Source organism: Vicugna pacos, chromosome 6 (genome assembly GCF_048564905.1).
Source record: "Vicugna pacos chromosome 6, VicPac4, whole genome shotgun sequence".
Classification (NCBI taxonomy): Eukaryota; Metazoa; Chordata; class Mammalia; order Artiodactyla; family Camelidae; genus Vicugna; species Vicugna pacos.
In genome coordinates, this window is record NC_132992.1 from 63,691,882 (window position 1) to 64,245,527 (window position 553,646).

The 553,646-nt window shown below is 45.2% G+C and overlaps 7 protein-coding genes, 5 long non-coding RNA genes and 1 other non-coding gene across 33 annotated transcripts; 6 read left to right on the plus strand and 7 right to left on the minus strand.

Moving 5' to 3' along the window:
- The first annotated feature begins 13,748 nt into the window (after positions 1-13,748).
- On the plus strand, positions 13,749-53,416 carry PLEKHG3 (pleckstrin homology and RhoGEF domain containing G3). Of its 11 annotated transcripts, XM_072963230.1 has the most exons (20): positions 34,338-34,531; positions 35,566-35,860; positions 38,751-39,119; positions 40,184-40,281; positions 41,455-41,524; positions 41,814-41,860; positions 41,969-42,119; positions 42,210-42,341; positions 42,594-42,776; positions 42,985-43,077; positions 43,355-43,441; positions 43,699-43,732; positions 44,079-44,171; positions 46,338-46,427; positions 46,835-46,873; positions 47,330-47,346; positions 47,808-48,155; positions 48,620-48,733; positions 50,244-51,627; positions 52,068-53,416. In XM_072963230.1, exons 3-20 carry the CDS (start codon positions 38,790-38,792, stop codon positions 52,796-52,798), a joined length of 4,041 nt encoding a protein of 1,346 aa, XP_072819331.1. In that variant the 5' UTR covers positions 34,338-34,531; positions 35,566-35,860; positions 38,751-38,789; the 3' UTR covers positions 52,799-53,416. The 11 variants fall into 11 exon arrangements, with proteins under 11 accessions (XP_072819332.1, XP_072819337.1, XP_072819339.1 ...); XM_072963231.1 differs by lacking the exons at positions 34,338-34,531; positions 35,566-35,860 and adding an exon at positions 13,749-13,883; XM_072963236.1 differs by lacking the exons at positions 34,338-34,531; positions 35,566-35,860 and adding an exon at positions 13,914-14,168.
- A 125-nt stretch (positions 53,417-53,541) lies between these two features.
- Positions 53,542-192,623, minus strand: SPTB (spectrin beta, erythrocytic). 6 transcript variants are annotated; one of them, XM_072963223.1, is made up of 37 exons: positions 192,518-192,623; positions 192,075-192,230; positions 189,991-190,091; positions 117,180-117,378; positions 101,477-101,628; positions 100,004-100,177; positions 98,936-99,027; positions 98,449-98,529; positions 97,982-98,097; positions 97,439-97,551; positions 96,438-96,625; positions 94,685-94,802; positions 93,903-94,061; positions 92,579-92,881; positions 91,727-91,877; positions 90,267-91,137; positions 89,057-89,194; positions 86,889-87,645; positions 86,226-86,428; positions 86,043-86,133; positions 84,679-84,825; positions 83,172-83,435; positions 82,582-82,788; positions 82,073-82,162; positions 78,439-78,717; positions 77,854-77,984; positions 76,699-76,903; positions 76,068-76,442; positions 74,414-74,658; positions 72,969-73,107; positions 72,432-72,516; positions 71,427-71,626; positions 71,072-71,124; positions 70,472-70,550; positions 60,740-61,002; positions 58,530-58,703; positions 53,542-58,238 (listed from the first exon to the last, which is right to left on the minus strand). In XM_072963223.1, the coding sequence occupies exons 4-37, from the start codon at positions 117,325-117,327 to the stop codon at positions 57,881-57,883; spliced, it is 7,149 nt and encodes a 2,382-aa protein (XP_072819324.1). In that variant the 5' UTR covers positions 117,328-117,378; positions 189,991-190,091; positions 192,075-192,230; positions 192,518-192,623; the 3' UTR covers positions 53,542-57,880. The 6 variants fall into 6 exon arrangements, with proteins under 6 accessions (XP_072819324.1, XP_072819323.1, XP_072819328.1 ...); XM_072963222.1 differs by having other exon boundaries at positions 189,991-190,147; XM_072963227.1 differs by lacking the exons at positions 189,991-190,091; positions 192,075-192,230; positions 192,518-192,623 and adding an exon at positions 168,991-169,223 and having other exon boundaries at positions 53,542-58,048; positions 58,196-58,238.
- LOC140696951 (uncharacterized) lies at positions 65,853-69,107 on the plus strand. The gene is made up of 2 exons (XR_012073683.1): positions 65,853-68,838; positions 69,015-69,107. It is a non-coding gene; the product is annotated as an uncharacterized lncRNA (long non-coding RNA).
- A 100-nt stretch (positions 192,624-192,723) lies between the features above and the next one.
- On the plus strand, positions 192,724-205,686 carry CHURC1 (churchill domain containing 1). Its single transcript, XM_015241507.3, has 4 exons — positions 192,724-192,873; positions 198,460-198,595; positions 200,143-200,213; positions 205,522-205,686. Exons 1-4 carry the CDS (start codon positions 192,835-192,837, stop codon positions 205,612-205,614), a joined length of 339 nt encoding a protein of 112 aa, XP_015096993.1. The 5' UTR covers positions 192,724-192,834; the 3' UTR covers positions 205,615-205,686.
- Positions 205,687-211,105: 5,419 nt separating this feature from the next.
- On the minus strand, positions 211,106-214,484 carry GPX2 (glutathione peroxidase 2). The gene is made up of 2 exons (XM_031679143.2): positions 214,114-214,484; positions 211,106-211,768 (listed from the first exon to the last, which is right to left on the minus strand). The coding sequence occupies exons 1-2, from the start codon at positions 214,333-214,335 to the stop codon at positions 211,418-211,420; spliced, it is 573 nt and encodes a 190-aa protein (XP_031535003.1). The 5' UTR covers positions 214,336-214,484; the 3' UTR covers positions 211,106-211,417.
- RAB15 (RAB15, member RAS oncogene family) lies at positions 211,718-240,302 on the minus strand. 2 transcript variants are annotated; one of them, XR_012073680.1, is made up of 8 exons: positions 239,564-240,302; positions 223,726-223,786; positions 222,842-222,902; positions 222,310-222,387; positions 221,557-221,646; positions 220,271-220,336; positions 216,592-216,721; positions 211,718-211,768 (listed from the first exon to the last, which is right to left on the minus strand). XR_012073680.1 is itself a non-coding variant. In XM_006206965.4 (7 exons), the coding sequence occupies exons 1-7, from the start codon at positions 239,685-239,687 to the stop codon at positions 219,932-219,934; spliced, it is 639 nt and encodes a 212-aa protein (XP_006207027.4). In that variant the 5' UTR covers positions 239,688-240,267; the 3' UTR covers positions 217,382-219,931. The 2 variants fall into 2 exon arrangements, 1 of the variants encoding a protein (XP_006207027.4); XM_006206965.4 differs by lacking the exons at positions 211,718-211,768; positions 216,592-216,721 and adding an exon at positions 217,382-220,090 and having other exon boundaries at positions 239,564-240,267.
- A 2,332-nt stretch (positions 240,303-242,634) lies between these two features.
- TRNAI-AAU (transfer RNA isoleucine (anticodon AAU)) lies at positions 242,635-242,707 on the plus strand. Its single transcript has one exon. It is a non-coding gene; the product is annotated as a tRNA-Ile (tRNA).
- A 3,627-nt stretch (positions 242,708-246,334) lies between these two features.
- Positions 246,335-248,949, minus strand: LOC116280985 (uncharacterized). Its single transcript, XR_004190409.2, has 2 exons — positions 248,756-248,949; positions 246,335-247,107 (listed from the first exon to the last, which is right to left on the minus strand). It is a non-coding gene; the product is annotated as an uncharacterized lncRNA (long non-coding RNA).
- FNTB (farnesyltransferase, CAAX box, subunit beta) lies at positions 248,697-313,774 on the plus strand. The gene is made up of 12 exons (XM_006206964.3): positions 248,697-249,052; positions 266,735-266,799; positions 277,474-277,546; positions 279,750-279,841; positions 287,442-287,588; positions 287,691-287,774; positions 292,511-292,597; positions 298,409-298,538; positions 301,157-301,289; positions 307,135-307,246; positions 308,114-308,228; positions 312,272-313,774. Exons 1-12 carry the CDS (start codon positions 248,909-248,911, stop codon positions 312,401-312,403), a joined length of 1,314 nt encoding a protein of 437 aa, XP_006207026.1. The 5' UTR covers positions 248,697-248,908; the 3' UTR covers positions 312,404-313,774.
- LOC116280983 (uncharacterized) lies at positions 296,918-324,356 on the minus strand. 2 transcript variants are annotated; one of them, XR_012073682.1, is made up of 6 exons: positions 323,694-324,356; positions 321,718-323,048; positions 320,478-320,640; positions 314,610-314,720; positions 306,071-306,165; positions 296,918-297,407 (listed from the first exon to the last, which is right to left on the minus strand). It is a non-coding gene; the product is annotated as an uncharacterized lncRNA (long non-coding RNA). The 2 variants fall into 2 exon arrangements; XR_012073681.1 differs by lacking the exons at positions 296,918-297,407; positions 306,071-306,165; positions 321,718-323,048 and adding an exon at positions 312,756-312,890 and having other exon boundaries at positions 323,694-324,349.
- A 677-nt stretch (positions 324,357-325,033) lies between these two features.
- MAX (MYC associated factor X) lies at positions 325,034-349,436 on the minus strand. Of its 4 annotated transcripts, XR_012073684.1 has the most exons (6): positions 349,152-349,436; positions 348,394-348,420; positions 340,987-341,094; positions 327,786-327,909; positions 327,230-327,314; positions 325,034-326,536 (listed from the first exon to the last, which is right to left on the minus strand). XR_012073684.1 is itself a non-coding variant. In XM_006206962.4 (5 exons), exons 1-5 carry the CDS (start codon positions 349,185-349,187, stop codon positions 326,349-326,351), a joined length of 483 nt encoding a protein of 160 aa, XP_006207024.1. In that variant the 5' UTR covers positions 349,188-349,423; the 3' UTR covers positions 325,034-326,348. The 4 variants fall into 4 exon arrangements, 2 of the variants coding, with proteins under 2 accessions (XP_006207024.1, XP_006207025.1); XM_006206962.4 differs by lacking the exon at positions 327,230-327,314 and having other exon boundaries at positions 349,152-349,423; XR_012073685.1 differs by lacking the exon at positions 348,394-348,420 and having other exon boundaries at positions 326,307-326,536; positions 349,152-349,427.
- A 74,950-nt stretch (positions 349,437-424,386) lies between these two features.
- Positions 424,387-424,955, plus strand: LOC140697140 (uncharacterized). Its single transcript, XR_012073975.1, has 2 exons — positions 424,387-424,450; positions 424,747-424,955. It is a non-coding gene; the product is annotated as an uncharacterized lncRNA (long non-coding RNA).
- Positions 424,956-517,495: 92,540 nt separating this feature from the next.
- Positions 517,496-519,805, minus strand: LOC140697142 (uncharacterized). The gene is made up of 3 exons (XR_012073976.1): positions 519,728-519,805; positions 518,973-519,084; positions 517,496-518,048 (listed from the first exon to the last, which is right to left on the minus strand). It is a non-coding gene; the product is annotated as an uncharacterized lncRNA (long non-coding RNA).
- Positions 519,806-553,646: the final 33,841 nt, after the last annotated feature.

A 553,646-nucleotide genomic window follows, 5' to 3' on the forward strand; every position in this document is an offset into this window, starting at 1 on the left:
TGCAGAGGAGAAGGGCGATTGCAAACCAAAGAGCACAATGTTCCAGCCTTTGCCTACCAGTCACCAGACACACACAACCCACTGTGCACTGTGCTGGGGATGAGGAGACGGTGGAGACAAGACAGGGCAGACTCTGCCCTCATGGAGGCTGCAGACAAATGGTGGAGGCAGACACAGAGCAAGCAATTCACAAATGCTACGAACCATGGTAAAAAAGCACTGGGGTGGGTATAGCTCAGTGATAGAGTGCATGCTTAGCATGCATGTGGTCCTGGGTTCAATCCCCAGTACCTCCTTTAAAAAAACAAATAAACAAGAACTCAATTACCCTCCATGAGAAATTTTATATATATATATATATACATATATATATATGTATATATATATATATATATATTTTTTTTTTTTTAAGAAACATTTAAAAAAAGAAAAAGCAGGGAGCAGAAAAGTCAACCCCTGAATTTAGAGGCAGGCCGGGCACCTTTTGACTCTTCTGAAGCCCCGTCAGGTATCCCCTGGAGCCTCCACAGAGGCTCAGCCTTCTTCCCTGTTCTTTCTACCTCCTCATCTCCTTTCTCTCACAAGCTCTGGGTAGCTAGGTGCCTGCAGACTGTGCTGGGAAGATGGGTGCTGCTTTGCCCAACCCCGGCCCCTACCCCTGGCCTTGGAGAGCTGCTTTGGTCACCGGTGAGAGTGGCAGCCATGAAGTGAGGGAAGCAGCCACCGACTCCCCTTCCCGGTGGCAAGGGCTTGCTGGGCTTATCGGGGCAGCTCACCCTTCCTGACACACAGGAAAGCAGCCATCTGATAAAACTGGGTTGTACTCTGGTGTCAGCCACTTAATATGGTGTCCCTCCCAGGAATATTTGCATATTTGATGACACAACACAAAGGAGTGAATTGCTAATTAGAGGCCACCCAGGCCTGTGGGAAGATTTTCTTTGGGTGGATCACAGGGGACCTTCCCATGTTGACAACAGTTGACTTCAGTTGGGAGGGTACCTCCCATAATCTATTTTATTATTGTTTTGACCATGAGGAATCTGTAAAAAATGAAACATTTGCTTATTAAGAAGGGGAGCCCCTCATGTTCAGAGTCCGTCATCTGCACCAGACTCGCCTTCTGCAAGGTCACCTCCGTGGAGACATTGGACCCATAAAGCAGGGAACGCATCACTGCCATATGGAGGGAGCCACCCTGACAAGGTTGCAATGGTGTTAGCACAGTGAACTGGTGCTCAACCCCTGAATCAATCTATTGTAAAAGGGAAAAATGGAATTAATGTTATTCACCAGAACGATATAAATGTAGGATCACAACTGACAGAAGTTGGGGATGGAAGGGGACATTGTGGCGGAAAGATAGGTAAAAGTCCCCAATTTTTTTTGTAACTGATTTTATAGAGTTAGGAGTCTATTAGGAAATAGTTAGGAAAATAGAGCCAACTAGAAATCAAGTGAGCTTTAAGTACATTTTTTAAAGTTACAAAGTTAACCTGTAGAAAAATCTGAAAATTGTAATGACCGAAAACAAGAGGATTGGGACAAGAGGATTGGGGAGAAGGTGGGGGCTGGGTTAGTGGGCTAAACCCTCATCTTTCTTAGGCAGGAGTCATAGATATCTGAAGTTGATAAATCAAAGTTCAGCAGCAAATTACGTTGTGGTAGGGTGATGACCATCTAAAAGCAGAGAAGCGTAAAACCAGTTGGCTCTGAAAAGGCAGGTCAGAGCGGGATGGGGAGCTGCGTTGTTCTCCACAAATCACGTTTAAATGACGGGCAAGTTTTACTTTTGCAAAACTTAAGAAATTCTTTCTCAATTCTCTGGGCTTCCTGTAATGGGCAGGTAGATGATGATAATGAATGATAAGAGAATATAGACAGACCTTAATAATTTATTATTTATTTATTTGTAAATTTTTGATTTTCAAATTTACAGTTACCATTTTAAAATGTACAGTTCAGTAAATCAACTACACTTCAGTTAAAAAAAATAAAATTTACAGTTCAATAGTGTTAACTATATGCACACTGTTGTACAACAGATCTCCAGAAATTTTTCCTCTCCTCAAGCTGAAACTATACCCATTGAACAACTGCTCATTTTCCCCTCCCCCTGGCCCCCGGCAACCACCATTCTACTCTCTGCCTCTATGAATTTGACTACTTCCGATACCTTATGTAAGTGCAATCATACAATATTTGGCTTATTTCACTTAGCATAATGTCCTCAAATTTCATCCATTTTTCAGTATGTGACAGGATTTCCTTCATTTTTAAGGCTGAATAATATTTCATTGTGTACATAGATCAGATTTTCTTTATTCATTCATCTGTAGATGGACATTTGAGTTGCTTCCACCTTTTGGCTATTGCAAATAATGCTGCAGTGAACATGGATGTGCAAGCTTAACTTGTTTCTAAAAAAGGATATCCCAAATAGATGCAGAAACTATGGTCAGAGAAGGCTCAGAACTTAAGTCCCTCTTGGACCAGAGCAAGACCAGGGCATGCACTCTTGAGCTCCTGCTTTCACTCTCCTGACAGCTGGGGAGTTGCTCAAAGCCCGACTTCCTGAGATGGTCTGTAAGCTGAGACAGAAGGTGCATGGAAAGGAGCCAAGTTGTCATCAGCCTGGCGCCTACTCCTCTGTGCCATCTATCTGACTTTATAGTACTTCCCACTGTCATTGTTCTCCTGGCCTTGCCCAGATCCCAGTGCCCTACCCTGGCTTCTGGTGCCTGTGAGCAGCTGTGATGTGAGTTCAGTGCAAAGGCATTTGATTAATCACCTTATTTTCCCACAAACTCACTTTTTTCTTTTAGTTTTAGGCCTGTGCCTTGGTGTTAACTTGCAGGTCTGGTTTAGGTCTCCCCTAGGTTATCAGGACTCATTCACCTAGTCCCTGACCGTCCTGGTAGAGCAGATCTCTTTCTAGGCTGGAGGCTGTGGGTGGAGCCGTGTCACTAGTGCTGGCTAGCTTGGATGCTTTCCCATTGTGCTAGGTGACAGATTGTTCTTGGACAGGAAATTATTTAAGTTCAGCTTTTCCTCTGATGATCTGGGAGGCCCTCAGTCAGCACATGGGGAACAGAAATCCTGCAGGGACCTGGTTGTTAATGGACGTGTGAGCCAGGGTCCTCAGGCATAGCATGAGATACTTCCCACAGTGGGGAAGAATGTGGGATATGGGGTCTCCAAAATCACAGGGTAGGGGCAGGGAATTCCCTGTAGGGCTACTGGGAGGCTGGAAGTTATTTCCTTCCTCACTGGACTGTGGCTTTGGGGCCACCTGGCAGCCTCGGATGACCTTCTGTGAGGTCCTTTTCAGAGGCAGTGACTCTCAGAGAGGGAGGCTGGATGACCAGTTGCCAGAGTTCAGCAGCTGATGTCTGTGTCTAGGAAGGAAGCTGACACCCGGGGTCTTCCCCATTTCCCATCCTACACCATCTGCCTTTCCTGATGTAGATCGTTGATTGGGATGTTCCGTTCCAATTTATCCTGCCTTTTCCCTTCCAAGCCCTACAGGTGGGTGGAGGAAGGATGTTCTTTAAGGCTTTGCGTCTAATACATAGCCTCTAGCCACATGTAGCTACTGAAATTTAAATTCACTTCAATTAAATAAAATTAAAAATTCAGTTCTTCAGTTGCACTAGTACAAGTGCTCAAAACCCACTTGCAGTAGTCATTGCAAACATGGAACATTTCTATTGTCTCAGAAACCTCTGTTGGACAAGCTGCCCTAGCCTCCCTCTCTTTTCTCCTCTATAATTCTGTTCTGGACTGATGGGAAGCTGCTGCTCCCTTAGTCTGGGGCCCCTAGAGAGTGCTGCCTTTGAGAATTTAAAACCAGATGAATATATGTTTGCATATGCATGATTGAGACATTGTGCTGTACACCAGGAATCAACACATTGTAACTGACTCTACTTCAATAAAAAATTAAAAAAAAACAAAACAAAAAAACAGAGAATAAGTAACATGGAAATGTCTTCAGTCCTCACTCAGTATTGAGCCCAGGGCAGCCTGAGGCTCTGAAATACTGCTCTTCCTGAGTGTAACATCTACAGTCCTGAAACTGACACCCACTCTTTTTAAGTGAACTCTGGCCTGCAGCAGGGATTCTGTTCTGCTTGCCACCAAATCCATTTCATGAATTTTCCAGGGTGTAATGGTGTTCCAGCCTAACCTGGTCTTCTGATCTGGATCCCTTTCCTAAAACACCATACATACTGACAACTAACCCTGCTGCAGTGTCCTGCAATAGATAGCTGTGGTCTGTGGGCAAGCTCTCTGGCAATTAACCATTTGTTTCCCCGTGAAGGTTCTGGCCATTAGGGTTGGGAGGAAGTGGGGACAAGTGTCTATCTGTGAAGTCTATAATAGGGGATGAGGTTTTCCAGAATAATGCAGCACAGCCTTGCCTTCTTCCCCATATCAGTCTGAGGCTGTCCTTTTGTCTTTTGGATCCACCTCACAGCACCATGTATTCCCTACGTGACAGCCAACTTTAGGACTCCATCAGTGAACCGCTATTGCCTGCTTTGTCAGATCCTGACAGGCTAGGAAGAGGGCTAGGAGGATAACTCCTCTCTTCCCACTGGGGTTCATAAGCTCGTAGAATATGAAACTAGGGTTGTTAGAAGCCAGCTTCCTTGTCTCACAAAAAAAGCCAGCCTGTAAAGTGGATCTCAGCAGAGTAGAAAAAGGGAGAGAAAACAGAGACCTGCAATATTATTAGAGCCAGCCGTGCCTCAATAGTTTGCAAACTAACATGCCTCCGTAGCTGGACTTTTCAGCTATAAGAGACAAAGCTGAAGACGATATTAAAAGACAGTTTTCTACTGGAGTTAGCTTGTGTGGATTCTCTGTCATTTGCAAACAAATGAACAAACAAAAAACTAATTCAGAAACAGGTCGAAATATTTGGGAAAAAGGACTCTTTCACATCAGGGAGTGAGGATGACGGAGGAGGAGGAGCAGAGGAAGAGAATGGAAAAGAGTTGAGACTGCACATCTTTGCAGACAGCTGAGACCTTCCAGGGAAGGTCTCCTAGGTCCCCTGGGGAGGAGGACTGCAGACCAGGAGGGTGGATGTGGGGTGGGGAAAGGTACAGATCAGAATCAGCTCCTCTTTGGAAATGTCTTCAGAAATGGCTTCAGAGCTGCAAGAGATAAACTTGTTCCCCACTCCATGGTCAGTTCTCATTCTGGACCCATTTTAATGCAGCTGGAGATTACATTTTCCACCAGACCTGGGTGCAAATGGCATTTGGCTCTTTCCCAAACATCCTACCCCAACCTTTAAAGACCAGGATTTTCCAAAGTTGAGGCTAATATGGTAGTTTAAAGGCCTCCTGAGTGATAAGAAGATCTTTGACATAAGTATATATCCTCATTCTTAAAGCCAATACTCTTCGAACATATGCATTCTGAGTCATTCATAAAAAGGAAGGGAATTTCTTGTCTCCCTTCAGGTGTGATAATAGTCACATCTGAGAGCATAGAAAATCCTGCACAGCTAGGCTCTCAACTGTTCTCTCTTTGTTTTCTGGATCTTCTGTTTTTGGTCTGGTTACACATTTCCCCCCTGGGGCAATGCCGTGTCTTATTCTAAGAGTACATCTCCCAGCAACCAGGACACTCGGTAAGTGACTATAGGATAGATGGACAAATGGGCAGATAAATACTCAGTAAATACCTACCTACACAAACCAACAAACAACAACAAAACCTGTATAAGTCAAGGTTCTCTACAGAAACAGAACCAATAGAACCATGAAAAGATTTATTATGAGGTAATGGCTTATACGATCATGAAGGCGGAGAAGTCCCACGACCTGCCTTCTGTAAGCTGGAGACCCAGGAAAGTTGGTGGTGTTGTCTGAAGCCTGAGAACCAGGAGCACTGAGGACAGGAGGTCAGTGTCCCAGCTCATCCGTCAGGCAGAGAGAGAATTCAAGCTTCCTTCACATTTTTGTTCTCTGCAGACCCTCAAAGGATGGAATGATGCCTACCCACATTCGGGGGTGGGTGGGGGGGCAACTCACTTTACTCAGTCCACCAGTCTAATGCTAATCTCTTCTGGAAACATCCTCACAGACAACCAAAATTAACATTTGGCCAGATGTCTGGGCATCCTGTGATCCAGTGGAGTTGACACATAAAATTAACTGTCACAAACCCTAACATTTACTAAGCATTTACTATATCCCAGGCAGGTGCTAAGTATTTTACTGATATTATCTCATTCTTTGAGATAGATATGTGTCAGAATTTCATAGAGGAAAAGATACTTATATTAGGTGACTTCTAGGGTCTCTTCCAGTTATAAGATTCTTGGACGGACTTGATGTGGCATTAGGGAAACTAGGATCCTGAGGTGTGGGTCTTGGGAACCCAACACTTAGAAGCAGAAATGAAATAACATTATTAGTTACCTCTTTCTGTGGTCTGAGAACTGTTCTAAGTACCTTATAGATATTTTCTCACTTTTTTTTTCAATCGAAGTATAGTTGATTTACAATGTTGTTTTTTCGTTTTTGTTTTTTTAAACATTTTTTATTGATTTATAATCATTTTACAATGTTGTGTACATTTCTGATGTACATCATAGTGATTCAGTTTTACACATGTATATTCCTTTTCATATTCCTTTTCATTATAGGCTATTATAAGATATTGAAGTTAGCTCCCTGTGCTATACAGTAGGACCTTGTTGTTTATCTATTTTATATATGGTAGTTAGTATCTGCAAATCCCAAACTCCCAATTTATCTTTCCCCACCCCTTTGCCCCCTGGTAATCATATTTGTTTTCTATGTCTGTGAGTCTCTCTGTTTTGTAAACCAGTTCATTTGTGACATATTTTTAGATTCCACATGTAAGTGATAATCATATGGTATTTTTCACTTATTTCTGAATAACACCCTCTGAGATAAGTACTACTATTCACTCCATTTTCAGATGAGAAAACTAAGGCACAGAGAGGTCTGCCTGAGAAGCAGAGCTAACATTCAGGTCTGTTAACTGCCTTGCTTCCAGAGGGACTGCAAAGTCCTCCATCCTGTCTGGATGCCTGAGAAGGTGGGGCCATAGGGATGCAGGTAAGCTGGGGGAGGGAGAGCGTTATTGTTAGGACCTGCGAGTTTATGGTGAGGCAAAGTGCCATGCAGGACAGCTGGGGCTGAGGACGGTTCTGGAGTCAATTCTGCAGGAGTCTCTGAGCCCGGCAGGAAGGAGACTAACTCCCCACTCCCTTCAGCAGCACTTGGTAAACTTTAGCTTTGCTCTCTGTCTCTCCCTGGGGCAGGCGGGACAGGACGTTCTGGAATTCCAGCAGTGGGACTATTCCTTGGGAACAGACTGCAGAGCTGTGATTAGGGCTTAAAAGTCTGTGGTTGCCAGGCCAAGGCCCTGCCTCACCTTTTATAGCCGGCTAGCCTGAGACGTCACATCACAAGTATTTAGAGGCTTGCTTTTTTCCCCCTCTTCTGTACTTTATAACCCTGAACACATTCTTCCTTTTCTTCCCATCATTTGATTTACCAGCCCCGGAACAAGTCTGTAAACTCACTTGTGAGCCCAAGGCTTTTTGGTGAGTTGTAAGGCAATTCATACCGGTTTGGTGGGGCAGAACGGGGTGGGGGCATTTCTTATCTTGGGTTTAATTTGCTTAAGTTGCTTCCACCTCCTCCCTTTGGGTCTAGAGGCTCCTTGGGAGCTGGGCTGGGGTATTTCAGTAGCATGATGGTGGTTAAGAGCAGGAGTTTAGGGTGCAGAGGGACCTGGGCACATGTCCTGAGTCTGCCATTAAGGACCACACTACCTGGGTCCTGGGACTTGACCTCTCTGAGCCTTGATGTTCCTTCTCATCTGTAAAGTGGGACAGAGCTGCTACTTGCCTCCCAGTGTTGTTGGGCAATCCTCAAAGGATTGTAGACTGCTCCAGGCACTATGGTATCCCCAGAAACTTCCTAGCAGGCTGAGGACACCCACAGGCCTAGGATAAGGGTATTCAAATCAGAGAATCAGGAGTTATGAAGCCAGGTTTCTCTACCTAGACATGCTTGGAGGTGAAGGAAAAGAGAGCTTGTAGCTGAAATATCCAGTTCAGGACGCCTTAAGATGGTAGAATCCGAGGTTTTCAGGATTGGAAGAAACCCTGGATACCCCCTCAGACTGAGAAGAAGACAGCGGTACAGCAGGAAAGGGTGGCTGACCTCCACAAAACACCGCTCTCATGTGAGGGGATCTGAGATCTTGCTGGGAGTGCCTGGCAGTCAAGAATAGGACAGGACTGAGTGGAGTCTGTGAGCCTGGTCACTGCTCAGGTGGAGAAACAGTTTCTTCTTGGGTTGATTCTTCATTTCTCCTGAAAGAGATGCTGGTGGTTAAGGAAACTAGGTGGACCTGGTCCCAGTCGCCCTAATCTGGTTATAACTAACCCGTGATTCCTGTATGCTCTGGCACAGGAACCAAAGGAAAGGTATGCAGATCAGGGCCCTGCTGTTTCTGTGGTACAGCTGCTCTGTCCTCTTTGGACAAGAAAGAGAAGCTGGAGGACCCATAGTCCCTGGTCTAGGACGAAAACATCGACAACCAAAATTACAGTCAGAAAGAACTGCCTCCATCTGCAAGTAACTGGGTAATTACCTCCTAATTAAGCTCTCATTAATTTGTTTTCTGAAAGTTACAGTATAGTGTTTGGTAGGTGCACCCCACCCTGCTTGTCACCAAAGGTGTTAAAGATTAAGCATGTCACACAATCAAGGTGGAACTCTTCCATCTGATTAAATATAATAGCCTGGTTTATTCCAACATCCTAAAGTCTTTAAAGCCATGCCCTTTTCTATTTGGAGCTCTGGGAGGGATTACAGGGTTTTTATCTTGAGTCCTGTGTTTCAGGGGAGAAAGAGGAAGCGCCGGGAGGGGAAAAGACACAAAGCAGAATTACAGGCAGTGGTTTTTAAAGTGCGGTCTATAGACCTCTCTTGCCTCTGACTCACTTGTTCATTAAAAATGCAGATTCCTGGGGTCTGTTTCTGTCCTGAGTCAAAAACTTTTCAGGTGATTTTTATGAACATCCAAATCTGAAAATCTCAGGTAGAAGTGGAAAGTCTTCTAAGATACTAACCACATAGATAAATGAAGTATACAGACAACTCAAAACACCATCTCAGTTAATATTTTCTTAACCCACCCCAGAAAAGCTTTCACTTTAGCATTAGGCTGGGTAAAGCTTGATTGTTCCATGTTTACACTTCACTCATCTACAGGTAGTGATGTGATACAACAGAAAAACTTCTGGCCCAGTGGCCAGAAGTTAGAGAAGGAACAGCATGTTTGTGTATAAATTACCCCTAGATCGTCAAAGGCTGATGTCTTTGTTCCAACTCCCTGGTTTCAGGTGTCATAAATGCTGACTTACAACTCCTTCATCTACTGATAACAAAGGTGAACATAAGTGATCTCCAGAAATGGTTCACATGTGCTCCCAGGTTCTTGAAAAACCGCAAGTGATTGGCAAATGTTTCTGTTGCAGACACAGACTCAAGTAAACAGCGCATTTCTTTCAAAAGCTCCCCACAGCAGTGGCTACGGGTCTGAATGCAGTAAGGAGAGGAGAAGTCTTCCCCTTCCTTGCCCCATATCCTCTTCCTCTTTCTGATGTCAGGTTTTTGTTTTTGTTTTTGTTTTTTTTTGACACTTAGTCCAGACTGAGGGAAAGAAGCTACTGATAAAGAACTTGAGGAATCATCCTCCACCCCATCCCCATCCCTGCCTCTACTGCCTTCTGAATTATAGACCCTGCATTCTAGTAAGTTCAGGAAGCCCAGGGGCCACACGGCTCTGGATCACTGTTTCGTGAGGCACAGTGAACTTCATTCATTGTGCTCTGGGAAAATGCAGAGTTGGGTCCTGCCCACCAAAGATTCTGATAGAATTCTGACAGATTCTGATTACAAGCAGCCTGTAACTCTGGAACATGTGGTAGAAGCACATATTAAAAAAAAAAAGATTTATTAAGATATATTTCACATACCATACAGTTTGTCCATTTAAAGTATAGAATTCAATGATTTTTAGCATATTAAATATTTTAAATATTTGAATCATTCTTAAAAAAACCCCAAACCTGTTAGCAATCACTCCCCATTTCCTCCAACCTCCCTTTACCCACCTGTAGCTCTAGGCAACCACTATCTACTTTCTGTCTGTGTAGATTTGCATATTCTGGACAGTTCACATAAATGGAATTACACACGTGTGGTCCTTCGTGACTGGCTACTTTCACTTAGCATAAACTTTTCAAAGTTCATCTACATTATAGTGTGAATTAGTATTTTTCTTTTTATGACTGAGTAATATTCCATTGTATAGATTATTTATATTTTGTTTATCCATTCACCAGCTGATGGACATTTGGGTTGTTTCTACCTTTTGGCTATTGTAAATAATGCTGCTACGAACATCTGTGTATGAGGTTTTGTGTGGACAGATGTTTTCATTCCTCTTGGGTATATACTTAGGAGTAGAATTGCTGGGTTATATGTTTAACCTTTTGAGGAATTGACAGACTGTTTTCTACATTCACTAACAGTGTATGAGAGTTCCAATTTCTCCACATCTTCCTTAGCATTTATTATTATGTGTTTTTGATTTTAGCCATCCTAAAGGGTATGATGTGATATTTCATTATTTTTTTGATTTGCATTTCCATGATGGCTAATGATATTGAGTATCTTTTTTATGTGCTTATTGGTCATTTGCATGACTTCTTTGGAGAAATGTCTATTTAGATCCTTTGCCTATTTTTAAATTGGGTTGCCTTTTTATTATTGAGTTGTAGGAGTTCTTTACATATTCTAGATACAGTCTCTGATCAGATATATGAATTGCAAAATCTTTCTCCCATTCTTTGCATTTTTTCACTTTCTTGATGTCCTTTGAGGCATAAAAGTTTTAAATTTTGATGCTATCCAATATATCTGTTTTTGTTATTGCTTCTGGCTCACACTTTGAGAAATATTGCTAAAATGCAACTTGAAACTGGAAGCTTTGAGACCCAAAGTTTGGCGGTGCTTTATAGATTGCCTTTGACAGCGATTTCCTCCAAGTTTGGGATTTCATTCCCCACCCCAGTCAGTCCTTCCTCCTACTCTGGGCTGGAAGCACAGAGCCCATGGGGACCTTCACCGTGTTTACATCCCCTCCCTCTCCTGAGGTCTACCACAATAGAGCAGCTGAAATGACAGTCTGGAAATGTCCTTTATTGTGAAAACTCAATGGCCTTTGTCTCCGGGATTTGAAATTTTGATGCAAATGTTGGCAGCCAAGAGTTCGGAAGGGGAGGGGAAGGGCTGGGAGAAGAAACCCTGCCATTGATTTCCATAGTGAGTCATTTCATCTCTGTGTTGTCTTGGTTTTCTCACCCATAAAATGGGGGAAAATACCCCCATCTCCCCATCTCAGCTGGGGGTACTTTGAAGATGAGTTAGAATACTTTGAGATCTTGGATTAAAGGCATTACTGAGGCGCAAGATGTTATTAAAATAATAAATGACTTACTGGCAGAGAGGATGAGGCCACTAAAGCAAGGGGCAAGAAAGAGAGAGGCTCCGAGTTGTGGAGTGGTTTCTGTCTAGAGCTCCTGAGCCCAGACACAGAGTTTTATTCTTCGAAGTGAGATTGTGTAATTTCTCACAAACTGGATTATTTCATCTGAATTCAGCATTGCTCTACAGGGTACGCCCTCTATGACTTCCGCCATAAGGAAAGAGTGCACTTTATTTTAGGAAGTAAGATATACATTAAAACAATTGAAAACAGAGCAAGACATTATAATCAAGTCCTGAACTAAATAACAAGTGTCAAAAAGAGAGCAGAATAGTTAATGATGAACAGCAGAGTCCCCATTTCATGAATCCTAGGTCTACCACACACTAGCTGTGTGACCTTGCCTCTGTTTCTTCTTCTGTGACTGCAATTGTTGGTGTAAAGAACTTGGAATAATGGCTAGCACATAGTCAGCTCCCAAAGGTTGGACCTGTTGGGGATCTTGTCAGGCTCTGTTTTGCTGGCCACTTAAACTTGGACAAGTGGCTAGATCACTGATCCTCAATTATACTATCTGTAAAACGGGCATAAGGATACGTAGCAGCTCACAAGGCAGCTATGAGGATGGAGGGAGACAATGTTTGTAAATAGTATTGCAGGAGCCCTACAAATGGTAAGCATTCACTGAAAGGTAAGCTTTCACTAAATGAGCTACTATTACTGTCAGTAACCGACTAACAGCCCTGGCTGAGGAGTGAGGATGCTGTCACTAATGGCTTAGTTAAGTCAGGGGCCTTCTTTGGAAGCTAGAATCTGAGGTGGGCAGGAAGGGATTGATAGGATACCAGTGATCAGAGAAGAAAGCAGGATCAAAGAAAGGCGGAAGCCTCAGGACCGACTGCTCTCTGGGAGGCAGGAGGGGACCGGGCCTTCTCACTCCCCCACCAGCTCGAAGACCGGCCGGCTGTATCTGGCAGAGCGGCGGCGACTGTTTACCTCCGACGCCCCTTCCGCAATCTCGGCTTTCACCTTCCCAGTCGGCGAGGTCAGGGCTCTGCTAAACTGGAGCAGACCCTCCCTCCCTGAGGAATGTGCGACCCTCCCTCTCTGAGGAATGTGCGTCTGGCTTCCACGGCTGACCAGGCCCAGCGCCTACCTCTCCACCCGTTCCTCCCCGCAGTCAGTAGCCAGGAGCCCCGCTGGCTTTCCCCACCCTCCGTCAGGATCAAGTTTCAAAGTCACCTGAAAGCCATTTCCTTCCTCGCACGCCTCTCCCCGCCCTGTAAATCACCTGGGGCTTATGTTTGCATGTAGTAGCTTATTTTAATTTTTTTGGCTTGTTTTGTTTTTTAACGTGAGCTCTGTTTGTCGTTACTATACACGCTTGTTTCTACTGGATGTCAGATATACCCAGTGGGTCTGATATCAGTGTAGCATCCCTCCTCCCTAGGAATTGGTGGTAACGCCTAACCAGTGGGACTTCTTCTGGGGGTCCCATCCTGTCATGCTGGGACAGCATCTTTTCTTCAGCAACTTTATGGATGAATTATTTCGGGTTTTAAAATGTACACTCGTGCCCAAAACCCAGGCTTATTGACTGTTCCTGTGCCGTCCTCAGCCCCTCGCATCCCAGGTGTGCCCCTTTCCATGCCCATATGATTACATACAGACATAAAAACAGGAGACAGGTTCTCTTCGTTTTACAAAAATGGGTCCTTTATTACACAGGTTTCTGCCCCTTGTTTTTTCCCACCTAACAGTATCTTGGTGGACTCCCTCCAACTTATCGGCTTCTTCATCTTCCTTGTCAGTTTTTGAGGTCTGGATTTACATCTGTAAAGGGTCACGGGGACCGAATTTCAGTGAGAAATTCAAGACGTGCCTTTCTGACTCAGAAAAGCCGAGGTGACTTGCTCTGGTAGGATTACGACTCCCCAAACCGATCCCAACTAGTGACTCACTTGAAAGCCCCCTTTCCTGTCCGTACAATGGTGGCGGTTTTGGCCGTCCGGTGCTCTCTTCGGAGGCGGTGCTACCAGGTATGTGACACCAGGGTGACTCCCACCACGTGCGTCTTTGTGTTAGCGCATCTAGGTTGCTCCGGGGCGGCTAGCTTTCCGCCGGGAGGACACTGCCGCGACGGCGCGCTCGCCCCACCTGCGGGAGTTAATCATTAGCGGTGCGCGAGCCCCACCGCCGTCGCTGCAGCCTTTACCCCCGGTTCCAGCTCGCAGCGCCGCGAAGTTTCCCTCGGCCCCCGCCGAGCCACCAATAGCGGGATTCCAGCCGCGGGCCCGAGTCTCCACCCACTGGAAAAATTCCTGGTGCGTCCTCCCTCCCTCCCTCCCTGCCCCCTCCCGCGGCAGCTCCCGCTGGCTCGGCCCCGACTTCCTGCCGGGCGCTGGGAAGGCGCGCGCGGGCTGGGGTCCCCAGGGGCCGCGCTCGCAGCTGGCCGCGCCCCCTCCGCCAAGGGGCTGGCGGTGGGCGGGAGCGGCCGGCAGCCTCGGCCCCTTCCCAGAGCGACTTTCAAACTCGCGCCCGCGTTGCGGCGGCACCTGGGCGGCTTCGCGCGCCGTGCGTTCCGGACCGGGCGGGACGGCCACTGCACGGTGAGTGTCCCTCGGTTCTCTCCACGCCCTCTGCCAGTGCAGCGGGCGAAACGGCAGTGCCCGGAGTGGTTTTTAAGCCCCCACCCTCCCAGTCACCCTCGCCAACTCCCAGCGTAGTGAGGACCTCCCCGGGCGGTAGAGTGGTGCCGGGGACCGCGAGGGCTCCTCACAGGGCCACCCTCCCGGCTGAGGGCTGGAGCGCGGGAGGCTTGTGCAGGAGACATTTTCTGTCCTTTAGCCCCCACCCCGGAAACGCAAGAGCGAACGCGCCCGGTGGCTCCCAGAGGGTCATTTTGAAACCCGGGAAGCCCGCGAGGCTGCGCCCACTGCGCGCTCGATTGCCCGAGGGCTGGACCTTGCTTCGGACTGTGGGCCTGGGCAAGGTGGCCTCTTCTGGGGAGGGGCCCGAGCCTCTGGTCCTGGGAGCCCGAGAGGCGCCAGCAGCCTGTTCCGGGTTGGTGCCACACGGTACTGGCTCTGGGAATCTCAGCTCGCGTCCTGGAGGGATTAGAGTGGGTGCCATATAGGAGGTGTCGGGGAGCCGACAAGTACAGAGGCCACTACCTGCCACTGTTCGTCTCGACTTCCCCCAATCCCGAAATCGTTCTGGTTAACTTTCTCCCTAGTCTCAGTACTTTGGTTTGGGAAGCTAGGAGAAGGCGTGCAAACTTGAAAATTTCAAGACGTTTTTAGGTAGCTACTTTTACTCTTTGGAGCTGCTTTTGAAAACAAAAGGAAGAGCGGAGTGGGAAATGTAATGGTGGGAGGCTGGAGGGGTGTGGCCCGGGGTGGGGCGGTGTTACAGGCCACCATAAGAGTTTCATCCTTGAGGTCACTCGCTAAGCTGTTGGCGGGTGAAGGGGCCTTCTCCTGCTCTGGAGCTCCCAGGAGGAGACCTAGACTGCATCACCCTAGAGGGAACCCTGGACCGGCAGCCTGGAACGCTAGACCGGGGGTTCCCAGAGTCTCCTCAGACCTGCCTCTACACACAGCCCAGTCACACAGACTTTGCTAAAGAAATAATAAGCAGGGAGAGTAATGACAGCTGGGAGGGCTTCCCACTGAGCCTGCCTCCCTTCAGGAAAGTATCTTTCCAGCCTCTCCTTTGCTGGACTGGGAGTGGAATCCTGAGTTCCTTAGCTGAGAGTGACTTCACCCCAGCCATTTCCAGCAGAAGACCTAGGGCATAAGAACCCAAAAAAGTTGTACCCCTTCTCTGTGTTATTCATCCTCTTCTCTGTGGTCCTGGGATGCCTCATCTCATTTCCTGCTGTTAATGCTCCTTCTGCCTCCACTGTCTCTCACTTTCTTCCCAGAAGTCTGGGCAACCCCTTGGCTTCCTGGGTACTTTGCTCTGGGGATGGGGCAGGGAGTGGGCATGGGGTAGACCAAGTCCTAGAAGCAGAGGGAGTGATTTGCTTAACAGCTGCCTTGAGGGCTTCTCTACTACCTTTTATTAGAAGTGGTATATGAAGGAGAGTAGAAAGAGCATTGGCCTGGGAGTCCAGCACAGGATTTTTCCTGAGTTTTAGTCCTGACTCTACTGAATGGCGTCAAAGATTGGTAGAGTTGCTTGGGCTGGAAGGCACCTCAGATGAGCGCTATTTCATTTATACACGAAGGCAGCAGAGTCCAGAGATGTGAGGGGTTTTGAGCCTGGTTCCTATTGGCCAAATAGGGACCCGAACTCAGATTTCCTCACTCTAATCCATGCTTTTCTCCACATGACCTGGGCAAATCATGTATCTTTTCTAACCCAGTTTCCACCTGAGTAGGGCTGAGTACTTGCCTGCCCTTCCTTATAGAGGTGGTGATAGGGATCAAAGGAAGCCAGGTACGTGGGAAAGTTCTGCATCAACTTCTATAGGAAATAAAGGGCTCACTGTGGCTGGGAGGGGCCCTCACGAGCTTTGCAATTTGCTTGATACGTCCCATGTGTGCCACAAGGAGATAGTAGATACTGGGAGCCAGTGGTGGACATTTACACCCGTGGCCTGTAATATCTTAGCTCCAGGGTAAATATTTGCCTTACCAAATCCACAGCTATCCCAGAGTCACTGTGTTTACACTGGAGATGGCCAAAGGCCATGGCCTGAGGGATGACCCGGGGCAGGAGAGAAGAACTGTGTTCCAGATGTGTGGCTTGCCCCTTCACCTCCACTCCCCTCTCGGAACCTTCTGAAGACTCTGGTTCCAAGCCTGGGGGTTGCTACAAGCCCAGCTGAGCACTGCCCCTGGAGGGTTAATTGTGAAGCCACTTAGCTGTTCCCTGTTGTGCTGGGGGTTGAGGGGACTCTGTGCTGGGGAGGGTGTGGCCTTTGCAGCTGCACTGAGGGCTGTCTTCAGCTCCTCATTTGCCCCCTTCCTCCCCACCCCAGGCTGCCCCTCTAGCCCAGTCCGTGGCGCAGTCCAGCCTCTCTGGCCAGCTGCATGTCCATAGGCCTTTGTCTCAGGGTTGCAAGCCCGCCCTCCCCAGCAGAAGCCCTCAGGCTGAGGCCCTGGCAGCTGGAATTCACTTCTGCCAGCAGGAAGGCTTTCCTGGAGTCCACAGGGGACCTGGCCGACCTTCATTTCCTCTTGTAGGTCCCATCTGGGGCCTCTCACTTGCCCCAGGCCAGATTCTCTCACCGTCTTTTCTCATCTCTCTTTTCTTCCCTGAACAGATAGATCATCCTCCTTTTCTTCCTACACACCACCTCTTAGTTCTGTTTTAAAGTATTCATTCATTTATTCAACAGTTTTCTTTTGGTGGGGGGCACCTACTATATAGGAAGGCTGGATGCAGGGGACACAACAGTGAGCAAAATATAGGACAATCATTGTCCTCATGGAGCTGATTTTTAGTAGGGGAAGCTGACAATAAGTGAGGTAGACAATTGAAATGGAAGGCAAGTTAATGATAAGCAGAGAAATATGATGGGGAAGGTGGATATGAATTGTCAAGGAGGGGGTGAGGTGGTCTTTTAGATGGGGTGACCTGGGAAGCATCCTGAAGAAGGGATATTTGATGATGCCTGAAGGAGGAATTTCTCTTCATCTCTGATTTCCTTTTCTTGAAACCCAGTTCAAGCAACTCACCGTGGCACTGAGGAGGAGGGATTTGGAACTGCACGCACCAGGAGTTCAGATCTGGGCTTGATCGCTGACTAGTCCTGCATTGCTAAACTCTTTTGAGCCTGTGTTTCTCACCCGTAAAATGAAGTTAGTCATCATACCTACAGTTTTGTGAGACAGGACAGAACAATGAGCTAACATGTGTTAAATGCTTAGCAGAGCCTATGGGGTATTCAATAAGTGATAGTCTTTTATTTCATTATTTTCCCAACCAAATTCTGCAGGGATGGGCCAACATATTTAATGCCATAGCTAAAGACTCTAGATGAAAAGCTTTCCATTTCAGGTATTAGGCAGGTGGGAAATGAGAGGGAGGTGAAAGTGGAAACTCTAGTTAGTGCAGACTTTCTAGTCATGAGACTGTACCCTATCCCAGACTCCGGATGGTTGAGGATGTGGGACTCCCAGGTGTGTACGCTGCTTCTCCTGCTGACGGGTGAGCTGGGGGCATCCCTGAGCCTCCCCTGCTCTGGAATTCCCCTTGCTTCCAACCAGCCTGATGAATCACACCTTCATCCCTGACCTTGCTCGTCTGCCTCACAGCTGGGAAGGCTATCTGTCCCGCCCACAGCGTCCTGTAGATTAATTATGCTCAGAGTGGAGAGAAAGGGTTGGTGAAAATGAGGGAAGGGCAGGGGAAAGCTGGGAAGATGGTGGGTGGAGCTGTTATAGGAGAGCCTGCAGAGGTGCAAGAGGATTCTGATGGAGGCTCAGAGCGGCCCCAGGAAAAGTTTCAACAAGGGTCCACTGTGGACCAGCATTTTGAGCAAAAGAATGGACACACACTGAGTGCTCAGAGTCTGGCTGGACTCTGCTCAGCTCTGCTCCCACCCAGCCTATGTGAGGAGTCTCTTCCCCTCTCAGCTGGAACCAGGACCTCAAAGGGAGGAGCCTGATCTCAAAGCCTGCTGTCAGAATCTGCGGTGGGCGGTTTCCTGGGGGCCTGGCTCAGGAAGCAGAGATGGGTGGTGGAGGGCAAGGCCCAGGGAAGTGGTCATCAGCCAGACCACTCCCTCTGAGAGCCCTATTGCACACCCAGCGAGGCAGGCCCTGTGGTAAAGGAACTTTCCGGGCTTGCTGGTTGGTGCCTGGAGACCGGGTAAAGCTACATATAATCTGGCTTCAGAGGAAGTGGCAAGAAGGGCCCTGAACAGCCCCAGGTGTGTTTGTGATGTTGGGTGACCTCACGTCTTAGGAGAAAGAAAACTGGGAGGATCAACTAACGTGAGATAAGAAGAAGGTGCATCCAGAGACCTGGCAGCCCCTCAGGGTTGGCTGTCTGGGATGAGGCTGGCCTTGTTAATGGGGCCTCTGTTTTGTTTTCCTTATTTTGATGAGCAGCCCTCTGAAGGTAGGAACTGCTTGAGTCATCGTACTTGGCACATAGCATGGAGTACAGTGTAAAGTGTGATCAACAGGGCGTGGTGAGCTTGTGCTGGGGTCCCATCGTGAGAGCAGTATGGGCTCAGTGACCTCACCTGCTCCAGCTTTTGTTCCATGGGGCTGGGGGAAGAAGGCAGTGGTAGGGGTCATGCTCAGCCCTGGGTGGGCTGTTGCCACTGGGGATGCCAGCCAAGGAAGAATGGGGCTTTTGCAATTATTTTGCTGGCCTTTGGGGAGGGAGCCCTGGTTTAAGCACAAGAAATGGAATTTTAAAGACCCTCGAACTGTTTCATGCTGAGCAGACTGGGGCTGACCACAGAACCTGAATGAGTTTCCAATGGGCACAGTGATGACTGTGCATGTAGTCTTTTGGGAAATACAGTTTGAGGGTCCTAGAGGTTGCTCTGATTTTGCTGGAGTCTGGCTGAGAATGGAGGGAGGGATGCAAGAGGAGTGAAGTCTATTTTACTCCAGGCTCTCAGGGGGAAAGATGGGTCCTGCAGGGACTGGAAGGTCTTAAAAACTCATATCCTCCACTCTCCAGGCTGCAAGACTCTGTGTGTGCATGTACAGAAATCCGAGGTTCTTGAGCAACAGATGGCAAGTGTTTATTGAAAAGAAAAGGGAACTAGTATTCTTGTAGCCTCTGTCCCTCTGTGCATTGCTACATCCCCAGTGCTTGCTGCATAGTAAGATTCCAATGTTTGTTGAATAAGTACAACCTTACTGAGTGATAAAACTCTAGGAATTAGATTTTTACGCTCTTCACAAATACTCTAGTCCTATCTGAAATTGTGTAGGATACAGTGTAGGATTCTAAGAAGTTGAACCTGTGGTCAGCTGCTCTCTCTCAGGGCCAGGCAGCTTGTATTCCTCCAACCTGGACAAGTGAGAAGGTGCCTGGGGTCACTGGGACCAGTCCTCCTAGGCCTGCTGAGAGTCTGCTCCCACGTAAGTTGGGTCCAAAGTGGACAGTAGAGTGTGCTTATAGTCTTGGATATAGTTCATCCCATAATATGTCCCATAATATCCCATAACACCTCTCTTACCCTGTTCAGGACAGAGCCACCCAGCAGCCTTGATTATCTGTAGATAGCCAAGAAGACTTCCAATGAGCTTAAGTTTCTGCATTTTTTTCATACCAGCCCCCTTAGACCCTGTTTACCTTTGAAATGGGAGTTGTGGCATCCTATTTCCAAACCCATACTGAAAGGAAGTAGCAAAGGCAAGAGTGTAAAAAGATGGATGTAGAGAGGGAAAATAACCACAGTGCAGCTAAGAGTTGACAGTTAAGAGTAGATGAAGATCAGTACCTCCATTAACTAACTAACTAACTAACTTACTAACTAAAAAAAACGCACTATGGAAAGTAAGCACTAGGGTAAGAACCCGGGGTCATTTATTTAGAGGAAATGGCTTGGCACACCTTGGCCCTTGGAGGGATCATCATTTTGATAATTGATGCTTTGCTGGTAATTGTGACCGTGAGTCATCAAGAAAAGGTTAAATTATATTCCTTTGACTGTTTAGGGAGGTGGGGAACATGTTTTTAAAAGCTGTCCCAATCAGATTGACTAAAATTTTTTTAAAGTGTTGCTCCTTAGGTGATAATATCACCAGTCCTCTCAACAAGGCAAAATAAGTGGTGACCTGCCTCCGCCTCACACCACAGATAAGGCAGCTGGGTCCGCACAAGGTAGGTCACTGGTCGGGGATCACTCAGCCAAGACTTGGCAGGAATGAGGACTGCGCTTCTGAATGACTCTGGAGCACATGGTCTGAGCTCTACCCCTGACTGTTTGGAAACTGGGCACCCTCTTGAAAATGTGGCTTTTTGGACAGCTCTCTCTGCAGGGGTTCCAGCTAGTCAAGGTTTTACTGTGTTACAGTAGAGCCAGGATGGGCCCAAACTTAATTCAGCTACACCCAGAGCAGACTGCCAGTTATCCCAAAGGGCACTTGCCTCCATGGAAACAATGCCTTCAATACATTTACATTTTAAGCACCTACCTGGGTGCCACACAGCACTTTCTGAGGCCAGAAAATGAAAGGGAGGAGCTGCAATTTCAAAAATCCCAGGCCTCTTTCCATCAGGAGCTTTGTTCCTTTGTTTTGGTTCTGGATGCTGCTGAAAGATGCTGTGCTTTGCAGTCTCCATGCTGGTTGTTCCAGCTGGCCTCCTGGACGGTGGGGCCCGCCCCTGCGTAGGAGCCCCCACCCCCATGTTCCCACCAACCAGGTCTGGCAAATGGTGATTTTTATCCTATTTACTTCTCATTTACTGTAGAGATAGACTGTTCCAGATAAAAGTGAAGCTTCCTTTTCCTCCCCAATCCCTTTCTCTTCCCTCACTCCCCAGAAGTAACATTCTCGTGAATATAGTGTTTATCATTCCTGTGCCTGTTTTAAGACTTTTTATTGTTATCTGTAAGTAATTTATAGTATCGGGTTGTTTTAATTTTGACATGTGTAACATCATGTTGAATGTGCTGTTCTTAAACTTGCATTTCTTTATCCAACTGTTGAGATTTACCCATGTTGACACATTTAAATCTAGTTTATTATTGAACTGTTAAATAGTATCTATTGTATGATTATGTCACAGTTCCCTTACTGATGGACATTTAGTTTGTTTCCATTTTCTTACCACTATAAGTAATGCTGTATTGAACATCCATGTGCCAATCTTCTGTCATGTATGTCAGCACTGGGATTACTGCATGTTAAGTTGTGCTTTTCAAGATGCTGCCAGATAATGTCCCCAAATGATTTGTAACCAACTTATGTTCTTTCCAGAAAGATGAGAGCCCCTATTTCACTAACATTTGGATTGTGTCTTTTAATCTAGCAGATATAAAAAAGCATTTAAAAGTTATTTTATAAAATGGTTTTTAGAATTAGCACTTTTGACTGTACATAGGGAAGAGCACTTTTCGTGTTTATTGGTCAGTTATGTTTATTATCCTGTGAGGTGTTGCCTTTTATATTTAAAAGGATTATTTTTTAACCAGGTAATGCATCCACATAATTCAAACTGCAAAAGAGAATACAGTGAAAAGTCCAATGTCTGTCCCCTTGCTCCAGCTCCCCACCTTGCTTGCGACAAGTTAGAGGTTCTTGAATATTTTTTCAGACTTTTAATTGACATTGCCTTTTTCGTGTTGATTTTTAGGAGTTTAAAAACATACATGTAGAATATCTATATATGTTAAATAAATGATAATCTTTTGTAGGTTGTATTCATTACATGTAGCCCTGGATTATTTTAACCTTATTAATAATGTCATTTTTCATAGGGAAGTTTTAATTTTTTTTAAAACATCTTTTTATTGAGTTATAGTCATTTTACAGTGTTGTGTGGGAAGTTTTAATTTTAATGTTGTCAGATTTACCAGTCTTTTGTTTGCACTTTCTCTGTTTTGTTCAAGAAATCTATTCCTACTCTGATTTTAAAAAGACTGTTTTAACATATTTTCTTTTAAATTTAAGTTTTGCTTCCACACTTACATCTTAAATTCACCTGGAATGTATTTTCTTTGTGTGACTGGTGTTCAACCCTGGCTAAACATTAAAACCTCATGAGGAGCTTTAGAAAAAGTACTGATGTCTGAGCCTCATTTCAGATCAGACCAATAAAATAAAAATATCTTGGGGTGCGGCCTAGGCATGGTTATGAAATGCCCCAGGTGACTTTTATGTCCAGCCAATGTTGAGAACTACTCAACCTTGTAAGATGGAACTGATTTTATTTTTTCCAGAGGAATAGCCAATTTTTCCAGCACTAGTTATTGAATAGTCTGTACTTTTCCTGCTGACTTATTACTTATAAAATTTGATTGATTGATAACTTTAATGAGATATATTTCACGTATCTTTAAATTTACCCATGTAAAGTGGTTTTTAGTATATATTCAGAGTTGTGCAACCATCCCTGCTATCTTAAACCATTTTTATCACCCTCTAAAGGAAACCCTGCACCATTAGCAATCGTTTCCCATTTCCCATATCCCCTAGTCCCAGGCAGCCACTAATCCACTTTCTGTCTCTGTAGATTTGTCTGTTCTGGACATTTCACATAAATGAGTTTATACAATATGTAGTTCTGTTGACTAGCTGCTTTCATTTAACAATGTTTTTAAGAGTTGTCCATGTTGTGGCATGTTATCAATTCTTCTTTTTATCACCAAATAATATTTCATTGTATGGGTATACCGCATTTTCTTTTTCCATTCTGCAGTTGATAGACATTTGAGCTGTTTTCACTTTTTGGCCATTATCAGTAGTGCTGCTGTGAACAGTTGTGTACAACTTTTTGTACACAACATATAGATGCCCTAGCTTCTATATGACCTATTGGGAGATGATTATTTATAAGGTAAACTTTTTGAGGAACTGCTAAATTGTTTTTCAAATAGGCTACACTATTTTACATTCTTACCACCAATGTATAAGGGCTCTAATTTCCCCCACAGCCTTACCAACACTTGTTATTGGACATGGTTTTGATTTTAGCTGTCCTAGAATGGGTCTGAAGTGGACTTAATTGTGCTTTTGATTTGCATTTCCTTAATGATTAGTGATGTTGGGCATCTTTTCTTGTGCTTTTTGGCCATTTATATATCTTCTTTGGAGAAATATCTATTCAAAATTTTGCCCGTGTTTAAATTGGATTATTTGTTTTTTTATTGTTGAGTTTTAAGTTTTCTTTATATATTCTAGATACAAGCCTGCTATCAGATTTTTAAATACTTTCTTCCATTCTGTGATTTGTCTTTTCACTTTTTCCTCAAAATTTAAACTTTGAATTAAAAAAAATTGAGATATAATTTACATATATCATATTAGTTTCAGGTGTACAACATGATTCACAATTGTGTACATTGTGAAATGATCACAATAAGTCTAGTTTCTTTTACTTTCTTGATAGTGTCCTTTGCAACACAAACATTTTGCATTTTGGTAGAGTCCAGTTTAATTTTGTTGTTGTTGTTGTTGTTTGTTTCTTTTGTTGCGTGTGCTTTTGGTATTCTGAGAAACCATTGCTCACCCAAGTTCACAAAAATTTACCCCTATGTTTTCTTCTAAGAGTTTTATAGTTTTAGTTCTTACATTTTTATAGTTTGAGTTCTTACATTTAGATCTATGATCCCATTTTGACTTAACTGTTGTGTATTGTATGAGCTAGACGTCCAAATTCATTCTTTTGCATGTGAATATACAGTTGTCCTAGCATCATTTGTTGAAAAGACTGTTTTCCTGTTGAATTGTCTTGGTACCCTAATGAAAATCAGTTGACTCTAAATGTAAGGTTTTATTTCTGTATTCTCAATTCTGTTGCATTAATCTATATGTCTATCTTTATGCCAATACAATACAGTCTTGGTAACTATAACTTTACAGTCAGTTTTGAAATTGGGAACTGTGAGTCTTCCAACTGTGTTCTTTTTCAAGATCATTGTAGCTATTCTGGCTCCCTGGCTTTTCCGTACAAATTTTAGGATCAGCTTGTCAATTTCTACAAAAATGCCAGCTAGAATTTTGAAAGAGATTGGATTGAGTTGTCTGTAGGTCAATTTGGCAAGTATTGCTAAGAATGTTAAGTGTTTTGATCCATGAACATGGGATATCCTTTCATTTATGCAGGCCTTTAGTTTCTTTCAACAGTGTTTTGTAGGTTCCAGTACACGAGTCTTGCACTCTTTTTGTTAAATATATCCCAAGGTTTTATATGCTTTTTTGCTGCTGTTATAAATGGGATTGTTTTGTTTCTTAATTGTATTTTTGGATTGTGCACTACTAGTGTACAGGAATGGAACTGATTTGCATATTGAGCTTATATCCTGCCACCTTACTGAATCCTTACATTAGTTCTAATAGTTTTGTTAGTGGATCCCTTAGGATTTTCTGTATACAAGATCACATTACCTATGAACGGAGATAGTTTTTCTTCTTCCTTTTCAATCTGGATGTCTTTTATTTCTTTTTCTTGCCTAATTTTCCTGGGTAGAACTCCAGTACAATGTTGAATAGAAGTGTCATGAGAAGACATCCTTGACTTATTCCTAATCTTAGGGGGATAGCATTTCTTCTTTCTCCATTAAAAAGAAGTACCTGTGGGTTTTTTGTAGATTTTCTTTATAAGACCAAGGATGTTCCCTTCTGTTCTTAGTTTGTGTGGTGTTTTTATCATGGAAGGGTGTTAGATTTTTGTCAGACGGTTTTTCTGGGTCTGTTGATGTAATCAATTGGTTTTGTAATTTATTGATATCTAAAATTATAATAATTGATTTTTGGATATTAACCCAGTCTTGTATTTCTGGGGCACGTTCACATGGTCACAGTGCATGCTCCTTGTATGTTGCTTGATTCAGATTGTTAGTATTTTGTTGAGGGTTTTTGCAGCTGTATTTATAAGGGATATTGGACTGTAGCTTTCTTTTCTTATGCTATCTTGTCTGTTCCTGATATCAGGCCTCATAGAATGAGTTGGGAAGTGTCCCTTCCTCTTCTGTCTTTTGGAGGATTTTGTGGAGAATTTGTATTCTTTAAATGTTGGTAAGTTCATCAGTGAAGCCATCTAGTCCTGGGGTTTTTCTTTATTGGAAGTTTGAAAATTGTTAATTTAGTCTCTTTACTTAACAGATCTTTTCAGATTTTCTGTTTCTTCCTGAGTCAGTCATTGGTTTATGTCATTCTAAAAATTTGTCTAGGAATTTCATCTCAGTTATCTAATCCGTTGACATGTAGTTGTTCATGGTAGTATTTCTTTATAATCCTTGAAGATACTCTTTTTTGTCTTTGGTGTTCTGCATTTGTACTATGTATGATATGTCTAAATGTGGACTTCTTTTAAATTTAACTTGGTCGTGCTTTCAATGAGGACAAATGTCTGTCTTCAGTTCTGGAAAATTCATATACATTCTGTCTTTGAAAATTGCCTCTCCCTTATTCTTTCCTTTTTCTTCCTATGGAACTCTATGTTCATATTTTCTATCTTACTCTTTACACTGACTTCAGGGTGATTTCCTCAGTTTTTTTCCATTTCACTAATTCTTTAGCTGTGTTTAATTTTCTATTGAACATACCTATTGGGTTCGAAATGTCAATATTATATACAGTTAACCTTTGAAAAATCTGGGTTTCAACTGTGTGAGTCCACTTATACACAGATTTTTTTCAATAAAATATGTACTATAGTACTACACAGTCTGAATCCATGGATACAGAACCACCAATACAGAGGGGTGACTGTGAAGTTATACATGGATTGTTTACTGTGTGTGGGGTCGGTGCCCCAACCCCCATGGTTTTCAAAGATTGTATTTTATTTCTGTTGAGTACTTTTTTCAAAGTCTTTTTCGGATTTTTCTTTTTTTTTTTTTGCTTTTGGACTACCAATTTGTTCCATCCTCTGTCTTGCTTGTCATTGTTTGTTGTATTGTGTGGCTTGTAATTTTTATACTGAGCTCCTCTTTGGTTGTAAAGAGTGGGATGCTTAAAAGCAAGATATTTCGGTAGTCTGCACTTAGTGTGATGATGAAGTCTAGGACAGCAAATGTATGGGTGGGAGGCTGAGGTCGGGTAGAGGAAAAGATTGGCAGAGGAGCTTTGCACATTTGGCTGCTTCTTGTCATACAGGTCTCTCTGTCCAAGAGTCAGTCACCTTTTCAGAGCCTTCCCAGGCCTCTCGACCTACCAGTCTCAACCTCCCAGTCATGCTGTCTTTCCTCTACTTTGTCTTCTTCATAACACTTATCGCTATCCAGAAACATATTAACTATTTGTCCACCTTTTGTTACCTTCTTTTGAACTGGAGTGTAAGCTCCATGATAGTGAGGATTTGTCATATTCACTGCCATGTCCTCAGCACCTGCCATATGGTTTGTGCTGTCAATAAATGAGTAAGTTTGAGTAGTCCTATTTTCTGACAGGAAATCGTCTCAGCTTTCAGCTGGGCTGGGTCTGAGCAGGCAGCAGAGTCGAGGTGTACACTTGGCTCTCTATTCCCAAACCTTTTTCTGGGCCTTCACTGGAGATGTCTTTTTCTCCCGTTGTAAGAGCCCAGAAAATACTATCCATCCTGTGTGCTTCAGCCTTCTGGCCAGAGTTCCGCAGCTGCCAAAATCAGTAGTAGGGATTTGAGTGCCAGAAGTCCTGGTGGGGAAAAAGGCACAAATCCCGGGAAGGTCTGGTCCTTACCTTTAGAAGGCTGTCATTGAGTTAAGATGGCACTCCCAGAAAACAGGTTAGGATGCTTGCCCACTCACTGAGCCAGCTGTGTAGATTAGCGCCCCTACTGTGAGAGCTTGTGGTAGAGAAGGCAGCCTGTGCGCTGGCTCCTGGGTGATCTGCCATCACAGAGGGAGGTTCTGGAGGTGTCTCCAGGTGAGTTAGGAGTTCCCAGGTGCCTCCATTTTGGCCTCCTTCTGAGGTTGCGCCATGCTGTAGGAACCTGTTCTGAGCATAGCGTTACCAGTAAAAGGGCAAAAAGTGCCCGCGGGCGTTCCCAAGAGGTGGGCTACGGATAACCCCTTTCCATCTGTCTTGGCTCTATCTCAACACCTTGATGATAGGGTTGGGGCTTCAGGAATGATGGTGAGCACCAGAAGCATGGATTCCAACAAACCCTGGCTTCCCCACTTACCTTGCTGCACGGCCCTGGGTGAGTGAGTAAACAGCTCTGCCTCATACGATTGTGGTAGGGAGATTGTATGAGCACAGGCCTGGTATACCCTAATAAAATGCTGGTTGATATTATCCCAACCTGGCATCTTGGGGAGCCACTCATGCCTTAGTTTCTTGATCTGTAAAATGGGGCTAATCATACCTGATGCCCCCCTCCCCTGCCCTGCCTCTGGCTGTTGGAAGGGTTAATATCCTTAGGCTTTGAGGGCCTGGGGTGGGGGAGGAGCTGCATAAATGGGTTATTGTTGTGTTGGTGAATGATCTGGCTTTGTTCAAGTGTCTTCAGTATTTGACTTCCTGCAATTAGTGTCCCCTGACTTTACTTGCTGGGGATATTTGCATGTCTTCAGCTGCTGGTGGCCCTCACCTGCCTGGCTGTGGCCTTAGTCCTCACCCAGAGGGGACCTGCCAAGTTGGGGTGGGAAGCTGCATTTCCTCTGTTAGGGCTCCCCCAGGAATCAGGAATGAAAGAAATGCAGAAAGTATGACCCACACGCGGAACTGATTCTGAATAGGACCGTTTATTGAAGAGGTTTTGCAGGAGGCGGCGGGCGCTTTAATTCCCGAGGCTGTTGGTGGCAGCTCTGTGCTTGCCCAGAGCCTGTTAACTGCTCAGCTGCCGGTGCTTGGCTGGGGAGGATGCAGCTCCCTGGCCCCAGGCCTCCCTCCTGGTGCTCGGATGGGAGCCCTTTTGAGGAAAGTGGTAGGTACCCAGCTGGGCCAGGCCAGGGGGTGTGAGTAGGGAACCAGGAACATCCCAACTCCAGGCCCCAAGTCTTGCCCAACTCTCCTGTGAAACCCGGCCAGCCACAGGCTTTGGGGCAAAAGGTGAATTTCTCCCTTGGGGCTTCAGAAACTGAGAGCCTCACAGGTGCAGATGTAGGCAAGTTGCTCCTTTTTTTTATTTCTTTTTTTTAACTTGCCCTGGCTTCTTCCAGTTGATTTGTCCGTCATGGCCGGGTAAGAGCAAGATAATCAGTCCTGTGTTCCCTTTGAAGCTACTGCAGTGGTTCTGTGAGGGGGCTTCGGAGGGTCTCCTGATCTCTGAGATTCGGAGTTGGGTGGTTAGAGGAGGTTGTTGCCAGAGGGACCCAGTGCACAGTCACACACTGGGAGAAGCAGGGTTAATCTTCCCCTTCTTCCTGAAGTTTCCTTTTCCCAGAATCCACAGAGGGTGGTTATTTTGAATAAAATCAAGGCGTGGAGTTTGAACAGGTGAAAGGAAGCTCTCCCCAACCCTGTCTTACCCTTGATGGACATCACCAGGCAGGGGCAGTGGCCACCACCTCCAGAGCTCTGGGCTGCAGGGAGGCCACGGGGCAGATTGCTGCCCTGCCTTGGCTTGACTTTCAGTCCTGAACCAAGACCTTGCTTTTCCAGGAGCAGGACTCTGCTGCCTGGGCCATGCCATTCCATGCCATGTGTGGCCCCTCACCCCCAGAATTTTGGGTTTGGTGACAGCTGCACAACCCCCCCAAGTCTAGTCTGTGTAGCTTCTCAGCTGAGGCAGAAAGCTGCTCTCCTCCCACCTGGGAACTGGTTGGATGAGTTTCTCTGGGCCTCCCTGGTTGAGGCTGCTTAGAAGAGAAGGCAGGGACGGGGTGGAGGGTGGAGAGGGGCCCTCATGGGCTCTGTGAAATAGGGATCTGGGCAGGGTAGGGTAGTGTGGGAGGCCCTGCTCTCTGAAGGGCTGGCTGCCTTTGAGAATTGACCTTGTTGTGTGAGTCTATAAGCTCTGCCTTGGAAAATCACTTTCCTAACTTCTGTGGGTCAGGTGCCAGGCCCAAGGTCAGTGTCCAGGGCAAGGAGTGGGTGTTGGTTGGAGCACTTCTTGCTGTCATGCCTGAGGGAGGGCCAGGGTGCTTGACTGATGGCAGCAGTTTATACAAGGGGAACTGCTCACATCTACATACTTCTGGGTCTGGGTTCTCTTACTTGGAATTGGAGACTAAGGTGCGTTTGGGGGAGCTGCTCTGCTGGCAGCCTTGCCCCTAATTCTAATTTGCTTGGGGAAGGAAAGTGAGAATTTGGGAAGGAAAAAATTCTCAGGTGGTAAGATGTACACTGACCACTCCCCCAGCCCAGCTGGGAGCTGGTGATCTGGAATCCCAGTGGGAGATACTCTTCGGTTAAGCCCTGGTATCTCAGTTTCTAGACTTGGAGTCCTCCTGCTTTTGGGAGCATTTCATTTATTGTAGTTTCACATGTTCACATTTATTCAGGGCCTCGTTTCTTCCCCCTCCGCAGGGGTTGGGATAGGTGTCATTCTTCTTTCTCGCACATGCTCCCTGTCTCTCTCTTTCTCCTCCTTGAAGCTCACTGTAAACAGTCCTCACCTACTTGGGCTGCTGGATTCTTCTTGAGCACTGGCTACGTGGACCCCTGCGGCCATAGCCCCACCTGGCAGTCTGTACCTTTTTAGGGAACATTCTCGCACCTTGTCTCCCAGAGTCTTGGTGGTGGTTCCTCCATGCCTGGCGAGGGTGCCCTTTCCAGGTCCTTTTGGGATTCAACTTTCCCATCCATGCTGCTGCCTTTGCACCAGATGCCCTGAGAGCTCTTCTTCACCTGGCAGAAGCTGACTCTTCCTGCAAGACTCAGCTCAAATGCCACCTCCTTTAAATCTGCTCCAGTCCCCTAGGTGGCACTTACTACTCCTTCTTCTGTCTGCAGAGTTTACGTGTTTATGGTACTTCTGTACCAGCTCTCAAGGCACTGCTTTGTGGATAATCTGTTGATATGGCTATTTTTCTTCTAGAATTTGGTTCCTCAAAGACAGGGACAATGTCTTATTCCTTTCAGTATCCCCAGGGCCTGGCATCATGCTCAGAAGCGTTGACCTCCTGTACTGCTCTGCACCACCCTCTATTTCGTTTTGTTACTGATGCGCTCGTTTCTCCTGCTAGAATGTCAGCTCTCGGGAGCGGGCTCTGTGTGATTCATCTTTGTATCACCCACAAGGCTGCCACAAGGTCTTTGTGCAAAGTGGGTGCTTGAATATACTTGTCCAGTGAATTCTGCAGCTCATGACTTGGGAAGGGCCAGTAGTGTTATCCCTAAATGAGAGGGTAGCCCCTGCGATGCTGATTGCTCACTGCCCTGCTCCTTATCGTCCAGCTGGTTAGGAGCAGAACTAGTGCTGCTTTTGAACCGTGCTGGCTGGAATCCTGGGGCTGTTCGTACACATTCTGCTGCTTGCCCCTCTTTGAGATTCCCTGTGACTTAGAAAATGGGTGAACACTGGGGCTTTTCGCAGTACCTTGCATCTTTGTCTTCTGTCCTGACTCTTCCACGTGTCCACTCTGGAGCCGGATTTTGTTTTTTTTCTTTAAAACCAAAGGACTAGTGTCAAGGATGGTTTATGCTGATCACTTCTTCGTGCTTTGCAGCCTCATGTTGCCTTAAATTCTGTTCCTGCTCAGGCCTGTTGTCCCCATGTCTGTGTTCCTCTCTAGCTCCTAGCCGCACATGCCGGCTCTCCCTGTGGAACCCTGAGGAATGTGCCCTGCCTGCTACAGCAAAGGACTCTGACTCATTTCTTCTTAATCTTCTGGTTTGACCTTCTGTGGGGCATGGATATCAGACTGTTTTCCCTTTCCAGCTGAATTGCTTTATATTTGCCCTAATGAGATCCTGGTCCGAATCCATGTTGGGATCCTAGATGATGGCTGATTGGCAGGGTCGGGGTAGAGTGGGGACGGGAAGGTTAGGTCATGCTGGTTCACCAAGTTTAGCCTGTATCTTTATTATTAATTTGAGATGTGGGTAGATTTTTTTAGACACACATTGGAAGAACCTCTTGCCCTGGTGCTTGTGGAACAAACTCTATTCGTCCGTCCTCAGCATTGCTGCCGTTCATGGCGGGCCTACTGTGTGCCAGATGTTGTGCACACTGCTCTACTTGAATCGTCTCAAACTTGGAGACCAGTGAAGTTGGTACTGTCACTGTGCTCGTTCTACAGATGAGGAACTCGAAGTGTGGTCTGCTCAAAGGACTTGCCCAAGGCCACACACAGTCAGTAAAGTGGAAGAGCTGGGGTTCAAACCATGTCTGCCTTACTCTGAAGCTTGGGAATCCATTTAGTGCATTTAACCTCTGCTCCGTGGACCCCTATGCACACACAGCCTTGCTCGCTCTCTCCTCTGCTGCGAGCTCGGAGGGACCTGATGGGCCATCTATTCCCACTTGCTTTCTGCTGAGATTCTCTGATGCCTTTGAACCTGATGCAATAGTATGTGTTACAACTCTTGAAGGTGTGGTTCCTGTTTCCTCCCCACCCCCACTCCAGCCTCAAAGCCTTGTACTGGCAGCCCCTATAGTGGGTGTAGGGTGTAGGGGGCAACATAATGGCTAATTTGTAGGGCTGGGCCCCTGAATTTTGCTGATAACAAGGGGTGGTCCTGTGAGCCTTTTTGACCAAGAGATGAGGGATGTGGGCCTCTGGGAGCATTGGATGTATCTGTGATTTCTAGCACGGTCTTTAGCTCCTCCATCTTCTGGGGACATTGTGCCATTTTCCTTCTTAGTGACAGTTTGTGCTTGGAGCAAGCTGACCTACCCAGGCTGTGAGCAATAGCAATTTCTAATCAACAGTAATCGCTCTCATTTGCCTTCAGTATGTGTTTCTGTGAAACCTCCTGGTGGAGGGCTTTTCCTGGGGTATTTGTAGGATGATCTTACTATAATCCCTTCTCCGAACTACAAAGTGGTCCCTTGGCTACTTTCCATTTTGCGGCTGCTCACTTAATATGTGGCATGACAGGGCAGCTATGCCCATGCCTCAGTCCCTCGTCTGGGGCCAAGTAGGACGGGACTGCTGGGGTGAATGAGCAGGCACTGCTCCTGGGTGCCTCTTGGTGGACTGGAAACTTGCTGGCAGTGACTAATGTGGAAACTCATTAGTCTAGGAGGAACTGGCTCAGGTCTTGATTTTGACCACTGTTTATCTTTCGCCTGACTGTGGGAGTGGTGAGGTGCTCTAGACACAATCCTGAAGGAAGTTATTGAGCACCTAGTGTATGCATTGCCTTCTAGGGGCAAAAGAAAGGTATGGGAAAGAAGGCCCAACCCACCAGGTTTTACTATCTAGTCTAGAAGAAAAGTTTGCACATATGAACCCCAAAGACCAGGGCTTTAAACGATACTCAGGGTTATTAGAGCCCAAAGAAGTGTGTGTGTGTGTGTGTGTGTGTGTCTGTGTGTGTCTGTGTGTGTCTGTGTGTGTGTTAGTGTCCCACCTCAGGCTGCTGTAACAAACTCTGCAAACTTAGTGGCTTAAAACAACATACATTCATTATCTTACAGTTTTGGAGGTCAGACGCCATTCTGGGCCTGCAGGGCTGTGTTCTTTCTGGAGGCTCCAGAAGAAAATTTGTTTTCTTGTCCTTTCCAGCTTCCTGAGGCTGCCTAGATCCTTTGACTTGTGGTCCCTTTCCTCCATCTGCAAAGCCAGCAGCCTAGCATCTGCCAATCTCTTACTCTGTCCTCTGCTTTTGCTGTCACATCAACTCCTGACTCCTGCTGCCTCCCTCTTATAAGGACCCTTGTGATTACATGGGACCCACCCACACAATCTAGGATAATCTCCCCATCTCAAGATCCTTAACTTGATCACATCCGCAGTCTCTTTTGCCATGTAAGGTAACATGCATAGGTTCCTTGTATCCAGGGATTAGGATGTGGACGTCTTGGGGAGAGTGGGGACATTATTCAGGCTATAGCTTGTGTGTGTGTGTGTGTGTGTGTGTGTAGGATGGGTTGGAAGTGGCTGAGGAGGCCTTTCTGAGGGAGATGATTTGACCAAATTCTTTTAGGGAGGGACGGTCTGGGACACATTCCAGCTTTGAGAAGTTAGTAACAAGAGCAAATATTGGGGTTGTGGGGTGGCCGGGACAGTGAGGTGTGGGTGAGCTGCCCTCCCCTTGAAATGAGAAGCCAGGGGCTTTCCTTCCCTTCCAAGGCCAGGCTGAGGGAGTTTTCTGGACTTCCGTCTGTAGGCCCAGACTTCTAGAATTTAGGTAGAAGGGCTCCATTGGCAACCATAATTTTTCCTTCTTGGCTGCTGACTCAGCCACACTTGGTGGCCCCCTGCTATTCTTGGGTGGTGGGAACACGAATTCACAAAGGAAAGTGAATTCATGAGGGAAAGTGAATTTGAGCCAGCTGGCCTGGGTCTGGGTGGCCCAGAAACCCTGGTTACACTGTTGGCACAGCCTCTGTGACAGTCACGTTGCTCACACTGAACACAGTCACTCCCTGGGGAGCCTTCCCTTGGCCTCTTTTAGGGTGCTGAGGGCCCCTGAGTCTCCGGGGAGGGCCCGGAGGGTCAGAGGGAGAGGGGCAAAGAGCCAGACCCTCTCAGGGATCCTCTCTGTCCTCAGGAAAGCCTCTAGGGTGTGGTGAGAGGTGTCCTCCGCTGGTTTGACCTCACCAGCTCTGCCCACCCTCTGCTGGCCGAGGGAGCAGTAGGATCAGACTGCGAGAGCCCGGCTTCTGTGGGGACAGCGTTGGGCTGGCTGGGGGCTGGAGGGCACAGCTGGGCGGGCTCAGGGTCTCAGGGTCTCAGGTTGAGATCCCTGTGGAAGCTCCCGTTGCTCTCTCCCTGTTTGTCTGGAAAAGCTGTGTCTTTTCTCTGTTGCTTCCTCCTGGTACCCTCTCTGAGCAGATAGGTGCAGCTGAGGGGCTGCTCTGGGGAAAGTCAAAGGAGAGCCTTTGGAATTGGTCGCAGGTGTTGGTAGTTCTGTGGTGAGAGAAGGCGGGGAAGGAGGGCCGGGCAGCCGACCGCCCGGAGGGGAGACTTGGTCTGGTGAACTCCTCCCCTTCCCTCCCTGGGGCCGCCGGACTTTGGAGCGGTTTCCTTTGGGGAGCCCCCTGGCGCCGTTCCTGCCCGCCGCCAGGGCAGGTGTGGCGTGTCCTTCCGCCTCTCGGGGGTGGGGCGAGGGAGGCAGGTGAAGGGATGACGTCAGCCGCCTCCGCCCCGGTCCCAGCCTCTCTCGGAACCAAAATGCTTTCCGGGGCGTCTCCAGAGCGCTGGCCCGCGCGCGGTTAACCAGCAAGTGCCTCCAGCCCCTCTCCTGCCTTCTCAGCCCACTGGCCCTGGAGGGAAGGCAGGGAGGGAACGTGGCCGAGTCCTGGGGATTCCTCAGGACCAGAGAAGCAGAGGTTCTCCAGAAGGCTCCAGGTCGGTGCCCCATGTGGACGGTTCTTTCTGAACTTGGGGGTGGGGTGGGAGCAGCGTCCTACTCTCTCGGTGACAAGAGCCCCGAGGACAGGACATGGGGGCTGTGGTGGGTTTTGGGTAGTTTTTTTTTTTTCTGTCAGAGGCAAGAGTACAGGTCAGGTTGGGGACATAGTGCTGAGGCGTAGTGAGGAGGAGAGGATGTGGGACTTGGCCCCAGTCAGCTGTGCTGGGCATCCGAGGGGCCTGCAGCAGCCTGCCTCCCTGCGGGAGGATGTTCAAGGAAGGTCCCCGGGAGGAGGGGCCCATAACCTGGAGAGGTGTGACTGGAGGAAGGGTGTGGATTAAGTTTAAATTTAGAGAAAGCTTAAAAAGAAAAAAAAGAAAAGAAAACCAATCTCCTTTCGTCTCCTGCCGCCTGGACTCATAAAGGTGTGTGTCTGAGCAGCTTCTTGTGCTCATCGGAAAGGTCTTGGGGGACCCTATCAAAGAGGGCTTCCCAGGCATGGGAGACACAGTTTTCTAGAAGACTGACTTACTCAGTGATTGATGATTGACTGGATTGATTCACTTTGAAAGATGGAAGAGATCACTGCAGAGGAATACTTAAGGGAACCGGAACTGGGTGTGGCAGAATGAGGTGGGCTTTAGCACCTGGCTTGAGGGTTTGGCTGCTGTCTCCACCTTCTCTAGGCTCCCACTTTGCCCACACAATGTTGTCCAAGATGAGTTTGAAGACCTGAGTTCTAATCTTCACTTTGGAGTGAATCTTACAATATGAAATGATGCTCTGTGGAGAGGAAGGAAATGTTGCCTCTGCCCAGGGGCACGTGGGCTGGTGCTTCCGATGTCTCTGTGGGGAATCTGAACTATACACACAGCAGTGGCTGGGATGGGGCTTTTAGGACCAGAGTGCACTCACACTGAGTGTGATGTCTTTTTTCTGTCACTGTCTAATGGTGTCTGCTAACAGTCCCACTTGGACTCTGCCTTGTCTGCTCTCACTGCACGATTTGTTCTTTATTCTTCCCTTTCAGGGACTCTGTGTTCTTTTCCAGTGAGTCTTCCTGCCGAGGAGAGAAAGTCTTGTGATCCTAGGTCTCCTAGTCACTGCAGGGCTTCTCTCATCATCCGAAGAATTAGTCTGATCCTGGCAGCCTCATACTTCTTCCCTTCTCCGTGACCTGCAGTCCTTTCACGTGGAATCTGTATTTTACTATGTTTTTCTGAAGAAAGGGTAAATGGCCAAAGGTCACATGGTAGGAGATCAAGAAATAGCTCTAAGGAATCTTAACTCTCAGCCTTTTACGCAACTCCATTGGCCTTTGTGGGGTAAGTGAGAAGTCAAAAGACCTGATCTTTCAAGTCTTCATATATGTCCCCCATGGCTTATGCTGAGGCAAAGCCATGGCATCCAGGGCTGTGACTAATCTTCTGTCCACGGTTTTAGCTGGTGTGAAATCCATCAAGGAGGCACCCGGCAGGGAGCATGAATGCTGAAGCCTGAGTGCCTGTGTTCACATCGAGGCTCTACATGTTGTGACATGTAGCCTCCTGTGGCCTCAGTTTCTGCATCTGTGAAATGGGGATAATAGTACTGACATCATAGAGTTGTTATGTCTACAGAACATTTTAGCTGTCGGCTATTATGCTTTGTTTTAACCCCAGGAGGATTTGGGACTGGGCACTACTTTGAAAATACGAGCTTGGTTTGCAGGCAGGTGGTTTATGGGCAGCTAGAGAAACGTAGAAAAGATGTTTTAGTTCCTCAGCTCGAAGTGAGCTTATGTTGCCACCCTGTGGCGGTGGGGTCTCTAAAGAGCGACCCTGAGCAGGTACCCTTTAGTGATAAATCTCCCTGAGAGTGTGTGGGGTAGGGATAGGGAGCTGTGACTAATCCTTCACTTAAAGGCTGTGACCTGGCCAGCTGTGAAATCCATTAGGAACTTGGACCTTTTCCATTTAGCATCCCCATAGGGGCTGACTGACCCCAGGTTTCATCTGGAAAAGGTCTTGGGCAGTAAGTCCCTGCCCCATTGTTCCGGCTGGGATTGACAGGCATGGGGGGCTGGAGGGTGGAGGGGGTGGTGTGTGCCTGACTGTGCACAAGCTTTGAAGGACACGAGTCCCACAGGGCTGGGGTGGAGTTTGGGTCTTTGTCTTTCTTTGTGTTGAAATGATACGCCAATGGGTAGAAATGACCAGCTGGTTAATCTTAAGGGCTCTTTTGAGGATGGAGGGAAAAGCAGCAATGATGCATTTCCCAAGGGGCTCTCCTCTGAGATGCTCAGTTTCACCAAGATGATACTGTTAATTAATCCTTTCATTGTACCTGGAGGGAGGGAGAACGTAGGACTGGCTTCCTTGCTGCCACTGCGTCCTCAGATGCAAAATGAAAAGCTCATGTGGAGCAACTGGGAGGGGACCCCCTCCCCCAGCTGAGATGCGCAGTAAGAGAGTGCTGTGCTTGAGGGGATCCTTGTGGGCTAGCATGGATGGCAAACTGGTTCCATGCTCCTGACTTTAGCTCGTTGGTAGCATGGGTGTGTCCACCATCATTATCCATTTGCCAGATATCCTTTAAGGCCCCTGCCCTCAGGTCAGGACAGGGGGTCTCCACAGTGAGTGCGACAGCAGGGGTAACTTTGGGGTGCTGTACGAGTACATAGAAGGGACCCCCAGGTTTGGTTTCTGAGACCTGAGGGTTGGTACAGGTGACACAGGTTGGGGGACCATATGGCAGGTGGTGGATAGGGAGGAAGTAATGGCAGAGAGAAAACTTGCAAAAGCCAGACCTCAGGGATGCTGGCACAGATAGGGACACTGTTTCCAGGTTGGGGCAGAGGCACAGAAAACCAGGGAGCAAATTCAAGGCTACCAGAGTGTTGGCACCTTTCAGATCCTTCTCCTCATAACTCTGGCCTGTGGTCTAGCAGCTTCTGAGCCCTAGAACTAGGGGCAGAAGGCTTTGGGTCAGTGGAGGTGAGAGGGATGCTCTGGAACATTTTTCCTTGGAAATAGCAATCAAATGAACATTCTGGAAAATGGTGTTGGTGAGCTGTGGTCCTCTGAGGTGGGGGTATAGTGTCCCTGACCTTCCCAAAGGCCACAGCCACCCGCCTACCCCTGACTTGCTGCTCCGGGCTGGCCTACCTGTGAGCTGCACCATCTGATCAGGGAATAAAGTCCACCTGAGGCTGTGTTTGCCTCACCTGGGGGGCAGTTTCCTGTTTGCTGTGCTGCCCTGACCTAGCTGTGCTGAGGGGAGCTCAGGGAGACTCACCCGTGGCTCAGCCATGGGGAATTTCCTGTGCCTTTGGAGCCCGGGTGAGTCAGGGGCCTGGACCAGGTCCTGGGGGCAGGGGTAATGTGGGCTCAGCTGTGCCATCTCCTTGGCCTTCCTCATCAGTATCTGGAAGGTTTCAGGTTCATGGTGAAGCCACTGGTGCCCTAGAGATTCTGCATTCCTGGGGAGAATTTTACCCTCTAGCATGTGTGTTGTCTTAGATCCTTAAGAGCAAGCTCTTTGAGAGATGGTAAGTGCTTTTTGACAACTACCATTATCATCACTATTTTGAATGTTTATGGGGCTGTTGCCCTGTGCTGGGCACCATGCTCAGAGCTGTACATGTAGCAGGTCTCTGCATCCTGCCAGGGCACACCCCTGGGGTAGGTAGATGGTGAGGAGCTGAGGCTCTGAGAGGCTCAGTACTTTCAGGGTGCAGAGGGACTGGGCTTCAGATTCCATCAGAAAGCACCCTGACTCCTGCTCTGGCAGGGATGTACTCCGCTCTTCCGGGGCCTCAGGTTTCTGAGCCCTTTATTGTTCCTGGATGTGGTCCACCTTTCCTCCGTCCTGGGAAAGATGGAGGTGGAGCTGTTGGAGTCAGGCAGGAATGTCACTTGGTCATCCTGGAAGATGCTCACAGTCTTGAGGAAAGGGACTTCCTTGAGATTGAGTTGTTGCTTTTAAAATTGTGGTGAAGTACACATAAAATTTACATTTTAATCATTTTTCAGCGTGCAATGGTATTAAGTAATTCACATTGTTGTTCATCCATTGCCACCATCCATCCACAGAACTTTCCTCTTGCAAAACTGAAACTCTGTATCCATTTAACAGTAACTTCCCAGTCCCTCCTCCCCCAGCCCCTGGCAACCACCTGTTTACTTTGTTTCTGCAAGGATTCTTCAGATTTGACCCTTTGTCTGTCTCCCCCAGAACCTTCCCGGAGCGCCCCTGCCAGGCAGCGATGCCAGGATGCCTGTCTCTGCCTCCCTCCACCAAGACCAGGAGCGGCCAGTGAGCCTGACCTCCACCACCTCCTCGTCGGGCTCCTCCCGTGACAGCCACGGGGCCATGGAAGAGCCCAGCGGCTCCGAGGCTTCCGCCGAGAATGAGGGGGGCTCCCCACGTAGCCGGTGTCCCCCCAACGGCAACACCTCTAGTGGCTGGCGGAGCATGAGGGGGTCCCTGTCCCCCTTCAGCAGCCGGGCGTCGGTGCACAAGCTCAGCTACCTGGGCCGAGTGGTGCGGGAAATTGTGGAGACGGAGCGCACGTACGTGCAGGACCTGCGCAGCATCGTGGAGGTGAGGCTCACCCCTAGCCCTCTGAGGGACTTTGGAGCTGAGGTTGTTGGGGGGGCATGCCTGTCTCCTCTGGGGCTGGGGCTGGCCTCTGGCTTTGGGTGGCCCAGCCCTTGTGCATAAACCTACTTCCACCCTGGAAGGAAAGTTCTCCCAAATGTGTTTGTCTCCAGGACCTGCTTCCCTGAAGCAGTGGAGAGGCCTCACTGCTCCCGCCTCAGGAAGGTGCTGGCTGCTCACGCTGCCGTATGACTTAGGGTCTGTCAGTGGCTCAGGGCAGCAGAACTCCCCGCAGATGCCCAGGGGATGGGTACTGCTGTGCTCAGTGGAGGCTGGACCACTCTGGACCCCACCCAGACTGTGCTCAGATTCCTGCTCTGTTGTTTCCTACATATGGGGCCTGGGGCACCTGTCTAACCCCCTGAGCCTCAAGTTCCTCATCTGTAAATCGAAGATGTGGGGCTTTGCAAGGCCACGTAGATGTTTTGTCCTGCGAGGCACACAGGAGGAGATGGCACTGTGGAAGCTGTCTGCCCTCTTCGGGGGAGGTGTATTCATTTCCTAGGCCTGCCTAGCAAATAACAGACTGCATGGCTTAAAATGCAGAGGTTATCCTGTCCTGGTTTAGGAGGCCAGAAGTCAAAAATCAAGAAGTTGGCAGGGTTGGTTCCTTCTGGAAGCTCAGAGGGGGATTGCGTTCCAGGGCTGTCTCCTAGCTTCTGGTGGCTGCTGGCCGTCATCCTTGGTGTTCCTTGGCCTGTAGACACATCACCCCCATCTCGACTTCTGCCTTCACATAGCCGTCTGTGTCTCTCTGTATCTTTTCCTCTTATAAGGACATCAGTCATTGGATTTAGGGCCCACCCCTAAATCTACATTCTGCGGTTGCAATTGGATATTAATTTTGGGAGGGAACTGTCCAACCCAGTACAGTAGGTGATGGCTGTGCAATTGTGTCACAGCTGTAAAATACAGCACAGAAACGAGGTGTGGCTAGGGGAGGCAGGGGGCAGGGGAACACAGGCTCGTGCCTGGTGGGCTGGGCTCTGATGCCTCTCTCCACACAGGACTACCTCTTGAAGATCATTGATACACCCGGGCTCCTGAACCCGGAGCAAGTCAGTGCCCTCTTTGGAAACATAGAAAACATCTACGCACTGAACAGGTACGGAGCGGGCCTGACACACGTTCACCGTGTTCTACCGGCGAGGCCCATCTCGGGGCCTCGGGAGGAGCCCTGGGTGTCCCTGGTCTCCTGGGCTGTGACACGTGGGGCCCAGGACCGTATCTCTGAGGGTTGGGAAGTGTGCTCTGTCCCTGTACAGAGCAGGAGAGAGGGCCTGTGGGACCATGTGCCCTGGGGCCAATGTGCTTCCTGTCCGGCAGGGGAGATCATCTGAGGCCACAACTGTGTTGGGTCCCCTAAGGGACTGCTGGACCCTTGCACGTGATGCTCTTCCCTCTGTCCTTTTGTGACCCCTTGTCCCTCTCATTTTCGTCCCCCATGAGCAAATCTCTTCATTTTTTCTCCACCTTCCCACTGACTCAGCAGGAAATCGGGGCTCCCTGGACGTGATCTGACCCATTAGGGGAACACACAAACCAGGCAAGATATGATGGGGGAGGCTGAGAAAGGCTAGTGAGGGGCTGCTTCAGGGCAAAGGAGCTCCATAAAGATCGCACATGAGTGTGCTGCAGGGGCCTCAAGCTCTCCAGGGATTGGGAGAAGCAGAGCTTCAGGAGACAGTGTTGATAGGACAGGAGGAACCTTACCCCAGGCCCCTTAAGGTGGGGAAGGGAGTTCCTGCTGGGCAAGCTGGAGAAGTCTGGAAGTGCAGACAGAGGTGAGATTTAGGCCAGAGGGTAGGGGGCCTGCGCAAAGAGGAGCACAGGATGGGGAGGCAGTGAGGGAACCATTTCTAGGGTTTCCTATAGTGCCCCATCTAAGAACAAGCAGTGCTGGGATTCTCCCTGTCTCTGCCCATCTCCTGCATCCTTCTGACCCAGGGATCTTGGTCCCTTTGCAAGTTCCCTCTCCTTCCCCCTTTAATCTGCTCTTGTGTGTTTGACTCCTTCTGCCTGCAGAGGAGCTGTGTTCTTTCCTGATGTGGGTACTGGTGTCCCTTCTCCCTCTCCTGCTTGCAGAGCACGTGGCTCTTCTTTGCCCCCCATCTTTATGGTGGTGCTGAATACCTTCTGTGGTTGCTGCCCCAGGTGGGGCTCGCTGACACCAGGGCTGCCCTGTGTCTAGGCACCAGGAGGTTGGGGAAGGGGTTTGTCGGTGGCTGTGGAGGCTGCTAGTGGTCCGCGGTCTGATGACCACTCTCCTCTCACCCAGCCAGCTCCTCAGAGACTTGGACAGCTGCAATAGTGACCCTGTGGCTGTGGCCAGCTGCTTTGTGGAAAGGGTAAGAAGGGGAAAGGGCTGACGGTATCCTGCCCCTATCCCGTCTTGCTGGGAGGCCCCTCTCCAGGGGAAGTGCCGAGGGCCCTGCCTGGAATGGAAAGGGTGAGGTGGACCCAGGGGCTGCTGGGTGGATGGCATGTCTGACACAGATCGGCACAAAGATAGATCTGTAGATGCCTGGGGAAAGGGGCGCAGAGTGTGCTCTGGGGCCAAGAGCGTGTCTTTAGTATACCCAGGTTTACAGTTAAATGTGAGTCTCCTTGCAGACACTATTTTTGGTCTTTCCTTAGAGCCAAGAGTTTGATATCTACACCCAGTACTGCAACAACTACCCTAAGTGAGTAATTGGGGTGGAGAGGGGAGGCAGAGCCAGTTGGCGAGTCCAGAGCACCCCTCCTCCCCATCAAGGCCTTCCCGTGGTGACGGCCCCTTCCCCCTCTCCCAGCTCCGTGGCCGCCCTGACCGAGTGCATGCAGGACAAGCAGCAGGCCAAGTTCTTTCGGGACCGTCAGGAGCTGCTGCAGCACTCGCTGCCCCTGGGCTCCTACCTCCTGAAGCCGGTCCAGCGCATCCTCAAGTACCACCTGCTACTCCAGGTAACCCAAGGGTCCTCCCAAGTACATGGGGGCTGGGGGAAGGACAGGGCCCTTGATTCTGGGCTGCCTAAGCCCCTGTTTCCCTCACAGGAGATCGCCAAACATTTTGACGAGGAAGAGGATGGCTTCGAGGTGGTGGAGGATGCCATTGACACCATGACCTGCGTGGCCTGGTACATCAACGACATGAAGAGGAGGCATGAGCATGCTGTCCGGCTCCAGGTGCCCTGGGGCGGGGGAGGTGGAGGGGCAGGCAGGGGTGGGGTGGGGTGGGGCTGGGAAGGGGAGATGCTGCTACCGCCCTGCTGGGGCGAGCTGAGGGGTGGTGTCTGTGGGCTTCTCCGGGGTGGAGGGGGGCAGTCCTTGTGGCAGCATGTCTCTGGGGGATATAGGCGGTGTCTCCTGGGGCCCTGTGTGGTCCCCAGCAGGATCACGAGCAGCCTGACCCTGGGGGTCGGGGCATCTCTGCTGCAGGAGATTCAGTCTCTGCTCATCAACTGGAAGGGGCCGGACCTGACCACCTATGGGGAGCTCGTCCTGGAGGGCACGTTCCGCGTGCACCGTGTGCGCAGTGAGAAGACCTTCTTCCTCTTTGACAAAGCGCTGCTCATCACCAAGAAACGGGGCGACCACTTTGTCTACAAGGGTCACATCCCGGTAATCAGGCCACTGCCATCTCCTCTGCCTCCTTCCCGCCTTCGTAATGGGCCAGGCATCACTCCGTGCCCTCTTCACTGGGCCTGGCGTCGGTGTGGATGCATCTCCACTCTTCTGAGATTACTCCTTCCCAGACGGTCTTGAGGGGTTGGGGCCCCAGGTCAGCTCCCCTCCCCCGGCGCTTGACTCCCCTCTCCCTCTGCCCCAGTGCTCCTCCCTGATGCTGATCGAAAGCACCAGAGAATCCCTGTGCTTCACCGTCACCCACTACAAGCACAGCAAGCAGCAGTACAACATCCAGGTGAGGGGCGGCCGGGGCGCGGGCCGGGGCCAGAGCCTGCCCCCTTCACCCAGCCATGCGAGCCTGAGTCTCCCTCTGGAAGGTAGAGGTCACTGTGGGTGCCTCTCAGGCTTGTGCTGAGGAGTCCAGGTAACCTCACAGAACCCTCAGCACAGGCCCTCTTTCCACTTCTGCCCATCTCCCCACCTAACCCTCCCCGGCGGGACCCCAGCCCACACTGGATGGCTTCAGGCCTGTCACGATAACCCCCGACTCCCTCTCCCTTGCATCTTCACAGGCCAGAACAGTGGAGGAGAAACGGAGCTGGACTCACCACATCAAGAGGCTCATCCTGGAGAATCACCATACCACCATCCCCCAGAAGGTGAGTTCCCTGGGGGTCCCCACCCCTGACTCCCAACTGTGTACAGAGAGAGAGTGTCCCTCAGAGCCGGCTCCGGGGGTACATGGGGCCTCACCTTCCTGATGTTGGCTCTACTGGACAATGGGATCAGGCCAGCAGATGCCGTGGGCCTCAGTGCAGCACCGTGAGGTGTCCCGGTGTAGCAAGAGTGAGTTTGTGGGCTGAAGGAGAAATAGCACATAGCACGGTGGTAACTAGGTGGGTTTCCTTTTTTCCAGGCCAAAGAAGCCATCTTGGAAATGGATTCCTATTGTAAGTGCACCCTTTCTGCCTACTTTGTCCCTAATGGTGCACATCTCTAGGTCAGACTGTATCCCGGGGAAGCTTTGCCTGATACTACATCCCAGGGAGCAGGGAAGATGGGGAGGCTCCTTTTGTCAAGGCTGGGGATCAGCTGCAAGATTAGGGGCTCAGTGCTGCTGATGGGTGGGACTCTATGCCTGGTGCTTCCAGGTGGAAGAGGACAGAAGAGGAGGGAGTTCTGGAAGCTTCTGGCCCCTGGAGCTGGGCAAAGCAGCAGAGGTGTTGTTGGCAGTGGGCAGAGGCCACACTAAGGCCAGTGGTAACCCCAAAACCTGATTGTCTCTCTTGGGTGCAGACCCCAATCGGTACCGGCACAGCCCAGAGCGCCTGAAGAAGGCCTCCCAGGACGAAGCGTCCGCCCATGTGAACCAGGGGCGCCGGCAGTCTGGTAAGGCAGGGCTGCGTGGGCAGTGAGGCCTCTTCACAGGACCCGTGACTGGGGGCCGGGGTAGGGGGGAACCTTTAGCAGCATTTGGGGATGGCTCTCACCTCCCCAGGAGGGAGGGTCTGGATGTGTCGGGAGCATCCTGCCCTCCACCAGGCACCTCTGGGCCCTTCCTGCTCATCCAGGGCTGGTCAGCCCTTCTTTTCCAAGGCCCAAGGAATACTTGTTCCAGCCACCCCTTTTTAGCTCCCCTATGATCCAAACCTCCCTCCTTTGCCACTGGAAACACTGGGAGTCAGCCAGAGTAATATTTGGACGTCATGGATGGTCCTCAGCTCAGTTCTGGAACAGAGCAGAGGCAGGTCGTTGGGAAAACGAATTAGACTTCAAGTGGCACCAAATGCAGACAGGAAATATTTACTTTGGGCCTCTGGAAAATGTTCTGTTTTTCTCTCCTGGGTTTCCTTCCATGACTAGGCTTGCTCCTATGTACTTGGAGATATTAGAATGAATCGTCTATTGAAAAGCGAAAACTTTGCTTTTATTCTCGGCTCTCGTGGTGATGAGTGTATGTGTTTTCTATGTTGGTTTTTACCCTCCCCTTCAGTCCAGGACCCAGGGATGGATTTGGCTTTGGCTAGGCACCTGCCAAACATGCACACAAGGTGGGAGTTGGGGTGAGAACTGTCCCAGAGACCCCTAGAGAGGAAGATTCAGGAGTGATGGGAGCTGTGTCCTGGCTGGGATGCCCACAGTTGGGTTTGATTGGCATGACCCACGAGTCCCCTGAACAACCGTGTGGGTTGACGTGGAGGCTTTGGTCTTCTGGAAGACGGCGCTGGGCGGCCTCTGGAAGGTTTTTGTGTTTTTGTTTTGTTTGGTGTTTCTCCTCAGCAAACTTGTCATGGTTGCAGAAGTTCTATGGTGCCATGTGTTAGAAGCCTCAAATCTGGGATGTTACTTCCTGAGTCTCTGGCGCTCTTGTTCCCCTTTCCTTTCTTTCTCCTGTAATTCTCCCGTCCCTCTAGCATTCCCCTTTAACTTGCCATGGCTTCGAATTGGAAATTTCTGACATGTGGAAGTGTTCAGTAAGTGACGGTGGTGGTGGTGGTGGTGATACCACCGGTCAGCTTCAGCATTCACCCTGCGGCAAGCAGGGCACTCAGGACATAAACAGTTTCAGAGCACAAGTTTCCACAAGGCTGAGATTTTAATAAACACTGAACAGTTGGATATTGTTTGTTTTCGTGTTTTAGTTTTAACCATTATGAAATAGACGTCTCTCTAAAACGTGCTTCATACTCTTGAGCCTTTTTAAGTAGAGGAGGCTGACTCAGTTGAACTTTTCCCTTTCTGGAGTCGGTGCAGCAGCAGTGTCTCTGTGACGTGTGAGCAGCCTGATTCCCCGGGGCCTCTGGGGGATGTGGGGCTGCGGGTTGCCAGAGAGACAGCCGGCACTAAGGTGTTGTGTCCATCTTTCCACTGAAGAGTGTTCCTTCTCATCAATCATAGTGTGTTTTTCTGTAGTAGCCCTTTCTTCTTCCCTCTTCCGTTAGAAATTAACTGATTGAAATGTGTGAGAACTGTGTGTAAGGCAGGCCAGGAGGTCGCTGAGAGGGAGGACTCAGACCACTGTGCATCTTTAGTGCCTGCCCTCAGCCATCTGCTCTGACCGCCTTTGGGCCTTTTCTGCTTCCCACTTCCAGTGAGCTGAAACGGGCAGATAAGTACACTATATGGATAAGTAAGGTGCTGTTGTCATCATTTGTCACTAATTAAAAATTCTTGACTACAAGCTTTAAAATGAAAGAATAGACATTTTGTATTTTCCACTATGGAAACAATTTGTCTACTTGCATCAGTGCAGACAGAGTGTGTGTGCCCATGCACATTTCAGTGGAAAAGAAAAGTTCTTCAGTATGCGCTCCTGTCCAGGAACAGCTGGGAGACCTCCGTAGACTCTCTTTCTGGCTCCAGGTTTATAGCGGGGCTCCCACTTACTGCAGTTGGTCGAGAACAGATAGGCTAAGGGCAAGGCTCTGGGGAGAAGTTTCTTGAGACATGTCCTCTTATCCCTGCCTCTCTGTCTCAGGTCTGTCCCCAGGAAGGCTGTGGTGCCAGGTGGTGACACCATCAGCCTAATGAATATGTTTTGTATTCTGTCCTCAGAGCCTGGTCAGCTCCCGTACAGCCGGGCAACACTGCCCATCCGGCAGCGAGGCTTCGAGGCGCCAGGCCCTAAGGGCCGTAGGAAGTCGGGTGTGACCTCTGCTTTCCAGCCAGGGTGCTGTGAAGGGGCTTGGCATTGGGTGTAGCTAAGGCGCTGATGTGCTCCGTGCAGGGAAGGTGGGGCTTGAGGTGGAGCCAGGGCCTTCAAGAGAGGCTAGTGGTTTTGAAGGGGGCAGCATGGGGCTATGGCTCCAGAACTGAGGGTCCTGGGTGGCTGTGCTAATGCAGGGGTGATGGGCAGTGCTGCACCTGGGGGCTGGCAGTCACAGCACTTTCCCAGGGCTGGATGAGAGAGGCCTAGGCCTCAGGGCCGTGTGGGGCCTACTGGCGTGGACTTTGAGCTGGTGATGGGCTGGTGGCGCTGCGAGCACGGGATCAGGGCCAGGCACGGCTGTTGCAGGCCTGTGCTGACTCTGCCTGTTCGCTCTCCTCCTCAGAGCCGTCCAGACACCTGCCCAGGCAACTCAGCGAGAAAGGTGAGTGCGTGAAGGGTGGACAGTGGGTCCCTTTAAGGTGAGCTCTAGAGCGGGGGCGGGAAGGTTAAGTAGGCGACCAGCAGGGTGAGGGTGTTGAGGACAGTTCAGAGAGGATTCTACCTCTGTGTCTCCCTGGACGTGGGTCTCGCTCCTTGCTGTCTGGGGAAGGGGCATGAGCTCCCCACCCCCCAATGCTTTGCACCCCGTCTCCTTGTCCATGGGTGATGACAGGAGTGAGTGACCATGCTGGTCTGCATCCTTGGCTCCTGTTCTGTCAGTCATTCCTTTGAAAGCCTGGAGACTGGGTGAGGGTTCTGGGAGCAGGAGCCCCCATGAGGCCTTTCCCAGGGAGCTCTGGCCTGGAGCCTCTGTAAAGGGGTCTCCTCCTGCCTGCTGATCTCCCCTCCCTCTTCCCTCCTGCTCGCCGTGTGTGGGGACCTGGTGGTGGTGGAGCAGCCAGAGCAGGAATGAAGGTAAGGCCAGGGGCAGAGGGGACTGGCTGGACGGGTGGTGGGGGCACTGCCCGGGTCAGCCCCTATCATCTTCATTTGTTCAACAAACCTGTCAAGCACCTACTGTGCGCCAGGCTCTGTCATGAGGGTCGTGGAGATGAATAAGCCGTGGCCCTTGCCCCGGGGACCCTTCTGTACCCTTTTCCTGGAGTGGCTCCCTGGTGATGGCTGGCCCTGCCTGGATCCTCTCATTTTGCCCTCTCTCTGGGGCAAGGAGGCCTCTCTGCGTCCTGAGTTCCTGACCTGGCCCCAGTCCCAGCTTCTGACCTCGAGAACCCCTCATTCCTCCTTGGAGCCCGGTGGAGCCCAGGGGTTGGCTGTCTAGATGTGGCTTTCTCTGTGAAGCCTCCCGGCCCCAGCTGCTGCAGGAGGAGGGGGGCTGCCCAGAGGCCTGTCATGAGGGGGACTTGTGCTCTGAACAGCATGAGGGCCTTGCTGGCTCGCTTCTGGACTTCGGGCAGCACCCCTGCATGCAGGGCCTGCAGTCGGAGGCTGAAGGGGCTGCCGGGCAGGAGCAGGAGGAGGAAGAGGTGGTGGAGGAGGAGGAGGAGGAAGAGCAGGCCTTTCAGGTCTCTCTGGAGGACCTGGAAGGGCATGAAGGCAGCGAGAAGGGGGCCGGGCCAGAGCCCCCAGGCTCGGAGGAGGAGGAGGAGGAGGAGGAGAGCCTGGCAGTGGCGGAGCAGGTAGCCGACTTTGCCAGCTCCCTGCTGGCCGCCCTCCACTGCTGGCACTATCGGGCCAACGCTTTCCTTTTCTCCCGGGGCGCTATGGTGAGGTGTCTCTTTGATCTCCCCTCCTCCTTGCATGTCCCCTGGCACGTGCATGCCCATCCGAGAGTCCCCTCCCCTCCCCTTCCACCCCTCTGTCCTTGTTCCTTTACTCCTGCCATCAGCACTTCTTAACCCCTCGCTCGCTGTCACGCCCTGGTGAGCCCCTGGCATGCGCTGTTCCAGCACTGGGTGCTAACCAGCATACTACTCAATGAGCATGACTAATGGGGTGGGAGTGTGGGGAAGGGGAGAAGCTGGCACACAGCAGGGTTGCATGCCTGGCAGGGGTTTCTGAGTCTTCAGACCTGGTAGTTCAGGCTGATTCTGGAATGACTCAGGTCAAAGGCTGGATCTCAATGCAGCCCAGCCCCCCTGGGGCTCAGGGGGTGCTGCCAGGTTTGGGACGCAGAAGGGACCAGCTCCCAATTGTCTGGGAGCTAATGACTGCCCTCTGCTTGCTGCAGGGGAAGGGGCGCAGGGAGTCTGAAGGCCCCAAGAGCTGCAGAAGGCCCCACAGCCGGTCTCCACCCACCTCTGAGAAGTGCATGAGCTTTGAGTCAGTCTCTTCCCTGCCGGAGGTGAGTGGGCAGCAGGCGGAAGGGGGATGGTGCGCAAATGCCTGAGCCCAGACCTCCAGGTCTGCAGGCGGGGCTTTCAGGCATGGGCTCTTCCGTTGGGCCCATGGGGACAGGGAGTCCCCACTCCCCAGGACTTCACATCCTCAGGAGACCTGTCTGGCCTATGGGCGCATGGCTTGATGACAGACAGCCTCTTACTATGAATTAGAAAAAGGTGTTTCTTCCTTTGGACAGATGCAGTCTCTTACCAAGGGGCACAGTTAGTGGAAATGACCAGATCTTAGGTCCCCTTGGCCAGGCCTCCTTGCATAGAGCATAATGCCCTGCCCGCGTGCCAGACATTTAAGTCATGCCTGTCCCACCCGGCAGAGGAGTAGGGTATTGATATCTAGTGGACACCTCCTACACGTCTGGCGTTTTATTTCTTCTATTCCCTGCACCAGCTCTCCCAGGGAGAAAGGGGTTCCAAGAGGTTAAGTGACATGCCTGTCATTGGGCAGCTTCTGAGGGGCAGAGCTCAGATTAGACTTGGATCTGTGACTGGGAAGCCTGCACTCTCCTTCCCACCACCCCCACTTCATTTCAACATGTAGTCAGTATTAAAGGCTATAAAGAAGGTATTCTGTACTTCGTTGGTATGAAGTTTTTGCAGCCTGGACTAGCCGCGTTTCAGGTGCCCAGAAGCTACGTGTGGCTAGAGGCCCCAGCTCCTGGGTCCCACTCTGCACATCCTAGACTAGAATGATTGGAATCAGGTCTGATTCCTCAGACCATAGTGGTGTCTTATCTTTTCCCTGAAAACCCTTCTGGAAAGCTGCCATGGCCAGCCTTGTGATTCAAATGACCTTCGAGGTGGTCAAGAGGGAGCTGTCAAATTCACTTCTGTTCCCACCATCTGCTGGGCTCAGGCCGGGTCGTGCACAGGTGAAGGCTGGCTAGTAGGAGGCAAATTCCCACCTTTACCCTCTGACAGGATTCCAGCACATGGTCCTCTTGCCCTCTGAACACTGACCCACATGGGAGGCCCCTGCCCCTCAGGGAAGTTGGAATGGCCTTTCATGTTACTCAGGCCTGGGTCTCAACCCAGGACCACCCCATGTGGGGAGCCTCTAGGGCTGGAGGGAGCTGCCTTACCACCAGGCAGTGTCCTGGTGCTATGTCTCTGACCCCATGTTGCATGTCTGCGCCTTGTCCCTGTATCTCCCAGGCAGGCTGCCACTGAGAGGTACCACCACTCTATCCCATCTGTGTTCCTAGAATTTTCCTTGGGTTTGAGGACATGGGCCTAGCATCCCAACTGCAGAGTGACTAAGGGACATCGTCATGTTCCTCTCCTTAGGGACCTCCTTGCTGCCCCTTCTTGAGTCGCGCTTGTTTTGCTTGCCTTTGGTTGTAAACTGCAGCCCCTTCTCAGTAGGCTTTGAGCAGGCCGTGCTCGCCTTGCACCCTACCCCTCCTCGGGTCCCTTGAGGGAGGTTTTTGGCTCATAGGAGCCTTTGTGCTGTCCTAGGTTGAGCCAGACCCTGAGTCTGGGACGGAGCAGGAGGTGTTTGCTGCCGTGGAAGGTCCCAGCACCGAGGACACAGACACAGAGGCTCCAGAAGTCCTGGAAATGGAGCTTGATGCCCACCAGCTGCTGCTGGGGCTGGACCCTCCAGGTGACATGGTGGACTTCATGGTGACTGAGAGCACAGAGGACCCTAAGGCCCTGAGCAGTGAAGATGAGGAAGAGGAGATAGAGGCTTCCCACGAGCCTGAGAGCCTCCTACCGCCCTCCGTGCTGGACCAGGCCAGCGTCATTGCCGAGCGGTTTGTCAGCAGTTTTTCTCGGCGGAGCAGCCTGGCACAGGAGGACGGCAGGTCCAGTGGATTCGGGACCCCGAGGCTGACCAGCCGGAGCAACAGTGTGCTCAGCCTAGCGGACAGCGAGAAAGGCCCGGCCCCGCATGGCAGCACCACAGACCCTGGCTCTCAGCTCCCTGCAGAAGTGGACACCAGTGTGGGGGTGGCTGCAGAGAGTGAACCTTCTGCCAATGGGGCAGAGTCCCCAAGCCCAGTCTACCCAGTGGAGCCAGACAGGTCTTCCTGTAAGAAGGAATCGAAGCTTTCTTCCCGAGACCGGCTATTGCTAGACAAAATCAAGAGCTACTACGAAAACGCAGAGCACCAGGACGCAGGCTTTAGCGTCAGGCGCCGGGAGAGCCTCTCTTTCATCCCTAAAGGGCTGGTGAGAAACTCAGTCTCCAGGATTAACAGCCTTCCCAGGCCAGACCCAGTGCCCGTGGCTCCGCTGGGGCATAAGAGACAAGGGAGCTCCCGGGCAGCCTCGTGGGCTCTCTTTGACCTCCCAGGACCAGGCCAGGCGGGTACTGGAGACTCAGCTCCCATCACAGATGCTGAGTTCCGCCCGTCTTCGGAAATTGTGAAGATCTGGGAGGGAATGGAGTCTCCTAAGGGGAGCCCTCCGAAGGGGCCAGTCCAAGGCCAGGCCAATGGCTTTGACCTGCACGAGCCCCTCTTCATCCTAGAGGAACATGAGCTGGGGGCCATCACTGAGGAGTCGGCTGCTGCCTCGCCAGACAGCGCCTCCCCCACCGAGCACCCCAGCCCGGCCCACCTGGCCCGGGAGCTGAAGGAGCTAGTGAAGGAGCTGAGCAGCAGTGCCCAGGGGGAGCTCGTGACCCCACTGCACCCCCGCATCTTGCAGCTTTCCCATGTGATGGACGGCCCTGTAAGTGAGCGCGTCAAGAACAAGGTCTACCAGCTGGCCCGCCAGTACAGCCTCCGGATCAAGAGCAAGTCAGTGGCAGCCAGGCCATTGTTGCAGTGGGAAAAGGTGGCTCCCACCATCCCCCACCTGCAGGAGGAGGCTGAAGCACCAGCAACTGGCCAAGGTATGATAATGCGGGTGGGGCAGGGGCCCTTCCCACAAGTCTGGGACTGGAGGGCCTTTTAGAAGCCAGGTGGCTTCTGGGAAAGTGACCCTTAAAGAACCTCTGCCAAAAAAGAGGGCTGGGGTGAGCCTTAGAGCTGGTCCAAGCCCTTCCTGTGGCGCAGGACCTTTGTAGGAAATGGGGCTATGGTACTTTCTTTTTCAAGACAGCAGAAGCTGTCGTCTCTTCCTTTGGCCCTCATCCTTCGTCCCTGCCTTTTTTTCATTCTTCCCATTTCTCTTTCATAAGGGGGTCGTGGGTGGTAAATGAGATTTTTCTTCTGTCACACCCCAAACCCCGACAATCAGCCTTGCCTGGAAGGGCAGTTGAAGCCAGTTCAGAGCCCTCCCATCCTCCCCTCGCTTCCCACAGTGATGCAGGCAGCCCCTCTCTCCTCACAGGTAGGAGGAAGCCAGTGCTGTCTCTCTTCAACCATGAGCAGCCCACAGCCCTGGAGCACAGCCCGCCCAAGTCCGAATCTGCCCGGGAGACGTCACCACGACGTTTCTCCTTCAGCCCCTCAGCTGCTAGCCCGAAGACCACCACGCCTGGGTCCTGGCCCTCCCCCCGAAGCCCCTTTGACATGGAGACCTTCAATTGGCCCGACGTGCGGGAGCTCTGCTCCAAGTACACCTCCCATGATGAGGCGCTCCAGGCCAAGAGCGGCCGGCCCCGCAGCCTGCCCGTCAACCGGAGCCGCTCGCTGCCAGAGAACATGATGGAGCCGCCTCTGTCGGGCAGAGTGGGCCGTTGCTGCAGCCTGAAAGCCAGGAGGGGCCCAGCGGGCCCAGAGGCCGCTCAGCCACAGCCTCTGGGGGGGCCACCCCCAAGGGGGTCGGATGGGGAGGAGGCCCTGTATGTCACCGCAGACCTCACCCTGGAGGACAACCGGCGCGTGATTGTCATGGAGAAGGGGCCACGGTCCAGCCCGGCTGTGGGACTGGAGGCAACCAGCAGGCAGGGACCAAGCTCACCAGCAGCTGTGGAGGGGCAGAGGCAGGGTCAGAAGTTCCAGGAATCTGCAGAGAATTGGCCTAAGGAAGAGGGTCCCAGGGACCCTGCGGACCCAAGCCAGCAGGGTAGAGTGAGGAGCCTGAGAGAGAGATTCCAGGCCTTGAACTCCATAGGTTGACTCTGAGTCCTGGAGGAGGGAGCAGCCGTGCTGGGGGATGAGGAACTTTGGCATCCTTGCCCGCAGCCAGGGCTCCCGGCTCACCTGAGCCCTGCCCGGGGCCCTCAGAAAGGCTGCCCCTGGGAGAGCGCCCTGGTGTACCTAGCAAGTGTCTTCATCTGCTGTGAACACGCCGGTGACTTTCCACAGGCCCAGACGAGCCCTTTTTCCCTCTGAGGCCAGTGTAGCCACTTCCCTTGTATATAGTTCTTCTCTGGTAAGAAGCCAAATATTTAAGCTCACTTCTTCCCAGGGAGAGCAAGCCCTGCTCAGGCCAGCCAGACTGAGGGCCCGACCATGGGACACGGGAAGGTGGCCTGGGGAGGCTTTGCTCTTCAACTGTGCCTTTTCTTAGGATCCAGGCAGGAATGAGGCCCATAATTTATTGCTTTCCATCCTGTGGTGTGTTAGTGTGCTCGCCTGTGTGTGTGTTCTGTTGCTGAGTCCCTGCCTGGGAAGAATGTCGTGGACTCCATTCAGGTACTTCTGTGGGTTGTCTCGCTGGCCCCTGTGGTTGTCGCTAATGTATACACATTTCATTATTTGCCAATGGTGTAATAACCACTGCTGACCAACTGACCTGTGTGTGGCCTCCTTCCTGGGGTCTGGCTGGGTTAAGGTGAGATTGTGCCCAGGGCCTGTCTTAGGGGGGGCGGGGCGTGGGCTTGTTGTTCCACACTCACTCCTTTGCATCCACGCTCATGAAGCACATGGCACCAGGTGCCAGTGCAGGGAAGCTGGGGCAGCAGGATGTGTGGGAGGGAACTTGCTCTCTGCTACTTCTACTGCCATGGACTTCTGTTTGCTCATAGTCTGGTGTCCTGTCTGGGGTGTGGTCGGGGGCTCCATGCTAGCCTTTAGCTCTTTTCCCCAAGGGCCAAAGTTGGATTGAAAGGGGTGGTGGTGGTGGAGGAATATTTTTCTAACAGGCAGACGTTTCCATGTCTGGTGCCTTTTATTTTTTTTTCTCCTTCTCTAGTTTCCAGGAGACATTTCCTAGGAGGCATGGATTCTAAACTTGGAACCTAGAGATGTCTTTGATGGGTTCCAGTATTGAGTGAGGAAGGCAAGTGCATTTTTTCTGGGATGAATGCTCAGTCTTCATCCCCTCCTCAAAAATGTCTTTGATTCAAAAGGGGTAGGAATGCCTTCCTATTTCTACTGGGTTTCTTGCTCCCTTTCCTTGGTGGACCAGCCTTGTTTTGCCTTGCTTCTTCTGGCTGGGGCCTGGGAGGGGTGGGGCTGCAGGGCCAGGTGGTAGAGCTGTCCTGCAGGTGTTCCTACAGGCCAGGGCCCTGTGAGTCTTCTGACCTAGGAGGGCAGACTTAGCCTGAAGGTGGGTCTGCTGAGTCTCATGAGGTCAAGGGAAGATCAGAGGCAAATGGAGGCCTTTCCTGAGCAGAGCAGGCAGAGCAGGGCTAGTCCAGCTGCTCTGTCAGCTGCCCTGAATAGTCTGTGGCCACTTGTCCCGACACTGAGGAGAGAGCTGGCTCCTACAAGGCAAGTCTCTGGTATGAATGAGTAGCCACAAACACACTGGAGTGAGAGTCAGGAGACCCAGCCCTGTGTTTAACTAGCTGGGTCACCTAAACGCTTGCTTTGTCCTCCTCTACAAATGGAAGGAGATGGATGAGTTGTTGCTTCTCAAACTCAGACTCTTCGAAGTGTGAGGCCTGGGAAGTAGCAGCAAACACCTTCCCCAGGTATGCCTGGGGCCCTCAGACTAGCTCAGTGGTTCTTACCAGCTGCCTGTTAGAATCATCAGGGGAGGGGACTTATTGGAAAATGCTGATGCCTGGGTTTCATCCACCCAGGCCAATTGAAACTGCCCCTCTGGAGATGAACCCTAGGCATGTGGATTCTGATGTTCATTGAAGACTGAGACCTCTTTCCTGAGCTCCATGGGGAAGACAGCAGGCCCTTGAGATGGATGAATGCATGAACGAGTGAGCTTTCCTCAGGGTCTCAGATGAAGCACAGGACCTGGGTGCTGGCAGAGTTGTTCCCCATGAGACTCCAGGAACAAGCCAGAGAATTCGGCTGTCCCTCTGTGTCCATGGTGGTCCTGTGGGCACAAGTTCCTGCCTCACTCAGCCAGCCCCCTTTGGCCCAGTTCAAAGAGAAGTAAGCCAGTCAAATAGAAACAGAGAAATAAGGAGCATTATTGATTTATTAGAAAAACTAGTAAATGGGTTTCCTCTGGTTGGTGGAAGCACGTTTGAGCAGGTGGAGGACAAGGCCCAGCCGACCCCAGGGCCAGCCCCAGTTTGCATGGTCTGCCCATCAGGGTTGCAGTCCTCTGCAGCCACCTCCTCCCTTGCATCCTCCCTGAGCTTGCTTATCCAAGGAACTGAGCCACGGGGTCCTCTGGATCTCTGCCCCCTCCCCACTGAAGGGAGCTTTGAGAGCCAGGATCAGCCTTGGGGACTCTGCCCTCCAATGGGCAGGAAGGAGGACTGGTGTGGCGGGGAAGATGAGCCACCCACAGGCCTCCTGTCATAAGTGCTACTAGTGGGAGGGAAGCCCGAGGGTGCCCCCTCACCCCCCTCAGTCAGTTGAGGCCAGGGGACAAAGGGGAAGGAGAGAGGGAAGGAGGACTGTCTGACCATGCCTGGAAGGAGCTTCCTCTAAACTGACCTGGGGAGGAAGCCTGGTATGCTGGTGTGGACTGGAGCTGTGTCAACCTAGTTTTGGGATACTGTTAAAGAAAAGACTGCAAAGTAGAAAATGTAAGCAGGAAAAAGAAATCTTGCCAGGACACCAGGAGCTTAGCCCCCAACATGGCATGGAGTCCCAGAGCTGGGTGCTGCCTGCAGTTTCAGTCCAGTTGGTTGTCTTGGGGCCTGTGTGATACGGGAGGGATGTGGGAGGGACTGGCAGTGGATGTGGGTCACATGCAACTGGCTGCCCCAGTCTGGGGGCCGGGAAATCCTAGCACTTCCTTGGGGCCCGTTCGTTACTGGGGCTGTGGAATTGCCTGCTGAACTTCCTCACTTTAGGTGCTGCTTTGGCACATGTGGAGGGGAGAGGGTGGCCCCTAGTCTTTTGGCTCCCTAAAGACTGGCCCATGGAAACAGTTGAGGGAAACTCGCCACCATCTGCTCTTCAGCAAGGAACATGCTATCTGCCCTGGAGCAGGACATGCCCTCGGATCACCAGAGGCCTTTATTGCCAGGTGAGTGTCATCACCTCACCGCCCCTTGCCTTGGTTTCCCTAGGTGTAGAAAGAGGCTGGTGAGTGGGATAGATTAGGTTCCCTGTAGATGCACAGAGGGCCATGTGCTAGATGCAGAGAGGCTAAATGAAGACCCTTGGCTTCAGAGGTGGGACCACCTGCCAGGCTCCATCAGAGAACTTCCCTCCTGTGGTTCTCATCTGCTGAAACGGCCTTCCCCTGAGACGGTGGTGGCGATCTCGAATGCTAAGGGCTCCTGAGGAGGCCTCGTAACTCTGGATGCCTATGCCTGCGGCTTCTACCTGAGCCTCCCTTCCGGGGGATCATCTCAGTGTGCTAAGGCTCTTTCCCATGGGGAAGGTGATGGAAACAGCAACTGCAGGCCCAGGGACCTTTGTGGTCTGCCCAGAGGAGGTGCCTGCTCCTGCAACTTGACCCCTCTTTTGGATCTTGCCTCAGTTAAGATGCTGGGCTGGAGCTGTATTGCTTTCAGAGAGTGGTGGAGAAAATCCCTATGGAGCCAGTGGAATCTTCCCTACAGAAGTCTGACCTTAGAGCACGGGGAAGGCTATCCCTGGGGATAGAGGTTACGGGGACCCTTTTGGCTGTGTCTGGGGTAGGGGGTTAGGTACCCATGTGGCCCCCCATCCAAGGCTCAAGGCCAGGACCTTTGGGAGAGCTGAGCAAAAGGTGCCATACCTTCATGGCTCTGGCCTCAGCATTTTTCCCAGCTGTCTGGGGGTGGTTACATGGGTGGCAATACCCAGGTGTGGCCACATTTGCCCCCCCAGGATGACAGGTCATGAACTTTGCTGTCAGTCCAGCCAGCACCCTCAGATGGTACCAGCTGCAGATAGGACACATTGGGTATTTGGCTTTGGGATGCTCTATGCCAGGTGCTGAGGTGTTTGTCCATGACGTAGCTTGGGACCTGCACTGTCTCCCTAAGGGGCCCTGGGTCTGAGTGGGATATTGCTGGTTTGGCAGCTACTGGGAGTAGGGGAGGGTCCCAGAGTGGAGAGGCAGAGCCTCAGGCAGTGTGGAGACCTGTCTGCCTCCTTCCCACCTGAGCCCTAAACTAACTAGTTTAAAAAGACGGGGCTGGCTTGAGAGCTTACCGATTCTCCCTACAAGTGCTGTGGTGGCAGCGGGAGGCCCCTTGCCCTTAGGACCCATTGACCTTGGAGGAACCCCGCCCCACTTTTGGTGGGAGGAGGCGGGGGGAGGGGCTGCAGTGGCCCCCGAGGGGAGGAGGCTGTGTCCCCTCAGCCCCCAGCGGCCCCTGGCCCAGAGCTATATGAAAGCTCCTTCCTCACGCCCCTAAGGGGAACATCAGGCATTTCTAGCGTCCTCTTCCCTTTCCCCTTACCTGGCTGCGACCAAGTGGGAGGTGACCCCAAGCAAGACTTGCTTTGGGAGTGGGCAGAATCTAAGGAACCCCGCCAGCCTTCTCCAGCTTGTGCGGGAACGGCGCAGGGGGAGGGGGCTGGGAGAGGAGGGCGTGGGCCTCGGAAAACCGTTCCTGCTCCCAGGCCCGGAGGCCCCGTGGGCGGGCGGAGCTGGGAGCCCTGTCCCGGGAGCCCGCGCTCGCCCTCAGCTGGGCGCCGGGGCTGCGGGCGGCGGAGGCCGCGGAGGCCGACGTCGGGCCGGGCGGACGAAGGCAGCTATTGCAGTGCAGCGGGGGCCCGGGGCCCGGCCCGGCGGCTCGGAGCAGGCAGGCGGCAGGCAGCGGGCGGCCGGGCGCAGGCGGGAGGAGGACCCGGCCGAGGTCAAGGCCGACGGCGCCCCAGCCCGGCCAGGGTGGCTGAGGGGGGCGCTCGGCCCCCATGTACCGATGAGCCGGCTTCATCCGCGGGGCGGCCAAGAGGCTACTTCTTTTTGGGGAAGAAGCTGAATCTCTTCTCCTTCTCTTTCTTGCCCAGGCTGGCGTCGGGGCCGGTGCTGGGGGGCAGGGGCAGGCTCTGTGCCTTGACACGGATGCTCTGGGATTCATTGATGGCGGTGCTCACGCCCTGCAGCCAGGACAGCATCTCCTCCTGCAGGGTGGGAGGGTTAGGGCCCTGCAAAGGACGGGGTGCCCCTAGGACAACCCCTTCTGAGGAAGCCTTGAGGTCAGGTGGCTTGGGTCTCTTCCACCTGCCCCTTTGTGGGCGGGGGTCTGGGCTAGGAGGCCCTGCACTTACCTCATCCTTGCCATGGAAGAGCCACTCGCTGCCATTGCTCAGCCTAGGAGGACAAAGGATTTCCTGCCACGTGGCCACCTCTGGAGCCCTCTGCCTGGGCAGAGGGTAGACTCTGATCCCACAGCCCCCTGAGCCTTCCCATGACCAGAACCCCGTCAGGCAGCACAGCACCTTCTGAGAGAGGCAAAAGTCAGGACCACCAGCCTCTTTGATTGAAAAATCCCTGAGGAGCAACTCAGGCCTGGAGCTGGTCACATACAGCGGGCCTCTGTCCATTCACTTACTGCCAAATCGAGCCACCAGGGAAGGGACAGTGGTTAGGAGGGGCCCTCACCTCAACTTGAAGACGTGTTTCTTCTTCTTGTAGTTGGCAGCAATCTCGCAGATGGCGTGTCTCAGGGCCAGGGGCTCTTCCCCGTGGTAGGGCACCCCCAGGGCCAGGTTCTTGGCATCTTTATAGAAGGTCAGCTCGCTGTTCCTGAGCACACAGTACAGGTTGTTCCAAGACCTGCAAAGATGCAGAGAGGCAGGTCACCTACAGTCCTGATACAGCATCTCTGTAATTAGTTCCTTAAGCTTTTTTATTACACAAATTTTGCCCTGATAAATAGTAACACATTTTACTGTTAAAAAAATTGGAAATAAATATTATCTGCATGTAATTCCACTACCAAAAGCTAATTATTGTTAACATTTTATGTATTTCCTTCTAGTCTTTTTTTTATTCACAGCTGAAATTGGATTATATTGTACATTCAATTTGATGTCCTACTTTTTAGTTTAATACTTTATCAAGAGTATTTCCCCATATTCTCAAGTATGTCTTAAAAATAATTTTGAATAGCTATATGATATCCTATCATATAATAATTCCTTTATTCGTGGACCTTTTAATACCAGAAAATTTATCCACAGTTTAAATAGCAAAATGATAAGCATTCTTATGCGTAAATCTTTGCCTATAACCCTGATCTTGTCTTGAGGTATATTTCTAGACATAAAATTATTGAGTCTAAGACCAACCATGTAAACAAAGCATTTCCATAGCCACCAGCATGTTTGATTCTCGCTACAGAACTGTAAAGTGAACAGAGCAGAGTTTTGTTTGGGTGGTGGCAATATTTTGTTTTGATGATACATGCCCAAGATATTATACTAGCACTTTTTAAAGTATTTTTGCAAATCAAGGCTCATCTCAACTGGTCATGTTTGGTAAGAATGGTAAGCTTATAAGCGCAAGTCCTTGAGCTCCTTTTCTGACAAATGGAGAACGTTTTACACTTTCACAGTAATGAGCGCGGAGAAACATTAAGCTCTTTTTCCTCCTCTTCTGCCTTTCTCCCTCCCTCTGGAGAGCAGAAAGGTGGAGAACCAGCAGGGCACATAGGGAGGAAGGTTGAAGAGACTACTTGACCCATACAAGGCTGGCTACAGAGCCATTCCACGAAGCCCAGTTTCTGACACCAGCTCTGGGGTCTTTCCTCTGGCCCTCACCACCTTCTTTGAGCTTGTAGCCCAAGTAAGGCAGTTGCTAAGGAGGAGCTGGTCTTGGAGTAAAATCCTGCCTTGGACAAGTGACTTAGCCTCTCTGAGACCATTTCCGCATCTGAAAAATGGAAACCTCAGTATCACAGGGCGGTTAAGAAGATTTGATCAGTCCTGACATAACGCCCGGCACATAGTAGGTACTTAGTAAATGCTAGTTTCCCCCTTTCCTGCAGACTCTCCACATAAGCAGTAAATCTCTTCAGGGTGGTTGTCCCCCAAATTCATTTTTGGAACTTGAATTAGCTTTGTTGGGTCCCCTAGTTAGGCTCGCTCTCTCTGTATGCTGCCAGTTGGCCCTGAAACCGAGGGAGGGAGAAGGAAGAGGAGGAAGCTGGTTTCAACCTCCTGATGCTGCCCTGTTTCTCTGGGACCCCGAACTGCTGCCTGATGGCAGAGGCCCCCAGAGACCTTGGGTAGAGGGATCCCTGGATAGACCACACCCAAGGGCATGACTGCCTCAGGGTCAGGAAGGGGCATAGCCTCTGACAACTCCTCAGGGTCATTTAGTTACTGGGAGGAACCTCTAGAAAGGCATTTAAGTCAACTCCTCCTCTCCTGTTTCACCACTGGGGAAACTGAGGCCCAGATTGGGTAAAAAGTGGGACTTGGTCAAGGATGTGTTGTTAGTACCAAGACCTACCTGTTACCTGGCCCTCAGTAAACAGCTAGTGTTCACTGAGTTCCTGCTCTGCACCAGGCAAGGCATCTGCACGGAAGAGGCCTGCTACCATCTTCAGCCCCATTTTACAAGTGAGAGCCTGAGTAAATCACTTGTACGGGGTTATAAGATTTGAATTCAGGACCAGAACTAAAGACAGGCTTTTTCCATCAAGCCAAGTAGCCTCTGGGCCGGCCCAGAGGGTGCCCCGGAGCTCTCAGACCAGAGGCAGGGGCACCCTCACCCCCAAACATACTCATGCTGCCCAGGATCTGTTGGTGGAGTCCCTGGGAGCTGCCCACCCTCCCCTCGTGCCCTGCGGCCCCTCCCCTGCACACCTGTTGGATGCCTTCTTGTTGGGCCCCTCCAGGTCATGCTTGCGGCCCAGGTAGCCCTCCATCTGCACGCTGTGCGCGTGGTCCCGCGGGGCCGGCAGTGTTGTAGGCTCGTCGCCCTCACTCAGAGGCGTGTCCAGGACCTTGAAGAGGGGCTCTGTGGCTGGCCTCTCATCTGCACTGGATTTCTCCTCCTGCCCTTCCTCATGCAGCTCTGGCAGGGGTGGCGGCTGCCGGTCCTGAGGCCACGGCCTCTCTTCTTCCCCCTGTTCAGGGGCACATGGGAGGAGCACACCTGGCTGGGGGTTCAGACCCAGGAGTGGCTACTCTGCAGAACTGGGAAGTCAGCAGGTCCCACCTGAGTATGGTTCCTTTCTCCTGTGCCTCTCCCAGCCCTCTTTCCACCTGCTGTGGGTACCCACCTTGCCTGCTTCCCTTAGACCCTGCCCAGGTCTCTGGCTCCATTCCCAGTACCCCATCTCCAGTCTAACAGCCACAGGAGGCCCAGAGGGTGAGCTGAAGGGGCCTGCCTGGGGATCTCACCCAGGGGCTTTCTGGTACTGCTCACTGCCCAGCTCTAGGCCCCCACTCCTGCTTCAGCCAGATACTCCAACTTCGACTGAGGTACACATGGGCTCTGGCCAGATTTCAAATGAAGAAAGGGTTCTGCTTCTAAGACAGGTTTGGAAAACATTTGTACTACGATGTGGTATGGAAACTCTTCTGGTACCTTCCAATTGTGTCTAAAAACCCAAAGCTAAGGGCACCAGGCCCTAAGTCTCCCCTACCACCTTCTAAAGGGAGGCCCAGGGGATGGGTATAGCTCAGTGGTACAGCACATGCTTAGCATGCATGAGATCCTGGCTTCAATCCCAGTACCTCCACAAAAGAAGTTAGAAACAATGCAGAAATAACAATATGGAAATTAAAGGGAGACCCAGGCCCTCCCGGGTCATGGTGCAGGACTAACTGCTCCTGCCTCGTCATCTGGCAGGGATATGCTGAAGGACATTGCTTGTTTCAATCATCTCAGGAGCTTTAACACTATATGCCTAAGACCCATCCTTAGGATGCTGTGTTAACTGGCCTGGAGTGGGGTCAGCACATTGGTATCTCTTAATAAGCTTTTCATGCACTCTAGTGTGCTGCAGGGGTGGCAAACCACCACCTAAGGAGTCTCTGCCACAGGGAAGGCCTGCGACTTTCACCTCCTTGCACTTCCCTGTGGAGAGTGGGATGCTCCCAGCCCTTGCCCAAGCCAAGTGAGGGGCCTCCAGTGAAGCCACGTGCTGTATTGTCAGGTGCCCATGAGAGGCAGAAGCAGACCTCCCGTTCCCCAACTGGGTACCTTCTTGCTTATTCACCCTCTTGCCTCCTGCAGCAGAAGAGAGGGCACAACAGATTGGGTCAGCTAGCCTCCAGGTGCAGTGCAAGAATGCTGGCTGGAGCAAGAATGGGTGGGTCTCCCATGGGCCAAATGAGCACCAAGGAAGGCAGCCTACTGGAGACCCAGAACTCTGTCTCAAAGGCCTGACTGCTGGAGACATTACAGCACCAGGTGGGAAGGGTCCTAGAGGCCCCCAAGCAGGTGTTGTCTGGACACCTGAAGGACCAAGGGCACTGACAGCCCAGGAGGACCAAAGCTGCTAAGGCAGTAAAGAGACTGCCCCCTTTTCTACTCCCTGCCCCAACTGAAGATGGAGGCCCAGAAGTGTTGGAGAGGAGCCAGAAAAAAGCAGACCCTGTGCTCCACCTTGTGGATCCTTAAACCCAAGATAATAGAGAAACGGGGAATGGGAGGATGTGGGCTCCATACTGGACATCAGAGTGAAGTTTCAAACTGAAACAGATGGGTTAGACTTTCAAACAGCTAACAGGACCAAGGGTTGCCTGAGATGGCACTAAGAAATGGGAAGGGAAGCTCAATGGAGACGTTTGAAAGCAGTGGTTGGAAGAAAGGTAAAGCTGGTCATGTTTGCATCCCATCAAACTAGGACTGTTCAATAAACAGTTATGTTGGGTTCCCATAAGATCTCACTTAAAGAAAGGATAATATGGCTGGGAAAGTTTGAAAACCACTACCCCTAGTCTAAACCTTCAATCAATGAGAAAATCTATGCTCAGAGAGGTTAAGAGACTTACCCAAGGTCACACAGCCAATAGATAACAGAGACAATTAAGAGCATGTACTTCAGAATTGGATAGTCCTGCGATTTTAGCCCATCTTTAGGGTTCTCATCTTTTCCTGTCTTGGAGCCCCTTGAGAGTTGTGGCTGGGCCACATCTGTCTTTATCCATCTTGCCGTATTTAAATCTTTGAGTGTCAGCAATGAGCCAGAATTGACCACAAGGATCTGGAGGCTCCACAGCCCAGCCTAGATCATCCTCCAGCAGGGAGGAAGGGCAGAAAGGGCAGAGTGGGTCTGGAAGCCTGGCTTTGGGGTCCTTCTGTGGACCCAATCAGGCCAACCCTCTGACTGGGGCATAAAGGTGGGGGAGGTAGACTGTCAAGGCAGAAAGTGAAGCCTCCTTTCATGTCCCTCCTCTCTGGCTGTGCTGCTCCTCCTGGCACCCGCCCTGGGGCCTCCGGGAAGATGCTGCAGCAGATGCTGGGCAGCTATGTTCGACCATCTCACTCAGCCTCTATCTTCCTGGGAATGGTTTTCCTAGAGGACTGTGTGAACATATTTTCTTTCTTCACTTCCATTTTCATGCTTCTTCCTTTCAGGAACTCTCCCCTGAAAATACAGGTGGAGTTTTCCAGGACTGCCTCCCAACTTAATCTCACCTTTCTTCTGCCTCCTCCTCATGGGCACCTAACCCACATTCCCTGGCTGGGACATTCAGAGGCCAAGACCAGTGTAATCAAAAGTTAAATGGCCAGGTCATGGTTTGGCTCTGGAAAATGGGAGTTTTCAATGTATACATAGATCTCTTCTGTGCTCTTGACTGTTCACGTGGAGACAATTTACAATGTACCGTCTCCCCTCTCCCCTGAGGGCCGAGGCCTGAGGAGAAGGAGCCAAGAAAGAGGGTGGGAGGTGGGGGTGTTTGGTGGCAGTTGCTTCTCCCAGGCCCAGGGCTGGCAGGGCTTTTCTCCCTCCTGGGCTGGGAGAGGGGACACAGAGGAGAAAGACAGGGGTATGGTTTGGGGAAAAAGGCCCTGTTGTATAGGCCTCAGGGGTAAATATGCTTTGTGGCATCTTCTAAGAGAGCTGGGAGGGGTCACGGCTGGGGAAGGAGGGGCAGTCCCTGGAACCATACCATGCTCTGATACAGATCCTGCCCTGCCCGACAGGTGAAGGGAACTGTGGACAGCAGAGCACCAGGAGGGGATGCTGGCTGCAGGGACAGGCAGGTTCTGCCAAAAGGCCCTGAGTAGCTGAGATAAGCTAAGACTGCCTTCTTGCCTCTTTGCTGTCCTGCAGATGCCTTGCTGCTTTTGCCCTCAGGCCATCAGGAAGACGCATGGATTACACCTACACTGCCGAGGGGTGCCCAGCCTACAACCATCACCCAGAGGAGCCGGGGGGACACTCTGAATAAAGGAAGATCCAGATACTTGGAGGAAATTCTGGGTGTCAGGCTGGGACTGCTAGAGAGACTTGACCATAAGTGGCTCGAGTGACAGCAGGAGAGAGAATGGCCCAGGGACAGGGCCTGGAATAAGCACGGAGCCAGGTTCTCTGGTTTGGGGGACACGTGGGTGTGTGTGTGCAGACTACCTCGATCACAATGTCAGAGAAGGGCAGGGGACAGGCAGTACTGGCTGCCCGGGTGGGGGGGGGGGTGGCATCAGGGGAGGGAAGGACAGACAAGAGAGCCTTACAGGATTGTAGTTAAACGGACAGGAGATAGCCACCTCAGAGTCTTTGCAGAGTCTCATAAGCTTGACTTTTTAGAGTCCTGCCTTGCTAGGAAACTAGCTTGGGTAGGGGAAACAGGCAGAGGTCTTCTCCCCAAAGGAGGTTTAAGAAAGTGAAGGGAAGAGGGGCAGGATGGGTACATTTCTTACCTGGACTAAAGGTGTTGAAGGTGTATTTCCAGGCCCAGCCAGCAGGTGGCGCAGAGGGACAGCTCACAAACAACTATCTCTCCAGCTCCCAGGAGAAAATAACCTGGTGTGTGACCAAAGGGTCTTTTGGAGGTTCTAGAAGATGCTCAGTGAACGCAGATACATTAACAAACAAGGAAACACAAATGAGCTTCTCTCTAAAGGACATGCTGATAAATGAGAACCAGGGCATGTTGACGCACCCCAGAGACTGAGCACAGACATACGATGATCTTGTCCACCTACCTGGCAACAAGGACTGAGCCCAGAGTGTGTGCAAAGGGGGCCTCCAGAGAGGGGCACTCCAGGAAGAGTGGTTTGGGAGAGTTTTGGCAATGGATATTAGAATTCATATGGAGAGTGTTTATTTTAAGATGAAAGACTGCAGTGAAGGATGAAGGGAAAAAAATGAAGGAAAAAATGAAGACGTTATCAATTACTGGGCGCCAGATCTTCCACCTACATTCTTTTTTTCCTATCCTCATGCCCTTTCTGCGAGGCAGGTATCACTATCCCTATTTTACAGATAAGGGAAACTGAGGGACCGGGAGAATTAAGTAACTCGCCCCCAGTCACAGTTAGTGAATGGCGAGTTGCAGATGCAAATCTGTCTGGTTCCAGACTCTGCTCTTCCTTCTAAACCCTGCTGCAAGAGAAGGGGTGGTACCACTGCTCCATAGAGAGGGGCCTATCCTATGGGGTTCACGGTCTAAATGGGATGAGTCTGGCTTATGTGAGACATGTGGCTGACTGGCTGAGGCAGCACGATCATGGCAGAGCCACCCGTGAAAGGGGTCAGAAGAGGAGCTTGAGGCCAAACTGTTGCTGAATGGCCAACCAAATAGCCCTTTGAGACTGTGGGGTGGGGGAAGCTGGCCGTCTCTGCAGCTGAGAACTATTTCCTTCCATCCAGCATCTGATGTCTGGGCTCTCACCCTCTGGGTGAGATGGGCTGTCAGCAGACAGGTAGGGAAGGCTGCTCAGAAGATAGCTGTTTGCAAGAGAAGACAAAGAGATGGTTCACTGAGTTGAGAGCAGTCAAAGAGATGAAGAGATGGCAACTTAGGGTGAGCAGAGACAGACGACTAAAGAGAAAACAGAAGTTGTTGCTGAACAGAGGAAAGAGTGAGGGAGGAGCTGAGGCTGGAGCAGTGAAGGGTCCCCCAGGGTTGGTGGTGGGGTGGGGAGAGTGGCTCAGCACTGTGCCCCAGGGGCCGAGACCCAGCTGAGATGACCCCCGGGGGAACCAGGGGAGACAACAAGAGCAGGTGCAGAGTCACCAGGTAAAGTGAGGGGGAAAGGAGAGGGGAGTGTGCAGGGTCCCCTGGGACAGGGAGGGGAGACCTGGTCCACAGCATCAGGAACTTCTTCGCCATTCCCACCACTGGCTTGGGCTCCTTGGGTCCCTGCCCTGGAGGAGCTGGCGGCTGCTTGATCTCTTGGTGACTCTGAGCCAGCCACTCAGAACTAGACTAAAAAGAGAAGACACCGACTCCCTCATCCAGATCTGACACCCAGCGGTCAAGCTAGCAGCTTCAAACCCCATTTCTGAGATGCCTCCGATGTTAACTGAGTCCCATCCTGGGTCTATCAGTGTCTAGGATGCTCTGAAACAATACTTCGAGGACAAACTAAGGAGCCTTTGGAGCAGAGGGGCCAGGAAGATCAGTCGGACCATAGCACAGAGAACTGGGCACACCCAGCGGTGGACAGATGTCCAGAAAGAGCGTACAGCCAGTTTCTCCAGGGAGCCTGGAGTACCAGGGTGCGGTGCCAGACTGTAGGCAGACACAGCCCTGCCATGCTGATTCAGGCATCCTGGGGAGACAGACACGCCCAGGTTCAGGGGAAAACTGACGTTCTTTCCAGGCCAGATCTACTCATTATGGACAAACACATGATGTGCCTTCACTGCAAAATGCCTGAACCAGCAGCTCGGTTCGGCCTCACAGGGGGAGGGGAGGAAGGACTGGGAAAGCCTGCTCAGGCAAGAAGAAACACAGCTGCTGCCTCCACACCCACACCCCTTCCCCTCAAGGACATCAGAGCCCAGCCTCTGGTGGCCGACGAAAGCTGCAGGCTTCCTGGTGGGGAGACTGCTGCTGGGGGCAGGTGACAAGGAGGTGACAGCAGCAGCAGCCAGCAGGCACTGGCTGAAAGGTGACCTGGCCATAGCCCAGTACCCTCTCAGCCCTGGGGCACCATCCATCACATTCACAAGCACTGGTTACTTTCCTGAAGTCACATCAACCTCTAAGACTCTGGAAGGGAGAGACAAGGGGCCCAGGCGTTTGGACTCCCCCTGTTCACCCATCATGAGATGCCCAGTCCTCTCTCAGGGAAGCCAGCTCCTGGCAGTCTTGAAAGGTCAAGGGAAGAGTGACGTCTGTGAGCTGCACTTGGGTAAGTTCTCCCTGACAACCTGATGAAGGCCTGACCATGAACGGCACTCAGGCAGTTGGTCTCACCCCAGAGTCCCTGCCTCACAGGGAAATCTAGCCTTGAGGCTTGGAGGAAGACGTGAGCCCGGAAGACAGACTCTTTCTTGTTGTCACAGCCCCTCGGAGCACCAGTCCCTTTCGGGAGCGTCACTCTCATCATCACAGCAGCCCCGCTGGGAGAGCTCCCACTAGAGGCCAGGAAACAGGCACGGTGCACAGATGTCCCGGGGCCACTGGCTGGGGGGATCCTCTGCAACACCATTTGTTCTCCATGAAGTCAGCCTCGGCATCTCAACAATCAGGATCTCACCGCAAGTGTTACACCGAGGATTCTGAGCTCCCAGAGCCTAGAAGATGAGGATGCTGTGCAGGACCTCCAAGCCCTCCCCAGAGCCACACCCAGGATGATGGGGAGACGCAGGGTGGAGGCTGAGGGGTGAGGGGAGGGGAAGGGCCCAGCCTGCTGCCAGGCCCCCTCCCATACCCTGGGGCCATCTTCAGGGCACTGGCCGTGGCAGGAGCAGAGGTCTAACCCTGCCGTCCTCTCTTCCCCAGACAGACACAAAGGAAACACCTCGGCCCTTTACCACCTCTTTCCCATCTCCAGCCTCACACCAGCTGGCGCCTTACTCCGGAACCAGGTTCCTTACAGCTGAGGACGGGATGAAAGTGGGGAGACCCACCTCTCCCAGCCTCCCTCCTTTATGTAGGTACATTGTTCACAACAGAACGTTCTGGACTTTTTGTGATCTGGCAGAGAGAGCGTTTTAAGGGCAAAGAGACCCTGGAGGATTAGGTGGTTTGTCTAAAGTCATGCAGGAACTTTTCAGAATTAAGGACAAGAACCCAATGTCCTGACTTCCACTCCAGGAGTTTTGCCATTTGTGATCCCTTGTTTCTTCTGCTTGGCCTCATGCACTTTTACCCACTTACCTGTATAATGGAGATATATATATGTTTTGGTTTTTTTAACCAGAACATGCTCTAATGTGGAAAGGTAAGAGAAAGGTTAAGAGGTGATAGAGGCAATGGATTATACAAAGGTGTGCTTGCGGAAAAGCCAGATGCGTGGACTGGGACTCCAGTCCCTGAGTGTGCACACAGACCCGGGAAGGGGAGAACCAGGCAGGGCTGGCAGGGTGGCAGCCCCGTGCTGTGCAGCGGTCCAGACGGGCTCAGGCATCTGGTCCACTTCTGTCTGCTCCCCCAAGCAGGAAGCTGGCATGCACTAGTGATGGATTCCACGTGAAGCCACAGCACACAGATCTATTCTATAGAGCACCAACACCAGACCACACACACGGGACAGCAGGAGAGCCACCAGACCCAGGCCTACCCCAGGGAGAAGGCTCAGCAGACGGCTGGCCTTCCTCAGAGAGGCCTGTGGTTTTTGTAAAGGTTTCCCAACCTGCGTGGGACCCATTCTCCTTTCTTCTCGTATCAAAGACCAATTAGGTATCCCGCCCTCCCTCGGAGTTTCGTGGATCCTCACAACTCAACAAAGGGCTTGGAAAGGAGCAGCAGGAAGAAGCAGTCAGTTTCCATGAGGCCTCAGGCCTGGTGTTCATTTGATTCGTCATCTGGTTTCTTCCTGGGACCCAGCACAGGTCAGTTTCCCCATGTGACACAGTGGCTGGCTCTCTGGGAAGTGTCTCAAATGTGGGCTCACTCCCTCCTTCCAGAGAGACACTCAGGTCCAAGCAGGTTTTATTCCCCCAAACCCAGTGACATTCGGGTGTCAGATGAGGGCGGCTCTGATGCACATGTAATTACATTTGCACAGACGTACATGACACAAACACTGGATGGATCACTCAGGCGGTCACAAAGGAACCCATGGACCTCGGACACCACTGCACGCAGACACATAGGGACGCACAGCCGAAGCGCAGGTGGCAAGGACAGTTCCAGCCCTGGTGTCCACAGTCTGTGCCAGCCCCCAGAGTTCTCTCCTTCCAGTGGGGGCTGTCTCTGAGAAAACCAGACCAAGGGGAAGTCCCCCAGAGACCCCCACATGCGATGATGGTAACTTCAGAGGGAACTCTTGAGAGAGACCCTCCAGCAGGAGCCCAGGAATGCCCTCTGCTGGACATGAAGGGCTGGTGCAGCTCAGAAAGGGAGGTTTCTGGCACGGCTGGAGGCAGCTCAGGGTGTGAGTGAGTGAGTGTGTGAGTGAGTGTGTGAGTGTGTGAGTGTGTGTGTGTGTCTCAGAAGTATGGGAAGGGCTGAAATCTAGATCTGACAGGATTCTGCACAGGAATTGCTCAGTGTTGTCCATTTTTCTGGGGTGGTTTGTGTACCAAAGATTTCCACCTAGAACCCTCAAAGGTTCAGGCAAGCTCACCTGGGCACGTGGAGAGGTGGTACACAGGCAGTGGCCAAGCCATGCAAGGCACATGCTGGATTATTGCTTTCTTCTCAGCCGCTCCCAGGACATGTCCCCCAAACCTGGGTCACAGCCTCCCAGGCTCCCTGCACAGGCCCCCTGGGTCCTTTTAGCTAAGGGATCTAATCTAGGCAAGGTCCTGAAGCCATGTGCCCAGGCCTCTGGCAGTGGGAGTGTCTGGGTTCCTCCCTCTCCTCCCCCACACACTCTTCTTTTCTACAAGTTGGAGGCTGGTGACCCAGAAGCCCTGGGGCTCGCCCTCACTCCTGAAGGGCTCCTTCAAGTCTGCTCTTACCTCAGAACCAGCTCCATCTCCATCTCCAACTCACTGACCCATAGGCATCAGGCCAGGAAGGTGCAAAGGGGGAGGGGGCTCTGCTTAGGAGGGAGGAATCTACTAGATGGTGAAGGTCCCCACTTCACTGCCCTAAATGCTTGGCTGGGGCAGGTGAGACCAAACGGTCCATTTGTCTGTGTGTGTGTAGGGGGTACTGAGTTAAGGATGGTGTTAGAGGGAAAGTGTATAAAAGGGATCCTTCCCTGTATAAACTGTTCCCCTGATGTAAATGGTGATGTATTTTTACAATAAAATTTATTAGACCAGATAAAACCAAACTAAGAGAGTCATGTCAGTGTGCTGGCATGTCAGTTTCTTCTGGGTTGGAGGGAAGAGGGGAATTATTTTAGGAATTAAGAAAAGCTAAGTGAAAAAAGGAAGAGTGATGGAAGGAGTCTGGGGGTGGGGGCGGCACGTGCCCGCTGCAGCCTTCTGCCCCTGCTGAGCCTACTAGGGAGTAGCGGGCTTTGGCAGCCCCGTGTCTCAGGAACTAGACAAATGAGACAGGGAAACTGACCAGGGACGGTGTCTTGGTGGCTGGTCGATGGGGACCTCGGGGACCCTCCCCTGCTGTCTCGCTTTCCTCCTCTTGAGGCCTACGGAAGACACAGCCCTGCTTTAGAAACAAGCACCTCTCAGAGGCTGGAGCCTACCTCCAGGCCTGACTTCCCACCTCCTCCCCAGGGAACACAAGCCGAGCCTGCAGCCTGGCATAAAGGGCTGCTCAGTCTGCCTGCACCTGAAAGTTAAGGCAGATGCTTCAGGAATGGACACGGTTCCGTGCAGAATGGCCTCCAGGGCACATGTTCAACGGGTTCCCAGAGCGGGGAGGCGGGGGCGGTGCTGCAAAAGCCACCACCCTCCACACGTTTCATCCCACACCAGGTCTGCCTGCCACCAGGACTTGGGGGAAATGAAAGCTCTTCTCTCCCTTTCAGCTCCTTCCAGACATTCTGGATTTCTCTGACTCGTGGCCCAGGTGTGAGAAGTCACATGTGGATTATTAAAACATCAGGGGGCCTGCTTCTGATGAAAAGCACCCTCCTCCTCCATCTCACCCGTTCCCCACCCCACAACCCCCGGCACAGGGCTCAGGCCAAGTCCTCCCCGCACTTACCCAGTAGTCTCCTTCTTGGATCTCTCTGGGGCCTGGCGTTCTTTGAGCTCAAGCTAGGGGAGGAAATGGTGGAGGGGTGGGGGTGGTCAGAGAAGCCAGAGGGGAACCTGCTCTCAACCTTTCTCGAAAGAGGCTCCCTGTACCTGACACACCTGGGGTTTGTTCCTTTTGGTATTATCCCCCTTTGTCTTTTGTGTTCAAAAGTCAGTACTTTCTCCCACTTCCACTTCCTTCCCACTCTCCTCCATCGCTCAGCCTTTTACCCTGTCTGCAGGTGCCTTATAACTGCCTAAGAGGTTTTGACTTCATGTAATCTCAAGGCGAGGCTGCCTGCCGCCCGAGCCTCCCAGCTCACCGTGGTGGGCTTCTCCAGGGCAGCGAAGCGCTCTTCCCAGCTGGCCGCTGTGAATTTCTCAAAATCCTCATGCTTCTTGATAAGCTTTTCTACAGTGTCCACTGTGTGTCCAAAGTCCTGGCTGGCCAGGTAGGGCTCGTGGGCGATCAGCCATGCTTCGGCCGCAGAGGCGTCCCGAGAGAACTGGCACACTTCCAGCACTGCCACGGAGAACAAGCCACAGACCCACCCGCAAGGCTCAGGGGTCTGTCAGCGCCCAGCAGTCCACTCCTGCCCAGACCCTGGGGCCGCTCACAGACACAGAGCTGGCGGCCAGGCAGGAGGCTCTCACCGGTGTCCCGGAACCGTGGATGGACACCCTGCTCAGTGGTGACCTGCTACCTGAAGCCACCCCATGTCCACACGGAGCCCCTGCGTCATCCCCATTGACAGTGATAGTTTAAAACCGCATCAGGACAAACTCTGCTTTGAAATGAATGCAGTTTAGACAACTCCACTTGAGGGACAGTTCTGCCTGGAGTGCCCTCTTCCCAGCCCTTGGCTATCACATGCACAAGCAGCCATGGGGCAACCAGGTCTTCATGGCTTGTAGCTCCTACCTGAGTGGTGGGATTTCTCCACCGCTCCTGTCTCCAGCTGTGGAGGACAGAGTTCCTTCTGTGCCCCACACTCCTCAAATCAGACATCGGAGATGCACCAGAGCCTTACCCTGATCCCTTGGGAGGCCTAGCTCTACAGGGACACCAGCCTAGTGGGAGGCAGGGGGTAGGTGAGGCGGAGGGTGGACAGGGAGGGGTGCTAGCTGGCCAGAGGTGGGCTTCCAGCCGTGTGTCTACTGGGTCTTCTCTGCAGGGCCCCGAGGCCCTTGGTCCCGATCTTTGCTGATGAGTGGTGCTGTGGGGGGCTCTTCTCTAACAGTGGGGAAAACCCACCATGATGTGACATCACCCCTCCTTCTTGCCCCCCACCCCACCCAGGGTTTCCTGGCTCCCAGGCTGCACTCACACATATTGAGATGCTCAAAGCGGGCCTCCCATTTCTCCATCATCTCCTTCCTCCTGGACACAACCTGCTGCAGTTTCTCACTGATCTGCAGGAAGAGAAGATGGCTCAGGGTTTAGTAACCCTTCCCCCGGTTTGAGATGATGCTTGGAGGGGATCTGAAAAGCCTGTTGGGCTTGGTCACACAGACCTGGCTTCAAATCTTAGCTCTGTGACTTACCACTGTGCAGCCTTGGGCAAGCTACTTAACCTCTCTGAGGTTAAAATGTGCCTTACCCAGCAAGCAGGTGTTGCCAGTCCCAAAGCATGCATACCTGTGGGGGTTAGGTGGGTTATGAGCCTGCTCTCCCTACAAAGTGGCCAGCTCCTCGAATAGGTTTAGCATGGCTATAATCTCTGGGCCTGCACATTGCCCTGAGGCCTCATGGGTGAAAGATGAGCCTCCTAGGAAAAGCCATGGCCCACAGGTTCGTTCCCAACAAGCAGAAGTGAAGGCGAGGACATGGAGAGGGTCTATCTCTGCCCCGCTGTCCTTCCCACCTCGTCCGAGGCCTGGTGCTGCCGCTGCTGCAGGGACTCTCCAAGCTCCAGGCAGGCACTGAAGTTCTTGCTCCGGGTTTCTATCTCTGCCCGGATACCCTGGTGATACTTCTTGAGTAGTTCCACTGAGGAGACGTCCCTGGACGACAGGGGGACAGGGAGGCAGGGGAGAGAGTTTGGGGAAAAAGGAAACTCTGGGTGACTCTGGCCTACTCTGGCCCATCTGACACCAAGTCCCAGTCAGAATCTCCTGCCCCCCACCTGCCTGGAAGTCTGACCCGACTCCCTCCTCTCTCTCCGGCCAGCCAGGAAGTCAGTCCTCTGCCAGTAGCCAGGCCTTAGCAAGAACACTGATGGTCTAGTGTCCTCCCTTAGTCTGCGGCCAGGGCATGGGCAGGTGGTGCAGGGACCGCAAAAGAAGCCTGAGAATGTTAAATTTGGCAACAAAAAGGAGCAAAGTACTGACATATACTACAGCGTAGATGAATCTTGGAAAGATTGTGCTAAGTGAAAGAAGCCAGTTACAAAGGACCACGTATTTTATGATTTCACTCATATGAAAAGACTACAATAGGCAAATTTAGAGACAGAGAGCAGATTACTGGTTGCCAGGGGCTGGGAAGAGAGGCAAGTCGGGGATGATTACTGCTGAGGGGTACAGAGTTTCTTTTTGCAATGATGAAAATCTTCTAACTTACATTGTAGTGATGGTTGTACAACCGTGACTATGCAAAAAACAACTGAATGGTATATTTAAATGGCTGGATTGTATGGTATGTAAACTACAGCTCAATAAAGATGTTAAATATCAAAGCCTGATCACCATGACAGGCAGAGGGACAGGGATGGGCCAGTAGTAATTGCTACTGTGACACAAAGTGGACTCTGATCCCTGCCCACGTGCCTGCCTCCACCTCTCATGGGCAATGAGCTTGAGCTCCTCCCTGAGTTTTAGAGAATGGCCCCCTTGTGCCCATGCTGGGGGAAGAGTGACCCCTTCCGGGCCTGACCAGTGTTGGATGTGTAAACTGCTTATTTTCACCACCAGTTGTGGCCACTGCCCCTCTCATCAACCTGAACGAGAGATGTCACTTTCAGGACTCCCTTTACTTTTTTTTCTTAATTTTTTTGGTGGAGGGGAGGTAATTAGGTTTATTTATTCTTAGAGGAGGTACTGGGGATTGAACCCAGGACCTCATGCACTCTACCACTTGAGTTATACCCTCCCTACTTCTTTACTTTGAAATGGTTGGTCCTCTTAGTAGCAGCTGAACCACTCAGATTCTGCCTGGACCCAGCCTTGGGTGCCCCTTGGGGATTCCAACGCACCCACCATCCAAGACTATGTCTCCAGGGAGGACCCCCAGTGCCAGGCCTTGGTCTGCCAGCCTCTGGGACAAAGTGGGCCAGGAGTGGGGCTGCCTTGAGGATGTCCCTCCCCTCACCTGGGCCTCTCCTGGGTCTCGATCTGCCGGATGATGCTTTCCATCCAGGAGAGGAGGTCTCGGACCATGCTGAAGAAGCGGAATTTGTCCGCTGTGTCCACCAGCTGGGTGCGGCGCCCGGCACAGGCATCGAGCAGCGCCTGCCACGCAGCAGATACCTCCTGCTCCTTGTTCTGGATGGTGTCTGCCTTCTCCCCAGCATACGCCATCTGCAGGCGGGCGGCCACGTCCTGGAACTGCTGTACCTGTGAAGGGGCAAAACTGGATGTTGCTCCCCGGGCAGACACGTCTTGGGCCTAGGGTAGGCGAAGGTGTCTGCCTCCTCCTGGCCTTCTTCCCTAGGGTGCTGCTGGAAGCAGGATCCTCAGCTCCCATCCACTGGGGGCCGGAGAGAAGGCTCCTTGCTTTGGCACCTCTGTCGACCCATAGCACTCCTTGGGCTCTGATGAGAATTTGGGAGTGAGGGGGGCTCTGTACCCTTTGATGTGCAATGATAAGGGTAACTATATACCAGGTACTGTTCTGAACACTTGATGTTTATTACTCTCTTCATCTTTACAACAACTCCATGAAAAAGAACTGTATTCATCCCTGTTTCTGAAATGAGGAAAATGAGGCACAGTGAGGCTAAGTGACTGACCCGAGGCCACTCACCTCTGAGACGGTGCAGCTGGGACTGGAGGCGTGCCCCTGACTCCCTGTTCGTAACCACTCTGCATGCTGCTGCCTCCTGTTTGAGGCCGGCTGCAGGGCAGCAAAGCCTCATTCCTGAGACCTTGCTGGGGCTGCACCTGTCTCAGGGGCTCTGGCACCCCCAAGGCACCTTCAGCTGGAGGACAAATCCCTAGGCGGTCCCCTCCTAGTGAACCAGGGGCACAATCTCCGGTGTTCCTCTCCGGTGAACCAGGGGCACAATCTACTTTGGTGTTCTTTTCCTAAACCCTGCTGGGTCAGTGCAGGACGCACAGCCCTGCCCATCTCTCCCTGCTCCACTGGAAGCCCGGTGAGCCCCTAGCAGCTGAGCCCCTCGCCCTTACTCTTTCTATCACACTAAACTCTGCAGAACCCTATGGGGCCTGTGGGGGTGTCTCAGGGGGCACCCCATGATGGGAAAAGGGAGACTAGGCAGTTCTTGGGGCCCCCTCCAGCTCCCACATGGAAAGGCTAAACAGCCTGGTGGAATCTATAGCCAGACTGTCAGGATCTGAATCCTGCACCACTGCCTAGCTGCAAGTTCTTGGGCAACTTATTTACCCTTCCATGCCTTACTTTCCTCATCTAGAAAAAGCAAACAATATTATTCCCTTTCTCAGAGGGTGGCTGAGGATTCAGTGACCACATATATTGTTTAGAACAATATCTGGTGCTAGAAAAGCACTCCATGTGTATTTGCTTATTATACTGTAAAGCTTTGATAACCAAAGAAATTGCATTTTAAGGTATTTTTGCACTGGATTTTGGGAAAGGTTCAAAAAACTGGTTCTGAAGCTAAAGGATGTCTGAAAACCTCTGCTCCTTGCCTTCCTGCCCTGAGCTGTTGCCTCTCTAAGGAGGTGCCTGTTCAGAGGTTTCCCCTCTAGAAGCCAGGAGGGGTCCCCAGGAAGCTGGTCACGGGGAAGATGTGGAGGGAGAGCCGGGGAGGGACAGAAGGCACCTGTACGCCCAGCAGGTGGAGCTCCCGCTCGAAGGCCGTGTGCACGCGGTGGAAGGACTCGGCGGTGCTGGCATCCAGCCCCACGTCCTCGGGCAGCTCGCGGTGCTTCTCCTCGATGAGGCCCAGGATCTCGGCGCCGGTGTAGAAGTAGCGGTGCAGGTCGTAGGAGGCGGCCAGCAGCTGCATGCGCGTGTCGATGAGCTCTAGCAGGTCTGCCCACATCTCGTTCAGCCCGTCCTTCCACTCGGCGATGGTGGCCGCCTCTGCATGGCCTGCATCGATGAGCCGCTCGATGATGGCATTCACGTTGTCCACCCGCTCCTGCCCAATCGCCCCAGTCTCCCGAGCAAAGTCCCGGAACTTGTCCCGGAGCAGCTGGATGGGGATAGACAGAAACCTGGTAATCGGTTATCGAGGCTCAGGGGTGCGGTGGTGTCATACACTAGCTGCCAACTCACCCAGGTGGCACTTGTCAGGCTCTCACACCTTCCCCAGGGTGCCTGAGCTCACACTGGGGATGCCCACATCTCTGTGGCACTTTGTGTCTGGCAGGGGTGTGTGTGTGTGTGTGTGTGCGCGCGCACGGCACGTAATGACAGAAGACAAACAAGCAGTGGCCATGGGTACTCACAGTCACGTGGTCAAAGTCTTGCCCCATTTCTGGAGAAGAGGCCACCCGCTCCTTCTCTGCGATCCACTGCTCCAGGTCATCTGTCTCCCTCCTCAGCTGGAAGAGGTGGTACTGGTTCTCCAGCTCCCGCTTGCGCTCCTCTGCCATGTCCTTCAGCCCTGCATACTGCTTGTCCACTCGCCCCTGAAGTCTGATGATCTGTTCCCTGGAATTCAAAGCAAGAAAGCCCTCAGAGCCAGTAACAGAGAACCCAGGGAGGCCAGCTCGGAGGAGCCAACCTCCTCCTCCCCAGCCACTTGGCAGGGATGGGTGGCGAAGTGCAGCTTTGGAGAAATGGTAGTGACTTTTTGTGGGGAAGAGTTGAAGAGAAAAGGAACCATCTCTTAGACTGTGATGCTTCAGGGGATGACAAAATGTGCTCTCCTGGAGGGGGTGCCTTCTGCTCCTGCCTCTCACTCTGGGAAGCTCAGAGAGACAAGTGAAAATGGAGAACTTCTCCACTATTCTTCGAAGGAGGAAGGCGGGCTGTCTGAGCCAGGCTCCACCAGCAGCAGGCCCTGCCTAGCTCTTCAGGAAGGGATGTGTAGTACCAGAGGCTCATTCCTTCGGGCTCCTTGGGAGATGCTGGGGTGACTGCTGTGGATGCCCTAAAGGCAATTGAGGACTGGGGGCAGCCTGCAGTGTCTGGTCCAATGGGCTTGCATTTATGCAGAACCTACATAACTGAACAGTTTAGATGAGTACAGGTTCTCTACCTTTGCTCCTATGTAATGATTTTGCTCAGACAGTGTGAGATTCTGAGGTACCTTCTGGACCACAAAAAGAAAAGCAAAATTAGACTATGCTAAGAGAAACTGAAGACTAACTCCTCAAAAGATTGGAATTCCCTGTTCACCAAGAGGATAGTTTTGCTATTCCACTTCCTGATCTTTTTGCAAATGAGGCCTCGGTCAGCCCTGTTTGAAGTTACTCACACAAAACCATGACAGAAAAAGAAACTGTGCCAGTCAGCAGTCCAGAAAGCAGTTTTCTCAAACCCATGGTTTTGGGAAAACTGCTTCTGTTTTCCCACTTGGACCTGAAGGGATTCTAGTTGGTGGGGCCCCTGGCCTGGTGTTCATGATCTGGTCCAGTCACCCCAGGAGGCACACGCACCCCTCAGGGTGGCCGGCAGACAGCAGGCCCTGGGCCCGGCCGGCCAGCTGCTTGATGTTCCTCCCGTACTCCTCCACCGCGCGCTGCTGCCGCAAGTGCCGCTTCAGCATCACGATGGCACCCTCTTCATCCTAGGAGGCAGCAGACTGTCAGGGTGTGAGCTCACCTGGCCCAGGGGACAGCCCAGCTCCTGGAGGTGCCCAAGACGGGGGAGAGCCAGCCTCGTGGAACACCCTTCGGGGAAATGTGCATGTCCCTTCCTGCTACTCCCGTTTCCCAGCAACGCCCACATCCTACCTTCCTCTCAACGCCCTCATTCTTATCTGACATCCATCCTTTCAGACTCAGGTCCAACCTCTGTCCTCATGAAAACTTCCAGAATCATCCCAGCTTTTAGAGACCCCTCCACCTAACCTCTCTGCCCCTCCCACAGCAGTTCATCTGCACAGAATCCTCATATACCTGCCCCAAGCCCTCACTCCTCACACACCTGGCCTCACAGCTTCCCCCCACCGGCTGCCCACCCCCAGCTCTCCCTCTCAGTTGATCTTGGCACCCAGCCTGGTACCCCCTGCCCGAGCCAACCTCGGAGGTCTCTTTGGAGATGACATAGAGCTCCTGCTCGCTGATCCAGGCCTCGGCCTCCTCCGCGTCCAGGTAGTACTGCTGTGCCTCGCTGGCCTCCCGCAGGCGCTGCAGCCGCCCGGCCGCCGCCTCCTGCAGCGTGCCCCACGAGCCCTGCAGGTGCCTCAGGCGCTCCTCGATGTCCTGGCAGTCGATCTCGGCCGCCTCCACCAGCCGCTGCCCTCTCCGCAGCACATCCTCCACCCGCGGTGCATGGCCCAGGATCTCATTCTGCAGCGTCTGCAGCCAGAGGGGAAGGGCTCGGAGGCTGGCCTTCGCACCAGGCACAGCAGGCCTGCAGCGGGCAGCCCAGGGCCGCACCCTGGCATCTCTCACCCCGAACCACTTGGGGAAGCTTGAGCAGAGCAGGTGTGGCCATCAAAACTGCCTGTAACCATAGTTCCAGGCACCGTGCGAGGCGCGCCACCTCATTCTCCTCTTACCCTCCTGTAATCTCCTGAGATAGGCGCTCGGACACTGACACAGGGCAGTCAAGTACCTGTGGGCAGCGAGTGGCAGGCAGAGTGCACGGCTCTCCGTCCCAAAGCCTGTGCTCTTAACCGGCCTCTACTTTTCCTGCTTCAGCAGAGCCTGGTTTCTTAGTTTCACGTGGTGAAGGAGAGGAAAATGATTCTTAAATGGCCTCTTGAGATTTGACTTTAGCACCTTTTACTCCATATAAATCAAAAGTTGACAGCTGCCCTTTGTTCAGAGTTTAAGACTTTGTTTTGGTTCCCCCTGTTTCTATTTCTCAAATCTTTCGCAAGCTTTGTATTGTTTCCTGCTTGAGCCTGCGGTCACCCAAATGGCATGTTCCTCCCACCCTGGAGACTGGGTCACCTTTTTCTTCAGGGGGCTGTGACACATCACTTGCTTTCTGGGTCTCAGAAGCCCTAATCTGACTGCTTCTTACATGTGGGCTGCTGGCTCCTAACACTCCATCTCCTTTTCTACAATTTCCCATGGCCTTTAAAATGGTCTGGAGGGCGGGGACAAGAGCAGCACACGTAGGCAGCACTGTGACTGTCACCATTTACATACATAGAACTAGCATTACCCATAAGATACCTAACTTGCTGAAATGGAGTTTTACACTTTATGCTCAGAATCTTAAGTCTGACAATTTCCCGTGGTCTCTGCAATTGTATTCAGACAACCCCCGGCGTCAGTGCCACTTGCCTCTTTCCTTTCCCTGAGATCTTATGACCTCTTGAGGTATCCTAAAAAGGTCTCTCCTTTTCTCCTTTTGAGCAATTCTTTCTAGGCTCCTGTGCAGTGTGCGTGCTTAGGATGTCTTCTTCTCTAACTTCATTCATTCAACACACAGTTTTTATTTCTGATGTACCAGGCCCTGTTCTAGGTTCTAGGAACAATATGGGAACAAGATAAGCAAAATCCCTGCCCTCATAGAGCTTACACTCTAGGAGAGGAAACAGATGGTAAGCATATAAATAAATGAATGGGTGTAGGTAACAGGTACGATGAGGAACAGACACCAAAAAGATGAGGATGGTCTCCCGAGGTGTGGTGGTGGCCACATTAGCTGGGGGAGTCAGGAACGGCTTTCTGAGCAGATGACATCTGAGTGAGACATGAAGGATGGAAGGAGACAACCTCACAAAGATCTGGGGGATGGATGCTGCTGGCAGGAGGGATGAATAGGTGCCAAGTCCCTGAGGTGGAAGCAAGCCTGGACTGTCCAAAGGCCACAAGGAGGGCCAGAAGAGCTAGAATACAGTGAAGGAGGGCGAAAGTGATACGAGGAGATTCAAGGTCGGGGGGAGGGGCCAGATCATGCAGGAAAGTGGTTCTTAACCCTGGCTGCACATTGAATCATCTGGGAAAACAGACGTAGCCAGGGCCCCATCCCCAGAGATCCTAATTAATTGATCTGAGGTGGGATCTAGGCAATGGTATGTCTAGAGGGCCCCCCAGGTGATTCTAAGGTGCAGCCAGAGCTGAGAACCCTTCATGTGGCACCTTGCAGGTTCTATCCTAGTCACAATGACAGCCACTAGAGCAGTGGTTCTCAATGTGGGGCTCCAGGCCAGCAGCATCAGCATCACCTAGGATCTTGATGGAAATGCACATTATCAGGCTATGCCCTCAGGTCTCATGTGGTAGATGGGGGGGGTTGGTGGAGTCTGATCAACTGCGTTTTAACAAGCCCTCTGGCTGACTCTGATGCACACTGACCACTGCAATAGAAGAAATGATAAAGTGGGATTTCAGCTCTAGTGAGGCTAACCTAAAATAGCCTTTACTGGGGCAGCCACACTCTCCTCTAAGAGATTATGTCTGCTTTCTCGTTAAGGGGAACCCCATCCATATTTGTCTTGCCCTTCTCCTGAAATAGCAGCCCTCAGCCAGGGGAGCTGAAAGTCATTTGGCAATAACCCTCACTGAGGCTAAAGTCTTCAGTGTTGGAAGGATTAGAGCTGGCTCATTTGCAGTTGAGGAAACTTAGAGGCCCCGAGGATACCGTCTCCCAGCAGCCTCCCCCTTTAGCTGAATCCCTGCCTGTACCACCTTCGAGCTCCATTCCCCACATGCTGCCACTGGAGGCTTGGTGACTTGACCATGCCAACTGGAAGCACAGGGTTCAAGGGCACTTTTAAGAAACCTCTTTGAATAGAATTCATTCCAGCCCTTGCACAGTTGCTGGGTTCTGTGAGCAGATGTTGGCTGCTGATATTTTGGGAGAAGGAAATACTGTCTGATGTGACCTTCCTTCCCCAAGGAGGTGCAGTACCAACTGGCACTCTGAGACACGCTGCTCTTCTCTGGGGTAAGTTCTCAGACTCTCTGTGCTTGTGGCTGCAGCTGCCTCCACTTTCAGAGTCAGAGAGCAGACCGGGCAGGAGGGACTCCCTGCCCAAGAGCAGGGATGTGGCCAGCCCCTGGCCAGACATGGAGGCCAGACCATGACCCCATGCAACTGGCCTTCCCGAGGGATGCAGGCTTCCCCTGCAACCGGATACAGAGGAAGTACATCTGCTTGCTTCCAGGATTCTGACCAGGGCCACGGAAGTTTGCAATCAAGTCTAAGAAAGCAGAACAGCCAATGGATGTTTGTTCCAATGGCTCAGAATCCAAGTTTAGCAGCTTCCTCATGGGGCTTGAGCCCCACAAGTATTCTCATGTGTCCAGAAGACAGGGAGCTACTTACCCTGAGGAGACCCATTAGGCCAACGTTTGCCCTGGAAGAGGGTCAAGGCAGTGATGAGAGAGACACCAGGAGCTATGAGCCTACTCTCAGGGAGGCCACAGAATACAGAAGCTGTAAAGCACCTTAAGCCCCAGGCCCAGGCCTCTGAGTCTTGGACTCATCTCTGTCCTGCTGGGTCCAAATGGCCCCCAACCCCTCATTCCCTCCCTGCCCCAACCCCTATGGTCCTCCCCACGTTCTCTCTGCCATCACCAAAGCTGCTCCTTCTGCTTTGGGAATACAGACACAGACCAGGGGCCCCATAGCTATCACTGAGAACAGCAATCTGTAATCTGCTGTCAGGGCCCTTCTGCAGGTCAGGGCTGGGCCCTTCGCCCTGGGGCGGGGCAGGGGCAGGTGGGACTGACGAGGTGAAACAGGACTCACCTGGTTCTTCTTCATGAACAGCTGCACAGTTTGCAGGTTAGTGCCATAGTCGGCCGACTGGGCCAGAGGCAGCCTCTCCTCCACCCAGAGCTGCAGAGACCAGAAGGCAGAGGGTAGTTGATGACAGTCACTGTGGGTCAGACAGAGCTCTGCCTCCTGTGTCTCCCTGGTTCTTCCCAACACCCCACCAGGGTTTTGTCATATGGGGGCATTTCGATATTTTGAATCGAGATTCCAAATAACTTGCTCCTGGTCCCTTGGGGGAGGGAAACATAGCTGGATCTTGAGCCCAACTCTGTCTGGCCCCAAAGTCTGTGAGTGAGCTACCTCAGAAGGCACTGGCTTACTTTTATACTTAATGTAATCATCACTAAGAGCCTAAGAGACAAGGGGGTGAGATGACCAGACATCAGCTGCCAAGAACTGCCCTGGGCAGTAGCCAGCTACCCTGATGGCAGCTGCCGGGTCAGCTGCTGGAGGTCAGGGGAGGACAGCTGCGGCCCACTCACCGTCTCATCCTCTAAGTCCCGGCTGAGCTGCAGCTTGGCTCTGGATGATTCCAGCTGCTTCTTCCTCCTCCCCAAGGGCTCCAGAAGGTCCAGGAACCGCTTCTCAATGCTCAGGTCTTCCCCTTCCACCTCCTCTTCCAGCGAGGGCATCTGGGCAAACAGCTCCCTCAGCTCCTCCTTCCGCACGTTCACTTGGTCCTCCACGCGCTGGGCCACAAGGGGATAGTGTTGGCACCAGCATTGGCACCTGGGCAGCCCCTTGTCCTCTTTATCATCCTCTCTCCCACTCATCCTCAAAGGCTTGGTTTGACCTCAGCCTCCCCCAAGAAGTCTCCTTGGATTGACCCGCACCTCATCTTTCGCTCCTCTGAGTTTCTGTCCTGTACTTCTCGTGCACGCTTTTATTACCCCATCTGGATCCCTGCCTGTCTTATCTGCTGCAAAGGGGTAGGAGCTGGGCTATGAACCAGGAGGCCTGATTAAAATCAGCCCAGCTAAGAGGACAGGACAAGTACTCACTTTCAGGTTGCAGATTTGCTCCCGAGACCCCCTCCACGCCAACACCCCCAGTCTACAACCCACTTGCGTGCCTTCAGCTTAGCTAGCATCCTGTTGACGCTGGTCAGATCCTTGCCCAGGTCGTCTGACCGCAGCTGGTCCTCCATGGCCCTGATCCACTTGTTGAGGTCGGCGTGGGTCTGCAGGTGCAGCTCGGAGCTCCTGGCGGCTGAGAGGCGCTGGGCTGTCTCCTGTGTGGTGGCCTGAAGCTCATTCCAGAGCTGGTGCAAGGCTTCTAGCCTCTGGGACACCAGGGCCAAATACTGGGGCTTCTCCTCCATCAGCTGCTTTCCTTCCTGTGTGGAAAGGAGGAGAGCTCACCCTCTGATGCCAGGTGATCTTGGAGAGCCCTGGTCCAGGTGGTTGCAAAGAGCTAATGAAGGGAAGGTTAGTGAGGCAAAGGATCTGCACAGAACTCAGGTGAGGCTCAACTGAAAGACTGTGCACCCCCAGAGATATATATTTGTAGAAGGTGGGCCAGGGAGAGTGAGTTTGGGGCAAATGACTCAGAGAGATTGCAGTATGGGGAGCTGCAGACAAGAACCAGTTAGTAGTAAAAAAAAAAAAGTTTAATTAAAAAAAAAAAGATTCAAGACCCATCCAGGTACAACCAGCAGGAAACCTCCCTGTGAGTTCCACCCTCTTAATCGTCTTCCAAGAAACTGTGCACTGATCTTCGGGGATATCTTTTAGTTACTGAATTTGTCTTACCTGGTTTTCACCTACATAAATGTATTTTTCTAGGAAGGTTACAGTATGAGGTGACTCGGGCCTAGGAATATTATTTGCTAATAAGAGTCGGTAGTTATTGAGGGCCTAATAATTGCCAAATATTTTTCGAAGTGCTTTAGTGCTCACAACTCCCTCGGGTGGGTACTGTTATTATCTCATTTCACAGATGAAGAAACTGAGGTGCAGGAAGGTTGAGGAGTCAGACAGTCTGACTCGGAGCCTGCACCCTTAACCACTATGGACACAGCCTCGTGTGGCCCCTCGCCTGCTTCTCCTGGACAGCCACAACAAGGAGAGGCAAAGCACCTCCCTTTCTATTTCCAGATTTAACTCCAGCCACATTTTAACTTGGGCCCCTGGGCAAGCTGGTTACAGAGGGGACCCTGGTTCTCCATCTACAGGTGCTTCTGCCACCCAAATGGTGAGGGTCAACAGGTCCCTGGCCCACTCTGCTCATCTCACATATTTCCCTGCCCCCGGGCAGGACAGTGCTGGGACCTGGGTGAGGATAACAGAAGGCAAACAGAGATAACTGCTGTCCTGGCACTGGACGCTGAAGCTGTAACTCAGGCGTCCTCAGTGTCCCGGATGGTCCCCAGACTCAGATGACCCAAAGGAGGCATGCATTCTGACCAGGCTGAAGAAGGCTGCATATACCAGGAGCTCTGCAGGTTTAACTACTCTTTGGAGAAGTTTTTCACATCCAGGTTCTGTACTGTCTAGCCAGCTTCTGGACTGTGTCCATGCCCCACGTGAAGCCCCATTCCAGGAAGCACACCAGAGCCCCCCACTGCTAGCTTTACTCACTGCATCAATGTTCTCCAGCCAGCCCTGGTGGGAAGCCAGCTCCGCCATGAATGCCTGGTGCTTCAGCCACTTGTTGTGAAGGTTTCGCGCTTCATCATAGGAGACATCCTGAGATGTCAGCAGCTTGTCATTGATCCAGAGAGTGAGCTGTGGGCAGAAAGAGTAGGTCCAATGGCCCCCAAGTGCCCCTCTTTGGCCAGGGCTCAGGGCAGGACCTGCTGCCCAGCTCTGGCTGCAGAAGGAGAAGGCCAAGGAGAGAAATGTAAACACAGTAGAGTACTGCCCTCCAATCCTGATCCCTAATTCCAGCACAGGCAACCTAACCCGCGTTGTCTCAGGGCTTAAACACAGGCACTGGTGTGTCTTCCCCACGAGTGTGACACCAGGTGTATCTATGCTTCTCTCCGTGTTTCTAGGCCCAAGGACAGGGCCTGGTCTATTACAGGAACTCAGTGAGTGCTTACTGGGTGGATGGATAAATCCACCCTTTGGCAGTAGGGTGAGAAATCATTAACAAACACGGAGAAAATGTTATCTGAGGAAGAAGCCAAGGGCAGATCCTATAATTAACAATGAGGAGAGAACTCTGATGAGCCTTCAATGTTCCCCAGATGTCCTGGCACCACACCAAGCCTGGTTTGTGCCAAGGGCAGAGGTAGACAAAAGCAAAGTCATTTGGGTTGAGGGGAAAGGGGTATGAGGATGGGGGCAAGAAAGAAGTCAGAGAAAGCCCCGTTCCACATGGAAGTACTGTTCACAGAGGGACCTGGGAGTGCAGGCTTAAGACCTTCCTTGTACAGCCTGCCCTAGGCTGAACTGGGACCTTCTAACTCAACAGTTCTCCAACTGGGAGGCTTGTTGAGAATGCTACTCTCTCTCATCCCTTAAGTTCTGATTCACCTGGGCCCAAGTAGGGCCCTGGAGTCTGCATTTAATTAGAGCCAAGACCAGCTCCATAATTTGCAGGGCCTGGTGCAAAATGGAAACATTCAAAATTATTAAGAATTTCAAGATGGCAACAGCAGAGCCCGAAACCAAGTGTGGGGCCCCTCTAAGCAAGGGGCCCCCTGTGAATGCCCAGGTCACACGCCCTTCAAGCCAACCCTGACCAGGGCCCTGGATGACTCTACTACAGAGAGTCCTCAGGCCACTCTTTGAGATACTGCCCTAGACTTGACAAATTCAAAGACATCTTTACTGATTTGAAAAAAAAAACCTGTGGAACCAAAGATTCTAGAGGATAAAAGACTTGAGCTGTTAAGTGTGCAGAGCTCCCCACTCATGGAATTCACTCTAGAAAGGACTTCCCCCCTCTAGGGCGCTCTGCTCCTAGGAGGAATCTCCCACGAAGTGGCCAGCCCCACCTCCTGGCAGTTCTGCAGGAAGTTCTGGAGCTCCAGGTTGTCTCTCAGAAGGTCTCCGGCCTCCTGGGCCCTCTTGCCATTCTTCCTGTGCCTGGAAGGGAAGCCGGGAGCCACAGTCACAAGGTGCTGAGTGCAGCACCACCACACTTCCTGGCTCTGCCCCTGGCCCTAGGCTGAGAGTACCTGTCCTCAATCAGCTGCACCTTCTCCTTGATCTTGTTGGAGTAGAGGTTTCCCTCAGCTACCAGCTTGTTTCCAGAGTCTATGGTGCTCAAGACCTTATTCTGGTTGTTCTTCATAGACAACAAGAAATCCTCAAACTTCCGTATCCCGGCCTCTGCAGCTTCTAGGGAGTCTGGGGGCTCCAAGTGAGCCAGAGTGTATTCCTGTTGAAGCAAGTTTCCAGAAAAGGCATGAAGACAAGCTGAGGAGGTGGTGGGGGCACCTGCCAGGCAGAGGCACCATGTGCAGCCACGCAGGTTACAGCATGAATGGCACCCCCTGGAGTTGGGCAAAGAAGCAGCTCCCTGGGCCTTGTTCCCCACCCTCACCCAGGGCACTTGATGAACAGGGTGCCTACAGCCACATGGAAGGGTAACTGCCCAGGGGAAAATTCACTTCTCTAACTGACCTAAGAACAGAACATAGTTTGGGACACAGGGCTGGAAAAGGCACACGAAAAGAACAAAGAGAAGTAGTGTCCCCCGAACTAGTGGCGAGAGAGAGGCCAAGAAAAGCATAATTTGGTCCCCGAGTCCTGTAGCACTTATACAGACTTACAGCTTAGGAATTCCTGTTGCCCCGAGAGATATCCCCTGCCTTCAAGTCCTGAATGCCTCTCCCTACCTGGTTGCTGAGGATGGTTTCAGCCTGCTTGGCATCCTTCTGGAACTCCTGGAAGCCGAGGCACTGGGTGAGGGTGTGGCTGCGGCTTTCCCACATCCGGCGCAGGGAGTCCCAGCCAGTAGCCAGGCCACCCAGCCGTTGGCCTAAGAGCTGGTACTCTGGGTCCGTCTGGCCACTAATTACTTTCTCCCCAGATGCCATGACCTGCTGGTAGCTTTCCTGGTGCCTGTCAATGTCATCCTTGATGGCCCCATGCTGCTGCAGGAGCTGCTCAGCCTCTAGGAGGGACTCGGGCATGTCCTTGGAGGCCACGTCCTTCTGGGCCGTGGATAGCCAAGCCTGGAATTTATCTAGATCCTGCAGGAAGGCCTGCAGCTGGCTGGCTTCCCCCAGCGAGGCCTCCTGGCCCTTCAGGGCTTGCTGCAGGCCCTGCCACAGCTCCTCCACATACGCCTGCCGCCGGCCAATGTCCTTCTCCAGCTCAGGGTGTGACTCCATCAGCCGCTGTGACTCCCGCTCAAGGGTACCCACGCGGGCCTGGATGGCGGCCACATCACGCTCCAGCCCCGACAACTTGCGCTGAATGGCAATGACGCCCGCCAGGTCCCGACCCAGGTTCTTTGTGGACTCTACTACATTTGTCTTGTCCGTGATCCACTTGCTGGTCTCCTCGCAGTCCACACAGTAGTTGTGCACCCAAAGGGCCGAGTCCACTGCCTCCCGCCGGCCTAACACCATGGTCTGGAATGCCTGCCACCTGCCGAGGGGGATGGGGGACACAGAGACACCCTCTTCTTTAACTCTTCTCACAAGGTGTCCCTTTCAGATTTCCCACTAGAGTCTCTCCTGATAGACCTTACATGCTGGAAAAAAAAAAAATCTATCCAACAAGCTGTGATGAGTAAAATCTGTTTATCCAATTTTACCCAAGACAACATAACTGCCAATCAGAGATTTCCATCAGCAGGAGGTGAGCTGTGATGTTATTCCAAACATCAGTAAAGGAACATGATGCTCTGCATGTTCCCCAGATTTTTCGAAATACAAGCATATCTTGGTGCACGGCTTAGGGGTCTGTAAGATCATTCTCTGACTATAGCTCATTCAAGTCACAAATGTGCTAGCTGACAAGTCCCTCTGTCTGTCCTGCACTTGCACATGGATCCCCCATTATTCATTTTTTAAAATTGTTTTCTTGTGGGGGGAGGTAATTAGGTTTGTTTGTTTGTTTGTTTATTTTAATGGAGGCACTGGGGATTGAACCTTGGACCCTGTGCATGCTAAGCATGCGCTCTACATTGAGCTATACCCCTCTGCTCCCAATTGGCCTTGCTCAATGGCTCCAAAGTATCTGGGTGGGGAAGGGTCACCCCTTGCCTACCCTTAAGCCCCCATTGTGCTGCCCCTTGCCTTTTTTTTTTAAACAGCTGAATCTTACTTAACCCCACCTCCCAGCTGCCTCGGGCAGAGCAGGGCTCAGGCACAAGTGTGGAGAAAGGGAGCGCGGCAGTGCAGAGGTGGTGAGCGCGTGGCACTGGGTGTGCATAGGGCTCAGGGCAACAAACTTAATATACGCGTGTGCTCTGTCCTCAGAGATCCTCGAGGAACTCGGGGCAATTACACCCTGTACTGAAAGCAGCCCCTCTTCAAAGGCTCCTCAGGGCCCGTTTTTCGTTCTGGCCACAAAGTGTGCTCAAGGCTTCCTGCTAATTCTCCTCTTCATTCAAGCCAGTCTCATTACAAAGCTGCATTTTGGCACAAGCAGGAGCTTTCTTTTATGGACAGTACTTAAGAGCTCTCAGAAAGCAATTTTCCTGCCTAAGAACATCCGGGGAAACGTAGCCTGAGAACCATATGGCCCGATTCTAACTATGGATGCACTTAGAGTGTCCCCTCCACTGCACAGCACACACCCGCCCCAGGCACAGAACTTGAAGCTGTGTGAACACATCTCTCCCTGTCCCTGGGCTGGTCACCACACAGGTCCCTCCTCCTCGCTGCTTCAGCTCTAGTGACAGAAGGTGAGTATGGCTGAGTGAGGCAGGAACTCTGAGGGTACAAACTGGGCAGGACATAGCAGGCATCCTGACTTTTGGGTCACACCCCCAGGGGTGAGTCAGGTGCCAGGAAAAGAAGCCTCCAGCCCCAAGCCCTCCCCATGCTCCCACCTGGTGTTCAGCTGGTCCTGGTACTGCTTCACCTCCCCACTGCGCGGGTGGTTACTCTCTACCAGGCTGTTGGCAGCAAGGTTCACGCTATCAATCTGAGCCATCAGAGTCTTCATCTCCTGGTCCAGGATGTCAAACCTGATACGGACAGAGAAACTGAGGATTGGTAAGGCAGCAGTGGTCACTCAGTCTCCAGAACATGTAGCTCTTACTTTCTCCTTTCACCTCCTAAATACATTTGACCAGGTGAGAGAGGAGAAAGAAGAAAGGTGTGCTGACACATTATTTTCTGGTTCGTGGGTCCAGTTTCATGGTTTAGCATTTCTGGATCAGGCTAGGAGTGAGCTGGTTACTTACTACACAGGCCACTCAACAGGGAGGTGCAGGAGGAAATGAGGCGTGGGGGTTGGTCACCAGAGAGACTACTTGCCATGCCTCCACTGCCCCAGCTGCTGCCCGTGGACCCTAATTTCACTGCCTTGACACCTTGACCTGAAGGATGCCTCCCTAGCCAGGTCCTCCAACCCTGGGTAGGAGAAGGGAAAGCTGCTGAGGGGAGAGGTGTTGTGTGGTTCTGACAGCTGACCCTTCTGGGTAGGAGCCCAGGTCCCTCCAGCATCAGCATGGGACCACCTCAGCCTGCTCCAGGGAGTGACCTCTTCCACTCAATCCCCTGGATTCTGTACTCAAGATGCTGGGATCCCACACATGCTGGGGGCACATCTTCCCATTCTCGAGTGCTAATGGAACTGGAATCCTGGAAATGACAGTGGCCTTGCAGACTGGCAGTTTGCAAACTGGTCTCTGTGGCTCCTCACGGCTCTGTGGCTTAGGGGCTGCCACAGAAAGCTAGAGCTTGTGGGGTCCAGCCTCTTGCCTCCCCCTTAACCAGATCAGCTCCACTTTCCTCTGCATTACATGTCAGGGGTTCTATACACAATTCATTTGAACAAAGGCTGCTGTACTTGAAAAGTAACCAAACACCTGGACTAGAAAGAGACCCTTTGATTTATTTTGAGAAAGGCCCCAGGAGGTGAAGTACCCGAAGTCACAGAGCCAGATCAGAACTCTGGACTCTTGGTGCCTGGCTGCTATGATAAAAGGCATCCTACAGCCTCTCAAAGAGACCCTTGCTGATCTAGAGGCTGTCCCTACAGTAAGAGCACAGACTGTGTGAGGGGAGGTGAGGAAGGGAAGGGGAGCCTCGGACCTGTGCTGCACAACCTCCAGGTCCTCCAGCGTGTCTGGGATATCCATCTGGGCCAGCCACTTCTCCTTCTCACTCATCCACAGCTTACAGGCATCAGTCTCCCCAAACACCATGTACAGGTCCAGGGCATCCTGCAGCCTGTGCTGACGCAGGTCTGCCTGGGCCACCACCTGCTGGTAGAGATCCTGGAGGGTCTGCAGCCGATTGGTCACATCTGGGGAATCCCGAAACTCTTGGGGGAAGGCCTGGGCCTGCTGTTTCAGATGCTCCATCACCCCGCGGCTCTCCTCCAACTTATCCAGGAAGTCCTTGTGCTTTTTCTCCAGGGCCCGTGTGGCCCCTTCATCCTGCCCCACGTCATCTCCTGAGAGCAGCCGGTGGGCATCCTGCAGCCAGGCCTTCAGGTCGTCTGCATCGCCCTGGAACTGGAAGAAGTTCTCAGCATCCTGGAGGTTCCTCTTGCGAAAGGCAGCCAGCTCCTTCAGCTGGTCCCACTGGGCAGACACCTCCTTAATTCGGGCCTTGATCTGCGGGTATCCAAACTGTTTGCGTGCAATCATGCCCTCAGCCTCCTGGAAGATGTGCTGCAGGTGGGCGTCCAGCCCGCGCAGCTCATCCTCAAAGGCCTTGTGCTTGCGCTGCAAGATGAGCACGCTGGTCAGGTCCTTGCCGTAGTCCAGGGAGGAGTAAATCTGCTCTTTCTCCTTGATCCAGCTCTCGGCCTCATCCATCTCCCAGAAGAACTTCCAGAGCCGCTTGGACTGCTCCAGCTGGGCCTTTCGCCCGGCCGCTGTGTTGCTCAGCTCCTCGAAGCACTGCTCCAGGTGGCTGACACGGTCCCGGATGACCTGGGGGTCGCAAGGCTGGTACCCTGGGAGGAATGGGAGAAGGGAGGACAAAAAGGGGAAGGCCTTCATCTGTGGGCAAGCCAGATCAGGTGCCAGGCTAGAACCATGCGATCTAGAGCCTGGGATCTCACTGGGGCTCTGGGATTGGATGCAGGGGGCCCCAGTTGCTCAGAGGATAGGCTTTTAATTAGTTCTTTATGATCAGTTTCGACTGAAACTTTGGGAATAAGGGAGGTTACAAGTTGGATTAGCTCTCAATAGAAATGCACAATGTGAAATGAATTTTTTGAAAGACGTAGACACAAATTTCAAGAGGATTCTTCAATCCTCTTCAAAGAGGCAGTGGGTATTTCCCAATTTAGACCCGAAACTATAAATCTAAATCGTCTTTGCTGTGACTTGAACAACCAGAGAGAAGGAAAGACGGAGGATGCCTTACTGGTGCTTATAAACACCTTCTGACTATAGACGACCAAAGCAGACACCTGCTCTCTGGAGAAGTTTGCCATCCCTCAAGCTTCTTTCTTGCACCATGAGTTGATGAAAGAGGCAGAATTCTCCAGCTAGATTTATCCAAGCTGGGGTCCTGGAGCCCTGAGCCAGAGGTCTCACCTGTCCCCTCAGTGAATTGCAGAGTAGCAGCAGTGATGGCCTTCACTTTGTCCCCTTGGATGGCAATGTCGGCCTCCATCAATTTGTGTTTCTGCAGCAAGTCCTCAACCTCCAATAAGTGCTTCCCAAACTCAGCAGACAAGAGGTGAGCCTGGCAAAGAAAACAGGGTAGAGGAAGTGAGGGGAGGTAAAGAGACCTAAATGTTAAGAGAACAGACCCCTCCAAAGGGAGAGTCCATGGCACTGGGAACAGGGTGAGTCAGATGTAGCTGGGAAAAGGCTGCTGCTCAGTGCGGAAGAAGCTATAGAGCAGGAGCTCCTGCTGGGGGTGCCCATCAGAATCACCCAGGGAGCAGTTCTCACGGCTCAAGACCTACACTCGATCTCCTGCATCTGTCCCAGGTTTGGGGCCGATGCATGGGTATTTTTAGAAAGCTCCATGGTCAGTGAGATGTGTGTTCTCAGTTGAGAGTGACTGCAGCAGAGGGAGAGGAGACTCAGACTTCTTGGTGGGCCTGTGTCGGGAGGTCTGGATTCCAATCAGTCAAATCATGATCATGGAGAGCCTGATTCTCCAGGCTCCTGATGGATGTCTGTCTCTTCTAGGCTCTGCAGGTTGGCACCTGTGCTATGAACCCCAGATTTCTTGATCATTAGGGACACAGCAGACATGGGCTGGAGCAGAGTGAGCTGAGCAATTGAGAGGCAGGTGCAGCCAGATGCTGTGCTGCCTCTGATTCTCCACTCTGACTCAGGGACATGGGGCTGGGAGGCACCTACGGCAGCACAGCCCACTGAAGAGTGGGCGCCAAAGCCCAAGGTGGGCAGGGGATGGGGGTCCTCAGGGCTCACCTTGATCTCATCCATCCAGTCGATGCTGTGCAGCATGTCCTGGAAGAGCTTCTGTAGTGCCAGCGTCTTCTCGAGTCTCTGGCGCCGGGACTGCAGCAGCTCCTGCAGGTAGTTCCACAGGTGCAGGATGTTGTCCTTGCGGGCTGTGATGCGCTTCTGGTCGTGGTAATCCTCCTTCTCCAGCTCCTGGGCCAGGTCCTCCAGGGCCCTCACCCGCTCCTCGTAGGCAGCCGTGTCTGTCTCAATGGCCTCATGCTTCTTCTTGGCGGCCTCCACAGCTGCCAGGTCGTACCCGAAGTTATCCTGTCCCACAGGGAGGCAAACAGGCAGCTCAGTCAGGGTCCCTTAAGTCGGTCCTCAAATGCAGAGAAACGGCGGGTCCCTTCAGAACAATTGCTGGGTGGGAAAGCCCTTTCCCAGGAAGTGAGTTCCGCCTTCTTTTCCATCCTATCTTATCAGAGCCAAGTTCCAAAGACTAAGTGTCTCACAAGAGCCTTGACTGGCATCCACCATCCTGCCTTGAGTGGACCTGCTGGATTCTGGGTGGGAAGGGGCTTCTCACTTGGAAACCACACAGCTGCCACAGATGGCTTACCTCCACGCTATCTGGGGTGCACGAGCACACTCTCCAGTTCTCTCAGAATACTTGCTTTCCCCTTTCTGGGTAGAATTTAATGGGATTCCAAGCTCCAAGTGGGAAGGATCAGATGCTCTCATGGAGAATCAGCCCTGGGGTCAATTTTTAGCTAGTGAAACATGACATGGCCCTAGAGGCCAGAGTCCAAGGGTCATGTCTGACACACAAGGCTTTCAGCACACCCCCAGAGGACCGCTGAAGTGTTAACTCGAACCCCAGCTCTAACAGTTGCTACTGGCTCATATAAGACAACTTTAGGGGCCATTTCTGGATTGTGAGGCTCTGCTAAAAATGAGACTTACTAAATCTGGGAGAGTACTTTATCAGATGTGAATCTGTTTTTTTTAAATTGAAGTGTAGTCAGTTTACAATGTTGTGTTAATTTCTGGTGTACAGCATAGTGATTCAGTTGTACATATATATATTCCTTTCCATAATCTTTTTCATTATAGGCTATCACAAGGTAGTGAATATAGTTCCCTGGGCAGTACAGTAGGATCTTGCTGTTTATCTATTACATATATGTAGTAGTTAGTATCTGCACAGATATGAATCTCAATTCACCCAATCACAGGGAGCAAGGCTGCAAGGCCTGTGGAGAGGCCAGGTCGGGCTGCAGCCCCATAACTGCTGCGGGCTCTGGACAGTATCCTCTCCTCCTGCGTCCCCAAGTGTGGCCCCAATTACCTGGGCCACAAGACGCTGGTTTTCACTGAGCCACGTCTCTCTCATGGCGGCCTTTCGGTCAAAGCGCCGGGCCAACTGCTCCAGCTTCTCCTGCCGGATGAGCTCATTCCTCAGGTCCAGCTCCCGCTGATACTCAGCTTCCTCCAGGCTTTTCCAGGCCTGCTCGGGATAGGGGAGAGCTCTTGGGGTCTGGGGGTCCCCACTCTTTTACCCGACACTGAATGATCTTAGGAAACAGGCAGAGCCTAGATTAAAGCTCAGTGACAGCCTTTTGGCTCCTCTGTCTGGGCCAAAGATTCAGGCAGCACTGGCTGTGAACTCCCGGTTCCCTCTCCCTCTAACCTGCCTCAGTCTGCTGGCCTGCTGCAATGTCATCTGCCCTCTCCAGGCGCTCAGTGAACTATCAATGACTAAACAGCTACCTCCATCCTACTAGAACTTCTAGGTGGTTTTAGGCCTCCAAACCTCTGAAATGTCTTAAGGCATTTCTCTTCTAAGTACTTAATATTCTAAAACAACCCCAAGGTTCTGTGGAGAATAGACTATAAAATTGGCTCCAAAAAGTGGACTCTGGGCCTCTGAACAGGGGGCTGAACTGATGAATGGTGAGTGGGGTCTGACCCCTCAGGGTAGGCTCAGAGAGCACCCTCCATAGCTAGAGGTGTCCTTAATAACACCACAGAGAGTGGCTTGGTTTAACCCTGTCCTGTGACCGTTCCCTGTGCCCTTATTAGGTGCTCAGTCAACCCACTGGCAATGTGTAACGGAAAACACGGCTATACCCGGTTGATGTCAGACACTAATTTCCCATCATGGGGCGTGTACACTTTCTGATTGTTGGCTCTCATTCGGGACTGGATGGTAAAAAGTAGGACTTCCAGATTCCCCTTCTCCTGAAACCTGTTGAGAAAGCAGAGGTAGGGAGATGAGTGTCAAGATTCCCACAGCCAGTTTTGTTTTTTTTTAAAGTGAACTTGGAACCCTGGCACCTTGGAGCTTGCACAGCAATGCGTATTTCTCTTAGAAACAAAAAGTGAGGAGGATCTATACAGGTTTACTTACCTGTTAACAACATCTATCAGTCTATGATACTCACCAGCTGAGATCTAAGAGGGGTTGAGCCTTTACAACATGAATCAGAGAAAACACAACTACCACAGTGCTTATCATTTGCTTCCATGGGGGAATAGCTAACTGGAGTATTTTGGGAATTCCTGCAGATATCAAGTTTTATCAGGCGATACAAGGAAACTCTTTCCTGTTCTGCAAGTGTTGAAGGCTCTGTCTGGCTCTTTAGTCAGTTTTTTACTGCTTGAGTCAATAAAACCTTTGAAGCAGCATTATGCATGTGAGAATATATTGCACTGAAAGCAACTTTCACCTGAGTACTAATGAGTCGGCCCTCTTGAGAACTGTCCCAAAGGCCAGATGCTTCTGAGCTGGGACGAAAGGCCGGGCTCTGGGAGGACTGTAGGTGTAGGAGATGAGGACTGGAGCAGGATGGATGCCTGGAACCCAGGGTCCAAGCTCCAGGTAACTGAGTACTTCCCCATTTCTGCATGTCCCCAGGTATCTACCCACTTCTGCCTCCTCCACATAGCAGTTGGAGTTCACCTGGTAAGCAAGGTCCCAGCCCTGAGGCCAGCCTAATAGATCTGATGGCTCACAGGCCTCGGGCACTCTCTACACAGCCAAGAGGTATCACTCCTGTGCACAGTGCTTGGTAGACTCACAGTGGATGTTATCTGTATTGGATTTAGGACTTTAAAAGTGGGTTAGTGTCGGGCCAGAAATCAGATACTTGTTTATAGCACGTTCTAGACTCTGCATCTCATCTTTCCCTGTTTAAGAGTCATGAATGAATGAGCCCAGGAGGAAGAAGCCAGCAGGTACCACCACCGAGCTAGAAATCTGTTTCAGGGGAGGCAGGCAAGCTAAGAGCAGACAAGCTGGAATGCCGTGTGTGTGTGTCTGTGTGTGTGCGCGCGCGCGTGCGTGCGTGCGTATGCATGGTTGTGTTTGTGTGTGCGTATGTGCACTCAGGCCCTGCACACACTGGAGTGGAGCAGAGGTCCCGAGAGGCAGGCTAAGTGCTCTGCTGATGGATGAGCACTGACAGAAGGGAGAGAAGAAGGATGTGCTTGGCGATCTACAAAGTCCCACACAGAGAGCTCTGGGGCTGTGGATACAAAGGTCATTATCAGAGAACAAACCCACAGCTCAGTGTGCAAACAGAGAGGAACTTTCCAGCATACACTCTTTGAAGAGACTCTGAAGCCTGCGATTTCACTCCTGCTCCCCCTCAGGGATCTGGGAAAGTACTTTCTTTGGTTATGAGTCAGGGGTTACTCAATGCCCATTTCCTGTAGGCTGACGGCTTGGGAGCAGAAAGGCAAGACAGGATGAAGTAGGTGACAGATGGGTAGCGCTCTGACCTCTAGGATGTGCCTCCCAGGTCCCTTCTCCAGGCCTTCCAACTTTTTAAGGTGGTTTCTCAGCTGCGACGCCCACCCTCCCAAGTGCCCAGGCCCTTACTTGGGCGGCTTCTCCACGGTGCGGTAGGTGCTGAAGGCCTGTAGCTGCTGCTGGACGCTGGACAGGGATTTGATGAACTTGCGGCTGTTCAGGACGGTGATGGTCTGCTCGATCCAGGTGAGCAGGTCTGAGGCCAGACCACTATACTTCTCAATCATCTTCTCAGTCTCAATGGCATGGTCGATGACCTAGGGAATCACCTTATGACTCATCTTCATCAGAATGGTCAGGACGCCAATGAGGACGCCAATGGAGACCACAGTTGAGGTGGTCCTCCTCTTTGCAAGCCCTAGAATGTTTATTTTGGGTTTGTTTCCTGAGCCCAAGACCACTGATAGACAGAAAGTGGGCTGGAAGTGCACCAGCAGCATCAGGAGGGACCTGGTCATGCTTGGACTCAGGACCAGCTCCCCCATCCCTAACCCTAAAAAAGACTGGTAAGCTTGCTGTGCCAGGACACCAGCCACCAGAGGCGCCAAGGCCCTGTTTATTTAAAAACAGGTATTAGGGATCAAGGGCTTACAGGTACTGTCTTTGCTAAACAGCAGGTACATGAAGATGAGTGAGAAACGGTCCCCTCCCTGGAGGAGCTAAGGATCCAGCAGGGGAGAGGAGTCTGGCATGAGGGTCTGTTCAGTGGGGTGGCTCCCTGATAAGCCATGGGAGCCTAAGAGGCCTGAAACCACACTAAACCAACAAGTAAGAGCCCGTTTAGTTCCTGTGGGAATGTTTACAAGACATGGGTCTGCAGGTGGAAGATCAGCTCAGAGCTATGGGCTATGACTGCATTCAAGACAGACCATCGACCAGCTTGGGAGCCATTAACTTGGCAAAGCTTGGCTTTAGAGGAAGTTGGTGGTGGAGGATGGGTGACCTGCACCCTCCCCTGCAGCTGGGGCCCAGACGCAAAGCTCTTTGGACAGAAAGAGAGCATCTCAGTCAAGGCCTGTGTGTGGCAAGCAAGGAAATGGGGACCTTCTGGTCACGGAGCAGCTCGGTACCTTGCCGACACGCTTGCCCTCTACTGCCAGCACCTTCATCTTGGAAAAGTAATGGTAAAATGCCACCACGTAGGTAATGATGGATTTCTCATCAGGGTTTTCTGTGAAGACATCTGCAAGGGAAAGGGTGCACCCTCAGGACCAAACTGGAAGCCAGAAATGTCAGGTTTGAGTGGTTCACCTCCCAGTTTCTCCAGCACGAAGTACAACTACAGGCACCATGTGACAGGTAAGAGTGGGAGAAGAATGGCACTGCAATTTGGCGAGAGGATGAAATCCATGTTAGGACCACAAGGTATGAGAGAAGAAAAAAGGATGGAAAGACTACAGTGGGCCCTAGTAGGGGAGGAGAGGGGAGGTGTCTGGAACCAGCTTGGATCTGAAGAGCAGACCAGAGCAGAGCCCTGACTGGGCCACCATGCCCTTGCTGTGCCCACTGCTCGCCCAGCACCTGGCCCACACTCCTCCAGGTGCTCTGTCCAGCACAGGCACTGTCTCCTATGGCTGTGCCGCAGCGAAGGGCTGGTGGGGGCCCTGGCTCACCTTCGGGGTCGAGGAGCGGGATGATGCCCAGCTGACGCTCAGCCACGTCAAATGCGTGCTCCAGGTTGTGACGGGCGTTGGAGTCCTTCAGCTTGTCGAAGTCGATCAGGTCAGGTCTGAGGACAAAGCCAGACTGTTAAAGGGCGGGAGGGGGGCAATGCCTTGCATCCCCCACCGACAGGGCAGGCCTGGCATGAAGCAAAGACCCTGGGTAGATGTAGGGAGGTGGCTGAGCAGGAGAGGCATGAGGAGACGGGGCAGAGGCAGGGCAGCTGTGAGCACCAGCATGTGGGGAAGGGAAGCGGCCCGGGGAATGGAATTTAAGGGAGGCAGGATGCTGAGGGTGAGAGAAGGCCCAGCAGAAGGTACGTTCCTGCGAAGCTTGAACAGTAACCTACGTGTTAGGAGCAAAGTGTCCAAATTCCCCCAGGGCCCCCTCAGTCCCCCAGCCCTCTGCCCACTCTTACCGGTGCTTGTGTATCAGGGCGTTAAAGGCCAGGCCATCCTTCCAGCTGGAGGTGAAGTTCGTGACATTGACATGGGGGTAGCTGCATCCAAGAGAAACATTAAGACCTAAGAAACAGATTGTTCTGGGGTCCCTGACAGGTGTGTGAACCGAGGGCCAATACATCAGGAGAGGAAGGGACCTGGCCCTCCTCGAGCCGCTTCAACAAGAGGGGCAGCTACTAAAAGCCACACAAAGAGGTTCCCCCATCAGGCGGGCCCAAGGGACTCTCACCCCAACAGACCCCACAGTCTGACCCAAGCAACTCTGAGAAAGAAGCCCGTCTTTCAGGCCTCAAAGAATCAGGTCAGGACAGACTTTGCATTGATGACACTGAAGCTGCCATAGCTCCTGGTGATGGGTGACGGTGTCTGTGCCCCTGGGGATGGCGGCGCTTGAGGGGAGCACAGGGGAGGGGAGCGTGGTGGCGGCTGGTTCCCAGGGCATACCCTGCCGTCTTCATCTGACACCATAACAACAACGCATCCTTGGCCGAGCGTGTCTCACGACCTTCCTGAGTCTGGACAACGATGTCCTGAATCTGGGGTGCAGGAACAAGAGAGGGAGGACTTAGTTCTGTATCTGGCTCAGAGCCTTCCTGCTTTCCCTGGAAGGCCCCCTCCGGCTTTCCTCCTCTGTAGCCGTCCATCTAGTCACCAGCCCTGCAGCCGCACCAGAGCTCGAGCCCTGGGGCCTGGGGGCCTGCCTCCCTGCCTCAGCCCACTTCCCCACGCCAGAGGAGACAGCTCCAACTTGAAACTCTAAGGAGAGGCCCAGAAAAAATAGCAATTCCTCCTCAGGAGTGATGAGGCCCTGCAGGCTGAGGCACAACACGAATGTTGGAAGGTGTTGTGCTTTGATTAGCAGCTCCTCTAGCCTTTTCATTTTTCCCAATTCTGCTGTGATTAGTGTTTCATCACATGCACACACGGACAGTGAGATTGGACACCCAAGACCACCTGGGTGAGACCTTCAGGCTGGGAGCTGTGCACTGTCTTCCTTCTCTCCACCTTTCTCTCTTCCAACTAGGTTCTTTCTGTCCCCAAACCAGCAGGTGGAAGGCCCTCCTTTCCCTCCCTTGTACCTTCCAAATTTCCTTACAATAATGGACCTTGAATTTCAGGGTGGGGCAAGAAAAGCTTCTGACTGAAAAACATAAAAGCTGACCTTCTGTATCGTTTTTGCAATTTCTGAACAAAACTATTATAAAAACCAAAAGGTTCCATCTATGAGAGGAAGGGGACAAAAGCAGCTCTTCCAGCCAGATCTCAGCCCAGCTACTAGTTTCTATCTTCTCTCTCAAAAGGCTACACTATTGACTGAACATCTCACCCTGGACTTCAGCAACTTGACAACGCAGAGGATGGTTTCTCCTTCCTACAAGCACTGTCCCACAGGACAGGCTTCCGGCCTTCCAGAACATGCACAAACGCTCACACTCGTTCACCATTTTGTAAAATTCCCAAGCCTGCCTGGCCCAGCAAGGCTCCCTCCACCCCCCGCCCCTGGGAGCCCACCTGGAAGCGGAGGATGATGGTCCAGATGAGGCCCAGGACCAGGCGGTGGTTGCCATCCACAATGTCGTGGGAGCCCATGTTCTCCAGGTGCACACGCTGCTCCTTCAGGAACTGCAGGGCCTTGTCCACATTCTCCAGGCAGTGGATGCGCATCTTCCCTTTCGTGGGCTTTGGCTGAGGGACAGCATTGCCCCCGTGGGCATGGAAGGACCTTATGGTCACCCTAGAGGTGGCTGCAGCCTGAACCAGCTTGTGCCATCAGCATCCACCCTCTACCCTCCATGTCAAACTCTAGTGCCCACGCTCACTCCTTGACACTTCAACCCCATCCTTTTAGCCAAGTTCAGAGGTTCCCCGTCTTGAGCACCTAGAGCTCTGCAACTGGGCTGCATCAGTGCTGTTGCCAGGTCTCAACAAAGCCTTCTGAGTGGGTGATAAATGGCATTCAAACACAGTAACACAACAGGTAGTTAACTGAGCACTTACTGTGTGCCAGGCACAGTTATGGGAAATTTTTGCTACTGGTTGGTGATAAGAGTGGCTTTTAGTTTGGTGATTGATAATGGGTCCTTCCCACCATCTGATCATCTCCGTCCGTATCCCAAATGGCCACAGCCAGAACTCAAGGGGACCACGATTGATGAGTAACTGCACCATTTGAAGGGTTCTTAATGGTAACTCTCTCTGGTGGGCTTTCAATGCAGGGTAAGAGACAGTCTTTAATTTCAGTCTGGAGTTGAAAAAGCAATAGGAGAATGTGGTATCTTTCATTGAAACCTCGAGGATCTTAGACTACTACATCAGGTACAGGTATCATTTTACACGTGGAGGAAATGATGCAAAGAAGGTCCTGCCTGACAGGCCCAAGGTCACAATGACAATAACTTAGCAAAACATGAGCCTTGACCTGGTTCTCCCACAGGGGCAGCATTACTGCTGGGTGGGCTACAAATCTCCACTTGTCAGAGTGATGGACCACAGGAAATTATCTTTCCTGCTTTCCTCCTGGTTCCGAGAAGGATGCAAATTTCTCCAGCTGAGTAATGGGATCCATCGGAGCCTGTGCGAGGAGGCTGAGGGGGGCCCGCCTCAGGCCAGCCACAGATGCCCAGACCCCACGAGGAGAAAGTCAGGAGCTCTGCATGGTCTCTGGAAGGAGCACGAAGGAGTAGGAGTGGCTAGAAATTTGGAAATGCATTGGTAAAATGTAACTAAAGTTTTGATGGCATATTGAACGGAAAGTGGTTGCATTTATGCTAGGACATGTTTAGATGATCATGTTCAGAGAGCCCAGTCAGCCACGTGGACACCTTGTGTGCATTATTAGTATTGAAACCTCTCAGAAGAATAGGGAGAAACATTGGAAGGTCATGAGAACTGGAGATACCCCCAGACCATGTCTTTCCTGATGCAGGGACAGAGCATCAGCCACGGGCCCAGGGAAAGGGGCTGCAGCACAGAAAGGGGCTTTACCAGCGTCTCTCCCGAGAGCACCTCCAGCAGCTTGATGAGCATCCTCCCATCCCGCAGGTCCTTGTAGAGGTCGGTGATACGGCAGGACACACGTGCCAGGTGTGAGTTCACCCATTTCGTGAAGGTCTTCTTCTGAACAACTTCCCGCTCATCTGGGTGGGGAGAAGAGCCTTGGGTGAGGTGCCTGAGGTTGGCAGGGTCCATTTGCCATGTGACTTGGGGTCAAAGGGTTTCATCTCAACCCCAGGGGCCCCCGACCCCAGGCAGAGGAGGTTGGTGTATCTATTTCATCTCCTTCTGAGGAGCATTTGTGACCAGAGCATATAGACTTTTGGCGACACAGGTCCACACGCCATGACTGGCAACAAAGAGGTAACTTCCACCACCATGGTTACAAGACACCCTAGTCCAGGCATCTGTTTTCCGGTGCCTGTCAGAATGCTCTGTACCACTGGGCCAGTGAGCTCAGATTTCAACACCAGGTTCACCCGTCCGCCCATCCAACAAGTATCTCCTCTGCCTCCCGGCCCCTCCACCCCACCCCAATCACTCCTAGTCATCCTTTAGGAGTCCGTGGAAACAGCACTTCTCTGGGAAGCTCCTTCGGACCCCTCGTCGAGGTTTGGTCTCCCCTTGTGTGCCCTGGCCCCCACATCTGCATTTCTCATTTCTGTCTCTCCTCGTCCTCCTATTAGTTGCAAATCTGTCTTTCCGGGAAGACTACAGGTTCCTTGAACCCAGCAAAGTCTGTCTAGTTCACCTCTCTATCTCCAAGGCCTGGAGTCTGGCGCACAGTAGGTCTCCAGAGCTGTACTGGAGCTGACTGAGCAGATGTTTATTTAGCTCATATTGGGGCCACCCTGTATGAAGCCCACTGATACGTAAAACAATTGCCGTCCTCAAGGAGCTCCTGGTGGGCAGAGGAGAAGGGTGAGCATGGGAATAGTGAGCCTATGTGGGACGTGTGAGCCACATGGGGTGAGGGGCTGTGCATGGCCCTATGCCCTCTTTCTCACCCCGAGAATGGCACAAAGGGGTCCCCATCTTCAGACCTGGGAAGCTGACATGACACCCTACTCTAAGTCAGCCTCAGCCCAAACCAGGCTTCTGGCCGAGGCTGTACCAGTTTGGATGGGCTACCTCTTAGCACCTCTGTTAAAATCAATACTGTAAAATAAATGCTGGTGCCTGTCTGGTTAGGACTAGGCAGCTTGATCAAGATGCTGGAGAGAGAAAAAAGGCTGGGATAGCAGAAAGACTGGGGGAAGGGTGAAAGAGAGAGAGAAGGGAGGCAGAAACGACAGAAACAGGGAGAGAAGTCTGCTTTAGTGAACAGTTTGTGGCAACCTGCTTCTGGGCACTTTGGCTGAGGAATCCCAGCGGGAGCTGACCTGGCAGTGTGGCTGGGCCAAGGGCCACGGAGGATCCCTGGGGAGGATGCGTTCAGGTTGGTCACAGCCACGGCAGACCACAGCGACCCAGCCAGGAGGGAACGTCATCGCTGCGGGAGCAGCCTAACTGTCTGCTCAGCTGAGCCTAAACCTTGGAAGGGTTGGCTTCTTAAATTATTAAATGTCTGATTTAACAACAACAAAAACAGGATCCCAGCCAGCATGGCCTCAAGGGTATAATCCTGGCAGTTCCCGAGGCTCACAGCATCAAATCTCTCCCTACTTTGTGGCCACTTTGGTGTTAGGAACTCAGAACCCTTTTTTACTTATTCATTCATTTCAGCAAACATTCACTGTACAGCCATCAGATGCCAGGCTCTGGGTGGAGGTGGACATTAAAGGATAGGAAAGACAGCCCCGGTGCTTGATGCAGACAAACTCTATTATAAATATGATGAGCACTGAAGTCACATGCAAAAAACTCTATGGAAGTGGTCTAAACAAGATTTCCAAGGGGGAGTGTATAGCTCAAGGAGTAGAGCACATGCTTAGCATACATAAGGTCCTGGGTTCAATCCCCACTACCCCCTCTAAAAATAAATAAAAAATGTAATTACCTCCCCCCCAAATAAATAAAAAACAAAGGAACAAAAGATTTCCAAGAGGAGGAAAAATGCTATTGACTATACACATCCAAAATCAATATAAAATTTAAATGGCACTTGTTTATTCTGGGCCCCTGGGCAAAGTTTCAAGAGGAAAACCTCCTCACTTATTGGAACACTTCCCTGATTTCAAGGACTGCTTCAGCAAAACGTAAACAAAGTCTTGATGATATTTTGGCCAGAAAGTGATTGCATTTATGCTGAAGTGTGTTTAGATTCCACAGAGCCAGCCTCAGTCCCACGGTGCCTTCTCCAGAGACCAGATCTGTTCTGCACGAGGCTAATCCTTCCCATCAGATGTGGAGTTCTGTCCAAGGGACTCACCATCTTTGCCCCTTTAGAGATGAGCGTCTCAAAAAGCAAAAGTCCTTTCTTCCTTTCTTCTTTTCTTGTCTTTAAGAATCCAAAGGTTTCATTATACGGGTGCTGAGACCCATTTATTTGTGCTCAGAAAAGTGTAAGGAAGAGCTTCTGGTTGGGACATGGAATTTAATTCTAGGCTGCTGGACTGGAACACATATTGACGCAGACGTAAATCACCCTTAGCTCTCCCCAGTCCTCAACACACAAATAATGCTTCCTGGACCCCAAAATGCTGGAGCTGCAGGTTGAGAGCTCAGGCAGGTGGCTTTCTGGCTGCTTTTTACTTGAAGGCTGGGGTGGAAGTGCCCAGAATCCCCAGCACCCTGAAACACTTTGCAGTCAGTGGTGAGAAAGGGGAAAAGTTCTGAGAGGTTAACGATGGTCATAGGAGAGGAAGTCCCAGAGGTGGGGGTAAATTTCTACCAGCTCAGTAGCCCAGCTGCCCCTCATCAGGGAGAGGGTAGGGGAGCCAGCTGGGCTGGGAACCCCAGGGGTGCAGACAGACTGGGAAGGTGGCCATGCATTGGACCTGCTGTCCCCGGGGACCTGGGCCATCCTGCAGGGAGCCACTGTGGAAAAGAGGAGTCAGCAAAGCCCTGGCAGGGCCAGGCCTTATTTCCAGAGCCCTAACCCTGCCAGGCAGGGAAGGGGGCAAGACCAGCAGCACAGCCCGACTCAAAGCCACCAGAACCTCAGGAAATACTCATGTCTCTGTAACCATCAAGCTCAGGGCCCCTCCATTCCCGTCTGCTTCTCTCCCCTTTCCTTCCTAGGCTGTCGCCATTCTCCTCTTTCCTTAGAAAATTCACCTTCCTTTCTGACCAGCTGGCTAGAATTACCCTCTGGGTATGGTGACTGGGTGACCTTTCTCTTATGCGCCCCCACCCCCTACCTCAAAGGTTTAGTCTGAGGCCAAATAAACCCAACAAAACTCAAATACTTATCCACTAATGAGTTCATTCATGGGAAGGGCTTGAAACAGGACGTGGCACACAGAAAGCCTGCAGTAAATGTTAACTGTCATTGGTACCAGTGCCACTACTATCATTACTACAAGCAGGGCCCCCGTCCTGGAGGCTGCAGGGAGCACAAGGCAGGCTCACTGTCCCTGAGGGCCTCGCAATCTATTGGGGGAAACAAGACACAGATGCACAAATAGTTCTGTAACCACATGAGATAAAGGGCAGTTCATCTCAACAATACAACAGCTGTTGCAAGGTAATATCAGATTAGTTACCAGATAAATGGCACATGTAAAATGGTCAGAGGTCAAAGACGAGAGAGGTCATTTCTAACTGGAGCAGTCAAGGGGAGCCTTGTGAAGGAAACCACTTTGCACAGGCAGCGGAGGAAGGAGGGGAGCGGGGGAGACGGCAACCGGGCAGAGAGGCACAGAAGGATGGAGCTTGTTCAGGGGCCGCTGAGTAGCTACAGGTAAGAAGACGATGTGTGGAAAATAGGTTTTAGATTGGATGTGAAAAGCCTTGAATGAAAAGCTAAGAAGTTTAAATTTAATCTTAGAGGCAAAAGGAACCATGGAAGGTGTGGCAGGATCATTTTCTGAAGTAAGAATTTAGAAGGCACCCAATGATAACAAAAAGACAAAATGTTTCAGCCTAAATGTAAACACAATTGTGCAAAATCAGTATAAATCTATTCAAAGGCTCCCAAGGCACACCAAAGATTTGAACAAATGGAAAAGCACACTCAGTTCTCGAATAGGAAAACTCAATATCATATAGATATCAATTTACTCTGGATTTCTGTATTTAATATTATCTAAAATATATTTAGACTTTATAACTTAAATTTGGGGAGAACTAGACAAAATTAGAAAACTCATTGTAAAAATAAACAAAAATAGCTATGAAAATTTCAGAAAAGAAAAGTAATAAAGGGGGACCAACATTCCTAGGTGTTTTTCTAACAAGTATTAAAGTACAGTATAAAGTTAGAATAATGAAATTGTGTGGTACTAGCATATGAATAGATACATCAATGGAACAGAAATAGTCCCAAGTACATACAGGCATTTACTGTCTGATACTTCAAATATGAAGGGGAAAGATAGATAACTGGGTACAGGGTATTGACAAAACTAGATGACCACCCAGGAAAAATTAAGTTAAATTCATATCTCATACCCCAGCATAAATTTCATTTGGGTCAAAACTTGAAATGTAAAAAATGAAACCAATAAAAACCAGAGTCAATTATGGTAGGATGTTTTTTTATAATGTAAGTGTAGAGAAGGGCCTTCATAACTCTGACACAAAATCCAAAAGCCATGAAATAAAAGATTGAAAGTTCAATTGTGTTTTAAAAAAAACTTACATCACAAAGGGCTACCTTACCTAGCCTGTAAAGAATATCTACAAATTAATGAGGAAAAAGACCAATAATTCAATTAAAAAATGGACATAAGAATGTGAACAAAGAGGTAACAGAAAAAAATTATACAAAATGTATAAAAAGTTGTCCAAACTATTCATATTAGAAGTACAAATTAAAAGTATACATACATACACACACACAAATCTAATACCTAGTCCTTAATTAGTTTGAACAAGTTAATCATAAAAGACATTTTTGAGACAACTGGGAAAATTTGAGTATTAAGTGAGTATCAGATTGTATTAGGGAATTATTGTTAATTTTACGAGGTGTAATAATGGTACTACAGCTAGGTGGGAAATCCTCTTGTTCTGGTATACACACTAAAGTATTGGGGGTAAAATGTCATGATAATCTTCAATTTACTTCAGTCTCAAAATGGACAAGCAAATATGGCCAAATATTAATAGTTGTTAAACCTAGGTGATGATTCATTATACTTCTACCTCTGCTTCTTGTATGTTTGAAATTTTTCACACTAAAAGCTCAGAAGTAAAATGAAAGTACACCAAGACACTATGTTTCACTTATCAGATGGGCTAAGATCCAAAAATGTGACAAATACCATGTTGGCAATGATGTAGGGAAAAAATATTCATGTTGCTGGAGAGGGTATAAAAGGGAATTTGGCAAGACGAATCAGAACTACAACTGTACATACTTTTGGACCCAGTAATTCCACTTCTAGGAATTGATCCTACCGACAGACTTACACATTTGCAAAATAATCTACATACAAGTTTATTCACTGCATTTTTGGAAATAGTAGAAGACTGGAAACAACCTAAATGTCCACCCACAGAGGACTGATTAAATTAAAGCTGTATGTCCATACATTGGAATACTATACAGCTGTAAAAAGACTGAGGAGGCTGTTGATGTATTACTATAAAACAACCTTCAAGGTATATTGAGTGGGACTAAAAATCACAGTATGAAACAATGTATAGTGGGATAAAAATGCTGAGAAAAACAATATAGACCATTTGCTTATATATACAAAAAACATTCCTGGAAAGATACATGAAAAACTGATAACACTGGTTATAGGAAAAGAACTGGGTCTGGAGGACTGAGATGAGAATAAAACTTATTATTTGCCCTTTTATGTCTGTTGAGTTTTACCTAATGGGTGTCTATGTTACTTATTCAATACAGAAGTATACTTTTCTTTTTCTAAAGAAAATATTAAACTTTTCTCTCCTCCTTTCTCTAAGATAGTTTTGTTCCCTTGTGGGCCCCTGCCTCAGGGGCTTTCACCAGAAAAATTCATAAGCATAGTTAACCACCTGGGCCAACAAGAGAGATGGAAGGGAGAGAGGGAGGAGGTTTATGTGGCGGGAGCATTCCTGACGCCTCCTGGGATGGAGCCTGGGAGCAAGGTCTGATGGCGAAGAGGTAGACTCTGCCTCCCTGAGGCCACACAGCTACTCTCTGATTATCCCCTACAGGGGCATCAAAGCACACACTTCTCCCCTTAGGGTCCAGGTTCTTTCCTTCTCTTTTGTTACACTTCTCCAGACTTCCTCCTTGACCCTTCTTTCAACTTCCCTCCACCACTCTTGGCAATAGCACACAATAGCTGCTGGCCCCACCCACTTTGGTACCTGCTTTACCTCCTGAAGTCACAGGCATCCCAGAAGTTTGTCATTAAAAGTCCCTAGTGGGGCTGTTACAAAAATAAGAGCCTGTTGTCCACTGGTTGTTCTTAAGCTAAATGATAAAGTTGACATGTCTTATCTTCGGAAACTTAATTACCCAGTTCTAGGCCCATCTCTTTATTCCAGCCATGGCTTCCTAGAAAATTCCTTGACTGCTTCATGCCTCTCCCTGTTTTCTCTGTTAAAAATCTGCTCTCAAAAGTAGAGACTAGCAGCCTAAATATTCAATAGGGGATTATTTAATAATTTTGTTACAGTTATAAGTATATGAATAAGGTGAAATAAAAACTTTCAATGGCAAAAAGGGTATTAAAATGCATTTTAAAGGAAAATTCAGATTATAAAACTGCATGCATAATATGAACACAATTTTGTAGAACTATCTGCATAGATTCACAGAAAAAAGCTAATGCTGGGTGTTGTTACTGTTGGGTGTTAAGATTGTGGGTGACTATTTTTTGCTTATCTATGTTTACTAAAATGTCTGCAATGAACATGTATTACTTATATAATAAGAAACAACAGATGTCATGAAGGAAAATAGGATATAAAATTCAAAACCTGAGGAATAAACGACTTATAAAAAGGTATCCTTCTTGAGGAAGCCTGCATTTTTACCAGCACATGGGTTTAAGCTACGGGTAAAGCTTGGTGGTCAGAAAGGCAAGTGGGAGAAAAGGTACCACGGGAGGCCATGGACCACTAGCTAGGGCCTGAAAACAAGCATTTAATGTTGAGCCCTCTGCAGGTTTACAACTTGGGATTTCTTTCCTTCTCATGCCAGGAAGCCGAGTTTAGGGAACCTGAGTGAGTGATACTTTAACTCCCATGAACTTGTGATAAACTTCAATGACAGAGATGCCAATCCATTATAAAGCCTGCCATAGGGGCAGTCTCCTTGGGGGCACATCATAAATGATGCTACTGTTTAGTTTGGAGAGGAATTTTTCTTTCAACCAACCAGCTTTCATCACACTGGTATTGTGAACAGTTAGAGCATAGGTTCCCTGCCCATACAGATTTAAGATCCAGCTGGGGCTGACTCTAAGAGAGAAGTTTAAGATGCCTACTACATACTCAAAAACACATTTGAACATACAGATACTCCTGTAAGTGCAAGGATAAAGACCATAAGACTGACTTTAAGTGTTCAGAGTCGAACACTAGGATGCTAGTTAACTAGATCTGAGTACATTAATAAAAAAGATTATACAGAAATGAAAATGGTAATCTGTATGTTTACACACATGAAAAGATATTCATAGTATATTGCTCAGTGAAAAATGTTCTAAGATTATAATATTATAGGTAATGTTAATATTTACACATACACATACAGCCATATATCCATAGGCATTACAATATCTATATGGAGTATTAACAATGTTTCTAGTTTTCTCTTTTTTATCTGCCTTTCTGATCTTTTCTACATGAAATAAATATTCTTGTTTAATAAAAATATTTAAAGATCTAAAAGTATCACCCTATTTTTTGAAAAATAAAATAGCATCTTTACATATTGTAGGAAAATTAAAGTTATCATAGATCAGTTTCAATTAAAAAAATTTTTAAAGAAGCCTAGTTTTGAACCAGCATTTGAGGATGATAATGGTTTTAGAATGGCAGAGAAGGAAGGGGGAATCTTGGTCAAAGCCCCTGGTGGGGCAAACACATATGTGTGTGTGGATGTGTGCATGTTAGGTACGTGTGGGTGTATGTTTTGGGGGTGAGGGTGAGAAGCAGTTAACTTACCAGAGCAAAGAAGTCGAAGGACAATCTAGGGAATTTGAACTTTATACTCCAAGTAAAGAAGAGCCTGAAGGTTCTTAATTAAAGTGGTATCTCATTAAAAATTTGTAGGAGAGAAAAGATTCTAACTGCCCTGCATAAATGGGATTGGACAGGGGAGAGGCTGGAGCCTGGGAAACTGGCTCGGAGGCGGCTGCAGAAGTCTCTGTTTTAGGTGCTGTGACCCCACTGACATGTGAACTAAGGAAATGAAGTGACAGGAGCTGATATGGACAATATCACAGAACAAGGGTCCCCTGGCCTGGCAGGGGACAGCATTTGGAGGCTGTAAGACAGAAATTAAAATGAGTTCAGGGCTTTGATCAAAGAGGCACAGGAGGCTAGCGGTGAAATGAAAATGGGAAGAGATGTCTCTGGTGGGATGTGGAGGAGATAAAAGCAGGTATGAAGGACATTCAAGAAAGGCCAAGTGCTGTAGCCCAAACAGCACAGGGATGATTTTAAAACCCTGGGATTCTAGTCTTGTCCTGGCACTTTCTGCCATGTGACCTCCCTCATCTCTAAAGGGGGTGGTAATAGCTATACTCTGCCTACTTCAGAGTGGTTGCTGTGTCAGTGAGATCATCTGGACAAAAGGCACCTAGAACACTAAGCAGCCGTACACATACCCATCACTGTTGTCATGCACGCAGGTGGGGGCCACAGGGAGAGACGGCACATGCTGAGAACACGAGGTCACAGAAGACAGGACGGTCCAGACTCAGCCTCAGCCCAGCCTTTAATTAACAGAGGACTTCTGGAGAACCCACTGATTTACCGAAAAGGATTGATTCCCTTTCCCCAATCCAGGAACCAAAGCTCCACAGCTCAGGGTAGAGGCACATGGTCAGCGCTGCCTTAAGGGGGTTTCCTCCCAGGCTATGAGCTGGAAAGGCCTCCCACACCATCTGGTTCAAGCCCCTCGTGTTACAGGTGAGGAAACCGAGGCCGGGAGGAAAGAGAAGTAAATTGGCCAAGGTCACCTAACCAGGGGAAGTCCATGATGGCAGAAGAACCACACTGCTGGGATGGACCAGGTTCTCCTCCCTCTGGCCACCAAGCTGACCCACACAGCCACCTTCTCTGTCCTGGACTTTTGTACAGCCTCCCACAACCTGTGCTCCCCTTTGAGGCCAGAGTGACCTTCCAAATCTAAATGTAACTATGTCACTTCCATGTGAAAAGCACTTTGATGGGTGGGGAGCAGTGCCACCCCTCTGGCCCCCTACTGAAGGCCACAGCCCCTGTCCTGAGCCCACAGCTCTCCCTGCTAAAGGCTCCCACCTTTTAACCCTTCAACTCTGCCGCTCCTTTCCAAATATCACCTCATTAAACTCCTCAGCAACCCCTTTTAAGTTTCTTGCTGCTTCTGGCCAGGACCCTGAAGATGTCTGTGGCCTGTAAGGCTCCTAGTGATGTGACTCCTGCCCGCCCCTCCTATCTCCAGCCAGCAGTCCCCTCACTCTCATTCAGACAAGCCCCTACTCATCCCTGGATGAGAGCTAAGCTGTAGGTTATGCGACAAACTCACAGTTCCCACTAAATCTTCATAGCTTTTATCATAATTTGTCATGGTGCCCATGTCTACATGCACATAGACACATGTGTGATTATTTGAGTCACTTCCCCATCACTAGACTTAGAAAGAGATTCCCCAGTTGATCCGGTTTCCAGAGTCTGAAGGCCAAAGGATTCGGAGGCAAGATGCTACCAGAGACTCAGCTGCTACCAGCCTCCCTGTCATTCTTTCTCAGTGATGTGATAAAAAGGGAAAATGAACAGTTGCTACAGATGCTCTGAAAACAGCACGCCTGGTGCCTCTTCAGTCAAGCAGCGTGAAGTGGGGCCCAGTGGGGAGAGGGAGGGGTTGCTGGCTGCTCCCAGGAGCCAGAAGCACAGTCAGAACTTGCCCTTGGAAATGAAGCTGACGGCCGGCCGGAATGTCCCAGAGATGGAGGAGGCTATTCGCACGGCTCACTCAGACTGCACCGCATGGGGAGGGAACAGAGTCTTATTATTAACCTCAGAGTATTAATATTTGATAAAGCATCTTCACAATGAAAGATAGCAGTCACCCAGAGGAGGGGACCAGTCGTGGTTCTGCAAAGCCTTCTCCAAGAGGAAGACCAGCTTTGATCAAGAAGGGAGAGGGGATGATGGGAGAAAGTGTTATGCCCAGGGGAAACTGCCCCAGACCACACAGTGCAGGGGGCACACAAGCCTCCTCGTAGGTGGGTCTGCACAAGTAACTGACAGGTTTATCTGCACAGTGGCCTGTTTCAGGGGCGGGAGGAGCACTCACAATGGCGGACCTCGAAAAGAAAGATGCTGAGCCAATTATTTTTTTTCTTCTGACAGTACATTGAAATGATTGCTGCTGATTATAGAGATTCCCATGAATAGTACATTTTCCCAATATATAGTCTCTAGATAGAACTTTGTTCCATGTTTAGAAATCTGAGAAGAAAATATTTTAAAAACTTCTCATTAATGACGCCATCTTCGTTCTCACAGGTAGCTTAAGAGAGCATTTGGACCGTTAACACCTGATGCTTTGGTCTCCAGCAGCTGCTTCTAAAACTGTCCACTCAACAGGCTGCTAGGAAACTGCTGACTCCTTCCTGCACAACTATGGAGAAATCCTGCTCTCTGAAAGAAATCTTTCACCTCCTAGACACAAAGCCCTTCTCAGGCAACTGGGGCACCTGGGCCCAGCGTCATTCCAGTGCAGATGGGAGAAGGGGCAGGTAGGGTGAGACCAAGCATCACTTTTCGCCACCAAAGTCAGCAAGGAGCCCATACCAGGGCTCTTCAGGGAGTTTCCAGGGACTTGAGGCAGGCAGAATTTGAGGGCCACTGTCAAGGTTCTGATGGAATACTTGCCTGTCACAGAACTTCACCTTAGGGCCTGGGCACAGTGGGTCTGGAAGACATTCAAGGTTCAAAGTGGCAGCAACCATGTGCTTCAGAGCACAGGGACACCGCCTGCAGTGCACCTGCTGCCCTGTTTCTCTGAATTGTCCTCAACCAACCTCACCACTCCCCCTCACCTCGTTTCTAGTAAGAAAGCTTCAAAGACAGAATGCAGAAAGGAAGCATATCTCCAGTCTGAAACATCATTTGGTTTCTGGTTTAAAGCCAAAACCAGAGTGGGCTACACAATTTTGTGTACTCTATCCCTTACTAATAATTGGATGAATCAAAGAACAGGAGGAAGGACATGTCAAGTCTTCGTCTTCTCACAGGCCTTCTCAGGAGGCCCTGGATTGCTCTCTGCACTGCAGCCTTCCAGATGCCAGTGCAGAGGGTTTCTCTTTTTAGGGCATCTTTCTATTGCGTTGCTCCTCTCCTTCCTCTCCCAGCTGGACTGCATCTGCCTGGAGGCAGCGTCCTCACCCAAATCCCAGGAGCCCACAACTACTCATGAGGGGGTGTACAGGCAGGCAGAGCCTCCTCTGGGATGAGGAGAGAGGGCACAGAGGGCAGGCATTCCAGCTGGAAATTCCTTGCAGCCTGCAGGACTTCGTCCCTCATCCAGACTCGTAAATGTTTACCTAATGGCTCCCCAGAAGAAGGACAGGAAATGGATGAGGGACAATGAGGGTGGCTCAGGGGACACTGGGAGCCTTTTTACCGAGACACAAAGGCAGGAACCTCTTGGAGGGATAGGAACTTGGGCTTTCCAGCTGCTCCCCTTCCTCTGATCTTTCAAAGCAGGTCACCAAAGTAGGAAGCTGCTAGAGGCAGTCACCCAAGCAGAGGTTGGCCCCCTGTTCAGGAAGAAGCCTCAGGACTCATCCACCACCAAACCCCAGGAAGTGCTGCCAGCTGTGCTGACACTGAGAGCAACACCTGCCCAGGGCCCTACTGGGCAAACATTCCTGCCAGGCCCCCAACCCTCCCCTCGGCATTGTCAAGGTCAAATTCATCCCTACGCAGGCAGCTCCTGCAACGTGTTCTTACCCACCTCCCCCGTTTGCTTTAGTCAGCCTGATCCACAGTTCCAAATCCAGAGTAATTCATTCCGGAGAGAGGTCAGGTATTTGTATACCAACGTGGCAGTTTCCAGGCAGAATAACCAGATGGCTTGTTTATTTCAGCCCAGGGAGGAAGAGCTGGGAATGGTTTGAAAGGCAGAATAGGGAGTATTTCCTTTGGAGCTGAGAGGACTTAAGAGGCAGAAAAGTGGAGTCCAGTTAAACAAATGTAAGTCTTCTGACCATAGGTCACTAAGTGGAGAAGGACTGGGAGGAGCTGCCACTCTAAGAAGAGAGTCTAACAAGGTCTCATTATCCTTTGGTTTCTTGGGCCTCCCAGTCACCCAGCTGATGATGAGACACAGCTGGGATCCTGGCTGGACGGCCTGAGGAGAGTGATCTGCACAGCAGGGGGCTTCACCCTCAGGGGCACTGGGTCCCTGGAGACCAAGCCAAGCACTCCAAGCACATTAGCCTAATTTCACTGGCCCCTGGCTCTTTCTTCCAACCCAAGCCTTCTAAGACAAAGAAGGGTAAGGGTTAAAAGGAAGAAACTGGCCCTGAACAGGCGAAGGCACCCAGGACATTGAGCTGATGATCTTGAATTTCTGAAGTCAGGAGAAGAAAAGGGACAGAAAGATATACTCCTAAGAAGATCTCCTGTAAATAGTAACATTAACTAAATTAAACATAAGTAAATACTAACGTAGTATTTGATTCATAAAAACTTCCATAAGCTGTATCTTCCCTGATCTTTACAGCAACCTTGGGAAAGTGCTACTGTCTGCAATTTGTAAAACAGGAGATTGACTCAACCGCCCTCCGTAGCAGCAGCATTAGTGGTGGAACAAGGATCTGATTCTGGGTCTTGTGACATTTTCCTCCTCACTCCAGGACCTCCGATTTCAGAAGGAAAAGGTCAGGCCAATCCATCCCATTGTCCCACTGTCCTACAAAGCAGATCACCACCACCTTATAAGAAATTCAGGGCTGCATGCCTCCTTAGGAGAAGGGGAATGGCTATGGAGCATGCTGAAATGATGGGGAAAAGGCACTTTCTGCTTCCTAAGCCTCTTTGGAAAGGCTGAACCCTGTCTAGACTGCCAAGCAGCCCCAAAGGCAGCACCAAAGAGAAAAATGTCAAGAAGTTAAAACCGGGGGAGACTGACATTCCCTTTCTCTGCTCTGCCTGCCCCCAGGATGGTCTGTCCGGCCCACTCTAATTTGGACCTTCTCAAAGCTTTAGCTTCTTCCACTGGTCACTCACAGTGGACTCTCAGGAGAGTAAAGTCAGCAAACTTGTGAGGTTTTTGTGTTTTTTTAAAATCCTGAATGGACCCCAAACTTCTGTGTTTACTTTTCAGCCAGATGTTCTGACTGCCAAGATTCAGGCTTGCAACTCTACATTCTGTGATTCTTCTCCCCCGGGAGGGCTTTCAGATTCTTTGATCGATAAGATGCACACTCTAGTGAGGGAGAGGCAAGGCTGGCAGAGGCCCTTTCCTGATCAACCCACTTCCATCAGTGTCCCGGCTACTCATCGGACCAGGCTACCATACATATCGGCCACCTGGACCACCTCTTAGCCCATCTGCCCATCAGAATCACACACACCCTTCAATCCCCAGCCCAAGGCCACCTCTTGCACAAAAACGAGTCTCTGATTATCCCTGCCTCTCCTCGTTTGTTCTTTCATTGCTATTTAATTAAGTGTCCTTCCCCCAGTTCTTCTCTAATTCTACTTGTGCTAATTAATTAAGAACATTGTTCATTTCCCTAATAGATCATATACTCCTCAGAGACAGATACTGTGTTGAATCCAACTCAGGATTCCCCCTCCACGATCATGTTTGGCAAGGGGATTAGTTTTACATGTAGTAGGAATATGATCGATAATTGTTAAAATGAAATTTACCTTGGTTTCTTAAAAAACAGGTTACCTATGACACAGATCAAAGGATCCCTGCACAAAAGACAGCCCCACTCTTCAAGCTGTCCTTGGGCAAACTTTATGGAATATGGTACCTCTCTCTCCAGTTGCATCCCCAGGGTCCCTACAGCCAGACTCAGCCAGCATGAGACACAGAGAAGGTCAAATCAGACTGACAAAGGCAAGGTTCCGAGTTTGGTTAAAGATGTTAAAATTACAAAAGCAAAAGCAAGGAGTTGGTGCTATTATATGTCTCCAAGGAAAATCAAAGAAGGATTTTGGTGGGTAGGAGATAGTGAGGATGAGCTGGAGAAGGAAGAAAGGGAGTTCCCTGCAAAGAGCAAGGACCAAAAGGTGATGGCTGAGACCTGAAAGGATTTCCCACCATGACTAGGGAATGAGAAACCTCATCCCTTTTATGGGGAGGGGAAGCCCAGACACTCCTGAGGTGAAAGGTCATCACGGTCTCAGAGGGGGTCCTGCTCATGCCTCGAGATCAGCTGGAAACTGGCATCTGGGAGCAGAATAGAGGGAGGAAAGGTGGCCGAATACTAGCAGAAACCTCAGGTGGGGCCGTGAGCGAGGGAGCAGTGGGGAGATCACCTCAGAAAGTGCTTATGCAAAAGGCTGTGCCCTTCCTACAGGGTGGAAGATGGGAACAATCAATGATGGGGGAAGCAAGCCTGATTTGGGCCAAACACTAGTGGAGCAGGTGAAGGAATCCACCCCTTTCTCTGTATACACCCACACCCCACCCCATATGACCCCAACTTTCTTTATTGGCCAAGGACTTAGGGTTAGAACATAGCTACCCTGGGCCAGGCTCCAGGGCGGCAATGGTTACAGGGGTGGTAGGGGTAAAGAAATCCAAAAATCAGATCTCTGCCAGCAGGGGGAGGAGAGGCCATTTCTACTGGAGATTAAAGATTTCTCTCTCTCTCTCTCTCTCTCTCTTTCTCACTCTCTCACACACATACACACACACACACACGAATCTATTATGAACCTGCTAAGTAAAAACCTAATTCCAGTTTAAGGATAAGAGGTTTAGTCCAGAAAATCCTCCTTTTGAGGCAGTGTGGGGAGGATGTTATCTGTTCTCAATTTCCTATCAAATCACTCCTTCTGGGACCACATAGAAGACAACGACAATTCCTCTACCCAGGATCAGGCACGCAGGAGATGGAGGTTCATAATGAAGCCCCACACACCTCTGCCTGGCTGCCCAGCCCCTCACACACTCCTTTGCCCAGACTTTCCTTTACTTCTGACTTTGGCCACAGGTCATTCAGGACGGAGGCAGAAGGCAGGGCCCATCTGGCTCCACCTCCCTCCTCGGAGGAAGTGGAGCACGCAGGGGAGCAGAGGCTGCCTGATCTGTGCCCCCTCCCGAGGGGGCCACGCAACCATGTCTCCCTCACCGTCCTGCCAGGGCTCACACCAACGCACACAGAGGATGCATCACAGGTGGGAAGGGCAGGGAACCTCGGGATTGGGAGAGCGGCTCCCCAACCCCCACGGCCCCAAGTAGTACCTGCCAAGGCCTTGATCCGGGACCTCTCAAAGAGCCTGGCCGAGCTGTTGTCATTATCCAGCTCATCATCCGGGGCATCCCAGCGGGCATTGATCCGGCTGTACGATGGCTGGTTGCCTACGTTTTCAAACTCCGTGGCCGATGTCATGTCAGCAGGCTCTCAGCAGCTATGCCTGCCTCAGTCTTCATGGAAGGGTCCCTGGGAAGGGGACAGCAACACAGTCAAAGGGTTAGCTCCCACCCCCATGGACTTTGTCTCAGGGGAAACTTATTTGGAGCATCCAACAGAAGTAGATCTTCGCGGGAGCAGCACACATTGCCCTCTGCTTGGCCATACTTCCTACCCAGGGTCTCTGGGTCTTCAGTTATAAAACATTGCAGCAGCAGCAGCAGCAGCAACAGTAACGGCGGCGGTGGCGGTGGGAACAGAGAGCTGCATGCAGCATGGGTCAGGACGGCCAGCAGGTGGAGATGTAAGTCGCAGCAAGCCCGCTTCCTCCAAACCCACTGCCACCACCACAGAGAGGGCTGGCTCTCCTGGGAGCCAGGAGGCTCATAGGAATGAGCTGGGAAGGGCAGTCGCACCCCGGGGAGTGGGGCCGGGACCCACCCTGCGGGGGGTGGGGACAAGGAAGCAGAGGGGAGAAGCTGGGAGTTCGCTGAGTCTGACTCAAATACGTATCAGTGGGGAGAGAGAGGAGCATGAGCTTTAAGCTGCCACTGGTGCCACCAGCCCCAGCAGCTGCACTGGGCAAAGTTAACTCCTCCCAGAGGCTCCCTCTGAGTTCTTTCCCTGCAGCAACATTCAGAAAGCTGAGCTCTTGGTCTTGCCTTCTCTGAAGTGCGACCAGGTGCTCAGACAAGTTCTCCTGTTCTTCCCTGACAGACCATGGAGCCCAGACGAGTCTGCGGTTCCATCAAAGCGGTTAGCATGATGGTGGGGTGGGGGGCGAGGGGATACCCCCCCGACAAGGAGCCGTGTGTTCATCTATGCCGTGAACATCAGGAGCACTGAGTCCTCACTCCCCTGTCATTTATCATGTTTCCTCATTCATTCATTCATGATTAGCTCAGATACGCACTAAGTCCCAGTGAGGTGGCAAGCACTGTGCTAGGCAATTATGAATAAGACAGGAAGGGCCCTGTCTTCATGGAGTGTATACTCTGGCAGCAAGAGATATGATTAAAGAAGCCATTACAACAAGGTGTGATGCTGGATGCTGGGCCACAGCTGGGAAAGGACAAGGGAATGTGAGGGACTCATAGTGGGGCTGGGTGTCGAGGGAAGGAAAGTTTAAGCTGATTCCTAAAGGAAGCTTGGAGGCACCCTGTAAAGGGACAGATGGAAAGGAATGAGTCCAAACAAAAGGAATAAAGAGCAGGTGCAAAGTTCTGAAGGTAAGAAAGGATCCAGTAAAACTTAGGAACCTCACGACGACGTAACTGGAGGGTGAGGGCAAGGTCGGAGAGAAAAGTGGAACAGGCGGCTAGCGAGGCCAGGCAAGGTCCTGAATGCCTTGGACTTTAGGAAGCAGACTAGCTTCCCTTCAGTCTTAATTTCCTCACCTGTACCTGTCATTCAGTCATCTCCCCAGGGAGCTTAAGGGACTCCAAGATCAAGACTTGAAAGAACAGGGAGCCCAGAGCCTCCACATCCAAGAGGACAAAAGGGGGTGGGGGAGGCGAGGCTGAGGCAGACAAATGACAAGTGTTGACAACTAGTGAGCTGGGAGGTAAGCCTCTCTCCCTCCAGGAGTGTGTGCGCGCACACCACACACACGCACACACGCGCACACACACGCGTGCAGTCAATCCACCCGAGCAGGCACAGGCTGGAGGAAGAAATCAAGCAAGCTCACCAAGCCAAGCGTAACTGCAGCGCTCCAGCTCTTATTTTTCAGACTCTCTTCCCCAGTCTGATCGATCAATCCCACCACATCCCTTTGAGGTAAGATAGGAGCCAGCATTATCCACCCTAATTGCAACCAAGGAGGAAACCAAGGCTGACTAGGATGAGGCCTCCCCACCAAGGTCACCTAGGGAGTTACTGCTGTGGCTGAAAAGGGGCCACGCTGGGAGGAGGCCACCTTATCTCCCTTGAGTGGGTGGGTTCCCTAAGGAAGCAGCAGGGGAGAGAACATGGCACACGGGACAGAGGGCATTGCCCAGCTTCCAGGGCTTGGCCAAGATGTTTGCTACTCAGGAGAAGGGAGGGTCAAGGTGGGGACAACAGCCATCATCCCAAACAGGTGCGCCTGAGATCCCAGCCCTGGGTCTGAGAACACCTTGTCCGTTCTGACAGCTCATCGTCTTCCATGAACGGACATGCTACTTCCAGGGCCGAGATGTCCCACTCAGCTGGCTGGGGGCTGGGCAGAGATGGCTAGGCAGGACTCCCCATGCCTTTCCCCACTTCCCTCAGGGGAAACTATCGCCAGCTCGGAGCGTGAGCAGGAGAGGGACGGACAGGCTGACGGGCTCCTGCGGGGCCGCCAGCCTGTCCAGCAGCCCCGAGCGGGGCCGTGCTGCCAGACGTAGGAGGCAAGGTGAGATCAGATCCCGCGTGCGGGAGGTAACCGGACCCTGGCTCTCCTTCTCATCTAGGCTATTTTTAAGAGTGGCTGAGAGAGGCCCAGGCCACAGGGCCGGGGGAGTGAGATTACCTTTGCCGCGGCTCCGTAAATAAGTCTGCCCCAGAAAGAGGAGCCCGAGCAGGCAGACCGGCAGGCCCAGCAGCATTCAAGACAAGATTGATGGCTCCGGGTGCAGGAGAGCAGCCACTCGACAGCAATTCATCCTGCTTAAAAATGCCATGCCTCCCGCAACCGCAGCTCGGAGAAGGCAGCAGCCAGGCAGTGGCTCTGCCAGGAACATGGAAAACACACATGTGGTGTCTAAACACACAACTCTAGGGGTGTGTGTGTGTGTGTGTGTGTGTGTAGAAGGGTCAGATCCCTGAAGACAAACACCAAGGAAAGAGCTTCAGAAATGACAGAGGCCCTCTTCCTCCCAGCCCCCAGCTGTGCCCACCCCAGCAGCCTGCCCAGATGGCATCCTATCAGAGCCAAGGGGGTGGGGGGCGGGCAGTGTGCTGGGCAGCAAGGGGAGGATCTTGGAGAATCAGGTGTGAGAGGCAGAAGAGAAGAAACTAACAAAACAGGAAAGCTACAGCTGGTTATTCCAGGAAGACCAAACCAAACAAAAAAAGTGCCTAAAACCAAACTCAACCCAGTGCTTTCCCAGGATCACCCGTAACTTACACAATGGCCCTCCAAAGGCTTAGCAATAAAGAAACCACCATGACTGAAAAGAATAGCGTATGCCGGGGACTCACAGTGGGGACACCTAGCCAAATGGACAGTTGTGGAAATGACACTGAAGTTGGTATTGGAGAGGAACTTGGAGCTGAGGCGATTCAGTTATGTTTTTAAGGGTGTAAGTTATCTATGCAGCAAGACTGGCCCCCATGAGCATGGCAGACAGCGGTCATAGAGCTAAAAATAGGTCCTAAACTGCACTTCACTTCCTTGCCAGGAACAAAGATGTGAGAAGTACTTCCTTGTCCAATCACTCCCCAATTCACCCTCAAGCCCCTGGAAGTCTTTCTCATAACCCACCAGACCCTCGTCAGAGTGTAGGTAGGTCTTCTCTGATGCGTGGGGCTCTGTGCCTAGGAGAGCCCACCTTCCCTGTCCATCCGCCTGCCTGTCTAGCAGCTGGGTAGGCCTGTCTCCAAATGCACAGTCTGAGGCTCAGCCTCACCCAGCTGACCTAGGCTGCCTCTGGCCGCAGGTTACATTTTGAGCAGGACGGGTCCCTAGAAGACTTGCCCACAGCTTGGTCCTGAAAAGCTCATGTGATCGCACACTCACTTGCAGAAGGAGCACCTCCCTGGGAAATGGATTTCACAATATCACTGATGCAATCCACAGCTCCGCCCTACGCTCCTGTGCCCAGGGACCCATCCGCTTCGGATATCAGGTGTTAGGCCTCGGAATTTCAACCCCACGTGCTATCCCCACTTTTCCATGGGGTGGGTAGGAATCCAAGAAGTGGCTGTGGTGGCAGCTCCGCTCCCTGCCTGCAGGGTGCTGCCGGGGCCCTAGTTAGTGCTCACTTAAGCCCTCCCCGTGGCGCTGAGCAGAAGAGGATGGATGCTCTTTTCTTCCCCTCCCCACTCCATCTCCTCTTTCCTGGACCACACAAATGTGAGCAGCAACAAAGCCCAGGAGTGAGAAATGGGGGAAATATGGACTGATGCTACCCTTTCTTAGCAGGAACAAGGGTGCAGGCTATTGCAATAGCTTAAATACAGTCTTTCTTACACTGAGAAGTTAGACCCTCTCTATCTTTATTTTCTCTTTAACTGTAAGGTTTAACCTCCTTGCCTGCTTCTTATCTTGTCCTGCCCCTTTACGCTACTTCAAACCTGCTTTTAACATGTTTTGGTACTATGGCAGCCCAGGTCAGAAGATTAAATCCTAAAATTTCCCTGGAACTTTTCTGCCAATGCAATGACCAAAACAGAACATTCTTCTACTCCCATGCATCGTAATCTCACTGCATATTCAGACACCTTAAAGAACAGTCAAATACATAAACACTCACTAAAACAGCACGAGAACCATGAGACACCCAGTGCAGAGTACTCTAAATCTATCTCCAACTTCCTTCCCATCCCCAAGCTTTAGTCTGGCACCTCCATCTGTCTACCAGACGTCTCCACCTAGAAATTACAGCCCAATATACTACAGCTCAGTATGGCTAAGAATGAGCACACGCCTCCCAGGACAGCAGAACAGGGAGTTTTAGGATCACAGGTGATCCTAAACAGGGAGTTTTAGGTGACGGGGTGACAGCGAGGTCCAGGTGAGCATACCACCTGTGGGTGGCATCACCAGCGGTACCTGAGCCAAGCTGCTTCCTCTCCTCAGAGCACACTCTGCTTTCCCACATTCCACAGTTCACACCCCGACCCAGCCTGGCTGCCAGTCCATCATTAGCAGGGTGTGGTTTGAGGTTCTTAAAGCCAGATTCATATCCATGGTGGCCAGCATCAGGGTTCCCAGTGCATTTACAGCATTCTGGTCATTCTAGTCCACTGCTGTTTGGTAAGGTCTTACCCAGACCCTTCTGCTCCAACTTTGCCACCAGGCAGGAACCTCAGGCCTACATGTCACAACTTGTCCACCCTCATCATGGAAAAATCTCCTACTAAGAACTGGCTTCAGTTATGCTGCAGCTGCTTGGATGGGGGAGGAGGGGTGGGATCACGGCCCCAACAGTTCTTACAGGATTTGACTGGGGAACAGGTGCTGCTTAGCTCTGATACAGGCATTGGCCCATCAGCCCTCTGTCTTAACAGCATCTATCAGCATCTCACGTCCAACACAGAGGCAAATGTCCACTGGGAGTGATTAAAGGAGAGATGAGACTCTTAATATACATAGTTTTCAAAGCTTATTCCCTATTGGAATTCCTGGGCTCAATATTTACAGAAAGCTATTACAACCCATTCCTACTTCTTAGCTCTCTCAGCTCATTCCTTTCCAGATAGCCACCGGCCTCCTCTCCCAGAATAAGGAACACTCTGTGGTAGATAATTGAAAAGCTGAATGCCCAATTTCTGTTCTTCCATGAAGACATTTCTAGAATACAGACAGTTACTTCTCTCTTCTCTGATGAAAACTGCACAGGGGGGTTGTGTGGTCTCAATATTGGAGATGGTCAAGAATAGGTTGAGGTAATTGATTTGAAATAATAGTTGAGTAGTTCTTACAATACAATTGATTCAAAAAGATCATCAGCAAATAAAACCTTTAGATAACAAATTGATGGAAACTTATACAATGGGCTCAAGTTCCCAATATGTGAATTCACTGATGAATTTTAGCATCACTAAGAATAGGACAATGAGATACTGTGTCTCCAGATATGATGCAGTATGAAGGACATCATGGCCTATGACATTCTTGCCAAAAAAGGTGAACCTCAGTCTGGTCAAGTCTGTAGAGCTAATTTCCCATTTACAGGAACGTCAGGAGATGGGCAGGCAAGTTAAATGACAAACTGAGGAAGCAAAGAGACAGACCCCGAAGGTGGGTCATTCTGCAGACAACTGACCCCACTTCTTCAACAAGTCAATGGCATGAAAACAGACAACTAAGAGGCAGAGAATAGGGACTGCTGTAGATCAAGAGAGACTCAGGAGACGTAATAACGAATGTAATACCTTGTCTGGAACTTGAATCAAACAATATCAAAACACTTTTTTTTTAGACAATCAGGGATATCTGAATTATAGACTCAGTGGTGGATAATAACCAGGAATTATAGTCAATTATGTTAGGTGTGATCATGGCATTGTGGTTACATTGCCTTGGCCCTAACACCCGGCATGGTCTGGATTCTGCTTCCCTCTCCAAGCTCATCGTCCCAACCCGTGCTATATGCAACTTGTAAGCCTTTCAGTTTTTCCAAATTGCCATTTCTCCTCCAGCTCTGGCCCTTGTGCATACTGTGCCCTCGGCCTGGGATGCCTCCAGGAGCATCTCTGCATGTCTGATTCCTCCTCCTTCCTTAGGTCTCCTCTTAGGTATCACTCCCTTGTGGAAATCCTCCCCAAGCACCCCATCTAAGCTAAGTCCTTTGTCATCCTCAGCCTGGGCACTTTACTTGATCCCTTCACAGCCCTCATCATAATTGTGATTACTCATCCATCTTTCGGTTTACCTTTGTTTTTGCCTCTCCCTGCCTAAGCTATAGGTTTCTAGCAGGTAGCAGCCAACTCTGTCTTGTTCATTATTGTATTCCAGTGCCTAGCACTATGCTTGGGACATATAAGTGCTAAGTAAATATTCTTCTCTTATAGACCTCAGCTCAAACTCTGGTGTTGCTAGCCTGCCTTATTCCTTGATCCACGCAGTGCTCATTCAGATAGTCCACTTGAGTGTATTGAGCACTTACTCAATATTGATTAATCACCAAGGCCAGTCATTAAACCTCTGTAAAATGTCTTCCACCCGTCATTCTTTTATGTTCTAAAGCTTCCACCACTTCACTCCATGGCCCTACCGCTTCCTGCCTGGACTTATGTAATGGTCTGGACACCTCTGGCTGTGCTTGGCCTCTTCAATGTATCCTGCACAGACAGCCCTCCTCATAATGATATGCCTCTACTCTGTAAGCTTTCAGCAACTCTGACGCAGCCTAATCCAAAGTCCTGCACCATCCGGTGCTGAGCTCAGACTCTCTCTTACGCTAACTCTGCTCCAACCAAGAGGGTCCACCTGTCCCCCTCCCACTGTTGTATCATTTGCCTCTACAACTTTCTTTGTGCCACTTCCCGTATGTTGGAATTTAGGCATCTCTCCTCCCTGCAATTTAAAGCAAATTTAATTTTCAAACACTTAAAAACACAATATAACATTTTCCTAGAATCTGAGTGAGATCACCTTTCCCCTCCTATTCAACCCCATGGATCCTCCACTGCCTCCATGACCAAGTGGAGGGGCAGTCACGTGGGCTCAGGGAAAGCTGCTGCTAATCTGCGCACTGACTCCCCCTCCTCAGTCCCACTCCCTCCCCCAGTCCCATTTTTATTGCCGGATGAAGCCAGATCCTCACTCTTCTTCCTTCAGGCTATCTTTCCAATCCTGGGAGGAAGATGAATCTTTAGCTTTTTCTCCCTTCCATCTTCATTTTAACATGCTCAAGTCTGTATTATCTTAAATAAAACTCCTTGCCACCCTTTCTTTCTTCCCTTTCAAAGCCAGATTTCTTGACAAAGTTGCCATGCGGATGTTGTTCATACAGGTGATTTACAGAAGAGGAAATCCAAAAGGCCAAGACTGAGAAGAGATGCTAAGTTCATTAGTTGACCATGAAATACTGATCAAAATAAGGAGACACCACAGGCAAAGATTATCAGACTGAATAACCTGAGGTGTAGATGGTGACGTGCAGAGGAGAAACCTTGTGTATTGCCGGTGGGAGTGTGGACTGGCCCAGCCATTCTGGGTTTTTTTGTTTGTTTGTTTGTTTGTTTGTTTTTGAGTAAAGGTAGATTTATTTAGAGAGATACATAGTGTAAGGCAAAAGAAAGGCAAGGAAGGAGGTGTGGGGGTTGGGTGCTCAGATTAAAGTAAAAGTAGGTACACATTCCATAGACAGAGTGCATGGCCCAGCCATTCTGGAAGGCAGTCTGCCAGTTCTCAGGCAGGTTATGTATCTACAACTCTGTTCCTGGGCATACAGACCGAAGAAATCCTCATACAGGTCAAAAGTGGAACACAGGCAATGATGTTCACTGTAGCATTGACTGTGGTGGTAGGGAGGTGAAGATAACCTGTGTGTCCCTCACTGGGGGATGGACAATAAAATGTGGTGAAGGGACACAGGGAGGACACATGGCAACATTGGAGGATCTTAAAAACATAGTGCGGGATAAAGTAAATAAGAAACTGAATGAGATCTATAACACGCCATTAACATAACTGCAAAGCATATGCATATAAAACAGTATACATATTATAAGAATATATACAAACAAATGGAAAACTCTTAAACACATGAAAATGGTTGCCTCTAGGTGGAGTGAGGGAAATGGAAAAGGAAAATGGAGCCAAAAAGGAAACCAATCAACTAAACAAACAACCAGAAGAGTTGCCTAAAAAATAATGATGATGGATGGAGAAGTATGACGAGGTCTCTGCTCCTAAGGTAAGAATAGATACAGTATATTTATCTATATTCATGTGAAACTCCTCATCCCATACCCAACTCACTCCTCAGTGCACTGAAAGCTGGCTTCCCCCATCAATTCATGAAGCTATTCTTGTCAAAGTTCACTGACACTTTCCTTCCTTGTTCCCTAAAACAATAGATGCTTTTCAGGTCTTATCTTGACTTCTCGGCAGCATTAAGCTCTGTTGACCATTCCAAAATTTCCTAAAATCACTCTGTATAAAATAGATAAACAAGTTTCTTCTGTCTAGCACAAGGAACTATATTCAATATCTTGTAGTAACCTATAATGAAAAAGAATATGAAAATAAATATATGTATGTAAATGCAAGTCTGAAGTTGACACAACATTGTAAATTGACTACTTCAATAAAAACAAAATTCCTGAAATCACTTCCTTTATCTTCCAGGACATGCTCCTTGTTCTCTCTTAACTCTCTGGCCCTTCCTCCTTGGCCCGCTCTGTGGGCTACTCTCCCTCTACCTGTCCCTTGAATGGTGGTGGTCCCCAGAGTTCTATCCTGGGCCAACTCCACTTCTTCCTCTGTCTATGTGATCTTCTGTCCTGCACTCCCATGACTTGAATTACCACCTCCTGCTAATGACTTCCAAGTCTATCTCCTCAACCCCCATCCATCCCATTCAACTGCCTTCTGAACACACACCTGGAAGGCCCACAGGCCTCTCATACTTCACATTATCTCCAGTTACATCTATCACCATGCGAGTCCCACTCCTTCCGGTCATGTTCCCAGTCCACCAATATCCCAGTGGTCCAAACCAAAACTTGATATGGCAGAGTACCCAGTATCTCATCCACTCAGTCCCCTCAATGTCTCTCAAATCTCTGTTCTTCTCTGTCTCCACCACTCCCCCTCACTTCTGACCACTATCGTCTCAAGTCTAGTGGTTTCCTGCTGATTTCCTTGTACCCATATTTACTCTTTTGCCTACCATTCCAACCTATCCTTCATTCTGTGGCCAGAAAGATTGACTTAGAATATAAATATGGTAATATCACTTCCATACTTTAATAGCTCCTATTTCAGAAAAAAGTTGAAAACCCGTAATAAATCCTAGTCAAAGCCCTTTGTGATCTATCCTTACCTGAATACTATTCCATCCAAACCTTCCTACCGCCCCAATCCTACTTTCCAGCCGTAACGAACTCTATTCAGGTCCCCAGCTCTCTCTGGAGATGCTCTTTGCACATGCTGTTCCTAAAGCCTGGAATATTCTCCCTCTTTTTCATAATAATTTTTTTTACCCTTTAGAGCTCACATGAGCCTTCACTCCCTTCAAGAAAACTCCCCATCTCCCCTCACCCCTGCAACCAATCCCCTGTAGTGGTGGGGGTGGAAGCACTACTTCCAGGCTCCCATCACACCTAGCGATCACTTTCATCAAAGCACTTAGCCACAGTGTAGGAGAATAATCTCTCCCTCTGTCTTTCCCAACAGACCATAGGCTGCTTGAAGCCAGGGACATCCTTAGTCATTCTTCTTGTCCCAATTGCCCAGCATAATGCCAGGTACATGAAATGCAGCTAGAAAATGTTGAACAAACGGCTGAGAACTGAGAACTGAAGAGCCCTGCTCTTTAAGAGGATAAAAGTAGCTTCGGCAGAGGACACACTATTTGAAGGCCAATTTGGAGGTCAAGGTGGTAAAGGGTCTGGAAACATGGCATGTGGCCACAGTGCTGCGCATGCAGGCTGAGCATCGACACCTTGACAGTATCACTGTTGCCCCTGCAGCCTCAACCACACATTCCTGCCGTCCCTTCCTCTTTTGCTGGATGGCAGCGGCAGAAGGAATGACAGTGGCAACTCGTATGAATGCCTTCCAAACTTGAAACCTCTCAGAGCAGCTCTGACTCAACCCACGCCTCCATTTCCTCACCCAAAACACTGATGAAAGCAGCAGCTTCTCCCTCAGAACTCTTCTAGGCAGGAGAGCCCTACCCCACTTAGCTGAGAAGTCTTTTATATATTCTTTGTTGTGTCACAGAAATGTCAGTCTTAGAACAGTTTCTATCCATACATCTCTGCTACACAAACAAAGAGAGCTATTTTAAAAGTTGAACCTATAAATAATATATAAGTTATGGATGCCAATTTGGTATTCATTCATGTTGGAGCTTTTAAAATAACTCAATTAAAATGAATCTTTTAAAAGTTGCTCAAAGCCAGAAGGACTCCTGACAGAACGGGTGCTGCCTGGAGGATTTTCCCATCCTCGGCCAGGGCATGAGTCTGGCACAGTGGGGCCAGAGGATGCTCTGGAGACAGACAGAGGCTGGTGGAGTCAGTTCCTCCTGTGCACATCTCCTGGCCTACAGAGAGAGCACCTCTCAGCCAGTAGAATCCATTCAGCCTTCTTCCCTGAGCTCTGCTGATGGAGAAGCAGCAGCTGCTAGCTCATACAGCCCCTCTGCTGCCCATGGTCCTCAAGAAAAAGACTTGGCTCTTTGTAGGACTGGGTAGCAAAGCCCAAGGCTAAGAAGGGAACCTGGAATTTCCTAAGATCGTTACATACATTGCCCCATTTAACACAAACCCACACTCACAAACTGTTAGATACTATTATTGTTATTATTTCTATTGGTCTATTATTATTTCTGTTCTATCAAAATAGCAGATCTGAGTTGAAATCCTAACTCCTGTACATAGTAGTTGGGTGCTCTCCTCTAAGTCACTTAACCACTCTGTACCTCAGTTTCCTCATCTGTAAAATGAGGGAAATACCCTGTGCTTCCACGGCACAGGACTGCGCGTACCAATGTCCAAAGTCTATCCTTTCTACACACAGCCTGGAGGCATCTTCCAGTTGCCCCTGTGGTTAGTTGTGGCTGTGTGATTGGATAAGAAGTGACATGCACCACTTCAAGGTCTTAGCCACAAAACTCTTCCCCGTAATTCCTTATTCTTCCCTCTAAATTCCTAGACCCTAGACTAAAGGGCCAAGATGAAAGGAGCCTGGTGTCCTCGATGGCTGTGGGGAACAAAATCTCATCCTCAGTTTATACCCATTTACTCATCTATGATGTGAGCAAGAAATCAAATTTCATTTTATAGTTCTTTATTAAAATGGTTAGGATATCCTAATTAATAAACCCACCACTTAACCACATAAAGCTGTCGTACAGATTATATGAAGTTACATGAAAATGAGGTATAAGAACCATATAACCCCAAAGTATTGTTATTTACAAAGAAAATTCAGTATCTCTAAGTATCAAGTTTGTGGGTTTACTCAATATGCACACTCTCACAGCAAAAAGGAATTACACTGTAGGTGAAATCTACTCTGTCATTACCCCACTGCCCCTTCTGCAACCCTCTTTCCTTTCACCTCTGCCTCAAGCATCCAAACTCTCCCATCCTCCCTTGATGCCAGGTTCCTCCACTGAGTTGAATGACCTAAGTGGAGCTCCTCCTTCAGACCTACTTCCATCCCTACTTCCATCCCTACTTTAAAACAAATTTGACTTTGACAACCTAGTTCCCTATCACAGCAAACTCCTCAAAGGGCAGGATGCCGTTTTCACCTTTAAGGCCTTTGCACCTGGTAGGGACTCAATTAGTATATGTTACTTGGATGAAACAGATGCATCTACCTTCCCAAGGGGCAGAATATCTCTCCCAGGGAACACATCTTAATAAGCGCCTTATGGAAAAACCTTATTCAAAGAAGGGATATGAAAGAGACAGTGTAGGAGCCGAACCAGGCCAATAGGTGAGAAACGGTTAGTTAGACAGGCTCTTCAGCATGTTCAAATTGTGCAAGGGAGGCAACTGTGTATTGCACCTACAATATGCCAGGTTTGCCTAGAAAGCCCTTGAAAAGTATAGCCTTAACTCAGTGTACAACCTGCGCTAAGAGGAAGTCCCTGGGAGGGAGGAGATGTCCAAAGTTAAAGAATGTGGTGAGAAGGCTGTCAGAATGAAGCCCATATTTCCTGCCTTCTAGAGTTATACTCAGATCTCTGAGCCTCACTTTTGGCCTGACCATAACGAAAGACTTTGATGAATTTTCCAACCCCATTCTAACATCTTGTATCTGACTACAGAATCAAGAAAAGCATTCACAAGTAGGTTGGCACTCTTTATTCATTAATTCAATAAATATTTGTTGAACAAAAGCACCCCCCAAAAACCCATGAAATACTTAGGTATAAACAGAGCAAAATATGTGCAGGATCAATTTGCTGAAAACCATAAAACACCGATGAAAGAAATTGAAGGTCTAATAAATGGAGAGAGATACCATGCCCAGGGATTGGAAGATCTAATATTATCAAGATGTCAATTTTCCCAAAGCTGATCTACAAATTCAGCGCAATGCCAATCAAAATCCCCACAGGGGATTTTTTTTTTGTAGGAATAAAAAAGTTGATTTTTAATTTTCTATGGAAAGGCAAAGAAAATAGAATAGCAAAACCATTTTGAAAAAAAGAAAACAACTGGAGGACTCACAATACCTAATTTAAAGACTGACCATAAAGCTGTAACTATCAAGATAGCGTAGTATGGCAAAAGGATAGACATGTAGATCAATGGACTAGAATAAAGTCCAGAAATAGACTGACATATGTATTGTCAAATGATTTTTGACAAAGGTGCAAAAGCAATGTAAAGGAGAAAGGATAGTCTTTTTCAACAAATGGTGCTGAACAATTGGACATCAAATGAAAAATAAAACACAAATCATACCACATTCAGAAATTAACCCAAAGTGGATTACAGACCTAAATGTAAAACCTGATTCTTCTGGAAGAAAAGAAAAAAACAACAGGAGAGAAATCTTTATAATGTTGGGTTAAGCAAAATACGTTAGAGACAACACCAAAAGTATGATCCATAGAAGATCAGGTATTAGAAAAGAAAAAAACTGATTAATTTGACCACCAAAAATAAAAATACCTCCTCTTTGAGAGATATTGTTAAGAGTATGAAAATACAAGCCACATACTGGGAGAAAATACTTGTAAAACCTGTGTCGGAAAAAGGATTTGTATCTAGACTATATAATACATTCTCAAAACTCATTAATTAAAAAAGAATCAACTAAAAATGAGCAAAAGGTTTATATAGATGTTTCATCAAAAGATTATGTGGATAGCAAATAAGCACATGAAGATGCTCAATTTCCTTCATCATAAGGGAGATGCAAATTAAAACTACAGTAAGATACCACTACATGTCTATTAGAATGGCTTTTTAAAAAAACCTGACAATAACAAGTGCTGTCAGGATGCAGAGCACCTAGAATCCTCAGACATTGCTGGTGGAGTGCAGAATAGGACAGCCACTTTGGAAAAGAGTTTGGCAATTTCTTACAAAATTAAACATACATTTACCATATGACTCAGCAATCCCTACTCATAGGAATTTTTACCCTAGAGAGATAAAAACTTAGGTTCGCAGAAAAACCTCTATGCAAATGTTTATAGCAGCTTTATTCATAATGACCAAAAATTGGAAGTAAGCTCAATGTTCATTAACTAGTGAATGAATAAACCAACTGTGGTACATCCACACAATGGAATACCACTCAGTGATAAAAAAAAATTGATCAACTAGACACAGCATGAATAAATCACAAATGCATTGTGCTAAGTGAAAGACTCTTTCTATCATTTCTAGCTATGATTCAATTTTTATGACATTTTGGAAAAGGCAAAACTATAAGGACAGAAAACAAATTCACGGTTGCCAGGAGTTAGGGCTGGGGAAAGGGGCTGACAACAAAGGGGCCTGAGGGAATTTTGTAGGGTGATTGTGGTGGTGGTTGTACAACTGTAAGTATTTGTCAAAACCTACAGAAATGTACAATGAAAAGAGTAAATTTTACTGTATGTAAATTATACCTCAATAGACCTAAAAACAAAATACTGAAACTAAAAACATAAATGAAAAGACTAAAAACAAATATTTATTACCTACTATGTGCAGACCATTGTTATGAACTGCAGTGATAGTAATGATGTAGAACAATTATTACAATGTATTTTAAAATAACGGGAGGGTTTTTCTGAGCAAGGTACTACAATGGAGGATATAAATATGGTATAGGCATGGGTTCTGCCCACAGGTTTCCTAAGGCATAGATACAAGCAATGATACAGCAAGATCGAATTATGTAAGTGTCAAGAGAGGCATAAGTAAAATGCCACATGATTTCAGGGGCAGGAGAGAATACTGAATGCTGGAGAAACCAGAGAAATCTTCATGGAAGAGATGGCGTTTGAGTTGGGTGCTGATGACAGGAAGTGGTGACTTTATTGTCCAGGTAAACAATGTGTATCAGAAAGTTTTCTCATCTAACTTCTCATCGATCCTTCTAACAACCTTGGGAGACATGTACGGGAGGTGCTATTAATCTCGGTTTCAGTTAAACAAACTAAGACTTAGAGATAAAGTTCCTTGCCCAACACTTGGGTGGCAAAGCCCGAGGCTTGAACTCAGGTCTTCTGAGAATTCAGTTCACGCTCTGCTCCCAGATGGTACACCTACCCAGACGAAAAGTGTTCCCTTTTCTTAAGATAGAGACTGCTAATGGTGCATTTCTGCCTTAGCATCTCTCCAACAGGGTGGGTTACTTCCAGCCTTTCTGGCCACTGGGAATCCCCTACAAGGCTAACATGCTTATTTGAGTCTTTCCTGCACATGGAATGAAAGCCAGCAGAAGGGCGATTTTCTGTGGCATTTGTTTAAACTTACGGTTTAAAGGTCTCAAAATAGCTTTCATAAACACTAAAAAGACAAGTCTTGAAAGTTACAAAGACAATACGGACTGCCTCAAATGCACAGTCATATACGTAACCCTCAAATTGTTTAAGATGCAAACTTAGACCTTATAGGGCAACTTAAAAGCTGCATCTCACTCTTGGTGGGGATCAGCTCCCCCAGAGAACTCTGAAGTTATTCCAAGAAGCCTCCTTGTGTCCTGAAGGAGAACACCTGTTTGTACATCTGGCCGAGCTGGGACCCGCAGAGCCTTTTACCCATCATCGCTTATGCGTGTGGGGGTTCATCTGGCACACACTGAGCTCCTTGCTCTGGAGCCTCTCTGTGTGCTAACCACTATGCTAGAGATCACCTTTCTCTATGGAAGAAACACTACCAGGGAGATGTATGTGGCTTCTGCATTTTGCTGCAACCGCAATCCTTTTTGTTCATCGCTAACTTAAAAAAAAAAAAAGACAGTACCATTATGAGCATTGATTTAATTAACTAAATATTTCCTGAATGGATACTATATATATGCTCATAATGAGATGGTTCCTGTCCTCAAGGAGCTTGTAGTCAGGCATAAAATTTAAACATCCCTCAATGATACAACTGAAGAAACTCTTTTCTTTTCTCCTTTCTGTGTTCTAGTTTTCTCACCTGGATAACAGGGAGTGAGTTTCTTCAGCACTTAAGCAGTGTCATCAAATATTTATTGAGAGCTTACCTTGCAGCAAGCATTGCACCTTAAAAACACCACCATGTTGAAACCTCAGAACTATCCTGTGAGGCAGCCACTCTCATTATCCCCACTTTATAGGTGAGGAAACTGAGGCTTAGAGGGTTCAGTGAGTTGCCCCCATCTGTCAGCCAGTATAAGTGATGGAGCCAGGATTCAGACCCAGGCAGTTAGGCTCAGAGCCCTGCCTGACCCAAGCCCTCTACAGGGAGGAATGAGATCAAAGGAGCAGAGTGCCTATAAACAGTTTTTAAATCATCTGGGACAGATTCTTCCATGTCCAGCTCAACACCAGGCAACAAGAACATCAAGAAAGACAACAGGAAAGAAAGATGATCTACACTGAGAGGCCGGGAGGCCCTTTAGGGTCACAGTTAATCCAACCCTGAGATTGCAGAACACAAACATACCAGGTCTCTGGCCGGCATCAGACCCACATTTCCTCTGAGGATCTCAGAGCACTTTCCCCTCCAAATCATCACAGACAGAGAGGACTGGAAAGCAAGGTGGAGTAACTTTCCCAGGACAAATAATTGGTGGTGTCATGAGGGAAATGTTTGTGTTTAATCCCCCAGCTCTTCTCTTAACCCCATTCTATTTTTAGGGCCCCTCTTTAACACAACACCCATCTATTTCCAGAAGAAGGGAAACCCCAACGTGTGGAGCCAGAGGAGGGTTTCTGCAGGTTTTCCAAGGTGCTGCAGTTTGATAACGCTCTCTGCCTATCTGTTACAAAGCGCGGCAAATGTTATCACCTGAAAGCACCCGAGGTGAGGGCACCCCGGTTCTGAGCACTGTAAATGGGCTACCCAGAAGCTCCCATCTGATGGCATGTCAGCGCCTCACCCCGTAACCAGGCTGAGCTACTTGCAAAGTAACGGCTGCCACATTCCTCTCTCAAAGAGGCCTGACTCCAAAGAGCTTGGCTGGGGCCAGGCAGCAAGAGGGGCCAAGTGCCTGCTGTTCCCAGAGAGGTGTGTGTGAGTGGCCAGGGTGGTGGACACATAAGCCAGGGGAGGTCATCTGAAAGGTGCGGAGAAATGAGTGATCATTGCTAAAATAGTCTGTAAGCAACTTCAGAAAGCTTGCCACACCTCGACGTCCTCTAGTACGTGGTGGCAATACTCAATCATTCAGCAAGGGCTTGAACCAGCTTCCAGAAAGGACCAGAGGGTAGCACACGGGGGATTTAGTGCCAGAGATGGTAGACTAAGAGGATTTTATCTGGGGAGGTGAACGAGGCAGCACAGTGCAGTGGTTAGAGGCATCTGGCATTCAACAGACTGGGGGGATGACTCTAGACTTAGCCACTTACTAGCTGTGTGGCCTTAGGCCATTTATTTAAACTCTTTAAGCCTTCATTTCTTCATCTATATAAAGCAGAGTTAACAGTCATCACCTTACAGCACTGCTGTTTGGATCAAATGAGATAATATATCTAAGAGTCCTTAATAGAATGCCTGGCACTGCGTGCAGCCCTGAATATGCATGGACCACTAAACACTACACAAGGTCTGTTGCTACTTCCACAATGCAGAAGAATGAATTGTTGTTCCTCTTTGTACCTCAGTTTTTCCAGTAATAAAACAGCAACTATTCTTCGCCCCCACCCCGCTTCATGGCACTTAAAAGCTGGAGACATGCAGAAATTGAGGGTTTCTTTAATCATCAGAAAGGTTATCAAGTGTTTACACTTCATCTACTCAGGTACTGGCCATCTTGCCCTTTTCGGGGATCTGTACAGATCCTCTAAATGCTGGATGACAGATTTCTGATTAAAACAAGCAGGCTATCCTTTCGTACTCTCAAGATTTTTATGGTGCCAGGTACAGACATGAGGAGGCAATCATCCCCCATGACGTCTGAGACTCATCCACAGAAGAGATGCTCAGAGGAAGGATGCCCAGTACCCATGCGGTTGCCAGTCAAGATCTGTCACATGTCACCCCCTCTTTCCCTCCCACTAAGGGAAAAAGATGTCTTTATTCCATTGGGGGAAAATAAAGTCAGTGTTTGAATATCTGCCCCAATTCTTCACAACAAACACAGCAGTAACTTCCTTACTTTCTTGTTCCTACTTGGCCATAGCCCCATCACAATGCCCTTATTCCATCACAATCCCTACTTCTCATGCTAGAAAAAAGGGATGGGAGTGACATTGTGTTGAGAGTTAGAGGTTTCTGGCATGCTCAAGTGTCTGTCTTCTCTGGATAAAGGCCATCAGCTGTCAAACCGACCTGAGGAGCTGGGCTCTGAGAGAAGAGTGGGTTTGCACAGAAGCGCACGCTGGCTCACCTGGGGAGCTTTCCCACCCGGGGTCAGTCAGTAGGCTTGGAGAACATCGACATTAACCTTCTTCTCTTAGCATCAGCTCATGTACCTTGACCTGAATTATCCCACCACCACCACCACCACCAGCCTCCCATCCCAGAATCGAGCTATGTGTTAGCCTAGACAGGACCATTATTAATTGGTGGATTTCCTTTTAGTCAGCCTAATAGGTTTTGTTAGATTGTCTTTAATTATGTTTTGAGGGGTGGGTAATTAGGTTTATTCATGTATTTGTTTTTTTAATAGAGGTACTGGGGATTGAACCCAGGACCTCATGCATGCTGGGCAGGCACTCTACCACTGAGCTATACCCTCCCCTACAGTGTCTTTAATTATGAAAGTGCTGTATGCCAGACCTTTAGAAAAGCCCAACAAAAAAGCCTGCAGTGGAGAACCAACAACAGCAGTCCAGCCATCCTCAAAGCGGCGCCCCCAAGCTGAGTAGATAATCCTCATGTGAATATGTGATGGCTGTGCTTGCCAAGAGTTGCTTAGCAGGAGTCCCCGTGTAAAAATGATGGGCTAGAAAACCCAACTGTCCTTTATTTTTACAGTCACCCTTGATTACCAGTGAGTGAATGTCCTCAGTTGTGAACTGTCCACAGCTATTCCTGTTCAAACCCTCTCCCTGCATTTCAAGCAGCCAGACCTCTGGATACTCATGTAAAAGGATCAGGTCTGAACACACAATAGGAATTTGCATCTCCAGCCAGAAACATTTGTACAAACACAGAACAACAACAACAACAACAATAATAGCCAAACCAGTAACAATCATATTTAGCGAGGACTTAGTACAGGGGACGCACTATGCTAAGTGCAAGGCATACATAGGGTTGTACTGACAGTGAAACGGGCTATGAGTGATCTTCACTTTCTCCATTTTATAAAGGAAGAAAGTGAAGCTTACAGAAGTTAAGGAACCTGCCCCGGGTCACACTACCATGAGAAGCAAGGGCTGAAGTGCACCCTACGGTCTGACCCTCGTCCAACAACAGAACTTGTAGATGCACTGCTGGCTAATGATGAATTTTAACTTTGTTATCAGTCCAGTAATCCATGTTAACATTTAGCAGGGCTTCAGCTGAAAAGAAGTATGAAGATGATGCTAGGGTTCCCTATAAACACCTCGTACGTATGAAAGCAGATTTACTATTCTCCTCCCCAATGCCGCATTCCATGTCCACCAAAAATACACAAACACTACCAAAGTACATTCAAACCACATTCCGGGATCCCACCTGCTCTAGGAATGCCCCATGGTCTTTAGAAATCTGTCTGGCTCCTGTTCCCTTTGTGACCACAGAATGCCACTTCAGAGATGAGCACTTCAGGTCACTAACCCAACCAGAAATGAGACCCAGAAGTCCAGAGTCCTTGAGCTCTTGTCCTCTCTCCGCATAATAATCCCTTGTCCGAGAGAGACAGAGGGACAGACACACATGCAAAGTATAGGGAGGTGAAAGATCCAAAGTGGTCCGTACCCAAACCAGCCTGCGACTGCCTATTTGAAAGAAACTCCTCTAAGCCCCCGCCCGTTATCTAGGCCTGGCAGAACGTGCCTGCTCCCCTCACTTATCTCTCCTCCTGCCTACACAGTTTGCTACACCCACTGCATGTGGACATCCTTATCAGAAAACAACCACATAACAAGCATTTGCCTTTGAACAGAATTAGCTGTTTGGCCCGCCAAATGTCACTAACTCTGTGTGTCTATTGGTGCCTACTCTGTGAACATATACATAATAAAGCTCACGAATACAGAGCAGACGCTGACTGCAGGGCACGAGCGGCTGTGTCTTTGGAAACTGCCAACCTGCTTACAAAACACCTGCCATTCTCCTCTTCCTCATCAACTAGAAAATGAGAAGAACAAAACTGGCTGCTCTCTGAGTAAGTCATTCATTCATTCCACAAATATTTTCTGCTCTCAAACTTAAAGTTTTACCAAACTGCAGGATTCTAGAAGTGAGGAGAATAAGGTTGTCCTCTAGTCCTTTTATCCCACTAGTCTCAGGAGACAGCAGGGCCATCCAATGAACAGGTTTGCGAAGATGGAGCAGCCACTGACAACATGAAATTATCATTTTTCGGAGGTCAGAGGTTTCCACGTGTGTCTCCAACATCAGGAAATGAGCTCAGAGCTAGCCTCAATTACTCCCTTCATTTCTGAGTTAAATTGTCTTTGATTCTTTTTAAAGTTTATCGTTTTGGTTTTCAACATATGCTTGTTATTTGTTAAATACATTTTGTAGCCAGGCATTTGGGGCCAATGTTGATCTTTTTAGAAATCAGACTACATTTCATGCATAAAGTTTGTAGATCATGGAGTCGAGATGAAATGTTTAATGTCTGCATGGTTCTTAAAAGACTGAAAACCACCACCATAAAGCACTGTTGCAGCCACAGCCTAAAGCACCTAGTGAAATGTGAGATGCTCCGTGCCTGTATCACCTGCTGTGATCAGAATGAAAGCAGAGCACTGTTACTCCTGACTTGTGGTAAGTAACTTGATTATAATGCATCAGGATGACTGGAATTCCCTTCTCCCTACACTGAGAAGCCTGATCTCAACCACAGAACAAAAGCCTACACGGTAATTAAAAACCCTGCCCCAGAAGTGGAGTGGGGGGTGGACATCATCCTCCTTAAAACCCTTTGAAGAGTCAGGAAATATTGGGGGTGGGAGAGAAAAGGGGATGGGTTGTAAAGCCCCTCGAAGCTGGTGTATGTATTACATAAACTGTGTGTGAGAGGACTGGCGGGGCCTCATGCTTTGCAGAATGTGTTTAGCTTCGGGGTCTAGACAACACACAGCTGCAGAAAGGCCGTGCAAGGACAGACAGAGGGGAACCCTTGTTCCTAGGGTACCTGAATGCACAGGTTGTATTTGTAGCTGGATGAAAGCACAAGGCAGATATATGTGTGCACCTGTGTTGTGGTGGCAGATTAATTCAATTAATATTTATTGAGCACCTGCAGGGCTCACAGCAGCTTATTGTGGGGAAAGACAGTATCTCCTGCCTTCAAGGAACTCATGATCTTGTTACAATAAGATGATGACAAGGAGAGTATACACAGATACTGTGAGAACCATATACATGCCTGGCCTGTTTATATTGGGTCTAAACATCTGTCAGAAATGGCCTTTGTCTCACCGATCCTTCACGTTCTTGAAGGCTGACAGCAAGAAAGAAGTCAATTCAACAATCAAATTCCAACCTGCTCTAGTTGTGTTGATAAGGTGAAAGAAGACATTAGAAGCTCTGTCCAGAGTCTCAGGACAGAAGGGCTCTGTGTGTGCGCGCGCATGTGTGCGTGTACTTGCCGAAAGCATGGATATTAAGATTCAGGGTAGTCTGCAGCCAGCCCATTAAGCTATCAGGAACCCATCATCCACCAGTAACTCCCCCGTTCTCATATGTCTTCACAGCCATAAAAGCCACCTGTCTCTGTGTAGAATCACCTCAGGGTGCGATTTCCCAGTTTCCCACAAGCTTTGCAGCATCAAGCTTAGCCAGTTTTTGGATTGGCATTTAGTCCTCAGAGCCCCAGGAAACTGAAATAGACACTAACTAGGATTCAATATCCTGTATAATGAAAGAGAATATGAAAAAGAATACATGTATGTGTATGTATGACTGAAACATTATGCTGCACACTAGAAATTGACACAACATTGTAAACTGACTATACTTCAATTTTAAAAAATAAAAAAAAGAAATTCACTAGGAAACAATGATCCAACAGGTCTGTGACAAGAACCCAACTTGGCGGCCAGTCTTCTCCTAAAAAAACATCAAGGACCAAAATCCTGACCAAATGAGAAAGCGTGGTCCGTTCACTTGAAGCAGATGGGCAGAACACATCTGCAGACAGCTCTCTTCTAAACAGAGACCAGAGCTCAGGCTAAGAGGACCCTAAGTGAGCAGAGTCTCAGGCTAAGAGGACCCTCATGTGGGCATCTAGGGAGACTTTTCCAAGCTGGGTCCCGTGGGCACTGGGGGATGGGTGGACGAGTAGGGAAAAGCCTATTCATCTAGGCTGCAGTCACCCTGACAGGTAGGCTACAGCTCCTTCAAGCCACACTGGCCTTGAATCAGAACATCAACTCAGAAGTGTAAATCCCAGGCTGAGAGCAACCACCAAACTAAGTCAAAACAGCAAGCAGGACTCCAGAGCCTGAAGTGAGAGTGCTTACTACCATCACACATCGCACCAGCTGGTGGGAAACGCTGACCTGTTATACTCCCTTCCTTTTCCAGCAGATTCTAAATTAACCACTTGAAACTCACTGTGGAGTTCATGCCTAACAGGGCAGCCACCCTCTGCCGTTGTGTCAGCCAGCACAGAGCAGCTCTTAAAGAGAAGCTGCCTGTTTCCCTCAATGCCACCCTGTTGGTGGGTGAGGCAGAGAGAGGTGCCCCACATCAACTCACACCTCTACCTCCTCTATAGTTTCTGACCAGGTGACCACACAGCCTGCCCTTCAAAGTGCTCTCATCCTTCTCACCTGTGTCCTCACAGTGATACTGATCGAGACAGCTAAGGCCACCCTGAAACATCTTCTGAGAATAGAGGTGTTCGTGACACTTTTGATGATTTCTTCTGATGACTCACAATCACCATACTTACAAGTTTCATGTTTTGCCTTAATTCTTTTACTGCCATTTAAATCTGTTTTTTTTTAAACAACCAAATGATGGTTCCTCCTGTTTTACCTTCAATACAAAGATAGAAATCTGATGATAGGCACATACTTAAAAGTCACTCTCACTCTGCTCCCTTTCTAATATCATGATCCAAATCCTTTCCGCTTTTATTGTGGATCCTTAAAAATCACATCCATTTTCTTTGTTCTCATTAAGACTCACTCCCAATTCCCCTCACTTATCTCAAACTAGGAGCTCCCCAATGATACTCAGCCCTGTGTGAAGAGCCGGCTGGAGGTTCTGAGAGTATGACTTCATCACTCCCCCCCGTTGATGACAACATTTTCAATACCGTTAGTACATCACTTAGTCAACTTCAGTTCATGGTTTAAATAAGTAGTTAAGGCTACAGCCCAAAAAGGCTTCTCTGATACTCAGTTTTCATCAACATTGTTATTAAGTCACTTATTGTGCATAAATTGACACTTCCACAAATTAGCCAGTCCATCACCCACTCATCCACCAACATGCACAGAATACAATTGCTTTTACCTTATTTACTACTTTTCAATCTATGATCCATCAAGGCAGCTTTCAGCTTAGTTACAGCTCATAGGGGAATTCCAACATTTTTGAAAACACATTTTGAAATTAGAAAAATGGAAAAAATAAATAAGGGCTGGTTGTTGAACAGCAGCCTAACACTGTTGACTGACATCATCATGTTTATGTTAACAAAAAAAAATCAATTGACTTTTCATGGGCACCTACTGTGTACATGCACTTGCCAGGATACACCCCTGTGCTCACAGAGCTTCTAGTCTTATTTGAGAGACGTACTATGGCTTGTAATCCCTTATCTGCAATAATTCTGACATTCAAAAGGCTCTGAAAACAGAAAGAATTTTCTAATTCATTTGGTGGCAAAATCTGCCCTAAACTGAAGTTAGCCTAATTTATATTCTTTATGTATCTGCCTTCATGTAAATATAAGTTTTGCTGCCAAGATAACATGCTCAATTATAGGACACCACCCCAAACATGGTAGGTTTCTAAATCTAAAAAACTCTCAGTTCCAAACATGTAGCCCCTGTTGGCGTCAAATAAATTGACCATAGACCTGGAAATTGACATGAAAAAGGAAACAATATAAGCCAAAGTTACCCCATCCACTGAGTGGGGGATTAGGCAAAAGGTGGGTTAGCCCTATTACTCTCTTCATTCTCAGTAATTCTAAAAATCTACTCTATAGGTGACGAATGGGTGTCACAGTAATATTTAAATTACCTTAGTCTCTTGAAAAAAGGTAGGAACAATGGCAACAATATAAATGGAATTTTTGGCCCCATTTTATTAAAACTTGGACACTTGAACCTAATTCAATCTAGACAAGGCAATATTTGTGTATCTCCTCTTAAAGAGCAGAATGTTTTGCATTTTTGCCTACTGAATGGAACTGCCCTAATTTCAGGTCCTTCTCCAGTTCCCATGTCAGGGGTTCCCATCTTAGTCACTAAGATGAGGGCCACTCCTAGTATGAAGTCATCCTCAGAGTAGAGTCAGACATGTGCTTTTTTCTTTAACAAAACTCACCTTTGTTGCCCTTGAAATCAGGAGGCCCAGAGAGGGGCTATGTGGTCAAGAACCTCCTGTTGACCTTCAGCAATAACCAGAAACCCCTAACTGAGTTCTAGATTTGACCCATGGTGCTGTAGTTTGAAGACCCCTGGTGTAGAGTATTAACCCCTCTCATGCCATGAGGGCTCTGTTACTCAGAGACAAAGTTTGTTCAGCATAACCTGGGGTCTTTGAGGCACTCACTGTGCACATGGTAGAGCCTGAAGCTACAGTTGTGTTATTACTCTAGACCAGGAGAAATCAAACAACAGCCCCCAGCCTGCCTTTGTATAGCCCATGACCTAAGAGTAGATTGTACATTTTGAAGAGATCGTAAAACAAACAAAAGTCTGTGACAGAGACTCAATGCGGCCCACAAAGTAAAAAATATTTTACAGAAAAAATTTTCCATTCACGGAAAAAGTTGGCCAATGCCCGCTTTCTCACCTGTGAAGAGGGCAGAGCAAAGGGCATGGTGACAAGATAAGGGCCTCCCCAGAGCCTGCCTACACGTACCTGTGGATGGTTTCTTTAGACTCCATCCCGCCTTGGAACTTCTCAGCAGAATTTTAGAACTAATGGATTCAACCTTAAACTTTTAAAACAGCCCACTTTTTTCTTACAGTAGTTTCTCCCTCCAAACCAAAACAGACACACTCACACTGGCAAACACCTTCAGGTTTCAGGCCCCTCACCCAGGGCCTACTCACAGACGCAGCTACGCTCAGAGTCCAGGCCTGCCCTGTCCCCTGGTGAAGGCCCTCGCACACCCGCCCCTAAATGGAGGCTCCAGCTGCGGGGAGAAGCCAGACAGGTAGACACCAGAAGTTTGTATTTTCTTTTCATTCTTTAGGTTGCCCGTCTGAGTGAAAACTGTGAAGTACATAGAGTTATTTTCATGGGGATCTCAGCCTTCCTTCTTCTCCGTGGCCTCCTCTCCTAGTGATGCCATAATTCTTCTTCGCGCTCCCCTGTCTGTTCCTCCTGTCAAACTCTGCTCTGAGGTGCTCACGATGCCAGAGTTTAATGTGCTCCCAGGGCCAGAGGGCGGAAGGTGGTTTTTGAGACACTAGAGATAGAAGCGTTAAACATGGGGCCAAGCTGGCCTGATTCGGTCTCCTTTCTGTCTACCTACCTGCCATATTCCTCATGAACTTGATACAATTTCCCTGGTAATCACACAGTTCTCACAGAAATGCCCAGAGACCCATTCCTTGCCCTGTTAGCCCCTAACAACAAGGCAGATACGTAGTTTTAAAAAAGTCCATATAAGTTATCTCTGCTTGTGGAAAGGCAGTACAATGACAAGATTAAGAGCCAGGGCTCTGGAGCAGACTGCTGGAATTCAAATTCCAGCCCTGCCACTTATTGAGCTGTGCAACCTTGGACAAAATAACCTAACCTCTCTGTGCATTGGTTTCTTCATCTGTAAAATGAGGATACTAACATTATTTACTATATGAGGTGGTTGTAAAGATTAAAGATTTCAAATATGTGAAATACCTAGAACAATGCTTGGCACCTAGAAAGTACAAAAAAATACCTATTAATGTCAGTAGCAGTAGTCATCTGTTCCTCTGTTCCATTGTGTTGAGCTTAGTCATTCTTTCCTTTAAAAGGCATGCTATGTGCTAGGCATGGGGGTTACAAAGATGATTAAGACCTGGTCACCGGCCTTAGGAGCTGGCAGATGAGTATGCGAGACAGTCATAAAAACAGGCTACGCCCTAATATAATGTGGAGAGTAATCCAATGTGGAGAGAAATACTCGAGGCTTTATGGAAGCACAGCAGAAGTGTACAGAAGGCCTCTGCAAGGGTGGGTGGGCAGGGATAAGAGTTGAGTCTTTAAGGAGGAACAGGAGTTATCCAGGTACAGTTGAAGGAGATGGAGAAGAGGAGGTAGGCAAGGCAGGTAAAGGCATTCCAAGTAGGGGCAAAGCATATGTCAGGCATGAGGAAGGAAGAAATACCCTGGAGTGGATGGGGAAGTGCCAGGAGCCTGGTGAAGGAGGAGAGACAGATAAGGGCCCTTTCACAACAGGCCCTTGTATGCCACGCTAAGGAACTTGAGTAACGGGGAGTCAATGAAGGGTTCTAAATGGATGAAGTGGCTAGATTTGCCTTCTAGGAAGATCCCTCTGGTAGGTGTATGGAGGGATCGATTTAAAGGGGGAGGGACAAGATTACAGGCAGGGAAAATTATTAGGATGTTTTGGTGATCAAGGTGGTGAGGAGAGATCAGGTCACAAAGCTAGTTAGGATATTGATGGGGGAGTGGAAATGGCAAGTTAGAAGGGAAGAGTCAAGAATGATTTCTCCACCTTGAGTGACTAAGTGGATGGTGGATGTATCAACCAGGACAGTGATTACAAGAGAAGGATGAAGTTTAGGGGAAGGAATGAAGATTGCAATGGGTCAAAAATACATATCTAGCCATGACAGCTGATGCCACAACAACAACTGGAAAAGCTCACAGAAGGACTGAAAAGGAGAGCTGCAGCAGCTCCAGGTCCAAACCACACCCCTGTTCTCAGATAATTCATGAATATGCCCCCACTCTTTCCAATTCCCTCCCTTTTACCTCCACTCTTTTACACATTTGGTGTCTCCACCCGAATTGGGTTGAGAAGTTGGCTCTCAAACTAGGGTCCTGATTGTCTATCCTTTGGCCATTGAATAAAGCCTGTGTTGTTCCAGGCTCAAAAACAAAACAAAACAAAACAAAACAAGTAAAACATTTCAAGCCCTTACTCTGCACTAGCCACAGTGTAGTGTGTTGGGTATGTAATAAGCAAATAGAGATGCTTTCTGCTCTCATGGTGCTTTCAGTCCAGTGGAGGAGACAAAGAGCCAATGAATTATTAGAAATAATTAATCTGTAATCTACAAATTACAGAATATTGCAGAGGAAGACGCAGAGCACTAGGCAGAAGTTAGTGGGGAAGCCCTACCTAGCCTGGGGGTCATGGGAAGGCTTCCCTGAGGAAGTGGCTTCTAAATTGACATCTATGGGACAAATAAGACTTAGGTAACAAATGGGGAAAGAGGTTGTGCAAGGCCAGCAGTAGGAGTATCACACATCCTGCAAGACGGCCAGTGGAAATGAGGCTGGATATTCAAGTCCTAGGGAAACAGTCTGGACTGGAGATATTTTAGACTCATCAGTCATAAAGAGGCAGCAGCAGAAACACCAAAAGTGGGCAAGATTATCGCAGAAGAGGGTATAGGTATCCAGAATAGGAGCTGAGGATGGACCCTGGGGAACTCCTTCCTTGGGGTGTACTGAGAAAGAGGGGTCAGCAAAGAACAAGGAGAGTCAGGAGATAACCACCGCTGGAAGCCTTGGGGAGCAGGGAGCAAAGAACAGCATCGAATACCCAGACAGCTTCAGTGAGCTGTAACCGGTGAACACAGTGAGAATAATTTCTGTAAAGTTGTGGAGACGGAAGCCCAGGGAAGTAGGGAGAGGAATAAATGAGAACAAATTAATAATTACAGCCAGTTTCTTCCAAATGTTGGCTGGGGAGGGTATGGAGCTTTGAGAGTGGGCAAAGGACAGTTTCATCCAATGGGAGAAGCCTGGATGTCTCTAGAGGCTCCAGGAAAACAGCAAGAGAGAGGGAAGGACTGAAGATTCAAAAGCACTTCAGGTCTCCCACAGTGCAAAATTTAGCAGTTACCACCAGGGCCAAAACTTTCCAGACCCTTGATTGGATACTTCTCTTTCTCCCTCCACCACAGTGTCCAACTCTGGACTCCCTACATCAATTAGGCCTCTTGTAGAATTCCCACTAGCTGGGGCCGGACCCAAAAAAGCCACATGCGTGAGAGGAAAGCTCCTCAAATTACCCACTCCCCCTTCATCCCATCCTCTGGGACGCCGGGAGACTCCATCCCTGTTCCAGGCCAAGGACCTGCCCTTCAACAAGGGGAAAACTGAGAAACGTGGTATTATTCCCTGGTGAACAAAATAATAGTGCTACCACACCCCAGAAACTTTCCTACAAATGAGTTCTCTGTGCACAGAGAGAGACGCTGGCTGAGAAGGGCTGCTGATGCCCCTTAGATGGGCCTGGCTCTGTGATCACCCCTTTCAGGAAGTGGTGCCTGCATGACATCATCCTTGGGGCCCTTGCCCTTCATTGACGGCAACCCTCCAGAAAGCAGACGCCTCTCACCACCACTCTGGTCAAGTGACAGCAGGGACTCCTGGAACCAGTGGGCCCCATGGAAGAGAAGGGTGGCCCCCATGCACCACTAAGCAGGCAAAGGCCTTCCCAACCAGCAGAACACTCTGAGGAGCAATGAAGAAGACAAAAAAGCAGCAGCAGCAACAGCTTGGGAAAAGCAGCAAGAGGAGAGACCATGTGAGACAGACAGACCGACCAACTGTCAGCGAGGTGCCAACGAGAAGAAGGAAAGTCTGGTTGGTTTAATAAGGGTGCCCTGACACAGAGACCCTGACCCACCGCCAGACGGGAACGCTAGTGTTTATGAAATATGACAACACCACTGTGAAAAGTTGCTCTTTATAGTTCAGGGAGGTGAAAAAGAGAGACTGTGTTGAAGTTTGCCTATCACAGGACACCATCGTCCCTTGCGCTCTGACACAACATCACTGGCTGAAGGGAAATGGAAGCTCTTCTTAGTAAGTGGCCTCCAAACTTGGACCTTCCACACAATTCATCTTGCAGCCACTGGGACCACAAAATCCAGAACAAAAAACAAAAAACCCAAACACACGACAAAGCAAAAAGCCAGGTGACTGTGATGAGTGTCTGAACACTAGCAGGGGAGTAAACTTGGGGACGCCTCCTTCCCCACCACTGCCCCACTCCTTCCTGGCTTCTCTCAGCCATGCTGCCCTGCAGGGCTGGAGAGGGACCCCGGGAGGACACCTGTGCAGTGCCACCCTGCCACCGAGAGGCTTGCAGGGCTGGACGCTGGGCAGAGCTGCGGAAGCACTGGCCGAAGCCCAGGCTCTGGCCCGAGGAGTGAGGCCTGGCAGATGGCAGGGACACACACAGCCCAGCTGGCCTCGTAGCCTCCTCTCCTGGTTCAGGGGAGGGAAGAAAAGAAAGCAACATGCTAATGCTGGTCTACTCCTTCCACCGGGTTAAGCAGGCAAGAGGCAGTAAGGCCGAGGAGGCAGCCTCTCCAGGCACCCAGCTTCAGGAGCAGACAGGCCTGCTGCTTTTCTCACGAGGCAGCTCACCGTTCACCTCCGGACAGAGGAGCTTCCTGAAGCTCGAGTTACAAGGTCGGGCCAGGGCCCTTCCTGAGCCTCCTCCCAGGACACTCCACCATGGCCACCTGGGAGGGAAGACCCGGTGGGAGGCAGGGAAGGAGGAGGGGGGAGCCCACCGCTGAGATCTTTCCCTCAGCATCAGACTGTCCAGCTTCTTCAGCTCCACAGACCTGCCTCTGAGCCATCTGCTAAGCAAGCTCAGCACGACGCCCCTCAAGACGTAGCCAAGTTCCCCAAAGGAGCAAGATCTGCAAGGTTCTGATGAGAAAATTCAGTCCTGCTTCTAGTGACTATGGGAAGTAACTATGGGCAAGTCAATTCTCTTACAAAGCCTTGTTCCACCTGAAAAGGAAGAGATCGTACTACCCAGCCTGTCCCAAAAGGATTAGCAGGAGCAAACTTTACAAAGAGAATGGCTTGAGTTTTCTTTTCTTCTCTCCTCTTTTTTTTTTTAAATTGAAGTATAGTCAGTTTACAAGGTTCTGTTAGTTTCTGGTGTACAGAAAGCGGTTCATTTATACATACACATATATATTCCTTTTCAATAGGCTATTACAAGATATTGAATATAGTTTCCTATGCTACACAGTAGGACCTCACTGTTTATTTTATATATAGTAGTTAGTATCTGCAAATCCTCATCTCCCAATTTATTCCTTCACCGCCCTCTGCCCCTGTTCCCCACCCCTGGTAACCACAAGTTTGTTTTCTATGTCTGTGAGTCTGTTTCTGTTCTGTAAGTAAGTTCACTTGTGTCATTTAATTTTTACCATTCCATATATAAGTGATATCATACGGTATTTTTTTTTCTCTGACTTACTTTACTTAGTATGACGATCTCCAGGTCCATCCATGTTGCTGCAAATGGCATTATTTTATTCTTTTTTATGGCTGAGTGGTCTTCCATTATATATATACCACATCTTCTTATCCAGTCATCTGTTGATGGACATTTAGGCTGCTTCCATGTCTTGGCTATTGTAAATAGTGCTGCGATGAACACTGGCTTGAGTTTTCTAATCCCTCCATTCAGGGAAATAAAAGGTTCCTAGGCTTTATGGAATGCCTGTCCATACAGGAATTCAAAACACCTCAGAAGAGATGGGCTCTGCCTAAAGAACAGAAGTCCTGAAGAATTTGTTCCCTAGTGGGCATCAAAGGAGGGACAACCACCACCCCAAGTGTGGAAGAGGCTATTGGAATGCTGGCACAAGCCTTTGTTGATATGCTGTGGGACCATGGACAAGTTCACTACCTCTGTGTGCAGGGAACAGAGTGCTGAGTTTTCTTTTGGGACTCAAAGAAAATTTGAGTCTGTGTTTTAATTTCCTTATCATTTGCCCATATGGTCCAGAGCATCACCTTGGGGGATTAGCACCATAAACCAGTAGATGAAGAATGGACTCCAAATCAAGTAACTCCAGAATGCTGAGTATGAGACCCAAAAATGCAGCACACCTTTTTGCAAGCAACCAGAGGACACCGATTTATGAGGGTGCCAGAAAACCACTGCCATCTTCATCTATGAGAAACTCTCCAATGAACTGAGAAAGTCTTTTTTTTTTTTTTTTAGAAACTGTGCACATTTGTGACAATGATCAAAGCACAAAGAGCATCCCTCAACTCAATTGTTAGATCCCAGAGGAAAAAAAATTCAGATTCTGGGAACCATTTGGAACAAATGGGACAGCCGTTCTTTGGAAAATACAAATTATTTCTAGCATAAGAGACTTCAAAGAAACACCTAAATTCTTGTCCTAAATTTTTATTTTACTAATTATTTTTATTTACTATTGCCAGGAATAGGAGAACTAGTAGTTGGCAAAAATACTTGCGATAAAAATTTTACATTATTATAAGATCCATTTCTAATTGGACTTTGGATGCATTAATTCTTTGACCCCTTATAACACACAATGAGATTTACTAAAAATTAACAAATTCGCTACAGAGAAACCAAGCTATAATGACAATAATAGCTATCACTTTTGCTCACTTACAATGTGCCAGACATCTGACACACATTTTTATCCAGTCCCTAGCACAATCCTATCTGCAAGGAAGGTATCATTATTCCCCATTTTACTGAAGAGGAAAATGGAGATCAAAAAGGTTAAGTTACCTGCTGAGGCCACACAGCTAGTTAAGTGCTGAAACCTGGACTCAAAGCCAGGTCAGACCATAGCCAAAGCATGTACCCTCTCTGCCACAACACAGGGCAGGAGTTTCCACTCGAGATGAAGTCGCCTCACGAGGAATGGAAATTTACTATTCACAGTACAGTGAACAGAGGGTGAGGATAAGTACGAGGCACATGGGGCAAAGGAACAGCTGTGTTAAGCTTGGTCTGTATCTAAATCCTTTAAAGGGTAGGGCAAGTGACTTGGGGAAGCAGTAGATTTAAAATATTCTGCAGATGAGACTTACAGGGGAAGCCAGGGGATACTAACAAGGGCACCATCTAGAGAAACTGGAAACACGAGCAGGGGATAAAATGAGATCAAAGTCAGAAGTGGTGGGAGGTCTGCTGTGGGAGAGGAAGGCGTGCAGAGCCCGGACACTCATGGGTGACTGGAAGAGAAGAGAACCGAGGGGAAGCTGCAATTGGACACCGAGTTAATAAGAGGAAGGAAGGAGGGAGAGATGAAGGAAGGAAAGGGGGAAAGCAAAACAAAATGGCAGTGTAATTAAGTATGCTTTATAATAAAAGGTCTGTGCCTGGGTCCTGCCTAGGAAAAGGGACAGGTGACTCCCCTGGCCTGCAGGAGAGATCTTTCCCTGCTCTGTCTGTCAGGAGAGACTGCAGGGAATCAGGGAGACAGCCTGCCATTCCCCAACAAACTTGGCCTCATTTTTCTAGCCCCCTTAGCTTGACTAGATCATTCACCTCTAGCAGTTTAACCCTGGCACCATATTATTAGAGCCAAAACAAAACAAAAACACACGGGAAAAAAAACAACCTAATTTGCCATCATTTAAAAATTGGTTAAATAAATATAGTTTCCCCATACAATGGAACCATTTTGAATGAGAAAAATCCACAGGTATGCATATGTGGAAGGATGACCTTGTACGTTGATGAGTAAAATAATGTAAACTGTTAAATAGTATGCATAATATAAATCACTTTCTGTAAAAATAAACGGCAACTATACATTTTATTAGTATGTGTATAAAATGTTCAAAGAATACGTATCAAATTGTAGTGAATGATCATCTAGGGGATAAGGAAGGTGGATGATGAGGAACTTTCATTTTCTATGATTTGGATTCCTGCAATATTTTACATGAGTAAAACTTTGAATTACATTTGTAAATAGAAAGGAAAAAGAAACAGAAAAAGAAAAATGTGAGTGTCCCTGACCACAACGAGTATAAAGTTGTCTCCCATTTCATCTCAACAAGGAAAGGTAAAACTGCCAAAACATAAGTCAGATACTTCCCACTGAATAAAATACTTCACACTCCTAGCATCTAAGAGAATTACAGCAAATATGGCCTCATTCTTGGGCTTCTACCCTTCCCAAAAATAGAGTTTGAGATGGCAGGAGCTGGACTTCCTAGCTAAGAGCCCTCTTGTTCATTGGGCATCAAGGAAATCCCCCAGTGACATGAAACAAGCAAAGAAAGTGCATTCACACCCAGAGAGCTTTCAGGAAACAAGATGCCCCCTTATCTCCATCAACAAGGAGACTCATCTTTCACCAACTCATTGAATGAGCCCCTTTGTTTCCCCTAAAGGATCACCATATATTCTTTCCCTGCTTCTACAGAAAGTCCAGGTGCCCCAGAATTCGGAACTGAGAGGCCCAGGAGGAATCCCAGTACAAACTTGCTTGTCCACATTTTCAAGAGAAACAGGACCAGAGACAGCAGGGCACTGAGAAAAGGGGAGGGGCATGCAGGTAGATGCAAAAGTGTGAATCTCCAAGTGTTAACCACTATATATAAAAACAGATCGAAAAAACCAAATTTCTTCTATATAGCATAGGGAACTATATTCAATATCTTGTAACTTTTAATGAAAAAGAATATGAAAATGAATATATGTATATAAATGCATGACTGGGACATTATGCTGTACACCAGAAGTTGACACATTGTAACTGACTATACTTCAGTTAAAAAAAAAAAGTGTGAATGAACACAAGAATGTTTGCCATATAACATCGTTTCCAAACTTACATGCACATTACCTACGTCAGCGGTCCCACTATAGAGACAGAATGTTTGAAAGAAAAGAGAAGTGATGGAGCCTGTCTCAGGATGTCATGGGACAGATGCAGTAAGTCTGCCAGCACACTGATAAAGACGACTTGATGCATCATCCAGTGCCAGGTGCCACTCAAGGCTCAGAGAGCAAACAGTCAACGTAAAGTCTGTTCTTGAGGAGTGAGTGTCATCTCACAGCCCCACAGAGGTGTGGGATGCTACTGGGACACCCATCCGGGTGCCTTGTATGCAGAAGGGGCTCAACAACCATTCAGAGCTTACACTTCATCAGTGTCAGGGCACAGGTGTGCCTGGGCTGGTCAGATACTCTACCACTCGGTGCTTTCCAGCATTCCAGAGACTCCCACCATCCACCAATCCTTTCTCACCCCAACTTCCTTTCCAAGCACTCCTCTCCCTCTCAATCCAAAAATCATGTTCCCGCAAACTTCCCTTGACCTGTCTCAAACCCCTCTTTTTCTATCAAATTCTCAGAGAAGCAGTCTGCATTCACTGCCTTCTCCTCACCATGGCTTCACTCCAATTCCTGATCATCAAGTTCAACCCTCCACTAAAAGTACTTTCTTACAGGTCACTTGAGCTTCCTACAAGGCTAATTAGTGGCCGTCTCCAATCTTTTCCTCTCATCCCTCTCCTGCATTAGACACTATTAACCATCCTTTTCTCGAAGCTGGATTTCCATGGCTTTGGATTCTCTTGGTTCTTTGTTCTTGGTATGTTGTTACATCACAATCATGTTCTCTAGATCCTCTTCCTCTGCCCATACCTTAAATGTGGGCATTACCCAAAGTTAAAGTCTGTTCTTTTCCCTCATGTGATCCTATCCCCTTTCTGTGCTGACTGAGGGCTGTCAGATCGACACCCCTAGTCCCAGCAGCTCCTGGTTTCCAGATTCACTGCAGCAGCTCCACTGAAACATGCTGCTGATACCTCCCACTCAACATGGTCCACTGAACGTTTTCTTTGTACCTCCTCCCCATCCTCAGAGCTGCTCCTTCTTTTAACACTTAAATCTCACAAATTAGCAACACCAACCACCCAGATACCTGAGCTAGAAAAGTCTAAATCATAGTCAACAGCTCCTTCCTCCATCCCACTTCAGTGTCCTTGGACACAATGCACCTACAAGTGAATTTAAGGACCTCAAAAATACTCTAAGACTTGAAAAAAATTGATTGGAGCCAAAGTGTGAAATTAAGACTGTTAAAATCAAAATTAAGAATAATTCCAAAATCCCTTCAAATACTTGTGACAGCAAAAACATTTAATATGGGATACTGGTAAATTTTAATACCTTTGGTCCTTTATGTCACAGGACCCACAAAGATCAGCAAAGGGTCCAACCTTACACAGGAAGTCCAGATACTTTGACTTCTGGGAATCTCTTGGATTCAGCTCCTCCTTTCCACTCCCATTGCCCTGCCTTGAGCCCTCTGTTATATTTCTGAAGGGTCCTGAAACACAGCTGATGTATATCAAGTCCCTGTTCAAAAATTTTGATAGTGCCCCCAGGACCTGAAATGTAAACTACAAAGCTCTTTCCATGGTGTTCAAGGCTGCTACAATCTAGCCCCATCCTACCTCTTAGGCCCCTCTGTCACTACATCCTCCCACTCATCCTCTGCTGCAGCCACACCAGACTCCTATGTCCCATGTGCCCCCACTTGCTCCATGGAATGACCCCTCCTCTACTCAGTCAGTGGAAAACTTGCACTTGTCTCTAGATCACTTCAGATGACTGCTCTTCAGTGAAGGCTGCCTTCCCAGGATCCCTGGCCCAAACCACTCCTAGCTTCCTAGAGATTCTGGAGCAGTTTGTGACATACTTAGTCTCGCATGAGTCTGTCCCATTGAAAATCCATAAGCCTCTCAATAGCGAGGAGCTGTGTCTCAGACAATCACCTCTGTGTTTCCCGCACAGCCTAGCCTGTGACAGACAATAATGTGCCCTGAAGTGCAGCCACCTCTTGTCCCTCCTCTCCACATCATCCTCTCTCTGCCCTACTGCTATGTGGTCCTCCACATCATTGCTGCCACGTGCAGTGAACCCTTAGCTAGGTCTAAACAGCAAAACTTGGAAGCTATGAAAAACATTAAGCTTCAAATCCACCATAACCATTTTTCCTAGTGTCCTAGATTTCAGACAATGAAAAAGGCTTTGGAGTCAAGCAGATCTGGGTTCAAATCTGGCGCCTGGCACTCAGTCGACTATGTGACCTTAAGCAAAGTTGGCTTGACCAGCCTCACCCTCCTCATCAGTAAAACAGGAATTATATCTAACTCAACAGACTGTTGTGAGAATTAAATGAGTTAAGGCATTAAAAGTCCCAAGCATGGCACCTGACATCTAACTGGGGCCCATTAGTAAACGGCAGCAGGAAACAGAAGCAAGGTCTCAGATTTCTCAAACCATCTGAGCTTGTCAGAATGTTCCCCTCTCCGGATGCTCATATAAAATAGAGATTCTTACACTGGCATCCTAAATTCCAGACTCATACTCCATGGTGCTGCTTGCACATCTTAAGGTCACCATAGAGAAATAGAAGGAGTATAAGATACAGTGCAGCTGTTAAGAATGAAAGAAGACAATCTTATAATCTCCTGATACAGAAAGACATCCAAAGTTTTTAATCATTAAGTGAAAAGGGCAATTACAGTACAGTATGAAAAATAACCACAACACACACATATGCATACGTGTGCATATATGATACATATGTAAACATACGTATACACCAATACTTACATGTATGTGTATATGTTATCTACACATACCGACACACATATATACACTTATAAAAACATACACCTATATCTATGTGTATATGTCTGTATGTGCTAGAAAATCTCTAGAGGGGTATATGAGAAATTGTTAACAGTGGTTACCTCCAGCAGTAGGTCTAGGAGTGCCACTTCCACTGTTCTGTACTGCTTGAATTATTTTTACCACAGCTGTGTGTTCATGTTATAATTTTTTAAAACCAGTTTTTAAAAGCTGTAGGGGAAGGAGGAAAGCAAAATAAAACGCTGTTGGGGAAGGAGGAAAAGGATGGGGAGAGATAGGGAGAGAGGTAGGACTAAGCCATGGATCATGAGAGCTGGGTTCCACGTAGAGTCCTGCAACTAACTAACTTTGCTATCTCCCCTCCCCTTTATCTATTTTATTGGTAAAACTGGAGAGTTGAATCAGATGAAGATGTTGAATCTTCAGAGAAGATTTCTAGGTTATTAGATGAAGTCTGCAAGGTACTGTGAGAGTTCCTTTTATCCATAGAACATCTCTGAGTTGTTTTGCTGCTTTAAGCATTAGGTTCTTAAAAAGGAAAATACATACACTATTTTTTCATTTTGACCTCCTTCACATTTCAATGAGAAAGCATTTTCATCATTTCACATACAGAGTAACCAAGTATAGACTGTGATCGTCACCGGCCAACCAAATACGTTGCTCACTAGACTGCTGTTTGCAAAGAATTATGATGCCAGGAGTTTTATAGCTCCCAGTTCATTCTGTGCCTCTTCCGCAGAGGAGGCAGAAGGCTTATGCAAAACAAGCAGAAGGCACTCTTTGCTGTGGAAACAGGGTAAGATGTAAAGTGACTTCCCCTGGGTCAGAGCATAAACAGAGCTCACTCCCAGCACATTTAGGAAGTAGGTATTGAACCCTTGGGATCAACTCCACATCCCTCCCCCACCTGGACTAAAAGCTTCACCTTGAAGATGCGTTTCACTGCAGTCATTTTCCTGATCGTTTTCTGGGTCAGAAGCAGTGAGAGCAGCTAAACCGAGGCTGCGGATGGAGTTGCTACATTGAGGGCATGGTACTGAGTTACCTGCTCTACTACGCACCCACCAGCTCACCCAACGACCTGCGGGTTGAGTATTTTTCCAGTCTCCCGGGCAAAGTGACTTCACACAGCTTTGAATGCAAGTGACCTCATTTGTCCTCACGGGCATGGGTCCCTGCCTTGCAAAGAGTACAGACTTCCTACCCTGTAGCAGTCTGCTTTGGTTCTACCACAGTATCTTACTCTCTTTGCCTGTAAGCACCTCCATTCTTCTGATAACTCTCCATGTGAGAGACCTTCCCGCTTCAGATTTTAAGTTAAATGTCTGGCTATTAAGATTTCCCAGCAGTCACAGAAAGCAGGTGTAGAATGTGCATATCCACCTTGCAGAGAAAGGAAAAGCCTGTTCATCTGCCCTCACCAGCAGCAGCCTAGATTTTAAATGACGAAACCGATACCAGAGCACAGCTAAAATACTACGAAGTAAACCACCCCTGAAAATAAAGTAAAAAGGACTGTTCACTCAAACAGCATGCAGCCAGGCCACCGACCTGTAGCCAACCTGCTGGTAACCTTCGCTACGGAGTCTAGTAATCCTTGAGACGGGATCATGACCACTGGCATCCACGGCATTCTATCTAGACCTTCTAGAAGCTGCTATTAGTCGACCTCACTCTGTCACCTGTGGATCAAGTTTGCAGACTGTTGTCTGCTCACCACTGGCCTCATTATGCCCCTTAGGACTCCCTGGGGCCTTCAGTTGTCTTGGCTGAGTCCCTTCCTCTCTCTCTCCCCGCAGGTCCTTGCACGAAGCCTAACGTTGTCCTCTGCCCCTCTCTGTCCCAGGCACATCTTTGCAAGGTGTTTTGAATACCTTCCATTTATCAGTTCACCTCAAAACCCCTCCACATGTTTATAAATGCCTAGCACCTCCACTCACTGCCTTTGGAAGCTAAAACCCAGCTCCTATCAACTGTTGGGCACAGAACGCAGTGAAAGAAGAGAGCGGTTGGATTGCAGTGGGAGTGTGTCCATGACAGAGAGTTTTGTTGAAAGAAACAAAACACTCTCAAAGGCCTGAGCAAGCAGTGTTCTGGGGAGTCCAGCCACTGGTGAAACTCATTTTTTGTCCACATAAGGCAGAAAGGAGGGCAGAGCAAACCAAGTAATAAGCGCTGTACTATTTTGCAAGCTAGTTTCTACTCTGACATGCCTTAAGGACAAACAAACAAGTTAAACGCACCCAGAAAAAAAAAAGACTCTATACAGGAATTTTGGGGTCTTTTTCTGAAATGTTTTTCTTAACTCTTCGCTTTATAAAACAGATCTTGTGTATATCAGCCTGAAACACCCACTCAAAGAGCCTTTCATAGCTGCATTCTGAGGGTCAGCGTCAAACATTCACTGAAAAATGAGGTGGGAGTGACTGTAATCTTGATGAATAACTAAATTTTTCTAGTAATTGACATGTTCTGATGATGTCAGTTAAAAATCAGCTGTTACTTTTCCCTCTGATAAATGGAAAGCAACTGGGGAATACAGAGGTGGGAAGACAGCCTCCACTCAGGCCTAGAGCATTCCTCTTAACTCCTTACCCAACCCCACCAACAGCGACCGTCTTCCATCAACTCTTCTTCATAATTTTCTATAGGTCAAAACTGGGGGGATTATTTTCAGTGTTGAATATTCTTGAAACTTTCCCCATCACCCAATTCAACCAGCATTTCTTGAGCACCATACATGAGCCAGTCGCTGAGTCAGGCACCAGCATTCCCATGGGTACCAGACAAATGTCCCTTCTGTAAGGAACTCATAATCCAGAGGAGAGTCAGAGCTATACACGACCAACCAGGGAACAAGGTGAAAAGTGACAGCGCAAGAACTCAGAGGAGAGCATGGTGCCTTCTCAGGTTAGGGAAAAGGGAAAGCATCAAAGGGGTTAGGTTTGAGCGGGGCCTTAAGAGATATATGTGTGAGCACACAGCTGAGGAAGGAGAAGGACATGCCAGGCCTAGAAAACAAAGTCACGGAGGAATGAAAACGCACCCAAGTTTAAATAGTCATAGCATCCAATGTGGGGTAAGTGGAAAGGGAATGAAGTCTGGAAGGGAAGTTGCAACAGGCTGTGAAGGTCCCTGCCTGCTTTATTTAAACTTTTATTTTGGGGCAGTGGGGACACATGAAGGGTTTTAAAGCAGTTGAATGACTCAGTCAGATTCATGTTTTTAAAAATAATCTGACATCAGGGTGTGAGATGGGTTAGAGAGACAGAGACTGAAGGCCAATTATTCAAACATAAGATAAGAATAGGGACAGTGGAAATTGAAATAAAAGGAACTAACTTGAAATTCTTAGAGGGAAAATGAATAGGAGTTGGCAGCCAACAGGCTGTGGAAGTGTAAAAAGAAGACAAACCAAAAAAGTTGCTGAGGTTTGTACTTGGGAAGACGGTGACAACATGAACCTAACTATGAAAATAGGCAGAAGAGCAGGTTTAGGGGCGAAGCAAGGAGCTGAGATGTCCTATGCTACACGGTGAGTTTGAGACCTCTTCTTACAACCAAATAAGACAGCTAGCAGACAGCTGTAAGGCAGACCCGGAGCTGAGAGGAGAGACTGAGGGTAGAGATAAGGATTTAGAAGCATCGGCAAGCCCAGCAATTAAAAACTAGTAGAGGAGAAGGAGCCAAAAGAGAAGAAAGAACACATAAACAGCAAGGTCCTACTGTACAGCACAGGGAACTATATTCAATATCTGGTAATAACCTATAATGAAAAAGAATACAAAAAGATATACATACATATGAGTGAATCACTATGCTATACACCAGAAACCAACACAACACAACTATACTTCAATTAGAAAAAAAAAAAAGGAAGAGGAAATGGTAAGCAAGCTGAGAGGAGAAAAAGAAAGCCAAGGGAGGGAATGGTTTCAAAGCAAAAGTGGTTAACAGTCAAATATTGTGGAGACTTAGATCTAGAAGGAGGCCATCACATTTGACAATATCAGACCCCTTCCAGAGCAGTTTAATACAGCAATACAGAGGGTATATTATAACAGTGGGTATATTGTGCAGTACTAATTAGCATCTTCATCCTCAGATGTCAAATAACTATGTGGGAAGTAGGATTCAGAACATTATTTATTAAAAGCTAATCAGGGGATTTAAGCCTATTAGTTTAAATCATTGAAAATATAAAGCAATATATAAAGGTATACAACTAATTACCTCCCTAATTTCAGACAATTAAAGATGCAGGATAAAAGAAAAAACGAAACTCTTAGAATTAAGAGCCATGGAATATTGATGTCCACACAAATATGGTGGGTACAGTGATTCCAAGCAAGCACTCTAGAATAAATACACCAGGGGTCAAGTCTAGCTTTGATCTTCTAGGTCTGTAATCTTTGGTAATTAAACTTCTCTAAGCCTCATTTTTCTCACCTGTCTAATTAGGATAATAATAGAGATAACACATACATGTAAAAGCTCTCAGCATAGTGCCTGGCACATAATAAATGTTGACACTATTGTGATAACTCATTATAATAACTATGCAATCATTATAATAATGCTTCATTTAAAAGTATTTACTCCTTAATTTTTTAATTTACTCTTCAATTTTTTAATCAATAACTATTTTGAGCCAGTTCCTCTACAAGTACCAAGCACAGCTCTAGATGCTAGGAATATTTAAAAATTTTTAAAAAGAGTAAGACAATTCTCCATCACAAGAAGCATGGTCTAAAGGTGTAGAAGGCAAGATGACAATCAGAAAACAAGATGATCCTTCCTGTAACAAAGGAATGAGGAAGTGCTCAAACTATGCAAGAGGAAGCACTGGGTGCTACCCCAGGATCTGGTGAAGGATAGGGGCTGTCAGGCAAGGCTATGAATGAGGCAACACTCAGGCATTACAAGGACATCTGCAAAGAAATTTTAAGGATAATAAATATTAAGATGCCATTAAACATGCACACAAACACACACAACACCTGAAAAAAATGTCAGAAAAAGAAGGTTCTTTGCCAAGGGCAAATAGCAAGAGAAAAGGAGCTGGAAGCAATCCAGACTCTTGTCATCCAGCTCAAGGAGATATTTTGGCTGAAATAATCATCATGTCGTAATATTTACACCTTTCCCACCTGAGTTCCAGCTACATGTTCTACAAAGCAAATTAAACATCTCCTGCCTGTCCTCTAAAAGTCTGCAGTTTAAAAATAGGTAACTAATGTATGGACAAATTCAAGAACTTTGATGACAAACTATCCCCTCAAGACAGTGTTCTCAAGTGAACAATTTTCAAGTTCATCTTGGTCCCCAAGGTGAGGATGTTAATAAATTTTGTCCTTCCCTTTGGAAACAACAAATATCAGGGAGAAATATTAAAACTGCATGGTTTGGTTTCTCAGAAAGTTAAAAATAGGATGATCCAGCAATATACTGAAGTATACTTCTGAGTATACACCCAAAAGACATGAAAGCAGGGTGTCAAAGAGATGTTTATGTATCCACATTCATAGCAGCTTTATTCAAAATAGCTGAGAGTAGAAGCAACCCAAGTGTCCATTAATGGGTGAATGGATAAACAAAATGTGAAAAAATACATACAATGGAATATTATTCAGCCTTAAAAAGGAAGGAAATTCTGACACGTGCTACAACATGGATGAACCCTGAAAAGATTATGTTAAGTGAAATAAGCCAGTCACAAAAGATCAAATATGATATGACTCCACTTATAGGAGGTATCTAGAGTGGTCACATACACAGAGACAGAAAGTAAAGCAGTGGTGACCAGGGGGTGGGGTGTGTAGGAAGTTAGTGTTTAACAGGTATAGAGTTGGAGTTCTGGACAAGGACGGTGAAGACGGCTGCACAACAGTGTCCATGTACTTATGCCACTGAACCAAACACTTAAAATAGTTAAAGTGGTAACTTTTATGTTATATATACCTATCATAATTTAAAATAGTTTTTTTTAATCAAATGGTTTCCATGCTTATTAAATACCTGTTCTTTGTCATTTAGGGGCAAATTAAAAAAACCTTTTCAACATTTAGAGGCAATGCCATCTGAAGAGGGGATGAGAGAGTGAGACTAAGCACATTAGAAAGTTCTTTATCCAAAGGAGCAGCGTCCAGTTGTCATTCCCTGGAAATGGACACCTATGTAACCCACTAAGATGGAACTGGCAGCCATCATCTGACAAGCTTCTTTTTTTTCATTTTTCAGTTTTATTAGGTAGAATTGTTATAATTTGACTGCACATATACAATACATTGCATGTAAATACATATATACAATATACTGTACGTATCTTTAATTTACATATATGCACATGTTCATTGTTTCTAAGAATGTTTTGAGTTTTAGCTTGTTAAACTTATATAGTTATCAAAGGAATAAAGCCAACCACAAAATAAGAGTTAATTCAAAAAGATACATACACCCCGCTATTAACAGCAACATTATTTATAATTGCCAAGATATGGAAGCCTCCTAAGTGCACATCAAGGCACTTACGATGAATGGATAAAGAAGATGCAGCATATATATGTAATGGAATACAAATCACTCATGAGAAGTTTTAATTACTATAACTCTGTTAGCAGCATCATCCCATTAGGGAATGACTTGTCAGAGTGCACCTTTCAAAAATTACTAACTGAAATTATGTGTGCAAAAGCATTAGGCAGGGCTTTATGTAATTCATATATCAGTTCTTGCCCTTAAGAGTTATCTGGTTGAGCAAATAATAGACACAAGAAAAGTTAAATAACAATGAAAGAAGTCCATGATCATGTTCAATTAGTAGTGTATGTAGCTAGCCCTTTAACAAACTTGGAGAAGGAAGAGATTACTGGGGGTTGGAGTGTTCCAGGAAGACTGATGGAAACTCTGGAAGAAATGTTCAGGACTCAGCAGGTAGAAGCAGATGAACCTGGTACAAGTAGTGGGTTGTGATGGGAAGCAGTAAGAGATAAGAGTAGAAAGAGATCAGAGCCAGTTTACAATAGCTCTTAAAAAGTAACTTTCTGAGTTTGGGTTTCCACCTCTACCCACAGAGAAACCACTGGCGGTTTTTGAGAAGGGGCACTGTATGAACAGTGTTCCCATGTGGGATGGCTTTGGAGAGGAAGACTCTCAACTGGTAGAAAGCTGGACTCCAGGCCACTGAAGTCTCTACCTGAAGGCCACTAAGTCACCAAAAATGAAACCAAACATATGCATTTGCTAGGTTAAAGTTATGACCTTAAAATGTGTCAGGCCCTAGGGTTATAAATGCACTGAATTTTTCTTGAAGGATACACACAAAGCTGTTGACACTGGTAACTTTTTTAGGAATTGGACTGGAGGTAGGGGAAAAAAGACTTTTACTTTTCATTGTATACCCTTGTACAGGGTGGGTACACTTTCCAACCCTGTGCGTGAATTTACTTTATAATTTAAAAAGTTATTTTTAATATGGCAACCAGTAAGTGTTAAAAAGTGGGCTCTAACCAGCAAATTCAAACCATTTCTAATTACGAAGTGAGATGTTATCTCAATCTTGTTTGTGCCGTATCTTAATCTCTATCACACATAGCAGAGAAGTTGTGAGAATGACCTAAAAGCAACGGTACAAAGCAGAGAGAACTAACTGCACATCTGAGGCTTTACTTCAAAACAAACAGATGAGTCGCCCACAATGAAACACCTCCTTCTTGATGTATTTTAATGAAAAGTCTGCCTGAGTCTACTCCAGATCAACTCCTTAATAAAACAACAACAAAAAAATAATAGGCCACAGTACATCCAACAAGGCACATCTCCATCTCAGTAAATGGCCTTTTCATTCTTCTAGTAGCTCAGACCAAAACCAGTTGAGTCATCCTATTCTTTTTCTCCCATCTTTGATATCCGAATTACATCAACTCTACCTTAAAGATCTATCCAGAAGTCAGCTGCCTCACACCACCCACCGCCCCACCATCACCCTGGTCCATTATCTCTAACCTGGACTACTTGCAGTAGTAGCTTTCATTCCATTCCCTGCTCCCACTCTTGTCCCCCACAATAAATCTTCCACAGGATAACCAGAAAGACCTCTTAAAACACCAATCTGAACAAGTCACTCCCCTGTCCACAACTTCCTGCAATTTCCTATTGTGTGGCTAAAACCCAAAGACCTTGCCTGGCTACCAAGCCTGTGAGATCTAGACCCTGTTCCTCCCCAGTGTCATGTCCTGAGCTCTCCCCTGGCTCCCTCCACTCCAGCCATGCTGACTTCCTGCCCACTCCCTGGACACAGCAGTGACCCCACCTTCAGGCCTCCCCACTCAACTCAGATCTCTTTCCCCAAACATCCCCGTTCTCCTCCCTTGCTTCATTTGGGTCTCTGCTCCAATGAACTCATCGGAGAGGCCTTTCCTGACCTCCCCACCTCAACTAGTAGAACCACCTCCCTCTCCTTCCCTTCACAGTTTTTTTTTTCTCTTGACATCACCTGAAATTATGATCTATTCTCATCGGTTGTCTGTTGTCGTTTAGTACCTGTCACACTCGGCTAGAATGTATGCTCTGTGATGTCAGACTTCTTTTGCCATCCTCACAGCTATATCCCCTGGGCCTAGAATATGTCTGGCAAATAAATGAGAGACCAAAAAATATCTGTTGAAGACTGAGGCAAGTACAAATCAAGGTACCCAGACAAAAAGAGGTTTCTGAAGCCCCAAATGAGGCATATGCATAATAATGCCCAGAATATTTGGGGTAAGAGAATGAAAAAGCCAAAGCATCGACTGACAGGCATATCTACTGCTAATCTACAGCATACTGGGAATCCACATGGATGCTCAACACTAATTCATACTTTGTGACATCACCTGTGTACACACTGGAGGGCCATTCTTAAGGTTTTGTGGCTAAAGAGTAAATACTGTAATAACTTTCCTCCTCGCTTTCTCCAGAATCAATGAACTTAGACTGAAAGTCCTGCTGAAGAAAGAAAGCAATCACCATCTCAACCAGAAGGCTCAGAATATTCAATTATTCCACTGAGAAAATCCGGACAAAGCCCCAGCCTTGGAACTAGGCGACTGGGTCAACATCAAGTTCTGCCACAAATTCAGGAGCCTTGGGCAAATCACTGTATGTTTCTGATCCTGTTTCCTTGACTGTAAAGCAGGAATGACAACACCTTCGCTGTTTCTTCACATGGTCATTGTAGAATAAAATGCGATGATGCACTTACAAAGGCCTCCTGAAAACTAAGCAGACTATGTATCATGCGTGATCATCGTCTTGTACTGGCTTATCTCTAGTTCACATTCCCTTCACTGACCCTGGTGAGCTTTGTCTAAACAAGGATCTGAGCAGGTCCCTTCCCTGTTCAAAACATTCACTGATTTCAACTTGAACCTCCAATGATTCAAGCTTCTTCACAAATTGAACCCAAACACTTTACGGTCACATCTCCAGCCTGTTCCTGGACTGTGGCCTATACTCCAGCCACACAGAACTATGCCGCGTCCCCTAATCGAATCACGTCCTACTGCACGTCTATGCCAGGCTACGCTACGTGCCTAGGGCTACATCCCCCATCCACCCTTCTTCCATTAGGGAAATCCTAGACACTCTCCAGCCTGGAATCAGACGCTTCCTCCTGTGGGCTTTATCTCAGGCACCCTGTGGAATCACTGCTTGTTTGCAAGTCCCTTCCCCTACCAGACTAGCAGGTCTCCATCAGAACCCTTCTTGTATCCTCAGCATATAATCGGGTAATATATACAGTAGGTAGTGAATGTTTGCTCTTCCTGAATATGTCTCATATGGCTCTCTCAGGCCTCTCCAGCTCTAACTCTCTATGACTTATGGCTTGGGGTCAGTATTATGAAAGGCCTTTTCTTATTCTTCCACCCCTGAGGAAATATTCTAGAAGGTGAAGCTGGTTGAACACTCCTATGGGGCTTCTGGAAACAGGCAGGAACTGAACAGAGGGACAAAATGAGGCTAAGGAACTCTTTCCAGTCCTCTTAAGTCTTTGAAGTGTGCTTTGTTTTATTTGAGGTGCTAGGAATTCTCAAATGAGACACACCCTTATTTAAGTCTGGTAAAAACGGAAATGATGTTCAATTTATTCATTTTCAGGATGATCCAAGTTTCTTCTTTTCATGATGGAGGAAACTCCTGAACTGACTATAATTCAAAGCAATTATTGTTCTTGAGCTGTCAAGGTGCCCTGTTATTCTTTTCATAAATATCCTGGAAGATCTGAGTCCAGTTAGTACAAAGTCTATTTTTTTTCTAGCTCTGTATCTTTTCAGTTGCTAAATTTATAGCATTCAAATCAAAGGAAGAAAGGAAGCCCCACTTTTGCCCCCACTGCTAACATGATATATGTCTGGATTTTAATTACCCTTGTAATTATACCCTTGGCCAGGTCTGCACAGGTATAATGTAGAAATGAAACATTATGGCAAAGCCTGAAAAGGCCTCGCTGAGGTAGGAAAATGTGACGGCTTTGTAATATCTCCAGCCACCAGGAGAAGGAAAGAGAAAGATGCCGAGGAGGTTGGCAATGTCATAAGGCAGCCAGCAATCTACGAAGGAAGGCATTTTCTGTCTATGACCACCTTCAAGACTGTGCGAGCTGTCAGGCAGGGAGGGAATCCCCTGGTGGTTTGATATTCTGCTAAGGCTGACTGAAAATGGAAGAACTAGGATTGCCTGGCTGTGAATTAAGAAATAAGCACAGCGACAAAGGGAAACAAGCTATGACGTTTTCTAAATATTTACCAAGGGGAGGTGACAATTCACCAAGTGGAGCCAGACCTGACAGGGTATTCTCCTGAGTGCCTCCTGCACCTTCCCTCCATCACCATCTCCATCTCTAAAACCAGGTGACCTTCACCTCCTGGGTTGGTGGAGGAAAAACTCCCTCTCTGTGATAAACCCAGGTGCTACGTGATGATTCTGGCACATAGACCACTGCATCTACTCTTCCTCCCCAGATTTCTCATCTAAAGTAGAGGAGTAACCAAAGAACTCTCTGTAAAAAAAACTGTGTCAATACAAATGACTCTTAAAATACTTCTTTCCACAGTAGTTTTCAACTAGTAATATCCACAAGACTTCAGAACCCAGTGGCCGTGAACTTCCCTGCCAGTCCTCATTACAAAATCAAATTTCTCATCAGCCCACACAGCACAGTTATTTTCATTCTTGAGCCTCCCAAGTCAATTGATAAATGTTAATCTGCAGGTCAAACTTATTTCAAAAATTAAGAAAGGTACCTTATTTCACTTGAAACCTCCTCCTATCATTTCAGGTGTTGGGCAGAGAGTATAATTTTGCGTTTGATTTTGAAATTTGGAATAACACACTTCAAGAGCAATTTGGTGACTGGGTTTAGAATAAAACAGGTATCTGATAGTCCCAATAATTCCCTAAAGTCTTTTCCTTCTCCACTGCTCCAGAAATGCCACATAATTATTTGCCTTAAAATATTTGCACTGTCTAAAGATATCTATTGCACAAAAATGCATATACTTGTATACCTAACAGGCATGGGGAGATGATGGAAGCGTTAAGAGTTGAATGCTCTGAATGCTCATCAATGTCTTCTTTCCTGTCTCCAATACCTCCCTTTTCTTTTTCTTTTCTTTCTTTTTTTTTTTTAAGGTTTCAGTACGGTTAAAGTATTGGACACTAAAACATATCCTCTCACAATCTCCCTCAAAGGAAAGAAAACGTCAGTGGTTTACTATTAAGCAGGACTTTAGGAAATAAACTCAATACTGGCCTTGAGAGAGAAAGACAGGAAAGAAATGGGTAGAATGATAAGAAGCATGGAAGGCACATACCTTGGCTGCACATAAACAACCTGGTAAATTACAGGTAGGTCTCACCTTTAAGCAAGTAGCTACACAAATAGAAGGTGAGACTCAGTGACCTCTAAGGTCCCTTCACAATCCAATAGCATTTGTCTCATGAATTTTTCATAGTCCTCTTCCATCCGATCACACTGTCCCCATGCATCATCAAGCCCTCCTGGCCTCTTCCACGACTGAAAGCAGAATCTGTTTTCAAAAAATCCATGCTTTGACTACTGCCAAAATTACAGTTCTGTCCTTGAAACAATGACCTGGACATAATGGACAAGGCTAAATACCTCTGAGCAAGTAAGTGTCCGATACCTTCTTCAGGTGCTATTTTTAAAGCTTCTCTGACGTCTGCAGAATTATAACCCCAGGCCTTGAGACTGAAAGATTGGAAGCTAATAGACAGTCCTATAACCCAGTCTTCCCAACTTGTATTTCTATATCCCTTGCCAACTGTCAGACCTTAAAAAGAGGGTGGAACTGAACCATTGAGTTTGAATCCTGGCCCCACCTCTCATCAATGTGTGACGTGAGGAAAATTATTTAATCTCCTTGAATTTGTTTTCTCACTTGTAAAATGCTGATAATATGAGCCACCTTGCAGAGTTATTGTGGCAATTAAGTAGGATAATATAAAGAAAACTCTAAGCATTCATTTATTCATTCCTTCCTTCCTTCATCAAAGATTAAGTGTCCACCACCAGCCAGGCACCTAGCTAGGCAATGGTATGTAAAAGACAGGGGAAAAAAAAGAAAACTATTATTATTTTTATTTACCAAATAATGGCCTGTTTCCAGAACTGTGATAGAACTGTCCAATTTTGACTTTAGTTCAAAACTTTCATTCATAGCTTGTTTGCCTAAAAGTCACTTTTTGTTTGTCATATAGGATCCCAGTGGGAGTGAGCCTCCTGCCATAACTTTACCTACCCCAAAGCTAATCATCTAGCAGGTGTTCTGCTAGAAGACCCCTTCAGAACACTTGGAAGAAGCAATCAGCAGCGCAAAAGGTAGTATCTTGGCTCTCAGCTGGGCAGGCCACTCAGGAAAACTTGATATGCCTGTGCTACAAGACCCATCCTGGATGCCTGGGAGGTTTGAGGTGCTTTCAATTCCATGAGTGGACTGAGTCTTCCGAGAATTTGGGATTAATAGGACTGGCTCATCCCCAACCTTTCTGATTGGACCACTAATCAAGCTATGAGCAACAGCTAAGAGGGCAGTCTGAAGGCCACGTTTTCTTAATGTAGAGCTTATGTTTTTCAGCTGTACTTTAGAGTGTGATAAAGTTCTGTACAAATGACCCACCTGTAAGGAGTCAGTTGGTTTCAAGTCTGGTGGGCTCTTTAATGTGAGCCTAATATTCCTTTTCCTAACTAGCCAGCAGACTCCAGGCAGGTACAAGCTTAGCTGTATTGGGTACTGAGCATTCAGTACACTTAACTATTTTGCATTTACAAAAAAAAACAGTTTCCAAAGACATTCTGGAACCCAGGGTTCTAGCAAAAGAGTTAGTCTGACGTTGGAATAGGAAATGACCTGCCCTGGGTCGCAGGATCAGAGGATGGTCAAAGAGGGAATTCTGGAATAAAATTTGGTGCCATCTGTGAAGTTAAAAATAGGTTAGTAGATACTATAGAGGTGCCTAAATTTTTGATTGGCAGACTCTTCTCATTCAAGAGCCACCAGAATCACTTTCCTTAGGAACTGAAGTATATAGATCATGACTAACTCAAGGGTGTGGATTTTACACGGCTGCCTCCTACCTGGAAGTGACAGCCTAGCCTCTCCTCACAGGAGTACTGGGTACAAAAATACTGTCACTATATACCCCCCTCCCCCACTGATATATCTAAAATTAAAAAGAAAACTGTGCCTTCTTTTCATTTTCCTTCAGCCAGTTAAGCGTGTTATTATTAACTCCTGGCACCTCTAACTGTTCACTGACAACAGTAGTTTAGACATTAACAGGCTGTAAATCCAGACCCTACCTGGGGCTCGTTGTCACGGAAACGATACTCAAGCCCACCACTACTTCCCCACCCTTGGAAGTCTGGGCGAGTTGATGGGAGTTGGGGATTGTTTTAAAGCTCCTGTTATTTCTCCCACTTTCTGCTATTTCTCAGGGCCAAATTGTTGAAGAGGAACTGGTGAGACAGGTGAGAGGAGAGTGGACCGTAGAAGCCTGAAGGAGAGGAACTTTTTGGGAGAGGAAAGGTGGGGGTCCTTGGAGGATGGCTTGGGGCACCCTGATCTTTCCTCCTTGGGTCTGCAACCGGCCACTATCCGCGTTGTTTCCAATGTCCGGGGGCCGGGCCCCTCCGCTCTCCTGTCCTGTCCTCCCTGCCTAGGCGCTGGGCTGCCCGGGAAGCGCGCAGACAAGTTCCCCAGAAGGGAATCTCAGCGGCCCCAGGACTGAGAAACCAGGAGCAGGAGGCAGAGAGGGCCGTGCGGAGGTCGGACAGGCTAGAGGCAGAACCCTCTTCGTCCCCGTGTTGGAGTCCTGGAGGAGGCAGCTCGGGACCAGAACACGCACCCCCTCACCGCCCTTCCAGCGCCCCCGGGCGACGCTCCAGGATTCGGCTCTCCAAAGCAACCGCCGAGCTCGCCAAGCGCCTCCGAAGCCCACGCGGATTCCCGCGTCCCGGGGCAATCGCTGCCGCAGCCGCCAGGGCCTCCCGCGGGCTCTACGCCCGGCACTCAGGGCTGGGCCCCCACCCGGTCCCCTGGGACCCGCGCGTCACGCGCCCCCTGGGCCCTGCGCCTCCTCTGCGCTCGCACCGCACGCCCCAGCTTCGCGCATCCGCACCAGCACCCTGCTTCCCCCGGCCGCCGGGCCCTCCCGGGACTCACCTGCGCTGGAGCTGTAGCGACGGCCACCCCGAGCCCGGGGGCGGCAGCGGCGGCGGCGCAGGGGGAGGAGGGCAGCGCGGGGCTCCTGGCACAGCGGCCGCCGGGCGCCTGGTGCTGCCGAGCCGCGGACCCGCCCAGAGATATAAATAACATTATCTGAGGAGGGACATTCCTGCCGGGGGACATCGCTGCTGCTGGGACCAGATAGTCCCGCGGCGGGGGCGGGGAGGCGGGGCCGCAGCCTCCCGCAGCGCCAGGCCCAGCCTCCACCTTCCCCACCCACTCCCGCACCTGCCAATCAGCCTCCGCGTCCTGGGCCACCTGCCCGGCCTCCGCCCGGCTCCCGGGGCCGGCCTCCGCCTCCCGGCGGGCCGCCAGAGACCGAGGAGCTAGAAGCCGGAGCCAGAAGCCCGAGCCTCCTGCAGCACCACATCGCCGTTCACTTCCCCTAACCGTGCGCTACTCCGAGCACCCTGCGGCGGGGAAAGGATTTGGCTTTGCAGCTCCGGCCTAATTAGTGCGCCCGGAGCGGCAAGCCTAGCCACGAAAAGCCCTCCACCCTTTCCCGCCCTGCTTCTCCACTGTATACAGTCAGGTTTTTAAAATACATTAAAAGACACTCTTAGGCCGCAGGGTAGGCGAAGCCGGCGCCCGGGCGGCGCGCCCCCGCTGCGGCGGGTTTGGGAGGCACAGATTGTTGTCGGGGGCTGGTGTGTTAGAAAGCGCACTCTGAGGCGGGCTTCTCCTGGCTGGCTGTAAGAGCAGACGCTGGAAGAGGAGGGGTGGGCACTGGGCCCGACGCCCCTGCCCCCAGCCCGCGGGATCCGTGTCTCTTTCCGTCTGCCAACGTGGTGTGGTCTAGGCAGACCCGGCAATATTGGCTAGGCGCAGCCCGCAGTCCCACGGCTCGCACGTTGCAGGGACTGGAATCAACAGGCAAACTGCCACCCAACCCACTGGCACCTTCTGGACAGCCCTGGTTTCCAGGCGAGCGGGGGCTTCCCCACTGCAAGCCTAAATGAGGTGGGATGTTGTAGGCCAGAGAAAACACTAGAACCGATGGTGCCAAAGAAGAAAGATAAAACACCTTCGAGTCACCTCAGGAGAGACTCACAGAAGAACATGGGTAGCTTGCAAGGCTGCCCATTTTCTTGACTTTCTTGCTATACAAGTTCATTGTTCAGTAAGGTTTGGTAGTATGCCCTGCTTAAGCTTTCATCTCTTTTCTCCACCAGCTGTGCTGGGACGATTTCTCACCAGTCATCAGCTCAGGTAGTTTTAGGTGTTTTGGAGATGGCAGTGGAGATTAAAGGCACAAAGATACAGAAAAAGAGTTTTAACTTTGATAATGCCTGGTGTTCTTAACAAGGGAACAATCTTGCTCCTGAGTTATTTGTTTAGGAGTATAATTATGCTGTTTTCCAGGATTCACCAGGAAAAGTGCCAGATGTGCGTGCTTAGTTTATATACTGAACATATGCAAAGATATTTCACTTCCCGCTGCAGCCACACTTCTTGAGAGTGGGCATTTAGATACTGAGATGTGTTGAGTGGGGCAAATTCCACAGATGTTACAAAGCCACAGAACTCTCCACCCCACCACCCTGTTGCCTGGGCCCTAATTAAGCTCATTTTCTCAAGACACCCTAGCAATATAAGGAAGATAATAGAAGAATATTTGTGGTCATCCATTAATTAGCAGTGTTCCACCCTGCCCCCTTTCTGATAACATTTAAGAATATTTTTTTAAATTGACTTAGAAACAAAGAGATCTTTTTCACTTAAAAATTATTTAAGAACCAAATTCTGGCAAAAAAAATCTCAAGACAAACAGGCCAACTTCAAAGGCTAAGACTATGATATATCTCAAGTAGAAATGATCTAATTTTGAAAGAAAAAATGGAGAGAAATTATGTATTTGTGTTTTAAAAAAGACTTGTGTGAATAAGCTTAGTAAATAAATTCATGATTCCCTAGAATTGCAGCTCTCTAGCTACATAATTATATACTACATGAAAGAGATAATTCTTTAGCTTTATGTTTGTGGCACTGAACTGAAAAGTTCCACACATATATTTCTTTGTACCCTTAAATTTTATAATTTTCAACCATGAGAAAAAAATTAATATGATAAAAGCATCAAATCAGTGGACAGATTACTCCAGGATTTTACAAACCAGCTCAGCAGCTTTAGTTATCTTCACTTTGGCTGAAAGCTAAATAATTCAATACAACCTCATTTGCTACAGAGCCTGTTATCCTGACAGCATCCCCAAATGCTTTACAGCTAATAGAGTTACAGTGAAATGATAAATTAGGACTGAGGGAGAGAGGAAGTTTAGAAGTACAGAGGAAAAGGGTATTGTCAAATGAGGAAGGGGGATGGGGAATGGCAGATCCCAGGGTGTGGGAATGAGAGATTGGGGAGAGTGAAATAGATAGGAAGGAAAAGCTGATATAAAGTTTCTTAAGTGAAGTTACTGTTGTGGGCAGCAGGGATTCATTCTGCAGGGACTTCCTGAGAAGAGTACATAAAGCATCCTGGGACTATCTAACAGAAAGATGGAAGATTGGTCCTCATCCTGGTTGGTGAAGGGGCTCCCGTCTTGACCCCCTCATCCATGTTGACACTCCACACTTCCAAGCAAGCTCCTAACAGGCAATCTGCAATTCTGGGGCCAGAGGGTATGTGTGCATTTGAGACTAGATGCTGTCAGCCAGGAACTGGGGCTTCTACTTAGCCAGGAAGTGAGGGGAAGCCCTCACAGAACTGTCCACCCAGCTCCAGCTAAAAATCAATAGGTGAGGCCGAGAGGATATAAATCAGGACATTAGAGGATTCTGACACCAAAAAGAACTTTCACTTTATTTCTATATTCTCTGCATTTTCCACATTATGCTTGTATTATTTGATAATCAGTAGAGACAATAAAGAAAATAGGTGGAGATTGGATCAAGATGAGGGATTGAGCCTATGCATTTACCTTATCGTTCATCCCACATCTCATAAAAAGGTCCATCTTAAAGAGAACAGGAATCTAACAGCATGGAGAAATAAGAAAAATGTGATCAACTTTCCAAGACTTTTTAGGGAATCCTGAAGAATAGAAGAAAAAGGCAGGATCTGATCAGAGAAAAGCAAAATGAGAGAAAACCAAAACAGGTTCAGGAGGAGGAATCATTTAGGGAAATTCCAGGCAGGAGTCAAAAGGTACAAGAGGAGGAGGGGAACCTAGCACAGAATAATTCATTGAGGAACCTCCTCTCCGCTGCTGCTGGCATTAAGTATCAGATGTTTGCCTATGGGATGAAGTTAGTGGGATCCTAGGACCAGAGAAGCAGAGCCCAAGTATCTCCTGACCCCTAGAAGTGATAGAAAATTTTCACTCTCTCCAGATAACATGTTGTGCCTGTCCTTCACAGTTCTGGAAGAGAGGCTATGATAAACAGAACAGCAGCTAAATGGGTTCTCAAATAAAAGATGATTGGACCATCAAAATCACCAAAGATTTTGTCAGGCAAGGAGGACCAATACCATGCAAGAGAAGCACCAGACTCAACTAACAAAGATGTAATATCACGGGGGAGGGTATAGCTCACTGGTAGAGTGTGCTTAGCATGCACAAAGTCCTGGGTTCAATTCCCAGTACTTCCAATAAAAAAATAATAGGGAAGAAAGAAACCTAATTACCTCACACACACACACACACACACACAGAGGAAACTAAGTTAATAAAGGAAACAGAAGATAAATTTTAAATGAATTTAAATCTTATTCAGCAAGATTTGAAAGGATATTGCATCCATGAAAAATAATCAGTGAGAAAACATAGAAATCTAAAAAGTAGTTTCTGAAGTTTAAAATTCATTAGCTGATAAGCAGAGCTGACTGAGTTGAAGAGCAGACAAGTAGAAGCAGAAATTCTTCCCAAACACAGGGCAAAAAACAGAGATGGAAAGTCTGTGAGAATGGTTGAAAGCCACGGAGGTGACATCCTTAAGGTCCAATATCTGTCTAATAGAAGTTACAAAAGGAGGGAAAAGAGGGAGTAGATGAGATGATAATAAAGAGAAAGTAGAATAAAACTTCTCAGGGTTGAAGAAAAGTATGAATTTTCAGGTTCAGTAAAAGCAGTTTAAAGCAGGACAAAATTTTTAAATAGTTTACAATTTTAAGTAAAGTTTAAAGTTCATGATTTTCTTTATAAAACCCAAGAATTTGAACAAAATTAAATCATAAACCAAAAATATAGACTAGATTAACTTTCTGTGCCTTGAATTAAATTAATCCTAAAACCTATTTTTCCTGAATCATAGAACCAAAGTTATTTGTTTGACAGTTAAAACTACTTTGACTTAGAAATGAACATGTATCAGAAAGCTACTTAAAAACAGAAATACCAAACCAAATAAACCTGACCCTACCTAATGTTCCACTTATTCAAATCCCTGCTAACAACAATAGAAAAATCAACAACTTACAGTAATGAACAGAAAACTTCAAAGTATTGCCTAGACCTCAAAAAACATTAGTTCCCTTCATCTTTACCTTGTCACCAAGAGATGTGTTTCATAAAACTAAGCTGAAATTTCCATTCCATATCTGGAAACATCTAGGGGAACCACACTCACCATAACTTCCAAAGACAAAGCAGCAGCAGGACCCATTGGAAAAGCCAATTTACATTACAGAGGTGCTGAGGACAAAGGACCAAACTTCCCCCTTTCCATGCTTCAAACAGACTGGTCCCTGGAAGGAACCTGAAAGTCTGCAGCAAATGTATAAACTGACCACCCTCTAAAGAAACAAGTGACACCAGTGTCAAATTTCCCTCTACCAATAAAGGGAAGGAGCAGAAGAGCAAGGCTGACATCCTGTCATCCAGTAGTCCATGGAAGCACTAAGCAGGCTTGGGAATGAATGAGCAACTTGCCTTCGATAGCTGTGCCTGAGTTTTTCCTCCCTTTCCAGGATTAGATTTTCTATTACCTAAGTGATCTGAGCTTGTGCAGATGTAATGAGAGGCTTATACTGGGGTGCACTGATAAACTGGTGCCTGAAGGTGCTTGTGTTCTTGTTCAGGCTGTATGAGTTTGCTCGGGCTTCCATAACAAATACTACAGGTTGGGTGGCTTAAACAACAAAATTTTATTTTCTCACAATTCTGGAGGCTAGAATCTGAGATGAGATCAAGGTGTTGGCAGGGTTGTTTCTTCTGAAGCGTCTCTCTTTGGCTTGTAGATGGCCATCTCCTCCCCTTGTCTTCACATGGTCTTTGCTGTGTGTGTGTGTGTGTGTGTGTGTGTGTGTACGCACCTTAATTTCCTCTTCCTATAAGAACACATTAGTCATATTGGTTTAGGGCTGGTCATATGACCTCATTTACCTTAACTACCTCTTGAAAGGTTTTTATCTCGAAATCTGGTCACTTTCTGAAGTACTGGGAGCTAGTGCTTAAACATGAATTTTGGGGAGGGCCACATTTCAGCCCATAACCCAGGCCTCATTTTTTCTCACATGAACTGCTTCTGTAGCCTCCTAACTGCTTTCGCATTCTCCAGTTTCACTCTCCTTCAATTCTTCTTCCCTATAGTAGCCAAAGTACACTTTCTAAAAAAGAAATCTGATCACAATAAATCATCCAATGGCTCCCCATTGCTTTTGGGATACAGTTTTAAGCTTCCCAGCACTTAGCACGTTCCTGACACACAAGATGTACTTAATAAAGGCCTGACGAGTGAATGAGTGAATAAATGAATTAATGAACAAACAAATCATGGAAACTAAAAGAGAGCTGTAATTCTGGAGTCAACCAAAGAAGTAGGTAATTCAAAGTCATATGTACTTGGCTCAAAAATACATATTTGTGATTTTTGTGATTTTTTTCCCAGGAGAATCACTTTCCTATTTATGGATGTATTTTATAATTTTTAAATTCTTTTTTGGAGGGGTAATTAGGTTTATTCTTTTTTCTTTAATGGAAAAACTGTGGATTGAACCCAGGACCTCATGCATGCTAAGCACACACTCTACCATAGAACTATACCCTCCCCCCATTTATGTTTTAAGTTATTTAAATAAATTCACATTTCCTGAGACAGAATTTGCAATATTTGTGCCTGAATTTCCCCAGCTTCTTGACACATTCAAACCTAACACGCTGCCTCTGGGTAAGAAATGGAGTCAATTAGTAGGTTTTTCTGTTCTCACCCACTACCAAGTTCATCTATGGAGGCAGGGGTCTGCCGCCTTCCAATGTTTCATTCACAATAAGGTATAGCAAATACAACAGTAATGGTTCAGCTACCTGGACTTTGTCTCTGTTTGCTCCACCCTCTTAGTGCTGTTTTCAGATTTCATCCTTGGGCAGTGGCCCCACTCCAGTACCCATGCTCCAATATGCCAAAGCCTTGAGCACACAGGATTAAGAACGTAGGAAGGTGGATCAAAAAGCATTATAAGCAGTGAGTTGATGTTATTCTGACATTAACACTCTATCTTGAGTACTCCACAAAGTGGGCAATCTGTATGTGGATAATCAAGAGTGCCTAAAACTGAAACCATCGTTTTCTTCCTTTACAAATAGTTATCAAGCCAGGAACTCAAATCAAGGAGAGAAAATATAATTTAAAACTCGAGTTTGTTAATAAGGAATGACACAGAGTGCTAACACTTCAACCAATTAAACAATTTTGTGTTTATGTGATAATTATTGCCAGCATAAATGATCTTGTGAATTGCTTTTCTTAGTGAGCAGTTTCCAAATTTACAAAATTTTTCATAATATTAACCAAAACCTTTAGGAAATTTCAATAAAATTTGGAAAGATATTGCAATAAAAGATTCCATTGCCTCTGCAAATTCATTTCATTTTCTATTCTGTGGGATATTTCTGCAGTTGCTCAACTTCTGTTTGAATATTTCCTGAATGCTTTAAGGTCTGCAAGAAACTGATACAACTCAGACATGATTTATTTTGTAGAATAACTGGTTCTTATCAAAAACATCATTTTTCTTCATTTTCCTTTGTTTATGGCAAATTCTATTTTTAAAAGATTATTTATCATTTTCTTTTTGCCAAATACCATATAATCCTTTTTATTCAATTTCATGAAGTAAATTGCTATCATTATCCTTATTGCTAGATAAAGAAACCAAGAAACTCAGAGTTCAAGTAGTTTTCCAAAAATCACATAGAACTCCAAATCCCTTCCTTATAAAAGAGTTATTTATCCAGGAAGCAGTGTCTCATGGTTTTTAAATTAACAGATTCCCAGGTTATTTAATGTAGGTGATCTATATTATCTATATTATTATTATAGACTAGCATCTTAAGTCGATTATTAGATCAAGAATTTAGCCCCCAGCTATTCTGAATGTGTACAACTAACAGCTCTGTGCTGCTTTTTCTAATTTGTCATTATTTAATCATCAAAATACAGGTAATTACACATCTAGCTTTGGACCTTCCATAGCAGAAACTGAAATAAGTGAAAGCTTTAGACCCTTTTGGAAGGGCTTCAAAGCTATGAGTGAGCATCAGTATTCTATCACTGACCCCAACCACTACCTAAACCTGTTTCTCAACTCCCACTCCTCACCTCTACCAAATACTGCCAGAGATTGAAGTAGGAATTTGCCCTATACTATTTCAAGTACTTGAGGTACTCCTTGCCATCATCCTAAAGATTTTAAATATACATATATATGAATCTGCTAACTTATTTCATAACCAACAACAAACATTAATGCAAATGGTTCTGGGAAGAATTAGCTTTTAAGGTACAGCCTTTTGGCTACTAGAGCAAGAAAAAGTCAGTGCCACTTACTACACTTTAATAATCAATTTTTTTAAAGATGGTAGTCATGTAAACTGAAAAGATCAGTAGATGTAAACCTAGATTTTACTCCCCGTTATCCTCTCCATGCTTCAATTTTCCTTCTGCAAAATGATGGCATTGAACTAGCTAGTTTCTAAGGACTCTTTCAGCTGTAGCTTTCTATATTTTACACTTATAATAAGAGCAGACTAGATGTTCATTAAAATAAAACATTGGGAATTACTCCAATGTTCATCAAAATGGAATTGATTAAATCAAGCATGGTGTGTGCCACTTAAGTGATGATGTGGTTTTATATTTATTGATAGGGAAAGATGTCACAGTTTTTTTTTAAAGTAGGCATCAAATAATTTCTATTAGACTAAGAAATAAAGTTATTTTATATAAGGAAAGATACTCCTAAAAATCTTAAGTTATTTCTAGTTGGTAGGAGTGAGAGTAATTCTTACATCTCTATTTTTCTATAATGTTTGGGTATTTTATAAGTATAGAATATTTACATTATAAACAACAAAGTTACTTTCAGTTTGGGGAAAATCCAGTAAAATGTAAATAGCGAATATTAGATCCTTTCCTGTGAGCAAGTTTTGATGGAGAAGAGGGCCAGAGCAAGACCAAAACAGCAGTGAACAAAAGTAAAACAATGCCTGGATATTTTCATGAGTAACTCAGATACTGAAATACATACATGCCATGAAGGTAACGAACGTTCTTGTTACACAGATTCAGCCCTGCTCATCTGTTCTTCTCAGTCATCCCAGTCATCACCAGCATTGGGAGGTGGGTTTGCCTGACCCATGCCCACTCCCTCACCAGTCCACCCCATGCACAGTGGGAAGATTTGTCAATCATCAGACCAGACATTGGATTCGATTCAAGGCTAACCATCTTATGACAAGATTAATCCCATAACTTTGTGTTCTGTACTACCGTGCTTTAATTATTTGAGTTTCCTAAGGTTGCCTAATCAATCTTGACAATTACCACTTATCACTCTACTTTAAAAAAATTCAGAACTAATTATTAGAAAGTAGACTAAATCAAATAGGGATTCATACAAGCTGAGTCAGCAAAGGAGGTACAATAAGCTTCCTAATGACAAAATGGTAAATGACAATTTTGACCCAAGTTGAAAATGGTAAAAACAAAACAAATTCTTGGAGGAGATTATATATTAAACACAGGTCAACACTGTAGTTATTCAAAAAGTCAGGGGCATGGCTGCCACACCTGGCAGGAGGATCTCAGTGTGGGACAAGAAATCAGTGAATCCCAGCGAGCTAAGCCTCTGAGGCACTGTACTTGAGGGATCTGTCTGTTGCCAATTTATATTATTAGTTCCACATTATTTGCTTGTCACCAATTGTATCATGCCTTCCACGCTAGAATTAAATTCCTTGATTCAATTTGGGGTCAATAGCTATATAGCTTAACTGTCCAGGAGCTAGACAAGGTACCTGAGAGGAGCTATGCTCACAAGGAAGAGGATTTCTAAAGTTTGGACCTAGAGCAGTTCAGGAAGTCAACTGATCTTTGCCTGCTGGAAGTTCTAGAGATCTTTAAGGACCATGGTGGGAAACTGTTAAGTGGAATCACTTTAAGTCAAAGACAGTCTATATATAATTAAGGAGAGCATTTTTATTAATGTATTTATTATTTTACTCATCATATTCTGCTTCCTGAAAGAATTTTGGAGGAAGTTCTTGCATTTTATGTACCAGAGCAGCTCCATGTATTAATCACCTCTTCCAACCAGATTGTATGATGCCTTATACTTAAAAGCACATCTTCCGTTTCTTTTCAATTGCCCAAGGTGCCTAAACAGCGATAGATGGATCTACATAAAAGTAATACTGAAGACTTTAATAATCAGCATGAGAACATAGTTAACTACTGGTTACTTTAATTAAAAAGCCATGTTACAAATTTTTACTCTTCTCCTGGATCCCACAGAAGACATGGTGATCATAGGGTAACCGTTTGTCTCAGCTTACCTAAGACAATCGTGGTTTACACTTGTCCTGGTAGAATCATTAATAGTGTTCTTTTGCACTCTCAAAAGTGTACAAATTATATAATGATGCTATTACTGATCAGGCATCACTAAGGGGGTTCCTAGTAAATTCCAACATACAAAAATAATTTGGCTTTAGCAGTAAATGAAAGCTTTATGATAAAAGATGACCACAGAGCACAATGTTTACATTAGATTACATTAGATTATGTAAAGATTACATTACCAACTAATTGCTATTTCCTAAAACAGCTTCTGTCTTTATAAATTTGTCAACTCTGCCCTCTACTGTCCTAAGACGGTATTATGACATCATGAAGATAGAGCTAATTTGGCTTCATTGTTTGAAGCTGATTGTGTTAGCCCTGTTGATTATTTAAGAGGGCTGGTCCTCAACTTTGCCTGACACTATATTAGCTTTTAAAGATCCCCTCTGCATTATGCCCCACCCCCGACCAGTTAAATCAGAACCTTTGGAGATGAGACCCAAGAGTCAATTTTTTTAAAGCTCCTCAGTTGCTACCATTGTACAGTAAAGGTTGAGAAACATTGCTTAGAATGTCAGATCAAATAGTCTTTTGTGGTTCACTTAGTTTTTTTCATTCCATAGCCCAGATGATACTATTACCCTAATCATGCCTGGAGAAGCCTTAGAAATTGGAAGAAAAAGATGAGTGTATCAGGACAAATTTACACCACTATTTGAAAAGTGGCACAAAAACATTCTAAGGGATTGCATCTTCCTTGGGTCTGAAAATTTTTTTTTTTTACTTATAGTGATGATATATACAGACAGCACCTAGTAGGAAATGAGGCTGTTCAGCCATCAGCTTTGATAACACAGCTCAGCCCTAATTTTCTCCTATGGAATTATCTGCTGAGGAAGCTCCGAGATAGCCAAGAAAGTTGGATCAGAAGATGGGAGCAAATGAGGTAGAGCTCACTGCATTAAATGACTGCTTCCTTTTTCCTGAATGTTCAGAGACTTGTTAATGGAGTTTATCATATGGAAACGCACTGATGTGAAAGCCCAGGAAAATCTGCTGAAGTAGAAGTTGCACTAATGAGAGCATTAACTAAATTAAGTTACCGGGGGGAAGTGAATCCCAAAGGGCATAAGGGAGAAAGGAGAAAGATACAGAAAAATCATCAATAATCAGCAGGAGAGAGAGAGCTTTTGCAGAAAATTAAACAAGAAACAGGTTTTTAATAATAAGCCAAAAGTTTACCTTCCATTCCCTTTTTCTAAAATTCACCAGGAAAAGCTAATGATCTAGTGTTGAGACCAGTCCTGTTAGAAGAGGTTTTATTCCTCTTAAACTTTTACAAAAACTGTGGGATCAGCCAGACATGCAGGCATGAGAGAGAAGGGATCACTTGGGAATTTTGATAGTGAGTATCAGGGTAAAAATCCCCTGTGAAAACAGCAGAGACCCCCTAATACTAAAAGGAGGGGAGAGAAAGATGTATGTGACAGATGGTGAGGTCCTCATATACCATGTCTGGGACTACATTCTTCAAGTACTTCAGTCCAGCCAAAGGCAAGACACTTGGCATAAGTGAGGGCAGAGTAGAGGTTTGGAAGCAGTATCAGGAATTACTCTAAATGGTTCTATCTCTGCTGGTTCTATTGTCTGTGCAACAGCTACTGATATTTTTTTAAATTCCTTTGCAAAAAAATGAATGGGGACAAAATTAAAATATTTCCATAGATATATTAATTCATAAGGCTAGTTCTTATTCTTTTCTCGGTTACAGAAATTTGTGAGTATCTGATGGAAGCTATGGACCTCTCCCCAGAGTAAAATGGATATTTTTATACATAATTTTACATACAGTTCCATACTAGTTTAAGAACCCTAAGCATACAGATGACCAACAGGTACATGAAAAGATGCTCAACTAATCATGAGAAAAATGTAAATCAAAACCACAATGAGACATCACCTCACACTCGTTAGAATGACTATTAGCAAAAAGACAAGAAATAACAAGTGTTGGTGAGGGTATAGAGAAAAGAGAACCCTTATGCACTGTTGGTAGGAATGTAAATTGGAAATGGTAAAAGTAGCCACTATGGAAAAGAATATATAGTTTTCTCAAAAAATTAAAAATAGAACCACCTTGTGATCCAGCAATTTCACTTTTTAGTACCACCGACTATTTATTCAAAGAAAATGAAAACACTAACTCAAAAAGATATATGCACTCCCATATACAATAGCTGTATGTACAATAGCACAGTATGGAAACAATGTAAGGGTCCATCAGTGGATACGTGGATAAAGAAATGCGGTATATAAATATATACATAATGGAATATTATCCTTTAATGAAAAAGAATGAAATCTTGCCATTTGTGATGATATAGATGGCTCTTGAGGGCATTATGCTAAATGAAGTAAGACAGAGAAAGAAAAACATTGTATGATCTTGTATGTGGAATCTTAAAACAAGGAAACAACAACAAAAAAAACAAGCTCATAGATACAAAGAACAGATTGGCTGTCAGAGACAGAGGTGGGGGGTGGGCCAAATGGATGGAGGGGATCAAAAGATACAAACTTCCAGTTATAAAATAAAGAAGTCACAGGGATGTAATGTACAGCATGATGACTATAGTTAATAGTACTGTATTGCATATTTGAAAGTTGCTAAGAGAGTAGATCTTAAAAGTTCTCATCACAAGAAAAAAATTTTATAACCATATATCATGACAGATGCTAAATAGACTTACTGTAGTGATCATTTTGTAATATATACAAATATTGTTATACAAATATATATCAATATATGATGTATAAATATATATATTTGTTTATATGTATATGTGACATACAAATATTGAATCATTGGACACCTGAAACTAACATACTGTTATATGTCAATTATACCTTAATTTTTAAAAAACAATACTTGGTTTATAAAATGACCTTCTGCAAATGGATTTATTATTACAATTACTATCATAAAACATTTATTAAGAGCTATGTACACAAATCTTTAAAATGAGCATTACATACACATTAGGTTAAATAATAAAAAGTTCTTGTCCTCAGCTCCTTATAGTCCAACATTTAATGCCATTATAGCCATGTAAAGGACATGCAGTTGCTATATTGAAAAAAAAACATTTGCACCTTCATAGGAACAGGTAAAGACATGTTGAGAGGTGGTGGGCTAAGCAGAATTATTTAAGGGTTCACAACTTCTTTTCAATATAGTCAGATTTTTAAGTATTGAATGCCCCTAGTGCAAGACATAGTACTAGACTCTGGAGGGGATCAAAGATGAGGACATACGGTCTTTGTCTCAGACTGCCTTCACCTTAGTAGGGTGGAGATAGGAGAAGCACACAAATGACTCTAGAATAATGCAGACTTTGGTAAATGCCCTATACAAATTGCAAACAAAATAATTTGGAGAAGGATACAGATAGCAAGATCACATTTAACAGGACATGGGAAATGACCCCTGGACCTACTTCCACCTTCGTTTCTGTGGGAATCCCCTACTGTTTTCATACAGAAATTTCACATGGCCACTCCAGATAGAAAGACCAAGTGACTCCTACTTTTTCATGACTGTAAATCAGTTTGAATATAAGGAAATGGTGGAAATTAAGACAAAAAAGGTAAACCAAAGCCATACTGTGGCTGGCTTTAAAAACCAGGGTGAAGAGCCTGTACTTAATTCAGTTGACAACGGGAATTTGTTGAAGGCTTTTAAGCAAGGCACAGATAGGATCAGAACTGTGCTTTAGGAAATTAATCTGGCAGGATAGCTGGAGTGAAGAGAGAGGAGACAGGCTATTACAGTGGTCAAGGGGAGAAGCACTTGGGGCCTGAGCTCGGATGGTGGCCGAGGAAGCGGAAAGCAGGGTGGATGTCAGGCTGCGAAATTTGTAGGCCCCTGAAGGTTCTTAACTGGGGGTCAATTGGCAGATTTAGAGAACTCTCAAGAAAAAAAAAAATTCCTTAGTATTGTAGAGGTGTCCTTTGTGAATTCGAATGTCTGCCCCAGCTATAGATGCATACAGTTTGTGCCTAAACAGAAAGGGGCCCCGGCTATATGGACAAGCTTAGGTCCATTCTAATCACTTGTTGATGACTAACTGTTGAATACTTTATCAGTTCTTTTCCCATCTGTATTTTCTTCCTTGCTCTCATAAGCTTCTTGCTTGGAATTCAGAGGAAGAATGGTACTGGGAGCAATTTTAAAATCAGAATTTATTCCAAGCGAATGAAGTTACTATCTACCGTCTAACACAGGACACAAATTCCTTATCATATTCTTTTAAAAATCCTTCCTTAATCCTAGCTAATCCTTAAACTTTCGTCATATTTTTTTCCTCCCTTTACTGCCAAATTTCTCACAGGATCAGCCTTCATTTATTATGTCCCTTGAATCACCATCTCTCGTCCCTTAACCCTTACAACATGGAGCCCATTTCTACAGCTCCAATAAAATCACTCACTCCAAAGAACCATGTCATCCTCATCACCAAAAACAATGAATTTTCTCAGTCTTAGTCCTCCTTGACCTCCTCCTTGACCAACATTTGGCTCTGTAAATCAGCCTCTCAAGCTTGAAACTTTTTTTCCTTTGGTCCTCTTGATTGCGCACTGTCCTGTTTCCTTCCATCCTCTCTGGGATCTCTCTTCTGCTGTCTTGGCAAGCTGTATTTCATCCTACTCTACAAAATATAACTGTGACCCAGGTGATAATTTGAGCTGTCAACTATTCATGATCTTGAAGGAGAAAACTTTTTCATTCAATTATTCAGCAGTCCCCAGAATTCCTAATCCTTATCTCTAGACATAACTACCTATCTCAGCTCCAGTTTAATACTTCCGGCTGGACACTTCCCAATAGATGTCTCAAACTTATCATGTCTGGAGGAGAGCTCATCTATCCCCCACAAAAGCTAACTTCTCTCAACACCCCTACATTCATCAATAATCCCATCATTTTCTCAGTACTCAAGCTCTAAATCTTGAGTCACTCTCAATTGTTCCCTCTCCTTGCACAGTTAGCCAGATACCAACAGTCTATGCATCCTGTCTTTGCATACTCTCTCAAGGCTGTCTCCTCATAGTCTTTTCTCCTGCCGCTACTGTAGACACTTCCCACCTCTCTCGAGTATCTCCAATACTCCTGAAACGAGTTCTTCTCCTTCCTCTTCATTCTCATTTCAGTACATTGAACACTTTAGTTGGGAATATTAATCTTCCAAAACCATTCTCTTTAGGTATCATTTACTGTTCAAAACTGTTCAGTTAAATTCCAACCCACTATAGGATACAACTTGAATTTCTTCACCTGGCATTTAATGTCCTCCACTATCTGTTATTTTCTTGCTTTGATTCTTAACTCACACAATTCCTCTACACAAATTCTCTTCTCCAGCTACAGTGATCTTTCAATTGCTCCCCAAATAGAATACACCCTTAGAGCCACCTCTGGCACTACCCAGAGGGCACGATTCACAAAGAACATTATGTGAATGGTGTCCCCTGGAGCTGGGCCGTTGCTGTCTTTCCTACTTTGGTACCTTTGCTCTTGATACCCTCCTGTAGAATGTTCTCCTCTTGCCTCTGTCCCAACTCTTCCTTTAAGGCCCAGATTAAGTTCTATCAGCTCCATGAATGGCTCACCAACTGCCTTAGCCATTGATAAGGACTCCCTCCCTTTAATTTCCAGACTACTGATCTGTACATAGGATGACCATAAAATTTACCATCTAATCTGTGATGCTTGAGAGTAACATGGGGCACAATTATTCTGGAACAACAGGCACAAACTGGGACTATCCAGGACAAGCTGAGGCATATGATCAGTTACTTGTATATTACTAATTTGGCACTCAGCATGTGTTATCTGGCAGGTTTTACTTGTTTGTTTGTTAAAATATATATATGTAGTTAAGTGTACATGTCTCATCTCCTCAAGACAGTAAATCCCCTGAGTACAAATCATGTATTATTCCAGTTTGTTCAGCTGGTGCCTGGCCAGTGTCTTACACATAGTATACACTAAAAATTGTTTGTTGTGCATCATGATGTCTTACTGTTATTTAGGAGAGAAACTTGGGCTGGGAGTGAACTTTCAAAAGCAGTAAATTTACCCAATTATTATTCTGGCAGGAAGACAAAATTCTCTAGGTCCCTAGAAAAAGATACTAACATCAAAAAAATCCCCTCAAGTTTTTGGTGAGGGCTGGATCGTGGCTTCTGACACGGGGTTTTGCCTTGTTGCCTTGTTAGTTAGGGGTGTCCTTGTTCCATATCTCGACAGGATCCCCTTTCCAGTGCTCCTTTATGACACCACACAAAAGAAAGTTGATAGCCCCAACCAGAGGCCTTATGTAACTCACATCAAAATAAAACCACATCTAAGAAAATGCTGCTGTGGCTAACTAACCCGAAACCAAATATTTGGAAGTTTTGATTTGCTTGACTTATTTTGCTTAATTAACATCTGGCCCCAGTTTAACATTGCCCATGCTAAACTACCAGTCACCAAAAGAAAAGGAAGAAGGCCTAAGAACAGAAAAAGACTGCAGGAATTAATGACAGCTTAGACTCCAGAAATAAATTAGAATGCAAATTGGAAAATAAAAGACACGTGGGAAAGAAATAATTAGGACAGAATCATCTCTCTGGAGTCAAGACATAATGGGGAGCAACGTTACCAAAGAGCATCAAGTCAAAATCATATGGGGAGTGTGTGTGTGTGTGTGGTGTTGGAAAAATTTTTTTCAAACTACTGATGGTTTGGATCTTAATAAAATGCCTCCTGCCAAGTAGGTGACCATCAGGCAGCATTCATTTGTTTTCACACGGAATAACACAGGGAAGTTTGCCTTGGATTACTTTTCTAAAATTGGTTCTCAAAGAGATTTCTGTAAACCTTTGGCCTAACATTTTTTCTTCTATTAAGTAGCAGTCTCTGAGCCTCTCCTGACATCAGCCGTCTCAATAAACACAATAATCTGTCTAGGGAGTCTCTAAATGTTCTCCAGAGTTTAAGGAGATCTCCTTGGAAAAGAGGACTCCAAGTATTCCCAGAGATGCCATTCTTCCTTCTACTCAGGATATTTTTATACCTAGACCTCTCTGGGAGTATTGAATATATGACCTCTTAAAGTTCCCAAGCCTTTCATTTCATTATCTCAAATCAAGTCACCATCTGCTTTGGAAAATTGAAGCCAGAAATAGGCAACTGATGGCAGATGTGCCACTGAAATGTATTTCCTATCCTCTTGGTCCCATCATTCTGCTTCCATTTCCCTTTATCTCTCATTACATTCTTTCTGCTTGAGATTCTATTTTGTTCTATTCCCTGACCCCATCTTTCCTCAGATATATTTAGGGCCTTTGATAGCAGTCAGGTCCACATACTATTGATTTAAGCACTGATCTTCTTAGATGCAAAGTTCTCTATTAGATAACTTCTTGAGAGTCCTTCTACCTCTGGGGTTCTCTGCGGCTGCAGTTAATTACCATACCTTGATTACCATCCACTTGTTCTTGTATCTTCATTAGATGCTGTGGACTCATTTTCATTAACGAAGCTAACATTTATTGAATACTTAGTACATATTTCAGACCCTCTGCTAGATTATTTCCCTTAATTCTCTCAGCAACTCAATGAGGTAGGTGTATTTCCAGTTTGCAAATGAGGAAAAAGGCACAGAAAAGTAGAGTTCCTCGCTCAATGTGTCACAGCTAATAAGTGCCAGAGCTTGGTATGAATCCACATCTGTGCGTCTCCACACAAACAATTTGGTGGAAAATGTGATGCTGACATATCTTAGGAAGAAGGCTGGACAATTTAAAAATTCACTACAGATTAATTTTCACCAGTGCTGCATTATGGAAAATTATGAAGTCAGCCTCCCCTGACTTAGGGGTCAAAACTTTATCCTTCACTTGAATGCTACCTACTTTATACACCAGCCTTGTTTTCCCACACTTGTGTACCTTTGCCCATGTTGTTCCCCCATCTAGAGAACACCCTGCCCAACATCCCCTAATGTCCACTGATTCTTTTTTTTTTCTTTTTACATTTTTTATTGATTCATAATCATTTTACAGTGTTGTGTCAAATTCCAGTGTTCAGCACAATTTTTCAGTCATTCATGGACACATACACACTCATTGTCACATTTTTTTCTCTGTGATTTATCATAACATTTTGTGTATATTTCCCTGTGCTATACAGTGTAATCTTGTTTATCTCACTGATTCTTAAAGTCTGGTGAAATATCACTTTCTGGAAAATCGCTGACACTGTGTCCCTTCTCTCTCCAACCTTTCCCAGGCTGAGATGTCTGCCCTTTATCTGGGTCCCAGTAGCATTCCTAAGAGCAATTATTACACCATATGGTGATAATTGGTTTTTCTTTCCCCTGAAGGTTGTAAGCTACTTGAAAGCAGGCATGGAATAGGTACTCCAAACATCATATAAATTGAATCAAATTGAATACCTTTAATGTTATAATATTACTTCTCCCAGGTATATTTACATTTTGAGCGCCATTTTAGATTTTGTGATAAAAGGATCTTTGATGTAGGCATCTCAAATATTAACTGAATTGGTGAGAGAGAACTAAGAAACCACACTGGTAGAAGAGTCTCCCTTCAACCCAGATCAACAAACTACTATGGATCTAAATTACTTATAAAAGAAAAAGATAAACTAGTGTATAGAACCACTTGAAGTCAGGAAGATGTTGCTAAACTTCCAGGAATGAGGTGACAAACTGAACTCTAAGTTTACAGATCATTTCCTAGGGAGCAATGAGGTGTTAAATTGAATGATATTAGGGCACTTTGTTTTCCTTGTTGAGTCATCTGTTCCTTAGGCAGGATTTTCCTTTTGGTGGGCACAGCATGAAGACATGACTTAGCAATAAATTCTTGGTGAGTAACTGAAAAGGATATTGGGCTTAAAACAATTTTTTAAACAAAACTTCTCCTAAAAAAAAAATCTGTTTTCCTACTCAAATTTTAAAAACTTTGAAAGCAAATAGCCTGAAGTGAATGGGGTGAAGTCTAAATGAGACAGGTGGGATGGTGGCTGCTTTCGGCCATGGAATTTAGGGTAAGGTGGTAGGATGGTTGAAACTGTGTGTTCAGCTTTTGCAACCAATCAACAAACATTACTGAGAACCCACTAGGGGTCAGGCATAATGCTAAATGCTGGGAAACAAGCATCATTCTCAAGACGTTCCTCCTCAGAACAGGAAACAAATACCCGGTCTTCATGGAAGAAGTGATATTTGAACCATATCTGAGAGACTGAATATAACTTCCATAGACAGAGAAAAGGCCAGTCTGGGCAAAGGGAGCAGCACACAAAAAGCCAGAAAGAAGACTTGGAAGAATTTGGTGTGGTGAGGCCATGAGAAGTTTGATGGGACTACAGATAGAAAATGAGCGCTGACAAGGAAAGGACAGCAAAAGGAGAGGTGGCAGTAGCGGGACATGAGGTGAGAGAAGTAGACTGGGGCCAGGTTTTAAAAGGCTTTGACTGTTGTAGTAAGGACAGTGGTCCTTATCCTGAAGGCAATAGGGAATTGTGGAGCTTTTAAAGTGACACAATGAGATTTATTATAACTGTTACGTTCTTGGCACTGTCTTACATGTTGTTAAATAATATGCCTCAATTCTCTCCAGACCTCCGTGTATGCTTTCTCATTAATTCTCAAAGAAGAGTTTGTCAAGAGAAAAAAGTATAAGGAACCTAAAATAGGATTAGGTAGGAGCCCAAAGTAGCACCTACCCAGAAGGCTCCTGCCTCTTTCTGCCTTTAGGTGTCTTTCTAAGACTGCTTCCTGGAAGAGCCTTTTTGCTCTTTCTATATCTCCTGTGCTTTCCCTACCCAGTACAATTCTCCACCACAGCGTCCTCTCCAATACAACAAGCTCACTCAGTCTTTTCAAGTGCACACAAACCGTTACCTTGTACAAATTAGTTGAAGCACACACTCTCATATTACCCAATTCAGCTAGACACAGATTCACATTGGGCGAGCTGTTAGTCATTACCAATCCCCTTTTCTAATTTATTATCTTCCTTCCTACCACCTCATGCTATGGCCAGAATAATTTAGCTTAGCACTCTTGAGTCATATGAATGTACTCATATATCTAAAACATTGGTCATTTTATAAAGCAACCCTGTAAGGGAGTTATATTCATTATTGACATTATGTTACAGATGAGAACACTGAAGCCCAGTCAATAAGCAATTTGCTTATGGTCCTACTATTATTAAGACACAATTAGGACTAGAATCCAAAATTTTAACTTTATATCACCATGTTATTTCCCAAATATACCTTACCTTGCAGGTAAAGTATTCTGTGTACCTCTTCTCCATTCCAAGTCAAAAACGACTCTTTTCCAAATGACCCAAGCTTCTTGATTTCTATGGATTTGGGGCCTGAACTTCCTTGAAGTCAACCCTCCCACTGCTGGCCATTCTTCACGACAGAACAGGAACCTCTTCCCTCTCCTCACTCCCTCAGCTTCTCTGAAAATTCCAAACTCCTTCACCTCGCAGAGATGATGCAGGTAGTAGAGAACAAAAGTCTGCTCTGAGTCTTACTATATCCTTGGGGCACACGTTAGAAATAGAGTAAAAGCATATCTAAAACCCAGTTACATTTTGATTATTAAATTCATCCCAATCCATGTAAGATTTGAGAGAGACTATTTCGCCGGAGGCTACTACATCGGAGATTTTGACATATATCATGAAAATTCCATACGGAAATCACCATCTGTACATGAAAAGAAAGCGAGGAGAGCTGGAGAAAACAGAATCAAAGGAAACAATAGCTATTCTCTTGTTTTTCAGCACCACGTGTTTGAAAGCTGGGGCTTATAACCTGAATAACTAGAAGAACCTGGAAACGAAGAAAGTCCAACTTGGCCACTGAACTGGGTGGGGGGAATGGGAAGGGAGAGAAGCCAGATGTGAAATTTCAGAAGCTCTATTCTATCTGCCCTCACCCAGGCTCACCAGGGTTCACCCAGAACTGCTGCTTATTCATTCATTCCAGGCAGGTGATACCAGGTGAGAACAACCACACCTACTCCACACATCCCTTGAGACAATGGAAAGGACACATACCTTCAACCAAACAGATGAGCTTCGTTTGGCACTGAGCTTCCCTCCACCTGTGAAGTTAGTCTGCCAGGGCTACTGTAAAGGCTCCGGGCTGCTTCCTTAACCTCTTAAACAAAGGATGAAGAGGACAGGTATGCCCAGCTCTGCATCCCTGTAGCCTCTTGGTTTTAGGCATTATAAAAGGCAAAAGAAAAAAGGTAATAGAAACAGAGTGTTAAAAAGAGTGTTCAAACGGTACTCCTAAGGGAAAACTTTAATCTTGCCCCAGGGATGTAGTTTAGCATATGTAATTGAACCGTTTTAACATTAAGAGTTTCCTAAATGGATTCCTGTTACCAAGAGATAATATGCATAAACTGCAACACATGGGTATATTTGATATATATTTCTGATGTCAGAAGTTTATTAAAGATTCCTAGGGGTAGGGTATTATCACAGAGAAAATGCTATTAGAAGGTAATCCTTAAATAGTTCCTGCAAACTTTATTTTATATAAGTAATATAAGAGAAGAGAAAATAGATTCTTTGCCACTTTTTTTGTTGTTGCTTATTTTACACCACTACTTGGTCATTTCTTTCAGGTGCTAATCTCCTTCAGCTTTGCAGCCTCTATTTTCTTTTCTTCCACCTGTCATCCTCAAGAGATTTTATAATATTTCTATTATCATAATCACACTTTAATTTCTGGTCCTGTTCCACTTCTCTTGCCAGTCTCATTGCTGCCTCTCTTCCCTGGACATAGCTAGATTTTGGATGGAGAACTTCATTGGGTGGATAGCCATTAGCTCTTGAGTGTTTGTGCCTATGAATAAGATGACCTTTTTATTCACTTGCTCTTTTTTTTTGAAAGGAAAAGTGCTTTACCCTTTGGTCTTATAAGCATTCTGTTTAGATATAGTTTGACTCTATTTTCATGAGTCTTTTTACACATGGAAACTAATACATTTTTTACACTTGCTCATTTTAATAACAAGTGATAATAACTATATCACTCTGGGGAGGTAAAAATATGCTGGTAAATATGTAGATTGACTTTCATGCTTCAGAAAATGAAATCAGTTCATGCCAAAGAACCTACTCTTAGAGATCTTTGACTGCAGTGTAATTTTCTATTTATTTATTTTTTTCAATCACGCATGTTTTCTATTAGTCACGGGGCAGAAAGCTATACATCTCCCCCTTGTGGTTCCTGTTTGTGTCTGCCTTTCCATGTCCAATTTCTTCCAGCTCCAATCAATTCCAATAGAATGCTGCTAAATAAAATCTTCCTAAACCACAACCTTTTTATCACTCTCCTGCTCAAACTTTCAGTGGATTCCTATTACCTGCAGGATAAAATCCAAACTCCTTGGCATTGTCCACCTGAAATTTGTATACTAAAACTCTCTGCTTTTTGAAATCCTACACTTTCTGCAAGGCCCGAATTCCTCTTTCTCAACCCTCCGCCTGGAAATAGTCTCTCCATTTTGTTCTCTCATACCACAATCTGCCAGTAATTACAGGTATTTGTGCTCATTTTATCTCTCAGACTCTATTACGAATATCTGAAGAGTAGGAAAGAACAGTATCTTTTTCGTTTCCTGTTGTTTCCACAGTTTCTCGCACAGTGAAGGCACTCAACAAATGTTTATAGAACTGAATAAAACACAGTGGTTAGTAAAATTAAGGCAGCATTACGCTTTAAAAACAGATGACACGTTTAATAATGAATCAAGAGACAACTGCATAGACCCACCCTGTCCCATAGAAATATAATGCAAGCTTTATATGCAATTTTCAATTCTCTAGTAGCCAGATTATAAAAAGAAACAGGTGAAATTAATTTTAATAATTATTTTATTTAACCCAATTATTTCAACTGTAATCAATATAAAATTACAAGTGAAATATTGTACTTTTTTTATACTAAGTCTTCTAAATCTAGTGTGCAGGATGTACTTACCACACACCTCAGGTCAAATATGCCACGTTAAAAGTGATTTATAACCACATGTGGCTACTGGCTACTGTATTAAAAAGGTGCTGAGCCCTTCTGCGGGGTAGGAACTGAGTCCTAGTCCTGGCTGACCACTGTGTAGTCCTGTTACCTTACATAAGACCTGGTCCTGTTCAGCTCCTCCCACCAGTCTCATTTGCTGCCACTCTTCGCTGGACATAGATTTTGGTTGGAGGACTTCACTGGGTGGATAGAAATTAGCTCTTGAGTTTTTGTGCCTTAAATATTATTTCCTTGATTTCCTCATCTGAAAAGGGAAGACACACACAGAGAGAGAGAAATACATTCTATGTTCTCCAGAGGACTCTGGGATGGTCATTTATTATTAACACTGTGTTCTTTTTAGAAGATTCTCTGTAGAGTCTAAGGGTCTCTTCTCAAATACTTCATTTATTGCCTATTCACTTGCCAAAATCTGAACTATCACTCTCACTGGCCTAAGAAATGGTATGGAAATGCATTCAAAGTATAGTTTCATCTTTATGGAGCCGAGGCAGCGAGAAACAATTCCCTTTCTTGTAGGTTGTGACTTGCCTTTCTGTCAGCCTAGACTCAGGAAGGTGACTATTAGAACTTTGCTCGGTTCAAAATCCCTTTCCCCTTCCCGCCACACGCTCCAAGTTTCTCTCTCACAAGGTTCCTGAAGTCCTACCGCTTGCCCCCGATTGTTGTCTGGGAGACCAGACCCTGCCCTAACAACAGTTGCTAAGGGGCGGAGACTCCGAATTGGTTCCGGAGACCAAATACTCCAGGGTCAAATACTCTAGGCGCATGCGGTAACCTTCTCTGAGTTCTCGCGAGGCTTCCTCTCCCGGAAGCACCGGAGGACCTTCCCAGTTAACGGAGTCGCGATGTGTGGGGACTGTGTGGAGAAGGAATATCCCAACCGGGTGAGCGAGTGGGCACCGAGAACTTCCCGCTCCCTTGACCCATGGCCGGCCCCTGAGGCTTCCCATGCCCCCAGTCGACCTTCTCTGGGAGGCCGGGCGCCGGGCGGACTCAGCCGTTTTGCCCCTTCCGGTGACCCGGTGGCTTTATTTAGGCACCTGACAGCGCCGATGGCCTATAGCGGTCCATTCCCGCTGATCCCGGCCCTGGCCACTGACATCAGCTGTCACCCTATTTCTCTTGAGCTTCAGGGGACAGCAAATGAAACCCCACCACCAACACAACCCAGGCGACAACAGAGGGCACCCTTTCCCTACCCTGGTCTCATCCTCAAGCTTGATTTAATGACGTTGGGTGTTCTTCCTGAATTCTAGCTCTGGAAGGCTCTGAGTTTATCTGTTCTAACCCAGTTTTGCAGATGAAACTTATGCTTAGAGAAAGGAGATCACTTGCCGAAGTTCACATTCTAGTTAGAGCCAAGACTAGAATACAGGTTTCCTGGATGTTACTTTCTTTTAAATCTCTGTCCCTTTCAAGTTCAGGAGGTTGCGAAGCTTGTTTTCTTTCATTCACTCAGGGTATACTTACAGAACCTTTATATTTGTGTAACTAGATTACTTTGCTAGGCCAGAAAGGGATACCAGAGAAGAAATAAAAGGCAGCTTCCGTGCTGCAGAAGAGCTTACATTTTACGTGAGCATGTTATTAACAAAAAGTGACTAGTACAGTACATATATGCTATTCAAGTTTAGAGAAAAGGGAGAGCAGCAGGGGATAGTGCTGTTTTCCCAGAATAAAGGTGGCCTTCAGTGGGGACTTGAAGGATAGTTATGACTAAGGTAGAGAAGAAGGAAAGGAGGAGTTGAATTCTGGAGGAAAATAACAAGAACAAGGATTCTCATATTGTTCGGGAGGTAGAAAATTTTATGGTTGCTTCTGTTTCTTAATATTTTCAGTAATACTTAGTCTTTGGGGAAGGTTATGTAACAACATGAACACTTACGTGGTAAACCTCTTTGAGGAAAAAACTCAGAGTTGTCCAAAAAAAAAAAAAGTTAAAAAAAAAGATATGCATGCTGAATGACCCAGAAGTTCCCATTCTGGAGAAATAAATGAATGTGTGCAGTATGTTCCTGGAGACTGATATAAGAATGTTCATAACAGCATTATTTGTGGTAGTAGACTGTAAAAGTATGATATGGTCATAGAATGGAACACCATGAGTGAGTGAGTAATTGAAAGTGACTGAGTGAGAACAGTGGTTTTGCCTCCCAAGGCATTTGACAATATCTGGAAACATTTTTGGTTGTCGCAACTGGGGTACAATAGATATTTAATAGGTAAAGGCATTATGCTGTACATTTATGTTTCACATACTTTTCTTTATTGTGTTCTATTTTATACATTTTTATTTGTTTAACAAGAGATTGTTGTGAATCCAGTAATGAACACTGCACATTACAGGCACCATGAGGGAGATGTTTGCTGCGGATGGTATTAAAGGTTGGATTTTTAAGAGTTGAGCTAATCAAAAGACTTGAAAATTATATTGAGAAGTTCAGATTTTAAACTTTAGGCATTTGGCAACCATTCCCCAAAAATTAAATAGGGAAGTGATTCTGAAATCTATTATTTAGAAAAGTGAATCTTGTGGTTGTTGAGATGATGGGATTGGGGGAAGTGTAAAACAGCATTTGGGGAGCCAAATGGCAACAGTAGTGTAGGCGTGAGATAATGAAGACCTCATTTCTAAGAAACAATTAACAGGACTAAACTCCTTTAATGTAGGAGGGAAGAAGGGAAGAGCTGTAGTCAGATGAGTCAGCCAAATAAAAGCGTCAAATGGAAAAGATTTGTTCTCTTAGGAAAAGAATGTAGAGAATCAACCAGAATCAAGAACTGAGCTTCAAGGAATAAATTAATTTAGGAAGTGAAAATAAAGGTATAGGAAGAAGAGTAGAGAAAAGAATTGAGGTGATTGGAAAACCAGGAAAGTGCCTAAAGCACTTTTCTCTGATTTAATCTGTTCTGAAATAATTAACGGGCTGTCATGAGGAAGAATTGAGCTTTTATTTGAAATTTCAAAAGGCAGATTTAGAAATAATTAGTAGGTGGATATTATGGAGTTGTAGACATTGACTTAGAATAAAGAACTTTCTGACAGATTTTTTTTTTTTAATGGAATGGGTAACCTTAGATGAATTGAACTCTCTTCCTGTTGTTCAGTACAGACTGACTACTTGAAATCTCAAGGTTCCTTCCAGCTCTGGGATTTTTTGAAGTCATGAGATATTTTTAAGGGCAGTAAAAGCAGAAGCCACTTTGCTTGAGCCTAGTAAAGGAAAAGATACTAAGGTGGTGGTAGCAAGTATAGTCCACTCATTCAAAAAATTTGGCAGAGAAACATAATGGATTAGCATATTGGGTAGGTCTAAATGCAGAATGAGTAGGTAATAAATATTTAATCCTTTATCTCTGGTTTCATAAAATTTCCTGGAGTTCTGTGGTAGATGTTTTTCACAGGCTAGAAAATTCCTAACAGAGCTCTAGCCCACTAGCTTGTAATATTATACCAAGAACTTGAACTCAAGCATGAATCAAATTGTAGATGAATATACTAATTTTCTGAATTCAAATTTTTTTGCTCATCTGTGATCCAAAAAAAATTTTTTTTTCATTCAGAAAAGCATTTAGCAAACCAGTTGAACTAGAACTTGACTGCCTTTTCTAAAATAACTAATCAGGCACAAAATTGTAGTAAAACATTTCCACATCAAACTGGAAATGAAACCTTTATTTTTGTGTAGTTCCAGTTTCAGCTTTAAAATTCTTAGTAATACAGTAGCAATACAGAAATAAAGCATGAATCGAGATTAATCAGAGAGAGTAATCAGTAATCATTAATCAAATTAATGATATGTTTAAATTAGAAATTGTTTTATATGCATCACTTAAAATTAAACTACCAAAGTTTATGTACTTAAATTGTTGCTTAGCATTAAACCATATTTAATTAAGTGCTGAGTTTGATATATAATTGGTAAGACAATTGTATGTAAATGGATGCTTTAAAATGATATTCTGCATTTTTAAATGCCTGCGTTAGAAAAGAACAATCTGGAATCAGTAACTTAACCTTCCATTTTAAGACAGTGGAAAAACAGTATCACACTAAATTCAAAGTAAGCAGAAGAAAGGAAATAGTAAAGGTTAGAGTTGAAATTAATGAAATAGAAAACAGAAAAATAGAGAAAATCAGCCAAACTAAAATTTGGTTCTTTTAAAACTGTATTTTCCATTTTCCATTTTCAACATTCCTTGACAAAACATATACACTATTAAATTATACCATCTGAAATAATAGGTTTTTGGAAAAAGCAAATTGGCCCAACCCTTGTCAAAGTAATTGCATATTTCTCAAATTTATATAAGATTTTATCATAATATACTGTCATACTAATTATCATCATAATATTCAACCATTTCTTCTTGCGCATTTGCATACCTTTACAGATCCTTAACAAGAATTTAGCTGAATTACATTTTCTTTGGATATTTAACATTTGATTTTTTTCCTGTCTTCTTGAAACTGTTAAAGCTTACTACATTTACTTTGGAATTGATTTAGATTTTATTCTCCTTTTTCTTCCCATTGTGAGAACCTCAGAAGCTTCTCTGAATATTGTGTGCTTTAATTTACTTTCCCAAATTTGGACATTAATAATCTCACGTCATTTAATAAAAGAGCCACGCCTCTCTGATAGAGGTTACCCTCATTGCTTTCAAATGACCAGGGCCCTTATAGAAAGCCCTGTCAGTTTCTTAGATACTGTACTTGCATGTTGCCATTTCAAGAATTTATTTCCTTACCTCACAATAGGTATATAGATCTCTTTCCTCTTCTCTCAGTGTTTAGAGTTTACATTCTGTCTGCTTCCAAAGTCAGATTACAGAAGTTAGACCACATTGTATAAGGTACCTGTGTTTATGTGTGCAATCCTGTTCAGAGTTCTGTTTATTTGAAAGTGGCATTTAGATCTTTATTCTTTTAATGTATTTTTTTAAGTCCTTAATTTCTTGGAGTCTTTGGCAATCAGCTTTTATAGATTCAGGGCAGTCCCAGTTCAAACGCCAGCAGGCTTTTTTGTAAAAGGTTATAAGCTGATTCTAAAATTTATATGAAATGAAAAGAACCTAGACTAGCCAAATTATAGGACATAAACTACCTAATTTAAAGACTTACTAAAGCTACAATAATCAAGAGAGTGTGAGATTAGTGCAAAGAAAACAGAAACACTAATTCAAAAAGATATATGCACCCAAATGTTCATAGCAGCATTATTCACAGTAGCCAAGATGTGGAAGCAACCTAAGCGTCCATCAACAAATGAGTGGATAAAGACAGTGTAGTGTATATATATATATACACACACACAATATATATATTACTCAGCCATAAGAAAGAATGAAATCTGGCCATTTTGCAACAACATGGTTGGACCTGGAGGGTATCGTGCTTCGTGAAATAAGTCAAACGGAGAAAGATAATGTATGTTTTCACTTATATGTAGAATCTAAAAAAACAAAAGAACAAACAAAATAGAAACAAACTCACAGATTCAGAGAACAAACTAGTAGTTACCAGAAGGAAAAGGGGTAGGAGGAAGTGAATGGGATCAAGAGGTAAAAACATAAAATGAATAAGTTATAAGGATGTAATGGACAGCACAGGGAATATAGCCCGCATTATACAGCAACTTTGTATGGAGTATAGTCTATAAAAATATCGAATGACTATGTTGTACACCTGAAACTACTATAGTAAGTTAACTGTACTTCAATTAAAAAAAAGAAATGAGGTTGAACTAGGTTGTTTATAAAGCGACTTTTAGTTCTGAACAATTACTAGTAAGCTTTTAGCAAAAACCTCCCTTGAGCCAGAAGCATATATTGCTTGCAGTTTCTTAGTGACGAGCGAAAACCTTTCTCTTTTAAATGCCATGGTGTCAGTCTGATGAATTGCAGAACTTGTCTTCTGTGCCTGAATCACAGGTATCCTAAGGACTGGCATCTACAGAGCTGAGAATTTGGTTTTCTTTATTTTGTTGCATTTTTAAGGCTTGAGAAAATGCTGTTTCAACAATCAACTGAGCATCACAGTGTAGAAGATTATGTTTATCTTTGTCTTAGTATTTTGATTTTGATTGAATTTTCATTCTAGTTTTATAATATACCTCATTTAATATTGTTGGCTATTAGATTTTTCTGATTTTTCCTTTTCATATTTTATATTATTAAAACTCCATTAAGTTGTTTCTAAATATCTTTTTGCATTTAGTCCTCTCTCAAACACAGTTGCAGTTCTCAGAGACTTACAGCTCTAACACTGCTTCAGTTTAATTTACCCTGAATGCTTCTAGAGAAAAGCTGGTAATCTCAAAAATTCTTGATGTAGACTTCAAGCAAGTAAATTCTGGCCATGGTTTTTGCCTTTAGAGATTCTAAGTCTGTTAATCATTTTCAAATGATTGTGGATTTCACGGATTTTGAAATAGAAGAAAATTAAATTCCTCTTTTTCATATTTTAGGGTACCATCTGCCTGGAGAATGGGTCTTTCTTGCTGAACTTTACAGGCTGTGCAGTGTGCAGTAAGCGGGATTTTATGCTGATCACAAACAAATCTTTGAAAGAGGAGGATGGAGAAGAAATAGTTACCTATGATCGTAAGTAGACTTTTTTTCTACATGAATCTGTTAGCAGATACCAGCTTTTGGAAGTTAGGTTGTGCCAAGTATTATGAGGCCTATTTCAATGTCATATTGCAATACATAGTCACTAGTTAGTTTTTTAAGAGGAAAATGTAGATAACACCTCATTTATCTAGCATTATCAGGTAGTTCCCATAAATGACTTTTGCAGGTAACTGAAGCTTATGATTCAGGCACCAGTTTTCTTTTGTTTATTTTTAAAGACTTTATGTCTTCTGAAACAAGATATGGGGACTTTTTTTTAACCTTAAGGTCATCCATATGAATTTTCACTTTCTACCGTAGTATAATACAGTGGTATCCTCCAACACCTATCAAAGTGTTCAGGGCTTTTGCCTTTGTACTAAATGATCCTAGGATGCTATAGTTCTTTTAGTCTTTTTTCTGCTTTTATAGCTTTTGTCTCTTTTCTCACTGTCAGTCTGTAGTTTCTTTCTTTTGCTACTGTTAAGTATGCTACCTTCTTATCTGTTCCTCATCCTTAATACTGGGAAATCAGGTAAATAACTATGTATTATAAAAATACATCAGTTCCAAGGTTGGTACTAAGAATCTCTATGAGTAAATTAAGTATATGTCTACTTACTGCCCAGATATTGTGACAGCTCTTTAACTGTTTACATTTCCTTTTTGCTTGTGTCCTGGTTTTTTGGTGTGTTCTGAGTATGTGAGAAATAAATGTGCAAATAATGATATTTTGAAAGAGAGGTATGAAAGACACTAAGCCTTTAGAATAGAGTCAGACTGTGGGAAAATGTTCTAAATTAGAAGAACCTTTTTCTTTCTTTTAGCATATTCCCCTTTAAACTGTATTTTTTTGCAGGTAGTAGAGAGTAGAGCATAGTGGTCAAGAACAAGGGCTCTGGAGTCAGAATGCTTGGATTTGAATTCTGGTTCCAACACTGCTTAGCTTGGTAGTCTTCCTAGTTACTTTGTTTCCTTATCCCTAAAAAGGTGATATCAATAGTATCTACCTCATTGGGTTTTTAAGAACATTAAGTGAATAAACAGATAAAAGGTATTCAAAACAGTATCTGGCACACATTAAGCACTCAATAAATTATAGTTGTTATTATTATTATCATATTGAGAGGCTTTTGTTACTGTTAAATTTACTTTAATGTCTAGCATTGGCTTTTTGTTTATGATTGATTAATAGCACAATTTCTATCATTCCTGAGAATAAAAGCTTTAACATATTTAGATAGGTCCAGCTAGTTTAAAAAACATACATATTTGCTAATTGATTACCTTAGAGAGCTTTCAACAAGAATTAATACATGCACATTAAGTTCCTGAGTTCAGGCCCTTAATTGTATAGTGTGGCTGTGTGACAGATTCTGGATTTCTTATCAAGGTAAATATTATAATGGGTTTCCTGCTGTGTTAAATATGACAGAGTTAAGATTTTTTTTAAGTAGTTCCGTGTTAAGAATAGAAATTTCACTGTCTTAAGACCCCTTCCAAGACTTAATTATTTAAGTCTCTCTCTGTTTCAACAGATCTTTGTAAGAATTGTCATCACGTAATAGCCAGGCATGAGTATACGTTCAGTATCATGGATGAATTTCAGGTAAATGTATAAATACGTGTATGTTATTGTGGGGAAGTGGAGTGATAAAAGTACCCTTGAAAAATTAGATATAGTCTTCATAAATGCAGTATTAGCTAATTTTGGAGGAGGCCATCCCTCTCTTCCACTTGTACAAGTTGAAAGAGACACTTTAGATGTAGGTGGATCTGTTCAAATCTCTCTTCACAAGAGTCACAAAGCAAAAATGCATGCCTTACAAATGATATCTCAATTCTGTCATTCTTGCTTCTGAAGAACAGCATATTATGGCTTCTTATGAGGTTACTATTGTGCCTCTTTTTTCTCTACCCAGTATATGATTGCACAGTTGTTGGCTTTAAGTGTTGACCTGCTCACTGCCATGCTGCTTGCTGAGCATGGAAATTGCTCTAAAGAAGTTAATTATCTTTGTTCCCCTTGTAGGTGTGGAGAGTCAAGCAACTTTGTAGTCTCAGTTGTGATAAGACATTTTAATATTGTTTGATGAGTAAAATGATAAGTATATCAGGGAGCAAAGCTGAACCATTATAAGGGTAGAGACTGGGGATGTATTATAAGGATTGGTCCTTATACAATTGTGAGATCATATGAAGAATTCTGCAGGCTGGTGCAGGCCTGAAATTGCTGAAGATTCACAAGTCTAATAGTCAGGGAGAAAAGCTGGACAGTGGGGGAAAGCCAAGGACAAACGGGAAAGCAGGAGGACACACTCACCTGTGTCTGTCCTTCACTGCCTCTATTTTCAAGCCTTCAGATTGAGTTACTTATGTAGTGTGAACTACATGTTTATCCATGGGGTATAAGTATCAAGTATGAGCTTTTAACAGGCAAGGGAATTTTTTTTTGATACTTCAAATTTGGATAGTACTATGATTAGGAAGAAAAAATCTTCCATATCAGAATCTTATAAAATAGTATAAGCACTTTCATTCATTCTTATTTTAGTGTGGAAGGAAGCACTTAGTCACCCATCAGAATCTGGTCTAATTTGTTGTGGTTTAGCTAAACAACATCCTCACCACATCTCCTCAGCATCCAAAAACTATGCCTGAAAGATACTTACATGAACGATGTGACTTAGGGCAAAATTGAGATCTCAGTGAATAAGTAGCAGCCAAATAGAGGAATAAGCATGTCAGGGGCTTAAAGGAGCAGTTCTGTCTATTTATGGGAGGAAAGGAGTGCTTACAGCTATTTTCTAGAAGTTCCTGAAGCTCTTGTGAGCTTTTTAGTGTCCCTAAGTGGATATTGAGATTGCCTGTTTATGCCCTAATTGAGCCGTTGTGTATCACCGCCGTGAGACCGAAGTCTAGCTGATTTTCCTTTATGACTGTGCACAGCCATTTTCAAAGCTGGCCCAGAAATTCCTCTGGGGCAGGAACAGGAAGGTGAAGGAAGATGGCTATAATCACAATGCCTAGATAGTGTGAAATTCTCTTGGAAAAAAAACTCTTAAACTGGACTCTCTACTGCCAGTTTCTCTCCCAACATCCACTTCCCCTTCCACCCATATTCTGTATTCAGCCATCAGCTTGTTTTTCTTAAAATGATGCTTTCAAACTACGTCACTGGCTTTTCCACAGCTCACCATCAGCTACAGTGTAATATCCAAGCTCCTTTACTCCAAGGTTCTTGCCAAGCGGGCCAGCCTCCCTTTCTCTCATTCCCCACTCCTGTCCTTTTGTACACTAACCACAGCATTGCTCCAACTTTAGATGTTCTTCCTTCCCTCCTGTTGTAGACGAGATTCTTATTTCCTCCTGTCTAATGCTACCCCCACTGCGTTTCCTCAGGAATCTCATGTTATCGCCTCTCTTTCTAACATCCTCCTTTTCTTCACGGGATTTAAAATATTTTTGCATGAAATATACTTAGTTTCTCTTTTATTTCTCAAAAATAGATTAAAATCCTTTTGTTTCACTCAGCTACCCATTTGTCCTCCTCCAATCATCTCTCTCCTTCCTTTTGCTTCTTTACTTGAGTAGCTTTTGACCCTATTTTCCTTATTTCCCTCTGCTCCTCTTAACCACTTGCAGACTGGTTTTCATTTTCACTTTACTGAAACTATTCTCTCATAGGTTTCCTTTCATGTAGCCAAGTCCTGTGACCTTACCTCAGTTCCTCTCTCTCTTAAGTGCTTTTCTGAATCTGGTTTTTTTAACCGCTGTCTTTTTTAAGCATTTCTTCCCTCAGGATCCATAGTGCTAGACTTTCTTCTTTTTTCTTGAATCATTTTAACTGTTCCTTTGCTTTCTCTCTGGTTTCCTTTCCTCTTTTTCCCTAGCTGATTTTCCCCTGAGCACTGGTCTCTGGTCTAGGAGCCTGGCCTGTCTACCCTCACACAGTGAGCACAGGCACCCTCACTTTCTGCTGAGACCCGTCCGATGTCTCCCAGATTCTCTAACCCTCCCCCCCACATCTGCCCTCCTTTCTTCCTTTGTTTCTCTCGCTTTTGTTTGTTTCCACTGCCACACTTCTTGTCGAGGACCGTACTGCTAAAACCTAAATCACTGCAGTAGTTCCCACGTAGTTTTGCACAAGGCCTTCAAATTAATCTCCTGAAAACCTTCATGCCATCACTCCTCTGCTGCTCTATGTGCCATATGCTTGCTCTTTTCTGTATCACTGTCCTTATTCGTGCTTTCTCCTTGGCTTGTCCCTTTCTCTACCTTCAGGCCTTTCTCTACCTTCAGGCCAGCTAAATCTTACCTCTTTCAGGCTGAGCTTAAATTCTGTTTCCTTCTTATTCTTAGTAGTCCAGCCCATACTGCTTTTTCCCTGTTCTGAGCTCTTCTTATACCTGCAGCAGGCCCCGCTCCACATGACTGGCCAGTTGCAAACTTCCATCTCGGCCTGATGACCACAAGAACTCTTCATACGCAGCCGCTGTGGCTTATTCTTCTCGGCCCCACCCTCCTCCAGCCCCCATCTTATTCCAGCAGTAGTCAGGTTCAAGGTGGGATTCCCACCAATGTTTTTTTTGTTTTGTTTTGTTTTGTTTTGTTTTGAGTGTCTTATGGGAAATTTAAACACAGTCAAAAATAGGCAGAATAATGTATTAATCTCCAGCACCCATCTTCAGTTTGCTTTATTTGTACCTCACCATTTCCACATCTCCCCATAGGATTACTTTGAAGCAAATACCAAACATACTACTACTTCTGTAAATATTTCAGTATGTATCTCTAAAAGATAAGGATTCTGTTTTTAAATAAATTCACTTTTAACTAAACCATTGTTTAACAAAGTAAGATTTTCTGGTGACAAGAGCAGAGGGGAAAGTAGAGACGTAAGTACAGAGTTTAAATGGAAAGTAGAGGTGATTACAGGTAGCGTGTATTTTTTCATATCACCCTAAAACCCATTAAAGCCTCAGGAAACAAGAGGGAAACTGAAACTGCTTTCTCTTCCTCTGTGGATCTGAGAAGAAGAGGACTGGGGGTTAGAAGTAACAGGTAGTAATAGAGGAAAAAAGCCCATGGGACTCTCAGAATAAAACCTTTCCTTCCAAATTTCTACCCTCAGGCATTGCCCATATGGAGCCTGTGAGGGTCTCCATGAATGTACTGGGGAGGGAGTTCTGATTTTCCTACCTTGGCTGGTTTTGGTAAAAGGTGTCCTGATCCCACCAGATTCCTGGCAGCACAGGAGGATAAGATCCTGGCATCCCAACTTAGAATTCTACACATATTTTCCCACAGAAAAACTGCTATATGTGGTTAGATTCTATAGTACCTATGCAGTATAAGTTTAAAAGACTCCCTGGATTTCCCCTGGGAACCTAACTGCCGTGTACAACATTTCTTCTGTGGGAAACTGCTTTTGAATTCCAGAGAGTTTTGACCTACTATGAAATTTGGATTCCAGACTGTGTATGAATTAAAGATTACAGGTATAATCAATCTTACTGATTTAATAGTCTTCCCAGATTGTACCATGTGTTAGGTTTTTTCTTTCTCCATAGTTCTGCTAAGTTTTGCAAGGTCAGACCTTATCCTCGCTGTCTGTCTTGTCTGCCAGTGCACCTGGCACATTGCAGAGCCTTTAGGCACTTGATAAAAACTTGTCAATAGATAGATTGGTTGAAAACTCAAGTATTTGTCTAGCTTCAAACATTTTCTCATTTTGACTTTATTACTTTTTCTTCATTTCCAGTGAGAGGTTGACATGCTGTTAGTAATGTCTGGTGAAAGCAGTAAAACCTTGGAGAGAGTGGATTTTACTTTTATTTTTAATTCATGAGACTCATATTTGTTTGCTGAGCTCTGGACTCTGTCTAGAGCAGAGTAGATAGAGTAGACTTTAAAATTAAATGTGGTCTTTAAGAAACAATCTTTCCACAACTATAATTCTGTGCCCCTATCGAACCTTCTAGCAGGAAATAGAAAGGCAGTTGCCTGATTCTGAGTCTTTGTACTGTAGTCATTGTTTATCTCCGTGACCCTCTCTTTAGTGTCTGTTCAGACCCATGAAATACAAACTGCCTTGACAGATCAATTTCCAGAGCGCCAGTAATCTCAATGTCAGGTGTGGAAACGCTAACAGACTTAGTTTAGATGCTTGTTTTCTTTAAGAAGATAAAAGGTTTTTAAGTAAAAGTTTTGAAAGAAATATGTTTCTATAGTTTCTGACCATATTAAATATTCTAGAAAGGGGCAGCTATAATAAGAACAGGACTTTGCCCTTAGGATTTTTGCCTAAAACAGAATACCTTCTGTCATCAGTCTGAACATTTGTTAAGCCCAAGAAACATAAAACTCTTTAAATGGATCAAATTCCAGACAACCAGATATCTAAATATGAGACATGACATACTAGTAGATTTAACATAGTTGTTTATTTTTCTGGGGTAGATAAAAATAGCTTTTTTGGTTTGGAAATATTTTTCCCTTTTTTGTTGTTTTAAAAATCATTTCTGTTGCTTATTAGTGTTGAATATCCTAGAAAGGAACAACTCTAAGAACAGGAATTTGAGGCCCACACTCAAATTGCTTCATTGCTTTAAATAGCTGCTCTAAGTAAGCCCAATATGTATGTTTTCTAAGTCCAAGAAATAGCCATGCATTTCCAAGATGACATTCTTGTGTATATAGTGAATAGAGCATTAGCGTGTGTTCAGTTTATAGAAACAAAAGGCTCTGGGATACACAGACTAAACCTAAGACATTGCTTATAGGTGTTGAAGAAATTGATCTAATGTACAGACAGAATATCCATGACAATTTATAGAAAACAGCTTTACAGAGAACATGATGAATCATTTTTCTCCCGGTTCCTCAAGGTAATTATGCACTTTATCTTGTTCTAGGAGTATACCATGCTGTGTCTGTTATGTGGTAAAGCCGAAGATACTATCAGTATTCTCCCTGACGACCCCCGACAAATGACTCTGTTACTCTAAGGATCCTTCTGCGGTTCTGTTGTAATGATGTTGTGTTGGTTTACAATATAGGAAGACTGATGGTTTGTCTAACTTAGTTTATAATGGAAATTATTTGACTATTATTTTTTCTGCCTAAGCCTACCTATTCCTTGAGAGAAAAGGTAATTTAGGGGATTGCTGTTCTCTAGAGCTGATCTCTTCTACTAAAGTTCTCAGTGCACATCAGTGCAGCCAGAATGAAGCATTTTTGTTAGCAGTTATGTGGCTAAAAAATAATCAGGATGGGAGCACATCTAGTGCCCAGATCTTGATTCCAATAAAAGGAACTAGAACTCATTGGAGAAATGACTTGAGTCTAGGACTGGGGCAGTAAATATACAAGATGAGCTTGGAGTATCTTGAGCCAGAAAAAAAAGGAGGTGCTCAAAAGAAAAATCACAATGATTGGGAATATATCAAAGGGACAGAGGAGCCAGCTGAAGGAGCTCCCAGTGACCAAAATTGGAACAATTTGAGCAACAAAATAAAGTAGTATTAGATTATAACCCAAAGTATAAAATAAATATTCATAAGTCCATACTGTTATAAATGAATGATTGAATAAATAAAAACATAAATTGAAGACAATAGACAAATTCTGCATGCAGAATAATTTCAAATAATGTATGTGGATACCCTTCACTCCTTAAGTGTGTGATTGCATAGTGACTTCCTTCCAAAGGGTATAGTATGGAAAGTGGGAAAAAGTTGCTTTACGGTGGAGAAACCTGACAAACAGTAGCCAGGCCACCAAGATCAGCATCACTGATGGTAAGCCTCGTTGACAGCACGTACTTTTGATATGAGGTGATGAGAATGGCACTTAACCTTTGTGGTCTTCCTCCCATAAACCATCACCCCAGTCTAATCATGAGAAAAATCTCAGACAAATCCAGTTTAATGAGAAATCCCAGTCAAGGAAAATACCTGACCAGTACTCCTCAAAACTGTCAAAGTCATCAAAGGCAAGGAAATCTGAGGAACCCTCACAGCTAAAAAGAGCCTGAGAGGCGTGGCTGTTAAATGTAAGGTGGTGTCCTGAATGAGATCTGCGCCAGCAAAAGGACATTCGATGAAACTAGGGAAATCTGAATAAAATGTGGACTTTAGTGAATATAAATAAATAGCATAGTTTCGATTGCTCCAAAGGGATCTTAGAATATCTTACTTTGCATAGTTGAAAGAACACAGGCTTGGGTGTTGTAAACCCTAGCATTTTGGCCTCTGCCATTTGGTAGCAGTATAACCTTGAAACAAAGAATTACTCTGTATTTTATTCTCTCCCTTCTATGAAATTGGGCTGATAAAAATTGTTACTATACTTCCTTCACAGGATTGTTAGAAGATCCCAATGAATAATGAATGTAAAATGCTTTGGAAAGCATATAAAATACTAGATGCAATGAGATACGTTCAGTTCTTCCCATTCTGCGATCAAAGCTTAAGGGTCAAGCATTAGAAACAAAATTGTTTCCTATTCATAGCTCAAGACATTCTGAACTGAGTGAGCAAAGTTGTTATCAGGGAAAAGCTTTGTTTTGTGACAGGAAAAATTCTAATAGCTGAGGTTTATTGAGTACTTACTATGTACCAAGGCCTTTTTAAAGCACTTGTTTAATCCTCATTAACAATTCCCTGAGGTAGATACTATTGTTATCCCAATTTTAGAGCCAGAGAAACTAAGGTGTAAAGAAATTAACTACTGCAGGTCACACAGTTAGTACAATGACTCCCTATCAACAACAGAGTTCAGTGCACATGAAGTGTGAGGGTCCGACAGGGTTAGGAAGAGGTTGAGAATATCAGTGACAGCATATCTAGGCAGGTCAGATCAAGACTTATCCAGAAAAGTTAAGGCAGCTGTTCCTTAGGGATCAGTTGTTTTATTCCTGGAAAATGTTTTCCACTTTCTGCAAATCTGACCTGCTGAGGAAATCATTTGGTGAAATGAATCCAGAAAGCAGAGAAAATGTTTCATTACTTGAAATAGCAGCACTAAGCCCATTATAGCTTCTGAATTGTCCCTTCTTGGAGTTTGCTAATGCTTCCAACTTCGTCGTTTGGAACTCAAGAGTACGAGTTTATGTGCCTCTCCTGATAGCCTCATCTCTCAAAGAGTATATAACTGTTTATTTTGGACTTACATTACAAAAATTTAAAACATAAGATTCTATCCATATATTTCATTATTAAGCCAACATTGTACTATGTTTTGTGATACTTCAACATCTTCTAGAATTCTTTTGTCGATCTAATAGAATAAAGACCTCTTAACTCAGTTCTACTGCATCCATATTTTTCTGTTTAAATAAAGGGGAACCAGGCAAAAGCTTAGGTCTTCTTTTCTTCCTTCCTGAAATACAAGAAGGAAAAGAAATCCCCTGTTGGTGTGATGGGGAACATGAACTTGTCCTGGCACCTTATTCTTTCTGTATCTGCTGAGGTCTACCTAATTAGGTTCTTGAAATTCAAAGTTCAGCCTGTTTTTTGTGTTGTTTTAGCAAGCTCTGTCTTCCTCAAATGGTCTTGGGTTCTCCCAGTACTAATTAATTGACATATGATATAGTCTGGGCAGGCATATTATATAGTAACAAGTCTATGGCTTGTTACTTGTAAATTGTCACTAAAAAGTATACGTTCCCTATTCTTTATTGCATAACAAGAGTCCTTTTAGTTTCATTATTTTGTTATGTGAGCAAAGCTAAGTTTCTTGACTGGATTTGAGGCTCTCAGTTTTAAAATGTATGTTTCTTGACTGTAGTCCTCTATTGAGAGATGCACTGTGGTTGGGTAGAGAGGAAATCAAGAAACCGGGGGTTAAAATTAGCTTTGCTAATTTTATGTGCAATGTCATGGTGGGACATTGGGCAGTCGTTCTATCTGTACCTCGGTTTCTTCCGTAGAAAAATAGACATAATCATGCCTCCTTCACAGAATGTTTAAATCAAATGATAGAACATAAGTGAACGCGTCATTAGGTTGTGCAGTGCCGTGTGCAGGCAGCTGTCAGTGGTCTTCATGCAAAAACTGAGATCGAAAGCACTGTTGTGTTGTGGTTAATAGGAGAAGGTTTGGAGTCAGACTGACTTGGGTTTAACTTTCAAATCTGCCATTCACTAGCCCTTTGTCCTTGAAAGGTGTCTTGTTCAGTTACCTTCCCTTTAAATAGAGATAAAAATTCTTCATAGGGTCGGTATGGGGGTTAAATAACCTAACAGATAGAAAGTACTTAGTGCAGTGGGTGTATGTAGTATGTGGTAATTTGGACGATTGATGTGATGGTGATCATAAGAAATCAGCAGATTTGAAATCAACAGGATTTGGCTCAGTGTTTCTTTAACTAAGATATAGCTGTGGGAACATAATCATGACAACAATCATCAATTTCAGTCTGTGCATCTTGGCCTCCTAAAATCGTTTATTCCAAGCCATATTTTTTGTAACAGCCCTCAGAGAAATGATTCTCTCTGTCCTTCCTCTAAATCGAGTAGCATTATCTCAGCACTTCTGGGACAGCTTGTTTATCAGACTTCTCCGTACTTCCTGAGTGCCCCTAGGGAAATTTGATTAAGAAATTTTGTTGCTCTAGGAAAGTGGATGACTATATTAAGCTTTGCCATGTCTGTTTACAACAATAAGCTGGTATGTCTGGGGATGTAAAGGCGGACAAACAAGAGCTATAAAGGAAGCAACTTCTCATTTCTCTTCATTTTAACAACAGCACAACTAAAGATTGAGTAAAACAAAATGTCCTTGTAAAGCAAGTTCCTTCAGTCCTGCCTTCTCTGGTTCCCTCCTGAGCCAAACTTGCCAGGTCCCTTCAGAAGCAAACAGCATTTCTCCTCTGAGGAGCCCTCTTCCTAGATTGTGGCCCTTTCTGACTCTCTCTGCAGAATCACTTGTACTGTAATTCCCATTCCTTTGGGAGTCTCTAAATAATTCTTTAACTTGAGCCTTATGGGAAAGACCCAACATATTGTTCTGGCATATCAGGCCCTAAATTGCCTGTGGCTTAATGCCAACATCCAGGATAGCTGGCTCTGCTGTTGAACATCGTAACAGGTAGTAGCACTATAAAGGTGATGAACAAATCATACTGGCATCCCACATGAAATTCTGTATTTTATTTCTTCAGGGAAGCCATTTGTTCCTGCAGTTATTGTTCTAAAAATCAGTGTGTGGTCTTCTCCCTGCCCCCAACCCATACCCCAGCTGTTGGCTCTAAGAGTAGGAATCTTGGAAGGCTTGAGTTCACAAGAGTCAAATTAAGGGCAGCCTTAATTTAGCAGAAGGCCTGCAGAAGGATGCCAGGGGATTCCCACTGCACCACTCAGGTTATGGTTTTGAAATAAGGCACTGTCGATGACATAGCTTTAGGAGAAGGTCATGCAGTGGGGATTCTTAACCTCTATTCCACATTTACTTCTCAGATGATGCAAGTGCTTGGAAAATGGTTATGGGGAACATCATAGGAAAAGCATTTTCCTCTCAGCATTGGGGTTCTCAAACAGTGTATCTGGTTTGAACTGTCCTTTCAGGGCTTCAGTGAAGAGAAGTGAAGTAATCCATCTAGTGGTCGGAGGAGGAAAGGTGGGATGAGAAGTTTCCCGGGAGTTTGTGGAACAAAGTGAAAGGGCAGTGGGCTGTCAGCAGGTGTCTTCTCTAAGAGCATGATGGGACCTGGCCTTAGTGGTGGTGGTGCTTTTTGAGGATGCTGGGACTAGGTGAGGAATCGGGGCACTGTTCTTGCAAAGCCCTTCAGCAGAACTCTATTCTCACAGAGAACAACTATCACATTGGCAGGTTATGAACAGTCTGACTGTTTGAAGGGAGGCCCTCTCCCATCCCCACCCTCACGGAAGAAGAAACCAGTCATTCATGCCTAAACTTGTCTGCCTTGTTCCTGAATTTGTGATTAATGTGAGTTTGATTATATGGAACACAAACCCTCATAGGGTGGGAGTTAGTCTAACAGAATCCAAAACAAATGTTACTCAACAAGGTGGTCAGGAAGTGGATAAAGTGCTCTTTGTGTTCTCAGAAACTGTTCCTGCTACACCCTCACTATCAGTGAAAGTGGACCGAATTCAACTTATCCAGGTGCAGGTAGCATTAGTCAGCCTGGGACCCACAGTGAGAGTGACATCTCCCTGACTGGTATCCTCTAACTTCCCAGTGCTTCCTCCAAAGAGCCCACTGTCTTTTTTTCCTGTCTTCTTGTTAGCATCTCCTTTCCCCAGTTCTGGAGACGAGTCATAAAGTAATGATACAATTCACATTTCCTGAAACTCCACCTGCCGCCACAGACCTTGACCAGAGCCTGCTTTCCAGACAGTGACTGGGGTGTCCCCTTGATCAGAGCCCCCGTCTCTGCAGCCTTGGTGTGCTGCCAGCCCTTCAGTCCCACCTGCAGTTTGTACCATCCCTCCCGCCTCTGTCAAGGAAGAAGACACTGAGAGCCTGGCCATGTCCCTTTATTGGACTCAGCTGGCAGGCAGGCCCCGGGCCCTTCACACTTCTCAGACACCTCCCAGATGGATTTAGGAAGGTGCCATCATTCTGTGAAGGCCTAGAGCCCACCCACCCCAGGTTGAATCACCAATCAGAAGGTTGTGGGGGGGAGGGAAAAGGCAGACCAGAAAGGCAAGGCTGTTCAATGAAGGAGACTGATCTCAAGGGAAAGCCTGCATCCAGCAGAGTCTGCTTGGGGCACACTGAAGGCCAAGGAGAGAGACTCAGGGGCAGGATGAAGTGGGAGATCTGTGGGCTGAGCGGCGCAGGGTTATATGGCAACTTTGAGGAGGCGCTTGATGTCGGGCTCGATGTTGATGGTCGGGAAGGTGCGGCTGTAGCGTCGGAAGGGCTCCCCCTCCGGCCCGATGAGGAACTTCTCAAAGTTCCAGGACACATCTGAGCGGCGTACGGGGCTCCAAATGATGAACTTGGGATCCGTCATGAGAGAAAACGGGTCATCATAAGGGTAGGGGAGCTTGTCCTTCAGGTAGGCGAAGACAGGATGTTCGTTCTGACCATTCACATCACACTTTTGGACAAGGGTAAATGTGGGCTGGAATCCACCCCCAGGGCGGACGTACTTGAGACTGTTCAAGATCTCCTCATTCTGACAGTTCTCCTAGGGGAGGAGAAAGACCAAGAGCTTAGAAAAGGGAAGAGGGAGAGGAAGGGTCCAGAAAAAGTCTTTCACCCTCCTAGACTCCTCATTCTTTCTGTGTATCTTCCCCCCACCACCTCTGTTCCTTCTCTTTCCTCTTTCATTTCCTCCTTCATTCAAGGAGAGGGCAGACTCCTTGAATCAGAGTCTTTGCTCTCATAGCTGTTATTGAATGGTTTGCTAGGGCACTTCTGAAAGTTCTTGCAGATCCTAGCTTGGCTGTTCTTTTTAGCACTTTTAGATTGAGCACTTTTGAGCTCTTGCTTCTCTCTCTGACCTACCTTGAGCAGTTCTTAAGGGTATCTGTCTGAAGCTTCAAGGAAACTTGAGTTCAGGGCAGGAGAAAGAAAGGGAAAGGAGGCCCAGGTCATACTGCCTAGAACCTTCTACTCACCCAGCCACACACACACTCTCTCTCTCTCTCTCTCTCTCTCTCTCTCTCTCTCTCTGTCTGTGCTACCACCTGCCCTTTCCCTCAGCCCTGGTTTTGCCTCCCCTGCTTCTAATTACCAGTGAGTGTTGAGTATAGCTTTGGCCTCAGGCCTACTCAACTCCTCAAACTGAGGGTGAAGTTGGGGCCTTGAGGAATAGGATTTATAGCTTCTTGCTTTCATCTCACCTTGTCCTACATCGAGGTACAAATAGGAGGAAGCTTTGATGAAGGAAAACCCCACCCAAGGAAGACTAGTTTTCAGGTGCCATGAAAGCAAAGTAAGAGACAACAATGAATGTACTGTAAATGGAATTACTTTATGACCAACTGGGATGGATTAAATAGGATAGGTTTGGGGTTCTGGAATAGTCCAGGGGAGGGGACGTTAAGGAACTAAGTGCTTGAGGGCCAAAGGTTGTGACTGTGTAATTATCACTCACTGCTATCTCAAGACTCCTGTACTTCACACTCACTCACTGTACTCAGCTAGACTGCTCAGCCCTCAACCTGTTCTCTCCCTACTGCCATCACTGTCCTGTCCCTACTCAGCAGTCACCACCCCTGACAACCCCAAAGTCCTATGGAATCCCTTATTTTCCACCCCTACCCCTCAGTCTGAGTCAGACATCTCTCTCTGGGAAAAAGTTCCTGCCTCTGACTTACTAGAACCAATTAGTACAGTCAGTTCCAGGCCATCATGACATCTTGAGCCCAGAGTTGATCGCTATTAGATGTCTTATCTCCTAATGCAAATGGCTGGCTGCCAGTAGGCAGGTTGTGGTTTTCCTCCAGCAACCAGCTAGCCCAAATTGATGACATAAGGCTGGAGGTAACTTTGGGGCTAGAGACACCTCTGAAGAGGTTTCACCCTTTCTGTCTTTCTTGTCCTGACCAAGCCTAGAAACAGGGAAGGAACCATGAAAGAACAAATGGTTTGGGCTCAGGTTTGTCCCAGCCAGTGACACTTCAGCCTTCCTGCCTGTATCTCTGCTAATCTCTGCCTTGCCTCATGCCACTGTGAATTGACCAAAGGGATTATAATTAGAGGGTTCACCTGGGGACATTCTGCCTATTGTGCTATTAAAACCATAAGTTAAAATAGAAGAATCCCTAAAAGATAACTTGAGGTGTGCGGGCTGACGATCCATGACAGCCTGACCCACTGATCAGAGATGGGGAGGTGCACGTGATTCCCGGAGGAGACATTTGCACTTTGCAGACCCTGAGCCTTGCCCCAAGTTCACTCTCCACTTGGCTGATTTCAAACAAACAAAACCTTTCTATCTAAATAATAAAGTTGCCTGCATTTGCATATTACTTTATATTTTTCAGGTTACTTTTGTAGATCTTATCCCCTCAACCTCACAATAATCCTATGAGATAAATGGTATCCCCAGTTTATAGATGAGGAAACTGAAACAGGAAAATTGAGAGATTCTTCTAGGGCACAGAACCCTTAAATAGCAGAACCAAGTCTAGGGAGAACTGAGGTCTCCTGAGTCAGTTCAGTCCTAGTTTGATTCTTGATCTTCTATTTCCTCCAGTCATTCATTCAACAAATATTTAATGAGTGCCTTTTATACCCTAGGCACTGAGGACACAATGAAGAGAAAAACAGACCAGGTATCTGCCCTCGGGTAGTGTAGTGGGAAGACAGTAAACCATAAAAATCCACATCTTCGGTGTTTAATCACAGACAGTTAAAATCATACAGACTTCCCCTTGGTATTCACATGCACCTAAAAACTTAGATTAAGAAAACATACCCCCATGATTCCAGACACTCCAACACACATAGTCATTGTCCCCTGTCCTTAGCCTACTAGAACTACAACAGCCCAATTCCTTGGGTACAATACAAGGGACCTCTCACCTGATGTCCAAATTGGTTGCAAGGGAAGCCAAGAACCACCAGGCGCCTAGGAAAGCGGCATTGCAGCTCATTGAGCTGGGTGTAGTCCCGGGTGGTTGTGCCTCAGAGTGAGGCCACATTCTCGATGAGCACTGCCCTGCCTCGGAATGTGTTGAAATCTACCTTCTCCCCATCCAGGCTGATCGCACTGAGGTCGTAGAAAGACTTGGCAATGTAAGCCATGCTGAAAGTGCAGAGTGAGAGGCAGAGTGGCGTGAGCCCACTTAAGGGTCTATTAAAGGGGTGGGGAGGAAGGAGGAGCCAGGAAGGCTCTCACAATGGGGCTTTGAGCATCTCCAGGATGACTTAGCAGAAACAGTCGCCCACCTGTAAGTGCTGTTTGAACAAGAAAGTAGCTCCTCCTACTTACAGACTCTGAACAAAGCCACCTCCCTGCCCAACCCTGCTGGCAACCTAGGAAGGGCCAATGTGATATCTATGAACAGACGTGAATAATTCACTGCTTGCAGGAAACCAGAGCCCCAAAGTTCGAACCGGGAGGAAAAAAGGGAGGGAGGGATGCAGGATTGACTCCTATTTGTCCCAGCAAGTTGTTCTCACTTGGCACAGACATTTAGTGAGTGCCGAGCTCTGAATTGTGCAATTGAGAGGTTAGGGTCTACTGAGAGCTGAAAGATGAGGAAGAGAATTGGGCGCATGTCCCTTTGATTCAGACTACAGCTAAAATATACACATTGCTGTTCACATTTTTCTCTTTGGCTATTTCAGAGGGCCCCTTAGGAGAATGGTGTGTGATTTTCAAAAATAATGGCTTTCAGTGCCTCAGCTTGCACCAGGCTGAAGAGCTGAAATTGTGCTTGTCTTGGAAATCTTCCAGCGAGTGATGGTACTTGTCCTGGAGAGCACAGCTGCCCTTGCCCCTGTGCTGTCCCATCTCCTCTTCTCTACCTCCAACCCTGTCCCCACAGGTCATGAGTTGGTTGGGGCCAGGACAATGGTGAGGAGTCACAGAGCAGGTGGGTAAACTCAGGGGATGGGCTACCCCTACCTCTTCTCAGACAAAGGTTCAGACTCCAAGACTTTCCAGAGGGGCTTGTGCCGGTCATTCCCCACAGGAGAGTGCAGGGAGTTGAAGCTGCTGTGGTTCTAGACCCAGCTAGGCCACCTGGGATGTTTTCAACACCAGCCATGCAGTGTACTGCAGGACACATGGGGACCTGCTCAGGGCTTTCATGGGAGCACAGCACTGGAAGCCCACAGAAATGAAAAATCCTAATGCTTCACTTCATTCTTCCAAGTACCACCAACACAACAAATGAGTTGTTGTTGTTGTTGTTTTTTCTTTTTTAATGCCTGGATTTCTCCATCAGTAAAACTGGCAGTTAGACTTTACCTGGCTTTGGGATTCTAGAGTGAAATTTCAGTAACAGTGCAAATGTTTACTAGAGAGTTTTTCACAGATACGTGTCCATTGGGAACTGTCTCCTAGAACAGAGAATAAGCCAGGCTGGGGAGCAGCTGGTCTTGAGAATCTGATTTGTTGAGAAGATGGAGGAAGTACTCGCCAGAGAATGCTCAGCTTTTCTGTCTTTTATAGGCTGTTCATGGCTGTTTATAGCGCAAGGGAACCCATAGGTCTCAACTGACTACTCCCTGAAAACAAGCCTCCATTACCTAAGTGGGAAATCTTTTGCCACTAGAAGAGGTGGCAGGAAATGCAGAGAGAAATGTGTCCCCTGCTGAGATTGGGTGGAGTTACTAGAAAAAGCAAATAAATGTTCCTCCCAAGCCACTGAGTCAGAATGTGGCCTTGACAGTGGGCTAAACTTTAACATAAACTTGCTGGAATGGCCTGCATGCCTAGTGCTTCCGAGTACTCTGGTTCGCGGTGCAAGAGGAAGTGCCCAACAACAAAGAGGCCGCAGGCAGGGAAAAGGGGTCGAGGCCGGTCCTGACCTGTTACAATGAAGACTGGCTTGCTATGTGGGATTACACCAGAAGCTTGCAGTGGAGTAATGGTAAGGAAATCAAGCGACCTTAAATATCTCGGCTGTGTAGGAGCATATTCTACTGCAGAAGACCTTCCTGTGAAGATCATGGAATCAAATACAGGACATTGAACTCCCAGGAGCCTTACTGGCTTCCTGAGACTCTTCTCCAGGAAGACCTGAGTTGAGAAGGGGGTGCCCTCTTCCTTGGGTCCATGCTGTCCCTTTTCTCCAGGGACAGCCTAGGACACTGTGGGTCACCCAGGTTCTCACCTTTCATGATTGAATAAAATTGATGAAGCGCTCCTAAAAGACATCTTTGTCTCCAACTTGACCCCAAACGGGTCCACTTCCCAGGAGCTTCTAACTTTGGATGTGCACGAACACAGCTTTCCACAGGGACAGTAGTTGTTCTGGGAACTATACTGGCTTAGTCTAGACAGAGAGCCTAAGTCAGTGGTTCTCAACGCTGGCTGTGAGTGAAACTTACACGTAAGAGATTTTCCTAAATAGAGATGCCAAGCTTCCCCCTCCAGAGATTTCAATTCCGTTTGGTCCTTTCCAGCCACAACTCTGCCACTGTTCTTCGGGGCCCCAGGCCCGTTTCCTCATCTGTGGAACTTGGAAAGACACACAGACGTGACTGTTTGATTATTCCGATGGAGGAGTGTTATTTACAAGTGCTCTGTAAGTTGGAAAGTGCAGGCTAAGATCATAAGCTACCATTGCCCCACCTTGTTTTATTCCTTCCTCCATTTTATCCCTACCTCCAAACATTCTCTGCCTCTTCTGTCAGCTCCGGACCCGAGTATAGTATTCAACAGCCCCTCTGGACCCTGGGATTCCAGTCTGTCTTGTTGCCCTGGGGGTATCCAAGCTATACTAGCCCATCCAGGGCTAGGATGAACTTCTGAAAGGTGGCTTAATCCCTCCTCATGCCTTCAAGAACTGTTCCTGTTCCATTCTAGGCAGATGAGAACCTTCTTGGCTTTAAAGACACCCTCAGACATAGATATTCAGCATCTGCATAATGACTGTCCTTGATCTTCTTCAACATGACCCCACCTTGGAGCAATGGGGCTTTGCTTGGGGCTCCCCTGCAGGTGGCATTAGGAAAGGTACAAAAGGGAGGACAACGCCTGCTGCTTCCCATTGTCTTTCTACTGCTCCTGCTTTAGGGTTTCAGAGCCTCCTCCACCAGCACTGCCTCTCCCCGCCCCCTGAACTGCTGGTGTCGAGTGAGACCTACTCCCAGGGACTAATACAGGCAAGCACACCTGTGGTTTGAAATATTCTTTATTTTGTAAACATCTGTGTTTAAAATAGATGAACCCTGCTTACAATTCGTATACTGGACCCGAGACACAGTACACAAAGTTCACCCGTCACAGGGAGATGGTGGGGCTCAGGAGCAGGTGCAGTGCCCGGGGCTGCGCTGAGTCTCAAGACAGCAGGTGCGGAGGTGGTGAGGAGTCAACAGGCAAGAGCGCCTGCTCAACAGTCCGGGCCTAAGGCCAGGTCCCAGGCCACCTCCTGGACTGGATGAGTTTAGGGGTGAGAGGCCAACTCTGGCACCTGGTGAGCGGAGCTGCACCCTCAAATCCCAACCCTCCTCCTGCCCTCATGTGTCCCCAGCTGTGGCCCTTGTGGATGGGGCATATCAGGCCATAAAACCCCAATCCCAGTTTTCCCTTCCAGAACCCCAAGGGTACAGTAAAAACATAGTCCCTCTTTCCTGAGGGGGCTAGGAGAGAAATGGTGCTCTGCCTGATCTTCAGGGAAAATGGCAATATTGATCCACAGGTTGGAGCCAATGCCCAGTATAACTTCCCCTTCCTCAGGTCCCTGGCTGAGGGCACACTCAGTGTGGGGACACTGAGTGTTGGCACTGCCAATCTCCCCACCCCAGTGTGATGCTGCATATGTCTTGATACGCGAGGAGTCAGTCCTCAAGCATCCTCAGCCCGGTTGTGACTTCATTCTAAAGAGTCAGTTTTCTAAATTTCTCATTAGCTGACTATTTATAAACTATTCCTGCCTTCCTTTTCCTTCCACTATGCTAACCTATCCCCTGTTTCTACGTCCTGAGTTACCCTCTCCTGCTCTCTCCTGATTAGGTAAGAGTCAGGAGGAAAGGTTTGGTGATTTCAACCCCCACCCTTTATTTGGAGGAGTAAAGAAGTGGGGCTCTTAATCCTTCAAATGTGTGTGTCCTGGAGTTTGGTCCTCAGCTGGTGAATGTTCGATGCCCAATTCTTTGCTTTGCTCTAGTGCCAGCCACGCAATGCAGCTGAAGGCTGATCCTGCTCCCTAGGCTTCTCCCGTCTTGGGAAGGTGGGGAGGAGCCCTACTAGGTTCCTTCCTTCAAGCTACTCTTGGACCATCTAGGGTTAAAGAAACTTCTTCCTGAACAAAAGCCCTGGAGGAGGGAGTCTGCTTCCCTTTGTAGCCACCTGTAGCCACAGTACAGCTGGCAAGCCCTCAAACCTCTGACTCAGAAGCTAAAGGGGCAAGATGAGCACTTGGCCCTGAAGGCTGAAGGGAACAGCACCAAGCATGCTTCTCCAGGGCTTGCTTGCTTGCTTTCTGCCCATGAGCTCCCTGTCCTTCTTCCGAGAACTCTGAGTCTTGGGAAAACCTCGAGAGTTGAAGGCTAGGCTTAGTGAAAGACCACCAGCCTGGCTCTGTCGCCTCACTGGCCAGGGTGGTGGGGAACACCCTTCTTACACAAGAAGTGGAAGATGGGGCCAGGAAGCCCCGCTGCCGCTGAGTTCTCCTCTCGTTTGCAAACTGCTATCCCAGCCTACTGTCCCTGGCTCTTAACCTGATATACAGGAGCCGGTCCTTCACTTCCAAACATTCTCCTTTCTGGAGTATGTGGTCAGCCTCGGGGGTCTCCTCACCCCTGCAGTGCCCTGGAGCCTTGGTCCACATCTTTAAATTCGGGAGCCCGGGCCGGGGGGTAGTGGGGTGTGAGAAATTGTGTACATGCTGCACGGGAGGTAGAGAATGAAGGTGACTTTTTATCCCTGCCACCCTGCATCATTTTTTTTTCTCTGAAGCACCTGCCTTGGAGCTCAGTTCCCCCAGGAGGCAGGTGGGCAGCAGCCAAGCAAGGCTGATGCTGGGGCAGGGAGGTAGGACAGCCCCAGGGGTGGGGACCACCAGTTGGGGGTTTACTTCCTCCCTTGACATTCCTCCTTCCTGGGTCATGGGAAGGCAGACCCATGGCACAAGACAGGGCAGTGGGGAGGGAGGACAGGAAGAAGCTCCCACAAAGCAGGGCAGGGTTCTCCCGGGAGCAGAGCATGGAACATCCCCCTGAGCCTGAGTCCGCTCCCTTGCGCAGGCGCTGCACTGGCGGCCATATGAGACACGTGGGGAGAGTGGATGTGGGGCTCTGGTACAAACACACCACACACTGGAGGGGAAGGGTCAGAGAATGGGAAGTGGGAAGAAGTGAGAAAAAGCAGACAGGAGACAAGATGCACTGAGAGAGAAGGAGCCTGATACTGGCCTTGATGCCAGACTCGGCCATTGTCTGGGGAGCTCGGGGCAGTGAGCCCATGCTCAGAGCCCATCAGGGGCTCACAGCTGGCCCATGGCTGGGGAACCAGGCTGCAGGATCCTCCCCAGGGTTGGGGGGCTGGGGGCAAGGCTGCTCGGACAGGACAGCGGAGCTGCTCTCGGGGCCAGGCAGGGGGAGGAGCAGCGACGGATATTCCACAGGGTCACCCGGAGGAGGGGAGAGGGATCAAAGCCCAGACGCCCTGGGTGCCCGCGGCCTCCAGAGGGGAGAAGGGATTGTGCGGGTGCTCTACATGGGACCCTCAGCACCAGCAGGTTTTTGAAGAGTTCCCTGGGCCCTCTGGTTTGCCCTCATCCTCCTCCAGCTCTGCCAGGGCCAGCTCATTGCTGGCATGTGTCCGCAGACCTTCCAGCTCCTTCCTGTGGGCCTGCAGCACCAGCTCCGTCAGACGTGTGAAGGACTGGGAAACCAAGGAGCATAGTTACTCTGGTGCCTCCTCTTCTTCCCCCGGCATCCCCGTGACTGCCCGAGGGGCGGCTCTCATCTGACCTGGGCTCCTGTCTGCCGCCTTCTCCACTCGCCTCCCCCCTCTGCTGGACTCGGCCCAAGAGAAAGGGCAGTGGGGCTGCCAAGCACTCACCTCTTTAATGTTGAGGTTGGTGCAGGCACTTGTTTCGTAGAAGTCCATGCCATACTCTTTAGCCAGCTGCAAGAGAAGAACATTCCTGAAAGGGAGTCAGTAGGGGAAGGGAGGTGCCCACAGCACCTGGCGCATCCTCCTGCCACTGTGTTCATGGTCTGCGCCGTGTCATGACAATTTCTCAGAGTGGATAACTTCTCAGTTTAAGACTGGGAGCTCCTTCTAAGCCACAGGCTAGCAGACAATGGAGAAGATGCTCCACAAATACACCCCCCACCTCCACCCACCTCCACACAGGCACACACACATACACATCCAACACACACACACATCAGGTGACAACGACACCAAAATGTTGTGGCACCTTAATGAAAAACAGACTTTGAGGCCAAAAAGACCCAGACTGGAATACCAGTGCTGCCACCTAAGAGCTGTATGATCTTGGACAAGTTCTTTATTCTCCCTACGCCCCAGTTTCATCATCTGCTAAAGGGGGATGACGGTGCCTATTGACCAGGCTGTGGAAGGACCGAACGGGGTCATGCATCTCAGAGCACTGGCTTAGCAAAGGGCCACAGTACGATGCTGTATGTACTCAATAAAAAGAGTAATACTCCAGTAGGGATTGGCTTCTATTTTCAGTTTTTTCAATGACCATGTATTATTCTTTTATACTAAAAAACAAATGTATTTTAAGTGCTCGTGGGATGTCATGGACTGAAGAGGGAGAGAAGAGCTCTTTGGTCCCTCGGAGTAAGTGGATGACTCTGGCCTCTTTCGGTTCTCTGGGAGGATGGTCTCCCTGTATGATTGGACATTACCTCAGCACCATCCCCCTACCCTCCCTGCCCCATGGCTTCTCTGACCGTGGGCCCCTCATTTCCTCATTTCCCTTTGTACCTTTCCAGGTGTAAGGAGGACAAGGAGTGGGTGTGGAGGGGGTGGGATGACTGTAAGATGGAAGCTATGCTTGGATGCTGCCAGAGAAGATGTCAGCAACTTGAAGTCCTTCCTCCTCACTAACCAGGATGGGCTTTTAAGCAGAGGTAATCCTGCTTTGGAGGACTTAGAGCTGGGAGAGGTCTCTGTTTCTGGATGGACCCCAGTTCACTGTACTGAAGGACAAACTTTCAAGGACGGCAAACCATCCAGTGCCTCAGGCTCCAGTGGGAGGGGTGGGGGTTCCTGATGACAGTGACAGAATCCTGGGTCCCAGCTCTCAGGACTGGCCCTGAAAGACAGTGGACAACCTGAGGGATGGATCTGGCCAGCTCACTCCCACTTACCTGCTGCCCTTGCTCTCTTCCCACCTGCCGTTTCTGCTCTTCATCGGCCTTATTCCCTATAAGGATCTTCTGGACACCTTCTGGTGCGTACTAGGGACAAAGGACAGTGCCCGTGAGTGCTGCCTTTCTCTCCCATCTCCCCACCATACAGTCTACACTGGCCTCCACACCAGCACCAAAGTTAAGAGCCCAAGGGATGGAGCCGGCTGACTGCATGCAGGTGCCAAGCTCCCCAAGTACCATGGCTGACCCTAGGGGTCCCAGAGGGGTGTCAAGGGGACTGTTTAGGGTACAGGACACTAGTGCTTCCTTGGGTTGGACAACTGGTACCTGAGCTGCAAAAGACACTGGACTTAAGTCCAAGCCCTCATTCTCCAGAGGAGGAAGTAGGGACTTAGTTCAAACGGCTTGCCTGAGGCTCCGCAGCTATTGTGGCAGAGCCAGGACTGGAAGTCCAGTGTCACAGTTCCTCCTGGTCCTGAGATTCCAGGAAAGAAGCTGTTCATGGGGTTGGCTTTGTCCCAACTTGTTTCTGGGGAAGACACAGCCATGGCGGCCTGGCAGGGGACAGAGCACAGAGGGCATGGCAGCCTGGGCTCCCTCCCCACCTCTTACCCATAGGTCTTCATCCGGGGCTGAAGAAGGCAAAGCTCACCAACCCTGAGAGCTTCAGCGCTTCCCATCTGGCCCTCGCTTTGCTCTCCCCTCTGAGGTGCCCTTCCCCCACCCCCACCGTGAGGCAGCATCTCCTACCTCATCCACATCACTGACCCACTTCATGATGTGCTGGTAGGAGCGCTCGCTGCTAATGTCATAGACTAAAAATATTCCCTGAGAGAGAGAAAGAGAGAGAGAGATGGAGGAGGTAGTACACACAGAGATAGCACACAGTCATTGGGCCAGAAGCGGGGGTGGTACCTTAAATGCTGGGTCCCAATCTCCCTTCTCCCTGCTTAGCATAACGAAGATCCCTCAGCTCCCAGAAAAGTCTCCTTCTCTCTCAGACCCTCAAAGCCACTGCTTCCTAGGCTCATCGGAGAACTCTCTTAGGCAGGAGGGCACCCCCTTTGACTTGGGCCTTTGGTCTGGGGTGTTGGGTGGAAGTTGAAGTACTCAGACAGCGACTGATGAATGATCAATGAAAGACTGCCCTGAGGCCCCCCTTCCTCAGCAGGCCAATCTGAGGGCCCTATATGGGGAGCAGTGGCACAAATATCTCAAACACCCAGAGCCAGGAGTGTGGGTGGCAGCATCCCCCCTCTAAACCCTGAAAATGGTGGCTCACCTGGGCCCGTCGATAGTACTGCTTTGTGATGGTCTGATATCTCTCCTGCCCCGCCGTGTCCCTGCAACAGAAAGCCAGTCCTTCAGAAGAGCGGGGGAGGAGGGGAGGAGTATGAGCTGGGAGACCCTGTGCCTTTGCAGGAAAATCTAGAGAGCTGCAGGGTGAAAAATCAGTGGAGCTTTGGTCCCTAAAGGAATCCAAACATATCTGACTCTGACGGAGTCATTGGTGCTGACAGGGCTGGTGGGGCCTTGTCAACCGTATCTGTACCAGGAGCCACAACCATTAACTGGGCTTGGGTAACTGTCTCTAGGATTTGGTCACTGTGTCCAGACTGCTTGGACTGCTCTGCCTCCAGTCCTTCTGGGACCTCTGAAGGCAGCACCTAATACCCCTGAAAATGGGAGGCTGCTCCAAAGTCTGGAAAGATAGTGCTTCAAAGAGCGCCAGGCCAGAGGGCCACGCCAGAGGGCCACAGCGGCCCCCTGTGGCTATTTGTGGGAACTGCACTGTGCTGTGGTAAGGCACTCTGGCCAGGAACTCTCCCCCTAAGGGTGGGGTGTAGCCCTCCCTCCTTCTCCTCCTACCGCAGTGCAGTGCAGCACAGCCGGAGAGAAGAGCCTTATTCTAAGACAAACCCACAGTGCTTAGTTTGCCAATTCCTTCTAATTCCTGCTTTTTGGTGTCTTGTGGTCACTTCCGTAAAGTTTGCTAAGAAAGAGATGAGAGATTAAGGCTTATGGGAGCAGAGGATAAGGGTTTAAGACTTCAGCTTCTCTCCATCGAAGAAGTGGCCAGCTACTCCAGATGAAGCCTTTGGGTTCTGCACATGGCAATGGCAGCTAGGGAGCAGCCCAGGGTCCTCCCCCTCCTCCCAAACTCACCAAATCTGTATCCGCACTTTGATGCCGTCTACCTCTATGGTCTTCATCTTAAAGTCAACACCTGGGGAAAGGCAGAGGGCAAGAAAGTTAGGAAGGTTACCTGCTGAGAAGTGAAGTATGGTCCAGGGCATGCACACTTGAAGGGTCTCCTTTTGGTTTAATTTGGCAGAAAGCTGGCACAAGGTAAGGGCCTTCTTGAACCAAACACTGACCCACAGGAGTGTCCAGGACTTTGAATGGGACATCCCCTCCTCCTTGAGCTGCAAGCTGCCAGGAGTTGAAGAGCCTGGGGCCCAGAGGAAGTGAATATGGGGGAATCTCCTCCATCACTACCTCGCTCAGCCCCAAAATGTGTCTCACTCTACTCACGTGTGATGCCTTACTGTTTATACTGCTACAGAGAACCGCCTGTATTTATCCCTCCTGGAACTCTAATCCCTAGGAGCAGCACTCCCCTTCATTCGCCTGGGTTTTTTCTCTCAGCCTGATTAGCAACCAGGAGGGGTTATGGCACCATCGTGAATGTGGGGAAGGCACACAAACCCTGGTGAGAGAGGAGGACTGTTTCAGCCCCTCATGTGTATGAAGTCCTCAGCATCGAGCAGAGGCCCACCAAGGAGACAGCCTAGTGGGTCTGTTGTTGACCAGGCCCCGTTTACCATCGGAAGCATTGTTTACTAGGAACATGGGCTTTGAAGCCAGGCCTGAGCTTGAATCCTCACTCTGGCCACCTTAACTCATAGCTAAAACCTTGGGCACCTTGCTTCTCTGAGCCTCCATTTCCTCATCAGTAAAATGGGGACATTACCAGTCATTTCAGAGGGTTACTGAGAAAACCAAATAAGATACAGTGCCTGGTACCTAGGGGACATTCAGTCGATCCCAGCTATCACTATACCGAGTACAGCCCTGGTCCACAGTGGGTGCTTGTAGGCGACTGCCAGTGACCACAGGCAGAGGCAGTGGCACAGCGTGTCACTGGGAGAGGGAGAGTGGACACAGGGTTCTCAGGCTCACGTGCCCAGGGGCTGGAGGAGCTAAGCTGCCTTAAGACAGAGGAAACGTAAGGGATCTGGTGAGCCAGCCCAGGGCAGAAACATATCTGGGGAATTTTGCAGCAAAAGAAGTCGGCACCAGCAGCAGCACACAGGCTTGAATCCAAGTGGTGACAGAGAGACGAGGTGCCTCTCCCCAGCCCCAACTGTGCCTAGGCGCTGTGCCCAGTGATTCAAGAGCTGTGTCTAGTAAGTTAATTAAGCTTCTGTGCTCGTGCACTCCCTGGAGACAAGTCAGGGATGGGCATCATTAACTAGTGCTCGAAAAGGAACATGTGAAGGCTGAGTTCTGGACCAAAATCCCCAGGCTGCACAGCACAGCACCCCCGTCCCCTCAAAGATGCAGAATCCCCGGCTCCGCTGCCATCCCACCTCGGCATTAGTTCTTTGCAGACAGGAATACTGTCCCTCTTATTCATCCTGTCCCCATCTTTCTACGAATACAGATTAAATTCAGACTCTTCCCTCTTGCCATCAAGACCAGTCATCATTTAATTAGAAAGAAGAAAGAGATTCAGACCGGACAACCTGAACTAAATCAAGCTGGTCAGACGTGAATCATTTTTCACCTGCCCCAGATGATTCATATCTAGTGAGCTGTACTTTTCCAAATGGGCAACGTCTGGCAGCCGTTTTTCCGAGGGTGCCGAGAAAGTGACAAAGCGGAGGGTGAAGGAAGGAGGGCGCACCTGGCCTTGTGGGGACAGTGGCGTGCCCAAGCCCTACTAGGCAAACAGTTGTCAAGAATTTGCTTCTCCCCAATACCTGACATAGAAGGGAATGAAGAAAGCTTTGTTCTTTCCTGGCACAGTACCTTCTTCCCAGGAGAACCAGCAATTCTGTTCATTTTATAATAAACTCAGCTTATCCTCATACCAGCCCAGCAAGCCCAGTCAAGGACAGTGCCATGTACAAAGTGGTCACAAGGAGTGGGGGGTAGGATGAGAGAAAGGGATCTATTTCCTTTATCCCACAAACTTCTATGGAAACTTACTTTGTGCCCTGCTCAGTGCTAGGTGCAGAGGGAGTGGCCAAAAAGACAGATGGTCCCTGCCCTTACAGGCTTATTGGAAAGAGAACAAAGGCCTAGGGAGGTAAGATAATTAGCTGAAGGCCAGCACAGCAGGTAGCAGGGACCTGTTTGATGGCAGAGCACTCGCTGTGTGCCTGGGGGAATGCGCGGAGGGCTGTGTGTTAACTAGGCACAGACGCCTAACTGCGCTTGGCTTCCTGTTTCTGTGTGGAGAAGGGCTCAGCAGGGAAGGAGCCCCCAACATCAGGGGAACTCTCCTTGAGAATGAAGGCGCGTCTTAGGAGAGGCAGGGCTCACAAGAAGACAGGGAGCCGCCCTGGGAGTGAGCGCTGGGCTTGGATTCCTTCCCTCTTCCCTCACTTCTTAGCTGTGTGGCCAGGGACCACGCTGGGGAATTCTGGGGGTTCACAGCACCCCTCGAACCCTGTCATCTTGGAACCTAGGCCCTTCTGACCACCGATAAAATTTGTTGTCACATCGCTGAGAAGTAAAGTACTTCAGTGCTGGCTCTTTACCGGCACTAAGGAAGAAACAGAGAGTCTATGCCTTCTGAGGGACTTTCCTCTCCCACACACTCCTCTCCTTTTTAAATTGAAAGAGTAACAGCCCAAGGGTCTTCTCTAGTGGGATCTGTTCCTCTACTCTGCTCCCACACACCCTGCACCTTCTACCGTGTCCACCTCCATCGGCCCCTGTGCCCACCCGTGGCCTCTTCCCCCTCCCTGAGTGGCTCTTGGTTTTTCCCGCTGCCAAGCACTGCAGGGCAGAGGCAAACACTGGCCTGCTCTAGTCACCTGGAGACTCAGGCTTTCTCCCCTCAGCTGGGCCTCACAGCTGCTCAGAAGCCATTTACTTGAGGTGTGTTCACCCACCACACACCTCACGCCCTGCCCTCCCCGCTGCAGGGCTCAGTCCCAGTGCAGCGCCCCCCCGCCCAATGAAAGCATTCAAGAGAATACCTCTTCACTGTCTCACAGGCAAGGTGACAGCTGCCTGATGAAGCCTTTCCTCTGAGGCCCACCTCATGTCCTCAGAATTGTCCCATCGTCTCTACCATCCCTGCGGAAGAGTCCTCTCTCCAAGTCTCACTCTCAACTGTCAGCCCCCCTGGGTGCACATCCTAATGGTTTCGCTCCCTCTCTGTTGCATCTTCAGACTCTCCAGAAAAAGAGAAATTGTTCATTTACCTCCACCCCCAGTGTGTTCTCACTCTGGCTTCCCTAAGGCAGCACTTCACAAACTTTAAGGTGCAGGCAAATCATGTGAGGACTGTGTTAAAATGCAGATTCTGACTCAGCATGAGATGAGGCCTGAGATGCTGCACCAGCCTCTGGCTGAGGCTGGTATTACTGGTCCACGGATCACACTTTTGACAGCAGGCGTCTCGGGACAGTGGGTCTCAAAGTGTGATCCCCAGACCTGCAGCATCTTCACCAGCCACAGCTTGTTGGAAATGCAAAGTCTTGGACCCACCTAGATCTACAGAATCCAAAACTCTGGGCGGGTGTGGGGTGGCCAGGAATCTGTTTTAACAAGCTCTCCACGTGACTCTAATACATGCTGAGGTTGGAGAATTACATCTGGACTAAGGTTTTGCACGTGAAGCGTCAAGTGAGGCATCATGGGAGTGCTCCGATTCTCCAGGGGCGCTCTCTCTGCAGATGCTCAGCTTTAGAATCACCTGGGGTGCTTTTTTTTTTTTTTAATGGTACTACTTTGACTTTCCTAGACCTAATGAACCAGAATTTGAGAGTGAGGCCCTGAAACCTGTATTGTTAACAGGACCATAAGTTAGTTTCAGATAAAGGAAAGTCTGAAGGTTCTAATTTAGTGGAAAAGCCATCCATTGGCACTGGAGTCAGAAAGACCTGGGTCCGAATCCTGATTCTGGCATTTGCTGTGTGACTTTGGGGAACTCTCAACTTCTCTGAGCCTCAATTTGCTTAGCTATAGAATGAGAATACCCCTGGCCTCCTATAAATTAGACAATGTACATGCAGCTCCTGACACACGATAGGAGATATTTCTCTCACTCCTACCTTTTCTCTGCTTAATAGACTTCCTAGGGAGGAGCCCGGAAATAAGCCCAGAAAATCCTTGATGTAGGAAGGACTGCACAGTCTAGTCCTTGCTACTCCTCTGCCCTCGCTTGTCCGGAGACCAGCAGCTTCGACATCATCAGGGAGCTTGTTAGAAATGCAGATGCTCCGGCCCACCCAGACCTACGCCAGCCCAGGCACACTACCGTTTAGGAACCACTGTCTAGCCATCTCGAGACAGAACCACACCCCAGGCTCCTCATACAACTTATCATCATAGAACACCCCCTAGCTAGGGAATCCAGGCTCTCCGTCCTCATGCCAGCCCTCACGCCCTACAAAGGTGGTAGGAGCAGGGAATATTATTGCGAGGCACAGAGAGGTCAAGTAACTTAATCCTGTTCCCACACCCTATGGCTGAGTCAGAACTGCTGACGGGTCCCTTAAAGCCTACCCAGGGCACTCCTCGCTCACCAGCCGCTTCTCAGCGCCCTGAGGCTGCGGAACCTTACTGTATTTTCTGCCACGCCCCTGCCATCCCCACACCTGTTCAGGTATTACAAGGCGTCTATAAGTGAGGCAGCAGGCACACGTGGAGCAAGCCCACCAGCACCTATGTTCAGGGACCCCCTTGCTCCTTGAGAGTTCATGATTCCACTAAGCCAGTTGCATCACACTGGACAGCGCCACCTCGGTGCCCATTCAAGGGAGCCGACTTCCTTTCCCGGGGTTGGAGAACCCACAAATGGTAGTAAACAAGCAGCCCCCTCCTCACTGCTCTGGCAGAGGTCCTTAGAGACCTTGGAGCCCTGGGAGGAGAAAGTAAAGAGGAGGAGGCCCTCTCCCAACCATGTGCCCAAAGCAGCTCAGCATTTGTTCACAGCACCGCAGATACATCAGCCATGGTGTCTGCCACACCCAGGGTCCCTTTCTGGCTGGAACTGGTCAGGGTGGACATCTGACCCAAAGGAGGCCCATCCACAGGCTTGCTGGTGACCCACAGGGTGACCTGGCCAACAGGGGCAGGAGGAATTAGCTTAGCTGATCAAAGCAGCTCCCTCCAGATGGTGCGGAGGGAACTGGCCAGTGGGTTCCGAGAGGAGCCGGAGGCAGACAGATGTGCAGAGTGGGGGCTGGGGGCGTGGGTCCCAGCACAGCCACCAGTCCATATCAGACCCCAGGTTTCAGCCCACAGGTGTCCTTCTAACATAGCCCCTTTCCTTAGAGTGCGCCTCAGGATGCCTGAAAATTCTCAGCCTGTACTTGCCCATTGCTGCCTAACAGCTCCCCCGCTGGTGGCAGACATTTCAGCTTAGGGCTGGGAGGAAGGCTTCCAAAACGATGCTCCTTGCTGCCTCCTACTTTTTGTCTTGTACCCCAACTAGACGTAGGTACCTAAGGGGCAGAGAATATATTCTGTATTTGATAAAATTTTTTGTTTAAAAAATCTCTGCCTCCATATCAGCACAGTGCCTGGTATAAAGCAGCAATGCCACAGTGGCATCTCCTGCCCCAGACAGCACCAGGGGATGGGTGCCCATGGCTCAAGAGCAGTGGCGTGTGTCCTGCTGTCTGGCACCCCTCAGCTTTGCCAGAATTGAGGTTGCAGCCAGACTCTGGGGGTCATCTGGAGCTCTTTTCATTCCCTGAGCCTAGCCAAGCCATGACCCTGGGTTCCCTGATCTCACCCCACTCCCCCATGGGAGATTGATAGCTTCTTCAGCTAACATTTAATAAAGCTCTGTGTGCCAGGCTCTGTGTTATGGGTTTCATACCTTATCTCATAATCCTCACAAAAATTCCCACATCAGGGATTGCCATCCCCATTTTACAGGTGAGGAAACTAAGGCAAAGAGAGGTTAAGTTGCTTTCCCAAGACACACAGGTTACTAATGTAAAATCAGGATTGGAACCAAACTCTGACCCCACAATTGTGTGGTTAGTGACCCTGCCACTCTGTTTCCTGAGCCACACTTCCTCCAGGCTTTCCACGGCTTTCTTTGGAGGCAGAGAGTGATGGGACGGAGTGCTTATTCCTCTGGATGTGCTGTTCCTTTCTTTCCAGTCTTCACGGAGCCTCCACTGCTAAACTGGGGTGGCAGTGAGCTCATCCCCGGGGTCTTAGGAGTTGAGAGAGTGCCAGCAGTCTCCTGCCCTGTCCCTCTGTCCTGCCCCAGCCCCCAAAGCAGGGCCTCCCTGTCCTCCAGTTCTCTGACGGCAGCCCCGTTGCTGTGAGCCAGGGCTCGGGTGATGGGCTGGCAGTTGCTGGGCATGGGGTGGGGATGTTGCTGCTGAAGGAGCAGCAGCCACATGGCCAGTGACACAGCAGGAAGACCAAAGGCCATCGGTGTGGTAAGGGCGCACCATCACAGGCGTATCAGGACCTGACACTGTCGCTTAACTGAGGAGCTTTCTTGTCATTGTCTATGAGGCAATCCCTGATGTGAGGATTTTTCTGAGGCTTTTAAGGTATAAAACCCTTAACACAGAGCCTGGCACACAGAGCTTTATTAAATGCTAGCTGAAGAAGCCATCAATCTCCCATGGGTAGGTTGGGTGGGGCTGAAAATAGGGAACCCAGGGTCACAGCTTAGGGAATGAAAAGAGCTCTGGGAAGGAGGAAGGGCTGGTGTTGGGAAGAGGAAGGGGAGTGGAGAGTGGTGCAGAGAGGGGAGACAGCCACACAAAGCTGGAGTGTTGCAACAAAAAGAGAAAATGCCACCCACTGTGGGAACCAGACGACCCTCAGAGTCTGGCTGCAGCCTCAGTTCTGGCAAAGCTGAGGGGTTCAGGCCAGCACCTCATGGGTTAATGTCAGGTGCCAGCCTGCCAAGTGCCACAGGCTTCCAGTGGAAACAGAGCTCTTCTGGGTGCCAAATATTATCGCTGTGATCAACCACAGCCCAGAGGCCCAGCAGCGCGACCTGAGCCTTTTCATTAGCGATGAGATGCCACCACAGGAACAACTTAATACACCTGAAACCCAAGGCAGACACCCGATCCCTGGAGCCACGCTGGCTCCAGTTACCAAGCCAATTCTCAAGAAGGCCCCAGCCCCACCTCTGCAGGAAACCAGCATGTGCTAGACACGTGGAGCCCTTTGTGGGACGGGGCAGGAGGTCACCTGAGCAACCCCAAAACAAACTTTAGGGAAACTCAGACTCTGTGGGGAGGTGGCCGCCTGACTTGGCCACCCCAAACAAGGCACCAGAGTAATCCCCTTCCCTCTGCAAGACAGGAGACCAGTAACACCATTTCCCCCACAGCTGAGGGACAAGCGAGGGGAAGAACAGGGAGGGGAAGAATACAGAGGGAGAGCTAAGGGACCAAGCACAGGAGAAGATTCCAGACGAAGGCTCAGGGCACACAAATGTCTCTCACACCAGTTAGAATGTCTCTGCCCAAACCTGCCACTTGAGGTATCCCCTCCCTTCCTTCTGTCTGCTGGGCTGCATGCCACTGACTTCCTCTTACCCCTGCAGAGTGACTGTCCTCCTGGAAAAGTTGCCCCCAGGCTCTCCGAGCAAACGCATGAGGCAGCATTCACTCTGGGAGTGCTAGGAAGCAGGGCCTCTGGTAGGCAGGCAGAATCCTGATCTTCTAACTCTAGGCACTGAGGTCAAAGTCTCTGATTTGGAGGCCCACCCACAAGAATGGCGATATCAGAATGATACTCTAACCCTCCTTTCCTTTCTTTCTTTCTTTTCTTTTTACTATTTTTTTGGTTGGGGGAGGAGATAATTAGGTTTATTTTTGTATTCACTTTTAGAGGAGGAACTGGGGATTGAACTCAGGACCTCATAGACACTAAGCATGCACCCTACCACTTGAGCTATATCCTCCTCCCCCATCCTTTCTTTTTTAAGACACAAACTGATGTGTGTGCATGCGTGCATATGCACACATTCCCACACCTGCTCACACACATACACAGACACATGGACACCCTCAATGTGAAAGGACAGTGGTGATATGGGGACCAGGACAACTCCGGAGGCTACCTACCACCTTCACATCAAATCTTGAAGGTCTCTTTGGAGACCCAGGACCTGAGGGGCTGTTATCCTGCAGAAGGGTTCCCAGTCAAACACGGACCCCATGATGCTGGAAAGGATGTGTGCTCCTACACCTGAGCCCTAGGAGCTCCTACTCCCTAGTCCTGGAGGGTCACTTAGGCAGCCTGGCTGAGCTGATGCCTATCCTGACACCAGCAGTGACCTTGAACTACAGGCAATACTGACCTTAATCTAAGTCACTGACCCCCTCATCTCTGCATTGACCAAAGAGGACCCCACTCGCACAAATCGTGGGAGCCACTTTCTTGCTCCCTGCTATGTCTGAGCTTCTCCTGTGACATGTATGTGAGCAGAAGAGCTAAAAACTACTGGAAATTGTTCACCCCTTGCAGAACTCTCCCTTCTTCTTACAGTCCCAAACACAAGAGTACACAGTGAGGTTCTCATTGTGAGTCCCCCAAAACCAGTACCACTTACAACTTCCTTCAGGGAAGAGCAAACATGCTCTAGGAAAATGCATGCATTCATTCACTCATTCACTCTGTCATTCATTCATTCATTCATTCAAACTGTTACTGAATGCCTACCATGTGCCAAGAATTAAGCTAGGTACTAGAAGACACAGCAGTGAATACTTGTCTTCAGAGAGCTTCCATTCTAGTGGGAAAACAGATAATAAGTAAGTAAACTAGTCCCTTCAGAGAGTGGTTAAGTGTTGAGGCAAAAGCATAATAATGGAGCAGAGAGTGAGGGCATCCGGGCACAAGCCGCTTTAGATTGGCTGGTCAGAGAAGACCTTTTAAAGGAGATGACATTTGAGCCGAGGCCTGAACGACAAGAAGGTAGCAGCAGGGAGAAGATCTGAAGGGTCAGGGCCCCGGGCCGAGGAAGCAGCAAATGTCCCTCAGGCAGGAACACATCTCTGTCGAACTCGCAGTTCCTCAGAAGAGAAAAACAGAGGGACCACATTATTCTTTCCTCTGTTATAAAGAGGGACAGCTCAGCAAGGCTCCACCCTTCTCTGGGCTCCCTGGGGCACCCACCCTCTCATGGGGGTGTGTGCACACACATACATATAAACTTGTCCGAGGCTCTAACTGAAGAACCTATCAAGGGACTTCTCCAACACCAGCAAGGCCAACTGTACGATGGGATCTCTGAATGGCTCACGTGTGTTGAGTGCACCGTTCCTGTGCCCAGAGTAGGTATTCAGGAAACATCCGTCCCTGTGCCCTTCCCCCTACCACAAGCACAGGCCCCCTTAGGGCCTCCATGCCCTGTACCGGGTGCGCCCGTTGCCCCTGCCCTGCCCGGCTCTGGCAGCCCCTGACCTGGGTCAGTAGGTACCACTGAGGCAGCCAAGACCTGCCAGGCCTCTGACCACTCACTCTTCTGCCCTCCTCTGAGCCTCTTCCAGGCTGGGCCATGTTGACAGGCAGCAGAAGGTTCCAGGAAGAAGAGACTGGGGCCTGCAGCCTCAGGAGCACACATTCTGGAGGGGACAGGGCCTCTAGGTGCGTCTGCCCTCGCACAGAGCCCACACAGCAAACTCCCAGCAAGGGTCTAGTTGAACTTAAGCTGGTACGACCATGACCTGCCACTACCGGCCAGGCCTGCCCGCAGAAGAGTAGCCCCCCAGGCCGTGAGGTGTTTTCCACACATCTCTCCCCTACCCTCATCCCCTGGGCAACCCCACTGAGTCTTTAAGGCCTCATTCAAATGTCACTTCTTGTGTGAAGCCTTCGCCAACCAACCCAGGAGGAATCTATCACTCCCCCGTGATTCCAGAGCATTCTGACATCGCTTTTGCATAATATTCTGGTTGTCTGTTCGGATGCCTGACTCCTCAACAGCTCTGTGAGCTCCCAGAGGGCAAAATAGCATCTTCCTCATGCCGTATTCTCATTGCCTGGCAGAAGGTAGATACTCAGTAAATAGTATTCAACAAAGGTGAATAAGTGAAAGAAAAAAATAAATAGTGGGCCAGTGAGGGAATAAATGAGTGAATGACTAAAGTCAGGATATCCCAGGAGAAAAGATCCTGTGGAGAGAAAAGTTTCATCAGGGAAAAGCCATCAGGAAATGACCCACATTTGGGAGCCAACAGTCAGCGTTCTCTGTAGATCACGGGTCCCAGTCAGAGATCTCCGCAAATATGTTATCAAAATAGTACCATGAGGGCAACACTCAGATTCGGCCCCAAAGGTGCCCCGGTCAGACTCCTCAATCACAGCCCCCTGACGGTCCCCCAGAGCATCATATCAAGAGGAGACTTGGCACAACTGTCCCTCCAGCCCAGAGCCCTCAGATGGGGTGGGGAGGCACACGTCCTCTCCGCTTTGGCTCACAGGACAGAGGTTCTCCTTGGCAGCCTCTGGAAGGGTCTTCTGGGGTGAGCAAGGGCATGCCCAACACAGTCTGGGGAAACTGGAAGAGAGATGGTTCAAGTTGAGGTCACCTGCGAGCAAGACATGAGTCATCACTTCTTTTCAGCCTCAGTTTTCCCAGTTGTAACATAGGACTGATGATTAGTTCTTTTGTCCTCAGCAGTGGGAGGAATTAAATGTCCAGGAAGCTCTGTGGGCCCGTTGACAAAGCACACTGCCTGGGGCAGAATAGCCAAGGAGAGGTCAGAGGCCTGTGCAGAAAATTGGCAGTTTTACAGGCAAACGGGTGCAAATATTAGATTACGGAAGAAGGCACTCTGAGAAGAGCTGGCAATCAGGGTAGAAGGGTAATGGCCAAAGATCGACTTTCATGTTATAAAGCTCATCACCAAGCCTTCTGGGGAGCAGGGAGGAGGAGGGAAGGAGGAGGAAAGAGCAGGAACCAGGGTGCTCAAAGCCGTGGGTGAATCTGCAGAGCTGTGCAGGGGGCGCAGGTACACAGAGCAGCCGAAATGAGGGCTTCTGAGCCATTCTTGGGGATCACACCCTTTGGGAAGGGGGTGTGTGCAGCAGGGCCTGGCAGAGGTCTCTCCCATCACCCCTCTCCCCACTCCTCTGCCTCTGCATGTCCTCACCAACTCATTCTGCCTTCTCAGCCCTTGGTGCTGCCTGGGCAAGGTGAGGGGGAACTGGGACCAAAAGCGAAATTAAACCCAGAGCCTCCTCACGTGCTTCCTGGGAAGGGGAGCCGGCGCCCGGTTCCCACGTGGCTCACTGCTGTCCCCCAAGCGCCTCACATGGCGCCTGGCTCAGAGCGGGCAGTGCTCCGCAAACGGTGCCTGAATGACTATGCGGGAGTGGTGGACAGGATGGCCTCAAAGCACATATCGACAGTTTATTAATCTCCCACCTTCTGATGAGCTAAGAATAATCATAACACAATGATAGCCACTGCCACTTTTTTGAGGGCTTTGCCAAGTGTTCTGTATCCATTAGCCTCTATAATCTTCACAAGGACCTTTGAGGAAGATTCTGTTACTATCTTCAATTTACAGATGTGGAAATTAAGTGCAGAGACGTTAAGTAAGTGTCTGGAAGGCCATGACGGATCTCATGCCTGTGGTCAGCGTTCTTTCTGTTCTGCTCACGGCTTCTCACCTCCCCTTACTTTCTTCAGGGTCTGGGGAACAGGCTGCCTGTGGGCTGGGGGAGCTGAGGTCTCCCAACACGGTGGGGCGCACAACCCCCGACCCTCCTGTGGGTACACAGCATGTATACACGGTGCCCTGTGGTCTGGGGGCCGCAGACCTCAGGACCTCAGTGCCCAAGAATTGGCCCCAATGCCTGTTAGGCCGCTGGACTGCAGGTCACATCTCGCCCCCCTGGTCCCTCCCCAGTGCTCTCCCAGATCTTGAGTTACCCACAAGCCCTGGCCGCAGACAGAGAGCCGGTTCAAAGAGAGCCTTCTGAGAAAGATGATACTGCAATAGCAAACCCAGCCTGAGGAACCAGCCCTGAAGCCACAGCTGTTCAACCAGTCAAACTGGAAAAGCCACCATCCACAGCCTCCCAGAGCCCAGAGGGGGGCCTTTAAGACAAAAAGGTCCTGAGACCAGGTGTTAGGTCTACTTAGGGAAGACCAAGGAATGGAAGGAGAAAACCAACTTGTGGGCAGGCCCTATGGCTCGTGACTGGCTGCAGTGTGGCCACCAAGCAGAAAGGAAACCAAAGGTCCCTGCATGTAGATGTCCACTAGGATGGGACGTTGTCTCCTGCCGGGCAGGCAGCCTAGGCCCCATGAGGCCCTCTCAGAAGTTGCCAGGTTGATCCATTCGAACCCCTGCCCACTTCTGGAGGGAAAAGAAGAAGAGGTGACATGTGGAGTTCGGTGTTGGTGCCACAGGAAGGGGAGGGATGGAAGAGAGGGGATGAGCTGAGAGGCTCTGCTGCACCCAGATACTACCACTGGTCTCCCCTGACCGGTCTCCCTGCCTCAAGGCCCAACCCCACCCACAGCCAATACCCTAAGTGCCATCTTCACCCAGTCATCCCCCACTCAGAAACCCTTGATGCCACCTTGAAGGCTGAGTTCCGCCTCCTCAGCCAGGCCCTCAATGCCCGCCCCCTCATTCATTCCTTAGTTTAACATTTATGGAGGGTGTGCCTGGCCCTGTCCTAAGACTATGAAAACAAAGAGGAAGAAGATTTGGTTTCACCCTCAAGGCACTTAAAGTACGGTCTGGGAGACAGAGAGATAAACCAAGGACTGTTCTCCCTCTTCCCCTAGAAACTCCCTTCTGTTCCAGCCAGACTGCCCAGCGTTCCCCAACACCCACTGAATTCCCACCTTTGTCGTCTCTGCTCCTGTTACTCCATCTGCTCCTTCCCCTGCAGCCCACACTGCGAGGCCTGGCTTCAGCCTTCCCTCCTCCAGAGCCTTCCTGCCACCCCCTGGCCACAGGGCCCCTCTCCTTCTGTGACCTCCTCCATCTAGCGCTCCGTGTGGCGCCAGCGCTCACGGACCCTCGCTGTTCATGGGCTGCTGCAGGCGCGGCTACCATCGTAATTTAGCTGCTGACACCAGATGTAATACCTTCATTCCTAGTAACGATAATGATCATCATCGATCCCCTATGTCTGAAGAGTGCTCTCCAAGTGCTCACCGTTAGATTCTCTTATGGTAGCCAAGGCTCTTTTTTGCCTGTCTGTGTCGCTTCCCCCACTAGATCACAGGCTTCTGTGGGCAGGAAAAGGTGGACTGCAGTCTGTCTCCAACATGCCTGGCACGGTACTTTGTAGTGAATGCTGAATTAACTGGTTTAACAGGTGGGAAAATAGCAGAGAACATTACAGCACTGACTGCCCGCCTCTGCCTGGGCCCCCTTCCGGGTCAGCACACCTGCATGGAAAAGAAATGCTGGTGGCACAGACCCAGCTCAGGGCCACCTGCCCACCTGCTGACTGAAAGAAGAGGGCTGGTCAATGCCTCTGCCTACCTGGGAGGTCTCCTCACCACCCGCTGCAGGCCGTCCTCTGGAATGTCACAGGCTTTTACAGTAAGTGGCCTAAACAGTGAATCATCGACATGATCCAAGAATCTGAGCTCTGTTTTGGCAGTAACTGCCCTGCTTTCTCCATTCACAGAAGTAGCTCCAGGAAAGGCGCTGAGACCAATGTCCAGGATGGTAAAAGAGTACATCTTAGACAAGAAGCAGCTTGGGAGAGGTCACCACGTGTTTTATTCACCTATTACCTTCAGGTTGCAGCACCAAGCTCAGCTGCAGGATATACACATTTTTTTTTTTGGAATGGATAAATTAATGAATATGACTTGGTAGTACACATTTTCTTGGCTCCTTGATTTGTCTCCTGGATGCCCCTTTCACCTCCATGGGAAACTTTCTGTATCACAGAAGGGAAAGCTTTTCTTGACCATCCAACTCTTTTCCTAAATGTTAAAGTTGAAGAACAAGCCCAAGACAAGGCAGAATCACGAGTGCCACAGGAAGCTTTAAACAAGAAAGCATTTAAGAAACCCAGGGGACAGATTTTAAAAGGCTGGTGTGAAGAAAGGCAGGTTTCTTTCTCTTTCATGGAATCCAAAGTCCTAAACAGTCCAGTTTCCTGGGGAAAGGTGGACCCAGCCATCAGCGCAGAGAAAGTACCAACCTCCTGCCCTTTGTTCCCAAGCCTGCCACCTGTCCTCATATCCCATCTGGTCCCTCAGCCACTCCCAGGTGTTTCCCCAACATCTCCTCTTCCCTGAGACTTCCCCAGAGGGGACCTCCCTTGGACTCCAGAGCCTTCCCATCCCTCTGAGATGTCACTCATTCAAACGGTGGCCCAGCCCAGGTTCCCACACCTCCTAGGAGCTAGCCTTACAGCTCCCCTGAGGAAGATGAATGCATGTTTCCTGACCCTGAATCCCTTAAAGATAGTGAAGTAAAGAGAGAATGAGGTCCTAGGAACGCGATGATGATGACAACAGTAATAACAGGCAGCTTGAATCCAGCTTCACCATGTGTCTGGTTTTGTGCTCAGTGCTTTTACAAACATTACCTTGTTTAATCCTTACGACACCTTGGGAGGCAGGAACTGTATTATTCCAATTCTACAGATAAGAAACTAAAGCTCAGAAGCTTAAGTGATGTTCAAGGTCACACTGCCTCAAAGTGAGGTTTCCAAGTCTGCCTGACAACAAAGACTGCCTCTTAACCACGAGGCTCTGTTCTTCCTGGCTCTACCTGTCCCCTCTTCTCTCCCGGCAAGGAGTGAGAGTGGTGAGAGAGGGCGGAAGTCTCAAGTGGAAGCCGTTTCTGAGGGGAGAGGGGACCTGGGCAGGACCTGGGCAGTGCTGAGGCCACTTAAGGGCATCAATCAGGGAACCTGCTAGATGTGGGTGCGATGCCCTCAACTCAGACCTCTCAGAGGAGGAGGCCACTCAGGGGCCAAGAGGGAAAGAGCTTCTCAGAGGGGAGGCCACCCACTCCCTCTCAGAACAAGTGACCCCATAACCGTCCTTTCCGGGATGTCACCAGGCCTTGTTCCTCTGAGCACAGGCTCCAGCACTGCCAGATGGAAGAGATGTATTCTAAGGTGGGTCCTGCCTGCCTTCTGACCCGCTGGCCTGGTAAATAATCCTCCTGGTCCTCATCCTCCTCAGCCTCCTTCAAAACAAATGCTTCAGCTGACTGCATTTCTGGAGCTGGTGAGTATGTGCCCCTTCACCTGCACATTGGTTCTCACCTAATCTATGCCCTCCTCCAGGTGGCCCACCTTGTGACTTACCTTCACAACTGTGCCCTATCAACTCAATCCCTTTGGCCCCTCCCTTCCTCCTCCCTTTCCCCTCCACATTGGGTCACCCCTGATCTGAGGGTACCCAGTGACTCAGTGACTTGGCTCCCCACCCTGAACCCCTCTCCATGAGCACGAGCTTTCCTTCCCCCCACCCCCGCACCTGGGGGTGTGGGGATGTTATATCCGTGGCTACGATTCTTACTGCCCCAGCCTGGGATACCCACAGGCCTACACCACCCCGTTCTCTTGGCTTCTATGGGAAGGCTTCCCTTCGCAAGGCCCGAGCGCCCACCCTAGTCACGGACAACAGCAGGGAGACTGTCACCTCCAGGAGCACAGGCTTAAGTCACCCGCCGGTGGTCCCTCGCCCCAGGGTTTACCCCTCGCCCTCGCCTCTGGCTCTACCGCCTCTAGGCTGAGGCTCCCGGGCGGGGGAAGGGGTAGGGGCCGCCCCGACAGGTGGCGGCGGCGGAGAGGGTGGGGCGCCCCCTCGGCCACCGCCCCTTACCGATGGTGGAGATGTGCGAGGAGTGGAACTCGTTGTCGGTGAAGCGGCACAGCAGGCAGGTCTTGCCCACCCCGGAGTCCCCGATCAGCAGCAGCCGGAACAGCACATCGTACTGCTTCGCCATGGCTGGTCCGGAGAGGGCCGGGGGCTGCGGGCCGGCGGGCGGTCGGGCGGCGGGATCAGCCCCGCTCGACCGGGACCATCGCGGCGCGCGCCCGCCCGGGAACGGCGCGGGCGGCTAGAAGGAAGCGGGGCCGGCCCGCGCCGCCTCGCCGCGGCTCGCTGGGTGCCGGGAAGCGTGGTGCGGCGCGAGCGCGGTGGGAGGAGAGAGCCGGGCCCCCGCCCGCCCCTTCCCCTGCGCCGCCACCGCCCGGAGAGGGGGCGGGGAGCGCGCGCCGGAGAGGCGACCCCTCTGCGGGAGCCGGGGTGGAGCCGGTGCGCGCTCCCCGCCCCCAGGGTGCGCGGTCCGGGCAGGGGCCTGAACCTCCCGCCGGCTTTGTACCGGGACCCAGGACACCGGAGGATGGGGGCGGGTAACGTTTTGGTTTTCCTGCAGCCCTTCTGAACGGGGGAGTTAGGATGAGCCCCACTCAGCCCACCTCTACCAAAGTCGGTTTTCGGGTCTCGTCACTTCTTTCCAAATCTCATCCCGAACCTAGCCCTGGTAACTCCGCCCCCGCGGAGCACCCGCCCCTGCGGAAGCCTGCCCGCCCCTTCCCCACCACGTTGGTTGGTCCTCACCTGGGCTCACCCCAGGCTGGAAAGCCTTGGTCTGGGTCTGGATTCAAACACCCTTCTGCTCTTGAAGTCGCCATCTCCGGGAACCCTCGAGAATATTGCTAGAATTCTCCATCTCTGGCATCTGGCTTCTCCATAACCTTGTGTGACTGTGGCCTCCCTCCAATCCCCACTCCCCCACTCCTACTTTTTCTTTAAGCCGGAAAATGTCTGCTGACCTTCACCAGGATGAAAGATAAATAATCATAAAAACCTTTCCAAATGCACAATTCTTTGGAAGTGTTGTGCCAGCAAAGTCTGTGTTTTGACACTGAGCTGCTTAGGGTAGGTGCTCAGGATGCCTGTACATTATTTCAGCCCACTAAGTATTTCTGCTGGTGCACACCAATGGCACCAAAGAATGAATGGGCCTCTTTCAAGACCTAATTTACTACTACTGAATGTCTTAGCACAGGAGAGAGGCAAATAAATGCTCTCTGGAGTCTAGAAAATTGCCTATTGCTAACAATATGTATTAAGGGAGAACAAGTCTAGCCCATTAGATCTTTAAAAAGTGATGAAAAGTAAGTGTAGTTTGACTGTTTTCAGGCTGAGTATTAGCTGGAGAATGTATTTTTCAGTAGTAGGTCAAGGAAAGCAGTAAGTCCATTTACTCTACTTGAAGAGCTGTATTTCATGCAAAGTGTGTATATTTATAATACAGAGGAAAAAAATCCTGAACCTGAAAGTTTCTTTGATGCCATTAAAAGCTAAGAAAACAGATCCTGTGGATTCCATTAATATTTCCAGGTGCGTTTCTCTTCAGTGGATTTTCAGTGGGTTTCAAGTGCATGCTGAGGGCTCTGGAGTTGGGCCCACTTGGGTTCCAGTCCCAGCTCCTCCACTCATCAGCTGTGCAATCTTGAGCATGTTACCGAACCCCAGCACTCAATACCTGCTTAAGGCCAGAAATTACCCTGCGGTGATTTCCGTATGCATCTGTCGGTGGTAAGTATATCCCACAGATGGCCAGGGATATTTTCAAGGAACTCCCGCTGTCCTGCAGTGATTTCCATCCACACCACCGTGCGTAGCATGGAGCACAGGTTTAGAGCAGCCTGATCCTCTTTGGGTCCTGCAGCTGCCTTCCCACTGATTGGCACTGTAATGGTCAATACTCTCCACAGGCTGCCTTATTGGGACCATTACTGGCTCTCTGTTTGCTTTTGTCTGGGAAACAGGAAGGAAGATGCAACCTGAGGTAAGTTCCTTGTCCAGAAAGGAACTTCACTTTGAAGGAAATGGCTTTCCCTAAGTAAGATAGGAAAGGGATGCAGCTTCCTGAACAAATCCAGGGAAATGAGTGCTCAGACTCATAAAAAATGGAATAGATTTCATCATACTAGGCTGGCCTCAAATTCAGTAGCTTTACATTACTTAAAACAAAAATGGAAATGGAATAGTCTAGAAGCCGAAGCTTCTTGGTTTTTCATCCTGGCTCAGCTATTTTCACAGCCACCGTAGTGATATCTCTCTTTCCTTTTCTGTGTGTGTGTGTGTGTGTGTGTGCGCGCACGCGCACACACACACATACACACACACTCGCACACACTTGAAATGGAGGAGCTGAAATTTTGAGACGTTGTTAGCAAAAGAACCACATAAAGTAGTGGAGACAACAAAGTTTGGTTTAACCGGGGTCTTTGTAAAGGAAATACTTCATTCCATCCCCTTACCTCAGTCACTCAGTGGGACATTTGGGCATCCTCCCCAGAGGTCAGCTTGGACTGGAGCAGACTTTAGTAGAGCTGGGAGACACTTCTGTCCCACAAGAAGCCTCCAAGAAACAGTCTCTCAATTACGTTATACTGATTATTCTACTAGGGAGACAAGTGCTTGCCCTGCTCCCTGCTACCCCCAGCCCAACCACACTGAGCCTGCTCCCTGTTTAAACAACCAGCAAGAGCACCACTGTGGGATCTACTGTAACAACACCTGAATTAACTGGAGAGATGGCATCAACAGGCTGCCCACTGCTGAGACTCAACACAGTCAGACCATGGGACTCCTGGTTAGCAAAATCCTATGTCTCTTCCGGATTCATACTTGGGTTTCCAACTCTGGGTGACTGTAAGTACTGTGCTCACATAGCAGGAGGATTTCTGCCTTATCTCAGGATTGGAAGAAACAGATGGACCCCCTAACCCCCAACCCCTGATTATCTCAGTACTGTCTTCCATTCACATCCTTTTTCTTTTCTATCTCTGATAAATAGAGAAAGGAAGAGACTCTGAAATGACAAGGAAAGAGGGGAGAGGGCAGGCTGTCAAAGACAACATAAAACATGGCGGGGGGGAGGGTATAGCTCAGTGGTAGAGCGCGTGCTTAATGTGCACAAGGTCCTGGGTTCAGTCCCCAGTACCTCCATTAAAAATAAATAAATAAACCTAATTACTCCCCAAGACAAACAAACCAAAACTTAAAAAAAAAAAAAAGGTAAACCCCTTCTAAGGTTGCCTTGTAGACAGTAGGGGAGGAGGGGCTCTGTGACAAGTGGTGGGGAGAGGAAACTTTGGGACACTCAGCAGGGGTGGGGAGAGTTGACCCTGCAGTCATAAGTTAGCAAACTTCAAAAAGGCTATTTGGAAGGAGTGGTAATAATACACATTTGGAGGAGGTCACAACACTTGTCCAGAAAATCATTTTGAGTCTATTTTATCATTTGTCCGGCAGAGTAAAACACTGAAGTTCTCTTATGCCGAAGATCTCTTTGTTTACTGAGACTTTCTAGCCCTCCCTAGAAAGTTGAAAATCTCAATTTTAACAGCCTGGGAAGGGCTGCCCTAGGCATTGACCACCTGCTGGCAGAGAGGGGAAGAGAGGAAATAGAGGGTGAGTAGAAAGTTTTAAATTGCCAGGCCTGGGTGGGCTTGGTGGACACCATTTTTGCCCACGTTCCATTGGCCAGATCCCAGTCAAAAGTCACTACATGCAAGGGGGATGCTGGGCAGTCACTTCCCAGCTACAACTACCCCTGTGGAAGGGGAGCAGAACTCTAGTGAACAGCCAGCATTTCTGCCACACAAAAAGAAGGTTCATAGTAGCTCCCAACGCTACCTGTGTATCATCATCTCATGTGGAGCTTAAACAGTGCGTGTGCCTGGGACCAGCCCCAGTGATTCTGATTCAGTAGACCTGCACTAATGCCCTGGAGAATCTGTATTTTTAAAGGCACAGACTAGATTAAGAGTCACCGGTAGACTTTGGAGTGTACACTTCTGGCATTGCCTCTCAACAGTTTTTAAAATCATTTTTCAGATTTCTTTGTGTGGACAATGGTCTTTAATTGACTTCAGTTTTGTCTGTGCTGGTCAAATAGTTTTCACCATAATAAATCCCAAACAGGACTCAAAGTCAATACTTTTGTACAGGTTTTCCGTAGTAGAGTATCTGTAATGATTAATACTATATAATGTGATTAATTTTATATCAATATTTGACACAATAAAATAATGCAGTTATGTGTAATTGATGACATATTGATTTCTAAGAAGCTCATAGTAGTTCTCTGTGCCATAACATAATTGTATTCAGAAAGCTGTTCCTTTTCGAGTGATTTGAAAGATTCTTTTCCCCTCAGAGCTCTCCTGAAATTTCACAGAGTAGTAAGTGCAGGCATCTGCTGGGGTGACATTGCTGATGCAGATGGAAAATCTGGGGTGGAACAGAGACCAGGCAGAGGTTAGAAAGAACAAGGAAGAGGGAGGTGGGCTGATGTAGCATGGTGAACATAATAATTCTTAGCTGATGAAAGTGAGAGGATTCACAGGATGCTATGAACAGAATGATCCCCTCCCTCCCTTCCTTCTTTTTTTCTTAATTGAAATATGAAGTATAATTGACATATAACATTATATTAGTTTCAGGTGTACAACATAATGATTTGATATTTATGTATATTGCGTGTGCTACAAAAAATAAGAATAAAAAATAGAATTTCACAATTTCCACATTCTAATGTAATTATTTAATAATCGCTACCAGAGAATATTTACTCTTTTGAAAATATTACTAAACACAAATGTTATATATTAAAAGGTCATCTTCATCAACTGATTGGAATGAATTACTGCTTTCCCTGTTCTCCCACTGTATTTTGTGTGTATTATTTTATGTTTATACCTGTTTATATGTTATTTTATATTTTATCTTTTTATTTTATATTCATTTATATTTATGCAGTTTCTGTATTTATTAGCTAGTGAGTTCCTGGAGGGTGAGGCTACGTTACACAGACAAGTACTCAAATGTTTATTACAGGGACTGGAAATCATTTGAATTGTTTAACTTACTCTGTGCCTATTATGTGCCAGAGAATAAGTGATGAACATCACAGAAGTCCCTGCCCTGAGAGCTTAGTCTAGTGGGAGGAAGACAGTAAACAAAATAAATACATGAAATATAAAGTCCGTCAGCTGGTGATGAGTGTTGTGCAGAAAAATAAAGCAGGAGAGTAGGACAGAGTATTAAAATTTGAGTAAGGACTGTAAGAAGTGAGAGAGCAGGCCCTGTCTGTCTACGCCTGGGGGTGGGGCGTTGCCGGGGAGGGGACAGCAAGCATGACCGCCCCGAGGCTGGCACCGGCCTGGGGTGCGCACACGGCAGCTGGAGGCCAGTGTGGCAGCTAGAGTGAGCAAGCAGAGTCCCAGGAGGAGGCCAGGCTGTGGGGCCTTGAGGTCAGGGGAAGGGCCTTGAGGTTGACTCTGGGATGGCAAGAGGGCTTTGAGTGAAGGGTTCATTTGCTTGTAGTCTGGCTTCTGTTTGTGTTAGGCTATTGGAGGACAAGAGTGGGGACAGGGAGCACAGTTAAGAGATGAATGCAAAGATCTAAGTAACAGATGGTGGTGTCTTGGACCAGGACCCCAGCAGTGGAACTAGTAAGCAGGATTCATTTCTGGATATATTTTCAACAAGATTTATGGGGAGTGAGAGGAAGAGAGGCATCAAGGATGGCTCCAAGGTATTTGGAGTAAAGTGGGAGGATGGAGTTACTCTAACTGAGGGGAAAAGACTGAGGGCACAGGTTTGGAAGGGAAGCCAGCAGCTCCGTTGTGGACATAATTGCTGTACTGAGATGCCTATTAGATATCTAAGTAGAAATGCAAATATTAGATGTGAACTCAAATTCAGGAGAGAGATCCAGGTTGGAGACATAAACATAAAACCAGTAGTTTTATAGCTACTGGTGGGATTTGAGACATTGAGACTGCCTGAGCTCACAGGCAATTGAGTGTAGACAGACCCCTGAGGCTCTAAAGTTGCAGCACGAGGGAGCAAAGGCCAGGGTATTTCAGGGGGAAGGGAATAATGAGCCATGTCACATGCTGCTAGGAAGTCAGGTAGGAAGACGAGATGATGGCTGAGTCTGGCCCCTGGACTGAGTGATTAGAAGTTTAACAGGGATTGGAGAGAGCTGATGGGGAAACCAGATTGGAATGGGTTCACAAGACAGCTGAAGGAGAGGAACTGGAGTCACTGGTAGAAAGGAAATGAGGAATGGGGAGGAGTGGAATCAAGAGGGTTAAAATGTCTTTTTTCCCCCCAAGAATGGAGAATAGCCTGTTTGTGGGTGATGGACTTCATGAAGGACAGGAACAATTTGATGTCTTAGGAGAGGCAAGGGAAAATTGCTGGGCATAGGGAGAGAGGGAGGGACTGGTCCTAGGTAAGAGCTGGGTCACCATTCTATCCAGGAGATAGGAAGGCAGAGTAGGAGGCCACAGGTGCTGTTACAGAACTCATTGTGGGGAGGAAATTAATTACCTCGCAGGATAATAGATGAGTTCTTTCCACTTTCCAAGATATGTATTATTACATAGATTTGCAAGGTATTAAAAGAAACGACTCATGCCACCATATGGGCTTGTGTGAGTAACGCAGTGAGAGCCGTTTTCAAGCTTACTCTGTAAGCCTACTCTAGGGTCAGAGGTGCCCTCTAGTGGTTCACTGAGGTCATTAATTTTTTTCTTTCTTGCTCTAGATGTAAGTACAAAATAGCACTATCAACATTTTATGTTGTTTTTTAAAGAAACAATGACAATTCACAGTTTGATTTAGAAACATATCATACATTTGGGTAAAATAAACGCAAACCATCTGCAGTCCAGGCTGGAGTTGCTATTAATTATCATTACTGAGACTTTCTCCTGTAAATACATCATTCTCTGCCTTACTGCCAGTATTTATATACATTCTGCTTCTTGAACGAGTCCTTTTTTTTTAAAAAAAATCAAACTCAGAGGAAGGATGACTGATAGGCCACTGCTGATCCAAGGCTGAAAAGTCTTCTTGATGCTATGTAGAGTACAAACTCCTCATGTTTTTCATTCCTTGTTTCATTTGACTTTATTGTCACTGGGTTTTCTCTGCGTGGGATGTCCTCTTGTCCTGGGTGAGTTAACTCATTTCCTCATGATATTCCAGATTGCCTTCAGTCTCCCCTGTTACCCAAGCTCACAATGTCCTGTGCTTCTTTCTCCCTTATGCCATTTCCCCTATATGCAATGAAAGGGTCCATTCTGTAATGATTATTTAATGCCTGTTTCTTCTGGTAAGTCATGAGTCCCGTAAGGCGTGAGAATGTGTCTGGCTTGTTCACCACTGTCTCCTCAGCACTTAGTTCAGTGCCCAGCACATTATCAGACACTGTCCTGCAGGAGACTCTTGCCACGCTCCCATTAACATCTTCCAAATCTCTCTGCGGAGGAGATGCATTTCAGAAATAGATTTCGATTTCTTGAATACATTTGCAATTGCTTTAGGTACACCTGTAACAGATGTAATGATTTGTTACAAAGCTGCTCTAGCTACTCTTTCAGGGGCTCAAATTAAATTTCCAGCCAGCAAGGGAACTCTTTACATAGAAGGCTGAATCCTTGGATATGACCCAGACATTATCAGATCATTTTTCCCAAAACAGAACTAAGGGAAAGACAGTAAGATGTCAATACAGAGGGAAGAATGAGCGCATATTCAGGTTGTGCAGCCACAACCCACAAAGTCCCAATTATTCCCAGATTTAGAAACATTCCAGCATCAGCAACAGTACCTCTAAAATGGACATGGTGATAGTGTTTACCCATCTGAGACCTTTAGGCCACCCCAGCTTCATCCTTAGAATCTTTCTGACTGCTTCTGTTTTACACCAAAGACAGAGAACAGGAAAAACACTGGTTGCAAAATACTACACCGTGGTTCCATTGGTTCTGGACATGTGACTTGGGATTAAGTGGGAACAGAGTAAAAAGCTCCAAACAGGAAGCTGAGCTGGTGTCCAGGTCTATCTGGAAAATCTGTTATCATCTTATCTTCTCCCACCCCTCAAATCCCCACCCCTACTCCAAACAGCTTAACCTCTTGGTATTACAATTTTGGTATAATCCTTTTGATGTGGACCCTGAATGAAAGAAGTCCTCTCCTATTCCTTGTCCAAAGGTAGCAGGGTTTTCCTAAAATCACAACTTGAACATTTTAATGGAGGTGTGTATGATGATTAACCCCACCCAACTGGAGTTTCTTTCATTTCAAACACCTTCAGATTAAATGTCAGAATTAATGCAAACACACACAGGTATATTTATGGCATATTCTCTCAAAGGTGCTGTTCCTTCTTGTGAGGCTCCTCCCTGTGTTGTTCACATGGATGGTTCCTTGTCATCCTTCAGGTCTCAGCTTACATGTCACTTACAGCTTTGGCCTGACCACCTAATCTAATTAGTACCTTATTTCATTTCTCTCATAGACCCTGTTATTTTCCTCCAGTTTATCATAATATATTTATTGTGTTCACTCACTTAATTCTGTCAATTCCACTAGACTGTAGGTTTCCCAAAGGTAGGAACATTGTTTGTTTTGTTCACTTCTGTATTCCTGGGGCCTAGCGCAGTGCCTGACATATAGTAGGTGCTAAATAAAAATTTTCTGAATAAACAAAATTTCTGACTATTTCCTTGTTTTTTTCACTTATACTTGTTCCTTTTACTGCATTTTAGTTCCTGCTACTGCATTGTAACCCCCAAAGGGATAGAAGAGAATTACAATGCCCCTTCCCTCCATCACTGAGTACTGAGATGGCAGTTTCTTTGTGGAGAAGCTGCTGGCTTCTCCTGGGCGCTTGTCATGTACTCAAAGGGTGCAAAATAATTCTATTCGTGATAGCATGACTGAGGTAATCAGGAGAGCTGTTAGAAATGTTTTTAAACTTCAACTCCCTGAGTTCTTGGGCACTCGAAATTGTGAACTACTACACAACAACTAAGAATGAGCAGAATGTTGAAAAGGTGTGTGTGTGTACGTTTGTGTGAAATGAAATTCAAATGAAATTCAAATTCAAATCCTTTCTTGCGCTCCAGGAAGCTGAGCCTCTTGCAGCAGCTCCTCTGCCCAATGGGGGGCAGCAGCATCCCAGCAACTCACCTCCTAAGGATCTGTAGGTGGCAGGAAAGAGATTCGCGCTCAAAATCTTTTGACTCTATCCGCTCTCCGTAGCGCCTTAGCCCGCTGGAGTTTCAATGCGCGTTGTTGTTTGACGAAGCTGAGTCTTACACACCGCCCGCTGCTTTCCTGATCATGGCTTCTTCGAGTTCCTTCACCTACTATTGCCCTCCATCTTCCTCCCCTGTCTGGTCAGAGCCGCTGTACAGTCTGAGGCCCGAGCACGCGCGGGAGCGGTTGCAGGACGACTCGGTGGAGACAGTCACGTCCATGGAACAGGTGAGGTAGCTTGACTGGGCGAGGCGCCCGCGTGGGAGCTTCTGGGAGCGGGAGTCCGGCCCTCAGGGCCGCCCGGGTGCGGGACTCACCGGGGGACTACAGCTCCCACAGTGCACCGCGGCGCCTTCCCTTGCAAAGCTCCCGGCGCCCAGACTTGGTGTGGGGAGGGGAGAGTTTGTGGGGCCAGGTTGGGGAGGGGTCGTTGTCGGGGTTGGAGGGACAGGACAGTACCTGGGTCCCCTCTGCCTTAGGGAGCGGAGAAACTCTCATGCTATACCTGGAGGACTGAAGTAGCCCGAGCGGGTCGGACAGCCCGCTCCACTCTGCCGGACATCGGGAGGTTCTCGGATGGGTAGCGCGCGTTCCCTACCCCGCTCATAGTTTCGGGACCCAGAGGGCAAGAGACGCAGCCAAACTGCGACCATGCCATTCCATGATCTGTTTAATTTCTGACCCACAGTGCGAGGTTTGAGGCCTGCCTCGTCGGTGGGCATTTTAGTAATTCAATCAGGTGAGCACCAGCAATGTGTTCAGCACGATATTGAACGCTGGAAATCAAAGAAAGAAAACAGACCCTGTGCATGAGCATGGCACAGCCTGGTCGGTGAAGACAGACAGGAAAACAACAGTTTGGGAAGTGCTATGAAAAAGTAAGAATTTGGGGCTCCTTGCCATTCACGGAGGCCTCGAAGTAGATGGAACCTATCACTTTGAAACGTGTTTGGGTAATGAGGAGTGAACTATAGTTTTGTTTTTCTTTTCATCCCCTAATTGGAATTGTTCCCAAGTTAGTTTTTGTGGAAATGGGTTATCCGTCTGTCACTAGGAAAAGTGATCAGATGATTCTTTTTGGCACTAACAAGTAAGCCTCAGGCTGTTTACTAAAATAAGATCTCTTACTGGTATCAGTCTCCAGGCTTAACCTTGGAGAGACCTGCTTTGATTTTCATACCTGAGGTTAGAAGCCTCCATTTTGGCAAAGTTAGTGATGATAATTATTATATTGTATATTTATGACTATAATAACAAGAACAAGTGTTTGAATACACAGTTATAGACATAGTAGTAGAGGGGAGTATTTTAACTGGAGATCAAGCTTCATGGGTTTTAGGATAGAAAGGAAACTTACCTTTTGAATGTAGCTTCCCGGGTTAGTTAGCCCACCAGTGTGTCCTTCTACAAAAGTCTTTTGCAAAAGAGTGCAAAGAAATCTCCCATCAATGAAAAACTGATGGATTGTTGAGTTGATTCAGGTCGAGCCTTTTTCTTTTTATCTGACCTAGGACTATGGGGTCACCTTTTACATAGTTAACTGAATTGACCCAGCTATTGACAATAAAAGGATGTTGTGAAGAAAACAGAAGCAGAAGTTGGTCTAGTTTAAAGACCAGAGCAGAAACTTCCGTGGTGAAAGGGACAAGTTAAAAACAGGAATATTATCAGGAGCTTTACTGATCTGCTCTTTCTCTTTTTCCTACACGACTTTTTTTCAGTAGCGTGCCCCTGCTTATTTCCTACCAGGGAAACAGCAGCACTGGTACTCTGAGTGCCTAGGCAGAATGAGTGATGCAGAAATGGGTGCAACAAGGTACTGGTCTGCAAGACGGTTGGCCAAGGTCTGGGCCAGGTGTGGGAATTAGGTTCTGATATGGAACATTGGTACCGTAGGTGTCTTTCAGATCTAGGCCCAACTGTCTGGTAGATAGTAGAGCATCTTCTGTTCCTTTCTCATGTTGTTATTCCAGCTCACATTCTAAAACTCTAGGATAAACAGTTCCAGATCATAGGAAGATAATGTAGTATCTTATTCTCATGGCTGCCTCAATGTTTTATGCTTTATTATTATTGTGTTAAGGGAGGTACTGGGGATTGAATTGGGGATTGCTAAGCATGTACTCTACCACTAAGCTATACCCACCTTCCTCAATGTTTTAATAATCATTACAGTGTCCATTTATTGGCCCTGTACCCAATAAATGCTCTCCATACACTGTATTATTAAATCCTTACGCATTTTGCAAATGAGAAGACTGAGGCTTAGATAAGTTCTAGTTTCATAGGTTAATGTTGATATATTCATAAGAAAAAACAACCTTGCTAGGAGCAGTTGTTTACAGAAGACACTACTGTTATTCCTTTGATTATGCTTGAAGATTCCATTTATTCACAGGGATTTGGTGACAGAGCTCAATTTTGTGCCATTGCCAATAAAAACAAATGCTTGTCACTTGCTTCCTATCTTATTATCAGGAGACTGTTTATTAATTTGTTTAACAATGATTTGACAATAGGAGTTAAACCTCTAAACAGTGGAAAGAATCCTTAGCTATGGGTTCTTCTGTTCCACTCATTCATTTTCATTTATCCAACAGATGTTTGAGTGCCTACTATGTATCAGACACTGTTCTAGCTGCTGGGCATAAGGGAGTGAACAAAAAGGCCAAGTCGATGCCTTTATGAAACTTTTGTTCTAGGCTAGGGAGGCAGTCAGTTAAAAAAGGGAAAAATCTCTCTCTCCCTCTCTCTCTCTCTCTCTCTCTCTCTCTCTCTGTTAGAGAGAAGTGCTGTGGAGGAAAATAAAGCAAGATAACGGAGATTGAGTGTGCTAGGGATGGGTAGGGTGGGAGGAGGGGAGGTTTTCATATATGGTGGCAATGGAAGCCTCTGCTGGTGTGTTGGCTGAGACCTGAAGTAGGTGAGGGAACAAGCCATGTGCGTGTCTGGGGGAAAAGTGTTCTGTGCAGAGAAAGCAGCAACTACAAAGAGCCTGAGGCAGGGCTGTGCCTGGTGAGTGAAGTGCCACTGTGAGTTGAGAGGTTAGCAGACAGAAGAGGACATAAGGTTGAATCAGGTACTTTCAGATGCCCTGACTGAGAAGGGAAGCCATTTGGCTGGTTAGCTTCCATTTACTTCCTTGGACTCACTCTACCCTTGCCTACCCTGCTCTGTGGATGTGGCCTAGGAGGTGGACCTGCACTGACAGGCTCCCTGGCTTTCTGGTTGCATTTGGCCACGTGGAGTACTGATAAGGGGGTGGGTGAGAGTGAGGGAGAAGAATGAGATTGGCGTCTGTATTCCCTTCCTGCAGGATTGTGTGGGCTGGACTGTCTCTAGGCTCAGAGTCACCACCTCTCCTTCAGGTGCCTTCTCCATGGAGCTCTGCGTGTCGCTCTCTATTCCTCTTCATACCTTCAGGTCTTGGAGGGGATGAAGTACCCCTTTGTTGCTAGCCCCTGTGCTATGAACTTTCCTCAAATCACCCACTTTGAATGTATCATCTGTTTCCTACTACTGATCCATGATTGGAGGGTTTTGACCCAATCTGCTGAGCTCATTTAGGTCACCAGCGAGAGCAGACTGTGGGGAGGCCAGTGTGGGCGCAGGGACGCAGTTAGGAGGCTATTGCAGTACTGCAGGTGACTAATGACAGCTCAGCTCCGGGCTGTGGTACTGGAGGTAATGAGGAGTGGTGAGAATCCAGGTATCTTTTGAAGGTTTTGACCTTGACAAGCTTTTTTGTTTCTTGACAGGCTGATAGATTTGATGCTCGGAGAATCTTCTATGACTTCAGAAAGTGAGATGTAGTTGTGTTATTAGTGGTTGTCTTCATATTTTGGTGCCACCTGCGGTTACCCCATGACCGATGCTCTGTGATTCAGGCCAGTAGGGTAATATTGTTACAGTCTCAGAGTTGGCAGGCTTGCCAAAAACCGTTGTTAATGGAGATACTACTCCTGTTTTTCTTTTTGGTGTCTTTTTCTGGGAGGGGAGGTAATTTAGTTTATTTACTTATTTATTTTTAGAGGAGTTGCTGGGGATTGAACCCAGGACCTTGTGCATGCTAAGCATGTACTCTACCACTTGAGCTATACTCTCCCCCCACTACTCCTGTTTTTCTTTTAGATTGTCTTTGAACAGGAGCAAAAGCGTTCTCCACCTGAAATGGCGTGCCATTAGACAATATTCAGTCAAGTGACCACGGTCAACTCTGAGGGGAGTCTAGAAATTATTAGTCTTAGTCCCTGCCCTCAAAATTCTTTTCTTTTAGAGGGAAAAAAAAAAGGATATGCCTGAAGCAATTGTTGCCAAAAGATCACCCCTGTCCCTGACCAGCCAAATAACCCAGAGACAAGGTCTTGGAGTTTAGAAGAAAAGAGGCAATTTTATTGCTTTGCTGGGCAAAAGGGACTCACAGCCTTCAAAATTGTGAGCCCGCCTTGGGGATGGGGCGGGGGTGGTGGTTATATAGCCATAGCTCAAAGCAACAGAATCATTTTCTCATCAGAAGACTTAGAATGGGGTCATGATGCCTCCAGGCAACCAGTTCTATAGAGGCCAGTGGTTGTCACTCTTTCCATCTCTTTATCTTATAAGCATCCAAGGTGTGGTCTCCTTGGTAATTCAGGCTATTTTGTAAGGTTAAAATCCTGTGACCTTCTCCCTGGAGATGACTCAGAGACCAAGCATGATTATAGCTTTCAATTACTGGAATAAAGTAGAAACAGTAAGATCAATAGCTTTAGTTTTAACAATGGGCCTGAAACTGTGAGTGGCAACTGGTTAGTCAGGTCAGTTGACTGTTTTAAGGGCAAGCATAAGAACAACCAATCTGTTAGCCTAAGTGCAGCCTTTTATTAATTCTCCTTCAAAATCACAGCAGGACTTAATGAGAGCATGTAGTGGAGTGCTCAGCTATGACTGGGCTACACGAGGGTTTCAGGGAGTGGAAGCCCATCTGTTGTGGGTTGAGGCAGTCAGGGCAGCTTCATGGAGGATGTGGGACTGGGGTTGGGCTGTAAAGGATGGAGCTGAGGGGGCAGCCATTCCAGTGGGAGGAGCCGTTAGGAGTGAGGATTTATCAGATTGGCTGTGGTAGGGAATTAGGTCAGCTGGATGAGGGGGAGGCTGAAGGGGGTGGGGGGTGGGGGAGTGGGACCAGATGAAAAACCAGGCTGAGGAGCTGGCTTCAAGTGATGGGCATTGCACCACTGCAGATCCTGAAGGAGAAAAAAAAAAGAAAAGAAAAGAAAAGAAAAGACAGATCCTGAAGGAGGGAACATTGGGGATCCAGGAATGAATCCTGAACTCCTCCTCTTGATTTGTTTCAAGTTTTAGTCTCTGAAAGATTACTGAACAAAGGCAGGACAAGTTCCTAATTATGGTCAAACTAACCAGTGTTTTAGCTTCTGACAGAAGGGGCCAGAGCTCTGTTTGTTAAGTGGCCAGTAGACTAGCTATGTGAATCAATTTTATTGTATTGAAATTCAGCATATACCGTGTTGCCTAACTGTAAGGCAGATGCAAGTATCAAAATTTCCCCGTTTTCCTTAAAAAAGTCCCCCAAAGTGTTTTTGATCAATACATGTACTTTTAGGTATAGGCACGTAGGTAAACAAATCAAATGCCTACTTGCAAAATTTATGTTTTAAATTTAGGTTCCTAAAACAGAAACACTCTCAGACATAGAGAACAAATTTGTGGTTACTAGGTGGGGAGTGGGGTGAGAGGGGATAAATTGGGAATTAGAGATTTGTAGATACTAACTAATATATATAGAATAGATAGATAAACAACATGTTTATGCTGTTGTATAGTGCAGGGAACCATATTCAATATCTTGCAGTAACTTACAGTGAAAAAGAATATGAAAACGAATGTATGTATGTTCCTATATAACTGAAGTATTGTGCTGTACACCAGAAATTGACACAACATTGTTAACTGACTGTATTTCAATAAAATATACATATGTATACAAAAAATTTAGATGCCTATACCTATTTAAAATCACACACTATAAAATCACACTAATTTAGAAACATTGCTTTTCCTCTTCCTCATATTCATAAAGCATTTTTCTTCAAACTCTTCCCATTCATCTTTGACCTTTGTGTTTTTATCATCCCTGGAGTGATATTCTGGATCAGCAAATGTTCTTCTAGACCACACTTTCAGTTTTTTGAGATGCATTCCTTTTGAGCATGGGTAAGGTACTGTCATTGAGGATTTTATCACAGGTTACAATAGAATTCTTTTACAATGTGTCTAGTTGGTGCATGTCTTTGATTAGCGCAATTTAACCATTTTATTAACTTTTAAAATGATATTTATTTATTTGTTTATTTTAATGGAGGTACTGGGGATTGAACCCAGGACCTTGTGCTTGCTAAGCACGCACTCTGCCACTAAAGTGCTGAAGTGCTAAGTACCCCTAAAGTGATCTTTAAAAGGGTTTACAGTGGCAGTTTACCCATGGAAGTGTAAGTTCATATCCCCAGGAGTAATTATTAACAATTATTAAACAGATTTAATAATTCCTTGATACCATCAGCTGACCTCTGTTAAGTAGCCAAAACCAGACCTTGACTGAGGTTGTTTTAGGCTAATGTGTCAACTCCAGCTGGTATTTTGTATTCAAAATAAAGAATTGAAAGGAACTCCCCACAACAAGAGTTACTTTGTAAGGATTTCTTATAAAGTGACTTGCTTTTTCAGAGGGATAATTTTTTTTTTCTTTTAGGAAGAATCCTTGTCTTACATTTAATCGATTAATGATTCTTTTACTGCATCTTCGGCATAAGCATGAGTCCCAGGCAGCAAATCTGCTTTCTGGAAAGGTCCTCCTCTGGGAGAGGAGGAGATGTAGGGAGAAGGGAAGTGATGGTCCATGATATGAAAGTTGGTACATCATGAGATTGGCTTTATATAGAAGCTGTGAAAGGGAGAGTAAGTACCAAATGCACTAGTTTTTTTTTTTCCACCACTCAGCTATGAATGGAAATCATTCTGTGCTTCTGATTGAATTTCTAGAAAAATTCCCGAGACATCTTTTAAACAAAGCTGTCAAGAATGCAGGCAGATGGTTAGATTTCTGTTTATTTATTGCCATGGTACCTAAGTCTTAGAGAGTTGAGTTCAGTCACTTCATCCTGGCCCCTAGATTCTAAGACAACCTCTCCATCGTTGAAAACCACGAACTAATATACATATTAATTTGTATCATTTACATAGACAACACACACACTAATGTATATTTATTAGTTTATATTATATAAAGGTACATATGCATATATATCCATGTAAATATATAGTAAGGGAGGGAAAGACCTTTCCTCTACCCATTTTAGGTTCTCCAGCTGGGGTCCTGTAAATTAGACTGACGGAAGACAGATTACCAAGAGAAAAATGAACACATTTATTAACATGTGCGTTGCCTTGGTACACATGGGAACACCCATTGATGAGTCACCCAAAGGGGTAGTTAAAACTTGGGTTTATGTATCATCTTAGGCTAAAATGAAGGAAAGGGGTTTTGGGCTTCTGGGTTGGGGAGACAATTTATGGGAAAGGTCCGGGAAAGTATGGTAAACAAGAGTTGTTTAGTAAGGTTTGTTATTCGGCTTTAAGTCAGGGTCTTCTCCATTGATCTCAGTTGTCAAAAGTCCTCTACTTCCTGGTACAGAGAGGGAGACGTCTTTACAGAAGGAAACTTAGGTCCTGATTTTAGAGCTTTTCCTTCATCTCCTGGTTATCAGTGGCCCTTCACTCAAAATAATCTATATGCCAAAGAGGCATATTTTAGGATTGCATATTCTAGTAGGCCTCAACATGTGTAATTTGACTTCAGCAAACTCAAAACCATTCTGCACGTAGAAACACCTAGCTTGTGCCCTGTCAGAAGCAAGGGTAAACTTCCGACAAACTAGTAGACTTAACTTCTGTGTTCCCCTCTTGCCATGAGTTGCCTCATGGCTGGAGAAAGTGAGTGGTGTACTGTTAGGACTAACAGTTACGTCATACATCAAAGAGGCTTGGGACGGCAGGCAAGAGTTTCTCTAGGTGCATCTCTCCTGGAGAGTTAGGACTGCTGGGTTGTAGGTTCTCTGCCTGCTACCATGTTGCCCTCCCCAGGGGCTCTAATTTTAAGCAATAATTAGTGTTGTACTGGAGTTCTGTTTTGCTCACACTCCAAGACTTGTTATTGTCAGTGGTCTTAATTTGGGGAAAAAAGTGTCTTTTACATGTGTTCCAAGTATCTTCCCCTAGGCTCTTGTTTGCCTTTAACCTTGTTTATGTTTGTGTTCTTATTTGTCTTCTTCCTTACAGTTAGGGCTTTTGAAGAAATCTTTCTCAATCCCAGGTATATAAAGACATTTCTCCTATATGCTATTTTAATGACTTGACTCACATTTTTCATGTTCAAGTTTAATCAGCCTGCAATTTACTTATTTATTTTTAGGGTGTGATGTATGCAGGTAATTTTTCTACCAGCAACATTTGCTGTGGTCCGTGTTTTTCCCTTTGATACTGGGTTTTCCTGTCTCTGCCTTATACCAAGTTTTCAAATATGCATGGGCTGTTAGGAATTCTTTAATGAAAAATGCTACTAGTGGGGGATTCCTGAATATTATAGCATAGTTATAATAAGCATTTGTCCTTTGAATGAGTCGGGGTTACTGCTGATGACATAAATGGTGGATCTGTAGGCCATTGGGGACCTCTTTCTAGTGTTCATTTTGGTTTATGATTTAAACTTAGTTTTCCATCATTGCTTCTGGAACATCTGTTGTTAAAACATGGTTTTTAAAAAGGCATTGACAGTGAGGGCGGTGGTTCTCAAACCTGGCTGACCATTAGAGCCACCAGGGGAACTTTTTATCTCTCCCACTCCTAGGTTGTGCCCCAGACCAACTAAAGTAGAACCTTTGGGGTTGGGACCCAAGCATCAGTATTTTTTAAAGCTCCTCAGGTAACTCTAATAAGCAGCCAAGGTTGAGAACCCGCAGTTCATAAAGGATTCATAAAGGAGCTCAGCCTTGATAGAGAGGAACGCCAGCTGGTTAAGGAGACTAGGTTAACTCTGACCTTCCGCTGCATCTTGAACTCAAAGTATTAGGTTATTTTTTCAGAGAAATGTGTTACCTTCTCACTTTTATTTATCCTTCACTAGTTAAAAAGAAGAAAAGTGTGGTGAGCAGGTTAAAAAAAACAATAATTATAAACTAAGAAAGTCCTATTTGAAGTCAAACTCAAGCATCAGCCTCTGAGCTGAAATCCGCAGTGACCATTACCACCACAGTGACCAAGAAAAAAAAACAAAAACAAAAAAACACAAAACCCTTTGGTCTGTTAAGCATTAGCATGTATCAGAATCCTCTGGAGGACTAGTTAAAAATAGTAAGGTGGGCCCCATCCCAGTAGTTTCTGATTCTATGAGTCTGTGACCCGAGAGTTCATATTTTTAACAAGTTCAGCTTGGTTGCAAGTAAACTACCTCTGAGCTACTTGCTCTGAAGGGAAGTGTCTCTCTTCTTGAAAACTAGCTTTTGTTCAAGTCCTGTGGGCACAAAACAAACTCCTCAGGGGCAGCAGTCTTTGCGTAGGGATGTATTCCAGACACCCCAAACATAGGGAAAGATGAGGAAGTATTACTGAGAAAATATTTTTTAAACTCTCACAGTAATAATAAAGAATTTTGGGTTTTTTCTAGTAATTTATTATGAACGATTTCAAGACTTTTACAGTGAACACCAGTATCCTCACCACCTAGATTCTTCTGTTAACATTTTATTTTACTTGGTTTATCACATGTTGATTCATCTTTTCATCCTTCTATCCAGCTTTTCTTAATGAATTTCCCAGCAAATTGTAGACGTCCATACACTTCTCCCTAGACACTTTAGCTAGAGTTCCAAATCTATTTACAGTTCTTTTTTTCTTTTGAGGTAAAATTTACACACATTAAAATTTGTGTATCTTAAGTGTATAGTCATATTCACTGAGATTTGGCAAGTACACACATCTGTGTGACCCAAACCTTTATCGAGATGTATCACCATTGCTTCAGAAAGTTCCCTCGTGTTCCTTCCTAGTGAATCCTGACTCCCACTCCCCATGCCTAGAGGCAACTAATTTTCTGATTTGTTAAAATAGATTAGTTTGCCTCTTTGAGACTGTCATCTAAATAGAGTAATATAATATGTATTTTTTCATATACGGCATCTTTCACTCAGCATGTTTATGAGGTCCATCCATGTTGTTCTGTGTGTAATTTTGTGTCCCTTTTTATTGCTGAGTAGTATTTCTCTGAACATAATATTGGTTGCTATTACTGTTTTCTTTTTTTAATCCATTCTCATATTGGTGGACAGCTGAGCTGTTGCCAGATTTTGGATATAATGAATAATGCTGCTCTACACATTCTTGCAGCAGCCTTTTTATGATGATGTGTTTTCATGGGTAAAAAGCTAGGAGTGGAATTGTTGGATCATAGGGTAGGTGTACATTTAGTTTCATGTGAAGCCACTGGCCTTTTCCCGAGTGGCCGTACGTGCCGCACTCTCACCAGCCATGTGTGTGAGCTCTGGTTCCTCTGCATCCTTGCCAGTGTTTGGTGTTGTTCCTCTTTCCAGCTTGAGTCATTCTGCTGGTGGGTGTGGAGGGGTTTGTTAAGGAAAAAATTATTAAAGGAAGATTTGACTCAGGGAGGACTGTTATGATGGGGTTTAGTAGTAGGGGAGAGACACTTGGCTTAACTCTGAATACAACAAGGAAAAGTGGGACTTTATAGCCAAGGACCAAGGTAGGGGGATTGGATGATGGTAAATTACTAAGAGGAATCCTCAGAGGTAAGAGGGGATTCTGGCTTATTTAACAGGATTCCTCCTGAAGGCAGGCCAAAGTGATCAGACATCACTGAGGGATGGTGAAGGATGAAAAACCTAATCAGATAGTGAGAATAGGGGATTCTGGCTAAGCCAATTTAGCAGGATTCTTACTAAAACTGGGTGATACAAAGATGGACACAGAAAAGTCAAGGCCTAGTTGGATAGAGGATTCAGAGGACCCTGACTAAAGTTTGGTCAAGGAGAATTTCTGTCAGTGTCTCATTGTAGAGTATTTGCTTTTAAATTGACAGAAACACTTTCTAATTAGTTTAAACATTTATCTAGCTACTGTATGTATAAATGCATTGTGTATGTGTGTGTGCAGATGTATGTGACTTTTCAAAAATAATTGTGGTAGAATCTTGGTATTAGTGTTTTGATTCTTAATAATTTTCTCTAACTTTTTATTAGAAAAAATTTCAAATATACAGAAAAATTGACAGTATCTATTTACCCTCCACTTAATTCCCCATCCCCTCCATATAAACTGTTAATGGCTAAATTTTAAAAGAGAACAAAATCATGATCATACAAATATAAAATGAACACATGTCAAAGATTTTGTTTGACTTACGGACCCCGTAAGATATTACAACTAGTTCAGATGACACCTTAACATACGACACGTTTATAGTCAGAGAAGGAATGCTGAAATAAATTTGCAGATAGATGCGAAACTGGCAATATCCGTAGGGTAATAATTGATTGCAATTCTACTAGATACAATTTGCATTTCTGTGGACAGAAATTATTTGCATTACTATCAGTTTTCTGCAAATTAATTTCTGCCTCTACAGAGTTGTGAGATAGTCTAGGTAAGGACAGAGGTGGAGATAATGCAATGGATCATCCAACTAGACCCAACTTTTCCTTTGGGGAGTGTGTGTGTTTAAGTGTGTGGGTGTGTGTACACACGTGTATATATGTATATGAGTATTTTTTTTTTGAATCCTTGAAGGTCAGATGAAGACATTATGACACTTCACCCCTAAATAATAAAGCATGCATCTCTTAAGAATAATGTTCTTCTACATAAGGACAGTAGCATCCTAGCTAAGAAAATTAGAAATGATTCTATAATGTCTAATATCCAGTTTACTTTTAAATTTCCCCAATTTTGCCAAGATCCTTTTTATATCTTTTTATGTGTTTTTTGAATCAGGAGCCAAAGTTCCTTTCTTTCAGTCTGTTTAAAATTTTTGAAGAGCTAATCCCCTGGGACTAAATTTTCTAGTGACTAATCCTGGTGGCCCTTTTTGTAGCATTTCATGTAGCAGTGTTTCCGAAACAAATCAGATGCTTTAGAATGTTAACCTCCTCCCAAGAGAGCCCTATCACTTTCATTAACAGGGTCACAAACTGTGTGCTTTGTGCTCAAGGGAAATGAACCTATGGGCGTTTTGCTATTTATGCAAGAGAAAATTATCTGTTGTTATGGGGCTGTTAATCACCCTTTGTGTTATACCCAGTTGGTAGCTGCCTTGGCTGTGGGGGCTCTCACGCAGAAAAGAGAGGTTAACTAGCATAGAGTACTCCATTCCTTTGGGATGGAAAGGAAACATGGAAATTCAAGACAAAATGAAAGGCTAGAGAAAGTGGACATGCTTTAACATCCCTGTGTGGAAGCTAATCCTTCCCTTCCTTCCTTCCTTCTTCCAGTTCTGATTTGAGAGCTATGTAATGTTAGAGTTCTTCGTGACTTAGGTAACTTTGTTTTTTAATAGTTACTCTCAGTTCTCCTATATTTAAAGTGAGAATTTTGATAAAATTTTAAAAAGAAATTTAATTATATAGATCTTGTTTTATGCAATTTGTGACTCCTCTTAATTCCATCCCAAAGGCTAAATTTCTAATTCTGCTAGTGTTTTGGAGATCCCCAAGACCACCCTAGGATTGCTGATTCACTTGTAGCCTTACCCAAAAACTGGGTTCGCCTCTTGTTGGGTGTCAAGCTAAAAAGAAATGTTACAGAAGTGGCAGGCCAGCCAAGAAACAACCACCACTCGGAGGGTTGGAGTACTCAGGCTTATTATGCTGGTGGGCTTAGAGGGGCTATCGCTCCGGATCTCTGAGTGCCTCCAGGAAGTTTTATAGGGTTGCTTACAATCTCGGGGTCCATCAACCAATAGTGTGAGTACAGCTAGGCAGAAACAAAGGGTTGCTTGCTGTAACCCGAAACCGGCCTAGCAAGGTGAAACTTAAAATTCATGAGTTAACTTAAAATTCATGAGTTAGCCCAGCCCTGTCTTGGCCCAGACCAACCTTTTCCTTCTCAATACAACCAAGCCAAAGATTAGGAAAAGGAACGATTTATTACTTGCAGCAAATAAGGAGAACACAGGAGATTTTTCCTAAAGCAATATCTCTCCAAACAGCAAAATTGGGGAAGTTTTAAGCTAAAGGTAAATGCATATTCATGAAGGGACTTGGGCGGTGACGAAGTCCATGCTTCAGGGTCAGAAAAGGTCGACATCATCAGTCAGGTTCCAGTTGATCTGGTGGTTGAGTGCTTCAGGCTTATCTTTACCATTAGAAGAGAACTGGGAGTCTTTGTAACTGACATATTATCTTTGCTATTGTTACTTCTCTTGCCTAATAACAGCCCTTTGTTTCTGCATTCTTTTGTTTCCTTAAGATCATTGATTACTGAGACCTGTTCCAGAGCAAGCTTTGTGGCCAGGCCTAGAACAGAAAATGGCTTAGGCTAAAAATGGCTTCTCTTATGGCAAGAAAGGCATGTCTGGTTTTCTTCCTCTAGGGATCCCCTACCTTATCTGCTTACACAAGGATTCGGAGAACTCAGCATATAGTCGTACTCATGGTTATGATTTATTACAGCAAAAGGCTACAAAACAAAGTCAGCAAAGGGAACAGGCTCATGGGATGAAGTCTGGAGGAAACCAGGCACAAGCTTTCAAGAGTCCTCGCCCAGTGGACTCACACAGGATGTGTTTAATTTCTCCTGCATCAAGTTGTGACAATGCACGCAAAGCTAATGAAGGAAGCTCATTAGAGACTTGGTGCTGGTGACTTTTACTGGGGCTGGCCACGTAGGCATCTTCTTTCTAGAGTGTCTCAAAATTCCAGACTCCCAGAAGGATGACAGCTATTCAGCATAAACCACATTTTTTATACAGTGTGAGTGAAAAATATTGCCGGCCATATCAGTAAACAAAGGATGCCACAGCCATCAAGTCATCAGCCACTATCCCACATGTGAGCCAGCGGGAACTCAGGGTGGAGACAAGCAGACTGCCCGGCCTCTGCAGATACCCCTGACAGTGCACCCTGAGGGAACTCAGGATGGGAAAGAACAGGATACTGGCCCTAGATAGCTAGATGCTATCAAAGGAATGATTTCATTGAGCCCAGACTTTTGCATCTTTCCATACAAAGGAAAGTGCTAAATTCCTTAAATTGAGACATCTGGCTTTCTTTAATTGACAGTAATCTTTTGATGTTCTGACTACCTGGTCTTTGTTACAGAATTCCTGTGTATCCTGACTCTTACCCTGCATCTTTGGATCTGAGAGTCTGTTATCCCAGGTTTACGTCCTGAGAAATAGCCGCTGAATAAAACATAACTCTCAACTTTGAGGCAGTGCATTTTTTATAGTCGACAACAATTTAGGCTCAGTGAGCCACTCTTGTAAGTTCTGGGAATGGTGGGAACCCACCCAGGATCCAGGCTCCCAGACTCCAGCCAGGGTCTGCCTTTCAGACCTTTCTAAGGATAGCCGTGTCAGGACAGCTATGTCAACTCTTATTTACAACTAGCCTTTTTCCTTTCCTTCTGCTGTGCAAATCAGAACATTCAAAGAATGCTCGCATCTTCCCAGTAACAAATTTACTCAGATTTTATATAATGCTGGCAGGCTATATGCAAAGAAGGGGAGACAAAAAAGGATGTTGCATTTACTTTGATTTTTTCACCCCTAGATGATTGCTTTTTAATTTCTGTATTAATCCATTACTATTTGTGAAAAAAATTGCAGGCTTATTACTAAGTATTATTTTAAAAGTTGTTCTCTAAAAATCATACGCTGAGGTGATCTGAGGTGCTGAGGTGATCTTCTGTTAAAAAATACACCAGTTCCTAAACACAACCCACAGAGTGGGAGTGTAAGGAACTTGTATCTAGAATATATAAGGGCTTATTACAATTCATTAATAAAAGGGCAAATAATCCAATTTAAATAATGAACAAAAGAGATATTTCTCCAAAGAATATGTATAAATGGCCAATAAGCCTGTTAAAAGGTGTTCAACATCATTAGCCATCAGGAAAAGGCAATCAAAACTACAATGAGATACTGCTTCACACACACTAAGACTGCTGTGATTAAAAAAAAAAGCACAGGTAATAGCATGTCAGTGGGGATATGAAGAAATTGGAACCCTCATATACTGCTGATGGGAATGTAAAATGCTTTGGAAAACAGCCTGGTGATTCCTCAAATGATTAAACATAGTTTTCATATGATCCAGCAATTCTACTCCTAGGTATATACCTATACCTAGGTAGAAATGAGAACGTATGTCCATCCAAAACCTTGGAACATCCGTATCAGCATTATTCATAATAGCCTAAAAGCAGAAACAACCTAAATGCCCATCAACTGATAATATGGGATATAGCCATATAATGGAATATTACTTGGCAATAAAAAGAAATGAGGTGCTGGTATATGCCACAACATCGAAGCTTGAAAACATGCTAAGTGAGAGAAGCCAGTCCTGAAGGACTATACATTGTGTGATTCCATTTATATGAAATATTCAGAATAGCCAAATCTACAGTGAGAGAAAGTAGATGAGGGGTTGACAGGGGCTGGGAGGATTGGGGGTGATTGCTAAGAGGTTCAGGGTTTCTTTTCAGGGTAGTGAAAATCTTGCAGAATTGTGGTGATAGATGCACAACTCTGTGAAGACGCTAAAGGCACTGAATCCTACAGTTTAAATGGGTGAATTGAACGGTGTGTGAATTATACCTCAATAAAGCTATTAGAAAAACATACTGATACTTAAGAGGAAATAAAGTTATTTGTCCGTTATTATGAACAGCTGACCTGTAATACTCAGGTATCTATTAGGATTCATAGCTTGTGTTTTCAGATGTGAGTCAGTGAGTTACTAATGGCACTGGAATATCACTTGTTCATTCTGAAGAAGAGTGGTTAAGAAATCCAAAGAGAAGTGCCACCGTGTTGGGAGTAGATTAAGCATTTTCCACTTTGCAGTGTGACATGTCTGTATCTCTGTCAGATATCTTTTGTTTGTTTTGTTTGTTTTTTGGGGGGGGGCGGAGATAATTAGGTTTACTTATTTATTATTATTATTATTTTTTTGGATGGAGGTACTGAGGACTGAACCCGTGACCTTGTGCATGCTAAGCATGCGCTCTACCACTAAGCTATACCCTCCCCTCCTCTGTCAGGTATCTTACTTTAGAAATAAAGCTCCATTTTCCTCCCCTAGTACTTGGCTGCTTATGTTGCCCAGGTGGGAACTGAAGGCGGGACTTCTCATTAAGAAGATCTTGGCTGGAAGCTTTTCTTCCTGGGGTCTGAGTGTCAGTCAGAATACTAAGGAGGAAACAGGCTCATCCATTATTAGCCTTTAAATATTGTCAAGTCATATGGAATTGAATCAGCTTGTGTTTGGGCAATGGAAGTGTGTTTTCTTCCCACCTGGTTTTGTTTCATTCAGAATTCATCAATTCACTTAGCTATAACAGTATTTTGGGGGCAGATCTTTATTTAAATGATCTACTGACATATGTTTCTTGTACTTTTAAAAAAATCCCTTTCAGCGTATGGCTGAGAAAGGCACGACTAAGAAACGCAGTCTGTGTTCCATTTAGTCTGGTGCTTTATATTAGTCCCATGTCAGTGTCTGGAATGGAGAAGGAATTGTGAGGGATCTGGGACAACTTTCTTATTCCTTCTGAGTCGAATTCTCACGGTGACTTCAGTCTGTTTTTTGAAGTATCGTAAGTTCTTAGCCAGATAATCCCTCAAACTCATGTTCACAGGCAAATACCAAAGCATTTCCTAAAACCAAGTATAAACAAATTTTAGGTTGGCTGCCATTTTAGCTGATTCACATCACTATTCTCATAACAGATAATTCTTGCACACTTGTCAAAGAGACTGGAAGCTCTAACTCAGTGGGTGTTTCAAAAGTAGATGATGCATTTTTGATATTTCCCAGAGAGGATATTATTATGTACCTTGAAATCTCGACAGGGACTTGCCTCACCGCGAAGAGCAGGGAGGGCCATGAAGGTGAAACCCTGTGTCCTGTGACCCAGCCCCCTCCCGCCCTCCCATACCCCTTCCTTACAGAAGCTGTGCTGTGTGACCACAGCGTGGTGTGGTCTTCAGAGGAGACAGGTGATCTCGTTTCTTTTGTGACCCGTCTTTCTGAGCTCCTTTGCTATGTGCGACTGTGGAGTCCTGTGTGTAACACAGGTCCAGTGACCAGATGTGCTGTTTCTTTGGTGTTTCCACGATTGACATTCTTGTAAATCCCTCGGGGGATTTTAATGCTGTTCAATCTGTATTTAAACCATTACATCTGACATTAAGAAGTAGCACCCTTGGCAGAAATTAATTGTGTATTTGTGAATGGCCAGTTAACGAACACATAAACAAAGTCATAGAGCAGATAAGAACGATCTTTCAGGCAAAAAGCATCTGTCTTCATCTGCTCCCTGAGTAGTTGGTGCCACGGTGCCAACATCCAGAAATGCCATCAGTTTGGATGTTATGGATTAGTTTACTGGAGACGTTGATTGTGATGCTAACGTGGCACGAGGCATTCTTTCCCTGTCCTTGTCCCAAACCTGTCGTCCTGCTGAGCCCCTTAATGCAATCCTGTCATGTTGTGAGGTACAAAACCACCCCAGCTGACTCTATCTAGCCAGTAGGCATTTGTGGTAATTGGAAAAAAAAGTTGATAAAGGTCTCATCTGTATTTGTTTTCTCTCTCCCTCCTCCTGTATCCTTACCAGGCAAAAGTAGAAGAAAAGATCCAAGAGGTCTTCAGTTCTTACAAGCTCAACCACCTTGTACCAAGGTAAGCTGCTGGTTAGGAATTTGAGGGAATCTGGGGGAGACTGCCTCCCATGGGAGCCTTTTTTCTTTCCTCCTTGAACTTGTCTCGTGGGATGTGTCTGTTGTGAGGCTGGTGTTTCCTGACCTTGTGGCTCCCTGGAGATGCTTATGACCGCAACTCCTGCGGCCATTAGAATACTGTCTATGGGAGATGCGCACTCGAACTGAGCTGTCAGATGTTCCTTGAGGATGCCCCTGGGGCCTGAGCTCTGAGTTCAGAAGGTGGAGAGAGGAAGTTCATGGTTCTGTAGCTTGGTTCTGACTGGCTGCACTGATGTTCAGATCAGAACTCTCAGGTTTTTCTCCTTCACATAACACTTTGAAACAGATGTAGTGTCCAGGAGGATGGAAAAGAATGGATTCCTTTGATGTGTATTTTTATTAGACTGGGAAGATGTGAGAGAGTTGAGCTTCTCCCAGCCTGGCCCTTCTTGGTGACTGTGATTGTAAGGGTGAAATTTCAAGTGAGAAATAGAATGCCTCTTTTTCCCCTTGGCCCTTAGCAGGTTGAAGCCTTCTAAGCTCTTTGATGTCAGAAATTCCAAAAGGGGGATTATAAGCAGAAACTTACCAATTTGAACCTTTATTTTTCTCTTTTTTCCAGTTTTGTAATGTATCACACTAGAATTTCACAGGGTTATTTCCTCCCTTTATTAGCATTTCTCTTCTGGTCACAGATTACTTATCCAAAACTGTCCTGTGTTATCTTTCCTTCAGAACTGATCAGTAGTCCGCACGGCGTGTGGTGCTCCCTTCTCCTTGACAATCTCTGAACGTAGTGTAGGTGGGCTGCTGGCTGATTCACCGTGGGTGGGAAGCTGATCTGGTCCACCTCTTTTATCAAGTCTCCCAACTTCCCGACACCTCCTAACAGACTAACTCCTGGCAAGTCAGTCTCTGGGGACTTCTGCTTTCTGTAACATTACAAATATTTCTAAACTGTTGTCTTTTTTTTTTTTTTTACCATCATTCTATTTTGTCACTATTTCCCTAGGAAAAAAAAAATCTGTCAAAAAGTTCTAATTAGCCCAGGCAGAAAATAATTGGAAAAAGGGACAGACAGGAGGGAAAGTTACCTTCATCTTCCTTCCCTGGAGAAGAGAAAGAGTACATCAGTTAACCAGAGGAGTCTTCTTCCGAACTGCTGACCTAAAGCTCTGCATTAACCCAAAGCCCAGACCTCAATAAATAAGTTTTTGCTCATCACAAGCCACAGCTGGAGATTAACAAGTGACACCATTTGTGTAAACAGCTTGGGGAGAAGGTACTGTCTGCCTGGGACATGCCGTTTCCCTGGAGGTGGCGGGACTTGGTGATGGCAAGGGGGTGGGCTGCTTCAGCAGGGGTTTGGGTTAGAGTTGTATCACGATGACTCACCTGATTGCGCTCTGAGTCACTGTCCACTGTCTGTGGCTCTGTAGACACGTGTCCCCTGTGTTTCCAAAGGGATCTTTGATCATTTGACATTTTACACCCACCATCAGAATAGAGCCCTTGGACTTTTATTCTTACTGAGCTGGGAAGGAGAACGGGAAGTTATTATCTGGGAAGAAGCTGTGTTTGGGGAGTGGTGGTAGAGGACAATAAAGGAGTAAAACCCTCTAATTCATAGGTCTTAGGCCAGGTGTGGGTGGAAGACAAAAATGTTCCTCTTGGGTTTGGATCCTTTGTGGAAATTGACTATATCAGACCTCTGGGTTTGTTTCAGGAATCTGACATTTCCCATTTTATCATTGTTGCCTATGAAAATGAGTGCTTTAAAGGATGCTAATCAGCATATTATGTCACAGCATGCTGATTAATGTTGGAGAAATTACACATTGTGGCTGAATGGGTGAGAATGTAAATCAACATATCAGTATAAGGCTGGAGCCATTCATTCTGTCATAGAATGAACTTCTAGGATAGGAGAATAAACCTGAAAATTTACCAGTATTTTAAATTACTATCAAAATTACAATATTTAATATTTTAGTAGTCAGATTTTAAAAGTCTGGCATTAGAATGAAGGAACAAACCTTCCTTGTCAGTGAAAGTGAATATTCAGAAATTAGCAATTAATCTCAATGACATGGCTCGTTTGTGTTTCTGATGTTGTGTTGCTGATCAGATGTGACAGGATCACATACACTCCTGGACCACTGACCACACACAGGTCCAGAGATGCCAGGAATGATGTGAGGGAGGCATTCGTTGATTCAGCCTTTCAGAGCCACCACCAATTAGCAGATTAGGCTGGAATTCAAGGCTGAAGCTGGATGTAGTTACATTCTACAATTATTTGCCATCCCAGAAATTTTTTCCGCCACTCTCTAAGACCGTGAAACATGCATCCTGTCCTGGAGTGAGGTGGTCCATCCCATGGAGCTCTTAGACCGTGCTTTGAACAGTTTTGTCTATCAGCATCCTTCTTTACCACAAAAGTTAATTTTCTTTTTCTGTTCCACACTCATATGAATTTACCCTTTTCCATGTATTGTGTTATCTTTAGTAAGAAACCTGAAATTCCCAACCCCACCCCACACTCACATATAATTTTAAAATTGTTTTCTCTTGGGAAAAGGTAGCCTGGTGTTCCTTGGGAGGGAGAAGTATCGATGATGTCCCTGTGCTAACAGAGCAATGAAGGTTAAGTGTTGGCAGTGGCCCTGAAGACAAAATACTCTGAGTTAAGCTCTCAAAGCAGTTCTCACATAGGAGCCTGCTCAGCTTTGATGTTTCCTGCCATTTCTGTATGTGATGCTACTTTGGAATTTCCCAAATCCTGAGCAGTTAGAAGATGTAGTTCTTATACTGTTGTTCTTTCTAAGGTCCTTATGAATAAATCCATCTTTCCTCCCACCCTCTGTCAAGTGACTTACTACTTACGTGCCAGAGGCTTACTTTCTGACTAGAGAAGCTGCTGCCTTTAGTGGGTTTAAAACCCTCCCAGCAGCCAACAATGAACTGAATCCCTGTCCTCTCCATCTATCATAACCAAAGGCATGATTCTCAGGGATGGTCCAGGTTTAGAGGTAGGCAGAGTGTTTGCTGTCACTTCGTCTGCTGTGTTCATTTAAAGTCATTCTTTCCATTACCCGCTTGGCAAGAGTATTTCAGGGGTCCCCAAGAGGCCAGGCACCGCTGGGCTCTGGGATGGTGGGCAAGGCTGACCCAGGTCCTGCCCCTGCTGGGCTCTGAGTCTCATGGGGAAGGTGGTTACTAAACAAATGAATTCATGGAACATAGCTACCAATGGAGTGACTGTCTTAAGAAGAGAAAGGGGCACTGAGGGAGAATAACAGGGGTCTATAACTTAGGTTGGGATGTCAGGGAAGGCATCTAGTTCATTTGGGCTGCAGTAGCAGATTGTTGTAGATTGGGTGGTTTAACACTTATTTCTCACAGTTCTGAGGCTGGGAAGTCCAAATTCAAGGCACCAACAGATTTGCTCTCTGGCGAGGACCTGCCTCCTGATTCGTAGATGGCATCTTCTCCCTGTGCCCTCATGTGGAAGAAGGGGTGAGGGAGCTGTCTGGGGTATCTTTAATAAGGTGCTGATCCCTTCATGAGAACTCCGCTCTCAGGACCTGAACACCTCCCACGGGCCCCACCTCCTAATACCATCACACTGGGGATTAGAGTTTCAGTATAAGAGTTTGGAGGGACTGTAGCAGAGAGCTCTCAGAGAAAGAGACTCTTAGGCTGAGAGTGGAGGGTGAGGAGAGGTTGGCCAGTTTAGGAGGTGGTGGGAGTGCTCCAGGCAGAGGGAAGACTTGAGCTAAAGTCCTGAGGCTGAAAAGAGCAGAATGCACCCAAAGCGGTGTGGTTGGAGCTCCGTGAGGCACCGGATGAGGTTGGAGAGAAAAAGGTGGAGACACATTGTGAAGGGTCTCATAGCCCATAGGGCCCATCCATAATGAACACAGTTTACACTATTTGCTGCCCAGTACATGTGTATTCCTAAGTTCCTTCTCCGCCAGTGGAACTGGACTCCCAATATCCTGTGTACTTGCTTGGTTATTCCTCATGTGTGTCCCAGACCCCCATCCCCTCTGCACACCACACAGTGCCTTCCTCAGCCTCTGGAGCGCTGACACCCTGCATTGCCCCTGCTGAGCCTGTCTTGTTTCATCTAATTGAATGACTTTGGGGCTGAATTGTTCAGAAAGGAGAGAGAAAGAGCTCTAGCTTTTCTTTCTTTTTTCTTTTTAAGAGGGGGGAGGTATTAGGTTTATTCTTTGATTTCTGTTTGGAGGAGGTGCTGAGGATGGAACCCAGGCCCTAGTGCATGCTAAGCATGTGCTCTACCGCTTGAGCTATACCCTCCCTGCTAGCTTTTCTTTTTTAACTACCTCCACAGAAAAGAGTTTTGGATCTAGAGGTGACTTGAGAATAAAGGAATGGTAAGAGTATTACTTTGCTAGGGCTGCCATAACCGGATACCACTGATGAGGTGACTTAAACAACAGAAATTTGTTTTCTCACAGTCCGGGAGGCTTGAAGTCCAAGATCAAGGTACCAGCAGGGTTGGTTTCTCCTGAGATCTCTCTCCTTGGCTTGTAGATGGCTGTCTTCTCCCTGTGTCCTCACATGGCCTTTTCTCTGTGTGGGCTCCTCCCTGGTGTCTCTTCCTCTTACCTTAAATACCTCTTTAAAGGCCCTGTCTTCTAATACAGTCACACTGGGGGTCAGGGCTTCAACATAAGACTTTGAGGTGGGGCACTGTTCAGTCCATAACAGTAAGTCTTTAGTATGGTTTCTGGCTGATCAGAAGAAACTGGATATATGTCCCTTCAATTTAAAAGAATCATAAACCTCAAAGGAAAAGTTAAAGTTCATTCAGTTAGCATTTTGGCCCTTGAAGCTCTAGATAAACACGTAAAGAACCCTTTTCCAAGGTTTTGGAATAACATATACATATTAGTGCTATTGTGTGTATATGTGTGTGTGTATGTGCGTGTGCAATGCCTGTTTATGATTAAGTGAATGAAAGTGAAAGAAAACAGTTTCTCTGGTGGAAATAGTCACTGAAAGAAATGTCTCTTCCCCTGCTTGTGGCTGAAGTTGGTCTTCAGATGAAACTGGCTAAAGTTCCTCCCAGCAGGGCTCCTGTCTGTGAGCAAAGGGCCTGGCTGTCTGTGCGTGAGGTTCAAGTTGGGAGGAGAGTGATTGGTGAGCCCCCTTTGGGCTGCCCCAGGTCCTGTCTCTAGGGACCAACCTGGAGCTGCAGAAAAGGTGCCTGAAGCTTCTTTCAGTTAGATGTTTCTGTGCAGGTGAGGCTTCAGGTAGTTTCTTGTCACTTGAGGATCCTGAAGAATAAGTAGCCAGTGTCGCTTACTCCCGAGAGGTAGAGAAGCCTTTGCCTCTGAGGTCTTTCATTTTCCAGGACTGAAAAGCCCCTTGTCGAGTGAGAGGAGTGTGAGAAGACAAGGAAAAGGGTTCGTTCTCCAGGGTTGTTGTTGTTTCTCCGCCCAGTAAGGGGAAGGGTTTGTGGCTTAGTTCAGCTCTCTAGACATGCCAAGTCCTCTCGGGGAGGCTAACGATGGGTCTCCTGCGGTGCGATGAGTGTGACCTCAGGAGACTGATAGGCTGCACCCCTGAGCCGGAGATGCCGTCTGCAGCCTCGTCACCCCGCTCTTTGTCCTCTCCGCTTACGTTTTGACTTCCCCCGTGAGGTGTGTCATTCTTTTAAATTGATGGGACTGAAACCAGGAAGAACAGTCTCTTTTGGTCAGTCAGAAAACTGACCTTACCATTCCTTTCTCCTTTCTTTTGTTTATTCCACAATAAATGCTGAGAGCCTGCTCTGTGCAGGGCATGGGTGCTGAAGACAGACTCGGCTGCCCTTCAGGGTCCCGGGGCCCCAGGGCGTGGAGTGGGCAGGCAGACCGTACAGGGCATTCCAGTCGGTGCCTGGTCCCTTTCCCCAGTATTACACTTAGGATGACAGAATTTTATTCACAAGGAAAACCTTTAATGCTGTCTTGCCTGACATTTCTTTTTCTTTCTTTCTTTCTTTCCCCAACATTTCTAAAAGTGGTGGCTCCTGTTCTGTTTTGGAACAGTGTTTTCCCTTCTCTCCTCCGCAGCTTAGCATCTCAGGGTATTTGAAGTATTCAGATTCCTTTGACTGTTTTTTTCAAACTGAAAAGAATTGACCTAGGAAACCCCACTGTGTGTCAGTCTTTTCAGAGTTAGAGGTCAGGAGGTCTGCCTGCGGAATCTGTGCCTGCCCTCGGCTGGCTTGGTTTTCTCAGCCTCCTCTCTCTCCTCGAGTGGGTCCCCGCCTGCCCTATTAAGGATCTCTTGCCACCACCACCCCAGTTTTTCTTGTTCATCACACCCATCCTGGCCATACCCAACCTGTCCAGCTGGGGTCAGCCCACACGGGGACCTCTTTCAGTGGCCCGCTGACCTCATTCCGTTCCCTCGTACCTCTGCCCTTCCCATCTGACCAGCCCTTACCACAGCACGCCTATCACTGCTTCTGCTAAGGAGTCCCAGCAGGATTTCCAAGAAAAAAATCATCGCAGTGCCTTCAGAGTGGCTTCATCCAAATCCTTAGCTTCAGCTAGGCCTGTTTGTCCTCCTCTGTTCATCTGGTGTAGTTCCTTCAGTTCACAGTGGTCAGTCCACACTCTTCCATGGTCTTGCCTCCTAATTCTTGAGAGGACCAAGGCTGTCCCATGTGTTACCTTGGTTCCCTCTTCCCCATTCAGAGACCTATACTTGTCTGACGTCACATTCTCCCGTCATTTCTTTCCCTGAGAACATAGCATCATTATTTCCACACTCACCTCTCCTCCTGAACTTTCCACCTCTCCTCTTTGGGACTTTTGTTGCTGGATTTTCTCTGGATTCCTGTGTTTTTAGTGTCTCCCCTTTGCTCTCAAGCATGTTCACCTCTCCTCTTCCTTAACCACCTGCCTTCACCCCAGGCCCCCACCGGCCGTGGCTCTGTTGTGTTTCTTCCCTCACAAACATCACAAACACACTTAGATTGTAGGTTTGGTTTCCTACCACTAGTCTTATCCTCACCCCAGTCCGCTCACTGTGCTGCAACTAGCATGATCTAGAAAGTGCTGATCTGACCACGTCTTCCCCGTGCCTAAAATACTTTTGTGACTCCCCTTTAAAATACTTACTTGCCCTTGTTTTTTGTTACAGTTTTAATGAGACATAATTCATATATCATGCAGTCCACTCATTTAAAGTGTACAGTTCAGTAGTTTTTAGTATATTCATAGAGTTGTGCCATCACCACAGTTAGTTTTAGAGTATTTTCATCACCCAAAAAGAAGCCCTCTCTGTATCCTTTAGCCATCACTTCCCAATCCCCCCATTCCACTCCCAACTCCCGCCCCAGCCCCTGGCAACCACTCAATCTACTTTCTCTATGAATTTGCCTGTTCTGGACATTTCATATAAATGAAATCATACAGTATATGGTCTTCTGTGACTGGCTTCTTTCACTTAGCGTAGTGTTTTCAAGCGTCATCCGTGTTGCAACACAGCGACTCTTGTTTGCTCTTTGGTTTAAAATCAAACTCATGGTACATTTATACTTCCTGAATGATCTGATGCCTCTATCCCTGTCCAGCCTGATTTCTCACTGCTCGCTACCTTGTGCTTTTGCTCCAGCTGAACCAAACTTATTCAAATGTGCCACTGTGTTCCCTTGTCTGAAACATCCTCCCCACCTCCTTCATTTTGCCTGGCTGACTCATGGCCTTCAGGTCTTAGCCTCAGTGCAGTGTCCTTTGGAGAGTTTGTTCTGATCCTTCGTGCCCTCTGGGGGCTGCCAGAGCCCACTGCACTTCCCAGATCACAGCCTTTGTCGGACTTGGTCATTGAAGTGCAGTTGTCTGCCTCTGGACCGTGGCTCTGGAAGCATCGCCCCAGCACCAGAGCCTGCACAGAGTGGGTGCTCACTGAGTCCTGACGCCTGGACTTCCTTGAAAGAGAAATCGAGTCTGGCCATCTCTTCCTTGTGATCTGGGATCTGCTTTCCCCACACCCTGAACTCTCTTGAAGGTCAGCAGCCACTTTGTCATTTGTCCTCTTTTTCCTCAGTCTTCCTGCTGCATTTTCCACTGTTAAAGCCTCCATGAAATTCTCTCCTCCCATCCTGCCTGTGACACCTCAGTGCCTTTGTCTTCCCCTGCTCGTGTACCACTCTTTATTTCTCTCCTCTGGCTCTTTGTCCTCCAAGCCCTTAAAGATGGGTCTTCTCTCCGTTCTGCCTTCAGACTTTTCTCTCTGCTCTGTCCTCCACTCCCGCTGCTTCACCTGTCACCTCCATGCAGATAAATGATTCCTAGTCTGTTTGTGTCACCTGAACCCCTCTCCAGAGGTGATTGAGATGCTCACTTGAATATACTTCTGGGGCTTTGAAGCCCACCTTCTCCTGGGCACCTTGCTAGTTAGAGCCCTCAGTACTGTCAGTACTTCTCAACCTGGTTGACTCTTAACAGCATCTTTCCCGGTCTTCCCACCTCATCTCTCTCCACACTTAGTGCTTTCATCAGTCCAGTTTGTAAACACATATTGAATACCTACTGCTATCAGATAATTTTTCTGAAGCACAGCTCTGGTCTTTTTTTTCTTGACTGCAAACCTTCAGGGCTTTCCTTTGCCTTTTTTTAAAAATTGAGGTATAACTGACATAACGTTATATTAATTTCAGGTGTGCAATGTAACAATTCCTTATTTGTATATATTGCAAAATGGTCACCACAGTAAGTCCAGTTAACATCCAGCACCATATATAGTTACAAAAATTTTTTTCTTCCAGTGAGAGCTTTCAGGATCCACTTTCCTAGCTACTTTCAAATATGCAACACAGTGTTGTTAATATAGTTACCATGCTCTGCATTACATCTTCATGACTTATTCATCTTATAACTGGAAGTTTGTACCTTTTGACCGCCTTCACCCATTTCACCCACCCCTCTACCTCCCACCTCAGGCAACCACCAATCCGTCTCCTGTACTCATGAGCTCAGGGCTTTTGTTTGACTTCTGTTTTTTTGGTGGAAGCCCTAGAGTTCCACATATAAATGAGATCGTACAGTATTTATCTTTTTTTGTCTGACTTGTTTCTCTTAGCATAATGTCCTCAAGGTCCATCCATGTTGTCGCAAATTCACTTTGCTTATTAAATTGAGTTAAGTTCCTCAGCTGGCATCCCAGATCCCTGTAAAAACGGCTTCAGCTGCCTTTTTTGACCATTCTTCTTTCATTCCTAATAGCCAGGCCAAATCCCTTACCTCTCGCTCTCCCTACACACTTTATACCTTTATACCTGGCTGCACAGTACAGTAGCTATTAGCCACTTGTAGCTACTTAAACGTAAATTAATTCAAATTAAAGTTTAAAATTCAGTTGCTCAGTCACATTAACCACATTTTGAGCGCTCAGTAATCGTGTGGCTTGTGGCTACCTACTGAACAGCACAAAGAACATTTCCATCATCACTGAAAGTTTTTGATGGCCTTGGTCAGTACCTTTTATTTCCACTCCTTCTGGCTAAACTGTCCTCCCATCGTCTCCTCACCTCTTCCTCTTCTCCACCTGTAAAAATACCCTCTCTTTACCGGGCCACCCACCTCCAATTCCACCCATTCTGCACAGCCTTTCCTGATCATTCCTTTCTTAATGAAATCCCCCTGCCCCTTTAGAGCCTTGGTAGTATTTTATCTGTTTTCCTCTATGAAACCTACCCTTTTCCCCTCGTATTGTAGCCACTTAGGTCCTTACTTCCAGTAATGACTTGGAAGACTTTTGGAAGTAAAGACTACTTATTCTGTGCACAGTACAGTGGGAGTTCAATAAACAATTGTTGAATTGAATACCTAGTAGAAAAGAGAATGGTTCTTCTTTCGTTTTATTTCTGTAATCAGCAAGCACAGTGAATGTCTTAAATTCCTTACTTTTTTTTTTCCCTTCCATAATCACATACACCCTTTCTGCAAGACCCAGCAAGAAGTGAAGCCCCTGTGCAGGTGGCCGCAGCCAGCACAGTCCATCTTAGAGCCAGCAGCGCGGACATCAGTGCCAAGGAGAGCGACTGGTTGGGAATACAGACATGATCCTCTGGCCAGGCTGTGGGTCAGCACGCGGGAGGTGAAATTTTAGGGACACAGTAACAGATGGATTACTAAGGGGCAGGCAGGGTACGAACTACAGACTTCAGAGAAGTGACCCCAGAAGAAATGACTGGAATGACAGAGACTAACCAAGTCAGGGAAGTGGCAAGGCTCAGATTTAAATTGCTTGCAGGGTGGGGAGCCGCAAGATATCTGTTCTCAGTTAAATCCTGGAGGAACTTCCTGGATGGTTTGTTGCTGCCTGGCTAACTGTGCTCATTGTGGCATTTTTTAGCCCAAAGCCACCTGCCACAAAGGAGAGGATCTCACCCGAAACATTCACCAGCATGATTTCCAGACACTTTAGGGACATTCACAGGCTGTCCTCTTTTCTCTAGTCTAGCTGCCCTTGGGAACCAAAGAAATTGCTCGTTTCCATTCATTGACTGTGGGGGGATGACGGAAGGTGAGAATGAGTGTGTGCATGTGTGTGTGCCCATCTGTTCTGAGGGGTTGGGGGAGCAGAGGCTATTAGAATAGGTTTACAGAGCTCTTTGTCTTTCCAGGCTTATTTTGCAGAGGGAGAAGCACTTCCATTATCTGAAAAGAGGCCTCCGACATCTGACAGATGCCTATGAGGTAAACCTTGCCCAGGAGCCCTTTCTGTCAAATTAAAGGCCAGATCTTTCTCCATTTTTTTTGTTTGGTTGTAAAAAGCCCTATGGGCTTGACCACTGCAGATTCACTCACTGTACCTGTGTGACTCGGTAGGAGCCAGGTACACAGTGGCTGATCCCACAGAGCTGGGACCCCTGCTTCTGAAAGGACAGAACCAGACCTCCTCTAGTCTTACCCCAGCTCCAAGCTAGAGGAGCCCGGTAGATGGGGTGGGGCTTTCTTCCACCATTAGATTGATCGTGGCTGAGGGGTTCACGTTCCTTCTTCTAGACACCCCTTGACCACTAGCTACAAGGCAGTTACCTGCTTATCTTTTTACCTACCCCTTTGCCCTATAAGCTTATCTAATTTCTCTACTGGCCGATGTGTGTAAGTCCCAGAGAGTACCACTGCAGTGTAACACTGTAAAAATGCCCCAGTGTGGAGTGGATTTTAAATCAGTATTCCTCAGAGCCCTAGGGTTCCACCGAGGATCCTGGGGGGTAGGGGGGGCAGTGGTGGTGGAGGGGAAGGGGAATGGGGATGGGGGTGAAGGGCAGGCAGAGGGTAAATGTGAACTGGAGGGCGCCAGACTTCCTGCCCCATTTTACAAAGAGCAGCCCTGCCTTTAATTGTTTTTTATTTGGGAGTGGGGTTGCACTTTTGATTATTTATGGCAGGATCAGCCAACTCAAATTCCTGTAGATCTAAGCAGGTAGCATCAAAGAGATGTGGGCCTGGTTGGGGGGTGAGGGAGGCGTGGAAGTGAGGCAGACCGGAAGACCTGTGATTTCACTCTGTTCCTGCCAGTTGCTGCCACACAGGAATGCAGACCCAAGGTTGCCAGGCCTCTTTTTGTTTTTTCAAATGAAGCCAGAAATTCAGATTTCTATGTGGATCTGTCAACACTTGAATATTACAACCAGCTCTAATTAAACAAAACACTACAGGGAGCAAGCGGAACACATCCGTGGGCTACATTTGGCCTGTGGGTGCTCAGTTTTTCGATCTTGACTGGAGTCCTGGATGGTTGGGGTCCAGTCAGCCTGATACAATTGATACTGTAACAGTGGACAACTCACTGAATAGTGTGCTAAAGGCTTGCTATTCATTATCTCATTGAATCCTCACAACTACTCCAGGAGGTAGGTAAATATTTTTTATAGATAAGGAAACAAGCTTAGCAAGACTAAGTAATTTGCTCAGAGGCACGTAGCTCACGAGAGGAGGAGCTGGCACTGAAAGCCATAGCAGTGTCTTCTGTCATCACACCAGCTGCGCCCCTAGGTGGTGAGCTAGCACATTTCTGTGCACATTTATGAAGAGGGCAGCTTGGACCAATCAATGGAAAGAGTACTGGATCGAGAGTCTAGAAACCTGAGCTCTTGTCACATCTTGGACATTTACTGTTCTTTGTAATCTGGAGAAAGTTCTTTTCTCTGGACCTCACTTATGCACTTTTGGTTTGTAAAACTGGGCAGTAATACTCCCTGCCCATCTAGCCTCGATGCTTAAATGTTTATTGCTTGAATTAGGATCAAGATCTGTTCACATGTTACCTTTGGAAGCCTTTCCCAGCACCCCTGCCCAGGCAGAATTAGTCTCTTCCATGTGCCCATTCTGTGTATGCATGTGTTATGTTGTCTTGTTCCAGAAAGACATAAGGTAACTTGTACTCACGTGTCTGTGGTTATTGGAGAGGAAGAGGGCATTAGACAGACATTCTAATCCAAGCATCTTAAGAGTAGGAACTGAATTTTATTCATTATTGTGTCCCCAGTGCTTGGCACGAGTAGATACTAACTCAGCATTTGTTGAATCAGTGAATGAGTTAATCCAGGAAATCCCTTCCTGAGACTGTGTATCTCCCTGGGTCTACACGGGGAAAATGGTAGCACTTAACTTTCTGGCGAGTGAGAAATCCTCTGATCAGCTTCTTTGGATACCTTTGGGGCAGGACCCATTGGGTTCAGGTTAAATTTCCTTGTCCCATTGTCCTTTTCTCACCTGTGGTCATCTCAGCTCCTGGCTAAGGCCACAAAGCAAAGTGTCCTTCATTGATTGTTCATAGGTTGCCCTCCTCCTCCTTGCCAGCCTGCCAGGAAGGCGATAGATATTGCCTTGTCAGCAGGGTCTTGGAATGATTGTGAATAAGGGTGTGTTTTCTTCCCTATTCCTTTCACAGTGTCTGGATGCCAGCCGCCCATGGCTCTGCTATTGGATCCTGCACAGCTTGGAACTGCTGGATGAGCCCATCCCCCAGATGGTGGCCACAGAGTGAGTCTGGCATTGGGGAATCTGGAGTGTTTCCTGAAGCTGTATTTTGAGTTTGGGGCTCTTTTTGTCTTGTTTGTCTTGTTTCCATTCTGATTTACTTTGAATGAAAAACAGAGCGCTACCAAGAAACCTTGCCCTTCCTTGACCTCCAGTAACTTCCTGAAACTCCTCCACTTCAGAGCCATTCATTGTAAGCCCATGAGTAGAATCAGACTTTGAACTCCCAAGAGAGGGATTCTGTTTCTTCTATGGCCTTTTCTTTTGGCTCTTGCTCTGGTCTTTGAGAAACGTCTTCATCATCAACTCTGGAGAAACATGATTTTGCTGGAAAGTACAGTATGCATTTGAAGAGCTTCTGTGGGGAAGCGCATGGCAACCCAATGGACAAAAATGCCTTTGCCTTCCATAAACTCCTTGTAGCAAGAAGTCCCTCCTCACCAATGCCTGGGGGAAAACGTGGCTCTTGATGGCACTGGGTGTGTTACCCAGTTACAAGTGTCCTCACATGATTGTCTTAAACTTCTGATTTTGATGAGAGATTGATCTAAGCAACTAAGATTCTACCCAAAGTGTTGGTGCAGATGGATGTCCTCAGTGTGATTCCTCTCCTTAAATCTCATCACAATTTACATTTTAAAGAAGAAGCCGGTCATCACTCTAGTGTTAGGAGTACCCGAGGAAGGAAAGGGCTGTCGGGATTTGGAGCTGATGCCCAAGTTCTCTCTGAGACAGGGCCCGTCTCCTTGGCAACGTCTTTGACTTCTTCTGCTCCCGCTGCTGCTCTGCAGGGAGAGAGTCAGAGTGTGATCCCGGGGCCAGGTTTGATTTCCCGCAGCGCACGGGCAGCTGTGTCTGGATGCGTGGAGGCTGGCCCGTGCCCCTCCCCGGCCACAGTGCCCCTGCCTGGGTCACACTGTCAGGTCAGGAGAACAGAACCACACATTGTCTCATTCATTCTGTCTTAACAATAACCTCTCATTCTTGCCTTCCTGGGCAGGGTGTCTTGTGATGAATGTGGAGAGAAAAGATAATAAAGAATTAGGCCCTTAACCCTTGTGATATGTACGATGCTTTCAGAGGGAGAGGAAAAATATGCATTGTCTTCCACGTCGTGGTGCTGCTGCAAGCCTGCCTAGTTGCTTCTAGCTCTGACACAGTTTCTGCAGTAACAGGAATTTAATTGTCAAAAATAAAGGCCCGTGTGCTTCTGAAATACCAGTTGGGGGTTGCGGATTGTTTGGCAAGATCCCCCCCACAACACACAAAATCAGGAATGGGGATGGGAAAGTCCCACGTGAGAGAAGGAAAAAGAAACGGGAGGATTCTTTGACAGTGAAGTGGAGATGCCCCCAAGAGGAGCAGTGATTTGGAGCAGGAAGGATGCCCCCTAGAGGAGAATGTAGGCTGATTGAGGTGGGAAGATGGTGATAAGGGGGTTTCCGGTCAGCATCGGCTTTGAGGGTTTTCTAGGTTGTATACTTGGTGTTTATAGGTAAGGCTTTTCTGAGGAGTAAGTGTTGGCTCCGCTTTTGTGGAAACATCAGATTGGAAGAGAGGACCCCCTTAGAGGGCTTTTCACACTGAACAATTGGAGACAACCTAAATATCAACAGTTGGGGATGAATGTAAACTTTAAGTAAAGTACCTATGTCTTGATACATACTATGAAATACTGTGCAGCCATTTAAAACTTAAAAAGGAACAGATGATAACTAGACTTACTGTGACCATGTCACAGTATATACAAATATTGAATCATGTTGTACACCTATAATGTGTATATAGGTGTACTGATATAATGTACTAATATAATATAATATAAAGACTAATATAATGTTATGTCAATTATACCTCAATTAAAAATTTTATATATGTGTATCCATTTGTATATACAAATATATGTATTTATAGAGAGAGGTACTCATGATTTAAATGAAAAAAGTTAAAAATTCAACATTTATAGATTAAAAATAAAGGGAGCTATGTGCATAGGAGAAACCAGAAAGATATATACATACATGGTAGTAGTTATTTGTGTGGATGGTGGGGTTAAAGGTGATTTTTTTCGAAGCTTTTTTACATTTTCTAAAAATTATAATTACAAGGATGTTTTAAAACTAAAAAGCTGATTTGTCCTAATTTGAAGAACCACTTGAGAGTTAATGATTGATATTTCTGCTTCACAGCTGCCTTAAAAGCTGTACTTGTGGTTCCTCTGAGCATTGATTTAACAAACTTTTAAAGAATGACTTAGACTTTCCAATAATGTATTTTGTTCTGTGCCTAGCAGGCAGTTAATTCTAGGTGTGGATAATATTTATGAACACAGCCTAGTAGCCCTGACTTATAAGGGAATAAACTATTTTTTAGTAAGAAACAGAGAAATCTTAACTTCTATAAAAATATGAGGCTCTTTTAAAAGAAAAGACTACCCAATTTTAGATACTGCCTTTTAATTTATTTTGTACAGGGAAAATAAATGCTTTGAAAATGCGGTCAGGTTTTTTTTTTTTCCCTCTGCTTCTTTATACAGATATTAAGGTTTCCCAGAGGCTGAGTTTAGAGTTAGATTATTTTTTTGCGGTTCTCTCTCCCCACTCCCCCATCTAGTGTGCAACACACACACACACACACAGTTTCTCTCTTTCCTATTTTGTTCACTGTTGTCCTTCTGTTTGTTTAGGGAACAATATGACAAGCTGAGTTCCCCCTAGTGGACAAAACCACTTTTGTCAGCTTCTGTGATTGCTGACCAAAGCCAGCAAGGGCCAGGCTTTTACTGCTGGTGTCAGAACTTTCGAGAATAATATGTTCATAGGTAGGAATTTAGTATGCCTCTCTTTTTTTTTTTTAACATTTTTTATTGATTTATAATCATTTTACAATGTTGTGTCAAATTCCAGTGTTCACAATTTTTCAGTCATTCATGGAAGTATGCCTCTCTTAAGAGATCGTATCCACAAATTTACACATGTGTTCACCTAAAATAAATTAATATCTTGGAAGCAGACTAAGTGCATTTGCTTTTAGCACTGAAGGAAGAAGCATCTTTCAATGAGAATCCTGTGCTTTGTTACTGAAAGCTACTTTAATGAAACACGTGGAGTGAAATGAAAACCACAGGGAAACCACTGCACTGTTAAGTTAGGTGTTTTAGCTTCTGTCGGATCTGAAAGTTATCTTTAACTTAAAAATTGTTTTAGAACTTTTCCACTTGTAAAGTTTTCCCAAAGATTAAATTTAAATATTCATGTGTCATTGTTTTATTAAATTTCCCTTTCAAAAGATTATTAGCAGCTTGTCCCCTGAATAGCTCCTTAAATATCTTTCCTTTTAATTTTAAATTTAATTGGGCTGTTTCCTTATCTTTCAGTGAGGGTACCTTATGTCATCATTTGTCTTCTGGGCGTTTTTCAGCCAAGTGCTGCTGCATCTAGTAGGTAGAGGTCAGGATGCCACCCAATCAGTGTGCTCCACAGGACGGTCCCCAAAACACACAGTTATTCAGCCCCGAGCATCAGCAGTGCCACACTGGGGACCCCTGCTCTCAGAGAATCAATTGCAGACTTGGCCATCATTCCAAAACAGCAGCATCCAGGGACCGCCCGTGCTTGATGGAGTCAGATAACCGGTCATCCTCTAAGAGAGCCTGCCAGCCTTCCCCCTGTTCATGGCTGCGTTTTGCCAGGGAAGGAGTTTTCCTCCCCCTTCTGTTCAGCTGAAGCTGTTTTACCATGTGGAATTCGGAAGACTTAGCACTGGATGTCTTAGCCTGATGTCCGCTCAGTCAGCTGGCATTTGCATCTGCTCCTGAGCCAATCTGCCCAAGGATGACTGTGCCTGTTTCCAAAGCTATGGTCTTTGTAGCTTACTCTAGGCCTTCAGTCTGTCTGTGGTAACCTATTCTGGCACTGATGTTTTTCTTAAATCTAACCGAAATTCTTGCTGCAGAGTAGCTTCAATTCTTGTTTCTTAAGGTTTGCATAATTACCCTTTGCACATTTGAGGTCTTTTGCTGGGTAGCTTCCTCACCGTTGGTTCCCTGTAATAGTAAGTCTTTTAATAACTCTTACATTTAGCCATTTTTAGAGCTCTATTCTGAACTTCCTTTGACTTGGTAAATGGAGGCTTGACCAACACTGTGTTTGTGATGCTTTTTTAATGTGAGGGAAAGGATGTAATGAGGTATGTTTGTTTGTTTGTTTGTTTATGCATGCATGCTGGGGGATTGAACCCAGGACCTCGGGCATGCTAATAAGCATGCACTCTACCACTGAGCTATACCCTCCTCTGTGATGCTTTTAAAAAGCACTTTCATTATTGTTCACAATTCATGGACCCTAACTTCTGGTCCTTTTTCTGATATATTCCCAGTTATTCCACATCTTATATTTATATGCTTTATTCGTCCCCCACTCCTCCCATCCCTAAGTCCATTACTTGCTACTTACACCTATTTCATTTGTCTTACTCTTACTGGCTTATGATTTGTTGTGTGTCATCCTGGACTTTCTCTCCTTGGAGGGTTTCCCTTTTCGTTTTGTGTTGTTGCTTATGGGCTGTGCGTGCTTTTGAGCCCTTCATCCACGTTGGTGATGGTGATGTCCAGAATCAAACACTTTCCGTCAGTCCTCAACCATCCTCTAAAAGTTCGAGTAAATTATCGATACTCTCGCTTTGAACTTGATTCTCTTACTAAGTTCTACCTACTTTTTGACAGTTGGGTGATAAGCGGTGGTGTTCAGTAGAACTTTACATGCTAGTGGAAATGCTCTCTATTTTGTGGCAGCCACTCGCCACGGGTAGCCATTGAGCAGTTGCAGTGTGGCCTGTGTGACTGAGGAGCTTAATCTTAAATTTAATTAATTTAAATTTAAATTTAAATAGCCTCATGTAGCTCTTGGCTCCCTGTTGGACAATGCAGATTCATCACATTGCTACCCAAAATGTAGTTCCCAGACCAGTAGCAGTGCCATCACCTGGGAGCTTGCTAGAAATGCAGAATCCCAGGTCCTTGTAGCTCTGCAGAATTAGATCTGCAGTTGACAGGATCCTCAGGTGACTTCTATGCACACCCAGGTTTGAGAAGCACTGATACTTGGCTGTACATTGGAGTCACATGGAGAATTTTTAAAACTCTTGGGCCCACCCTCAGTGGTTCTGATTTAATTGGTATGAGATGTGGCCTGGGCTTTGGGATTTTTTTTTTAAATATCCCCAAAGTGATTCAAATTACACAGCAAAGACTTGTGGTATTCAAACTTCGTGTGTGTCCACATCACCTGCGAGTCTAAAAATACAGAGGTCCAGCTCTTTCCTGCCTCAGCAAGTCTGGGTCTCTGAATTCTTTATTAGCTCTCTGGTGATCCTGATATACGCATTTTGGGTTTTTAAATACCTGATCTAGAAGAGAGTTTCCTACTTTGTTGGAAATTGTCACATAAGCTAGAATGAAATGCCTTGCTGACTTGAAAGAAAATTGATCTCCTCGATCTTTCAGTCATATGACTGAATGAGTGATTTATGAATACTTGTTTTTTTACAACGTGTGCCAGTTCTGGTGTTTGCTCAGTGTTTCCTGCTTGCGATTTTTTTTTCAATAGTTGGTGAATTTCTGGTCTCTAGGACAAGTTTTTCTCCCCCTTTTCATAGTGAGAAATAGCACTTGCGTTTTGCTTTTCAAAACTGCCAGGAGTTCTGCGAACGACAGCTGGTAGCTTCATGGTCAGTTTGCCAGTTCCTTAAGGTGTGAGTTGGGAAGCCTCTGGATCAGAATGTTCTGTAGCACGGAAGTGTCTTGGGAGTCAAGAAATGCCCAACCCCTGTTCCCCAGCAGTGCCCCACAGTCAGTCAGAAACAGCCTGTCAGCTGAGGGAGGTTGGCGTGGAGGGGTGATTTAGTGGTGTCTGGTACATTCAGATCCCAGCCCATTCCAGACTTCAGGCCACAAGGTCAGGAGTATTGCATTTGGCCTAATTCTGTCATGGGAGCTGGGGAAGGGAATGGATAACGTGACTTTTTCTTTCTCTTTTCTTTTTTAAAATGTGCTGTTAAGTTTGAAATCAAACAAAATTTTTTTGCTTTCGTGATACAGAAAACTTTTTGCATGCTAGTGCAGCCAACTTTTGTTAGACCATGAACTTAGTTAGCTATTTGTTTCTGGGAAATAGGATAAGAATTGATGAGGGTTTGGGAAATATTTTAGGCAACAAACTCATTTTCTCTGCAAAAATTAATTGCTATTAAAAGCATGCCACAGAATGTCATCCTTCTCTGATTATCAACTTCGGTTTCAATCCTTGGTTTCCTATGGTAGGACTGCCAGGGCGAAGTGAAGTGAATGTGTATTACTTTTAACCTGCGACGATTTTATGACTCCACTAGCAAATCAGCAGCATTTTCTCTGGCTGTCCCTGCCCAGGTAACTGGAGGTCTGAAATCAAAAGTAATCAAATATGACGTGGGAAGGCAGCCATCAACTTGTGTCTCAGTGGAGCCATAGAGTAGACTCTGTGTGGTCTCCCTGGCAGCAGTAGATAAGAGAGAATGAGACCAAAAAGCCCAGGGAAAGAAGGCTGCCTGGTCACTGGAAGGACCCAGATTTGCAGCTGGTTCTCTTAAAGGAGGGCTCGTCCTAATAGGACGCTGTGAGTCATGGGGAAACAACTTGATAACCAGCACATTCCTGGGGGCCCCCTTTCCAGTGAACTTCAGAGGACCTTAGACCAAGAGGGACTCTCTTGGTTTCACTTAAAGCAAGAATCCAGCTTCTGGGTAAACTGATGCCATGCTTGGAGGCCAGGGTTTGGAGGCCAACCCTCAGTAAACAGCTTCCCTCAGTGAAGGAACCGGAGCCTCTGTGGACCCGCATAAAAAATTCTCCAAAAGCCCACAGACAGGGGTGCAGTCTTGTGACGTGAGCCAGCAGGACTTTACTTTGTCACAATGCGGTGAGCATGCTGAAAGCCCACTCGTCTCTCGTTCTAACTGTGGAAGCAGGCTCCATTAAAAGCTTGTTTCTCGTCGGTAGTAGGAATAAAAATCAGAAGCCCCCCTGGGGCTTACTTGGCAATGGGAGTGAGGAGGCACCTCTTTAAATATTCCTGGTAAGCCTAGGTGATGGCTCTAGGCCTGGGTGATGAGCATGGGAAGAAGTACTTGAGCATCACCTTGATTTAGGCAAAACCCAAAGCCTGCGAGGTACCCCACAGGCAAGAAGGGCCTGGGCACACAGATCCAGGGTGGCAAATTGAGAGAAAAGTATAGAAAAGATTTGGTCAAGAAGCGAGAGACTTAGCCTCCAGTTCTGCGAAAGGCCGTGTGTTTCTGCCAGGCCTTATGTTCTTTGCTTCATGACCGGATAAATGCTTAAATACAAAGCTCATAAAGGAGGGCATCCAAAACTGATGATAGCAGGGTGGAGAGCTGGGCCCTTTACAGGTGTTGATTGAATTCAGTATACATTGACTAGATGGTAGGAGAGATTTTTTTTTTCCTTTGGAGGAGGGCGGAGCATGGGAAAGGCACGTACTGTGGTGGAATTCGGTGCTTTGAAATGACTGCTCTCTTACTTTGTTTCTGCCTTTGGCCGTGTACCTAGCGTGTGTCGGTTCCTGGAGCTGTGTCAAAGCCCAGAAGGTGGCTTTGGAGGGGGCCCTGGCCAGTACCCACACCTCGCACCCACGTACGCAGCAGTCAATGCACTGTGCATCATTGGCACCGAGGAGGCCTATGACGTCATTAACAGGTACAGCCAAAGCCAGCGGGGCCGGACACCCAGCTGGGCTCCCACCTGCTGACCCTGCACTGACCATTGCTGTCTCCTGCCTCTCTCCTGTTTGTTTCTCAGAGAGAAGCTTCTCCAGTATTTGTACTCACTGAAGCAGCCCGATGGCTCTTTTCTCATGCACGTTGGAGGTGAGGTGGATGTGAGGTGAGTGGGGTTTTTCTTAGGCTGCTGCATCAGCAGATTTTAGGGCTTATCTGCCATGAGACCTGCCAAACCCAAGGAAGCTTTGCCTCACAGGATGGCACACAGAGTGACGTGTCGGTGACATGGTCCAGAATCACTGCAAATACGATACAGATGTCCTGAGGGATCACTGTCTCGTGACTTCTATGTAAATGCCAAAATATAAGTAAGAGAAATAAAATCAAATGCTTTTGTTTTAAAAATGAAAAATACGTTTGTTTGGTGTGAAGTGATACACCATCATCTGTAACTGTGTAGTATAATATAATCTTTCATCTCTCTGGGGTAGGAAGGGAGAAGAAAGCCCAGCAGGGACGTCAGTAAATATTTTCTGAGTGAATTTGATGACTTCATGACTTAACACCTGTGTGATAATTGCTTTGAGAGGTGACTCTTAGACGCCAGTAGAGTATTTGAAAAACAGTTGCATTAACTGATTGGAACCAGTTGGCTCAAAATTATCATTTTTCTCAAGAATTGTCCGATGTACCTAGCAAGTAGCTTACTCACCTGGCAGGAGATTGCCTCTGAAGTACATAGGGAATTCAGTGAACTAGTCCTTTCTCAAAGGATCATTGAGATTTTATACCAAATTATTATTATTTATCTGACAAATTCATTTTTTTTATGAGGTTGCTGTATCAAAGCCATCTTACTGCCTGTTTGTAAATGTGTTTGCCTCTACACAAGTTGAGTAGTATTCTAGCTTAACTGCTGGTTTGAAAGTATAGGGGAAGAATAAACCATGAAAGTTGTGGAGCACAAAACGCATTGCAAGTAAAGTAGGTAACCAGGCTGCAAAGACCTTCAGTGGAGGATTTTCTTCTAACTGTAACCTGTCTGTTCAAACCATAAAATCAGACTAGGTATCAACCAGGGAAACTACTTCCCTGCTCTCACTTGGTGTCAGAAGGGTGAGCAGACCTCTGACACCAAGTGTGTGTGTGTTTTTTCCTCATATTAATCGATTCTGACACTACCCAGAGTTAGTACAGACACCACAGATTAAGGACTCAGTCCCACAAGACCGCTGCCACTTCAGACAGTGATCGCAAGTAGGAGGTTCCCACACTTCTGCCCGACTTGGCTACAAATCAGGGGTTCCCCGGACCCCCTCCTCTGTTCAGTAATTTGCTAGTATGGCTCACAGAACACAGGGAAAATTTTTACTACTACTAGTTTATTATAAAGGAATCATAAAGGATACAAACAGCCACATGAAGATGTATATAGGGTGAGGTCTGGAAAGGTCCATTGTTTAAGAACCTCTGTCCCTGTGATGCTGGGGTGTGCGATCCTTCCAACAGGCCCTTGGATGCGTCCATCAAGCCAGAATCTCCCCGAACTTCTTCACTGAAGGTTTTTATGGAGGTCCCATTATGTAGGCATGATGGATGGAATCATTGGTGATTAACTCAATCCTCTGGGGAGCAGGGCTGAAAGTTCCAACCCTCTCATCACACGGTTTGTTCCCCTGGCAGCCAGCCTCCATCCTGCAGGAGTCACTTTATTAGTATAAACCCGAGGAGGTTGAATGGGGGTTGTAATGAATAACAAGACTCTCCTATCACCCCAATCACTCAGGAAATGTTAAGCGTTTTAGGAGCTCTGTGCCAGGAACCGAGAAGACCAAATACGTATTTCTTATATCACAATATCCTGGTATCTGTTGTTAAAAAATAAACTGAGGCATATTAAAAATGTTAAGAATTTATTTGAGCAAAAATTGATTTGAATTGGGCAGCATCCCATCCAACAGATAGAAAGGAGCTCCAAGGAGCTGTACAAAATAGGAGACTTTTATAGGCTGCAGGGAGTGGGGACAGAAGAGCAGGTTGGTTATAGCAAGGTCACTGTCGTTTGGGGGAAGCAGGGATCTGTCATGCAGATTACCTGACTAGTGCTGATCAAGTGATTCCTGATCAACTGGTTTAAGGTCCCATTTCTGGGAGAGCTGAAGCCGTCCTTAAGTATCAGTTCGATGATGTGGAGCTTAGCGTAAGTGACTCCTTTTGGGCTTTTTGTCTTGTTTTTAACACAGTATATGCCAATGAAGCCAATACATCTATTGAAGAAAAGCAGTGTTGTGTTGACGCCTTAAGAAAAAAGTTAGAAGATATTTTTCCCCTCTTGGTCACTACATTTTCATCCAGTTCTACAGATACTCCAACCAAATACGCACTCTTGAAATTTAGCTTTCTAAAGTTGAGATTATAGGCAAAAGCAAACAAACCCTGGCAAAATCACTTTGGCATTTCATTGCGTACGTTGTTTTTCAGATATGATCATTCTCTAACTTACCTGTTCAATCACCAGTCGTCTTCTGTGTTTTCATTCATATCCGCTAGACAAATGCCAGGAACCCCCGCAATGAAATAGACTTGTCCGTTGATGGGCACTGTGGGCATATTCCTCCTCTACCTGAGCTCCTCCCTGGTAGTGTCCTGCCGTTCGAGCCGTGCTTGTCACATAGAGACTCAGAGATGCGAATGATGGATGAAACCTAGCAGATCGCGTCCCATTTTCTTGCTGCTCCTGGTTTCTCGTGTCCCAGTTCCGTCACTTTTCACTTGGTGTTCTTTTGACTATCAGCTGGTTCCCCCTGAGTGGATTTGATCTGAGGAGAAGCGGTGGTCATGGGGACAGGGTGGCATCTGGAGGCTGGCTGGTCTCATTCTGGATTAGACAGAACTGGTCTCTTGATCTTTCAGGTCTGTCACAACTCCTGCTAGTTTCTGAGATGAGCTTATTGAGGCATTAACAGCCCCTGTGTGCTGCCAGTAATCCCATCGCAGTCAACCCATAGCAAGCACCGTTTTTTTTTTCTCAGCTCTTAAGAAAGGAGCAATGATTTATTCCTGACCTCCTCATCTAGGTTATATAACACGGAACATTCTGAGAGGGTAGTGGGGAGACATGGACCCAGCATGTGCAAAAGTTTAGGTGACAGAGCGTAATGTGTGTTTAAGGAAGGAGAAGTTCGGTGTTGCTGAAGCACAGAGGGCCTGGTGGGCAGAGCCCGAGGTGAAGCTGGAAGGCCAGGCTGGGAACAGCCCACAGTCTCCTTGAAGTCTGAAGTTTATTTATTTATTTATATATTTTTTAATTTGAAGTTTATTTCAAAAGCAGTGAGAAGCCATTGGCAAGTTTTAAGTAGAGAGTGATGCAGTCTGATTTGTATGTTATTAGACGTTCTGCAGTTGCAGGGAACAGATTGTAGTGCTTTAGTGAAGCACCTCTGGCTTCAGGGCTGGAGGCAGGAAGACCGGACAGGTAATGGTGACTTGGATTCAGGTGACAGCAGAGAGGATGGAGGACAGGTGGATAGATTTGAGAATTGTGATGACTGGATGGAGGGAGAGAAGAAGATGCTGCACAAACAGGTTTCTTTTGCTCGCTCCCCGTCTCCGTGTGAGGTCTAGGACTAGTGGCTTCTGGAAGCAGGTCTCAGGTCTTCCATTGATGAGAGGCAAACTGCACTGTTGGCCACCTGCCTTCCTCAGAGGTTTGTTAGGATTCAAGAGCAAATACTTTTGAGACCCTCTAAGAGGCTCGAGACCTGAGAGCAGTCAGTTTATATAGATGATAACATTTGGCACAAAGGACTCCTGCGTGCTTCTGATGCCTGCTGGTGTGCCTCCACCTCCGTGAGCAGGCTGATAAAAATGCTGGGAGGATAATAATGCACGCAGCTTACTGGACCGCCTCAGTGCGTTTGGCGTAACATTATAACCACGTTGAATAATATCAAAACTAGAGCCTTCCTTTTCCTCTTGTTTCTATTCCTTAGGAGCCCTTAGAAAAAGGATCTGTAACCAGAATTAGAATAATTTTTGTCTTCAACATAAAATGGAGCTGAGATGTTGGATATTTGAAGAGACATAGAAGGGAAGAAAAGACAGTTTGTAGACGTGTTCTACATAATAGAGGAAGAGGCCGAAATAAAATGTGTCCTGAGAAGAATTAGGGCTGGCAGGACAAAACGGCAAGAATTATTCCAAATCAAGTAGGATAACATGACAAAAAAAAGACATTTTTTCTTTTTAAAGTGCGCGCGCGCAAGTGCGTGCACGTGTATGTGTGTGTGTGAGTGAGTGAGTGAGTGTGACTGGTGAGGTGCTTGAAATGAAAACTCTTTTCTCCTTCTAGAGGCCTAAAGAGTGAATCTGACTGGGCTCACCTATTCTGATCCCCCCTGCCTGGTCTCAGAAGCCCTTGGGCTCTGGCGGCCTGCTTTTGGAGTGTCTGTTGTGGAAAAAAATATAGTTAACCTTTAGCATGTCCGTGCCATTAAACAGACAAATCCTGGGTCTAAAACAGTACTGACAGCTGAATGAATGGGCGTATCAGAAATACCTGAATGACACCGAGGAATTTTGGGAGCCTTCATGGGCCTTTGAAAGAAGAGCTAAATTCCCTGTTGACATGAATTGGTACGGTTATTTTGTCTGGTGTAGATTTGGCCATGTGGAGGCAGGGAGAATAGAATGTCATGTTCTTTCACAGAAACCATGCTGTGAGCAACTCTATCCAGAGTGTCAGAGCGCCCGGTTGGACACCAGGAGGACTGACTGTGGGCCAAGAGTGAGGACAGGCGGTGATTACAGCAGAGAGCAATTCGCCCAAGAAGTTCCGTGAGCCTTGTTCAGGCTCTACCTTCAAGCTTAACACCCTCTCCTCTATTTCTGTCCTTCCAGAAGTGCATACTGTGCCGCCTCGGTAGCTTCTCTGACCAACATCATCACTCCAGACCTGTTTGAGGGCACTGCCGAATGGATAGCAAGGTGAGAGAGGCTGGGGTTTATCTTGGCCTCTTAGACAGCAAGTGGTCAAGACTTCTGAAAAATAAAGCAAATGCAGAAGGACCAGAAGGGAATATAAAAATCACAGGAGATGTCTTACGGTTGAAGAGTTACACATTTCAAAAATACTTTAAAAGTTTGCTTTTTTCTCAAACTTTCTTTAATGTGATTGGCAAGGATCAAAAACTTGGATAACAGTATTGGTCAGAGTCTAAATGGATTTAACCAGGTTGGAGAGCAATTTAGAAATATGTCAAAGATGCCCTTGCTGATGACCTCAAAATTTCACTTCTACAAAAACTCACACACATGCCTGAGAGAGACAAACACAGGACTTACTTATAATAGCAAAAAACTGGAAGTGCGTTGAATGTTCACAAGCATGAGGTGGATAAGCAAGTTGTGATGTAGTAATGCTGGACTATGATAGAGCAGTTAAAATGAATGCACTAGAGCTTCGTGTAAATAGGGATCAATCTCAAAAACACTACTGAGTTAAAAAAAATAAAAAGGATGTGAAAGAAAGCATGCAGATCAGCACATTTACTTAAAATCTGAAAACACGCCAAACAGTTCTATATTGTCTATGGGAAGAATCACATGTAATAACATAAAAACATGCTGGGAAGGATAAACACCAAATTCAGGATGCTGGTTACTTCTGGGGAGAAAGCACAAAAAATAAGGTTAAGGGAGGTCTGTACTTCAACACAGGAGACTTCGGCTGTATCTGTAATTGTTCTTTATTTAAAATAAAAAGACCTGAAATGCATGTGGCTGAATCAAAGCCAGGTGTTAGGCACATGTATGTTCGTTCTGTATATTATTTGCTGTACTTTTCTGGATGCTTCAGGTGTTTCATAACTTTAAAAAAAATGTATAGTAGATTTATATGTACTATTAAGGAATTATATCCAAGCTGTACTGTTGTTTTTTACATTCTAATTTTTATCAAAGTAATACTTATTACTATGAAAGTATAATTTACAGCTAAACCAAGTGATATACTATGATCATATTTACTTTTTTGTGTAATTTTTATTTTCCTTGAATTAATCATTACCTTTTTTTTTTTAATGTATGTATCATGAATTCATTCCCAAATCTTCTGCCAGAGCTGTAAGATTACTCTCAATATAATCAGACACCTCAGGAAATGTATCAGTTCTCTTTTGTGTGTGTACTTGAGTAGGTGTGTGTGCACGTGTGTTTTGAGTTACTCTCCTCGGGCCTCTGCCCTCCTGCTTCAGTCTGGACAGATTGCTCTCAGCTTGCCGCACAGCAGGCATGCAGAAGCTTCCTTTCAGCATGAAATTCACTTCACTTCTCTGCTTTGTTGAAGCCCCTGTCCTCCTTTTTCTTGGTTCACGTACTCATTTTAATGAAGCGTGTGTTCCAGTAGATCCCAAAGAAGAGAACTTGGGAGATGTATTTTTAAGATTTTGCGTGTCTTTGTTCTAGTCTTGCACTTGATTGATGGTTTATTTGGTTAGAGATTTCTACTGTATAAATTGCATTCCTTTGGAATTTTTAAATGTTGCTCCATTACCTTCTGGCTTCCAGTGTCTGCCACTGTTAAAAAGGCTGATAATAGTGATAATCAGCATTTACTGAGGACTCGGTGGGTGATACTCAATATTAAGGGAGCTGTAGTTAAAGGAGGGAGAGTATGGCCTTTTGAGCTAGACTGTCTGGGTTTGGTTCTTTTTTGTACTTTGTTTCTCAGTTGAGATCGCCCATTTTTTATTCTTTATAAGTGTATTTTTCTTAACGTCACTGAGGTAAATATAAAATTATAATATCTGCTTTAAAATTCTTGTCTGGGAATTTCAGCATCTGGATACCTAGGAGTTGACACATCACATTTTCCTGAGTGTCCGTGTCAAATAATTTTTGGATGGTACCCTGGCCATTGTGATATTTCATTGTAGAGACTGGGTTCTGTTAGATTGCTTTGAAGAGTGTTGATGTTTAGCAGGCAGTCAAGTTGGTTAGACACACCTGCAAGGGCAGTGGCTCTGCTCTGGGATCAGTTCTTGGTCAGATGCTGCTTTCAGTTTGCCCAGTGCATGTGTATGTGATTCAGGGTCAGGTAGAAACTTGAGCAAGTTTAAACCTGGAATTTGGGGTTTTCCTTCTCTGGTGCTCCTCTTTCTAGGATTCCTGCTTAATTTCTGTCAGCTTGGTTCTTCCTGCCAGAAAGATGGTGGGTTTTCTATGAGTGTCAGCTGCCTTCCCCTGACCTGTTGCTGCCATGCTGGGCGACTGTAGCCATCCTGAGGGCAAATCAGGAAGAAAAAAAATACAGTGAGGGAAGGGAGGGACTGACTGCCCACCTGTTTTCAGCTTCCTGAACCCTCAGGAAGTTGTTCCAGTGAGTTTCGGTCAGAGTGTAGAGCTGTTATTTGCAGGAGGATTGGTGTATTAGGCACTAACTAGATGTGAAACTCTGACTGCCTGGGTCTGAAGCCCAGTTTTGTCATTTATTAGCTTTGTGCCTTGGACAAGTTATCTAACCTCTCCGTGTTGTAGTTTCCTTATATGTAAAATGAAGGGATATTGAATTTGATGTTAAGCTGAAATATAAAGTGACCAAAACCTGTTGTACCCACTGTGCTTTACTGCCTCCCAGTCCGCTGTATGCCCAATCCATTGTTTGTTTTTGTTTTGTTTCTCTTAATCTTGCTGTTTGGAAATTTCATGCTGATGAACCATGATATGGATTTTTTTTTTCATTCATTGTGCCGGGCACTTAGGTGTCTTCAGTCTAGAATTGCATGTACTTTACTTCTAAGAAACTTGATTATTTCTTTGATTTCTTCCCCTCCGTTTTCTGTGTTTACTTTTTTTATAATATCCTATAAGTAGGGTTGATCTTCTAATTTTTCAGAAGCTTTTTGCCTGTTTTCCACCTCTTAATCTTTATTATTGTACTTTCTAAGAGATCCACTTACCTGTTATCTTGTAATCTTTTCTGTCGAGCTTTTATTTCTGTAGTTCTTTTAAAAATTTTCCAGAACTTATTTTTTAATCTCCATGTATAAAAAAAAATTCTTCTTTTTAAAAAAATTATTGTTATTATTTTGAGGGAGGAGGCAACTAGGTTAATTAATTAATTTATTTTAATGGAGGCATGGGGGCTTGAACCCAGGACCGCATGCATGCTAAGCACATGCTGTACCACTGAGCTATACCCTCCCCTCAAGAATTCTTTTTTTAATAGACTCTCCTGCTCTTGTTTCAGGGATATTTTATCTTGCAGTTTTTTTTTTTCATTTAGTATCTTATCTAAAGATTTAACTTTTAAAATTTACTTCTGTCCCTACATTACTTTCTCCAGTTTATTTTTGTTTCATGTTTACATGAAAGAGACTGCTCAAATGTCTGGTGTTCATATTTAAGTGTCAAGTGCTAGAAAGTTGATGGGAGCTATGTGTGCCAGGGTGGGCTGGGATCCAGCCATTCGTGGGGAAATTCTCATGTATCACTATCTGTAGAGTTTTTTCCCTTGGACTTAGTCGTTCCCCGAGAGAAGAATCTTCCAGGTTCCTGGTTGGGGTATGAAGTTAGCAGCCAGCTTTGTGAAATACTAGTAGGGGAAGCGGGTGGGGGTGTTTGTGTTTAGATTGTAGACGCTCACTTCATCCCCTTGCTCAGTACGGTGCCTCCTGCTTGCTCTCAGCTGTGCTGAATATCTTGGAATTCAGATCCTTTTGATTCAGCCCCTGAAACTTCCCATCTTCTGCTGGGTTTGAGTACTTCTGCTGGGTACCTGGAGGTCTAACTGATTCTTTTATAAATTTACAACCGATCGACTTGGTTCAAACGCATCCCACTTGAGAGGAGGAACCTTGTGTCTCCAGTCGCTCAGGCTGTTGTCAGAGCACATCACCTTGCTTTCTGTTGCTTCCTTCTGGGGCTGGTTTAGGTTTCTCTGTCAAGTCACTTATCTTCTCTCTCTTCTTTTCTGTCTTTCAAAATTTTATCTCCTGTCTGTATTCATATCCTCTCCTATTCTCTTTACTCTGTGGGTTTACCCTTTTAAAAAAATCCCTTTACTTTCATTTTACTGGGCCCCTGTGTTCAATCCATTATGTTTAGCTAGAAGATACCCCCATTTTACTAAATTGCTCCTGTGCATGTAAAAACAAAGGGAGGGAAAGTGGGATATATGTATGTATATTGTGTGTGTGTGTGTGTGTGTATGTGTGTGTGTGTAGGGAGAGACAGAAAGAGACTGAGACACAAACTGACAGTGGTCACTGCTGGTGAGAGGGACTAGGAGGCCAGGGTCAGCAGGAGACAACTTTTTACTGGTTTTTCTTTTACACTGTTTGAATTTTTTTTAATTCAAAAAACTTTTAAAGATAAGTTAAGAAAAAAATTTTAAAGATCCCTTGCATATTCTTCACTCATCAGACGTTTCAGACTTGAGCTATTCCTGTGCTCCACGAAGCCACATGCGCTGGAAAGAAAATGGATTGTGTGTGCTTGGGTGGCGGTGGGGTCGGGAGGTGGAGGAAGCTGAAGAGTCTGTTCAGGGAATGGTAGCCAGTTTCTGACTCTGCATCTGTGCCGTGATCTCCCTGGGCCTGGGGCCTCTCTGAAGAAGGCCTCTGAGTTCTCAAGGCCTTCCTCTCCTTTAAGGAAGGAGGTATTACTGCTTCCTTTCTCTCCCACTTGGAAGTTCTCCCACCTCTGGGATGAAGTGCTCATCCACCTGTGCAGCTGTTCTCCAGCTGGGATTTGCGAGGTGGGCACACCTGTATGGAGTGTGACTCTGTGTACATACCTGTGGAGGTAAAGTTCTGTGTTACATGAAGATATACTGAAAAGAAAATCTCTGTATTTCACAGATAAAACATGTTTATTACAGACAAGCAAAAAGAAGAAACTCTAAACCATTTGTAATCTACCACCAACCACTCTTGTGTGTGTATCTTTTCAGATTCCAGAAAAATCATACAGTACATTATTATTTTATAACTTTTTTCATGTAATCTGTTTGGAACATCTTTAAATAGAGTGCTGTAGTAGCATCATTTTAAATGACTGTGTAGTATTATACAGATATACCATAATTTATATAACCAGTTACTTACTGTTGGGCTTCTGAGTTCTTTCTAATATTTCCTTGTTATAAATGGGAATACAGTAAACATTCTGATAATCTAATCTTTGGACACATTCTTACTTTATTTTGTAGGATTAATTCCTAGAAATAACCTTACATTGCTGTGTCAAAGATTATGCATGTTTTTATGACTAGAAAATAAACTCTTAATATATGGTCTAACCCCAAATAATAATTATTACAGTGATAGAGTACTTTGAAAATATAAGAAATTATAACTTTTAAAAGTAAATTTCTTTTGAATAGTTATAAAGGTATATATGTCACTATAGAAACTTTCTAAACATACAGAAAAATGAAGAGGAGACGTATCAGCAATAGACCTGTACTAAAAGAGAACTAGATTAGTGGTTATTTTTCAATTTTATTTTAACCTGATGGTTATTATACTAATGTATGATTTTATAACTTTTTCCGAAAAAGTACTATGATTTCAGGTACTGTGTTTGTTACGTTAGTAGGTTATTTCTGAATTTCTTTCTTTCTTTTTTTTGAGGAAAAGGCATTTCCAGAAGTTAATTAGCATCTTTCCATTCACAGTTGCAGTGGCTTACATGTTAATCTGAATGAACTCATGCTTTGCTGTCCCACGTGGTCCTGCACTTGTTCTCATGGGTGGACACTGACCACTCAATCCGGTTTTCTCACTCTCCTCCTAGGTGTCAGAACTGGGAAGGTGGGATTGGCGGGGTGCCGGGCATGGAAGCCCACGGAGGCTACACTTTCTGTGGCTTGGCCGCACTGGTCATTCTCAAGAAGGAACGCTCCTTGAACTTGAAGAGCTTATTGGTAAGTGTCTGTCAGTCCATCTTCCCCTCAGGCCCCAGGCCCCCGTGATGTGACTACTCAGACACGCAGGTCCTGGGATGGTTTGGCTGAGGAAGGGCTAACAGACTTTTTGCCTTGAGCGTGTGAGCTAACAGTCCCATAATAAGGCTTCAGATCTAATTGTTGGAGCACTTGACACAACTCTGAGAAAGTGGGGGAGGGGGCAGGGAATGTCCACTCTGTCTGGGTTCCCTTCTTTCCACCTTTCCATCTTCCTGCTCTGAACTTTCTACATAGTGTGTTAGGCCAACCCCAGACCTTGAGTCCCTCAGACACCTGGTGTGGGCCAGAGTGCCTTCGACTTACTTCCAAGGAAAGTGTAGTTTCAGCTTCTTAAAATTAGAGGTTATCATGTGTCTTAGAATCTCCTGAGAGAAAAAGTTATAAGAAGAGCTTTGAGGCATTTTGAAGCCAAGGTTGTATTACCTGCTGCTCTACGTGAACATTAATAACTACCTTCACATGAGCCGGGTAAGTGCTTTGAGCAGGTGGCCCAGGCTTTTGTGCGGGAACCCCAAGCTCCTGAGCAGTGTTCAGAATGAACTTCAGGGAGTTGTTGGATTATAGTGAAATTGTCATTGGAGGCCTACTGCACAAGCACGCACACACAGCCACCAGGGAGCTGTCACTGGGGCAGCGTTTACTCCCTGACCATGACCTCCGAGCAAACCAGCTGCAGCTGACACTCATCTCCTCTCCCCAAGTTCAGATGTCATCACAGGGGCCATTGTGAGACCCACTGTGAGCTTCCAAGCGATTTCTCATAGACTTTCTAGAGACATGACCAGCAGCATTTTGTCTTTGTCTTTAGGAAGCCACCTAAAGCACACTCTTCTTGAAGGTTCTTAAAGCCTTGAAGGTTTATGCCAAAATGGCCAACTTCATGCATGGACTTAAGAGCTCATCAGACACTTTAAAATCTGATCACCAACAAGGCATGAAACATAAAATTCCCATCTCCCAGGCAGAAATAAAGAATGTAATTGGCAAATGCCCCAGTCACAATGGCAGTATTCTGGATTTGAACCCTGTCTCTATCACTTCATAGCCATGTGACCTTGGAAATGATCTAGTCTGTTTTAACTTCATTTTTTTTTCCTCTATAAGGTAGAGGTGACAGTTCTTTGAAGGTTAAAGGATAGAATGTATACAAACAGCCTGGCACACAGTAGGTGCATCCTTCTTACCCGGACTGCTCCCTCCCCTCTCTTTGCTCTGGGAGACCTAGGACCTGTATTTGAAGGATTTTATGAATTCATAAAGCTAAGGGAAACATAATAAACCCATGGTCTTGGGCACTGGAAAAAATTAATTAGTCTGGCTTAAAAACACTTAATCTGTGGGATACGTGAAAATGAAGAATGGCCTCCCTCCTGTAAATGCCTGTTTTTCTTTCTTGAGTAATGCTTAACCTACTTTCATTAAAGGGCATCTGCCCTAAAGCACTGGTTCATTTAAGACCGACTGGGGATATATTAGTGCCTGCACCTGCAGTTCAGTATTTTTGTGACTTTCTTTTTAAGAATTTTGGATTATGGCTTTCTATGGGCAGGTGTTGCCTTGAACAGGGATATAATCTAAACTCTACAGTAAAGGACGGCTGCATACCCCCCACCCCTTCTGAAGAGGGTCCTTAGTGGCCCCTTTCAGGAACTCAGGCTGGTAAGAACCCAGGTTCAGGGGAAGTAGGCTTCTCTGTGTCTTCCAGTTTGGCGAGGCAGCTCTGGGAGTCCCCGGCTGGAGGCTGGAACTGCCGTGGAGGGCTGGGAGGGAACTGGAAATGTCATTATCTGCTCAGCCAGTTGGTTCTGCTCATTCCTGGAGGCCAAGCCCTTGACTATCTTGATGTTCATAGGAGAACGTGTTGAGAAAACTTGGAGATAAGCGAGGAATGCATCGTGTGTGATCACTGAGTGACATTAAGAGCCATTTTACGGGTTCGAAGTAAAATATTTTCTTCTAATTAGCCAGCCAGTTTTCCCTGGAGAAGCAGAGGGGCTGGACCGCATAGAGCCATCACTGGGAATCAGGACTGATGGCTTCTGTTCCCAGTCCTGCGAGGGATGGATGTGCTAAGAAACCATGGATGGATCTCCTCAGGTGCCAAGTAAAAGTCAAGAACAGCTTGAGATCATCTGATGAATGTAGCACAAAACTCCATTTATATACTTTTAATAAATTTCCCTGAGCAGGGAGATGAAACGAGCCACTGGTAGCCTTGTCTTAAATTCCCTAGTTTATTAAGAGATGTTTGCAGGTCTCCTTCCAAGCCCACTAGGTTCCTTTGTTCTCTCAGCCCCAGAACCCATTTGGAGCCCAGGAATGAATAGGTGGTTAGCTGTCTGTCAGACACTGAGCAGAGAGCAATGCCTATTGCCTCCGAAGGGTCAGACTGGACGTTCCACTCTGTCTCAGCAGCGAGGGCAAGGAGGTCAGGGGCCGAAGCACCAGCATTCGGTCCCAAGAAGCCAAGAGCCAGGAACCCTCCATCCCTAGATCAGCCTCTGGAGATCTTGTCTTGCTGTGTTTCATGTCCCTTTTAACCTCCAGCTGCTCTCCCTTCTCTGTCTCCTCCTCAGCAATGGGTGACGAGCCGGCAGATGCGGTTTGAAGGTGGGTTTCAGGGCCGCTGCAACAAGCTGGTGGATGGCTGCTATTCCTTCTGGCAGGCGGGGCTCCTGCCCCTGCTGCACCGTGCGCTGCATGCCCAAGGTGAGCCCGGGGGCGGTTGGCAGGGCCTCGAGACTTCCCTCGGCTGCTCACCAAGTCAGGAGGCCAGAGTGCTTTTTCAGAGGGCTCGGAACAGGCTCTGTCTGTCCTGGATTTTGAGCGGACACGTGTGCCAACCAGGATTTCCCTCCAGTGGTTTAGGGGTCCCCGCTGCTTCACTGGCTGTGGCTATGAGGCGGTGGGTGCCTGGCCCCCGGTGACGGCCACTTCAGCTGGGTGTGAAGCCCCAGTTTCCAACGCAGAGCTCCGTATGGGTCATGCCAGAACTCAGAACCCACGCTGTGCACATGGTCATGACAGTGGAAGGGAAGGCAGTTGCACGAAGAGGTGGAGACACAGACCCCATGCCTGGCTGGCTGCTTAGCTGCCACCATTAGAAATGTGATTTTTAAATTCCCTGGAGAATCCTGAATGCGGATTTGTTCCACCAGTACCACTGAGGTAGAGAGGCCCATGCTTACTTCTGTGGAGCCTCAGATGGGAATGCAGATCCAAGGAGTGAGATAGCAAGCGCACTTCTGGGAGCCTGCCCTTATTACTTTTTGAGATCTCAGGCCACCTGCTGCCTCTGGAATCACCTTTCTCGTTTATTCTGTGTGAGAACAGGGTGTCTCTGCGGAAACCAGTGGGAGAGAGAAGTCATGTCTGCCCTGCTGGGTGCTGATCTGGTCTTGGAGTGGGATCCCTTGGCCCAGAGGAACGCTTTTCTTTGGGCTTAGTAGTTGAGTACTTAATTGCTCAAATGCAGAAGATGAGATTCTTTTCTACTGTACACCCCCCCCAGCCCTGCCCCATATACACACACACTTTTTCTTCTTTGGCTGTTTTTTTCTGAGCCCCTCTCTTTTGATTCTTAATTGAAGCGAACAGAGCTCTGTCCCATCTCCCCGTCTCCCCGTCTCAGTCTGTCCTAAGGCTCCTTGGCCTAGAGCCCCCTGGGCTTGCAGTTTGAGAGTCCTGAGACGTAACCTTCCCCTGGCTCTGGCGCCTGCTGGGTCTCTGGCTTGAACACTATAGTAGGGAAGTCAGAAATTCCTCAAGAGACCAGCGTTTCAAAACAGAAATAACTTTGAGCTTTAGTGATCTGTTTTTGGAATTGGTGAGGTCAAGCCTCTGGTAAAGCCATCAGCCTTTCACAAGCCTGTCTTTGGTGGGGATAAGATGCAATCATTCTGTAGCTGCCAGGAAGATCTGGTGAGAGCTGTAACAGCGCTGCCTGCCAGAGTCTTCAGGAGAGGCTCGGGTTCACTCTTTGTTTATCGTAGCACAAGTGCTGGGGGACAAGTCACATTCAAAGCTTTGCCTGTGAATCTTGGTGCTTCAAGCTTTTTTCATTGCCTGGGAGAAGCCTGAAACTCACTTCTTAGAAACAGCGGACTTGGACCAGACCAGGGTCTAGGAAGAAGGGAGTGTTTTAAGCAGTGGGCAAAATACTGACATTGGGAGTCAAAAGGAGATGTGACATAGAAGGATATTCACCATATACTGTGATCAGAGTTAGATTTCAAAGCAGGATATGTGTAATTCCATTTTCAGTGAAGTTGACTCCAGACATTAATAGACGGTATCTGGGTTGTAAAATGACTGGTGATGTTTGTTTTCTTTTTTATTTGTATTTTCTAATTTTTCTACTAATATGTAGTTCTTGCATAAAGAGAAACAAAAATTTTACAAAAGAAGAAATTCTATAAACAAAACTAGTAGCAAGGTGGGAAAAATATTTGTGACACCTGATGAAGGGTTAATTTTATTAATCTGAGAAAGTCATACCAACCAGTAAGAAACAGATGAACAACACAGTTGAAAAACAGGCAAAGGATCCAGACAGACAGGTTCAGAACAGACAGAATAAGAACAACTATTATTATTGTAACTTCTGCTACAACTACTGAGAATTACCAAGTGCTCACCATAAGCCAGGGACGGAACTGGATATATTTCACATATATTTTCTCATTTGATCCTCAGAACAACCCTATGAAACAGGTACTATTGTTACCCCACTTTACAGGTGAGGAATACAGTGCGGGTAAGTGACTTGCTTTCTAATACCTGATTGCCACCTCCCAAGGGATCAGAGCCCTGCTTGTAACCACTACAGAGGGCCATTAACCAGACGAAAAGATGATAAAGAAATGCAAATAAAAACAGCGGGGCACTATTTGTTTTTACTATCAGATTGGCAGAGATTAGAAAACTGGATACCTTATGTTGGGGAGAGTGTGGGAAAACAGGCACTTTTCGCTATTAGAGGGGCTGTAAATAGGTGTGTCATTTTTTTGGAGGGTAGTTTGGAGACTTCAGTTTAAATTATTTGAACCCAGCAAGGGTACCAGTGGGAACTTTCCTGCACAGACATTGCAAAGGATGTGTGCTGAAGTGAAATTTTAATAGCAGACAACCCAACTGCCCATCAAAAGGCTTACAGTTAAATAAATTACTATCTCTCCATAGAGTAGCTGCGTACTGTGGGCTGATGTGGAAAGCTCTCCAGGACGCAGCAGAAGGTGTTGAAGGCCAAGCCGAGAGCAGTCTGTCTGTGCATCCACAAAGCTTTTCTGGAAGTGTACACCCCACCCCTGCCCCCTTTAACAGTGGGTACCTTTGGGACAAGGGTAGGAGATGAAGGAGGGGAGACTTTTAAAATTTTATATCCTTCTATACTGTACTTTTTTTTCCCACCATGTGCATTACTACTTTTATTTTAATAAGTGAACAAATACCTTTTTAAAAGACAATGATCACACTGCTAACTAAAAAGATGACATGGGACTGGCACACTGCAGCACAGGAACCCAGGCCAGTCCTGCTTGGCAAGTAGCTGTCACAGCTCATTGTGGTGGCTGCCTTATGTGTAGAAGACGGTATTTGAGTAGAAGGATGAATTATTCTTACTATCTTAAAAATATCAAATGCTAACTGAATTAGAGTGACTTTTTTTTTGTGGAGCATTAAAACAGCAGCAGGCCTGTGAGTTTCTATTTGGACTGATAGTTGCTGTATGTTCTTTGGGACGTACCCCATACCCCCATAACTCAGGCTGTATTTACCTACCCTTGAAATTGAGCTACATGCGGCTGTACCTGTCAGTTACTATTTGAAAAATGTTTGATTTCTCAGATAAAAGGAACCTTTGAAATGCAAAATGACATTATAACGGGATCTGTGTTTTAAGGGAGCGATATACAGGACTTAAAAGGCTGACTCCAGTGCCCAGTTATCACCCTGTAATCATTATCTCCCTTCATCTCACCTGATTATGTGTGTTGATGGGCAAATTCAAGATCTCAGGAAGCTTCTGTCGAGTTTATGAACTTTGAACCTTTAGACTTCAATAATGTAGGAAGAAGGGGGAGGGTATAGCTCAGTCATAGCTCAGTTGTATGCTTAGTCGTATGCTTCGCATGCGTGAGGTCCTGGGTTCAGTCCCCAGTCCCTCCATTAAAATAAACAAACAAACAAACAAATAAGCCAGCCTAATTACCTCCCCCCCCAATTTTTTTAAATTAAAAAAAATAATGTAGGAAGTAACTAAAACACTCCATTTAGTAATAAATATAACATTTTCTTTTCAGATTTCAATTTTAGCAGTAATCATTTACCTTATAGTAACAGTTTTTTAATAAATATGCTTTTAAGAATAACAACTTTTCTTGAGATGTAATTCACCTACTATACAATTCACCCGAAGTGTATAATTCAGTAGTTTTAGTGTATTCACAGAGTTGTACAACCGTTGCTATAATCAATTGTAGAATTTTCACCATCCCCCCAAATTCCTATACCCATTAAATATGCTTCTTTAAAGAAGAAATCACAAAGGAAAAATCAACAGTGTGATTATAGCATATGTAATATGTAATTTAAAAAACCCATACAACCAAAAAAAAAAATAGAACAAAAAGGGAGAAATAGGTATACCACATGATACAGACAAAGGGTAAATATAGTAAAAAGCTAGATTAATAAAATTGACTTTTGGATCTCAGAAAACAGACACTCTAAAAGGGAAATACAACTAGTGAGTAAAAGGTATGGGAAAAGTTCACCCTAATTAATAATTAGTTATGCAAATCAAAACATACGATCAGGTACTGTTTCTTTTCAACATTTTAATTGCTGAGAACTTTTGAAAAAGTAACCAGTGCTGGCTGGACAGTAGTACAGAAAAATCTTAAATTTTGCTGGTGACTATATAAATTCTTAAAGCAGTTTATCAATATCTACTAAAAACCTTGAAAATATTTTTTTTTCTGTTTAAATGAATCACTTCACTCCTTTGAATCTATTTGAAGGAAATAATTCTAGACATAGAGCACTTCAGTAAGCGTGTGTCCTGGGCTGAGCATGAGAAGGGGGACCTGAAAGTGCCCCTCCTCCCTTGGGCTCAGTTTCCCTGTGCATCTTCTGGTATGAGCATCCCCTGGGCCAGGCAGGATCCGGGTGTTGAAGATGAGTGGTTTTGTACCTGGCGCCCAAATGTTAGCCAACTGCGTAGCTCATCCAATGTTCAACCTAGGAACCAGTGATCACTTCCCCACTGCCCCCATCTCTCTTTCCATCTCTCACTTAAGAAATCTAAAAATCATTAATTTTCTGTGGTATTCTATGTATATAAATATTCCAAAATTAAGTATTTCAGTTACATACCCTCTTTATATACCACATTTACTATAAACTTTGACAAATTTTTACCACAGAAGATTCTCTCCTCATATATATACATGAGAGTTTTGGTCCAGTGCCTATACTGATGCCATTACCTTTGTGCCCAGTTAATGAAATACTGTTCGGTTCTTCAGTGATGGCTCTTCATGATGGTTGTGAAGATTATGTAGCAGAACAGACAAGTGTATGCCTATAGGGTGAAATGAAAAACATAAGATACAAAATTATCTTAACCAGATAGAAAAATAATGCATAGATACAAAAAAACTAGAAGAAAAATTAGCTTTCATTTGCCATTTACAGATTGTTATTACTTTTGTAGCCAGGTAGCAAAGTATAAGATTGACCAAGACTTAATGCACATCCTATTGTGTGTATTTTTAAAAAATCAACTCCCACCTGAATGTTTCTGTGCATATCTATCTGTTGGCCATTTGTCCCTCCTCCCCCTTCAATAACTGTGTCCTCACAGGATCCTCTAACCATGCTGACTGAACTTCAGAGTGAAGCAGCTCAGTTGAGTTGCTGGTCAGTAGTTTGGTGTTTATCACTAGAATTGCCCATTTCTGCTTGGGTTACCATGTTATATGATGCAGGAGGGCAGTTACTGATAATGCGTCTTAGGAAAATTTTTTGAGCCAAGAGACTAGTTGGAGAATTCCCTTTAGGGACAGATTAAATTGAGGCTTAGCGAAGCAGAAGTAACAGACATTATTACCGTGGTTAGAGTTCTCTTGGCTAGAGTCTGGTTAACAAATTTCAGAGATGCGCCAGAAGAAATGTCTTAAGGAGCCCAGGGTAAGGAGTTGTGGAGCAGTAACAGAGAGCAGTTTGGAAAGCTGAGCTGAACAACTAGTCCGTGCCTGCAAGGGACATGGTTTGGGATAGTCATCCATGGTGAGGGGACACTTCAAATAAAACCAGTTGCCACTCTGACCTGCTGCTCTTTGACTTGTGTCAGTGTTCAGGAGAAGGGACGTGTCATGAGACTTGGGTGAAGACAGCAAGTGTCCTCAGAATGTAATTTTTAAGATTAGTCCAAGAAGATGACAGGGAAACCCTGACTGTTCCCATTGGGCAATAAAATACAAAGTAGGCATCGATCCTGTGCTGGACTTCTACCAGGCCCAGGCCCGCGCTGATCCTCTGTCTTCTGCAGGTGACCCTGCCCTGAGCATGAGCCGCTGGATGTTTCATCAGCAGGCTCTGCAGGAGTACATTCTCATGTGCTGCCAGTGCCCCACCGGGGGGCTTCTGGATAAACCTGGCAAGTGAGTGCCTCCTCTCTGGGGAGGGAGGGACAGCAGAGGGAGGGAGGGAGGGATGTGGGCCTCAGCCCTACTCAGAGCCGGATGGGATGTCCCCTTCCATCCAGCTGCTTAGTGCTAGTTTGGAGAGGGAGGAAGCACCCCAGTCGGGGGCACCCCCTTCCAGTGCCCATCCATCCCTCCCCAGCTTACTTGCACCCCCTCTCCAGTTAGGTAGACAGATTGCTAGGTTGGTAGCTTTTCTTTCCTCTTTTTTTTTTAATCCAAGCTGATTTAAATAGGGGTTTTAAAATCCTGTATCCTGTTCTGAGTGCCATAAACAGAGATTATAATCATGACAACTATTACAGAGTAGACCTTTAGGTGCCCTGATAAAAGAAAAAGGGAAACCAGTCAAGTACCGTTCCCTTTGCTGCTCACTGCCCACTCCCCACCACACACATACACACCCTGCTGCTGTCAGCATCCGGGGAAGGTTCAGCTGAAGGCCAGTCCCCAGACAACTTACCAAGGAAGAATTGCGTCCATTTCTAGACATTTTGGTGTGTGAGTTTGGGGTTTGTTTTTTTTTTTTTTTTAAAGAAATACATTAGTTTAGAACCAGTCATTCCCTGGAGAGCCCATTTCTGGAAGACAGCTGAAGGGACTCTAAAATGACAATTCCTGCCGTCAGGCAGGGCGAAAGGATGATGGGGCTTTGAGAAATGCTGCTGGGGGAAGCTGGGCTTCGGGCTTCGAGGCTCGTAGAGGGTGGGGTGGGACGTGTGAGCGCTTCAGGGTCTCTGTGTCTGTGTGGTTGTTGGACGCTGTTAGGGGGTAGCGGGGAGGGGAGCAGAGGAGCACCTGCTCACAGCTGCCCTGTCCCTGCAGGTCGCGGGACTTCTACCACACCTGCTACTGCCTGAGCGGCCTGTCCATAGCCCAGCACTTCGGCAGCGGAGCCATGTTGCACGATGTGGTCCTGGGTGTGCCGGAAAACGCCCTGGTAAGGCCAGGATGGGGGCTTAACACCGCTTCTGTGCAGGCCCCGGGGACGGGGCTGGCAAGGGACCAGAGCAGCCGCTCTTGCTCTGCAGAACTGGCTCCGCGTGTGGCCTGTGTGGACAGGCTGGCGAGCTGTGGCTCCCACCCTCCCTCCTTCCATCTGCAGCCCTTCCCGCGAGGATATGCCGGCAAACTCAGGGTTCCAGGCTGGCGTCCAACCCGTGACAGAGGGTTTATGTCCTTATCCCAGAATCTGGGATTCAGCCCACTGTCGTTAGTTCCCTCTCCGAGGAAGCAGACTCAGAGGCAGCGAGTTTCTGCATCTGTGGCCACACAGCACTCCCTGCACAACCGACCATCTTCTCCTGGAGCTCTCAGCCTGTGTCCGTCCCTCCAGAGAAGCCCTCTCAAGAGCACCTTCTGAAAATGAGATGCCCTGAAACACTCTGCCAGAGCCTTGTTTGTGCTCATCATAGCCCTCAGCACAATTTGTCCTGCATGCATTTTAAGTGGGTTTTGAATGAAGCCCCTCAAAAACTGTCAGCCCAGGGCAGGCATGTTGTCACCATGGCATCCAGCCCCAGACCAGCCTGGCTGCAGGAAACGCTCCTGAGCCTGCTCACAAGCCTGACATGACTCCAGCTAACTGTCCGCGCCCATCAGAGTACGGTCCCCTGCAGATTGTCATGAAATATTCCAACAGAAGAAACACAAGTGGCCGAGCAGGTGGATGAAAAGATGCTCAGCCTCACTCATAATCGAGAAAATCAAAGTAACAATCATTCAGCTTTTTCAAGTCTTAATTTTCCATATTTGCTTCCTATGTGACCTTCTTCCATTCTTTTCCCTCCCTCCTTCCCCAGAGTAACCCCATCCTAAATTTGACATTTATCATGCCTGCAGATGTTTTTGTGCTATTTCTACATAGATATGCATCCATAAACAATATAGTGGTTTTGTATGTTCCCAAATGTTTTATAACAGTATCCGCTGCACCACTTACTCAGCATCACTTTTCTGTGACCATTACACTTTTGAGGTGTATATGTGTTGCTCTAGTTTATTCATTAACTTCTGTATGGCATTCCCTTGTTAAGTGCACCCTGATTTAATTTTCTAGTCTCCTGCTGATTAACATTGAGATGGTTTCAGTTTTTGCTAATACACAAAGTGTTCAGTGAACATTCTTGTGTTGGTTTTTAGGGAAGACACGTTTTCATCTGCACTAGATGGCCCTGGACTGCTTCGGTTATTTTACGCTCACACGGGACCAAGATGAGCCACTCTATAGTCAGACTTTTCTTTTCTGTCAGCTTGACAGATGTGAAGTGGTATCTGTTTTGTTTAGCATTTCCCTGATTACTAGTGAGGCTGAGCATCTTCTCAAACATCTGTTGGCCATTTGTGTTGTCTTTTGTGAATTGCTAGCCAGCTCCTATCCTTTGCTCATTTTCTTATTGATTTGTAATTTCAGTTGTTTGCTGTTTTCTTATACATTTGTAGGAGTTCTTTGTGTGTTCTTGATACTAATCCTTTGTCAGTGGTGTGTGCGGTGAATCTCTTCCAGTTTGTGACTTGTCTTTTCACTTTGTTTTGGCATTTTTTGTTGCATAAATTGATTAACTATAAAGTATAAACAGTTTTATTTGCCTTTTTAAGGGTTTTTGGGGGGGGAAGGGGGAGGGGGTATTTAAGAAATCTTTTCCTACCCTGAGGTCATAAATGTATTTTCTTCTAAACAGTTTAAAGTTTTGCTTTTCCCATCTAGCTTATTAGTTCTCTTGGAATTGATTTCTGTCTGAGGTGAGGGTTGGATATGATTTTAACTTTTTACCGTATGAACAACCAATTGACCAGCACCATTTTTTGAAGTTTACAGCCTTTCCTACTGATGTGTACCACATGTGTGTCACATACTAAGGTTTCTGTGTATGAGGTAACTGTTTCTGGACACTCTGCTCTTTGCCTTTGGTCTGTTACCTTCACCGTCTTAAATAAACCTTAAATGCAGGTAGGCAAATCCCACCCACCTCGTTCTTTAGAATTGCCTTGGCTAATCTTCGCCTTTTGCATTTTAGGATTTCCTGTGCATTTTAGGATCTGCTTATCAAGTCCCACAAAAAACTAACGGAATTTTTATTAGAATTGCATTTAATGTAAGATTCATGGTAGAGAACTGACCTCTTTTCCATATTAAAGCTTCCCATTTATGAACATAATTTTTCAGATTTTTTTTACATGTCTTTTAATGGTCTTTTACCATTTTCTCCATAAAGGACTAGCACATTTTTTGTTAGATTTATGTCTAAGAAACTTACAGTTTTTGTGTCGATTGTGACTGCTATTTTTTTCCATTTTATTTTGTAATTGGTTGTTACTAATGTGTAGAAATGCTATTGATAATTATATTTTAATCTTGCCTCCAGCACCCTTGCTGAATTCTCTTAATAGTTGTAATAGTTTGTCTATAGAACCTGTCCGATTTTTTTATTTATAATGTAATGTAATCTTCAAATAAGGACAGTTTTGCCTTTTCCTTCCTGATTCTTAAGAATTTTCTTTTTCTTGCCTTGTAATGATGGCAAAACCCCCATTGAGTGTTGAGTGGAGGTGGTAATAGAAAGCATTCCTGTTATGCTTCTGATTGTAATAGAAAGTCTTCTATAATTCCCTCATTAAGTAGGATGCTTACTGTGAGGTGTTGATAAATATTTCTTATCAGGTTAAGGAGGTTCCCTTCTGTTCCTGGTCTGCTGGGTTGTTTTTTTTTGTTTTAACCATAATCTAGTGTTAAATTTTATTGAATGCTTTTTTCCACGTCTGATTTTTCTCCTTTAATCTGTTTTGTTAATATATATTCTGACGTAACCTTACATTCCCAGGATAAGCCCTTCTTGGTCATAACAGAGTGTGAGTGTGCTGATTTACATACTCCCAGATCCACTTTGCTAGTATTTCTGGCTAGTATTTTTATTTAGGATATTTTGCATGTGTGTTTATGAGAAAGATTGATCTAAATTTTTGTTTTATTGTATTGTTCTTTTCCAGCTTCTGTTTCAGGAAAATACAGCCTCATAAAATTAGATGTGTATCTTCCTCCTCTACTTTTTAAAAATTTAGTCAAAAACTTTTTTTAGTCCTTGAAAAAGTTTGTATAAGTCAGAGAGTATCTGTTTCTTGCAAGCTAACACTTGCCTGAGAAGCCATGAGGCCTGGTATTTTTGGTGGGGGGAGGGGGGATGGTGGTAGCAGAGAATAAATAATTGTTATTTATTTATTAACTTATTCACATAGATTTTAAAGAATTTCTTCTTGAGTCAATTTTGAAAAGTCATATTGTTCTATAAAACTATTGTTTGTCTGAATTTTTATATGTTTTGGCATGAAGTTCTCATAGTATTTTCTTAAAAAATTTTAAGTTTCTCTTACATTCTCTTTCTTCATTCTCTCCTAGTAAAAGAATTCTAATACTGGCCTGGGATTGTGCCCTGTCTCAGACCAAAGTTTCTTTTGGGTTTCTGTGGTATAGTGGGATAATATAAAATACTTTATATATGGCCTGTCACCTTTACTTAAGTGTAATAAGGGTTGTGGTCCTTTTTCTTGAAATACATGTTCATTGTTTTAATAACTGGTATATAAAAGTATAAATAAGAAAAATAGTCACTGTTCCTATTTTGGCACATGTCCAGATCTTGCCTGTTCGTATATGTCATATCTACCAACACTTTAAAAAGTAAGTTTTGGACAATATCACACATCATGTTTTCCTCACTTACTATGTTACAAGTATTTGCCCATATCATTAAATGTTTGAAAGCATGGTTTCTAATGGCTCTATAATATTCCTTTGTGTCCCAATCATAACATGTTTTTTACCAATACCCTGCTAGTTGAACATTAGGGCCTTGTGAGAGAAATCTCCATGTGCATCTCTGATGACTCCTTATGCTATATTCTTACAAGTGCATTCCATGGGCAAAGGGTGTGCACATTTCCAAGGACCACTGCGTGATTAACTGGCATCTGTTCTCTTCTTTGCAGCAGCCCACTCACCCTGTGTACAATATTGGACCAGATAAGGTGATCCAGGCCACCATGTACTTTCTGCAGAAGCCAGTCCCAGGCTTCGAGGAGCACGAGGACGAGGGAACAGCAGAGCCTGCCACTGACTAGAGGATCTGGGGTCCTGTGGCTCTGTGTTTACTCACCTCCCCGGTCTGACCAAGGTTTATACGTTTCAATACATACTGCATTCTGGTGCACAAGCCTTGGCCACTGTGGAACTTGGTTCTTTGTCCTTTCTTGTCAAACAAAACAAAACTGACGGCTCTTGGTTTAGAGAACACAGTGGCGTGGTTTAAAAAAAAAATCCTTTCCACTCCTGTCAAACCAAAAATCTATCAGCTCTGCGGCATCTAGACCTGGCTCTGGCCTGGCCAGGGCTGGCTGGGACAGTGGGCACTGGGAGCAGCAGCCCCTCCCCGCAGCTCTCCAATTCGCCTGGCATAATGGACCGAATGACATCCACGTGTACAGCATCCAGAGCGGCCGCTGCGATCCCCATCTGCACCACCACTACGTCGCCAGGAAGGTGGCCTTCAGTGGGTGGAAATAGATCTTCATGGTGAGGCTGGGGCCTTGGGTCCCTCTAAAATGAATTCTGCAGAAAAAAAGCCATGGTGGGACTTCATTCAGAGGTGCCCGGGCGCTCATCTCCTGCCCTGGTCGCCTGCACGGGAAGGGAGCTGAGCCAGGGAGATTGGCCTCGGGAGTTTACGTCTCTTCCCCCCAACTCTGGGCGCAGACCACACAGCTCCGAGGCCGGTCTGGTGCACAGGCAGGATCTGCTTCAGCCCCAGGTGTGGTGACGTAGACCTGGGAAACCAATTATGAGTGGAAAACGAACCTCTAGTTCAACTCTGTGCCAGAGGAAGCAGCCCCAGTGCCCACCCCTCAGCCCACCCCATCATGTGCCCTGAAAACCCCTCTGATGACCTCAAGGCAGCGCCTTCAGCCCGCGGCCATTCTGTGTGTTACCATCTTTCCTCCAGCTGACTCCCAGCCCGCCTTCCTCAAAGACAGTGCTGTCATCTCTCACCCAGTGTATTAATACTACTAAGTCTCTCACCTTCATTTCTGACTCAGGATCCATTCACATCCTGCCCTCTCCAGGCTCACAGAACAAAGTCAAGAGCTAGATGAGCGAGCTGCTGCTGAGGCCGTGGCTGCGTAAGCCTGGCCGGGGCAGGGCCGAGCGCTGCCCGTGGGTTCAGCCTGGCGGGGCCTCTGCGGCCCACTCAGAACCCTTTCTCAGCCAGTGGGCTGTTGAGCTGGGTCCCCGTCCTCTGCTGCGGTCACAGCAAGCTCCACATCGCCGGCCTGGCCTTGTAAGCAGCTGTGGGCTGTGGGCAGACGGAGGCCTGGAGATGCAGCAGGAGGCTCTTCTCAAAAACTCTGGCCATTTGCTGCCTCTGATTCCCTAGTGCTTTGGTGTATTGGGCTATGTATTACCTCCTTGAAATAATAAAATAATAACATTTTCTATGATGTCTCTCGTTTGTGACTGGTACCGAGAAAGTTCCTTCGGAATGCCCACTGCCAGGAACTGTGCAGTTGCTCAAGGGCCACCAGCCTCCTGCTGGGTGTGATTCCAGACCGCGCTGCCAGTGGTTACAAAGAGGTCTGTCTGAGCTGGGTTCCTCTCTCACACCTTCTCCAGTGGGGGTGACGGCAGCCTAACGAGGGGAAAAGCTGCGTGTCCCAGGCTCCCCAGAGCAGTTGTTTGTCCCAACACTCCACACAGTTTCACAGTCCGTCTGGGTGTCTGTCTCACCGACCTGGCTATGAGCAGGGACTGTCCTCCCGAGCCCTCAGGCAGGCACTCAGCTGTGGGTGGGTGGGTGACGTCCTGGCCAGAGGCGGGGGGGCTGGCGCAGGGACAGTTGAGAATCCTGGCGTTCCTCGTCCAGTGAGAAACCCTCTCCCAAGGAGAAGCCAAGAAGGCAGAGGCTCTGTGGCCTGACCCTCCTTGGTGGGAGAGGACAGGGTGCCAAGCCCTTAGAGGTGCAGTGTAAGTCAAATCCACACCCTGGATTATAATTCCTGCCCCCGTGCTGCTTTGGCCGTGCTAACAAAGGTTCTGGCTGTACATCAACAGACTGAAGTGCACCCTTCTCATGACCACAACAAAAGGCCAAACCCTCCAACACCAGTAGCCTCAAGGTATTACGAGATTAATTTTGGTAATAATTGGTGTGGGTAAGAGACAGAAGGGATTGCTTCAGTCTAAACCGGCTTTATACCAAGGGCGGATTTGAGCTGGGCCCCAAAGGGTAGGAAAACTGGCGAGGTAGAGAGGGTCGTCTACTGGTATTCTTACCTCAGGGCACAATGGTGTATCCATGACTCTCTGCTCCCATTTGGGTCTGGAGGGTTTCCCAACTTAAACAGCATTCAAAGTGGGTCCTATTGGTAAATTCTCAGATTTATCCTGTAGAAGATACATAGCATTCAAGATGGGTTACTACCCCAAATAAATATTTCCCCCACTCAATAAAGAAATAAAAACTGAGTACAGACTGCTCTATGAAGAGGGCCCCCCAATATCCCCTTTGGACCTGTCTCAGACCCACCTTAAATGCTGTGTAGTCAGGAAGCCTGCCAGACCCTACCGTGAGCAGAACTAGGGGCCTTGTGGGTAAGCCAGTGCAAACCTGCCTGAGAGGACAATACCAGTCAACAATATTCCTAAACTGCCCTCCGTGGTATCACTTCTGACTTAGAAGCTGCGAGTCAGATTCTGGCCACTGTACTGTGGACAACGCAGTAGTATCCTCAGTGAAGGCCGCTTCTCATGAAGACATCACATAAAAGCAGAGGCCATAGTACCGAAAAACGGTTCCCCGATGGCCTTTCTTTGAAGGCTAGCCTTAGATCTTAGTGTGTCACCTCCTGGTGATTTAACTTCACGGAGAGATGGAGTTTAGAAACCACTGGCAGGGTGGTGGCTTACGTGACCCTGGCTATTTCCCCAGTATGAGTGGTGCTGTGCTTCTGGCAGGAGCTTGATAGCCAGGAATTAAAGATGGGGCTTCCTGGTTGCCCCAAGTGCACCATATTGTTTGAAGTGGAATCCATCAGCTTCAGAAGTCAGATGTATAGATAACGATGCTGACATTCCAGTATAAGAACTGAAGAACTGTCTCTTTTTCTCACTGCGTTTACATTGATCCCAGCTCCTTATGGAAGTGGGTCGCTGGGCTGTCTGCAGGAAGTTGCCAGTAGCTTCAGCATTCCAACCAGAGGGAGGGTCGTGGCCAGGGTGGGAAATGAATGTTCTTAGGCCTGCAGGCTTCTGTGACACTCTGTGACCGGAGCTAAGATACAGGCACTGCAGGACCAAAGTTGAACAAAGACAGAATGTCTCTCATTCACTATCTGGGACAAGTTCGGTTCAATGGAAGTTTGCTTTCTTAATGCTAATAATAGGGCTTGATGATTAATGCGCTACAGAGGTCTAGGATGTTGCTTCCATGTGGGGACGCAGGTATTCATTTTGGGGGAAGAATTTTGCTAATATTTTATTCTTCCATCATTTACACCAGAGGGCAGCAAACTTTCTCTGGAAAGGGCCAAATACTAAATATTGTAGACTTCGTAAGCAACTACTCAACTCTGCTCTACCGTTGTAGTACAACACAGCCACAAAGTATGGCCATATTCCAGTAAAACTCTATGGAAACAGTTTGTGGGCCCGATTTGGGCCTACCCCTGATCTAGACTAAGTCCTGTCCGTGTTCATTCAGCATTTCAGCATTCTCCCACATCTTTCACAGCTGGGATGCTTTCCATGTACCATAATATTAGTGTCAAAAGACAAAATGTACTTGGTAAAGTTTGGCCCAAACATTCTAACTACCCACATGCACTGCCCAGGGCATTCATTGCCCTTGAACAGGAAGGAGAATTGTATGATTTGACACTGTTGGAACTGACAGAAAACCTGCCCCAAATCGGCTTAAAGCAAAGAGGAAACATGTTGATCACAAACTAACATGTCCAGGAATTAGCTTTGTGTGTGGCTTCAGTGGGTTTTTCTCCGACTCTCTTTTGGCGCCACCCTCAGGCTCTCTCCATGTGGTTCTAAAATGCCAGCATCAATAGTTCCAGACCTTATATCCTCTTAGGGTCAAGTTCAGCAGACAAAAGCAGCTGGCATTGTCCCAGCCTTCTTTCCCAGTATCATTGCATTTCATTGGCTTTGATCAAGCTAAGTGCCTTTCTGAGAAGCAATCCCATGGCCAGGAGATTACAGTGCACAGATTGATAACATGCTTCTCCAGTGAGTGGGAAGTGGCACTTCATGAGAAACACAGAGTCTAAGAATGGGGAAGGAAAAAAGCCCCAATGCAAATTAGGGTTGTAGCTAAAAGGGGGAAATGGATGCTAGAGAGGCAAATCACCATGTCCTCTACCATGGTAGATTCTAGAAACCTGTGGTGGACATTGTTGGCATCCATTCCACCCCTCTCCAACGATGGCAGCCAAAGGCTGGGGTGGGTTTGTCCTTCCTCTGGCCTCCAGGCCAGGCCTTGATTAGCCTAAGCCAATCATTTTAATCCATCCCTCACTGCTTCAGTAATTCGTCCGGGTTTAGCAATAACCCAGGCCTAAACCAATCAGCATGGCTTGTCCTGGCCTCAGTGATTGATTCAGAGCCAAGGATGTGGCCTAAAATAGACTAAAGAGAGGGAAGCCCTGGACATTTGATGATAGAGGAAAAGCAGCTCTATCCTATTAGGGATGGTGGAATGTGTGGCCTGGGACGCCAACAACCATTTTCCTACCTCGATGGAAGCTAGCCTTAGAAGTCAGTCCACACGGACTCCCTGAGAGACTTGCTGAGAAATATGGTCAGAACCCTGTTACACGCTCCTACAGCCTGGGTCTGTCTCTGGACTTTTCAGCTATGCAAGCCAGTCTGAGTTGGATTTACCATTGCTTATGACCAAAAGCATCCTAATACATACAAAACCCTATCCCAGATTAGCCCCAGGGCCATGAAGTCCTCACCTGCTGCCTGAAGAGCGCTGACCATCCTCGCCACCTCCAACCAAACAATAACCCCGAAGATGGAGCCTATTGGTCAACAGCCTCTCATTTGATCCTTGACTCAACCTCATGAGATGGGTGAGGCAGGTGTGTTATCTGCACTTTACAACTGGAGAAACAGGTCAGAGAGCGTAACTGAATCACCTGAGGCTTCCCGGCTATCAAGCAGTGGAGTCTGAACGTGAACCCAGATCTGCTGCTTTCAAAGCCCATGTGCTTCCACCACGCCAGGTTTCTGAAGTGGGTGCTCTCAGAGGATGGGAGCAGTAGCTGAGTATGCATGAGTTCCCTCCAGGGGTGGATGACTGAGGCCCCGAATGCCTGCCCCCATCTTTCACCAGGACAAGAATAGTGCCAGCAGAGAGCAGGGGCAGGCTCGCTTCACCCTTTTAACCCATCCCCCATATTCTGCCAGGTCCCTGGTGTAGAGCAACGCTCCCTGCACCAAATGCGTGCCACCCCAGTGCAGGGTGTTATGCTGCATGACTCACAGGCAAGGCCACGGTGAGTCAGTCTTCCCGGGACCTGACCACAGCCCCAGTGGCAGCCAGCCTTCTCCAGCCCAGCCCGGCACGCCTAACTGGTTCCTGGACATCCTCTTTCACTTCTCCACAATAACCTCCTTGCCTCTGCTTTTCACCAGCTGGTATAGGAAGTTCAGAGGTTGGGGCCGGGAAGCTGATGGTCCCCTCTCCTACTTCTTGGGCACATCCAAGAACAAAATCAGGCAGGCAGGACAGAGTGCTCATCGCCAGCCCAGCTCAGTGAAGTTAGTCTGCCCCCCGGCAGAAATACAGCTGTTGAAAAATTACGACAATGCATTCTTCAAAATAAACTTTCACAGAGTTCCCTTATACCCCTTAGTTTCCCCTCTTGTTAACATCTTATGTCAATGTGGTCCATCTGTCACAACTAATGAACCAACATTGGTATGTTATTATTAACTAAAGTCCATAATTTATTCAGGTTCTTTAGTTTTCCTCTAACGTGCTTTCTCTGTCCCAGGATCCCATCCAAGACACCTCACTACATTTAGTGGTCCTGTCTCCTCAGGATGCTCTTGCGTGTGACAGTTTCTGACTCTCCTTTTGGGTGCCCTTGACAGTTCTGAGGAGGACTGGTCACGTATTTCGTAGACTGTCCATTGACTGGGATTTGTGTGAATTTGTTTCTCATGAGTAGACTGGGACTCTGGGTTTTTATGAGGAAGACCACAGAGGTCAAGTGTCCTCTGGTCACATCCTGTCAATGGTACATGCTACCCACATGGCTTATCACTGATGCTGGTAACCTTGGCCACTGGCTGAGTTAGTGTTTGTCAGGTTTCACCACAAGGTTCCTCTTTCTTCCCCTTTCCACACTGTTCCCTTTAGAAGGACGTCCATGTGCGCAGCCCACACCTAAGGAATGAGGAGTTATGCTCCACATAAATTATTCAGAATTCTTTCATTTGGCAGGTTTGTCTATTCTCCATTTATTTATTTATTCAATCATTTATTTATATCAGTGTGCACTCATGAATATTTATGCTTTGGGTTATATATCAATGTCCCAGTACTATATTATTTTATTGCTCAAACTGTTCCAGCTTTGGCCATTAGGAGCTCTTCCAGTTGGCTCCTGTGTCCCTTTGCCATACACACACTTTCTTACTTTAATAATAATAATGCTTTTTTTCATCCCTTTTCTTTCAAGAAGTACTGTGTGTTACCCCTCCAGAGAGGGACGCTCAAAAAGGAAGGAAAGAAGCCCTGCGTGCTGGTAGTTGTTGACACAGGATAATGGGCACTTTAGGGTTCAGTATACCACTCTCTTAGCATTTGGTCACATTAAACTCTTTTCATAATAAAAGGCATTGACATTAGTTATCCTGGGACTTCAGCTACCAGAGTCGGAGCAGGCTCAGGGTCCCAGCCCTCTCAAGGGGAAGGCTGGGTGGCCCCTGGGGCTGCAGGGGCTGCTCCCTGGGTGTGCTGACCAGCACCCGGCAGGGCTGCAGTTAAGTACCCTGCAGTGGCCCCTCAGTGCGGGGGTGACAAAGGTGACAATGACACGAGTCCCCTGGAGACCCACACTGTGCTCCTGAGGAAGGCTCACGCTGTGCTGGGCTCCACCCCTCGAGTCTCTCCTCTCTCTCTTGGGAGCCTGGACACCATGGTGGCCAGTGAACGCGGTGGCAAGTGAATGGTGATCCAGCCCATGCAGAGTGGAGGCTCTGGCCCACCTTCCCTTCACAAACAGCCTCCACTCAGCCTCTCTGCTGGCTGCACTGGGAGCCTGAGGCCAGGCTCTTGGGGAGGAAGGACAAGCAGTGTAGCAAGAGTTCAAGAAGTGATGACCTGGCCCTGCTCCCTGACCCTCCCACATGCCACCCCTCGCACCATGGGCCACGTGCATGAGCCTGGCCTCTACCTACTCTAAGCTTCTCGGAGGGAGGGCCTGGGCTTCATTAGCTGCCCGGAGCCTCCCCAGAGCCTGGCACAGTGCTGGGTGGAGAATACGTTCCACTCAAATGCCTATGGGTTGAACTCACATAGTAGCAACCCCACAACTGACCTAAAATTGCTCAGAGATGAGTGTACGCTGGGGAGCTGGAGTCCATGGGCTCACATCTGCCCGTGTACGTGTGGGGCACCGCGCTAGGGGTGCAGTAGCAGGCATGAAGGCCGGCCCCGGCCCCCGGGGAGCTTTCAGGGTACATGCCCACCAAAGTGTTCACGCCAGCTCCCTGTAAGGGAAGGGGCCCTGGACTCACTTCCTGGTTGGGAAACAGTCAAGTCATTTGAACCAGAGTCCCTGAACCCGAAGTTTCCTGCTAGCCTGCAGTAGGTGTCTGCTGTGGACGTGCCATTCCTTCTCTCAGATGGCTGGCCTTGCTGTGGCCTTTTGGCCCAAAACCACTGGCCACTGTCCTTTAGCCCTAGGTCTGCCCCTGTCACCTCCGAGCTGTGGATGACTCCAGGAGATATGAAACAATGAAGCTCTCAAGCATGTGCGTGGGACCACACTGCCAGCTGCACTCCTCTGGCTGGTGCCCAGTGTGTGGGCGGCAGCTCTGCACGCCTGTTTGGCTTCTTGAACCAGACTTTGCGTGGCTCATGGGGCCCTTGCAGGAACCCACTCGTGGAGGGCTTACCTTTCCCCACGGGCCTGCCATGGTAGCCGCCAGCTTTCTGTTTTTCTTGGCAGGAGTCTCACACTCTCACCATGTTCAGCATTGGAGTGGAAGGTTCTGGCACAGATTTAACATTGGATCCTTGATTCTTTTCTTTCCTTTTTTTTCTCTGGCCTTTAATTTACTGGAAAAAAATTAATAGCAGAGGTTAAGCTGGATGATTTGGTGCAGAAGAGGCTGTAGGTGTAGAAGGGCCTCACCCCTGCAATGGGCATCAGGGGAAAACAACCCTAAGTGGGGCCTGGCAGGCAGACCAGGCCTGCTGGTGCAGCTGGCGTCCTGCACAGGTACAGGAGGGAACTCGCTCGGCTGGTTGTGAATTTTCCAGGCCCACCTGTTTGGGTCTTTCCTGGACACGCCCATCCTGCTGGGGGTGTGTGTGCGTGCACAGGGCGCACTGTCAGCCAGGGTGAGCTAGATCACATGGGCCCTGGGTCCAGTCATCACCTGTGGAGACAACAGGTGAGTCTGACCCCACCTCACCCCATGGCTCTGCTGAAGAGGCCCCTGTGCGGGGAGAGTAAACACGAGGGCTCGACGCCTCTCATAACCAGGCCCTGGCAGGAAATGCCAGGCAGGCAGAAGATGGGCTGGCCGTGTCTCTGGGCCTAGCACAGTGCAGGCCACCCGGAAGGCACTGCAGAAATACAGACTGACACCAGGACGGGGAACGGGGAAAAGTAACCGGAATGGTAATGGTTAATGTTTTGGATCCAGCTGGCAAGGGCGTATTTCATTTCCCAAATCCAGATATTTTCAGATAGTAACAGGTTTGTGTCTCGAACTGAGGTTCCTTCAGAAATCAAGCAAAGCCTGTTGCCACCCTTTGGTATTCAGCCTGTTTACTGCCCCTTTCTTGTAAGGATTTTAACACACTGAAGGATGGAGTTTATTCACTCCATTATTTCAGTAAAACTCAAGTGGTTGCATGGCCAGGACCTAAGCTGGCAGACAGATCTAAGAGTTGCTAACATGTGAGTCCTTCCTAAGTGCCAGGCTTTTGAACTTACGCCTTCACATCTCACAATGGCACTTTGTGCTGCTGTCCTCATGTTATGCCTCAGGAAACCAGGGCAGAGTCACCAGAGCCAATTGGACAGGTGGGCTCAGAGCCTGTGACCTAAACCACCCAGGCACTGGTTCTGAAGCTCTCGGGCTCCCTGCCTCACCCTGGCCCTGGTGGAGCACTGATGACACTCACCAGCTGGGTGATGACGTTCACTGGGAGAGCCTCCAGAACTCAAGCAGGGGCCTGTCTGATGTCGTCACTCCAGTCCAGCGGACAGCTAAGCCTGCTTCTCCAAACTGGTCCAGGAGTGAGCACTGGGCCAATTTGATTTTCTACCTGAGAAATTAACTGGAATACACTTTTGTTATCCCTTTCCCAGGGAGAGCGTGGGATGTATGGATTAAGCCTGTGCCTTAGTAAACCCTAAACTATGGAACCCCACAACTGATGGACACTCTGTCTTTGCTCAGTCATGATTCAGCAGTGCTTCAGAAGGGTCCTAGTACCTACCATGGTTTTTCCACTGTGCACCCAACGTAGAGGCTGACAAACTCCTTTTCCCTACCTGGGCTCCTTTCTCAGGCTAGAGAAACTGTTTTGAGCAAAGAAAAGCTCTAGTTTCACGTTCCCAGAGGCTGTCCAGAATGGACTCTGGCAAACAGGCCTGTGAGATAGCCTTACTCCAGCTGGCTTACAAATCTGCCTGGTGAAAGAGGACAGCCAGTGCGGGGCATAAAAATGGGTGCTTCCCCGTGATATCACCCTTGCTTGGGGCTGCAAAAGCAGGTGGCTAGGCAGCCCTCGAGAGTGTTTGAACCCCACTGGCAGAAGAGAAACACTGTCAAGGCAGCCTATTAATCAGACTGTTTAACAAGTCTCCTCCCCTCCTCCTTTTCCCCAAGTACAGCCTTAAAGAGCCCTGCCTCGGACCCAGCTTACTAACTCAGTTCAGCCATGCTTCACTTTCCCCAGCGGCTTCCTTTTGCTCCTGGGTGATTGTACTTTTGGTAGTTAAACCTGAGCCCATGAGAAGCACCTGGGGGAGCGTGTGAACCAGCCTGATTCTGGCTGCAGGGCTACGGTACTCTGTAGGTCAGGGGAGCCGGAGCCCAGGAGTCCTCTTCACGGGCACCTCAGGGCATAGCCAAAGGACCCACTTTACGTAACAACGCCACAGGGGCTTCTGGGCAATTCCGTAGGGCAGAACACTGTTCAAAGTTCAGAGATGCTGCTGAGTAGCAGAGGGGGATGACACAGCTCAGCTGACACCAATCTAAGGTACACTCTTTGGTTTCGAATGAGTGTGTTAGCCTAGTCCTGGGGGCCCTGCTGTCTCTAGTCACCCTGCCTTGGATGGACAGGGCACATCTCAGGGGCGGGAAGCATTTGTGAGACACGAAGAAGTCCACCTTCACATGCTCCAGGGAAGGCTGCAGGAGCTGTATTTTTCCATCTTGTAGAGTCAGTCCTGGTCATGTGCTCTGTGTGGATAATGACAGCTGGCACCTGAGCGCTCCTTGGTCCTGAGGTCAAGCGCAATATAAGCGTTATTTCCTTTAATCCTCACAACCACATTATGAGGTTAATGCTATTATTATCCTCATTTTATAGATGAGGACACTGTAGCTGAGGGAAGTAGTAACCCGCCCAAGATTACCCAGCTACCGACAGAGCCAGGATTTTGAACCCAGGCAGTCTGACTTCAGAGTCCAAGCAGAAAACATCACACTCTATTATTAGAAATCGAATTCTGCTTACTTCAGTCCATGTTCAAGGCTATCATCTACTCGTCTTGTTTTTTAAACCTTTCTGAAGGCTGGTAGGTAGCTTTGAGCTGAGGAAGTTCTTTGCCAAAGCCTACATGTGGGATTAGCATTATCAAAAAATTTAAAAACTGGACCATTAATAAATACCCTTGCGGCAATTGTAATGGTAGGAAAATACCAAGCTCATCACTGCAAGACAAGCTTCGCTGGCTTCGCTTGTCCAGAGTGCAGCCCCGAGAACCAACCGTGGAGAGTAACACTGCTGTGAGTGAACCATGGTCAAACTTTGGTGACCTGGGGGGACATGCACTGGCTTCCTAGACACGCGTACTAGAAGGAACTTAGCTGTGGCTTTCATCGGTCCCCTTTAGCGAGGTCAGTCTACAGCCCAGGGTCTCTTACCTGATTTTCCTCTCCAGGCAGCTTCTCCCAGCGGCTCCACCTCCTCCCCACCACTCGTCGGTCTGCTCAGCAGGTCAGTCAGGTTGTTTGGATTTTCCCAGGTCAATCAGCTATCCTTGGTCCTTTTCTTCCAACAGATTTATTGAAATTTTGAGGAGCCTAAAACTCAAACCCTTGTCCAGCCAATATCCTGGAGCCAGGGACTGGCCCTCAGGGACATCACCTACCCTGTTTGCTCCCTGTCTGCAGGGTGCCCAGCTTCACACCCCTTCCAACTCCTCACCAACAAAGCTGCTCCTGCAGCTCGGTTCTAAGGTCCACCCCGACCAAGCCAACTGTGCGTAATGTGGAATTTATAATTAAGCCCAGACACACAAAGAGATATAGTAAAGGGCAATGAAAGAGGAAGAAAGCAGGTAAACTTTGAGGCTGATAAAATCACCTGACTTCTCTTTGCCATTTTTTTCTTTCCTTATTCCCATCTCTTTCCTGTCTTGAAGAGGAACACCTTTAATAAATGAGATGCTCACCCAGATCCTTGTTTTTCTTATTACGATCATAGTCTGGAGGGCTTGGTTTGATCACGTTACCAAATACGTCTTATAGAAAACATGATTCACCACCTGTCAACTCCCATTAACCAGAGACACTATAGACTTGACATCCAATTGACAGAAGCACCAGCACTACCAGTCCAAAGAAAGTGACAAATCAAAGAACTAATTTGACTTTTCTCCTTCCATTGGTCTAAGAACAGCAATGTTTCCTGTCAGCTGGATGAAAAAACCAAAGCTGAACTGTATTCTGGCCATAAATCCTCTTTCTTTCAAGGTCAAACGAGTTCAGGCCAGTGTTGGTCCCCAACCGTGCAAGCCAACTGGATGCTGTTGAAGTCTCCTTGACTTCCAGCTCATGGCCGTCCTGCTGTCTCCTCGTACTATACCAGCACTCTCTGGAAACTGAAAGTCCAGGACAATACCAGCCACTCCCGGACTGGACATTCGTTACCAGGAGAAACCCAAACCCACAGCTCTGGCTACCAACTCCCCAAGGGTTGTTAATCTAACAGGAACTGGATCTAGAAATGTTGCCCTGGATAACCCCATCCCTGCTGGGGTTTAAAAGCTTCTATCCAGTGAGCAAAGTTACCACCAGTGGTTTATCCACCCTCCTTGGCCCTGCTAGGCTGGGCTGAGCCCTTCGAACAAAAAGGGAACCGCTCTGGTTGCTCCCAGTCTGCAGGCTCCTTCTCAGGCACCCCCACAGGCCCAGTGGCCTCCAAAGGGCTCTTCCCTCCACCATCTTGGCCTCTGCAAGGGCAAGAAGACACCACCACCAAGAAGGATAAAATAAGTTTTTATTTATAGTCTTATAGTAAAGGGGGAAGCCTTAACTTGCAAGACAATTCTTCAGCAGTATGTACAACATACTTTTTATTTCCATGGAATGGAATCAAACACGGACTGAGACTACAGAGTATACACTAGAATCAGCAAATGCCGGGAAGAGAGTAGGAAAAAGACAAAGAAATGAAGCTTAAACACACAAACCCTTCACTGGGATCTGCTGACCGCAGCCAGAACCAGGGCTGGATCACACAATGGGGATGGGTTCCAGGACAGTCGGAAGGGGACTGGGGCGAGGGTGGGGAGGGGTCCGCACTGGGATGCGGGTTTAGTACCAGGTGAATCGCTCTTGGTATTTACATACAAAATCAGTTGGCTCTATTTCTTAGAAATACACACGGAAAGAAAGGAAGATTTGATCATTACTTTATGAATCTGTCGCTTTGCAATACCGACATCATCAGAAATAGGGACAATTCACTCAGATTCAAATTTCAGTAGCAGGAAATAAATATCAAACATCATCACTGACCTCAATACAAAACCTCTACCCCACCGGATCCTCCCTCCTTGCCCCACCCCCCACTACCCCCTGGCGGCTACCGCTTCACTGCTGCCATCCCCCCACAGACCACACGAGTGTCACGCGGCCTTCCCTAAGGCTGGCTGAGAGGAGCAGGAGTGAAACAGGCCAAAGAGTTCTGCGCTGCAAATCTGTCCCCACTTCCTTTCATACCACAAACTTCTTCAAGGATCTGGTCTTTCAACAGGAGCGATAAATAGCTTTTTAGAAAAAAAAAATCCTTAAAAAGAAGGGGGTATAATTCTGATTACTCCAAACTGGTCATCTTCTTAAAGTAGAGCAGTCCACAGATTCACAAAGTCTATCAAACAGAGGTGAGGGTGGCCTGGGAGGAGAGGCCTGGGAGGGGCAGGAGCCCCCGGGCACGTGCCCGGCAGGGCTGGAGGAGCTGGTGGGTGGTCAGGACACCATGTGCTCAGAGGTCCGGCCGGCCGTCTGTCCTCCACAGAAAAAGCTGCCAAGTTGGGGTGTTTTGGTTTAAAAATTCCTGGTGGGGACAGGGAATCCCTGAAGGGAAACGTTAAAAAAAAAAAGTAGTGGAAATGGGGAAGGAGAACGAGAGCTGTTGTCCAAGAGCTTCTACGTAAAAATAAAATTAAAAAAAAAAAAGGAAAGAGAAAAAATAGAGTCTCTTAAATGGTTCTGAGGGTTCTAAAGATGAACTGAAAGGAGGATAAGACGACGGAGGAGACAGACAGTTTTTATTGCTGGCCTGCCCCACGGAGCTTAGCTGGCCTCCATCCGGAGCTTCTTCCTGCTTTGGGGCTCTTCGGGCTCCGACTCCGAGCTGGAGTCCGAGCCCCCATCGAAGGCAGAGATGGTGCTGCCCTTGGCGTTGGTGTAGAGGCTGTTGTCTGAGGAAGGGTAGTTGGTCTGCAGTTGGGCACTCGACCTCGCCTTCTCCAGTGCACGGACTGAAAGGCAACCAAGTGAGCGGGTTACAGCCTTCTGGAGACTGGGGGAGTAACCGAGTCACAGGTCAGGGTCCAGCCTGTTCTTCCGAAGGGCTTGCTGACCCCTGAGGCTCAGGGTGGCTCAGGAGTAACTCCCTTCTGGTGGCTGCTCCACCTGCACACTTCATTTCCCTCCTCCTTTCCCAGCCAGACCTGGGTGCCCAGCAGACATGGCTGGCCACTCTACAATGCCACCTAGCCCTAAAGAGAAGGCTTGCGATGTCACCATCCTGCCATGGAAGCCCGGTGTAGAGACAGGAGCCCAAGTTCCCTGTGGGACCCAGCAGTGCAGTAACAGAGAAGCTGGCCCGACAATGCCAGGCTCCACAAGGGTGTGAAGGCCACACGACAGCAGGAAAGGATGACATTAGACGTACCAGCCAAAGAAAGGTTTTGGCTTAGCTCTCATGTACAAGATCCACTTGGAAAGACAAGCTGGACACTTGGAAGCCAGTCACCAATACACACAGAATACCTGGGCCTTTCGACACAAAGCCCCTACATGCAGGCTGCTTGGCCCGGTAACCAACCCACTGCCGCCTCCCGCTGCCCCATCCCTCCTCGGTTCAGCTCATCTTGAGCCTGGAAGGTCAACCCATTTATTTTAGTTTAGTTTAGTTTATCTGAGGTGTTCTAACCCAGGTGGTTACTTGCATTTCCTTTTACTTGCATCTTCCATGAGGGAGGAAGAGAAGTGAATTCCCCAGGAACAAAGAACTTGATCAGCTCTCGCTTTCCCCTGTGGTTGTAGGAAAAGGCGGGTGTGAGCATTGGAGAACAGCACGGGCCTGGCCCATGTGCCCTGAGCGGACTACCATTGACAATGGGGAGTGCTCACTGGCCCTCAACACCTGGAGTCTCTGGTACTTGCACAGCACACTCCAATCCAAGGACCTCATAGCTCTTCGGAGACACCTGACCGCCAGGTGTGACCCCTACTACAAGCAGAGCACTGAGCCCCAAGAAGGGGAGAGAGCAGGTCAGAGAAAAGTCTCCAGATGCCTAGCCCCAAGACTCCACTGGTCCCTCATTGGCGGCTCAGGTCCTTCCTCAGGATGCTCTACCACTCAACTACTCGGGCCCGAGAAGCAGGGCCACGGCTGCTTACGAGCAATGCTCCGTAACTGGTCTGACTCTGCAGGCCCAGTGAGAAGCCCTGACCTGGCTGGAGCTCAGCAGGGCCAGCTGCCCCATAAGCTCCGCTGCTCACCTTGCTGCTCCAGGAGAGCATTCTGCCGCTTGAGGTCATCGATATCTTGCTGGTGTGTGTGGTTTTTCCTTCGCATATACTGGATATACTCTGTGGCTTTGTCTAGGATTTGGGCCCGGGATGCCTGTTGCAATACGAAAAAAAGCAAAGGGGACAAAATAAAGACCTAGTCCATGCAGTAAGGAAAGCATGCCTTTCAGCAACGACCGCATGAGAGGGCGGAAGCAGGAGAGTGATGGGGAACAAGGCTGAGGAAACAGCCAAAGTGCTACTGAGAATCTTTGGGCCAGCCAGGGCACCCCCTGCTTTACACAGCTTGCCGCACTGGCAATCTCTGGGAGAGGTAGCTTCACCAGGAACCAGAGGCTCAGAGAAGTTAACTGGTTTATTAAAAATCACCAGCTAAAGAGTGGTAGAGCCTGGATTCAAACTCGGGTCCATCTGACTCCTGAACTTGTGCCCCGCCCATCCTCTTTGGTTCTTTATGTTGTTTTCAAGTCTTCAGCCTGGCTATGTCTGAAAATGTTAAAATACTACTTAACTGAGAGCTTAGCCACTCACTCTTTGCTAAGGCCTGGCTGGTCCAGAAAGGTGGCTGGAGCTGGCTCAGGATGGGCATGGGTACAGAGTTCTTCATCAAGGTCTTAGATCTCAGCCAAGTCCTCAGACTGTTGTTAACTAGTTCCAGCTGGGCCAGGCTGCTGTGTCACCACTTCAGTCTCTTTGGCTAAAGAGACTTTTGTGAAAGCTGTCAGACCTTGATGTCAACACAGGAAGGGCATGAGATTGGGCCATTTCAGGAAGCGACCACACCTTTACCAAGGTTGTGGGTAGCCTCGGCACTGCCCTGTCAGAAGACCAGTTAATAAGCTAATAAACCAGATGTCAGGTTACATGGCCCCTGGAGGTCGAACCTGCCCGGAAGATTCCCTCCAGGCTGCAAACCTGGCCGAAGTCAGCCATGGCCAGGCAGCCAACCAGCTGAACCGGCAGATGGTAGAAAGCCAAGAGAGCTGAAGCCCAAGGCAGGGCAGTCAGTCTAGCAGCCAAAGTGTGACAGTCACGCCACCAAGGCTCCTGAGCAGTAGCAATGCTTCCTAAATGGCAAAGAAAACAGACATGCTGACGCGAGCAAAACTCAATCCCCTTGTAGTAAATCCTGATTCAACTCCTAGACCTCAGCTGGGCTGACTATCAGAGAGGTTTGGAAGGCCTGGGTTTATTCACCAGTCCTCATGAAGTCCGGGCTTTCCTCTAATAGCACCCTTAAGGCAATTTCCTCAAAAGGAAAACGTTCATATTCAACCATTTTTATCTGCTGCGGGTTATATGTGAGACACTGAGCAGACACTGTGGGGAAACAAAATGTATTAGTCATGGCTTTTTTGCCCAGAAGCTTACTTACTATCTCATTGAGTAGATAAACATATCTATAGACAAATCACAGAGCAGTACCAACAAGTGTAACGAGCAGTACAGATTAGAAGAGCCATAGGAAAGATGGCTCCTGGCGGGAGTGATCACCTTCTCTGTGCCAGGCACCCCAGGCCTGGCACACAAAAGCTCCCATTGGAATCAGTGAACCCTGGGTTAGACTAAGGTGTACTTTGTAAGGAAGGGTCATTCTGGGCAGGGAGAAGAGCACAGGCAAGGACATGAGAGTGGGGAAAGAGCCAGGCGTATTTCTTTAGTTGACAAGTCAGCTTACGTAGGAAGAATGAGAGTACTGACAATGGGGCTTTTAACTCTGATTACAAGGCCACCTCAGAAGCTGTTTCCCATCTCTGCCAAAAGGAACTTATTATGGTTAATTACTAGGTGATAAAATGAAAAAAAAAAAGGCACACATTTGGAAGGGACTAATTAAAATTATTACATTACTCTGCCTCTCTGGATGCTAGAGATGGGATTAAAAATAAGTACTGTAAGCCAAGACTGGAAGCAATCTGTATGTCCATTGACAGATGACTAGATTAAGAAGATATATATATACACCCCAACAAAATGGAATACTACTCAGCCATAAAAAAGAACGAAATAATGCCACCTGCAACAACATGGATGGACCTAGAGATGATCATACTACGTTAAGTCAGAAAGAGAAAGACAAACGCTATACGGTATCACTTATATGTGGAATCAAAAAAAAAAAGACATAAGTGAACTTACTTACAAAACAGAAACAGATTCACAGATACAGAAAACAAACTTATGGTTACCAAAGGGGAAAGCAGGGAGTGATAAATTAGGAATTTGGGATTTGCAGATACAAAGCACTATGTATAAAATACACAAACAACAAGGTCCTACTGTATTAGTACAGGGAACTATATTCAATATCTTGTAATAACCTATAATTCAAAAGAATATGAAAAAGAATACATACATAAATGTATGACTGAATCACTATGCCATACACCAGAAACTAACACAACATTGTAAATCAACAATACTTCAATTAAAAAAAAATCATTGTAGGATAGGTGGCAGGAGGCAGAGTAGGGAGAGGAGTTCAGGACCCAGGAGACAGGTGCCTTCCAGGCTCTCTCCTTAATGGGCCCTGTGACTATAAACAGTATTTCTCTCCATGGCTATTCCTTATCTGACTAGAAATTCTCTCAGACCCTGCTCAGCCCCCCAAATTCTAAGTACTCCATCACTGATCTAATTGCTATGCATATTTACACCCCAGTCTCTCTTTAAATTCACCTGTTTTTTCTACCAACAATTTCCAGAAAGCAACATTAACTTTAATTTAAATATTCACCTACATCTGGAATAAGGACAAAAAGCAAAATCTCTGAACAAGAGAGCACTTGCAAATGTTCAGTGATAATTTTTTAACGAATGACCACACTGAGTAGCAGCCTCTGTGCTACTAGTTTCTTCTTCACATATTTATGCATGAAACCATGAAGTGAAAAGTCAGCAGCAAGCACAGCACAACCAACTAACGAGGGAGAAAGAACCCAATGAGCAATGGAAGTTTTTCCACTTCAAGGCAATTTTCAGATGAAGATAAAATCCATAGATGCTCAGAAAACAAGAGGTTCCAAAAGAAGGCCAGACTGGCATAACCCAGGGGGCCTCCAGAATGCTAACAAGCACAGCCTTTCCTCCACAAACCCCCTTGCCTAAGCTAAAGCACCCAGGCCACTTGGGATGCCCTGACTCCCCCCTTAGCAAGTCCAAAAAGCATGGTTCAGTTATTTTGCCCCCCTCCAGTGTACTCAACAAGAAGTTAAATATAGCAAGAAAAAATTAAAATACAAAATACAGAATTCCCCAAAATTGACATGTGCATCTAGTGCAGGGAAGAAAAAGCAAAAGGTTGAAGGTTGAAATGCTAGACTCATCTAAAATCCCCTCCCAGCTTTACAAACCATACAAGATCATGTGACCAGCCAGCCACAGGGTCAAGGTGTAGGCAGGCCCTTCCTTGCCTTTATGAATTTACACTGTGAACAGTAAACATGAAGCCAACATGGCAGGGACTATGGAGGGGCGCTGGGCTTTCAGTTTCTGTTTTTTGAAACGTGCCCAGTCAGCTGAGTCAGCAATCTTCATGTGAGTGTCCGGAGCAGATAAAACCTGGTAGGTCAACATGCTCACAGATCGCTGTTGCCTTTGGGTACCGAGTAAGGACCTGAATAATTTCTTTCCTGCTAGTTTTTACAATCAGAAGGCTTCTGATTCTGCCTTTCTAAGCAGAAACACCTCTCTTCAATGGTCTGGACACAGCCCGGAGACAGGATGGACTGTGATGAACTGTGGACTGAAGAGGTCCTGGGCCTTCTACGAAGCAATGTGAGTTAATGCACCGTGGCTCCTCGGGCCTCTCTTTCACCTCTGGGAGCCATGCAAAAAGCCAACTAATAACCTTCCAGATCTTGTTCCAGAGCCACAGCTGTACCCAGCAACACGAATGACAATGAGAATGGCAGCAGCTGAGTGCTTACCAAATGCCAGGCATCCACACACAACCTTCTGATGTATGGTTTCTATTTTATAAATGAGGAAACTAAGGCACAGAGCTGCAACTTGCCGGATGTTACACAACCAGTAGGTAAGAGTGAATCAAAACTTGAACCCAGGGCTCCAGGACACCCTGATTTTTGCAACACAGAGGCTGTGGAACTAATAAAGATGATCAACAGAATTTGGAGAGTCGCAGCAGGAAGAAGACTATGAAAGGGACATGCAATCTGTTTATGAGAATGTCAATGAAGAGCCTGGTGATGGGGGTTCCTTGAAGGAGTGAGAGTTTATGTAAATCATCTCCACACAGGTAAGGGGTGCAGCATGAGTTGACGCTGAAGCCACGATGAAGACTGCTTTTCAGAGTTAGGTTGAAAAAGTAAGGAATGAAAATAAAATAGCTTGTAATAATCACAGCATTGAAGAAAACTGTTTTTTTTTTTCTTTTCTTTTAAAGGCAGGTGAAAACTTAACAGCCTTGTAGTAGAGAAGCAGCAACTACAGAGAAAAGCCTGAAGCTGCAAGATGGCTTGAGAACTGACTGAACCTGGGCCTGGGGGTGGGAAACGCTGGCTCCCCACACTGCTCGGCCGCATCACCTAAGAAGGGGGAGCCAAAATGGATGGTGAGAAGACCCAGGGTGGCCGAGGGGCCCAGTAGGTTCCTGCCCCCTCTCCTACTCACGCCGCAGCTGCCGGCCTGTTTGCATCTCTGTCCAGAGCAGCGAGGAGATGTAGGAAGGGGCCTCCCCAGCCCCAGAGGCACCCACCTGAGCAGAACTCTGCTTGGGAACATGTGTACCCACCTCATGCGCTGCAGCGAGAACAAAGCACGTATTTCACAAAAGGCCCCAAACCCAAGACTTTGATTCTAACTAGTACCTTTTAAAGGCCCCAAATGATTCTTGAAGTAGTTACCACCGATGTTTAGGATGACATCCAATGTGACTAAATCCTGTTTAAGCAGTGGTTCTCAAAATTTTTCATATAAGGCAACAGTTGCACACATTTCTGGAGTTGTAAATCTTCATGTTTGTGCAAAAACTCCAATTGTTCCCGAAAGCAGGTGAGGAGAGGTGAGGAAGAGAGTAGTACTAGACTGTCAACATTAGGAATACCACTGCTGTTCCCTAGGGTCCTAATGCTGACTGGAGAAACAGTCATCTTTGCTGTATTTATCATTTTTTCCTCCTCACTGTCAATATCAGATCCTACTGGGCTAATGTTATGGCTGCCCTGTTCCCCCAAGAACCAAAACGCCATATCCTGAGGAAAGAAAAAAGAACTACTGCCTGACTTAGTAACTGACCCATTTTATTTTGCACTAGTTATTTTAAAGAAAATAAAATCATTATTTTCTGAAACCTGCACAAGCTTTTACACATAGTAAGGGAGGGATAGGCAAAGCTGGTGTACATTTCCATTTGAATAAGCCATCTTCTGGAAACAAAAATTAAAGCATCTGCACAATAAATTGGGTCTGCATTAAACTAGTTCATTCTGAAATGGAACCCCTATCAATGCCAACAAGGGAGGCTGGAATGCTGTGGGATCAGAACCAGACAGCCATGTGGCCCCTTGAAGGTGTCCTCTGTAAGGCCCTTCCCACGCTGAAGGACCATTTTCTTGATTACTAGAAGGCAGAGGCCAGGAGACAGAAATTTATTTAAGGGTTACAATAGCCAAGACATGGAAACAGCCTAAATGTCCATCAACAGATGACTGGATAAAGAAGATGTGGTATATTTATACAATGGAATACTATTCAGCCATAAAAACCAACAACATAACGCCATTTGCAGCAACATGGATGTTCCTGGAGAATGTCATTCTAAGTGAAGTAGGCCAGAAAGAGAAAGAAAAATACCATATGAGATCCCTCATATGTGGAATCTAAACAACAAAACAAAACAAAACAAATACAGAACAGAAACAGACTCACAGACATAGAATACAAACTTGTGTTTCCCAAGGGGGCAGGGTGTGGGAAGGGATAGACTGGGATTTCAACATGTAGAATAGATAAACAAGATTATACTGTATAGCACAGGGAAATACAGACAAGATCTTATGGTAGCTCACAGAGAAAAAAATGTGACAATAAATGTACACATGTTCATGTATAACTGAAAAATTGTGCTCTACACTGGAATTTGACACAACATTGTAAAATGATTATAAATCAATAAAAAATGTTAAAAAAAAAGGTTAACACAAATCATGTTTCAAACTTTGTATTCGTTTACCCTGTGCCCTTGGTAGTTTAAAATGAAGGTGTGACATTTCCCCATCAAACTCTGACCGTGAGAGATGAGCACATGGAGAGGAAATATAACTAGTAAGTAAACATGTGGAAAAGGATTTAATCTCACAGGTAATAAACAAAATACAAAATTAATTACTACCTTTTGCCTACTAAATTAGTCACCCCTCCCGCTAAAAAAAAATTCAGTAATGGTAAAACTAGCACTCTCAAAACAATACCAAAAGACTAGTCTTTAGAATTTGCCTGAAAAAGTAAGAAAGGGAAGAAACAAGATGTGAAAACAATCCTCCTAGAAAGCATTCTGGCAACACACAGCAAAAAACCCAGATGTTCCTGCCCCAGACCCAGCAACCCAACTTCCAGGAATCAATTCTATAGAAACAGCCACATGCACCATGATGTTCATCACTACATTACTCATAAAATTAAAAAACTGGAGGCAACTTAATGGTCAACAGAAACAGGCCTAATGGCTAAATATAAACATTATTACTTGGGGAAGGGGCATGTTATGTGAAAGCATAAAGAAAGCTATAGCATTTACCCACATAAAGCACATACATAAAGAGACCAAAGGGAAATATACAGATTGATAATACTATCATTTTCTTGCTGCTTAGACTCAATCAATAAATACATGGATTTAATAATAGCAGCTTTTTGGGGGAGGAAAGAAAGCAGGTGAGTTTGTTTGACATACACTTTAAGATAGCACCCGATTTCAGTTATATTAAAATGGGGTGTGGGATGGGTGAAATGTATCTTTGAACTGCACTGTCCAGCACAACAGCCACTAGCCACATGTGGCTAATAAGCTTTGAAATGTAACTAGTCTGAATTGAGATGTGCTGTAAGTATAAAATATACCCAAGGTCTTCAAGACAGTGCAAGAAAATAACATAAAATAACATTAGTAATTTTTAATTATTGATTATATATTGAAGTCATACTTACTTTTGCATACTAAATAAAATATATTGTTAAAATTAATTTCACCTGCTATTTTACTTTTTTTTTACCGTGTCAAAGTAGAAAATTTAACTGTATTTAAATCAAATTGTATTTAAAATGTGTGTGTGACTCACATTAAACTTCCACAGGAAAGATGGTGCTTGTCTTAGAATCAAAACAAAGGAAAGGTTGTAGTCGTGTTAGAGGAATGGAGGGGCTATTTTCCTTCTTCCCATTTTTCTAAAGTTTTTGCAATTTTGTTAGAGGGGAAAAAAAGAAAAAGAAATGCTAGAGGGAAGGCCTAGTAACTAACCCTTATCCTTTCAAATCTCCAGATCGAAAAGCGATAGGTGAGGTTCCTGGCTCTCCTGTCCTCTCTACAGAACTGAGTCCTCCCCAGTCTGCAGCGCAGAGACTTCTAGATGGACGGACAAGGCTCCTGCCCTCAGGGAGTGCACCCTTCAGTTAGGGATAAGATTGTCAGAGAAAAAAGACAGACACAGGCGAGGCCCTATAAAGGGCCACTAGGGTGTCAGGGGGAGTGATAACCCAGGGTTCTCAGGGTGGTCATGCAGTTGATACGGGCCTTGAAGGTGGGCAGGTGGAGATACACTGGCAGGGGAGGCCCAGGCGCAGGGGAAACAGGTGAAGGCATGTGGGTAGGAAACAGTGTGTGGGCTGGTGAGCCCTTGTAAGTGGGTCTCTTCACCATGAAACCTCAATGTCATCTGGGTGGTGAGGCTGGAGTTGGATCTTGATGAAAGGAAAGGACTCTGACAAATCTGAAAATGACATTTCTGAGGAAACAGAGGAGGGTGCACACTGCTTCACAATAGGGGAACGAGCAGGAAAAGCAGGAGGGCAACCTGGGCACCTTGTTCAGAGAACATGGAACACCAATCTTTCCTTGATGGGCATGGAAAAGCTCTTGGAGGTCTTGGCAGCATGAAATACAGTTAACAAAGAATCCAATGAATTAATACATTCACAGTTGCTGAGACTGGAGCTTAAGGGAGACCTGGGCAACTATGGGCAATAATTTAAGATGTAGAAAATTTAAGAAGAAAAGAATCGCCCAAGTTGGAGTCTGGCCAGGTAACAGCCCTGATGAGTAATGAGGTGAAATGGGAAAGGCTGTGGTTGACATTTTATTTAAAAATAATCCCTTTAGCATCCCAGAGATGATGTCTGGAAACAGTGCTACTGAATGAACTGCCTGCCTTTAAGGATGTCCACCAGAGTGAGCCTCTCCCGCGAAGCGAGACCACGTGTACAGGCGGCTTCCTTCCTTCAGTTAACAAACAAACACTCTGCTCCATACTGTGTGCCAGACACTGAGGGAAGAAATATGACCAAAAGATGTTCTCCCTGCCTTCGGTACTTACTATGGTGTAGTGTGGGAGACAGGCAGACAGTCCTCAAGTAACCACACAAACGTACATACAATTACAACGGAGATAACTGCCCTGGTCACAGTGCTGAGTGGGTTTCACAGTTCTTACAGCTGAAAGTCAGTCTCCCTGTTATGTTCCCTGATATAAGGGAGCTATGTGGTTTCAACACCTATCTGTTAAAGAAACCAGGCTTCACTGAAGATGAAACAAATTAGCTCCATGTTTTAACCTCTTATTCGATGCTCAGCAAGTTATCTTACTATTGTTAACTGGTACATAGAATCCTCTCTCCAACAAGAGAGCAAGACCCTCAAGAGTAGACACCACATACTAGACCTTTTAAATTACGGCACTCATATTTAAACAGGTGAGCACAAGCACGCTGGCTGGTGCCGTTTTCATTAAAGAGCTGAGCAAGCCCACTTTTCCTCTGGCGCTCTCACCTCGCAGCTGGTTCTGGGGACCTACTTTGAGCCAAAGCCTGTGACAAGAGCTGGAAGAGGCAGTGCCTTCAGAGTCTCACCCCGAATGAAGGAATTCTGAACTTAACGCTGACTAGAAGAAACCCTGTTTTTATTTTTACTTTAGGTTAAAATCTCTCTTTAACATAACAAAGCTCTATTCAGAAAGGAGAAATCCAGAATACAACTGGCTGAGAGAGCAATGAAGTACAATAAACAGGCATTTAGGAAGAGACTTAAAAGATGAGAAATTACTATAAATCACTGTTTCGTCACACATGGCAATGCTGAGACAGAACCTTCTACCACTAAAGTCAACCATGCTAAGGAGACACTGTGACTGGATGCAATCACTCTGGCTCAGGTGCTGGGGCTAACTTACAAGGGGAGGGCAGAATTATACCCCCATGTAAAGGCAAACTGATGAGCTGGTCACCAGGTTTGCTCCCCACGTAACATGCCCTAGTATCCAACTTAGCACCCTTAAAACAAAGGATAATTCTGTTCAAGAACAGTAATTTCTTCCTTTGAAAAACAGAAGCTGTTCTAGCCCTTACTCCCTTACTCTGGTTGACCGGCTGATGGTTCTAATTCCATTCCATCTTTCCCAGTGGGCTCCATGTCCAGTTGAAAAACTATAAGGGAAACAAAAGACTCACGCAACAAGAGATCAAGAGTCCACTGTGAACACTGTGACTTAGGGCAAAACTCAACTGGACTGTCAAGTATATAATGATCTATTTCCCAGAGGAGCTATGTGGACTCAGACAAATTTATAAACTTTCAATGACCCCTTAACTCTGCACTTCAGTGTTGCCTACATTCGCTACCTCAGGGGAAAATATTTTAGTAGTAACCCTAGTATGACTGACTGCCAAGATTACTGGCCCTATCCAGGGGAAGCTCCCAATATAAAGACAAAAGTATTTAAGCAAGACTTCTTTAAAATATCCTTAAATTGTTTATACCTATGGTGTGGCAGAAAGATCAAACTTGGCAATGGGCAGTCCTGAGTTTTAGTCCCTGACCAGCTATAGACTGGGGTCGTGATCTGAGCCTGTTTGCCCATCTCTGACACAGTAATGAAGGCGGGAGCACCAGCAGTAGTAACTGTCCAATAATAATTGTATATACTCACCTCAGAGAACTGCCGTGCAGATTTAATTACATTACAATATAGATGTTAGTTAACACTGGTTTTTTTTACTTAAGCCAAAGGTGATTATTCTTTATTTTTATTTTATAGTGGAAATATAGGAAACAAAAGATAAATAGAGTTTGGGTCTCACATTTAAATTTGTTTGACTTTTTTTAAAGTATAAGTATCTCCCATTCTTGGTTAGGATCCAATTCAATCAGTATTAGTTTCTCTTAAAAAGAAAAAAACAAAATGCTTAAAACATGTATGACAGAGAATCCAAATACTAAGTGAGAAGTCACCTTGAACATAAAGATGCTCAAATAAAAGGAGATTGGGGGGCCTTTCTATCAAGCATCTAAGCACCCTAAAACTCACAGGATAATGTCAGAACCTTAATTACTGCAATCCCAATCAAGAATTAGCCAATTTCCTTTGGTTCAAATAGCACTTTTTAAAAATTGCAACATTTAGTGAGAACTCGGAAGTTTGAGAGACCAAAGTATTCTGTTAGCCTCCCCGCAGCACCTGTGAAAGAGTGTTGGCAGACAAGAACAGTGAAGACTGTGGAATATAGTGGGAAGGGGCTGGGGTTCAACCAGAGCCAACAGCCATTTCCTTTATTCACGCTCAGCATGAACATTAGGACTGGAACACAAACAAAAGTTCCGAAATCAGAAAGGCACCTGGTAAACTCCCACTGGGGCTTTGCTGACAGGCTTTATCAGAGCTGGCTCCTTGACCACTCCTCTCCTCTGGTCCTGCTGCTTCTCTGACCTCATCTCCTGCCACCGTCCCTTCGCTTACCCTCCTTCAGCCAGTCTGGCCTGTGTCCCTGACAGGTCCAGGATTGCTCCTAGGTTCCGGCCCCTGGGCTATTCCACTTCCACTCCCTTGCCTGGAACGCTCATCACCAGAAAGATGCGTGGTTCTTTCCTTCACCTCCTTCAAGTCTTCACTCAAATGTTGCCTTGCCAGTATGTTTTTTTTTTTGTCTGCCCTAATAAAAACCGCAATCCTTCCTTTCCTGTTTAATTATCTCCTTAGCATTTCCCTGACATACTACACATATACTTGATTATTAGCTCATTTTCTATCTTTTCCACCAGATTAAGAGCTTTTGCTTTTGTCTGTTTTGTTCATTGTTGTACTCCCAGCATGTAGAACAGTGCCTAGAATACAGCAGAGCTCAATAAATATTTGTTGAATGGAGTAAGTGAATAAATGAAATGGGCCACAATGAACGACAACTATTCCGTTTGTAAGGTTACCAAATTCAAATTGTCAACTTCCTTGAAGAAAGGAGACAGCAGGATTGATGACAATGTGATTTGTAAGGACTTAAGGAAGAACATTATGGCAACGTAAAATAGACTGGATAAGTAAAAAGGTATAGTTGAGCTCTTATGACTGGCCTCTCCCATAGTGTTCCCAAGCAAGAATCCCTAGGAATCACCTGACTGCTGGTGGTAAGTACAGATCTCCAGGCCTGCCTCAGAAAGACAGATTCAGTAGTCATTATGATCGGGGTGGTCCACAGGCTGCTTCTTGGGAAACACTGCTGTGGCGCCGCTCCTAGTTAGATGTTAGCTCTTGTCCATTTACTTCCCCAAAGCCCTTTAAATTGACACCATGGCATATGAATAAGCACTGACTGTCAACGGTTCAGACAAGCATAAGAGATAATCCTTTGCACGTGTGTACTTTGTCTAAAAGGGTGAGTCTCTCCCCATCATAAAGATTTCCTGTGGTGCTTAGACAGTGTTGTACCCAGGAATGTTGTTATTCCAGGTAAGTACCTTGGTCCAAGGCCATTAAACTAAGTCCACACTAAGTAGGCCTAACCCATGGCAGATTCTGGTTTTGCAATACTAGGTATCCACACGGCTTGTTTTATTTTTTTCATAGAGGTCAGACCTACCCCATGCTTTAGCCACAGAGCCACACCTTAGATAAAGTATAAGGCACATGACTTACCAGAGTGGCAGTATAAACAAAATGAAACCATAATGATTCCAAATTTAATTCTGAATAACCAAACAACCCCAGGATTCCCACCACAGAGCTAAGTCAGGAAAGCCATTCAAAGCATACCTGAGTGCAATAATTTTTCTTAAAATGGTTGCTTCTTTAAACATTGGCTTATTGAACCAAACCAAACAAACAAAAACAACCACACACAAGACACACAGGTCCCCTTCCACGTCTGCCACTTATACCACTGAACCGCTGCACAGAGTGGCCAGTCATCCTGAGTCAAGGACGGAACTAACTGTGCAAACAGATGTTTTCTCCAGATTCCGAGGAGTGACCCTAACGCACAGGCCTCTTACTCAAAGCTTCCAACTTTGTTTTTCAAATGCAGAAACAGCTGGTGCCTACCTCTCTAGGGAAAAAAGTTTCTGGAAGGCCACCAAATGGGTAGAGGGAGAGAGAAGAGCAGCTATTTTTTTCTCCCATTTCTTACGAACATGTCTCTTTACTCAAGTCTTTCACTCTGGCCCCACATCTAAAATGCTCTTTACATGCCTTTAAAATAACAGCTGTTGGACTGGGAGCTCACTGGTGTCCAGGTTGGTTCACATACACTCCTGGGACATTTCACTTAAAATTAGTACTAACTTTGAACCACATGAAAGGAATTCTCATGGAGGTCTAGGGAACCACTGACCTCAGGAATCCTTAGTGTTACCCAAAATACTGTATGCTCTTTATACTATATTATATAGTTATAATTTCCTGAATGAGTGATTTATCACATGTGCTGCTAATTTTAAGAGGTAACTCCTATTGCTGTCTTAATAAGCATCTCCATTATATCTGATATCGCTTGCTAAGGATGAACTAGAGTGGGTAAGGTGTGTGATGACCCCCCACAAAGAGTCAAAGATTAAGGAAACCATGTCACCTGAATATTCCTGACTCAATTTCTTTCCAGATAGGTGAGTGCCCTGCTAAGCCTCACAGCAAGTTCCAAGCTAGTAGTGGTTAACTGGTCCTCTCAATAAACTCACCTTCTCTCCTTGGAGTGATGGGACCGAGTCCCGCAAACTGTGAAAGCTGTCTTTGATGTGGTCCCTACGTTTTCGTTCCAGTGCATTATGGTGAGCCCGTTTGTCAGCCTGGAAGAACAGGAGAAAGAGCACATTAGCGATGTCACTCCTTCTGCTTGGCACAGGTGGGTGGGTACAGCCTGGAGTATATGCTGTCAGCGCTGTCCCAGGCGATTGGACAGGGAAGGATTTGTCGAGGTGGGCAGTTAGGAGTCTCCAGAATTAGGCTCTGCTAAAGGGGGAGAAAGGGGTGAGCAAGGCTTGCGACAGGAACATCCAAAGTAGCTCGATGCATCCAGCTCATGCATAAGTAAAATAAAAGTTATTCACGGGGACAAAGTGTGACTCTCCTGCAACACCAGTCTTCTCCTACAGCTTACTTATGTGACAAAACAGCCGCCAGTCCATGGCTGGGAGGTAACCAGGGAAAAGCTGCAGTGGGCCCCTTCGTAAGATGTGATCAACCCCACTGTAAGAGATTCCCCATGGTGGGCGCCCAGGGAAGGAGTCAGGTCACTGGTACCGTGCTTCTTTCCACGTAAAACCTATCACTATGAGTCTGTTCTCGTCTCCAGCTCACTAAAAGGTTTTAGTTTAAGTCCTTCATGCCAAATCATACAATAAAAACTAAAACCTCTAGAAAACCCAGATGCATGAACCTGAAATTATGACAAAGCTGATAAAGATGCCAACTGCATTCTGAGCTCCTATTTTTTAAAGTGCATGAAGGTGCTACCCTGCCAAAGGAATCCCAACAGAGGCTGCCAGAAAGGCAGTTCTTAGACAGCAAACCTGACACCCAAACGCTCGGAATAAATTTCCTCAGGTACCTGTGGCAGGTCATATGTATTTGGCAGTACATAAATACCCAGAGACCAAAGTCTTTATCCTGTCCTGCTCAGAATCACAAAGAACAACAATCAGCTGGAGAGGGACAGAGACTGCCACCAAACCAGGAATGGCAAAAATACACTGACTTCAGGCAGAAGAGACAGCGCTGGACAACACTGCAGAACTTCGGCAGGTCCCCATTAAAGAAGCAACCCTCCAATGGAGCACAAACGCTTACTCAGCCTAAAGCAAGAACTTCATCACATCTGCACTCTGGGAACTGTAGGAAATACTAAACTCTGAGGACTAACCGTGAGTACGAGGTTGCACCGAGCTAACCTAAAGAGGAAGTCAGTGTGTAGGAAGCTTAGTTAGCTTTAATCTCCCCAGAGTACCAGGAATTTTAAAAATGAAGCAGTAAGAGTAAGTAACCTGGCTTAGCACAAGAATACCTCAATTGAATCCGTGTACTAAACAAGATGTTTGGAAAGAAGTTGATAAAGACAAGAGCTGTGGGGACGAGTGGACTTGAAATTCTCGAATCTAATCCTAAAGGTCTGAGTCATTACAGAGGAAGAAGAGGCTGGGAGCAGCTGTGGTAATTTCAGTCACTTCTTGGTCTCTCAAGCACAACACCTCACCTATAGCCCTGCTGCACTGGACACATGGTTCCCATCACGGCCACCGTTCTCCATGGCATGGCACTCACTTTCAGGGCAGACGCCCGGGACACTTCTAAAGCTCTCCTAATCTTGTGATGTCTGGATTAACTGTAAAATGAGTGTCTGCTGAACTCCAGGGATATACAGAATTTCCGGGGAAACTGAGGGAATCTTCAGATAACCTGAGGCTAGAGGTAGGTACGCTATATCAGACAGCGTTAGAGCAAGAAAACAGCAGATGCCTTCTATCAGCACTATGAAATAGCTTGAAGGAATTACACATAGTGCAGTACCTAGCCCTCTTCTAGCTTACTGTTCTCTCTGGACATCTACACAGGTTAAGCTGGGCGGGGTTCTAAGCTGAACCAGACCTATAGACTTAGAAGGCTGAGAGATGGCATTTGGCATCTATTTGTCTCTCCTGTGTTTGCTACATACTCCCTAGTTGGTTTATTTACATGCAAATTAATCGCCCAGCTTTGGTCTCCAGCAGCAGCCCGAGATATTCCTGTCTACTAAATCACCCTGATTCCTGGCCCTCCTCCCAGCTTAAGAGCTGTGCACAGAAGCAGTGACACCAGTTACCCACAATCCCTCTTGTTGATACAAATAAAATTCTAATTGTCTGTTTTCTTTCTGGGAGAGCCCTGCAAATCTCAAACAGCTAGAATCAAGTTGGACTTGGTTTCACTCGGGCCTGAACTAGAGAGGGGGAGCTAAGTATAATCTCACACCAAAATCATCCCCACAATGCACTCTCCCCTTCCCATTCACTGAGCCCTGAAAGGACTCAAATGGACAAGTCTTTCGGTTAGAGGACCGTAAGTGAACTTGGCTGTGGACCATCAGCAGAAATCTTGGCTTCTCATCTGGGGAGCCAGCCAAGTTTGAGAAGTTGGCTCAACAAGGAAAGGCAGCAGTCCACTGGTAGAAAGCCTGGGCCGGGGACTGTTGTTCTCAAAGCAGTGGATGGAATTTCTGTGGTGGTTCCAGGCCCAATTTAACTAGCAGAAGAGTGGAATCTTAGACCAATCCCTGCTGCCATGTCCGTCCCCAAGCTGCTACGCTTAACCAGAGTCCATTTCAAAGCTCTCAGAGACAATGGCAATGATGCAGTTTTTTCCTTCTCCAGCCTCATTTGAAAAGAGTAAGTTAAAAACATGCAGAACTAACATGCCTCATTCCAGGCAACTCTGAACTAAATAATACCTCTAGTGGCTTGAAAGAACATATGAAAAAACCTTAACAGAAGACCGAGAATTGTTTGGGAAACATTTCCAAACCACAGATCCATCCATCCTGAAGGATGACTCTCCCCCTACCCTCAATTCATCCAAATGGAGGGGCCAGTTGCCAGGCTTATCACTGCTTTGTTAACTATCTTTGTTTGCTGGCAACCCTTTTTGAAAAGACCAAGAGTTGGGAATGTAAAACTGGGTGAAGACTCCCAGTGTAAGGCATCTGAGATCCGCCCACAATGCAAAACTAGTTAAATTTTTTTTAAGTGGGAAAAGGCCAAACAACTGTGTCTTGAACAAATAAAGCTCAACTCAGATAAGCCAGCCTTCTCTCACCTATACTAAGATGTTTGATAGTGAAAATGGATGGTACCAAACAAATTCTAGGAGACAACAGGGGCATTCTCAGGCTGTACAGCAGGTCCTCAAATACCTCCCTGATACACGCTCTGAGAGCAGTGGCTGGATGCTGTCACTCTTTAAGTACCCTGGATTTGCAGTTTCTGTAGAAAACCCCTCCTTCAGGGAATCCCAGGCTAAGAGAAACACTAAGGGGCTGTGTGATACTGCAGACTGGCCCACAGATGCTGAACAGGAACTTCTGCACCAAATCGCTTCCAGCTTTGACATCTCTGCCAAGGTTTTTATTCAGTCTCTGTTTTATTTCTACCAAACTTTCCATACTGGCAGCCAGAATAAAAATCACCTACAATTTGTCCATCTCTGACACTAACAAACACGTGTTATCTGAAGTGTTGTTAAATGTTGAAGGCAAACATTATTTTGTTAGCCAAGAAGTTGTTAAACTGGCAGGAGGTCATTCAAGCTAAAGAGGGCTGTTCAAAATTGAGGGAATTTCTTTAAATAGTTTCCTCTGAACTTATTGCATAGAGAATACAGCTTCCTTCAAGGCATTACTACATCAGTCAACAACATTATTCCCTCCAAATTCTAGGTAGGCAAATAGCATGGGGAAATAAATGCTCTGTTATCCAAAGATGCACAAGGTTATCCAGAACAATGTCATTTCTTGCAAGCTACCTGACACCTAACCAGCTCATAAAGGGGAATCTTCTCAATTCCAATATAAAAAATTCTCAGCATATATGGAATTATAGTTGCCCACTAAACATTTATTGCCTTTAAGAAATTTAAAGGCTATTATTTTAGAAGGAAGATAGTATTGCTTATGATTATTAATAAGCTATTCTTATAAAACACCAACACCAGAAATACTCAAAATTCTCACCAGAAAAGATCTATTTAGTACTTCTGATGGGAAGTAGATAGGATATATAAAACTGAACTACTAAGCAACTTAATTCATTTTAATTAATGTGATAGTTTCATGAAATAATGGGCAGCTAGGGTGAGAAATTCACGAAGGTCCCTAACAGGGAGATAAAAATTGCAACTTTCCAACACCTCTCCTGCTTGAAGCTGATTGCCTGGAATACATTTCTAACATCTAATAAACACATACGTTTTAAAGGCCTTTCAAAAAAAGTCACTTGGGGCTGAAAAAAACTTGGAAATGCTATTGTCCAAATACTTCATCACACTATAACTGTCTTCCTTGATCAACTATTCTACTATTACCGGCATTTGGAAAAAGACTGTTAAATCTAAGAACACCCTTCAACAGGCAATTTTGGAAACCAAGCCTGCCATTTCTGCATCACTGTCAACACTCTAAGCAGATATAAAGTACATATATCACGTAGCACTTTTGCCACACAACTAATTCCAGGTAAAACAGACAGGAGTTTCCTGAGTAAATTTCAATCTCAAAGGTAACCAAGCTCACTCCCTTCTGAATATACTGCAATTCCTAAAGAAACAAAGAGCTCTGGGAGGTTAAAAATATTTCATACGAGAAAGGTCCACAAGTGGAATTGCACAGATGCTTCTAACCCCCACTAATAGGTGTACTGTAACTGAAACACATGCAGCTGTCACTAAGGATAAGCTGAAAAAGAACTTGGGCTTCCTGACTAACACACTAACCCTAAGTTTCTCGTATACTTTCATTCCTTCCAAAAAAATAAAAAAATTCCCAAACAGAAATAAAGATCACTTTGCATGAAATACACCTGCCCTAGAAAATTATCTTTGAAATGCACTATTTTCCCTCCAAAAAATAAAATAACATCAGTGGGATTCTGAGATGAATTAAATTTAATAATAAAAATTATTTTGGGGGGTTACCTCCTTTAACAAAGTTTACTGGTCACTGGAGAAGCTGTTTTCCGTTTCACTGAGGCAATAGAAAAAAAAAAACTTGTCAAATCAGTTTCACTTTCTGTTACAGTTAGCCTCACGTCCTAACTCTGCTCTTGCTGAGTATCCTATATTGCTTATGCACTAAGGCCGCAGCTATTGTAGTGACATTATAAAACATGAATGAGCGTCTCTTTTTTATACTAGGACCCACAGAACCTTTCACAAGTAACTTTTTAAAAGTTCTTCGGCAGTCCTAAATATTTGGTTGTTCACAGTCCACATATTTCTCTGAACTAAGGCAAAGCTTAAGAATAGTTTCCCCCAAATTTTAAAAATACATTTATCTATACTGAATGTCAGGAAATAAAGATGTATTCACAGAGAAAAAAATCCTTTTGATCCTACATGTTTGTGTTAATTGCTTAAAATGCTATTAAGTTCATCTATTGCTTCTTCTCTCCATGCTGTTGTGATTATCTTGCAACAGATATTTAAACAACTTCCTAAGTAGATATGTCAAATTAAAAACAAAGGGTCAAACTCACCCCCTTTGCCCACCCCAGCAAATCAAAGGGAAAAATCCTAGGTACCTAAACACCAAACTGAAAATATCCAGATAAAACAATGACACTAGCATTTTAGGAGAGTGGAACATTTTAATCATTTAATAAAACAATTTACATTAACAGCCACGTGGATGGATATTTTGAAAAGCAGAAAGCTCTCAAAAACTGGAAGCCAAAATTTCACAAAGAAAAATTTTCTCTCACTGGAAAGCCAATGTAATTCCAATTTAAATAATGGTTCTACAAAGGAAGCCTAAACAATTCCTATCGTCCAACCCTTATTAAGCCCTAGGGCAGATTTTATAACTGGAGACTTGGAGGAAAAAAATGTTTTAAATACGATGGGTCCCAAACATCAAACTCCATCCTCACACTTTTAAAGATAATAGTAACTGAAAAAAAGGAACTGAATTTTCAAATAGATATACTAATAGGAGATATTTCAAATACTTCAAAAATATTGTCAAATACTTCAAGGAAAAATAAAACCAACTCTTTTTTAGTGACTATCATCCAGGGATAATCTAAACACATTTTTTTCTAAATGTCCATCTGCTTGGACAACTTGCAGAATCCTTGCTCTAATGAAGAGCAGGTACAGGTAAGAGGGCTTGCTTTTATCCTGTGGTAATTAAATTCTTAAACTAGAGGTCTCAAAGTGGCATCCTGCAAATTTTAACAAACTCCTAAGCAACGTGATTGTCCCACACATTATTAGAAAACTCAGAGAGCTAACACGAAAATCTTCAGTTTCTAATCTTTCTTTTAAAATAGGAAGATCAGGCAACGCCGAGCCTTAATTTCCACATAATAAAATCCCACGGGACTTTGGTGGCTGCCTTTTTAGAAGAGATATGGGCTCTCTGTACCCTAATCCTCACCTCTGCTCTCTACTTTATCCCTATCTCACTGCTTGGGCCCCCTAGAAGCATCTAAATTTTTGACTCCCATTCTACATACTTCCTACTATTCCCATCTATTCCTTCTATTCAAACATTAGACGCTGTGATATACTCATTCCTCATTACCTCTGATAGTGATTTATTTTGTATCTATTCTTTTTTTTCTTCCTCTATTCATGGAACCCACAAGTACTGCTTCTGACTCCAAATACATGAGATTAGCGTCTACCTAAATCCATAAAACCATCTACTGAGAACATGAAAATCATAACTCTGAGAAATTATTGATAACACTGTAAGGTCTCAACCACCACCTCTTAGCAAACCTCTCTCTGCAACACCACTTTTCTTCAACCATTCTATCAAATAGACCACAATAAGCTGCTGAATGTGACACGTTCACTTCAATCTCTGGCTCCTCTACATTTCCAATTTCTGTAGGATACGAGGTTGTGCTAGATTCCATAGTTCTACAGCAGTCACATGACTTCTGGTTAAAGGTGATTACTGCATGTGGCTTCAACTTCACACAACTATGCACAAATACGGTTTAGAACCTACTTGTTCCTAAGTAAACCTGACCACTTTTCCCTGAAATAATACTACAGTCTACTTCAGAATGATGTATTTCTCATTTCCCACTTGTATAGTGACAGCTAGAGCCCCCATCTGAAAACTACAGAATTCATTTCCTTGCATACAGCTCCTCTCACTCACCTACAGTCACTGGAACTTATCACTTGAGAATCTAGAATTATGAGATTTACAAACCGACTTCCCCACTCCCACCTAAGAACCCCAGAACAAGGCCCCACCTCACCTTAGCGGTTAACAGGAGAGTTTACTACAATATTAAAAGTAATAGAACGATCTCCTTTTCTCTCTGACCCCAAAAAGGACTAGAACTGAACGGAAATGAAAATGAAATGGAGAGTAGGAGACGTACCGCAGATTGAAACCTCGGTTGCTCTTCCTGGAATAAGAGAGAAAAAAAAAATAGAAAATATAGAAGTTATTTTTACACTTCACATTTAATAATAAGAAAGAAAATGCCGGCGGCGGAGGAAGCGGCGGGTGGGGAGTCAGCCCTACCCCCCTCCCTCCCCACCCCACACCCCCATCCCCCCCTAGCGGGATCCGGTAGCGGGGCTGGGGGGGGGGTCCCGAGCGCCGCCCCTCCTTCCGGGATCCGACCCGGGCCAGAGAAGGGTCCAGAGCACTGTCTCCTCCCCTTGCACCCAGCTTAGGACATCTCGGCACTCCCACTCCCTCTCCGCCCTCCCTCACCCCCCAGGATCCGCGGGTCACGGGAGGAGGGGGGCGCGGGCTGAGGAGGCAAGTCCTGAGCGCCGTCCCCTTCCCTAGGATCCGGACAATGGGATCCCGGACGCACCCCGTCCCTGTCCCCCAGACCCTGAGCGGGACAGAGTGGGAACCGGAGGCCGCAGCACCCTCCTCCACGGGGGGAGGTGGGGGTCCCAGAGGCCGCGGGTCTCCTCCCCACCTCCAGTCCCAGAAGGCCGCTCCGGCCAGGAGCCCGGAGGGGAGCGAGCCGCGAGCGCGACGGAGGCGGTCCCGGCCCAGGGGGAGAAGGGGAAGGAGTTGGCGGCTGCTCGGCCCCCTACCGCCGTCGCCCCACTGAGAACCCCGGCCGCTGTCCCCGCCTGACAACCCGCACGGGAAGGAAGAAGCCCCGGGACTCACGTCGCTCTCCACCTCGATGTCATCGTTATCGCTCATTTCCTACGGCCCAGGGAGCGGCCACTGCAGCGGCGGCAGGGAAGGGGGAGGGGTGGAGGGGAGGGGGAAATCACCGACAACAAGAAGCCGAGTCCCCCCACACACACACTCACTCACTCACTCACTCACTCGCTCTCTCACTCACACACACACACACACAACACGGGCGAGAACCACCTCCTCACTGCAGCACCGGATCAACGGCGGCACGCACGCCCGGTCGGCCCCCTGCCACGTGACCAGGCTCGTCACGCTGGGGCAGCCGAGACTTGTAGTTCTCGTCCCTTTGACTGACGGCCCAGCTAGCTCCAGAAAAACTACAAATCCCAGAAGGAACTGCATCCAGTTGTCGCCAGCCCAGATTGTTGACGGAGCCCAGAGCGCCTGCGTGTCCCGTGGAGGGGGGGCGGAGACAGAAGCGGCGTGGTGCCTGCTGGGAGTCGTAGTCCACAGACCGCGAGTTGTCAGGAGATTTGCTTCCCGAAGCAGCAGAGGTGGCTGCTGGGAAGACAGGACACGTGGAGGGAGCTGGGGCTCCTGGAGCCGGGCACCGTCTGAGCTCCGGGCGCCGGGCCCAGGGGACAGGGTGGAGGCTCAGGAGGAGTAGCCGGCTGCCTAAATAACGCTGCTTCTTCTTGATGAGACCGGTTTTACTTTGTCTTCTAGATGCCTGAGTCGCTCTGAGTTGCGTCCTGGGACGTAACCCGTCTGCTGGGGGGATCCCGCTACAGCAGACTAGGGAACGCGGCTCCAAATGCCCACGCGGACCTTCGGAATCTAGCTGTGGGGAGATGTCAATAGCAGTTGTTAAATGGTGTTACAGGACAGGCAAGATGACCGGCTTCGCTGAGGGACCGCTCCCAGCCAGGAGAATCTTGTGTATATTCATCTGGTAGTGACCATCTTGCTACTCACGTGAGGGTCGTACATTCACAGACCCCTGTCCTTCAACAACCATTCACGTGGAAATGAAAGCGCCTTCTGAATTTGTTGTAGCCAACAATTTAAAGAGTGCCCCAAGTTCAGAGTACCATAATTAAGAATTGCAAAAAGTATCAAAATGGGAAACTCGTGCAGCTCCCTGTCAAGTTAAAATCATATTTAAGTACTGTGGCAAGAGGTGTGATCCTTTTTATTCCACCAGTATGTACTGAACACCTAACACGTGCAAGCACAAGAATGCCATAGTGTATAAAAACAGTCCGTCTTCATGGAGCCCACAATTGTGGAAATAAAAATGTGATGCCCTGCTTCCATTTTAAGAGTACATCAAGTCCCACGGGGAGAAAAATATTAATAATAATAAGACACTTTCAACCCTAAGGTAAGTGAAATAACTGGACTACTCTTTTACATCTGACCTCCAAAATGAGTGAAATCTTGAGCTCTTCTATCAGTTACTGATTCCCTAAGGAAAACCATTTTATTCCTGACTTTTGAATACAGAAATTAAAAAAATCTTATTATTTTTTATTGAAGTATAATCACTTTGCAATATTAGTTTCGGGTGTATAGCAAAGTGATTCAGTTATACATATACATACATATATATTTTTTCAGATTCTTTTCCATTACAGCTCGTTACAAGAAATTGTATATAGTTCCCTGTGCTATACCATAGGTCCTTGTTGTTTATCTATTTTATATATAGTAATGTGTATTTGTGAATTCCAAACTCCTAGTCTATCCCTCCCTTCGCCTTCCCTCCTGGTAGCCAAAGTTTTGAATACAGAAATTTGGGAATATACCACAAACTTTGTGATGTATTTCCCTGGGATCATGTCATCTGTGTTGAAGAGAAAAATGTGAACATAATAATCTTTGCTTACATTTTTCCTTTAAATATCTGTTGTATTTCTTATTCAGTGATCTTATCCTACTGACGTCTGCACATCTTTGCAAGTAAACTTACCTTTTCTAAATGCTTTTGTCTCTTAGTCTTCCTTTCATGCTAAGTAAGGGAGACAGACATAAGCAGATCATTAAAAGAGCTGATGGGCTATAAGGGAAGGTAGTTCTTGGGTGAGTTAATTAGCTAGATATTAGAAGCTAGGGCTAATTCATGATTGTAATAATTATTGTGGCAGTTATGTGCAAAGCACTGTAAGGCAGCCTGGCTACAAGTTAAAATCAGTCTGGGGCTTTTACAAATTCTGATGCCCAGGCCACACCCCAAACCAATTAAGTCAGAACCTCTGGGTGTGAGAACCAGGTAGCAGTATATTTTTAAAGCTCTACAGGTGATTCCACTGTGCAACCAAGATGGACAACCATGGCTAAAGAGGATGCCAAGATAAATAAGATAGACTTTCACTGAATTATACACTTTACAAGAGTTAATTTTATGGTTTGCCAATGATTATATTCTAATAAAGCAGTTATATAAGAAATAGGATAATCTTTGCCCACCTGGAATCTAAAAGCTGGAGTAGATTATGAACACAAATAATTGCAATGAAGACAGACTGTAAGTGTTAAATTAGCTACACAGGCAGTGAATGATGTAGCACTTCGGAAGAGAGAGAAATATTTCCAGGTCTGAGGTGGGGTAAGGAAGTGTTGATGACCAGATAAATCTTCTTAGGCTGTCAGCTCAATGAGGGCAAGGACTGAGTCTGCAGGGACCGGGTCAGGTATCGGTCACCATGAATCCCTAGTTGTTGGATGGAAGACTGGGTAAGTAGGTGAGGTGAGGAGGAAAGTCCTTCCAGGTAGATAGCCTGGTGACTTTAACACATCTCTAGTAATTAATAGAGTTTGAAGACCTGTCAACCCACTTAATAAGTTTGACTTAAGAGGCATAAACACTACACCCAACAACTGTAGAATATGCTCTTTTCAAGCACTCATGGACCATTCACAAAAATTGACCATACTTTGAGCCATAAAGCAAATACAAATTTCAGAGGACTGTGATCTTAAAAGACAACCACTATCTCAGTAAGTCTGTTATCTTTCCTAAGCAGCAAACTTCTTAAGCCACACTCCTTAGGAAGACAGTTCCATTCTTTTTCTATGTCACTTATGCTTGCTTTCTATTTGGGGGAGGGGGTGTAACCATGAGGATCCCAGCAGGAACCAGATGGCATACTCAAATTAGGATCATTTTAGGAGTTTGTAATAATCAAGTTGTTTACAAATATGTGGGCAGGATGTGAAAAAACTACAAGGGATTGACTGCATGGCACCACTGGGACTTTTTGCCCACCACTAGGCCCGTAAGGGAGAGGCAGTGAGTGGTTATTGGAGCAGGGACAGGGGCTGAACGGAGAGGCCCCCCTGACAGGAGCTCAGACCTGGGGTCTAGGACAATTTGATCTGGAGGAAGATCTCTAACACAGCAAAGGACCCTTTCCTCCTCTTTTCACTTTTTCAGAGACGGCTGGAAACTTCTAGTCCTTCTCCTGCGTATTCTCTACTCTGCAGCCAGATTATCTGACAGGAATGATATATTGACACTCTCTTGATTAAACCTTTCTATTCCTCTCAATCCCCTCAGGATAAAGCCTGGACTCCATAGCACCTGAGGCTCCTTTGCCGGCTTCATCTTTCAGCTCTGATCTCTCATCCTCTATACTCCAGCCATGCAGAATTTCTTGCCTTTCCCCCAAAGGATATTGTTTTCTTTTGCCTCCAGGAATTTTCATGTGCTGTTTCCTCTACCCTGAATGGTATCTCCCCCAAACTACTCCCACCCGACTCCTCTTATCATCCCATCCTTTGGGGCGTAGCCATCACCTCCTCCAGGAAGTTCCCCCTGGCTTCTCCATAGCTGGGTTAGTAGAAATGGGGTGAGCAACAAGTAATCAGTTTCTCTTCTTGTTCTCCAAGCTGATGAGTCACTCCTCCTCCACAGGGTAATAAAGGAGAGAACACAGAGCCAGAGTATTCCTCCCATATTTTTTCCTAGAGTAGACTCTTTAGTTCCTTGAACTTTCAGTCTCCAGAACTGTGAGCAATAGATTTCTGTTGTTATATACCATCCAGACTGGTATATTGTTGTAGCACACGAATCGACTAAGACAATCACCATCTGTTTTCATGTAGTGTTTGTTTACTTATTTGTGGACTATCACCCCACTAGACCATACACTCTATGAGGTCATGTGTCCATTTTGCTCCTAATCCCATCCGTGGCACCCAGCACAGTAGCTGGCACATAGTGGGTACATACATAATAAATAGTGTGGGACTGAACCTTGCAGTTGTTTATTTCAATCCTATCATACTTTATAGACTGCATAGATAAATGTTAATTCATTCTCAGAAGTACCTGAAGAAAAAACATGAAGACAGCTTCACCTTTACCAGAAACTTTATCAGCTTCCCTACCTGACCTGAACCGGGGTTGACAGAAAAGGAAGAGGCTGTTTGTTTGGGTTTTGCTCCACACTGTGTGCTTGGCGGGGCGGTCCCTGCTAATAACGGCTGGCTTTGAATTCTCAAAATGTGTTTCAACAATTCTGAGGACTTAGGGGTCAGGGTAGAGAGGAGAAGATTATGTCAAGAGCCAGCCTGTGTTAGCCTATATCTTACTTATAGTCCTTGAACTGATTTGACTCCTTTGTCAGAAAACCGAAGGCATCTGTTCATAGCTTTTGCGAGAGAGGGCCAGCAGAGGATGTTTTGTTCGGTAGATTAGTTTCCTTGTGGACACTGGAAGTTTGCTGTTGCAGGTTGTTCTCCTGATCACGTTGGCTACTGTTAGTGCTATACAATAGTTTGTATTATGTGGGAGAAATTTTAATATAATGGAATAATATTCCTTGTATGTCTGATCATACAATCAAAGCTGAATTTAAAAAGAGCAAACAAACAAAAATCACAGATCTTTAATGGAGATGTTTGAGGTTGAATGGGACAATAGCTTTTATTTAAAATAATAATTCAATTAGAGTGCTCACTGTGACTTTCTCCAAAGGCAAAATGTATTCCTTGAGGCAGTTTGGAAGTCACCGCCAAGTGCAACAGATTCTGCAGCTTTGATCTGGCTTCTTGCTTACCATAGCAAGAATATTTTGCCTACCAACCCCAAGTTCCTTTTACATGAGAGGAACATGTATGCCCTAGGGCACCTAGTTCCTTCAAAGAGATGTCCTTTGTCTCCTCCCTGTGACAAAACTGGGGACCTTGGAAAGAATGAGGCTCTGTGAAGCTTTGTGGAATTCAGATCCTCATCACTAAACTTTTAATTAACAAATTAATTGATTAATTCTTGGTGCTATTTAAACAGATGGCTCAAAACATTAGACATGTATGGGAAAAGGAAGATGGGAGAGAGACGTGACTGCAGGGGCTACAATCTTGGAGCACCTCACCAATCAGAGTGGAAGCAACTCTACGTAAGGGGCCCCATGACCTGACTCCACTTGAACTCCACATCCCTCTACAAGCCTCACTTTCCCAGAGCAAACAGAAGAGAACCCACCCTGGGTGACGGGATGTGGGGAGAAAAAGAGATTACATGTGTGCCACTATTTATTCTGTGTGTGTTTTTTAAAGAATTGAGGTATAACTTACATAAAGTAAAATTCATCCTTTTTAGCATACGTTTTTGCTTTGATAAATGCATACAGCCATGTGACCTCGCACCACAATCAAGATATAGAATAGTTCCACCACCCCCTAAAATTCTCCTGTGCCTCTTTCTAGTCACCTCCTCTCACTGCCCCAGCCCCTGAAAACCACAGCTGACCTATCTTCTATATCCATAATTTTACCTGTAGAATATCACAGAAGTGTCATCATACAGTATTCAGCCTTTTGGGTCTAGCTTCTCTCACTTTGCATGTGGAATTCATCCAAATTGTTGCATATGTCACCAGTCCATTCCTGTTATTGCTGGGTAGTATTCCACCGATGGATATACTAGTTTGTTTATCCATTCGCCAGCTGAAGGACATGTGGATTGTTTCCAGTTTTTCATGGTTATGAATAAAGCTGCTATAAACATTTGCATACAGGTTTTAGTGTAAACGTAAGTTTTCATTTCTCTTGGATAAGTACCCAAGAGTGGGACTGCTGGGTCGGATGGTAAGTGTATATTTAACTTTATAAGAGGCTGCCAGATTGTTTTTTGACGTGGCTATACTATTTTGCATCCCCACCAGCAGTGTGTGAGTATGTATGTGACAATATTTTGAAAAATAAAAATTTCTACACATCACTTATCAAGGCAGGTAGAAAGCAATTTTCCCAGGATTGGGAAGGGCAACTCAAGAGACAACTCGAAATTGTTGTTTGCCAAGCTAGCCAACAGAGGCCACAGAAATCAGCTGAGAACACTTGCTGAGTATTTGGAGCAATGCTGCAAAGAACCACAGTTAGTACTGGCACATATTTACTGAGCATGTTCCATGCCCTGGGGCTTTCTGCTTTACACACATCTTCACAAGGACTCTCATTATGACCCCACCTTTCAGATGAGGATGTGAGGCCCAGAGAAGGTATAACATACCAAAGGCAGCCCAGCTCATAAGAGGCCTTACGGGCAGTGAAATCCAAGTGTGCTGGATTCCAGACACTGTACCCTTATAACTGCTCCCCTGCGCTGGCTCCTCAGCTACTAACAATTACTGCTAGTTACTGACGCTCTTCAGATTGTACCTTCTGCTGTTCCTTGCACACAGAAACTGGGCCAGGAACATTGGTAGAAATCAAGCTGTATGCCAGGTACCCCTGTACCTTTCTGCTGCTGCTCTTTTAGTCCAAATCCACGAAGCTTCCCTGCCAGGCTCGGCTCTCAACTTTCAGCCCTACTGGCTTCTTCTGAATCACGCTGTAAGTCACACATCAGGTCGTTGGAGAATATTTTAGGAAGAAGCCTCTGGCCATTGAATGTGGGAAAGTCCAGTGAGATGACCTTTCTCTTCCAGTTTGAGAAGGCTGGGCTGAGAGTCTCCCTCCAAGGCATGGGTCAGGTTGCTTTGATGTGGGTGTGTTCTCACCACCAAGTGGAAGCACAAAGAGGCAGAGTTTTAGGGGGAATCATCTTGTGCTCCGAATGTTGGGTGCTCAGAGTGCCTTAGAATCCTAAGTCCTAAGATCTCTATAGCTGTGATTTAGCTGATCTCTGCAGCTGACAGGGACCCTGTCCTATTCTGGCTGCCTCAGGCCCACTGAATTAAATCCCTGCCAGAATTCTGACTCTACTGCTTACTGGCTGTGTGACCCTGGGCAAGATGATTAAACTCTCTGTGCCTAAGTTTCTCTGCCATAAAATAGGGAAGTGATACTTACACAGTGTTTTAAGGACAGAATGAACCATGATTTGAGCACCGTTCCAGGCAGAATGTAAGTGCTTAATCAATGAGAGCTTAATATTAATACAACCCAGAGGCTCTGAGTGACACTTCTAATACCAATGTATCTCAGAGCAGAATTAGAATTAGGAGCGTGGGGCCTCAAACAGGATGCTTGATTGGGACACAGGAGAACTTTCAGGTTAAGAACAAATGGGCAAAATTATTAGCTTTGTGATCTTGACCAGTCCTTTAACCTCCCCTCTTGCTTTTCATCAATAACTACCTCTGAGAACTGTTCCTTATGGTTGTCACTCTGATCTTTTAAAGTAAATAAATAAATAAATAAATAAAAAGAACCCTCTGGCTAGTCCTCTTCTTCAGATTGTCACATCCTCTTTTATTCTAATCAGTAACAGTTTTAGAAGCAACAATCCTGGTGTCTAGAAAAACTGTGTGTGTTTTCCCAGAAAGGGACATTTCTTTCTTTCTTTTCTTTTCTTGTTTTTTATAGTATCTTTTATTGATAATGATGGACTTGTACTAATCAGTAAACTATAGTCTATAAAGGGTTTTTGTAAAAATGTATTCATGTTCTGGATTTATAAATAAATCCAGATTCTGTACAGTTAGAAAAACTATGATGGTGGCAGATAGCAAAATAGAAAGGTAATAAATCTTAGGTTCGAAACAAAATGTACATTTCTTAATAATAGGAGTGATGGTAGCCCTGGTCCTGGGTGTTTTTGCTGTGCCCGGTGCTGTGCTAAGCCCCGCATCAGGTCACAGTGAAGGTGAACAAGGGCAAGTACCTTGCCCAACATCACTTAGCTGGTAGATGGCTGAATCAGGATCTGAACCCAAATCTCTCTGATGCCAAAGTGAATGCTGCCTTAGCTTGGACCATAGTATAGAACTTTAGGATAGAAGAGCATCTTGGAATATGACCCCAAACAACTCCTTTTAATCAAGCACAGCATAGTTGCTGCTACCTCTACCAAGTTACATAAGCTCCCTGCCCACTCCAGTGGTAGAGCAGTGAGTTGGAGAACCCCGGCCTGCAAATTCCTTATGTGGAATGAGACCCTTCTGTGGTCAGCACAGTCTGAAGTTGCCAGGCACTTGACCGAGGCAGAAGTTCAAGGGTGTCAGGGCAACGAAGGGCAGCAGCCTGAGATGCTGCTTCCCCAAGGCTGTGAAGTAGACAGGTGTCTGGAGCACTCGGGTGCCCTTTCTAAGGTCAAGTAGGGAAAACGCTACCGAAGCTGTCCTGTAACTTTCAGACATCCAACCACTCCTTCCAACTGCCAACGCCGAACCCGGAGCCTCTGGTCTCCCCCGCTGGGCTTGGGAGGGATGGCACAGCCATCTCACCCTCATCCTTCCTATCCCTGCCAGGAGCTGGCATGACCTTGAACATGTCTCTCAGGGATCCAATGAATTGTTTAAGCTCTAAGCATATTGATTAAAATAAATAAATACCTAGGAATGAGAATGTTCTGTGTTTACAGGAAAATTTTCTTCTAGGCCACACTCCCCTCTTCCCCAACCCCTGCAGCACAATTACAAGCCAAATGCTGTGGCTGTTCAAGGAGAATGAGAGGAAATTTGCTCTGAAATAGGAGGAGAAACTGACCTGGCTGGTTTGGTAATAAGTCCAAGGAGCACAGTGTCCTCTGGCGCCGACAGTTGCTGGGATAAGTCTGTTCCTCTTGTGGGTCAGGCCGACCCTCTCCGGCCAGTTGACTCATGACAAGAGGAGGTGGTTGACAGTTATGGAAATCCCTCTGCGTCCTTGACGGCGACGTGTGCTGAGATGGGAGATGAGAGAGATTTTTATGCGCTGAGAAACAATAAGGAAAAGTGGCATGAATGAAGCAGGTTACAGAACAATGTGTAACATAGTATAGCACATATATGTATTTTTACAAATATAAGTGAGTTTCCATAAAAATATGTGAAAGAATATATAACAACTGTTCACAGAAGTGAGATGGAAGAAGGCAGAGAGGGTGCTTTCATTTTTTATTATGTAAGCTTTGATAGTGTTTGAATTTTTCTAAGGAGAATGCATTGGTTTCTTCCCCCCACCCCCAATATTCTTTGGTATTTATTGCAATATCATTTTTAAAGTCAGGTTTATTTAAGTAAAACTTATATATCATTACATAGCCATTATACATGTACTATAGTAAAAGCTCTCTTTTGAAAGCATAGGCTAGCTGAGTTTTGATACATGCTCACAGTTATTTAAACACCACCACAATCAAGACATAGACTTTATTTACATCCATCACTCCAAAGACGCTCTTCTGCCCTTTTGTAGTCAAGCTCCTGCCTTACTCCCAGCCCCAAGTGACCACTGATCTGATTTCTGTCTCGGTTGTTTAGCCTTTTCTAGAATGTTAACAATGGAATCATACAGTAAGCACGTAGCTTTTTATGTCTGGCTTTTTTCATGTAACACAATGTTTTTGAGATTTATCCACGCTGTTGTTTATAGTGGATTGTTCTGTTTCTTTACTGAGTAGTATTCCACTGTACCATAGTTTGTCCAGTCACCAAGGTGGCTTGTTTTCTGCTTTTGGCAATTATAAATAAAGCTGCTGTAAACATTTTTGCATAAATCACTGTGTAGATATAAGTTTTCTTTTGGAAGGCAGCTATGCTCACCACTATACCACCAACGCGATATAAGTTTTCTTTTGGACAAATCCCTAGGAGTGAGATTGTTGGGTCATATGTTAAATATATGATTAATTTTCATAAGAAACTGCCAAACTGTTTTCCAAAGTGGCTGTACCATTTTGCATTCCCACCATGAGTAACCCAGATGCTCCACATCTTCACCAGCTTTCAATATTGGCAGTTTTTTGGATCTGAGTCATTCTAATAAATGGGTAGTGTGATCTTATTTAGGCTTCAATTTGTATTCCCCTATCTTTCTTTATCAGAGATGTGTTTTTGCAAATATTTTCTCCCTGTCTGTGACTCATTTTTTCATTTTGTGAACAATGTCCTTCAAACAACAAAAGGTTTTCATTTGATGAAATGTGATTTATTCTTTTTTTTTATGTAGTTTTTCATTTTTGTGCCATATTTAAGAAATCTTTGCCTAATCCAGTGTAACAAGAATTTCCCCCATATTTTCTTTTAGAACTTTATAGTTTTAGCTCTTACATTTAGGTCTATAATTCATTTTGAGTTAATTTTTTTTAACAATTTGAGGTATAATTCACATGCCACACATGTAATCCATTTAAAAGGTATGAGTCAATGGTTTTTAGTATCTTTAGAGTTGTGCAATCATCACCACAATCTAATTTTAAACATTTTCATCAAACTGAAAAGAAACCTCATACCCATTAGTAGTGACTTCATATTTCCCCTCCTACCCCCTTGGCTCCAGACAACCACTAATCTACTTTCTGTCTCTACAGATTTGCCTATTGGGTTAATTTTCATATATGGTAAGGGAAAGGGTTAAAGTTCATCTTTCCTGGATGTATATCCAACTGTTACAGCATCACCATTTGTTGAAAAGACTATCTTTTCTTTTTTTTTTTTACATTTTTTATTGATTCATAATCATTTTACAGTGTTGTGTCAAATTCCAGTGTTCAGCACAATTTTTCAGTCATTCATGGACATATACACACTCATTGTCACATTTTTTTCTCTGTGATTTATCATAACATTTTGTGTATATTTCCCTGTGCTATACAGTGTAATCTTGTTTATCTATTCTACAATTTTGAAATCCCAGTCTATCCCTTCCCACCCTAAGACTATCTTTTCTTTATTGAACTACTTTGTCAGTCTTGTCTATAATCAATTGACTTAGATGAGAAATAAAATATGAAGTAAGATCCCCCTTTTGTCAATTTTTATACATGCAAAGACCAAGTGTGGTGAAGGATATGTTCCAAAATGTTAACAAATATTATCTCTTTGGAATGAAATTATAAATTTTCCCCTTTACTGCTTGGATTTTTTTAGAGTGATGCATTAAAAAACACATAAGGATATTTTACTTTTGAAGAAATTTTCATTATAAATGATACAGTAGAGACTTAAAGAGAAGATAGACGCTATTCTCCTTCAAGGAAATTCAAGTCTAATAGGACAATGTAAAAATGATTGCATGTTATTGAATACTGATAAAGACAAAAAGAGGGAACACATTTAGAGGTAAGCTATAGCTGTAGAAAAGACAATGTTTGAGGACACAAGAGAGAAGAAAGACTAGGACTTGGACAGGCTGAACAGATGGGGCACACCTGAGATGGATTTTGAAGAAGAGAGGTTCATGGGAGGCAGAGAGAAGGCTGTCTTCTGAGAGTGGGGAAGTGGCCCGCTGGTTCAGAGATTTGAACCAGGCTGGGGGCTAGAGGGAGATGCTTAGCTGGCGTGATAGGCAGTTTTCCTCCTGAGTTTTGTTTTTCCTTTAATTTCTCTCATTTTTGATTCCTCCTTCCCCACTGTTCAGGGCCTAAGAGATAAAACATACCCTTATCACTCCAAGGAAAGCATGGACAAAACTCCCTTAATACAGCTGAAAGAGTTAACATGAACAAGTTATTTTATGAAAAAAACCAAAAGACTATATAAAGAAAACAATGTCTGATAATACAACATAAAAACAATGAAGCCAACTGTGTCTGGTTTCTTAGCCTAAAAAAATTCTATGAAAATGTCTAAGATCTGTATGTGGCACTAAGCTCCCCTGCTCTTGAAATAATTTCATGCTAACTCTTAAAGGCCTAGCATAACTTTGCAGCCACCAGGTCTGGCTTCCTATCCTCCCGGTTCCTCTGCCTGCCTCGTAGCCATGTGTTCTCTGGGTGCCATCTTGCTTCCTAGTCCAGGGGAGCTGGTCCAACAATACATCTTGCTCCATGTAAGGACAAACTCCATTAAAACTCAAACGTCTGGAACCTCTAGAAGCCTCTCATTCTCTCCTGGTAGAAGTTAGTATAAAGGCACACTTAGTTCCCAGCTGAGCGTTCAGGCAACCCTGATGGATATCTTTAAGCTCTTCTTGCTGAGGTCTTCGGCTCTACCTATTTGAGAAACATTCTGTGATGATTCTATCAGATGAGTCCCTCCACAGAAGGAAGGGTCTTGTAAAATATGCCTATTATAATTTCACAACCTGATAATAACCACATAGTAAACATACCATCCTTACAGTATGCCTTAGTACATTTATAGCATGAGGAAGGTCGTTCTCATCTACCAAGAGAGGTGGTGAAATCTTGCCTGGAAGGCACAGGTTGCGGAGGCTTGGGAGGAGCTTTGCCACTAGGTGAAAGCTTGAAATCCTCTTTCCAGCTATTCTCTCAACTAGGTGGTTTAAAGATTAAAAAACAGTCCAGAGAATTTCACCTCAATAAATTATGAAAAAAATTATGTCCATGTCTAACTCAACACAGGGATATCTGTAAAACTCACTCAAAGTATAATTTAAACTCCTTTGGTTAAAGTAAGTACTGTTCCTCATTGTTTCAAGGGTAATTCTATTTCTACTGGGCTTATCTGAAGGTGGTTTTTGTGTAGATTTTCCTAAGATAAGGGTCTACATCAGGTGTAGCCTCAGCTCTGTAACTCTGGCTCTGCGATGCTTACAAGTTTTTGAGCTTCTGTTATGGGGCACCCTCCAGAAATCCGCTATGGGGCCTGAGACCTCCTAATACCACCAAGAAACGATTGTATGTTCTTGGGAGGCATGTAAGATGAATAGGTTTGTAATTATATATTTACTTTACAAACTCTTTTATAATGCTTACCACGTGCTTAGTATTGCCTGAGTAATAACTCATGTAAGCCTTGTAACAGCCCTCTGAGGCAAGACTGCCGTTAGTCACGCAAGCTGAGGCACAGAGAGGTTGAGCGATGTAACTCAAACCTTGTAGCTAGGAAGGGGCAGAGCCAGGACTTGAACCCATCAGTCTACTCAGGCTTCAGAGTCAATGTTCTCTACACATCATGATGTGTGGCTCACCTATTGTGATTAAGCAGTGGAACTCCAAGATCTGAACACCCTCCCCAGAAGATAGGCTGAGAGCTGCCATCAAGCAAGAGAACAAACAATGTCTACAAACTTCCTGTTAAAGTAGCTCTGTGTTTAGAAATCACACATGCTTTTTATTTTAGAATGAGGATGCACATCCTCTCAGGTCCCAGCGGGGTATGAGAGTTGTGACAGGATATCGCTGTGGGAGGACAATTTGTGTTCTGAGGAAAGTAATACACAGAGACAGACCATCTCCCCTTATTGACAGATGACCCACTAGAGGTATGGGCTGCCCCTCTGTCCTCCACCCCCCAGTCCCAGTGAGCTGCCCAGATTTGGGGCCAGGGATCATTCAGATAATGAGAATCTCCCATTATCGGGCAGAGGAGAGGGGACACTGTGGATATAGCTTGGTTCTGCATTTAATAGGAAATAAAGGGAAAGGAAAATTATTTTGGTTAGTCTTTGTCTTACGGCTCTATAATGTCTATCTTATTGCTATAAATGGAAATGGAAGTACCATCTGGACCAGAGGGAGAAGTAGTGCCTCTAATTTGGCCAGTGCTTAAAAAAGCCTCACTGAACATGTCAGCTGCACATATTTTGAGACTTTGAAAGAAAAATCTTCATTATGAGGTGGTATACGCATGTTGCAAAATATACTTTAGATACAGATACAGAGTCACACTTTTGCCTTCACATCACATCTTACTATGGGAATAACGTGTGTGTATTAAATTAAGTGTAATTATAGACAATGCCTTTGTTGTAAAGGTTTTTCTGTGGCTACACAATTATCTTCACTTGGTCTCTTCTTGGGGGAGAGTTTTTTAGAGCAGGTAAGTTGGGTTTTATTTGAGAGACTGAAGTAGTGTTTTAAATGGCATTTGATGAAGGTGGATGTAGAAGGAAAGAAGGCCTCTGAAAAGTTTGACTCCCACACTAACCCAGGGTGAGGTGCATGGTAAGGGATAACCTGTTTTTATTTCTACTCTGCCGTCGACCACATAGATTGTCCCACTAGCAACAGAAATCCTATGTTCTCCTGGCATCAGCAAAGATGGCTGAAGAAGCAGCTCCTGGATGCTCGTGACCCACTCCCTGCGTTTCTTGGGAAGATATATATGCTTAGAAGGGGCTTCCTACAAGGAGCGAAGGGTTGTACTGGCTCCTTTTGAGGGCAGCCGGAAAAAAAGAAAAGATTTTATCAATAAACATGGCTGAAAAGGTCAAATGGAAGTCAGATCTCCACATTGTGGCCCCCTTTGTAGTCCAAAGACACTGGGATCTTCCTGGCTCTGTCTTTTAAGAAGACGCCAGTGCAGGGGTGGCTGGGAGCCTGACAGTGACTTTGGTAGATCCCTATAGCCCAGATGCCTTTTTCAGGTTTTAGTTTAAACCACTCTTTCTTTGTCCCAGATTCTTTGACCATGCCAAGTCCCCAGTAGCTACCAAAGGCCACCTCCATGTCCCAGTAGTGTCTGCCTGACCTGACCAGATCCCACAGTGCCCAGCACACAGGAGTAGGAGAAACTCTCGGGGTCGGAAGGCACGTTTACCTACTGCTTGGAGGTGAGCACTGGCAGTTTCTGCATCGAGATCACATCGTCTGCGGAGAGAGGACCAGAGAGAGTGCCAGGCGAGCAGCTGAGGGCAGGGACGAGGTCAGGCTGGGAGAGCAGCCTTGAGTGGGGAGAAGGCTGTAGCCGGGTGGGTGCCGCCCCACAGCCCAGCCAGGGAAGGGGGGCCCACTGGCTGTTGAGGACCAGTCTCTGCAGCAGGCCTTGCTTTTCCTCTCAAGACATGGAAAACCTGGAAACCAGGTGTGGCCCAGGTGCCAGTGAGTGTGTAGTCAGCACAGGCCCCAGAACTTTCTGCTGGGCCTGGTGAGGGTGGCAAACGAGGTGTGGAAAGCATCAAATTTAAGGAGGCGCTTGCTCACAAGGTGGGGCCCCTCTGCCAGTACTGGGCTGAGTGGTCAGGAGCCAGCCTCTCTTAGGCCTAAGCTTTCCTGCCTTCCCGAGACTGCTGTCAAGCTTAGTGGATCAGCTGTGCCTGACAGCTTTCCCAGAACCCTGCCCAGAGCTCACCGCTCCCTTCTCCCTTCCCCCACGCCGATTCCTCCCTCTCCACTGCGAACGAACGTCAATAACCCTACCTTGGTGCTTTCCTTAAGTGTGTTGAGACACTTCAGGACGACAAGGAATGTGAGAAGGAGCCCTGCCTGGCGCCTTCTCTGCACACTTAGGGCAGCTGATTGCTGACAAACCTGTCTCAGTCTCCAGGGTTAGCTAGATACTTCATCCCCTCTCCCTTCCATAAGTTACACGGCCTGGAGCCCATTTAGATGCCTCACCGGGCTTGTTATTCTGAACAACTTACCTTCCATCTCCTCCAGGGCGGTCGGCAGGGTCTTTAGGGACAGAAAAAAGAAAATGCTTTGAGCTCCCAGCCAACAGGTGCTTTCCACATGTATCTTCCCTCACACTGAAAAAAGCCAGGGCTGCTTTCCAGCTGCAGGAAAAAGCCTGCCTCCCTCCTCCATTCCCAGACCAACAGTGACCGTCTCAGGTGGAAGTAGGACTTTTCATCGCTCGGACCTCATGCAACGTATCACTGAGTTGTTCACTCCTTCCGGAGAAAGCGCTGGTTCTCTTGCCCAGTTCAGTTACCTTGGGGACTCATAGTTTAGCGTTAATGTTTTCACCTCTAGGAACAAATACAGGATTTTTGCAAATCAAGGATGTGTTTTGTTTTTGTTTTTGTTTTTACTTCTTAGGTACAAACAGGAGAAGGGTGAACTGAACACTGCTCCCCAGAAATGGCATCCGGAAGAGAGGGAACCGACCTCAGAACAAGCCCACCCCTCACACTGGCAGGGCCCGGGGCCAGAGAGCAATAGGAGGCCCACGCCCCACATGTCTATGTCTTTAAAAGTTACACATTGAGCAGTGAACTGCTTAATAAAATAAGCTGTATCCTCCTACCCTGACACACACACTTTCATAATAACCTAGGAGGTCAAGTTCAAATTGAGAACTCTTGGACTTCTCAGGTTCTGCACAGGGACATGGCAACCCCAGCAGCACCTGCCCAGCCCCCCACCCACCCCTTTTCTTCCCGTTGTGGCTCTGCTCTGCACTGTGAGGGGCCAGTGCACACATGTGTGGACACCCCAGTCTGCACGTCCAAGCTCCATGCGTATGTTGCCCTTGGCCAGCCTTGGCTTTGGGGAGCATTACCCAGAGAAAGGGATGATGCAGGCCCTGGAAGTGGGCTCAGGGCTATTTGGGCAGGAAATTCTGGGAGTGTTATCTGGGGAGGGGCCTGGGGCTTGAGTATGTGTGTGTGTGTGTGTGTGTGAAAATATCACTTTTGCCCTGAGGGAGGGCAGCTGCCAGTGGAAGGCCAGAGAGGGGACTTTAAATGGGGCCTAAGGCAGCGGTGTCCCGTGCCCTGGCAGAGCTGCCAGGAATAAACAGCCTGCCTACCAGGAGCTTCCTCTTTGATGGAGACACAGTCTTCTCCAAGTCCTTACCCTCACCTGCGCTCTTGATCACCAGGGAAGAGGCTAACAGGGGACAATGGTCATAGTTCTATGCTACATGACCCAAGTCCACAAGAAATTCAGTGAACCACTGTTTTATCAGCTCCCAGGTCTCCAGTGACTGCTAATGGCCAATGCATTGGATTGGAGCTGGTACCCCAGTGGAAAAATGGCCATTCCCAGAGTCTGTGGGATCCAGCCAAATGTCTCATATGGAAAAGGGGCCAAGGGTGAGAGTAGGGGTAGTGTTATGTCAGAGCCTGCCAGGTTAATTGTTCATCTTCAGAACATTTTACTCTCTGGATAAAGAAGCAAAAACAAGACATCCTGGGAATACTGTTTCCCCTCAGCCCATCTCCCTTCACATACCTTTTTAAGATGCTCCTGCTATTCTGTAAAGAAAACAAAGAGGGATCAGGTACTCCCCAAATGCCGACCCAAGGCAGCCCCGCAGGCGACTCCCTGACCTTTCCTAGGTAATCCACAGCCTCCTTAACAAAGCAGCCCAGCACTCATCCTGCGCTTTTGTTTTATAGGCTGTTTTATGACTGGAAATAATGTGCTTATTGTAAATCTCTCTTGTGGGATTTACAGGGGTGTCGTCTGTTCTATTTTCATGGCTGTTTCACACGTTTATTCAACTTCATTCATTACTTGGGGAGAACATTTTGTATTCCAAGTCTTAATCATATAAGAAAGAAATACTGTCCAACCGACACAGCCCTTATTGTATTGATTAAGGTTTTATTCACTTAAAAGGTGGGGCTTCTCCTCCCTTGGTAGCTCTCCGGCTTTTAAAATACATTTTCTCTGTGAAACAAGAAATGGCTCAAAAAGTGGTATGTTTGAGCCCGTGGGCCTCCAAAGGTGCAAAATTTTTTCTTCAAGGAAGAAAATTTTCTTCAAGTTTTTTGTTGCTCCAGAGTTTTACAAACTATCCTCTTTGCAAGGAAAGGGCAAAAGTACATTCTAGGTTTTAGTTTCCTCAGTCGCTAACTCCGAGGTTGGTCCATATCTGTCTCTGACTTCAGGGCATTGAGGGACCCTTCCAATCTCTCTCCTGGCATTTTTTTGTGCATGTGTGTATAAAATCTACATAACGTATAATCTACCACTTTAAGCATTTTTACAATGTTGTGTAACCATTACAACTGTTTCCAGAACTTTTTCATCACCCCAAATAGAAACTCTGTACCCATTAGAGCAATAACTTCCCATCTCTTGGCATTTTGATCCTCAGCTTGTGCAGTGTTTGTGCACTTTAGAGTCAAGGATTCTGACTTGAAATATTGGCTCTGCCCCTTCCTACCTCTGGGATGTTAAACAACTTGTCTGATCTCTTTAAGTCTTGGTTTACTCATCTGCAAAATGGAGCTAATGAGAATCAGAATAATAGCCTTCACAGAGTTATTATGTACATATGGTACCACACACAAAGCAACATCATCAACCCTCCATAAGCACATAGTCTCCTCCTTGTCAGTGTCTCACCGCAACCGATGAGGGTTCGCTGCTATCATCCCCCAGATCCCTAGATCCTCACTGCCACCTGGGCTAGACCTGACTCCCCCTCCACTCCTAAGGCAGGGCTAGGAGGGCATAAGGGCATTTCTTAATCTTCACAATAATGACTAATGTTTGCCAAGGGACAGTTGTCAAGAAGAGGAAACACAACACAGAGATAGGTACTAGGGGACATGAAGAAGGTCTCCCGGGGGTGGAAGGGTATAGCTCAGTGGTAGAGCACATGCCTAACATGCAAGAGGTCCTGGGCAACTACACTAAAAATAAATAAATAAATAAACCTAGCCCCCCCCTAAAAAAAGAATAACAAAAATAATTTTTTTTTTTTAAGGAAAAGGTCTTCCAACTTGTTAGGTAAACGACATGATTTGAATGCAGTCTAGCTTCTGGGCCCATATTTTCAACCACTGGACTATAAGGCCTTGATGTGCTTGTAAGCATCTGGTAGTGACAGTAGCAGAAGTAGAACCTAGAGAGGGAAATTCAAGCTCACCCAGCAAGTCAGAGGCACGGCTAAGAAGACAGTCTATGTCTTCTGACCTGATGCCCCAGCCACTGTGCTGCAGGTGTAACTATTCTAAGAGGGCTTTGTCAAAAGTAATCGGGGAGTCAGGTAGTCAGCTTCCCCTTCATTAGAGTGAGGCCTGAGTCTTTAGGGAGCTTTTAGACATTAACAATACCAATGCCTTTCGTTCTGAAGTATTGCTTGGATGGCTTCCCTCATGTGTCTTCCAAACCACGTGCTTGGAGTTGCCTGAGGATGAATGTCACCAGCTGCTTACTCACCCACTGCCACCATCCAGGTTCTCAGTACTCCAACATACCCACCTTTAAGACTATATTGACCAAGAGTGGGTGGTTGAGGAGCGACTTCTCATTTAAGACATTGTTCACGTTTTCACGTTTGTTTCTTAAATGGCTTTGTTGAAGCCCCTCAGTGGGGACAGAAGGCCTCTTCCTTTGTCCTCCAGGAATTGATAGAGTTTCTAAAACTCACAGGTAACTTTCTGTCATTCAATTTCTGTTTGTTTCTAAAATAGAGATAAGTAGTCACGTGGACACTGAAGTAATCACATGCATCTTTCCTTTCCATCATTACCCACAGATGCTGTTCTATAATTTCTTCTTTGTTTGATTCTATTCCCATCACATACCCACTATAAAGGAATTTAAAAAGGGAGCCAAAACAAAAATGTGTTTAGAACTTTAAAGTGTACGTCATGCCGTATGATTTCAAATCGAGTTTTTGCAGCTCCAAGGCTATCTCTAGCTATCACAGGGAATGATCTTAATTATAAACGTCTCAGAAAACTAATTTTAATTCGTTTTAGTTCAAAAATAGATACACCCATGTATTTCTAAGGGAGAATGGGACATGTCACGAACTTAAGAACATGTGTCTGTGGGTGTAATTATGAAAAGACTAGGAATGAGTGTAAAGCATGTGGGTGTCTGCTTTGTGGTTCAGTTCCTTGGCTCTGGTGTTGGGCTCTAGGGAAGCATACATATCTAAAAATGTGCAAATGGGAAGAGTTCAAGGAACATGACTGGCTCTGCTGCATCCAGACTCTAGTCTGGACAAGTATTGGAGTGACTCCAGTATGGAGAATGAAGAAGGCATATAAAAAACAGAAGGCAGGTGCTTTGGAGAGTGGACCTGTTTGGATCAGGAGGGTGTGAGATGAGAGATAGTTGGAGACATGAGATAATTTACCACCAAGAACTGACGTGTCAGGAGCTAAAACCACCTGAACCACAAGTGGTAATAATCCTTTTTAAAAATAGCCCCAATATAAAATGCTCAATCAGATAAAAAAAACAAAAAACCCAAACACCACTTCCGAATCAATAAGAGTTAAGGTACAGAAACTGTAGAGAAACAGAAAAACTGAAACCCAACCTGTGTTTATGAGTAACTCCTTTTCTTGGTCTTCTGCTAAGTTAAGAATTGGCAAATTCCTGCCTGCTGGCCAGGAACCACCACTGCCTGTTTTTGTTTGGCCTTTGAGCTAAGGATGATTTTTACATTTTTAAATGGTTAAAAAAAAATCAAAAGAAGAGTATTTTGTGAAAATGACAGGAAGTTCAAATCTCAGTGTTCATAAATAAAGTTTTATTGGCACACAGCCGCTCTCACGCAGTTATGTATCGTTTATGGTTGATTTCCAGCTAGGATAGCAGACGTGAGTCATAGCACAGAGATTATATGGCCCTCAAAGCCTAAAATATTTACTAGTGGCTCTTTTCAGAAAAAGTTTACCTGCTCTAAGGCAATTCTTGCAAAGTAGGCAGTGAGTAGCTATTACCCAAGAAATGACTTCTGTAGACAAATAAATTGGGAAATACTATTTTAATAAAATCAAACCAGTTTCCTTAACAAGCTAATGTAACAAGGAAATCTACCAAAAAAGATTGGGGGAGGAGGGAAGCAGAATATTTGGTGTTTCCCAAACTTATTGGCCATGGAATCCCTTCCTTCCTTCCTTCCTTCCTTCCTCCCTTCCTTCCTTCCTTCCTTCCTTCCTTCCTTCCTTCCTTCCTCTCTCCTTCCTTCCTCTCTTCTTTCTTTCTTTCTTTCTTTCTTTCTTTCTTTCTTTCTTTCTTTCATTCTTTCTTTTTTCTTTCTTTCTTTCTAATGGGCTCTTTTGTGGGACTAATGTTCTGGGGAATATGACTAATTGGTAAATACTGGTGGGAAGTAATTGGTGATTTACACATACACAACTGGGGCAAAATTCTACTATTCAAAAAACTGATGGTAGAATTTCTCTTAGTGGGAAATTTGTTTTTTGTTTCAGGAGACATTTTCTCATCATGGAAAGTTAGCAGGAACTCAGTCTGGAAGGTGGAAGATGGAAACATGGAGAGTGTTAAATAACTCCACATATTACAGTGTACACAATTTGGGGTTTGGGGCTGGGCTAGGAGGAAGGATGGAGAGGTGAACAGGGAAAGAGGAAGATGAGGAGAGTCCATGGGAGTCCAGAAGAATCAAAGAAACCTGGTGGGGAACGTTGATGGGCGAGAAACTCCCTGCGCAGATATGGCTACTGAACATCAGAATGATGGCCAGGACCTGCCTGTTGCAAAATGAAAATGAAAATGTTCAAATGTAGCAAAAAGGTGCTGTTAGAATATAAATCTCTCTCTCTCACTCTCCCTCTCTCTGCTACACTGGTTTAAATTTGCTCTTTAACTCATTTTCCCTCAGGCATAGGGTCTCCACAAGTGCAGATCCTTCTAGACACCAGGGATTCCGCCCTGTGACTCGGCAAACGCGCACACCATCCACTTTTGCAAGCTGCCCCTCCCGCCAGCCTCCAGATCCCGTACCTTGCCACAGCTTTGGCGGGGAAGTCAGACCAGGCTTCTCCCGTTCCCACGTGCCCGCCATCCGAACCTGCAGTGGACAGGTGAGAGGCAGGGAATGCAGGATAGGTCACAGGGTAGGGGTAGGGAGGGGTAGGGAGGGGGCCTGGGGCACTATGCAGAGGTAGGAGGTAGTTGCCTGGGTTGGGGTGGGGGGTAGAGGATGCAGTTGAGATTCTGACCCAGAAAGGCAAGGAGCTGGCAGGAGGCAGGACTGAGTGTGAGTCCCTGGCGCTCGCTCCGTTGACCCATCAGACTTCACTTACAAACAAAAATTCAAAGATAAAGCCATTGAGAATTTCAAGACAATGGCCTCAGAGCATGAAACCCTAAGTGCAGGCCCTTCGGAGTACAGGTGCCTGGGGGACTGCATTAGTTGCACACCCATGAAGCCGGCTGTGGTGCTGCCTAATCACTTCTACATTCTGAAAAAAATTTACCCTACACCTTTACACCACACCCTTGGTAAAAAAAAGTGTTAGGTCAGCAGTTGCCTTGGCAAATTAAAAGCAAAAGGGACTGATTTCCTTCTTTGGATCCATGCCAGGAGAAGGAACAAAACAGTAGTAAAGAGGCAAGCCTAGAAGGAGACTCAGATTTCAGCATAAACAAGAAATTGGACCAGAGGTGGCCGTGAGAACACAGTCCCATTGGGAGCATAAGGACATTTTTGGTTTCCAACTCTGCAAGTGACCAGAGCCAGCTGGAGGGCTTGGAGACAGCCAGATGGCCCACACTTGGGTTTCCCATAGTATGACTGATGCTTTATGGGGAACATGCTGAAAATATGTAGAAATCATCTGTGGATTTTTAATAGTTCGTTTTTACTGTGTGCATTTCTCTATGTTAGAAGTAAATCTAATTTGTGCTCCCTGAATTTGTCACTATTAGTCACTGGTGACAGGAGTCAGCAGAAAGGGATGGTAGTAGATTTTAGCTCAAGTTCTGGTTCCTACTTCATACCTCAGCTCCCATGTGAATTGGGGGAGAAGCTGGCCATAGGCCAGGAGGGACTCTTACCAAATAAAGAATATATAACAAATCTTTTCCATATAAAATTCCAAGGCAAGGGGGAGCAGAACTACTTCTGCCCAACCAACCTGGCTTTGATCAGAACTGAATGGTGGAGAACATGGGGGAAGAGAGGCAATCATTATGTTTAGCTCACCTGCCTGGGCTGGCAGCACTGAATAGATCAGGGATGAATGACTGGTATAAGCCATAATTTACTGAACACTTTCCAAGTATTAGACATTCTGCCAAGCCATTCTCCTGCATTGCCTCACTTATTTGATCCTACCAAGTGAATTATCTCCTGTATTACAAGTGAGAAACCTGAGGCTCAGAGAGGTGACACTTGTATATAGTCATACAGCCAGGAAGTGTCAGGACCCTGATTCAAACCCAGGGCTGTCTGCTTGCAAAGCCCATCCTCTCCAGGCACATCGAAGGAAATGAGCTTCTGCTGGCTTTTGCTGAGAGATGAAACTGCTCTCACCCTTAAATGCCCATAGCCAGATGTTCTCGAAGCTGCTCAGATACTTGGTTAACTACAGTAACCTAAGATAAATCACTGTTTCAAACACCAGACGTGAAACGGAGTCAGTGGAGGGAGTCGATGCCATTGGTATCTAACGTTATTCCTTTGTTTTGAAATGTTTCACCTCAGAGATGGAAGACTGAGATCACATCTCTCCTGCCTCATTTTATCCTCAATGTCTGACACATAGCAGTCATTCAATAAAAGCTGGAGAACATAATGCTTAGAGAAGAATCTTAAGATTGTTGTTCATCTTTTTTGGAACTTTTGGTAGCTAGCATGCTAAACAGCTATAGTAACTTATAGGGAACATTTTGGCTATACTTTATTATGAAGAGTTAATCTGTGATTTAAGATAAAATAACTGTTTAAAAAGGTAAAATGACATTTAAATAAAAGTGACTTGAAATGAAAGAGCAGACATTTAAGAGGTGACCTGCCTCACTGTGTGGCACTATAACAGTTCCCAAGGGGACAAATGGCAAGTTAAATTCTCTTCCCCAAATCTCTGCTAAGTATCTCTTGAATCTGTTCCTTTCTTCCTTTGCCACTGACACTGCCTGTTTTCACAAAGCAAATTTCTTGTTGATGCTCCAGTGCACACTTGGATATTTCTAGGTTTTTGGAGGGGAGGGGAGTAATTTGGTTTATTTATTTATTTTTAATGAACGTACTGGGGATTGAACCCAGGATCTCGTGCACGTTAGGCACACATTCTACCACTGAGCTATACCTTCCCCAATCTTGTGAAGGAGATATTTCTAAAATGAAAGCTGGTGCTGCCTTCCCTCTGCTGAAAAATCCCTGAAGGCTCCCAGAGCAGCATATCCAAAAGAACTTTCTGTGACAATGACAACGTCCAATGTGGCAGCCACTAGCTGTTTGGCCCCTGAGCACTTGAAATCTGGCTAGTCTGATTGTGGACTGAGTTTTTTTTTTTTTAATTGAGTTATAGTCAGTTTACAATATTGTGTCAATTTCTGGTGTACAGCACAATTTTTCAGTCATACATGAATACACATATATTCATTTTCATATTCTTTTCACCACCAGCTACTACAAGATGTTGAATATATTCCCCTGCGCTGTACAGTATAAACTTGTTTATCTATTCTATATATACCTGTCTGTATAAGTTTTTAATTTTACTTAATTTTAATTAATTTAAATACCCATATGTGGCTAATGGCTGCTGTTTGGACAGTGTACGTGGGGGATGACCCATGAATTACTTAGCATGGCCCACAAGGCCCTCTGTCACTTTGCCCCTTTGCCCCTTTCCTACTCTCATTTTCTGTGGTTCACCCCTCTACACTCTGAGCTCCAACTGAATTGCTTGCTCTTTCCTATGTGAACATACTGTGTTCTTTCATGATGTTTCTTCTAGAATGTCCTATCTTGCATTATTTGCCTGAAAGTTTCTACTCAACTTTCACGATTCGGCTCCAATGCCTTTCCTTGATGAGGCTTTCCTGTACTCCCTGACGATGAATTGGTATTTCTCCTCTGGGCACCCACCAGGGCCACCACACTCCACGGGGCACTCTTTACGCTGGCGTCTAGGTGAATGGCGCCTTCTGGATTTGTGCGGTGCATGGTATATGCAGCCTCCTTGGTGGTCCAAGTCCAGACTTGCTATATACATGTTACTATTTTGATATACTCCTTTTATTCAGGACATTCATTTATTCCTAAGGCACTGGGTTTGGCTTGCCCATAACTATAGCCTTTTGCTTCTATGTCTTTCTACTGTGCTACTCTGTAAGTCCTGTAGGCAGGGATCTTGTACCCTTAAAACCAGGCTTGGTGCCTGGCACAGAGCAGACGCTCAATATATATCCTTCAAAGCAGGGGCTGGTAAACTATAGCTTGCAGGACAAATCCAGGCCACCTCCTGCTTTAGACCATGAACTAAGAAGGGTTTTTACATTTTTAAATGATTGGAGGAAAATCAAAAGAAGATTTGATTTTTTTGACTATTTTGTGACTTGTAAAAATTATGTAAAATTCACATTTCAGCACATAAAATTTCATTGGAACACAGACACATCATTCTCCTAAGTATTGTGTGTAGCTGCTTTTGCCCTACACATGCAGACTTGAGAAGTTGCAACAGAGACCTTGTGGCTGATGAAGCCAAATATATCTATCATCTGGCCCTTTACAGAAGAAGTTTGCTGACCTCTGTGTCAAAGGAACCCTTGACCCGACTCCCTCCCCCTTGGAGCTCAGCTGCTCCTTCTCTCAGCTTTCCCTCCTCACAACCTGCTTCAGAGGAAGATGTGGCCCTGGCCCTTGCCAAGCCCCACGTTTCAGGTGGGTGACTTGGGTAACTCACTTAGCCTCTGTGGGTCTCTGTTTCCTCAAATGCCAAGTGGAGATACTGAGGGCTGTTGTGAGGGTTAAAGAATTCATGTGTGTAAAGAGATTAGCACCCAGCACAGGGTGAGGGCTCTGTGGTGAGAACAGATCCACAGAGATTGCTAACTCTGCCCCGGGCACTGTTCTAAAGTCCTGTATTAAATACTCAATTCTCACAAATCCCCAGAACCAGGTACTGTTCCCTTCATTTTACTGGATGAGGAAACTGAGGCACAGAGAGGTTAACTGGTGTGTACAGGCCACACAGCTAGGAAGCATCAAAGCTGGAATTTGAACCCAGATAGACTGGCTCCAGTATCCATGCTCATCAGCCCTACACTCAGCAGCCTCTCAGTAAAGATGGGCTAGTGTGTGTGTTTCATTTACCATTCCTCCCTTTTTCCTCTTTAAAAAAAAAATGTTTTTATTGAAGTATAGTCAGTTTACAACCTTGTGTTAATTTCTGGTTTACAGCATAATGCTTCATTCATATATGAACATACATATATTCATTTTCATATTCTTTTCACCATAAGTTACTGCAAGATAGTGAATATAGTTCCCTGTGCTATACTTCCTCCCCTTTCCTTTAAGCTGCCAATTTCCTCTATTCAGATATTCTATGCCCACCTTATTATCTGACCCTCAAATTTGAAATATATGTTTAGAGAAAGGATTTTGTGCTGCAGAAAGTCAGAGGTTTAGAGGAAAGAGGCTGTTTTGAAGATGTGGTTTGGATACTGCAAATTTGGGATTTCAAAAATGTTTGTGATCACTCAAGGGGACAGCAGGATAGAATATTTGAAATTAATACTGTCCTGAAAAAGCCAGCATAGTGGATGAAGATATTCTTTTCTTTGCCCTTTAAGTCCTTTAGAAAATAGACCTAGTGCAAGACTCAGGGCCTAAGAGCAGAGCCCTCTATAAACTTGGGTGACTGGCAGCCTCCAAGGGAGGATGGGGTGCTGCCTGCCTCCTCCCCCTCCCCCACCCCTCCAGAGTCAGGGCCATCCCTGAGCACACCTGTTGGCCCATTCATCCCACCAGAAGTTCTTGACTCATCATTGCTCTTCCCTCCTCAAATTCCAAGGCAAACGCCTTTTTTGTCATGTTATACAAATGGTTCTCGAGTTCCTGGAAACAAACAAACCAAAGATAATTTTTAAAGGATTTTGGTGCTTTTATTGTTTTTTACCATTAAGTTTTCTATCAATCAGGATTCTAGTCTGTTTGAACTTTATTTTCAATATATATAGGAAAGGAGGGGCAGGTGGTACGAGACATCCTGGGACACCTTAGGCACGGCTGTAGAAGAAATTGGTATCATTAGTTGTCTCCAGGGAGGAGAATTATGGCTGGAGGAGAGGAGGGAAGAGCATGATGTAGCCCTTTGTACCATTTGAATTTTGTCCTCTTCCAAAATAAATAGATACAATTAAGAAACAAAGGTGGTGTTTGAGGCTGCACCCCTCCTCCTCTGTGAGCAGGGAAAGTGGTGATAGCCACTCCTGTTGGAGTAGTGATCTTCCGAGGTAGGGAGGGAGGGAGAGGCAGCTGTGAGTGACTGGCACACACACTCAGCCATATGAGCCACATGACCCTGAAAAAATACTCACTTTTGCTCACTTCTATCAAAGGAAGCACAGTATATAAATTTAAAACACAGGCTCAGCTCCACCACTTGCCAGCTTGGCAAGTGACCTTGGCCTGTTATCCCTTTGTGACTCAGTTTCCTCATTTGTAAAATGGGAGCTAATAGTGCGACCTGCCTCATGGGGTTGGGGGGATTATATGGGTAAAGCGTTTAGAGTAAGTCCTGATATAAAGCAAACAGTCAAACATCCATTATCATTCCAGGCAGTCTTGCCTTGTACAGTTCCAGTATGTGCAAACTTAAGTTATCACAGTTTAAGGAACACCAGTCCCCCAATAACTGGGTCAATGTTCAGTGACCAATGTACATGAAATGTGAGTAATTAATTGAATGAAGTACAAACTTCGCTGCCAGCTCTTCAGTCCACAAATCCCTGCATAAACAACAGATGTGCTTCATGGTCAGTGACCAGTCGTGTCACCTATTTTAAAGCCGATTGGTTATTGGTTCCTGGGCCTCTGCTAGTCAGTTCATGCACAGCCAGCAAAGCACTTGGTTGTGTTGCCTCCTTGTCTCCCAGTGATAAACCCACGTGGGATTATACCCATATGACCCCTCAACTCCACGAAGTAAGTCTCATTCTACACAGATGGTTGATCAAAAGGGAGAATTAGCCAACAAAGATGACAGTGCAGCAAAGAGATGAAAAGTGACAACACCTGAAGTAAAAATTGGCTGTGACCCAAAGATCTGAAAATGGCAACAGCAAAGCAAAGATAGGATGAGGTCTAAACCTGCGTGGAGCTATGGTGCAAATTATATTGAAAAAGTCCAGTGAATATAAAAGCAAGCTGTAGTCCCTTCAACATCTCATAGTTTAAATTGTGCACTGGACCCTTTAGGGTCCACTTAAAAAAAACATATGTATTTTAGAATTAGGAGTCATATTGGAAATTCTTACTGTATTTGAAACACATAAAATAGTTCCTGTTTAATTTTACTCTAAACTAGAATTTAAAGGCCCAAAATTAGAAGTAAGGGGTCCAGTGCACAATTTAAACTGTACTACTACTAGGAACAGAAAGCTGCTTGTGGTTGAAATGGAACATTTACTTCTGCTTTGGATTCTGTGTAGAGTGGCAGTAACTTTTACTCCACCATGCAAATGACTTTGCAGGATTTGAATCTAATGTAAACAGAGTTAGGGGAAAAATAGGTGGCCACGGGAATGCTGACGTTGCCACCACTGCAGGGACTCTACATGCGCAGTCAGAGGAACTTAGTCAAGGTGGGCTTGTCAGTCTAAATGAGGAAGGTCGTTGTGACAAAAAGGAGGAAGATGTCCCAGAAAAAGTGACATCAAAAAATACTTGACATTGAAGAAATCCGTAGAGCTATTTCACAACATTGAAAGTGCAATGGATAAGATGTTGGAAAGATCCAAAGGAGCATGAAAATTCACCAAGGCTCGATGCTCGCTTTGTGTTGTAAATTATGTGACGAGAAAAAGAAGGCCAGCACTGCTCAGACTATTCTTGGTAATTTTTTTTGATTGTTGTTATTTTTTGTTTGTTTGTTTGTTTTTACCAAGACATAGAACACAATAAAAAAAAACGCACTATATAAATACTAGAGTTATTATTTTTTCTTTCTACATTTATAACTGACAGTAAGAAGGTTTTTAGTGTTTTGACAAAAACTTAAAGGTCACGGAACAACCATAACTTTTTGCATTGACTGTTTAGGTCACGTTGAATGGTTTCAACTTGCCTGGTCATTTTTGCGGTCCCACACTGCTGTGCAAAGTGACACCACCTCTACTTCCTCATAGAAAAGTACATTACAGACTGCTTTGTTATTGTTAAATTGTGGTAAAATATACATAACATAAAATTGACCATTTTAGTAACAGTTTAGTAACATTAAGTACATTCACAATGCTGTACAACCATCATCTCCAGAATGTTTTCACCATCACAAACTGAAACTCTGTACCCGTTTAACAGCAGCTCCCTATCCCCTCTTTCCACTGCCTGTCTCCCGTTTCTACTTCCTCTATTCTAGGTAACTTTATATGAGTGGAATCATACAACATTGGTCCTTTTGTGTCTGGTTTATTTCACTTAACATAATGTCCTCAAGGTTGATCCATGCTAGGGCATGTGCCACCATTTCATTCCTTTTTATGGCCAAATAATATTCCATTGTACATACATGTCACATTTTGTTTATCCATGCATCTGTTGAAATTTGGGTTGCCTCCACTGTTTGGCTGTTGTGAATAATGCTGCTACAGACATGGGCATCCAATAAGAGTCTTTGAGAGTAGTCACCTCTGAAAAGTGGGACTGGGGCTTACTCTTCATTTTAGACCATTCTGTACTATTTGATTTTTTTTTTTTTGGAAAACTATGAACACATGATAGCTTAATAATAAATAGATCTATAACATATAATTTTGGAGAATTTGGAAAATCCTACCACACTGGAGTCGGTTAAATGTGGATAGTATGTGTGAAAGCGCCAAACTTGGAGCTGGAGCAAAGAAGGTACATGATGGCTGCTACTTACATTGAAGTCAGAAGTTTGGATGCTTCCCTTTGAGCAGAGCATGTGGGAGTGCCCTAGACTGGCAGGAGGGTAGAGCTCAGAGGGCTGCACTAGAGTTTGCTTTGGTGGCCCACTGGAGGTGGCTACCTTTGTTTTAGTCCCTTCCCAAGAAACCCAAGGCCTGCGGCTGCTCCAAAGCCATCTCAACCCATCTGCAACCCCATCTGGGCTTGTCCTCCTCAACCACCAACCCCAGGCCTAAGTTAGTATGCCATTCCTAGATCCCCCCATCACAAAGTCCCTGATCTGACTCCTATGCCCTCAGGGCCCTGCTGAGATGGTTGTTAGTCATAACAAGTTCATGTATTCCCTCCTGGCTGTATAGTTGCATTGCAAATGTAAAAAAAAATTTTTAAGGACAGCCATTTGGTGCAAAATCATTGACTTTTCTTTTCCAGTGCCTGTGGCAGACACTGCTAATTGACTGCAAACATTCTGCTGAGACCAGAAAAGGCCTCAGAACCTCTCTGAAACAAAATCTAATCTCAATAATTTGGAGTTGGCACTTGTGATGAAATCCATTTGCCATCCCTATGACCCAGAGAGTGTCCATCTTGGTCTAGATGTCAGGTGTTGGGACAGGGATGTGGAAGGGAGATTTGAGGGGCATGGTTGCAGCCCCTCTGAGCTCATGCCATGGAGCTAGGATCATACCTGGATAGCTTGAGTGCCTGCAATCCTCTCCCATTTGAATGTGTCAAGGTGACCTCATGAAAACTGAGCTAAAAGGGAGGGCTTCATGATGATGCTGGTGATGCTGGGTCCATCTCCTGACATCACAGGTAAGTCCTGAGATGTGGCTGTGTCATGGCATCTCCACAACTTCCATGCATACTCTGGGGAGGAGCAGGAAGGCTGGTACCCCAAGTTACAGCCATGAGCAGGTCTGGGGAACTGGGCCCTGTTGTGTCAATGCTCTCCCTGCTTCTGTTGGCCCTTCCTGTGAATTAGTGAGATTCCCAGGCCTTGTAGTTCCCATCTGGGAGGGAGGCAGAGAAAATTTACAGTAAGAAACAGAAACAAGAAATAGGGAAATCAAACTGTCTGCTTTTGTCACAATGGAGCACGTTGGCAACGGGTCTGGCTACACGCTTCCTAGATCAAGGCGTGTCCACTGAGCGCTACAGATGAAACCATTAGCTCCTGCCATTGGCAATTTTGAAGTTTGTTTTTTTTAAATCTTTGTTGTCCTAGGGCTGGACATGCATCTTCCATGAGGTTAGCCTTGGGAAGCCAGGCTCTGTTCATTCAGATGCTTATCTGCCACCCATGACCATAGTAATAAATAATAAGAGTAGCAATTATGAGAGTTTACTAGGTGCCAGGCTCTGTGCTAAGTGCTTTATAAACATTACCTCACTTGATCCTGACAACAACCCTATGAGGTAGGAACTACTGTCATTGTTTTATAGAGGAGGAAATGGAGGTTTAGAAAAGTTAAGACGTTTATCCAAAGTGATCCCTGTGGGGAGAGGCAGAGCGCAGATCTGAATCTGTGTGACTAACTCCAGATCCCTGACTCTTAGCCACTAGGCCACTTGAGAAAATGGCTTTCTCCTATAAAGCTTTCAAGGATAACTTCAAGGATGACTGGCAGCTGTCTGGGCTCATACAGGGAAGGTATTCTACTCGACCAAACCTAGGCGTTGCCTGCTGGGTCCTTTCCCTCCTCTTCCCTCCGCTCCGCCATCACCCCCCATCCCTTCCTTCTCTCTGCCTGGCTCCAGTTTAAACCCTCTTCTCATCCCTCTCCTCTAAGTCCTGCCAGCCCATTGGAGGGGGCGTCCTCCCTCCTCACGGGCCAGGTAAACCCCACAGACGGTGGGCCTCCTGGTCCTCCTCACCAGCGGCTCTGCGTTCTCTAGGTGCTTCTGACAGACCTCCAGGTGCAAGGGCCCTGCCTCCCGTTCCAGCAGCAGCCTGATGGCGTCCACGGCTCCCAGCCGCCTGCTGGGTTTGAAGCTCTTGGCCTGAACCCTCTGGTGGCACTGGGGACAAGGGGGCAGGAGGGCGGGCGAGGCCCCCTCGCAGCAGCGGGTGAGGCAGGCCTGGCACAAGCTGCAGCCACACTGTGGTTACAGGTCTTGGCGGTGCTGGAGGCAGAAGCAGCAGTGAATTGCTCCTCGGGGTGGGCGAGGGAGCTGCAGAGGCCATGGCCAGTACAGTTTCACTTTCCTTGTCTCCACACTCTTTCCATCTGGCTCCTCTGAGCTAAAAGCTTGGGCTGTGGCCTCCCAACCCAGCCCCTACAAGTAACCTGAGCTTTTTGGCTTTTGGGTCCTTTCACTTTCCCAATCAGAAGCTGCCTCTCTCCTTTGCATCTTGCCTGTCAGCAGGCCTGCGGGGCCCTCTGTAAAGGGGGAAGGAGACTGTTTAGGGTGGGAAAACTAGCAAGGGTTTAACCCCATGACCATTCCAGCGCCAAGGGGCTCCCCATTTGTCAGATCAGGATGTTTGGAAGGTGCTTTGCCAAAACGGCTGTGCTGGCCCCAAAGGAGGTGGACCCAGGAGAGACGTGATGGCGCTTCCCACAGTGGTCCTACTGACCCTGCAGGGCTTGGCTGCTCCCAGCGACCAGGGAGGGGCCGGAAGTCTGGCTTCCTGAGAGTCAGGAAGGACTCTAAGAAGTTGGCAGGGTGACACTGTCTGATTCACCTCTCAAGAGAATTTGGGAGGAAAAGTGCTTTTCTAAAATTTTTCTTCATGGAAAATTAGACTTTGTATTGAAAAGGGACTGGGCAACAGGGAGGAGTGGAGAAGGTGTGTTTTTCCAGGGGTGGCCTCACTGACAGGGGACACCTGAGCCTCATGGAGAAGAGAATAATGATGAGCTGGATGTCTCAGGTTCTGTGGTGACTGGTGGGGGATGTGGTTGGGTTATCCAGATGGTTTCAAGGCTTGGAGCTGCTGCCTCTGCACTGACTTCTGTCCCTGGCAGGGGAGGCTGTGTGACGTGGTGGGTGGGGAGGACCTGGAGGGAACTTGTCCTGCTTTGAAGTAGGTTCTGGAATCCTAGACTGAAATCAGAATTACTGTCCTTGGGTGCTGGGAAGTGAGCCTAGAAAAAGGAGATCATAAAAAGGTGATGTTCTTTACCAAGAGCTGGAAATGGCCCAATACCTTTACTTTTTTCCCTGCTGGGGTGGGAGGTCCCAGTTATGGGTAAGAAAGGCCTCAGGGTTGGCCACTCAGAAGCAGGGGGCAACCAGAGAGAAGAGGAAAGTCCCGGATGATAGGTGCTGTCTTTGGAAGGTGGTGGGGGACTGTGAGAGGTCAGTGAAAGGAGACGACTGCCACCAGGGGTGTGAGAGCAGTGAGCCCGCGCTTGCTGAGCCCTGCCAGCTCGTCCTGCTGCTGCCGCTTTGCCTGAGAGCAAAGAGTTGAGTTGCCTGTTTTGGGAGCCCCTTGTCCCTCATTACCATTCCCCGAGCGCCTGCAAAGCATTCTTTCACAAATGACCTCTGGACAGACTCATAGCCCCTTCTTCCAGCTCACCAGGTAGAGGCACTTGCCTGTGGCCAAACATCCCAGAAAGTGGTGGAGCCAGCATTCAAGCCCAGATCAGCTTGAATCCAAAGTCCAGGTTTTTCCCGTGGACACTAGATGACCTCTCACACACAGTCAGGGAGCCTGAAGGAATATGGCAGGGCCTGTCCTCCTGGTGGGGCGAAGTGTTCTCTTAGGAGGCAGAAGTTGCCTCCTAAGTGTCCTTTGCTCCTTGCACTTCTGTGTGTCTGGAGAGAAGCAGTGACAAGAAGCCTCTGGACTTGTCCTGGGCATTTAAGGCACGAGTGCCTGTCCCAGTTTTCACACTATTCAGCTGGAAGCATCTGGACTGGAAATATTTAGTCACAAGTTCTTCGAGCACATGCAGCCACACAGAAGTGACACTCGGAACGTGGCTCTTAGGACGCATTCTCCCATCAATGCACTTAAGTCATGTGAGCATCTGAGCCTCCTCCCAAGGATTCAGAGACCGGGATTGGATTGGAACATTGGAGAAATCAGGGTGAGGGGGTCTCGGGCAGGTGGTTATCACATAGAGGAGAGACCCAGGCTGTTTCTTACAGCCAAGAAACACCTATTTTAGGGCAGAAGTGAGGGATGTGATCTGGTTACAAGGGGAAAAGATGACATTTTGTCAGATACCGAGAGAGAACCCAGGGGAACGAATTTGCATTTATGTTCTACATGGGTTCCTCTGGTGATTCGTGGGCCAGCCACAGAAAAATGTGTGAGGTTTTTCAAAAGTATCTCCTACAGCACATTCAGTTCCACGTTGAGAAGTGCCCGAGAATGAACATTTGAACAACACAGCTGGAGGAATATGTGCTTTACTAAGTAAAAAGCTTCCTGATTTTAATGTTTTGAAAATTGGCTTTCAAATCAGGATAGGCAGGCAAGGTGATCTCTAAGGGCATGCGGTCTTTCCAAAGTGGACTGCAGAGCAAAAAGTCCGAGGGCCTTGATCAGGAAAACACGTCTGACTTCCAACGTCTCCTTATTTGGGAACCAATCCAGCAGGCCTTTTTCCTAGTGGGAGACCAACTCCACCCCCTTCCCTACCGCAGGGATGGAGAGAAACTCTGTTGTCAGATTTGCAGGCTAGGGAAGGGAGAGACCACTACCCAGAGTCACAAGTACCCTTGTTTTTCTGTTAACAGAAGTATATCTATATCCACGTAGAAGAAAAGACCTGAGGAAAACACCGAATGTGTATGGTGGTCCACTCTGGGTGATTTGAATTTTTTTAATACTCAAATGTATTTTTCAAAGTTTCCACAAAGAATATGTGTTCCTTTAATAAGGAGAGAAAAAAACCCCCACATAAATACCTATCTCAGGTATAAAAATAACAAACATTTATACAATACTCTGATTTATAAAGTTCTTTCTCATGCATTCTAATCTAATCCTCTCAACAGCATTCTGATGACAATTTCTATTTAGGCTTCAGAACATAAGCCTTGGGAAGTTTAGAAACTTTCTCAAGGACACACACAAGCCGGAGTGGAACCCAGTCTTCTCACTGTAGGTTTCATCATCTGTTAGGATTCTAGAATCTTCGGATGAGGGGATTGAGGCTGCAGTAGGAAATCCGAGAGGAGGTCAGGGGAGGAAGCAAGGGGCAATGCTAACCTCATGGGAGGTGGAGGTTGACAGCTGCTGTCCGGAGAACTAGGGTCATTATACTTCTGGTTTTATTTGGTGGGCCCCATGGATGATTTTGGGGCTGGGTAGAAAGCATACCCTCTTGAAGTTGGTCCTCTGAGGCTCCCAACAGTTGGGTTTTGCTCTGCCTGGCTTCCCTCTCTAGTTGGAGACCTTCGAGAACTGGCCCACACTCTTTCCTTTCCTGGGCCCAACGCAGGACTTCTTCCTTCTGTGTTGAACAAAGCAAGAGGCATGCGGTCCAGGGCTGGCCAGCCTCCTAGCACCAGAAGAGAGGTGCCCTCTGCTGCAGTGGAGGCTCCTGGGCTGAGGCAGGGAATTTGGAGATGAAGACAGGCAGGTGGAGTGTGAAAGAGATTCTCTTTCAGAGCTGGAACAAGGGAAGGTGACGTAGACCATCGGTCAGAGCCACCAGAGGATGCTCGGGGGACGTTCCAGCTGGCATTCCCCATTTTCTGTAGGGTGTCAGCCCTGCTGCGGTGAGGCTGATCTGTCCCTGCTCATCAGTGTGGATCATCTGGAAGAATTCTCAAGTCTAGGTGATTGAGAAGGAAGATGAGAAAGTCTATTTTTTTTTCTAGAGATAAAAGAACTGGTGTGTTGGAGCCAGCTCCTGCCAGCTTTCGAGAGGCCAACTGTTAAATAGGGCTTTTGTCAAGAGTCTTGTGAATGTTGGTAGCTTGAAATGGGGGTAGTTATACCATGGAAATCGACAAACGCTACAAATAGAGCTTCTCCCTGCCAGAGAGTTGATTGTTAAACATTTATGCCTGAATACTCCTGGGCTGGAGTACCATTTACCTCATGGTTTGGGGTTCACTGTGGCCTTTTGAGGGAGACAATGATGACGATGTCTGGCTTTGGGCTCCCCTCTGTGATGTCATGATGGGAGGTGGGTTCACACTTGCCCTGCGGCTCTCATGGCTTTCTTCTTCCTATGCCTAAATCAGAGAGGGCAGGCTCCGCTGGAAAGGGACCTCCCATGTCCTGTGTTCCTAGTCTCCCTAGGCCCTGTGGCAGCTAGTACAATGCCTGAGACAAAGTAGGCACTCCAATAAGAGTTGTTCAAGAAGGCCACAGGAATCATTATCACCTATTAGAATTTCATAATTTCCTGACTGTTGTCAGCAGAGGGCACCCCAGGACTAATGATGTTTGAGTTATAGCTCCCTTTTGGTGATTTATAGGTAAATCAATTTGGGAAAAAAAAAAAAAAAGAAAACCGCAGTGCTCAAGTGACAGCTAATAGTGAACATGGCTGTAGCACTTTGCAGTTTCCATAAAGCACCTGGCCTCCATCATCTTGCATAATTCTCACAACAACCCTGTGAAGCAAGTGGAAACATCACAGTGCAGGGGATACACGTGTGGGCTCTGGAGTCAGTGTCTGGGCTTCGAATCCTGGCTCCATCAGTTAGAGACTCTCTGACTCTGGACAAGTCACGAAGCCTTCGTGTGCTTTGGGGATAGCACTGGTACTTGACCTGAGGCTTAGTGTGAAAGGAAGGAGGCTCACAAAGCACTGAACAGGCTGTTTTATAGGTAATAGGCACTTGGCAGATATTAGCCCTTATTGTTCTTATTACAAGACCAGGCACCTGATCTGAGCATGAAGGAAACACTCAAGGCCGTATCCCTAGTAAGGGCAAAGCCAGGATGGGAGTCTCACCTCTCCTAACACAGGGTGTCTGCCCCTGGCCTTCCCCGTCTTCAGGCTGCCACTGCTGACAAGCCTCCCAGCTGTGCTGGTGTTCGTCATTCCTGCTAGAGGGCCTGAAAACTGCTTTTTGAAAAGCTCCCTCTTGAAGTCCTATTTATGCTATTAATTTACTTAGGAACTCATTTTTTTAAGGAGCTCACAGGTAACTTCAGCCCAGTGCTCTCCCAGACTCATGATCTGAATCTGAGTTCTCAAAACCAGGGAGGTTTTCTGTCCTGAGCAGTTTGAGCCTGGTGTCGTGAACTCAAAAGACTTTAGGGCCCGCAGGTGTAATACAATGGAAGCAGTGGGGATTCCGGCCGTGTCTGAAGCAGGAAGTGGATATGCAGGTTGAATATGGTCAGATCATCTGATTTTTCAAGAGAAGCAAGAACTCCAGATTTTTATGTGAAATATCCCAATTAATAAATCTTGTCAACTAATTTTAAGTTTTATATATAAAAAAAAAGACATCATGGGGACCAAATCAAATGTGTTTGTAAGCCCATCTGTGGCCACTAGTTAGTAATCACTGGATAAGCCTTAAGGTGGGGGTGAGGTGGGTGGTGTGGGGTAGCCATGGCACATGTTCCCAGGCAGTTTGGAGATCCTTGTCTAAAGCCAGTGTATTTTGCTTAATTGATCATTTTCTCCCTTTGGCTGAGTTAAGTAGCAGTCTTTGCTCTTTCTGTAAAGAATCAATTTCTTGCCTAAGTGGGTTGGAATCTTCTGGATGAGAATTAGAGTGACTGGAATCTATCTGCCACCCTTTGATTTGACTCCAGGCATGTTTCAGACATTTCCCTCCCTCTGCCTACCACACATCCTATGCAGCTGGGTTTCTACCCTTTTACGATCAGAAATGGCTGTCATTCTCCCTTCTGTTCAGAAACTTGCTCAGAGGAGGAGGCTCCACTTTTAAGCATCAGACCAAGAGCTTCCTCATTGGTCTACATCAGATCTGCCCCACCCTCAGTTTTGAATTATTATTTTCACTGCTGGCTTGTTCTTTAACACTTAAAAATATTCAGAAGTAGACATATATTTTACCTGTGATGTGATCCATGCGGCGAGTCAAAGCAGGTACAAGATGCGGGTCCTTTGGGCCCTCTGAGAAACAGACAATGGGATGGAGTTAGATATGCAATAAACGTGTTGGGGAGAACGCATGCCTTTGAAGGATAAAGGGTGAGGGAGCAGAGGTAGGTGAGGACACCCTTCAGGCAACAATGCAGGCCTGACTCTTATCAAAGGAGAGAGGGCAGGAAAAAGGATTGGATAGGAAGAACTTTGGACTGTAACTCAGCTTCAAGAATGTCTTGGCCAGGTTGATGGGAAGCCCAAGAGCCAAGGAGTCTCCGGCTTTGGTCCCTCTGCTGTGTTCAGGGAGGTCTCAGTGTGAATGCTGCCAGGTCCCCAAAAGTGCCTTTGCCAGGGACTGCCATCCCACTACATTCCTTGCAGTAGGTTCCTCTCAAGGGAGATTTGAGCGGTGCTGTCTTGTGACTGCCCCAATCAGCAAGATTTCCATAAATGTGTGGTGTTACTTATTTTTGTACCTTAAGAGGGAGGAGAGTGTGAGAGTTCAAAGTTAGTCCTGGGTTTGTGGCTCCACTGCTGTGCTGGCTGTGTGTGGCCTTAGAGCAAGGAGCTGAATTTCTTTCTGTTCAGTGAAAATAGTGAAAGTATCTCTTCCATGGAGTTACTGTGAGAATGATGATAAAATGTATGTAGACTGCTTAGCAGAGTGCCAGGTACCTGAAGCAAGTGCTGAATAAATATTTTTTTCTTTGGAACATACTGTGAGATGAAATATAGGCAGCTATACAATAATTTATTTTTTACTTCGATTTTTAGAGGGCTTGTCTTCTAAGAGGACATTATTAGGTTGAGTCCAGTCAGCAGGTCAGGGGAGGATGCATTTATGGACAATGGCCACCAGCAGCACTCTCCCACCAACCCTATCTCCCTGTGAGGTAGGTTCTATCTTACAGATGAGCAAAGTGAGGCCCAGGAAGGTCTTGGTGATTGGGGGAGCAGAAGACTCAGATATGATCAATCAGAGCATTATATTGCATCCCTGTGGTTGAGAGATAGGTGAGGGACACACCCAGAACCAGAGAGACATAATGAGACTGGCCAGGGAGGGTGTCAGGATGCTGCTGATGAAGCTGTCTCACTTCCACAAAGGTAAGCCTCTTTGAGAATAAAATAGAAGCAGAAACGGTTGGTAGGCTAATCCAACACCCATTCAGACCCTTTCTTCCATAACGTCTTAGGAGGAGATTGCTGAGTGTCCTCCAATACCCCTCCCCTTCCCCAGGTTAGTAAAAGAAGTCTTCAAGCTTTAGCTGGGCACGTGGCTACACAAATTCTATGTTTCCCAGATTCCCTTGCAGCTAGTTCTGGTCATGTGACTAAATTCTGGCCAATGGATGTGAGCAGAGAGAAGATGCACCTTCTGCAGCACATCCTTAAAAGGAAGTTTCTTGCCCTTCTCTTTCCCTTTCTCTCTTCCTGGAAGTGGCAACAATGTAACCAATCAGACCCTGTGATGAAGAGGCAGAACCATTCCACAATATGGGCTGTGGCTTTTCTTTGACTATTCTATGAAGCAAAACAAAAAACAAAACAACAACAACAACAAACCCTGCCTCTGCTATAGCAACTAGAAAAACCTAAGACCATGCTTTCCTAGCCTCCTCAGTGGCTAGGTGGCCATGTGACACTTATGTGTCCAATCAATTGGAATCAACTGAGGGCTTTGGGGAAGGATTTGCCTTCCTGGATAAAAGAATCAGATGCAGCTAACCTCTTCTTTTCACCTTGAATGCCTGGAATTGGAGCCGTCCTTCAGACAGTGGAGCAGAAATGAAGAAAGTGGCTGAGTTCTTGATAACATTACTGAGCTGCTGCGTGGTAATGTCATCTATGCCTATTCTGGGCTACTTTTTATATGAGACAAATAAACCTATCTCTGGATTTCTTATGTGAGAAAAACAACCCACACTTCCTTGAAGCCTCTATTAGCTGAGCTTTATGTTGTTACAGCCAAAACGCCAAGACATCAGTAGAATCTGGTGTGACAGAGAGCCCAGATGTGGATGATGTCATCTGGCCCCCTGGCGACAGCTGTGCTTGTGACTAGCCCGGAGCCCTGGACTTTTCAGTTACAAGAGACAGTAAGTTCTCTTTCTGCATTAATCATTTAGCGTTGGGTTTTCTGTTGCTTAAAATGAAAAGACTCTTGGTACAATTATTAACAAATAGCCAAGTAGATTGATGAAGATTTTCCCTCCTCTCAGTCCCTCCTTTAAACTTTATGGTGAAAAAAATAAGTAAAATTAAAGGAAGGATAGAAGAAGGAAGGAAGAAAAGGAAAGTATAAGGAACAGTAGTAAAGGGTAGGGGAGGGTGTAGCTCAGTGGTAAAGTGCATGCCTAGCATGCAGGAGGTCCTGGGTACCTCCATTTAAAAAATAAATAAACTTAATTATCCCCCCCCCGCCAAAAAAAAAAACCCAAGCTGGAAGCTCACCTTACATGTGAGTGATCGTCTAAAAAAAAAGAAACATTAGTAAGATTTGAGCTAGATTGACAGAAGGTTAATGAACTTTTACAGTTCCTTGTCCAGAAACCTGGGGCCTAGCTTCCCTCATCAGGATATTCATTACCGACTGGTGGGATTTGCCCTTGCGGCCATGTGAGCACCCTGACTGCTGTGAGTAGCATGACTCAGTTTCCCATTCCAAGCAACCCAGCGCCACATCTGTGGGGCCTTTCCTTCTCCATTATTCTTCTTAGATGTGGCATGACTCATGCCAATTAACCCGTGTCCTGATCCAGTCTGGCTGTTCTCCCAGGTTACCCTTAGGTTCACAGGCCTTAACCCGCTTGTAACGTACTGGTCTCCAGGGTTTTCATCACTTCTGAGAACCGGCCATTTAGTCCAGTCTTGGTGTAGACCAGCATTAATAGGCAATTGCCACAGGGAGATAACACAAGGAGAAAAATGGCTAAAAATATACAGTGAATCACAGAAAATTACATCTCTTAAACCCTACAGTGTATTCCTATTGCCATAGCAACCCCTGGCTAGTAAGGACAGAGCTGATTTATTGCCGGCTTTCCCCAGCACTCAGTTCTGCTGGAAGCGCCTCCAGCCTGTGGTGCGAGTCCCGGTGGGGAGAGAGATGGGGACATCACACACCCAGTGTTTTCTCTCCTCCATCCCTTCCGGTGGTGCTTCTGTGGTGAGGAAACTCAAGTTCCTTCAATGCAACCCAGATCATCTCCCGGTGCCTTTTGCGAGGTGAAAGTGACTGTTTCCAACCTAGGACAAAATATCCTGCCATTCTATCAGCGCGAATGCCTGTGGAGGTGGAGGGAGGGTGACGTCGGGGATGGGTCGTTGTGGATGCGGGATGTGAGGAGGCTGTAGGTGCCAGGCAGGTCTGGACAAATGAGAGGAGGACAGGAGTCCACCCCGCTTTTTTTCCCCTTTCCTTTCCCTCTCTACCTCACTCTGTCCTTCCCTCACTTCCCTGACTCCTCTCTCCCCTGCTATTTCCTTGGTAGGTCCACTGTGACCTGGACCGGCCAGGAGGTGGGAGAAGGAGTCAAGCCTTGACTTAGAACACGAGCCTGGCACATAGAAAGACAACGAAATATATGTAAATGAACATTTTGTTATTCCAGTGGAACTCTAAAATTGATTGGTGTATTATGTGTGTTTTGTCATAATGTTAAAAAATGAGATTCTTTTTTAAAATTTATTTTACTTTATTTTTGTGGGGAGGTATTTAGATTTGTTTATTTATTTGCTTGTTTATTTATTTTAACGTAGGTACTGGGGATTGAACCCAGGACCTTGTGCGTGCTGAGCAGGCACTCTACCACTGAGCTGTACCCTCCTCTCCTAAAAAAGGAGATTCTTGACTGCTATTTACGTTTTCATAGTTTGGAGAAATATTCTGGACCAGTTCTGGAACATCCTCTGTCAAACACAGCCCTGGCTGGACACATCAAAGGACAAAGGAGATAGCTGGAAGGAGCTCCCACTGGCCAAATCTGGGCCAATCTCAACTAAATATATATAGAGAGAGAGAGAGGGAGAGGGAGAGAGAGAGAGATAGTAGTGGTTTGTAATCCATTGAATAAAATAAGGAAATATAGGTTCATACTGATAAAAACAAATAAATGGAGGAATAGAAAAAGCCCTTCCTTACAGTAAAATTCCAACTAATAAATGTAGAGGAAATGTTGGGATTAGAAAATCACATTTGGCAACCTTCATAGTAATAATGGGCTCAGAAAAGAATGATCAACAGATGTATAAACCAGTGGGTAAAAGTTTGGTGAGAAGCAGTATATTTATACAATCTCAAAGTCCCTCCTCATAAAATGTTTATTGATTTCAAAGAGAAAAATAGTAATTTTACAGTGGAGAAGCTTGGCAGACCCCACCTGAACCAAGTGATCAAAGTTAGCATCACAAGGGACAAAGGGGACCAATCCGTAACACGTCTCTTGGATGTGATGTGTGAAGGACACGGTATCACCTCTGTGGCATTCCTGCCAAAAATGCACAATCTGAATCTAATTGTGAGGAAACATCAGAAGGTCCCAAAATAAGGAACAGTCTATTCAGTAAATAGCTTTTGTTCTTCAAAAATGTCAATGTCATAAAAGACAAAGACTGAGGAACTATCCTAATTGAAGAAACCTAAGGAGACCTGACAACGGGTGATCTTGAACTGGATTCTGGATCACTTTTTTTTTTTTTTTTTTTGCTATAAGGAACATTGTTAGTAAAACTGATGAAATTCGAAAAAGATGTGTAGTTTAGATAATAGTATTGTATTGGTTTTGATTTCTTAATCTTAATAATGTATTGGGGTCATGAAAGAGAATGTCCTTTTAAAAATTGTTATTATTATTATTATTATTGGAAATAAACACTCAACTGTTTAGGGATAAAGGGGCAGGGTATCTATAACTTACTTCTTACCAGTTTAGGAAAAAAGTATTATATATATATTAAATATGTATATAATGATAAGCAAATGAGGTGAAGAGTGTACAGGAATTCTTTGTACCTTTGTGTTTTTCTGTGAAAAATACTTTTCTGTAAGTCAGAAATGATTTCAAAATAAAGATTTTAAAATAGTCTCATCTTCAGACTCAAAGTCCTTTTAAGTGAATTTTCCTCTTGTTCTCTTCCTTCCCACACACTGATGCTAGACTTTAGTGTTTAGGTCCTCACAGCTCCTGTGCAAAGCAGGAGAATCCTGCCATAATGAGGGAGTGTGAGCAGGGTGTGTGTAGGTGTACGTATGTGTGTGTGTATGTGAGGAAGATGCAATGTCTCCCTCAGGGTGTCCCCAAAGGCCAAACATAAAGCCGGAAAAAAGTCATTTGTTACAATGCCCAGATCAGACCAGTGAATGATGTCAAAGGCCCTGTGGTGATTCCTTTCAGATTTCTGAGGGAGGGGAGGGTGTGGCGTGGGCGGGATGTACTGACCCAGCTCAGTGAGAGCTGAGAGCCAACCTAAGATGTGAGAAAGCCCAGGAGTGAGCCCACGTTTTTCTCTCTCTCTCTCTCTCACACACACACACCTCTTTCCTCTTATTTTCTAGAATTTTTCCAAACATTCTGGTACCTGGTGAAGTGTCCCTTCCTAACAGGGACAGAGCATCTCTCCATAGAAGGGTGCACTTTCTTCCTCTGGGCCCATAGAAGGAAGCTCATTATGTGGAAACCTGCAAACTTCAGTCTCAGAAGGTGGCAAGGTGGATGGGGGACCATGTGAAGCCCAGTGCCCTATCTTCCTACATTTGGTCCAGCCTGTCCAGAGCTTATATCTAGGGCCAAAAACCTGGTATACAAGTCCCAAAGCACATGTGCCGATGTTTACACAACAGTCATGATATGAAAAGATTCCAAAAGGAAGGTCTACCATATGCTACATTAAAATTCACTCCCCTACTTTCTCTAATAGCCATTTACTTTAATTCACTCATCTCAATATTGTAAGCTGCAGTGAAGCAGAAAGTGATTCTGCTATTTATAAATGATCCAGATCAAATGAAGTAATGTCTTGATTCCTTCCCAGTGGTCCAGGGACCATAACAAGAGATGCCTAAGGAATGAGTGGGGTCGAGCTCCCCTCTCTGCAGGAAGTAGGAGTCTGTCTCACGCCCAGCTTTTATTTTATTTATTTTTTATTACTTTATTAATTTTTTAAAAATTTTCTTTTCTTTTTTTTATATTGAGTTATAGTCAGTTTACAATGTTGTGTCAATTTCCAGTGTAGTGTACAATTTTTCAGTTATACATGAACATACATACATTCATTGTCACATTCTTTTTCACTGTGAGCTACCACAAGATCTTGTATATATCTCCCTGTGCTATACAGTATAATCTTGTTTATCCATTCTACATATGCCTGTCAGTATCTACAAATTTTGAACTCCCAGTCTATCCTTTCCCACCCCCTGCCCCTCTGGCAACCACAAGTTTGTATTCTATGTCTATGAGGCTGTTTCTGTTTTGTATTTATGCTCAATTCTTTCTTCCTTCCTTTCTTTCTTCCTTTCTTTCTTCCTTCCTTTCTTTCTTCCTTTCTTTCTTCCTTCCTTTCTTTCTTCCTTTCTTTCTTTCTTTCTTTCTTTCTTTCTTTCTTTCTTTCTTTCTTTCTTTCTTTCTTTCTTTCTTTCTTTCTTTCTTTCTTTCTGTCTTTCTTTCTTGATTCCACATACGAGCAATCTCATATGGTATTTTTCTTTCTTTTTATGGCTTACTTCACTTAGAATGACATTCTCCGGGGACATCCATGTTGCTGCAAATGTCATGCCCAGCTTTTAGAGCACTGCCTTGTGGTTGGAGGGAGGCAGAGGGAAGGGGAAAATGGAGTCATTTTCATTTCTGAAAAGATGAGATTTGTCTCAATCTACCATCAGCCAGATATGAGTTGTACAAATCAAATAGGCACAAGGCTTCAGGCTGAACTGTGAAAAAGAAATCTGAAATATTTAAGAGCTGGTCAGCCCTAATCTGATCAGTCTAGAGTGAAAAATAAAGATGCAGTCTAAACCTTTTTTAAAGAGGCCACAGTCTGCAGGTTTCTGAAGAGAAGGTAGGACCTCCGTGGCTGGGCCCTAGGTTGTGTATAGATTGTAGAGGATCCAGTTTCCTGCCATCGTGTGGCCCCATTCAGATGGCTTTGTTTCAGAGTTACTGTATGCCAAGTAGCAGCCTCTTTTATCAATCAAGTGGGAATCAGGTAATGAATGACTTGATATAAAATTTGGGCCATGCCCAGCACCAGGACAAGCCTGTAAGAAACTATGAAATTAGCTCTCAGATGCAAGTGGGAGTGACCAAGAGACTCCCTGGGCCACCACAGTAACTGTAATGGGGTAGCCAGGGTCCTTCCATCTGGCTGAAACGCTAAGACCTCTGGGGCCCAGTGACATAAGACAGATTTTAATTTTTTCCAAGGCCCCCACATGGAAAAATATTTTTTAAATGTTATGATTATTACTGGGAAATTCATTAGTTTCATGGGCAACTTATACCTTGTTTTACTTTGCCAGTCTAAGAAAGCATATTAACACTTACAGAACCAATATTGGAAGTTTCAGCAGAAAGTTTCTCATGAAGATCTCAAAACTCATATAACATAGACTAGGGAAAGAATTACTACATTAAGGAGGAAGGAATCTGCAAAAGGGGAAGCAGGTGCCTTTCAGGAACCCAGGGGCAAGTAAGCCCCATGGCAGAGGGAGGAGTTGGGCTGAGATGTCAAAATCCCAGCACCCTTTTCCAGCACTGTGGGTGGGGGCTGTGGGTCAGAATGAGTGTTACTGTTGCCTCCTAAGTATGAGTTCTGCCAGAGATTCCATTTCCCATACGCCACCCTGGTAATCATCTCTTTTGGCTTATTGCTTAGAACTGGGGCAAACTTGTCTAGCCAGTTGAGTCTAGCCAGTTGGCACTTACTGATTTGCAATACCATAAGGTTCCATTTTTCTTCATTATAGAAGAACCCTATAACCCTTTTGTCCTCATTATACTTATTGTAGTGGGTTAAAGATGGCTGCAAATTCTTTGCCTCGCCTCCCATCAAGAGGTAGAGTCTATGTCCTCTTTCTTTGAATCTAGACTGATCCCCAGACTGACAAACAGAATGTACTAGAAATAATACTGTGCAACTTCTAAGGCCGAGCCTTAAAGACATCAGCAGCTTTCAATTTTGTTTTACTTAGAAGCAGTTGCCATATAAAAAGTCTGGTTACCCTGAGACTTCTATGCCCAAGCTAACCATGCGGACAGAAGGAGACCATGTGGTGAAGTGCTGAGGTGCTATGAGTGATCTTCTTAGACCTACCTGCCCAGCCACCAAATAAATGAAGCCAAATGAGTGACTCTAGCCAATGACATATAGCCAATGACATTCAGCCAATGACATACAGAACAGAATAACCACCCAACAGAGCCCCATTTGCTGACCCACAGAATCATAAGCAAACAAGATAGTTGATTTAAGCCAGTAAGTTTTGGGGTGATTTATTATCTAGTTAGTTAACTAAAACATATACAATCAAAACTAATGGAATTAGTGACCTGTCCACCACTACCACATGGAAACAACAGGACCTAGACTACCGGATAAAGGATAAAGCTTCTTTATCTCATTCAAATAGCAAAAGATCCACTGAGCTGGGAGCAGAGCCCAGAAAAACTCCAGGATTCCAGCTGTGGTCTACAGGACATCAGACAGAAATAATATTTTTCTGAGAGCAGCTCTTTTTTTCTCAGAGTCCCTTTTCTGTGCTGGACTCCTTATTTCCTAACCTAACTAACTGTTTGGCCATTATACCTTCCTATTGTAACCCTATTATCCAGGGATGCATTCATTCTACTTTTAAATGTCTCCAGAGAATACTACAATAGTAACATTTGTCCAATAATAGGGGACTGGATAAATAATTGATGGTATATCCATAAAATAAAAAACCCTGAATTTATTAAAATTGATACTGTGGAAGGGTATCATAGGCATAGAGAGGTATTCCTGGTGTATGTTATGAAACAATATGATCTGGCTTAAAACTCTTATAGACAGTGTTTATATACACCTGGAAATTGATGTGAGGACTTTAACAAGGTTGCATACTCTGTGGACACTCTATGCTTTTAGTTAAACTTCTTGAAGTATGTATATAGCTTTTCTAACATGATAAAACAGTAAGTGCTATTTAGGAGGCAGAAGTAGTGATTGGATGGAAGGAAATCTGCCAGGTCCCTCTGGAAAGTGGAATTGGGCTACAATTATGTCGTGACTTCAACTGGAATTACTGTGGTTTCTTGGGGTGCCCACGCTGTATTTGCTCTCCTGTACACAGACCCTGCTTCAGGACACCTGCCCACAACATGACCTCTATTTATAGCAGCTGGAAATCCGGGGTCATGCAGATTCTTTTTTTTTTTTCTTTTAATTAAAAAAAATTTTTTTTGTAGGGGGAAGTAATTCGGTTTATTTATTTATTTATTTATAAGGAGGTACTGGGGATTGAACCCAGGACCTCGTGCATGGTAAGCAGACACCCTACCACTGAGCACTCTACCACAGGCACTCTACACCCTCCCCTCTCATGCAGATTCTTAAGTGAAATAGGAATCAGAGTCAGAATCATGGTTATTGAGTGACTTTGTCAGAACTTTATCATCAAATAGTATTTATTAAACACTCTCTTGCTTTAATAAACCAGGAAAAAGGATTCTCTTTCTCTTTATCGTTCACTGTTGTTTTTCTCGGCAAGAGTCGGTTCCCTTCCTGAAATGGGCTGGGACCTTCGTTTCCCTGAAGCCATGTTTGTAGGCAGAGTTTTCCAAGAAAGGAAACTGTTGATTCAACCACAGACCACTAAGCCAATGTCTGGTTGTTCCCTGGGACTTTTCGTCTGGCTCTCACTTTTTTTCCCTACATCTCACCAGAAAATACAAGAGTAAAATCTGTGTGCAGTGGACATGTGTTGTTCAGAATCTCCTTCTCCCTTCTAGTGGAATCACCTGGCCTTTCTTCTCCGGAATCGCCTCCTTTCATTCTGTTGATGTGGTTGGGGGTGGGGTGACCTCATTACCCGGCCTGTGACCTGGGCTTGGCCAGTTGGCATGTTCCATTCTCCTGGCCACAGGTAAAAGGGCCACAAACAGGCACATGACCAAGGGCAGGCTCCTGAGACGCAATTCTGGGACTTCTGCTCCAACTATGGAGAAAGGGGTGGATGGTTTCTACCTGGGTTGTTAACCTGATAGGTTGCAAGCCCAGAGCTGCTTGGGGTGCCATCTTTGCCACCTCACAGGATAAGCCTGCCTCAGAACAAAGGCAACATAGAGGAAAGCAGAGCTGAGAGAAGGAGAGAATCCGATCTTTTTTAAATGTCATCTTTGGAAATCTGGATCTAGCTACTTCCAAATTTTTTAGTTGCAAGAGCTAAGAAAATTCTTTTTTTTTAAATTTTCACTTAAGACATGTGAATTGAATTTCTCTCACAGAAAAGGTGGGAGAAGGTGGGGCTGGAGTGAAACCTATAGAATTGGGTAGAATAATAACCTTTTATTTTTGCAGTACTTTGCAGCTTTGGAGATGTATTCACACATACTGCATTCGAACATCACTGTGACCTTATGAAGTAGGCAGAGTCTTTACCATTATTTTCATTTTACGGAAAAGGAAACAGGTTCAGAGAAGTCAGATGATGTGTGCAGAGGTGTAGGGCTGGGGAGCAGCAGAGTTGGGGCACAAACCCAGGCTCTTTCCACTACCTAGAAGAGCTAAAGATAAGTCAGATTTGGCGGACAGAGAGGAGACAGGCTGGGATTTCGGAGAACATGTTCCTCAGTGACAGTGACTATTTCTGCTCTTTTTGCCTTCCCATGGTTGCCTAATACAGCACTAAATACCTACTAACAACAGTAACTAACATTTACTGTTTGCCATGTGCCCAGCATTGAGCAAAGTAAGCACTGTACTTCGATTATCCATCTCCTTTTGCGTTTCCAAACATTAATTAAAAAGTAGGTATTTTTACCTTCTTTACCACCATTTAACTAACTCAGATGAAGAAACTAAAACTCTGAAAAGTGAAACCACTTGCCCAAAGTGACACAGCAAGTAAGTGGCAGAGCAGGGGACAGGAAACAGATCTGACCCCAAAGAACTCTCATTCCCCAGAATCACCAGGCTGACCTGGCCCTTTAGCAAGGAATACATTGATGCTGTCAGCAACTCCTGGTGGGCTTTTTGGCCTTTCAGTTGGAGCTGGGAAGATGTTCTAGATTTTTCTTTTTTTTCTTTTTCTTTTAAATTGAAATGTAGTTGATTTACAATATTATATTTGTTTCATATGAACAGCATAGTAGTTTAGTATTTTTACACATACTATGCCATACAATATATCCTTGTTGCTTATTTATTTTATACATAGTGGTTTGTGTCTCTTAATCTCATGCCCCTAGTTTGCCCCTCCCCTCTTTGCTTTCACTTCTGGTAACATTTGTTTGCTTCCCATATTTGTGAGTCTGTTTCTGTTTTGCTATATACATTTGTTTGTATTATTTTTTGAGTCCACATATAAATGATATTATAAAGTCTCTCTCTGTCTGACTTATTTCCCTAAATATAATATTCTCTAGGTTCATCCACAAGTGCTGCAAGTGGTAGAATGTCATTCTTTTTATGGCTCAATAAAATTTCATTGTATATGCATGTATGTGCATATATATCTATATATATATCACATCCTTATTCATTTGTCTGTTGGTGGACATTTAGGTTGCTTCCATATCTTGGCTGTTGTAAATTGCACTGCTATGAACATCAGGGATCATGTATCTTTTGAATTAATGTTTTCACTTTTTTCCAGATATATACCCATAAGTGGAATTGCTAGTCTAGATTTTTCTTTTTTAATCTTACGTCTCCCCTCCTGACTGTGTTCTCTGAAACGCCACAAGGACACAGTCCCTTCAGGTACCCCATTTTCTCACAGTGGCTTTGCCTGGCTGGCTGGACAGCAGCAAAGCCCACAGATGTTTCCAAATGACCCTTGCAACCTCCTAGCTTCCAATTTGCTGGCTCCTGCTGGTGCTCAGAAGCCCATCATGGCACTGTAGGGGGAACAGGGGAAGGAAGATCTGGGCAGGAGGGAGGCGCTGAGTGCAGCAAACCCTCAGAAGGCTTCCCCCTGTGTCTCCTCCCACCCCACCCCTGCAGGCTCCATCTCCACCCTGCAGGGAAGCAAATACAGCTCCTTATCTATTTGTTTTATAAAGCGCTGCCCTAGGTGTTCCAATCACCTCAGGGCGCAGAGCACACAATTTTAAAACAATTAAAAGATATAAAACAGAGGATTGGCAACGACTGGCAGTTTTTAAAAATCAGCAATAAAATGCCAATTTGAGGAGCCCCAGCAGACCCTGGGCTCTGCAGATCACCTGGAGAGGGGGTAGGGTGGGCTCTGTCACCAGCAGGGTCAGGGAGTGATATTCCTACAGCCTCTGAGCTGTTTGCTCGCAAAGCCCAGACGACCCAGTCACCTTCCTTCAGACTCTCCGGTCTGAGTCTTTATGACTCAGCTCAAGCTAGCATCAACTCGTTTTTTTCCTTCTCCTTCCTGGCTGTGGGAGGCTTGCAGGAGGGCTGTTGTGTCTGGGGACAGAGGGGCTCTAAGTGACCCTCGGGGAACCAGCTCAGCCGTTGGCGTGTCACTGCCTGGGCCTAGCCAATAGTTGGTGCCCAGATAAAAATAATGACAATGTCAGTGTTAATAACAAGAGCTGAACTGAACTGAGGCTTCTGCTCTGTGAAGGGAGGAATCTTGGCTCATCACTAGGGTTTATCCCTCTTTGAAAGACATGTAGTTAGAAGGAACAAGGCAAGCGCAGCCATGTAACCTAGGTTGGAGGAGACACTGGGAAAAGGAAAGCACCGTGGTGAAGTCACCTGAGCTTAATGCAGGTCGAAGTGTTGCTGAGGCTTCAGTTACGAGACACAGAGACACACAAATTACAGACAAGTTTGCCTAAAGGACAAGCAGTGAGCCCAGACTTGGGTGATCTGCAGTATGGTTCCCAGCTACCTTAGGAACCCTAGGGCCTTGGGCAGGTCACTTGACTTCTCTGGACTTTCATTTGCCACCCAGTAATGTGAAGGGATGGGCCTAGATAATCCCCATGTAATACTACATTACTGGTTCTGAGTCTCAGAACTCAAATAATCATAGGTAAATATTGATCATCTTCTATCTGCCAGGCACCTGTAGGATTTCTCAGGAAAGGAAACATTTCCCAGGCTCTCAGTACCACACAGATTTCTCTTCAGTGGAATCTGGCGCTCCAAGGTGGTGGTCACGGGGGATTGGGGAGGTGTTGAAAAGAAGCATTGTTCCACTCAATTAGCATTTATGGGTCACCTACTTTCCCCATCTCTGAGTTGCCAGTTGCCAATCAGTAGCTGTTCCATTGGATTCCCATGCAGTCATGTTCTGGAATTCCCTGAGTACCACTTCCCCTGAAGAGCAGCCCCTGCCTCTCTCTGGGCTGTAATGAGGTTTCCTCTTCCATCTCACACTGGCCCACTATCTTTCATCCCGCCGAGCATCCCCTTGGCTGCACTCATTTCTCTCTCTGCCTGAGTTTATTCAGCTGTGTTCTCCTCTGCTCCGCAGGCTATCTGTCACAGGAGGCTGTCACAGCCCAATTGGAATTCACTTGATCTTTCCCTCTGCCCTACTCACTGAACAAACGTGTGCATTCGACATTTCAGCCATGGAGATTCTCTGACACTTTTTTACTCTTGCCTAAGATGAAAACCTCAGTGGTTTTGCAGAAAAATTCCACTTTCTTCTGCAACCTAAAATCAACAGCTATTTGTTGACTACTTACGATACACTTAGGGCTGTCATGCCCTTGAGAGGCTTATGATATTGTTGGTGAAGTGAAACAGACACATGTGAAGCAAGTTGAAAACAGAAAAGCACAGTAATGCTGTCAGCATTATTATTAGGTGCCGATATATGTGTTATTATAATACCACCACTTGCAGTAGTTGTAGATGATGACATGTACCCAGCACTAATGCACATCACATTTAAACCTCATAACAAGCCATTGAATTGGGTATTATTGTCCCCATTGTACACATCAGCAAACTGAGTCACAGAGAATTTAATTGGCCTCGGTCTCATGCCTGGTAAGACAATCCATCTCTTTTCAGCTCCAAAGTGTGTGCATTTAAAACCCTAACTCTGTACTCAACCACTGCTCTGTAAGTTCCATGAAGGTGGGGTCTAGGTGTTTTGCTCGTGGCTGTTTTTCAGAGCCATTTTCTTAGTGCTTACTGTAGTAAATGCTCAATTAAAAAATATATATTGCACATCGCACCTCTTATGGATAGAAAGACCTATAGGAAAAGCCAAGTAAAATGGTATTTTCTAGAGTCAGAGGTGGGGGTAATGTTAAGGGTTTTGGAAGATTATGAAGCTCAAGTTCAGATGTCCGCGTAGCCTGGGGGAACGGGCTTGATAACAAAAGAGTGGGGGAATAGAAAATGAGAGAAAGTGAAAACAAAACAACAAAACAAAAACACACAACAATAACAAAAACAGACACACAACAACACAGCTCCTCTTTTGGGGGTGCTTAAACCCTGTTCTCGTCCCTGCCCTGTCCCCACCCCACTTCCTGTGCACACAACTCCTCTTTGCGATGGCAGGGTCAGCCTGCTTTGTGCTGTTACATCTGAGTCTCTGAAAAACTGTGGGCATCAAGAGGGTGGCCGCTGACTTTGCCCTGCTTTGTATCCCCTCAAGGTGGGTTGGTTCCTCAGAGCAAATATATGTTGAAATGAATTGAAATTAGGAAGTGTCCTGTGCAGCTCAGCATTTTTTTTTTTTTTAGTATTTTTTCCCGTTTTTTATGTGATACTTTTTGGGAAGTAGCAATGATACAGGAAGAAAGAACAGTAGAGAAACCCCTTGGTACTTATAAAGGGAAATGAATGTGGTGTCATTTTTTTTTTTTTTAAAGCCCAGGGTCTGATCTGTCCTAGATTGGATTCCCATTCTTAAAAGGAAAAAAAAATGGTAAAGAAATGAAGCTGCATCTCCTAATCCAGTTAGCCTGGAGGGCCTGCCTCAAAGAAGATTGAGGGGGAAATGTTCAATTTTATTGGTTTGTTCTGCTGGGTCCTTCTCTCCAGGACACTGTTTAGTGCGCTGAGTGAAGTGGAAAATGAACAGGTGAGCAATCAGCTGTGAAAAGCTTTAATGGACCTGACACCCCTTTGGGAATGAGGCAGGGCTCTTGCTGGTGCTCAGGACCAACTCTCTTCCAGTTCAGTGAGCTTTGTTTTTGTAATGGGAATTTAACTCCCTCAGGTGCCCCCAAACGGAGGAGTATTATTGCCTTCAGCAGCAGTGGGGCTGCAGCATCTTGAAAGTGAACAGAGGCCACTGTCCCAGAAGGTGTCCCTGGCTCACTGGGGACCTTTGGAAACCTTGAACTTCCTAGGAGGCTAGCAGAGTGGGCCACATGACCCTGCAAACCGGATGATGCTGCGATTACCTGGGGCTTCCAAGTAGTGGAGCTGGGACCGTTCCTGGAGTGGAGACAGTGTGAGCTGGTGTGGATCCAGACCCAGGAGGCTTGGGGCTACCATAGTATTTCTGTGGGAGCAGTGGGGTGGGAAGGCCTCTTTTAAGCTTTTACTCTCCTGGGGTGTTTTATAAAGACTGAGGCTAGGTGGGTGGGAAAGGATGTCTATGTAGTGGTAACAATGAGGAAGAGCAGGAGGAAGAGCAGACATTCGTTCTGTGTTTACTATATTCCAGACCTTGGGCTAAGTACTTTATTCATTAATGTGTGAGAGCAATGCCTTCACTCTAACAAAAATTCAGTTTTTGCCACCTCGCTTCTTCCTCTCTCCTGCGCTCTAACGGTTTTCCTGGCTATTGAGGTTTGAAGATATAGAATCAGGAGAATGGATAAATAGAGGACTGGAGGGCAGGAAGGAAAGGAAAGGATTCTTCTTGCTGAGCCAGCTCCAAAGCTGTCTTCTGCTGTTGTGGAGAAGGCTGGTACTGGGTAAAGTATAGAGAAAAAAAGAAATGAAGGGAGAAAGGCTCAGTGAACTAAGTCAATCTATTACGGACCCTTTCCAGTTGGGCCCCAACAAGGGTCCTCCTGCCCAGTGTCGCTGGGGCCAGTAGAACGAGCCTGAGTTTGGTTCAGAAGCAAAGGAAAGAGAGAACGGAGAAGTGTGAGTTTGCACTCTAGGCATCTCCCCCCACACGTGGGCAGGGCTGCTTTACAGGGATCTGTCATGGGGAGAGGGCGGAGTTCTCGCGGGATCCAGCGAGGCTGTGCTGCTCGGGACCCGGAGGCAGCGGCTCCGGACGCAACGGCCGCCATCTTGAATTGTGTCAAAGGCGGAGCTCTGGCACCGACCGCGTGGGGCGGAGGCATCGGTGTCGCGTTTTCGCACAGGAACTCTGGTCTGAAGTGCCAGGTGCAAGGCCTCTGCACACAGCACCCTATGAGCAAGTGAAACTAGACAAAGTACCAAGGAAAAGAAAAAAAAAGGTTAGTCTTTATTACTCAGTTTCTATTTTTATTTCCTGGGAGCTGTAAATGGGCTTTGCCGGTGACAAACCTACATAACAAACATGGGATGGGGAGGAATGAAAAGCAGAGAAAACATTTGTGGGTTGGATGTTAGATGTGGTTGCCGGATAAAATACATGACACCAGTTACGTTTGAATTTCAGATAAATAACGAATAATTTTTGAGTACAAGTATGTCTCAAATACTGCATGAGAAATATTTATACTAAAAATGTGATTTGTTGTATATCTGAAATTCAGATTTAACTAGGCATCCTTTCTCTTGTTTGTTTGTTTTTTTTTCTTCTAAATCTGGCAATTCTAGTGTTGGGGAGAGTTTTGTGAAATTTCTAGAGCTGAGATTCTAGAGCAGTAGGTGGGTGAGGGGTAGGGGAATTGGGCATAAGAGGAAAAGATCATTTTAAGAAATGTTGTGGTTTATAAATTGAATCTCCTTTTGTGTGTTTTGAATGCTGCTAGTATGATTAGAAAACTTTATCAGTTATGTTTGGTTTTAGAATTGTCTTCTTCAAACTCTGTGTAGAGACTGGGTGCTATGAGAGCCTGGCTTATGTCTGGGGTACATATACGTTATTTCATATCATCCGTATAATTACAGATGAGGAACTTAAGGCTCAGAGAGGTTAAATAACTTGCTCAGTAGTCGAACTGGATTCCAGTCCTAAATTCATTCAACCCTCCTGTGCTGTAAACCTGAAGCCTCAACTACTCATATCAAACTGAATTTCTACTTCCCAACCAGATGCTACTGGGATATACTTAAAAAAATTTTGAATATAACATACTAAATGCATGTAGAATAGACTCATGTAGTTTTATCATTCCTTTTTCAGTTGAAGAAACCATTATCTGAAGAAGATAAGGGTCACATAGGTAGTTAGTGACAGGGCCAGTACTAGCACCTGGACCCACAGTAGGGACAGAGATTGAGAGCTCCAGGGGACAGCTGCAAAAAAGTGACTCGAGTCAAGTTGACCTCTCCTTTATTGTCAGCCTCATCCTGACTCAAATTCACCCCCCTCCTCCCCCCTCTCCTCTCCAGGCACTGAGTCATGTCCCATTTCCACGTGTTCCTGCTCCTCGCCTACTGTCATAATCCCTGCAAGGTGTTAGCTGATAACAGTCTGTGGGAGGATCATACAATGTTAGCCCAGTGGAGGATATTAAAGGCTGTGGAACTTTAAAAGCAAGTCTGTGCTGAGACAGACATCACAGGAGACTCCAGAGGGCCTGGCCACCAGGCAGCCTTGCAAGGTGGCACTGACCTTTGGGCATTCTCTATAGTCCAGAATCTAGTCTGTTTCTAGCCTTGCCAGTCCAGACAGTGTGTCTTCTCATTCCCCAAGCTTGACTGGATGCAGTGATGATGACTTATAGTAACACAGCTCAAAGAGAAATATAAACTGGAAAAAAAAAAGCCAGTTTATTAATGTACAATAAGACACAAACCTACTAAGCTGACTTTAGCCTGACCAGTGCTTTTTCTCTCATGAGATGAGAAGCTATGTGGAGATTCAAGGTGTCAGCAGGTTGTTCAGGGCTTCTGGAATCAGCACAGGGGGAGTTAGATAAAGACTGGAGTTTAATGGCACTGAGCGTGAAAGCCTGGGGCCACTGTGGCTAGGCGCGTGCTCCCATCAAACTAGGCGTACTCTTCTGGGCAGTGTTAGGATACAGTAGGTATCAGACCAGGTCCAGGGAGGAAATAAACAGTACACTCAAAAGGGAATAGTGATTGCGGAGAGTTTAAAGAACGGATTCTTTTCAGACATATTTCAAAATCAACAAGGGATGATGAATCTCCCCCAGTCTAGCTCTAATCTGGCAACTCTGGGAGTAATTACCTCCTCGCGGGTGGAGAAGGAAACAGTGACCAGAATCTGGAAGGGAGCTCTAAGGGAGGGCATCACAGGATACCTGGCCTTTGGTGGAGGAATACAGTCACTGCCAAAACAGTCTAGTAGAGAGGTAACTGGGGGAAGAAATATTCCGGCCTCTCTCTCCTACTGCCGCCTGATCCTGCTCGTGGCTGATCACAACCTGAAGACAAAGGGCTGGATAGAGGTCAGCCTCTCCCATCACAGAGTGAGGTAGAGGAGGCAGAGAGTGGATCTGGATGGGCGTACAGATCCTGGCTCATGGGCCTGCGAGCATGGTGCCCACTTCTTCCCATGCTTCCTTGTCAGGCCACTCTGCTTCTGCTTGAGACATTCCAGAATAATTTCTTTGATCTGGTTTCACAGGGGTCTTCCTGCTCGTATTCTTTCTTTAAGGTGACTCTGGGCATCCCTGATCAGTTAAGCGATGCGTTCATGTGTGTCATCGTATCATCTTGTTTTCCTTATTTTCTCATGGTTTTTAGGGCCAGGGTGGGGGCCTCCATAAACCAACCTAATTCAGCTTCATTGGGCAGCAGAGTTAAGGGTAGAGGGAACTCCAGAGCCAGCCAGTGCTTTCTCAAATAGTCTTGGCATCACCTTTACCAGGAGTGTTTGCATTTTAAAAGGGACTCTTAAACAAATGAAGTTTAAGACCCAAAGGAATGTCTCTCAAATGGCATAACTCAGTTTAGTGGTTGGGAGGTGTGGTAGACTGAAAATGGCCTCCCATAGATGTATACATGCCAATCTCCAGAGTATGTTCCCTTATATGAGAAAAGGGACTTTGCAGATTGGTTAAATTAACGGTCATGAGATGTGGGGATTATCCTGGATTATCCAGGTAGGGCCAGTGTAATCACAAAAATCCTTACAAAAAGGAGGCAGAAGGGTCAGAAGTCGAGAGATGAGATGTGTTAGCAGAAGCAGAGGCTGGATTGATGCATTTTGAAGACAGAGGTAAAGGGGTGATGAACCAAGAAATTCAGGAGTCCTCTAGAACCCAAAAAGGCAAGGATTCTTGCCTACAGCCTCCAGAAGGAACACAGTTTGATTTTAGCTCCATAAGACCTGTTTTGGACTAGTGACCTCTGGAGGTGTAAGAAAATAAATTTGTGCTATTGTAAGTCATTAACTTTGTGTAATTTGTAACCGAATCGTTGAAAACTAACACAGAGGATACCTTTTGGGCAGAGGCTCCCTTCCAACATCTTTTGATCACAGGCTACACTAAGACCTGCTTAGGGTAGCTTTTTTTGCCAGCCAGTGTTGGATCTCTACACAGATACCAATGGATTAAAATCCTGAGCATAAAGCCACCCTAGTTATCTGTCCTATGACATATGCATGGTTGATGCTATAGTGGTTTCTGCCCTGATAATCATGTTCCCAGACCTTGTCCTTCATTGCTTACCAGGCAAGGGATGGTTGGGGCCCTCACATGCCCAAGACCTTGAGTTGAGAGTGCTGCATTCCCAGAAAGGCAGGTGAGAGAGGCAGGCAGAGGTGGCCAGGAGGCCTCTCCAGGCAGGGATGATCGGTGGAAACATTAAGGAGTGACACAAAGGACACCTTTCCTCTTGGCACTTCATTGCAAAAATAGCCCAAGGAACGGGCTTTGAATTTTCTTTGAACTAGATTGCTTGGGGAAAAAAATCCACAACATGAACTTTATGTCACTGAGCAGATTTTCTTAGTTCTGTTCTCCACCCCCGTGGTGACCCCAACAGGCTCTCAGGAAGAGGTCCTTCTCTGTAAAGCTGTTTTCTTTCTTTTTCAATTAAGTCACACACACTAAATGGAAATGAAGAGGACATCACTTAAAAATGTGTCTTTAGAGTGAAATGGAATATGAAAAGTCTCCAATCCATTTGAGAGACAGCCTCTTCTGTCAGAAATCAATACGGCCCTTGCATTCTACAGTGTGCCAATTCATAAAGTGAAAACAGCTCAAACTCTCAATTTAACATTTTCAAAGCTGATATTAAATTCCAAGATTTTATATCTGTTGTTGCCCATTTAGGTCCAAGTTATAAATCTGAAGTCTCGCCCCAGCTTATGAGTCTGACAATGCTCGATAAAAACTTCTATAATCAAGTTCAATAAAGAATCACAAATCTCCATCTTGTGATTTTTTAGCTTACAACAGTCTTCATAAATAACATCTTCCTGTCTTGGTGTTTGTCAATATTTGTCATTTTTTTAAAAGGGATAAAATAGAAATATTATGTAAACTCTTACCTTTTGGACAGAAATTACTGTTAGTAAAGGATTCCATGAATAAGATGTCTTCATAGTGGCATTTACAAAGAACGACCATGACAAGAAGATAGAATCTTTAGTGACAACCCTGTTCTGCAGCTGATGGCAATCACAGGGAAACAGAAGACAGGCCATCATCTGAAAGTCTTAAAATAAAGACTCCTCTTTGCTCATTAGCATTTATTCCAATCCCGAAATGGGCTGTCGCGCACCTACCCTTCTACACTGTCCTTAGGATAGAAATAAAGGGGCCACTTTCACTTCCGAGCCTGTTTGCGGTGAGCTCTTTTCTTCAGAATCAGAAACTTTAAAAAAAAGTTAATAAAAGAGGTATTTTTATTCAAACAAGTTGAACTCTTAAGTTCTCTGTGTTTTTCCTGTCTGTAAAGAGACTAGAAACAATACTATATATACATATACGTATGTATACACGTGTGTACATACATATGTACTACGTAATACATGAAATATGTACTAAAATTATGAAGACAAGTGTGGGAATGGCAACATGAAATTCAAAACAGTGGTCCCCTCTGAGGAGGAGGGAGGGGAATGTAACAAGAAGGCTACACCAGAAGCTTCAGGTGAGTTTGTAATGTTTTAGCTTTTCAAACTGGGTAATTCACACATTCTCATTACATTTTTGTCTATGCATTTTTATCTGCACATGTAACATATTTTATAATTACAAAAAAATTTAAGAAAAGGTTTAGGGTTGTGTGGTAGTCAGTTTTATGTGTCCAACTTGACTAGCTGAAGGGATGCCCAGATAGCTGGTAAAACAGTATTTCTGTGTGTCTGTGAGGGTATTTCTAGGTGAGATTAGCATGTGATTGAGTAAAGAGGGTCTGCCTGGACAAGCATTATCCAATCTGTAGAGGAACCAAATGGGTCAGGAAGCTCAAAGAAGGGTGAATTCTCTCTCTCTCTTCTTGAGCTGGGATGTCCATCTTCTCCTGCCCTTGGACTTCAGAGCTCCAGTTCTTGGACCTTTGGATTCTGGAACTTCCAGCAGTGGCTCCCTGATTCTCAAGGCTTCAGCCCAGGACTGGGAGTTACCATCAGCTGCCTTTGTTCTCAGGCTTTTGGACTCAGACTACCTTACATCACTGACTTTCCCAGTTCTCTGGCTTGCAGATGGTAGATTGTGGGATTTCTTTGCCTCCATAACCATGTGGACCAATTCTTGTAGTAAGTCTCCTCTTTTATCTATCTATCTATCTATCTATCTATCTATCTATCTATCTATCTACCAATCATCTATCCATACCCCATTTTCCTGTTTCTCTGGAGAATTCTGACTAATACAGATTGTGTCATTAGAGAAATGGGGAAATGAGGAAACACTCCAAATGCCGTTCAAATTCAGCATGGCTTTTTTACTCTGCTTAAGGTTGCTGTCTTGACTCTACAGTGAAGTGGAACTAAGAGATGTCAGTGACAGAAGAGGGTGAAAGGCAAAGTGGTGTGCTATCTTGTACCAGCTCATTAAGGTGATTGATTTTCAGGAATTTTACAAGCCATCAAACACCCATAATTAAAAATTAAATTATGGGGGAGGGTAATAGCTCAGTGGTAGCAAGACCTTAGCATGCACAAGGTCTTCGGTTCAATCCTCAGTACCTCCATTAAAAAATTAAATTATAAAGCTCACAATTAAATAAATTATATCAAAAGCAAAGGTAATAAATACATAGAACTCATCATATCTTAACTATTTTACTACATTATACAATGCTCTTGAGATTATTTCTATCTATTGTATCTGTATGGTGGAAATATTATATAATGCTCATCTCCTTACAGCTCTGCATTCAGTGACATCATGTTGGTAGCTTGAAACTGGTCATGGTGGAAATATTCACGCCATGGAAACTGGCAAATGCTACTAACTGAGGCTCCCTGCTGCTCCCCCAGCCCTGCACACTTGAAAGCCTGTTCTTAAACCTTTATCACCATGCCTCTGGGCAGAACCCAACTTCCTCAAGCAGCTTCCAGGCTCTCACTTGGTTTTGAACATTCTAAATGCTCAATCAGCAAGAAAAACTCATCTTTCCAGTAGATTTGGATGACTTTGGTGAAATCAACTGTGCAGACTCTGGAGATATTAGGCAATCAGGCAGTTTTCAGGAGAGAAATGATCTGTTTCCTTCTGTATACCCCCAGACTCCAGAGTATCAACTGTCAACGTCTCTGATAGTCCGCTGTCAACAGTGTATTTGTCTGTTGGGATAGTCCAATTCTAGATGTCACATTATTGGGCCAGAAGCCTCTGCTTAGTCATCTCTGTTCCACTTCTCTTTCCTTTTTCAGTCCCCACTTGTCTTGGATGTCTTTGGTTGATGACTCCCTGGAGGCCTGAGACCTGGATTTATATGATACGAGGAACTGGCAAAGGGGTGGGACACTGGTTGCAGGGACTCTGGGATGTGTAGAATTGTGCATATACCTGATGGCCAGGTTCCCTGCTGGGCTTGTCCCTACCGCAGGCAGCTCCTGGGGCATCTGCAGCTTAGCAAGGGGCAAGCAAACCGGGTTGACAAATTACTGCCTTGCCCTGCTCCTTCCTAAACCTCCAACAATGCCTGGGCCTGGGGCTTCAGACCCCTGAGCATCTGTTCAAGTCAAAAAGCATCATTTCTAAAGAAGGTAGGAGAAAGTTAGAGAGATGGTGCTAAGAACAGTCAAAAATAGAGGTTATCTCTTGAAGCGGATATTGATTCTTTTTTCCTCTCCATGCCATTTCAAAAATAAACTCCATGAAAGATGGAAAATAACCTAAATATCCATTAATAGGGCCAGATTAAGTATACTCTATCTTAAGGAGGAAAATTATAGATCAGTGAAAAAAATCACTTTTGTTTTGAATATTGTATCATGTCCACATAATACTTGTTAGAAATATGTTTGAAAAAAAGCTATAAATAATTATGTTGTAGAAATCACATGGTACATAAAAAGTTCTGCCTTCTATTATTTAACTCTGCATTTAAAAAGAAAAGCTGAACTGTTTTAGGTAAAACTAACTGTTCCTCTTGTAGTTGAGGATAAAATTTCCAGTGACAGCAAATAGATTCAAAAGCTATAACTCAAACAATTTAGACGGAAGAGAAGGTAATGTACTCTAGAAAACTGTGAGACGACTCAAAAAGTGGCTCAGGGGAAGACAGAGACACTAATGTGAAAGAGACATGGGAAGAGCTTGAATATATTATGTCATGAAATGCAAAAGTAGGAAAAAAGTCGAATTTCTACCTTAGTATGTTATTTTATACAGTATGTGATTTTAGAGATGTCAGTGCGACCAAACCAATATAGTTTAAGTTAAAAATCATGTTTTAGAAGACCAATGACATGGGGAAAAGATCATGGCAGTGATAAATCAGTATAAAAATCCTTGGTCTATAAAAACTACCCAACTGTAAATACAAATACCCATGAAAGAAAATAAGTGTATATTGATCTGGAAGGAAAGTCACCACAAGGAATCAGTGGTTGTATTTGTATGTAAGATTACAGGTGACTTTAATTTTTTTCTTTATACATTTTTAGAGTTTCTGGACTTTACACAATGAATAGTCATTATGTTTACAGTGAAAAAGAACCTTATTTTAAAAACAGTATGATAAAACATTTGCCTGTATCACCTCCTCCTCTGTGTCCTGTGGATCCTCCTGAGTACACTAGTGTGGAGTACAAATGAAATAATAGCTAAATTTTACTGAGCGTGAATCATGTACCCGTCACTGGGCTAAACACTTTCCTATCACAGTGAATTATTTTATATAATCACCACCCTAGTCCTGTGAAATTGACATGAGTACCCTGATTTCTTGGTGAGGAAGCTAAGGATCAGAGAGGTAGGGTTCTTTGTCTAAGTCACACAGCTAGTGAGTAGGGGCGATTACACTGAAACCCAGGCTGACTGACTCTCAGCCCTGGTTCTTTGCTGTGCTGCCTCCCACCACTCCAGTATGTGCTGGCAGGATTTCAGAAGTTGTAGAGGGCCAGCCCATGGGAGAATTTCTAGCCAAGTGCCCTGAGCATTTCTTCTCCGCCTTACATACACTACAAGGAGCTGGAAATTTTGATTGAGTTAAGCAAGCTTCTTAACCTGGGACTGTCATGTTTGCATGAGTAAACAGATGGGGTGAACTTGTTGGAAAAACATGTTTTCACCCACTTCTTTAGGCAGGAAAAACTTCTAAAGGAAAGGGGCAATTGAGTGTGCTGTTTTAAACAGAGTCTGTGAGGATGTGTATGGGGCTACTTAGCAAGGGAGAAATGTAGATTATGAGGACTGACCAGATCAGCGGTGGAGCAGCAAGGAAGGGAGCTCTTAGTGGTAGGGGCAGCGGAAAAGGGAAGAAAAAGGAGGCTAGGAGAGGGGCCAAAGTCCAGCTTTGTCCAGCAAAAGAAAGGGAATTAGCACTTATTGAGCATGTACTGTATGCTGGGTATTCGCATTTGCTCTTTCATATCGTCCTTCCAACAACCCTATTTGGTAGAGGCCATTATCTCCACTTGCCAGTTGGAGAAGGGAAGCCACAGAGAGATGAATCTGTCCAAGGTTGAGTGGTTAAGTGGTTGAGGTAAAGCCAAGACTTGAACTCTGGTCTTCCTGCCTCTAAAGTGTTTCCACTTGTATCAGCCAGTGTTCCAGTAGGAAATGCTCAAATGGAGTAACTGAGGAGAGTTTAACAAAAAGACTGCTTATGATGGTGTGGGCAGGTGATGATTTTCAAGTCAAGGTACTAAAATATGGCACCTTTGCATTTTGAACTGCTATGTGAAAGGTAGCCTCCCTGTACCAGGAGGAAGGAAGACATTCTTATCACTACAGATAGGGAGTTTGGTACTGAGAAATCTGTACAAACAAACCTTGTTAAATTAACCCGTATCTTCCTAGTTACCTCTTCACTGTTTACTCCCCCTAGCATTGACAAATTCACTGTTTCTTTGTCTAGAAGGTATAAAAGCTTCCTGCTCTGTTTACTTCTTCGGTTCTTCATTCTCTTGTGAAGGCTCCCATGTATACGTAAAAATTTAGTAACATTTGTATGCTTTTTCCTGTTAATCTGTCTTTGTCAATTTAATTTTCACACAGAGCCAGGGACCCTAAGAGGATCCTAGGGGACGTTTCTTTCTCCTACACAGGGTTCAGGGAAACTGACATACATGGTGCTGTAGCTCTGCGCTAGGGATAACAGGGAGCTATTATTGCTCCTAAAGGTGAAAGGCTCTTGGTTGTAAGAAGGTAAGGCAGTTACCAGACCTGGAAATGGTAAGCCACTTGCCAGGAGCTGTCATCGTTGGTAGAGGTACAGCCAGTCTGTGACCCTGCAGGTCTCCTGATGGTGACTTCTGTTGACTTAACCCAATTGGGCAGCCAGAGGGCAAGGGAACCCTAGATGCTGTACCTAGAAGCCAGCCACCTGGTGACTGAAACAGGATGGAAAAGGCTGGAGAGTGGATCTGGGGTGGGAGGACCAATGAAAAATATCTTGAACCCTTTCTAGGCAGCAGTAATCTACCATGTTAATATCATTTCTTTAAAAGCCTCCTCCCCACTGTGTGCATCAAAGGACACTATCAGAGAGTGAAAAGGTAGCCCACAAAATGGGAGAAGACATTTGCAAATTATGTATTTGATAAGGGATTAATATCCAGAATATATAAAGAACTCCTGCGACTCAACACCAACAACAACAAAAATGCAATTCAAAAATGGCAAAGGACTTGAATAGGCATTTCTCCAAAGAAGACATACAAATGGTCAATAAACATGTGAACAGATGCTCAACATCAGTAATTAGAGACATGCAAATCAAAACCACAATGTGATATCACGTCACACTCATTAGTATGTCTATTAACAAAACAAAAACAAAACCAACAGAAAATAACACATATTGATGAGAATGTGAAGAAATTGGAACCCTCATCCTGGTGGGAATGTAAATGTATGGAGCTGCTGTGGAAAATAATTTGGTGATCCCCCAAAATAAGAATTACTATATGATCCAGCAATTCCACTCCTAGGTATATACCCAAAAGAATTGAAAGCAGAGACTCAAACATGTACTTGCACACTAATGTTTATATCAGTATTATTCACAGTAGCCAAAAAGTAGAAACAACCCACATGTCCATCAACAGAGAATGGATAAACGACATGGGATATATACATACAATGAAATATTATTCACCCATAAAAAGAAGGAAATTCTGACATATGCTACAACACATGTGCTAAGTGAAAACACTATGCTAATTGAAATAAGCCTGACATAAAAGGACAAATATTGTATGATTCTGCTTACATGAGATACCCAGAACAGACAAATTTATAGAGACAGTAAATAGAATGGAGATTTCCAGGGGCTGGGGGAAGAGAGAATGGGGAATTATTGTTTAATGGGTATAGGATTTCAGTTTGGGATGGTGACAAAGTTCTGGAAATGGACAGTTGTGGTGTTGCACAACAGTGTGAATGTACTTAATGCCACTGAATTGTACACTTAAAAACAGTTTAAATGATTACACTTTATGTCATGTGTATTTTACCCTCCCTTCCCCCTCAGCACCTACCTGCCCAAACTAGAACCCACTCAAGAGGATGCGGTGTGACAGAACCCTTAGGTTTTCACCATGGGGTTTAATGACTCCCTGAACAACCTCGTTGTCCTCCCACTTTTTTTTTTTAAATCAGCAGGTAAACAAAATTATGTAGTGTGACTCAACATTTTTCTAAGCCTGGTGGCTTTTTTGATAATGCAATTTAGTGGACTGATGGCCCTAGGGGAGGGATGAATCCTATTTGTTTTTCCTTTTTTCTTTTTAGTAATGAAACTCCCCAGAATGGCTGCTGGCGGCCAGCTACCCCTGTTGCTGGGGGCTGGGACAGCGGTCTGAGTGCCTGCCCAGGGGCAATTCAGGGCCTTAAGAGGTTCCCAAAGAAACTGCTGCTCTGAGGTTATTCACCTTATGGGAAGACGCTGGTGAGAAAAGACAAGGATTTCTGGTAAGATTTGGCCTGAATCCTACAAGGAGAGATGGCCTGGGAATGGATTTTAACAGTTCCTGGTGGGTGACCAAGGGGATGAAAGGCGCGCTGGTTAACGAACCCAAAGTGAAATCCGTGCACCCCTCACTGTGAGGGTGGGGATGAGTGAGCCAGGGGAACCACCAGACCTTGTGAGCTGAGGAGGCCTTGAGGTCTTGCAGTCTGAGCAGAGACAGGGCTTCACCCTTAGAAGGGCTGCAAAATTGGCTTAATGCTCTGCTGTTGCCACCTTGAAATTCTTAATTTTTTTAACAAGAGGCTTTGCAGTTTTATCTTGCACTTGGACCTACAGATTGTGTAGCTAGTCCTGCCTGGCTTATAGGGTGTCAGAAAGGAGGAACTTCACCTGAAGTCTTCGGGCCAAAAGGCCAGGTGGGAAGGAAGTGGGACTCCAATGTGCATGTCCAATGACAGCAAGCACAAGAGAGCAAGTGCACTGCAGGCTGGGGATGCCCGCTTCTCCATTGACCCCTTTAATGAGAAAGCTCTCAAGGCAAACCCCAGACCTGGGTCGAGGAAGACTTGGGGTGGTGAGTCAGCTCCACTATCTGCTGTCGCGGTCTACTTTGTTTTCTCTTCGGCTTTGTCCTTGGGTCAAACCCTGGAACCTGTGCCCATTATTGGCTATCAGGGTTTTCATACATTCTTTAAACTTCTTTTTTAGTATTGCTTCTGTCTTACCTCTGTCACTGTACTTGAGGCTCATTTTAGATTCTTGGTCTATTTGTTCATGTTCCAGTCCTTCTGCTTCAGATACCGTGGGGCTGTGTGGTTTGCTGTTTTTCTCCTGAAGGGTGACAGTGCCCTGTTTGAGAGGGCATATTCCCCACGAGTGCTTGCTGTGTGTCTGGTATTGTGTACAGGAACGTGCCCCTGGCCAGGCACTTGTCTGAGCCACCTCCCCAGAGGCTTTTCTTGCCTTGTTGCTGTTGTTTTTTGTTGTTGTTGATTCCTGGAATCCCTGTTTCTCTCTGTAGTTTCTCTAGCCGGAATTTGGGAAAGGGAGCCAGCAGCCCTCCTGGTCCGCCAACTTGGCAGGGACCGGCAGTCTCTTTCTGGCTCCTTTCCGTTTCTCATGTAACCTCTCCAGGCTCCATCCTCCTCATTTGTAGATGGGTGAAACCTATTTTAAGTTGCTAGGTATGGGTATTTCTCCATTTCAAATGGTCCATTTCAGTTCATTTACAAAGGGCCAATCAATCAACTGTTACTGCCATTTAATTACAGGATCCAGATAGCTGAGTCTTACATGGAGCATGTGAGGAAGGAATACGTCAGAGGGATGCAGTCATTTCTAAATTCTGACTGGCTGAGTTTTCTTGCCATCTGATTGGCCAAAATATCAGGCAGTTATGCAGAAAAATATTCTTAACTTTTTACAGAATGTATTTAAGGGTGAAATATCATGTTATCTAAAATTTACTTTAAAATACTTCAACATTAATTAAACCGGTTTAAAAATGAGAGTTGTTAGTTGATGGCATTACATTCCCAAGACCATATGTTGCAGTAATCATTCTTGTAGGGAAGTCACATTTCTATTTTATATTGCATATACTCTGCCTTATATTGTATATAACCATGTTATTCTATGTAAATGCTATGGTCTGAACGTTTCTGTCCCCCTAAAATTCATATGTTGAAATCTCAAACTTCAAAATGATATGAGAAGGATGGATTTGGGGAAGGTGGTTAGATCATGAGGGTGAAACCCTCATGGATGGGATTAGTGTCCTTATTAGATGCTCCAGAAAAATCCCTGGCCCCTTCCAATGTGTGAGGTCACAGTGAGAAGGCACCAGCTATGAACCAAGAAGTGGGCTCTCACCAGAACGTGACCCTGCTGGCACCCCGATCTTGGATTTCTAGCTTCCAGAACTGTGAGAAATAAATTCCTGTTTAAGCCACCCAGTCTGTGCTATTTCGTTACAGCAACCTGAACAGACTAAGATGGTAAATATTTGGCAATATTTAATTTAACAAATTCTACAGAGGTAATGCTCATTTGACAGATGAGGAAACAGGCCTACTGAGCTTGTGACTTTCCTGAGGCCACATGCAAGGTAAGATCTTAGTTCTTTTAGGCACAGATCCAGGGCTCTTTTCACCCAACCCCGTCCCACTCCACCAGCAATCAAGAGAAAGAACAAGTTGGCCTGCTCCATTCAGCCATTTCACCTTTAGAGCTGCAAAGGCTCCTTTCATAGACTCAACTCCAGTGACTTTAATAGAACATACATTGCAGAAGCTGATTCAGATGTTTCAAGTCAAACATCTCACAAAGTGGTTGTAATTGAGAGGGTGTTTATAACCCAGGACGGTTGGTGGCTGTTTCTTTGTTTATTGTTTCCAGTCTTTTTAATATGCTATTTTACATGTGCTTGTTTAGATATACAAGTAATATCAGTTTACCAAAGAAAAATTTGAAAATACAGAAAAGACAAAAAACTAAAAATGAAAATTCCCATAGCCCATCAAATGTGATGAACATTTTAGGGGTGTATTAGTCATCTAGTGCTGCTTAATAGATAACCCCTAAACTTAGTGGCTTAAACAAACAAAAGACGTATGTTATCTAGCAGTTTTTATGGGTCAGGAATTCGAGAGAATCTTAGTTGGCTTAGGATCTCTCATCAGATTGGAATCATAGGAACGAAGTTTCGCGTGGGGCTGATTCCAAGGTGGCTTACTCACCAGGCTGTTGGCTGGAGGCCTTAGTTCCCCACCATATGGGCTCTCCACAGGACTGCTTGAGTGTCTTACAATATGGCAACTGGCTTCTGCCAAAACAAGTGATCCAAGAGAAACAGCAAAGAAGAAGCTGGTCTACCTTCTCTGACCTAGTCTTGGAGGTCACACACTGTTACACACTCTGTTAGAAGAAAATCACTAAGTCGAGTCCACACTCGGGGAGAAGGTTTAACTTCCAACTCTTGAAAGAAAGAGAATCAAAGAACTTGTGGACATATATTAAAAACACCAAAGGGGACCTCCAGTTGGATTTCTTTTTTTTTAACCAAAATAGGATCTTATTATACATATGACTTTGTATCCTACCTTTTTTTCTTTTCTTTTCTTTTCTCCCCCTTTTTGTTTTATAAACTCAGATCTTCTGGATTCAAATTCAGCTCCTCCACTTAATAAAGCTATAATCTTGGGCAAGTTTCTTAACCTTTCTACCTCAGCTTCCTTATCTATAAAATAAGGGTAAAATTAAAATATACCTGATAAGGTAGTTATGTGAATCACATGAGTTAATATATCTAAAGAACTTACATCACGTCTGCCACAGGATAAGCTGTATGTGTTAGCTCTTAACATGTCAGCAAGGATATTTTAAAAATATATTAATAGCTTCTGAATACATTATTACATGGATATTCTATACTTTAATTCCATTATTAGACACTTAGGTTATTTATAATTTTTTTATTACTGTGATATAATAGAAAAATCTATTTGGTGTCTGTCCCTGTTCCTGACACAGAGTGCCTAAATCCCTTGGAATTTCTTGGGTGATAGGAGCATCTTTTGTTCCAATGAGGGGATTCTTGGTGAGCTCCTGGAGAGCTTCAGGATGGGGACTGGTGACCAGAAAGACTAAGTTATGATTAGACGCTTTGAACTTTCAACCCCATTCCCCACCCTCTGGGCTGGGGAAAGGGGCTAGAGATTGAGTTAATAATCAATCATGCCTATGTGATGAATTCCCAGTCCCTAAACTACAGGATTTGGTGAGCTTCTGGGTTGGACACATCTACATGTTGAGAGGGTGGCACACCCCAGCTCCACAGGGACAGAAGGTTCTGGGCTGGGGACTCTTCGAGACCTCACCCTACATACCTCTTCAAAGGCTAGTTATATGCATTCTTTATAACCTTACTTATAATAAACTGGTAAATGTAAGGAGATGTTTCTGTAAGTTTTGTGAGCTTTTATAACAAATTATTGAACCTGAGGAGGGGGTTGTGGGAACCTTGATTTATAGCTGGTGGGTCAGAAGTTCGAGTGACAACCTAGGACTTGCAATTGGTGTCTAAAATGGGGACAGTCTATGGGACTGAGCCCTCAACTTGTGTGGTCTGTGCTAATTCCGGGAGTTAGTGTCAGGATTGAATTAAATTATAGGGCATGCTACAATTGATGTCTGGAGAACTGGAGAATTGGTTGATATGGGAAAACCCCATACACATTTGGAGTCAGAAGTGTTGTGAGTAGAGAAATAATTGTCTTTTAATTGCTAATGTTAGTAATGCTGTGGTAAACATCCTTGAAGCTAAATTTGTGAGTTGGGGATAGAACCCTCTGGAATACATACACAATTTTGGAAAAAGGGGTCCCTAACTTTCATCATATTCTCAAGGAGGACCTAATCCAAAGGATGTTAAGAGCTTTTTGTCTACATTATCATCCTCAGTCTTCTAGGTTCAGGTCTTGGAGAAGGGGATTGGAGATGTGGTCATTAAGGTCCGGGGCTCCGGTTCACACCAACCAAGCTCCCAGGGGAGTTTTGGAGGCACCTTAATTACATTAGCAGTGCATTCACATGTTGGATTTCTTGGTTTATTTCTAGAACAGTCTGTAGGTGACTAATCTGACCACATCATCATTCCTGTTATGAGATCAAACACTTTTGTGGTCTCAGGATCTGTGGTTCTTTGGTCCCTTGTGTCTGGGCTGATTCTGTTTGGGGGTTATGGCTCGGTTACTCTAGTATATATTTGGTATGTACTAAGTATTCTATAATATTTGTTGAATAAATACATGAATACACAAAAGTGTTATAAAAAAAATGGAACTCTGTACAAGGAAATGCAAAGAGGAAGTAGCCTGTGTTTGTCAGGCTTCAGAATGATGGAGTTTTTGTGATGTTGGGCTATAAGAAGCCCCAGAAAAGAACAGGGGTCCCAATATCCTGGTAGAAAAAGGATATGGTGGGAGAGGCTACAGGGAAGTGTTCTGAAGCATGGTTCCCAAATAGCAGGCTGAGTGTGAGGATAATGGACTGATGTCTCAGACATGCGTGGGGGTGCTGGGGGCAGGAAGCACCTGGCCTAAGGTGTGGGGCTGGCTCCTACATCCTTGGTACTCTTCCCACCCCTCGGGTTACTAGGGGTCTCATCCTACCCTGCAGTTGAGAACTTAGTGTTATACCAAGGGCAGCAGCCTGGTGATGCTTCAGAAGCTCACTTCCCACAGGTAGCAGCCTTTTCTCTGAGCCTTCACTGCAGCAGCTGCTCAGGAATTGTCAGTCGTCCAGGCCAGTGGCATCTGCATTGTGTGGGCAGCTCATCCACAGGGAGAACCCCCAGGCCCCACCTCTGAGAGTCTGGCTTATCAGGCCTGATGTGGGGCTCAGGACTCTGCCTTTCCAGCGCTGGTGGCTCACAGACCACCATGTTCATTAGGGTCCACTGAGAAAGAGACACCAAGATGGACTGAACACAAAAGAGATCTACTGGGGAAATGCCTATGAAGGATAAAAGGGTGGGAGCCCAGGAAGGGGGTGAGTTTGAACACCAGTGCAGGTCTAGTCCCTGTGAAGGAGAGAGATGGCAGTGAGAGGACTTAGGGTAACTGTGAAGTTTAGAGGGAACAGGTGCCACAAGACCACCCTCAAGTTTCAATAATTTGCTAGAAGGACTCACAGAACTCACTGAAAGCTATTATATTCTTGGTTACCATTTATTACTGGGAAAGGATACAGATTAAAATCAGCCAAGGGAACAAGCATACAGGATGGAATCCAGGGAAGTACCAGACTTGGAGCTCCCACAGTCTTCTCGCCACAAAGTCAGGATGTTACTTTCTTGGTATTGATGTGTGACAATATGCACGGAGTATTACAAACCAGGGAAACACACCTGAGCCCCGGTATTCAGAGCTTTTACTGGGGCTCTGATTGATTAATTGCCCATTTAGTCAATCTCAGTCACCAGGTTGACTGATACTGCATGACCCCAAACACCACCCTAAGTCATATTGTTGGTCCTTCTGGTGTGGCCAACCCCCACTGTAAGTCATACAGTTATTCTCTGACCAACCCAAGGCCCCAGGTAAATATAGATTATCTCCTGGGAGCCAAGGGCAAAGGCCAGACCACTTTGGGGGCAAGGTCAGATTCTTGGCCGTATAGATAGGAAGAGTCTGAGACAGTGGCGTGGATCTGAGAAAGGTTCAAGCAGGTGGATGGGGAGACCTTGAGCCACAGCTGCCTGTTGGTGGAGGCCTGGGCCCCCACCCTCAGGCTCAGCATTGGCTGGGAGCAGGCCTGGGGAGTGTGGTTTCAGTGCAGGTGTGGGAGTGGATCCTGGGGGCAGCAGCTGGGGCCTCCAGCCAAGCCTGCCCCTTGCAGCAGCAGAAATGCTGAGTGGTGCATTTTACGGCTGTCATCTTTAAGCCACCAAAGCTGGGAGGGGGTGGTGGAGGCAGGGCAGGGTGGTGCTGGCCTCCTGGCTTTCCTGCTGCAAAGCACTGCAAGGCTTCTGTGTCTGAGGTGACTGTGCCTTCTCCTCCTCTCCCACCCCAGTCTCCTGTCTCCTGCAAAGAGGAAAAGGGTTCAGGCAGGGCTGCCAACACTGCCCTGTCCGTGTGGGCCGGGCTGGGACTGTGTGCTCCCTTCCTGCTGCTGTGCTGGGGGTGCTCAGGACAGTACACGGGTAAGAACCAAACAGGAACAAAAGAGGCTGGGATGTGGATGGCAGACTGGCTTCCCTCAGGGGTCTCTCCTGTGGCTCCTGCTCTGGCTGCAGCTCTCTTGGGATCCCAGGAGCTTTGCTTCTGCCTCACAGGGCACACCCATGGGTCTGTGGCTCAGGGTCTCTGCACTGGCCAGAGTCACTGGCTGAGGGGAGCATGTGCTCAGGAGGCAGTGGGGGACAAGCCACCTGGAGAGAGTCCACAGCCAGAGCCGCTCTCACAGACCCTTCAAGTCTTCTGCTGAGTTCCTCTGTGAACTCCTCCAGCTGCTTGGGCAAGAAACCAGGTGGGGGAAACTGAGATTATAGAGAAAGTGTGGTGCACAGACCAAGAATGCAAAACCAGGAAGGAGTGACTCAGAACCAAGTATCAGCACGGTGCATGTTTGTTTTCTGCCTGGCGCAGCTGGGCTTTCCCCACTTCTGAAGCCCCGTTTCTACTTCCCCTTTGCTTTCACGTTGTCTTAGTGCTTTCCTCTCTGCTGGTCAGATCTCAGCCTTGGGGATGGTGCACTGTGCTTTTAATTGAAGAATGAGGATGAATCTTTGCACCTAATAGAAGTCCAAGCTGGGGCCAAGCCCCCACCAACACAGCCTAAGGGTAAGGACGCAGGGCGTCTGCAGCCACACGTATGACAGAGCCTCACCCCTGGAATCTTGTGACTCTGGGGACACGACACTAGACATGGAGGCTGGAGTCCTGGATCCTGTCACTGACTTTGCAGTTGACTGTTATTACTGTATTTTCCAGATTTTCAGACACCATCAATTGTAAGGTCCATCATCAATTTAATAACTACTTTTAGGGGGAGAAAAAGAAACATGGCCACATCAAATGTATACATCAGCTTAAACACCCATCCTCACTCCAGGGCTGTTAACATGTGAAAAACACAGCGCATCTTTAAAATGAAATTTAAAAAAAAGCAGAATTTATAAAAACTAACAAGAGGATAATTTTTCTAATTCTAGGATTGAGGTGCAAAACCAATACCCATATTTTGGGGTAATTGTATTAATTGGCTTTTTACCATGTGTCACTGGTATTTTATGACAGGAAGAGGACATGAGTTGACCTGATAAACACTCACTTGAAGGGGTGGTGTATTAGTTATATTTGTATTCAGCAAGCCATGCAGGGTTTAAATTGGTTACTAGATATTTGCATCTTCTAACTACACAGCTGAAATAAGAGAACCAAAGGATATTTCAGTTTTAGAATAATAATAGCTAATGTTTGCAGTATGCCTTTTATGTACAGGCTCTGTTCTAGGTACTTTACATGCATTAACTTGTTTAAGCCCACAGAAGTCTTGTGAGAAGGTGCTCTGACTACCCCGACCTTAGAGATGGGAATGGTGAAATACAGGGATTACACAGTGCGCTCAAGGTCCCACAGGTAGGAGGGGAGACTTGAGCCCAGGTGGTGTGTCTTCAGAGCCCACCTTGTAACTGCACTGTATAGTCTCTCTTAAAGCATAAGTGAGGGAAATAAACCAAACAAAACTGAGAGTTTTTAGTCCTTATCTAGGGGCAAAGGAAACATTAGGTTGGGCTAAAAGCAGCAGTAAGCTGGTAAACTAGCTTCCCCCCACCTCCCCAAACAAAGCCCTGGTTTATAACGTTGGCCAATTTCCTTGGTGTAAATACTTCCACCTTGGCTGATTTCAGGATACCAACTTGCTGGTAAAATTCCTGAGTGCTTAACAGTTGCTTCTTGGGAGTTGGTGTGAACCAGCTCGAGCACACCACGGGCTGAAAGTAACTGTTCAGGTCGATGTGAAGCAGTTTGGCCAGGAGTGTGTTTTGCATGATGCTTAGTTAAGTCAACCATGGGCAGGACTCGGCATGTATGTTCAGGGCTTGGACACAGTTTCTTCCCCTCTTCTTCCCCACCTGCCAACCAGAGGAGCCAGCCTGTTGTTGGACTCTGGGGTGGGGAGTGTATGCTTGCCATGCCTCGCTGGCCTCTCTGAGTGTCACAGATGAAGCTGAAGACCAAGGTGTCCACTCAAAGGGAGGCAGTTGCCTGACTCATGCTCAAGAAGGAGCACTTAGTGGCTGCCTGAGTGCCTCCTTCCTTTAGCAGAGTGGCAGTGGTAAAATGAGTTGCAAGGGAAGACAAACACCAGGTTTAAACAAGAGAGGAGGAAGAGGGCCTCTGAAGTGGCCTGAGGGGTTAAGAAGAGGCCCATTAGCTGTAGTCAATGAGGGTGAAGGAGAACAGAGTAAAACCCTATAAAGCTATATAACTGGAATACATTTAGGTTACTATCAGGACAGCTCCAGAAACAGCCACAAAGTGGGAGTCACAAACCCAGATGCCTGCAAGGGCCAGGCCGATGACCTAAGTGGGCAAATTAAACAAGGTATAAGATAGGGAGTGATGAGGACTGTGGCAAATTATAACCACATGCCCTGCTAAAAGACACTGAAGTGCTGTTTTTTTGTTTTGTTTTTTAACATTATAGGTCAAACAAAAAAGGTCTGTGACCTGGATGCAGGCCTCTACTTTGTGAGTTTTGTCTACAAGACTTTCCTTGCAAGGTTTTGTAGGAAAGACTTACTGTTTGACGTGCTAATGGCTGGGGCTGCAATTGCCACTGCTGCTCATCTGAGCACCAGGGATGCAGTAGACAGTGGGCTCCATCCATCCCAGGTGCAGGCAGTAAAGAAGCATTGTCTGTAGCAAATTTTAACACAGTAATAAAACAAACTAAAATTTAGCCTGCTTTTTATTATCAACATGTGCCAGCAATCCTGAACAATGTCAGTGATAAACATACCCTCCTTGAAAAAAATCTTTGGCTGATCTAAGTTCTAAATAATTGCTATGATTGTTGTTGAGTTTTAAAAATATATATATGTAAGCTTCAAATTAACATATTTAAGTAACTTATCTATTAATGAAAATTGTATTCTACAGGGGAAGTTAATTTGAGAATTAGCCCCAGACTCAAGTGGATTAATCCACAAGTATTTGTTTCAAGAGTAAGTACCTAATGATTTGGAAACCTGTCTGTTTCAAACCCTGTGGAACTACATATTCCTGTGTTTAAACAATAGAGTCAAAATAAACAATAATAGCACATGATTGTAAATATGAAGAAACAGAGTGCGAGTTAGTTCCATTTTGTTGTTCCATGTGACCATGCCAGACGAACTCAAAAGGGCACTGTTTAAATGGCTTGATTGTTTTTGTCAAGAGCTGGATGCTTGTTTGAAAGCAACATATCAAATAATTCCGGTATTTACTGTCACTCAGTCATTTTCTCTGATTTTTACAGAAGGAAGACTTCAGAAGTTTACCAACTAGAATAGAAATTTATGGTGAATTTTCTGGTGAAGATATTTTAGCATTTTTTTTTTGACTTTGGAGACATTTGAAAGGAGCTAAGATCCACCCAAACAAATATATGGACAGTTTTGCAAGTTCTGAAATTGTGAAATGGGATTTTTATTAATCTCTGATAAACCTGTCATTTTCTGGCCATTATTATTGTTTGTTTCATCTCCTGATTATTACTCAAAGTTGTCATGTGGAAGAGGGGAATGTTAAAAGTGGTCTGCCCATGGCATGGCACATCACTGCTCTGAGGTCTGCCTTAGCCTCTCAGGTGGAAATGGCCTCCGGGCTGCAGGAACTTCTGGGTCTCTCTAGGGCAGAGACCCAACATTTTATTTAAAATTTTTGCCGACATAGGAATAGTTTTACCACTACCTGATCCTGACCATTTAATGACTTGATTGGAGAGTCTGTCTTGGCAGCACAGAACGAGCTTTGGCGCAACCACGGAAAGCCTTGTATTTAAAACTTTGAACCCATGGCTGAGGAGTAGTGGGTCCTGTTCCCACCTGAGAATGAAAATATTGTAGGAGCTTTCCCAGCCACAATTCCAGATGGGTGGCTTGGGGGCTTTCACAGGCACAGTGCCCTGACATTGGGTGGAGAGATGGAGGTAACTTAGCTTTTCTGTTGGCTTCTGGCCTGGAGTCAGACCATTTCACTTTTGGCTCCATTGTGTCGCCCCTGCAGAATGGTGAAGTGAGATTTGCCAGCCTGAGGAAGGGGCAGAGTTAAGGCAGTGAGGATGACCCCTAAACCAGCTCTGGCTGACAGGTCCAGGGATGGGCAGAGAGGTTGACTTTCTCTGCGGACTAACTTAAAAGGTTACTGGCCCAGGATAGACTCTCCCATCCATGGCCTGAAAGTCTCACTATAGAGATATTACTACTACAACTATTACTACTACCACCATTATCACTCTGCTTCCTAGATAGTCTTGTAAAGCCACGAAAGTGCCATATGGAGGGACTGTCACATTCCCCCTGAAAAGGACAGGGAAGACCAGCTCCTTGGTAACCAGCCTGGTTGCTCAGGGTCCTGGAGACCAGGGATGCAGCGCAGGGGTGGGTTTAAGGGGCATCTTGGATGAGGAAAGTTTTGGGACAGTGGGATAGGAGAAAGAGAATGGTAAAAGCAGAGAGCCCTGGCCTGACAGGGTTAGGAGGAGGGTCTGAGGCCCCGGGACAGGACAGGCAGAGGTGTTAGTCCTCACCACTTTGCCTGGTTCAATCCAGGATCTAAAGAAGTCACATGCCAGGGAGAGCAAAGACGCTCCAAAGGCAACTGATTTCTTCTTGGAAGCTGTTAAGGTTATTGATTTAAGTCAAGACAGCCTCAAGGGCACTAAGAGATTCTCTCAAAAGGAAATCAAACTGCTTCTCTAGGTGTGTATTGCTTTTTATTTAGGCAGGGGTCTAAATCTATTGAGGTGAAAGCTGCCGGGCCTCACCTCTGGAGCAATCTGGGGAGACCTATAAAGTTTATTGATTGGACTTACTTAACTTATACTGGCTAATAATAAAACAACTTGACCTATCAATCAGTCCCCAGGCCCCCCGAGAGAATGATTAGAGAGTGGATTGATTCCTCCTCAGAGATGGCAATTTATGGAGAAAGCACTGAGGGGGTCGGGACATAGAGGCTGCACAGTGACATTCTAGGGCAGCACACCAGGGGAGCCACTTCTTGTCCAGGTGAGAGTCTTGCTGGAGGGCTGGGAGTTCTCTGGGAATAGGCTGCAGTGACCTCTCTGGACAGAAAAGAGCTAGACAGCCCCATCAGGAAGGTGGTAAAAGCTGCCAGATTTATGTTTGTCTGGTAAGAATGGGCAAGTGAGTGAGAATATTGACACAGAGCAAGGAAGGAGGAGTGTATGGAGAGAGGCAGCCAGCCAAGAGAACCGAGTGGCCAACGTCCCTGCCTTAAAGTCTGGAGCAGGGCCCCCTAGATGGCACACTACAGACTTGCCTTTGTGCTGACAGGAAGGACTTGAAGGAAGAGTTATTCATCCAGTTCACCAAGTATTTCTCTTGCCTTGAGCAGTAAGTTATGTCCTTACCTAAAGTTATTTGCAGCCCTGCTGGAGAGACAAGATGTTCCCACTTGAATGAGATAATGACTTGAGACCTTGGATGATGAAATGCCATCAGCAACACGTTATGACTGATCTGAGAATTCAGGAAAAGGGGTGCTCTGTGAGGGCTGGAGCGGCTGAGAAAGATCTCAGATAGACAGACCTGAACTGGGCTTCCCTAATTTAAGAAGAGCAGAGGGGAGCTGGATGAGTAAATAGAAACATAGCATCCGTTATCTAATTGGTCGAAGAAATCCTTAAAGACTGTGGGATAATATGCATAATGGTTAAATATTAGAGCTTTGGAGTTAAAGTTTGGGTTCCAGCCTGGGCTTTACCAATTATTATTCATATGGCAAATGACTTAACATCTACAAGTCTTAGTTTCCTTGTCTATAGAATTGGGATAATAATAGTACTTATATGGTAAAGTAGTTGTAAATATTAAATGAATCTAATGCTTGTAAAGTGCTTAACACAGTGCCTCGAGCAGAGATGACATTCAGTAAATGATAGTCACTACCACTATTACTATTACTAGTGGTGGTAATAACAGTATTCAGAGTACCACCAGATTCTGGAGTGCTCTGATTCCTTACACAGTACTCGGAGGAATGGATGAAGCCTGAGAAGAGATTCTTCCTCTGTCCTGAGGGAGATCACATAGGGAAGCATATTCAAAGTTTGAACTTGCTCTCCCCCAGCGGAAGGAACTTCCATGGAGTTCCACGAAGTTATTTCTTTACCTCCTCAGGCCCAGAATGTCCTCCCTGGCCAGTTGTCCCTCCCATCCACAGCCCACACAAGCTCCCCTCCTCATGAAGGCTTCCCTTACAGCTCTGGCCCCCAGGCCCTCTCTTTCCCTACTGCCCGTGCCTCTCCATGGGCATGAAGTCAGAGGGCTGACTCACATTCCCTTGAGTCTCTTTCCTTGTGCTACATTCCCCCAGAAAGGTGCATGTGTCTCAAAAGTAGTAACGGAGCAAGCATGTGCTCCAAAGACCTTAGAAGGGTTGAATCTCACTGAGAGTGCAAACTTTTCTTCCCTGCTAGACTGAAGGTTCAGTGTTCTCTCTCATTTCACCCCCATGCTTTTTCACCAAGTCTGTGCTCAATTCCTAGAACCCAGGCACACTGTGGGGTTCTGCTCTGGACCTCTGTGAACTTCTTAGGATGCCCAAGCCCCACTGGTGAGGAGCCCCACTGGGTGGGAATGGTGCTACTGGTGCTACTTGCTAGGCTGGGCTTCTGTGAATGACTGAAAGGGAGGCAGTTGCCACTGCTCCAGGCCTAGACTTTGATCAAATTTTGGGCCTCTTTGGCCTAGAATAGAAGTTCCCAGAGAGGTGGCCACTCTAGTGCCAAATGGGTTTTAAAAAGTTTCCAATGGAGAGATCTGAGTCCCAGTTCAACCTGAGAGCTGAGACAGACTGGGGCCTGTGCTGGGAGGAGGAGGAATGACACCACCACCTTGCTTTTCTTGTGGCTTTCCTTCACGACTGGGAATCCCCCCCAGATCTCCTTTTAAATCTTGTTTTTCAATAGTCTCCTGCCTGGGAAGCAGATTAGTGGATGCATTTCTGTTCCTCCCATCCTTGTTTTATTCTCTAACCCACAGGGTTAGACTTGGGGGAAGATTATCATGGAGATACATGGTTGGATGATGAAGAGAGAGGCTTCTGGAACATCAGAAGAGAGGAAAACTGAATAGGGAGCACCTGCATCAGGAATAAGTCATCTTAAACATCATGCAAGAACAGTACATGTAGGCCAAAGACAACCAGTCATGTCAGAAATGACAAGCTGAGGTCTGGCCTAAGTCTCTGCTTCTTCAAGGAGAGGAACTTTGGCCCAGATGTCATGGTGATTGCTCTATACACGGTTGATATTTCTGTAAGTCCATGCTGTCCTTTTTGAATGATATGTGTGGCCCCTTACTAAGAACCTGAAGGGCAGGGAGAGGAGCCTAGGATCCCAGTGGGAGGTGAACAGTGGCATGCCACAGCCAACAGCCAGCAGCCAGCCAGTTTAGGCCCTGCAGGGCAGAGATAAATGACCCCTGACTTCTACAGGGGCTCCCCAAAAGCCACCATTGGAGAGCAGGCAGGGATGCAATGAGGAGAGTATGCAGCTTCGAGTTTTGAACTTGAAGAGCCTAGAGAATAAACAGGTTGAAGAAACTCTAAGAGAAGACAATCCTTTGGGGAGCCAACAGAGGCGTATCTAGAAGAGCTGGTTCTCCACAGCAACAATCACAGAAAGGGACTCCTAATCTTTTGTGAGATGAAAAACAAACCAATCTTCAGTGCAATACCAGAGCGCCTTGGGTGATATTTACAAACACCTTCAGAGCTGGGAGGAGCGAGGGTTCCTCTGTTACCCTCTAGCTAGTTCTCCTTTGCTTTTCCCTGTGCAGACAAGTCATAGGACTAACAAACCCTCAAAATGGGAGGAAATGGACCTTCCATCAGCAGTACTTTCAGTAAGTTGGTTGGGATTAGGCAGGATCTCTCAGACATCAAGAAATACATGGGCCACCTTCATTTTTTAAGGCTCCTGTTATATTAAAAAAGAGAAAGTCAAAACAGAATCACAGAAATTGTGATTTTTTAAAAAAACTTTGCATTTAATAAATTGGTATAATTTAGCATCAAAAGCACTGAGATATTCACAAGATGATTATAGGACTATTGAAAAATACTAATTTATAATGTATTACCGGCAGTCTGAGTTGGTAGTTGGGACATGAGTTTTAGCTGTGTGAAGAACATCAGCTTCTCTCAGTGTTGTTGCAGCACAGCTCTGAGATTTGACTATAACCTCATTTGGAGATGAGTCAAAACCTTAAATTTGATGCCTTTGGTTGTCTTGGGGTAAATGGTATCCCGGCACAATACCCACTTCCTCCCTCATAGCCCTGGGATTAGCAGAAGTAAGTAGTTTATGTAAGTACAGCATTTTATAAAGATTTAGAAGTCTTAGATAATATTTGAGAAAGATTTCTTTGTTGAATTAGAGAGATTTCAAAGAAGGGATTATTATGGCTTCTGGGACAGTGTTTTTGGGAAAATTTATACCTCTAAGTGCCTCAATGTCATGAATGCATTGCCAGTGAGATTTAGTTATACACCTCTATCCTAATGAAAGGAGTAAAAAGGTGGAGATAAAATGGTAAAGGGAAGGTATTGTCCTTCCTCACCAGTGTGTGTGTATGGGCCACCACCTGGGAACCACTTCAGAGGTTTGAGTCTCACCCCTCCCTTATTCCTGCTGTGTCCAGTTTTGTGGGGGTACCAGCCAGTTCCCACAGCTGCAGTTTGCAGTGACCCACTCTTTGTCGCCTTGCTTTCTGCCTTCAGGCCTCTGAGTGACGTGAGCAGGGCCACAGGGCAATGTGCTCAGCACTCATGCATGAGGGAGATGGACGTCCATGGGGAGAGCCTTGCCCAGTGTTCTGGGGGGCAGTGGAGAGCTGCTGACCCCTTTCCTCCTTCTGGCTGTTGCTTGAGAGACCTTGCAGACAGCAACTCCACGGTCTCCTGGGATTGAACAGGCAGTAGCCTGGAGGCCTGGCTAACTCCGTAATGCAGCTCTGTCTTGACTCTTTTTCCTTCCTTCTTCAATCCCCTCTTCCTCTCTTCTGCTCCTTCAATCACATTCCCCAGGGAAGAGCTGGCACTTAGGCCTCTGTTTTAGGCTCTGCTTTCGGCAAAACCCAAAACCCTTTTCACAGGAACTAGCGGTATACTTGATCTTTATACTGTGTCCTTGCTCTTGATTTTAGGAACCTAAATGCAAGGTCAGACATGGAGATTCGTCACATGCCATCTATTGAAATGTTTTTTAATTCTGATTTTTGTCTTTTTACAGTGTTAGCTCTCCTTCCCAGCCTTGAGTTATTTACAGATTTGTTCATAAAATGTATTGGCTGTTCAAAACAAGCCATCAACGACCAACCTCATCTTGTGCTTCATTCTTGATAAACACACCCTGCGGCCTTGCCTCCTACCAGTGCACACATGGGCCGAGCTCTTCCCCTTCAGGTCTTGTACTTGCTCTTCTTTCTGCTTGGGATCCTCTTCCCTTGGGCCTTTCATGTGGACATCTCGCTATCATTCTTTAGGATGCAGCTTACCTGTCTGTCCTCAAAGAGGACGTCTAGGACCACTGTGCTTCTGACATGGTACTTGTCCCAGTCCATGGGTGCAATGCATCCAGTCATTAGTTTGCTTTTTAAACCGTCCTTTGCCCTAATTAGAATGAAATCTCCTGGAAGGCAGGGGTATTGTCTATTTCCTTCACTGCCCTGTCTCCAGCACCTCGCCCTGGTTCTGACACCTGGCCGAGACTCAATAAATATTTGACTCATTCTCTTTACTTGTGTGCTGAATCCCATCCCCTCTCACCTACTCATGGGCATTGCTCCACCAGTCTCCCTCCTCTCTCCTGTGTCATCGTCATCCCCTTATTTACCAGATCATTCCCATCAGCAGGCAGATATGCTACAATTTCTCCTATCTTAAAAAGCAAAGGTAAACAAACAACTGCTCTTGGCCCATATCCTCTTCCAGTTGACACCTTGCGTATTTTACTCATTGTCTGTCTCCCACGCCAGATGAGACTCTCCATGAGGAAAAGATTTGTGTGTATTTGTTTATGGCTGTATCCCTCGTGCCTCGAAAGTGCCTGACACACGTAGTAGGCACTCAGTAAAAATTAGTTGAATGAATGAATCATTTTGCAGAATAAATGAATAAAACAAAAAAATCCTTTTTTAATTAACAGAGAAAAACCAGTCTATATCTTGAACAAGGTCTAAATAACTTAAAAGATGACATTCAACTCAGAAGCAATATACAAAAGACAGCTCTACAGAGATACAGGGTGGCTGTCTTAGCGTATAAGCGATGTGGGGAAGAATTCTGTTCTATGATGCTGCCTTCTAATGTGAAAAGCTCAACAGGAACGTTTACCAGAGAAAGGAAAACCGGCGACAGACCTCTCAGCATTGAGGTAATGGCCAGCCTTGCCTTAGCGATCAAAAACTGAGGCCCAGAGGTAGTAAATTTTTACAAATTCTGTGTTCTCGCCTTTAATGGCCTTGGGCATAATTGTCCACAAAACACATCCCGATAACTAACTTGCAGTAAAAAGGAAATTATTATCCTTAGAAATTGGACACGAACTGCTTCCTGGGAAACTGGCATGCAATAATAGTGCTGGCCAGGAGATGGCGACAGGTCTTTCTCGCCAGGAGGGCTACGTTCTAGGCGGTCTCGGAAGGGCAGAGAGCTGTTGAGACCTGGCCAGGTCGCTGGGCTGGGTCAGCCAGGGGCCTCTAGGGAGGACAGCCCCCCAAACACGGCTCTGCGTCAGAACGCCTCATTCTTGTTGGCTAGACCCCCGTAAGTAAAATAGTTACTGCTGAAAAGGATACATTTTTAAGGCTTCAGATGCAAAAGCAACTACAAATCCAAAACGGTTGGCAGGTCCACAGTCAGGATATTTATCTCAAATCCAGGGAGTCTGAAAATCTAGGACAGCTCCTTGGCAACCCAGTACTGACGGTCCTTTTGTTAGACTTTTCTTCAGCTTAGGCAACAGCATCTGAGAGCCAACCAGATTTTCTCCAAGATGGAGACTCCACCTCACCAGCATTCTACCACTGAAATTACTAACCTGAGATTTGGGATCCACACACCCCTACAACTGGGTGCCAAACTGTGTGCGAGGGTTGGAGGTGGGGGATGTGCTGACAGATAACTTACAATTTCTAAAGTCCATCGTTTTCAGTGTCTTTCAGAGAGCTCCGTGGTTCAAAAAATATTAAGGAAACTACTCTAAAAATGTCCCCAGTTTTCCCCCCAGAGGCCTCACAGATTCTTTACCCCAACCTGTCCCCTGAGATACTCCAGTGCTCCTATTTTCATTAAGAGGTGTATCAGTCAGAGACTGGCCCAGAGACAGAAACATCAGTTATTTGACTGGAGAAGTTACTTTAATAATTGTTAAGAAGTATAAAGTTGTTAACTAGGTAACTGAAAAGGCAAACGCAGTGCACGAAAGTGTCACAGAGGGAGCAGCTGCAGGAGGAGCCACCACCCCAGGACCGGGTGTAGAAAGAGGTGGCAATCATTAAAACTTAGAAACCTGAAAGTCAGACTTTGAGGAGGAGGCTCTGCTCAGCTGAGCTGGCGTATCTGCGCTGGAGAGGGGCCTGTGGGGACCTGGCGTCTCCTGGGAGGGGAAGTGTCATGAAGCTGGTGCTGTAAGTGTTGAAAAAATGGCAAACTGCTTACTAATCCTGCTACAAGAGGGAGCTGCCAGGGTGGAAAGGTGAGACAAGGGTGTGAAATCGATAGGAACAGGAAACCCACGAGAAGCAGACAGGAAGGAACAAGTCCCTTCTTTCTCCTCCAGCCATGCTGCCTCCCTCAAGTGCCTTCCATTGGAAGAGCTAACCTGGAGCCAGCTGGCAAGGCTGAAATAGGATTTGCAGAGTCCCAGCTCCAGATCACAAGGCTGAGTACAGGAGGCTAGGTTTGAAGCACAAGCTGTCATAGCTACCCACCTTGACCCCGACTCTACTCCACAACAAAGCCATAGGTATCCATCACTTGTCCTTCAGATTTTCTAGGTGGAAATTGGACACCTGTGCACTGTGTCCCCTAAGCTACAAGAGACACATACTAAGCTCTCTCAGTGAACAAGTTGAGTCCTCTTTTCCTATGCTTGTGACAAGGCCCCTATATTCCTTCCCCCCAACCCAGGGGTGGGAGTGGACTCACAACACAGCAAAAACTTTGTCCAGAAATCCTCTTTTCTCATCTCCAAATTCCTGGCCATTCTGTCACTATGAATAAGGGGTACAAGATTCAGGAAACTGGTTTTGTCTGCCTTTCTTTCTTCCAAATCCTGAACCATGGTTTGGTACCTCTTCTTAGAATGTGATCTCTGTTGTCTTCAGAAACTTACATTCCAACATCTTGTTATATATATACTTTGAGACAAATGCATAACGTAACTGGATTGCTTTATTAATTCAAAAGCATCAATATTTGTAAAGTTTTCAGACTTGAGTAAAATGGCTAGAATGATTCTTTTCATGTCCATAGGGGGCTATTCAGATAGAGGAGAGATGATGTGAAACTTTCCTCAGGGCTGCAGAATCATCTCTCAACTGAAATCACTAAACTGTTTCTAATCCCTTGTAGAAGGGTTGGAAACTCCAGGCTTGCTTTAGAGGACTATCATCCACCTCACTGGTTTACCATGAGGATTAAATGGGATCATATGTGCAAAAGTTATTTTGTAACTTTGTAGACTAGAAAGCACAATGCACAGACATGCACGGGACTGTCATGGTTATGGATACTTTAAGGTGGCCTTGATTATCTAGAATTTCTGAAGACATTACTAAGTAAGCACTTACTTTCAAAGAGGAAACTTTGCATTTCAAAACTAGATCCAGAGCAAACACTGAGGCTGTTTGACAAGTGTTTCTGAGAGAAAAAAATACACTGAGTATACATTAGTGACACTGGGAATTACTGTATAGCTGGCAAGCAGTGCCCCACCCATATGGCCTGGGCCTGCCCTGGGTCACCTGCAGTGTGTTCCCGATGCACCAACAGCTTCCTGCTTCTGCAGCCTGTATGTGTGCTCCAGCTCTTGGAGCATGCTTGCTTCTGAGGTGGGCAGGGAGTGAATGCCCCAGGAACAATCCTTACCTGGCGGGCCTGAGTACAAGGGTCCTAGTGGGATCCCAGAAGGATAGAGCCCCCCTCCTGCCAGTGGTAACTTGCTCACTAACACCCTTTATTGACTTGCTTCCCTTCCCACCTCACTTTCCCCATTTTCTCACAGAGCTTTCTGGAATCACCACCCCAGTCAATTAACTGCAACTTGAATCTTTGCCTCAGTCTGCTTTTGGGGAGGACTCAAGCTGAGGCAGAGAAGTCTGGAGGGCTTGTCTTTGGCAGGAAAATGTAAATTATACTTAAAACTGAAATGGAAGTTTCTCTATAAATCCAGCTATTGGTTGCTAGCTGAAATTGTTATGTAGTAATAATAACTCATTTATTGATAGCTTCCTTCATGACAAGCACGGTCCCAAGCATTTTTCATACTCCTCGTTCATAGTGACCTTAGAAGGGGGTGCTCTTATGTTGCCTTGTGTTACAGATAAAGAAACTGAACCACAGTGACTTGCCAAGTTCACCCAACTTGTAAGTGAAAGAGTTGGTGTTGTGACTCTGGCAATTTGATTCTAGAGCCCACACTTTCATCTACTCACTGTACTTTCAATGTTTTAAATTTTTAAAATTTTTTTTTGGTGGGGGGTAGGTAATTAGGTCTATTTATTTATTTTTAGAGGAGGTACTGGGGATTGAACCCAGGACCTTGTGCATGCTAAGCATGCACTCTACCACTTGAGCTACACCCTCCCCCTACTCACTGTATTTTTCAAACTATTGACCACTGAATAAGCAAAGAGCCAGGGAGCCTGGCCCCATTCCTCACATTGCTTTAAGAGCCTAACTCAAGGGTTGCTGAGAGACAGAGGGTATAGTAAGAGTGTAGAATTGAGAATTGGAAGACTAAATTCAAAGCCACATCCCACCTCCACTTACCAGCTTCGTGACCTTGAACACATCACTTCTCCTCTGACCCTCTGTTTAAATCTTAGGTGTAACTTACGGTGGTGGGGGTTGGTGAAAGATAATGCCTGACTTACGGGGCTGCAATGAGGTTCAAATGAGATGATGCTTGTGGAGCTCTGGGCAAACTCCAAGCATGATGGACAATTTTGGGTGCTGTGACATCAGCCACAGGCTCCCAACCCCCTCCTCTTCAGGTCGCTATTCCTTTTATTCCACTACCGAGAACCCAGGACTCTCACCTACTAGGGACAGGAGGTGGAAATTTGGAACCTGACAGATAGGGATTTGAATGCCAGAATCTTTGTTGTTTCTACATTAACAAACAAACAAATAAACAAACAACCTCTGGGCAGTTATTTAATCTTTCCAGGCCTCTATTTTCCAATCTATAAAAATGGGGATAATAAAACAGGATTGTGGAAAGGGTTAAATATGGCAGTGCCCACAAAGTGCTTGTTATTACTATTGATTTTATGGGAGAAAAATATGAGCCCCACGTACAGACAGGAAAAGATTTGACTGATTTTACATGATGTGTAAGAAGAGTTATTAGTGTTTTCCACCTTCTTGAGAGAAAGTGAGAAAGCCTCAATCTCATTGCATTTCTGTTTACATTCAAATTCTGTACATCTTGATGGAGAAAAGGATAAAGAAGGTTTGAAGAGAATATAGTTCTGAAAGCCACTACTGAAAGCATCAATGATGTAACACAAAAATATAATCTATAACAGTGAACACAAGTATTCTTTAAACATAAACAAGAGCTTTTCTTTCTGAATCTTGCTCCTTCCCCCCACACACAGAAATCAAGCAGAGTGTGTGTGTGTGTAGAGTGTGTGTGTGGTGTGTGTGTGTGGAGTGTGTGTATGTGTGTTGAGATGTGTATGTGTAGAGTGTGTGGGGGGGGTGTGTGTGTGTGTTGGGGTGTGTGTGTGTGTATGTTTGTGGTGTGTGTGGAGTGTGTGTAGGGTGTGCGTGTGTTGGGATGTGTGTGTGTAGAGTGTGTGTGTGTGGGGTGTGTGTGTGGTGTGTGTGTGGAGTGTGTGTATGTGTGTTGGGATGTGTGTGTGTGGAGTGTGTGTTGGGGTGTGTGTGTGTTGGGGTGTGTGTGTTTGTGGGGTGTGTGTGTGTTGGGGTGTGTGTATTTATGGTGTGTGTGTGTGTGTTGGGGGTGTGTGTTTGTGGGGGGTGTGTGCTGGTGTGGGGTGGGTGGAGCTGGGGGAATGCAATGTGCTGACTTGGGAAGGAGAAAGCAGGGATAGAAAAATCTCCCTCAGAAGCCAGCGTGAACTTTGAAAGGAGCATGCAGGGGCAGAAGCGTGGGCACGGAGGGCAAGAAGACTGGAGGCCCGGGCAGGAAATGGTGGGAAGGAAAGCTGGTGAGGCTTCCTACATTGAGGCTGGCGCCCGAGGCATTGATTCCCTCCTCCCCCGTCCCAGGGGCTCATGGGACGGACCTGCTGAGTCTCCCCGACTCTGTGCTTTGGGGGACATAGTGCCTATTGGAGACTCAGCACTTGTTAACTTGTCACAGCATAAAAGAAGTGAGAGAGGTCTGACATTTTCCCAACCTCTGAAAGTGAAAGAAGAAAAGGTTCTTTACTTTCAGGGCCATATCCTGAATGACAGGGGTCAGTGTTTGCAACTGATCTGTGTGGGCGCAGGCTTCTAATTATTTCCTGGATAACCTGTTATCTATTAGCCATCAGGCTGCTTGCCAGAATATGCTAATGTCTCCAGAGTTCCTGGTCTGGATTGTGAGGAGCGGATTTTGTTTTGTTTTTTGTTTTTGTTTTAAAGGGGAAATAGGGGTTGGGGTGCAGGCAGCTGTGAGTCCCACTGGCAGAATCGCTGCCCTCTCCTCTGCCCATAGCTGTGCTGAAGGAGAGAGAATGCCCAGGCACCCAGGGCCCAGTCCACACTGGTGCCCGCGGGGACCCCTGCAGTGTCTCCTCTTTCTGCTGGCTCCCGGACTCCAGGCCTGTGGGAGATTCAGCTTTATAGGGGCATTCTGGAAAAGCTGAGAAAAATGTTTTGGGAGGCTGATATCATTTGCTTAGAGAACAAGGAAACTCTTCAAATAATCTTTTGTTTGGGGAAAAGGGTAGGAAGGGTGTCAGAATTCAATAAGCCTGTTCTTCTGTTGAGTAGGAGCAGAACTTGGCCATCACCCAGGTGAGTTGAGTATCATCAGGCATCAGTAACACCCATGGCCTCTATATTCGTACTGACACAATGAAATGTCATCCTATGGGAGGGGTGCACAAATATTTCTTTTTCTTATTATAAAGGTAGCACATGTTCATGATTTAAAAATTTACAAACTCTAGAAAAGCAAAAAGAAAAAAACACTCAAAATTTCATTTCTCAGAGATAATCATTGTTAACCTTTTGGTGGATCTTCTTCTACCTTTCTTTTTCTATGCTAATTTACACCTATCTATGAAAAAAGGGCTTTTGATTAAAAAAGAAAAGGTGCCCTCTGATCTTTTGGAAGTATCTGGAGGGTATATCCTTTAGCACTGGGGGTTGTGATTAGCTGCCTGTACTCCTCATTTAATTTTATGAGGCTAAGATAGAACAGGGCTCACAGACCATCAGGATTTAGTCCTAAAGGACTAAAATTCAGGACATTTGGTTTTAAGCATTTATTTTCTTTTATATGCATATGGAGATGGAGGATCAGGTGGAACTGCCCAGAAGTAGACAAAGAGTATATGTCAATTCATATGATCAAAAACCAAGCAGGCAAATATTGGACCAGCTCTAACACTTAAAAAACTAGACAAAGTGTATAAACAACTGTTTTCACAAACTTCAGACATTTGCTGAGAGAACAGAAACAAATGAGGTGATCCCTAAATTGCCCCCAACTTTCTGCTTAGAAGCACATTCCAGCCCACAGCCCAGGGATGGGAAACAAGCAGAACGTAGGAGTCTTGCTGAGTTGAGGAGACAAAGACCAGAGGAGGCTGAGGCAACTGGAATTTGCCAGAGAGAATCAGTGAGGAGGGAACCACACAGAGAAAGACCTATAGAAAGCTTTACAGGAGTTCTTGTAAGAATTTGACTGAATACTAGGAAACATGCATAGGTTCTATGAGTCTGGACAAAGAACAACTTTGGGGGAAGAACAAGTAGTGAGGAGCTGCAGACTGAACACTTCCAGAAGCTTGTAGAAAGTTGGAAGTTATTGAGCTCTAATCAGGTAGAATAACAAGACCTCACTGAACATCTGGGATATTCAGAAAAGACCCCAGAAAAGCCTGGCCTTAAGAGTGAGATCAAATCAAAATAGCTCTAGAGTAAAGGTTACTCTATATTAGCCCTAACAAAGCTTGCAGACAAGCCTCAAAAGAATTATAATGATCCATAAAAGACTTAAACTGATCACCAAAACAAAATTCAAAACTCTTAGAAGGAAGAAAGAGAAAAAAAAAAACAGTCCCTCAACAGTATAACATTTATAATGTCCTGTATCTACTAAAAAGTTACTTAACATGCAAAAAAGGAGGAGGAGGAGGGAGAGGAGGAGGAGGAGGAGGGAGGAGGAGGAGGAGGAGGAGAAAGTCAAGAAATGAGAGATATACTGCAGGTGGCAGGTAAGACTCTTAAAACAGCTGTTATAAATATGCTCAAGGATTTAAAGGAAAGCATAATGATAATGAAGAGAGAAATGTAAACTATAAAAAGGAACCAAATGGAACTCTTAGAACTGAAAAATGCAACATCTGAAATGAAAAATTAGGCACTGCAAAGGAAAATATCAGTGAAATTGAAGACATTGCAACAGAAACTGTTCAAACTGAAGCGCACAAAGAAAAAAAATGAATAAAAATGTAAAAAAATGTAAAAAAAAAAATGAACAAAAATGAACAAAGGTTTAAAGACCCATGGGAAGACATCACAAGGTCTAATATACATATAATGGAAATAATAAAAGGAGAAGTAGAAACATTTCTGAAAAAATAATGCTGAAAAATTTTCCAATTTTAACCTACCGATTCAAGAAATTCAACTTTCCCCAAGCAGGATAAACACAAAGAAAACCACACCAAGGCATATTATATTCAAATGGATGAAAACCAATGATATGGAGAATTCTTTAACAACCAGCTAAGAAAGACACAGAGTTTCCCTGGAGCTAAGAGTGGTATAGGGGATTAGCTGAAAAGGGACACAAGAAGAAATTTGGGGGGTGATGGAATGTTTTGTACCCTGATAGCAATAGTGGTGGTTGTGGAAGTGTGTGAGTGTTTGGATTTTAGAAGTCATAAGTTCACGTTAACACATTCAATTCCAATCCAACCCATCACACAATTGAATCTCCTCTCTTCCATGTAAGAACACTTCCCAACAACATCAACATATATATATTCAGGTGCCCAGTAGTTTCAAAATTGCTACTATACTACTATAAAAAATAAACTTACTAAAAAAAGTTCAAGATTTTTTTCACTAGATGGTTATGTTATACATTTAAAATTCATTTGTATATTTGTCAGGGTCCAAGCGGGGGTATAAACCACATAAGTTAATTTAACAGAGAGAATTTAATATAAATATTTGTTAATTAGGTATTAAGTTGTTAAGTAGGTACCTGAACAGTTTAAAGAAAAAAAAAAAAAAAACCTCCAAGGCAGCAGTAACCAAACTTTTTGGTTTCAGGAGTTTTTGTTTTTTTTTTAAATACTTTTACAAATTCATTGAGGACTCCAAGGAGCTTTTATGTTGGTTAAAGCCAGTAGTATTTATCACCAGTGTCAGAAATTAAAACTGAGAATTTTCTTTTTTACAATATATATTTTTAATTCATTTAAAAATAACAGGCAAGGTAGATGGGGAAAATGGTTAGGGCAAAAGATGGTCATAGGAGTGAAACCAAAATGCTCCAGTTATAAGGTACAAACTTCCAGTTATAAGATGAACATGTAGTGATTTAACGTATAGCATAGTGATAGTTAACAATACTGTTTTGTGTACTTGAAAATTGTTAAGAGGGTTGATCTTAAAAGTTCTTACTACACACACACACAATGGTAACTATGTGAGGTGATGATGTGTTAACTAAACTTACTGTGGTAATCTTTTGCTATATATATATATGTATCAAATCATCATGTTGTACTCCTTAAACTTATATGTCAGTTATATATCAAAGCTGAAAATAAAAACATCAAACCCATTGCATGTTAACACAAATAACATATTTTTATGAGAAACAACTATACAAAGAATTTAGTGTGAAGAGTGGCATTATTTGAATTTTTGCAAATCTTTTTAACGTCTGACCTAACAGAAGTCAGCTGCCTACTCATATCTGTTTCTGCATTCAATCTATTGTGATACGTTGTTTTAGTCAAAGCATATGAAGAAAATCCAGCCTCACACTGGTATACAGTTAGAAAAGGGAGGAATATTTTAATAGACTTTTCAGATAATTATGATTATATTTTTTGATATTACACCAAAACTTGACAAATGGTAGTTTCTTAAAGATTGGTTGCAACGTGGAATCTGAAACTATGTCTAAACAAATTTTGTTAATATGTTCTATTAAAATTCATTGGTCTATCTTGTGGTTTGAATGGATCTTTTACCTATGCATGATTTTGTAATCCTACACATTGGTCATTGGAAAATATCAGTTGCCTGAGTAATGCAAATACTTTGAATGCTGACATACTTCATTACACATTATTCAAAAAACTTCACATTTGTTAATATCACTACCAATTTCATCAGAAAATTTTTTAAGGATTGGAAACCATCAAGCTCACATGGCAGATGCATGTTTTCCAAATTTCTAAATTAAGCTTGAAAGTTCAAATTTTAATCATTGGCAGCCAACACTCTCAGTTGTTTTCCTTGAAGTGACAGGTTTACTTTGTTCATTTTTGAGAAAATGTCTGCTAAATGCCCAAGTCTGAATAACCATAGTTTGTCTGTCCTTAGTCCTTTCAAGCAAAAATGATGTTCAATAAAAAAACGTGGCTAGTTCAGCTAACAACTCAAACAGTTGCACAAGTGCTGGTCCTTGAAACAACCTTTTACTCTGCAACACAAGCGTTTCATAATTACCAGAAGAATATTGAAATGATCTGAACCTAAGGATCGTGATTTAATAATGTTACTAATTTTACTGCTTTATCAAGAGTAATTCTTAAGTATAACTGGATTTTTTTTCTTGAAAGTACATAGTGGTGAAAAATGCAATGATTGCTAGCATGGCACTGAATTTATTTACTCTAAAGGGCAAGCAGTTTTTTTTAAAAATACATTTTTATTTTGAAGTACAGTCACTTTACAATGTTGTGTCAATTTCTGGTGTACAGCACAATATTCAGTCACATAGGAACATACATGCATTCGTTCTCATATTATTCTTCACCATGGGATACTAAAAGATATTGAATATGGTTCCCTGTGCTGTACAGCATAAACTTGTTGTTTATCTCTTTTATATGTATTAGTTAGTATCTGCAAATTGAACTCCCAGTTTGTCCCTTCCCACTCCCTTCCTCCTCTGGTAACCATCAGTTTGTTTTCTATGTGAGTCTGTTTCTGTTTTGTAAATAATTTCGTTTGGCTTTTTTTTTTTTTTTTCAGATTCCACATATAAGTGATACCATGTGGTATTTTTCTTTCTTTCTGGGTTACCTCACAAGGGCCAGCAGTTTTACTCAGCACTCCTTTCACACCATCAATGCAAATGTCAACACAATGAAAAGAAAAAGAATGTCATTATTATTATGAAAATATTTTTGACCTCATTGATCCACTGAAAGTCCTCAAGGACCCTCCACAGGGATCCACAAAACACTCTTTTAAGAACTGCTGCTCTAGGTTTTCCGTGGTAACAACGATAGGAGACAGTCCTCACCCCTAGTGTTGAGAGAATAAAAGGAGGAATTTGAATTTTTAAAACTTAGAAACTTAGAAGAAGGGACCTGTGGAGTTGAAACTCAGACCTCCTCCGGGGGAAAGAGGACACTTTACTGGGGCTGGCTTCTATGAGTTCCTAGGAAGGGGCCCATAGAGTTGGAAACTAGAGCTTGAGAAGGGGGTACCTGCTGATTGGTGTCTCGGAAGTGGTGTAATGAGGCTGCTTTTGCAAGTGTTGGAAAAACTGTAAGCTGCGTTTCACTGCTGCTATGAAAAGGAGCTGTGGCTGCCACGGTGAAGAAGCTGCTGGAGTGAGATGCACAGGAATTGCCACCAGAGAGGCAAACAAGAAGGAACAGGTCCTGGCTCCCTCCTCCCACCATGCAGCTCCCACTCAAGGCTCTGATAGGCAGAGCCCAACAGAGACACAGCAAAGTGGAAATGTGGTTTGCAGAGTCTTGGCTCCAGCATGAAAAAGCAGAGTATGAAAGGGTGGGTTTGGAACTAAGAGACAACAGTGGGCATGTTTGGATTTATTTGCTCTTGTTTGCATTAACGCTTCGATTTCCTCCCATTCTTCTTTATTAAATTTTATTTTTGAATAAGTAGAGCATTAATATGCTTCAAAAACTTAAAAAATACAAAGAAGTGTACCCAAAGGAGTGTCCTCACTCCCTTATCCCTTTAACCCATACCCTCATCTCCTGTAGATAATCCACTTCATTGTTTTCTGATTTATCCTTTGTGTTTGTGCGTGTGCATGTGTGTATGTTTAAAAATTAAGCAGATACATATGTCTTCTTATTCCCTTTGTCTTTTAGACAGAAGCATATTATATATAACTCTTTGCACTTTGCATTTTTTATTTACTATATTCTGGAAATCAGTTCATATAGAGTTTCTACTGTCTTTTTTATAGTACTTCATAGTTCTTGAACCAAACTCCATCATTTATTTAATGAGTCTTTTCTGTTTGGGTATTTAAGATATTAATAATTTTTGAAATTACAAATTATGTTACATGAGCAACCTAGTGCATGAATATTGTTATATTGTTGAAGGTGTATCTTCAAGGAAAATTTCTAGAAGTGGGATCACTGGGTCAAAAGGTGAATTTAGCCATGGTTTTGTTAGATATTACCAAATTTATCTTCATTTTTATTCCTATGGGTAATATATAAGTGCCCATTTCTCTCGTTTCACTAGTAGAGTATATAATCAAGATTAGAATTTTTGCCAATCTGATGAATAAGAAATGCTGTATCTGTATAGTTTTAATTTGCATTTATCTTATTATTAGTTAGGTTGAACATCTATTCATGTTTAAAGATGAGTTTTATATTTTTGTTGTTGTTAATTTTCTATTCATATCTTTTGCCCATTTTTATACAGCATTAAAGTTTCCTTTCAACTTTAAAAAGTTGTTTATTAGAAATTTTGGTGCTTTATCTATGATATATATTGTAAACATTTTCTCTAAATTTGTCCATTTTTTAAAAAAAATTGTTTATGGAGTTTTTGCCCTGCAAAACCTTAATTATTTTTTAAGTATTTAAATTTATCAATTTTTTATTTTACTGCATTTTTGCTTTGAGAATTAATTAGAAAGAACTTCCCCATACCCAGGCTGTAGAGGAATTTACCCATAATTTCTTCTAATACTTGTGCTGTTTCAGTTTTTATATTTAGCTCTTTGATCCATTTGGGGTCTATGGTATCTTTTCCCAAACGGCTGCTTTGGTTATTTCTTTCTGTGTAACAAACTACCCCACAGCTTAGTGGCTTGAAACAAGGTCCGTGCTGTTACCTTGCACAGGCTCAGCTGGGCAGTTCTGCGGCCGCTCTTGCCTGGGTTCCCCAGCGCAGCCGAAGTCTTTGGGGCTGGGGCTGTTGAGAGGCTTTGTGTGGATGCTGGGACAGCAGAGCCCATCCCTCCCCATGTAGTTCCAGGCCTCTTCTCTCCGTGCAGTCTCTCCATATGTCTTTCCAGTAGGTAGCTGGACTGCTTCTTTTTCTTTTTTTCGCTTTTTCTTTTCTTTCTTTCTTTTTTTTTTTTAACAGTTTAATTGTGGTAGATTTCACATACCATAAAATTCACCTATTTAAAGTTTACTGTTCTGCGGTTTTTAGTACAGTCACAGAGTTGTACAACCATCACCACAATCTAATTTGAGAGTATTTTTAACACCCCTGAAAGAAAGTCTGTACTCATTAGCAGTCATTCCCCATTCCTGCTGCAGCCCTCATCCCTGCTCCAGCCTCAGACAACCACGAATCTACTTTCTGTTTCTACGAATTTGTCTGTTCTGGATATTTCATGTAAATGGGATTATACAATACATAGTCTTTTTTGACTAGCTCTTTTCACTTACCATAATGTTTTCAAGATTCATCCATGTTATAGTATGAATCAGAACTTCATTCCTTTTTATGTAGGAATCCATTGTATGCCGATAACACATTTTGTAACTATCCAGTTATCAGTTGGTGGACATTTAGGTTGCTTCCATATTTTGGCTCTTATGAATAACACTTTGTACAAGTTTTTGTGGGACATACATTTAGATTTCTCTTGGATATTTACTATTGTCAAACCCAAGTTTATGTGCCTGACACACAGTGAGGCCAAATAAACTCAAACATCGATTCTGGAACAGAGAAAAGTTTATTGCAGGGCCAAGCAAGAAGAATGGGTGTTTTGTGCTCAACAGACCCAAACTCCCCAACTGTTTTCAGAGAAGAGTTTTTAAAGGTAACATTTGGGGTGAGGGCTGCAGGATGTGTGACTTTCTTCTGATTGGTTGGTGGTGAGGTAAGAGGGTGGTGTTCCAGGAATTGCAATCATTAACCTCCTGGTTCCAGCCAGTCTGGGGTCTCAGCATGGAGTCACCATCCTCCACCTGGATGGAGGCCTTAGCTGCTGCAGAAGAACTCAAAGATATGTATTAGACTGTTATGTAGAGGACTTTGTTTTGTCCTGCACTATTATTTTTTGATTGCTTTCCCTTTGTTTCTGCATTTCCTCACTTCCCTAGTTAGTAACTGCTTGAATCTGCCCTTTGGAACTCAAGGAAGCTCTAGGAGGCTGAAACCTTTTTCCTACAAACAAGAAATGGGGATACGGAAAGGCCCTTGTACTCTGGAGGGCCCTACAGGGTCCTGCTCAGTTTCATTTCCTAACAACACTGAGCAGTGTGGTAGGATGGAGGGAATATTGACCGGGGAGACCTGGATTCTAGTTTTGATTTGTCTGTGAATCGCTGCTTGACCTTGGATAAATCACTCTGTGAGTAGATCAGTGATTTTCAACATTTTGGTCACATCTCAAAACAGAAAAAAATGCTTTTTATACCATGGTCTAATACTTACATATCTCTATCTATCTCTCTATCTATCTATCTGTAACTAAAAAAAGTTGCATAATATAATACTTATCCCTATTATTGGAGGATTATGTTAGTTTTCTGTTGTGTTAAAAATTACTACAAATGCAGTGGTTTAAAACAACATGCGTTTATTATCTCAGTTTTCATGGGGTCGGAGTTCAGGTATAGCTTAGCTGAATGCTCTGCTGAAAGTCTCACAGGCTACAGTCAAGGTGTTGGCTGGGGCTGCCTTCTTACCTGCAGTTCAGGGTCTTCTTCCAAGTTCATGTGGTTGTTGGCAGAATTAATTTTCTTATAGCTGTAGAATTCTTGCTTCTCCTTCAAGGCCAGAAGGAGAATCTCTCTTTTAAAGGGATTACATAATTAGGTCAGGCCCATCCAGGATAATCTCTTGTTTGATTATTTCAAAGTCAACTGATTTTTATCTGAAGACAATATGCAGAATTGACAATCCTGGAGAAAAACATACAATCTAAAAGTTGTGAGTTACGTTTTTATACAGGGACTGTACTGAGAACTGTAGCCTGGGAGACAGCCTCTCAGATAGCTCTGAAGAACTATTTGAAAGAGGTAAGGGAGGAGACAGAATATGTTTTTTGCTGAAAAAAAAAAAAGAAAAAAACATGTAGTCTAACATCAAAAGATTACTGCTAGTCACAGAAAACAGACATCTCAAGTTAATGATTTTAGTGCTTTTCAGTGTGCCGGAGGATACAAGAGTCTGGGATCGGTACCAATGATTTCTTAGATATGCATATGAACTCTCTAGGGCCAGTATCCTGGGTTTTTTCCATCTTGAGTTCCCCTCAGGGCTCACCATTGAAAGGCTGCAGTGGCTAACGGCTTGATGTTGGGCAGCATTCCTTGTTTACTGGAATAGCAGGCAGCTTTTTTTTTTTTTTTTTTGCTCTGCATTATGAACCTTAATTATTCTGCAAAATCCCTTCCTTTGCTATTTAACTGTCATAATCTTGGGAGTGATATCCCACTGTATTCACTGGTCCCGCCCATACTCGAAGGGAGTGGATTGTATAAGGTCATTGGGGTGGTCATCTGAGAATTCTGTTACCACAAATATACTGTATTCTGATATTTTCTACTCTTTTCTTTCTTTTAAGAATTAGACTTTGTCACCCAGTTAATGAGTTGGGATCACTAGCTTGAAAACCCTGGACTGGATGATTTTTAAGGGCCCAGAATCCCTTGGGCATGTGGAGGTCTGTGGCCATAGGGCAGGAGACAGTTGTATTAATAACTTGTGCAGAGAGCTCGAAGGTATCAGTGCTAACTTGACCAAGTTGCTTTGGCTCTGATCCTCATAGAGAACTCCCGTCCTTCCAGGTTGAGAGGTGAGCCTTTCAGCATGCTGGGGAGGTTTATCTGGACAACTCCCAAGAGGAATGAACAATCAGGACAAGCTGACAAGCTGTCATGGATTCTGCCTAGCTCATTAGCTCAAAGGAATGCCCTGGAGGCAGGGTGACGTGGGGAACAGGAAACGGGCCCCGGCTCAACACAGCCACCAGCTGTGTGACCTGCTTAGGACAATGCTCCTCTCTGGGCCTCAGTTTTCATCTCTGAAAAAGAGATGCCTAAGGACCCTTCACATTCAGAACATTTATGACTCTGAGAGGAAGCAGAGTTGCCATATCTCTTGGAGGTTGAGGTAGAAAGGAGACCATCTCCAAAAGGCGGCTTTATTCTGCTGGTGTTTTCTGGAAGAGAAGCCAGACTGTGAACTCCCCAAGAGCAGGGGTGGGAGCCTCCTCACCTTCCGGTTTCTGCCCAGGCATGGAGCCTGGCATCTAAATCTTTGTTTAGCAGAACAAAGGGACTCTGGAATGAGGAATTTTTGTTGTTGTTGATGTTTGTTTAAGCTCTGGAGTCCCAGATCCCACTTTGAAAGGCATCATATCATCTTGCTCATGAAAACAGCTGATCATTAGCACTTCAGCCAGTGGAGCTATGAATTCTGCCTTCTAAGGAATTCATAAGAAACTAGAGTTCTTTCTTTTCAGAGGCTGGTGGGACAACGGGGTGGTGCAGAAGCTGGGTGACAAGAGACAAGAGTGCTAGTTCCTTGGGTCTGTCTGAGACTTGAGGCATCTGCAGGACATTACAGCACCTCATCTCCTTTTAGAGCCACTCCCAGCTCCCTTCTGCAGTGGGGAGATGAGATAGGAATCCAAGAGGGGAAGGAGAGGACTTGTGGGCTGAGCTGAAAAATGGGGAAATAGAGATAGCGATGCGAGGAGGGAAAGAAAGGAAGGAGAGAGAGAGAAACAAAGGAAAAAAGATAGATTTTAACAATAGTTTCCCCCCTCCCTGGGAATTTTCAAAGGCAAAAATTCCTGCAAAACCCCAAATCCTTTCTCTTTCCCTTTTTCCATCTCTCTCTCTTTTTTTCTAACAAAAGTTACTGAGCTAATGCAGAGGGAGCTGAACCGGGACACCCAAAAAATCCACTTTGGGATCAATACAGAAAAGTTTAAGAGGCTGACCATCCATGGAGAGAGCCCTACTGGGCTTCAGAATTACATGGCCCTAAGACAGAAGCATATTCACCAGTGTCAGTGCTTATCAGTGATAAGTATGGCTTTTATTTTTTAATTCATTTGTAACTCACAAGTCATCAGCTGGCAGAGGACTTGGTAGGGAAGAGAGGTATTACTTTCTGGCCCCTTCAAATGCCCCACATGGAAGGAAACCTTGCCTGCCTCTCCGGGATGCTGGGAGGAAGAGACGTCCACAGTGAGCCTTTGTGGAAGCAAAGGAAGCTCGGTTTAGGATGGCTGTGGGATAAGTAAGTTCATGTGGCCTCTCTCCCCAGTGATGTCTGCCCCTCCCTGAGGAGGCCACTGTGAGGTGGGTGGAAGGAATGTGTCCAGGCCTCTGTGGGAGCTGGTGAGTCAGCCATGAGGCGGTGAAGCAGAATGGACCAGGAGGAAGAAGGCCCTGAATGACTCACCAGCGGCTGTTTCACTGCCCATCACAGACCAGGAGGAGAGGCTCAGGAACCAAGGGCAGGGAGCCCAGCCTTGCAAGCCAAGGGCAAGAGCCACAGAAGCCTCAGAAGAGGGGTTGTTCTGGTCTCTTGGTGAAGAGGAAGTAGGTGATTGTTTAGGGGAAGGGCCCTGACAACTCTCTGGACCCCAGTGCTTGCCATCCACTCTGGGGTTACCCAGGGGAACTTCACTCTTCAGTCTTCTGGGTCTCGTGCCCCTGCTACCTATGTGTGTGCCTGGAGATGCTCATTACTTTCAATATTAAGATAAGGAAAGCTAGTTAGGAAGGTGAATCCACTGCAAAATAAATGCTGCGATGCATTTACCAAGGAATGAATGGTCTATTGTTTGGAATTGTTCTACCCCTGCCCTCCTTCCATTAGCACAGCTCATGGGGAGCCAAGTGTGAACTAAAGTTGTTGTTCCATGATGAAATAGTACGAGGTAAGGGCCACAGGACTGCTGCAGACAACACATACATACAGGTTTCAAGGAAGAAGAGATCATTTTAGGCAGGGTGCCTAAACATTTTAGGTTTCAGAGAGTTGGGAATTGAACGAATTGGGCCTGGGATAATATTCTATGACACAATTTGTCAGGGCTCCTATAATTTCATTGTATAATTTTACCATAATTTATTTAATCAATACTCTATTGACAAACATTTATTTCCATTTTTTTTGTATTATAAATAATACTATAATGAACATCCTTATACACACACTTTTGTGAACTTAACCAATTTTTTTTTAAAGGATGTATTTCTTGGAAGAAAGTTGATGAGCCAAAGGGTATGCACAAATTTTAAAAATCATCATCTCTTTTTCTGATTACCAAATTAATACATGTTCACTATAAAACACTACAAAGGGTATGGTTTTGAATATGGAAGTCTCTTGTAATCTCATGTCCTGGAAATATTTTCTGATAAAGATTGGTGTATATTTTTAAAACTTTTTTCAATGAAACATTAACATCTTGTAATAGACACACCTCCAAAGACTGGCTTTCCATCACACTTAGAATGGACTGCAAACCCTCTGTGGCCCCATGTCCCACCACTCTCCCCTCCGCTTTACTATGCAGCTGGGGAGTCCTTGCTGCTTCTAGAACCAGTTAAACTTGTCACTACTACAGGCCTGTGATGGCTGATCCTTCTGTTTGGAATGCCCTTTCCCCAAATATTCACAAGATTCCTGCCCTCACTTTATTCAGGTGTCTGTTCAAATGTTACCATTTTAGAAGGGCCTTCCCTGACCATCCTACCTAAAATAGCATGGCACTTATTATTATCTGATGTTTTATTATATATATGTATATTACTTTATTGTCTGTCTAGAAAGCTGTCTGAGAACAAGCACTATCTTGTTCTTTGAACATCCCCAGCACCTGGAACAATAACTGGCACATAGCAGGTGTTCAATAAATGCATGTGGAATAACTGAATAAGATGAAACTATGTTTATCATTCTGAAACCTTTTTATTTAACAGTATATCAAGGATATCTTTTCACATTAATATATAAGTCTTTTTAGTCTTTCTAAGGCTCTGTAGTAGTATTGTAATTTATTTACCAATTCTCTTTTGATGGGCATTTGGGTTGTTTCCAGTTTTTCAGTATTATAGACAATGATGCCTTACACATCCTTGAATACATATCCTTGCATGCTTTTAATGTTTTATATCCTTTATCTGAGATGATGAAAAAACCTACAAGTGTAAACATCTAGCATAATGTTGGAAATGCAGATTTGGAGCTGAGAGATACCAGCCTGCGGTAGACTAGAAACTTCTTCACACATACCTGAGTGTTGAAATCATAGGAATCAATGAAATATAAAGAAGGATACTGAGCAAAGCTCAGAAACAGGAATCTTAAGCAATATCTGAATTTAGAAAGCAGGAGGAGGAGGACAAGAAATTTTTTATCCATTTGACAGATACGTGTTGATGGGTACGTTCTAAAAGTTGGGAGTACAGCAACACATGGGTGATGGAGCACTTTCCCCTGCCTTCCTGTGGCTTAGAGTCTAATGGAAGGAAGGACATGGAGAGTAACAAATCAGAAAATATAACGGGGGGAATAGGTCAGGGTGGCGCTGAAGTACAGAGGAAGGGACCTACCACAGACTAGAGATTTTAAGGAACGTGTTCCAGGTAACATTTAAGCTAAGACCGGAGTAAGCCAGGAGAAGGGGTGGGGATCAGGAGTTTCAGGCTGAGGGAGGCTTAGAGGAGTGAAGGAGCATGGCACACCCAGGGCACTGAAAGAAAAAAGTTAATGTGACTGAAGAGTGGTAGTGGGTAGAGTGGGTAGTGGGGAGAGACTGACAGGTGAGCAGGAGCTCTCTGCACCATGTTAAAGGGGTTGGCTTTTATTTTAAAGCCAATGAGAAGTTTTAACTCGGGAGGTCACGTGATCAGAGTTATATCAGAAAATGGCTCTGGCCACAGTGTGGACAATGTATTGAAGGTGGGGTGGGGCATGGAAGTGGTCCAGACTAGAGGGACCTGTTGAAAATCAAGGGAGAGTGGATGTTGGCCTAAACTAGAGTGATGGTGTTGGGTATGGAGAGCAGTGGGTAGATTTCAGAGGTATTTCGGAGGATCAGAAGGCATAATTAACAGGACTTGGTTACGGATTACGTTTAGGAGGAGAGAGAAAGTGAAGAACCAAAGATGATGATAAACAACGAGGCTGAGCACTTTCTGGCTTGTGTAACTGGGACAGGAGGAGAAGCTGGAGGGGGGCGAAGGATGAAAACTCAGTTTTGAAAATACTGAGTTTGAGGTGTATGTGGAATAGCCAAGCAGACCAAGCAGGCAAAAGAGAGAGATCTGGGCTGGAGGCAGATTTATGTGTCACCAGTATCCGGATGGAATAGACACCATTGGCAAATGTCAAATCCATGAGAACAGGGACTTAATTTACCCTCAGGGCTTAGATCAGTGCTCCATCTGACTTACAGTGGGTGCTCAATAAATATTTGTGGAGTGCAGGAGTACACGAGATCACTCAGGGAAACTGAGAGAAGAATGAGGCCCAGGACAAAATCCTGAGGAGTACCGCCACTGCATGGGAGGAGAGATGCCTGTCAACAATGCAGAGAGGAAGCCGTCATGAGGAGGGAGGGAGCAGCTATGGGGAAGGAGGAAGAAGTCACGGGGAGGGAGGAGGAAGTCATGGGGAGGAAGGAGGCAATCATGAGGAGGGAGGGAGCAGTTGTGGGGAGGAAGGAGGAAGTCACGGGGAGGGAGGAGGAAGCCATGGGGAGGGAGGAAGTCATGGGGAGAAAGGAGGCAATCATGAGGAGGGAGGGAGCAGTTGTGGGGAGGAAGGAAGAAGTCACGGGGAGGGAGGAGGAAGTCATGGGGGTGGAGGAGGAAGTCATGGGGAGGGAGGAAGCAGTTGTGGGGAGGAAGGAGGCAGTTATGGGGAGGAAGGAGGAAGTCATGGGGCGGGAGGCAGAAAATTGTTATTTCTACACAGATTATCCATGAGGAAAGAGGAGGCACTTATTCCCCATCTTCCTCAAACCTCCACTTCACAAGCTACTAGGCATTTGATGACCAACCCTCCCCTAGAAATCTGACCCACTGGTTGGGTTGAAATCTTGGACTAAGGATTTGGGGGTCTCTGCCCTGACCCTAACAGGCTGAAGGCTATTACTGCTCCTGCCTCAATATCCCCTTTTTGGACCAACAAATTCCAAAACATCAGGGCTGCAAGGGACCTCAGAAAACATGTGGTTCAAACTCCATATTGTACAGATGGGAGGAGTTAACCCAGCTTAACCAAAAATTTCCCAAGAGGTCATCTTTTCTCCCCAGTGTTACTTCATCACTCCCCTGCTAATAGACCCCTTAGCATTTCTCCATTGTCAGTGGGAAGAAGTCCTAAGTCTTTAGGATTCAAGCCCCTTCACTATTTGACCTCATTTGACCCTGCCAGTCTCATGGCCTCCTTCTCCCCTACACAGAAAACCTTTTCACTTGGGCTGATGTTGTTCCCGCAAATTGGAGCACCTTGCCTTCATCTCTTTCAAAATCCTACTGTGAGATATTGGAAAATATATGTATTGGTCTTTGCCCCCAGTTTCTGGCACAGAGCTCCTAAAACCCTTTTAATTCCCAAGTTGTAGGAACACTAAGAGATCTTTTGTTCTAATGAAACAACTTTGGGTTGGCTCCTGGATGGCTCCTGAATGGGGATTGGTCACCAGAAAGACTGAGCCATGATTAGAAGCTTGGAATTTCCAGCCATGGTCCCCATTCTCCAGAGAGGGGAGAGGGGCTGCAAATGGAGTTAATAATTGATAATTGAAGCCTCCATAAAATCCCAATAGTAGGGGGTTCAGAGAGCTTCCAGGCTGGCAGACACATCCACACTGGGAAGGGGACACACCCCAACTCCGTAAGGACAGAATCTCCTGCACTCAGGACCCTGCCAGACCTTGCCCTATGTATCTCTTCATCTGGCTTTTCCTCTGATCCTTTATCATATCCTTAAAAAACTAGTAAACATAAGTGCTTCCCTGAGTTCTGTGAGTTGTTCTAGCAAATTAATCGAACCTGAGGAGGAGGTCACTGGAACCTGTGATCTACTATTGGTTGGTCAGAAGCAGAGGTAATACCTTGAGCTTGCAACTGGCATTCTAAAGTGGGGAAGGGGGACAGTCTTGTGGACTGAGTCCTTATTTGTGAGATCTGACCTGTCTCTGGGTTGATAGTGTCAGAATTAAATTAAACTGTAGGACACCCAGCTTCTGTCCAAGACTTGCTTGTTGTTGTGGGGAAAACCCCACACACATCTGGTGACCAGAAGTGTCAGAAGTAAATTGTCCTGTGTTAGTAGTAAAGGAGACTCACAGGGAAGAAAGACATAGTAAGGGGCTTTCCCTACATAGGAAGAAAAGAACTGGAGGTTTTTCCTTTTACACTTACCGACCTCAATGAAAGCCCAAAGTCCTAATAGAGTGTTTTTGGTAGAAATTGGCAAAGTCTAGAATGCATAGGAAAGCAAAGGATCTAGGACAACTAAAACAGTCCTGAAAAGAACAAAGATGAGGAACTCAAACTATCTGAGTTCAAAACATACTACAAAGCTACAGTAACCAAGAGAGGAAGGTATAGGGGTAAGGACAGTCATTTGGATCAACATTGAAAATAGTCCAGTAAAAGACCTACATTTATATGGCTAAGCAATTTTTTTGCAACATTGCCAACTCACTTCAATGGGAAAATAGTAGTCTTTTCAACAAATGTTGCTGGAACACTGGATTTCCATGTTAAAAAAATGAACTTGACCCTTGTTTCACACCATACATAAACATTAGTTTGAGATAGATCAAAGATCTAAATGTAAAAGCTAAACTATAAAGCTTCTAGAAGAAAACACAAGAGAATATCTTCACAACTTTGGGGTAGACAGAGGTTTATTGTAGACAAGTTAGAGAAAACTAAAACCATAAAAGAAAAATAAAGCAGTCTACTAGACTGCGTTAAACTTTAACATTTCTGAACCCTTAAGAAAATGAATAGGCAAACCACAGACTGGGAAGAAAGTATTTGCAAAATGAGGAATGTTATTAATTCCTATAGCTGAATAATAAGAAAAAAAGTAACTCAATTTAAAAAATATGGTCAGATACTTTAAGAAAGAATATATATTGATGGTTGGTAAGCACATCAAAAAGTGCTCAACATCACTAGTCATCAGGGAAATGCAAATTAAAACAAAACACACCTACTGGAAGAGCTAAAATTAAAATACTGACAACATCAAATGTTGATAGGATGTGAAGCAACTGGAACACTCACACAGTGTTCTGGAGAACAATCTGGCAGTTTCCCATTGTAAGACATGCACATACTATGAACAAGCAATTAAATTTTTAGGAACTTACCCCAAAGAAATAAAACCATGTCCAGAAAAAGACTTTCTCAAGAATGTTTCTGTCCCCAGTGAAGACAAGCCTGCAGCCCAGCCTCTGCAGCCGCTCACAATGGTGCACTCTGAGGGGACTCAGAATAAGAAAGGACAGGATACTGGCCCGAGATAGCTAGGTGCTTGTCAAAGGAATGAATTCAATGAGCCCAAATGTTTGCTTCCTCCCGTAGGTAGAAAAGCGTTAAATTCCTTAACTTGAGATGTCTGGTTTTCTTGTTAACAAGTAATCTTTGAATGTTCCAACTACCTGGTCTTTGTTGTAAAGCATCTATATATCCTAGCTCCTCCCCTACCTCTTCTGAGCAGTCCCTCAGAACCATCTGAGAGACTGTCATCCCATGCTCGAAGGGGTTTGAGTCCTCAGAAATGTCTGCTGAATAAAACATAACTCTCAAAAAAAAAAAAAAAGAATGTTTCTGGCTCTGCCACTTAACTAGCTGAGTGACCTTAAGCATCGATTTTACTGCTCTGCACCTCAGTTTCCCTTTATGTAAAATGGGGTTAATATCAATGTACTGAATAACCTGAAGGGGAAACAATGATGCCAAATACACAATTTCCTTCTGAGAAAAGTAGCACAACTAGTCTTTTCCCAGTGTGGCTGCCATGCCTTGTGCAGCGTGTGTTGCTGGTGGCCCAACCTGACTCTGCTGGAGGCAGAAGGTAGGATACATTCTAGGGTACAAGCTGGAGGTCTTGGCTGAGCCAGAGCTGAAGTTAGATGTATCTGGCATACGGAGTGTGAATCACCCATCTCCCCAGGCATATGTTCCTCTAAGGGGCTGTTTCTGCTGAAGAATCTCCTGGGAAAGGAGACTTCAGTGACATTCACGTGCTATTCTTGAGCTTCAGGCCAACTCTGGTGATCCCATTCCCCTTGCTAGAGATTGGTTTAACAACAGGAATGTATCCAATTCTGGCTAATGAGACATAAAATGAATTCTATAGGGGATTTGTGGAAAAAGCTTCCATGTTTCTAAGAAGCAGGCTTGGGAAGAGAGTGCTTTTCTTCCCCAGGATGTTACTGTGTCTGGTGAAGATATCTTGTTACCAAAAAAGGAGCTAGTTAGAGGACAAAGCCAACATCTTGAGGACAGCAAAACAGAGAGATGAAGACAACCTGGGTCCTTTACACCTTGAGCACTCCTTGTATGACACCTGGAATCCACTACTTCTAATTCCCTTTAGTGAGATACTGCATTTCCTTATATGTTTGAATTTGAATCTGGGTTTTCTGTTACTTGCGGTGAAACCATTCTAACCAACAGAGCATAGGACTGCAATTTCTACCTGAGCAGGTGGGAGCTTAGAGCTAATAAGATTTGGGTATTAAGGTGATATAACTGGTATCTTTGCCAGGACAATGGGGTCATTCGTGCTTCTATGCAGGTCAGGATGTGACTCTTACTTTACAACCCAGCTGAGCTAGGGATATTGTATTCCTCTGTGTTTTTGCCCTTTATCAAAGTAAGTCTGAGTCTGAGCCCTCAATCCTGTTCAGTGGGCAGATTAGTCTGTCATTCTGGGGGCTCAGTCCCCTGAAAGATTGTGTAATTGGGCGAAAGCATAGAGGCATCCAATTCACTCATCAGCCCATAGTCCACAATGAGTTTTCCTCTGATGCCTCAGGTCTCTTCTGCTTTGGTGATTTGCTGTTTCTGAGTCATCCTTGGAGCCTAGGAATCTTTGCTGAGATTGGAAACTCACTGTGTAAGGCCTCACGTCCTCTGAGATCTGGCCCTTACCCAGAACCCTGGAATGGGTTCTTATAATCTGAGTTTGTTTGTTAATCTTTTTCTATCTTTTTGGTCCTTGATCATTCTTCTTTCTCTTTCCTTGTCCTTCAAAGCATTCCTTCCCTACCCATCACTCCTCTTCTCCCTCTGGATATGTGCATGATATTGGAGAGACACAATGAGACAGGGCTTTTACCCAGAAAGAAAGATATATTAACTTCAAGGAGCTTCTATCTTCTGCTCTGCAAGAATTCCTAAGGCAAGAAAAAACAAAAAACTTGACTAGCAGTGCCTGCTTGGAAAGAGAAGGCAATGGAAAAATACAGCAAATGAATTAATATCACAATTATCTTGTCACAGGTATCTTGGAGGTGACAGTGTGAACTCAGCCCAATAGGAGGACTGGTTCTATGGTGAGTGGGAGCCAGTCAATCAGTGAGTGTAGGATACAGAGAAGTAAGGTGGGTCCTCAGCACTGGTGGAGAAACTTTCCTGGTAACTTGAGAAACCTGCCTCATAGCCTGGAATCAAGAGCCTATGACGCCAGCTGGCTGCCTCTTTCCTACCCTGAGTTCCTGGATGTTCTTAAAAATATGTTTCCATTCCCATAAGCATTCTCTCTGTCTCTGCCCTATGGACACATATGAGGCTACCATAAATAACTAACCTTATTAGGGAGAGGGAAGAATCAAATGAGCTAACGTACAAGAAAGGTCTTTGAGTTTTCCAGTGAGTGGGGAGGCACTGGCTTCCCACTCAGGGCTGGAGCAGCTCCTGGTCTTCCCCACCTCCTCTGTAGAAGTCACCCTTCTCATGGCCCTGGAGATCCCCATTAGCCTGTATCTGCCCAGTCCTTCAGGTGGCACTAGGGTTCCTGAGCTTCGGGACTTGCATCAGAGGTAAACAAGAGCAGCAGAAGTATATACCCCTTGGATTTAGATACTATTTTCCCACCCATGGCTGAAAGGACCTTTGAGATCATTAAGGCCAACTCCCTAATTTTACAGATACAAAACTACACTGAGGTATCAACTCACACCAGTCAGAATGGCCATCATTCAAAAGTTCACAAACAGTAAATGCTGGAGAGGGTGTGGAGAAAAGGGAACCCTCCTACACTGCTGCTGGAATGTAGTTTGGTGCAGCCATTATGGAAAACAGTATGGAGATCCTCAAGAAACTAAAAGTAGGCTTACCATATGATCCAGCAATCCCACTGCTGGGTAAATACCCGGAGGGAACTCTAAATTGAAAAGACACATGCACCCCAATGTTCATAGCAGCACTAGTTACAATAGCCAAGACATGGAAACAACCTAAATGGCCATCAACAGATGACTGGATAAAGAAGTTGTGGTATATTTGTAAAATGGAATACTACTCAGCCATAAAAAATAAAATAATACCATTTACAGCAACATGGATGGATCTGGAGATCATCATTCTAAGTGAAGTAAGCCAGAAAGAGAAAGATAAATGTCATATGATATCACTCATATGTGGACCTAAAAAAAGAAAAGAAAAGGCACTAATGAACTCATCTACAAAACAGAAACAAACTTGCAGAAATAGTAAATGATCTTACAGTTACTGGGAGAAAGGGAGTGGGAAGGGATAAATTTGGAAGTTCAAGATTTGCAAATATTAACTACTATATATAAAAATAGATTAAAAAGTATTTTCTGTATAGCACAGGGAACTATATTCAATATCATGTAATAAACTTTAATGAAAAAGAATATGAAAATGAATATATGTAGATATATGTATGACTGAGACATTATGCTGTGCACCAGAAATTGACACATTGTAACCTACTATACTTAAATAAAAAAATAAAAATAAAAAAATAAAGATAAGGGCCCAGAAATGCCAGAGGACTTGGCTCAGGTCATGTGGAGTTACAAGGAGATAGCAACAGGGTGTGGGCTCTTTTGGGCTCTTTTCTCTCAGGCTTCCCTTGTCACCCAGATCTCCTAGTCCTGCTTTTGTCCCTGGATCCTCAGATGCTTTTTTTTTTTTAAATTAAAGTATAGTTGATTTACAATGTTGTGTTAGTTTCCAGTGTATAGCATACTGACCTGCATTGTCTGGTTACTGCCTCTGAGGCCAGCACACCTCCTGCTGAAAGCTGTCTCTAGGCTGTTGTGTTGTAGGAGGATTAATCAAGGATAATGAAGGCTTGTAGAGCCCACAGGCCTCTTGGGCTGGGCTCTTGCTCAATCTCTCTCATCCTTGGAGCATTTTTGGAAGGGAATGAGGCTGTAAGTTACTCAAAAGACAGCCCTGGGCATTACTCATTCTACAGTTATCTTTTGGGCATGCCCATTTGTGGCTCTGACCTGAAGCATTTCAGTCTAGAGATGATCTGCAATCAAACAATGGGACAAAAAGATCTAATGAATACCTTGGAGGCATAACCATGGGGACAAAGAGATCTAACAAACATCTTGGGGCGTTCTGATGCAGGTAGCCTATAGAGCACACTGGAAGAAACACCAGTTGGTGAGATTTGGTAAAAGCTTCATGGGGTGATTGTAAGAATTAAATAAGATGATGGAATGTGAAGTGCTTAGCACGATGTCATACACAGGGTAAGCTCTCAACAAATTTGTGCTATTATTGCTCTTATGATTATTTTAATCATGTCACTGTTCAGCTAGTCTCCTGATACTACTGCCTGTGTCTTGTCTCTGCCTGGTCTGAGAGATCTGCCTTCTTCCTCAGCCCTATACTTTCCAATCCCATCAAAGAGATTTCTTATCACTTCCTCCCAAGCATAGACCAAAATGCCAGGACCACCTCCTTGTCCCCCTACCTCTCCACCACACACACAACCTGGGCTCCAGCTCTGCACATTGTCTCCTGCAAAAGCTGGTTGTTAAGGTGTTGAGAGTGTTAACAGAAGTTGTCTTTGGGTGGGCGAGATTGTAGGTGGGTTTTTTTTTTTAATTTCCTTTCTTTGCTTGTCTGTATTTTCTGATTTGTTTGTCATGGGCATGTATTGCATTTGCACCAAGAAAATATTTTTTTAATTTTTATAAGATCTACTCAATACCTCTAGGAAATGTTCCCTGAAGGGTTCTACTGCATTCTGAGCACTCCTTTCAGCTTCCCACCCCCTCATCTTCTCTTCTCTGTGCTCTGTACTGTGTTTGCATTCACTTGTGAGTTGCTCTGTAGATGTTCTTAAAAGGGTTCAGCATCCATGAGCAGGCAGGAGGCACCTTGAGTGTAGAGGTGTGTCATCTCTTCTGTAGAAATAGCTTGAATGTTTCTTACATGACTAGCTCTACACCCTCTGTCTGCATCATGGAGCCTAGGTGACTGAGAGTGAAGAGTGCTTGGTTAAGCAGGGCTTGGTTCTACTCTGCTGACCTTCCCATTGTTCCCATTTTACAATTTACACCAGGGCCAGCAGCAGAGAGCAGTTTCTGGGGAACCCACATGGATATACAGGGTAGCTTCAGCAGAGGTTGGCTTTGTCATGGGGCTGGGGCAGTGTTTAAACCAGGGCGTGGATTTAACCTAGATCTTGCAAAATCTCTAGATTGCTACTTGTGTGACACAGAAAGAATCTCAGGTAACTTTGTCATAGGTGGGAGAGAATGAGGGGCACACAGTGTATGAAAGTGCTGAGAATGTCATACTAAGGGGAATAGTCTGGGAGGTCTTCAGAAAGGAAGTAAGTCTTGCTTGGACCTGAAGGGACAGGTGAAGAGATGGAGAGGTGGGTTGGGAGAAAGTCCAGAGAAGAGAAGGCAAGTAAATGGCCTGGAAGTTAGGAGCTGGCTGATAGGGCTGTAGAGGTAGCTGTAAAGACTAATGATTAAGAGGTCGAGCTCTGGACTCCAAAGACCTGCATTTGTCTTGAGCTAACTAAGTGATCTTGGAGTAGTTACTTATCCTCCACAGGCCTGGGTTTTCTTATCTGTGTATTCCAGCTGGTGGTAGTTCCTTTCTATGAGGATTTTCATGAGGAGTTAATGAAATAATGCTTGTGAGATGCATGTTAAACATCCAATAAATGCTAGCCAGGATTATTGTTATTATTATTATTATAAACCCAAACCTGGTATTTGTTTTCCAAAGGAATCCCATTGCCTATCCATTCGGGCCCTTCTTTCCTGTGCGTTTGTTCTCTGGCATGCATTCATCTGTCACATAATGGTAATATGTAACACATATATACTACATGTAATGGTAATCTATAATAGCTAGTATTTAAACTGCATATTCTACGTGTCAACCATTGTACTAAGTCCTTAATATGTATGAAACTCATTTAATCCTCCCAATAATGCTGTGAAGTAGGTACTATTATCATTCACATTTTATTGAGGATGAAGTTGGCACAGAAAAATTAAGCAGTGTGCCCAAGGTTACACAACTAGTAAGTGACAAAACTAAAATTTTAAATCTGGTTCAGAATCCAGGCTACTTGGGTATTGAACACCCTTGCTATTTGCAAAGACTGGGAAAAATGGAAGGACAAAAATGTGAATTGGATATTGATCCAACCTGTAAGAGACAGTAACCAGGAGGAGTGATAAGATACTTAGAATAAGATCATACCCACCCAAGGCAGGGCGATCACGGCTGCCTGGAGGTCTAGGTAGAGCCTATGTAGCCCTCTCGGCATGCCTGAGCTTTCACTCATGACCAGCTTGGATCATCAGATGAAGTCCCTGTTATGGGTTCATTAAAGAGCCCCCACTCACTTAGTGCGTTGCTGTTACCTGTGTTCACAGTTGGTACATCCTGCCCCATGCAAGCCTGGATGACAGAAGGTGGTTGGGTGGATATAAGTCCACCCCACAACTGACTGAAGAAATATCTCAAACTACAGAGCCTGTTGAGTGTGAGTTCGGTCATTGCCTCATTGGGTCATTGCATCATTCACTGGCTGGCCGCCTATTTTTAGTTCTGTGCTATTTTTTAGTTCAGTGATGTGACATCAGTAGCTTGAATGCAGCCATGGTGGTTAAGTATTTATACCACAGAAATCAGGCAACACTACAAATCAGCACCCTTCCCCACCAAGTTTGCTGTTAAACATTTCTCTGCACACTGGCTCCAGAGATAGTCAAATCTGGTGATTCTCATCTTGCTTCAACCCAGGGGATCCACTGAGGGTGCTTGGTTGCTGCCTGAAGGAGGAGGAAGGGTTGGGCAAGGCAAGAGTGGGTGGGGCTCTGCCCCGAGCCAAGCCAGCAATGTGTGTGTTTGTTTTTAATATGAACTTATGTGTAAGCCTTTGTTTGAGGAAAGTTCTTTTCATTTTTCACAGTTCTTTTTACAAAGTTCACTAAAAACAATGGAAAGTGACTAATCTGGTCTAATCTTTATGGTCAGGAAGTGGAACTTTTTACAGTTCAGATCTAGGGGAGTGAAGTGAATTTTTTTAGGTCTCCCAGAGACTAGTCCACTGCTTTATAGAAGGGAGCTGACACCATGGCACCCACCATGGGAGACAGAATCCTGAGACACTGAGGGGGGGCTTTCCTGGGCCCTGAGCCTCAGAGACTCTCATTACTATGCTCAGATGGTGTCCTCCCCAGAACTGTGTCCACTGTGCCCCTTTGCTCTGGAGTTGGAGCGGACTCCCAACCAAGGCTTCCGGTGTTTTTCTCCCATAATGAAACCCCTCCTGGTACCTCAGGATGACTGGCTGCTTTTCTGAGCCCATCTTCCCAACTGACGCGAGGCCAAGTTGAAAATCTTACCCTCAAAAACAGGTTTTAAAACCTGCTCCCGACTTTTGGTTGGGGAAATTTGCTGAAAGCCTTAAAAACAAACAAAACAAAACAGCAGTTTTATTTTTTTTTAAGCAAAGCTAGAAATGGATGTCAAGGCCAGCTGGAGGGCTAGTGGATGGGGTGGTGAGGGGTGAGGTCAATAGGGAAGAGTGAAAGGGTGGCAAAGTGGGGAGAGAAGAGGGTATGGAGGGAAGAGATAAAAAGAAACATTGAAAAGAATCCTTTTTAGGGGTAAGACAATTTATGTACAGGTGTCAAGGGACACAATTTCCTGAGACTGTAGAAAGTCTTGCCAATTGCTTCCCTCTAGCAAAACCCGGTCTCCTGTGCTATCAGTTGGTTGTGCTTTATTATGTAACCCCAATCACCCAGAGCCAGTGAGTACATGTAGGTGTTGCACAGACACATTGTGGTAACACCACAATGAAGAATTCTCTAATAAATGTGGTATTGGCTTGCTAGTGCTGCCATAACGAAATACCACAGACTGGGTGGCTCAGTCAACAGGCGTTGGTTTTCTCACAGTTCTGGAGGCTGGACGTCCAAGATCAAGGTGTGGGCAGGTTTGATTTCTTCTGAGGCCTCTCTCCTCGGCTTGCAGGCGGGCACCTTCTTGCTGTGTCCTCTCGCGGTCGCCCCTCTGTGAGTGCACACATCGGGTGTCTCTGTGTGTCCAAATTTCCTCTTCTCTAAGGACACCGGTCAGATTGGATTAGGGCCGGTCCTAATGGCATCATCTTAACTATCACCCCTCTAAAACTTGCCTCCCAATACTGTTACATTGTGAGGTAACCCAGATGTCTGAAATAATTCATATATTGAGGCTAGAACATCAGCATATGAATTTGGGGGATACAGCTCAGCATATAACAAACGGTTAGGCACTCTTTATCCAATATACGTGCCTAGGACCCAGATCCCATACTCGGCTATTAATGGTGCCCCCTCATTGACACTGAGAGGTCTTATCATCTACACAAATTGACTGCCCTGCCTTGGGCTGAGAGCTCCTCACACTACATGCCTTTACAAAAAAAAGTCTCATGTTGCCTTAGAGAATTTTGAAAGTTTCATCTCTCCTTCAAATTCTCTTTTTGCTCTGTTTTCACCAGGAATTCATTTTCATAGATGGCATGTCTTCAAAGGATTTTCAGTATTAGCAGATACTACTGATGACATGGAAGTAGGTCACTGTCTGAGCACTGGCTGAGCATGGCCAGTCGTAGCAAGGAGACATCGCTGGTCAAAGTAGACAGGGCAGGTGAATGTCAGATTGTTCCCATAAAAACATGTATTTAGTACTTCCTCTTGTGCTCTGTCTCCTGTTCCTTCATTCTTTCCTGAATCCACTGGTATTTGTTGGCATCTAACACAGGCCAGGCGACTGCAGGTAGGCAGGTGAGTGTTGTTATCGATCCCTGCCTGTATGAGTTTACAGTTCAGCTGTGCTAACTGTTATAGGAAATGGTTCAAACAGACACAGGTCTTGCCTTTCAAGCAGAGAAGATCCTAAGAGGATCATGACTGGCAATTCTCTTGGGCCTAGAATAATGGTTTCATTCAATCTCCAGAAAAAGACTTAAATCAGTCTCTGTGAAGACTTTTTCTGAGCTGAAGTAAAACTCCTTCCTGTTCCCCATATACACACATTCAAATGATTCAGAAATATCAATTTTACATATCCCTTTAGTGACCTGGGTAGTGAAAAATAAACAAGAAAAAGCATGTTCTGTGCATTTCTTGCCCACTGCCCCATCGGATTATAAATCACTTGAGGATAAGAATTGAGGTATGTACTCTACAGCCCCAAAGTGTTCTTTGCATAAAGTGGGTACTCAATATATATATATTCAGTGATTTGACCTCCATCTCCAAGAGGAAAGATAGTTTAACCAAAACCACTCAAAATTTTTGAGAATACTCAAAAATGTCATCCCTCTCTCAGACTAAGGAAGGAGGAAACCCCAGAAAAAATGCCCAAGTGACTGTGGGAAAGCCAGCACTCTCCTCACTTGAAGGGCACCAGAGGCCTGCGTTCTTCCAGTAATGAGTTGAAGTTGGAGACAGGGGTTGGCAGTGAGTTCCACTTGAATTTCCTACCACCATTCTAAGGTGTGGACTTGAGTAGCATGTAACCTCAGTGGGATTGCTCTGCGGTCTGCTCTCTATAAATAGTAGCTTATTTGTGGGTAACCCAGGGCTGCCTATGAAACTGCCAGACTCAGAAGTTAAATCAATTCAATTCAACAGATATTTATTGTGAAATTCAAGACAAGATTGTTCTCAGCTTCGTGATAAGGAGGGAAGAACTCAGGAATCTGGAGGGGTAGCTAAGAAGAAGGGGTAGCTGGCCTTTGTATGTTGATGATTTCTCTCTAAGGTCTAGACACTGGACCCCAAGACAAAGAAAAGGTAGAACTGGGCTGTTAGGTGGGAAAATACAAGTCTAGAAAAGTGGAATGCTCATCATTCCACACTGGTGATTTGATGATTAGTATGATCCAAATATAGATTTGTGTTCCCTTGGCCAGTGAGAGTTTTAGATTATTGGCATGTGACCGTATGCTGGTCAATTAGAAATGAGAAGGACCAATGCAGGAAGATGGGAAGGGAAGAGGGAGGAAGGTTTCTGGGGAGGGCTAATACTAATACAGTGTCCTTCGATCATTGTTATGTTTCAGATAACGCTCTAAGCAGAAAAGGATTTAATTTAGGAAATTAGGCACTTAGAAATTCATGGGTGGTCTAGAGGAGAAGGTCCTAGGCTATACTTCCAACAGTAACCAGCAGAACACTGCAGAAATGTTGGCTGGGGTGGCTGCAACCTGTATCACAATTGAGAAGCTGGGGGAACCAGAAGGCTCCGTGGTAAGTGTGGCTACAGAACTACACTATGTAACCCATATCCAGGGATCAGGAAACCACGTCCAGGGCCAGACTGTCCCTGCTTGATCTGCCTGGGCAAAAATATATGCCCCACTTCCTGCTTCACTGCACCCGGGAGGCAGGTGACGGGGCACTGGGACTTCAGCTGATAGTACAACAAAAGTCCAGTGCCTCTGTGACCGTGTTTGCCAGGACAGCAGGTGAAACAGACCCGTCTCCCTTCAGATCTCAAGAAGGTGCATCTGAGGTGCGTTCTTCCATGTGGGAGGAGCTCTGCTAGGGCACTCCTCCATCCCTGCATACACTCCTTCCCAGGGGGCGTGGAGTGACAGATCTGAGTGGTAAATTTGGAAAAAGAGACTTGACATGCATGAACCAGTCCTCCCTTCTCTTTCTTTGGGAGTAAGTTGCCCACAGGGAGTGTGTTTTCCACTCTACGATTCCAGGGACAAGCTCTCCCCTGCGGAGGAAGAGTATGGTCCAGGGTTGCCCGTGACTGGCTGGGTGAATTGGCCTCACGTTGAAGCTCAGTGTTAGGAAGCTCACTTGCCTACAGTTACATTTCCTAATAAAGACTTATCAGAAATAAGGGTAATGTTGACCTCTATATGCCATCTTTTTCTGTTTTTAGTTCTTGTTTCTTGTTGATTGAGGAGTCTGATGAGGAAACTAGGGCTGGAGACATGGAATCTGACTCCAGGCATGTGGTGTGTCATAATGCCTCTTGTGTGTATAACCACCAGCAGTTTTCACAGCCTTTCCTCATAACAACATGTTGACAAATGCTGGACAGGATTTGTTGGCTGAGGAGTTAAAGCTGGACTCTTGATGCTTCCAACCTTTTCCATATTATGATGCACACAGGCAATTACCACCAGACATGTATATCTGTATACACACATACATATATTCACATACATACACACATACTTACACATACATACCCTTGTGTATATGTGTATAGATCTCACTATGGAAAAGGGCTGAGGCTGCCAGAAATGATGAGCCTGGAGATTCTGGCTACCCTAGGCCTTGTCTGGCTACTCCGAGCATTTAGAAGATCAAACTTTCAGCGCACCTATAATCTGTTCCTTGTCCACCAGTTGGGGAAGTTCTAGCTTAGAGAAGCATGCTAACTGGTTCAAGGCCACAAGGTTAATACATAGAAATTGGAACCCAAATCCAAAGAATCTCGACATATCCTGAAATTGAGGAGGCATTTCTTACCATCACATGTCCTCACTATAGCGTACTAGATCAGAGAGATTTCAAAAGAATGGCTTCTCTATCCAGTCTATATCTACCAGACCAATCTCCATAAATATCGCAATAATAAACCTCAACAAATGTATGTAGAATATACCTACTATGTGCCAGGCATATTCAGTGAACAACACAAGGTCTCCATAATCACGGGGCTTTCATTCTACCGGAATCTCTGTAAGTTCTAGTTTGGGTTTCTTTAAAGTAGAGTGAGAACTTAAAGACACAAGGCAACCTGAGTGCAGACTTATCCTAAGCTGTTCATGATTTTTTCCCCCAGTCTTTCCCACCTGTATTTCCCACGCCAATTCAATAGCAATTTTGTGTGTGTGTGTGTGTGTGACTTGTCCTTATCAAGCCTTTCCAAATCATACCGCATCAGTTTTCACAGGAACAAAACCTCTTTTTGCACTCGCATTTCATCGGTTTTCACAATTGTTAAATTATATAATCAGAATTTCAAGTACAATAGGCAGAAACGGGTTTGGGGACAAACAGCACTGACCCTGGTGAGCACGCAGCTCAATTTGAGACAACACAAGAACCCGAGAGCGTCCATACTACAAGGATCTGGAGCGCCATGGACGCTGGCTGTCTTCATAGAGGAAACAACATCCCCTAAGCTGGTGGCTTGGTGAGGTGGGGGTCAGTTTCAAGAGCTTCTGCCACAAGGGTTCACTGTCTTCCCCAGACCAAATGCATCTTGGACTTTGAGAGTGGCTTATGCCACTCTTTTATTGAAGGGCTCGCGTACTTATTCTCAAGCTTTATAAAGGTGAGGGAGACAAGGAGTTGTACCTTTGTTTAGCTGGGTTTTGTTTTGTTTATAAATTCATAAAGGGGAAAATATGCCTCTGTATTGCCTTTTGTTTGATATCTTATGATACATGCACATTCTTTTCTCCACAATCCTCCTGTAAGCATCTCCCCAGGCAGGGGCCCCAGCCCGTCCTCAGATACCACTTCTTCCCTCAGGATAATGCAGCCTCAGCGCGAGTCTTTTCTTGTGTCTCACAGATCCTGTCCCTCGGGTACCAGCTGAGTATCCCTGCATTATCCCTGAGCTCAGGCTTCTGCAGGCTCTGTAGCGGGAGGAGGTAAACTTGGGGACATGAATGCTGGTGAGGGAGGAGAAGCAGGGGACGACTGGCTTCTTTTCCTCTGGAGGCAAATGTAAATCACCATCCCCTAAATGCAGATTTCTTCAGAAAATTACCCAGTCTAGTCTTTTTTATTTTCGTGAAAAAAGCATATTTCTTTTATGATTATGACTTGGCCCCGATTTTCCAGGCCTGGATTTCCCCCCTTTAGCTGAGAATACCCCTTCCAGAATCATTCAGGGCAAGTGTACTGTGTTCCAACAGCACATCTCTGAGGTCCAAGTTTCTTTCCGTGAGTAGAGGTGGAGTATTCAGTCCACGCTCTACAACAGAACACCCGCTCTGTGGGAAAGCCAGTCACCCTCCCTTATGCAAAGGGCTAGGAAGAGATTATGTGTCTGTATATCCTGACAACAGCACACCAGAAAGAACAAGCCATATCAGAAACAAACAGGCAATAAAATTGATAAGAAGTCAGTGATAAAGAATGCTCAATGTGCTCCTAAATTGACAGTGAGATGATAGAGATTATTTAATCCAACCTGTTTGTAATGCAAATACAGAGACAGTTGAGTGAAAGACACCTGCAAAAGCCAGATCTAGCCTGAGGCAAAGCTGGGGTAAGAAGTCACTGACTTCTAGTCAACTGCTGTATCTCCTCCAGCTACCTTTTTCAAAATGTGGTCTGTAGAGGCCTGAGGAATCCCTGCGACACCTACCTGGTATATGTGAAGTTAAGAACTATCTTCATAAAAATACTGCAATTTTTGTTGCCTTTTTCACCTTGTTGACATTTGCGCTGAAGGTGCAAAAGCGCTGGTGGGTGAAACTCCTACCACCTGAGCACGAATCAAGCAGGCACCAAGCTCCAGCAGTCATTGCCACACACTTGCCGTAAAAACAAATGCCAGTTTCATTTGAGAATGTCCTTGATGAAGCAGTAAAAGTGATTAATCTTGTTAAATAGTGACACTTTTCAAAACATTCTGTGTAATAAAATGGGCAGTGTGCTTAAAGTACTTCTACCGCATTCCGGAGTGGGATGGTTATCTCTTGGGAAAGCTCTCTCTACGTGACAGAGCTATGAGTTTGTGAGTTGAACTAGCCATTATTTTTCATGGAACGTCCCCCCTCCTCCTCCTTTCTTGAAAGACTAAATGACAAAGAATGTTTTTTTCAGACTGAGTATTTGGCAGACATTTTCTCAAAATGAACAAAAGGGGGCCTGTCACTTCAGGGAAAACAACTGATAGTATTTGTTGTCAAGGATAAAATTTGAACTTCCAAGCAAAAATTAGAATTTTGGAAAACTTGTATCCGCTACACTGGAGCTTCATAGCTTCCCAAAACTTAAGGATTTTTCCAAAGAGATCAGTGGTGATATTAATGAATGTGATTTTTTTTTGATATTATATAATAAAATGGGTCAATATTTGTAATATCTGCATAACTCAGTAAAGCAATATTTTTCAGTGATCAATGCATGGTATTACAAAATCATACATGGGTAAAAGGTTGATTCAAGGTGCACAACAAATGGATTTTTATGTAACAGAACACAAAAAATTCACTGATATGCTTTCAGATTCCACATTGCAACTATCCTTTAAGAAAGTTGTTACATTTCGGTGCAGGATCCAAAAAGAATATCCACAATTATCTAAAGAGACTATTGAATACTCTTTGTTTTTCCAGCTACATATCTGTGTAAAGCCAGATTTTCCTCATACTTCAGTGAAAACAACATACTGCAACATGCTGACCACAGAAGCAGATACAAGAATCTAGTCACCTTCTATTAATCCAGACATTTTTAAAATTGCAAAATTATAAAACAATGTCACTCTTCTAATTTTTTGTTTTGAAAGATTTTTAAATGAAAATGTATAATTTATGTTAATATGTTATGAATTTATTGGTATTTTAAATGAATAAATATTTTAGATTTTCTACCAAAAGACATAACCTTCATAAATTTTAAGAGTAAAAGGGTCCTGAGACTGAAAGGTTTGAGAAGCGCTGCGTCGCACCATTCTGCCTTCCGGAAAGTGGGCTTGGGGTACTTCCTTCTGCTTTACCCAAATAAGCCAACGCCGTTACAGTTTTATTTTTAAATCCAACCTGCCCTCTTCCTCCAAAGCTATTTAACAAGTAAACGGAAGAAGTACTGCAGATTCCTGAAATCAAAGGACCCAAAACAAAGAGAAAAGGCAAAAGAGTGAATAAAGGACTTTCTCCAGAGCTTGCCAGGCTGACCAAGGACCACCTCCCCTCTGGCAGCCTCTGCCTATTTCTTTTTACTTCATTGGCCTAACCCCACACCCATCCACCCACTCCCACCCCGTAGTCTCAGCCCTGTCCTGGAACTCTATTGTTTTCTGGGGCCTCAAAACATAAATGACTTTATTAAAGCTTTGGGCTGATTCCCCAGCCCCAGGTCCCTCCATCCTTGCGCCCCCTCTGGGATGACATTGCAGGGAAGTTTTCTTTCAGATCATGCCTCCACTAGCTCACTGCCCTCAGGCTTAGGGCTAAGATGAAAAGGGAAGGCCTCTGTTTCTGGACTAAAAAGGAAATGTAAATCTCTCACAGGCCACGGGCCAGAAGCTGCCAGAAGACCATTTCCCTGTTAGTAAACTGGGCCGTTGGGGCCATCCTTCTCTCCTTTAATAACCTGTGGGGCACTTATTGATTGCACATGCTGGTCCCTCATAAATTAAAACAGGGATGGCTTCTGGTTGCCCAGGAGCTGTGTGGATGGAGAAACTGGCTCACAAATACTTGATGCTTGTAGAGCACAGGGCATCGCACCACAGAAACAGGAAGAATATGCAGCATCGGGCTCAGAGAACACATGGGAATCAACTCCCATGGCTGCAGAGCCTTCCGGGCATGCTGCAATCCTTAATTAGGCTGTTTCTTGGGCTCCTACTGGAGACCAACAGAAACACTGATTGCGTGCCTCCTGCTGCAGCACGTTCTTCAAACGGGAGGGGCAAGCTCTGGTGGGTAGCAGACGGGCCTGCTCCCACCTCCACCCCTCCTCAGGATGGGAGTCGGCAAGTGGGAAGGAGTGTTCATGTCTTGGGCTATGGTGGACAGAGCACCAAGTTAGGAACCAGAAGATATGTTCTAAGCTCCTGCTTCAACTACCTATAGCTACGTGACCTTGGGCAAGTCCCTTTAGCTCTCTGAATCTCAGCATCTTGTCTGGGAAGTGGAAAGAGTAATAATACCTAAGGAAATAAGCCTGCCTGGTGCCCTGTGTGCTCTCAGTAAATGAGTATCCATTGCTGAAACTGAATTCAAATCAGTTAGAGAACATGGCGACAGGTACAGGATTGAAATGATGACTTTCTCCTACCTCCAAAATCTGGCATCAGGAACTTTCCATGACTATCCTTAGCCAACGCCCTGCTCTTAAGTAAGAAGTGAGGCCTTGGAACTCACAGCTTGGTAAATTGGAAATGTTTCTCTCATCCTTCTGTCTTCCCGTGCCCCTCCTGACTTGGCTTCTGGATTTAAATTCATTTCACAGGGAACTTCTCTAAAGTGTCTAGTAAACAGAGAGAAATATGCCAGCATAACTCATCATTCTACTGAAAAAGCCTGGCACCCACATGCCCACACTTGGCAGAACCTTCAGAGTTTCTCTAACTTTAAGGCCCTGGGCAATTATGTCCACTTATGCTTTTCCAAAATGGGTAGCCCTGTCTCCATGGTTCTACTGTGGTCCCTTTTGCCATTGCTGATTAACATGGACCAGAAGGACAGTGTGTATAACCATATTTTCCTACCCCTTTCGCTGGTCCTGGAAATGAAATTTGCTGCCCTGTGTCATGAGTTGGATGGTGCCCCCAAAATATGTCCACATCTTGGAACCTGGGAATGTGACCTTACCTGAAAACAGGCTCTATGTAGATATAATTAAATGGAGGATCTTGAGATGAGACCATCCTGGATTACCTGGATAGGCCCTAAGTCCCCAGAGCAAAGTGTCCTTACGAGAGACAAGAGGAGAAGACACAGGCATGGAGGAGAAGTCCATGTGAAGACAGAAGCAGAGTGAGGTTGTCCCAAGCCATGGGGTTCTCGGGCCACTTGAAGCTGAGAGAGACAAGGAAGGATTATCTACCAGGGACTTTTGAGGAAGCATGGCCTAGCTGACACTTTGATTTCAGACTTCTGGCCTCCAGAACTGTGAGAGAATAAATTTCTGTTGTTTTAAGCCACTTGGTTCGGGGTTATTTGTTATAGTAGCTCTGGGAAGCTATTACAAGTGTGCTCCCTGGGGATAGACCCCAGCTCAGGGTCTTCTACAGGAGATGTCTTCTCCCTCCACAGGAAGGTTTACCTGAGCAGCAGCCTCCTATGGCCCTGGTCAGCAGCCAACTCCCAAGGAATCCACATACCCACTCTGGGGTTGTGGCTGAGGATCACACTGGAGAAAGCATCCTGGGGTGCTTTCAGCATCCATTGGCAGGCAAGGCATAGGGGAAATGGCTTGAATTTTGGAAATAGACAGATCTTGGTTTAAAACTCAACTCCACTATTGGCTCTGTGACTCTAGATAAAATATTTGCCCTCTTTGTGTTTCAAGTTCCTCACATATAAAATGAGGTTAAAGATGCCTGTCTTTTAGGCAGGAACAGATCCAGGATCTGAGGCTTGTATAAGTTTAGGGATCCTCTAAAAGAAAATGAATCCAAAGTTTCAATCCAAAATTGGGAGTTGGGCCTTGAAAGAGCCTTGTGTAAGTGAGGGGCCCTGAGACTTAAATTAAACCCACCTCTGCTCACAGGGTGTTTTGAGGATTACAGATAAAAACATGAAGCTCTCGGCAGTGCCTGGCTCCTAGTGGGTGCTCCATAAGAGGTAAAGCTGTTTGGATGAAGAATCCAACACTGCCTCCTGAAAGGTACTTAAATGTGTTTGCAACACACAGAAAAAATGTCTGGTAGGATACATTCCATGCCAGGTTGCTAGTTGTTGCCTTGAGAGCCAGTTTCTCTTTCTCTTCCATAAAATTAAACTGACTTTTGGGGGGATGGCCATGTGCTCAGCTAAATCTAGCTTCCCAAGCAGCTCTTGCAGCGAAGTATGGTTATGAGACTAAGTTCTGGCCAAAGAAGTGTAAGCAAAGAAGTGTAAGAGACTTCTATGAAATCTGCTTACGGGAGAGTGCTGTGAGTTGAATCCCCCCCCCCCCCCGGCAAATTCACATACTGAAGTCCTAATCCCCAGTATCTCAGAATACGACCCTATTTGGAAATAAAGCCCTTGCAGATATAATTAATTAAGATGAGGTCATTAGGGTGGGTTCGTAATACAATGCGAATGGTTTCCTTATAAAAAGGGAAAATTCGAACCCAGACACGCACACTCACACACACACACACACAGGGAGAATGCCATGTGAGTGAGGATCAAGGCAGAGAATGCAGTGATGCTTCTACAAGCTCAGGAACAACAAAGATCGCTAGCAAATTACTAGAAGAAAGGGGAGAAGCATGGAACAGGTTTCTCCTTACAGCCCTCAGAAGGAACCAACCCTGCTGACACCTTGATTTCAGATTTTAAGCTGCCAGAACTGTGAGACAATAAATGAATTTCTGTGCTATAAGCCACTCAGCCCGTGGTACTTTGTCACAGCAGTCCCAGAAACAATACAGAGAGATGTTCCCTTCTTCCTTGCTTTTCCACTCTGCTGCCTGGAGTGCAGATGAGAGGGCAGAGCCTCCACCAGCCATCGTGACCTGAGAATGAGGGCCCCACTCACAGAGGGTAGAGCAGAGAGCTGGGAGCCTGGGACCCTACCAACTTCGTGGAGCTGCCACACCAGCCCAGGACTGCCTGCCTTTGGGCTTATTTTCCCAAAAAAATGAGTAGACTTGAAGTTTTGTTGTTATTTTGTTTTTTGAAACATAGCTGAATATAATCTTAACTGATACACACACAATTTGGATAAATTAGTTATTCTTTGGAGAGAAGACCAGGATTAGGGATCAGTAGGAGGGGAATTTTAGTTTTATCTGCAATATTTAAATTTTGATATCAAGAATATATTTTGTAAAATGTGACAATGAGTGTGTATATGTCCATGAATGACTGAAAAATTGTGCTGAACACTGGAATTTGACACAACATTGTAAAATGATTATAAATCAATAAAAAATGTTAAAAAAGAGTATATTTTGTAACAAAATTAATTTATTTTATAATAAATAATTTATAAGGAAAAAAAGGATGAGGACCTATAGAGAAGAGACTTAAGAAATACATCAATCAATTGCAATCTGTGAACTTTATTTGGATCTTGATTTAAACAAAAATTTAAAAAAAATTTTTGAGATAATTGATGAGATTTAAATTAATTGGATATTTGATATTGAGGAATTATTGTTAATTTTTATGTATGCTAGTATTATTGTAGTTATGTATTTAAACGATCCTTTTATTTTAGATTCTAAAACATGATTTTTCAACTTCAGCACGATTGTTATTTTGAGCCAGACAATTCTTAGTTGCAGGTGCTCTCTTGTATGGTAGGACATTTAGCAACATCTCTGAATTCTATGCATTAAATATCAGTAGAACCCCCATACACAAGTTGCAACAATCAGTAATTATTTCCAGACATGGCCAAATGTCCCTTAGGGGACAAAATTGCCCTAGGTTGAGAAATACTGCTCTAAAGTTTAAAAATATTTACTGGAACATCTGGGTAGGATGATTTGATTTTTGGGTCTTGCTTTGAAATAATCCAGGTGTTGGGAGTGGGTAAAGTGTTCCATAATAAAAAGTTTAAAATACATTTTAAAAAGTTGAGTCTATTTGGACTTCTTTTCCTATCAATATGGTGGACTCAATATTTTAAAATATTTTCTCATCATAAAATCTGAGTATATTGGATTAAATATAGGAAATATTTACTTCCTTAGTCCGAGATCTTGTCTCCTACGTGACCATTAAAATCCAAGGCTTAGGTTCCAGATCTGACTGTGGGCAGGGCAGGCCCTTCCCCACTCACCCTTCCCTCCCACTTGCTAACACCCTGCTGCTTCCTTAGCCAGTGGCTCCTCTTGGGTCTACTTCGGTTACCTCTTGACCTAACTCCTGAGGGGTGCCTGGGAGCTGTGAGCCTGGGCCTCCTCCCCTAGTCCTCAAGCTCCTGCCCACAGTGGGTGCGTTTAGAATCAGATGCACAGGGCCTTGCTGTCTGTCTCATCTCCCCGAGTCTAGCCCATTAGCTTCGGGCTAACTGCAGAAGCCACAGCCCCAGGCCAGCCCACTCCCTCTAAACACCACCACACCCCTGCACCCATATTCTCCACCTGCTGCTTCACTTGGCCACCTGCTCAGGATACTCCAGGCCTCCGCAGTGCTCATCCTCCCCTGGGCGCCTCTGCTGAGAATGGCTTTCGGGCCCTCCTTGTCCTTCCCAGGCCCTGAGCCTTCCAAGATTTAGTCAGGACTCCCTCGCCACCTAGGCCACAAGTTATCACCCAGGTCCACCAGGGGCCAGTCGGAGTGCAGGTCGGAGGAGGGAACGCTGAGCTGGAGGCAACTCAAGGTTGAAAGTTCCCTGGCAAAGGGAAGTCGGCCCTCGGGATCCTCGGTGGGGCTGCAAGCTCACCATCCAACATGAGATCTAAGGGGCAGCGGGCTCTGTTCCCAAGGCACCTTGGAGCCGGACCACTGTCAAGACGCCTCCCTCTGTGCTAGAGGCGGGTGGAAGCAGCTCAGGCACCGAGTAAACCGGGGGCGCAGACAGTCTTCGGACAAAGCAGCCAGCAATGTGGAGTAAGTGGGCCCAGCTATTTTTACACGGATGCTGTTCCAACCGCAGCTGACAGCTTTCGGAGGTGGGCGGTGTCTCTGTGGTGGAAGGATCTTTGAGGTGAGAGGGTGGCAGGGGGCCCGAGCACCACCACTTCCTCTACCCTTCTGAGTGTACTCTTATCAAGTCACTAATCCTGTTCTGCTCCATTTCTGTGCCCCTTAAAGAAGTAGAATGAGGTAGAATCTGGCCACCTCCTTGACTGGGAGGCAGTCGTGGCTGCTCTTGAGTTCCCAGTGCTTTGAGGGCTGTGGGTGGACTTGGGTGAGACGCCACTTCCCTCCCCTTCATGGAAACGGGGTCATGGATGGACTTAGAATAGCACGGGGAACTGGGAGAGCCCTGGGTTCAAATCCTGGGCCCTCCATTTATTAGGTGAGTGCAAAGGCAGGCAAGGTGCTCGACATCTCTGTGCTTCACCTTCCCCATGTGTGGAATGAGGATAACCCTGCCTGCTTCATGAGGCTGTTGTCTATTAAATGAGTTTATGTATATAAATATATACACACACACACACACACACACACACAATATACATATATTTGTAAATGTATATGTATGAATTATGTACCCACAGAATGCAAAGGCAAGTACAGAAAAGAGGAATCCGACCTTTCACGTCAGTGGGGTGGGGGACTGGGGTCAGTCAGCACAGTCTCAGTAGACACCTACCTGTGACGTTCTAGGGGTCAGCAGTACTGCCTGTTCCCACGACCACAGCTGTCTGGAACAACAGCTGCAGTTCACTGAGAGCCTGCTTGTATAGGGATAGAGACCCTGTCCATCCTCAGACCCTGCAGTCAAGCAAGTGAAGTAGACCCGGCAAGGGGGAGCCATTTACGATGTCAGAGGAAGAGCATTACTGAAATAATCAAATGTAAGCACAGCAGGACTACAGTTACTTGAGGGTGGAGGCCTATTGATTACTCAGGTGTTCGGGGCTAGGGCTCACCAGCAGTGGTGCTCCTAGTTTTTGCTTGTGGAAACTTGTTTTTACCTATGCATCATTCCCTCCCCCTTCCTCAATACCAAATGACCCTTTGGGAACCACCCATTTCCCACTCTTTCCGTGTAGTTCAGGTGGGGATGACTTCACCCCACCCCCAGCCCCACCCTGGTCCCAGGGTGGGTATGTGACCCAGGCTTGGCCAACCACAGTCACAGTGACTGGTTGGGGAGTAAGTCCTTTGTCCAGGGAGGGTCAGTGAGAGTCAGCATTGGGACTTTTGCTGAAAGAGGCACTCTTTTCCCACTGGAATTGCTAAGCTGAGGACATGTAAGCCAAAGCCAGTGGTGGCCACCTTTGCCACTGCGTGAGCAGAGTCTGCCTGAGAATAAAGACAACAGAGAGAAAAGGCAGCTCTGAGAGATGGACGCACATAGATTTCTTGTTGCCCTTGCTGAGCACCTGAAACCAACCATTCCTGAAGATGTCGAATTTTAAATTACATGAGCTAGCATACTACCTTTGAAAAGACAGCCTGAACTGGGTTTCAATAAATGGCAACCAAAGGGGACTAATTCATCTTTCTATTTACTTTTTATTTTGATGAAAAATTTGCAGTTTTTACATTGTGGCATAAAACCAGAACTCTGACATGTTTGACAACATACTTTTGACAGTTCTATTTCTGACAAGGACATGCTGGGGAGTTGCAGGAACACCTCCCCTTTGTCCGTCCCCCTCCTTTCTCAGTACACTTTTATTCGGAGCTCCACAAATGTATGCTAATGATCTTATGATGATGACAGTCAGAGCGGGCATGAGTAGGATTAGCATAGGCAAGACAAGAGGCAAAAAGACTACTCGGGAAGCCAACATAATGTACCAATTGAGAAGTGAGAAGGATCTTCACAAGGTGGTAGCCACAGAAACGGAAAGGAAAGACCCTGCAGGGGTGGGATTAGCAAGGTCTGGTGATATGTTAGAGGGTGAAAACGTCAAAATAAAATGCTTTCACCTACGAGACTCTACAGGACCTGGACCTCCTGTTTTGTCCCTGACTTATGGCACTCTTTCTCTTGCCCTGTCTGACCAGCTGCACTGGCCTTTGTGCTCACAGTGTCCTCTGCTCAGGACACTCTGACTCCATATAAGTTCATTTCTTCACTCCCTCCAAGGCCTCTGCTTGGATGTCATTGCATCAGAAAGGCTGCCCTGAACTCCCCCTTCAACTGATCTATTTTTACAGACCCTCTCTCAGAGCTCCTTATCCCTGCTGACTTTTTCTCCATTGTACTTAACCCTCATTGACTGTATGTATACCTTTCTTTCTTTCTTTCTTTCTTTCTTTCTTTCTTTGTATTGAAGTACAGTCAATTACAACGTGTCTATCTTTGGTGTACAGCACAACGTCCCAGTCATGAATATACATACATATATTCGTTTTCATTTTTTTCCATTAAAGGTTATTACAAGATATTGAACATAGTTCCCTGTGCTATACAAAAGGAAATTTTTTTATTATCTGTTTTTATATATAGTGGCTAACATTTGTAAATCTGAAACTCCCAAATTTATCCCCTCCTACCCCCTTTCCTTGGTAACCATAAGATTGTTTGCTAAGTCTATGAGTCTGTTCCTATTTTGTAGATGAGTTCATAGTGTCCTTTTTTTTTTTTAGATGCCACATATGAATGATATCATATGGTATTTTTCTTTATCTTTCTGGCTTACTTCACTTAGAATGACGGCCTCTAGGTCCATCCATGTTGCTACAAATTGCATTATTTTATTCTTTTTTATGGAAGAGTAGTATTCCATTGTATTGATATACCACAAATTCTTTATCCAGTCATCTGTTGTTGAACATTTAGGTTGGTTCCATGTCTTGGCTACTTTACATAGTGCTGCTGTGAACACTGGGGTGCATGTGTCTTTTCACAGTAGAGGTCCCTCCAGGTATATACCCAGGACTATGTGTATATATTTCTTTTTGATCTTTCTTGACTAGAAAGCAAACTCCACAAAGGCAGTGACTTTTGTTCACTGCCGAGTCCCCAGAACCTAAGGCAGAATCTGGCACAAAGTAGGTACACAGTAAATAGGAATAAAGAAATCTTGAACAACTGGGACACTGTGATGTGGCACCGACAAAAACAGAAGCCCTGGGAGATGAGTACGGGCCATGGTTGGTGGCGTGGAGGAGTGAGGGGGTGAGTTGGTTTGGAGCCCACGGAACTTGAATTGAGATGTGCACATGGCACTATCTGGCTGGTGGTTGACGTGCTAGTCTGGCTCTCAGGAAAGCCCAAGGTGGGGATCTGAGAGTTATGCATCAAAGGCTGGTGGAATCTGTGGAATCAGTGAAAAATCCCTGAGGAGACCAAGGAGAGAAAAAGACCTGGATCAGAGCCCTAGGAAAGGCCTAGGGTGACCAACTAGTCCTGGTGTGTCCAGCACTTTCCTGGGTTAAAAACTGAGAGTCTAGCTTGGGGACCCCTTGAGTCTCAGACAAACCACCCTGGTCACCCTAAGAAGGCCCTTCCATTGAGATAGAAGGAATGGAAGGACTGGTTGGAAAAGTAGAGGAAAAGCAGCCTGGAGCTTCCTCGTAGAACCCAAGGAAGAGGAGGGCTCACGGAAGGACTTGTCCCCTCCTCTCTCTTCTCCTCCACCAAGGCCAGTTTGGGTCTGAAGTTCTGAGCCTGGAAGGCTGATAACCTCTGAGCTTCCCCCACCCCGCCTCCCAGCAGCACTTGATGGCTTCTTGGGAAACCTGGTAATTGGTTTAGTTCCAAGGCTGAGGCCCCAACTCATACCAACTGGAGCAAGTGTGAATCTTTGAATTCTGGTGTCTGGGGGCTTAAGTGATGCCCTGGGTAAGGGGTTCTCAGTCAGTGATCATTTTCTGCTTGTCCCGAAGTAGACTTTAAGAGGACAAACAACTCTGCATTTGCCTAGCCACGGTAGCTAAAGAAACAGGAAGCTGCCTCTTCTCTTGTAAACACCACCAGCCAAGATTAGCAATGGGCACTAAAGTTGTACCCAGGACTAAGTTTTAAGTGAGGGGAATAGTTGCTGGGTACATAGAAATTCAAAAACATCCTAATGGGCATTTTCAAACCTCTTTCTGAACTTATAGTTCTTGCAGTAAGTCCTGAACTAAATATTTGGAGCCTTGGTTGTTATAAAGAGCAAATGAGACAATAAATTAGCAAGCACCTTAATTTGTGTAATTTAATTTCATAATTAAAAATATTTAATTATTTTAAGTAATTACACAAATACAAGGTCTTATCACTGGGTCTTATTTGAAGTAAAAGAACTATCATTATGTGATCTTTAGAAAATATGGTCCTTGTCCTCAGAGACCTGGAAGCCATATGCTTACCTGGAGAGGCAGGATGTATGCTGAGCTCATGATGAGAACTTAACTTTATTTACTAAGTGATGTATAAGGAAGTAAATATTGTGTCAACTCCCTGACTCTCTTACCCCTTCCCAGCTCCCTAGCCTACAGCATACATATCTGCCTTCCCCGTGAACATGGAGAAAATGCCAGAGTGCGGCAGTGTTTCCAGCCATCTTTCTTTACCCACAGACTTGATCTGGGAAGAAGGGGTCAGGAATGTGGCAAGCCTGAGCTTAAATACCTCACCCAGAAATTTAATTCAGTAAGTGTTTATAGGCCATCTCCTAGAGGCCTAATGCTGCATTATGCCCTTTGGGGACCTAAAAGAAGGTCCTGGTCCTTAATCTTACCGGAGTGAAAAACTAAAGTCCCCCAAACAAGGTCCCACGTTATTAAGTGCCAGTGTTAGTTGTAAGTGTGAAAAAATTCTAAAAAAAAAGGGAAACACGAATGGTTTAAGCAGACTTTATGTTTCACAGAGGTTAGGCCATGAGCTGGACAGACTGTCAAGACAGAAAGAAGCTTGGTGAGTCAGGGTATCGATGTCACAGAGTGAATATAGCAGTTGGAAAACCAGTGGCAAGACTTCCTGCTGAGATCTAGCTTGAGAAGGGAGGGGAAATGTTTTATCATTCCTTTAAAAATATGAATTTCTTTCAGTAGTGTAAGAAGAATCCATGGTTCTTAAGAAGCTAAAGGGTCTAAATGGAGAAACCTCTACACCCTAGGACTTGAGCAGATAGCCTGGCTTTTAGGCAATTAAAACCCCAGTCTTCAGAAGGAGGACATAGCTCAGTGGCAGAATGTGTGCTTAGCATGCATGAGGTCCTGGGTTCAATCCTCAGTACCTCCAGTAAACATAAATAAAGACCTAATCACCTCCCACCCCTGAAAAAAACCAACAAAAAACTCCAAGTCTTTCTGGAATATGAAAGCCCGCTGTGCTGGGAAGAAGTACCAACAACCAGTTGATACAGCTTTATAAATTCAGCAGGATAGGCGAGGTTATGCAGAGGTAACAACGAACCTCTAAATCTCAGTGTCTTAATACGTTAAACTTTTATCTCTTGCTCATGTTACAAGTCCAACATAGATAATAGTGGGGTGGGGGAAGCTCTGTTCCATATAATCTTCCAGGGACCCAGGTTGATGGAGGTTCACCATCTTGGAATGTTGCCATCTTATCATATGGCTTCCAGGACTGCTGTAGCAGGGGAAAGAAAACTGGAGTATCACACAAGATGTTTGGTCCATCAGGTCTGTAGATGGCTTATCTCACTTCTACCAACACCTATTTGGCTAAAACCCTACCACAAGTGAAAGGGACATATCATCTTTCTTTGTGCCCTGAAAGAGGAAAAGTGAATTAGGATTTGGTAAACACATAGCATTACATTCATTATGACCTATGGTGTAAAGAATCTTACTCTATTAATAATAGCTAACACTTATGTTTTGCTAGTCCTTATAATAATCCTGTGAGGTAGCTTTCATTATTGTCTCCATTTTAAAGATAAGGAAAGTAAAGCAAAGAGAAATTAAATCACTTATTCCAGGTCCCACCAACAGTAAGTGGCACAACAGAGCTTCCATCTAAAGTAGTTTTTCTCTAGGATTCACACTCTTAGCCATTATTCTGTCTACCTTTGTTATGGACTTAGTCAAAATGGAAGTCAAACCATGACCCCCATGTACCCTGTAACTCTTACACTGGGGTATAGAAAACTTCTAACAATAGTGTTAAACTTGACTTTCACCAGGTCCCCCTTACCAATATCGCCATAGTATCAGTTGTATAAATATATTCACGATGATCTTGGCATCCCATCTGTTCTAAGGGACGTGGATGAGAACTTAATTGTGTAGAAACTGTGTGGGTAGATGCTGTTTCCAAATGCAACACGTTCTAGTATAGGCATCAGCAATTGTCAAAAGCATTGTGTCCTCTATTTCTGTCCTTGTGTGAGGCATTCGGGTTCCCCTGTCCTTAACTGCCCTCCAGCACAAGTTCTTCTCATTCTTTGGAGAACAGAAGTTAAGCGAACTATATTTTTCTTTTAAAATCAATGTAATGGAGCAGATTACGTAGAGTCAAGTGGTGGGGGAGACATTGGCAGCTGGCCCTGAGTATGGCTGAGTAATGGATGTACCAGGAATCCAAGTTATCTCAAGCCTCAGACTCACTCAGGTTTGCTTACGTAACCCATGTGTCTAAGGTCAAACCAGCCTGGAAGCAACATTAGAGCTATAATTTGAATAACATTCAGATTTTAAACTTGATAAGAGCAACGATTTCATTTATTTTGTTCACTGCCATATGGTGAACATCTAGAACAGTGCTTGGCATATAATAGGCATTCAATAAATGTTTGTTGAGTGAATCTGTTGCCTAAATTCTGGTCCTGTTGGGAGACACTGTGGTGTTCTGGGAGAGCATCTGCTTTAGAATCAAATAGACTTGGGTTCAAATCACACAAGCTGTGTGACCCTTTGTAAGTTATTTATTCTCCCTAACCTCATCCTTCCTCATTGGTAAATGAGGCTAATATTTCCTGCCTCTTAGATAGTTATGAGAATGACATGTGTTAATTCACGTCAGGCACTCAATACACTGCAGCACATTATGGCTTTTGCCTCTACCAGAAAAATTCCTGGAAACCTAACTGTTTTTCAACGGTCCCCTGAAACATTTCTGAGTCTTCAGAGATATCCAAGGTTCGTTGACTTACTAGTCTTCTTAGCTATAGACTCTCACATTTCTCTTGGATTCTCCACCGACTTCTTCCTCCTCTGCTCTGGTTTTTTTTTTTTTTTTTTTTTTTTTTTTTTTTTTTTTTTTTTTTTTCCCGATCTGGTCTGATGCTGAGTTCTCCACTGCCGTTTTGCAGTTCCCACCATGTTGGGTGCTCATATCTGAGCTAATGCACTGCCTCCTACTAGAAGCCCATGATGTCAACACTGAGTCAATAGCACTGCTGCTGCCACCTCCTGAAGCGTCTACCAAAGGCACCACCACTGCCCATTAAAGTCACCCCAGGCTTCTCTGCTAGGCCAGCTCACTGGGCTGTTGCTTCCTGGGATGAAAATCCATTTGCTGAAGCAGGAAGTGCTCTTAGGCTGTTCCTATTACATTGGTCCCCAAAGGCTCTGAAAATTGAGGAGTATTCCTAACCCACACTCCCTTCTACTTGTCCCCATAGTGTTGTTTGTGTTCCCCCAATATCTCACAGAAATCTTCTGTGACTCTGCTTATGTCAGCTCTCTGCTGCCCCAGCCCCCATCCCAGGATTTAGTCACACCCGTAGGGTGCTGGATGGGGAACGGTCTGAGAGGCGTACACCAGCTGTTACTCAAAACCACTCCTTCCCTCAGAAGTCATCTGTGGCGGCTTGTGTCTGTCTACCAGTTTCTTTCTCTCTTAGAAAGAGCCCTTCCTTGGTGGTTCCTGGGTCCCTCATAGGTTTCTGACAGGCCTCCCCACTGGCTCCCTAGACCAGCCCTGACGTGTCTGAGCCCCGGCATAAATACGGCTGTCTCCAGCCCAGATTAAAACGGGGAAAACAGACAGTAAAGATTGCAAGCATAACTTTCTTGGGACAGTCAGAGCTGATTAACAGAAAGTTAATACTGAGATTTCAAAATAAAAAGGATTTCTTGAGAAACATTTGACAAACAAAAAGGGGCGCTGATTGAGATGATTTGGTAAAAAGCGAGGTAGAAAGTCCTAACCTTTAACAGATGGGCGAAATTGCACCAAAACCAGTAACAAGGAAGTTATCTGCACAGCTGGCCTGAGTGATCTGTAAAAGCTGATGACTCTGGGAAACTCAGAAGACCTGGAGTAGGCCCCCTTTGGGGCCATTTGATAAAACAAGGGCTACCACGGGGCTAGGGCCCATCCCGGGAGCTTTTCATACACTATCTCTAATCTTCAAACAGCCCCGTGTTACTGGAAGAAGCCACCTGCCCACACCCACTCCCTCCCCTGCTCACCAGACCTGGCCCGGACGAAAGGAGCCTTGTCTCTCAGAACGAGCGTGATCTGGGGCCCTCACAATGTACAGGGGTAACTTGAAAGCTCTGACAGAGTCCTTGGCCACGTTAAGGGAAAGCGGCATTTGCAAGTAGGGACTGGAGAGAGATGAACTAGTTGCGTAATAAGAAGAATCTGTTTTTCCTTTTGAGGGTGGGAGCAGAGAAGAAAGAGGGCAGACGAGGGCAGCGGAGGTCTGAGAGCTGTGGAAAATGCCTGAGGAAGGAGAGACGGGAGAGGTGATAGTCACTTTTTGGTATGCTTGGCAGGACGTAAAACCATGCACGTGCTGCGCAAAGGCCTTAGATGAATGAGTTTCCTTTGAGATTAGGGAAAGGGCTGAGCTCCACAACGAGGTTGACACAGCATGGGTCCAAGGCAGGGTGTGGGGGATGATGAGATATATTCCAGAATTCCCCAAATCCTCAGGAAGCAGGAACTCAGAGAGAGATCATTCCCCTCCCCAGAAAGTTTTCCCAGGGAGTGTGGGACTGTCTATGCCGGTGTGATGGGTGTCTGAGCACATCTTACCTAAAAATTAAGGGCCAGGAAAATCCTCTGACTGACCTCTGCTTATTTATACCTGCAGCCACATGATTTTTTTTTTTTTTGCTAACTTTTTTTGGGGGGAGTGGTCATTAGGTTTGTTTATTTACATATTTATTTATTTTTAAATGGAGGTACTAGGGATTGAACCCAGGACCTGAGCATGCTAAGTGCACATTGTACCACTGAGCTTTACCTTCCCCCTAAATGAAGTTTCTTAAATTTTATTTTTGACTTTTTTTTTAATGGAAGTACTGGGGATTCAACCCAGGACCTCATGTATGATTTTATTTTTTAATTTTCAATTGCCTCATATTTATAAACATTTCCAATGTCATTAAAATATCTTCAGACACCTTTAAAAAGTTTTTACACAATATGAGTGCACCTTAATTTTCTTAACTGTGTAAAATTGAGCATTCTGCCTATTTCTAGTCTGGCCCTTAGTTTGTGCGTACATTTTCACTGGGCAGCAGTTTTACCATCCCAAAATGAAGTTAGGTAATCTAGACTAACAGTCTCAAATTTAGTACTAATTGAGAGCCTGACCATACAAATGAACAAAGGCCAGACCATATCTGAAAACTGAACTCTGACCCACAGCCTCTGCATTAACCAGCCCAGGAAGCCAAACTACAGCCTTTGTACCCATCAGCCCATAATCTACACTTCCCTAAATTTTGCCCCTGCTTCCAAGTGAGGACCAACCAGAGAGTCAAATATACTCTCCAAAATAATCACAGAGGGTGCTCTGCCTCCAGCTTTCCCATGCCAACAGAGCCTTGAAGCCTTCCCTATTTTTCACCATGAAGATTTTCCACTCCCCCACCTGTCTTTGAGTCTCTGCCGAAAGCAAGCGATGGTGGCTGAGTCCATCTCCATAGCAACTTGTTCTCGTCTGGGTGGTCTTCCTTTATGCCCACACTCCCATCAAGGTAACCTGGTAGACACTGACCCCAAAGGAATGGCACAGGCAAAAACACTACATCAGAGTTTTTCTACCATGAGCCATTGGAAAATACCGGCTATTTCTAGAAGGATGTCTAAGCGAAAAACACCCCCATACTTCCCACACACTTATCAGACAGAAGTCCTGGCCCCAGTGTCTTCCTTGGCTATTTGGTGACTGCGGACACACAGCAGCAGTGGCAGGAAGCCACTGAAAATAAATCAGCCACAGAGTTAAAATTGCTCCAGTCCATCACACTGCCACGTCTCCAGGCCGTGGTGCTGTGCCAGTTACCACCACATGAGCCAAAGTCACTCTTCAAAACATGGTCAAACTCCAGCAGGGCCAGCCAGGCGTTAAAACACTGAGACACAGTTATCAAAGCAAAGAATTATGTGCCAGTAAATAAGAGTCTGGGTTCCAGTTAAGCAGTTACCTGGATGACAGCCTGAAGGTTAACCCTTTATGGACAGACTGGCTTATCACTGCTTCCCTGGGACGTGGCCGTAGAGATGGTAGATGGGGTGGGAGGGACCAGGCGTGAGATTCAGTCAGACTGAAACTGGGGGGGTTTTCTGTGCTATCATCCCTGGGCAACCACAGCTTTGAGGGCTGTGGGCAACACAGTCAACTCAGATCATCTAAGGCAGGTGTAGGTGTTTCACATACTTTCTTAAGTCTCTTGACCAGTTCCCCAGAACCATCGGGAAGCTGACAGTTGTTTCCTGATAACCTACTGTGTGTGTGTCCAGCCCTGAGGTTCTCTTATGGTTGTCCTTGGAGGACACATGACAAAAGCCCCACCTGTATCTTCTCGAGGCTCCTTCTCTAGGGGTGTTACCGGAGCCACCGTATGTGCTTATATTCAGGACTCCATGGAAAATTCTGAAAAGCTCCTCTCTATCCCCATATCCTGAGAAACGGTGTGGCTAACTTTTGAATAGGCTTTTAAAGTCTATAAAGCACCATTTACAAAACCCACTTGGTTTAATCTCTACAAAACCTTCCAAGTTGGTATTACCATTATGATTATCCCTCTTCTGAGGCTCAGAGAGTTTAACTAACTTGTCCCTGATCACACAGCTAGGAAGGTAGAAGGTGGATAGCAGGGCTCTTCTGACTGCAAACTCCACACTGGGCACTTTGGTGATGGGGGGCTGGGACTGGAGGTGGTAGGTGATGGCAGGGTATCCAGTTCTCACCAGTGCCTGAGGAGTTTGCCCTAAGCTTCCAGATAATGTGAGGCAGCCATGGGGGTGGGGTTTACACAGCTCACGGGGAGGCCCCGGGCTGGAAATAGCCTCTGGGTTCTCTTCAAGCCCCAGAAGAGGAGTGCCTAAGTGAGACAATACTTCTGGTATTTTAATGGGAAAAAAAAAAAAAGCAGGAAATATAAGGAGTAGCTGGGCCAGCCCCTAACATGTACTTTAACTGTAATGAACTGGTCATTTCCTGGATGTAAAAGAAAGGTTTCAGAAAAAAGTGACCGAGAAGGCTCCCTCTCCCAGCCACCGGCCTAGCCAGCTGCAGAGAGGGAAACAAATGAGCTTCTATAGATGGAATCCTTTGTTTGAATAGAGGTTCATTGTGGCTTCTCTTTGCTTGTAACCTGGGTTGGGGGAGCTAACACTTTAATGGTTCCCTTGGGCAGTGATTAGGAGCCTCTGGTAGGAAGACCACTGTTGGGACCCCATAAGGGGATCACTTACAAGAAAGGTCAGGAATCCGGAGAAATTAAGGGCTCAGATCAGAGTTGTGAAGGGTAAGGGGCCTGTGAAGCATGGGGAGAAGGGACATTTTCCAGCAAAGAGTTTCTCCTCCTTGTCCTCTCTCCATGCCACATTTAGGTAACAAGACCAAGTGATAATAAATACCCCCTGCTAACCCTCAACCAGCCAAGTTAGGAATGCCAGCAGGACAGGCAGCCTGTGCACAGAGCCCACAGGTACCACCCTTTTTCTCTGCCCCTCCTGACCCCAGTACCGTTACCTTCCAACACAGTGAGTGAGTGCCTCTAGGAGACTGGGAAGACAGAGACCCTCCCCAGTCCCCGCCACCCCCCACCACCCGTCCTCTGTCTCCCCCACTGCTACTGCACAACTTCCGCCTACCAGCTCCTCATGCCTCAAAGAGTCTCTTCCACACAAAGGTGAAGCAGGGAGACACCTGCATTTAGATTGATTCTGTACATTGTCTCCTTTTGACTAAGTTGCCTAGGACACGCTCTCTTCCGGACACTAAACTCCCTCCTGGCTTGGGAACAAGCGAGAACAAGGAGCTGGAAGTGGACAAAGCCATTCTTCTGCCTTTCTTCTTCTCTGGTTTTGTCTTCTGCTAGCACCCTGTCCGTTGTGCCGCATGAATGGCAGCATCCTGCTGGTTAGTGACTCTTGCTGTGAAACCAGCATCAGGGCAATGGGTGGTGTTGGGGCAGTGGTGATCGGTGACACAGGTGAGGAAGGGAATCTCAGTGCCATCCTCGCAGGGCTGGGTCATGTGCTTCAGAGATTGCACAGGGATAGCAGAATGTGGGATACACCAGCTGGGACTGAGTTTTGGCTTGAAGACTTTTGAAATATTTGTGAAGAGAATAGGAGCCACATATGGCGAATCAACAGTCAACCCAGATTTTAAAAAGTCCATAAGGGACCCTTGAGTTTTGCAAGAGGCAAGACTTGGATACAACTTTAGGGCAGATGGTTACTTAGTTCTGGGAAAACCAATGTAATGGCCCATTTAATTATGCAAATGTAGGGATACAGTAGCTGGAAGGGGAAAGTGCTCTGAGTGGCACAGTGACTGAGTGTGTCTGTGTTGGAGTCTGATATAGGTCTCTGCTATGCTTTCTTAGGAAAAACTGGATTTGCTGAGGAAGAATTTGGCCTAGGCCAGGCTGATGCCCCGCTGAAGCTTGCTTATGTTTTTGTACAGCTCATTGTAGATGAAGGACCTGCTCTTGCAAAGGCTTTATGGGTACAAGCAACACAGAATCAGATTCTCTGAGGGGCCCAGCCCTACAGGCTGCTCTGGTATCTCCAGAAGAGACCCCCTTGGCCAGAACATTGACGTCCCCATGATGGGCATCAGTAACAATGAGGCCCTTTGGAAGGACCTCCCTAGTATCAAACATTCACTAGGTTGGGCACTGGAATTCTTACCCTGAGTCTATGTTCCCCTAAGAGGTGAGTAGAATACAGAGACTCTGTGTACTTGAATGAAAAATTTTTCTTCAAATTTTTACTAATTTCTAAATGAAATGTGGCATTTCCTTCAATAATGATGTAGGCAATAGCCCGAAATAGTATCAGCAGAACTTATGGCTTTGTCACCAATAAAAATCATAGATATTTTCATATCAATTTGCCATTGTTGCTGTTATCTTAAAATCTTTTTTATGCCCATCACTGCTTCAAAATTACAGTAACTATTAGATCTGCCACTAGAACCTGGCAGGATTAAACTAACCTTCTAGTTGGAATCATGTAATAGGATCATTTGTAAGTGGCTTGCACTGGATCAGACTGAATCCTTGGCTTAGGCCATCCTGAAGGGCGTCAGCTATTGAACTGTTTGGGCAAATATATAAGTACCTGTACAATAGTTCTAGCCAGTGCACCTCTCTTGAACACAACTCATTTTACAAGTGAAAGCTAATATCTAGCATTTACTGTGCTAATTAACAAGCCCTCTGGTGTTACGATACGTGAAGATAGTTGAAGTTGTTGTGGTATCCCTTTCCCCTTAGAGTCTCTTTTGCTTAGAGTTCTGCTTAGAGTCTTTTAGATGCTATTCATCTCTGAAGAGTCATCTCTCTTAGGGGACTCCAAATGTTAATTAACTGCTCCTACGGTGTAGTTGACACATGTATCATATGAACTATGCTGAAATATTTTAAAGTAAATGACAGCAATATAACACAAATCAAGGCTGACCCAGAAGTTTGGTAGGAATGGTAGGTTATCTGGCACCCAGTGAATACATCAGACTTCTCCTTGAATTTGCAGCTGAAACCATTTCAGAGACAGCACCAGGTATATGGGCTTACATCCTTTGAATCCCTTGGTGGTGAGTGGACTACCTCCAGGGCAGGCTTGTCAAATTCTATAATGCCAGGTCATTAGAAAAAGAGTTTCCTAAAAGCAGGAGACCACTGCTGCATCCCCTTGCCTTTTCTTTGGAAAGAAGTGCATTGTATCATGGAAAACAGATAAATACTGAATGGCTGCCTTGCCCTGCTCTGAGCTCTGTATTTCGTGTCCTATTCCCAAAGGTGCTAGAGCTAGCTAAAAATAGCCAAGATATTGAACCCAAGAGCAAGAGGGTGCTTATCTTTACCACCTTTGGTATCGGTTTCAAATGTAAAGAAGTTTAATGCCCTTTAGCAGCTAGAGCTACAGGATTGTTTTCTCCCCTTTAAAATTGAATTACATTTTGGCCAGAAAGAAAGTAATTTAAAGCCTTAGTATCATTAATGCAGGAAGGGACTACAAAGAGCGTTTGGTCCAAGTTCTCCATTTTAACAGATGAACAAACAAAGGCCGAGAGAGATAGCTTAATAGCTACAGAGCAGGCATGCTGACCAATCTGAGAGTATCTTCCTTTAACACAAAGTCCTTACTGAGATGAGACAGGGGAGATGATGAAATTGAATCTTCAGAGTAAGCATATATATAGTCTATATACTAGCAATAACCACTCTGAAAAAGCAATGGGAAAAATAACTCACTTATAGTGGCAGCAAAAATGATAAAATTTTCTAGGTAGATTTCTTCTTCACTGCATCCACAAAAATAAATTCTAGATGGATTAAAGATCTAAGCGTAGAAAAAACCCAAGATGATAAACGTGCTAGAAGAAAAGATAGAATATTTTTACGATATTTAGGTAGGAATGAATGAGTTTCCTAAGTAAGACGCAGAATCCAAAATCATAAATGAAAAGATCTACAGATACGACTTAATAAAAATTAAAAACCACTGTAAGTCAAGGCAACTGAAAAACATCAGATTAAGAGGAAATGTTTGCAACATATATAACAAGCAGAGGGTACTATCCGCATTATATAAAGCACTTCAGCAAATAAATACTAAAAATAGTTCAACAGAAAAACAAAGGACACAAACTGGCCAATCACTTAAGAAATACAAATTGTCATTGAGCGTATGAACAGATGGTTTTAGGGAAGTAGATTTTAATTGTGGTTTTCAGACCACACTCAGTTTCAGAACCATCTAGACAAGAGCATTAAATCATAGGCAAGGGAGGGTCTTCAGGAAAATGGAAGGGTGTAGGCAGAGCTATTGTTCATGGAGAACTGGCCTTGTCATTTGTTTCAAGAGCCAGGAGAGTTCAAGTTTGGTAAACCTTCCCGCAGACAGAAATATGGCTTGTGTGTATAAAGGTGACAAAAACTCTGAGTATAGTAATGTTAAGGTAATATCAGACATGATTTTTTCCACATCCAGCTTAACTCTCCTTGTAGACATAGTGTGCCCCAACCCAAGGCCTTGGGACCAGGGAAAATAGCACTGAGACATCCACCTTTGCCCCATGTGGCCACCCTACTGCTGATAAGATTTTATATCATTAGCCAATGGATTCCAGACTTTAATTTTTTTTCTACATTAGATGTGCATGTTTTGTATGTATTCCCTTCCCATCAACTGGAGAATACCTGAAGTGCTGCAATGTTTATCCTAAATAATCTAAGAGATGCAGATTAAAATATGATACATCTATTTTTGTCTAGCTGAACAGAACAAATTAAAATAGCTATAATATCCAGCATTGGCAAGAGGTGGGGTAAACTCCAACAAACTCTTGGAAAGGATGTTATTAATAAAGCCATGTAGGGGGCCAGTTTGTCAATATCTCTTAAATACCAAGTGTATAATTCCCTTTGACTTAGCAATTATAGTTCAGGAATATGTGTATTGCTTAAGACACAGTGATAAAGATTTTATTGAAGTATTATTTTTATTAAAAATCAGAAACAATAAATGGCATTCATAAGAAAATGATTAGACTAGAGCACATCCATGCTATCTTAGAACATAACATGCTATCTTATGTTCTTCCAGAAGCAGATCTTGTGACTAGGATTTAAGTGGAAGGTGTTTGGGAGGTGTAGGTAGGGAACTGGGGAAGTCAGGCAGGGAAGGGCAGATGGCCAATAAAGGGTATGTTATTAAGCCAGTGAGTGACTAGAGTTTAATCTTCCAGGGAAACTCTAAAGGTGGTGCAAAGCATATGCCTCAGAATTACCTGAGCCAAGGGACTAGGGAGCTGGGATATTTATACTGCTACAACTTTTGGTCATTGTTAAAGCTGTCTCCCAGAGGGTCATTAATTCTCAAGTACTTCCACTCAACCATCCATGGGCAAATTGGTTTCAGTGGCTGGAAGGAGCTATCCAGTAAAGATGGAGGTACTGGCCATCGGCAGTCAGGCTGTAAGGTGTGGAAATGATAAGGGTTTCTGAAGGGATATGAGGAGAGCACTGATAGTGTCTGCTACACTTGCTAACAAATGTGAAGAGGCCATTAAAAAGAATGAGGCAAACCAAGGAGTAAATAAATATATCATATGCTCCCAATTTTGTAATAAAAATACACATCACATAGTCCATAGTGGTTGCCTATAAAGAGAGCACAGTGGAGGAAAGGATGGATTTTAATTTTTTATATCATACCATTCTGTTATTTGATTTACAACAGGCCTATACAGTACTTTGAAAAGAAACAGGGGGGAAATGAGGAAATGCATTCATGAGGAAACAAGGAAAAGGTGAAGAAAGTGAAAAAGAGTATACAGCTAGGACCAAACAGTACATTCATTAATTTGTCGCTCAGCACATTTTTATCAAATGCCTTCTATGTAGCAGGCTGCATATCAGGTTAGATACTGGCTAACGTGGCCAGTAAAGACTTTGCCAACCGAGGTGCTGAACTCACTGATCTGAGGATCACCTCTCGTGAGTTCTTGGCATTGGTGGGAAGTTAGTTGTTTTTATTTTCTTGAAACGTTCATCCCACTCCCAGAGCTTCTGAAGCTAAATATTTATGCTTTTGAGAGTTTCTAAGTTGGTCCTTTTAAAAAACACAGAGCTTTGGAATGCATGTGAGAATGCTTTAAAAAGTTAAAAACACTAATGCATAGTGATTTTATTCATATGTATCCTGAACAGAAGTGAAGTATTTATTGACTCTTTCACCCATCTGAGAATTTCAACTTTTTTTTCCAGATATATGGCTCATGCTAAGTGGTTGTGCTATTGGGGTTAGCAAAGTCTTCTGGGAGGGAAAAAAAAAGACTGTATATCCTTTCCCTGAAATCATACATACTGAATCTATGAAAAAGAAGAATGTACATGGAGAACCCCTTTTAGCTCCCAGACATTGACCTCCACAACTTTTGTTACGTCTTGTCTAAAACCTCAGGAACCATAGAAGAGGTGGCATCAATGTGACTTTGGGTGAATTGCTTCAACCTCTGCTTTCCAGCTTCCTCAGTCAAAAGGCAGAATAATAGTAGACCCCCACAAGGATGGTAGAGGACTAGAGGAGGAAAGTGGAGAGCACAGTGCAGAGCACAGAGCAAGTGCTCAATTTATGTTAGTGTCTGTCCTTTCCTGCGGGCAAGACCTGTGTCCCCCCCCCACACACACACACCCCCTAACCTTAGTGAAAAACTACATGAAAGGAGCTGATGAATGAATATTCTTCCATTTCCTGATGAGATCTCTGTGGCAGTCAGACTCTAACCTGCAATGGTTTCCAGTCTCCTTGTGTTCACACCTTTGTGTAATTCCCTGTGCTTGAACCACAGTAGAGCCTGTAACTTGCAAAGTTCATGGGGCATCAGTCCCTTGATTAGGCTGTACTATATTACAAAGTGGAGGGATTTGTAATGTAATTAAGATCCAAAGCCAGTTGATTTTTGAGTTAATACAAAGGGAGATTATCCTGGATGGGCCTGATTCAACCTGGTGGAAGCCCTTTAAAGAGGGCCTGGACCCTTCCCTGAGGTCAAGAAACTCTCTCCATTGCTGGCTGTGAAGAAGTAAGCAGCTGTGTAGTGAGGGCTACTAGAAAGGATCACACAGCAAAGAACTTCAGGCAGCCTCTAAAAGCTGAGAGTAGTCAGCCAGAAAACAGAGGGCCCCATCCTATAGCTGCAAAGAGATAAATTATGCCAACACCTTGAGGGAGCTTGGAAGTGGACCTTGCCCCAGTCAAGTGTCTGATGAGACTGCAACCCCACCAACACCCAGATTTCAGCCTGGTGAGACCCTGAAGCAGAGAACCCAGAGAAGCCAGCCATGGACTCCTGACTTACAGAAACCATGAAATAACAACTGCATGTTGTTTTAAGCTGCTGGCATTGGGGTAACTTGTTACACAGCAGTAGACCACTAGTAAAATTTCCCTCTAGCTCTTTTGCTTTATATTGAGATGTAATAAAGAAGATGGTGAGCATAATGAAGGAATAGCAGGAGAAACACAAAACATTTATTGAACACTTGCTATATGCTGGGCACATTAGTCATGGTCCTGAAAGGAGATGAATGGGACACCTGAGTGTCCCATAAATAGGGAGAATCTAACAAGGGACTATACACAGAAGTGTGCATAGGGTCAGTGTACCCAGTAAGGGATGCTGAGGCCATGAGCATCTCTAGGTGTGAAGGGGTAAGGGAGAAAGCAGACTTCATGGAACTGTTAGAGAGCTTTGCTACAAGAGAGGGCTGCCTGGCAGGGGCTGGGGATGGAGGTAGAGGCATGCGGCCTCTGTTGAAATGGTGGCCCACCCTTGTGAAAGCTAGGGTAGTAAATACCCTGGGCTCTTATTCCTCTGAATAGCTATTTTTCTGATAGTATCTTCCTTTCACTGAATCCAACCTGGAGCCAGAGGGCAAAGGACGTTGGGTGAAACAGTCTTAGAGGTTAGTCTCCAGGGCACAGAGCAGGGATGAGGAGTTGCGGGGTGGAGAATGGAACTGGAAGGGTAAACGGAAAATAGTAAACCCTCATGGATTAGCTCATTGTTTTTTGATACATAGAGTTGTGATGTAACTTGCTCTTGGTAAGAGAACTGGTAGGTGGTAGAACCAGGGTTGGAACCTAGGCATATCTAGCCCCAGAGCCTGGACTCTTGACCACTCCATGTATAGTCCTCAGGACCGTCTGTGCCTGCTGCCTTTCTATTCTGGGCTTTCCCTTGGAGCCAGGAAGTCCCTTCCACTCCCAGCAACAGTGTAGGCCTGGGTACCTCTTTATTCACTGTGGCCACTTGCATTTCATCAAAGTCAGATACTGGTATCTTGCTTGTGGGTGACCAGATTAAGCCCTTCACCATCAACATGTGTGACCAGATGAGGGAAGAAACAAACCTTTTCTCATGAGCTTTCCAGCCTGGTTGTTCAGGACCAATAAGAACAGAAAACTCTCCAATGTTTTAAGAACCATGGATCAAAGCTTTTGATATTTCCTGCCAGTCATCCTCAGATTACTTCAAAGTGTTTGTTCACACCTGGCAGGAGGGCAGGGGAGGGAGCTTAAAAGCCAGCCGTGGAGATCTGCAGCCTTCACTTTCATCGGCAAAGCTTCCTCCTCTGAAGAGGTGATGAATTTAGCTATTTCAGGAGTAAGGACATGGATGTGACCCTGGCCCCGCTCTGAGTAACGAACTGCCTCGAGTTCCCAACAACATCAAGAAGAACAGAAAGTTAAGAAGAACCTCTGAATGTAGTTCATAAAATCTGCCAGATGCTTGATTAACCTCTTTATAGAAGGTGTCCTGGTAGGACAGCAAAGATGTGGGATTTGGGGAGATGGAGGACTTGGTTCTGTTCCCAGCTCCGTCATACATTAGCTCAGGTGACCTTGGGCGAGTCATTCTTTCAGTAAGCTTTGATTGAGGGCTTTGTCCTTGAGAGTTACAAAGATGAAAGACAGTTTCTGCCCTCAGGGAGTGCACAGAAAATTGAGTAGAAAATGATATATAAACAAATAATGATATCCCACTGTGATAAATGCTAAGATAGAGGTCCCACGAAGGGTGCCTGGAGTTGGGGAACGTAGCTCAGCCTGGAGGGGCTGATCTCCTAAACGATCTGAGTTCTGCTGTGACATACAGAGGTTTTATGTATTGGTGATGGGAGCTAATACGTATACGGGAGCGTACCTTGCCTGCCACACGAAGCCCCTTTGGTGACTTGCACCTGTCTCTGTGAGAAAAGAAAGCCCAGCATGGTCCACAGTCCCTCACTCAGGACACTCAAGAGGAAAAGCACTTGCCTCTCCCTGCTCCTGCCTCCGTTTCCACACACTCTGTGTGCTTGCTTGTCTATTCATATGTTCCCCGTATTCTCTTCTGTATAGATGTGCTCAGTGGGGAGAGATGAGGTTTACTGGATTAGGAGAAGCGGAGCTGCCTGACAAAGAGGGTCAGAACTCAGCTGGGGCGATACCAAGGACAAGGAGGATGGGAGGAAACCAGAAAAGCTGGAGGCAAACTGGATCAGCTCCTGGGAGAATCCCAGGAGCCTGGCCTGTGCCTTGATGATTCTAGAAGTTTAGGATTGTTTGACTCTTAACGAGGATAAAGAAAAGCCAGCAGAACTCTTTTTTTGGCAGCCAGATTCGTTTAGCAAAAGTCCTGCCTTCTAAGAGGGTAAAATCAAGATGATATTAGGAAGTGCACATAAACTTCTTGAGTATTTCAGGAGATACACCACTGCTTGCAAAGGCACATGCTTTTTTTCAAAGGCAAATTGAAAACTCTGCATTTCTCATTCATTAATGCCCCCATCATTCATTCATTTAGTGCTGGGCATTGAGATGAATGCAAAATTGTACAAGACTCTGCTCCTGCCTTCAATTTTATTCTAATAAACATTCATTGAAAACTCATGAAGTGGCAGGCGCTGAACTCCATCCTGAAATAAAAAACAGAGCACAGTTTCTTGCCTCAAGGAGCTTATGGTCTAGCTGATTTGCTATTAAAATGTTTTCCCACTTGGAATATTCTAAACACTGACTTAAACAGATATTACATATTTTTCTCTCCTGTAATTCTGTCAGTTCTCTGGCCCTTGCTGGGAGAATAAATCCTCTAGATTTATTCTAGAAGCTTGCCAGTTCACCTCTGAGCTCACAGTTATTTGTGACCGAGAGAGAAAAAAATGGCCTGTTTCCTATCTCTCCCCTGCAGGTTTAACAATGCACCTGGCCGGACCAGGAACATCAACTTTGTTCACCAAATGAGGTGTTACACACACTGAGTCATTTTTCTGGCTTTTGAAAAAGCTCAGTTCAACCCTCCAATTTCCTTCCTTTCTTTCCCACCTGCCTCATGTAATTATTAGCCTATTTAATAAAGGCTTTTGATGAGGAGGAGGGGGAGGAAGATAGGGACTGTTCGGGTTTGCACATCCAGGAGGAATGCAGCAGCTTCTGCCAGAGTCATTGTGTTCTGGCTGTTGCCTGGGCATCGTGCTGAGTGATAAGGCCAGTGGCCTCTCCCACATCAGGGCCCAGGCGTGGCCGACCTGGGGCCACTCTGTCTCCAAGGGCCCTGCTGAGGAGTCAAGTTTGGATCCTGTCTCCTAGCCTCCTTGTTGTTCCTGCTCCTAACTTGCTTCTCATTGCAGCACATGCTTAGTTGGAGTGTCTACTAACAGCAGATGAGTTCAAGTACACACTGGGTTCCGTTGGCGGGCAGAGGACAGATTAGACTGGGTGAAGGTAAGGAAAAACTGCAGGCCAGATTGTGAAGATGCAGAAGAGTCCGAAGGCCTCGTTGAAGGGGCACATTCTAGTAGGAGGGCACATCTGAGTAAAAGAAGTGATGAGGGGAAGAGAGAGAACATCACACCGAGGGGTTACAGAGCTTGGGGAAAAGAGCTTTGGAGAGAGAGAGATGTTGGTTCAGATTCCAGCTCCACCGTTACTAGCTGTGTGATCTTAGACAAGTCACTTAGCCTCAGGGTTCAGTTTCCTCATCTATAAAATGGAGCGAATAATACCTATCCTGTCTAGTCATTGTGAGAACGAGTAATAAAATATGTCAAGTTACACATAGGCCATAGGCCCTCAGTAAGTGGTAACTGGAATTACTTACTGAGTATTTTTCAAGTACTAGATACTAGGTTCCTTATATACTAGGTGTGGGAGATAGGTGTAGAAGGTGTGCTGTGACGAGTCAGATTGACCAATGAATGGTCCCAGGAGCTTTTCCTTAGGTTGTCTGGCAATAACCCCTTTCTCCAACAGGGGCGCTGGCTGTACCAACCTCAGCTTCCTGTGGGACCAGGAGACCTTGAGCTGGGCGTTTCAAGCACTCCCCTAAGCAGTGGGCCTCTAAGCTCTTGGTACTTATTGTTTGAACCCCCACAGATTTATCCCCCCCAAAACAGCTCCTCTTAAGCTGACCTTCTGAACAACAAGGGATTCCTCCTCAGGAGCGCTGCTCTGTGGCACATCCAGCTGCACCCCAACCTGACCCTGCCTCTCTGAAGGATCCAGGGGGAGGAGCAGACCTGTGTACCTGCCCCTTTTATGAGTTTCACCTGCACCCGTGATGCTGCTAGTACCAAGTCTTTTGCCAGAACAGAAAGGCAGCTTCTCTTAGAAAACAACAACCCTAATCCTCTATGATAAATACTATGATAGAATTATTTCACATAATCCTACTAGGGTGCAAGGTGAGGCATCTAATTGCCTTTTAGAAAATATGCCACTTGAGCTAACTTTGAAGGAAGAGTTGGCTGAGCAGAGGTGGGAGGGACATTCCATTCGAAGGGAATAGCAAAGCATGGAGGTGAGAGAGGAACTCTAAGGAGTTCTGTTTGTTCACAGTTACGGGAGTAGCGATGTGACAAATGATGCTGTCATGAGCGATGAGACACGTCTTTGAGGGTTGTGCTGGGAAACTGGAATTTGTTTTTGAGCTAAGGAGAGTCACCAGAATACTTAAGGCAGGTGTGCATTTTGGAAAGGTCATTTTGGGAGCTATGTGAAACATGATTTTGGAGGAGCAAGACTAGAGGCAATTGCAACAACCCAAGGAAGGGGAGGTGATTCTACAAACTAGGTGGTGGGAAGCAATGGGAATGGTGGAAAGAAGATTTGAGAAAGAGAATTATGGATATAACATGTTAGGACTAAAAGAGAATTTAGTAATCTTTAAATTTTCTTTCGTTCACAGCTGAGGAAATTAAGGACCAAAGAGACTAAACTTCTTGCAAATTGAATCTCCTTGTACTCCAAATCTCCTTTATCTAAGGAATTTCCCAGATGGCTAGGCAGACCTGTTGTGGTTTTCAGGTATGGCATTGTTGGTCTTTGGAAGTGTACCGGGGGGATAGCGTGGGGGACTTCTGATAAAGATGACACTAAAACAAGGAAGCAAGTGGACTGTGGGAGTCTTTCCTTCCCCTGATGGTCTCTCAAAGCTTCCTTCATTTTAGAGGGATGTGGCTTTTATTTGAAGAACTGCAGCCTCTAGTGTGTTGGTTTGTTTGTAGAAGAATTGACAGTGTTATTGCCTGGCAAATGAAACACATCCAATTTATTCATCCTTGTGAATGCATGGGAGTGACCCTACCATATACACTAAGAGGCAGAAATTAGATCTGATGTGGTGAGTGTGGGATATATATCAGTAGAATCTGATTGGTCCCCTGGTGTGCTTTCACAACCAACACTTCAGCATCATTTGAGAGAGTGTCACTTGAGATGTGCGTCTGAAATAATCCTGTGAAATAGGTATTATTGGGCACATTTAACAGAGAGGGAGACTGAGGCCCAGAGAGCCTAAGATCATGCCCACCAGTAAGGAGCAGAGCTGAGGTTCAGACTCACAAGTGCCCGATTCAAATTCCCTATTCTTCCCATTACACCTGATTACCTCCCCGGGAGTCAGCACAGGACTTGCCATCATTTTCTATTTTAGCCCTAACGTGTGCCTGCCTGTGGTTGTGATTAGTTAGTCAGCGAGAGGGTATGTACAATCTTAGACTTTTGATCCTCTGACTCAGGCATGGACTGGGCCACCGTGGATGAGTTTGAGTTGTTCTCAGGAACAGAAGATGTCCTTCTTCAACACGCAGCTCTCATGCTAGCCCTCCACAGCATGGGGTGTATAGGGCCACGGGGACTAAACTACTGCAGTGGGGTCCTCACCTTCCTATCAGAATCCTCCCTCCTAAGTCCTGTTTCCCAAATACAGCACAGTCTACACCTTTAACAACAACCACCTTTCTTCCCTTAGGTGAGGGTGGGACAAAGAAAGGCTAGCACCATTAGCTTTTTTCTTAAACATATCTTATTATAATGTGTTTTAAGGACAGAATATTATATAATATAAATATTATAAATGTGTATATAAATAACATAAAATACTATTTATTATAAGTGAAGTAAGCCAGAAAGAGAAAAAAAATCCAATATGATATCACTTATATGTGGAATCTAAAGAAAAAGACAAAAGAACTTTTTTACAAAACAGAAACAGACTCACAAACATTGAAAAAAAACTTGTGGTTACAGGGTGGGGGAAGGGGGTGGGATGGAATAAACTGGGAGTTCGACATTTGCAGATACTAACTACTATATATAGAACATAAACAACAAGTTTCTTCTGTCTAGCACAAGGAACTATATTCAGTATCTCATAACTTATGGTGAAAAAGAATATGAAAACAAATATATGTTCTTGTGACTGAAGCATTATACTGTATACCAGAAATTGACACAACAGTGCAACTGACTATACTTTAATAAGAAATATATATATAAATAAAATTGTGCATAGGTGTATATGAACATTTGCATGTATGTACATATACATGTATCTGTATATTTGTGTATGTGAGTATAGATATACAAGTAAAGCTATTTACACATGCATATATGCAACCATAGCCATATCTTTTTTGCATGAATGGGCTCACATTGTGCAAACTATCCTGCAATTTGCTTGTTTTCAATTATCAAGTAAACTGAACTTCTTTGTAGGATCATACTGATGGGTTTCTCCAGCGCATCGGTTCTGGAGGACTTCACTACCTGCACTGTTTCCTGATGGCTCATGATAGTTGCTCATCTTGATAAGCCTTGTGTGCAACTGCAGAAAATAATATCATGTTGAGGGGGAGGGTATAGCTCAGTGATAGAGTATGTGCTTAGCATGCACGAGGTCCTGGGTTCAATCCCCAGTACCGTCATCAAAAACAAACAAACAAAATTACCTCCTCCACCAAAAAAAAAAAAACCCCAAAACAAAGCAAAACAAAAATAATTAAACAAAAACAAAAATAATAGGGAAAAACCCAAAGTTTAAAAAAATAATATCATGTAACTGAAAGCATCTTTACAAATGTGGGGTGCTATATAAATGTTAGTTATCATAATACCATATGTAGTATAAAGACTACATTTATACAGGAGTGGATTGGATGCTTCTCATAATGTTCTTGTGCCATAGCCGGGGTGGGAAATGTTTGCACTGTGAACGGTGGGAGGAGCAAACACTGAGGTCGATAAAGTGATTGGTCCTGCCTGCTGTCAAGTGCCCACCTCAGAAGGAACCCTTAAAGTCCCCCTGTGCCTTGGTTCTGGCCACCTCTGGCTGCCTGTGTCCCCCAAACCATCTAGGTGAGTGATCTGAGGTTTCCTAATCACATCTATTTCACCAAACAAGACTATAGCCACAACAGTAGCAGGGATAACTCCCAACTTCCCCTGTGAGCCCAGAATCTGAGCCAAGCCCTACTGCCACACGAGGAGGGTTGACTTGGTGGAGATGATGGGGTTGGTAGGGTAAGGGGTGGAATCTAGCATCTTTTTAGCTCTTTAAAACATCCCTCAAAAAACTCTAAATCCCTTTTCGGTTCAATTTAACATTTCACTTCTCTATTGCCAACTGACAGTTTGAGAAAAACCAAATTTGTGGTTGCCTGGTTGGGGTTTTCTTTTTTTAATCTAATGACAAGTCTGGCTTAGAGCTATTCAGCCATTCTTCACCTCCCAATACTGTGTATCTATTGATAAACAGGCATATATATTATCTGCTTTTGTTTACTTCTTCCCAAATGGAAGTCCATTAATTTCCCAATATATTTTATAGAATGACTTGCCTGCTTCCAACATTTGGGAAGATATATTAATCCTTAGTCTGAAATGCTTAAGTTAGGAAATAATGGGAAATAGAAGGACTGAGATGACTCATTTATCTCAGATGTTCATCCTAAACTACTTCAGAAATGCCAGCAATGAATTAAAACCAGAATTCCAGAGAAGTGACCTAAATCACACTTCAACAGAGATACTCTTCAGTTCCTTAGCAAAAAATTGCACTTTATGTCTAGAAAGGAAGAGCTTGGTGATGGCTTGAGTCAAGTAGCGTGAACCTAGCTCCAACTGGTCTGGGGATAACGAATCAATATTGTCTCTGTATGGGCAGCAATCTTGTTAGAAAATGACAAGTGGAAGCCACTGTCAAGTATAAGATACTGACATCCTGGGGTCTGTCAGTGCTGAGGAGTGCTGGCTTAGAAAACGAGCAGGATCTTTTCTTGCTCACTGAATCATCAGCCAAATCTGATCCTTTGCTTGTTCGGTGGTGCTCCTCTGGCTTTAATTTTTCCCCAGGCACAAATGCAATGGCCCTGCAGACATCCTTTTGGACCGAGTTTTCTGTAAGGTGATCTGAAGGCTGGGGAGCCCAGCATGCAACGGATGATAAAGACTAGGGTTGTGGCTGAGTCAAAAATTAGGGAACAGGTAAGACTTTAAAAGGTCAAGAAACAGAAAACGTCCTTGTTGAAAGGTTAATAAAAACTTCATATTTAACTAGCAACTACAGGGAAGGAACTAATCTTACAACATAATGGATGTTGATAACATTAATTACCCTCTTGGATGCCACCATGAAGTGGCTTTCAATTTTATTCATTTATTGTCCAAGTTGTAAATTTGGTTTAGGAATGAACAGGTAGTAAAAGACTTGAGAGGCTTAATAAGGGAGGTTATTTACCTTTAGTGTAAATGAAGAGAAAGTTTTGAGTGAGTAAAGATTAAGAGAGAGAGAAAGGGTGAGAGAGAGAGAGGGAGGCAGGCAGACCCTAACCCTGAATTGGTTACTTAGGTGACGCTCTGTGTGTAGAAGCATCAGGTTGGTGAAGGTGGTCTTAGAGCCAGGACTGACCCTCGCTCAGCCTTGCGCACGCAGCACCTCCATTTTATCAGTCCACCTGGCAGTTGGCAGGCTCCATAGAGACAAAAAAAGATACAGGGCGCTCAGTATAAACTCATGGTTTCTCTATTTTATATATAGTAGTCAGTATCTGCAAATCTCAAACTCCTAATTTATCCCTTCCAACCCACTTTTCCCCCTGATAAACATAAGTTTGTTTTCTATGTCTGTGAGTAAACTCTCCTTTTTCAATATTTATTTTTCAAAAAATTTTTACAAGTCACCAAAATCTTACTCCTCCTCATGGACACGCTGCTGATTCCAGGGATGAAATCAATTTATGTTGATTGTGCTGCTTTTGAGGGAGTCGTACTAGATGTCTTGCTGAGGTTTAAGAAACTTAATAGTCTTAACTAGTAGGTGTTAATTTTACCAGATAGCTTCAGCTGTGTATATATGTATGTATCTTTGATTTCCTAAAACAGACCATAGTATTTGATCTCAGAATCCCATTCTGTGTGATGCAGAAAAATTAATCTAGTCACTTCCAAAGACATTAATTCACACTTACAGTCTTTACTTTGCTCTCCTTCTAGATGGAATCTCAGTGGGAAGGGCATGAGAGAGGGGGGACCCCTATAGCACCATATGTGCTGTGTTGGTACCGCCTAAGATGAGTGGCTGCCCCATCTTGTCCTTGGTCAGGGGATCCGTCCCCACTGGCTTCCAGACTGATCCTGGAAGGTGGCTGCTTGCTCATCTGTTTGTTCACCTCATTCTGTTATCCACAGTTGCTCCTCCGTGGTGTGACTCCTTTGGGCTGCTGGCTGTCACTCTCAGTTAACTTCTAAGCCCTTCTCAGAGTGTAAGGAGGGTCCTGCTCCTCTCCCACTCCTCTTTGGGGCCACAGGAAACAAGGCTGTCATTGAGTTCTCTTCCGCTGTCACCTGTACAACCATCTGTTCTCTGTTGACTTCATATCACTGTGGCATAAGCACATCTGTGGGGTTAGCCGCCCTCCCTGTATAGGAAGTAGACACACGCCTCCTCTATTCTCAGTTTCCTCGCAGCGGCTCATCTGGTGTTTTCCCCTCAGTCACAGTTCCCTGTCTTCTGAGGGGATTCACCCTGGGAAGATGACAGGGGGCTGGGGACCACACAGCCCTACCATCAATGTAACCCTGCTAGAGTGCCTGAGGGCTAGCTATCTTGGATGGTTCTCTAGGATTAGTCTTACTCATCTACTGGTGAGGCTCAAATAGTTCCTGAATGCTCAGAAAGTCTTTTCTCCCAAGTCTAGATCTTGTGTTCACTAATCATATTTCAATCTCAAAGTGCTAAGCACTGGCTTTTTTTTTCTTGGCACTCCAGCTGTAGCAGCCCCTCTTTTCCCTAGGGCAGAGCATGCCATGGATGGCAGAGCAGGAGAGGCCAGTCAAGTGTGCAGTGTTGATAGTAGCAAGGAAGACCTAGCTCATGTCTCACAATATCCTTCTGCTATACTGGCAGCGGACCTGTCCCTGTGCCATGTGCCTTAGACCTGTGTGATCCTCAGAACAATCCTCTAAGCTGAGTAAGTTCGTTCTCATTTCCAGATGAAGAAATGAAAGGTTGAAGAGAGGGTGGGCAACTTGTTAAAAGATTCCAGTTATAAGTGGTGGAGAAAGAACTGAACCTAGGACAATGTAATTTCAGAGCCTTCATTTAAAATCCTAACAGTGGTCTCATTTACCTTGGTGAACAACTGACTTTCCAGGAAGTTTGTTAAGAACAATTTTGATAAAGACACACCTCAGGAGATCCTGATCCAACTGGTCTGCGATGGGGCCTGGCCATCTGTATTTTGAACAGTCTCTGTAGGTAATTCAGGCACACACCCAAGCTTGAGAGCCAGCTCTGCCACTTGTTCATTGTGAGATTTAGGGCAAATTCCTTCACCTCCCAGTGCCTCAGTTTCCTCATTTGTTAAGCAGGGGATGATGACACCTGCACCTTTAAGTTATTGTGGGAATTAAACGAGTTTAAAATACAAGCAGTAGGAAGAGTACATGCATGTAATAAGTGCTTGATAAGCATTAATGATAATCACTTTTGCTGACTCTTAGCAGCAACTTACTTACAAAACGTTTTTCAGGAGCACTGTTTCCTGGACAGATTACGTACAAGAATAATTGCCTGCATTTCCATAGATTTTTTAATAGTTTGTGTCTCAGAAAGTGATTTTTTTTTGTTAGCCTTTTCCCGTAAATCTCTGTTAATGCCAAATTTTGATCCCATGGTCTCCTATAGTCCTAACCATCTGGAGGCCATGTGATGAAGGTAAATTGAAATTAAGTTAGGGATGCAATGACGATGGCAGGTCAAAGAGAAATAGATCCATGATTCTCGACCTTGGGTGTAACTTAGAAACACAGAGAGAGTTTTAAACAATGCCCAAGTCATATCCTAGATAAATTAATATCAGAATCTTTGGGAGCAGGGCCTATCTCTTAAATAAGCTCTATATTAAATTAGCTCTATATTAAAATATAGGCCCTTCAGGTAATCCAGAGTGTGGCCACTGGGCCCCACCCTAGCTCTACTGAGTAGAAACTCTGGGGGTGGGATCCAGTGGTCTGTGTTCTAACAAGCCTTCTGCAAACCTCAGGACCTTTGATGTGAACCATTTCATTATCCTCCCCATGTCCAGGTCTCTGTTTTTGCTCCTCTGCCCAGTAGGGTGTGATGTGAAAGCAAGAGAGAAGATGCATTAACTCAGTTCCCTTAAGAAGGTGCAAGCAGGTCAGATCAGTACTATTTATGGAATCGATATTTATTCTAGCCAGACCTGCCCTAGGCGGAGGAGGTGAGGGTCCTTCAGCCTAATTCCCCACATCTCAAGGGGCAGAGGATGCAATTAAGCGAGACCCCACTCTCTCAGAATGGAGACCATGTCAATATTTGCCTAAAATACTCCTTTTTTTCAGTCTTAACTCTTCCTTGGAAGATCCATGGAGGCCAGTAATACATAAACAAGTTTCAAACCAACCCATCTGCTTCTCATTTCCTGCGGAATGCTAAAATGAGTCTTTTAAGGTTGCTTAAAATATGTCCCTCTCCTTCTGCTCTGCCCCGAGGCACTTGCTCTGCGTCCTCAGACCACCTCAGCCCCTGCCTCCTCCTCCACCTGGGTCCCTTCTGCACAGACTTGGCTTCACACAATGCTCACAGTTATTCCTGGCACTTGCTTTTTTGGCTTAGGGCACAGCCAATGATATGTTTTTCTTCTTCTGTTTAAAGCACTGTCTTCAGTCTCTTCATTTGTCCCTTTCTCCTCTGGCAAGTGTAATGCTATTGACATTTGAAGTGGCCTGGTTCCCTGGAGTCTGGTAAATGGCCCTGCTGCTAGAATTAGCATGAGGGAACCGTGTGCAGAAGCGAGAGCTGGGCTAACAGGACCTGCTCTCCCGGACCTCAGACGCCCCTCTCGGGACCTCCCCAGCACACTTGGGAGATTGGAGTGCCAGGGGGCTGGGGGTGGGACTTGGAGTAAGCCTAAATTTGAGCAGTGACTCCACTCCGTGTGACCTTAAACCACTTGTGGCTTTACTCTGCTTCTGTTTAGCTTCTGTTAAGTAGAGACCTTTGCCGTCAATTAACAAGAGTGAGGTCCTATTCAGTTGCAAAGTGAACACCCCATTTTATTGCACTTTGCTTTATTTCACTTCCAAGATACTGCTTTTTTTCTTTTTTTAAACAAATCAAAGGTTTATGGCAACCCCGTGTCCAGCAAGTCTATCATTGCCATTTTTTCAATAGCATTTGCTCATTTCTGGTTTCTGTGTCACATTTGGGTAATTCTTGCAGTATTTCAAACTTTTCCATTATTATTATATTTGCTTTGGAGATCTGTGATCTGTGATGTTACTATTGTAATTGTTCTGGAGGGCCACAAACTGTGCCCATATAAGATGGTTAATTTAATCGATAAATGCTGTGTGTTTTCTGACTCCTCCACTGACCAGCCATTCCCCATCTCTCTCCCTTTCCCTCCTCAGCCTCTCTATTCCCAGAGACACAACAGTATCGATATTAGGCCAATCAATAAACCTGTAACAGCCTCTAAGTGTTCAAGTGAAAGGAAGAGTTGTACGTCTTTCACTTTAAATCAAAAGCTAGAAATGATTAAGCTTAGTGAGGAAGGCATGTGGAAAGCCCAGACAGTCCAAAAGCTGGGTCTCTTGCACCGAACGATTAGCCAAGGTGTGAATGCAAAGGCAAAGTTCTTGAAGGAAATGAGGAGTGCTACACAGTGGATGATAAGAAAATAAAACAGCCTTATTGCCGATATGGAGACAGTTTCAGTGGTCTGGATAGAAGATCAAACAGCCACAACATTCCCTTAAGACAAAGTCTAATCCAGAGCAAGGCCCTAACTCTCTTCAATTCTAGGAAGGCTGAGAGAAGTTAAGGAAGCTGTAGGAAAAAAGTTCGAAGCGAGCAGAGTTTGGGTCATGAGGTTTAAGGAAAGAAACTGTCTTCATAACATAAAAGTACAAGGTGAACCAGCAAGCGCTGATGCAGAAGCAAATTATCCATAGGCTCTAGCTGAGGTCATTAATGAAGGCGACTACACAAAACAACAGCTTTCCAATGTGGATAAAACAGCCTTATCTTGGAAGAAGATGCCAACAAAGGTTTTTGTAGCTGGAGAGGAGAAGTCACTGCCTGGCTTCAAAGCTTCAAAGGACAGGCTGACGCTCCTGTTAGGGGCTAATGCAGCTGGTGACTTGAAGTTGAAGCCACTGCTCATTTACCATTCCAAAACGGTCTTAAGATCGTTAATAATTATGCTAAAGCTACTCTGGCTGTGCTCTCTAAGTGGAACAACAGAGCCTGGATAACAGCACATCTGTTTACAACATGGCTTACTGAATATTTAAGCCCACTGTTGAGACCTACTGCTCAGAAAAAAGATTCTTTTCAAAATAATCACTGCTTATTGACAATTCACCTTGTCACCCAGGAGCTCTGATGGAGATGGAAAATGAGATGAATGTTGTTTTCATGTTTGGAACACAACATCCATCCTGCAGCTCATGGATCAAGGGGTCATTTTGACTTTCAAGTGTTATTATTTAAGAAATACATTCCGTGTGGCTATAGCTGACGTAGACAATGAATTCTCTGCTGGATCTGGGCAATGTAACTTGCAAATCTTCTAGGAAAGATTCACCATTCCAGATGCCATTAAGAGGATTCATGATTCACTGGAAGAGGTCAAAATATCATATTAACAAGAGTTTGGAAGAAGTTGATTCCAACCCCCATGGGTGGCTTTTGAGGGTTTCAAGACTTCAGTGGAGGAAGTCACTGCAAATGCGGTGGAAGCAGCAAGAGAACTAGAAGTGGAGTCTGAAGTTGTGATTAAATTGCTGCAATCTTGTGACAAAACTTGAACGGATGAGAATTTGTTTCTTACGGATGAACAAAGAAAGTGGTTTCTTGAGCTGGAATCTACTCCTGGTGAAGATGCTGCGAGGATTGCTGCAATGACAAAGGATTTGGAATATTACATAAACTTAGTTGATAAAGAAAAGGCAGAGTTTGAGAGGACTGACTCTAACTTTGAAAGAAGTTTTGCTTTGGGTAAAATGCTATCAAATAGCATTGTATTCTACAGATCATTAAAGAAAGAGCCAATCTATGTGGCAAACTTCAGTGTTGTCTTATTTTAGGAAATTGCCACAGCTGCCCCAGCCTTCAGCAACCGCCACCCTAGTCAGTCAGCAGCCATCAACATTGCGTCAAGACCCTTTACTGGCAAACGATTACAACTCACTGAAGGTTCAGATGATGGTTAGCATTTTTTAGCAAAAAAGTGTTTCTTATTAAAGTATGTATATTTTTTAGATATAATATCATTGCACACTTAATAGACTATGGCATAGAGTAAACATAACTTTTATATGTACTGGGAAACCAGAAATTTGTGTGTCTCACTTTATTGCAGTGGTTGGTCTGGAACCAAACCCACAATATCTCCAAGGTATGCCTATACTGTTAGATTGTGAACAAACTTGGCAAGACCAGTCCAGGGGTTTCAGAGATACTTCCCTCCTCTTCCTTGATGACTTAATTTGCACCCTATTCTAAGGGCAGAATCCTAAACTCCACACCGTCTCCTCAATGTGTTGTTCTGTCCCAACCTTCATCTTCTCATGGTCCTGCCAAGACCAGGTTAGGTAAGATGATAACTACTGTTAATGTCCTAATACACCTTTTCTTCAAATCTATCAACACCATGAGCTTCAGAATGCCCTGTTTATATCAGGCATTGTGCTTTAAGACTCAGCCCTTAAGGAGCTTGAAGAGACAGGATGTGTGGACATGCAAAGATAGTAGCTTGAGTGAATCAAACAGATAAGCAAAGGTGAAAGGATTATGCAATTATCTCATCCATATATATTGGGTGCCTATTATATGTTATGTTACCTGCTATAACAGCGAACAAAACAGATAAAACCTCTGCCTTCATGGATCTGAGTTCTAATGAGACAAGACAGAGTGTTAAATAAATGTATAATACATCAACTTGTGACAGGTGTTTTGAAGGAAAACGAAGCAGATCTCCTATCTGAGATCACAGAAGCCCTCTCAGATAAGGTGGCGCTTGAGTCAAAGTCTGAAGAAAGAGGGACAGCAAGTCATCAGAATATCTGGAAGAATATTCCAAGCAAGCTGAATAGTGAGTGCAAAGGCCCTGAGGCGGGGGTGTGCTTAGTGTGTTCTAAGGAGGGCAAGTAGGTCACTGTGGCTGGAGGGCAGTGAGTGAGAGGGCCTGGGCAAGATGTAAGGTTAGAGAAGTGACAGGTGTAGGTTACCAATGCCCTGCAGGCTGTGGTGAGGATTTTGGATTTTATTCTGAGGCCATTAGAGGATTTTGAGCAAAGCAGTGACATGATCTGACTTATACTTTGAAAGGAGTGCTCTGTGTGAGGACTGAGTCTAGGGGTGCAAGGGAAGCCTGAGGCCAGTCAGGAGGCTACTATAATAATCCAGGGATAAAATGATGGTGGCTTGGACCAAAGTGACAGGACTGAGTTTGGTGAGATGGGCTTAAATCTGAATATATTTGAAGATGGACAAAATAGCTAAGGTATGGGATTATAAACCAAGAGAGAAATTAGGAATGACTCCAGAGTTTTTGGCCTGAACTCAAGATTTTACATTTGTAGGAGGGAGTGGCTGCTTCTGGCTAAGGTAATCAGAGAAGGATTAATAAAAGACTTAAGATTTGAAATGTACTTAAAAAAAAAAACTAATAGAGTTTTGTGGCTGTAAAAACTCTCAATGGCTTAATCTGAGACTATTTCTTCCTAGACCACCCCCCCACAAACCCACTCCTTTGTTAAATTTTAGCAACCTCTACTCCAGGAGATAAGCGGCTCACCCAGCCCAAGTGAGGTACATCTTGATTCTTTAAGCCAATCGTGGAAATTTCTTGCTCTTGCCAGTAGCTGGTTTAGAAATGGGCTGGTTTAGGAATGGGTATGCACCGCAATTCTGAACAATGGAACATAAAAGGGAATTCTGAAGAAGGGACTTCTGGGAAATTTTCCAAGTCTAAGATGCTCTGAATTTGAGTTCCTGTGTAAGGACATGGTACGTGAGCTGCCATTGTCATCTTGCAGACAGAAAGGGGCACACTGAGGTCAACAGCCCACATGATGAGGGTGGCAGAGGGAAAAGGTTGGAAAAAGCATGCTTCCTTGAGGGCATCATTGAGTCACAGAGTTACCCAACCCTGGAGTTGCACCACTTCTGGACTTCTTACTATGTGAGATTAAAAAAAAACAACCCCCTAAACCCCACTCCCTATCATCAAATGCTTCTGAGTTGGAAAGTACATTATTTTAGATAAGCATTCAGGACTCTAGATGGGAAGACACAACACACACAGACACTTTGAGGCAAGATTTTCTCTGAGACAAGAGAACTCAAAGTTTATGTTTAGGAAAGAGTAGGTGGAATAATTTGGCATTTGTTCCAAGACTCATTCAACAAATATTTATGGAGCCCTACTATGCACCAGATACTGTTCTAAGATGTGGGATGCTGTGCTGAACAAGGTGGACAGGATCCCTCTTTCCATGGAGTTTATTACCTTGTGGAGGAAAGATGGGTGGTAATGAAGGAAACACAAGAAGGATAATTTCAGGAAGTTGTAAGTATGATGAAGGAAATAAAATTCACTGATGTGACGAGAGGGACTAGAGGGGCTACTTGAGGTTGGGAATGGTACACTCAGGAGACAAAGGGGGAAAGGAGTCAGATAGGCTGAGAAAGTGAAATGAGACTGTGTGGCTAGAGCCTGGGGAGAGAAAGGAGGCGGGACAGGCCAGAGAGGGACCCAAGGCCAGATGCTTTAGGCTTTGGGGCCAAGGCAGACAGGCAGATTTTATTCTAAGTCAGAAGGGAAGTAACTGGAGCATGTTTAGCAGGGATGTGATACGACTTTTTCACCTTTGTAACTCTGTCTGGTGGCATCACGGGTGGACCCAAGTGGAGAGATGGGGGAGAGGGACATAAGTCTGGGAAAGCACTCACTGCCACGTAACTTCTTTCCATTTCAACAATCCAACTCAACACTGTGGCTCTTAAGAGAATTTCAGGCGTGGGAACAAGAGCATTGGGGCGATAATTATGCAGAGGCCCTTTCCTCTCCTGAGCTGTCCACTTAGCCATCCTCTTCCTTTTTCTAGGAAAAAAGCCAGCCTTGCCACAACACTAGATACAAAGAGCGGTGTTGGTCAGAAATGGAGATGATTATCCAAGTTGCTGGTCACATTAGGGTAGGGAAATTTGAGTACAGTGCTATCTAAAAGAAATAGCATGTGAGCCACATGGTTGGTTTAACATTTTCTAGTAGCCACAGTAAAAAAGTAAAAGAAATTAAAAAGATGCAATTAATTTTAACGGTATATTTTATTTAAGCCAATATGTCCAAAACGTTATTGCTTTAACATATAATCAATGTAAAAATTATTAATGATTTACTTTTCTTTTTTTTCTTCCCCCTAAGTCTTTGAAATTGGGTGTATATTTTACACTTACAGCATATGTCCATTTGGACTAGCAACATTCCAGTGCTCAGTAGCCACATGTGGCTAGTGGCTACTATACTGGACAGTGCAGGCATAGGAATATGGTCTGGGAAGGCCTGAGACAGGGAGGCTGTATCGGGGGGAGCCCTGGACTTTGGCAAGGGCTTCATGCCTCTGCTGCTCTGCTCTGGATCCATTCTCTAAAAGAGATGTATTAGGTCAGAGGACATGAACATCTTTAGGACTCAATTATTTTCCTAATAGATTACATCTATTTATGATACATAAATTTGGGTGCTAATATCACCAGCTCCCAATTTGGAAATTTGCACCTTAATTTTGTGTGGGTTAATTTAGTAAAAGAGTTAATTGAGCTAAGTTAATTTAGTGAAAGAAATTTCATCCTTCTTTTAATCTGCTTCTCTTTGATAACTAGCAAAATTGAATATATTTTCACCTATTTATTATTCGTTCTTTTGTTAATTGTTTTATTACAAACCTTTGTTCTGTTATCAACTGAAGTCTTAATGAAATTTTTGAGTGATCCGAATGCTTACAAAAGTCAGCCTGACCATCATACTTTCTCTCCTTGGATTGGCCTCAGGGGCAGCTGGATTATCAGGCAGTGCTTAGGAAGCATGGAATCAGACCAAGGAGTGTGCTGATCTCAAGTGTTTCTCAACTAAAACAGATTACAGCCCTCTAAGGCTGAAAGTGTACGTGGGAATGAAGTGTGCTTAGCAGAGATTCCTACCCCTTAGCTGTGTTGGGGGGGGGGTTGCACTAGTGTGCTTGCTTGGCTGACTAATTCCCTCGTATTCTTTTATCACTTGTATGTAGTGGATCTTTTCCCATCTAAGGTGTAAGTTTCTGTTTACTGCATTACTGTTGCATTCTTTCTGTGCGTCCCTGAAATTACACCAGGAGCACCTAGACTGGAATGCTGGCTCTTCTCAACCTTTCAGTCAAATTTACAATCTCTAGATCTACCCCAATATATAACTAATCACGTTTGTGATGTGGGGAGCTTACTAATTTAATATTGAGATCACCTTTATTTCCAGTCTCTTAGGAGACATCTTGTGATCTTTAAGAACTGACAACAGCTTCTACAAAGTCACCATTCAAGATGATGTCCAATATTAAGCACTCTATTATGTGAAGATTCATTCTATCTCTATGAATATTTAAAAATGAATGAATGTTGAAGATTACCCTTTTGCATTTAAAGAAATACTTTTAAAAATCTAGTTTAAAAAACAAATTTCTTCTGTATCGCACAGGAAACTATATTCAGTATCTTGTACTAACCTTTAATGAGAAAGAGTATGAAAATGAGTATATATGTATATATGCATGACCAGAACATGGTGCTGTACACCAGAAACTGACACATTGTAACTGACTATTTCAATTTAAAAAACCCAAGAAACAAATATATCAAATACAACAATTTTTCTAGTTTAACATCTTGTGATATTCTGCTATTAAAGTATTCTTCTATCACCAGATTTGGCCCCTCCTTCCATTAATGAATCACGTTGAATAGCTAATATTTGTACATGGCATAAAATTCAGAATGTACAAGTATGTAGTAAAAATCAGTTTTCCTTTCTCCTCTGACTTCTATCTACTTAACTTCTCTGTTTAGGTTAACTGATGTTACCAGCTTCTAGTTTATCATTCCAGACGTGGTTTATGCATTTTCAGATAGCCATCACGTGCACGTACACACACGCACACGAAGAGTAGTATACCATTCTGTAACTATTCTACCCACGTATTGCTTTTCTCACTTACCAATATTTTTTTGATGTATTTTCATATCAGTGCATATACAGTTGTCTCCTTCTTTTTAATGGCTGCATATAATTTGACACGAAGGTAATGTGATTTATTAATTGATTTCCTACTAACGGGCAATTGGCTAGTTTTCAGCCAATTTGCATTTACAAACAATGCTGTTTTGTGTTTGTGAATGATTTGCTTGTTGAAATTTGGAGTTAGGATTATCTTTTCCACATACAGCAAACTGAAGAATTTCCAGAATAAATCACTTAACTAGTGGATTACTTGTCCTTAAAAGTCCAAAAGTTCAACAAATATTTCCTCAACACACATTATGTGTTGGGTATTGTCCCTGTTGGCTCTTTATACAAGAGTAGTCTGAGAGCTTTGAATGCAGAGTTTATGCTTTAAGGCAGCATTTTTCAAACTGCAGGTCAGGGTCTCTTTGTGGGTAATAAAATCAATTTTGTGGGTCAAAACCATTATTAAAAAGAAAGAAAAGTATATAATAGAGTAGAACAAAATATTTCAGAGTGCATCGCTCATGGTAAAACTTTTTGGTGCATATATATTTTTTTATTTGTGTTCTGGGTCAAGATAATAAAATGTAGGGTTTTTTTTTTTTTCCACTATGGGTGATGGTCAAAAATGTTTAAAGCCATTGCTCTCAGGGCCAATATATGTTCTTTCCTCTTTCTCTTTGAAGCATGTTTTTCTACTCCTAATGTCTGGGCTCCCTAGAAACAGGGAAAGACAGGGCTTTGAGATTCTGCCTCCCACATCACACTCCTGCCCCGAACTGGGCCCCCAGCCTTAGACTTAGTTAGCCTGGCACGGAGTTTAGAGTCAAAGGTAGAAGTTGAATCCCAGGCTCCAGCACTTGTGATCTCAGCAGCCTTGGGCAAGTCACTGGACCTTTCAGAACATCTTTTTCTCTCATGTGAGGTGAAGATAACAATACCTGTTCCACAGGGCGATTGAAGAGTTCGAGTGAAACATGTGAAAATATCGTGTGGTTTAATAAATTCCCTCCTGTTCCTCAGAGGAGAAAAGCAAACAGCCTATGGTTTAGAAAGTTCTGTTTCCTGAGAAGAGAGGAATAACCTCAAGGAATAGCCCTGCAGAGGAAGTTAAGAGGGGGCTCTGAACATTTGAATCAAAAAGAGGGGGGGAATCAATGGGAAAAGCTCAGGGCTCTCCCATTTCTCTAACAAGCAGTTATTTTTTATTTCTCCATTGGCGCATGTGATCAGGGGGCATCTGGAGGTGCTGACAGTGCACATGCTGAGTCCAGAGGGGAGAGATGCTGACAGTGTGCCCTTTTCATAAACTTCAGAGGAAGGATTGGGCATCAGACTCTGTCCTCCCTTCACCCCTTGCAGGAGGTGTGGTGGGGTTGCCCCACCTGGAGATCACTCAGGGTGGACATTGTAGTTGAGGGGTGAGGTGGGAGGAGGGGGATGGGGGATGGGGAGTGTGGGGGAGGGGGCTCAAAGGACAGGAAGCCAGTCTGAGCACTTGGTCTATCCTGAGGCTCATTCCTCACGCTCTGAAATTCTCTCTTCTGTGACTGTCTCTGAGCAACAGTCACAGTGGACAAGGTGGGCACAGGCTGTCCTGCTTGCTTATTTTCTCCCTGGAAAACTCTGCAGCCTTCACAGCCTGGGTCCTCCTGTCATCAGATGTATTAACAGGAAGCCAGAGATGTAGTTTTTTAAATAAAAAGTTATTTTTACTTGTTTGTTGTTCCCCTGAATTACGGGGACAGAGGACAAGGGAGTTTCAAGAGCTTTAGGTAAAGACTGAGGATCCCTAAGCACCTGGTGGTTCTTTTGTTTGTTTCTTTCTTTCCAGTGACTCTGTCCTTAAGAAGCCCCATCCAGGATCTTGGCACCTCATTCTCTGTTCTCTGATACATTGCAAACCAGCTGTGGCCCCGGGGTGCCAGGGTTGACCGGCATGCCCAGGGGAATGGGGGGAAACGGGCAAGAGCAGCCACCCCCACTGCCAAGACGGAGAAAGCCTCAGCCACGTGTGAACAGCTGCAGCTCTGGCAGGTTGCCCAGCACGGCTTGGTGTGTCCATTTGCCAATATTTGTCTCTAGTTGTGCTTTCTTAGAGGTCACCACTGATCTTTAAGTCACCAAATCCCGTGGCCTTTTCTCAGGCCTCATCTTCCAACTGACCAGCCTCTTTCTTAAATGCTCCCCTATGGAGCTAATTTCCCCTTGCTTCCTTGACAGCTCTTCTTCTGGCTTGTCCCCGCTTTTTTCTGTATCCTAAGTATATAACTCTCCCAATCGTCTGTTTTTAGCTCTTTTCATTCCCTCCTCTCCTTCTCTCTGGGAGAACTTTGGTTTCCTTTGGTAGTATTTCCTTTGACACTTTTTTTTCAAGTAATGGTAACTAGCCTAGGCAAAAGGAGGGTTTACATTACAAGGCGTCTACTGAGCCCAGTGGTAAAGTGAGGGTGAATCTTGGCAGAGGCTGAACCCAGGACCTCGTAGGCACCCAGGAAGCCAGGAGTTTGCTGAGGAACTGGTCTCTGTCTCTCGGCATGTCTGCTCATCCATGTTGCATTCCTGGTTGTCTCTTTGCCTCCTTCCTTCTCTCCTTTGCTGGGCCACTATCTTACCCGAGGCCTTCATGACCTCCATAGTGATTTCACTACTGTTGGGTGTATCTTTCATCCAAGCTATCTGCCCTCTGACTTGGGTCCCATGCTTTAGAGGGTCCTCCTTTAGCTCACTTTACCTGGAACTCTCCAGGGGAAAAGGAATCCGCAGGGCCAATGAGTGTTCCCACTCAAAGCCCATTCCCTTTCTAAGCCTATTTCCCAGGCCTGGACCAGTCTTTCCTCCAGGTTCATTCTCCTGGTGACACCATTGTTGTATTTACTCCTTGGTCTGAAAAGTGCACAAGGGGCAGTTGTCTGTTGGAGTGGGCTACAGTAAGGTGGGAGCAGAAAGGTCAAATGGATCTTGGACAAGTCTGTTGAATGTACTCAAGGCTCTTTGTCATGTGTTGAGAAGTGAGGGGTGGCCAGGGACCAGGGGCCAACTTTCCCACATGTCCCAGCATGGAACTTTGAGAAATGCAAGCATTCTGTATTTCAACTGGCCTTCCACATTGTTTTGAAGGTTTATTTGTCAGTATATGGGAATGGAACATATTTAGTTTAATATCTTGCTTGTTTGATTATAACTTTTACACATGTAGCATGTGGGCCTCCATTTGTACTCATGCCCTGGGCTGCGCAGACCTTAGGAGCAAGTCTGTGTTTCACTATGGCCAGTTTTAAAAAAAAATATATTCCCTAAACAAGGCTCTGATTACATCATCACCTGCCTAGAAGTTTTTGATGACGACGACTCCTGCTTACCGGGAAGGAAGTGGTTCTGGCTGTTCATTATTCTGTGTCAGGTGAAGCTGACAATCAAGTGGGACTTGCCTTTCATCAATGAAAAGGGTCAGGCCAGGCTCAAGTCAGCAAGGGAGCAGCTCGCCGCTTGGAGCTCGCGGGGGAAGGTTAGAGGATAGAAGCTGGGGCAGCCTGACAACTAGCAATTGGAGCCTCAAGTGGAGATGGTGTAAGTTCATGCAGACAAGTGTCAGAAAATCAAAGGCAAGTCTACAGGAAGCTGTCAAGCAGTGGCCTGTCTGAAGTTGTTGAGGAGAGCAGGGCACACACCAAGGTAAAGAAGACTTGATTCCGGGTCACTTCTTGCCTTTGTTCCAGATTTTCCTATACTTCCCATGCGCCTGAACTTTGTCCTAGCCTAATGTGTGTAAGACTGTTCCAGGGGGTGGGAGTGGCCCACAGGAACAAAGCTCAGTACTTAGTGATACTCAGCAACAGCTTCCAATGAGCACCTCAGAACAATAATGAGCATACTATGTTATGATCAATCTCCTATTGAACATCTTTAAAGGGACTGAGTTTCAGAATCCATTTTTAAAAATTTCCTTCCAGTTTTATTGAGATATAACTGACATACAGCACTGTATGTTTCAGGTGTACAGCATAATGATTTGACTTCCACACATCATGAAATGATTACTGCAATTATGTTCAGTGAACATCTGTTATCTCATACAGATACAAAATAAAAGAAAATATATATTTTTCTTTGTGATGAGAACTCAGGATTTACTCTCTTATTTTCATATGTAACATACAGCAGTGTTAATTATGTTTATCATATTGCATGTTGCATTCGCTTAGTACTTATAACTAGAAGTTTGTTATAAGTTTGTTAGAAGTTTGACCACCTTCATCCAGTTTTCCCTCCCCCACCTCCTGCCTTTGGTAACCACAGATCTGATCTTTTTTTCTATGAGATTGTTTGTTTTAGAAGTATAATTGACCTACAACACTGTGTTAGTTCCTGGTGCACAGCATAGTGAATTTATATTTCTGTACATTACAAAGTGATCACCATGATAACTAGTTATCTTCTGACACTGTACAAAGATGCTACATTACTATTGACTATGGGAAGGGATAAATGGGTAGGACTGAAGTTGGGAGAGGCAGCTGGGCAAGATGACATCGCATAACCTTTTCCCACTTCTGCGGTTGAGTCAGGTGCTCATGCTGGGCAAGAGGATACAGGACTGAATCCAGGCTGACGCTCCTGCTGGGCACAGATCCATCTGCTAAAGCAGTGTGACCCACGAGGTTCTCATCCCAGATTTGAGCTTCACATCAAGAGCTTCACAGAGAAGCTGGTGTTGAGCTTGGGAGACAAATAGGTAATTGTAAACATAGGGAACATGAAGAATTGTACATGCTAGGGAAAGCTCTGAGTTTAGACTAAAAAAAAAAAAATCATATGAACAGCTTTCCTGGACTTTAAAAACGGGCGTTAAGGACAGACTCATCAAAATCCATATATCAGGCTGTTCTTTTTTGTAAAACTGTTTTAGTTGCATTAACTGATAGGGGCCCTAATGGAGGGGCCCTGATGGAGGGGCCTCTGGTACTTTGGAAGGAAGTCTTCCTTCCTTCCTGTCTTAAGACGGCTGCCTTGTGAGGAGCTTGAAGAGTCCATTTACCCAGCACTTCTTAAACCAGCATGCATCAGAACCACCCGGTGGTGCTGGTCAACATGTAGAATGTATAAGAATTTTTTTCTTATTTATCCAAAATAATTTCTTGAAAGCAACTGTAGTAAGAATCTTATTTCTTACAGCAGATCAAAAATTATTTTCTACATTAAAAAAAATTTAAAGCTACTTTAACTTTACTAGGGAAATTTTTTATGGAGGGACAATAAAATCCCATTTGCAGAAGCTTGAAAAAGGGCAAAATCAAGTTAAAAATTTCCCCCTATTAACTTAGAAATAGTAAGAAAAGCAAAATGTTCTAAAGGTTATATCATTCAGGGTCCTGACCCCATCCCCCTCAAAATTATACAGAGTCATTTGAGAAGACTGTAATAAAGCACTATTTGCAAAAGATGGGCTGGGCTTAGATAAAGAAAAAGAAATGATACACTATTCTTACACTCATAAGTGCAGGAACCATTACCCTCCACTAGACCTGAAAGAGTAAGTGGGACACGAGAGGGTGGATAGTGACCTGGTTAAGGGAACCTAGAAAGAAAGCTTATGGAGAGGGCCGCCTGGCAGGAAGGAACCCAGGAAATAAATATGCCAACCTCACTGGCCAGCCCTCCCAGAGGCTGGAGGGCAAAGGGAGCCTATTGATGCAGTCCATGTGGCTCAGCTTCTCCAGGCAAAGAGCTGGTGGGGAAGGATGGAGAGTGGATCCTGAGGGGAAAACAGAGAAAATCCAGCATCCATCAGAGATGGCTAAGGGACTGGAGTGATGATTGTGTATCTTAACAAGCACTGAAGAAAACAGTAAGGCGATTTCCTTTTCTATCATCTTGTTTATATTACCCTATAGTATGTTTATAAATGTAATGGTCTTGTATCTGGTGAGAGAAGCAGAATCCTGTGCCCCATTGCCAGATGTATAGAATCAAGTCTCATCCCAGAAAGGGCCAAGAATCCTGAACTTTAAATGAGCAATCCAAACGATGCACATGGAACTTTTAGAACCTTGGAGCCACGAAATGAAAGGCTGAACTGTAGCAGTTACATTGTTAGGAAAGTGGTAACAGTTATCCACAGTGGTAACAGTTATCCACAGTGGTAACAGTTTTCTATGTTGAGGAAACAATGCTACACAAAGTATGGATGCATGTGGACAAAGACAGGCAAGAACAGATGAGTGAGAAGGGATTTGTTGGTTAGTAAGGATGCTCAGTTTTAAAACTTTTTTTTTTTTTGCCATGATAATGTTCATATAAGAACTTATCAAACTAAAAACACTTCTAAGAGAACTTGGAGCAGATGAAACATTAGGTCACCACAAGGTTCTGACCCCACTCCCGAGGAGTCCCAGTACCTTAACCACGATATTTCGGTTCTCCTGCCAGGGCTGCTCAGAGTCCCAGACTCTCCCAAGCCAGCTCAGTCCTGAACAGACATCCAGAGGGAACATCCGTGGCCTGAAAGAGGAAGGTCAGACCCTGGCTTGGCTTCATAAGAGCCCACAAGCCTTTTAAGTACCAAAGGGCAGGCAGCCTCCTCGGACAAGGCTCACCTTCTCCTGGTCCTGAGTGGCTGAAGTTGGTACTTGGGCTGGGGGGGCTCCATCTGTTGGTTTCCTTGTCAGCAGTTCCCAGGCATTGAAAGTTATCTACCCATGGTAATGTTAAGCACAAGGGAAATAACCCTTGGGGCTAGAGACAGCAGGGTTGTTCTGGAAGTTGCCAAGGCAGCACAGCTCTTCTGGCTGTGTCCCTGAGGAGGCCCCAGGCCCTAATGGAGGGGCCCCTGGCACTCTGGAAGGAAGTCTTCCTTCTTACAGTCTTAAGACAGCTGCCTTGTGAAGAGCTTGAAGAGTCCACTTACCCTTGCCTTTCCTTGAAGTCTTCTGCCTTTGACTGCTCTGCTGTCCTGTAAAGCAAACTGTAAAGCTCAGGACAGGGCAGGGGAAACTGTAGGGTCAGCCCAACTTCCCCTAAGAGGCCAGTGAGGTGCCTGCAAAGAGGAAGTTCAGCTGTAGACCTCAGGGCAGAGAGAGAGGCCTTCTCTAACCCCAGAAGGCAGGGAATGCTCATTATATTCCATGTAAAGGGACCCCCAGTGCTTTCTGGGCTGACACTGAGAAGGACTCTTTATTTCTCAGCCACCCTTGTCTGAATTGGCAAGCTTGGGCTGGAGCAGGGAAAAGCAGATCCAAGACAATCATGTGATGGGATTACACCTGCTGAGATAAAGAACAGTGCGGCTCCCTGAGCAAACATTCTTGCAGACTCTGCATTGCAAACTCTGACTCAGGAGGCGCTGGGCTAATTTGTCTTGTGCCAACTAAAGGCAAATGGAGGAGGGCAGAAGCTGGCGGCTTCTCCGGCTGCCTGGTGATTTGAGGATCACTCTAACCACTCCCCTTCTCCACCACTGCCCTCCCATGATGCTTAAAGGAGCAAGGAAATGCACATCTCTTTATTTTTCCAAATCAACTGAAATTAAGCTCTGAGTCCCACCTTCGCCTGGCTGGTGGGATCCTCAGTGTTAATTATTAATGAAATTCCCTCTTCCCTTGACTAATCAGTGCTGGAATCCAGGGGTCTACTTGGTAACAGGAAAGTGGGACAAGGGTCTGATATGGTCAGTAAAATAGCTGCCATTATTAATATTGCTTCTTTTGTTATGAGATGCAGCTATTGGACTAAAAGGTTTGTAATCATAGTGTCTTTTTAGCTGCAGGTTCTGCCATAAGGGGGACTTTGTGTTTACAAGGTCATAAATTAGAGATTGTCCTTGAGGCAATGGTGATGCGCCAGATTTAGGGTGGAGGAAGGAGCTTTGAGGAAACTTTAGACCTTCTCCACATAATCTGGGCTGGTGTCCCCCATTCTTCAATATAGATAATTAATACTCGCTCATTTCCATGTATATGGCCACATAAACAGCTGAGAGCATCCTCCTTTCCCCAGATTGCTGCCACTGAGGCCCTCCTGCATAGAAATTTTAGAGTCTTGACTGCCAGGCACCAACTGCTTCCCCAGATCCCTCCCACCCCAGAGCACTGCACAGAGGAGGCAGGGTCTCCACCCTTTGAGGATGCCTCCTTTTACATGTACCCTCCTCAGGCTTATAGAATTCAACTCTCTCCCTCACTCAGGAAGCCCCAGCTTCTCTCCACCCATCCCCATTCCATCCTCTGGGGCACCTCCGGCTTAATTCCTTCTTGGGCTTGACCCTTAAATTGGAAAGAAGCCATTAGCTAACCGCTGTCATCCCCCAAAACAAAACGAGAAGCTGAGACCGCTGAACACAAAGTCTTGGTGGATTTGTGGAGCCAGTGAAGAATAGAAATTGTTTGTTTTTTTTCTTTTTTCCCTATAGCAGGACGGAAAATAAGCCTCATTCAGTTATCACGCCTAAAACTGTCTCCAGAGTCACCCCTTTGAGTGGGGATATTGCTGTCTGTGAGGGGTCCTAAAATGTCCGGTTGGGCGAGGTAACAACATATTACTAGAACCTTACTGTAAGGGGTTCATTTGACACTACCAGGGAGTGGCAGGGGGGAAAGTAGGGGTGGGGAATGTGTGTCTTGAGGGTGGCTAGCTCTGCCCCACAACCGGCTGACTTTGTGGTTGTCTGTATCAGGTGACGCTGACCAGGAAGGCCTTTCCTCTTTCTGTTGAAGATAAGCTTGCACGTTTCCTGTGGTTTGTTAGGGCTGGGCCACCATATGCTAGGCAGTTAGCTAGGTGGGGTGATTAGCTCAGATATCAAATCATCTGGGAGTTATTGCCATTTTGTAAGAAACAAAGACTGACAGGGCCAAGCTAAGAACCAGGAGGGAATCAGAACAACAGGTTCACATAGTATCTATCTGGCTGAGACACTGAGCGGAGATCTCCTTTAGTGCCACCATGGTGGTGGTTGGCGGTGACTTCATTAAGCTCGCAGGGTCATGGGCAAGCACTGAGACAGAGTTCTCCATGGGACTGCCAGGGACCACTAGACAGCTCTTGGGTCCCCTCTGGAGTAACAGAAGCTACAAGCAGACTCTGGCTGGAATCAAGTTCCTCCACTTACCATCTGTGCAACCTTGGCACTTGATGTTCTGTGCCTCTGTTTTCCCATCCCTGAAATGGGGTAATATCATACCTACTCCACAGGGGTTTTGTGGGGACTTGCTCTTATATTTAATGCACTTGAAAGAGTTCCTGGCACCCTGCAGGTGTTCTGTAAGTGTTTACTGTGGTAGTCATTGTTGTTGCTGTTTACAGCCAGGTGGATCACAGAGCCAGGAGCCTCAGGCAAGCCTCTGGAGCTGCAGCTAGAAACAATTATTTACACTTGCTCCCAGCCTGCTTAGGGCTACAGATGAGATAATAGCTGTTAAACACTGTAGGAGTTTCCCTGGGAAGGGCAAAATACCTGGATTCACTACTAGAATCCAGGTTAACAGAGGCTTTTACTTTTGGGCTCTGCGATCTAAGTAGACCCCACCCCTAGGTGGTTGAAATACCGCCCTGCTGGTAATGGTTTGAGGGGCTTTGCAAGGCTTTCTGGTCCCAATACATCTCTGTCATGGGCTTGCCTCAGTGCCTAAAATTGTCTCCAGTGCTTCCTGGAGTTCTGAAGAGGTAACCCAGTCTGCAGCCAGACTGTGGATCCTGACTCTGTATTCACTAGCTGAGAATTCTAGAGAAGTTACTTAATTTCTGGACCTCAGTTTGCTCATCTGTAAAAGCAAGACTAATGAAAGTGCCCTCTTTGTAGAGTGTTTGGGAATTAAATGAAATCATATGTGTAAAGGTTTAGCAAAGAGCCTGGTATACCCTAAATTCTGGTGATGGTGATGGTGGTTTTATCTAGAGAAGGCAGCAATTAATGATTTAATATTTATTAATCCACACACACTCAATTTTAAACATTTTATAATAAACATTATTAAGTATGCAAAAATGTTGAAACAGTAATACAGTGAACACCTTTATACACACCATTTATATGCAACAATTGCTTTACCTGTAACTTTATTTTTGCTGTTATTCATGTTTTTGTGAAGTTATTTTGCTGTTGTGTGCATATGCATTTTCCCCCTCAGTCATTTAAATTGCAAACATTATGACACTTCAACCCTAAATGCTTAAGCGTGTAGCTCCTCCAAATAAGGAGATCCTCCTACATAACCATATACCATTACTCCATCTACAACAATTGATAATGATTTTTAAATATTTTCTAATACTGAGCCAACAGTCACACTTTTTCTGTTGTTCCCCAAATGTCTTTTAGAGTTGTTTTTTTTCCAACCAGAAACCAATCATACATGCATGCATTGTGTTTGGTTATGTCTCTTTAAATCTAGAATAACCTCACCATTTTTCTTTTTAGGGGCATTGACTTATGAAGAGGCCAGACCATCTGTCTGATAAAATGTCCTACATTCTAGATTTGTCTTACTGTCTCCTTGTTGTGCTATCTTCAGTGAAAATTTTGAAAAAGGAGGAAAAAACCTGGAGCTTAAACTAGAGTCTCTGGGCTGTCACAAGGACATATAATCCTACTGCCCAAAGGAAATGAGGGAGGAAACCAAAAAATAAGGCATACTCATTTTTTGAAACTCTAAACCTGTTAAATACAAACTTCCTATTCTCCACCTGCCCCTTGCCCCAGCCCCTAGCAACTACCATTCTACTTTCTATAAATTTCACTACTAAGAACCTCAAATAAGAGGACTCTTACAATTTTTGTCCTTTTGTGATTGGCCGATTTCACTTAGCATGATGTTTTCAAGGTTCATCCATGTTACAAAATGTGTCAAATGTCCTTCCTTTTAAAGACTGCATATCATTCCATTGTATGGATGCACCAGATTTTGCTTGTCCACTTGTCTGTTGATGGACACTTTGGGTGCTTTTATCTTTTTGGCTATTGTGAATAATTCTGCTATGAACATGGGTATATAAATATGTCCACAACCCTGCAAGGCACACTTACTTTTACCTTTTGTCCTGGAGCTAGCCCTCATGAAGCCTCCAGTAACATAGAAAATATTGTAAATCCAATTTTCTTTTCTATCATTCTCTCCCTTTTTCTAATGTCTAACAATGTAACTGCTCCTTTGGTCTTGCTACTGTCTGGAGTCTACAGCCATCCACACTAGCCAGTAAAGTCTGGACACAGCTTATTCTGGCAAGTGTGTTGATTATGATAATATCCAGGCGGAAGAAGCTGGAAGTGCCAAGCTTTTAAAGCCACTAAATGCAAAAGGTCAGAGATGCCCTTTTAGATCAATTTAATGAATTTTTAATCCATCAGGCTCCCATACTTCAAGGGGCTGTCTTATTAAAGGTATTTATTCCAAGCTTCCAAATTAATATGTGTGATTTATATCTGGCTACCCTCAAACTACAAGTAGAAGCAAGGCAAAGTGGAATGAACTCTAAACTGGATCATCAGAAGATGGGCATCCGGTATCTGAGCACCGTTAATAACCATGTGACCTGGGGCAAAGCCTCAACTTTAAGTGGCTCAGTTTTCTCATCTGTCAAATAGGGAGTTGGCTGATAGCCCTCAAATGTTACCATTACCTAAGCTACATTTTATTTGTTTGCTGAAATCAATAATAGGGAGGCAGTTGTGGAAATGGGAAAGCCCTAAAGTTGAGTTCCAGCTTTTCCAAAATTAGTGGGGTGATCCTCAGCAGATCCCTTAATTTTCTGAGCCTAAGTTTTCTAACTTGCAAAACAGAGATGATAAATATATACTTTTTTCTCTTCCATTAGAGTTTATTACAAGATATTGAATATAGTCCCCTGTGCTATACAGTAGGACCTTGTTGTTTATCTATTTTATATGTAGTAGTTAGTATCTACTAATCCCAAACTCCAAATTTATTCCCCCTCTTCTGGTAACCATAAGCTTGTTTTCTGTTTTCTACTTCTATGAGTCTGTTTCTGTTTTGTAAATAAGTTCATCTGTATCTTTTTTTTAGATTTCACATATAAGTGATATCATATAATATTTATCTTTCTCTGACTTACTTCACTTAGTATGATAATCTGTAGATCCATCCATGTTGCTGCAAATTGCATTATTTCATTATTTTTAATCTCTGCATAGTATTCCATTGTGAGTATGAGTGTGTGTGTGTGTGTGAGTGTGAGTTTGTGTGTACCACATTGTCTTTATCCATTCATCTGTTGATGGGCATTTAGGTTGCTTCCATGTCTTGGCTATTGTAAATAGTGCTGCTATGAACATTGGAGTGCAGGTGTCTTTTCAAATTTGAGCTTCCTCCAGAGGTATGCCCATGAGTGGGATTGCTATATCATATGGTAACTCTATTTTTAGTTTTTTAAGGAACCTCCATACTGTTTTCCAAAGTGGCTGAACCAATTCACATTTTCACCAATAGTGTAGGAGGGTTCTCTTTTCTCCACACCCTCTCCAGCATTTATTATTTGTAGACTTTTTGATGATGGCCATTCTGGCTGGTGTGAGGTGATACCTCAATGTAATTGTGATTTGCATTGCTCTGATAATTAACAATGTTGAACATCTTTTCATGTGCCTATTGTGTGTCTTTGGAGAAATGTCTATTTAGGCCTGCCGATGTTTTGATTGGGTTGGCTTTTTTTGTTGTTGTTACTAAGCTGTGTGAGCTGTTTGTATATTTTAGAAATTAAGCCCTTGTTGGTTGCATCATTTGCAAATATTTTTGATGATAAATATTGCAGAGAAATAATAAAGATTATAAGTAATGAAGTATGGTGAAAAGGTTTTGTAATTTTAAGGTGCTATAGGATCCCATGAGAGTGATTACCCAGAGGATTTTAAGCCATGAAGAGCTCTGCAAATGTAACAAATTACTATGAAGTAAAGGCACTATTCTTAGTGACTCACTTATATAAATACATTTTACATTAAAAAAATAGATTTTAAATCCTGTTCCCCTCTAACCAAGAATCCATTCTCTTTTGGCCCTGGGTATTTCATTAAATTACTTTGCATATTGTGGTAGATCCTCCTCCCATCTCTGCTTTGTAAACTTTGAACAGCTGTTTGAAAGTGCTTGCTTTATTTTGTTCCAGAACTTGTTGCAGCATATCTTGTTTCAACAACCCTCCAGCCTGGCAAATGGAGCTTTGGTTTTGCCAGTTGTGATGACTCTAAGGCTCTTTGCCAATCTTTTCAGTCCTGGAACACTTGATCAACTAGTTGGGTTGCATGTTGCTTTAACCACTGAAGACCAGATACCCAGGCTTTGCCATGTTTTACAACCTGCAATTTAATCATGATTGTTTAACAAGTGATCCTCACCAGAGCTTAAAATAGCTTCAAATAGCTCCTATCAACGTTCGTTGACTCTTCTTTTTATAACCATGCGACCCTCTCTTCTAAGGAACTCCCTGTGTTTCCAATTCTAAGAGGGAATATTTGAGGAAAAGAATACGGGAATAGATGAGCTCACTTCTGAGCTAAGAGCTCAAGGGTTTACAGACTGTTTTAGCATTAAGGATAGTATGCTGGGATAAATGATTCATATGCATAAGAATTACCTGGAATTCATAGTAAAAATGCAGATTTCTAGACCCTGACCCCAGCAGTCCTCTGATTAAGGATTTCTGGGGTGGGTCATTTAAAATATGTTCCTCAGGTGATTCTGATGCTGAGGTCCACATTTTTAGAAACTTGTGGATAGAGCACTGGTTCTCCTACTATTTTAAGCAAGTTGACCACAGATGAGCCACAAACTTGCTATGCCCAGTCTCCACGTTTATAAATGGCCATAAAAACAGCAACTGCCCTCCCAACCTCATAGGTTTGAAAAGGGAGTAAAATGAAGGAACAGACGTGAAACTGTTTTAAGAAGTGAAGAGTTCATACCAGTGCTATCCTCTTCTTCAGCATTCCGTGGCCTCAAGGGAGTGGACTGCATCCTGCTGGCGGCATCCTGCCCTCACCGGACTAAGCCCTTGCAGATCTTCATTTGAAGGGAGGGGAGCTCTGATGACCTGCCTTTGCCCACTGGGTCCAGACCTGCTTACCTAGGGTTATGCCCTTCCTGATGGAGTGCTACAAGACCACACAAATTTCTGTCTGAAATCTTGCCCAAAAGGGATCTAGGATGACCATCCTAACAGGCCCAGGTCCTTCTTGAAATCTCGGTATATCTGTATCATTAATGAGCCTGTGGATTTCATTTCTTACAAGGTCACATCATTGCAGGGCCACACATGTCCTCTCTGAGCCAGGGCTTGTTCCTGAGGATTTGCAGTCCACACCCAGCCCTCGTGCTTTGGCAGGGTTCCCAGGTACAGTATGTACCTTTTGAAGTTTGCAGTGATCAACTTCACATTCATCTTTTCTCCTTTGCTCTGTTCTAATCTCTTTGGCAAGAATCTTTACAGGGTATTCTACCTGTTTGGGCCACATCCATCTTGGGGAGAATCCCTTCCAGTTAAAGCACACTGGCCTTCTCTTTCAGCTCTATTGGGCAGCCTACCTGCAGGGCCCTTGACTGTTTGTGGCTTTGTTTAAATATTCTGCAATTTCCGATGAGTTTCTGAGCATTTGCAGTTACTCTGGCCCACTAAAGAGCAAAGAGGGACATGCTTCCTCTCCTGATGTTAAACAGAGTTTTCTCCTTGCTCACTCTCTCACTCATTCACTTGTTCATTGAACAAAAATAGTCATCCTTGGCCCCAAGGATGTGCCAAGCTTTGGAGAGAGCACAAGACAGACAACAATCCTACTCTTACGGAGTTTCTGTTCTAATGGGGGAAGACAGCCAGTTAATAAGTGAACAAGAAAATTTAAGGTAATGGTAAATATTAGGAAGAAAAGATACACTGTCATGTTATGCAGAGTGAATGAGGCATTACAGGGAATTGCTGCCGTAGACTAGGTAGTCAGGAAAGGCATCTCTGAGGAGCTGACTTCTGAGGTGAGAGTTTAATGAACCAGCCTTGGAAAGATTGGGCACTGGAAAAAATGTTACACAAGTTTTTCTTCTGACGGCTTCTGTGGTATTTTGCAAAGAAAGGAAATCCCTAGAGAGTCTTTCTCTCTGATCACAATGACATTATTATAAATTATTGCTGGTAGTACACAGCAACCCACCAGACTGAGTACTTGGCATAGCCCTGCCACAGCTCCGTGCCCCCTGTTAAAGCATCACTTTGATCAGTAGTGGGAATAGAACCCCTCAGAATAGCTTCCTGAGAAAGCCTACTTCATCTAATTAAATGAAGTAGTTTACCAAAGTGTTGTGCTTTTGGAGCTCCCACCCCTCAAAATATCCTGGACTTTCATCCTGGAGACTGAAAGTCTCTCTAACCAGTTTTTCATTCTGTAGCCACTGAAAAGGCTTAAAATGCAGCCCCCTCAGGAGAAGTAGCAAATTGGCCCTGCATCCACACTAGCGTTCTGAACCGGTTACAGACTCTTTCTGGAAGGGGGAGGGGGATAGCAAGAGACGCACTGGAGAGAACTAGAAAAGGAAAGTTGAGGGAGAGAGAAGAGGCCAAGAAAGGGGAAATGGGAGGGTAGAAAGGCCATGTGTCCTTGAGCAATTTATTTAATCCCTAAGGATTGCAACCTCTCTAGGCTTCTCCAGAGCTTGAGGAAGTCAGGCACAGTTGGTGTTGGACAGAGGGGTTGGCTGTCTCCTCTCCTGCTTCCATCCTGAAGGCTTGTTCTTACATTTCAGAAGGTGGATTTCCCTGTAGGAGGGAGTGGTGTGTATCTGGGACCCTGTGCCTCAGAGGAAGTGTAGAGGGAAAGCCTGAATAATTAACGCCCAAGAATGGTAAGAAAGTGACACTTCATTAAGCAAATGATTCTTCATCTTTAAGAAGGAGCCTAGTGGGTAAGACACCCTCTGTGTGATGAGACCTCCCTCCACTGGTAGTGACCACCATCACCGGTCCACCCCTCAGGAGCGCTGTGTGAGGGCTACCTGAGCAGGAGACGGGGTGGGGTGGGCGTGTGCATGGGAATCCAGAGGGCTCATTCCCTCATACCCTGCACCGAGTTGGAAGGGTGAAAAGAATGGGGAAAAGAGGTGGAAATAAAAGTCCTAAAAAGCTATGTGGACTAAGTCAATGAATATTTAGAATAATAAAGTAACCCAAATAAATCCTGAGGCCATAAGAAAGCTTAGTTTCCCAGAACCTAAGAAAAAAATTAAGCCTGCATTCCCATCTTTAGAAATGCAAATCTCTAAAAGAACACCAAAGAGAAACTGATTCATAATTCAGGGATGCATCTTAAAATCCTTTTTCTCTCCTTAATCTGCATCTGAAAGAGACTTTTACTCACCAAACCCCTCAAATTGTCCCCAGCACCCAGGCCAGGTGTTTATTTCCCCTCTTTATCCCCCTACCCCTCTCTTCTCACCTGTCTAATCTCATTTCTCCAGCTCTGCATAACAAAAGCTTACAAACTGATTTTGGAAAAGACAGGATTGTCCTTAGAGCAGTACTGTTCAGGGGAACTATATGAGTCACATATGTAATTTAAATCTCTCTTGTAGCCACATTTTAAAAAATAAAAAACAAACAGGTAAAATTACTTTTAATTATATATTATGTTTAACCTAATATGTCCAAAATACTATTATTTCAACATGTAAGCAATATAAAATTATTCAGGAGAGAGCTTATTTTTTCATACCATGTTCTTGAAATCCAGTGTGTGTTTTTCATTTACAGGACATTTTAAAATGGACTGACCACATTTTGCGTGCTTAATAGCCATACGTGGATAGTGACCTTATTGGACAGTGCAGCCTTACAGGGTAGGTGAATGGGCAGGGTCAGGGGAAAGACTGAACTCCAAATCCAGGGAGATGGCCTGGTTCACTGAAGATGTTTACACAAGTTGGTGCAAGAGCAAAGTTACAAGAATAAGGACAATGTGCTCAGTTTTACTCAGAGGCAAATATATTCAATTTTTAAGTTTTGAGACTGTGTCCCTGTCAAAGTGAGATGCTCCTCACAGAAAGACTCATTTATGAAATAACAGTAGTAATTGATGGTAGTTTTATTCTTCTTAATGTCCTTCTGTGAGTACATAAAAAGATGGTGATAACAGTGCTCCCCCCATTTAAAAACAAAAGTTTTATTGGACCATGAAGTCCAAATGTCAGGAAATCACTGTTTTATAGCACACATAGTCTTTTATATATACCATACATTAGTCCATTCAATCGTCCTGACAACTGCATGGTGTATTTTTTTGTTTTTGTTTTGAAACAATCACATATTTCCAAAAAAGTTTCAAGTAAGGAACTTTTTTTCCTTGAACCACTGAGAGAAAATTGTTGATTTAATGTCCTATCATCCCCGAAATGTTAGAGTGTATTTGTTACAGAAAGGACAGGCCAGTCAAGAAACAAGCACCACTCGGAGGGTTGGAGTACTCAGATGTATTACGCCGGCGGGCTCAGGGGGCTTCTGCTCCGAAGCTCTGAGCACCTCCAAGACGTGCACATGAGGTCTTATAGGGTAAAGTACAAGCTTGGGGTATTTGGCCAATAGGCATGGAACAGCTTTAGCAGCATTATCATCACAAAGGAGGAGGCAGGGAGGCAGCAAACCAACATTCCAAAGCCAGATATGTATCTTTGAAAACCAGCTGGCTAGCAAAAAAACATGAACAGCAAACCAACACTAATTAACCTAGATTTACAAGTTAATCTAGCAGAACTCAGATCAGTATTCCAATACTTAGATTTGTGAGTTATCTTGTTTGCCCAGCCCAGCCTTTCCTTCACATTCCTAGACTTGTGAGTTATCTTGTTAGACCAGCCCGGCTTTTCCTTCACATATTTCCTACAACATAACCTACAAAACCACAATACAGTTATGAAAATTAGGACGTTAACATTGATGCACTACTTTGATAGTAGTTCTGTCATACTTAGATCCCTTTCAAGTTTTAACAGTCATCTCAGTAACGTCTTTAACCTCCTTCAGTCTGGATTTCCGTAGTCTCTTTGCCTTACCTGATTGTGATGCTTTTGAAAATAACAGACGAGTTATTTCATAACTAATAAGTATTTAGTGGGGAGTTCATTTAAAACTGTACAAATATTCCATTATTCAGCAAATGTTTGTTCTGTATGTATTTTGATGCTTAAATAGCCCCCAATTTAGTCAGTAGGAGTCCTCTCAAGCTGCCTTCTGTGTCCTTTTGACATGCCCCCTTCATTCTTTAAGCATTTTTCTGCTGTGAATGAAAAATACTGCAAACCATTATCAGTAAACAAAGAATGCTGAAGCCATCAAGCCATCAGCAGCTGCCCTCCCCCCCCACCCGTGAAGACAAGCCTGCAGCTCAACCTCTGCAGCCACTCACAATGGTGCACTCTGAGGAGACTCAGAATAAGAAAGGACAGGATATTGGCCCTAGATAGGCTAGGTGCTTGTCAAAGAAATGAAGTCAATGAGCCCAAATGTTTGCTCCCTCCCATACATAGAAAAAAGCTTAATTATTTAACTTGAGATGTCTGGTTTTCTCCAGTTAACAGGTTATCTTTTAATGTTCCAACTACATGGTCTTTGTTGTAAAACTCCTATATATCCTAGCTCCTCCCCTACGTCTTCGGAGCAGTCTCTCAGAGCGATCTGAGAGGCTGTCATCCTGGCTTAAGTCCTCCCGCCAAATAAAACATAACTCAACTTTTAGGCTGCACATTTATTTCAGTCACACTGCTTTCCAATACAATGTATTTTCTAGGTTTGTCTTGTCCTTTCCCTGCCTTGTGCTGGGGCATCTCCTACCTGCCTTGGGCTTCAACACCCCATGCCAGAACTCCTATTCTTTTCTTTCAGCCTTATCGTATATTAATTTCAATAATCATATTTTTAATTTCTAAGAGTTCTCTCATTTTCTGAGCTCTCTTTCCTCTTCCCCTCTCTCTCTTTCTACTTTTCTTTTTCTAATAGAACACTGTTCTTGTTTTATGAGCAATTTTTCTTTGACCTCTCTGATGACATTCATTCTAGGGCATTTATTTCTCTTCTGTTTCCTTCGGTGTTTCAGTTTCTTCTGGGTTCTTTTGTCCCATTAGTTGGTTTGGACCCCTGTCTTTCCTTCCAAGGCTTTTCTCACACATCTGATGTTCCTAGCTTTTGTTCCTGTGTAAGAATGAGGCATTAAGAAGCTGACTGGGATTTGGGGTGGGGGGTAGACATACCAGATGAAATGCAGGATGCCCAGTTCAATTTGAATTTCAGATAAATAAGAAATAATCTTTTAATATGAGTATATCCCAAATATTGCATAGGACATATTTAACTAAGAAATTATCTGTTTATCTGAAATTCAATTTACTTTTTTTTAATTTGCTAAATCTGGCCACCATAGGTAGGATCTGAGTCAACTAGTGGGACCCCAGTTTTTCTGGGGCCTATCAGTTTTCTCAGAGAAAAATCCCATGTGCCCTTTGGGCTGTAAGCCCAAGGACTAATGTGCCACAAACCAAATGTGGGAAAGGAGCAGTGTTCAGACTGCCTTCAGGTCACCATCCACCCCTCTTCAAACTGCGTCTGGTGTCCTCTCAGACAAAATCTTGGAGGAGAGGGGGAGGGGCAGGTGACTAGAAGGGAGAGTTTAGGGAGAGGAACTAGAAGTGATTTAAAAATTTTTTTTTTCCTAAATGAGTTTCATACAAACTTTCAGTCAACCCTCCTGTTCTTAGGCCCATCCAGCACTCCAACCTTTGGAGGCACCCACTGCCCCCGGTGTCTGAGTCTTTCTGGATTCTGATACTGATTGTTTCTCCTGTAGGTTTAGGTTTCTGCTTTCTTTGAACATTGTTTCTCTCATTTGCTGTGTCTTTGTCTAGTGTGCTTTTAGTCTTTGTGGGTTTATGTCATTTTAAAATTCCTTTGCTGAATTCATTTTGTGACAACAGAGATAAATGTGGGTTTTTAATAGTCCATGTTTAACTGGACAACAGCGATCTTTCTGTTTATTAGTCAGTACACCTCTAATGTGTCACCTACTCAAACGTCCGGGGGGAAAGGTGTTTGGATAAACCCAGGATTTTTTCTTCTCCCTCTTCTCCCCTGCCTGCAATGAACTACCACAGGGGACACTGATAGAGGTTATGTGGCCTTACACACTTGGTAGTTTGGCACTATTCGCTCCCCAAGGAGAGCCAGACTAGAGTACCTATAAATCTCCTATCTTAACCAACCATGAGTTTTGGACCTAACCATTCCCTGCAGGTCTGCGGCTTAGAGCAATGAATTTAGATAAGGCCAGGGTTTACTGTTGTTTATTGCTTTACAATAAGTGCTGTTTGCTCATGGTAATTGGTTTACAAAAGCTCTTCAGTCTCTAGTAAATAAACAGCCAGAGTCATTTGTTAAGTTGGAACGTGAGGGGTCCCAAGGCTCATTGAGGACGGAAAACCCTGGTCTTTGCCTAGTTCCTTGGACCACCCTCTGAGATGAGCCCAGGAAATGTCAAAAAGCAGTCTGATCTTCCAAATATTTATTTTTTACCAACTCACATTATCATAATTAAACAAGTTGCTACTTGTGGCAATTCTTCTCTGCAGAAAAATTCAGGCTGCCAATCACCATAGTCAAGGAATGGAAGTGAATCGCAGGGACGGGGAAGGAGAACCAACAGCTCTCACTAGATTTGGCCCCATTTTACAGATGATGAAATAGGCTCAGAGAGCTTTATAGCAAGTCAGTGGCACCGCTTGTATTTAAATTCGCGTTTGTCTGACGTATAGTCAGGGAGGGATTGAGACCCTCTGAATTTAAGAATCTAAAAGGCCTATATTCATTCTGGAAAAGCAAAGGGTAAAACTAAATAACTTTCTGCAGAAGGAAATTTCCTAATTTAGCAAACATGGTTTTCCACAATGAATTATTCCTCTAGCAGATATTGCAGGGCAGTGGGGTTGGGAGGACATTGTCAGGGAGTCTTTTGTTTTGGTGGTAGTATCAGCCAAGCAAAATCAGAAGAAATAAGTGGTAGCAAATGGCAAGAACCAGAAATCTCTCTTGGTTCAGCCCACAGTTAAGGAGCACTGGTTTTCTTTCATAGTGGATAAACTCATCTTCAGGAAAACCCAGAAACCTCTTGCCCTGATAAAAAAAACAACTCCCAGCTTGATGGGACTCAGACCTAGGCCTGCCTGTCACCTCTAGGTAGGGAGGTGTTAGAGAGAGAGGTGAGTTCCTGTGAAGTTTCACAGGAGAGGGAGAAAGATGGACATGTCAGTTACTCTCAGGTAGTCCGGAAGAGTCTGGCAAAGTTAGATTTTTATGTTCATTTTAATTGTTTTGATGTTTCAACCTAGCAATAAATTGTCAGTTAATCACTTTTATGCAATAATAAAAGGTGCATAAAATGTTAGTGCTGCTTCCTGCTCAGTGTCCCTTCCCCAGCATGAAGTGTTATTGAGATACATTTCATTCAGATAAGTTGGCAATTTTATCGGAGTCAGAAGGCACTGACAATTATTCCTCATGCTGCAGCAGCCAATGTAAAAAGTCTCCAAGTCCTAATTCCCTTCGGCCCCAAGGACGTATCTTACAGAAGGAGCAGCTTGGGTGGCCCTGGAGAGTTTGGTCACCAGGTTACATTATTTTGATTGTAAGGAAAGCCCATATTCCTGCTTCAGAACTTAGAAGGTAGGGGTCAGTAGATAGGGAGATAAGTGATTAATAAATGTGATAAAATGGGATTTCTGTGTTAAATCTAAACTGCATGGGTTTTAGATCAGGTTTATATAAGAACATTCTTGAATTCTTTCCAACTACCAGTGAGATCAGAGTGTCCATGGAAAGCTACCATGCACAGACACTGGAAAAACAGCCATTCCTAATTTCTGCCATGTGACCCCGATATGACCTTGCTGATGTGTTTGATTTTCAGTCCTTTGGTGTAAGTGAAACCTCTTCACAAGGTTACCATGTACAACAGTACTTGTCAACCTTGATTTTGCAAAAAGCAAGAGCCTTTCTGAGGCTGTTGCAAATTCTCAAGAGAGTTTAGTCTAGCCTGGTGCACCCCTCCCACCAAGTGTATGACATCAAGAGAAACGGTTGTGAAATTAAACAATGATGGGCTGATGCAACTCTAGAAAGGTTGAAAATTCTTAAAATAATAAGGTCATAAAGCTACAGAGTAAAGGAAGAAATGGCTTGACTGTATGATGACTAACATGACAATCTCAGCACTTCATTTGGTGGTTGTTGCCAAAGGAGGAGGGAGGAGGAAGACAAGATGGAGATGAGGGGTGGAGGGAGAGCTGTCTCAGTTGTGACAGCTCTCCTAGACCATAAATTAGGCTAATTATTAGTATCAGCTGTACTTATTATTTAATTCAGTAGCGCTGTTCTGTAATTCTACTTTTAAGTTGGCAAACCACTTTGTAATGGAGCTGTATGAAAGATCCTATATAAAATTAAGTTTACTATTCTTGTTATTATAGTTTAGGGGTCACCCAACCAAGCTGGTATGATCATGAATTAAGAAGATGAGCTGCTAAGGAAGAGGCTGAGAGAGAGCTGATGTTTATTTCAAGCAAGTTGTCCATAATCCCAGCCACCAGGAACAGGGGCCAGTGGATAAAGGTTAAATAGGATGAAATCCTCAATAAACCCAAAGTTGTGGGTTCCAGTTCTGATTTGTTATCCTTCTGACCTTTTAGAATGGAGATGAAATGAAAATGTTTGTCTGGCTCTACCTGCCCAGGATGAAATAGAGACGAACATGACTCTAGGAGAGAAATAATGCGTTCTCTTAAGAAATGCATTAACTAAATGTCAGGTGATATAACCCTTGAAGGTCTTCTAGTGACAACAATTCCATTTGAAAGCTATTTATTTTGGAAACAGAGGACAGAAAACCCTGGAGTTTCAGATTAATACTCCCTCAGTACACCCATGTTAGAACACTTTCAGAACTATACGCAAAATAATTCCACGAGAAGGTTAGGAAAATGTCTGCATGTCTGGGTAGTGACTCTTCCTTATAGCATCAAGTTTCTCTTTGACTATTTTATGTAAAGAATTATGAAAAAATATAATAATGCTTTAAAAAACTTTATAAGGAAATTTCTGAACATATAAAAATAATATGTAGAAACACAAGAAAGCAGAATTGCATGAGCAAAATTCAAGCATTCAATATCTATCTGGTGACACCAGCTCCCTTATCTGCTAGGCACTGCAGTCTTTAAAGGCGAGTCTCTGCAGCCTAGGGCAAGAGGTCCACGGATGGCTTTGGAAATAATTTATGGTGGTTCAGTATCAAACTGTGGAGTTCATCCCAGCCTTTCCCAGCCTTCTGAAACCTTATCCCTACTTCCACTCCTACTGAATTTCTGGCAGCTAAAAGATCATCCCTCTGGGGCCCCCCAAGGCTCACTCCAATAGGTTGGTCGAGTTTCTTGCACTTTCCTTAGAGCTTGGCTCACTTCCCAACTTGGTTCACTGGATGTCAGTGAAAGAAACCCTTGGCAATTACTTCTAAATTTACTGATCCCAACTTTGGAAAGTGTTTCTAAGAGAAAAGGACAGCCAATGTCACAAATTTCTCATCTAGAGGCTCCATTTGCATCTGGAAAATTGAAAGTTATCTAGCTGTCTGGCCTGCTCGCCTGTACCACAAGGCATGGATAATAATGGGAGCGTCTGGCAACGCAGGATGGCTCAGTCCACGGTTGATACCCACTGAGCCTACAATCCCCAGGCATGGTAGGAAGAGGCGGTACAATCCTAGCCTTTGATGGATTTGTAATCTAAACTTACCTTTTTTACATTTAAAAGAGGAACTTAAAAATATTCACGTCAATTCCACTTCCTAAATATTTATTGCCATTAAGTCGGACCATTAAACAGTGTCTTTATGAAACTCCATTTCTCTTTGCGCTCACTAATGAAATGTTCCCAGTAATAGGCCTTTTCTCTTTCTTCAATGTTCTTCCATGGCTTTTCCCTTTAAACTAAACTAAGGAAATATTATCATAACTTAAATCTTTCCCTATTCAGCTAGAAATGAGCATTTAACTTAAAACTAATTGCAGGCCAAGCTTTAAAGGGCCATTACTTTGTAATGGTACCAGACAAGCAAGGTGACTAGATGGCTGAAATTGGGCAGAACAGGCCTAATTTTTTTGTTTCTTATCCTGTCTGACATTTGTCCTTCAAAAGCACATTGAATTACTGAATGAGGTAACTTGGTAGAATTTCAGCATAGTGCCTGCCACGTGGGAGCCTCTCAATAACTCTTCTCTGCCTTATTTCCCTCTCTTTTCTACTTTCTTTACTCTCAGCCATCACCCAAGCCTTCCAACCCATTATGAGAATAACGGCTTGAAGTCCTTCAACTTTTCTCGAACTAAGCCTGTCTCTTTGGTATTCCTTTCCTGCTCTGACTCCCCTGATACTCTTCATGCCATCCTCTCCTGGCTCCTGTGCAGCCCTGCTCCTCCAGTAACCCCTTCTCTAGTGTGTATCTTCCTAACTTTCATCAACTAAAACATTCTAACCTTAAAACCCAGCAAAGCTTTTGTTTCTTAAGTTACTGGCTGTTTTCTCCCATGTAGTCAACCTACTTGAAAGAGTAGTGTACACTTCCGCCTTTCCATTCCTCATCTCAGATCTGCTCCTTGCCTATTGCAACTACTTCTGCAGCTACCAAAACTGCTTTCCCAGACATCAGTAATGATTTCTTCTCATTTGTCTTCCACCGGTTCATGGCATGTGATAGGGTTATCCGCTCTCTTCATTAAATTCTTCTGACTGCCTTTATCTTTATCTGCCCCTCTTTATCATTTCCCATGTCAGTATCCTAAGTGCTGGTGTCAAGTGTCCATTCTCAGTTGCTTCTGTTTTGCTCTTAATCAGTGCTTCTTAATCTGGACGCGCATAAGAATTACCTGGGGAGCTCTTTAAAAATGCAAACCCAGATTACGTCCAATTAAATATAACTAAATCCATACCAATTAAATTTGATTTCCGATATCACCCATATATCAGATTTGATTGATCTGGCGTTGGACCGTGACATCTATTTTAAAAATGCTCCTCTGGTGATTCTCAAGTACAGCCAGGACTGAGAACCATAGCTCTAGAATATCGATTTTTATCTTTACTTCTTAAATTCTCCTGATACTTAGACCCCAATTTCCAACTCTTTGCTGAGCATCTCACCCTGAATGTTCCACAGCACTTCACTTTCAAGGTGATCCAAATCAAACTTCTGTTCCCCATTTGAAGGACCTCTTCTGCTATGTTTATAGGGTTACTATTCTCCCATTCTCCCAAGCTGGAGACCTAGAAGTCACCCTCGAAACTTTCTTTCACTTTGCCCCTCAATTCATTTATTTGCCATGCCTTGTAGATTTTAATACTGACCAATTTCAAATCCATTTTCCCTAACACCATCCTATGTCCCATTTTAGGACCTTATTGCAGTAACTTCTTACCTGGCCACTTTGCCTTCAGTCTCTTTCTTCTTCATTCCATCCTTCACATCCTAGTAGAAAGATCTTCCTGGAACGTGGTTCTGATTGTATCTACTCAATAACCATCCCTAGGGTTGGGGAGTGGGAGGGAACACATCACTGGATTACCTTTACCCAGGAATAACACTCAAATTCTTTAGTGGGGTGAAGGCCTCATAATCTGGCCCCAGTTCTCTAAAACCACTCTCCTCTATCCTAGATTCCCATCCCATGAGGTTCCTCAGAATGCAGTCATGGTTCCTGAATCATGGCATGTGTTCCTTTTTGCTTATACTATTCTCTGTCTAGGACTGGATTCAACTCAGATGGCTCAAACAGAGGGAGGATTTACAGAGATACAATCAAGGTAAGGGGAAGCTACAAGAGTGGTTGAGATGTCCACAGAGTAGCAGAGTGGGAAGCTCCTAGGCTTAAAGGGCTAAGAGGGTGAAACAGGTACCACACCTCAGTGAGAGCTGCAGTGGGGGGAAGGAGGGCCATCAGGAGGAGCTGTAGGCAGGGAGGGTTACAGCCACTGCCAAACCACAGTGCTGAAGGAGAGAGGGGACAGTGAATGATCACCTCAAGCTCTCCTCCTGGCCACCAAATCTCTGGCAAGTGTCTTTAATGGGCCAAACTCAACTAGAAGCCAGCCAACCACCAAGAGTGGTCAGATGATGCAGTCTATTGATTACAAAGCAGGGCCGGGAAAGGCAGAGAATAAATGGTGGTGTGAGGGATGGGAAAATTAAACGGAGAATAACCATGTAATCCCCACCTATATCTAGTCAAATACCTTGCATCTTTCAGCGCACAGTTCAAATGTCTCCTGTTTTGTGAACTCTTCCCTCATTTTCCTACGCCAAGATCCACATATTTCATCCCTCCGGCCTCCCTTAGCTGTGATTATGTCTACGTTATTGCAGCTGTCAGTCTGACTTACGATACAATTATTTATGTATCTGCATCCATCTCTTGCATCATATTTTGTGCTGCTGGAGGAAAGGGATAGTACTTCATTTGGTACAAAGCCTTGCAGATAACAGGCACTCAATAACTTGGTTAAATTTAATTGTATTTTCATGTTATCTCCTCAGCCTCTGTCAGAGAGATTCATATATACTTATAAACCATAGTCCTCACATTTTTTCCACTTTTCACAAGAGTTTCTTTTTTGGTACTACTTCTCTTCTTTCTTGATTTTCTCCTTCTTACCTGTATCTCTGAGGTTAGATACTTAGACTGCAGTTCACCAACAAATTGTTGGGGATACTGCCATCACTGTTGCTGGCAAAGGTCTAAAAACCTCTAGCTTTATTTCATGTCCTAAGTGGCACACATAAAACTTTTTTCTTTAATTTACACATGCATCAAACTTGAAAATGAAGTCGTAGAATGCAATTTTTTATTCTTCATTGGACTTTGAACACTTCTGAACAGAAGTTATGCTTGGCTTAACCTGTTTTGCATATAGAAAAGACTGTGTGCTGCCTTTATTCTTTATAAATACCAACAGGGAGTACAGCTAACATAGTTTTACTATGCAAACACTAGTCTACACTCACGGTTTTGGTGTATATTGAGATTTTCATATGAAAAGTAGTATTTTTAGACCCAGTAAAAATATTTTCATTTGTGGCATTGATGATGGAAGTAATGGCAAAAATTGTGATTTCCATAGAAGTTCAGAGTTTTCACATCAAATATTGAATTTTTCACCTTAAGAAGTTTGACTTTGGCATTTTTTTTTATATCTTCCTTTTCTTTGCTTAACATGTTCATTTCTCCTTCTACTTTCTTAAACATATGGGGCACCGTTATAGTAGCTGTTTGTAACAGCTCTTTTAATGTCTTTACCTACTAATTTTATCACCTGTGTCCTATCTGGATCTGTTTCTATTGACGGATTTGTTCATTTTCTTCATTATGGGGTTTCCTCCTTTAATTTGCAGGCTTGGTAAAAAAAAAAAGTACCATAAAAAATTGAATTACAGGTATTGTGAATTTCACATTGTTTAATGCTGGACCCTTTTTTTGTTGTTGTTATTCCTTTAAATATTTTTGAGTTATGTTCTGGGGCACAGTGAAGTTACTTGGAAACAATTCGATCCTTTGGAGGCTTGCATTTAAACTCTGCTAGGCAGAAGCAAAGCAGCCTGTAGTATAGGGCTAAGTTGGCCTGCTAATGATGCAGTACCTTTCTGAGTACTCAACTTGATGTTCTGTGTGTTAGAAAGTTTTTCCATTTAGTTTGTTGGGGAATGTGGATTATTTCCAACCCATCAGTGAATGCCAGTCATTGCTCCTTTTGGGTGTTTCTCTTCCTGCCCTCATGGGGGTTTCCTCACACACGTGTGCTGATCAGTATTCAGCTTAAGACTCAAGGGGACACCCCTGCAGATCACCACTGTATGTTGTCTAATGGCTGAAGACTGTTGTTTATATATTTTGTCTGGTTTCCATTTGTATAAGGTAGAGGGTAAATCAGGTCCCTGTTATTCCATCATTGCCACAAGTGAAAGTCAGTTTTGATTTTTAAATGGATGATGGGGGAGTATATTGAAACAATTCTGTGTCAGAAAAATAAGCTAGAGTATGACCATGGCCCGGTCATTTACCCTCTTCTTAGCTCTAGTGTCCTCAGCTATGAAATAAAGAGTTTGGTCTGTGACCATTAGGTTTTTCCCTGGCTCTTAAATTCTGTAATTCTATAATTAAGCACAGGTGTATCTTTGCAGGGAGAATTGACATATAGTCTCCAATGTGATAGTTTAAAGATTTGGAACTATGGAACTCCCATTTTGCTGTAGTAAAGTAAATTTGGAAGACGTTAGTGTTTTAACAGATAAAGAAGGAGTCTTTAGTTACAGACCTGGAAGGGACAATACAAATGTAGCACACACATGTAAAATGACCAATCTGAAGATGGGGAAATGTATAAGAATGTTCTTAGTTTCATTATTGTTTACAGGGCCCACTGTGTACTGGACATAATAGGTGTTCAAAAATATCTGTTGAATATCTCAGTGGTACTTGAAAAATCTTTCATTATGGCAAAAGTTGGAAACAAACAAAAAAATCCATCAATATTGGGATTGGTTAGTGGTGTGTTCACATAACGAAGTATTATACAACAGTCAAAAATACTGAGGCAAAGTGTCATGCATGAATATGGAATGTTTCCAAAGATATATGACTAAATGAAAAAAAACCTAGCATGATCACTATATATATTTTATACTCTAATTTACAATAAAAAGATTTAAAAAGAAATAAATATGTTTTAAGGCAATATATACATACATGCTTGTATATTCGGAGAATACATCTAGAAAGATATACAAACTGGTGACACATACCTCAGGGGAGGAAGACTAGGGGACAGTATGGAAGAGGGACTTACTGTTCCCTTTATGCCCTTTTACATACCCTTTGAATTTTTTATCATGTGCATATGTTATCTAGTTTTTAAAAATGTTGCTACTGAATGTATATGTAGACATCTTTTTTTCCGTGAAGTAACTGATATTCTCTAAAAGAGTTAGATTTCCATAATGCGGTCTGGGAAATTTCCCTATGTCTAGATTGTATCTTTAAAGGAACCAGCTCACACCTACTCTTTCTACTCTTACTCCAGGAAAGAACCAGGCATCTCCACAGCTTTGATTAATTTGCCATTCTGCATGAAAAGAATTATCATGCTAGATCCCTAAGTGACTGGCCTCTGGAGCATTATGCTTGCTTGAATATGGGTACTTGAGAAAAAGAACAAAGCCATTTGTTTCTAATGATCCTATATACATTTTACGGTATTTAATTAACCTTTATAATCTAACTCACCCGTCTTTCTGGCTTCCAGATGAGCAACCAAGAAAGCACAGGGTGCAGGAGTTGGAAAGGGAGGCTGTGTGATTCACAGGATGTTAACTTGAGGCCGGTTTGCTACTTTTCAATGCTACAGGTAACATGCGAATGTGTTTAGAAGAGAGTGAAGTAACACCCACCAAGTGGGGATGCTCCCTTTTATGTTTTAGGCAGAGAGTTGCATCTCTGGCAAGCTCTCTTAGAAGAATGACTTCTAGCCATACTTTGTGTTCCAATGTGTGTCTGACGCACCTCAGGTAAAACCCAGCCAAATATTTCCTGGAAGACGTGGGGAGATATTTGGAAATGTATGTGCAAGTCCAAAATTAAAAATCCATGGCTCACAATGCAGCTCAGAAAAAAAGTGCTAGGATGCCCACAGCATTTTCTTCTGACTCTGTTATCTGCTTTAAAGTTTCTGGTGCTATTGCTGGTTTCGAATTCTTGAAATGCCACTGTAGCGAGCAGATAGTGCCAGAAAGATGCCTCCAAGGTCCAGCCAGCCAATGAAAGAATGTGAAGGATAAGATTCCTGACTTCAACAAGCTTATTTTTGACATATGAAAGATATTATTGTATAGAAATTACTATAACACATGAATAATAGGGAGGAAAACATTTGCTGAAGGGGGAAATGTTATTTAAAATGGCAGTGTTTTTGGTGGACTATGTATTGGCAAGAAGAGCCCTGCCTCCATCCACCCTCAATCTGAACCAAAGATCAAGAATTCAACAAAAGAGAGGCCACTACTAGGAAGGCTGGATTTGGCAAATAAAAATGTAGGATGCCCAGTTATTTGAATTTTAGATAAACAACAAATGCTTTTTTAGCATAAGTATGTCTTATGCAATACGGGGGATGTACTTATACCAAAAAAAAAAAAGATTCGCTATTTATCTGCAAGTCTAATTTAATTGGATGTCCTGTATTTCATCAGCCAATCCTAACCACTACACAGAGTAGGAGTGGATGCATTACATACTGCTGTCTTTCCCTCACCTCATGGTTCCCTCATGGTAAAATGAGTTGCCCGTGACACCTCTATGCAAGTAGGATCCAGCCAAAGGGTGAGAACGCAGCTGAATTCTTGCTATGCTGCAGAGCCAAAGTGGAGGAGCAGGCTATAGAGTGAATTAACTCAAGAACAACTGTGAGGCAGCCCCCCCAACCCCCAACAAGTAAACTGGATGGAGATACCTTTATAATACGTAGGATGAAAGTTGAGCTTTTTAATTTGGATGTTAACGGAAAGAGTGACTCCAGAACGCTTGGAGGCCATGGGGAAATTCTATACTATGGAAATTCTTGGAGTTAGCGAAAGTGGAGCTTCCATAAGCCAGGTAAATGAATGCTGGGTATGAGATGGGGGTGCACCTGCTCTGTGGACTCAGGCTGAGAGAGCTCCTGGTTTCATGCCATGCAGGCTTCCAGAGCTAGAGAACATGGGGGTGAGAAGACAAAGATAGTAATTGGGATGCCTAAGTGAATTTGTTCAATGAATTGTGGAGGGTCTTGGAGACCATGTTAAGGAATGGGGGCTTAATCCATGAAGCAGTGGGACTCCTCTGGGGGTTTCTGGGTTTCTGGGAATCAGAGTTGTGCTTCAGGAATATTAATCTGGCAGTTTCTGATAGAGGAGAAAGTGGAGACCGGGTGGTCAATTGAGAGGGGATACAGTCAGGGCCACGCTAGTCCCTATGGCATCTGTATGTGAATTAGAAAAGACACTTCCCTGAGGGGTTGCAGACCAGGGCACTCATTTTGGCAAAAGACTGTGCCAAGGCATATGGTATGATGACTAAACAGGGGGTAGACTTTAGCTCCCCATTATCCTCTCAGCCAGTATAGTAGTTGGTTAATTAACCCTAGTGGCTTAAGGCAATCAATGTTCATTCTGTGCTCATATCACAGTCCAGTGGCTGTAGGGTGACTTTCCTCTTGGTGTACACTCAGGGATCTGGGATACCTACCTTTATGTTAGAGTGAGACCATGTAGAATATGCAGCCTCCAAGATCACCAAGGAGAAGAAAGAGCTGGGGATTCTTACAGGAGCACTTATGACCAGACTTGGAAGTGACTGAAGTTCTGTCCACTTCCCATTGCTAGAGCATTGCTCCAACCTGCCTACCAAGGAGGTTGGGAAAATAAAGGAGGACAACAACTTGTGCTGCTCTTGGGTCTAGAAAGCTTTGGAAGATGATTTTAGCAGTCAGAGAAGACTGTAGAGATATTAGGGGAAATCTGCTGTACTTTATTCAGTTTTCACTGTGACTATAATAAAAAGAACAATATACCTTCTCTTGTGCAAAGCAATTTAATGAGCATCCATATTTAGCAATTTGGTTTTCCTAGAACCATATATGTGGAAAATTATGAGTCATAAATACAGGAGGGATCTCCAGACATTATATGGTCCATTGCTACTCTGTCAGAGCATGACTTACTTCAACCTAAAACCAAACAAAAGCAAAAACAAAACCCAAAATCAAAAAAACCAACTAACCAAACAACAACAACAAAACACCCAAGTTTTTTTCTTTCTTTCTTTCTTTTTAAAATATAGGCAGTTTACAATGTTGTGTCAATTTGTGGTGTACAGTATAATGCTTCAGTCGTACATATACATACATATATTTTTATGTTCTTTTTCATTATAGGTTACTATAAGATATTGAATATAGCTCCCTGTGCTATACAGAAGAAAGTTTTTGTTTATCTATTTTATATATAGTAATTAGTAGCTGCAAATCCTGAACTCCCAGTTTTTAGGTGTTAGATTTAGTTTCAATCCATTTGGTAAAAAAAAATCTGACCACCACAACCATATCTATCTGGGAGGAGTTGGTGAATTCATTTATTGTTTAAGTTGTAGAGAACTAATCAAGCATATTTTCTGTTAGAGGCACACAGAATACTAAAAGGGAAAGGACTATGTAGATGATTTTATTAGGCACTTATTTTTCAAATGAAGAATACTCTTATAAAAGGAAAGACAAAGTTAATTGGATTTCTTCTATTGCTTAGGAATATGGACATAAGTATGTATAAAGTTTCCTATGATCCTTTAAAAATAGCTATTAAAAGCTATTAGAACTTCCTTGGAAACCACTTGCAGGATCTAGCAACATGTAAAGACAAAACCGTTTTTACTTAGTCAGATCCTTTCTGTTGAAATAAATTCCACTTTCTTAATTCATTTATTCACTCATCCATTCATTCAAAAATGATTCATTGAGTAGTTCTTGGAGGCCAGGCACTACTCTAGACACTAGGGATTCAATGATGAATCCATCTGATTCCATGGTCATTTGTTAGGATTTTGCTTTTGTGTAAATGAAATACTGAGCCTGACAGAATGAATAGCATATTTGGTTTGGGATCAGAAGATCTGAATTCTAATTGTTGTTACACTCAACCATGAATTATATTAATAGTATCAAATAACAATTCGCTCAAGCCCCAAATCTCACTTATCTTTAGTCATTTTTTTCACCTAATCAGTTATCATGTCTTTTACAATTTCTGAAATCCCCCTCTTGCTATCCATTTTACCTCTTCGTTATTTCTTGTTTAAATTATTGCATCCAGAGAGGTGCCGCATATGATTGTGTAGGTCATCTACTGCATGTAGCAGAAACATTAGTCCTAGTCTCCCTTGTTAATTCAGAGCTATATGATTACTATTGCTACAATTTATATATTAGACACTCATAAACTCTTTGTTGCAGCATATAATAGCATTAGCGTTTAATAAAACGTGTCTAGAGATTAGCTTTTAAAATGCCTGTCTTTCCTATGTGAAGACAGTTTTGTCCCATTATCAAAGGGCTGTCACCTCTCTGCTGTTTTTAAAAGGAACCATGTGTTGCATTTTCATGGATCATGATTTCTTCTTGTGACCAGAGCTCACCTTGTAATCAGACCCTTGTTAGATTAGGAAGTTATTTAGTTGGTGAGAAGCTCTCCATGTGGAGACAAACTCCAACACAGCCCACCTGACTTCCTAAAGAAAACCAAGACTGACATTTACTAAAAACAGTGGACTGGGGAATTTGCAAAGGCCAATATGAAGGCTGAGATTCAGCTGAATTACTAAATATTGAGAACAGAAAGGTAGAGTAGTAAGATCTATATGTGAATATTAGAGGAATTAGGAGAGTTGTGAAAAACTGAAGAAGGAAGCAAGCAAAAGGATAGCAGGGGACCAGAGATGTCAATTCTTGTGTCTGCCCACCTCCTACTCTACTAAAGGATCTGTTGCGCTCATGCCCATAGCCCGGACCAGAAGTAACACCTGACTGAAGGCCAGAAGATGTATGATGTGACCTAACAGAAAAATATGAAGACCCAACAAGATTTCTGTCTCTGGAAGTTGATTGAGACTTCTCAGCCATTTGGTATGTAAATGTAAGAGCCCAGACGACTGGGAGTGTATTTTAAACTTAAATGATCAGCCCTGAAATACATGTAAGTATCCCCACTTGACCCTATCTATGTGAGTTTATAAGTCTGCTTGTAAATCATGCCAGCACAATTTATTGAGGTTGTTTTTAGAACCTTTACTCCTGGTTTTAAATACCAACAGTTGTATTGTAGCATGTACTGTGGAACTGAAATGACATTCAGCCTTTGGTCCAGGAAATCTTGTCAATCATCTCTTTCTTTTTCTTCCTGAGATTCTGTTTTCATGTTATCTTGACTTTGGATTTAGATCAGATAATAACAGTAATATCCACAAAGGCTGCTTTAGCTTAGGGTTTTTGTAGAGCTATAAATAGCTAACATTTATTGTGCACTTACTCTATGCCAGGCACTGTGCTGAAGAAACTTATGCATAATAACTCATTTTACCATCTCAGCAACCTGATGAGGTAGATAACATTATCATTCCCAATTTATAGGAAGGAAAAAGTGAGACAGAGAGGTTTGAAGAGTTTCCCAAGGTCTCATCACTATTAAGTCACAGAGCAAGTATTCAAATATAGTTAGAATCTACATTTTGAACCATAACTTTATACTGCCTTGTTCCCATGGAAACTGTAGAAGATCCTGACTAACCAGAGGTTATGAGTTTCTTGATTTTCCCCTTGGCAGTTATATGGCAATGAAAATTAATTAACTCATTCAACAAATATGCTATATAGTGGTGATCAAGACAGATAGGCAGGATCTTTGCCCTTAAGGGGCCTTCTGGTATTTCAGACTTTGTCAATTTGGTTAGAATTAGTCTTTCCCTTCAGAACCTAATTTTTCCTCAGGTGAACTCATAAGATAAGAGTTTTTGCCCCTGCAAAGTGGAACATTGGAACTCTGGTGACTTTAGCAAAGCTCACTCTTCCTGGACCAAGAATTTATAACATATTGACAGGGGCAGTAATTGACAATTATTTTTTTGACTGAAATTTTTCTCTCTGAAAGATTTTTTTTCTTGCACCTATCTCATCCTTCCCCAGTCTATAGCTTTATTTTTGGTTTAAAAATTTTAAATATAGTAGTAGCATGTACTTGTCTTTGTTACATTTATTTCAAATCTTTTCAAACCTTTTGGAACTTGTTTCTCTTTTTGTAGAGTATTAACAATCTAACTTAACTCAATATAATTTATCAAACTATGACATTGTATCAGGGTTAGGTTCAGTGGCATGTGACAGAAGAACCTTGATGATAGTGGCTTAAATAAGATAGAAGCTTACTTCCTTTTTATATAAAAGAATCTTGGAGGCAAGCAGTCCACAGTTGTCATGGAGGATTCACAAAGTCCTCAGGGAGCCAGCCTCCTTCCTACTTACTATTATGCTATCCCCAGGGTATGGTTTCCTCCTCATGGTCCAAGATGGCTGAAAGGGCTCCAGTCATCACATCATGTCCCAGGTAATAGGATGGACAGTAGGGATAAGAAGGGTATACCCCCTTTCTTTTCACGACTTTAAAAAATTTTTTAAAATAGAAGTCCCATACAATGCTTCTGCTTAGATCTCAACAGCCAGAATTCAGTAAAGTGGCCACACCAACTGCAAAGGAAGACTGGGAAATGTAAGATTTTAGCTGAGTGGCAATAGGACCATTCAAAGATTGAGGGTTGATTATTATGAAAGATTGGGAGAATAGATATAGGTGGGTAATCTGAAGTCTCTACCAAAGGTACTTTTCATATAGATGGCCTTTGATCAAAAAATTTATTGATTGATTTTTATAAACTTGATCATATTCTTAGAGGTATCACTCAAGTTGTTCCTAAGATAACGATTTTCCCTTTTATTATTTTTTTACTTTATGGTATCATGTAGCATAGCATTGTATTAATTGCATCTAAAATAAACCCTCCTGGAATTACCTTACACATAATGGCAAATATATTGGAAGGATATGGGGGAAACCCTTGGAAGAGGGAAGACTAAGTAGAAGGAAAGGCAGAGATTCTGCCAATGGTCAAATGGTCAAGAAAATCTGGAACTGGGAATTCCAGTATAACAAAGACATTTTCTCTATCCTCTTTGTTTCCCTCTGTCCATTGACTTTTTATTCTCTCAATGAAGAATGTGTTTTTCCACTTGGCAAAAAAACATGTCCCATGACACTTCCCAGACTGTATATCTAGGTGAGCCTTGAGATGACCTCTCTTCCAAAGATGATCTTGGAGGAATGGCTTCCTTGGTTCATCTGGGGTCAGATATCTACCTCCTGACCAATAGCTATGGCTGAGAGGACAGTCAGCAGTAACATAGCTTCTCTAGCTGCCATTATATGATAGAATTGTGGAAATGGGAGCAGCAGTTCTTATCAGAAGGGTGCATGCTGGCTACACAATTGTATAGACTACACTACAGTTACACATGATGGAAAACCATGGGTCAGTGGTCTGGATTAAGTACATGATAAAGTAGAACAGGATCTATCTTAATGGAAAATGAACAAACATCATTTGATATGGATACAATATATAGAATGTTTACAACGTATCAGGCATTTTGCTAAGTGCTTTTTATATGTTGAGTTATTTGCTCCTCATAACTCTATGAGCCAGAGATTGTTATCCTTTTTTATAGATGGGAGAACCAGAGCTCAGGGAGGTTAAGTAACTTGTAAAGATCATACAGCTAATACGTAAGCGACATTTGTCTTAACGTCGGTTTTTAACTACCAGAGTAATATGCAGTCTCATTACTTCTTCATCTTGGATTGGAAATTATGGTCATTTTTGATGAAACAATTATTAGTTTTTTTCCCCCCTCAGTTCTGCCATAACAATGCTATGTGAACTTGATAAATCTTGTAACGTGCCTGGGTCTTAATCTCTTCATCTGTAAAAAGATTGAGTTGAATCAAATTACTTTTTCCCCTTGTTAATTCAGGTAATATTTTATTTCTGAAGGCAAGACTTGTGCTGTTAGGTTTTTAAAAATTTTAATTCATCCAATATTTTTTAGTGCTTCTTGAGCTAGATCCATTTTAGGAACTGTGATGAAATTAAATGTATTCAAGATGTATTTTTTGCTTACAGTGTTTTGTAGAAACAAACAAACATAATTATTATTTTACAGGTTAAGAAGTCCGGAGAAGAGTAGCTTTCACGAGTGATATAACCATCAGCTCAATCATATCTTCAAGGGTATTTTCTCTATTTGCCGTCCTTAGTGCGTTGACTTCATTCTAAGGTTAGTTCCTTTTGTAGTTGTTAGATTGCTGCCAGTGGCTATCTGGGTTATAGGCTGACTTGTTCATATCTGCTAGGAAAGAAAGAATCTTTCCCCCAAAGCATGGGCTAAAAATCCTTCCCTTTAGTCTGATCAGGCCAGGACTATAATGGTTTTCAGGTGTAATAATTAGAAGACTAGTATAAGACCTAGCATAACTTAGATTCTAGGTCACACAGTAAAAACACAACCCCAAATCTCAGTAGCTTAAACAACAAAGGTGTAGTTTTTACTCAAACTATAAATCCATCCTGACTTTATGAGGGTAGGAGTGGGCTGTTCCACCTTGACTTTTCTTGGGGACCTAGGTTGACAAAGACTTTATCGTCTTCAATAATACTGATTTTTTTTTTTTTTTACCTTTTTCGGTTTCATTAGGTAGAAATAACAATACTGATCTTGAGGCTGGGCAAGAACAAACACTACGAGGACTTATACTTGCAATTAAATGTTCTACCTGGAAATGACACATATCACTTCTACCCACAACCTGCTATAGGCTAGTGACTATAACTAGTCACATGGTCTAGCCAACTACAAGGGTGAGGAGGGTAGCAGGGATGTAGGTTGAAAATGTAGTCTCTATATATGCCTGATAAGACAAAGTGAGCATTACAAGTCTCTACTACACCAGGGAATTTGTTTACTGATTGACTTATACTAATTGGCTTGCCCTTCCGTAGCTGAAGCTTGGATAGTTACCTAAAAAACAAACAAATAAAAACAAAAACAAGGAACTCTATTAATAAGGAAGGAAAGGAGTGGCTGCTGAATAAGAAATCAACTATATGATACTTTATCCTAATGAAGAAGACAGAAATTTCAGCCATAGAGGTAAGCCTAGGGAGGGATAGTTTGGCTAGTTTCATCAGTCTTTAAATCAATCACTTTATTTATTCCTCAGATTGGAAAGACTGGTTCTGGCTCTTTAATGAGTGGGAATAGATAGAGTTTCTATTTAAGGAGTTGGCTCAAAAGTGACTTAAAATATTTATTGGATTTCAAAGTATGGACTGTTTTTCCATATTTCATTGTTGTAGTTACTGTCAGTGGTGTGTCAAGCTGGCTAGATTTATCATTTTAGAACTGGCAAACAACTAAAATTTATCTAGTCCAAGGCTTTTATTTTACAGATGAGAAAACTAAAGCCCAGTGGGTAAAATGATTATCTCAAGATCACACCTTCTTGTGTGTAGAAGTAACAGTGCTGTCCTTTGGATAATGTGCTGCAAAATGGAATCCTCTAAGTAAAATGTAGCTAGAGCAACAATTAGAAAACAAAAACAATTAAAAATTATTGAGAATGTTTCAAGGGCTGATATTCAGTTAGTTCACACTTTCACATTGGTAGAGATGGAAAATTTTCTCAGCTATTTGATAAGTAGCTACTGCTGAATCTCCTGAGAGCCTCCTCAACCTTTCTCTGTAACATACCCTCTCACTGTAATAAGGGGCCCACCTTAAAGGGTTGACTTGAGAATTAAATAATGGAGGTAAAGAGTTTATCATGGGGACTGACACTCAGCAATATTGTATCTTGTCTATTATTTTTATTATAATCATTAATGAAATGGTAGTAAATTTGAACCTGGTTCCTACATGAAGGCTCACAACTTTGGAAATGTGACAGTATTTAAGTTCATTAACCTTGATCTAGCTAATCTCTCAATAAAAAGGCTACTCATGTACTCATTTTTAAGTTTCATTTCCATTGTCTAATGGTTGGCTCCTCCTCACCCCATCCGCAAGACCCCACAGCGCTGGTTAATGACTAAGACTTTAACCAGGCTGTGAAAAAGAATATAATGTACTGACAAGGTTCTATTATTTCTTAGTGTAATATATTATGAAGAATGTTCTGTACAATATTTTGTTGAGTAGAACTTGTAAGTTCTCAGATAAGCAAAGATAGGCCTAAAGCCTAGTTGGTGAGGAAGCTGTTGGAGAAGTGGTGCACTACTTCTACTTGCTGAAGCAAATAACAGAAACTAGGAGAGATGAGAGGCAGAGGCAGGCAGCTGGGATAAGAAGAGATAGAGGGCCCAGCCGCAGAGAGGAAGGCTGGAGCTTATGGCGAAAACATCCTTTGACAGAGCTCTCTTCTGGTGGCCAGTGATGTTTAGAACTTTTTGAGGATATTCTCTCTATTAGAAATTTAATCTAGCAAGAGGAAGGCAGAGTTTCAGTAATAACCTCTCTGGTGAGAGTAAAAGAAATGTGTCTTTTAAAAGCTGGAACTGTTGGGAATTTTCTGGAAATTCATTATGGGCTTGAACCTTAATGAGCAAAGATTGATTCTCAAGAATCAGTTGTTTAACTGATACTTCCAGTTTTGAGGTGGCAGCTAAATCCTGGAAAGGGCTTTGATAAAGTGTTCTGTCACATGCTGGAACACACACTGACTCAACAGAACACAATCTGAATTGCTGAAGAACTAGTTTCTAAGTGTAGAGACATTAAAATTATTTGGCATTTTATTATATATTATACTGCTCTATAAAAATGCACTGAATCCTGGTCAAACATTTGTTTTTTTGTTTGTTTGTTTGTTTTTGTTGTTTTTTTTTAGCATTAGGAGGTAGAGAAGATAAATATTTCAATTCCTAAGTTTTTGGAAAGGAAACATGAAGGCCAGATACAAAACCCAGATGTTTTGAGGGGGATGTAAAATAAAGCTCTGAAATTGGAGATCTTAAAATATTATACAAGGTAAGCTTTAAAGTTGAACACGCTTACTAAAATATTTTTACAAACTACTGTTTAAACTAAAAGTAAACATCCACCTCACCTCTGACTTCTAAAAATTATCTGGAGTAGGACTGATAAGACTTTGGCCTTTAATCCATCTTACTATGGCATAAGCCTAAAATTTCTGTTCATTTCCAACAACTGTGCTATGTGACCCTTAGAGCAGAATTTTGTTCAATTTATAAGCTTAGTCTAGACACCTCTTCAGTGGAGGATAATAATCAGTGGAGGATAAATGATTGTTGAATGGCATCTAAATTCTGAGCTAGAATATAATTCTGGCTCTGCCAGTGTATTTTTGTGTGACCTTAGATAAGTCACTCTCCTTTTCTCTCAAATTTCTCTTGTTACAGGGAGATAAAATCAACTGTAAACTATTACTTCGCAGAGAGGTTTTTATGTAAAGGGCTGATGATAAGAACCAGTCACAAGGTCCAGCAAACCTCATTCAGAAGAAGCTGAGCTTCTTGGGGACAGGGAAATTTTTTTCTTCGAGTG

What these genes read in the sequence shown, in the direction of transcription:
- MAX (XM_006206962.4), bottom strand. Translation starts at nt 349,187, where the DNA reads ATGAGCGATAACGATGACATCGAGGTGGAGAGCGAC. An exon ending in CATCACTCCAAGGAGAGAAG is followed by an intron (nt 327,910 to 340,986) that starts GTGAGTTTATTG and finishes GTATTGCAACAG; the next exon opens with GCATCCCGGGCCCAAATCCT. An exon ending in TGCTCTCCTGGAGCAGCAAG is followed by an intron (nt 326,537 to 327,785) that starts GTGAGCAGCGGA and finishes GTTGCCTTTCAG; the next exon opens with TCCGTGCACTGGAGAAGGCG.
- FNTB (XM_006206964.3), top strand. Translation starts at nt 248,909, where the DNA reads ATGGCTTCTTCGAGTTCCTTCACCTACTATTGCCCTCCATCTTCCTCC. An exon ending in TGAACTTGAAGAGCTTATTG is followed by an intron (nt 298,539 to 301,156) that starts GTAAGTGTCTGT and finishes TCTCCTCCTCAG; the next exon opens with CAATGGGTGACGAGCCGGCA. An exon ending in GTGTGCCGGAAAACGCCCTG is followed by an intron (nt 308,229 to 312,271) that starts GTAAGGCCAGGA and finishes TCTTCTTTGCAG; the next exon opens with CAGCCCACTCACCCTGTGTA.
- CHURC1 (XM_015241507.3), top strand. Translation starts at nt 192,835, where the DNA reads ATGTGTGGGGACTGTGTGGAGAAGGAATATCCCAACCGG. An exon ending in AGAAGGAATATCCCAACCGG is followed by an intron (nt 192,874 to 198,459) that starts GTGAGCGAGTGG and finishes TTCATATTTTAG; the next exon opens with GGTACCATCTGCCTGGAGAA. An exon ending in AGAAATAGTTACCTATGATC is followed by an intron (nt 198,596 to 200,142) that starts GTAAGTAGACTT and finishes CTGTTTCAACAG; the next exon opens with ATCTTTGTAAGAATTGTCAT.
- SPTB (XM_072963223.1), bottom strand. Translation starts at nt 117,327, where the DNA reads ATGACATCGGCCACGGAGTTTGAAAACGTAGGCAACCAGCCATCGTAC. An exon ending in AGGGCAAGCGTGTCGGCAAG is followed by an intron (nt 96,626 to 97,438) that starts GTACCGAGCTGC and finishes GTGATTCCCTAG; the next exon opens with GTCATCGACCATGCCATTGA. An exon ending in GGGACTTAGAGGATGAGACG is followed by an intron (nt 82,163 to 82,581) that starts GTGAGTGGGCCG and finishes TGGTCTCTGCAG; the next exon opens with CTCTGGGTGGAGGAGAGGCT.
- RAB15 (XM_006206965.4), bottom strand. Translation starts at nt 239,687, where the DNA reads ATGGCGAAGCAGTACGATGTGCTGTTCCGGCTGCTGCTGATCGGGGAC. An exon ending in AGTACTATCGACGGGCCCAG is followed by an intron (nt 222,388 to 222,841) that starts GTGAGCCACCAT and finishes TCTCTCTCTCAG; the next exon opens with GGAATATTTTTAGTCTATGA. An exon ending in GAAGAGAGCAAGGGCAGCAG is followed by an intron (nt 220,337 to 221,556) that starts GTAAGTGGGAGT and finishes CTTCTCTTGCAG; the next exon opens with CTGGCTAAAGAGTATGGCAT.
- PLEKHG3 (XM_072963231.1), top strand. Translation starts at nt 38,790, where the DNA reads ATGCCTGTCTCTGCCTCCCTCCACCAAGACCAGGAGCGGCCAGTGAGC. An exon ending in TCTACAAGGGTCACATCCCG is followed by an intron (nt 42,777 to 42,984) that starts GTAATCAGGCCA and finishes CCTCTGCCCCAG; the next exon opens with TGCTCCTCCCTGATGCTGAT. An exon ending in TAAGGGCCGTAGGAAGTCGG is followed by an intron (nt 46,428 to 46,834) that starts GTGTGACCTCTG and finishes TCTCCTCCTCAG; the next exon opens with AGCCGTCCAGACACCTGCCC.